The sequence below is a fragment of the Triturus cristatus genome, chromosome 7 (genome assembly GCF_964204655.1).
Source record: "Triturus cristatus chromosome 7, aTriCri1.1, whole genome shotgun sequence".
Classification (NCBI taxonomy): Eukaryota; Metazoa; Chordata; class Amphibia; order Caudata; family Salamandridae; genus Triturus; species Triturus cristatus.
Genome location: NC_140590.1, coordinates 16,989,584 through 17,566,299, shown reverse-complemented (window position 1 = coordinate 17,566,299; position 576,716 = coordinate 16,989,584). Strand labels below are relative to the sequence as shown.

The 576,716-nt window shown below is 45.8% G+C and overlaps 1 protein-coding gene across 3 annotated transcripts; it reads left to right on the top strand.

Moving 5' to 3' along the window:
* The first annotated feature begins 94,770 nt into the window (after nucleotides 1–94,770).
* LOC146808697 (von Willebrand factor A domain-containing protein 7-like) lies at nucleotides 94,771–554,204 on the top strand. 3 transcript variants are annotated; one of them, XM_085615510.1, is made up of 18 exons: nucleotides 94,771–94,826; nucleotides 289,516–289,567; nucleotides 451,842–452,084; nucleotides 464,148–464,429; nucleotides 473,354–473,450; nucleotides 490,271–490,393; nucleotides 493,284–493,479; nucleotides 496,348–496,517; nucleotides 503,461–503,573; nucleotides 506,721–506,837; nucleotides 529,758–529,955; nucleotides 538,354–538,495; nucleotides 540,348–540,500; nucleotides 540,632–540,724; nucleotides 541,316–541,584; nucleotides 543,979–544,115; nucleotides 550,348–550,513; nucleotides 550,866–554,204. In XM_085615510.1, the coding sequence occupies exons 3-18, from the start codon at nucleotides 451,857–451,859 to the stop codon at nucleotides 551,259–551,261; spliced, it is 2,880 nt and encodes a 959-aa protein (XP_085471636.1). In that variant the 5' UTR covers nucleotides 94,771–94,826; nucleotides 289,516–289,567; nucleotides 451,842–451,856; the 3' UTR covers nucleotides 551,262–554,204. The 3 variants fall into 3 exon arrangements, with proteins under 3 accessions (XP_085471636.1, XP_085471635.1, XP_085471634.1); XM_085615509.1 differs by lacking the exons at nucleotides 94,771–94,826; nucleotides 289,516–289,567 and adding an exon at nucleotides 378,607–378,698; XM_085615508.1 differs by lacking the exons at nucleotides 94,771–94,826; nucleotides 289,516–289,567 and adding an exon at nucleotides 382,412–382,571.
* Nucleotides 554,205–576,716: the final 22,512 nt, after the last annotated feature.

The window sequence follows — 576,716 nt, the reverse complement described above, 5'->3', positions numbered from 1 at the left end:
AGAGTTCGGCACGGGGTTCTCTTACGCATGACAGGGAGTTTGATTTCAAAAGGGGGTAGCAGGTAACAAGTTTGGGCAAGCGGGCAGGCTGGCACACCAGCACCTCACGCCGTGCGTCGTTGGACTTGTGGCACGGCAGGGGGCATGGGGGTGTGGGCAGCCTCGCCCCTCCCTGCTGCTGCAGCCTCCCTTCAAAGACACTGCTGGTTAGTGACTCCCAACTCAGGGGGGCGTGGAGAGCCCATGCCTCCCACCAGGAGGGGTGTCCCGCAGCCGGACAGGCCCCTCTCGACTCCGCCCTCCCCACATTCAGAAGTGCCGGAGCGCACGCGGCCGGGAGAAAACAGGAACTCGGCAACTCACGGAGCCCAGGAGCACACATCGCGGAGCGCTGGGGGTGTAACCTGTGTTCACTTCCCTGAAGGGCCAGGGTCCGCTTCCTTGTAAATGGAAAATCCAGAAATGGGCACATGGAAATGTTTATGTGTGAATGGGCATCTGCTGGCCCTGCAGAGGGGCGGGGCTAGCAGGTGGGGAGGGTTGGTGTTGAAAGGAGGAGCATAGTGACCACACCGTCATCCGCTTCAGTCAACACGCATACACAGACGTCACCCAAAGATTACACTGACACTTTATTTGTGGGTGAAGAACTGCTGCAGGTTTATTTCATACAACACAGTATGATAATAAATTTGGGTTATCTTACGGGCGATCCAGGGCAGGCAGCCCCTTGCTGCTCCGCCCGCCTGGTGAGCCAGCACACACGGTGGGTCGATGCCCGGCAGTGTGGCACATAATTATTTACAGATCATCCACTGGGTCACGTGATCTGTCTCCTACTCCCGCCCCTTCCGACAGGGGCGGAGCGTGTTGTGGCACACCCCCGGTTGGTCAGGCCCCCCAACCGCCCGAAGGACTAACGGGGCGCCGTCGCGGTCTTCCCAGAACCCCCTTCGGCTCCTGGACCTTGGCTCGGGCACCCTTACTGTGCCGGACAGGGGTACCCTTACTGTACCGCCTGTCGCAGAGGTACCCTTACTGTACCCGTCTGCATCCAGATCGCCCTGTAACTCCGCCTGCAACGCAAAAAGAAAACATTAAAACATTCCAATGACGCGCTGCGCCTGACACGTGGGGTAAGCGGAAAGGGTGGGAAATCGCGTGTCCAGGCTGGAGCGCAGGAAACAGAGGAGGAACTGGGCGAGAGGGCCTCCTAAGTAGGGGGGCAAGCCGCGCCCCCCCCGCCCCCACTGGCCCGCCTCCAGCTCCAAACTATAGGGGGTCATACCTTAGTGGGCGTAGCCTCACGTGCGAGGCAGCAAGGGGGGAAGGCTCCGACGGGCGGCCACTAACATGCTGCCCTGCTGATGTCCCACTGCTTGGGACGCGGGCAGCGGCATAGTGACCACACCGTCATCCGCTTCAGTCAACACGCATACACAGACGTCACCCAAAGATTACACTGACACTTTATTTGTGGGTGAAGAACTGCTGCAGGTTTATTTCATACAACACAGTATGATAATAAATTTGGGTTATCTTACGGGCGATCCAGGGCAGGCAGCCCCTTGCTGCTCCGCCCGCCTGGTGAGCCAGCACACACGGTGGGTCGATGCCCGGCAGTGTGGCACTTAATTATTTACAGATCATCCACTGGGTCACGTGATCTGTCTCCTACTCCCGCCCCTTCCGACAGGGGCGGAGCGTGTTGTGGCACACCCCCGGTTGGTCAGGCCCCCCAACCGCCCGAAGGACTACAAAGGTGATGTAGAGATAGCGACATGGTTCCTGAATTGCTGCTGCTGCTGCGAGGGGTGCATGATGTCTCGGCAGGCCAAAACATTTTAACGTAACTGCTAAAAGGCGGCTTTGATCATGACTCCGGATAAAGCCAATATGACTGACTGAGCTGCCGAAGAATACATCTCTCAGCTCGAGGACCAAACTTGTGAACGTTCCCCACCTCCCTGCCTCCAAGGAGAGGATGAGCGAGAAGAGCAACACCTAACTGTGTCTCAGGCTGGAAAATATGGCATGGGTAACAAGGCATTGGCGAAATAGGCGCTTATGGACCTGTAATCCTATTAAGATTTCTCACTTGGCCAAATTAGGTGCCTACCTGGCTTGGAACTGTGTTCCCCCCAGCTACAGCACAATAAGCAGGGTGAAGGTAACGTGTGAGTTACCACTTGACCTACGTATACAAACACAAGCTGACATCACGGGTATCTCAATTTCCTGCCTTTCACATCTTATTCCTATTGTTTACAAACTGACCCCTATCTTAGCAACATCCCCTCATTTTAGCCTTTCTACTTGCAAATAAAGTTACATTAAATTTGACGATAGTCTTATACTAGTCCCGCTGTTATCCCAATCTTTTCGTACTCTCCACTGGGACAGCGTAACCAATTTCCTTGCTTGTTGAATAGAAGCTAGCTATTGGACTTTATTGCTGCTGAAGGAGCTAATAGGTTTGCCTACAGTCCTTGTTATACCGGTGTTGCTGTGCTATAGGTAATTCGTTGCACCGACATAGTGGCTTGAAAATGAAACTTCTTATTTTGTCTAATAATATGTTGGGAGCCCCAGTGATGATTTCGTTGACATCTTCATAGTTGGCAGTGTCTCTATCTTGCCAATACCTGGGTCACGTCCGCCTCAAATGACGACATTACATCTGGCTTTTCCGCTAGCCTTGCCGATTAACCTGTCAAATGTCTGTGGAGGTGTTAAGCCCTTTCCCTTACTAGAACGTTTAAAAGCAAATTCAAGAGGTATGGTCGCTCTCTCAATTATTACCATGTAGCTGAGGGCATGCCATTCACGGGTGTCAGGTTGAAGTATGCACAGGTCATTGGCACTCTCCCACGTGCAGTGCTGTGAACCGTTTGAAGTAGTTCATCAGATTCATTTCAGCCAGCCACCCCCTAGGTGGAGGCTTGCACTCCCAAACTTCTGCTCGTGTAAAACCCGGACACACCTCCAGTTCAGTGAAATTTAGTAATTCACGACACTGACAACCCCAGGGGCCAAATACTGGGCTGTGTAAATGCGGCCCACCACCATGAACAATTAGCTCGGAGTGGATGGGTGTTAACCTAGGCTGGCCGAAGGCAAAACCTTTGCCAATCACTCCTGGCAAGATGTGCCAACGCAGGTTGAATAAAGAGTTATCCAGCCCTCCTACTTCCTTTCCCAGTTCGACACAGGTCGAAGAAGAATGCCCCTTCCAGAAGGTCATGGCCTTATCCCTGGATCCTATCCACCAGCATTCTACCGGAAATCAACAGCATTGCTTTGTAAAGTTTTTTTTTTTTTTTTTTTTTTTGGTTCCACAATTATTTGTGGTCGATATGCTATCCCTCAGTTTGAACAAATCTTAGCTAATCGTACGCCTGCCTAATTCCCAGGGCTGTCTGGCTTAATGCTTTACGCCTGTAATTGCCCCACTAAACGTGGCCTTGCACTGAAAGTGAACTTGGTTGTCTCAACTTTCCTTTTAGCTAGGAACGCCCCCGAGCTCCTTGCCCTTACTAAATGGACCCGCTCCTTAGTTTCCAGCACACAATGCACTTAAATGTCATCTGGCCCTGGCGCCTGTCAAACAGTGACAGCCTCTGTCACCTTCATACAATACATAAACAAACCTCACAAGGTCGCAGAAGCGGCAAGCCAGGCTAAGTTTCGGTAAACCATGTCACTCTGTGCTTTCCCTGGCCCTCTGTTGAACAGGGAGAATAACCTTAAAGATGTTATGTATGACACACAAACCCAGGCATACCGTTTGTCTCCAACCAGCTCAGGCTGATGACTTCCTGTATAAACTACCTTCCCTATGACTGAGTTGCAGAAAACATTACACCAGCTCTTTCAGAATCGCAAGGCTAAAGATGAAAGGCGGCAGCATCTCTTGACTTAAGCGTGGAACTCACAGTAATAAATACCTTCACGATGTTCTGAATGCCCCGCAAACCCAGGCCTTCAGCTTATCTCAAACAGCGCAGGCTGCTGACTTTCTGTATAGACTGAGCTGCCACTATGACTGATTTGAAAGAAACCCTACACCAGCTGTTTTCATACTGCAAGGCAAAGGAACGACTTACACAAGAGGCTGGTAAAGCAGTGGATACTGCTAGATGTTGCACTTGGCCACACAAGAACTCACACACTAGGTCAGCCTGCCTGTCCCAACGCAGGCAATAACCGAGAAATCACACCTCCTTCCCGGCCAAGAGCCATTGACGGATCTCTAATAGTGTGGGCGAGCTGACGATTGTCCTAGGATAAGGGTGAAACCCATCAAATTTAACAATGTATATGTAGACTCTATGAGTCACACACTGCACAAAAGGTTAACAAATTGTGACACCTAGCAAACTTCACCGCACTTTAACACTAAGTAAACCATGGCCCCCAGAAGCGGCTTCCGTGAGATGGCCTTCTCAGTAGAGGGCGTGGAGCGAGCACCTCCACAGCAAAGTGCACCACCCTTCCCCCAAAAACAGGCCCGAGAATCTCGCAGAGCATATTCCAGATAGGCCAATCATGCTGCGTGAAAATGCAGGATTCTGCAGCATATTCAATTGCTCCTTTGTGCCCCCTGCCACAAACTTCCCTGTGCAAGAGTGACAGCACCATCAGAAACCAGCGAGATGAAAAGGGGGTGCGCCTGGGTGGAAGCATCTGCATGCTGAAAAGAAAGGCCAAAGGACTGAAACAACAGGCACCTTCGCCAGGTGTAAAACCCACTCTGCTCTACGTGCATTGCCGCCAAATAGACAAGAGCAGTATAATACCGATAAAATCTGTTTCCAAAATAGCATCATCCTGGTGTTCCCCTTTGGGCCTCCCATCCAAGTACTAACCAGGCCTAAACTGATTTTGCCCGTCAGAGATGATCTTGCCTCCACTGCTGGGGATTGAAACCCCTGCCTCTTAGCACTGAATGCTCGCCAGGCATATCAACCGGTTCGCCCAGAGCACCCACCGCGCTCCAAAACCTTGAACAGCTCATGCTACTACTTTATCGGCAATGCTAGCTCGGGAACAGTGAAGCAATGCCATCAAGTGACCTGAACAGGCCCCCTGGAGGCAGTGGTCTGTCCAGTTCTACTTCAAATTCTTCGCTATCGGAGGCTCCAGGTAAGCTCAGGTGTGACAGAAGTCAAGCAATAAGCATGCGGCCTAAGCAACGGGTGTCTTTGTGTAGTGAAAACATTAAATAGCCCCGCAAAGAACCATGGACATCCCCTTAAATGTGAGTAATCAGATCAATGCCATCGTCTTGGACGTAAAACATATGCGCCATCCAACTACAATTGCATCACAAACTTCGTTTTGAATCAAGCCGCAGTGGCGCTCAAGATCAAGCACAGCTGCACATCCCGTGGAAAATTGAGTACCGCCTTTACATAACAAATTCCGGTCCAGGGAAATTACGTGATTTGCCCAAGGAACACAGGACGCTCCACACTGTTCGCATTCATGTTACCTGCACCAAAGTGAGCAGCTGCACATTGAGCACCGTGATTGCATTACATACTCATAGCATGCCCATGATCCCAGGACGCGACCTCGCGGCTCGAAACCTGGTTTCCTGCCCCAGAGTCGGCGGCTGCCCATGAGGACAGCATCTACATTACATATTCAGGCACGGGGAGATTAAGGATTCCCCAATATCACAGGACGCGACATGCGGCTCAAACCCTGGTTTCCCGCACCATAATCGCGCTTGCTAGGCAAAGATGTGGCTTCTGCGCTAAATCTCCAAACTTCCCGCCGAGGATGATATAACCCCTGCTTAAGGCCCCCAGGCCCATTAGTCCCCGAGATTTGATTGACCGGGAGAGCAACGTAATACAAAACTGTCCTCACAAGAAAGCAGGCCCCCACAGCGCCGCTGAAGGCCCTCAGTTACTAAGTTACACGCAACTGTAGCAGGCGCCCGGCCCCTCGAGTTACCCAAGGAGCGGTGTGTTACAATAAAATGCACCGCCGCAGCAGCCAGATGCGTGAGCCAGTCCAAAGCCATTCAAACTATGAAGGATTAAACACTACATACAATAACAGCCTTCCTTCGCAGCCTGGGCAGGGAGCTGGGGGCAAACAACGGCGGCCCTCACCCCCCACGCGAGCTGCTGAAAACTGATTCCCAATTGGAGCGCGTACGGCCATACCTCAGAGTGTCCCAGCACCGGGTTGTTCCAGTGCCGGGTTGCCCCATCTCGCACGAGGCGCCTGCTGCAATGCTCCATAAGAAAAGTGGGGGGGGGGGGGGGGGTTGCTACGCGGGCCTCCCCACGCGGTGGAACGGGGCAGTGCCTGCAGATGATATCTTCCCCTAGGACAGCGTCGGGCACAGGAAAGCAGTGAAACGCTAGCACCGAGTCACAGACCTTAACTGTTAGGCCACAGTAACTCTAAGGAAATGCCATCGCGCAAGAACCACACTCCACGCTGTTACTTGAAGCGTAAAAGGCCATTTTATTAGGACATGGTTGCAATCATTTAGACTTTATTCGACAGTACATAAATGCAATAAATATCCTTTCCCCAACCCATACCGACTCATTCTCCTTTCATCCACTCTCAAAACCATCTCACATGTTAGACTCTTCCCCCATTCACTCGGTGACCTCCTTCCTCTCCCCATCACTTGCCCTCCAAGCATCCTCAGTGTAATTTCCTTCATTGGTCATTGCTTCCCGCGCCCGCTATCAGTCACCTGTGTACCGTTCTCCCCTCCCGAGGGGTGGATCCGCCCGTATGTGACTACCCACCCCTCCAAAGTACCGCCAACCAGGGAAACCCCCGGAGGGCGGTTCCCTGCCCCACCCCCAGCTCTAGTGCGCCTTTCGCCTCCATCCCGTCTACCGTGCGGCACCCCGTGGATGACCCCCCATCCCCTAAAACCTACATCCTGTCCAACATTCTCTCTTGCCAGGACACCCCAGACTGCGAAAGGCGCACCTAGTCGAAGTAGGACCACCGGTCCCCCCAGGTTGCCCAACTTAACGCTCCAGACAGCAGGTGGATGCCCATCCATCCCTGAAACTATGTCCTGCGGCCTCCAGCAGCCTTTCAACACGAAACCCCGCCCGTGCAAATCGTACCATCGCAAACAACCACCTCGCTGTTTTCCCTCCGGCTCCTTAACCGTGGACCGTCCCCCTGTAATCCTGGTCCAACGCCCCCTAACTCCCTTCTTGGCAAGGCCCCGTCGGTGGATGACCATCCACCCGTACAGCCAATATCCGTTGTAATCCAGTAACCTTCCCGCCAAGCCCCCCAACCCTGAAGAGCGTCCCAGCCCCCAACAAGACCGCCTGTGCCTCGTCCAATAGTCCCATTACCTGCGGGCCGTACCCCCATAAGCAATTTCGACAGCCCTCAAAATCCGTCCTCTGCCAGGCACCCTCGGTGGCCTACCATGCACCCATACAGCCAGCGCAACTATCTGACAAGGTACATTTCCATGGCAATCCAGCCATAACAAATGCTCCATCCCAAAACCAACCGTCCCCTCAAACAGTCCCCCTGACCAGTGGGCTAGTAGCCGTAAAGCATGTTTAAACCGCCCCCACAAAAGTTGCTCCTCTGCAATGCACCATCGGTGGATGCCCATCCACCCTTACTCCAGTGTCCCTCGTAAACCCAGAAACATGTCCAGGAGCCTCCCCATCCATGAAAGGGCCCCCCTCCCCACCAGGCCACCAGCGTCCCCCAGACAGCCTCATTCATTGCAGCCTGACTCCTTGGAATCATGCTCGACGTCCCCCAGAGACCCTTCATTGCACTGCGCAGTGCTGCTTCCTAACCCGCATCCCAAGTTCCTCGTCATCGAACCATTTCCCATGCCAAATCTCTTGGAATAAATCAGACCTGCCCTGTTCCAAAGAACCCTCTCCCCAATGTTTTTCGCTTGTAGTGGAGTCACTCCCCATATCGTATGGCACAGTCACCCACTGGCCGCCACGCTCACCCCGAGTCAATCCCCCCGTTCCCCCACAATCAACATACATCCCAAATGACTACATTTCCCCTGCCCGATGACATCCGTACACCCGCCATGTCGCCTCTGTTGCTGCCCAACGTTCGGGAGAGTGTCCGCCTGTCCATGCGACCACACTGGCTCCCAGGCCACTCCCCCCACCTGCAGTAGAAAAAGAATAATTAGTCCCGCAGTATCATGTTCCTGTCCTTTCCATCCCCAAACTCTCCAAAACCCTCGCCCAAACCCTTCTATTCCCTACCACGGCACCACACACCCTCCTAGGCCGCCATCTCCCCAATCTCCGACTTCCCCCCCGGCCCCCCCCCCCGAACAGCCCTCCTGCTGACACCTCCGTGCCCGCCCAACAGGCGTAAGATTCGTGCCACTCCGCAAAGGAGCCACTTCCCCTCGGCCCCAGTCCTCGTACGGAGCTCGTACTGTGAAAATATCAGGTACTAAACCTGACGAAGTCCATCTGAATTGACATTGGAACTTCTACATGTAATTGATAAAAAAATTTCTCAATTTTCTTTATTCACCTGAGGTCCTGAAGAAAGCTCCCTGACCCTCCTCTGGGCTTTACAAGAGCTGAAACATGTCGACCGATCACTACGTTTAATATCGCAGAGGATTCATTACACATCCTATCTGCAATTTGACCTTTTTAACGCTTCCCCAGCACCTATCAGAATAAAGACTTTTTTATAGGTAGCATGAGGAACACTTCTTTTTAATCACTCACTTGAGCACTCCTCACTTTTTTATTTTATCATTTTTTTTTTTTTCTGATCACTACTGGAGAATTCAGTGGTTCCCTCCGGGTTGGAGGATGCATGGAATAAACCCAATGATGATGCTATCACGTATTTAAAGGCGGAGAACCAAGATATACCGCCCATACATATCTTGACGTGATTGAGGGTTTTTTACCTATATCAGATACAACCACCTGAACCCTGGTGCCAGCAACAAGTGATCCATTCTCCCTTGATTATTTATGACTAGCTGGAAGCCGTTTGGATCACAGCTTCTTTTTCCCTACTTTGATTGTATCATCACCACAACTACCTCCACCAGTCCCCCTGCAAGTCCCCATCAGCAGAACACTGCCCTCGTCACGCCTCGCGACCCTCGCGCGCCAGATACTGAGGCCCTCAGGCCCCTGTCTAACCCCGCATGTATCACCCCCGAACTCCCCTGCCGCCTCCGCTGCGCGTCAGTCGGGCCCCGAGTTCACCAGGCCCCCAGCATCGTCCCCACCTTACCGAAGGACTACCCTTGCAGACCCTGAGGAATGAGCACCCGGTGCCAACCAGGGCGTGAAACCTAAGCTTCCAAGTGCAACTCCAAGACCTTCAACCACCCAATTCATTTACCTGAGCATCCGTCCAGGACCTCCTTCGCCAAAACGGAGACGCCTTTGGATCTCCTTGCCCCCCGCTCCGACTGCGGCCGCACTCGCCTGAAACAAACAACAAAATGGACTGGTTACCTGCCCACACCCCCCCCCCCCTTTCAGGGCAATCCCCCACTCCACGGTCCATTGGCGACATACCAACCCTTGCATGTATCACCCCCGACCATCCCTGCGGACCAGCTATGAGTCACGTGGGCCCTGGGTTCCCCAGGCCTCCAGCATTGTCCTTACCTCATTGTAGGAAATACCATTGCATAACCTGAGAAATGGAGCACCCGGTGCCAACCAGGGCGTGGACACGGTATCGGCCAAGTACGACACCAAGGCTGAAAACCCCCCCCAGTCATTTACCTGAGCGTCCGTCCAGGACCTCCCCTTCCAGACCGGAGCTCCTTGCCCCCGCCCCATCCGAGGCCGCATTCGCCTGAAACAAACAACAGAATGGACTGGTTACCTGCACACCCCCCCCCCCCTCCAGGGCAATCCCCCGCTCCCAGGCCCCATTGGCGCCGTACCAATCCTTGTATGCATCACCACCGAACTCCCCCGCCGACCAGCTGTGCGTCACGTGGGCCCTGGGTTCCCCAGGCCTCCAGCATTGTCCTTACCTCATTGTAGGAAATACCATTGCATAAACTGAGAAATGGAGCACCCGGTGCCAACCAGGGCGTAGACACGGTATCGGCCAAGTACGACACCAAGGCTGAAAACCCCCCCCCAGTCATTTACCTGAGCGTCCATCCAGGACCTCCCCTTCCAGACCGGAGCTCCTTGCCCCTGCGCCGTCGAAAGGCCACACTCGCCTGAAACAAATAAATGGACTGGTTACCTTGCTCCCCCCTCCCTCCAGAGCAATTCCCCACTCCAAGGCCCCATTGGCGACGTACCAATCCTTGCAGGTATCACCACCGATTGCATAACTCAGAAATTGAGCACCCGGTGACAACCAGGGCATGGACCGGTATCGGCAAAGTACGACACCAAGATTTAAACCCCCCCCCCACAGTCATGTACCTGAGCGTCCGTCCAGGACCTCCTCTTCCAGACCGGAGCTCCTTGTCCCTGCGCCGTCTGAGGCCGCAATCGCCTGAAACAAATAACACAATGGACCGGTTACCTGCACTCCCTCCCCCCCCCACCCCCCCGCCCCTGGCAATCCCCCTCTCCAAAGCCCCATTGGAGACGCCAGTCGCTCCTTGCACCGACCTAAACATTAGCACCCGGTGCCCACCAGGGCGTGAACACCTAAACCTCACAATATAACGCCACGCCATCGGACACCCTGCCCATCGCACTGCATCCGGCACACCAACACCTCTACCGTCGCACTCCGTCACAGGCTTCCATCCGCACCCCCAACCCCAGTCATACCACCCATCACACCGCACATAATCGGAACTCGGTAGTATTCACAAAATTGCGATGCTCAATGCGCGAATCCCTCGAAGGAGGGCAGGCCGCCGCGGACCCCCCTACTGCTTCTGGCCAGCGTCTCAGAGCCGTTGTGCGCCCCGCTGGCAACACCCCTCATCTGCCGGCCTTCTCCGCCGGTCCTGGATCCCCCCCCCACTCGGTTGCTAAACTGAGTGGGTCCCCAGCACCACCGGGTCTCATGCCGTCCTGGCAGTCCCTCATCTGGACTCCGATGACCCCCGCCACCACTGCCTGCTGCTCCCTGACTCCCCTTGCACCCCCTACCCCCGCTGCAGCACCTACGCAACACCCTGCCTCACTGCGCCTCCACTGCCCCTGCCCCCGCCTCCCCCCCCCCCGGAACCTGTGCCGAACCCTGCCTAGCTGTGGGTGTGAATTGCAGCGCCCCACACAGGCAATGTAACTAACAGAATACTCTTCCAAAGGCCAGCAAGTAGCAGCGCCGCAACCGCCCACTAGAAGAAAAAGAATTGGAGCAAGTAAAGGAGCCACTTGAAATGACCGTTTTTCGCGCCGCTCACATTTTAAAAGCGGCGGCGCGAACGGTCTCAATGCGCTTTGTGTGGTATGTGCGCGCTAAAATTGGGCCCCCGCTTGCTTGTGGGGACATTGGGGCCCGCGCGCCGTATTGGGAACAGTGCCTGGGACGCGTAGTCCGGACCTGCTCCCGACAGAGTACCGAGGGCAGTGACGGCAACGTCCTGATGAGCTTCAATCGATGCCTTACATGCCCTATGCTGACCCCGCTTATGGATAGACAGCTTCTGCCTGATGGGACCTACGTCAAAGCGCTCTATGTGAAGTCGGCAAGTGCTAAGCAGGGGGGGGGGGGGGTCGCGACCGCGAGGCTCGAACCCAAGAGGACTGCGCACCGGGCGACACACGCATACCCCGCCGTCCCGCGCCTCAGTCCCGCCATGCGCCGCCTGACCAGGTCGCGCTGCCGAGCGAGCCGTCCCAGCCCCCAAACCCCCTCCCGCATGGACCGCAAAGCACGCACGCGCAGACGGCAGGCGCGCCCGCATGCAGGGCCCTCCCCCGCCACCCCGCATCCCGGACACCGCAATCGGGCAGCCCCCCCCTCCCCCCCTACCTGAAGCGAACGGTCGCCTCCGCCAGCCACGCCACCCCAGGACGTATAGTATCCGCCCGGCCGGCCCAGCCAAGCCTCCATGCCGCTCCAACGTCCGCCGCACCGAAATCACCACGCCGTCAAGACAGTTGTGGAAAACTTCACGGTCCCCCCAGTGTCAGCCCCCCCGCCGATCGACAAAGCGGCAGATGGCCTAACCCTACAATAATCTCCACAAACTTTTCCCTCCCCGGTGGTGCTCAGGTGTCAGGAAGAGGCCGGATACTCCTCTCCTGACACCTATATACCCTCCCAACTCCCGCCCCTCTCCTTCCTATGATCCCACCCCCACCATGTCCTTCCGGTCGTTGCGCGAATTCCCCGGGGGAAGACTGGTCTGCGACCTTCACTTCCCCCGGGGCCCGCCTTGACAATAATGTTAAAATCGTACCCGACAGCGGTATTTTTTCTTTTTGCATATTTATATAGCGCGAACCCGACACAAAGGATTGGAGCGCCGTACGTGAGCACCGTATTTACATTGCATATTCAGGCACGGGGAGGTTAAGTGATTTACCCAGAGTCACATGACGCGACCTCGAGGCTCGAACCCTGGTTTCCTGCACCAAAGTCGGCAGCGCAGCCGACGGACCACATCCCCTCCCCGAACACATACCGTTGAAAGTAATTGAACACATCCATTTAGAAAGCTAGTCGGAGACCTTACCAACGATGCCACAGTGACACCTGAAAATACCGGGAGACCCCAGCTCGGTGCAGTCCACCCAGAAAATCGGAGACTGTAACCCAAGAGATCACCCGGTCACACGCTGCCAGCCACTGAAGACGTCCTCCCGCCCCATGACCGGGACAGGCCGCGACGACACGATGCTCCCAAGTGAAGCCCTCGGCCCACCCGCTCCGCCGCGCTGTTGGAGCACCTTAAGGACGTGAGCCCAGACCCCCCTTCACCTAACACGGAGAGGGGCAGCCAGCACCACCCGTACCCCCAGGCTCCAACCAGGAGATCGGAGCCACAGCATATAAAGGGGGAACAGCTTGGGGAGATGGTAATCGCCATTTCCCTCACCAAAGTATTCATTTTGTCGACCGCAGGGGCATGCACGGCTGAGTGAACCCTCCGTTTAAAGCTGTAACCACGAGGGCTGCCCCCCCCCCCACAGTGGACGCATTAGTCCTCTAAACCACCAGACCCGGCTTAACACGACCGACGCGAGACCAGGGACACAAAAGCGAGTAGTGGGTCTTTACAACATATGGCCCAGTCTCCTCACCTCTAGCAATCCGATAACACCTGAGTGAGAAGCAGGGACGCCAAATCTCCGCCCTGACTCACCTCAAAACCGGACGAAAGAAACGATCGCCTCCGCGACGCCGACCAGACCTCCTGACCAACGGGGACAAAGACGGCGAGGCAGTGACCTAAAGTGATATGCCCGGAATCACAGGATGGTGAGCCGGTGCCGAGACTCGCACCCTGCTCCCCAAGCCCTTAGCTTGAGGCCTCCCCAGGGTCAACTCACCATATACGCATGGTAGAAAACTAGCGAAACTGCGACAACACCCGCGAAAATGTAAACATAACGTGGCGCGAACCACCTCTGGCAACGGCTCTCAAACCCTACACCGCTTGACTCTCTGTGCTGCAACACCCGCCCGTGCCCCACCCCCAGGCGTCCGGCAAGTTCTGCGACCCAGGTGGACCCCCACACTATAGCCACCGCGCCTCACACAGCAAGACCCTGTGGGGGAACCGGGGAGCGCCGGGGACAAGGGACTTTAGGCATCCAACGGCTCACGCCCCATTACAACTGGGGTGCCATGCCGCAGCTCACCAGCTAGCCGTCAATCCAGGGCCCGTGCCCCCAAGGGTAGCCCAGGGCACCAGCGCCCCCTGCCACTTGCGGAGGTATGGGAGTGGGGATGAACGACTTACCGACAACCTCCCTTAGCGCTCCAGCAGTCGGGGGGCAAAGCAAACCCGATGCGAGACAACGATTTGAGACAACAATGCCCCGCAATCTAAGCTGCACAAACCACCGCACGTGGTGTCGCCACAGCGATACTAAGATTACCTGCTCTTATGCTCCACCGGCCGCCGGTCAAAAGAGTGCCGTGAGCCAAAGCTGCACTCCATCACGCAGACTCATTTTACCGAGACCGCAACCTTGAATGGCAGGGGGGGTGGACACCTCACCGATCGGTACAAATCAAAGGACCTCAAACAATAGTTACAGTAATCATGCCCACATTACTGGCCACCCCCGCTGCACCCACCCCAGGCCGACTACGATGTCGCTCCCATGCGGCCCTTGAGCCTGCATAGTTGTTAGCGGGCTGGGGTAAGGGTGTTGTGTCTGCGAGAGACAAGGAGACCCCAGATGTACAAGGCAGGGGGTGGCCTTGGGCTGACTCACCGCACTCTCCTGCTAGCCTGAAGATTCGTGCACGAAACGAACACGGCAGGTAACTGATGTTTCTTTGAGGGCACGACCGGGCCTGAACAGACGACGAACGACCCTTCTAGACGGCGTGTCCGGCGCAAAGAGGTCGAACCAAATCGCGTGTCCAGGCTGGAGCGCAGGAAACAGAGGAGGAACTGGGCGAGAGGGCCTCCTAAGTAGGGGGGCAAGCCGCGCCCCCCCGCCCCCACTGGCCCGCCTCCAGCTCCAAACTATAGGGGGTCATACCTTAGTGGGCGTAGGCCTCGCGCGCGAGGCAGCAAGGGGGAAGGCTCCGACGGGCGGCCACTAACATGCTGCCCTGCTGATGTCCCACTGCTTGGGACGCGGGCAGCGGCATTCCAGCCGTAGAATTTCAGTTCTACTTAGGGAACACTCCTCCAAATCTCAGCGGGTCTTGGGGTTCAGGAAGGTAACTCCCACAATGACTTCATCAAATGTCCCCCCAAAATGTTCTCACCGCATATGAGCAGGTAATATACCTCAGTGGGTTTAGGCACTTGCGTCAGCGTTGTGTACATCCTGAAGATCAGTGCCCGTGACAGCCACCTCATTTCATCCTTCTAAAGTCGATGAAAGGGGGAACATATCTTTAGTTAACAGCAGCATCAGGCTGGACTCTAGCAGTGTGACCAGTACATCCAGTCCAGGTGTCTTCTCTGACATTTGCGGTACTAGCACTAAAGACACAAATACTACTTAGCGGGTGGCGCTGGGACAGCTCAGGAGCGCTGTTAGGAGCTATTATTGGTCTCACATTTTAACATTTTATAGAAAATCCACCCATGTCCCATGAACCGGGAGTGGGAACCATTCACTTCTTAGATCCTCGTCATTGTAAGCGCTTGACTTGTAATGATTTGAAGAAAGGTCCGTTCTCACATTAAATAAACCCCCACATTAAAATGCTGTAATAATATATGTTGTTTGATGCCTTTGTTAAAGTTGTTAAAGTATCATTCCCTACTTTTAATATAGCGCTTACTGTGGCGGCCTATGGCTTCAAAGCAGTGGCCATAATAGCTGATGGTATACACCACCCAGACACTACTAGCAGCTTGATTTCCTCTTCAAAGCGCTAAGTGCTGCACGGATTTTTCACTGTTGGAATCTGACACTGCTAGTCTCTAAGAGTTCCTATAGCAGCGCGTTCACCCCCTGAGCTATCAACGGAGTTTGCAGAAGGCGCGATGTGTGTCTCGTGTGCCCTCGGGGCATTCCCTGGGCTGGTGAATACTCCATTAATATTACATGTGTGTCAGGCGGGTCACATGACGTATCTGATGACAAGCAGCACAACAGCACGACGCTCTTTTCACAGAGTTCACAAACTGAAAAGTGTGTTCTGTGCACTGTCAGTTTAAAATAAACTTTAAGGACAAGAGCCTGCTCCCTGGTGAATTGGGGCATTTTATGTTTTTAATGACGTGTCTCTTCACGTCCTGGTTAAGCACGGATGTCAGGGTCAGTATCACGCAGAGTGTATCCGAAATCTGGCCATTCACTGCTGTGACATGGCAACAGTGAGAGACAAAGTGACCTGATTGCTCCAGAGAGCAGAGCTGAGGGAGAGGGGGAGGGAGGGCCCAAAGGGGGTAACAGAGGGTAGCAAGAGGCCGGATTTGTTTTTTATGTTTAAATCAGGGCGGAGAGGCCATGTTATGTATGGCTCGCCCTAGTATTCCTCTGTCCTGAAGGAGCAGTTAAAAACAAGGGCCGATGACTTTGAGGGGCCATACATAACAGAACAAGCATTGAAAATGCAATAGGTCTCGCCTTTGATTAAGTTAAAGCCATTTGCTTTGCTAATGGTATTGTAGAGCAAAGCAAATGGCTTTAACTTAATAAAAAGCGAGACCTATTGCATTTTTAATGCTTGTTGTATTTACACTTGTGTGTAGGAGCACTGAGATGAGCACGCTGACAGCTTCCGTTCAGTCTGTAACTGGAGCAGGCAGCAGGCAGGGACGCTGGTATATTAAAGCTATTGTAGGCAGCTGCCTTATGACACGCCATAAATGGACACAAGAGGATGCTAGTTTGCAAGAAATGGCTTATAAAGATGGTAGTGTTGTGTTGTGAATGGGAGTGCCCAAACCGCACAATATTATGTGTCCGTAGGTTCGGAAACCCTGGCATCCGAAGGTGCTTGGTACGGAAAGCCTGGCATCCGGAGGTGCTTGGTACGGAAACCCTGGCATCCAGAGGTGCTTGGTACGGAAAGCCTGGCACCCAGAGGTGCTTGGTACGGAAAGCCTGGCACCCAGAGGTGCTTGGTACGGAAAGCCTGGCACCCAGAGGTGCTTGGTACGGAAACCCTGGCATCCAGAGGTGCTTGGTACAGAAACCCTGACATCCAGAGGTGCTTGGTACGGAAAGCCTGGCACCCAGAGGTGCTTGATTCGGAAAGCCTGGCACCCAGAGGTGCTTGGTGCGGAAACCTGTTGGTGCGGAAACCCTGGCATCCGGAGGTGCTTGGTACGGAAACCCTGGCACCCAGAGGTGCTTTGTACGGAAACCCTGGCATCCGGAGGTGCTTGGTACGGAAACCCTGGCATCCAGAGGTGCTTGGTACGGAAAGCCTGGCATCCAGAGGTGCTTGGTACGGAAACCCTGGCATCCAGAGGTGCTTGTTTCGGAAAGCCTGGCATCCAGAGGTGCTTGCTTCTACCTTCGCTGTCCCGTGGTGCCGTCTCATTTTGAAGTCTCTGGTGAGTCATCATTACAGAGCAGTCCTCAGACTCACTCCACCAGAAAGAGTCTCACCGGCATTCCAGAGTGCCTGCCTGCCTGCCAGGGGAGCTGGGGCCTGCCAGGCGGCTTGGAGCCCGTGCCTCCCCGCCCCCGGGCGCCTCGGGACGGATGAGCACAGCCAGGTAACCCGGACTCCTCTCCCCGGAAATGAACCGCCGTCTGCTGCCAGCACTTCATCTCTCCCAGCGCCTGTCTCTACAAGGGCAGCGTTGTTTGCACTCAGAGACCTGTGCTCTTTACATACAAAAAAGAAATACAATATATTGAATCAATACACTGGCAAAATACAATTAATTACGATTGCAATATTCAGAAATCATGGGGCCGATTCACAGAACTAATCTGAGGCAAAATCCTAAACTAACTACTTTTGGTATTCACAGAAGGCATTTAGTAGTAGTAAAGTTAGGAGTCCTACCTTTACTACTACTAAATGCCTTCTGTGAACACCAAAAGTAGTACAGTTTAGGATTCTTTCTCAGATTCATTCAGTGAATCGGGCCCCATGAATTTAAAACAAACACGTGTAAAGTATTTTATTGAGCACAAAATGGCATTACAGGAAGCTAGTATTGTAATTGTAATTTCATTTATATAGCGCTTGATGAGGCGTCAAAGAGCTTTTTCGGCGACTAGCACGCTACTCCATATCCCATAAAGGATTAGTGGTGAATTAGTATAGTGAAATATGAAAGTAATTTGAGTGGTGGATTTGTTAGTTATTTGGAGTGAAAAGGAAAGTGAAGGCATAGAAGAGGGAAAAGGTTTACATTTATATAGCGCTTGCTACCCTTGATGAGGCGTCAAAGAGCTTTTTCGGCGAGTAGCACGCTACTGCGGACCCCATAAAGGATTAGTGGTGAAATAGTACAGTGAAATATGAAAGTAATTTGAGTGGTGGATATGTTACTCAGTTATTTGGAGTGAGAAGGAAAGTGAAGGCACAGAAGAGGGAAAAGGTTTACATTTATATAGCGCTTGCTACCCTTGATGAGGCGTCAAAGAGCTTTTTCGGCGAGTAGCACGCTACTGCGGACCCCATAAAGGATTAGTGGTGAAATAATACAGTGAAACAGGAAAGTAACTGGAGCCGTGGACATGTTAGAATGTTATTTGGATTGAGAAGGATAGCGGAGGGATAGCAAAGGGACGGGTCTAGAAGATTTTTTATTCTTTGTGTGTGGAGTGTATAGCCATAGGAGGGCGTTTGGGATGAGTCGGGGAGGTGGGGGGCAGTTAGTATAGGGGTACATGAAATTAATTTGAGTGGTGCACATGTTAGTCTACTGTTTGGATTGAAAAGGATAGTGGAGTGATGGAAGAGGGAAGGGTCGAGGGGGCATATTATCAAGAAAGGGCGTTAAAATTATCGCCGCTTTAGCGGGAGTTTTCTGCCGCTAAAGCGGCGATAATTTTAACGCCGTTTCTTGATAATATGCCCCAGATTTTTCTCTTATTTTTGGAGTTCATAGTAGTAGGATGGGGTTTGGGGTGGGTAAAGAGGGGGTGGAGGGGGAAGAGTCTGAGGGAAGGGTTTAGAAAGGTTTGTTTAGGAGATCTGAATAGTAAAAGAGGTATGAGATGATGCAAGGAGGGGTAGAGGAGGGAAGAGTCTGGAAAGGGTTATTTTTGAGATCATAGTACTGGTATGGTATTTGGGATGAATGAGAGAGTGGAGGTAGAGGATATATTGATAGAGGTATAGGGTAGTGCATTGGAAAGAGTAGTGTAATGTGCGAGTGTAAATGTAGTATGTAGTATGCTATTTATTACCACCGTAGAATGTGGAGTGGAGAGAAGCCTCTTGTGGGTCATGATACCGGTCCCCTCCCCCAGCAAAGATAAGAAATAGCATACCATATACACTCTGCCCATCTCCATATATGGTTTACACGTGCCCAACAAGGGTAGTAAATAGCATACGATATAAACTCTGCCCTTCTCCATATATGGTGTACATGTAGCCAACAAAGGTGATAAATAGCATATCATATAAACTCTGCCCATGACCATATATGGTTTACACGTGCCCAACAAGGGTAATAAATAGCATATCATATAAACTCTGCCCATGACCATACATGGTTTACGCGTGCCCAACAAGGGTAATAAATAGCATATCATATAAACTCTGCCCATCTCCATATATGGTTTACGTGTGCCTAACAAGGGTAGTAAATAGCATAATGTAAAAGCTCTGCCCATCTCCATATATGGTTTACGTGCGCCCAAAAAGCGGAGTAAATAGCATACCATATAAACTCTGCCCATCTCCATATATGGTTTCTGCGTGCCCAACAAGGATACTAAATAGCATACCATATAAACTCTGCCCATCTCCATATATGGTGTATGCATGCCCAACAAAGCTAATAAAAAGCATATTATATATACTCTCTGCCCATCTCCATATCTGGTGGACGCGGGCCCAACAAAGGTAATAAATACCATATTATATATACTCTCAGCCCATCTCCATATATGGTGGACGCGTGCTCGACAGACGTAATAAATAGCATATTATATATATTCTGCCCATCTCCATATATGGTGGACGCGTGCCCAACAAAGGTAATAAATAGCATATTATATATACTCTTCCCATCTCCATATATGGTTTATCCCATTGGAGTTGCCTAGTACTTCTCCTGTGTCTCAGAGCTGGTTCTGAGCACGCTGGACGGTCTTGTAGGGGGTGAGCGGCCGCCCTGCCTACTGTGGGAGTTTTAACTCTATTTTTAGGGGTTTGTATTGAAGTGTTTTATTACTTTAGTTCTCTCTGACTCGCCCTCCTTTCTCTCCACCGCGTCAACTTTTCTCTCTGCCTCCTCCACTCTCATCCTCCTATTTCTTTGCCTCTCCCTCCTCTTTCTCCATCTCACCCTCCTCTCACTGTGTCTTCACTTCTACTTCATCCGTCTGTCTCCATCTCATTCTCTCTCAGCCCGCACTTCTCGTTGTTCCGTGACTTTCCCTCACTCTCTTCCTTACCTACCTCCTTCACCCCACCACATGTAGTCTCCCTCTCTGTGCCTCCATCTCCTCCTCACACTCCCACCTCCCTCCCTTCACTCTGCTCCACCCTTCCCTCTTCCTACCACAGCCTCCTCCCTCTCCACCTCGCCCTTGAGTCTCTCCACCTCCCACCCTTCACTCTGCTCCACCCTTCCCTCTTTCTACCACAGCCTCCTCCCTCTCCACCTCGCCTTTGAGTCTCTCCACCTCCCTCCCTTCACTCTGCTCCACCCTTCCCTCTTCCTACCACAGCCTCCTCCCTCTCCACCTCGCCCTTGAGTCTCTCCACCTTCATCCCTTCACTCTGCTTCACCCTTCCCTCTTCCTACCACAGCCTCCTCCCTCTCCACCTCGCCCTTGAGTCTCTCCACCTCCCTCCCTTCACTCTGCTCCACCCTTCCCTCTTCCTACCACAGCCTCCTCCCTCTCCACCTCGCCCTTGAGTCTCTCCACCTTCATCCCTTCACTCTGCTTCACCCTTCCCTCTTCCTACCACAGCCTCCTCCCTCTCCACCTCGCCCTTGAGTCTCTCCACCTTCCTCCCTTCACTCTGCTCCACCCTTCCCTCTTCCTACCACAGCCTCCTCCCTCTCCACCTCGCCCTTGAGTCTCTCCACCTCCCTCCCTTCACTCTGCTCCACCCTTCCCTCTTCCTACCACAGCCTCCTCCCTCTCCACCTCGCCCTTGAGTCTCTCCACCTCCCTCCCTTCACTCTGCTCCACCCTTCCCTCTTCCTACCACAGCCTCCTCCCTCTCCACCTCGCCCTTGAGTCTCTCCACCTCCCTCCCTTCACTCTGCTCCACCCTTCCCTCTTCCTACCACAGCCTCCTCCCTCTCCACCTCGCCCTTGAGTCTCCCCACCTTCCACCCTTCACTCTGCTCCACCCTTCCCTCTTCCTACCACAGCCTCCTCCCTCTCCACCTCGCCCTTGAGTCTCCCCACCTCCCTCCCTTCACTCTGCTCCACCCTTCCCTCTTCCTACCACAGCCTCCTCCCTCTCCACCTCGCCCTTGAGTCTCTCCACCTCCCACCCTTCACTCTGCTCCACCCTTCCCTCTTCCTACCACAGCCTCCTCCCTCTCCACCTCGCCCTTGAGTCTCTCCACCTCCCTCCCTTCACTCTGCTCCACCCTTCCCTCTTCCTACCACAGCCTCCTCCCTCTCCACCTCGCCCTTGAGTCTCCCCACCTTCCACCCTTCACTCTGCTCCACCCTTCCCTCTTCCTACCACAGCCTCCTCCCTCTCCACCTCGCCCTTGAGTCTCCCCACCTCCCTCCCTTCACTCTGCTCCACCCTTCCCACTTCCTACCACAGCCTCCTCCCTCTCCACCTCGCCCTTGAGTCTCTCCACCTCCCACCCTTCACTCTGCTCCACCCTTCCCTCTTCCTACCACAGCCTCCTCCCTCTCCACCTCGCCCTTGAGTCTCTCCACCTCCCTCCCTTCACTCTGCTCCACCCTTCCCTCTTTCTACCACAGCCTCCTCCCTCTCCACCTCGCCCTTGAGTCTCTCCACCTTCCTCCCTTCACTCTGCTCCACCCTTCCCTCTTCCTACCACAGCCTCCTCCCTCTCCACCTCGCCCTTGAGTCTCTCCACCTTCCTCCCTTCACTCTGCTCCACCCTTCCCTCTTTCTACCACAGCCTCCTCCCTCTCCACCTCGCCCTTGAGTCTCTCCACCTTCCTCCCTTCACTCTGCTCCACCCTTCCCTCTTCCTACCACAGCCTCCTCCCTCTCCACCTCGCCCTTGAGTCTCTCCACCTCCCTCCCTTCACTCTGCTCCACCCTTCCCTCTTCCTACCACAGCCTCCTCCCTCTCCACCTCGCCCTTGAGTCTCTCCACCTTCCTCCCTTCACTCTGCTCCACCCTTCCCTCTTCCTACCACAGCCTCCTCCCTCTCCACCTCGCCCTTGAGTCTCTCCACCTCCCTCCCTTCACTCTGCTCCACCCTTCCCTCTTCCTACCACAGCCTCCTCCCTCTCCACCTCGCCCTTGAGTCTCTCCACCTCCCTCCCTTCACTCTGCTCCACCCTTCCCTCTTCCTACCACAGCCTCCTCCCTCTCCACCTCGCCCTTGAGTCTCTCCACCTCCCTCCCTTCACTCTGCTCCACCCTTCCCTCTTCCTACCACAGCCTCCTCCCTCTCCACCTCGCCCTTGAGTCTCTGAACCTCACCCTCCTCTGTCAGCCCCACCTTCACTGCTGCTGCCTGTGAGGAACTGACTTTGTGTATGTAAAGGACGCTTGAAATGCTTCCAACCAGTGGCTGTACTTGTGGGAGTGAGTAACTAGGCCTCGCCGTCTTGCTTCCTTGTGCCTGTTCCTCACTGGCTGCTCTGCATGCTAGAACAACATACAATGGCACAGCCACACCAAGGCATGGATTATGTAGCGTGTGTTCATCAGCATGCAGAGGAGCTACATACACTTGTGACCATGCTCATTTTAAAGCGTTGTATGACGGAACAATGCAGGGAAATACTTATCGTGCCTTTATATGCCAGTCAGTCAGTCATAAGCTTTTATTCGATATGCAAGATATCTTGTAAGCACATAAAAAATACAATTATTACAATAGACACATAAAAAACACAGCAACAAGAAGCCAGTAGAAAATGCATAAGAAGATAAAAGGACATAAATTGCCCGCAATAAATTATCTAAAAAAAGAATTAAACAGCTACTGACAGTCTCTTACAACGAATAAGCCAGGACCACTTTAAAAATTTTGCAATTCCACACACTAAAAGGGGGGAAGTGTCCGTAGTTAAGATACGCAGGGCTTCAAGGTAACTACGTGTGCCCATATTGCGACAAAGGGGTTTCAACCAGACACTCCTAGGCCTTGCATAGTCCGGGCAAACAAATAAGACGTGTACAATGGTCTCGGCCTTACTTGGGCAACACGCACAGTTGGAAGAAATACGGGGCACAGGTGACCAACACGATACCAGTGCACCCAGGGGGAGGCATCCGACTCTGAATCTAAAATAAAGGGCTCGATCAAAAGGGAGAGTTATCAAGTCCAGGTAGGGTTCAAAAACCACAGTGTCTTTAATTTGCAAAAAGGCGACAGTCGACTTGCAGTGATTAGAGTTTGTAATTGTCCGCTCCGTACACCAGTTCCAATAAAGCGCCTTGACAACTTCTTTTGGAGGGGCTGAACGTGATGACCAACAGCCTCCTAGACCGACACTCTCCAGAAGCTTTTTAGTATCTCTTAGCCACTTTATCTTAGCCCAACCCCCCAAACTCATTATTTCCCCCAGGGCATCAGCATAAGATTTTAATTCTTCACCCCTCCAGATTCTTGTCCATAACAAAAGCGGGCGAAGCTGGGCCTGGTCTTTAATATTTTTACAGCCCATATCCAACCGGACAGGTACGGATGGAGTGCTCAGGGGCACGGAGATAAGGGATTTCAATAACTTGCTCTCCGCTGTCTCTAGGTCCTTCAAACAACAATGACCCCACAATTCTGCCCCATACAAGGCTGATGACACTACTTTAGCCTTGTAAATATCAACTACTGGGGTGAGTGATCTCCTTGGAGAGGCCCTGAACTCCCTCATAAGGGCACCTCCCACTCTCCTGTGGCTGAGGACCATTTTGTCAATATGTCTTGCCCAAGACATCCTATCCGTGATCCGAATACCGAGGTAATCGAATTCGGCTACTTTCTCTAGGGGGATCGAGTTTAGAGTCGGTGGGCGGCCCAGTTTCTTAGGAGGATTTAGGACTAGATATTTTGTTGCCTTTATATGCATTTATTTACCCTGCATTTTCTAGAACGCATACGCCTTTACAATGCATGCCATTACCACGCATTGCTCATATATATAAAAACAATGTATTTGTAGGGGGAGACCCCACACTCCCGACTCACCTTAAATGCATGTGTTTTAAAGGCATACACGTGGTAAAACATGCGTGGTACAAGATGTGTTGTGAAGGCACAACGTAGTAAAAGCCTCCGTGTAAAGGCCGTGTCCTATACCAAAGAGTTATAGTGACCACTGCTGTCCACTTACTTCAAATAATCCTAATAACAATTGGAAAAGCAATCCGAGCCGGCGACTCCTCAAACATCACGTGTGAGCCGCTGTCTACCCTCAGCTGCCCACTGTGGCAAGACTGCAGCTTCTGATGATGGGGCCCGACCTATCAATTGGTGGTTGAGTTTCAACCAATATTCGTCTGTCAGTCTGTTCAGTGGAAAATACTTGAAGGTGAGCAAAGTGGAACTGCACAGCTCACGTGAGTACCTCCACGCTGAACTGTCTCTCCTCGCTCGCCTCTGGCATGTCCCCTCTTTCCTGTTCTCTTCCATATTCCCGCTAGCCTTCCTATCCCCATCACCCTCTCTGTCTCCATCACCTCCCACCCGCCACTCTCTGTTGTTCTAGCACTCTCCTCTCAACACTCCTCTGCCTCGCCACTGTTTACCATTTGCTCATCACCAGTGCTTATTAGCACAAGAGACCTCTGTTCTGACCTATATTGCTTTCTATGTGACGTGGACAGGTTCTAATGTGCCCATAGACCCACCATTCTTATACAAAACCACCAAAGCTAAAAACAAACCACATTTTGTTCTTTATTTTATTGCCTTTCTAGTATATTTACGTTATACATTAAAAAGCTTTTTTTTTAATATGAATTACATTATTTTTTATCTTTTTTTCTGCATTTAAATAGAGAAAATACAAAAATGCATGCATATATACAATACTGTCATTATCTCTTCAAACAGTAGCGCCAAAATTCATGGCTCACCCAAGACTAATTACTTTGGATAGAAGTGAACTCAGACCCACAGCAACCTGTAACTTGTTCATTCTCACCAAACTCTCCCACTCATTCAATCTACAGCCATACTTGTAAACACAAATCACAAGAGATTCAACCCTGTGAGGGGTCCCAAGTTGTATTCGAGAGATCAGTATTTGTTATTGCCAACAGACACAGCTTCTGATGGAGTTGTCTCTCAAGGACCGCTTCTCAGGGGTAATATTGGTCTACGCGCGTTCCAGTGGCCAAGCCACCTTCCTCAGGACCAAGATGTAATAGAAGAATCTCAAACACAGAAAACCCAAGGGTTGTCGGCAACAGTTAAGCCTGCGTGCTATTTCTTAGAAACGCCGTCTATTGACCAATGTGCCAGCAGGCACCCGAATGCTCACACAAAGTCCCTGTTTATAGCGTATAATTTGGCTGTAGTTCAATCCTCATTGTTTGACATGCCTGCAATCTCGCCCATTATTTACAACATTATCGAGTCCGGCATTTCCGTTATTAGTTATGGTGTGTTCTTTAAAAGAATATTGCTTCCCAACCCTGTCGTGTTCTTTCCTGGAGCAAGTGTACCAGGCATCTATAAGGGGCGGCAGTAGTCTCACCAGTGCTTAGTCTGTAACAAAAAAATAGGTGCCAGCGTCCTCCTCTGGAGGCCACCACAGGTTGCACCACCCACTGTCATCCACAGAGCCAGGGCAGGCGGAAGATCCTTCTCCCACATCGCAGCCAAAGCCTGGAACGAGCTACCAGCACACATCAGATGTGCCCCCTCCCTGAACACCTTCAGGAAGACACTCAAGACCTGGCTCTTCGGCTAAGCAGATCTGCTGACCTCCCACCCCCAGCGCCTTGAGAGCCTCACGGGTGAGTAGCACGCTTATAATCCCCTGATTGATTGATTGATTGCCCTGACCAGTGCACGCAGCGCCATTAACAACACTGCTAAAGTGTGACAAGTCATACTATACCAGGCCTCCAAAGCTATAAGAACGGCTTGGACAGCATGTATTAGCCGTTTCTGCTCATCACCCTCCTCTCTTGTGATCTTCCTTTCTCATCATCCTAATCCTTTATCAGCCTCATCCTCACCCTTCAACCTTCCCTGCTCCTCCAACTCACTTCTTGTCCTTTTCTGCCAATCACCATAGTCCAATCACCCCTTTTGCTCATCCTTCTCCTGCTCCATCTTTATCCTTCACCTCCCTCTAACACCATCTTCATTTCCTTCTCTACTTTATGGTACATATCACTCTCTGTGAGAAGTTGGCCTGGTATATGATGCTCACTAGTTAAAGTGATCACCTTGTACCATGCCAAGCAACCCTTATGGTGTGGTTGTAAGTCAACCTTTTCGGACTAGCTGCCCTAGTGGTAGCGTAGGCTAAGCAGTCTTTGAGGCTAAACTCGTGAAGCGTGTTAAGCCAGCTGTTTTACCAAATGTAACCCCCTTTTATACCAATGAAAGGACACCACACAGATATATATTCAAAATATATATGTATTTATTTCTCAAAGTAACCCCTAGTCTCTTTATGAGCACAGGAGCACAAATCGTCAAACAAGATTATCACAGAATACACAGAAGTTGCACTTTATATGGATAGGCCCTGGTGGCCACTCGAACCATATACTAAAATAGTGGTATAAGTACCACGAACAGAAAAGGGAAAAGGCCTAGGGCCTCTAGAATCGCTGGGCCTACAAGGAGCTAACGTCAGTTAGTGACCAGGAGGTCCACGGGTGGCGTGTGCAGAGCAAATAGTCACACGCGTGCTCCCATAGGTTTCAATGGGTGCGTAAAAAGTACAAAGTTACTGCAAAGAGGATCTTCCGGATGGACTAGGAACTCAAGATTTGGAACACAGGCACTAGAGATGTAATACTACACTTGGGCACAGGTGTGCCAGCTTTACCTCACCCACAGGAAGCGGGTGCATAGGCCTCGAAGTGCGTCGGGTTTCTTCTATCTGTTCCGTGGAGCTTGAAGACAAAGATGCTGCAGGCGGTCGGTCCGGGAGAGATGCAGTGGATCCCAGAGTGGATCAGAGATGTTGAAGACCTGTAAGCAGAGGGGACAGTGTTCACAGTCACTAGCCAGTGACCAGCGTGGCACCAGGTGGGTACCAGGCAATGTCGGGTGCAAACAGGAAGAAAGGTGTAGCTTGTCTCTACAGCCACGTGGTCCCTGGAGGTCGACGACGTCCAGGAGTCGGTTCACGAGCTGTCCCACGCAGGCTCTCGCTGTCGGCGGTGTCGGCGACTTGATCGAAGCAAACAAGCCTTGGCAAAAGCAATTGTTGTAGGAGATGAAATAAGCTGATGGTTCTGACCAGCAAGGTCAGAAGGACTGCTCCTTTGGAGGGGAGCAAGGGCCAGTCTGGAGCAACCAGACCAGCAGTGTATTTCTCGAAGTTCGTCGCCAAGATGGCTACTAGCCAGCGGGCCAGCAACCGGTTAGGCGCGTCGAGTGGCAAAATGCAGAAGGGCCCCACGCAGATCGTGGAGATGCGGGAGGGCTCACCTTTGGTGCAGATGCTGCTCGGGTGTTGGGCTTCTCAGATCCCAAAGCACAACTTGGAGGGAGCCTCAGTTGTTGCGCTTGTCAGCTTGTCGTAGTCGTTCCAAGATGGCTGGCTCCACGGGTCTCGGTGCCTCCACGGGTCTCCTCTTTTCAGGGACTGTGGATCGGGCGGTGAGAGGTCTGGAGGTCCAGGTCTTGTCGGTCTCTGGGCTCGGGCTCCGGCGGGAGGCGGCGGCAAAGCAGACGTTGATTCGCTGGATGGTGCTTGCGTTAGCAAGGTGGTCACTCCCTGACCACAGGGGAGATTGGCTTCAGTCCTCTGTGCAGCAGAGCGTCGAAGTTCCCGTCTTCTTCTTAGTGTTAAGTTGATTCCAGGATGTCTGAAGTCTTAGGACACAGCTCCTACCTTTAAGCGGATTCTAGGGGCCGGACTACCTGCTAGGTCCCTCCCTATGGGTGGGACCAGGAAGGGGGGTGGTTACACCCCCAATCCTTTGTCCAGCTCGCCCCAGGCCCGGGACTGGTGTGCCCCAGGACCGGTTTGAACTGGCATATGCACCGAGGCTCCTTGTGAGCCACAGGCATGTCTGGTTTCTTTCAAGCCCTACCTGACCAATACACAAAATCCTGTCTGGGGTGGTGCACGCACCTCCCCTGGCAGGAAACCCTTTGTCCACACCTCCCGAGCTGGAAGGACTCCCAGCAGCAGGAGGGCAGACTTGTGTCTGTGGTGGCAGCATCCATTTTGTGGAGCTGAGGCTATGTCTGATTTTACCCGGGTTTCAGGTACTGTACATGTCGTGTCCCTCTAGAAGGGTGGAATGCTAACCCCGTCGCCAGAATTGGCGAGGGGTTAGTATTCCAATTCGTATGACACCTTACTCGACATGTTTTGATAAAGCCAAACCAAAGATAGCATTTAACCGCGAGGTTCATAATGCACTTAAGAGTATATGGTATGACGATATCTGGAAACAGTAGAAGGAAGTTGTTCCGACCACTGCAGACAGGCTCAGCTCATGCCAGAGCACCATCTCACATGGAACCAAGCACTCTGCCTTCAGGATTGTTAAGGCCTGCCATAGGAGTGACTTATAGGTTACCAGGTGTCCCATTTAAGGTTAGGTATAGGTATACTACACCTAAGTAAGAGGTGATTACACCAACTTACCCCAGCTGAGTGATCAGCCAGTTGTGTCAAATTGTTAGGCCAAGCCTGGGGTGGCATAATACATGCTTCAGCCCCTGGCAGACCTTGGGTACACCAATGCCCTGGGTACCTAGTGTACACTGGTACAGGGGCTGACAGGGTGATCCAACCAATTGGGTATGTACCTAGGGTACATGGAGTCCATTTTAAAGAGAGAACAGCCAGGCTGAGATCCTGAATAGCAGGATCTCAGGCCAACTAAGTCGAAAAACCAGCTAGACACTAGGCAAAAATTTGGGGGTAACCATAGTCAGATATCCACCTTCCTACACTCTCCTTCTTTATCCTTCACCTACCTCTAACACCATCTTCATCTCCTTCTCTACTTTATGGTACATATCACTCTCCTTCTCCATCTTTATCCTTCACCTACCTCTAACACCATCTTCATCTCCTTCTCTACTTTATGGTACATATCACTCTCCTTCTTTATCCTTCACCTACCTCTAACACCATCTTCATCTCCTTCTCTACTTTATGGTACATATCACTCTCCTTCTTTATCCTTCACCTACCTCTAACACCATCTTCATCTCCTTCTCTACTTTATGGTACATATCACTCTCCTGCCCCATCTAAACGGCTCTCTAAGAGATATGTGTTCTTTCCCCTTCTACCGACTATTGTACTCTTATTTCATCCATCTCTCACCTTACCAGTCCTTTGCCTTGAACTTCCTTTTTTTCTTACCTTCGTCTTTTCTATCCTCACACTCTCCTCTAGTCACTCCTCAATTCTCTTCTCTGTATTCCATCACCATTTCCTCCTTTCAAGGTTCTAGGATTTGCTACTTTTTAGAGCTACAGTTGTGAAAACTGCTCACCTGGGTCTTTCAGGACTCCTGACGAGAGGACACCACACCATCCGTCCAAGTGAATTGATGGCCATTAACATTAGTGGTCTAAGGAGGTTATGGGCTCTACCTTTCAGAATGACTAAAACATCACAATTATTTGAAACCCAAGATAGACGGATATAGAGGGCTCCCAGGACCCCACTAAGCAATGCACCACAGATAGGGCCGTGAACACCTGCACCAGTGACAGCTGGACATACAGGGCGGTCGGGGCCCGCTGACGGTGCACCCCAGATCAGGGCGTGAGCCCACTCTTTGACCGGAAACACCAAGACAGCCAGACAGACCAGGCTCATTGAACCAGGATGACGATGAACCCCAGATTAGGGCGTGAGCCCCGGAACTGCAGCGCCCAGACAAACGAGCACGCTGCCTGAGGGGGTGAGAGATCAGACATGGGAAGGCATCATTATTATATTTCAGAATATGAAAACCAGGGAGAATTAGGCAAATAACAGCTGTTTGAAGAAAGCTTGAAGTAGCTTCAAAGAATCTTCCTTCCATGAATCCTCCGCGTCATGGCAGAAGCGGCAGCTACGGCAGCTGAGGACATGCAGGCATGCGGCAGATGTGGTTTCTGCACGGCCAAAAAAATGCAGATTCTGTAAAATGATTTTGTGGAGAGTACGCAATGCAAAAAAAGGAAGTATATTTTTAGGTCGAGACTACCAGATCGAGCGAGCCCTATTGTGAAGTTACAGTGGGCTTACAGCCCACCCACTGCTTCCCATTGGTTGACTTTAGTATCACTCTAATGTGCTGTGCTCCTTCCACCCCCCCTCCCCCTCCCATGTTGTCTGTAAAAGCACATCAACAGGGATCTTTTTTTATGGTGTATGGCTGAAGGGCAGACTTTAAGAGTTGTTTTGGTTTTATGTCCTGAATTGCAGATATTGCATGAAAGCACAGGCCATGGCACAGAAAGGCTTTGTGTGGATCCGAGGGAGGGTTCATCTGCTGCACTCACTTAGCTGAGGTATGAGGCAGAAGGTGCACATTGCATGACTCTTCTCATGAATATACCCAGTGGGCTTCTACCGAGCACCACATGGCAGGATTCTATTGAAAGTGAATTAGGCCTTGGCATGTGATTCCCTTTATATGCCAACCTTAGTCTATTTACATTCTGTTCAGACTTTCCCAAGTGAAAAGTATCTGAAAAATAAACCATGCAATTTATATTGATAGAAAACATTGAATTTAGTGAACAGTTTTCAGAGATATTTGCTTTTCCTCTAGTATTTTAAAAAAAAGATCTTTTTTTTTTAAACGATACTTTACAAATCCATCAGTTTGCCACTCACGTTATACAGTGAAAACCTAGTGGTTTTGCCAAGGCTTGTTTTAAAAAGTCTTCTTTGAGACCAATAACGCACAGTGATTTGACAATCAATGATTGCTGCCATATTTGTATTATTAACTCCCTTAATCTCCTTTTGTATTTCTGAAAATTGCCTACACCAGATATCATAATCACGTCTCTCTTTGAAGCCGTATCCCTGCAGACTAACAGTATCTGATCTCCGCTCACCCATCCATCCCACCATCTGCAGGGCCCAATGATCAGCTCTAAATCCTCTGTATCCACCACAAAGAAACTGGAGTAAATCATCGAATGTTCCCTTGAGCGCAAAATGCTAATCTCAGTAACCAACAGTAACCCTTCTTCTAAGTAGCAACCTATGGGTCCAGAGTAGCATGAAGCCCGGCGTAAAGCGCTTCAACACCTCTTCAGGTGTGGTAAGCACTATAGAAATGCAGTTATAATATAAAAAATGTTTTGTGGCTCTAAATATACTACTTGTTTTTTATGTATTGCACTTCACACCACGCTGCATTCATTTCCTGCGTCTGGTGGCTCAGTGGACTAATGCGCCCACCGTAGGGGCCTGTGTTCACCTCATGGTCACAGGTTCAAATCCCAGCGGGTCCACTCAGCCTTTTATCCTTATGGGGTCAATAAAATGAGTACCATTGAGTTGGGTAACAATTAACATCTGTTATTCAGTACCAAGATACCCTTGGGTGAACGTGCACCTTACAAATACACCTTATGTTATTTGTTTATGCTGCACTTAAGAGGGGTTGAACTGACCTTGAGAGAGGATTGTCCCTAATATGTCGAAATAGTGATTGGGGTAAGAAATCCCAGAATCCGTTATGCTTTTTTAATTTGTTGAATGTTGTACTTATTTTATATTCAAAATGGAGTCACAAAAGAACAGCCGACACGTGTTTCGCCCATAAGGGCTTTTTCAAGGCAAAGTGTCCTCATTGATAATTATATGATTATCGTGGATTCATTCCAAGGAGGAATAAAAGAAGAGTCCCTGCGGTCGAGGAAAGCCGCAATATGTCTGTGTGGCCCTCATTCCTGACCAGGAATGCGGGCCGCACAAACATGCCTAATTTACTGACCTCAGAAGGATGAAAGACCAAGTTGGTCTTAAAGGTGATTGAATTACCTGAACACAGTTGTCAGCAGCACTCAGTGCGCTATCTTGTTGTTTTATGGGGTGTAGTCATTAATTTCACCCATTGTAGGCCATTTTTACACTTCTGGCAGGCTTGGTCACGGTCAGAGGCATTGCTAGAAATAGTTCAGCAGATGAGGTGGTGCTGGGACTTCTGGCATAGACTTCTAACCACATATCCTCACTCTGTGACTTTCCCCAGATATCTGACTTGACCCGTAAACGTTTTGCTAGCGAGTCCCTTACGCGTTGTCAGATGAGGCTGTACAGCGCTGCTTCGGATCTGTCCCGCTCTGGATATGACACCTGGGCCCCCATATGGGCACCATCTCAGCGCTCTGATATTAGTTCCTTTCTTTCTGCACCTTCTGATGTGAATGCAGAGCTTATCAAATCCTGTCAGTCTGACAGAATTGTCCCCATAAATGTCTAGCTTGCAGACATGTCTCCCTCTACGGCTTCAAGGTTTAAGCTACGTCGAGATTGTCATCGAAAGAGGTTAGTGACTGAAGGATGTCTGTCCTGGATCCAAGCACAACTCAGTGTCTTGTGAGCGCTACATGAAAATGATTCGCAAGGCAATGTAACATTGTGAAGTGAAGCCTGCCATCACCGAAGCCCACAAGAAGTAACAAAAAAGCGCTCCTGGTTGAAGTCAAGGATGCAGGTGCTCCACTGAGACCCTCTCGTGACCAGTTGTCACGGAGTCGAGGTAGGTCAAAAAAGCACAAGCGGTCGAAACATGGGTCTTCATTGTCCAGCCACTCCCACCTTTTGGAGTCACCCTCACCCCGGGCCAATTTAGATATTGCGCCCGATCTTCCCAGGCGATCAGTGATGCCACGACCGCTCCCAGAGCTGAAACAGGCCTTAGACACCATGATTGGTGCCCCGCCGGATCGCTCTGGTGCACCTTTGGGCTGAAGTGTCCGAGGTGGCCTCCATTTGGGTTACCACCGGTAGATCTGTCCCTGATGACAAGCACACCACTCCGACTCGATTGGAGGCTGAGTCCTTTCCCCTCCAAAGCATGCCGTCACTGACTCCAGCACAACATCCAGTGTGGAGTGGCGGATATCTTGCCAGCTGTTTTAGATAACATCCGGTCAACCCTGACACAAATGATCACAGATGGCCAGGACGCTGCAAATTACCCCATCTGTTCAGGCTTGAACACATCCTACTGCCTGGGTGGGGCCGTCAGGACCAGTGTGGTGCTCCGGTGCCACGCCTGGATTTGCTCTACCAGATGTCCAACAGTCCCTTATGGGCATGCCCTTCAACGGCTACATGCTATTTGGGGGAAACGGAGGGTCTCTGTCCTGGAACAGTTTAAGAGATCAAAGCCACCAATTCGGCAAACCCCATCCCTTTTAAAGTTTTGGCACGAGATATCAGCAGAGGCGGCATCCATACGTGCCTCCACAGAAACAGGCCTCCCACTCCTTTTGGGCTAGAGGCCAGAATCCAGCTGGCAGCGTCCAAGCCCTTAAGGCCAATGTCCTACCCAACCCTCTGCCCCCTGTCCCACAGCTGCTGCAAAACCACGTTAGACCACACTCGGCAGCCCACAGTCGGCCGCTGGGAGGACATGTCACTTTTTACCTCACTTGCAGATGGAGTATCCCATCCGAGCAGTGGGTGCTCCAGGTTGTGGAACATGCTTATTCCCTACCCCTCCAGTTCCACCCACCGGAAATAATTCCCGCACCTCAACATTTCCCTGAGGATCACTTGTCCATACTCTGCAGAGATGCTCAAGCTCTCTTGCACAAGGGTGCCGGCATAAGGGATCAGGACAGACTGTTATTCCCACTATTGATTGTTCAAAAAAAAGGCCGGAAGCCTTTGCCCCATCCTCAATCGACGCCTTGAAAACTTCTTCCTCTGAAAGGACAAGTTCAAAATACTCCCCCTGGCCCTTGGGCAGGATGGTGGTGTCGGATTTGCAGGACATTTATTTCCACACCCGCGTCCTGCAGTCCCACAAACGCTACCTGTGATTTCAGGTGGGCCGCAAGACCTTTTAGTTCACCGTGCGCCACTTTGGCCTTACCATTGCATCTCAGGTGCTCATAAAGGTGATGGTGTTGGATGCAGCCCATCTCCGGATGTTGAGCATACCAATCTTCCCATACCTCAATGACTAGCTGCTGAAGGCGGTCTCACCTCAAGCAATGATAAGCCATCTCTAGGCAACGACTGACTTGTTTTCATTAATGTGTTGAAGTCACACTTAAGTCCTTTCCAGCAGCTTCCCTTCATTGGCGCCATCCTGAACACTCTCTTCCAGCTCTACAGAGCCTCCCCTCAACCTCAAGTCCAGGACATTTGGGCTATGAATCCTAGACTTCGCTCTTAGTGAGAGTGGCTCTGAGGCTTCTGGTGTTGCTTATGGACCACCCACTGTGGCACTTGCAGCTTCTGCAGTGAGATCCAGAATCCCACCTGTCCAAGTCCATTCAGGTGTCAAAGGAGACTGCAAATGACCTGCAGTGGTGGCTGCTCCACCACAACTGGACCAGAGACAGATCTCCACCCAAAGTTCATGGCCATGATGGATGGAGCATTGCTGGATTACGGAAAGCTACCTGGGAGAGGTAGACATCAGAGGACGCTGGTCTCGGTGGAGGCACACCCCCATATCAACTGGGGGTTACGAGCAATTCACTTGGTGCTAAAGAAATTCCTCCTGACTATCAAGAGGGGAAGGTACAGGTTCTCCCGGACAACATGACCACCATGTTATATTGCAATGAATGAATGAATGTTAGGTTTTACAACGAGCACAGCTACTCCAAGAGTGTCCCCGCGTAAGGATCACAACAGAAACAACCTGGGGGCATTCGCCACATCGAAGCAGAAATAACCACGTTTAAGGGATTCGTGGTGAGCAGATTCGTCTTTAGTACTGCGCAACTTAGCAGGCAGGCGGTTCCAGGCTGGCACAGCCAAGAGGAAGAAGGAGGCGCCGCCTTTGCTGGTTTGCTTGAACTTAGGAGTTACCACTAATACAATGTCCAGTGAGCCTGAAGCCCTCCGAAGATGACAGTGAATGAACCTCGCGATAAGGTATTGTGGACCAGACCTCTAAAAGGTCTGATGCGCAGGCGCAAGGGACTTATAAAGAACTCTTGTTTATTGGCAGCCAGTTAAGGGCCATAAGAGGATGGGAAATATGGTCACAGCGAGGAATTCTTAGCAGCAATCGATCAGATGAAATCTGTACCACCTGAAGACGGTTAATCAACGACATGGGTAGGCCCACATAGAGCATATTTACATAGTCAGTGCATGTACCACCATTTTCCTAGTGTGGAGCAGAAAAAGAAACACATTTATTTGGAGACCTTAGTATCACAAATCAGAATCCCACCACGGCCGAGATTTGAGCTTGGAATGACAGCTGACAATCACGTTTGACTTCCAAATTCCTAACCCCCTCTGCGGGAGGTGAAGCCGTGGGCCAGTAATTCTCCCACCTTAAATACAGAGAGGCCCCAAACAGCAACATCTTCAGCTTACAGTTTAAGCCGCATCCAGTCAGGGACCGCGCTCAGACAGAGTTTAGAGGACTCCAAGGAGTCCAGGAACTCTTTTCGAAATAGAGGAACAGCTGCATATCGTAAGAATATGAAATAATGTTTACCCTAAATTCTTCCAGCAGGGGGCGCCAACATTGAAATATATATTGAACTTGGTGGGGCTCAAAATTGAGGTCTGCTGCACCCCAAGATTGAGGGACTTGGTGTCCGATGGGAAAAGAGGTGATGGAGCAAGGACTCGTAGAACAGAGACTTGCTCGGATGCAATCTCCTCCTTTTAACTTACTACCCAGTTATTAAGTCTGTTTTGTCTAATACTAATGCACACTACATAAAACAAGGGTTAGCGAAGCTTGCACATGTGTTTACTAACTATAACCGAATGAATGATGGACTAAAATGCTCTAAACGGGAATTCTTTACTGCGCATGCGTCAACTGAATCCACGTAGTATGACGTTGTAATGTTTGGAGGGAAATTCTTGCGCATGAGCAGAAGGCACTAATATGGGGGCTTGAAAGCTCGCGTGCATGGCATCTGCTTTGCTGCAAAGAAAGCAGGCTCTTATACTAATGCTAATGCGGGAAGGTATTAATAGGTAAAAAGGGAATAGAGTAGAGGTGGGTGGTGTACAGTGAAACCATTTATTCCTGAAAGTAACATCTGTCTTTCTGACTTTATTATTAGTGCGTATTTGGGCCTCTCGTGAATGCGGTGAGCCGGGTCACATGGGCTCCGCGCATGCCTATTGAGAATGAACCCGGAAGAATAACAGATGAGCCGAGAAGAGGACAAGGTCACAGCGCACTGGATCCTGAGGATTGGCAGAAGAAGACCTAAGATGGATGAGCTCAAATGCATAATAATAACATTTGTTGCAGAGAACATGTGAGAGTGGGTGGGAAAATAAAAATGGAATTAAGAATTAAGGGGATGGGTTTGTTAACAATGGGCAAATTGAAAAAGCAATATGTGAGCATGGTGTGATGATTACCCTCCCCTTGCCTGACCAATCATAGTTCGTATTTTTACGATATTGAAATATTAATGGGTGGAACAATCCTAATGAAAAGGTATAACTAAGGTAGCTTTAGTTAGTTAGTCAGACGAAGATTTGTTGAATGCTGCAGAGGGGAGAGGCTGTCGGTGCAGTGGGTGAAGCTGATGTCGTGAGATGCTGATGAAGAATCGAATGCAGAATCTGAAGCAGAACAAAATTTCCTAATTTAGTTGGGTTAGATGGAGACTCGCGGAATAATCCCGAGGAGGATGAGAGCGTCAGCAAGGGGTGCGGCGCAAGCGTCGGTATTAGAGAGGCAACTATCCTGTCCTAATTCCTGTCCTTAAAGACTTTGGGGCATATCAGCAACAACCAGCGATAATTATCGGTAAGCGCACTTAGCGCTAGGATAATTCTCGCCGGCTAGCGTGGATTTTTAGCGCTGAGATAGCATGCTATTAGCAACGCTTATCTCAAAAGCGATAAAAATCCTCACGCTAACTGCCTAACGTGAGATTATCGCTGGAAACCCAGCGATAATCTCATGCAATGTGGCGTTAGCTTGATGATAGGGACTCACAAACTTAGCCATGATATCCCCCTTCCATAGGATATCATGGCTAAGTCAGTGCTGAAGCAGGCGTAAGGAAAGTAGCGATAACAGAGGTTATCGCTACTTTTCCTGACGCTATGCTTCATAGCGTGGGGCTTGATGATAGGAGAAATGTCGCTTAGCGACATTTCTCCAGCCATGTCATGTCAGGAACGCCCACTTTGCATCTCATTAGCGATGCAAAGTTGGGCGTTAGCAATTCATACGCTAACGCAAGTTTTCACGCTTGCTAATTAGGCGATAAAATAATTCTATTGCCTCGCCTTGCTGATATGCCCCTTGGTTTCCTGAATCTATCTCAGGGAACCCTTACCTGCCCTTTGACCAGGGGGTTGGTTTTCACACCATTCTTGGTAAAGTTTTTCCTGTTATTTGAATGATCTTCTCTCTATCTCCTCTCCCTTTCTATGCATTGATCATTGCTTGAATTTGTGATTGAGTAAATTATATTTCTGTGATTGAATTTTCTTTCCAATGAGTGAAAAGGTGGATGTCTTGTATCTTTGAAGTGGTTCACATGCTTAAGATTTAGATAAACTTATTTAAAAGGCAAAGGAGTCTGTGATTATTTCAAATTTAAAGTATAAGTAAGTTAGTTTTCATGTCTTTTTCACCATCAACTAGTTCAACTAATGGGCCATCGACCAGAAGAAAGAACCTTTTGATCTGTGAAGGGTTAGTTGAGGAAATTAAAAGTATTTGATCTGATCCTAAAAAGTTGTGAAACTCATAAAACTGGACCCCCAGCGGTTTTACTCCATTGTGTGTTTGATGGGCCCAGGTAAGTATATGGCGGTAGAGTATCTGTTGTTGGTAAACCGCTGGATCAGAGGCATCCAAACAGCTTGCTCTCTAGTCTCTAGTAAGGAACAAATCCACTCGAGGGCCTGACTTCCCACCCCAAAATTTGCAAGCCTTTGTAGAACGATGGGGGTGGGAGACGGTGTTGAAGGCAGCAGATAAATCTAACAATATCAAGGCCACATTCTTTGCTAGTCTAATGACCACTTGATAGACTCACCTACTTCAAGAAGGGCTGATTCGTGCTACGGCCTGAAACCTGATTGACCAAAGGTGCAACAATCTATGCATTTCAAGATATTCTGAGAGATGAGTATTAATCAGTTTTCCCAACATTTTGGACGGCACTGCCAGAAGTGAGATAGGACGAAAAATGTGTAATTTTGATCAAATCTGCTGTAGGCTTTTATGACAAGGGGATCACTTTCGCTTTGTGACATCTCTTCGAAAGCTGCTCAGTCTGCAGGGAGGTATTAAAAAGCTGGTTTAAAATTGGATTAATTACTTTCCTTACAGAGGCTAGAAGTGAAGGAGGATATAAATTAACCCGGGAGCCTGATTTGCCTCTACAAATAGCTTTTTCTAATTTCTTTAATGGGAATAGCTAATGGGCTTCCAGGTCCCCTCTCACTTGATGATGACTTACCGTGATGTGAGGCAACCAGCTATCCCAGAGTGCACTATTCAGCCCACTTCCAAAATGGCTGAATCCTTCTCTCAGTGTGTGGAGCTTGGTTGCTCTCCCTAAAGGTGTGGCTACCTGAAGGCTACACTTCTTCAAAAAAACAGTTTTTCTCCTCTCTGTCCCCGACGCCAACCCGTCTGCCTGAAAAACAGAGTAACCTCTCTTGTGATTTGCCTTTCAAAGATGGCTTCTTCTTAGAAGCTCTCCTATTGGGCTCACACCTTGTGCAGCTCCCTGCCAGGGAGAGGTGACGTTATTACCAATGGCAGACCTCTATTATTCCCTTTCCTGGGAGTCATTCACAATTCTCCCCAGGAGGGCAGAAGGCTGTCTGGTGGCCAGTGTCTGCAAATGGTCACTGAAAAACCTGGGCATCAGAGTGGCAACTTTCTAAAAGTTGCATATACTCAAACTTACATAATATTTAATTAGGACATCAAGGGGCCGATTCCGATCCGGGTCGGAAGGGCATCGAACGCGATCCGGCCGAAAAATCTACGAGCCGTACCCGTGTCTTCCGGCCGACTCGTACAGCTGTACGAGCGAGCAAGTACGATGCGAGCTACATGAAATTCACCGACCGAGTCGTTTCCGGGTCCGAACCGCTCCGTACGTCTCGGTCGTAAGCTAACCGTGGCATGCAATGGATGCGATTCACGACCAAGCCAGTATGAGGCACGCGAGCGGACAGCCTGTGCGAGCCAGAGTGTCCAGCTCGCAAATCGTCCAGGTGGTTGCCTTTGGGGGTCCGTGTCGGACCCCCTGTCACCCGCAGCCCTACGACTCGGACACAGGGGGAGACCCATGGGTCTCCCCAACACAGGCATGTATGGTGTGGATGGCACCGACGTGTATCCACTGTAAGGGGCGCACTTGTCCGCGACGTACCCATTCAGTCAATGGGAGCCCATGTACGAGTCGTACGACCGGCTCCCATTGACTTCTATGGGAGTCTGACCGAACAGAGTCCGGCAGCATACGGCCGCATCGTACTCGCTTGGTCAGACCGCAGGACTCCGGCTCGGTCGGAAAACACTCCGGATCCGGCTCGGTCGAAGTGCTTTCCGACCTGGATCAGAATCGGCCCCCAAGTCGGGTTTAATGTAACGATTATTTTGATACCTTGAAGTACCAACTTTAGTGGTCTCATTCAGAAGTTAGCACAGCTGAGTTGTCAGCGTGTAACCCAGTACTAACCAATGGAGCTACAAGCCTTGACACTGTTAAAACAATAATTTGTTTTTTTTACTGTTAGGATATATAAACATACATGGCCTACTTTTTTAATATACAGCACCCTACTTTATGATTTGATAGGCCTACCTCATATATATTACAAAGGGAGGTTTGGACTTTGTCATTAGTTTGAATAGCAAAGTCAAGCTAGCAGCTTAAGCTGCTCTTCCAGGCTGCAGTGGCAGACATATTTTACTTTGCCACATTAAGGGTGGCACAATAAGTGCTGAAGTCCCAAGTGGGCACTTTAACTTACGGGTCTTGGGTACCCCTTGTAAAAAATACCAGGGTCTTATAGGTAAGTTAACCAAAGTCAATAAAACATACACTTTTAAGGGCCAGAGCACTGGCACTGAGGTCTGATTAGCAGGCCTCAGTGCGAATTCAGAGTTGAAAAGCCAGCAGCATCAGTGCAAAACTTTGAGGGTGATCGTGCAGAAAGAGACATTTCCTTACAGCTATATTCTGATTTCAATGCCTCCGAGTGTGACGCCGCAGAGAAAGTTCAGAAAGAAACTGACATGACTGCATTGAGGTGGCGCATATATGGGGTCATCGATGAGGTATTCAGTCAAAACATTGAGTTTTAAATGTCAACTTAGACTAATATTGAGTTTTAAATATTGTGACACAGAAATATCAATAGTACAAAAGGGGGTGGTGATGGACGGAGCATCAGAACCAATCAAACACTCACACCCAGTCAACAGATCTGGGTTTGATCCATCACCGTTCTTTAGCCCACTCTGCCACCCCAGTTCAGACATGGCCATATGCAAATCAGTCTGACCCTGTGCCTCATGGGAACAGTCCAGCCCGAACTGCCAAGCTATGCCTTCCCTGGACCGGAAACAAGCTTCCTAGGACCGGTTTCTGGCATTTCAGCCGTCTTCAGCCAGGCTTGCTTGAATCCAGTGGCAAAGTGAGCAAGGGACTCACATCTGAGCATACCCTGCCAACTTATGGCGAACGAAACGGTACAAAAGGGGGTGGTGATGGACGGAGCATCAGAACCAATCAAACACTCACACCCAGTCAACAGATCTGGGTTTGATCCATCACCGTTCTTTAGCCCACTCTGCCAGCCCAGTTCAGACATGGCCATATGCAAATCAGTCTGACCCTGTGCCTCATGGGAACAGTCCAGCCCGAACTGCCAAGCTATGCCTTCCCTGGACCGGAAACAAGCTTCCTAGGACCGGTTTCTGGCATTTCAGCCGTCTTCAGCCAGGCTTGCTTGAATCCAGTGGCAAAGTGAGCAAGGGACTCACGTCTGAGCATACCCTGCCAACTTATGGCGAACAAAGCGGTATAAAAGGGGTTGGGGATGGACGGAGCATCAGAACCAATCAAACACTCACACCCAGTCAACAGATCTGGGTTTGATCCATCACCGTTCTTTAGCCCACTCTGCCACCCCAGTTCAGACATGGCCTTATGCAAATCAGTCTGACCCTGTGCCTCATGGGAACAGTCCAGCCCGAACTGCCAAGCTATGCCTTCCCTGGACCGGAAACAAGCTTCCTAGGACCGGTTTCTGGCATTTCAGCCGTCTTCAGCCAGGCTTGCTTGAATCCAGTGGCAAAGTGAGCAAGGGACTCACGTCTGAGCATACCCTGCCAACTTATGGCGAACAAAGCGGTACAAAAGGGGGTGGTGATGGACGGAGCATCAGAACCAATCAAACACTCACACCCAGTCAACAGATCTGGGTTTGATCCATCACCGTTCTTTAGCCCACTCTGCCACCCCAGTTCAGACATGGCCATATGCAAATCAGTCTGACCCTGTGCCCCATTTTGTACCGCACAGAAATATCAACAGCAAGAATATCGTGGTCAAGAATATCGACTTTAAGGTATGAAATATCGATTTTAAAAAAAGTTATTAATATCGTTTGCAAAAATGTAGTTGTTTCAAATATCGATTTTTAAATTAGTGTTATGTATTTTAGTATATATTTTCAATGTATGTGATGTCTTTTTTCGTATAAGTATTGATTATGTTTTTTAATATATGTGTTACATTTTTGGCAGTTAATAATTTTATTTTAATGACATTTTGTGTTTTTTAGTTCTGTAGCGGGTGGTGTGTTTATAGGGGAATTGGGTGGGAAGTAATTTAATTATAATAAATATACCTATTTATAAAAAAAAATAGAGATTTTATAATGTTAATTGTGTTTTTAATTTTTTTGGGGTAAATTTTAGGTGCGGGTTGTGGGGTTTAAAGGGGTAAAGGGTGGGAAGTAATTTATTTTCTAATAAATGAATAATTAGTTATTAATTAATTAATATTAATTAATTATTTATTTGACAATTAATTATGGTAATTGTGTAAATTATTTTAGGTGCGGGTTGTAGGGATTATAAGGGAAAGGTGGGAAGTAATTGATTTTTAATTAATTAATAATTAGTTGACAATTAATATTAATTAATTAATAATTTATTAGTATAATTGTTTAATTAATTTTTTGTGTATGGTTTTGGGGTTTATGGGGTGAAGGGTGGGGAGTAAATTAATGTTACTTACTTTATAATTAGTTGTTAAATACTATTAGTTATTTAAGTGAAAAAGTTTTTTAATTGTGTAATTAATTTTTATGCAGTTTATTTTTAGGTGTGGGTTGTGGGGATTATAGGTGTAAAGGGTTGTGAAGTTAATTACAACCGATGTGTTTTAATTGGTTTAAATTAATAATATTTATTTAATTGATAATTAATTATGGTATTTATGCAAATACATTTTTTGTTATTTTCAATGTGGGTTGTGAGTTGTGTGGTGTTGTAGGGTGGCAAGTAAATAGGCTAAATTTATGTAATAATCAATGTTTTTGTTCATAAATATTTTCTAAATAAAAGTATTTATTTGTTTGAGAATTCTTTTTTTATTTTATTTAATATAATATTTGTAGGTAAATGTAATATGTTTTTAACATTATATTATGTTTGTTTTAAAAATATTTAAACATATTTTTATTTTTAACATATTTATATTGTTTTTATTTACTTTAAAAAAAACTAATTTTGTTGATGATATTTTGTTTGTTTTTAATGTAATTTTGAACAGACTGGAGTGAGGATAGTACATTTTCCCTCTCCTCAATCCAACACTTTCCCTATTGATGCACTGACTGGAGTAGGAATAGTAAATTTGTCCCTCCGCTATCCAACACTTTCCCTATTAATGCACTCGCTGGAGTGGAAATAGTAATTTTTACCCCTCCGCTGTCCAAAACGTTTCCTACTGTTGCACTCACTGGAGTGGGAATAGTACATTTTATCCCATCGCTATCCAACACTTTCTCTACTGTTGCACTCATCGGAGTGGGAATAGTACATTTTATCCCTCTGCTATCCAACAGTTTCCCTACTGTTGCACTTACTGGAGTGGGAATAGTACTTTTTCCCCCTTCGCTATTCAACACTTTCCCTACTGTTGCACTCACTGGAGTGGGAATAGTAAATGATACCCCTCCACTATCCAGCACTTTCCCTACTGTTGCACTCACTGGAGTGGAAATAGTAATTTTTGAACCTCCGCTATCTAACACTTTCCCTACTGTTGCACTCATTGGAGTGGAAATAGACATTTTTACCCCTTCGCTATCCAACACTTTCCCTACTGTTGCACTCACTGAAATGGGAATAATAATGTTTACCCCTCTGCTATCCAACACTTCCTGTACTGTTGCACACATTGGAGAGGGTATAGTAAATTGTATCCCTCCGCTATCCAACACTTTCCCTACTGTTGCACTGACTAGAGTGGGAATAGTACATTTTACCCCTCCTCTATCCAATACTTTCCTAACCGTTGCACTAATTGGAGTGGGAATCCTAATTTTTACCCCTCTGCTATCCAACACTTTCCCTATTGATGCACTCACTAGAGTGGGAATAGTACATTTTAGCCCTCCGCTATCTAACACTTTTCCTACTGTTGCATCCACTGGAGTGGGAATAGTACATTTTATCCCTCCGCTATTCAACACTTTCCCTGCTGTTGCACTCACTTCAGTGGGAATAGTAATTTTTACCCCTCCGCTATCCGACACTTTCCCTATTGTTGCACTCATTGGAGTGGGAATAGTAATTTTTACCCCTCCTCTATCCAACACTTTCCCTACTGTTGCACTGATTGGAGTGGGAATAGTAATTTTACCCCTCGGCTATCCAACACTTTCCCTACTGTTGCACTCACTGGAGTGGGAATCGTACATGTTATCCCTCAGCTATCCAACACTTTCCCTACTGTTGCACTCACTGGAGTGGGACATTTTGGTTTAAAGATTTTTAAATAGTTTAATGTTTTAATTTATAATAGAATTTTTTAAATAGAATTTATGTTATTGGTATATGTTTATATATACATATATCTATATATATATCTATATTCACTGAAAAAACCATAGGTTTCAGGGGTGTTATAGTTAGCTGGACTTTTCACTTGTACAAAACCATTGAAATTCCCCCGTTATAGTTAGTTCAGCTAACTATAACTCGCGCGCCCGCAATGCACTGCTGATGACGTCACATATTACATCACTCATGACATGGTCAGTGACATCACTCATGACATAACTGATGACATCTCAAATGACATCACTGATGACATCACTGATGACATCATCCAGTGAATGTCTGTTTTTCTGAAAATTAAATATGTTTTATATATGTATATCTCAAGGTCGATGGCAGAATAAATGGGTATATAAGTGTCTAAATGGATGATTTGTTTTTGAAAAATTGATTGTGTAACTGACTGATTAAGTGTATCATAGTGAATACATGGCTTAGTGAGTAATGTTTAAATATGTAAATATCTGTATCAGTCTCTCACTTTGTGTATAAGTGGCTGCATGGGTTGGTGAGTAGCTACATGGGTGTCTATATAGGTTATTAGTTGGTTTTTTGAGTATCAGTCTGAGTGTCTGCATGGTTCGGTGGGGGGTATTACGTAGTGCATAGGTGCATGAATGAGTGACTCACTGTTTGTATGTGTTGAAGACAGCATGTGTGCAGGACTGTATGGGTGGATGAGTGTGTGTATGGGTGTGTTAGTGAGTGAATGACTGTCTCAATAGTGCCTTTATGAGTAACTACATATGTTTTAAACTAGTATATGTGACTATTGGTGTATATAAGTGAGTATATGTGAGAGTGAGAGATTGAAAGAGTTCCTGTATGAATAAGTATGTGTTTCTATAAGTGATTGTTTAAAAGACTAAGTATGTGTAAGTTTCCATAGAAGTAAGTGTGGTGGTGTGTGTATAACTGTATATTCAAATAAATGTATGTTTGATTCTTTATTAGCATGAGTGACTATGTGTGTGAGTAACTCTATGGATGAGTGGCATTGTGTAACAGGATGTATAGGTGTATGAGTACATATGATGAGTGAATACATGTATGAGTGACTGTATAGGACTGTTGGTGAATGAGTGGATGTGTATGTGGATCTTAGAATTACTAAAGAGGTTGTTGTAACTGGTATTGGTATGTCCATTGTTTTGAAAATTGTAGTCTCTATTTTTGAATGTGTGTATCAAAGGTTATATTAGGGTGAGAGGAGGTCTGCCACTCTATCACAAGGATGATGTCATCAGTGATGTCATCAGTGATGTCATCTGAGATGTCATCAGTGATGTCATGAGTGATGTCACTGACCATGTCATGAGGGATGTAATATGTGACGTCATCAGCAGTGCATTGCGGGCGCGTGAGTTATAGTTAGCTGAACTAACTATAACGGGGGAATTTCAATGGTTTTGTACAAGTGAAAAGTCCAGCTAACTATAACACCCCTGAAACCTATGGTTTTTTCAGTGAATTTCTGAGGTTTTTTAAATGCTAATTCCTAACTATAACGTGCCTGAAACCTATGGTTTTTTCTGTGAATTTCAAAGGTTTTTTAAATGCTAATTTCTAACTATGCCTACAGAGATAGGACATGTGAAAAAAGAAGAAAAAATGCACAGAAAGAAAAAAAAGGAGTGCAGAAAGAAGCAACAGAAGTCCTCAAAGACGAAGAAAAGTGCAGGAAGAAGGATAACGTGCAGAAAGAACAAAAAGAAGAGCAGAAAGAATCCTTGTTGCAAAATCATCCTGTACCCTCAACTTTTTCAGACGGATACTGGTGGTAACTGAGTCTGACTAACCAGTCCTAGAGCCAGTGCTATGTTAAAAGACACTTAGAATACAGTGAAAACACCTACATACACTAGGGAACATTATGTGTTGGGGTCCCCCTGTGATTGTATCTCACTAAAAGTGATGAAATGCTACTGTCCTTAAGAAGCAAAATAAGTGTGTGTAAGGAAGGGAGGCAAAATAAATCTTTTCTTTTAAAGACGAGAACCCTCACTCACCCGAGGGTGACATGCTTCATCATTGGGTCCCCTCTTGCACACTGTAACCGCAAGGTATACAGTGTGGGCTACAACTCTCAAAAAAGGGGGCAAGAGAGGAGCGTGAGGTGTTTTAATGGGGATACCCAAGTTGACAGGGGGAGTAAGGGGCAGAGTGTGAATTTAAACAAAGTGTGGGTAAATAAAACTAGCTACAGGGTAACAAAGTCAAATTTAATAATAGTTCCCATCAGCTAGAGTTAAAATGAGGTGATCTAGGATTGACAAAATATCCTAGTTATTGGTGGTCGACATGTTTCTGCCAGATGACTTATTTGTTCGCGGCATTCATCAGGACCTCTCAATATTATCACTCTGCTCGTATAATCAAAATAAATGAATTACAGACCATACTCGTTGGTAGGGTGTAAATGACAAGAGGACCAGCTGCAGTCCGGTACAATGTCTCTGGAAAAAGATAGTTGATCAATTCAGTATCATTTCTAAAACCTTAAGGTCAACCTCCACATACCAAAATAAACACCACACACGTGATATGTGTTGCACACGTGATTAAAAAGGGGGGGAAACACACATCATTCAGGTAAGTCAGTGTATTGTAAGAACTCACCTAGGGGTAATGTTAATTTACCTCTACCTTGCGAAGAATGATGCTACAGAGCACAGATTACTAGAAAGATAAAAGACCGGTTCAGTATGGTTCTCACATGTTGCACAATTATGAACACATAAACTGATAGATTGGTGTTGCTGTCATTGGATGTAATTATGACAAGCACAATCTATAATTTACACAATACACAGTATTCAGGATAAAAAATAAAAACTTAATAAATCTCATGTCCCAAAAAACGAGTGACTCACAGTCACTTCATCGCCACGTGTAGCTTGTTGGAGTATGAAACGGACAGCAAGCATGATCAATTAAAGTCGTCCGTATGTAATATAACACCCGCTAACCCAAGAGTCCCAAAGAAGCGAGTGGGTCAAGAGCGTTACACGCGAGCTACCAGCCCTTAGAATCATGAAAATGGGTTCAATAATAGTGGCTAAGTCAGTGAAAAGACTGCACAAATCGGGTCGAAAATCACTCAATCTCAACAGCACCCAAGCCATCACCGGCTACCCACACTCGCTCCCTCCAGTACCTTCCGTTAATCCGTGTCGTCCTATTAGAGCACCAACCCGCTGGGGAGAAACTGCGCGTCTCACAATGGTTTTAAATCACCCATGCACCTTCGTTAATGCGTATACCCGGAAGTAGAACAAGTAGCTTCCGGGTTACACAGAATCATGGGAAATGTAGTATAATGCGGGGAACTAGAGGGAGATGGCGCTAAACATGATCGGAATGCATCAATGTACGCCGTGTTTTAAACTTAAAAAATTGCCACAACCAGTCTGGACACTCTGAAAATGCTATGTGTCCACAGTGCAGTATCCGGATTGGTTTATTAAAATACGGAAAGCGGGGCCATGCCATGACGACGTCCCCCTGTGATTAGCATGACCTCCTCTGTAAGCCCCTAGTATATAATAGGGCAGGGGGATTAAAACTACCTCTTAAAACAGGCCACAGGGCGTTTTTGCACACGTTAACTCAGGCCCCGTCCCCTCCCTTCACCACTGTGTATCCACGCCCTGTGTCCGTTTTTAGTTGGGAGATTAAGTTCATTTGAATCCTGAGGGTCCCTAGGGTCCAACTAGCCCACTAGGTACCTCCAGTAAGTGCCACAGAGCTGCGTTGCAGAGAGGTGTAAAAAGTGGCACAGCCTGGACCACCTCTCTGCAATGCAGCTCAGTGGCGCTTACTGGAAGCACTTGGTGGGCTAGTTAGCCCCCAGGGGCCCTCAGTATTGAAGGGAAATTATATCCCCAATTTAAAACGTGCCATAGTGCGTGTTTGCACACGTCACCTCAGGCCCCGTCCCCTCCCTTCACCACTGTGTAAACACGCCCTGTGTCTGTTTTTAGTTGGGAGATTAAGTCCCCTTGAATCCTAAGGGTCCCTAGGGTCAAACTAGACCACTAGGTACCTCCAGTAAGCGCCACAGAGCTGCGTTGCAGAGAGGTGTAAAAAGGGGCTTGGCCTCAGAACACCTGTCTGCAGCGCAGCTCCCTGGCGCATACTGGAGATGCCTGTTGGGCTAGTTGGCCCTCAGGGACCCTCAGTATTGAAGAGGAATTAATTCCCCAACTTACAACTCGCCAGGGGGCGCGTTTGCAGAGTGCTGCATGGAGGGGGCGTGGCCTCCAGCACGATGCCAGTCTTTTATTTATTTTAATTTTTTATGAAGGGGGGCTGTGTGGTTCCCCTTCTTATTCTAATTTATTGGCCCTGATGACCCCATCCCCCAGGGCCTGTCTCCTAATTATATTTTTTTGACCCCAATCCCCAGGGCCGGCCACTGTTTTTTATTATTTAAAAAATATATATATTTATAGACACACCTAGGACATGCTGGACAAACCGTACGTACCTATCATCATGACGATTTGAGTGATATTCATTAAAAGGCGACTATGCATACAATGAATCCACGTGGAATGTATTTACACCACTAGTGAAGCTCTGACATGTCTGATGCCCTACCGTGCCTAATCCCGGTAGACACCCTTGTCGTTTATTTATACAAACATGGGTAGCTATTGACGGGCACATTTAATACACATGCACACCAAGCCATTCAAAGGGGATTCGACAAAAATTCGACCAAATCTATGTAAGAAACCCCCCTCACGGTTAATAAAACACACATCCACTGCCGGATGTGTAATACTTTTAATTTTACTCTCTGGAAAGGGGACGAACATCACTTGAGAGTCACAGCGCGCTCCTGGCAGAGCCCAATGCTGTGTTACACCCACCATTGCCTGCCGAGTGGCACACACCTCTGTGTTGTATTCCACCAGCTAGTGCATATGCTATGACACTCTCCAGCCCATGTGCACTGTAACACCACCCCGTGAATATGTCATGCCACACTTGTCTTCACACGGGTTATATTGCCCCATCTAACGTGCCTTCCTCGATGCCTATGTTATAACGCACAGTGCTATGCCATACATATTACAATCTGGGATCCATATCTTTGTCACAGTGCATATGCAACGTTACACTCCCCAGCACATATTATATATTACAACTTTAGAGACTAGTTAGGTTACACAACACTGCCCTGTGCATATTACACTCCAAGGCGCACATCGCATAGCACGCGCTAGAGCCTGTGCTATCTCGCGCTCTCCAATGAATCTGTCATTGCGCACAATGTATTGCATATTATATTTCACGCCCGGTTCATCTTATATCACACTTTTTGGTGCATAGTTTATACCATACACTATATCTAGTTTTCATTTTCAATCGTGCTCTCAGGACTATGTTCTATATAACACTGTGTTCACCTACCCTTTTCACGGGCATTACATTTTGCGATAGGGGGTGGAGGGTCAGGGGGTGTTTCTGCCAAGTGAGCCCGGAGTCACAGTCACAAACGTCCTCTTCTTCCTGAATAAAAGTGAGATTATGCTGCATACTTGTTCATATTTTAAGTAGTTCGCACAGACACACGTTTTAAAAACAATAAAGTTCCTAATACCTGCCTTCTCTGAACAGTTAGCTTGCTGCCCCATCCCCCTCCTCCCTATCCTCTGTTGTGTGAATCCATGGACTAGCCTCCTCCCTCCTGCCATGCATGGTCTGATGTGCTGCCACTGCCCTCAATTTAGTATGATGTACCAGTCCCCTCCTCCTGCCCTCCATTGCCCAATTCTATGCCCCATCATTGACCTCCTGCTTAAACTCTGTGCTTAGCTTGCTGCCCCTATTCTCCTTACCCCTGCCCTCCGATGTCTTTGTGCATGCCCCTGCTCCATCCTTTTTGCCCACCATGTTCCATGGACCTGCCACTCCTATCTACTCTGAGTGTTCTGTTGAGCTGCCACTCCCCTCCCACCTGCCTAGCATTGTCAAATGACTGTAACCTGTCCCTGCCACCTCCACCCTGCCTGTCCACATGCCATGCCCCTATCCTCTTCCTCCTGTCCTACATGGTCCATTGTACTGCCACACCCTTCTGCCCTCCCTGGTCTGTTGTGCTGCAACTGCTCCTCCTGCCTGCCCTGTGTGGTCTGTTGTGAGGCCCCTTCCCCTGAACTTTCTTGTCTGTGCACAGGTCCTGACCCTCCCTTCTATCCTCCACCGTCCTTTGTGCATGCCCCTGCACCCTCCTTCTTGCCCATCATAGCCATTGTGCTGCCACTAACCCTCCCACTTGCCATGCATGGTCTTCTGTGCTGCCATGCCCCTCCCACCTTCCCTGTGTGGTCAGTTAGCTGCCCCTGACCCCCTCCCACCTTCCCTCCATGGTCTGTGTGTATGCCATCACAGTCTCAGTGTTGCTCTTCATGGTGTGTCTTGCTTCTAGTGCCCATCCTGCCTGACCTCCATGGCTATCTTGCTGCTCCTGCCCTGCCCCTTGCCCCCAGCCCTCTGTTTACATGTGCAGACCCCTACTCCCTCCCTCCTGGCTTGTCTGTTCCATTGTAATGCCCCTGATCCGTCCCTCCTGCCCTTTATGGTCGGTTATGCTGCAGCTTTCTCTCCTGTCTGTCCATTATGGTCAGCTAGCTACCATTGCCTCTTGCCCCTCTGTTCTCTGTTGTCCATGTGCATGGTCCTGTCCTCTCCCTCTTGCTTTCTATGGATTGTTGTGCTGCACTCCCGTCCCGCATGCCCTGTGTGGTGTATTGTGCTGCTGCAAACCCTGATGCCTGGCCTGCAGGGTCAGTTTGGTGCACCTCCCCATGTCCCTCCTGTCCTCTGTTATCCAAGTCCATGTCCCTACCCCATTTCCTTCCATGATCCAATGTACCATACTTGCGAACATTTTGAACTTGGTAAGAGGGAGATTTTGAGAACAAACTGGAGTATTGATTATCCCCTTTGAGTTACATTGAAAAAGAGGAGATTGTAGACAGGAGACAGATCAAATAAAGCCCATTTGAGTTTAAAAACATTGGACGTTTCCTGGCTGAATCGGGTCTGTTGGCATGTATGGTTGTACTACCATTGCCTCTTCCTTCTGCCCACAATGGTCTATTACATTGCCACAGCCTCCCCTGCAAGTCCTGTATTGTTGGTTTGTTGCCCCTGCCCCCCTTTCCAGTGCCCTCCATAGTCTGTTGTGCTGCCACGGCCCTTCCTGCCTGCTCAGTGTGGTCAAATTGTTGCCTTTAAACCCTCCTACCTGCCTTCAATTTTCAGAGTCCGTGCCCCTGGCCTCTGCCTCTCAACAGTATCCTAATGAACAACTAGATTGCTAACATTCTATATTTATTACAAAAGTGTGGAACGCCTGACGTCATCTTGATGTAATCAAAACTGTAATACCTAGAGCATTTCCTTTAGAAATTACATATATGAGAGGGTCTTATTGGCATCAAAATTATGGTTAGTGCTCTAAAAGACTAAAATAAGGACATATTTTCTGAGTTTTCAAATAGCGACAAAGCACTTTTAAATTATTTGTTATCTTTATGTTTTTTTATCCAGTTGACCACTTGATTAAATGTTGCACTTAGGGGAGAGGATGTGGTGTTACTTCCAGAACTGCAGACTTTGCAACTGGGGAACCAGGTTGGAGTTTCTGCTTCAGCTCGACATTCTGTGATTCTGGTCAAATCACTTAGTCTCCCCATGTCTACAACCAAAATGAATTTGTTCTTGTGTGATGTAACCAATGCTCATGTAAAGCACTCCAATACCTGTCAAGTCTGCACTATATAACACTGCAAAAACACAAAATAATAAGTGTTTTGCACACTTCTGTCATTGGGCTATATTTGGGCTACATCTGGGTGATTTTGGGCTACATTTGGGCTCTTTTGTCTCCGGTGGCCATCTTGGGAGATTTATTTGTTATGGAGTTTCCTAATTTCCTCATGTACTGCAGTCTCCTCAGTAGGAAATGCTTTCAGTTTTTTACTTTGATTCCATCATGAATGTATTCAGATATGTCACACATTTGCCATAAATTCTGAAAGTTAACACTCTAGTTGCTCTTTAGATCACTGTAGTAAAACTACTGTTCACCATGGAAGTCTGCTCCTGGTATTAAAAGTGCATGTTTCAGTCTGCATGTCAGAATTTTTTCATGAAATTGAAGAGGATTTGAGAAGTCACTCAAAATGTGCCCTCATTTTCTTTCTTCAGCATTAATCATAATTTCTATGGCAAAATGAACCCCCTCATTGTGTTCCTTTTTAAATTAAATGTTTTAAGTGTTACCAGTTTATTCCAATCAAGATGGCTTCAGGTGTGCCATACTTTTGTCATAATGAAGACAGTAAGCGCTCTAGTTGTTTTTAAGAACACTCTGGGACATTCTGTCATTGGGCTATACTTGGGCTACATCTGGGTGATATTTGGGCTACATTTGGGCTCTTTTGTCTCTGGTGGCCATCTTGGGAGACTTATTTGTTATGAAGTTTCCTAATTTCCTCATTTACTGCAGTCTCCTCAGTAGGAAATACTTTCAGTTTTTTACTTTGATTCCATCAAGAAGGCATTCAGATGTGTCACACATTTGCCATAAATTCAGAATGTTAGCACTCTTTTTGCTCATTAGATCACTGTAGTAAATCTACTGCTCACCAGGGAAAACTGCTGCTGGTATTTAAAGTGCATGTTTCAGTCTGCATGTCAGAATTTTTTTATGATATAATAGAGGATTTCAGAAGTCAAAATGTGCCCTAGTTTTTCTTTCTGCAGCACTAATCATACTTGTTATGGAAAAATGAACGCCCTCATTTTGTTCCTTTTTAAATTAAATGTTTTAAGAGTTACCACTTTAATCCAAGCAAGATGGCTTCAGGTGTGCCATACGTTTATCATAAGTAGGACTGTTAGCGCTCTAGTTGTTCTTTGGAACACTCTGGGAAGCTGCAGTAGAACACAAAGGAATCAACTGACAGTCTCTGCCCTTGTTGGATGTACATGTTTTACTGAGAATGTCAGACTTCATTCTCACATGACTGAGAAAGATAATGTGAATTTACAGAAAATAAGCTCTCAGTTTAGCTGATAGATCACCTTCCAAACCTCTGTGGGAAAAGCATGAGAAAATATTTTTCTCTCAATCATGATATCCCAGCAGAAGGCTTTTTCACATGGTGAAATCACCTCAGAACATACCACAATTCCTAAAATGAGTATGGTACCATCAACAAATGATTTATAATGTAACTAAAGTTTTCAAACCTTCTATTAACTGCAATGCTTTTTAATGAGGTGCTATCATGTATATTGGACGGTCCCAAGAGGGCTGACAGCCAATCAGATCTCAGGATGAGATGTGTGGTTAGGCTCCGCCCACATATATATATGATTTTACTTTTGATTTTCTCAGGAACTACTGAACAGATTGACACCAGACCTGGAAAAGGCACTTCCCTGAGCTGAGGACTACCTCTCTGCCAAATTTCAAGTAATTCTGTTCAGCCGTTCGTGCTGTACCTTGGACTAAAGGTCCCTATGGAAAATTGCATGGGGAAAATGCGTTTTGGGACCCCCCTTTTTTCTCAGCCCCCGCTTGATGAATCCCCCCGAGACTTTCAGGGTAGGAGCGGAGCGGAGCGCCCCACCTATTTTGAAAATTTCGTGAGGATTCGTCAACCGGTGCCAAAGTTATTCCAAATAGAATGTTGCGGATTTCCTATGGAAACACGGTCCTAACTATAACTATCTACTGGCGACCGCCAGTAGATAATATATATTCACTGAAAAAACCATAGGTTTCAGGGGTGTTATAGTTAGCTGGACTTTTCACTTGTACAAAACCATTGTATTTCCCCCGTTATAGTTAGTTCAGCTAACTATTACTCGCGCGCCCGCAATGCACTGCTGATGACGTCACATATTACATCACTCATGACATGGTCAGTGACATCACTAATGACATAACTGATGACATCTCAAATGACATCACTGATGACATCACTGATGACATCATCCAGTGAATGTCTGTTTTTCTGAAAATTAAATATGTTTTATATATGTATATCTCAAGGTCGATGGAAGAATAAATGGGTATATAAGTGTCTAAATGGATGATTTGTTTTTGAAAAATTGATTGTGTAACTGACTGATTAAGTGTATCATAGTGAATACATGGCTTAGTGAGTAATGTTTAAATATGTAAATATCTGTATCAGTCTCTCACTTTGTGTATAAGTGGCTGCATGGGTTGGTGAGTAGCTACATGGGTGTCTATATAGGTTATTAGTTGGTTTTTTGAGTATCAGTCTGAGTGTCTGCATGGTTCGGTGGGGGTATTACGTAGTGCATAGGTGCATGAATGAGTGACTCACTGTTTGTATGTGTTGAAGACAGCATGTGTGCAGGACTGTATGGGTGGATGAGTGTGTGTATGGGTGTGTTAGTGAGTGAATGACTGTCTCAATAGTGCCTTTATGAGTAACTACATATGTTTTAAACTAGTATATGTGACTATTGGTGTATATAAGTGAGTATATGTGAGAGTGAGAGATTGAAAGAGTTCCTGTATGAATAAGTATGTGTTTCTATAAGTGATTGTTTAAAAGACTAAGTATGTGTAAGTTTCCGTAGAAGTAAGTGTGGTGGTGTGTGTATAACTGTATATGCAAGTAAATGTATGTTTGATTCTTTATTAGCATGAGTGACTATGTATGTGAGTAACTCTATGGATGAGTGGCATTGTGTAACAGGATGTATAGGTGTATGAGTACATATGATGAGTGAGTACATGTATGAGTGACTGTATAGGACTGTTGGTGAATGAGTGGATGTGTATGTGGATCTTAGAATTACTAAAGAGGTTGTTGTAACTGGTATTGGTATGTCCATTGTTTTGAAAATTGTAGTCTCTATTTTTGAATGTGTGTATCAAAGGTTATATTAGGGTGAGAGGAGGTCTGCCACTCTATCACAAGGATGATGTCATCAGTGATGTCATCAGTGATGTCATTTGAGATGTCATCAGTGATGTCATGAGTGATGTCACTGACCATGTCATGAGTGATGTAATATGTGACGTCATCAGCAGTGCATTGCGGGCGCGCGAGTTATAGTTAGCTGAACTAACTATAACGGGGGAATTTCAATGGTTTTGTACAAGTGAAAAGTCCAGCTAACTATAACACCCCTGAAACCTATGGTTTTTTCAGTGAATTTCTGAGGTTTTTTAAATGCTAATTCCTAACTATAACGTGCCTGAAACCTATGTTTTTTTCTGTGAATTTCAAAGGTTTTTTAAATGCTAATTTCTAACTATGCCTACAGAGATAGGACATGTGAAAGAAGAAGAAAAAATGCACAGAAAGAAAAAAAAGGAGTGCAGAAAGAAGCAACAGAAGCCCTCAAAGACGAAGAAAAGTGCAGGAAGAAGGATAACGTGCAGAAAGAACAAAAAGAAGAGCAGAAAGAATCCTTGTTGCAAAATCATCCTGTACCCTCAACTTTTTCAGACGGATACTGGTGGTAACTGAGTCTGACTAACCAGTCCTAGAGCCAGTGCTATGTTAAAAGACACTTAGAATACAGTGAAAACACCTACATACACTAGGGAACATTATGTGTTGGGGTCCCCCTGTGATTAGCATGACCTCCTCTGTAAGCCCCTAGTATATAATAGGGCAGGGGGATTAAAACTACCTCTTAAAACAGGCCACAGGGCGTTTTTGCACACGTTAACTCAGGCCCCGTCCCCTCCCTTCACCACTGTGTAACCACGCCCTGTGTCCGTTTTTAGTTGGGAGATTAAGTTCATTTGAATCCTGAGGGTCCCTAGGGTCCAACTAGCCCACTAGGTACCTCCAGTAAGTGCCACAGAGCTGCGTTGCAGAGAGGTGTAAAAAGTGGCACAGCCTGGACCACCTCTCTGCAATGCAGCTCAGTGGCGCTTACTGGAAGCACTTGGTGGGCTAGTTAGCCCCCAGGGGCCCTCAGTATTGAAGGGAAATTATATCCCCAATTTAAAACGTGCCATAGTGCGTGTTTGCACACGTCACCTCAGGCCCGTCCCCTCCCTTCACCACTGTGTAAACGCGCCCTGTGGCTGTTCTAAGTTGAGAGATTAAGTCCCCTTGAATCCTAAGGGTCCCTAGGGTCAAACTAGACCACTAGGTACCTCCAGTAAGCGCCACAGAGCTGCGTTGCAGAGAGGTGTAAAAAGGGGCTTGGCCTCAGAACACCTGTCTGCAGCGCAGCTCCGTGGCGCATACTGGAGATGCCTGTTGGGCTAGTTGGCCCTCAGGGACCCTCAGTATTGAAGAGGAATTAATTCCCCAACTTACAACTCGCCAGGGGGCGTGTTTGCAGAGTGCTGCATGGAGGGGGCATGGCCTCCGGCACGATGCCAGTCTTTTATTTATTTTAATTTTTTATGAAGGGGGGCTGTGTGGTTCTCCTTCTTATTCTAATTTATTGGCCCTGATGACCCCATCCCCCAGGGCCTGTCTCCTAATTATATTTTTTTGACCCCAATCCCCAGGGCCGGCCACTGTTTTTTATTATTTAAAAAAAATATATATTTATAGACACACCTAGGACATGCTGGACAAACCGTACGTACCTATCATCATGACGATTTGAGTGATATTCATTAAAAGGCGACTATGCATACAATGAGTCCACGTGGAATGTATTTACACCACTAGTGAAGTTCTGACATGTCTGATGCCCTACCGTGCCTAATCCCGGTAGACACCCTTGTCGTTTATTTATACAAACATGGGTAGCTATTGACGGGCACATTTAATACACATGCACACCAAGCCATTCAAAGGGGATTCGACAAAAATTCGACCAAAACTATGTAAGAAACCCCCCTCACGGTTAATAAAACATACATCCACTGCCGGATGTGTAATACTTTTTATTTTACTCTCTGGAAAGGGGACGAACATCACTTGAGAGTCACAGCGCGCTCCTGGCAGAGCCCAATGCTGTGTTACACCCACCATTGCCTGCCGTGTGCCACACACCTCTATGTTGTATTCCACCAGCTAGTGCATATGCTATGACACTCTCTAGCCCATGTGCACTGTAACACCACCCCGTGAATATGTCATGCCACACTTGTCTTCACACGGGTTATATTGCCCCATCTAACGTGCCTTCCTCGATGCCTATGTTATAACGCACAGTGCTATGCCATACATATTACAATCTGGGATCCATATCTTTGTCACAGTGCATATGCAACGTTACACTCCCCAGCACATATTTTATATTACAACTTTAGAGACTAGTTAGGTTACACAACACTGCCCTGTGCATATTACACTCCAAGGCGCACATCGCATAGCACGCGCTAGAGCCTGTGCTATCTCGCGCTCTCCAATGAATCTGTCATTGCGCACAATGTATTGCATATTATATTTCACGCCCGGTTCATCTTATATCACACTTTTTGGTGCATAGTTTATACCATACACTATATCTAGTTTTCATTTTCAATCGTGCTCTCAGGACTATGTTCTATATAACACTGTGTTCACCTACCCTTTTCTCGGGCATTACATTTTGCGATAGGGGGTGGAGGGTCAGGGGGTGTTTCTGCCAAGTGAGCCCGGAGTCACAGTCACAAACGTCCTCTTCTTCCTGAATAAAAGTGAGATTATGCTGCATACTTGTTCATATTTTAAGTAGTTCGCACAGACACACGTTTTAAAAACAATAAAGTTCCTAATACCCGCCTTCTCTGAACAGTTAGCTTGCTGCCCCATCCCCCTCCTCCCTATCCTCTGTTGTGTGAATCCATGGACTAGCCTCCTCCCTCCTGCCATGCATGGTCTGATGTGCTGCCACTGCCCTCAATTTAGTATGATGTACCAGTCCCCTCCTCCTGCCCTCCATTGCCCAATTCTATGCCCCATCATTGACCTCCTGCTTAAACTCTGTGCTTAGCTTGCTGCCCCTATTCTCCTTACCCCTGCCCTCCGATGTCTTTGTGCATGCCCCTGCTCCATCCTTTTTGCCCACCATGTTCCATGGACCTGCCACTCCTATCTACTCCGAGTGTTCTGTTGAGCTGCCACTCCCCTCCCACCTGCCTAGCATTGTCAGATGACTGTAACCTGTTCCTGCCACCTCCACCCTGCCTGTCCACATGCCATGCCCCTATCCTCTTCCTCCTGTCCTACATGGTCCATTGTACTGCCACACCCTTCTGCCCTCCCTGGTCTGTTGTGCTGCAACTGCTCCTCCTGCCTGCCCCGTGTGGTCTGTTGTGAGGCCCCTTCCCCTGAACTTTCTTGTCTGTGCACAGGTCCTGACCCTCCCTTCTATCCTCCATCGTCCTTTGTGCATGCCCCTGCACCCTCCTTCTTGCCCATCATAGCCATTGTGCTGCCACTAACCCTCCCACTTGCCATGCATGGTCTTCTGTGCTGCCATGGCCCCTCCCACCTTCCCTGTGTGGTCAGTTAGCTGCTCCTGACCCCCTCCAACCTTCCGTCCATGGTCTGTGTGTATGCCATCACAGTCTCAGTGTTGCTCTTCATGGTGTGTCTTGCTTCTAGTGCCCATCCTGCCTGACCTCCAGGGCTATCTTGCTGCTCCTGCCCTGCCCCTTGCCCCCAGCCCTCTGTTTACATGTGCAGACCCCTACTCCCTCCCTCCTGGCTTGTCTGTTCCATTGAAATGCCCCTAATCCGTCCCTCCTGCCCTTTATGGTCGGTTATGCTGCAGCTTTCTCTCCTGTCTGTCCATTATGGTCAGCTAGCTACCATTGCCTCTTGCCCCTCTGTTCTCTGTTGTCCATGTGCATGGTCCTGTCCCCTCCCTCTTGCTTTCTATGGATTGTTGTGCTGCACTCCCGTCCCGCATGGCCTGTGTGGTGTATTGTGCTGCTGCAAACCCTGATGCCTGCCCTGCAGGGTCAGTTTGGTGCACCTCTCCATGTCCCTCCTGTCCTCTGTTATCCAAGTCCATGTCCCTACCCCATTTCCTTCCATGATCCAATGTACCATACTTGTGAACATTTTGAACTTGGTAAGAGGGGGATTTTGAAAACAAACTGGAATATTGACTTTCCCCTTTGAGTTACATTGAAAAAGAGGAGATTGTAGACAGGAGACAGATCAAATAAAGCCCATTTGAGCTTAAAAACATTGGACGTTTCCTGGCTGAATCGGGTCTGTTGGCATGTATGGTTGTAATACCATTGCCTCTTCCTTCTGCCCACAATGGTCTATTACATTGCCACAGCCTCCCCTGCAAGTCCTGTATTGTTGGTTTGTTGCCCCTGCCCCCCTTTCCACTGCCCTCCATAGTCTGTTGTGCTGCCACGGCCCTTCCTGCCTGCTCAGTGTGGTCAAATTGTTGCCTTTAAACCCTCCTACCTGCCTTCAATTTTCAGAGTCCGTGCCCCTGGCCTCTGCCTCTCAACAGTATCTTAATGAACAACTAGATTGCTAACCTTCTATATTTATTACAAAAGTGTGGAACGCCTGACGTCATCTTGATGTAATCAAAACTGTAATACCTAGAGCATTTCCTTTAGAAATTACATATATGAGAGGGTCTTATTGGCATCAAAATTATGGTTAGTGCTCTAAAAGACTAAAATAAGGACCTATTTTCTGAGTTTTCAAATAGCGACAAAGCACTTTTAAATTATTTGTTATCTTTATGTTTTTTTATCCAGTTGACCACTTGATTAAATGTTGAACTTAGGGGAGAGGATGTGGTGTTACTTCTAGAACTGCAGACTTTGAAACTGGGGAACCAGGTTGGAGTTTCTGCTTCAGCTCGACATTCTGTGATTCTGGTCAAATCACTTAGTCTCCCCATGTCTACAACCAAAATGAATTTGTTCTTGTGTGATGTAACCAAAGCTCATGTAAAGCACTCCAATACCTGACAAGTCTGCACTATATAACACTGCAAAAACACAAAATAATAAGTGTTTTGCACACTTCTGTCATTGGGCTATATTTGGGCTACATCTGGGTGATTTTGGGCTACATTTGGGCTCTTTTGTCTCCGGTGGCCATCTTGGGAGATTTATTTGTTATGAAGTTTCCTAATTTCCTCATGTACTGCAGTCTCCTCAGTAGGAAATGCTTTCAGTTTTTTACTTTGATTCCATCATGAATGTATTCAGATATGTCACACATTTGCCATAAATTCTGAAAGTTAGCACTCTAGTTGCTCTTTAGATCACTGTAGTAAAACTACTGTTCACCATGGAAGTCTGCTCCTGGTATTAAAAGTGCATGTTTCAGTCTGCATGTCAGAATTTTTTAATGAAATAGAAGAGGATTTGAGAAGTCACTCAAAATGTGCCCTCATTTTCTTTCTTCAGCATTAATCATAATTTCTATGGCAAAATGAACCCCCTCATTGTGTTCCTTTTTAAATTACATGTTTTAAATGTTACCACTTTATTCCAATCAAGATGGCATCAGGTGTGCCATACCTTTGTCATAAGTAGGACTGTTAGCGCTCTAGTTGTTCTTTGGAACACTCTGGGAAGCTGCAGTAGAACACAAAGGAATCAACTGACAGTCTCTGCCCTTGTTGGATGTACATGTTTTACTGAGAATGTCAGACTTCATTCTCACATGACTGAGAAAGATAATGTGAATTTACAGAAAATATGCTCTCAGTTTAGCTTATAGATCACCTTCCAAACCTCTGTGGGAAAAGCATGTGAAAATAGTTTTCTCTCAAACATGATTCATGAGTTAAAGCAATTCTGTTTGTAATTAGGTGGCTTTTTAGCTTTGCTTGTATTAGAGTTTTTCAAACTTTCATGTATATATCATGCATATGTACGCATATATGTATATGTTTGCATGAATTTATATTTATATAGATATGCAGATTATATTTATATGTTTATATATTCACTGAAAAAATCATAGGTTTCACACACGTTATAGTTACGAATTAGCATTTAAAAAACCTTGCAAATTCACTTAAAAAACCATAGGTTTCACACATGTTATAGTTAGCTGGACATTTCACTCGTAAAAAACCAATGAAATTCCCCCGTTATAGTTAGTGCAGGCAACTATAACTCACGCGACCGCAATCCTCTGCTGATGACGTCAGATATTACATCACTGTATTTAGACACTTATTTACCCATGTCTTCTTCCATTAATCTTTAGCTATACATATATTACAAATATTTATTTTTCATAAAGACACATATGTCATCAGTGATGTAATATCTGACATCATCAGCAGAGGATTGCGGTCGCGTGAGTTATAGTTGCCTGCACTAACTATAACGGGGGAATTTCATTGGTTTTTTTACGAGTGAAATGTCCAGCTAACTATAACATGTGTGAAACCTATGGTTTTTTTAAGTGAATTTATATATATATACATATATATGTGTGATATGTGTGTGTGTGTATATATATATATATATATATATATATTCACGGAAAAAACCATGGGTTTCAGGGCTGTTATAGTTAGCTGGACATTTCACTCGTACAAAACCAGTGAAATTCCCCCGTTATAGTTAGTTCACCTAGCTATGACTCGCACGCCCGCAATGCACTGCTGATGACGTCACATATTACATCACTCATGACATGGTCAGGGACATCACTCATGACATCACTGATGATTTAAAAAAAAATATTATACAGAAGTCGCACACCCTTCGTGCACCCTACACGATGGCTGCGCGCATTCCGGTAGCCATTTTGAAAAGTCGCACTGGGGTCACGACTTTGGCGTAGTTTGTAAAGTATGAAATATCTTTACATTAATTATAATTAAATGTTTCCCTTTATGTGTTTGTCTAAATTTATTAATAAAAGTATTTTTAAAGTATTATTTTCAGTATAATTTCGACTAAAAATTATTCGATTATTATTGGATTCGGAGGTTAGGAGGGATGGCCATTTTGCTCGATCTGTTTTGCAAGATTTTTTGGTCTAGTCAGGTAGACACCCTCCTTCGGGTGAGGTACGGCTTGAGGATTCTATTCAAAAGGTGAGGATTCAACAGGCACAAGTATCCATCAGAAGAGCAAGTTACTTACCTTCGGTAACGCTTTTTCTGGTGGATACAGTATCTGCCTGAGGATTCCTCACTGTCCCACCCGCCTTCCCGTTGTCCACCTGTGTCTTCCAAAAAGATGCTTTTACTGTTTGGCAACGATATATTTTTAATATGTCTTAATCATGCTTATGTTTTAATAGTGAGAAATGCTTGATCTATTGCTATTTCTGTATGCCTTTATTGGTTACGCATTTGTATATATAAAATCTGCCTATAAGCATTTGGGTGCCATGAAGCGTTGTTTTCCTGATGAGAATTACAATGGATTGTTGGATGTTTGGGTTTCGCTAACCCGTCACGGCCCGCCGTCGCTTTGCTGCTCAAGTTGAAGCGAACATTTGTTTGGTGGATACTTTGTATCAACTCCTGCCCGCCCTGCTGTTTTGAATCATCGCCGCTTCCCGGATGAAGAAGCCTATATAGAAGCTATCCCGTATTTGAGATTGATCGCTTCGGACTGTGGCACGAAGAACCGGGTAAGCGTAACGGCTTTCAATTACATCCTTCATAGAAACTTTCAGCTAAAGGGCAGACGGAGTCTTGAGGACCGTCATTATCATTGACTCTCCTGAAGACCGCTTTTCAGCAGACGCGCTATCAGTGTTTAAGTTAACATTATGGCAACACAGAGGAATGTCAAACGCAGTGAGGCTGCCACACTAATGTTTGAAAATAATACCGTTAATGATGAGACGGGGATCATAGTAGGTGAACCAGAAAGAACGGATACCCAGAGTAAAAAACAGTTGTGGGATTACCTTTGGAAAGCTTTGAAATATGAGCAAACGAAGTGATGGGAGGCAACCACCCTGCAGAAATATATTGATGTGGAAAGAGTCCCACGCGGACTGAGAATTTTCATAACACCAACCTTTAACAACCCTGACCCGAGTTGGTTGAGGAGTGGGCAGGTAACAGCCACAATTGTTCTACGATAATGTTGGGTTTACTTGTCAAATATGCTCGCAGAGACTTTGATAGACTGGCTATTGAAATTGATGAAATCACGAGCAAATTAAAAACCGCTTGTACACCGGAAGAGTTTCAATCTGATATGACCAAAATGCAAGCCAAGCTTGATAGAATTGAAGATGATATTAAAGCTAAAAAACAACGCAAATATCATTGAGATCAAGTCGATTATGAAAAAGGACAAATACTGACTTTTGCAAGGAAATATGATCATTTACGCGCTCATATGTAAACAAAGAGAGAGCGAGTAAAAAGGTAACTTGTCCTCTTCCCCAACACAAAGTGTAAATAAACAAAATGGACAAGTTCTATGACAAGGTATCAGCGGTCAAACGCTTTTTGCCGCTACCTTTGATGAAAAAGAAAAAGAAAAAGAGAGTGAACAACTGTTGTAAAAAAACCCTCACCCACCTACCTAGTAGCTGGCATGCTTCATCATCGAGGCCCAGCTGGATTACCTAATGTAATCCAGCTGTGCTACAACGCCTGAGTTACAGCGGAGCAGGTTGTTTGGTGAAAAGAGAGTGACGTGCTATGTGAAGTGTGATTATGAGTTAAAATTGTCTCTAGGAATGCCCTTTTGAACATTTTTAATGGAAGGGTCCTAGGACATGAGTAAAAATAGATTCGGGATCTCTGAAGGGGTATGGTATATACGCTGGTATCCCTGATAGATTTGGGTCTACTAGTTTCAGCCTCTTGATTAGTTCTTAAGGCTTTCATCAGGGCCAAAATTAGTGCGTGGCCTAAAAATAATGGGGGCCACGTGAAGTGCAAATATCAGCACACACCCTAAAGTGTGCTGTGAGTGTAGTGGATTGTGGTTTTACTCACAAAACCTCTGGTCGGAGTACCTGTAAATAAAAAGATTAGTAAATGCAAGTACACAGTTGTTTTGTCATGCAGTGGGATTATTAATGCATGCTCCTATTTGTTTGTAGATGGTGGCATCATGCATGTGACAGGGTGGGCATGCATGATGACTATCCACTAGAAAACTTGCGTGGCTACAATGTGCCCCTGTGGAGCTAAAAATGAGCAGGGAATCCATAGGTACACAGGGGTTAGTGATAATGGCGCAAAAAATGGGTACATTGTCCTCATATAGATTATCGCCTATGGGTATTGTTAGGTGGTATATTACATTTACCTTCTAAATGCAATAACGTGTATCTAGTTGTGGCGCATAGTAGCAATCACATAAACCATAAAGACAGACTTCAGACAAACAACTTTTAGATGCAACAACGTGTAACTAGTCGTGGCGCGTAGTTCTTATTCAGTGACAATCACATAAACCATAAAAACAGACTTCAGACAGACAACAAAAAGACTAACAATGGCGGTCTCACATTAGCTCTGAGTGCGTTATGCCTCTGAAATCCGATCGGTCTGCAATGTCCCATGCTGACCCTATCGAAATGAAGAGGTAATGAAAATATCTGGAAAGAAGAGTTACGAGGAGAAACTCCATATGTTCAGCACCCGTATGGCTACTCGGATGTTAGTACTCACATTTGCCAGGGGAGAAAGGTCGTGATCACCTACGTAGCCGATCGGATCTGCTTGTTACGCCCTGTTCTGTTAACTGAGCTGACACTAAGTAGGAAGCGGAAGTGCTTACGAGATCACGAGATCACGTGTGAGACTGCCCTGGACCTCTAGAACGTACATGTTCGTTGAGGTGGGGCATGCACAATGGTACTTTAAGGCGGCGCATGCTCAGTGGTACAGTGGGGATTGGGATATCTAGAGCGATTTGTTTACATTCACAAAAACGTGAGAACAAGCACGTATGGTGCTAGTGTCAAGCTTTTGCGCGCTAATGCTCAGAAGGAAGGCGCATGCGTGTGGAAGTATTTGTGTGTTTCAATATCCTGATCTCAATAATGTTAAATCGGATGTCTTGCCAAAGACTGGTTACCCAAAGCGCAACAATATGTCTATGCAAACTTTTGTGGGGGCAGATGTAATACACAAGTATCAACGTGTGAAATCGGATAGGTGCATAGATCCTCTTGAGGGGGCAAATATCATAAAGTGATCTCAGGTGTAGTGAACACTTAATATGTGTATGATATTGACGGGTTACATGTGCTGGATAACTTATCTCTATATATATATTATCTACTGGCGGTCGCCAGTAGATAGTTATAGTTAGGACCGTGTTTCCAGAGGAAATCCGCAACATTCTATTTGGAATAACTTTGGCGCCGGTTGACGAATCCTCGCGGTTTTTTACGAGTGAAATGTACAGCTAACTATAACTTGTGTGAAACCTATGGTTTTTTAAGTGAATTTCCAAGGTTTTTTAAATGCTAATTCCTAACTATAACGTGTGTGAAACCTATTGTTTTTTCAGTGAATTTGTACGTTTTTTTAAATGCTAAGTTATGTATTTATTTTTAATTTTTGCGCTCACTGAGCGCCCACGTTGCGCATTTCGTACCGTGCACGCCTCGACATTTTTTACAAAATATCAATTGTTTTTTTCTCCCTTGGGGGTCCTTAGATTTCTATATTAAATGTGATTGTTAATTCTTTTTATTTTTTTTATTTTTTTTTACCGTACGCGTACGGTAAGCTTACCGTACGCGTACTCCGCGATTTTTTTTAAAAATTATTAAATTTATTTTTCATACTTTTTGGTCCTTCGTGAACCCCCTGACGAACGCTAGGGGGTCTGCAACTCTCTTCGTTGCCCCCTTTTCATGTTATCAACCTTTGTTTTTCAGTGCGAGAGACAGAAAATGGCGGCCGATACTTTCTGATTTCGACCGATTCGAATGTTTACAGTCATGTAACCACCAATCAGAATTGAGCTCGCGCACGGCACCGTACGCGTACGGTAAGCTTACCGTAAGCGCACGGAGCGCGCTTACAGATATATATATTGATTTAAATGCTATTTTCTCAGGACCTACTGAACAGATTTACACCAGACCTGCAAAAGGCGCATCCCTGACCTGAGGACTACCTCTCTGCCAAATTACAAGTAATTCTGTTCAGCCGTTCGGGCTGTAGCTGTGTCTAAAGGTCCTATGGAAAAATGCATGGGAAAAACGCATTTTGGGACCCCCCTTTTTTCTCAGCCCCCGCTTGACGAATCCCCCCGAGACTTTCAGGGTAGGAGCGGAGCGTAGCGCCCCATTAGTTTTGAAAATTTTGCGAGGATTCGTTGACCGGCGCCAAAGTTATTCCAAATAGAATGTTGCGGATTTCCTATGGAAACAGGGTCCTAACTATAACTACCTACTGGCGACCGCCAGTAGGTAATATATATATATATATATATATATATATTACCTACTGGCGGTCGCCAGTAGGTAGTTATAGTTAGGACCCCTTTTCCATAGGAAATCCGCAACATTCTATTTTGAATAACTTTGGCGCCGGTCGATGAATCCTCGCGAATTTCTCAAAATAGGTGGGGCGCTACGCTCCGCTCCTACCCTGAAAGTCTCGGGGGGATTCGTCAAGCGGGGGCTGAGATAAAAGGGGGGTCCCAAAACGCGTTTTTCCCATGCATTTTTCCAGAGGACCTTTAGACAGAGCTACAGCCCGAACGGCTGAACAGAATTACTAGAAATTTGGCAGAGAGGTAGTCCCTATGTCAAGGAAGTGCCTTTTGTAGGTTTGGTGTAAATCTGTTCAGTAGATTCTGAGAAAATAGCCTTTAAATCAATATATATATCTGAGCCCGCTTACGGTACGCTTACGGTACGCTTACCGTACGCGTACGGTGGCGTGCGCGAGCGCGATTCTGATTGGCTCTTAGATCTTAGTAAACATTCGAATCGGCCGAAACCAGGAAGCGGCGTCCGCCATTTTGTCTCTCGCACTGAGTGTTATTTATCAAACATGATGCCCAAAAACATGTTACGGGGCTGTTTTGACAACTCCCTCCCACATAGTCATGTTGAGGGAGTCCCCAAACATCCCCCAAGAGCAAAAACGGTTTTATTTATTTTTCGGCAATTTCGCCGAGTACGCTTACCGTACGCTTACCGTAAGCGTACGGTAAAAAATAGAAATAAAAAAAACACTATCCACACTTACCCCACCCCCTGTGCTTTTGGTGGCCGTAGGCCACCAAATTTACAGGGCTTATTACATCAGTAAAAAAACTATATTTTGGCAACATGAAATTATAAAATCGAAATAAAAAAAACACTATCCACATTGACCCCACCCCCTGTGCTTTTGGTGGCCGAAGGCCACCAAATGTACAGGGCTTATTAAAGTTGATAAAAACCATGCACGGAACGCACTGCGTTAAGTGGGCGCGCACGCCTCGAATGGCGTAAAGTAACTTAGCATTTAAAAAACCGTACAAATTCACTGAAAAAACCATAGGTTTCACACACGTTATAGTTAGGAATTAGCATTTAAAAAACCTTGCAAATTCACTGAAAAAACCATAGGTTTCACACATGTTATAGTTAGCGGAAATTTTACTGATAAAAAACCAATGAAATTGCCCCGTTATAGTTAGTGCTGGCAACTATAACTCACGCGACCGCAATCTTCTGCTGATGACATATGTGTCTTTATAAAAAAAAATATTTGTAATATATGTATAGCTAAAAATTTATGGAAGAAGACATGGGCAAATAAGTGTCTAAATACAGTATTAGCATCAGCAGAGGATTGCGGTCGCGTGAGTTATAGTTGCCAGCACTAACTATAACGGGGCAATTTCATTGGTTTTTTATCAGTAAAATTTCCGCTAACTATAACATGTGTGAAACCTATGGTTTTTTCAGTGAATATATATATATATATATATATATATATATATATATATATATATATATATATATATATATATATATATATATATATATATATATATATAATCTACTGGCGATCGCCAGTAGATAGTTATAGTTAGGACCGAGTTTCAATAGGAAATCTCAAAATTCTATTTTGAATAACTTTGGCGCCGATTGACGAATCTTTGCGAAATTTTCAAAACTAATGGGGCGCTCTGCTCCGCTCCTACCCTGAAAGTCTCGGGGTGATTCGTCAAGCAGGGGCCAAGAAAAAGGGGGGGTCCCAAAACACGTTTTCCCCATGGATTTTCCATAGGGACTTTAGTCGCAGCTACAGCCCGAACGGCTGAACAGAATTACGTGAAATTTGGCAGAGAGGTAGCCATAAGGTCCGTTTGGTGCCTTTTGCAGGTTTGGTGTAAATCTGTTCAGTATTTTCTGAGAAAATAGCATTTAAATCAATATATATATCTATACGCCCTCCCGGTCAGGAGCACCGCGTCTTCAGCAAAAATGTTGGTGTAACACGAGGAGTGTAAACGCGGTGCCCCCCCAAGCGGAAACTACTGCCACCAGGCTGTGATGTGCGCGAGGGGAGAGAGGAGGCGGCGAGAGAGGAGCTGCCTGATAAGGATTAAAACATCGGCAAGAGCAGTATCAACTCTGTCAGGAAGGCTGCGGTAACGTGTATCTCAGCGCCATGAACTTTGGGGCATCACTGGATTGTCTGGGAACCTATACCACTGTTTTAGGCACCACGCTGTACTACTAGTTCCAGCATGCAGCTCACCTGAACCCAGCGGCATTAATGATTTCCACCTGGTCATGAAGGAGGAGCTGAGAGACTGTTTTTAGGAGTGGACTCTCATTCCATGGTAAAGCTGTCAGCCGTTGAGACCGGCACTGAAGACGGCCATTCCGGCCAGAAACGCGTCTGCCATAGCGTTTCACGGACTGCATGCAAGCGCTGTCAAGCTCTAATAAATGCTGGTGTTAAATTCCGGAGCTGTGTCCGACTTGCTTTCATTTTAGTGAGCCTTGGTAGTGATAAATATATATATATATATATATATATATATATATATATATATATATATATATATTATCTACTGGCGGTCGCCAGTAGATAGTTATAGTTAGGACCGAGTTTCAATAGGAAATCTCAAAATTCTATTTTGAATAACTTTGGCGCCGATTGACGAATCTTCGTGAAATTTTCAAAACAAATGGGGCGCTCTGCTCCGCTCCTACCCTGAAAGTCTCGGGGTGATTCGTCAAGCAGGGGCCAAGAAAAAGGGGGGGTCCCAAAACACGTTTTCCCCATGGATTTTTCCATAGGGACTTTAGTCGCAGCTACAGCCCGAACGGCTGAACAGAATTACGTGAAATTTGGCAGAGAGGTAGCCATAAGGTCCGTTTGGTGCCTTTTGCAGGTTTGGTGTAACTCTGTTCAGTATTTTCTGAGAAAATAGCATTTAAATCAATATATATATCTATACGCGCGCAGCGTGCGCGCAGGGTGGGCGCACTCAGCCGTCCGCGAGCGCACTTCTGATTGGTTGTTACATCTTAGTAAACATTCGAATCGGTCGAAACCAGGAAGTGTCGGCCGCCATTTTGTCTCTCGCACTGAGAGGGGGGTGAAACACAAAGGAGAAAAACATGTAAAGGGGGCACGCTGGACAGTTCCTGACCCCCTAGCAGGGGTCAAGGGGTCCTAGGAGGTCCCCCAAGGGCAATTAAAAAAATGTAATTTTTTTCGGTAAATCGCCGAGTGCGCGAATCGTGCGCGCACTATAGAAATGTAAAATATTCCGCGAGGTTCGCGCAGCGTGCGCGCACGGTGTAAATGCTTAAAAATAAAATTTCAATTTCAATCCCCCCGTGTGCGCACGCTGCGCGTGTTGCGCAGTGTGCGTGCATGGCATATCACATTCTAGCAGATTATGCCAAAACCCTTAACAGCAAAGCGTATCATGTGTCCTTCTTGTGCGGACGGTGCGCGAAGCGCACCGTGCGTACATGGCCCATTAAGCGTAACGTGGGCGCGCGGTGCGCGTAGTGCACTGCGTGCCCACCGTGCGTGCACGGTGCGCAAAGTGCACCGTGCGTGCACGGCACTAACTGCGTAAAGTGGGTGCGCGGTGCGCAAAGCGCACCACGTGCTCACCGTGCGCGCACGGAACGAACTGCGTGAAGTGGGCGCGCGCACGGCACGAACGGCGTCAAGTAACTTAGCATTTAAAAAAACGTACAAATTCACTGAAAAAACCATAGGTTTCACACACGTTATAGTTAGGAATTAGCATTTAAAAAACCTTGCAAATTCACTTAAAAAACCATAGGTTTCACACATGTTATAGTTAGCTGGGCATTTTCCTCGTGAAAAACCAATTAAATTCCCCCGTTATAGTTAGTGCAGGCAACTATAACTCACGCGACCGTAATCCGCTGCTGATGACGTCAGATATTACATCACTGATGACATATGTGTCTTTCTGAAAAAAAAAATATATATATGTATAGCTAAAAAAAAAAGGAAGAAGACATGGGTATATAAATGTGTAAATACAGTGATGTAATATCTGACGTCATCAGCAGCGGATTACGGTCGCGTGAGTTATAGTTGCCTGCACTAACTATAACGGGGGAATTTCATTGGTTTTTCACGAGGAAAATGCCCAGCTAACTATAACATGTGTGAAACCTATGGTTTTTTAAGTGAATATATATATATATATATATCTGACAGTCCCAATATCATGATACCGAATAGATAGTCCATACTGAGTGATACTTGTATAGGCTATGTGGGGTCATGAAAATGTATCAAGATCTACATGTTATGTGTCAATGTGTTTAAATCCCACAAAGGGGTAAGAGTATGAAATGTAGTTACAGACGTCGTATGCTGTTCCAAGGCACATTATCATTAAGCCCTGATATGTGGGTGGATAGTCTGTACACCCAACGTTGTTCTTTTTCGAACAGCTGTTCCTGTATATTTCCTGAGTTTGAGTCAAGTTGTTCAATTATTACCCAGGACATATCGTTGGTGGTGTGTCCCTTAGTGAGGTAATGGTCTGTCAGTTTCATGGTATTCCGTTTGCAGCGGATGTTGCTGCGATGTTCACATATTCTGGTTTTAATTTTTCTGCTGGTCATGCCAACATAGCGTAGTTTACAAGGACATGTAATTAGATAAATTACATTTGCAGTGTTACAGTTTGTATGTCTTTTGATAGTCCAGATTTTGCCTTCTTCTAAGTGCAGTGTTTTTGTTGTCTGTGTGAGATGACAAATGCTACAATTCCCACATGGAAAATGGCCAGTCACTTCTGGTAGACCCCATGCATTACGTACAGTGCTGGGGGTGATCACAGTTTTTTTGGGGCGAGTAGATATGAGACTATCTCTGAGATTTTGTGATCTTTTATAAGAGAACAATGGTTTTTTCCATTGGAGCTTTCCTGAAGTCATGATTTTCCAATTGGTCTGAATCAATCTGGCAACTTTATTCGAAATAGAGTTATAAGTAGTGACACAGGTGAGTGGTATGGTTGTAGTCGTGTTGATTTTGGGTTCTAGTAGACTGTCCCGGTTCTGATTTCTTGCTCTTTTCTGTGCTTTTTGGATGGGTTTTTTTGGGTATCCACGATTCCTCAGTTTTTCTGTCAGTTGTTCTGATTGAAATTCCCCCGTTATAGTTAGTTCAGCTAACTATGACTCGCGCGACCGCAAACACCTGCTGATGACGTCACATATTACATCACTCATGACATGGTCAGTGACATCACTCATGACATCACTGATGACATCTCAAATGACATCACTGATGACATCATCCAGTGAATATGTGTCTTTCTGAAAAATAAATATTTTTTATATATGTATATCTAAAGGTTAATGGAAGAACAAATGGGTAAATAAGTGTCTTAATGGATGTTTTTTTTTTGTAAAATTAATTGTATAACTGACTTATTAACAGTATCTTAGTGAATACAGTGATGTAATATGTGACGTCATCAGCAGTGGATTGCGGTCGCACGAGTTATAGTTAGCTGAACTAACTATAACGGGGGAATTTCAATGGTTTTTTACGAGTGAAATGTCCAGCTAACTATAACATGTGTGAAACCTATGGTTTTTTCAGTGAAAAAAAAATATATATATATATATACATATATATATATATTAGGCTCAAAGAAATTCCCTTGTCTGGCAAAGGAATAGACCGCACTCAGGTTGAAGTGGTATGCGGTGTTTATTTCCGTATAACAATCAGCTTTGCGCCTTTTTCTTACTCATCAAACGCACACAAAAATCAATCGCCATATTTAACCATTTCATACTTGGATTATTTCTGGGTGAAAAATTATGCAATTTCCGGCCGTACCATAAACATAAAAGAAGTACCTCGATAAACACAAATTTCATTCGCTCGTGGCGGCCATCTTAAGCTAGTGATGAAAATACATATACCACTATTTGCAATAATTGCAATGAATACTGATGTCAAATAAAACAAGCAAATTAAGCCCTGAATGGGCAATATATATATATATTACCTACTGGCGGTCGCCAGTAGGTAGTTATAGTTAGGACCTATCATCCATAGGAAATCCACAACATTCTATTTGGAATAACTTTGGCGCCGGTTGATGAATCTTCGCAAAATTTTCAAAACTGGTGGGGCGCTCCGGTCCGCTCCTAGCCTGAAAGTCTCGGGTTGATTCATCAAGTGGGGGCCACGAAAAAAGGGGGGGCCCAAACATGTTTACCCCATGCAATTTTCCATAGGAACCGTTAATCGCAGCTGCAGCCCGAAACTGCTGAATGGAATTACACGAAATTTGGCAAAGAGGTAGCCCTTGGTTCACACTCGTGCCTTTTGGTTAAATGGTGTAAATCCGTTCAGTAGTTGCTGAGAAAATCAAAAGTAAAATCATAGATATATCTGGGCGGAGCCTAACCACACATCTCATCATGAGATCTGATTGGTTGTCAGCACTTCATCCAAGAACTGTTGGCAGCCATCTTGGGACCAAAATACATGATAGCACCTAATAGAATTGCAGTTAATAGAAGGTTGTAATACTTTAGTTACATTATAAATCATTTGTTGATGGTACCATACTCATTTTAGACATTGTGGTGTGTTCTAAAGTGATTTTACCATGTGAAAAAGCCTTCTGCTGGGATATCATGAATCATGTTTGAGAGAAAACTATTTTCTCATGCTTTTCCCACAGAGGTTTGGAAGGTGATCTATAAGCTAAACTGAGAGCATATTTTCTGTAAATTCACATTATCTTTCTCAGTCATGTGAGAATGAAGTCTGACATTCTCAGTAAAACATGTACATCCAACAAGGGCAGAGACTGTCAGTTGATTCCTTTGTGTTCTACTGCAGCTTCCCAGAGTGTTCTAAAGAACAACTAGAGAGCTAACAGTCCTACTTATGACAAACGTATGACACACCTGAAGCCATCTTGATTGGAATAAAGTGGTAACTCTTAAAACATTTCATTTAAAAAGGAACCAAATAAGGGGGTTCATTTAGCCATAGAAAGTATGATTAGTGCTGCAGAAAGAAAAATTAGGGCACATTTTGAGTGACTTCTCAAATCCTCTTCTATTTCATTAAAGAATTCTGACATGCAGACTGAAACATTCACTTTCAATACCAGCAGCAGACTTCTCTGGTGAGCAGTTGCTTTACTACAGTGATCTAAAGAGCAACTAGAGTGCTAAGATTCTGAATTTATGGCAAATGTGTGACACATCTGAATGCCTTCTTGATGGAATCAAAGTAAAAAACTGAAAGTATTTCCTACTGAGGAGACTGTAGTAAATGAGGAAATTAGGAAACTTCATATAACAAATAAGTATCCCAAGATGGCCACCAGAGACAAAAGAGCCCAAATGTAGCACAAATATCACCCAGATGTAGCCCAAGTATAGCCCAATGACAGAATTTCCCAGAGTGTTCTAAAGAACAACTAGAGCGCTAACAGTCTTACTTATGACAAAAGTATGGCACACCTGAAACCATCTTGATTGGAATAAAGTGGTAACACTTAAAACATTTAATTTGCAAGGGAACAAAATGAGGGGGTTGATTTTGCCATAGAAATTATGATTAGTGCTGCAGAAAGAAAAATTAGGGCACATTTTGACTTTTCAAATCCTCTTCTATTTCATAAAAGAATTCTGACATGCAGACTGAAACATGCACTTTGAATACCAGCAGCAGACTTCCCTGGTGAGCAGTAGCTTTACTAGAGTGATCTAATGAGCAACTAGAGTGCTAACATTCAGAATTTATGGCAAATATGTGAAACATCTGAATGCCTTCTTGATGGAACCAAAGTAAACAAGCACTGAAAATGCAATAGGTCTCGCCCTCGTTTAAGTTAAAGCAATTCTGTTTGTAATTAGGTGGCTTTTTAGCTGTGCTTTTATTAGTGTTTTTCAAACTTTCATGTACATAACATGCATATGTATGCATATATGAATATGTATGCATGCATTTATTTTTGTATTTATATAGATATGCAGATTATATATATGTTCATATATGTATGTATATATATATTCACTGAAAAAACCATAGGTTTCAGGCATGTTATAGTTAGGAATTAGCATTTACAAAACCTTAGAAATTCACTGAAAAAAACATAGGTTTCAGGGCTTTTATAGTTAGCTGGACATTTCACTCGGTCAAAACCATTGAAATTCCTCCATTATAGTTAGTTCTGGTAACTATAACTCGCGCACCCGCAATCCACTGCTGATGATGTCACAAATTACATCATTCTTGACATGGTCAGTGACATCACTGAAGACATCACTGATGACATCTCAAATGCCATCACTGATGACATCACTGATGACATCACCCAGTGAATGTGGTTTGGTTCGTTATTTAAATATGTATTATATATATAGCAATCTGAATTGAAACAATGTGTGGCTATATAAATATCTGGATGGAGGATTTAGTAGCAGTGTGAGTGACTGTTTACTTGACTAATTTATAGTGTCTCACTAAATATATTGGATAGTGATTAAACTGTGTGAATATCTGTATCACTTTGTCAGTTGTTGTGTAAACTGCTGCACCAGTTGGTTACTAGCTACGTGAAGGTCTATATTAGTAATTGATGAGTTAACTGAGTATTTGTATGGGAGAGTGAATGTGTGTGTGGTTCGGTGGGGGTGTGTGACTGCCCAAAGATGTGTGAATAGTTGATTGAGTAGGTATATGAGGTTAAGACTGCATGTTATAACAGTTGTCTGGGTAAGTGGATATCTTTATGGGTGTGGTGATGAGCAAATATATCTCTCAATGGTACATGTCCAACAAACTAGAAAAATAAAAGGCAGTGTATGTGACAGTTGTATATAAATAAGTATACATAAGACTCAGTGATTGTATGAGTGACTGTATGGATAACTGTATACTTGTAACAGTGATTTTATAACACACTAAGAATGAGTTACTATCTATATAAATAAACGAAGTGGTGCTTGTATAAGTGTGTAGCTGAGTAAATGTAAATATGATTCATTGTTTGCATAAGTGAGTAGGATGACTGCATAAGTGAATAGGATGTGTGCTGATGTGTAATGTTGATATAGGTGTATAAGTATATTTGATAGTGTTCTGTTGATCATTGACAGCATGTATGAGTGAATCTATAGGTAAGTGATTAGATGTGTGTGTAGATCTAGGAATCACTGAGTGGGTTTTTAGAAACTTGTATTGGTGTGTCAATGGATTCAAATATGGTACTCTGTATTTTACAGTGAGTGATGAAAGGTTATACTACTGTATGATGAGGTGTATCTGATTGTCACGTGGATGATGTCATAAGTGATATCATCAGTGATATCATTTGAGATGTCATCAGTGATGTCATCAGTGATGTCACTGACCATGTCATGAATGATGTATTATGTGACATCATCAGCAGTGGATTGCGAGCGCACAATTTATAGTTAGCAGAACTAACTAAAACCGAGGAATTTCCATGGTTTTGTACGAGTGAAATGTCCAGCTAACTATAACAGCTCTGAAACCTATGGTTTTTCTGTGAATTTCTAAGGTTTTTTAAATGATAATTTTTAAATGTAATAATAGTTATATGTATTTTTTTTCATTCTGATTTTCTACAGTTTTTTAACTGTTTATTTTTACATATTTTATTTTTTAAATTACATTATATATTTTTAATATAAATGGAAATAACAATGTTTTTTTAAATATTGAAACTGAAATATTGTTTTTTTTGTTGAATGTATAAGTGCAGAACTATAAGTGTGTTGGTTAGTTAGGGGACTGCATGCATAGTGGATAGGGGTTTGAGGCAGTCCATGTGCTAATGCTTGGCTCAGTGCATGAGTACTTGGGTACTGACTGAATGATTCGAGTACTGCAAAGAGAGTGCCTGGGTGAATTTATAAGTGGTTGTGTTTTGGCGCAATTAATGGATTAGTACATGGTGCTGAATGGGTCACTAGAGGAGTGCAAGGGGAGTGACAGGCTGTTTGCTGTAAGTGTATGCATACTGACTGGGGAATTGAAGGTGTAAAAGAGAAGTGTGTAGGTGGTTAGAGGACTGCTTGCATAGTGGATAGGGATTTGAAGCAGTCCATGTGCTAATGCCTGGCTCACTGCTTGAGTACTTGGATACTGACTGAATGATTAGAGTACTGCAATGAGAGTGCCTGGCTGAATTTATAAGTGTTAGAATTACTTTTCAGGATCAGTACTGGGCTCAAAGATGCAGCACTGAGGTCTCTCCTGATAACAGGTGAGTAAATCGGAATTCGTAGTTTGGCTGCTTTTAGAGGGATATTTGTGAGTTCCAAAACTACACACTGAGAAGAATTTCCAAGTGAAACCAGTCAATGTTAGCCTATGGAAGGAAATTCAAGTTACTGGTAAGTACGGTTAGAATTACTTTTCAGGATCAGTACTGGGCTCAGAGATGCAGCACTGAGGTCTCTCCTGATAACAGGTGAGTAAATCGGAATTCGTAGTACGGCTGATTTTAGAGGAATATTTGTAAGTTTCAAAACTTCACACTTAGAAGAATTTCCAAGTGAAACCAGTCAATGTTAGCCTATGGAAGGAAATTCAAGTTACTGGTAAGTATGGGTAGAATTACTTTTCAGGATCAGTACTGGGCTCAAAGATGCAGCACTGAGGTCTCTCCTGATAACAGGTGAGTAAATCGGAATGCGTAGTTCGGCTGATTTTACTTTGGTCCACTATATATAGAGCCACTTACCTACACCATCCCCTCCCTTCACCACTGTGTAAACGTGCCCTGTGTCCATTTTAATTTGAATCCTGAGTGTCCCAAGGGGCCAAGTAGCCCACTAGGTACCTCCAGTAAGCGACACAGAGCTGCGTTGCAGAGAGGTGTAAAAAAGGAAACGGCCTGGGCCACCTCTCTGAAACACAGCACAGTGGTGCTTACTGGAAGCACCTGGTGGGCTAGTTAGCCCCCAGGGGCCCTCAGGATTGAACGGGAATTATTTCCCCAACTTAAAACGCGCCACAGGGCGTGTTTTCACACGTCACCTCGGGACCCATACCCTCCCTTCACCAGTGTAAACACGCCCTGTGGCCATTTTAATTTGGGAGATTAAGTCCTCTTGACTCCTGAGGGTTTCTAGTTGTAAATTAGCCCACTAGGTACGTCCAGTAAGCACCATTGCAGAGAGGTGTAAAAAGGGGCACGGCCTGCACCACCTCTCTGCAAAGCAGCGCAGTGGTGCTTACTGGAAGCACCTGGTGGGCTAGTTGGTCCCCAGGGTCCCTCAGGATTGAAGTGGAATTATTTCCCCAACTTAAAGTGCACCACAGGGAGTGTTTGCGCACATCACCTCAGGCCCCATCCCCTCCCTTCCCCACTGTGTAAATGCGCCCTGTGGCCGTTCTAAATTGAGAGATTAAGTTCCCTTGAATCCTAAGGGTCCCTAGGGTCAAACTAGCCCACTAGGCACCTCCAGTAAGCGCCACAGAGCTGCATTCCAGAGAGGTGTAAAAAGGGGCGTGGCCTCAGAAAACCTGCTCCTTGGCGCATACTGCAGATACCTGTTGGGCTAGTTGGCCCTCAGGGACCCTCAGTATTCAAAGAGAATTAATTCCTCAACTTAAAACGCGCCACGGGGCGCATTTGCACAGTGGTGAAGGAAGGGGGCGTGGCCTGAGGTGACATGTCTAAAAACACGCCCTGTGGCACGTTTTAAGTTAGAGAATTAATTCCTCCTCAATCCTGTGTGTCCCTGGGGGCAAACTAGCCCACCAGGTAGCTCCAGTATGCGCCAGGGGGCTGTGTTGCAGTGAGGTGTTCAGAGGCCACGCCTCTTTTTACAACACTCTGCAACACAGCTCCGTGGCGCATACTGGACGTTCCTAGTGGGCTAGTTGGCCTCCAGGGACCCTCAGGATTGACGAGGAATTAATTTCCCAACTTAAACCGCTCCTCAGGGTGTGTTTGCACTCTCAGGCCCCGCCCCCTCCTTCACCACTATGCAAACGCGCCCCGTGGCGCGTTTTAAGTTGGGGAATTAACTCCCCTTGAATCCTGAGGGTCCCTGGGGTGCAACTAGCCCACCAGCTACCTCCACTAAGCACCACAGAGCTGCTTTGCAGAGAGGTGTAAAAAGGGGCGTGAGAGAAATTCGCCTGTTATAGTTAGTTGAGCTAACTATAACTTGTGCGCCCGCAATGCACTGCTGATGATGTCACATATTACATCACTGATGACATGGTCAGTGACATCACTGATGACATCACTGATGACATCTCAAATGACATCACTCATGACATCACTCATGACATCATCCACTGAATGTGTGTTTCTATAAAATGTAAATATGTTTTATATATATATGCCAAGGTGTATTGAAGAATTAATGCATTTACAAGTGCCTAAAGGTATTATTTTGTATGTGTGTGACTGACTGTATAAGTGAGTGATTGAACGTGTCTTACTGAATGCATGGGTTAGTGACTAAACTGTGTAAAAGTCTGTATTAGTCTCTCCATTGGTGTGTAAGCAACTGCATGGGCTGCTGAATACCTACATGAGTATCTATATAGGTTATCGATTTGTTGTCTGAGTATCTGTATGGGTCCCTGAGTGTCTGTGTCGGTGGGTGGGTGTATGAGTCAGTGCATAGATGTCTGAGTGGGTGATTCAGTGGTTGTATGGATTAAAAAGTGCATCTGGAAAGGACTGTATGGGTGAGTTAGTGTGTCTATGGGTGTGTTGGTGAGTGAATAAATGTCTCAGTGGTATATCTGTGACTAACGACATATGTTTTAAGCCACTATATGTGAGTGTTGGAGTATATAAATGAGTATACATGAGACTAAGTTATTTCAAGAGTGGGTGTATAAATAAGTGTCTGCTTCTATCAGTGATTGTATAAGACAGTAAGTATGTGTTAGTTTCTGTATAAATAAGTGATGTGGTATGTCTAAAAATAATGAAGTTGGTGTGTATAACTGTATACTTGATTAAATGGGTATGTGATTCATTCTTTGCATTACTGACTAGGCGTGTGAGTAACTCTATGGATCAGTGGCAGCGTGTGACTGCATGTATAGATGTATCAGTGCACATTATAGTCCTGTATTGATGAGTAACTACATGTATAAGTGACTGGATGTGTGTGTAGACCTAGGAAATAGTGAGTGCTATGTAGTATATGGCATTCTTCTCTGTATGGTTTCAAAAATAGTAGTCAGCATTTTAGAATGGGTGTATCAAAGTTTATATTAGAGCATCAGTATGTGCATCAGATTGTCACGTGGATGATGTCATGAGTGATGTCATTTGAGATGTCATCAGTGATGTCACTGACCATGTCATGAGTGATGTAATATGTGACATCATCAGCAGTGCATTGCGGGCATGCAAGTTATAGTTAGCTCAACTAACTATAACAGGCGAATTTCTCTGGTTTTATATGAGTCAAATGTTCAACTAACTATAACGTCTGTAAAACCTATTGTTTTTTCAGTGAATTTCAAAGGTTTTTTAAATGTTAATTTCATATTTTAATGTTTATAAAACCTATATTTTTTCTATTATATTTTTTAATATTTTGGAACTCTATTATACTTCTTGTTTTTAACTTTAAAAATCATGTAATGTTTTATATCTTCCCCCAAAAATATGTATATTTTTTTTTGGGGGGGGGGGGAACTGCACTCCCATACCGGTAGTGTACCAAACTCCATCACCACATGAATCCTATCCGCCATATTGCTAAACTCATAAATGATGCGCATTTCGTATCTGACGAGTTTGTGGCACCGCGCCCCGCGTAACATCATATACGCATGAAGTCACCCCAGGTACTACTTTGGTATCCGACGGGTACGCAGTACCAAGCCACGCGTTATGTCATGGACGTATGGGGTCGCGTCTGCGGCGCGTTGCGTATTTGACGAGTACACGCTGCCAGGCCCTGTGTTACATCACAGACGTATAGTATCGCGCCGGGTACGCCATTCCCTTTCTTTTTTGTCTCAAAAGTATATCTAAATAACTTTAAACAGTATATGAGAGCACACGAAAATCTAAATTATTTTAAACATTTATATATTTCTAACTGTAATAAACTTATATTATGATAAATATATTTTGTCAAAATCGCGTCGGGAACGGCCTCCTTGCGCGCTCGGTGCGCGATTGCCATGTGACCTTAAAAAAAACATTTGATTGGTTCATAACATTTCCCATTGTAACAGTTGTCCGACCCCACCCATTTTACTAATTCTCTCTACAGCGTTTGATGAGAGACACCTCTTCTGCTTAGAAAGCTTTTTTTAAAAGTGTTTTCCTGCATACACATTTCTTATACTACACACAACATGCAACGATCATCTTGATCAATATTCATGCTCTGTACATCAGCCTTCCACGTGTGATTGCCATGCATCTCAAACGTTCCATCAAAAAACAAATATGTGTTACACGATGCCCGTGGTGTGTGTGTCTGCACATTATTGTGCTGCCTTTCGGCCTGGGTATTGCTGGCTCTAAGGAGCATCATCAGCCATGGGCAGACTGCACATCTTAGATCACATGCCATCTCATTAACGATAGTTTCCGCCCTCCCGACACATGCTACACTAATCTAAATTGCACACTCTGCGAGGTCAAAACTACAAAAGAAACACACATAAGTACACTTCTTGGCCAGGCAGGAACTGAACAACGCCCAAGTCCCCGGAATAATTATTCACACCCCTATGCTGGCCTGGCGTACGCAAGCCCAGCCCACTTTGCGTACGTATAAATAGGATAACCACGACGCCATACATCCCTCTTCTTCCACACTACCTCAAATGATTTGCCGCATCCACCTCGCATATCACAATACGCAATAAAAAAAAGAAATGGATCCGTGAGGTGTACTTCATCCTGGCAATCAACACGGGCACTAAATTGTGAGCCCTACTGCCCGTTGTCTACGAAAGGGATCCATGAGGTGTACACTCTCCTGCAATCAACACTCCATATGAATTGTGAGCACTGCTGCCCATAGTGTTTGCACACACAATGACAGCAGATAAGCAGAGCGGCTTGGGTGCACAGGGCCTCCAATTGAGCATGCTGCGGCGAGAGGGGTGGGGTGCTTCACCCTAGCTGTGCAAACGTTATTGCCATGTGTTATGATGTGATCTTTGACCTCATTCAGTCACATCTCTGTCTCATTTTAAAGACCTGCTGGACTGTACTGTAGGCCTGAGCCAGCGGGCAGCGCTGCCCTACTGACACCTCTTCAACGCGGTGCTGCGGAAGGGATGGGATGCCTCAGCCAGACTGCGCATGTGCGAATAAGCGATATTGCCATGTGTTATGATGTGATCTTTGACCTCATTCAGTCACATCTCTTTCTCATTTTCAAAATCTGCTAAACCATAAGGTAGACCTGAACCGACGGGCAGCGCTGCCCTACAGACACCTGTTGAGGGCGGTTCTGCGGAGGGGTGGGGTACATCACTCTGAATGCACACATGCGAAAAGCGATGTTGCCGTGCGTAATGATGTGATCTCTGACCTCAGTCAGTCACATCGGTCTAATTTTAAGGACCTGCTGGACTGTACTGTAGGCCTGAGCCAACGGGCAGCGCTGCCCTACAGACACGAGGCATTGGCTTTTAGGACACTGTAGTGAGCTCCTTACTAAGTGTACATGCACACAGGCTCCCGCCACTGCATTACACGCGCACATGTGAACGTTGGCATAACATATTATTATTTAACCTTGTGTATTCTCGTGCACTCCAACTCCTCTTTGAACCACGATTACCACTAACAGTTGGTAGATCGTACTTCAAAAACGAAGGATACACTCAACTCCTATTTTCTATCAAGCTTGAAATAAACCTTCATTTACCTCCAGACGTTTCCACCATTCATTTATTTCTCCCTTTTCAGACATTCCATTGATTGCCACAAGAAGGGCAGAGAGGGAGCTGACCCCGTAATGATACCCTGGCATTCTGACACCTTCCATCGTGGTATCGAGACACCATCCCCGACTGGAGACCTGGTCTATCGTACAAACATACCCCAGACTAGGAGCTTGCACCAACACGTCGTGGGACACACCAGTGGTGGCAGGTGATCAGTGAAGTCTCGGTGTGCAAGACCTACAATTGAGCACAGTGCGGGGGAAGGGGTTGGGGTGCAGCACCCTGGGTGCACAGGTGCATGCAAGCGAATTTCCCGTGGCTAATAATGTAGGACTATATTATCAAACAACGGCGATAACATTATAACCACTTTAGCGACAGGACATTGTATGAGCTGCGTCTGAGAGGTTGCCCTCCCTACTACCATGATGCATTTGTTGGTATAGACGCATACTAACACTACTTACACACGTGTAGTACAGCAACCAGAATGTAGTGAAGAAGCAGAGGAAGCGCAAAATCTAAAAATATAAATCCTGTCAGAAGTCGGATTACATAGTTCAATGAGCCGACGACCCTGGCATGAGTAGAAACAGCTACACGAAAAAAACGGGACTTCAGCACAACGCAAGCAATTTTGAAATATTGCTGAGTGGTGCCTTCTTTTTGCCTTCTCCCACTCGTCGCCAAATTTATGCAGTGAAGAGGCAGACAGCAGTGAATCCGATAAGTAGATTTATTACAAGAAAACAAGACACCTGAAACAACCACCAACAGGAGCAGACAGCAAAGCAACCGTCTAATCCAGCACCGTGTACAAACTCCGCAAGGTTCCCCTCATGACAGCCCTACATTCTAACATTACATACTGAGGGCCATATTATCAAGGAGCGGCGTTAAAATTATCGCCGCTTTAGCGGCAGGAAACTGCCGCTAAAACGGCGATAATGGGCTTGATAATATGCCGTAGAGAATTCCAATAGAAGCCCATGTTCTCGTGTTAACATGGGCGTGTTTGCACACATGTCACCTCAGGCCCCGCCCCCTCCCTTCACCACTGTGCAAACACGTCCCGTGGCGTGTTTTAAGTTGGGGGATTAAGTCCCCTCCAATCCTGAGGGTCCCTGGGGTCCAACTAGTCCACCACGTACCTCCAGTTAGCGCCACAGGGCTGCGATGCAGAGAGGTGGTCTGAGGCCATGCCCCTTTTTACACCTCTCTGCAACGCAGCCCTGTGGTGCTTATTGTAGGTACCTGGTGGGCTAGTTGGCCCCCAGGGACCCCTAGTTTTGATGGGCAGCTAATTTCCCGACTTAAAACTCGCCACAGGCCGCATTTGCAGAGTGTGGCTGGGAGGGGGCGGGGCCTCAGCGATGCCGTTGTTTTAAAAAAAAAAAAAAATTTAAGAAGGGGAGCTGTGTGGCCCCCTTCCTTTCCTCCTTTCCTCCTTTCCTATTTTATTGGCCCTGGGTGACCCCAACCCCCAGGGCCTGACCCCTATTTTGTATTTTATTTTTTTAAATGGAAGGGGGACGCGTGGCCCCCCTCCCAAGGCCATATTCGGCCCCGGGGACCCCATCCCCTGGGGCATGGCCAGTGTTCATTTTGTTTATATATCTTTGGAGGGGGGCTGCATTGCCCCCCTCCTCAGGCCCTTTATGGCCCCAGGGACCCCATCCCCCGGGGCCAGCCTTTGCGTGTTTTAAAAAAAAAAATATATATATATTTTTATTAAGGGAGAGGGGGGCCGCGTGGCCACCCTCCCAGGCTACTTCTGGCCCCCGGGACCCCATCCCCCGGGGCCTGGCCACTTCGTTGGGGACCGTGGGGGGAGCTCCAATGCCCCCACAGTCCCAGCTGGCTCCCCGCCTCCTGCGGGAGCCGGCATTGCTTTTCCACATGGGGAGCTGCTGACATGCAGCTCCCTGTGTGGAAAAGCAATCTGGTTTGAATTTTGGAAGAGATAGCAGGTTTCCTGCTCTCTCTTCCAAAATCCAAACCAGAGTTTGCTATGCGCGGCTCCCGCCCTGCCATAGCAAACAGCAGTGTCGCAGGGGTAGGCACCCCAGGACACGGCAGGAGCCGGTCCTGGGGGGTGGTGGTCCCCAGGGCCATCACTGGCTCCAGGAGGGGGGCCGCGCTGCCCCCTTCCAACATTGACAAAGCCCCGGGGGTGGTGGTACCCAGGACTCGGGGGACCGTTACGGACCCCCATATTTAAATATTAGTTCCCCAGGGAGGTGGCGGTCCCCGGGGCATGTGGGGGGGCTCGGGCCCCCCCACACACATATATTTTTAAAAAGCAAAGAATCACCGGGGGGTGGCAGTCCCCGGGGCTGCGGGGGGGCACTGTGCCCCCGTGATTATAATTACTGAGAGCCCTGGGGGGTGGCAGTCCCTGGGGCTTGGGGGGTCCTTAGAGGCCCCCCAAACTTTAAAAAAACAAGCCCCGGGGGTGGCGGTCCCCGGGGCTGCGGGTGAGCCATGTGCCCCCCTGCAAATAATTATGCTGAGAAAAGTGGTGGTAGTGGTCCCCGGGGCAGTGTGGGCGGGATTGGGGCCCCCCACACATTTTTTTTCTGCCCCCGGGATCTGGCCCACCTGGGGGCTTCAATTAAACGAAGCGCGGGAGCCCCCGCTTCATTTTTTTTATTTTCGCAGCTGGATCCTCCGCGCATCTCGCTGATTTCTTTTTTTTTTTATGCTTTTTTTGGGCCTAGGGGTCCTTGTGGGACCCCCTAAGCAGGCCTATGGGGTCAGGGTGTTTCTACCCTGCCCCGTTTTCTTGTTTTGCGCTTTTCTTTTTCTCTTTTCTTGTGCCTCGGTTCTACCGTGGCACAAGATGGCTGCCAACACTTCCTGGTTTGAAGTGTTGACAGTCAATTAGAATGCAGCTCGTGATCGGCAGGGTGCGCGGATCCTCCGTGCCTCTAAATATCCAAACTTTTATTTTTCCTTTTCTCAGCAACTACTGAATGGATTTACACCATTTAAAAACAAGCATTTACAATGCAATGGTCTCGGCAATATTATAGGTAGAGCCATTGGCATTGCTCATTATTTTTTTATCATTATTGTATCCCTAAATAAATGGCATTGTCATTTCTATTGGCATTAGCTTTTTTTTTTGCATATGTGATACCTATTGCATTAGCAGAGAGAGAGTGAGGTAGTGAGATAGAGAGAGAGAGTGAGGTAGTGAGAGAGTGAGGTAGATCGAGAGTGAGGTAGTGAGATAGAGAGTGAGGTAGTGAGATAGAGAGAGTGAGGTAGTGAAAGAGTGAGGGAGAGGGATGTTGTGAGGTAGTGATATATAAGCATAGAGTGATGTTGTGATGTAGTGAGATAGAGAGAGAGGTAGTGAAAGAGAGTGAAAGTGAGTTAGTGAGATAGAAAGAGTGAGGTAGTGAGATAGAGTGATTGAGGTAGTGAGTGAGAGAGAGTGAAGTGGTGAGGTTGTGAGCTAGAGAGTGAGGTAGTGATGTTTTGAGAGAGAGAAGTTGTGAGATAGTGAGGTAGTGAGATAGAGTGGAGTAGTGAGGTAGAGAGAGTTATGTAGTGAGAGAGAGTGAGGTAGTGATGTTTTGAGAGAGAGAAGTTGTGAGATAGTGAGGTAGTGAGATAGAGTGGAGTAGTGAGGTAGAGAGAGTTATGTAGTGAGAGAGAGTGAGGTAGTGAAACAGTGATGTAGTGAGGGAGAGGCATGTTGTGAGGTAGTGAGATGTAAGCAGAGTGGTGTTGTGATGTAGTGAGATAGAGAGAGGTAGTGAAAGAGACAGTGGTGTATACCATGTGCATCAATATCACTTCCACGTTCATTCATACTGTTATCTGTGTAGTCTTTGCCATCGATTTGCTATGACCTTATTTTAATAAAGCAAGCACCCTCAGTTTACCCTTCCAGTACATCTCTGTTGCTTGTTTTAAGGCGTTACCCACATATTTGGTCTCTGCATCCTGTGTTCTGGTTTTAGTATCATCTTGTATTTGTGCAGCCTATGCCATACTTTTAGCCACTTGAAGACTCTCTGCACTTGCCTTGATGCGTTTGCCCTTATATGTTTCCTGTGTCCTGGTTTTACTGTCCTATTGTTTTGTGCAGTCCGTTTCTTGGTTTCACTACCACTGTCTCTGTGCAGTCGGTACCCTAGTTGTACTCCCTTGTTGCATGTGCACTGGCTCTGGTATCATTTTACTATTTATTTCGCCTGTGCATTGGTTTTCACTATCATCCCGTTTCTCTACAGACGGTGTCCTGATGTTACTCTGTATTGCATCTGCTCTGGTCCTGGTATGGTTTTACCCACCTGTGCAGGCTGTGTTTTGGTTTTCAGTATCTTCTTGTCTATGTACAGCCGGTGTCCCGATTTTACCCTTGTATTGCATCTGCACTGTTCCAAACGTGGCTTTTCCCTCGTGAATGTCTGTGTAGCCTCCGTGTCCGGATTTTACCCTCGTATTACATCTGCACTGGCCACGGGTTGTCTTTACCATCTTGTTTGTCTGTGCCACTGGCATGAGGTGCCGCATCCTGCACGTTCCTCTTTGCGTTTTGACGTAATCCAGTAGGTATTCTGCTAGAGCATGTGTGGCTTTACAGTGCAGAGTGTTCCCTTGTGGGATGTGATATGTCTAGGTCTCAATCAATTAATGTGTGTTTGGTGATCTAAAACATTTAATATGACTAGTACTATGCAAATGATCTGAGGAAGAAAAATTTGGTGTGGAAAAAAATATCAAATTACTATTCAATTCCTTCACTAGTGGGTGTATAATTTGATTGTTCGATAAATCAAGTACAGTGCAAACGTGGGCAGATTATTATCAATTTGTTTCCATGTTCTGTCAGCGGTTGCAGATATGCAATGTTCATTTCCTAACCCTGAACAAATTTTTTTAAACTGGGCTAAATGCGTCTGTTAATTTGAACAGGAGAATGCTATGTCAGCCAAAGTGTCTTAGGCACCTGAGAGCCCGGTGAGGGAGACCTGCGAGAAACACCGTACTGCCCAGGTGGAGAGTAATCCGGGGGTGGGGACAAGTTGCGATACGAGGGAGACAGGAGTCTATGAGGAGGAGAGAGGGGCCTGCGGGATCCTGGGGAGAAAGGTCGCCGGGGAGGAGACGGAGGTCTGCGACCCCCAGGAGAAAGGGGATCGTTCGCCTTTAATGATCTCTGTTGTCCTTGCGCCTAGCTGGCGACATATACACCCGATTCGCCGTTTGCTACCGCCTCTCATCTGCGGATTCGTGACCTCCCCCCCTCGGGCACGACTCATGCCCTGCTGTCACTGCATTTACCGGGAACACGAAGGACAACTGATTCAAAAGCCAAGCACGCTGTAACCAGGAATTCTGTGGCGGGGCAGATCAAATAAATTATGCTGGAGGGTTGACTAAATTATGTACCAAGAAAAGGTCAATTATGTGATCCTAAAGTATTACTGCATAATTTGTCACTTTTTTATGCAAGCTAACACTGTCTGGGCAAAGTTCACACTTCATTAATACCAGTTTAACAACCAAATACAGTAATAAGTGACTGAAAGATGACCAGTCAACCTTTTCAAAGGGCTTTCCACAAAATTAAATACTTGAGACCAGCATCAGCAAAATGAAGAAAATACAAAGACACACATGGAGACACAGATGCACACACACAGCCACAGAGATAAAGCCCACAACATTGTCTACATGTACTGTTCTCTCTTAAACATCTTAACTGGTTTACATGATTGGCCGCCTACTTGGATTCAGTTATTACATATATACGTTTGTTCAAAATGATTACCTTATCTATGTGTAATTTTATACACTACATGTTCCACTGGAGTAGACGTTCTTTTAGGACACCTGTAACTGTTGCCACGTTGTTTTATGACCAATCACACTTATGTACGCCTACTTGAACATCAAACTTGAGTGTACAAGCATTTCTAATTTTACTTTGCTTACTGTGTTGAACCCGAGTTCATACATAGTGTTTTATTACTGCTTCACTTGATTTATCAGACTGTTGAATACACCATGTTTTGGAGGTCCTCTTAGAATAATGTCGGCACGCGTCAGTGCCAGCTTTCCTGACGCGCATACTCGCCCGTGATTGTAACATCACCCGAGCAGACTTTCATTCTTGACTTTTTGAACCATGGTAGTAGCACCGCTCAATGGCCAATCAGACACACGTATGACCAATTCAACATAATTTACTTTGATCTGCATGTTTTTCATAACTTTTTATTTATACATAGTAACGCTGTGTATTTTCTGGTGGACCTTTGTTTTTGGAGGCCCCATTTTTTAATGCCAAAACACGTCAGCATCAACTTTCCTGACATATCCAATCACCTCCGTGATTTCGCAACCTACGGTGTCACAGCGAGCAGCATCTAGCTGCTGCTACCGGCCGTGTATGCTACATGCGTGCACGTTTTGGCATAAGCGGCTCAGGTGAAGTATTTCACTGCGGTCCCTGCAGTCTCATTCAAGACTGCTAAGGAGCGTGCAGGTTAAATCAGGTAAGCGGGCTCACAGGCACCGTTTTCAGTTTCTTCAACCTACTTCTAGTATTATACTGATCACTGCCACGTTTTCCTCCTATGATTCGTGTCTGGCCCACAGGAGGAGAGAGGGGCCTGCGGGATCCAGGGGGAGAGAGGGGCCTGCGGGATCCTGGGGAGAAAGGTCGCCGGGGAGGAGACGGAGGTCTGCGACCCCCAGGAGAAAGGGGATCGTTCGCCTTTAATGATCTCTGTTGTCCTTGCGCCAAGCTGGCGACATATACACCCGATTCGCCGTTTGCTACCGCCTCTCATCTGCGGATTCGTGACCTCCCCCCTCGGGCACGAGAGTGCACTCACCCGTCTACTGCTCTCCGGCTCTCGGTGGTATCTTGCTGAAGGGGGCGAAGGGTACCTTCGGGAGCGCGGGGAGGGAGACCTACGAAATGAGCCGTAATGCCTGGAGGTCTTAGGCATCTGAGAGCCCGGTGAGGGAGACCTGCGGGGAACACCATACTGCCCAGGTGGAGAGTAATCCGGGGGTGGGGACAAGTTGCGATACGAGGGAGACTGGAGTCTATGAGGAGGAGAGAGAGGGCCCCCACCCCCTCCAGCCTAAGCCCTGACGGTGCCGGACGGATGGATCCTCACGGCCAGACGACAGTAAAAAAATGGCGGATCGAAGCTTCGAAACTTTTTCGGATTCGGGGGCGTGTTCCTGCTGTTCTAAAAGGGCGTGGCTAAAAAGTGGAAAGAACAGCAAGGAACACGCCCCCGAATCTGAAAAAGACGGAGCCTATTTGGAGGGACGGCTCTCTCCTCCAATGGCTGGCCTCCGTTTAGGAAGCCAGCCAATGGAGGAGAAGCAAAAAGAGAGGCGGGCTAAATAGCCACTCTAGAAAACATTAAATCTTCCGACTTCCGGTTCTGCCTTCGGCAGACCGGTAGTCCTCGACCTAAAAAGGTGCTTTCTGAGGCAAGCACTACCTTTTTGCCAAATTTTGTGTAATTCCATTCAGCAGTTCCAGCTGTAGCCGTGTCTAAAATTTCCTATGGGAAATTGATTTTTTGATCTCTTTTTTTTTAATTTCTCAGGAACTGCTGAACAGATTTACACCATTTAAAAGAAGGTCTCTTTCTGAACCAAGGGCTACCTTTTTGCCAAATTTGGTGTAATTCCGTTCTGCAGTTCGGGCTGTAGCCGTGTCTAAAGTTTCCTATGGGAAATAACATGAAGAAAACGTGTTTTGGTATCCCCCTTTTTTCTCAGGCCCCGCTTGGCGAATCACCCCGAAACTTTCAGCACAGGTGCTGACCGGAGCGGGCCATAAGTTATGAAAATTTCGTGAAGATTGGTCAACCTGCGCCAAAGTTATTGGGAAAACAAAAACGAGATTTGTATGTAAAGTAGGTCCTAACTATAACTACCTACAGGCGACCGCCAGTAGGTAATATTTAAATATATATATATATATATATAAATTCCAGAGTTTGCTGCTCCGGATCAATGGGGACCCGCGGAAAGTGGCGAGCACGCTGGCAGAGCATACCGGCAATCAATATCCCTCAATTCATTACAAATCCGCGTGCTCTCAGGGCAATCAAACTCCGTTCACAATGATATTCTGCAAGGTTGTTTATTCACAACGCGTTTCGACTGCGTCCGCAGCCTTGTTCACGTAAAAAGTGCACAGTGGAAAAGATAACTATGCACTAGCATTGGGGCACAACAAGAATAGACTGACAGTTGGCAGCTCCATCCTCCTCCACCGTAACTACCTGGACTGATGCCTGCTCCAGGGTAGTTGCACTCCTACACGCCTGCTCTAGTACCCCTTTTTGCACTGGTTTGCCTTTCTCAACACTCGTACAGATCCGAGTGACATCGTTGCACAGTCTATTTCAAAGCTTCTTGTATACCCTTACCATATACTGCTCACTCCTCTTCATTGTATATAAAAAACATCTGTACTTCTCCAAAAGGTGTTAATATCTTGCATGAGAGAGAGCAAGTGTGTGTGAGCAAGCTGGTTTCTACATAATTCCGATAGATTTTGCTACCATGTGTATAGGCCTGTAGCGCAGTCATAGCCTGGGCACCCTTAACCGGGTATGGCGGCAAAATTGTCTTTTGTACTTTGAATAAAACAACTGCAGCTAAATAGGACTTACTTTTTCATGTCTAATAATAACAAAGTTTCTGCTTTTCATATAGAACTTTGCCTAGATTGCTTTTTATACAACAATCTCCCCTTAGCCTATATGGTAAGGAGTGGCTTCTAAACCCATCCGGTTCTTAACCTCCCTGTGATAGAATCAGCTTTACTTACCAATGTGGGCTTCTTTGATACCATTAGAGATGTCATTCAACATGTCATGAGTGATGAAAAATGTAAGGTCATAAGCAGTGCACGGGGTGGCAGGTTATAAATAGCTCAGTAAACTCTATTTGTGAATTTCAGTTTTGCAACATACGTTTTTGTAACATTTCTATGCCAAACCATGGCATCCCTTTACCCTTTGATTTTTCCAGTGAATTTCTAGGGGTGTTTTAACGTAAGCGAAGGTGCTATTTTCTGACGGATACTTCTAACTGCAGGTTACTCACCTTTAGAATATCCCAAGGCCCCATACTGGGACTGGAAGTGTTTCTGCTTATAACCCCTGTGTGCCAGTAGGTGTGTCCTGCGGCTCTGTGTCGACTCAGCTCTGCTCCAGAAGGGGTGCCTGGGGCCGCATATAGACGGCACCCAAGCGCGCTAAAGTCAGTTCTTTTCTTCCCACACATTCAGACACAGATTCAGGCGTAGCTCCTACTTTTTCTTGTCATTTGCTAAGCTTTTTTCTCTGCAAAAAATGTATTTCCAGTGTAAAATGGAGCATGCCCCCTCCTAAAACTACAGGGATTAAGGCTTGTAGGGACGGTTACAAACACATATCTGTGACCGGATCAATGTGCTGAACTCACACCTGACTCGTTCGCAGTCTCCCTTCCTTCAGAGCCGTCCTGGATACAGTGCTATTGTGAGCCTTCCCTGGATCCACAAGACCTGGATATTCAGGCTATGATGCCGATATTTCAGCATTAGTCCTGGGTCTCAGTGAGGATAACTCTGAGGCTTCTTGGGGAAGAGTTCGGGCTCACAGGGTCCATCGGTGGCAGAGTGTGGGCTCTATGTGACCACCCGGGGTAGGGGTTGGGCTCACTGTGACCACCGGGGCTGAGTTTAGGCTCACTGTGGCCATCCGGGGCAAAGTTTTGGCTCTATGTGACCACCTGGGGTAGAGTTTGGGCTTACTGTGACCACCAGGGCAGAGTCAAGGTTCACTGTGACTAATCAGGGCAGAGCTTGGGCTCTATGTGACCACCAGAGCACAGTGTGAGTTCACTGTGACCACCCGGGGCAGAGTTTGGGCTCACTGTGACCACCCGGGGCAGAGTTTGGGCTCACTGTGACCACTCAGGGCAGAGTGTAGGCTCACTGTGACCAATCAGGGCAGAGCTTGGGCTCTATGTGACCAGCCAGGGCATAGTTTGGTCTCACTGTGACCATCTGAGGCAGAGTTTGGGCTCCATGTGACCACCCGAGCCCGAGTTTGGGCTCACTGTGACCACCAGGGCAGAGTCAAGGTTCACTGTGACTAATCAGGGCAGAGCTTGGGCTCTATGTGACCACCCGAGCACAGTGTGAGTTCACTGTGACCACCCGGGGCAGAGTTTGGGCTTTATGTTACTTTCCAATGCACTACCCTATTTCTCACCCTATACCTCTATCAATATATCCTATACATCCACTCTCTCATCCCAAACCCCATACCACTACTATGATCCCCAAAATAACCCTCTCTAAACTCTCCCCTACTCTACCCCTCCTTGTTTATTTATTTTATTTATGGATTTATATCGCGCTAGAATCGACTCTTGCATAAGAGTATCTCTGCGCACAGAAAAGAAATAGAGAGAGAAAAGTTGGCAGCTACAGGAGACGGAAGGAAACAGCTCAGCACAATGCAGGATATAGAACTAAAACGGTAGATGAATTACTAAAATATTGCATCATCTGACACCTCTTTTACTATACCGATCCCCAAAAACAAGCCTTTCTGAACTCTTCCTTCTGACTCTTTCCTTCCACATCCCTTTTTACTCATCCCAAGCCTCCTCCTACTGCTATGACCTCCCAAAAAAAAGTCTAAATCCTTCCCTCTTCTATCCCTCCACTATCCTTTTCAATCAAAATAACAGACTAACATGTCCACTTCTCAAATTTCGTATTTCACTATACTAATTCACCACTAATCCTTTATGGGTTCTGAGTAGCGTGCTACTCATCGAAAAAGCGCTTTAACACCTCATCAGGGGTAGGAATCACTATATAAATGCAAACCTTTCTCCCTCTTCTATCCCTCTGCTACCCTTCTCTATCCAATAACTGAATAACATATTCACCACTCAAATTACTTTCATATTTCACTACACTAATTCAGCACTACTCCTTTATGGGTTTCCAGAGTAGCGTGCTACTTGCCAAAAAAAGCTTGTTGACGCCTCGTCAGGGGTAGTAAGAGCTATATAAATGCAATTACAATACAATATAATACCACCCAGGGCAGAGTATGGGCTCAGTGTGACCATCCGGGGCAGAGTTTGGGCCCACTGTGACCATCTGGGGAGAGTTAGGGCTCACTGTGACCATATGGGGCAGAGTTTAGGCTCACTGTGACCACCCAGGGCTGAGTGTGGACTCACTGTGACCACCTGGGCACAGTGTGGGCTCACTGTGACTACCAAGGCAGCGTTTGGGCTCACTGTGACCACCTGGGCACAGTGTGGGCTCACTGTGACTACCAAGGCAGAGTGTGGGCTCACTGTGACCACCCGGGCTGTGTGTGGGAGTGTGGGCTCTCTGTGACCACCCGGGTAGAGTGTGGGCTCACTGTGACCACCCAGGGCTGCGTGTGGGAGTGTGGGCTCTCTGTGACCACCCGGGTAGAGTGTGGGCTCACTGTGACCACCCAGGGCTGAGTGTGGGCTCACTATGACCACCCAGGGCTGAGTGTGAGCTCACAGTGACCACCCGGGCAGAGTGTGGGCTCACTGTGACTACAGAGGCAGTTTGGTTTCACTGTTTTCATTGAGCCAGAGTCAGGTTCAAAGTGTCAATTTGAGAGCCTAGTTTGGGCTCACGGTCTCCATGAGTGGCAGGGTTTGGGCTCACTGTGTCAATCTGGAACAGAGTTTGGGCTCACAGTGTCCACTTCAGGAAGGAGTGTGAGTTCAGTGTGTCCATTCGAGGGCGGACTTTTGGCTCACAGTCCATTTGAGGGCAGGGTTTGGGCTCACGGTGTTATAAGGGGCAGGGTTTTGGGTCACTGTGTCCATTCGAGAGCAGACTTTGGGGTCACGGTGCCCATCTGGAGCAGAGTTTGGGGCTCACAGTGGCCATTTGAGGGCATTAGGGCAGAATGTGGGCACACTGTGTCTATAGGACCCGGGTTTGGGCCCATCGTGTGTATTTGGGGCAGAGTCTGGAGTCTCTAAGGGCGCACGGACCTCCGGGCGGCGACAGCTGGCGCCCTGCCCAGGGAATACCCGGTGCCAGGGAGCAGTAATTATAGCCGCTGACTGCAGCGCCGCGAGGAGCTGAGGCGCTCCGGCGCAGCCTCCTATTAATAGGGCGTGCGGTGCGGGCAGCGCCCCTCCCTGCCACAGACGGGGGCTTCACGGGGTACCGACCGGAGACCTGGACGAGCGCTGGGTACAGGTGGGCACCTCTTCCTCCCTGCCTGTCTGTGCGTCTGTCCTCATCTGCCAGCCCGTGTGTCTGTGCACGTCTCACTGTCTGTGCGCCTGTTCACATATGCCTGTGCGTCTGTCCACATCTGTCTGTCTGTCTGCCGCTGCCTGTACGTCTGACCACATCTGCCTGTCTGTGCGTCTGTCCGCCCTGTCTGGGCGTCTGCCCACATCTGCCGGTCTGTCCGCCCCTGCCTGTCTGTGCGTCTGTTCACATCTGTCTCACTGTCTGTCTGTCCCTGTCTCTCTGTGTGTCTGCTCGCCCCTGCCTGCTGGTGAGTCTGTCCGCCCTGTCTATCCATGTCTAGGTCTACCTGCCCGTGTGTCTCCTCGCCCTACCTGTGTCTGTCTGTCCGTCATCCCTGCTTGTGAGTCTGTCCACACCTGCCGGTCTGTGTCTGGCTGCCCCGTTATCTTCCATGTGTCTACGACTTTCTGTCTGTGCGCCTGTCTGCCCTGTCTGTTGCTACCTGCCTGTGCGCCCGCCCGTCCTGTCTGTGTCCGCCCCCCACCCACTGTGTCTGTCTTCTTCTCCCTGCCTGTGCGTGTCCGTCGTGTGTGACGGGGGTGGGCTGCCATTGCACCCATGCATGCACCATATGCCTAGTCTCCACTCCCCCCCCACCCACCGTAACTTATTATCATAGATGTAGTTGTTGTTATTAATGTTATTTTAAAAATGTGGCGTCTTTGTGAATTTGAAGCCGTCCCCTCTGAGGAGACCCCAGGCCGGTCGCCGCAGCAGTCAAGACCCCAGTGACTGGGGCGGTCACACTCCGCCAGGAACCAGTGAGATGATGATTCTTATAGCGCCTTGTGGACGGCAGAGGAGATGAGTTGTGGCGGCGCTCGCCATTGAGGCTGAGATGTTAAACAAAGATAAAAGGACATTAGTCACATCATTCTGACGCTAAATAGCTAAAGCGCGACTCGCACACCTGTCACCCATCACCATGACGCTCATTCTATCTGTGTCAGAAGGATGAGAGACTGAGGCTGCCCTGCTGAGGGTAGATCCACTGTCCAGCAGGATGCACACACACCTTGGCCACAGGCACATTCATCTGATGGACTGTAGTGTGCCCTTCTTACGAGTCATGTGTGTGACATTTGTGGTCAAGCATGTATTATTAGGCAGGCCAGAGATTGTGCTTTCCTGTGGTGTGACTGTGTGTTCGAGATGAGTGAGCAGCGTCCTTTGAACCTGCAGCAGGTGTGTTATTAATGTTGGCATCACCTGTTTCAGGGTCGCTACAATCTTGTTCGTCTGTATGGCAACCCTCGTCCAGCAGGCTTGGAAGGCATTTTGTGTCTGTGTGTGTAGGAGCTGTAGATCGTGGTTGAGAGCGAGTTAGAGGGCTGGCTTGTTTTTGTAGAGCAGTCTTGTTGTGTAATAGACAAATAGACGCAAAGTTGTACACAGTGGCATGTTGTTATTTTGGTTTGCATCTGTTTAGGGTAGAAGGTTTATAGGTTAGGGGGGTGGCGGGGCATGTGGGCCGTGTTTTAAGGCTCTACATTGTGCAAAGGATGATAGAGGCCCCTGCATGAGTGTTGCTGCGTTGGGATGTTTGTGGTAGGTGTTGCGAGGGTAGAAACATTGGGAGTAAAGTTGGTTTAGGATGAGGGTTATTTGTGTACTCATGATGGTGGGAGTGGGATTTGTTTCTATTTTGTGACAGAATGTAGTGTGAATTTGTGTGTGTGTGTGTGTGAGAGAGGTTTCAATGTGCTGGTATGTGTCTTATGTTTTGCTTTCATGAAGTATGTGAGAGGTTTCAATGTGCTGGTAGGTGTCTTATGTTTTGCTCTTATGAAGTATGTGAGAGGTTTCAATGTGCTGGTATGTGTCTTATGTTTTGCTTTCATGAAGTATGTGAGAGGTTTCAATGTGCTGGTATGTGTCTTATGTATTGCTTTTATGAAGTATGTGAGAGGTTTCAATGTGCTGGTATGTGTCTTATGTTTTGCTTTCATGAAGTATGTGAGAGGTTTCAATGTGCTGGTATGTGTCTTATGTTTTGCTTTCATGAAGAATGTGAGAGGTTTCAATGTGCTGGTATGTGTCTTATGTTTTGCTCTTATGAAGTATGTGAGAGGTTTCAATGTGCTGGTATGTGTCTTATGTTTTGCTTTCATGAAGTATGTGAGAGGTTTCAATGTGCTGGTAGGTGTCTTATGTTTTGCTCTTATGAAGTATGTGAGAGGTTTCAATGTACTGGTATGTGTCTTATGTTTTGCTTTCATGAAGTATGTGAGAGGTTTCAATGTGCTGGTATGTGTCTTATGTATTGCTTTTATGAAGTATGTGAGAGGTTTCAATGTGCTGGTATGTGTCTTATGTTTTGCTTTCATGAAGTATGTGAGAGGTTTCAATGTGCTGGTATGTGTCTTATGTTTTGCTTTCATGAAGAATGTGAGAGGTTTCAATGTGCTGGTATGTCTCTTATGTTTTGCTCTTATGAAGTATGTGAGAGGTTTCAATGTGCTGGTATGTGTCTTATGTTTTGCTTTCATGAAGTATGTGAGAGGTTTCAATGTGCTGGTATGTGTCTTATGTTTTGCTTTCATGAAGTATGTGAGAGGTTTCAATGTGCTGGTATGTGTCTTATGTTTTGCTTTCATGAAGTATGTGAGAGGTTTCAATGTGCTGGTATGTGTCTTATGTTTTGCTCTTATGAAGTATGTGAGAGGTTTCAATGTGCTGGTATGTGTCTTATGTATTGCTTTTATGAAGTATGTGAGAGGTTTCAATGTGCTGGTATGTGTCTTATGTTTTGCTTTCATGAAGTATGTGAGAGGTTTCAATGTGCTGGTATGTGTCTTATGTTTTGCTTTCATGAAGAATGTGAGAGGTTTCAATGTGCTGGTATGTGTCTTATGTTTTGCTCTTATGAAGTATGTGAGAGGTTTCAATGTGCTGGTATGTGTCTTATGTTTTGCTTTCATGAAGTATGTGAGAGGTTTCAATGTGCTGGTATGTGTCTTATGTTTTGCTTTCATGAAGTATGTGAGAGGTTTCAATGTGCTGGTATGTGTCTTATGTTTTGCTTTCATGAAGTATGTGAGAGGTTTCAATGTGCTGGTATGTGTCTTATGTTTTGCTCTTATGAAGTATGTGAGAGGCTTCAATGTACTGGTATGTGTCTTATGTTTTGCTCTTATGAAGTATGTGAGAGGTTTCAATGTACTGGTATGTGTCTTATGTTTTGCTCTTATGAAGTATGTGAGGGGTTTCAATGTGCTGGTATGTGTCTTATGTTTTGCTTTCATGAAGTATGTGAGAGGTTTCAATGTGCTGGTATGTGTCTTATGTTTTGCTTTCATGAAGTATGTGAGAGGTTTCAATGTGCTGGTATGTGTCTTATGTTTTGCTTTTATGAAGTATGTGAGAGGTTTCAATGTGCTGGTATGTGTCTTATGTTTTGCTCTTATGAAGTATGTGAGAGGTTTCAATGTGCTGGTATGTGTCTTATGTTTTGCTTTCATGAAGTATGTGAGAGGTTTCAATGTGCTGGTATGTGTCTTATGTTTTGCTCTTATGAAGTATGTGAGAGGTTTCAATGTGCTGGTATGTGTCTTATGTTTTGCTTTCATGAAGTATGTGAGGGGTTTCAATGTGCTGGTATGTGTCTTATGTTTTGCTTTCATGAAGTATGTGAGAGGTTTCAATGTGCTGGTATGTGTCTTATGTTTTGCTTTCATGAAGTATGTGAGAGGTTTCAATGTGCTGGTATGTGTCTTATGTTTTGCTTTCATGAAGTATGTGAGAGGTTTCAATGTGCTGGTATGTGTCTTATGTTTTGCTTTCATGAAGTATGTGAGAGATTTCGCCAGGGGGCTACCAGTGACTGTTTGTACTTGCCAGCGCCTACGGAGGGACAACAAATCCCAGGAGCCGGCGGGGCGCACTACCGACCAGCGGCCACACCCCCCATCAAGCGAGGGCTTTATCAACTGCTCGCGCCTCCCGCTTCGCGGGAGACGCATCGCCAGGGGGCTACCAGTGACTGTTTGTACTTGCCAGCGCCTACGGAGGGACAACAAATCCCAGGAGCCGGCAGGGCGCACTACCGACCAGCGGCCACACCCCCCATCGAGCGAGGGCTTTATCAACTGCTCGCGCCTCCCGCTTCGCGGGAGACGCATCGCCAGGGGGCTACCAGTGACTGTTTGTACTTGCCAGCGCCTACGGAGGGACAACAAATCCCAGGAGCCGGCGGGGCGCACTACCGACCAGCGGCCACACCTACAGTAAGGGTACTTATTGGAGACGAGAATCCCGCCACGCGGGACGCGCGCGGGCGGCCGCCGGGCTAAGCCCGGGACAAGGGCGGGACCGTCTGTGGCCGTCCGGGGCCGGAGGAGGCTGGGCTGGGCCCCCTCCCTAACGTCAAGGATCCGTGTCGAGTGTGCTATTTACCAACGTCCTGCCCATTCTACTATAAGGTACTGTGCTGCCATTGAGGGGCCCTTGCTTTGGTGCTAATCAGGGGACATTGTACAATCTGCGTATCATAGTGTACTTGAGCGAGTCTTCAGGCGAGGGCTACGATGGGCAAAAGGAAAATATCCGATGTGAATGGGGGAGTGGCCAGTTCAACTGGCAATGTGACTAAAAGGAATAAGGCCAGAAAGCTTAACAAAAAATCTACGCCTGTTACTACACTAGACCGAATTGACTCGCTAGTAGATGATTGTACTACCATCTTAGATTCTGACATTACTCCTACAATTCCACCCTCGTTGCTTTCATCTAATCACCGCCCAAGTCCTGTCATCATCCCGCAAATGTTTAGTAAAAAATTTCCAGTACGGGACATTTCGCAGAGTAACAGTGACAATTCTAAACAAACCACCAAAGATGCAAGCTCCTGTGTTCCACTTCCTAATTCAGTACCCCTTGATCCTATTGTCATTGTTTGCTCAAATCGTTTTGAGCCACTAGCCGACATCGATAATGACTATGTTGAGCCTATTACCAGTACTGCTAGTTCTGATGTACCTGCAATATTTAACTCGTGTCCAGCTCGGGGCTCCGAATCTGGGTTACAGACAGAAGGGGATAGGTTGCGCCAAGAACCACTAGGAAGTATTATAACAGCTACAGGCTCAATTACAGAAACCATTATGTCCCTGAAGCTTGAGATTAGCGATTTAAAAGCATTAGTCATGGAATTATTGCTTATAGTCAAAAAACTCCCTAGCCAATTATTACAACCACCATCAACCTTACCTACTATTGCGCATAACCTAAAGACAAAAACATCTTCCCTCCAAACATCTAACCCCAGTCTATCTACATTGCCCCAGACGACATCTCTACCGATACAGGATAGATTAAACCATCCACCACCCACTAGAGCTCGGCCCAACCACTCTAATACTATCATGAAATCTCAGTTAACTGCAAATTCCTATGCTGCTATTAGCCAGCCTTATTCTGTCCAAAGACAACCAGCTTACGCCCCGTCTCTTCCACCCCTTGCAGTGCAAAGGCCGAGAGCCAGCTCACAACCTACTGTTTATATGGTGGGTGTTCCCATGACTGTCGGTCATGAGAACGAAGAATCTTTAAAAAATAAGATCATACACTGGATTCGTCATGTCAGAGGATGCCGATCCCTCATAAGAGATGATCTGTTGGGGGTCCGCAGACTCAGACTTGACAATAATCACACAGATGCAATAGAGTTGACCCTAGCTAACCACCATCTAGCTGATGGCCTTATAGCACTAGAATATAGATCTTCCTCCCCTGACTCGTCTTCTATCCAATTTAGACGCTTCCTTACAGCAAGTCAAGACCACACGGGGAGGTGGGGTGGATTGTTAAATCATGGCTCTGAGGGTGTATCTAATTTGGAACTAAACGATTGACTTATCCCGGCAATAAATACTCTATCAACTTCTGGTGGAGTACCTCAAGTAATCTCGGCTGCCAATTGTAGGATGTCTACCCAAATACTTCCTCCTATTTTCAGTGGGGCCAAGGGGGAAGGTGGGACACAATCCTTAGTTCCAACTTCATCCACTCTGGACCTTGACCCCACTCCACCTTTAGCTCCACCAATGAATTATAAAATCATCTCATGGAATATTGCCGGCCTGAAAGCTAAACTCACTTTGCCGGATTGGAATAATTTTATTTCCACTTTTGACATCTGCATATTCCAAGAGACTTGGAGCCTAACATCTCTGTATAAACCTGGCTATACCTGTTATTGTGTTCCTGCCCGATCCATCGGCCGTGGCCGCCCCTCTGGAGGCCTCATAATATGGATAAATATCGCCCTTCCCTGTAGAGTCCGTGAAGTACAAAGCTCATCACCGGACATGATGCATATAACTTTGAGTGGTCTGAAAGGGGGGCTCTCTATTGAGCTTTTCAACATATATGTTAGAGGCACCCAAGGAGGATCTGAATCACCAATTGTCACCCTCCTGGAAGAACAGCTTTCCTCTTGTCCATCCAGCTCACTCATTCTGGTTGCAGGGGACCTGAACTGCACCTACGAGCCCCTTGCCTCTGAAGACATCTTAGAGGTTGATGAGGAAGATGCAGATGGGGGATACCTTCTTTGTCTGTTCCCCCAGTGAAGAGATGGACACCGGTGATAATCCAGTTAAATGCTCTGGCTTTGGAATTTGGCCTGAGAGCTGCCAATGGTCGACTCCCCTCCGACCTCCATGCAGCCTACACCTTTAATAGAGTCTCTAGTCCATCTCGAATCGATTACATTTTAATCGATCGTAGACTGTGGCGCCATGCGGTGGACTTGGTCATAGCTCCAACTACTGACAGTGACCATAACCCACTTTGCTTAACGCTAAAGAATCTGTGGCCACCAGACCAAGCAACTTCCGATCCTTGTCCTCTATTGTCCACCAAAGATATTATTCCATCAAATTGCAAAAGGTTCCTGAAATGGCCTAAAATCGCCTTAGATGAACAAAAAATTCATTCTATAAAAGAAATACTGTTATCTAAAACCGTTGAACTTAGGGAAGCTTATGAGGAATCTGACCAGAGCTCAAGGGCCACATCTATTCATGTCGCCACTACCGAGCTGATTGGAGCACTCTTTATATCCTCTTCTACGATCAGAACCAATAAATATAAATCACCTGGCTCTTGGTTTAACTCTGAGTGCAGGTCAAGTAAGAAGGAGCTTATATCCGCTATTAAAATTAAGGATTGTTCCCTTATCAAATATGCCAGGTCTGCTTATAGGAAGGCTGTCATCACAGCAAAGTCTGCTTGGGAGGAATCTCACTGGCAGGCTTTAAAAACTGCTAGCTTAGCCAGGGATGGAGTCACTTTCTGGAACCTGTGCAGATACTCAAGAGGCTCTGACCCTGATGTAATTTCTAACCACATCACAAACCATGAATGGTTTGCTCACTTTTCGAGCCTCTACTCGGGCACAGATAATGAAACCTTGAGTACATTTTCTCAAATTGCTCCAACAGATCCCATCCTGACCAACTATGACCTGTTCACAGAGGTAGAAGTTGTGACCGCCATCAATAGATTAGTTCCAGCTAAAGCTCCAGGTCCTGACGGCCTGCCTGGTGATTTGTTCCGCTCCGATCCTAAATCATGGGCTGTCTATTTTACCATCTTACTCAATGCCATCCTCAAGGGGTCACCCATCCCTGAATCATGGAAAGGAGCGGAAGTAGTACCAATATATAAGAAGGGCTCCAGGGAGGATCCTGCCAACTACCGACCAATAAGTCTTATCGACGTTGGTCAGAAAGTCGTTGGCAGGGTTCTGTTGGAACGTATATTATCATGGGCTACTGACCATAGTGTTCTTTCACACTTCCAGGCTGGATTCAGACCAAGCATGAGCACGATCGACCAGGTCTTCAGGCTGCTCTTGCTACATTGGAAGGTTGTTTCGATTGGTAGGGGCAGCCTTCATTTGGCCTTTATAGATCTGAGATCTGCTTTTGACCTGGTCCCCCGTGCCCGTCTTTGGTCTGTCCTCCAAGAAATGGGTCTGCCGTCCCCTCTTCTGGACCTTTTGGTCCGTCTTCACGAGGGTAACTTTGCAAGGGTGCGGTGGGGAACTCAGGCACAGAAAACTGATAAGATTCCAGTTAAAAGAGGTGTCCGCCAGGGCTGCGTATTGGCGCCCACCCTCTTCTCCCTGTTTGTGAATGGAGTGGTGAAATTCTTACAAGATGTTCCAGCTGACGCCCCCGCCCTGGCGGGTGAAAAAGTTCCCACCCTTCTTTTTGCGGACGACACCCTCTTGATTTCGAAGACACCAAGAGGCCTACAGAAGCTCTTAGACAGGTTTCATTTGTTCTGTTCAATGAGAGGTTTAGCTATTAACACATCAAAAACCAAGCTCCTCTCCTTCAAATCACATAAATCACCCAGCGTATCTATTGTGTCTGACGGAACCCCCCTAGAATATGTCAAATTATTTGACTATCTAGGAATTAGAGTTTCCGACACTTTAAGCTGGAGACCCCATATTACCAAGATGTTACTAAATTTCAAACGAGCCACGGGAGTGATTGCCAAAGAACATCGATCCTCTAGGAGCAAGCCAATCGCACCCGCATTAGAGATCTATCAGGCCAAAGCAGTTGGTTCGGCCCTATATGGTGCCGAACTATGGGGTTTTGACAATCTTGAAGATATCACCTTGTCCGAGAACAAATTTATGAGAGACCTACTCTCAATGCCCAGGGGAACCCCTCTGAAACCGCTTTTCAGTGATCTGGGTAGGCGTTCGATCAAAGATATTGCTAGGTTGCGTCCTTTGTTATTCTGGGCTCGTCTTTGGCGCACCCCGGAGCTAGAAAAATATTCTGAGGGCCTGAGAGAAATTATGAACACCCCAGGCTCCCATAAAATAAGCTGGCTCCGTAACATAAAAAAATCCTTAAAGCAACTAGATCTAAACGATGCCTGGGAACATGGTGTCCCCGTGAGTAAGGTGGACCTTAAAAGAGCATATTGGGCCAGGATTGATAATGAGGACCTTAGCAACCCCAATGTTGGCAGGCTGACTGAAGCTTTTTACATTCACAAGCAGTCTATTTGCTTCGAGCCTTATCTCGAGTTTGTACAAAAACCAAGGGATAGATCTTTGTATCTCCAGTTCAGACTAGAGATTCTTCCAACCCGAGAGTTTACTAGTAAATGGAAGCCTCCCCACCAGACACCTGATACTTGTCTGATTTGTGCGGAGAAGGTCGAAAGCATTGCCCATATTATGTTTGAATGCCCAGCGTACAGTAATCCAAGAAGGAAATGGCTAGGCCCTGCCTGTCGCCTCCTGGGCATTACAAACTATCGTGTTGCTTTACGCATTCTACAATCTGATACAAGATTGATGCTAGTTTGTGCCGTGGCCGAATTTCTGGGCTGGTCCTGGATCATCAGAAGCAAATTCACTAGCCCTAGTAGATGATTTCTGTCTATAGCACTTTCATCCCCTTTTTTAACTTTTTTAATCGATTTTAACATTTTTTTTTTTTTTAATGAATTTATATAACTAGTCATTAAGCTACCAAGATTGAGAGCATTCTCATAAATATTGTGACTTCTTGTAAATATTGCTCCCTTGATGAATTGTTTGTTTGTTTTTATATGTCTGTATGTACACGCTTTTATGATAATTCTTTTATCGAAATAAAGCTTTTTGACTTGACTTGAGAGGTTTCAATGTACTGGTATGTGTCTTATGTTTTGCTTTCATGAAGTATGTGAGAGGTTTCAATGTGCTGGTATGTGTCTTATGTTTTGCTCTTATGAAGTATGTGAGAGGTTTCAATATGCTGGTATGTGTCTTATGTTTTGCTTTCATGAAGTATGTGAGAGGTTTCAATGTGCTGGTATGTCTCTTATGTTTTGCTCTTATGAAGTATGTGAGAGGTTTCAATGTGCTGGTATGTGTCTTATGTTTTGCTTTCATGAAGTATGTGAGAGGTTTCAATGTGCTGGTATGTGTCTTATGTTTTGCTCTTATGAAGTATGTGAGAGGTTTCAATGTGCTGGTATGTGTCTGATGTTTTGCTTTCATGAAGTATGTGAGAGGTTTCAATGTGCTGGTATGTGTCTTATGTTTTGCTTTTATGAAGTATGTGAGAGATTTCAATGTGCTGGTATGTGTCTTATGTTTTGCTTTCATGAAGTATGTGAGAGGTTTCAATGTGCTGGTATGTGTCTTATGTTTTGCTCTTATGAAGTATGTGAGAGGTTTCAATGTGCTGGTATGTGTCTTATGTTTTGCTTTTATGAAGTATGTGAGAGGTTTCAATGTGCTGGTATGTGTCTTATGTTTTGCTTTCATGAAGTATGTGAGAGGTTTCAATGTGCTGGTATGTGTCTTATGTTTTGCTTTCATGAAGTATGTGAGAGGTTTCAATGTGCTGGTATGTGTCTTATGTTTTGCTCTTATGAAGTATGTGAGAGGTTTCAATGTGCTGGTATGTGTCTTATGTTTTGCTCTTATGAAGTATGTGAGAGGTTTCAATGTGCTGGTATGTGTCTTATGTTTTGCTCTTATGAAGTATGTGAGAGGTTTCAATGTGCTGGTATGTGTCTTATGTTTTGCTTTAATGAAGTATGTGAGAGGTTTCAATGTGCTGGTATGTGTCTTATGTTTTGCTCTTATGAAGTATGTGAGAGGTTTCAATGTGATGGTATGTGTCTTATGTTTTGCTCTTATGAAGTATGTGAGAGGTTTCAATGTGCTGGTATGTGTCTTATGTTTTGCTTTCATGAAGTATGCGAGAGGTTTCAATGTGCTGGTATGTGTCTTATGTTTTGCTTTCATGAAGTATGCGAGAGGTTTCAATGTGCTGGTATGTGTCTTATGTTTTGCTCTTATGAAGTATGTGAGAGGTTTCAATGTGCTGGTATGTGTCTTATGTTTTGCTCTTATGAAGTATGTGAGAGATTTCAATGTGCTGGTATGTGTCTTATGTTTTGCTTTCATGAAGTATGTGAGAGGTTTCAATGTGCTGGTATGTGTCTTATGTTTTGCTTTCATGAAGTATGTGAGAGGTTTCAATGTGCTGGTATGTGTCTTATGTTTTGCTCTTATGAAGTATGTGAGAGATTTCAATGTGCTGGTATGTGTCTTATGTTTTGCTCTTATGAAGTATGTGAGAGGTTTCAATGTGCTGGTATGTGTCCTATGTTTTGCTTTCATGAAGTATGTGAGAGGTTTCAATGTGCTGGTATGTGTCTTATGTTTTGCTCTTATGAAGTATGTGAGAGGTTTCAATGTGCTGGTATGTGTCTTATGTTTTGCTCTTATGAAGTATGTGAGAGGTTTCAATGTGCTGGTATGTGTCTTATGTTTTGCTCTTATGAAGTATGTGAGAGGTTTCAATGTGCTGGTATGTGTCTTATGTTTTGCTTTCATGAAGTATGTGAGAGGTTTCAATGTGCTGGTATGTGGCTTATGTTTTGCTTTCATGAAGTATGTGAGAGGTTTCAATGTGTTGGTATGTGTCTTATGTTTTGCTCTTATGAAGTATGTGAGAGGTTTCAATGTGCTGGTATGTGTCTTATGTTTTGCTCCTATGAAGTATGTGAGAGGTTTCAATGAGCTGGTATGTGTCTTATGTTTTGCTTTTATGAAGTATGTGAGAGGTTTCAATGTGCTGGTATGTGTCTTATGTTTTGCTCTTATGAAGTATGTGAGAGGTTTCAATGTGCTGGTATGTGTCTTATGTTTTGCTTTCATGAAGTATGTGAGAGATTTCAATGTGCTGGTATGTGTCTTATGTTTTGCTTTCATGAAGTATGTGAGAGGTTTCAATGTGCTGGTATGTGTCTTATGTTTTGCTTTCATGAAGTATGTGAGAGGTTTCAATGTGCTGGTATGTGTCTTATGTTTTGCTTTCATGAAGTATGTGAGAGGTTTCAATGTGCTGGTATGTGTCTTATGTTTTGCTCTTATGAAGTATGTGAGTGGTTTCAATGTGCTGGTATGTGTCTTATGTTTTGCTTTTATGAAGTATGTGAGAGGTTTCAATGTGCTGGTATGTGTCTTATGTTTTGCTTTCATGAAGTATGTGAGAGGTTTCAATGTGCTGGTATGTGTCTTATGTTTTGCTTTCATGAAGTATGTGAGAGGTTTCAATGTGCTGGTATGTGTCTTATGTTTTGCTCTTATGAAGTATGTGAGAGGTTTCAATGTGCTGGTATGTGTCTTATGTTTTGCTCTTATGAAGTATGTGAGAGGTTTCAATGTGCTGGTATGTGTCTTATGTTTTGCTCTTATGAAGTATGTGAGAGGTTTCAATGTGCTGGTATGTGTCTTATGTTTTGTTTTCATGAAGTATGTGAGAGGTTTCAATGTGCTGGTATGTGTCTTATGTTTTGCTCTTATGAAGTATGTGAGAGGTTTCAATGTGCTGGTATGTGTCTTATGTTTTGCTCTTATGAAGTATGTGAGAGGTTTCAATGTGCTGGTATGTGTCTTATGTTTTGCTTTTATGAAGTATGTGAGAGGTTTCAATGTGCTGGTATGTGTCTTATGTTTTGCTTTTATGAAGTATGTGAGAGGTTTCAATGTGCTGGTATGTGTCTTATGTTTTGCTTTCATGAAGTATGTGAGAGGTTTCAATGTGCTGGTATGTGTCTTATGTTTTGCTTTCATGAAGTATGTGAGAGGTTTCAATGTGCTGGTATGTGTCTTATGTTTTGCTTTCATGAAGTATGTGAGAGGTTTCAATGTGCTGGTATGTGTCTTATGTTTTGCTCTTATGAAGTATGTGAGAGGTTTCAATGTGCTGGTATGTGTCTTATGTTTTGCTTTCATGAAGTATGTGAGAGGTTTCAATGTGCTGGTATGTGTCTTATGTTTTGCTCTTATGAAGTATGTGAGAGGTTTCAATGTGCTGGTATGTGTCTTATGTTTTGCTCTTATGAAGTATGTGAGAGGTTTCAATGTGCTGGTATGTGTCTTATGTTTTGCTTTCATGAAGTATGCGAGAGGTTTCAATGTGCTGGTATGTGTCTTATGTTTTGCTTTCATGAAGTATGCGAGAGGTTTCAATGTGCTGGTATGTGTCTTATGTTTTGCTTTCATGAAGTATGCGAGAGGTTTCAATGTGCTGGTATGTGTCTTATGTTTTGCTCTTATGAAGTATGTGAGAGATTTCAATGTGCTGGTATGTGTCTTATGTTTTGCTTTCATGAAGTATGTGAGAGGTTTCAATGTGCTGGTATGTGTCTTATGTTTTGCTTTCATGAAGTATGTGAGAGGTTTCAATGTGCTGGTATGTGTCTTATGTTTTGCTCTTATGAAGTATGTGAGAGATTTCAATGTGCTGGTATGTGTCTTATGTTTTGCTCTTATGAAGTATGTGAGAGGTTTCAATGTGCTGGTATGTGTCCTATGTTTTGCTTTCATGAAGTATGTGAGAGGTTTCAATGTGCTGGTATGTGTCTTATGTTTTGCTCTTATGAAGTATGTGAGAGGTTTCAATGTGCTGGTATGTGTCTTATGTTTTGCTCTTATGAAGTATGTGAGAGGTTTCAATGTGCTGGTATGTGTCTTATGTTTTGCTTTCATGAAGTATGTGAGAGGTTTCAATGTGCTGGTATGTGGCTTATGTTTTGCTTTCATGAAGTATGTGAGAGGTTTCAATGTGTTGGTATGTGTCTTATGTTTTGCTCTTATGAAGTATGTGAGAGGTTTCAATGTGCTGGTATGTGTCTTATGTTTTGCTCCTATGAAGTATGTGAGAGGTTTCAATGAGCTGGTATGTGTCTTATGTTTTGCTTTTATGAAGTATGTGAGAGGTTTCAATGTGCTGGTATGTGTCTTATGTTTTGCTCTTATGAAGTATGTGAGAGGTTTCAATGTGCTGGTATGTGTCTTATGTTTTGCTTTCATGAAGTATGTGAGAGGTTTCAATGTGCTGGTATGTGTCTTATGTTTTGCTCTTATGAAGTATGTGAGAGGTTTCAATGTACTGGTATGTGTCTTATGTTTTGCTTTCATGAGGTATGTGAGAGGTTTCAATGTGCTGGTATGTGTCAAATGTTTTGCTCTTATGAAGTATGTGAGAGGTTTCAATGTGCTGGTATGTGTCTTATGTTTTGCTTTCATGAAGTATGTGAGAGGTTTCAATGTGCTGGTATGTGTCTTATGTTTTGCTCTTATGAAGTATGTGAGAGGTTTCAATGTGCTGGTATGTGTCTTATGTTTTGCTTTCATGAAGTATGTGAGAGGTTTCAATGTGCTGGTATGTGTCTTATGTTTTGCTCTTATGAAGTATGTGAGAGGTTTCAATGTGCTGGTATGTGTCTTATGTTTTGCTTTCATGAAGTATGTGAGAGGTTTCAATGTGCTGGTATGTGTCTTATGTTTTGCTCTTATGAAGTATGTGAGAGGTTTCAATGTGCTGGTATGTGTCTTATGTTTTGCTTTTATGAAGTATGTGAGAGGTTTCAATGTGCTGGTATGTGTCTTATGTTTTGCTTTCATGAAGTATGTGAGAGGTTTCAATGTGCTGGTATATGTCTTATGTTTTGCTCTTATGAAGTATGTGAGAGGTTTCAATGTGCTGGTATGTGTCTTATGTTTTGCTCTTATGAAGTATGTGAGAGATTTCAATGTGCTGGTATGTGTCTTATGTTTTGCTTTCATGAAGTATGTGAGAGGTTTTAATGTGCTGGTATGTGTCTTATGTTTTGCTTTCATGAAGTATGTGAGAGGTTTCAATGTGCTGGTATGTGTCTTATGTTTTGCTCTTATGAAGTATGTGAGAGATTTCAATGTGCTGGTATGTGTCTTATGTTTTGCTCTTATGAAGTATGTGAGATGTTTCAATGTGCTGGTATGTGTCCTATGTTTTGCTTTCATGAAGTATGTGAGAGGTTTCAATGTGCTGGTATGTGTCTTATGTTTTGCTCTTATGAAGTATGTGAGAGGTTTCAATGTGCTGGTATGTGTCTTATGTTTTGCTCTTATGAAGTATGTGAGAGGTTTCAATGTGCTGGTATGTGTCTTATGTTTTGCTCTTATGAAGTATGTGAGAGGTTTCAATGTGCTGGTATGTGTCTTCTGTTTTGCTTTCATGAAGTATGTGAGAGGTTTCAATGTGCTGGTATGTGGCTTATGTTTTGCTTTCATGAAGTATGTGAGAGATTTCAATGTGCTGGTATGTGTCTTATGTTTTGCTCTTATGAAGTATGTGAGAGGTTTCAATGTGCTGGTATGTGTCCTATGTTTTGCTTTCATGAAGAATGTGAGAGGTTTCAATGTGCTGGTATGTGTCTTATGTTTTGCTCTTATGAAGTATGTGAGAGGTTTCAATGTGCTGGTATGTGTCTTATGTTTTGCTCTTATGAAGTATGTGGGAGATGTCAATGTGCTGGTATGTGTCTTATGTTTTGCTTTCATGAAGTATGTGAGAGGTTTCAATGTGCTGGTATGTGTCTTATGTTTTGCTTTCATGAAGTATGTGAGAGGTTTCAATGTGCTGGTATGTGTCCTATGTTTTGCTCTTATGAAGTATGTGAGAGGTTTCAATGTGCTGGTATGTGTCTTATGTTTTGCTCTTATGAAGTATGTGAGAGGTTTCAATGTGCTGGTATGTGTCCTATGTTTTGCTTTCATGAAGTATGTGAGAGGTTTCAATGTGCTGGTATGTGTCTTATGTTTTGCTCTTATGAAGTATGTGAGAGGTTTCAATGTGCTGGTATGTGTCTTATGTTTTGCTCTTATGAAGTATGTGAGAGGTTTCAATGTGCTGGTATGTGGCTTATGTTTTGCTTTCATGAAGTATGTGAGAGGTTTCAATGTGCTGGTATGTGGCTTATGTTTTTCTTTCATGAAGTATGTGAGAGGTTTCAATGTGCTGGTATGTGTCTTATGTTTTGCTTTCATGAAGTATGTGAGAGGTTTCAATGTGCTGGTATGTGTCTTATGTTTTGCTTTCATGAAGTATGTGAGAGGTTTCAATGTGCTGGTATGTGTCTTATGTTTTGCTCTTATGAAGTATGTGAGAGGTTTCAATGTGCTGGTATGTGTCTTATGTTTTGCTTTCATGAAGTATGCGAGAGGTTTCAATGTGCTGGTATGTGTCTTATGTTTTGCTCTTATGAAGTATGTGAGAGGTTTCAATGTGCTGGTATGTGTCTTATGTTTTGCTTTCATGAAGTATGTGAGAGGTTTCAATGTGCTGGTAAGTGTCTTATGTTTTGCTCTTATGAAGTATGTGAGAGGTTTCAATGTGCTGGTATGTGTCTTATGTTTTGCTTTCATGAAGTATGTGAGAGGTTTCAATGTGCTGGTATGTGTCTTATGTTTTGCTCTCATGAAGTATGTGAGAGGTTTCAATGTGCTGGTATGTGTCTTATGTTTTGCTTTCATGAAGTATGTGAGAGGTTTCAATGTGCTGGTATGTGTCTTATGTTTTGCTCTTATGAAGTATGTGAGAGGTTTCAATGTGCTGGTATGTGTCTTATGTTTTGCTTTTATGAAGTATGTGAGAGGTTTCAATGTGCTGGTATGTGTCTTATGTTTTGCTCTTATGAAGTATGTGAGAGGTTTCAATGTGCTGGTATGTGTCTTATGTTTTGCTTTTATGAAGTATGTGAGAGGTTTCAATGTGCTGGTATGTGTCTTTTGTTTTGCTCTTATGAAGTATGTGAGAGATTTCAATGTGCTGGTATGTGTCTTATGTTTTGCTCTTATGAAGTATGTGAGAGGTTTCAATGTGCTGGTATGTGTCCTATGTTTTGCTTTCATGAAGTATGTGAGAGGTTTCAATGTGCTGGTATGTGTCTTATGTTTTGCTCTTATGAAGTATGTGAGAGGTTTCAATGTGCTGGTATGTGTCTTATGTTTTGCTCTTATGAAGTATGTGAGAGGTTTCAATGTGCTGGTATGTGTCTTATGTTTTGCTCTTATGACGTATGTGAGAGGTTTCAATGTGCTGGTATGTGTCTTATGTTTTGCTTTCATGAAGTATGTGAGAGGTTTCAATGTGCTAGTATGTGGCTTATGTTTTGCTTTCATGAAGTATGTGAGAGATTTCAATATTTTGGTATGTGTCTTATGTTTTGCTCTTATGAAGTATGTGAGAGGTTTCAATGTGCTGGTATGTGTCCTATGTTTTGCTTTCATGAAGTATGTGAGAGGTTTCAATGTGCTGGTGTCTGTCTTATGTTTTGCTCTTATGAAGTATGTGAGAGGTTTCAATGTGCTGGTATGTGTCTTATGTTTTGCTCTTATGAAGTATGTGAGATGTTTCAATGTGCTGGTATGTGTCTTATGTTTTGCTCTTGTGAAGTATGTGAGAGGTTTCAATGTGCTGGTATGTGTCTTATGTTTTGCTTTCATGAAGTATGTGAGAGGTTTCAATGTGCTGGTATGTGTCTTATGTTTTGCTTTCATGAAGTATGTGAGAGGTTTCAATGTGCTGGTATGTGTCTTATGTTTTGCTTTCATGAAGTATGTGAGAGGTTTCAATGTGCTGGTATGTGTCTTATGTTTTGCTTTCATGAAGAATGTGAGAGGTTTCAATGTGCTGGTATGTGTCTTATGTTTTGCTCTTATGAAGTATGTGAGAGGTTTCAATGTGCTGGTATGTGTCTTATGTTTTGCTCTTATGAAGTATGTGAGAGATGTCAATGTGCTGGTATGTGTCTTATGTTTTGCTTTCATGAAGTATGTGAGAGGTTTCAATGTGCTGGTATGTGGCTTATGTTTTGCTTTCATGAAGTATGTGAGAGGTTTCAATGTGCTGGTATGTGGCTTATGTTTTTCTTTCATGAAGTATGTGAGAGGTTTCAATGTGCTGGTATGTGTCTTATGTTTTGCTTTCATGAAGTATGTGAGAGGTTTCAATGTGCTGGTATGTGTCTTATGTTTTGCTTTCATGAAGTATGTGAGAGGTTTCAATGTGCTGGTTTGTGTCTTATGTTTTGCTCTTATGAAGTATGTGAGAGGTTTCAATGTGCTGGTATGTGTCTTATGTTTTGCTTTCATGAAGTATGCGAGAGGTTTCAATGTGCTGGTATGTGTCTTATGTTTTGCTCTTATGAAGTATGTGAGAGGTTTCAATGTGCTGGTATGTGTCTTATGTTTTGCTTTCATGAAGTATGTGAGAGGTTTCAATGTGCTGGTAAGTGTCTTATGTTTTGCTCTTATGAAGTATGTGAGAGGTTTCAATGTGCTGGTATGTGTCTTATGTTTTGCTTTCATGAAGTATGTGAGAGGTTTCAATGTGCTGGTATGTGTCTTATGTTTTGCTCTTATGAAGTATGTGAGAGGTTTCAATGTGCTGGTATGTGTCTTATGTTTTGCTTTCATGAAGTATGTGAGAGGTTTCAATGTGCTGGTATGTGTCTTATGTTTTGCTCTTATGAAGTATGTGAGAGGTTTCAATGTGCTGGTATGTGTCTTATGTTTTGCTTTTATGAAGTATGTGAGAGGTTTCAATGTGCTGGTATGTGTCTTATGTTTTGCTTTCATGAAGTATGTGCGAGGTTTCAATGTGCTGGTATGTGTCTTATGTTTTGCTCTTATGAAGTATGTGAGAGGTTTCAATGTGCTGGTATGTGTCTTATGTTTTGCTTTTATGAAGTATGTGAGAGGTTTCAATGTGCTGGTATGTGTCTTTTGTTTTGCTCTTATGAAGTATGTGAGAGGTTTCAATGTGCTGGTATGTGTCTTATGTTTTGCTCTTATGAAGTATGTGAGAGGTTTCAATGTGCTGGTATGTGTCTTATGTTTTGCTCTTATGAAGTATGTGAGAGGTTTCAATGTGCTGGTATGTGTCTTATGTTTTGCTCTTATGACGTATGTGAGAGGTTTCAATGTGCTGGTATGTGTCTTATGTTTTGCTTTCATGAAGTATGTGAGAGGTTTCAATGTGCTAGTATGTGGCTTATGTTTTGCTTTCATGAAGTATGTGAGAGATTTCATTATTTTGGTATGTGTCTTATGTTTTGCTCTTATGAAGTATGTGAGAGGTTTCAATGTGCTGGTATGTGTCCTATGTTTTGCTTTCATGAAGTATGTGAGAGGTTTCAATGTGCTGGTATCTGTCTTATGTTTTGCTCTTATGAAGTATGTGAGAGGTTTCAATGTGCTGGTATGTGTCCTATGTTTTGCTCTTATGAAGTATGTGAGAGGTTTCAATGTGCTGGTATGTGTCTTATGTTTTGCTCTTATGAAGTATGTGAGAGGTTTCAATGTGCTGGTATGTGTCTTATGTTTTGCTTTCATGAAGTATGTGAGAGGTTTTAATGTGCTGGTATGTGTCTTATGTTTTGCTTTCATGAAGTATGTGAGAGGTTTCAATGTGCTGGTATGTGTCTTATGTTTTGCTTTCATGAAGTATGTGAGAGGTTTCAATGTGCTGGTATGTGTCTTATGTTTTGCTTTCATGAAGAATGTGAGAGGTTTCAATGTGCTGGTATGTGTCTTATGTTTTGCTCTTATGAAGTATGTGAGAGGTTTCAATGTGCTGGTATGTGTCTTATGTTTTGCTCTTATGAAGTATGTGAGAGATGTCAATGTGCTGGTATGTGTCTTATGTTTTGCTTTCATGAAGTATGTGAGAGGTTTCAATGTGCTGGTATGTGTCTTATGTTTTGCTTTCATGAAGTATGTGAGAGGTTTCAATGTGCTGGAATGTGTCCTATGTTTTGCTCTTATGAAGTATGTGAGAGATTTCAATGTGCTGGTATGTGTCTTATGTTTTGCTCTTATGAAGTATGTGAGAGGTTTCAATGTGCTGGTATGTGTCCTATGTTTTGCTTTCATGAAGTATGTGAGAGGTTTCAATGTGCTGGTATGTGTCTTATGTTTTGCTCTTATGAAGTATGTGAGAGGTTTCAATGTGCTGGTATGTGTCTTATGTTTTGCTCTTATGAAGTATGTGAGAGGTTTCAATGTGCTGGTATGTGGCTTATGTTTTGCTTTCATGAAGTATGTGAGAGGTTTTAATGTGCTGGTATGTGTCTTATGTTTTGCTCTTATGAAGTATGTGAGAGGTTTCAATGTGCTGGTATGTGTCTTATGTTTTGCTCCTATTAAGTATGTGAGAGGTTTCAATGTGCTGGTATGTGTCTTATGTTTTGCTTTTATGAAGTATGTGAGAGGTTTCAATGTGCTGGTATGTGTCTTATATTTTGAAGTATGTGAGAGGTTTCAATGTGCTGGTATGTGTCTTATGTTTTGCTCTTATGAAGTATGTGAGAGGTTTCAATGTGCTGGTATGTGTCTTATGTTTTGCTTTCATGAAGTATGCGAGAGGTTTCAATGTTCTGGTATGTGTCTTATGTTTTGCTCTTATGAAGTATGTGAGAGGTTTCAATGTGCTGGTATGTGTCTTATGTTTTGCTTTCATGAAGTATGTGAGAGGTTTCAATGTGCTGGTATGTGTCTCATGTTTTTCTCTTATGAAGTATGTGAGAGGTTTCAATGTGCTGGTATGTGTCTTATGTTTTGCTTTCATGAAGTATGTGAGAGGTTTCAATGTGCTTGTATGTGTCTTATGTTTTGCTCTTATGAAGTATGTGAGAGGTTTCAATGTGCTGGTATGTGTCTTATGTTTTGCTTTCATGAAGTATGTGAGAGGTTTCAGTGTGCTGGTATGTGCCTTATGTTTTGCTCTTATGAAGTATGTGAGAGGTTTCAATGTGCTGGTATGTGTCTTATGTTTTGCTTTTATGAAGTATGTGAGAGGTTTCAATGTGCTGGTATGTGGCTTATGTTTTGCTTTCATGAAGTATGTGAGAGGTTTCAATGTGCTGGTATGTGTCTTATGTTTTGCTCTTATGAAGTATGTGAGAGGTTTCAATGTGCTGGTATGTGTCTTATGTTTTGCTTTTATGAAGTATGTGAGAGGTTTCAATGTGCTGGTATGTGTCTTATGTTTTGCTTTTATGAAGTAAGTGAGAGGTTTCAATGTGCTGGTATGTGTCTTATGTTTTGCTTTTATGAAGTATGTGAGAGGTTTCAATGTGCTGGTATGTGTCTTATGTTTTGCTTTCATGAAGTATGTGAGAGGTTTCAATGTGCTGGTATGTGTCTTATGTTTTGCTCTTATGAAGTATGTGAGAGGTTTCAATGTGCTGGTATGTGTCTTATGTTTTGCTTTCATGAAGTATGTGAGAGGTTTCAATGTGCTGGTATGTGTCTTATGTTTTGCTCTTATGAAGTATGTGAGAGGTTTCAATGTGCTGGTATGTGTCTTATGTTTTGCTTTCATGAAGTATGTGAGAGGTTTCAATGTGCTGGTATGTGTCTTATGTTTTGCTCTTATGAAGTATGTGAGAGGTTTCAATGTGCTGGTATGTGTCTTATGTTTTGCTTTCATGAAGTATGTGAGAGGTTTCAATGTGCTGGTATGTGTCTTATGTTTTGCTCTTATGAAGTATGTGAGAGGTTTCAATGTGCTGGTATGTGTCTTATGTTTTGCTTTTATGAAGTATGTGAGAGGTTTCAATGTGCTGGTATGTGTCTTATGTTTTGCTTTCATGAAGTATGTGAGAGGTTTCAATGTGCTGGTATATGTCTTATGTTTTGCTCTTATGAAGTATGTGAGAGGTTTCAATGTGCTGGTATGTGTCTTATGTTTTGCTCTTATGAAGTATGTGAGAGATTTCAATGTGCTGGTATGTGTCTTATGTTTTGCTTTCATGAAGTATGTGAGAGGTTTTAATGTGCTGGTATGTGTCTTATGTTTTGCTTTCATGAAGTATGTGAGAGGTTTCAATGTGCTGGTATGTGTCTTATGTTTTGCTCTTATGAAGTATGTGAGAGATTTCAATGTGCTGGTATGTGTCTTATTTTTTGCTCTTATGAAGTATGTGAGATGTTTCAATGTGCTGGTATGTGTCCTATGTTTTGCTTTCATGAAGTATGTGAGAGGTTTCAATGTGCTGGTATGTGTCTTATGTTTTGCTCTTATGAAGTATGTGAGAGGTTTCAATGTGCTGGTATGTGTCTTATGTTTTGCTCTTATGAAGTATGTGAGAGGTTTCAATGTGCTGGTATGTGTCTTATGTTTTGCTCTTATGAAGTATGTGAGAGGTTTCAATGTGCTGGTATGTGTCTTATGTTTTGCTTTCATGAAGTATGTGAGAGGTTTCAATGTGCTGGTATGTGGCTTATGTTTTGCTTTCATGAAGTATGTGAGAGATTTCAATGTGCTGGTATGTGTCTTATGTTTTGCTCTTATGAAGTATGTGAGAGGTTTCAATGTGCTGGTATGTGTCCTATGTTTTGCTTTCATGAAGAATGTGAGAGGTTTCAATGTGCTGGTATGTGTCTTATGTTTTGCTCTTATGAAGTATGTGAGAGGTTTCAATGTGCTGGTATGTGTCTTATGTTTTGCTCTTATGAAGTATGTGAGAGATGTCAATGTGCTGGTATGTGTCTTATGTTTTGCTTTCATGAAGTATGTGAGAGGTTTCAATGTGCTGGTATGTGTCTTATGTTTTGCTTTCATGAAGTATGTGAGAGGTTTCAATGTGCTGGTATGTGTCCTATGTTTTGCTCTTATGAAGTATGTGAGAGGTTTCAATGTGCTGGTATGTGTCTTATGTTTTGCTCTTATGAAGTATGTGAGAGGTTTCAATGTGCTGGTATGTGTCCTATGTTTTGCTTTCATGAAGTATGTGAGAGGTTTCAATGTGCTGGTATGTGTCTTATGTTTTGCTCTTATGAAGTATGTGAGAGGTTTCAATGTGCTGGTATGTGTCTTATGTTTTGCTCTTATGAAGTATGTGAGAGGTTTCAATGTGCTGGTATGTGGCTTATGTTTTGCTTTCATGAAGTATGTGAGAGGTTTCAATGTGCTGGTATGTGGCTTATGTTTTTCTTTCATGAAGTATGTGAGAGGTTTCAATGTGCTGGTATGTGTCTTATGTTTTGCTTTCATGAAGTATGTGAGAGGTTTCAATGTGCTGGTATGTGTCTTATGTTTTGCTTTCATGAAGTATGTGAGAGGTTTCAATGTGCTGGTATGTGTCTTATGTTTTGCTCTTATGAAGTATGTGAGAGGTTTCAATGTGCTGGTATGTGTCTTATGTTTTGCTTTCATGAAGTATGCGAGAGGTTTCAATGTGCTGGTATGTGTCTTATGTTTTGCTCTTATGAAGTATGTGAGAGGTTTCAATGTGCTGGTATGTGTCTTATGTTTTGCTTTCATGAAGTATGTGAGAGGTTTCAATGTGCTGGTAAGTGTCTTATGTTTTGCTCTTATGAAGTATGTGAGAGGTTTCAATGTGCTGGTATGTGTCTTATGTTTTGCTTTCATGAAGTATGTGAGAGGTTTCAATGTGCTGGTATGTGTCTTATGTTTTGCTCTTATGAAGTATGTGAGAGGTTTCAATGTGCTTGTATGTGTCTTATGTTTTGCTTTCATGAAGTATGTGAGAGGTTTCAATGTGCTGGTATGTGTCTTATGTTTTGCTCTTATGAAGTATGTGAGAGGTTTCAATGTGCTGGTATGTGTCTTATGTTTTGCTTTTATGAAGTATGTGAGAGGTTTCAATGTGCTGGTATGTGTCTTATGTTTTGCTTTCATGAAGTATGTGCGAGGTTTCAATGTGCTGGTATGTGTCTTATGTTTTGCTCTTATGAAGTATGTGAGAGGTTTCAATGTGCTGGTATGTGTCTTATGTTTTGCTTTTATGAAGTATGTGAGAGGTTTCAATGTGCTGGTATGTGTCTTTTGTTTTGCTCTTATGAAGTATGTGAGAGATTTCAATGTGCTGGTATGTGTCTTATGTTTTGCTCTTATGAAGTATGTGAGAGGTTTCAATGTGCTGGTATGTGTCCTATGTTTTGCTTTCATGAAGTATGTGAGAGGTTTCAATGTGCTGGTATGTGTCTTATGTTTTGCTCTTCTGAAGTATGTGAGAGGTTTCAATGTGCTGGTATGTGTCTTATGTTTTGCTCTTATGAAGTATGTGAGAGGTTTCAATGTGCTGGTATGTGTCTTATGTTTTGCTCTTATGACGTATGTGAGAGGTTTCAATGTGCTGGTATGTGTCTTATGTTTTGCTTTCATGAAGTATGTGAGAGGATTCAATGTGCTGGTATGTGGCTTATGTTTTGCTTTCATGAAGTATGTGAGAGATTTCAATATTTTGGTATGTGTCTTATGTTTTGCTCTTATGAAGTATGTGAGAGGTTTCAATGTGCTGGTATGTGTCCTATGTTTTGCTTTCATGAAGTATGTGAGAGGTTTCAATGTGCTGGTATCTGTCTTATGTTTTGCTCTTATGAAGTATGTGAGAGGTTTCAATGTGCTGGTATGTGTCTTATGTTTTGCTCTTATGAAGTATGTGAGAGGTTTCAATGTGCTGGTATGTGTCTTATGTTTTGCTCTTATGAAGTATGTGAGAGGTTTCAATGTGCTGGTATGTGTCTTATGTTTTGCTTTCATGAAGTATGTGAGAGGTTTCAATGTGCTGGTATGTGTCTTATGTTTTGCTTTCATGAAGTATGTGAGAGGTTTCAATGTGCTGGTATGTGTCTTATGTTTTGCTTTCATGAAGTATGTGAGAGGTTTCAATGTGCTGGTATGTGTCTTATGTTTTGCTTTCATGAAGAATGTGAGAGGTTTCAATGTGCTGGTATGTGTCTTATGTTTTGCTCTTATGAAGTATGTGAGAGGTTTCAATGTGCTGGTATGTGTCTTATGTTTTGCTCTTATGAAGTATGTGAGAGATGTCAATGTGCTGGTATGTGTCTTATGTTTTGCTTTCATGAAGTATGTGAGAGGTTTCAATGTGCTGGTATGTGTCTTATGTTTTGCTTTCATGAAGTATGTGAGAGGTTTCAATGTGCTGGAATGTGTCCTATGTTTTGCTCTTATGAAGTATGTGAGAGATTTCAATGTGCTGGTATGTGTCTTATGTTTTGCTCTTATGAAGTATGTGAGAGGTTTCAATGTGCTGGTATGTGTCCTATGTTTTGCTTTCATGAAGTATGTGAGAGGTTTCAATGTGCTGGTATGTGTCTTATGTTTTGCTCTTATGAAGTATGTGAGAGGTTTCAATGTGCTGGTATGTGTCTTATGTTTTGCTCCTATGAAGTATGTGAGAGGTTTCAATGTGCTGGTATGTGTCTTATGTTTTGCTTTTATGAAGTATGTGAGAGGTTTCAATGTGCTGGTATGTGTCTTATGTTTTGCTTTCATGAAGTATGTGAGAGGTTTCAATGTGCTGGTATGTGTCTTATGTTTTGCTCTTATGAAGTATGTGAGAGGTTTCAATGTGCTGGTATGTGTCTTATGTTTTGCTCTTATGAAGTATGTGAGAGGTTTCAATGTGCTGGTATGTGTCTTATGTTTTGCTCTTATGAAGTATGTGAGAGGTTTCAATGTGCTGGTATGTGTCTTATGTTTTGCTTTTATGAAGTATGTGAGAGGTTTCAATGTGCTGGTATGTGTCTTATGTTTTGCTTTTATGAAGTAAGTGAGAGGTTTCAATGTGCTGGTATGTGTCTTATGTTTTGCTTTTATGAAGTATGTGAGAGGTTTCAATGTGCTGGTATGTGTCTTATGTTTTGCTTTCATGAAGTATGTGAGAGGTTTCAATGTGCTGGTATGTGTCTTATGTTTTGCTCTTATGAAGTATGTGAGAGGTTTCAATGTGCTGGTATGTGTCTTATGTTTTGCTTTCATGAAGTATGTGAGAGGTTTCAATGTGCTGGTATGTGTCTTATGTTTTGCTCTTATGAAGTATGTGAGAGGTTTCAATGTGCTGGTATGTGTCTTATGTTTTGCTTTCATGAAGTATGTGAGAGGTTTCAATGTGCTGGTATGTGTCTTATGTTTTGCTCTTATGAAGTATGTGAGAGGTTTCAATGTGCTGGTATGTGTCTTATGTTTTGCTTTCATGAAGTATGTGAGAGGTTTCAATGTGCTGGTGTGTGTCTTATGTTTTGCTCTTATGAAGTATGTGAGAGGTTTCAATGTGCTGGTATGTGTCTTATGTTTTGCTTTCATGAAGTATGTGAGAGGTTTCAATGTGCTGGTATATGTCTTATGTTTTGCTCTTATGAAGTATGTGAGAGGTTTCAATGTGCTGGTATGTGTCTTATGTTTTGCTCTTATGAAGTATGTGAGAGATTTCAATGTGCTGGTATGTGTCTTATGTTTTGCTTTCATGAAGTATGTGAGAGGTTTTAATGTGCTGGTATGTGTCTTATGTTTTGCTTTCATGAAGTATGTGAGAGGTTTCAATGTGCTGGTATGTGTCTTATGTTTTGCTCTTATGAAGTATGTGAGAGATTTCAATGTGCTGGTATGTGTCTTATTTTTTGCTCTTATGAAGTATGTGAGATGTGTTAATGTGCTGGTATGTGTCCTATGTTTTGCTTTCATGAAGTATGTGAGAGGTTTCAATGTGCTGGTATGTGTCTTATGTTTTGCTCTTATGAAGTATGTGAGAGGTTTCAATGTGCTGGTATGTGTCTTATGTTTTGCTCTTATGAAGTATGTGAGAGGTTTCAATGTGCTGGTATGTGTCTTATGTTTTGCTCTTATGAAGTATGTGAGAGGTTTCAATGTGCTGGTATGTGTCTTATGTTTTGCGTTCATGAAGTATGTGAGAGGTTTCAATGTGCTGGTATGTGGCTTATGTTTTGCTTTCATGAAGTATGTGAGAGATTTCAATGTGCTGGTATGTGTCTTATGTTTTGCTCTTATGAAGTATGTGAGAGGTTTCAATGTGCTGGTATGTGTCCTATGTTTTGCTTTCATGAAGAATGTGAGAGGTTTCAATGTGCTGGTATGTGTCTTATGTTTTGCTCTTATGAAGTATGTGAGAGGTTTCAATGTGCTGGTATGTGTCTTATGTTTTGCTCTTATGAAGTATGTGAGAGATGTCAATGTGCTGGTATGTGTCTTATGTTTTGCTTTCATGAAGTATGTGAGAGGTTTCAATGTGCTGGTATGTGTCTTATGTTTTGCTTTCATGAAGTATGTGAGAGGTTTCAATGTGCTGGTATGTGTCCTATGTTTTGCTCTTATGAAGTATGTGAGAGGTTTCAATGTGCTGGTATGTGTCTTATGTTTTGCTCTTATGAAGTATGTGAGAGGTTTCAATGTGCTGGTATGTGTCCTATGTTTTGCTTTCATGAAGTATGTGAGAGGTTTCAATGTGCTGGTATGTGTCTTATGTTTTGCTCTTATGAAGTATGTGAGAGGTTTCAATGTGCTGGTATGTGTCTTATGTTTTGCTCTTATGAAGTATGTGAGAGGTTTCAATGTGCTGGTATGTGGCTTATGTTTTGCTTTCATGAAGTATGTGAGAGGTTTCAATGTGCTGGTATGTGGCTTATGTTTGTCTTTCATGAAGTATGTGAGAGGTTTCAATGTGCTGGTATGTGTCTTATGTTTTGCTTTCATGAAGTATGTGAGAGGTTTCAATGTGCTGGTATGTGTCTTATGTTTTGCTTTCATGAAGTATGTGAGAGGTTTCAATGTGCTGGTATGTGTCTTATGTTTTGCTCTTATGAAGTATGTGAGAGGTTTCAATGTGCTGGTATGTGTCTTATGTTTTGCTTTCATGAAGTATGCGAGAGGTTTCAATGTGCTGGTATGTGTCTTATGTTTTGCTCTTATGAAGTATGTGAGAGGTTTCAATGTGCTGGTATGTGTCTTATGTTTTGCTTTCATGAAGTATGTGAGAGGTTTCAATGTGCTGGTAAGTGTCTTATGTTTTGCTCTTATGAAGTATGTGAGAGGTTTCAATGTGCTGGTATGTGTCTTATGTTTTGCTTTCATGAAGTATGTGAGAGGTTTCAATGTGCTGGTATGTGTCTTATGTTTTGCTCTTATGAAGTATGTGAGAGGTTTCAATGTGCTTGTATGTGTCTTATGTTTTGCTTTCATGAAGTATGTGAGAGGTTTCAATGTGCTGGTATGTGTCTTATGTTTTGCTCTTATGAAGTATGTGAGAGGTTTCAATGTGCTGGTATGTGTCTTATGTTTTGCTTTTATGAAGTATGTGAGAGGTTTCAATGTGCTGGTATGTGTCTTATGTTTTGCTTTCATGAAGTATGTGCGAGGTTTCAATGTGCTGGTATGTGTCTTATGTTTTGCTCTTATGAAGTATGTGAGAGGTTTCAATGTGCTGGTATGTGTCTTATGTTTTGCTTTTATGAAGTATGTGAGAGGTTTCAATGTGCTGGTATGTGTCTTTTGTTTTGCTCTTATGAAGTATGTGAGAGATTTCAATGTGCTGGTATGTGTCTTATGTTTTGCTCTTATGAAGTATGTGAGAGGTTTCAATGTGCTGGTATGTGTCCTATGTTTTGCTTTCATGAAGTATGTGAGAGGTTTCAATGTGCTGGTATGTGTCTTATGTTTTGCTCTTATGAAGTATGTGAGAGGTTTCAATGTGCTGGTATGTGTCTTATGTTTTGCTCTTATGAAGTATGTGAGAGGTTTCAATGTGCTGGTATGTGTCTTATGTTTTGCTCTTATGACGTATGTGAGAGGTTTCAATGTGCTGGTATGTGTCTTATGTTTTGCTTTCATGAAGTATGTGAGAGGATTCAATGTGCTGGTATGTGGCTTATGTTTTGCTTTCATGAAGTATGTGAGAGATTTCAATATTTTGGTATGTGTCTTATGTTTTGCTCTTATGAAGTATGTGAGAGGTTTCAATGTGCTGGTATGTGTCCTATGTTTTGCTTTCATGAAGTATGTGAGAGGTTTCAATGTGCTGGTATCTGCCTTATGTTTTGCTCTTATGAAGTATGTGAGAGGTTTCAATGTGCTGGTATGTGTCTTATGTTTTGCTCTTATGAAGTATGTGAGAGGTTTCAATGTGCTGGTATGTGTCTTATGTTTTGCTCTTATGAAGTATGTGAGAGGTTTCAATGTGCTGGTATGTGTCTTATGTTTTGCTTTCATGAAGTATGTGAGAGGTTTCAATGTGCTGGTATGTGTCTTATGTTTTGCTTTCATGAAGTATGTGAGAGGTTTCAATGTGCTGGTATGTGTCTTATGTTTTGCTTTCATGAAGTATGTGAGAGGTTTCAATGTGCTGGTATGTGTCTTATGTTTTGCTTTCATGAAGAATGTGAGAGGTTTCAATGTGCTGGTATGTGTCTTATGTTTTGCTCTTATGAAGTATGTGAGAGGTTTCAATGTGCTGGTATGTGTCTTATGTTTTGCTCTTATGAAGTATGTGAGAGATGTCAATGTGCTGGTATGTGTCTTATGTTTTGCTTTCATGAAGTATGTGAGAGGTTTCAATGTGCTGGTATGTGTCTTATGTTTTGCTTTCATGAAGTATGTGAGAGGTTTCAATGTGCTGGAATGTGTCCTATGTTTTGCTCTTATGAAGTATGTGAGAGATTTCAATGTGCTGGTATGTGTCTTATGTTTTGCTCTTATGAAGTATGTGAGAGGTTTCAATGTGCTGGTATGTGTCCTATGTTTTGCTTTCATGAAGTATGTGAGAGGTTTCAATGTGCTGGTATGTGTCTTATGTTTTGCTCTTATGAAGTATGTGAGAGGTTTCAATGTGCTGGTATGTGTCTTATGTTTTGCTCCTATGAAGTATGTGAGAGGTTTCAATGTGCTGGTATGTGTCTTATGTTTTGCTTTTATGAAGTATGTGAGAGGTTTCAATGTGCTGGTATGTGTCTTATGTTTTGCTTTCATGAAGTATGTGAGAGGTTTCAATGTGCTGGTATGTGTCTTATGTTTTGCTCTTATGAAGTATGTGAGAGGTTTCAATGTGCTGGTATGTGTCTTATGTTTTGCTCTTATGAAGTATGTGAGAGGTTTCAATGTGCTGGTATGTGTCTTATGTTTTGCTCTTATGAAGTATGTGAGAGGTTTCAATGTGCTGGTATGTGTCTTATGTTTTGCTTTTATGAAGTATGTGAGAGGTTTCAATGTGCTGGTATGTGTCTTATGTTTTGCTTTTATGAAGTAAGTGAGAGGTTTCAATGTGCTGGTATGTGTCTTATGTTTTGCTTTTATGAAGTATGTGAGAGGTTTCAATGTGCTGGTATGTGTCTTATGTTTTGCTTTCATGAAGTATGTGAGAGGTTTCAATGTGCTGGTATGTGTCTTATGTTTTGCTCTTATGAAGTATGTGAGAGGTTTCAATGTGCTGGTATGTGTCTTATGTTTTGCTTTCATGAAGTATGTGAGAGGTTTCAATGTGCTGGTATGTGTCTTATGTTTTGCTCTTATGAAGTATGTGAGAGGTTTCAATGTGCTGGTATGTGTCTTATGTTTTGCTTTCATGAAGTATGTGAGAGGTTTCAATGTGCTGGTATGTGTCTTATGTTTTGCTCTTATGAAGTATGTGAGAGGTTTCAATGTGCTGGTATGTGTCTTATGTTTTGCTTTCATGAAGTATGTGAGAGGTTTCAATGTGCTGGTATGTGTCTTATGTTTTGCTCTTATGAAGTATGTGAGAGGTTTCAATGTGCTGGTATGTGTCTTATGTTTTGCTTTTATGAAGTATGTGAGAGGTTTCAATGTGCTGGTATGTGTCTTATGTTTTGCTTTCATGAAGTATGTGAGAGGTTTCAATGTGCTGGTATATGTCTTATGTTTTGCTCTTATGAAGTATGTGAGAGGTTTCAATGTGCTGGTATGTGTCTTATGTTTTGCTCTTATGAAGTATGTGAGAGATTTCAATGTGCTGGTATGTGTCTTATGTTTTGCTTTCATGAAGTATGTGAGAGGTTTTAATGTGCTGGTATGTGTCTTATGTTTTGCTTTCATGAAGTATGTGAGAGGTTTCAATGTGCTGGTATGTGTCTTATGTTTTGCTCTTATGAAGTATGTGAGAGATTTCAATGTGCTGGTATGTGTCTTATTTTTTGCTCTTATGAAGTATGTGAGATGTTTCAATGTGCTGGTATGTGTCCTATGTTTTGCTTTCATGAAGTATGTGAGAGGTTTCAATGTGCTGGTATGTGTCTTATGTTTTGCTCTTATGAAGTATGTGAGAGGTTTCAATGTGCTGGTATGTGTCTTATGTTTTGCTCTTATGAAGTATGTGAGAGGTTTCAATGTGCTGGTATGTGTCTTATGTTTTGCTCTTATGAAGTATGTGAGAGGTTTCAATGTGCTGGTATGTGTCTTATGTTTTGCTTTCATGAAGTATGTGAGAGGTTTCAATGTGCTGGTATGTGGCTTATGTTTTGCTTTCATGATGTATGTGAGAGATTTCAATGTGCTGGTATGTGTCTTATGTTTTGCTCTTATGAAGTATGTGAGAGGTTTCAATGTGCTGGTATGTGTCCTATGTTTTGCTTTCATGAAGAATGTGAGAGGTTTCAATGTGCTGGTATGTGTCTTATGTTTTGCTCTTATGAAGTATGTGAGAGGTTTCAATGTGCTGGTATGTGTCTTATGTTTTGCTCTTATGAAGTATGTGAGAGATGTCAATGTGCTGGTATGTGTCTTATGTTTTGCTTTCATGAAGTATGTGAGAGGTTTCAATGTGCTGGTATGTGTCTTATGTTTTGCTTTCATGAAGTATGTGAGAGGTTTCAATGTGCTGGTATGTGTCCTATGTTTTGCTCTTATGAAGTATGTGAGAGGTTTCAATGTGCTGGTATGTGTCTTATGTTTTGCTCTTATGAAGTATGTGAGAGGTTTCAATGTGCTGGTATGTGTCCTATGTTTTGCTTTCATGAAGTATGTGAGAGGTTTCAATGTGCTGGTATGTGTCTTATGTTTTGCTCTTATGAAGTATGTGAGAGGTTTCAATGTGCTGGTATGTGTCTTATGTTTTGCTCTTATGAAGTATGTGAGAGGTTTCAATGTGCTGGTATGTGGCTTATGTTTTGCTTTCATGAAGTATGTGAGAGGTTTCAATGTGCTGGTATGTGGCTTATGTTTTTCTTTCATGAAGTATGTGAGAGGTTTCAATGTGCTGGTATGTGTCTTATGTTTTGCTTTCATGAAGTATGTGAGAGGTTTCAATGTGCTGGTATGTGTCTTAAGTTTTGCTTTCATGAAGTATGTGAGAGGTTTCAATGTGCTGGTATGTGTCTTATGTTTTGCTCTTATGAAGTATGTGAGAGGTTTCAATGTGCTGGTATGTGTCTTATGTTTTGCTTTCATGAAGTATGCGAGAGGTTTCAATGTGCTGGTATGTGTCTTATGTTTTGCTCTTATGAAGTATGTGAGAGGTTTCAATGTGCTGGTATGTGTCTTATGTTTTGCTTTCATGAAGTATGTGAGAGGTTTCAATGTGCTGGTAAGTGTCTTATGTTTTGCTCTTATGAAGTATGTGAGAGGTTTCAATGTGCTGGTATGTGTCTTATGTTTTGCTTTCATGAAGTATGTGAGAGGTTTCAATGTGCTGGTATGTGTCTTATGTTTTGCTCTTATGAAGTATGTGAGAGGTTTCAATGTGCTTGTATGTGTCTTATGTTTTGCTTTCATGAAGTATGTGAGAGGTTTCAATGTGCTGGTATGTGTCTTATGTTTTGCTCTTATGAAGTATGTGAGAGGTTTCAATGTGCTGGTATGTGTCTTATGTTTTGCTTTTATGAAGTATGTGAGAGGTTTCAATGTGCTGGTATGTGTCTTATGTTTTGCTTTCATGAAGTATGTGCGAGGTTTCAATGTGCTGGTATGTGTCTTATGTTTTGCTCTTATGAAGTATGTGAGAGGTTTCAATGTGCTGGTATGTGTCTTATGTTTTGCTTTTATGAAGTATGTGAGAGGTTTCAATGTGCTGGTATGTGTCTTTTGTTTTGCTCTTATGAAGTATGTGAGAGATTTCAATGTGCTGGTATGTGTCTTATGTTTTGCTCTTATGAAGTATGTGAGAGGTTTCAATGTGCTGGTATGTGTCCTATGTTTTGCTTTCATGAAGTATGTGAGAGGTTTCAATGTGCTGGTATGTGTCTTATGTTTTGCTCTTATGAAGTATGTGAGAGGTTTCAATGTGCTGGTATGTGTCTTATGTTTTGCTCTTATGAAGTATGTGAGAGGTTTCAATGTGCTGGTATGTGTCTTATGTTTTGCTCTTATGACGTATGTGAGAGGTTTCAATGTGCTGGTATGTGTCTTATGTTTTGCTTTCATGAAGTATGTGAGAGGATTCAATGTGCTGGTATGTGGCTTATGTTTTGCTTTCATGAAGTATGTGAGAGATTTCAATATTTTGGTATGTGTCTTATGTTTTGCTCTTATGAAGTATGTGAGAGGTTTCAATGTGCTGGTATGTGTCCTATGTTTTGCTTTCATGAAGTATGTGAGAGGTTTCAATGTGCTGGTATCTGCCTTATGTTTTGCTCTTATGAAGTATGTGAGAGGTTTCAATGTGCTGGTATGTGTCTTATGTTTTGCTCTTATGAAGTATGTGAGAGGTTTCAATGTGCTGGTATGTGTCTTATGTTTTGCTCTTATGAAGTATGTGAGAGGTTTCAATGTGCTGGTATGTGTCTTATGTTTTGCTTTCATGAAGTATGTGAGAGGTTTCAATGTGCTGGTATGTGTCTTATGTTTTGCTTTCATGAAGTATGTGAGAGGTTTCAATGTGCTGGTATGTGTCTTATGTTTTGCTTTCATGAAGTATGTGAGAGGTTTCAATGTGCTGGTATGTGTCTTATGTTTTGCTTTCATGAAGAATGTGAGAGGTTTCAATGTGCTGGTATGTGTCTTATGTTTTGCTCTTATGAAGTATGTGAGAGGTTTCAATGTGCTGGTATGTGTCTTATGTTTTGCTCTTATGAAGTATGTGAGAGATGTCAATGTGCTGGTATGTGTCTTATGTTTTGCTTTCATGAAGTATGTGAGAGGTTTCAATGTGCTGGTATGTGTCTTATGTTTTGCTTTCATGAAGTATGTGAGAGGTTTCAATGTGCTGGAATGTGTCCTATGTTTTGCTCTTATGAAGTATGTGAGAGATTTCAATGTGCTGGTATGTGTCTTATGTTTTGCTCTTATGAAGTATGTGAGAGGTTTCAATGTGCTGGTATGTGTCCTATGTTTTGCTTTCATGAAGTATGTGAGAGGTTTCAATGTGCTGGTATGTGTCTTATGTTTTGCTCTTATGAAGTATGTGAGAGGTTTCAATGTGCTGGTATGTGTCTTATGTTTTGCTCCTATGAAGTATGTGAGAGGTTTCAATGTGCTGGTATGTGTCTTATGTTTTGCTTTTATGAAGTATGTGAGAGGTTTCAATGTGCTGGTATGTGTCTTATGTTTTGCTTTCATGAAGTATGTGAGAGGTTTCAATGTGCTGGTATGTGTCTTATGTTTTGCTCTTATGAAGTATGTGAGAGGTTTCAATGTGCTGGTATGTGTCTTATGTTTTGCTTTCATGAAGTATGCGAGAGGTTTCATTCATTTCATTTCATTCCATTCATTCATTCATTTAATCTTTATTTCGACGCATTTGCATCATAAAAGAACAAAAAAAACATTTCTTACATTTGACAATTACCAACTCAAGACAAAATGGCAATGGGATACAGTAAGCCACCTATTCATAATATCCGATGCTACCGAGTGTCAATTTCATTATTCCATAATACATTATCAATCACATTTCACCTGGGTGGAAATTTTAAATATTAAAAAATATGATTAATAATAAATATAGTTTTTTTAAAAATAATCTAAAAAAGTATTAAATCACAAACCGCTAGTACATTTTATATATATTTTTTAAATTCATGAAAAAAAGCATCAACAACATCCTCCAGGTTGGGTAATAAAACAACAATTACATGTTCTAATACCATAATCTCATTTTAGAACTTTGTAGTGATATATTGTCTCATTCTCCTCGCCCTTTTTCCTTAAAAAAGTAGACCCAACTTTATTCTAATAAAGTTAGCAGCCAGAAGAAATCTACTGACTCCAAGGACTATCAACTGACTTGTGTCGGTTTTTAAAATTCTACCAGAGGTTTCAATGTGCTGGTATGTGTCTTATGTTTTGCTCTTATGAAGTATGTGAGAGGTTTCAATGTGCTGGTATGTGTCTTATGTTTTGCTCCTATGAAGTATGTGAGAGGTTTCAATGTTCTGGTATGTGTCTTATGTTTTGCTCTTATGAAGTATGTGAGAGGTTTCAATGTGCTGGTATGTGTCTTATGTTTTGCTTTCATGAAGTATGTGAGAGGTTTCAATGTGCTGGTATGTGTCTCATGTTTTTCTCTTATGAAGTATGTGAGAGGTTTCAATGTGCTGGTATGTGTCTCATGTTTTTCTCTTATGAAGTATGTGAGAGGTTTCAATGTGCTGGTATGTGTCTTATGTTTTGCTTTCATGAAGTATGTGAGAGGTTTCAATGTGCTGGTATGTGTCTTATGTTTTGCTCTTATGAAGTATGTGAGAGGTTTCAATGTGCTGGTATGTGTCTTATGTTTTGCTTTCATGAAGTATGTGAGAGGTTTCAGTGTGCTGGTATGTGCCTTATGTTTTGCTCTTATGAAGTATGTGAGAGGTTTCAATGTGCTGGTATGTGTCTTATGTTTTGCTTTTATGAAGTATGTGAGAGGTTTCAATGTGCTGGTATGTGTCTTATGTTTTGCTTTCATGAAGTATGTGAGAGATTTCAATGTGCTGGTATGTGTCTTATGTTTTGCTCTTATGAAGTATGTGAGAGGTTTCAATGTGCTGGTATGTGTCCTATGTTTTGCTTTCATGAAGTATGTGAGAGGTTTCAATGTGCTGGTATGTGTCTTATGTTTTGCTCTTATGAAGTATGTGAGAGGTTTCAATGTGCTGGTATGTGTCTTATGTTTTGCTCTTATGAAGTATGTGAGAGGTTTCAATGTGCTGGTATGTGGCTTATGTTTTGCTTTCATGAAGTATGTGAGAGGTTTCAATGTGCTGGTATGTGTCTTATGTTTTGCTCTTATGAAGTATGTGAGAGGTTTCAATGTGCTGGTATGTGTCTTATGTTTTGCTCCTATGAAGTATGTGAGAGGTTTCAATGTGCTGGTATGTGTCTTATGTTTTGCTTTTATGAAGTATGTGAGAGGTTTCAATGTGCTGGTATGTGTCTTATGTTTTGCTTTCATGAAGTATGTGAGAGGTTTCAATGTGCTGGTATGTGTCTTATGTTTTGCTCTTATGAAGTATGTGAGAGGTTTCAATGTGCTGGTATGTGTCTTATGTTTTGCTTTCATGAAGTATGCGAGAGGTTTCAATGTTCTGGTATGTGTCTTATGTTTTGCTCTTATGAAGTATGTGAGAGGTTTCAATGTGCTGGTATGTGTCTTATGTTTTGCTTTCATGAAGTATGTGAGAGGTTTCAATGTGCTGGTATGTGTCTCATGTTTTTCTCTTATGAAGTATGTGAGAGGTTTCAATGTGCTGGTATGTGTCTTATGTTTTTCTTTCATGAAGTATGTGAGAGGTTTCAATGTGCTGGTATGTGTCTTATGTTTTGCTCTTATGAAGTATGTGAGAGGTTTCAATGTGCTGGTATGTGTCTTTTGTTTTGCTTTCATGAAGTATGTGAGAGGTTTCAGTGTGCTGGTATGTGCCTTATGTTTTGCTCTTATGAAGTATGTGAGAGGTTTCAATGTGCTGGTATGTGTCTTATGTTTTGCTTTTATGAAGTATGTGAGAGGTTTCAATGTGCTGGTATGTGGCTTATGTTTTGCTTTCATGAAGTATGTGAGAGGTTTCAATGTGCTGGTATGTGTCTTATGTTTTGCTCTTATGAAGTATGTGAGAGGTTTCAATGTTATGGTATGTGTCTTATGTTTTGCTTTTATGAAGTATGTGAGAGGTTTCAATGTGCTGGTATGTGTCTTATGTTTTGCTTTTATGAAGTAAGTGAGAGGTTTCAATGTGCTGGTATGTGTCTTATGTTTTGCTTTTATGAAGTATGTGAGAGGTTTCAATGTACTGGTATGTGTCTTATGTTTTGCTTTCATGAAGTATGTGAGAGGTTTCAATGTGCTGGTATGTGTCTTATGTTTTGCTTTCATGAAGTATGTGAGAGGTTTCAATGTGCTGGTATGTGTCTTATGTTTTGCTTTTATGAAGTATGTGAGAGGTTTCAAGGTGCTGGTATGTGTCTTATGTTTTGCTTTCATGAAGTATGTGAGAGGTTTCAATGTGCTGGTATGTGTCTGATGTTTTGCTTTTATGAAGTATGTGAGAGGTTTCAATGTGCTGGTAGGTGTCTTATGTTTTGTTTTTATGAAGTATGTCAGAGGTTTCAATGTGCTGGTATGTGTCTTATGTTTTGCTTTCATGAAGTATGTGAGAGGTTTCAATGTGCTGGTATGTGTCTTATGTTTTGCTTTTCTGAAGTATGTGAGAGGTTTCAATGTGCGGGTAGGTGTCTTATGTTTTGCTTTCATGAAGTATGTGAGAGGTTTCAATGTGCTGGTATGTGTCTTATGTTTTGCTTTCATGAAGTATGTGAGAGGTTTCAATGTGCTGGTATGTGTCTTATGTTTTGCTTTCATGAAGTATGTGAGAGGTTTCAATGTGCTGGTATGTGTCTTATGTTTTGCTTTCATGAAGTATGTGAGAGGTTTCAATGTGCTGGTATGTGTCTTATGTTTTGCTCTTATGAAGTATGTGAGAGGTTTCAATGTGCTGGTATGTGTCTTATGTTTTGCTCTTATGAAGTATGTGAGAGGTTTCAATGTGCTGGTATGTGTCTTATGTTTTGCTCTTATGAAGTATGTGAGAGGTTTCAATGTGCTGGTATGTGGCTTATGTTTTGCTTTCATGAAGTATGTGAGAGGTTTCAATGTGCTGGTATGTGGCTTATGTTTTTCTTTCATGAAGTATGTGAGAGGTTTCAATGTGCTGGTATGTGTCTTATGTTTTGCTTTCATGAAGTATGTGAGAGGTTTCAATGTGCTGGTATGTGTCTTATGTTTTGCTTTCATGAAGTATGTGAGAGGTTTCAATGTGCTGGTATGTGTCTTATGTTTTGCTCTTATGAAGTATGTGAGAGGTTTCAATGTGCTGGTATGTGTCTTATGTTTTGCTTTCATGAAGTATGCGAGAGGTTTCAATGTGCTGGTATGTGTCTTATGTTTTGCTCTTATGAAGTATGTGAGAGGTTTCAATGTGCTGGTATGTGTCTTATGTTTTGCTTTCATGAAGTATGTGAGAGGTTTCAATGTGCTGGTAAGTGTCTTATGTTTTGCTCTTATGAAGTATGTGAGAGGTTTCAATGTGCTGGTATGTGTCTTATGTTTTGCTTTCATGAAGTATGTGAGAGGTTTCAATGTGCTGGTATGTGTCTTATGTTTTGCTCTTATGAAGTATGTGAGAGGTTTCAATGTGCTGGTATGTGTCTTATGTTTTGCTTTCATGAAGTATGTGAGAGGTTTCAATGTGCTGGTATGTGTCTTATGTTTTGCTCTTATGAAGTATGTGAGAGGTTTCAATGTGCTGGTATGTGTCTTATGTTTTGCTTTTATGAAGTATGTGAGAGGTTTCAATGTGCTGGTATGTGTCTTATGTTTTGCTTTCATGAAGTATGTGCGAGGTTTCAATGTGCTGGTAGGTGTCTTATGTTTTGCTGTTATGAAGTATGTGAGAGGTTTCAATGTGCTGGTATGTGTCTTATGTTTTGCTTTTATGAAGTATGTGAGAGGTTTCAATGTGCTGGTATGTGTCTTTTGTTTTGCTCTTATGAAGTATGTGAGAGATTTCAATGTGCTGGTATGTGTCTTATGTTTTGCTCTTATGAAGTATGTGAGAGGTTTCAATGTGCTGGTATGTGTCCTATGTTTTGCTTTCATGAAGTATGTGAGAGGTTTCAATGTGCTGGTATGTGTCTTATGTTTTGCTCTTATGAAGTATGTGAGAGGTTTCAATGTGCTGGTATGTGTCTTATATTTTGCTCTTATGAAGTATGTGAGAGGTTTCAATGTGCTGGTATGTGTCTTATGTTTTGCTCTTATGACGTATGTGAGAGGTTTCAATGTGCTGGTATGTGTCTTATGTTTTGCTTTCATGAAGTATGTGAGAGGTTTCAATGTGCTGGTATCTGTCTTATGTTTTGCTCTTATGAAGTATGTGAGAGGTTTCAATGTGCTGGTATGTGTCTTATGTTTTGCTCTTATGAAGTATGTGAGAGGTTTCAATGTGCTGGTATGTGTCTTATGTTTTGCTCTTATGAAGTATGTGAGAGGTTTCAATGTGCTGGTATGTGTCTTATGTTTTGCTTTCATGAAGTATGTGAGAGGTTTCAATGTGCTGGTATGTGTCTTATGTTTTGCTTTCATGAAGTATGTGAGAGGTTTCAATGTGCTGGTATGTGTCTTATGTTTTGCTTTCATGAAGTATGTGAGAGGTTTCAATGTGCTGGTATGTGTCTTATGTTTTGCTTTCATGAAGAATGTGAGAGGTTTCAATGTGCTGGTATGTGTCTTATGTTTTGCTCTTATGAAGTATGTGAGAGGTTTCAATGTGCTGGTATGTGTCTTATGTTTTGCTCTTATGAAGTATGTGAGAGATGTCAATGTGCTGGTATGTGTCTTATGTTTTGCTTTCATGAAGTATGTGAGAGGTTTCAATGTGCTGGTATGTGTCTTATGTTTTGCTTTCATGAAGTATGTGAGAGGTTTCAATGTGCTGGAATGTGTCCTATGTTTTGCTCTTATGAAGTATGTGAGAGATTTCAATGTGCTGGTATGTGTCTTATGTTTTGCTCTTATGAAGTATGTGAGAGGTTTCAATGTGCTGGTATGTGTCCTATGTTTTGCTTTCATGAAGTATGTGAGAGGTTTCAATGTGCTGGTATGTGTCTTATGTTTTGCTCTTATGAAGTATGTGAGAGGTTTCAATGTGCTGGTATGTGTCTTATGTTTTGCTCTTATGAAGTATGTGAGAGGTTTCAATGTGCTGGTATGTGGCTTATGTTTTGCTTTCATGAAGTATGTGAGAGGTTTCAATGTGCTGGTATGTGTCTTATGTTTTGCTCTTATGAAGTATGTGAGAGGTTTCAATGTGCTGGTATGTGTCTTATGTTTTGCTCCTATGAAGTATGTGAGAGGTTTCAATGTGCTGGTATGTGTCTTATGTTTTGCTTTTATGAAGTATGTGAGAGGTTTCAATGTGCTGGTATGTGTCTTATGTTTTGCTTTCATGAAGTATGTGAGAGGTTTCAATGTGCTGGTATGTGTCTTATGTTTTGCTCTTATGAAGTATGTGAGAGGTTTCAATGTGCTGGTATGTGTCTTATGTTTTGCTCTTATGAAGTATGTGAGAGGTTTCAATGTGCTGGTATGTGTCTTATGTTTTGCTTTCATGAAGTATGTGAGAGGTTTCAATGTGCTGGTATGTGTCTTATGTTTTGCTCTTATGAAGTATGTGAGAGGTTTCAATGTGCTGGTATGTGTCTTATGTTTTGCTTTCATGAAGTATGTGAGAGGTTTCAATGTGCTGGTATGTGTCTTATGTTTTGCTCTTATGAAGTATGTGAGAGGTTTCAATGTGCTGGTATGTGTCTTATGTTTTGCTTTCATGAAGTATGTGAGAGGTTTCAGTGTGCTGGTATGTGCCTTATGTTTTGCTCTTATGAAGTATGTGAGAGGTTTCAATGTGCTGGTATGTGTCTTATGTTTTGCTTTTATGAAGTATGTGAGAGGTTTCAATGTGCTGGTATGTGGCTTATGTTTTGCTTTCATGAAGTATGTGAGAGGTTTCAATGTGCTGGTATGTGTCTTATGTTTTGCTCTTATGAAGTATGTGAGAGGTTTCAATGTGCTGGTATGTGTCTTATGTTTTGCTCTTATGAAGTATGTGAGAGGTTTCAATGTGCTGGTATGTGTCTTATGTTTTGCTCTTATGAAGTATGTGAGAGGTTTCAATGTGCTGGTATGTGTCTTATGTTTTGCTTTCATGAAGTATGTGAGAGGTTTCAATGTGCTGGTATGTGGCTTATGTTTTGCTTTCATGAAGTATGTGAGAGATTTCAATGTGCTGGTATGTGTCTTATGTTTTGCTCTTATGAAGTATGTGAGAGGTTTCAATGTGCTGGTATGTGTCCTATGTTTTGCTTTCATGAAGAATGTGAGAGGTTTCAATGTGCTGGTATGTGTCTTATGTTTTGCTCTTATGAAGTATGTGAGAGGTTTCAATGTGCTGGTATGTGTCTTATGTTTTGCTCTTATGAAGTATGTGAGAGATGTCAATGTGCTGGTATGTGTCTTATGTTTTGCTTTCATGAAGTATGTGAGAGGTTTCAATGTGCTGGTATGTGTCTTATGTTTTGCTTTCATGAAGTATGTGAGAGGTTTCAATGTGCTGGTATGTGTCCTATGTTTTGCTCTTATGAAGTATGTGAGAGGTTTCAATGTGCTGGTATGTGTCTTATGTTTTGCTCTTATGAAGTATGTGAGAGGTTTCAATGTGCTGGTATGTGTCCTATGTTTTGCTTTCATGAAGTATGTGAGAGGTTTCAATGTGCTGGTATGTGTCTTATGTTTTGCTCTTATGAAGTATGTGAGAGGTTTCAATGTGCTGGTATGTGTCTTATGTTTTGCTCTTATGAAGTATGTGAGAGGTTTCAATGTGCTGGTATGTGGCTTATGTTTTGCTTTCATGAAGTATGTGAGAGGTTTCAATGTGCTGGTATGTGGCTTATGTTTTTCTTTCATGAAGTATGTGAGAGGTTTCAATGTGCTGGTATGTGTCTTATGTTTTGCTTTCATGAAGTATGTGAGAGGTTTCAATGTGCTGGTATGTGTCTTATGTTTTGCTTTCATGAAGTATGTGAGAGGTTTCAATGTGCTGGTATGTGTCTTATGTTTTGCTCTTATGAAGTATGTGAGAGGTTTCAATGTGCTGGTATGTGTCTTATGTTTTGCTTTCATGAAGTATGCGAGAGGTTTCAATGTGCTGGTATGTGTCTTATGTTTTGCTCTTATGAAGTATGTGAGAGGTTTCAATGTGCTGGTATGTGTCTTATGTTTTGCTTTCATGAAGTATGTGAGAGGTTTCAATGTGCTGGTAAGTGTCTTATGTTTTGCTCTTATGAAGTATGTGTGAGGTTTCAATGTGCTGGTATGTGTCTTATGTTTTGCTTTCATGAAGTATGTGAGAGGTTTCAATGTGCTGGTATGTGTCTTATGTTTTGCTCTTATGAAGTATGTGAGAGGTTTCAATGTGCTTGTATGTGTCTTATGTTTTGCTTTCATGAAGTATGTGAGAGGTTTCAATGTGCTGGTATGTGTCTTATGTTTTGCTCTTATGAAGTATGTGAGAGGTTTCAATGTGCTGGTATGTGTCTTATGTTTTGCTTTTATGAAGTATGTGAGAGGTTTCAATGTGCTGGTATGTGTCTTATGTTTTGCTTTCATGAAGTATGTGCGAGGTTTCAATGTGCTGGTATGTGTCTTATGTTTTGCTCTTATGAAGTATGTGAGAGGTTTCAATGTGCTGGTATGTGTCTTATGTTTTGCTTTTATGAAGTATGTGAGAGGTTTCAATGTGCTGGTATGTGTCTTTTGTTTTGCTCTTATGAAGTATGTGAGAGATTTCAATGTGCTGGTATGTGTCTTATGTTTTGCTCTTATGAAGTATGTGAGAGGTTTCAATGTGCTGGTATGTGTCCTATGTTTTGCTTTCATGAAGTATGTGAGAGGTTTCAATGTGCTGGTATGTGTCTTATGTTTTGCTCTTATGAAGTATGTGAGAGGTTTCAATGTGCTGGTATGTGTCTTATGTTTTGCTCTTATGAAGTATGTGAGAGGTTTCAATGTGCTGGTATGTGTCTTATGTTTTGCTCTTATGACGTATGTGAGAGGTTTCAATGTGCTGGTATGTGTCTTATGTTTTGCTTTCATGAAGTATGTGAGAGGATTCAATGTGCTGGTATGTGGCTTATGTTTTGCTTTCATGAAGTATGTGAGAGATTTCAATATTTTGGTATGTGTCTTATGTTTTGCTCTTATGAAATATGTGAGAGGTTTCAATGTGCTGGTATGTGTCCTATGTTTTGCTTTCATGAAGTATGTGAGAGGTTTCAATGTGCTGGTATCTGTCTTATGTTTTGCTCTTATGAAGTATGTGAGAGGTTTCAATGTGCTGGTATGTGTCTTATGTTTTGCTCTTATGAAGTATGTGAGAGGTTTCAATGTGCTGGTATGTGTCTTATGTTTTGCTCTTATGAAGTATGTGAGAGGTTTCAATGTGCTGGTATGTGTCTTATGTTTTGCTTTCATGAAGTATGTGAGAGGTTTCAATGTGCTGGTATGTGTCTTATGTTTTGCTTTCATGAAGTATGTGAGAGGTTTCAATGTGCTGGTATGTGTCTTATGTTTTGCTTTCATGAAGTATGTGAGAGGTTTCAATGTGCTGGTATGTGTCTTATGTTTTGCTTTCATGAAGAATGTGAGAGGTTTCAATGTGCTGGTATGTGTCTTATGTTTTGCTCTTATGAAGTATGTGAGAGGTTTCAATGTGCTGGTATGTGTCTTATGTTTTGCTCTTATGAAGTATGTGAGAGATGTCAATGTGCTGGTATGTGTCTTATGTTTTGCTTTCATGAAGTATGTGAGAGGTTTCAATGTGCTGGTATGTGTCTTATGTTTTGCTTTCATGAAGTATGTGAGAGGTTTCAATGTGCTGGAATGTGTCCTATGTTTTGCTCTTATGAAGTATGTGAGAGATTTCAATGTGCTGGTATGTGTCTTATGTTTTGCTCTTATGAAGTATGTGAGAGGTTTCAATGTGCTGGTATGTGTCCTATGTTTTGCTTTCATGAAGTATGTGAGAGGTTTCAATGTGCTGGTATGTGTCTTATGTTTTGCTCTTATGAAGTATGTGAGAGGTTTCAATGTGCTGGTATGTGTCTTATGTTTTGCTCCTATGAAGTATGTGAGAGGTTTCAATGTGCTGGTATGTGTCTTATGTTTTGCTTTTATGAAGTATGTGAGAGGTTTCAATGTGCTGGTATGTGTCTTATGTTTTGCTTTCATGAAGTATGTGAGAGGTTTCAATGTGCTGGTATGTGTCTTATGTTTTGCTCTTATGAAGTATGTGAGAGGTTTCAATGTGCTGGTATGTGTCTTATGTTTTGCTCTTATGAAGTATGTGAGAGGTTTCAATGTGCTGGTATGTGTCTTATGTTTTGCTCTTATGAAGTATGTGAGAGGTTTCAATGTGCTGGTATGTGTCTTATGTTTTGCTTTTATGAAGTATGTGAGAGGTTTCAATGTGCTGGTATGTGTCTTATGTTTTGCTTTTATGAAGTAAGTGAGAGGTTTCAATGTGCTGGTATGTGTCTTATGTTTTGCTTTTATGAAGTATGTGAGAGGTTTCAATGTGCTGGTATGTGTCTTATGTTTTGCTTTCATGAAGTATGTGAGAGGTTTCAATGTGCTGGTATGTGTCTTATGTTTTGCTCTTATGAAGTATGTGAGAGGTTTCAATGTGCTGGTATGTGTCTTATGTTTTGCTTTCATGAAGTATGTGAGAGGTTTCAATGTGCTGGTATGTGTCTTATGTTTTGCTCTTATGAAGTATGTGAGAGGTTTCAATGTGCTGGTATGTGTCTTATGTTTTGCTTTCATGAAGTATGTGAGAGGTTTCAATGTGCTGGTATGTGTCTTATGTTTTGCTCTTATGAAGTATGTGAGAGGTTTCAATGTGCTGGTATGTGTCTTATGTTTTGCTTTCATGAAGTATGTGAGAGGTTTCAATGTGCTGGTATGTGTCTTATGTTTTGCTCTTATGAAGTATGTGAGAGGTTTCAATGTGCTGGTATGTGTCTTATGTTTTGCTTTCATGAAGTATGTGAGAGGTTTCAATGTGCTGGTATATGTCTTATGTTTTGCTCTTATGAAGTATGTGAGAGGTTTCAATGTGCTGGTATGTGTCTTATGTTTTGCTCTTATGAAGTATGTGAGAGATTTCAATGTGCTGGTATGTGTCTTATGTTTTGCTTTCATGAAGTATGTGAGAGGTTTTAATGTGCTGGTATGTGTCTTATGTTTTGCTTTCATGAAGTATGTGAGAGGTTTCAATGTGCTGGTATGTGTCTTATGTTTTGCTCTTATGAAGTATGTGAGAGATTTCAATGTGCTGGTATGTGTCTTATTTTTTGCTCTTATGAAGTATGTGAGATGTTTCAATGTGCTGGTATGTGTCCTATGTTTTGCTTTCATGAAGTATGTGAGAGGTTTCAATGTGCTGGTATGTGTCTTATGTTTTGCTCTTATGAAGTATGTGAGAGGTTTCAATGTGCTGGTATGTGTCTTATGTTTTGCTCTTATGAAGTATGTGAGAGGTTTCAATGTGCTGGTATGTGTCTTATGTTTTGCTCTTATGAAGTATGTGAGAGGTTTCAATGTGCTGGTATGTGTCTTATGTTTTGCGTTCATGAAGTATGTGAGAGGTTTCAATGTGCTGGTATGTGGCTTATGTTTTGCTTTCATGAAGTATGTGAGAGATTTCAATGTGCTGGTATGTGTCTTATGTTTTGCTCTTATGAAGTATGTGAGAGGTTTCAATGTGCTGGTATGTGTCCTATGTTTTGCTTTCATGAAGAATGTGAGAGGTTTCAATGTGCTGGTATGTGTCTTATGTTTTGCTCTTATGAAGTATGTGAGAGGTTTCAATGTGCTGGTATGTGTCTTATGTTTTGCTCTTATGAAGTATGTGAGAGATGTCAATGTGCTGGTATGTGTCTTATGTTTTGCTTTCATGAAGTATGTGAGAGGTTTCAATGTGCTGGTATGTGTCTTATGTTTTGCTTTCATGAAGTATGTGAGAGGTTTCAATGTGCTGGTATGTGTCCTATGTTTTGCTCTTATGAAGTATGTGAGAGGTTTCAATGTGCTGGTATGTGTCTTATGTTTTGCTCTTATGAAGTATGTGAGAGGTTTCAATGTGCTGGTATGTGTCCTATGTTTTGCTTTCATGAAGTATGTGAGAGGTTTCAATGTGCTGGTATGTGTCTTATGTTTTGCTCTTATGAAGTATGTGAGAGGTTTCAATGTGCTGGTATGTGTCTTATGTTTTGCTCCTATGAAGTATGTGAGAGGTTTCAATGTGCTGGTATGTGGCTTATGTTTTGCTTTCATGAAGTATGTGAGAGGTTTCAATGTGCTGGTATGTGGCTTATGTTTGTCTTTCATGAAGTATGTGAGAGGTTTCAATGTGCTGGTATGTGTCTTATGTTTTGCTTTCATGAAGTATGTGAGAGGTTTCAATGTGCTGGTATGTGTCTTATGTTTTGCTTTCATGAAGTATGTGAGAGGTTTCAATGTGCTGGTATGTGTCTTATGTTTTGCTCTTATGAAGTATGTGAGAGGTTTCAATGTGCTGGTATGTGTCTTATGTTTTGCTTTCATGAAGTATGCGAGAGGTTTCAATGTGCTGGTATGTGTCTTATGTTTTGCTCTTATGAAGTATGTGAGAGGTTTCAATGTGCTGGTATGTGTCTTATGTTTTGCTTTCATGAAGTATGTGAGAGGTTTCAATGTGCTGGTAAGTGTCTTATGTTTTGCTCTTATGAAGTATGTGAGAGGTTTCAATGTGCTGGTATGTGTCTTATGTTTTGCTTTCATGAAGTATGTGAGAGGTTTCAATGTGCTGGTATGTGTCTTATGTTTTGCTCTTATGAAGTATGTGAGAGGTTTCAATGTGCTTGTATGTGTCTTATGTTTTGCTTTCATGAAGTATGTGAGAGGTTTCAATGTGCTGGTATGTGTCTTATGTTTTGCTCTTATGAAGTATGTGAGAGGTTTCAATGTGCTGGTATGTGTCTTATGTTTTGCTTTTATGAAGTATGTGAGAGGTTTCAATGTGCTGGTATGTGTCTTATGTTTTGCTTTCATGAAGTATGTGCGAGGTTTCAATGTGCTGGTATGTGTCTTATGTTTTGCTCTTATGAAGTATGTGAGAGGTTTCAATGTGCTGGTATGTGTCTTATGTTTTGCTTTTATGAAGTATGTGAGAGGTTTCAATGTGCTGGTATGTGTCTTTTGTTTTGCTCTTATGAAGTATGTGAGAGATTTCAATGTGCTGGTATGTGTCTTATGTTTTGCTCTTATGAAGTATGTGAGAGGTTTCAATGTGCTGGTATGTGTCCTATGTTTTGCTTTCATGAAGTATGTGAGAGGTTTCAATGTGCTGGTATGTGTCTTATGTTTTGCTCTTATGAAGTATGTGAGAGGTTTCAATGTGCTGGTATGTGTCTTATGTTTTGCTCTTATGAAGTATGTGAGAGGTTTCAATGTGCTGGTATGTGTCTTATGTTTTGCTCTTATGACGTATGTGAGAGGTTTCAATGTGCTGGTATGTGTCTTATGTTTTGCTTTCATGAAGTATGTGAGAGGATTCAATGTGCTGGTATGTGGCTTATGTTTTGCTTTCATGAAGTATGTGAGAGATTTCAATATTTTGGTATGTGTCTTATGTTTTGCTCTTATGAAGTATGTGAGAGGTTTCAATGTGCTGGTATGTGTCCTATGTTTTGCTTTCATGAAGTATGTGAGAGGTTTCAATGTGCTGGTATCTGCCTTATGTTTTGCTCTTATGAAGTATGTGAGAGGTTTCAATGTGCTGGTATGTGTCTTATGTTTTGCTCTTATGAAGTATGTGAGAGGTTTCAATGTGCTGGTATGTGTCTTATGTTTTGCTCTTATGAAGTATGTGAGAGGTTTCAATGTGCTGGTATGTGTCTTATGTTTTGCTTTCATGAAGTATGTGAGAGGTTTCAATGTGCTGGTATGTGTCTTATGTTTTGCTTTCATGAAGTATGTGAGAGGTTTCAATGTGCTGGTATGTGTCTTATGTTTTGCTTTCATGAAGTATGTGAGAGGTTTCAATGTGCTGGTATGTGTCTTATGTTTTGCTTTCATGAAGAATGTGAGAGGTTTCAATGTGCTGGTATGTGTCTTATATTTTGCTCTTATGAAGTATGTGAGAGGTTTCAATGTGCTGGTATGTGTCTTATGTTTTGCTCTTATGAAGTATGTGAGAGATGTCAATGTGCTGGTATGTGTCTTATGTTTTGCTTTCATGAAGTATGTGAGAGGTTTCAATGTGCTGGTATGTGTCTTATGTTTTGCTTTCATGAAGTATGTGAGAGGTTTCAATGTGCTGGAATGTGTCCTATGTTTTGCTCTTATGAAGTATGTGAGAGATTTCAATGTGCTGGTATGTGTCTTATGTTTTGCTCTTATGAAGTATGTGAGAGGTTTCAATGTGCTGGTATGTGTCCTATGTTTTGCTTTCATGAAGTATGTGAGAGGTTTCAATGTGCTGGTATGTGTCTTATGTTTTGCTCTTATGAAGTATGTGAGAGGTTTCAATGTGCTGGTATGTGTCTTATGTTTTGCTCCTATGAAGTATGTGAGAGGTTTCAATGTGCTGGTATGTGTCTTATGTTTTGCTTTTATGAAGTATGTGAGAGGTTTCAATGTGCTGGTATGTGTCTTATGTTTTGCTTTCATGAAGTATGTGAGAGGTTTCAATGTGCTGGTATGTGTCTTATGTTTTGCTCTTATGAAGTATGTGAGAGGTTTCAATGTGCTGGTATGTGTCTTATGTTTTGCTCTTATGAAGTATGTGAGAGGTTTCAATGTGCTGGTATGTGTCTTATGTTTTGCTCTTATGAAGTATGTGAGAGGTTTCAATGTGCTGGTATGTGTCTTATGTTTTGCTTTTATGAAGTATGTGAGAGGTTTCAATGTGCTGGTATGTGTCTTATGTTTTGCTTTTATGAAGTAAGTGAGAGGTTTCAATGTGCTGGTATGTGTCTTATGTTTTGCTTTTATGAAGTATGTGAGAGGTTTCAATGTGCTGGTATGTGTCTTATGTTTTGCTTTCATGAAGTATGTGAGAGGTTTCAATGTGCTGGTATGTGTCTTATGTTTTGCTCTTATGAAGTATGTGAGAGGTTTCAATGTGCTGGTATGTGTCTTATGTTTTGCTTTCATGAAGTATGTGAGAGGTTTCAATGTGCTGGTATGTGTCTTATGTTTTGCTCTTATGAAGTATGTGAGAGGTTTCAATGTGCTGGTATGTGTCTTATGTTTTGCTTTCATGAAGTATGTGAGAGGTTTCAATGTGCTGGTATGTGTCTTATGTTTTGCTCTTATGAAGTATGTGAGAGGTTTCAATGTGCTGATATGTGTCTTATGTTTTGCTTTCATGAAGTATGTGAGAGGTTTCAATGTGCTGGTATGTGTCTTATGTTTTGCTCTTATGAAGTATGTGAGAGGTTTCAATGTGCTGGTATGTGTCTTATGTTTTGCTTTTATGAAGTATGTGAGAGGTTTCAATGTGCTGGTATGTGTCTTATGTTTTGCTTTCATGAAGTATGTGAGAGGTTTCAATGTGCTGGTATATGTCTTATGTTTTGCTCTTATGAAGTATGTGAGAGGTTTCAATGTGCTGGTATGTGTCTTATGTTTTGCTCTTATGAAGTATGTGAGAGATTTCAATGTGCTGGTATGTGTCTTATGTTTTGCTTTCATGAAGTATGTGAGAGGTTTTAATGTGCTGGTATGTGTCTTATGTTTTGCTTTCATGAAGTATGTGAGAGGTTTCAATGTGCTGGTATGTGTCTTATGTTTTGCTCTTATGAAGTATGTGAGAGATTTCAATGTGCTGGTATGTGTCTTATTTTTTGCTCTTATGAAGTATGTGAGATGTTTCAATGTGCTGGTATGTGTCCTATGTTTTGCTTTCATGAAGTATGTGAGAGGTTTCAATGTGCTGGTATGTGTCTTATGTTTTGCTCTTATGAAGTATGTGAGAGGTTTCAATGTGCTGGTATGTGTCTTATGTTTTGCTCTTATGAAGTATGTGAGAGGTTTCAATGTGCTGGTATGTGTCTTATGTTTTGCTCTTATGAAGTATGTGAGAGGTTTCAATGTGCTGGTATGTGTCTTATGTTTTGCTTTCATGAAGTATGTGAGAGGTTTCAATGTGCTGGTATGTGGCTTATGTTTTGCTTTCATGAAGTATGTGAGAGATTTCAATGTGCTGGTATGTGTCTTATGTTTTGCTCTTATGAAGTATGTGAGAGGTTTCAATGTGCTGGTATGTGTCCTATGTTTTGCTTTCATGAAGAATGTGAGAGGTTTCAATGTGCTGGTATGTGTCTTATGTTTTGCTCTTATGAAGTATGTGAGAGGTTTCAATGTGCTGGTATGTGTCTTATGTTTTGCTCTTATGAAGTATGTGAGAGATGTCAATGTGCTGGTATGTGTCTTATGTTTTGCTTTCATGAAGTATGTGAGAGGTTTCAATGTGCTGGTATGTGTCTTATGTTTTGCTTTCATGAAGTATGTGAGAGGTTTCAATGTGCTGGTATGTGTCCTATGTTTTGCTCTTATGAAGTATGTGAGAGGTTTCAATGTGCTGGTATGTGTCTTATGTTTTGCTCTTATGAAGTATGTGAGAGGTTTCAATGTGCTGGTATGTGTCCTATGTTTTGCTTTCATGAAGTATGTGAGAGGTTTCAATGTGCTGGTATGTGTCTTATGTTTTGCTCTTATGAAGTATGTGAGAGGTTTCAATGTGCTGGTATGTGTCTTATGTTTTGCTCTTATGAAGTATGTGAGAGGTTTCAATGTGCTGGTATGTGGCTTATGTTTTGCTTTCATGAAGTATGTGAGAGGTTTCAATGTGCTGGTATGTGGCTTATGTTTTTCTTTCATGAAGTATGTGAGAGGTTTCAATGTGCTGGTATGTGTCTTATGTTTTGCTTTCATGAAGTATGTGAGAGGTTTCAATGTGCTGGTATGTGTCTTAAGTTTTGCTTTCATGAAGTATGTGAGAGGTTTCAATGTGCTGGTATGTGTCTTATGTTTTGCTCTTATGAAGTATGTGAGAGGTTTCAATGTGCTGGTATGTGTCTTATGTTTTGCTTTCATGAAGTATGCGAGAGGTTTCAATGTGCTGGTATGTGTCTTATGTTTTGCTCTTATGAAGTATGTGAGAGGTTTCAATGTGCTGGTATGTGTCTTATGTTTTGCTTTCATGAAGTATGTGAGAGGTTTCAATGTGCTGGTAAGTGTCTTATGTTTTGCTCTTATGAAGTATGTGAGAGGTTTCAATGTGCTGGTATGTGTCTTATGTTTTGCTTTCATGAAGTATGTGAGAGGTTTCAATGTGCTGGTATGTGTCTTATGTTTTGCTCTTATGAAGTATGTGAGAGGTTTCAATGTGCTTGTATGTGTCTTATGTTTTGCTTTCATGAAGTATGTGAGAGGTTTCAATGTGCTGGTATGTGTCTTATGTTTTGCTCTTATGAAGTATGTGAGAGGTTTCAATGTGCTGGTATGTGTCTTATGTTTTGCTTTTATGAAGTATGTGAGAGGTTTCAATGTGCTGGTATGTGTCTTATGTTTTGCTTTCATGAAGTATGTGCGAGGTTTCAATGTGCTGGTATGTGTCTTATGTTTTGCTTTCATGAAGTATGTGAGAGGTTTCAATGTGCTGGAATGTGTCCTATGTTTTGCTCTTATGAAGTATGTGAGAGATTTCAATGTGCTGGTATGTGTCTTATGTTTTGCTCTTATGAAGTATGTGAGAGGTTTCAATGTGCTGGTATGTGTCCTATGTTTTGCTTTCATGAAGTATGTGAGAGGTTTCAATGTGCTGGTATGTGTCTTATGTTTTGCTCTTATGAAGTATGTGAGAGGTTTCAATGTGCTGGTATGTGTCTTATGTTTTGCTCCTATGAAGTATGTGAGAGGTTTCAATGTGCTGGTATGTGTCTTATGTTTTGCTTTTATGAAGTATGTGAGAGGTTTCAATGTGCTGGTATGTGTCTTATGTTTTGCTTTCATGAAGTATGTGAGAGGTTTCAATGTGCTGGTATGTGTCTTATGTTTTGCTCTTATGAAGTATGTGAGAGGTTTCAATGTGCTGGTATGTGTCTTATGTTTTGCTCTTATGAAGTATGTGAGAGGTTTCAATGTGCTGGTATGTGTCTTATGTTTTGCTCTTATGAAGTATGTGAGAGGTTTCAATGTGCTGGTATGTGTCTTATGTTTTGCTTTTATGAAGTATGTGAGAGGTTTCAATGTGCTGGTATGTGTCTTATGTTTTGCTTTTATGAAGTAAGTGAGAGGTTTCAATGTGCTGGTATGTGTCTTATGTTTTGCTTTTATGAAGTATGTGAGAGGTTTCAATGTGCTGGTATGTGTCTTATGTTTTGCTTTCATGAAGTATGTGAGAGGTTTCAATGTGCTGGTATGTGTCTTATGTTTTGCTCTTATGAAGTATGTGAGAGGTTTCAATGTGCTGGTATGTGTCTTATGTTTTGCTTTCATGAAGTATGTGAGAGGTTTCAATGTGCTGGTATGTGTCTTATGTTTTGCTCTTATGAAGTATGTGAGAGGTTTCAATGTGCTGGTATGTGTCTTATGTTTTGCTTTCATGAAGTATGTGAGAGGTTTCAATGTGCTGGTATGTGTCTTATGTTTTGCTCTTATGAAGTATGTGAGAGGTTTCAATGTGCTGATATGTGTCTTATGTTTTGCTTTCATGAAGTATGTGAGAGGTTTCAATGTGCTGGTATGTGTCTTATGTTTTGCTCTTATGAAGTATGTGAGAGGTTTCAATGTGCTGGTATGTGTCTTATGTTTTGCTTTTATGAAGTATGTGAGAGGTTTCAATGTGCTGGTATGTGTCTTATGTTTTGCTTTCATGAAGTATGTGAGAGGTTTCAATGTGCTGGTATATGTCTTATGTTTTGCTCTTATGAAGTATGTGAGAGGTTTCAATGTGCTGGTATGTGTCTTATGTTTTGCTCTTATGAAGTATGTGAGAGATTTCAATGTGCTGGTATGTGTCTTATGTTTTGCTTTCATGAAGTATGTGAGAGGTTTTAATGTGCTGGTATGTGTCTTATGTTTTGCTTTCATGAAGTATGTGAGAGGTTTCAATGTGCTGGTATGTGTCTTATGTTTTGCTCTTATGAAGTATGTGAGAGATTTCAATGTGCTGGTATGTGTCTTATTTTTTGCTCTTATGAAGTATGTGAGATGTTTCAATGTGCTGGTATGTGTCCTATGTTTTGCTTTCATGAAGTATGTGAGAGGTTTCAATGTGCTGGTATGTGTCTTATGTTTTGCTCTTATGAAGTATGTGAGAGGTTTCAATGTGCTGGTATGTGTCTTATGTTTTGCTCTTATGAAGTATGTGAGAGGTTTCAATGTGCTGGTATGTGTCTTATGTTTTGCTCTTATGAAGTATGTGAGAGGTTTCAATGTGCTGGTATGTGTCTTATGTTTTGCTTTCATGAAGTATGTGAGAGGTTTCAATGTGCTGGTATGTGGCTTATGTTTTGCTTTCATGAAGTATGTGAGAGATTTCAATGTGCTGGTATGTGTCTTATGTTTTGCTCTTATGAAGTATGTGAGAGGTTTCAATGTGCTGGTATGTGTCCTATGTTTTGCTTTCATGAAGAATGTGAGAGGTTTCAATGTCTTATGTTTTGCTTTCATGAAGTATGTGAGAGGTTTCAATGTGCTGGTAAGTGTCTTATGTTTTGCTCTTATGAAGTATGTGAGAGGTTTCAATGTGCTGGTATGTGTCTTATGTTTTGCTTTCATGAAGTATGTGAGAGGTTTCAATGTGCTGGTATGTGTCTTATGTTTTGCTCTTATGTAGATGTAGATGTAGATGTAGATGTAGATGTTGTAGACTTGTAAAGCGCACAGCTACCCCAGCAACGGGGTGTCCCGGCGCTGTAGACCGCTGGGGAACCCGTCCTGGCTATCCCTGTGAGATGGTCCCTTTCTGGGTATCTCCAAGGTGAAACCAGGCATCCCCGGCGTCTGTGGGGGGCCGTTGTAGAGATGAGGCAAGCTTAATGCCCAGAGTTGCCGAGTGTGTTCCTGGTTAGAGTAGGTACCGAGGCGAGAATTATCGAGTCTGTTTTTGACCCTGGTCCACAACCCTCTCACATGAAGTATGTGAGAGGTTTCAATGTGCTTGTATGTGTCTTATGTTTTGCTTTCATGAAGTATGTGAGAGGTTTCAATGTGCTGGTATGTGTCTTATGTTTTGCTCTTATGAAGTATGTGAGAGGTTTCAATGTGCTGGTATGTGTCTTATGTTTTGCTTTTATGAAGTATGTGAGAGGTTTCAATGTGCTGGTATGTGTCTTATGTTTTGCTTTCATGAAGTATGTGCGAGGTTTCAATGTGCTGGTATGTGTCTTATGTTTTGCTCTTATGAAGTATGTGAGAGGTTTCAATGTGCTGGTATGTGTCTTATGTTTTGCTTTTATGAAGTATGTGAGAGGTTTCAATGTGCTGGTATGTGTCTTTTGTTTTGCTCTTATGAAGTATGTGAGAGATTTCAATGTGCTGGTATGTGTCTTATGTTTTGCTCTTATGAAGTATGTGAGAGGTTTCAATGTGCTGGTATGTGTCCTATGTTTTGCTTTCATGAAGTATGTGAGAGGTTTCAATGTGCTGGTATGTGTCTTATGTTTTGCTCTTATGAAGTATGTGAGAGGTTTCAATGTGCTGGTATGTGTCTTATGTTTTGCTCTTATGAAGTATGTGAGAGGTTTCAATGTGCTGGTATGTGTCTTATGTTTTGCTCTTATGACGTATGTGAGAGGTTTCAATGTGCTGGTATGTGTCTTATGTTTTGCTTTCATGAAGTATGTGAGAGGATTCAATGTGCTGGTATGTGGCTTATGTTTTGCTTTCATGAAGTATGTGAGAGATTTCAATATTTTGGTATGTGTCTTATGTTTTGCTCTTATGAAGTATGTGAGAGGTTTCAATGTGCTGGTATGTGTCCTATGTTTTGCTTTCATGAAGTATGTGAGAGGTTTCAATGTGCTGGTATCTGCCTTATGTTTTGCTCTTATGAAGTATGTGAGAGGTTTCAATGTGCTGGTATGTGTCTTATGTTTTGCTCTTATGAAGTATGTGAGAGGTTTCAATGTGCTGGTATGTGTCTTATGTTTTGCTCTTATGAAGTATGTGAGAGGTTTCAATGTGCTGGTATGTGTCTTATGTTTTGCTTTCATGAAGTATGTGAGAGGTTTCAATGTGCTGGTATGTGTCTTATGTTTTGCTTTCATGAAGTATGTGAGAGGTTTCAATGTGCTGGTATGTGTCTTATGTTTTGCTTTCATGAAGTATGTGAGAGGTTTCAATGTGCTGGTATGTGTCTTATGTTTTGCTTTCATGAAGAATGTGAGAGGTTTCAATGTGCTGGTATGTGTCTTATGTTTTGCTCTTATGAAGTATGTGAGAGGTTTCAATGTGCTGGTATGTGTCTTATGTTTTGCTCTTATGAAGTATGTGAGAGATGTCAATGTGCTGGTATGTGTCTTATGTTTTGCTTTCATGAAGTATGTGAGAGGTTTCAATGTGCTGGTATGTGTCTTATGTTTTGCTTTCATGAAGTATGTGAGAGGTTTCAATGTGCTGGAATGTGTCCTATGTTTTGCTCTTATGAAGTATGTGAGAGATTTCAATGTGCTGGTATGTGTCTTATGTTTTGCTCTTATGAAGTATGTGAGAGGTTTCAATGTGCTGGTATGTGTCCTATGTTTTGCTTTCATGAAGTATGTGAGAGGTTTCAATGTGCTGGTATGTGTCTTATGTTTTGCTCTTATGAAGTATGTGAGAGGTTTCAATGTGCTGGTATGTGTCTTATGTTTTGCTCCTATGAAGTATGTGAGAGGTTTCAATGTGCTGGTATGTGTCTTATGTTTTGCTTTTATGAAGTATGTGAGAGGTTTCAATGTGCTGGTATGTGTCTTATGTTTTGCTTTCATGAAGTATGTGAGAGGTTTCAATGTGCTGGTATGTGTCTTATGTTTTGCTCTTATGAAGTATGTGAGAGGTTTCAATGTGCTGGTATGTGTCTTATGTTTTGCTTTCATGAAGTATGCGAGAGGTTTCATTCATTTCATTTCATTCCATTCATTCATTCATTTAATCTTTATTTCGACGCATTTGCATCATAAAAGAACAAAAAAAACATTTCTTACATTTGACAATTACCAACTCAAGACAAAATGGCAATGGGATACAGTAAGCCACCTATTCATAATATCCGATGCTACCGAGTGTCAATTTCATTATTCCATAATACATTATCAATCACATTTCACCTGGGTGGAAATTTTAAATATTAAAAAATATGATTAATAATAAATATAGTTTTTTTAAAAATAATCTAAAAAAGTATTAAATCACAAACCGCTAGTACATTTTATATATATTTTTTAAATTCATGAAAAAAAGCATCAACAACATCCTCCAGGTTGGGTAATAAAACAACAATTACATGTTCTAATACCATAATCTCATTTTAGAACTTTGTAGTGATATATTGTCTCATTCTCCTCGCCCTTTTTCCTTAAAAAAGTAGACCCAACTTTATTCTAATAAAGTTAGCAGCCAGAAGAAATCTACTGACTCCAAGGACTATCAACTGACTTGTGTCGGTTTTTAAAATTCTACCAGAGGTTTCAATGTGCTGGTATGTGTCTTATGTTTTGCTCTTATGAAGTATGTGAGAGGTTTCAATGTGCTGGTATGTGTCTTATGTTTTGCTCCTATGAAGTATGTGAGAGGTTTCAATGTTCTGGTATGTGTCTTATGTTTTGCTCTTATGAAGTATGTGAGAGGTTTCAATGTGCTGGTATGTGTCTTATGTTTTGCTTTCATGAAGTATGTGAGAGGTTTCAATGTGCTGGTATGTGTCTCATGTTTTTCTCTTATGAAGTATGTGAGAGGTTTCAATGTGCTGGTATGTGTCTCATGTTTTTCTCTTATGAAGTATGTGAGAGGTTTCAATGTGCTGGTATGTGTCTTATGTTTTGCTTTCATGAAGTATGTGAGAGGTTTCAATGTGCTGGTATGTGTCTTATGTTTTGCTCTTATGAAGTATGTGAGAGGTTTCAATGTGCTGGTATGTGTCTTATGTTTTGCTTTCATGAAGTATGTGAGAGGTTTCAGTGTGCTGGTATGTGCCTTATGTTTTGCTCTTATGAAGTATGTGAGAGGTTTCAATGTGCTGGTATGTGTCTTATGTTTTGCTTTTATGAAGTATGTGAGAGGTTTCAATGTGCTGGTATGTGTCTTATGTTTTGCTTTCATGAAGTATGTGAGAGATTTCAATGTGCTGGTATGTGTCTTATGTTTTGCTCTTATGAAGTATGTGAGAGGTTTCAATGTGCTGGTATGTGTCCTATGTTTTGCTTTCATGAAGTATGTGAGAGGTTTCAATGTGCTGGTATGTGTCTTATGTTTTGCTCTTATGAAGTATGTGAGAGGTTTCAATGTGCTGGTATGTGTCTTATGTTTTGCTCTTATGAAGTATGTGAGAGGTTTCAATGTGCTGGTATGTGGCTTATGTTTTGCTTTCATGAAGTATGTGAGAGGTTTCAATGTGCTGGTATGTGTCTTATGTTTTGCTCTTATGAAGTATGTGAGAGGTTTCAATGTGCTGGTATGTGTCTTATGTTTTGCTCCTATGAAGTATGTGAGAGGTTTCAATGTGCTGGTATGTGTCTTATGTTTTGCTTTTATGAAGTATGTGAGAGGTTTCAATGTGCTGGTATGTGTCTTATGTTTTGCTTTCATGAAGTATGTGAGAGGTTTCAATGTGCTGGTATGTGTCTTATGTTTTGCTCTTATGAAGTATGTGAGAGGTTTCAATGTGCTGGTATGTGTCTTATGTTTTGCTTTCATGAAGTATGCGAGAGGTTTCAATGTTCTGGTATGTGTCTTATGTTTTGCTCTTATGAAGTATGTGAGAGGTTTCAATGTGCTGGTATGTGTCTTATGTTTTGCTTTCATAAAGTATGTGAGAGGTTTCAATGTGCTGGTATGTGTCTCATGTTTTTCTCTTATGAAGTATGTGAGAGGTTTCAATGTGCTGGTATGTGTCTTATGTTTTTCTTTCATGAAGTATGTGAGAGGTTTCAATGTGCTGGTATGTGTCTTATGTTTTGCTCTTATGAAGTATGTGAGAGGTTTCAATGTGCTGGTATGTGTCTTTTGTTTTGCTTTCATGAAGTATGTGAGAGGTTTCAGTGTGCTGGTATGTGCCTTATGTTTTGCTCTTATGAAGTATGTGAGAGGTTTCAATGTGCTGGTATGTGTCTTATGTTTTGCTTTTATGAAGTATGTGAGAGGTTTCAATGTGCTGGTATGTGGCTTATGTTTTGCTTTCATGAAGTATGTGAGAGGTTTCAATGTGCTGGTATGTGTCTTATGTTTTGCTCTTATGAAGTATGTGAGAGGTTTCAATGTTATGGTATGTGTCTTATGTTTTGCTTTTATGAAGTATGTGAGAGGTTTCAATGTGCTGGTATGTGTCTTATGTTTTGCTTTTATGAAGTAAGTGAGAGGTTTCAATGTGCTGGTATGTGTCTTATGTTTTGCTTTTATGAAGTATGTGAGAGGTTTCAATGTGCTGGTATGTGTCTTATGTTTTGCTTTCATGAAGTATGTGAGAGGTTTCAATGTGCTGGTATGTGTCTTATGTTTTGCTTTCATGAAGTATGTGAGAGGTTCCAATGTGCTGGTATGTGTCTTATGTTTTGCTTTTATGAAGTATGTGAGAGGTTTCAAGGTGCTGGTATGTGTCTTATGTTTTGCTTTCATGAAGTATGTGAGAGGTTTCAATGTGCTGGTATGTGTCTGATGTTTTGCTTTTATGAAGTATGTGAGAGGTTTCAATGTGCTGGTAGGTGTCTTATGTTTTGTTTTTATGAAGTATGTCAGAGGTTTCAATGTGCTGGTATGTGTCTTATGTTTTGCTTTCATGAAGTATGTGAGAGGTTTCAATGTGCTGGTATGTGTCTTATGTTTTGCTTTTCTGAAGTATGTGAGAGGTTTCAATGTGCGGGTATGTGTCTTATGTTTTGCTTTCATGAAGTATGTGAGAGGTTTCAATGTGCTGGTATGTGTCTTATGTTTTGCTTTCATGAAGTATGTGAGAGGTTTCAATGTGCTGGTATGTGTCTTATGTTTTGCTTTCATGAAGTATGTGAGAGGTTTCAATGTGCTGGTATGTGTCTTATGTTTTGCTTTCATGAAGTATGTGAGAGGTTTCAATGTGCTGGTATGTGTCTTATGTTTTGCTCTTATGAAGTATGTGAGAGGTTTCAATGTGCTGGTATGTGTCTTATGTTTTGCTCTTATGAAGTATGTGAGAGGTTTCAATGTGCTGGTATGTGTCTTATGTTTTGCTCTTATGAAGTATGTGAGAGGTTTCAATGTGCTGATATGTGGCTTATGTTTTGCTTTCATGAAGTATGTGAGAGGTTTCAATGTGCTGGTATGTGGCTTATGTTTTTCTTTCATGAAGTATGTGAGAGGTTTCAATGTGCTGGTATGTGTCTTATGTTTTGCTTTCATGAAGTATGTGAGAGGTTTCAATGTGCTGGTATGTGTCTTATGTTTTGCTTTCATGAAGTATGTGAGAGGTTTCAATGTGCTGGTATGTGTCTTATGTTTTGCTCTTATGAAGTATGTGAGAGGTTTCAATGTGCTGGTATGTGTCTTATGTTTTGCTTTCATGAAGTATGCGAGAGGTTTCAATGTGCTGGTATGTGTCTTATGTTTTGCTCTTATGAAGTATGTGAGAGGTTTCAATGTGCTGGTATGTGTCTTATGTTTTGCTTTCATGAAGTATGTGAGAGGTTTCAATGTGCTGGTAAGTGTCTTATGTTTTGCTCTTATGAAGTATGTGAGAGGTTTCAATGTGCTGGTATGTGTCTTATGTTTTGCTTTCATGAAGTATGTGAGAGGTTTCAATGTGCTGGTATGTGTCTTATGTTTTGCTCTTATGAAGTATGTGAGAGGTTTCAATGTGCTGGTATGTGTCTTATGTTTTGCTTTCATGAAGTATGTGAGAGGTTTCAATGTGCTGGTATGTGTCTTATGTTTTGCTCTTATGAAGTATGTGAGAGGTTTCAATGTGCTGGTATGTGTCTTATGTTTTGCTTTTATGAAGTATGTGAGAGGTTTCAATGTGCTGGTATGTGTCTTATGTTTTGCTTTCATGAAGTATGTGCGAGGTTTCAATGTGCTGGTAGGTGTCTTATGTTTTGCTGTTATGAAGTATGTGAGAGGTTTCAATGTGCTGGTATGTGTCTTATGTTTTGCTTTTATGAAGTATGTGAGAGGTTTCAATGTGCTGGTATGTGTCTTTTGTTTTGCTCTTATGAAGTATGTGAGAGATTTCAATGTGCTGGTATGTGTCTTATGTTTTGCTCTTATGAAGTATGTGAGAGGTTTCAATGTGCTGGTATGTGTCCTATGTTTTGCTTTCATGAAGTATGTGAGAGGTTTCAATGTGCTGGTATGTGTCTTATGTTTTGCTCTTATGAAGTATGTGAGAGGTTTCAATGTGCTGGTATGTGTCTTATGTTTTGCTCTTATGAAGTATGTGAGAGGTTTCAATGTGCTGGTATGTGTCTTATGTTTTGCTCTTATGACGTATGTGAGAGGTTTCAATGTGCTGGTATGTGTCTTATGTTTTGCTTTCATGAAGTATGTGAGAGGTTTCAATGTGCTGGTATCTGTCTTATGTTTTGCTCTTATGAAGTATGTGAGAGGTTTCAATGTGCTGGTATGTGTCTTATGTTTTGCTCTTATGAAGTATGTGAGAGGTTTCAATGTGCTGGTATGTGTCTTATGTTTTGCTCTTATGAAGTATGTGAGAGGTTTCAATGTGCTGGTATGTGTCTTATGTTTTGCTTTCATGAAGTATGTGAGAGGTTTCAATGTGCTGGTATGTGTCTTATGTTTTGCTTTCATGAAGTATGTGAGAGGTTTCAATGTGCTGGTATGTGTCTTATGTTTTGCTTTCATGAAGTATGTGAGAGGTTTCAATGTGCTGGTATGTGTCTTATGTTTTGCTTTCATGAAGAATGTGAGAGGTTTCAATGTGCTGGTATGTGTCTTATGTTTTGCTCTTATGAAGTATGTGAGAGGTTTCAATGTGCTGGTATGTGTCTTATGTTTTGCTCTTATGAAGTATGTGAGAGATGTCAATGTGCTGGTATGTGTCTTATGTTTTGCTTTCATGAAGTATGTGAGAGGTTTCAATGTGCTGGTATGTGTCTTATGTTTTGCTTTCATGAAGTATGTGAGAGGTTTCAATGTGCTGGAATGTGTCCTATGTTTTGCTCTTATGAAGTATGTGAGAGATTTCAATGTGCTGGTATGTGTCTTATGTTTTGCTCTTATGAAGTATGTGAGAGGTTTCAATGTGCTGGTATGTGTCCTATGTTTTGCTTTCATGAAGTATGTGAGAGGTTTCAATGTGCTGGTATGTGTCTTATGTTTTGCTCTTATGAAGTATGTGAGAGGTTTCAATGTGCTGGTATGTGTCCTATGTTTTGCTCTTATGAAGTATGTGAGAGGTTTCAATGTGCTGGTATGTGGCTTATGTTTTGCTTTCATGAAGTATGTGAGAGGTTTCAATGTGCTGGTATGTGTCTTATGTTTTGCTCTTATGAAGTATGTGAGAGGTTTCAATGTGCTGGTATGTGTCTTATGTTTTGCTCCTATGAAGTATGTGAGAGGTTTCAATGTGCTGGTATGTGTCTTATGTTTTGCTTTTATGAAGTATGTGAGAGGTTTCAATGTGCTGGTATGTGTCTTATGTTTTGCTTTCATGAAGTATGTGAGAGGTTTCAATGTGCTGGTATGTGTCTTATGTTTTGCTCTTATGAAGTATGTGAGAGGTTTCAATGTGCTGGTATGTGTCTTATGTTTTGCTCTTATGAAGTATGTGAGAGGTTTCAATGTGCTGGTATGTGTCTTATGTTTTGCTTTCATGAAGTATGTGAGAGGTTTCAATGTGCTGGTATGTGTCTTATGTTTTGCTCTTATGAAGTATGTGAGAGGTTTCAATGTGCTGGTATGTGTCTTATGTTTTGCTTTCATGAAGTATGTGAGAGGTTTCAGTGTGCTGGTATGTGCCTTATGTTTTGCTCTTATGAAGTATGTGAGAGGTTTCAATGTGCTGGTATGTGTCTTATGTTTTGCTTTTATGAAGTATGTGAGAGGTTTCAATGTGCTGGTATGTGGCTTATGTTTTGCTTTCATGAAGTATGTGAGAGGTTTCAATGTGCTGGTATGTGTCTTATGTTTTGCTTTTATGAAGTATGTGAGAGGTTTCAATGTGCTGGTATGTGTCTTATGTTTTGCTTTTATGAAGTAAGTGAGAGGTTTCAATGTGCTGGTATGTGTCTTATGTTTTGCTCTTATGAAGTATGTGAGAGGTTTCAATGTGCTGGTATGTGTCTTATGTTTTGCTTTTATGAAGTATGTGAGAGGTTTCAATGTGCTGGTATGTGTCTTATGTTTTGCTTTTATGAAGTAAGTGAGAGGTTTCAATGTGCTGGTATGTGTCTTATGTTTTGCTTTCATGAAGTATGTGAGAGGTTTCAATGTGCTGGTATGTGTCTTATGTTTTGCTTTCATGAAGTATGTGAGAGGTTTCAATGTGCTGGTATGTGTCTTATGTTTTGCTTTCATGAAGTATGTGAGAGGTTTCAAGGTGCTGGTATGTGTCTTATGTTTTGCTTTCATGAAGTATGTGAGAGGTTTCAAGGTGCTGGTATGTGTCTTATGTTTTGCTTTCATGAAGTATGTGAGAGGTTTCAATGTGCTGGTATGTGTCTTATGTTTTGTTTTTATGAAGTATGTGAGAGGTTTCAATGTGCTGGTATGTGTCTTATGTTTTGCTTTCATGAAGTATGTGAGAGGTTTCAATGTGCTGGTATGTGTCTTATGTTTTGCTTTTCTGAAGTATGTGAGAGGTTTCAATGTGCTGGTATGTGTCTTATGTTTTGCTTTCATGAAGTATGTGAGAGGTTTCAATGTGCTGGTATGTGTCTTATGTTTTGCTTTCATGAAGTATGTGAGAGGTTTCAATGTGCTGGTATGTGTCTTATGTTTTGCTTTCATGAAGTATGTGAGAGGTTTCAATGTGCTGGTATGTGTCTTATGTTTTGCTTTCATGAAGTATGTGAGAGGTTTCAATGTGCTGGTATGTGTCTTATGTTTTGCTCTTATGAAGTAAGTGAGAGGTTTCAATGTGCTGGTATGTGTCTTATGTTTTGCTCTTATGAAGTATGTGAGAGATTTCAATGTGCTGGTATGTGTCTTATGTTTTGCTTTCATGAAGTATGTGAGAGGTTTCAATGTGCTGGTATGTGTCTTATGTTTTGCTTTCATGAAGTATGTGAGAGGTTTCAATGTGCTGGTATGTGTCTTATGTTTTGCTCTTATGAAGTATGTGAGAGGTTTCAATGTGCTGGTATGTGTCTTATGTTTTGCTCTTATGAAGTATGTGAGAGGTTTCAATGTGCTGGTATGTGTCTTATGTTTTGCTCTTATGAAGTATGTGAGAGATTTCAATGTGCTGGTATGTGTCTTATTTTTTGCTCTTATGAAGTATGTGAGATGTTTCAATGTGCTGGTATGTGTCCTATGTTTTGCTTTCATGAAGTATGTGAGAGGTTTCAATGTGCTGGTATGTGTCTTATGTTTTGCTCTTATGAAGTATGTGAGAGGTTTCAATGTGCTGGTATGTGTCTTATGTTTTGCTCTTATGAAGTATGTGAGAGGTTTCAATGTGCTGGTATGTGTCTTATGTTTTGCTTTTCTGAAGTATGTGAGAGGTTTCAATGTGCTGGTATGTGTCTTATGTTTTGCTTTCATGAAGTATGTGAGAGGTTTCAATGTGCTGGTATGTGTCTTATGTTTTGCTTTCATGAAGTATGTGAGAGGTTTCAATGTGCTGGTATGTGTCTTATGTTTTGCTCTTATGAAGTATGTGAGAGGTTTCAATGTGCTGGTATGTGTCTTATGTTTTGCTTTTATGAAGTATGTGAGAGGTTTCAATGTGCTGGTATGTGTCTTATGTTTTGCTTTCATGAAGTATGTGAGAGGTTTCAATGTGCTGGTATATGTCTTATGTTTTGCTCTTATGAAGTATGTGAGAGGTTTCAATGTGCTGGTATGTGTCTTATGTTTTGCTCTTATGAAGTATGTGAGAGATTTCAATGTGCTGGTATGTGTCTTATGTTTTGCTTTCATGAAGTATGTGAGAGGTTTTAATGTGCTGGTATGTGTCTTATGTTTTGCTTTCATGAAGTATGTGAGAGGTTTCAATGTGCTGGTATGTGTCTTATGTTTTGCTCTTATGAAGTATGTGAGAGATTTCAATGTGCTGGTATGTGTCTTATTTTTTGCTCTTATGAAGTATGTGAGATGTTTCAATGTGCTGGTATGTGTCCTATGTTTTGCTTTCATGAAGTATGTGAGAGGTTTCAATGTGCTGGTATGTGTCTTATGTTTTGCTCTTATGAAGTATGTGAGAGGTTTCAATGTGCTGGTATGTGTCTTATGTTTTGCTCTTATGAAGTATGTGAGAGGTTTCAATGTGCTGGTATGTGTCTTATGTTTTGCTCTTATGAAGTATGTGAGAGGTTTCAATGTGCTGGTATGTGTCTTATGTTTTGCTTTCATGAAGTATGTGAGAGGTTTCAATGTGCTGGTATGTGGCTTATGTTTTGCTTTCATGAAGTATGTGAGAGATTTCAATGTGCTGGTATGTGTCTTATGTTTTGCTCTTATGAAGTATGTGAGAGGTTTCAATGTGCTGGTATGTGTCCTATGTTTTGCTTTCATGAAGAATGTGAGAGGTTTCAATGTGCTGGTATGTGTCTTATGTTTTGCTCTTATGAAGTATGTGAGAGGTTTCAATGTGCTGGTATGTGTCTTATGTTTTGCTCTTATGAAGTATGTGAGAGATGTCAATGTGCTGGTATGTGTCTTATGTTTTGCTTTCATGAAGTATGTGAGAGGTTTCAATGTGCTGGTATGTGTCTTATGTTTTGCTTTCATGAAGTATGTGAGAGGTTTCAATGTGCTGGTATGTGTCCTATGTTTTGCTCTTATGAAGTATGTGAGAGGTTTCAATGTGCTGGTATGTGTCTTATGTTTTGCTCTTATGAAGTATGTGAGAGGTTTCAATGTGCTGGTATGTGTCCTATGTTTTGCTTTCATGAAGTATGTGAGAGGTTTCAATGTGCTGGTATGTGTCTTATGTTTTGCTCTTATGAAGTATGTGAGAGGTTTCAATGTGCTGGTATGTGTCTTATGTTTTGCTCTTATGAAGTATGTGAGAGGTTTCAATGTGCTGGTATGTGGCTTATGTTTTGCTTTCATGAAGTATGTGAGAGGTTTCAATGTGCTGGTATGTGGCTTATGTTTTTCTTTCATGAAGTATGTGAGAGGTTTCAATGTGCTGGTATGTGTCTTATGTTTTGCTTTCATGAAGTATGTGAGAGGTTTCAATGTGCTGGTATGTGTCTTATGTTTTGCTTTTATGAAGTATGTGAGAGGTTTCAATGTGCTGGTATGTGTCTTATGTTTTGCTCTTATGAAGTATGTGAGAGGTTTCAATGTGCTGGTATGTGTCTTATGTTTTGCTTTCATGAAGTATGCGAGAGGTTTCAATGTGCTGGTATGTGTCTTATGTTTTGCTCTTATGAAGTATGTGAGAGGTTTCAATGTGCTGGTATGTGTCTTATGTTTTGCTTTCATGAAGTATGTGAGAGGTTTCAATGTGCTGGTAAGTGTCTTATGTTTTGCTCTTATGAAGTATGTGAGAGGTTTCAATGTGCTGGTATGTGTCTTATGTTTTGCTTTCATGAAGTATGTGAGAGGTTTCAATGTGCTGGTATGTGTCTTATGTTTTGCTCTTATGAAGTATGTGAGAGGTTTCAATGTGCTTGTATGTGTCTTATGTTTTGCTTTCATGAAGTATGTGAGAGGTTTCAATGTGCTGGTATGTGTCTTATGTTTTGCTCTTATGAAGTATGTGAGAGGTTTCAATGTGCTGGTATGTGTCTTATGTTTTGCTTTTATGAAGTATGTGAGAGGTTTCAATTTGCTGGTATGTGTCTTATGTTTTGCTTTCATGAAGTATGTGCGAGGTTTCAATGTGCTGGTATGTGTCTTATGTTTTGCTCTTATGAAGTATGTGAGAGGTTTCAATGTGCTGGTATGTGTCTTATGTTTTGCTTTTATGAAGTATGTGAGAGGTTTCAATGTGCTGGTATGTGTCTTTTGTTTTGCTCTTATGAAGTATGTGAGAGATTTCAATGTGCTGGTATGTGTCTTATGTTTTGCTCTTATGAAGTATGTGAGAGGTTTCAATGTGCTGGTATGTGTCCTATGTTTTGCTTTCATGAAGTATGTGAGAGGTTTCAATGTGCTGGTATGTGTCTTATGTTTTGCTCTTATGAAGTATGTGAGAGGTTTCAATGTGCTGGTATGTGTCTTATGTTTTGCTCTTATGAAGTATGTGAGAGGTTTCAATGTGCTGGTATGTGTCTTATGTTTTGCTCTTATGACGTATGTGAGAGGTTTCAATGTGCTGGTATGTGTCTTATGTTTTGCTTTCATGAAGTATGTGAGAGGATTCAATGTGCTGGTATGTGGCTTATGTTTTGCTTTCATGAAGTATGTGAGAGATTTCAATATTTTGGTATGTGTCTTATGTTTTGCTCTTATGAAGTATGTGAGAGGTTTCAATGTGCTGGTATGTGTCCTATGTTTTGCTTTCATGAAGTATGTGAGAGGTTTCAATGTGCTGGTATCTGTCTTATGTTTTGCTCTTATGAAGTATGTGAGAGGTTTCAATGTGCTGGTATGTGTCTTATGTTTTGCTCTTATGAAGTATGTGAGAGGTTTCAATGTGCTGGTATGTGTCTTATGTTTTGCTCTTATGAAGTATGTGAGAGGTTTCAATGTGCTGGTATGTGTCTTATGTTTTGCTTTCATGAAGTATGTGAGAGGTTTCAATGTGCTGGTATGTGTCTTATGTTTTGCTTTCATGAAGTATGTGAGAGGTTTCAATGTGCTGGTATGTGTCTTATGTTTTGCTTTCATGAAGAATGTGAGAGGTTTCAATGTGCTGGTATGTGTCTTATGTTTTGCTCTTATGAAGTATGTGAGAGGTTTCAATGTGCTGGTATGTGTCTTATGTTTTGCTCTTATGAAGTATGTGAGAGATGTCAATGTGCTGGTATGTGTCTTATGTTTTGCTTTCATGAAGTATGTGAGAGGTTTCAATGTGCTGGTATGTGTCTTATGTTTTGCTTTCATGAAGTATGTGAGAGGTTTCAATGTGCTGGAATGTGTCCTATGTTTTGCTCTTATGAAGTATGTGAGAGATTTCAATGTGCTGGTATGTGTCTTATGTTTTGCTCTTATGAAGTATGTGAGAGGTTTCAATGTGCTGGTATGTGTCCTATGTTTTGCTTTCATGAAGTATGTGAGAGGTTTCAATGTGCTGGTATGTGTCTTATGTTTTGCTCTTATGAAGTATGTGAGAGGTTTCAATGTGCTGGTATGTGTCTTATGTTTTGCTCCTATGAAGTATGTGAGAGGTTTCAATGTGCTGGTATGTGTCTTATGTTTTGCTTTTATGAAGTATGTGAGAGGTTTCAATGTGCTGGTATGTGTCTTATGTTTTGCTTTCATGAAGTATGTGAGAGGTTTCAATGTGCTGGTATGTGTCTTATGTTTTGCTTTCATGAAGTATGTGAGAGGTTTCAATGTGCTGGTATGTGTCTTATGTTTTGCTTTCATGAAGAATGTGAGAGGTTTCAATGTGCTGGTATGTGTCTTATGTTTTGCTCTTATGAAGTATGTGAGAGGTTTCAATGTGCTGGTATGTGTCTTATGTTTTGCTCTTATGAAGTATGTGAGAGATGTCAATGTGCTGGTATGTGTCTTATGTTTTGCTTTCATGAAGTATGTGAGAGGTTTCAATGTGCTGGTATGTGTCTTATGTTTTGCTTTCATGAAGTATGTGAGAGGTTTCAATGTGCTGGAATGTGTCCTATGTTTTGCTCTTATGAAGTATGTGAGAGATTTCAATGTGCTGGTATGTGTCTTATGTTTTGCTCTTATGAAGTATGTGAGAGGTTTCAATGTGCTGGTATGTGTCCTATGTTTTGCTTTCATGAAGTATGTGAGAGGTTTCAATGTGCTGGTATGTGTCTTATGTTTTGCTCTTATGAAGTATGTGAGAGGTTTCAATGTGCTGGTATGTGTCCTATGTTTTGCTCTTATGAAGTATGTGAGAGGTTTCAATGTGCTGGTATGTGGCTTATGTTTTGCTTTCATGAAGTATGTGAGAGGTTTCAATGTGCTGGTATGTGTCTTATGTTTTGCTCTTATGAAGTATGTGAGAGGTTTCAATGTGCTGGTATGTGTCTTATGTTTTGCTCCTATGAAGTATGTGAGAGGTTTCAATGTGCTGGTATGTGTCTTATGTTTTGCTTTTATGAAGTATGTGAGAGGTTTCAATGTGCTGGTATGTGTCTTATGTTTTGCTTTCATGAAGTATGTGAGAGGTTTCAATGTGCTGGTATGTGTCTTATGTTTTGCTCTTATGAAGTATGTGAGAGGTTTCAATGTGCTGGTATGTGTCTTATGTTTTGCTCTTATGAAGTATGTGAGAGGTTTCAATGTGCTGGTATGTGTCTTATGTTTTGCTTTCATGAAGTATGTGAGAGGTTTCAATGTGCTGGTATGTGTCTTATGTTTTGCTCTTATGAAGTATGTGAGAGGTTTCAATGTGCTGGTATGTGTCTTATGTTTTGCTTTCATGAAGTATGTGAGAGGTTTCAATGTGCTGGTATGTGTCTTATGTTTTGCTCTTATGAAGTATGTGAGAGGTTTCAATGTGCTGGTATGTGTCTTATGTTTTGCTTTCATGAAGTATGTGAGAGGTTTCAGTGTGCTGGTATGTGCCTTATGTTTTGCTCTTATGAAGTATGTGAGAGGTTTCAATGTGCTGGTATGTGTCTTATGTTTTGCTTTTATGAAGTATGTGAGAGGTTTCAATGTGCTGGTATGTGGCTTATGTTTTGCTTTCATGAAGTATGTGAGAGGTTTCAATGTGCTGGTATGTGTCTTATGTTTTGCTTTTATGAAGTATGTGAGAGGTTTCAATGTGCTGGTATGTGTCTTATGTTTTGCTTTTATGAAGTAAGTGAGAGGTTTCAATGTGCTGGTATGTGTCTTATGTTTTGCTCTTATGAAGTATGTGAGAGGTTTCAATGTGCTGGTATGTGTCTTATGTTTTGCTTTTATGAAGTATGTGAGAGGTTTCAATGTGCTGGTATGTGTCTTATGTTTTGCTTTTATGAAGTAAGTGAGAGGTTTCAATGTGCTGGTATGTGTCTTATGTTTTGCTTTCATGAAGTATGTGAGAGGTTTCAATGTGCTGGTATGTGTCTTATGTTTTGCTTTCATGAAGTATGTGAGAGGTTTCAATGTGCTGGTATGTGTCTTATGTTTTGCTTTCATGAAGTATGTGAGAGGTTTCAAGGTGCTGGTATGTGTCTTATGTTTTGCTTTCATGAAGTATGTGAGAGGTTTCAAGGTGCTGGTATGTGTCTTATGTTTTGCTTTCATGAAGTATGTGAGAGGTTTCAATGTGCTGGTATGTGTCTTATGTTTTGTTTTTATGAAGTATGTGAGAGGTTTCAATGTGCTGGTATGTGTCTTATGTTTTGCTTTCATGAAGTATGTGAGAGGTTTCAATGTGCTGGTATGTGTCTTATGTTTTGCTTTTCTGAAGTATGTGAGAGGTTTCAATGTGCTGGTATGTGTCTTATGTTTTGCTTTCATGAAGTATGTGAGAGGTTTCAATGTGCTGGTATGTGTCTTATGTTTTGCTTTCATGAAGTATGTGAGAGGTTTCAATGTGCTGGTATGTGTCTTATGTTTTGCTTTCATGAAGTATGTGAGAGGTTTCAATGTGCTGGTATGTGTCTTATGTTTTGCTTTCATGAAGTATGTGAGAGGTTTCAATGTGCTGGTATGTGTCTTATGTTTTGCTCTTATGAAGTAAGTGAGAGGTTTCAATGTGCTGGTATGTGTCTTATGTTTTGCTCTTATGAAGTATGTGAGAGATTTCAATGTGCTGGTATGTGTCTTATGTTTTGCTTTCATGAAGTATGTGAGAGGTTTCAATGTGCTGGTATGTGTCTTATGTTTTGCTTTCATGAAGTATGTGAGAGGTTTCAATGTGCTGGTATGTGTCTTATGTTTTGCTCTTATGAAGTATGTGAGAGGTTTCAATGTGCTGGTATGTGTCTTATGTTTTGCTCTTATGAAGTATGTGAGAGGTTTCAATGTGCTGGTATGTGTCTTATGTTTTGCTCTTATGAAGTATGTGAGAGATTTCAATGTGCTGGTATGTGTCTTATTTTTTGCTCTTATGAAGTATGTGAGATGTTTCAATGTGCTGGTATGTGTCCTATGTTTTGCTTTCATGAAGTATGTGAGAGGTTTCAATGTGCTGGTATGTGTCTTATGTTTTGCTCTTATGAAGTATGTGAGAGGTTTCAATGTGCTGGTATGTGTCTTATGTTTTGCTCTTATGAAGTATGTGAGAGGTTTCAATGTGCTGGTATGTGTCTTATGTTTTGCTTTTCTGAAGTATGTGAGAGGTTTCAATGTGCTGGTATGTGTCTTATGTTTTGCTTTCATGAAGTATGTGAGAGGTTTCAATGTGCTGGTATGTGTCTTATGTTTTGCTTTCATGAAGTATGTGAGAGGTTTCAATGTGCTGGTATGTGTCTTATGTTTTGCTCTTATGAAGTATGTGAGAGGTTTCAATGTGCTGGTATGTGTCTTATGTTTTGCTTTTATGAAGTATGTGAGAGGTTTCAATGTGCTGGTATGTGTCTTATGTTTTGCTTTCATGAAGTATGTGAGAGGTTTCAATGTGCTGGTATATGTCTTATGTTTTGCTCTTATGAAGTATGTGAGAGGTTTCAATGTGCTGGTATGTGTCTTATGTTTTGCTCTTATGAAGTATGTGAGAGATTTCAATGTGCTGGTATGTGTCTTATGTTTTGCTTTCATGAAGTATGTGAGAGGTTTTAATGTGCTGGTATGTGTCTTATGTTTTGCTTTCATGAAGTATGTGAGAGGTTTCAATGTGCTGGTATGTGTCTTATGTTTTGCTCTTATGAAGTATGTGAGAGATTTCAATGTGCTGGTATGTGTCTTATTTTTTGCTCTTATGAAGTATGTGAGATGTTTCAATGTGCTGGTATGTGTCCTATGTTTTGCTTTCATGAAGTATGTGAGAGGTTTCAATGTGCTGGTATGTGTCTTATGTTTTGCTCTTATGAAGTATGTGAGAGGTTTCAATGTGCTGGTATGTGTCTTATGTTTTGCTCTTATGAAGTATGTGAGAGGTTTCAATGTGCTGGTATGTGTCTTATGTTTTGCTCTTATGAAGTATGTGAGAGGTTTCAATGTGCTGGTATGTGTCTTATGTTTTGCTTTCATGAAGTATGTGAGAGGTTTCAATGTGCTGGTATGTGGCTTATGTTTTGCTTTCATGAAGTATGTGAGAGATTTCAATGTGCTGGTATGTGTCTTATGTTTTGCTCTTATGAAGTATGTGAGAGGTTTCAATGTGCTGGTATGTGTCCTATGTTTTGCTTTCATGAAGAATGTGAGAGGTTTCAATGTGCTGGTATGTGTCTTATGTTTTGCTCTTATGAAGTATGTGAGAGGTTTCAATGTGCTGGTATGTGTCTTATGTTTTGCTCTTATGAAGTATGTGAGAGATGTCAATGTGCTGGTATGTGTCTTATGTTTTGCTTTCATGAAGTATGTGAGAGGTTTCAATGTGCTGGTATGTGTCTTATGTTTTGCTTTCATGAAGTATGTGAGAGGTTTCAATGTGCTGGTATGTGTCCTATGTTTTGCTCTTATGAAGTATGTGAGAGGTTTCAATGTGCTGGTATGTGTCTTATGTTTTGCTCTTATGAAGTATGTGAGAGGTTTCAATGTGCTGGTATGTGTCCTATGTTTTGCTTTCATGAAGTATGTGAGAGGTTTCAATGTGCTGGTATGTGTCTTATGTTTTGCTCTTATGAAGTATGTGAGAGGTTTCAATGTGCTGGTATGTGTCTTATGTTTTGCTCTTATGAAGTATGTGAGAGGTTTCAATGTGCTGGTATGTGGCTTATGTTTTGCTTTCATGAAGTATGTGAGAGGTTTCAATGTGCTGGTATGTGGCTTATGTTTTTCTTTCATGAAGTATGTGAGAGGTTTCAATGTGCTGGTATGTGTCTTATGTTTTGCTTTCATGAAGTATGTGAGAGGTTTCAATGTGCTGGTATGTGTCTTATGTTTTGCTTTCATGAAGTATGTGAGAGGTTTCAATGTGCTGGTATGTGTCTTATGTTTTGCTCTTATGAAGTATGTGAGAGGTTTCAATGTGCTGGTATGTGTCTTATGTTTTGCTTTCATGAAGTATGCGAGAGGTTTCAATGTGCTGGTATGTGTCTTATGTTTTGCTCTTATGAAGTATGTGAGAGGTTTCAATGTGCTGGTATGTGTCTTATGTTTTGCTTTCATGAAGTATGTGAGAGGTTTCAATGTGCTGGTAAGTGTCTTATGTTTTGCTCTTATGAAGTATGTGAGAGGTTTCAATGTGCTGGTATGTGTCTTATGTTTTGCTTTCATGAAGTATGTGAGAGGTTTCAATGTGCTGGTATGTGTCTTATGTTTTGCTCTTATGAAGTATGTGAGAGGTTTCAATGTGCTTGTATGTGTCTTATGTTTTGCTTTCATGAAGTATGTGAGAGGTTTCAATGTGCTGGTATGTGTCTTATGTTTTGCTCTTATGAAGTATGTGAGAGGTTTCAATGTGCTGGTATGTGTCTTATGTTTTGCTTTTATGAAGTATGTGAGAGGTTTCAATTTGCTGGTATGTGTCTTATGTTTTGCTTTCATGAAGTATGTGCGAGGTTTCAATGTGCTGGTATGTGTCTTATGTTTTGCTCTTATGAAGTATGTGAGAGGTTTCAATGTGCTGGTATGTGTCTTATGTTTTGCTTTTATGAAGTATGTGAGAGGTTTCAATGTGCTGGTATGTGTCTTTTGTTTTGCTCTTATGAAGTATGTGAGAGATTTCAATGTGCTGGTATGTGTCTTATGTTTTGCTCTTATGAAGTATGTGAGAGGTTTCAATGTGCTGGTATGTGTCCTATGTTTTGCTTTCATGAAGTATGTGAGAGGTTTCAATGTGCTGGTATGTGTCTTATGTTTTGCTCTTATGAAGTATGTGAGAGGTTTCAATGTGCTGGTATGTGTCTTATGTTTTGCTCTTATGAAGTATGTGAGAGGTTTCAATGTGCTGGTATGTGTCTTATGTTTTGCTCTTATGACGTATGTGAGAGGTTTCAATGTGCTGGTATGTGTCTTATGTTTTGCTTTCATGAAGTATGTGAGAGGATTCAATGTGCTGGTATGTGGCTTATGTTTTGCTTTCATGAAGTATGTGAGAGATTTCAATATTTTGGTATGTGTCTTATGTTTTGCTCTTATGAAGTATGTGAGAGGTTTCAATGTGCTGGTATGTGTCCTATGTTTTGCTTTCATGAAGTATGTGAGAGGTTTCAATGTGCTGGTATCTGTCTTATGTTTTGCTCTTATGAAGTATGTGAGAGGTTTCAATGTGCTGGTATGTGTCTTATGTTTTGCTCTTATGAAGTATGTGAGAGGTTTCAATGTGCTGGTATGTGTCTTATGTTTTGCTCTTATGAAGTATGTGAGAGGTTTCAATGTGCTGGTATGTGTCTTATGTTTTGCTTTCATGAAGTATGTGAGAGGTTTCAATGTGCTGGTATGTGTCTTATGTTTTGCTTTCATGAAGTATGTGAGAGGTTTCAATGTGCTGGTATGTGTCTTATGTTTTGCTTTCATGAAGAATGTGAGAGGTTTCAATGTGCTGGTATGTGTCTTATGTTTTGCTCTTATGAAGTATGTGAGAGGTTTCAATGTGCTGGTATGTGTCTTATGTTTTGCTCTTATGAAGTATGTGAGAGATGTCAATGTGCTGGTATGTGTCTTATGTTTTGCTTTCATGAAGTATGTGAGAGGTTTCAATGTGCTGGTATGTGTCTTATGTTTTGCTTTCATGAAGTATGTGAGAGGTTTCAATGTGCTGGAATGTGTCCTATGTTTTGCTCTTATGAAGTATGTGAGAGATTTCAATGTGCTGGTATGTGTCTTATGTTTTGCTCTTATGAAGTATGTGAGAGGTTTCAATGTGCTGGTATGTGTCCTATGTTTTGCTTTCATGAAGTATGTGAGAGGTTTCAATGTGCTGGTATGTGTCTTATGTTTTGCTCTTATGAAGTATGTGAGAGGTTTCAATGTGCTGGTATGTGTCTTATGTTTTGCTCCTATGAAGTATGTGAGAGGTTTCAATGTGCTGGTATGTGTCTTATGTTTTGCTTTTATGAAGTATGTGAGAGGTTTCAATGTGCTGGTATGTGTCTTATGTTTTGCTTTCATGAAGTATGTGAGAGGTTTCAATGTGCTGGTATGTGTCTTATGTTTTGCTCTTATGAAGTATGTGAGAGGTTTCAATGTGCTGGTATGTGTCTTATGTTTTGCTCTTATGAAGTATGTGAGAGGTTTCAATGTGCTGGTATGTGTCTTATGTTTTGCTCTTATGAAGTATGTGAGAGGTTTCAATGTGCTGGTATGTGTCTTATGTTTTGCTTTTATGAAGTATGTGAGAGGTTTCAATGTGCTGGTATGTGTCTTATGTTTTGCTTTTATGAAGTAAGTGAGAGGTTTCAATGTGCTGGTATGTGTCTTATGTTTTGCTTTTATGAAGTATGTGAGAGGTTTCAATGTGCTGGTATGTGTCTTATGTTTTGCTTTCATGAAGTATGTGAGAGGTTTCAATGTGCTGGTATGTGTCTTATGTTTTGCTCTTATGAAGTATGTGAGAGGTTTCAATGTGCTGGTATGTGTCTTATGTTTTGCTTTCATGAAGTATGTGAGAGGTTTCAATGTGCTGGTATGTGTCTTATGTTTTGCTCTTATGAAGTATGTGAGAGGTTTCAATGTGCTGGTATGTGTCTTATGTTTTGCTTTCATGAAGTATGTGAGAGGTTTCAATGTGCTGGTATGTGTCTTATGTTTTGCTCTTATGAAGTATGTGAGAGGTTTCAATGTGCTGGTATGTGTCTTATGTTTTGCTTTCATGAAGTATGTGAGAGGTTTCAATGTGCTGGTATGTGTCTTATGTTTTGCTCTTATGAAGTATGTGAGAGGTTTCAATGTGCTGGTATGTGTCTTATGTTTTGCTTTCATGAAGTATGTGAGAGGTTTCAATGTGCTGGTATATGTCTTATGTTTTGCTCTTATGAAGTATGTGAGAGGTTTCAATGTGCTGGTATGTGTCTTATGTTTTGCTCTTATGAAGTATGTGAGAGATTTCAATGTGCTGGTATGTGTCTTATGTTTTGCTTTCATGAAGTATGTGAGAGGTTTTAATGTGCTGGTATGTGTCTTATGTTTTGCTTTCATGAAGTATGTGAGAGGTTTCAATGTGCTGGTATGTGTCTTATGTTTTGCTCTTATGAAGTATGTGAGAGATTTCAATGTGCTGGTATGTGTCTTATTTTTTGCTCTTATGAAGTATGTGAGATGTTTCAATGTGCTGGTATGTGTCCTATGTTTTGCTTTCATGAAGTATGTGAGAGGTTTCAATGTGCTGGTATGTGTCTTATGTTTTGCTCTTATGAAGTATGTGAGAGGTTTCAATGTGCTGGTATGTGTCTTATGTTTTGCTCTTATGAAGTATGTGAGAGGTTTCAATGTGCTGGTATGTGTCTTATGTTTTGCTCTTATGAAGTATGTGAGAGGTTTCAATGTGCTGGTATGTGTCTTATGTTTTGCGTTCATGAAGTATGTGAGAGGTTTCAATGTGCTGGTATGTGGCTTATGTTTTGCTTTCATGAAGTATGTGAGAGATTTCAATGTGCTGGTATGTGTCTTATGTTTTGCTCTTATGAAGTATGTGAGAGGTTTCAATGTGCTGGTATGTGTCCTATGTTTTGCTTTCATGAAGAATGTGAGAGGTTTCAATGTGCTGGTATGTGTCTTATGTTTTGCTCTTATGAAGTATGTGAGAGGTTTCAATGTGCTGGTATGTGTCTTATGTTTTGCTCTTATGAAGTATGTGAGAGATGTCAATGTGCTGGTATGTGTCTTATGTTTTGCTTTCATGAAGTATGTGAGAGGTTTCAATGTGCTGGTATGTGTCTTATGTTTTGCTTTCATGAAGTATGTGAGAGGTTTCAATGTGCTGGTATGTGTCCTATGTTTTGCTCTTATGAAGTATGTGAGAGGTTTCAATGTGCTGGTATGTGTCTTATGTTTTGCTCTTATGAAGTATGTGAGAGGTTTCAATGTGCTGGTATGTGTCCTATGTTTTGCTTTCATGAAGTATGTGAGAGGTTTCAATGTGCTGGTATGTGTCTTATGTTTTGCTCTTATGAAGTATGTGAGAGGTTTCAATGTGCTGGTATGTGTCTTATGTTTTGCTCTTATGAAGTATGTGAGAGGTTTCAATGTGCTGGTATGTGGCTTATGTTTTGCTTTCATGAAGTATGTGAGAGGTTTCAATGTGCTGGTATGTGGCTTATGTTTTTCTTTCATGAAGTATGTGAGAGGTTTCAATGTGCTGGTATGTGTCTTATGTTTTGCTTTCATGAAGTATGTGAGAGGTTTCAATGTGCTGGTATGTGTCTTATGTTTTGCTTTCATGAAGTATGTGAGAGGTTTCAATGTGCTGGTATGTGTCTTATGTTTTGCTCTTATGAAGTATGTGAGAGGTTTCAATGTGCTGGTATGTGTCTTATGTTTTGCTTTCATGAAGTATGCGAGAGGTTTCAATGTGCTGGTATGTGTCTTATGTTTTGCTCTTATGAAGTATGTGAGAGGTTTCAATGTGCTGGTATGTGTCTTATGTTTTGCTTTCATGAAGTATGTGAGAGGTTTCAATGTGCTGGTAAGTGTCTTATGTTTTGCTCTTATGAAGTATGTGAGAGGTTTCAATGTGCTGGTATGTGTCTTATGTTTTGCTCTTATGAAATATGTGAGAGGTTTCAATGTGCTGGTATGTGTCTTATGTTTTGCTTTTATGAAGTATGTGAGAGGTTTCAATGTGCTGGTATGTGTCTTATGTTTTGCTTTCATGAAGTATGTGCGAGGTTTCAATGTGCTGGTATGTGTCTTATGTTTTGCTTTCATGAAGTATGTGAGAGGTTTCAATGTGCTGGTATGTGTCTTATGTTTTGCTTTCATGAAGAATGTGAGAGGTTTCAATGTGCTGGTATGTGTCTTTTGTTTTGCTCTTATGAAGTATGTGAGAGGTTTCAATGTGCTGGTATGTGTCTTATGTTTTGCTCTTATGAAGTATGTGAGAGATGTCAATGTGCTGGTATGTGTCTTATGTTTTGCTTTCATGAAGTATGTGAGAGGTTTCAATGTGCTGGTATGTGTCTTATGTTTTGCTTTCATGAAGTATGTGAGAGGTTTCAATGTGCTGGAATGTGTCCTATGTTTTGCTCTTATGAAGTATGTGAGAGATTTCAATGTGCTGGTATGTGTCTTATGTTTTGCTCTTATGAAGTATGTGAGAGGTTTCAATGTGCTGGTATGTGTCCTATGTTTTGCTTTCATGAAGTATGTGAGAGGTTTCAATGTGCTGGTATGTGTCTTATGTTTTGCTCTTATGAAGTATGTGAGAGGTTTCAATGTGCTGGTATGTGTCTTATGTTTTGCTCCTATGAAGTATGTGAGAGGTTTCAATGTGCTGGTATGTGTCTTATGTTTTGCTTTTATGAAGTATGTGAGAGGTTTCAATGTGCTGGTATGTGTCTTATGTTTTGCTTTCATGAAGTATGTGAGAGGTTTCAATGTGCTGGTATGTGTCTTATGTTTTGCTCTTATGAAGTATGTGAGAGGTTTCAATGTGCTGGTATGTGTCTTATGTTTTGCTCTTATGAAGTATGTGAGAGGGCTGCTAGTGGGGCACGGCACTGGAACTGGTGCAGGGCGGGATGCCCACGAAGGGGGTCGCGCTGCATGTGCCCCCTAGGCACGACCGGGCGGCGGAAGCGGCCGCAGATGGAGGTCCCCAAGATGACCCGGGGGACACAGCGCAGGAACGGCGCTTAAACAAACGGCTGGATGGGATCCTGGAGGCCATCACGGCGACCAAGGAGGCCCTGCATCAGGACATAGCGCAGGTCGCTACTGGGCTGGGACTCTTGCGGGCCGATCATGCCAAACTGGCGGACAGAGTCAAAGACAATGAGGTGACGATCCGGGAGCTCAAGCCAGCGGCGGCAACCGCAGAACGCAAAATTGCTGAGATCCTGGGCCGCCTGGCGACGCTGGAGAGGCGAGCGGAAGACGCCGAAGGACGCAATCGGAGAAATAACGTGAGGGTGGTGGGACTGCCGGAAAAAATTGAAGGGGATGACGCCGTGGCGTACATGGAGGACTGGTTCAGAAAGACCGTGGCCCCGGAGGGCCTCTCCGCCTTCTTCTCCCTGGAGCGGGCGCATAGGGTCCCGGCTCGCCCGCCGGCGCAGGGCCGCCCTCCCCGACCCATGCTGGTTAGGCTCTTGCACTATAGAGACAGGGACCTGCTGATCCAGAAGGCACGTGCAAATGGCCCCTTCCAGGTGGCGAACAGCTCGGTCACGGTGTTCCCAGATTACACGCAGGAGGTGCAGAAGGCCAGGACCTCCTTTCTGGCCGTCAAAAAGGAACTACGGGTCGAGGGACTACAGTACTCCCTGCTGTTCCCAGCGAAACTGCGGGTAATCCTGAGTGGGACGACCCACTTCTTTCAAACCCCTGAGGAAGCATGGGCATGGCTGGAGTCGTATCGGGCGGGCACGGCCCGGGGAAGGACGGAGGAAAAAGGGAGGCAGAAACCGACCCAGGTGCGGAAATCGCAACGGATCCGCAGGCGCAACAAACTTCAGGGAGCGGAGCGGGATGGACAGATGGCGGACGACAGGCGGAGGGCGCTGGCGGCGACGGCGATCATAACGGGCTCTCAAGGGGAGCGGACCCCAGTGGCCTCGGAGTCTGGCGAGGAGGCCGGGCAGTCTGGCGGAGAGACATCGGAGGTGGAAAGTTCCGGGGGGCCGGTGGTCACCCCGCAGACGGCGGATGGACTATTCGATGGGTAATGCGGATGGGGGGACCACATTGGTGACTCCGGGTTCGGACAGGGGGCCCCGGTGCTCGATGGACTTGCAGGTATGGTGCTGAGACATTCGGGGGATGCTGGGTGCGGGGCGGAGGGCTTGGCCTGCCCTAGGTCGGCTCTGACCACCCTCGAACGGCCCCTAAGGCCTTCTGTGGAGACGACCACAGAGTAAGGAAGGTTGGGTGGGTTATAGGTTTGGATGGGGGCTGATAGTGCGTTATTAGGTCCTGTTCTGGGGAGTGGGTGGGGGGGAGTTTGGGGGGTTGTTGTTGTTGCGGGGTTCTATTGCGCTGCTGTAGGGGGCCCGGGAATGTTGGTGTGCGGGGGGGGTACTGGTTACAATGGGGACGTTACCTAATTTAAAATGCCTCACGTGGAATGTTCGCGGCCTCCGCACTATGTCGAGGCGCCACAAGGTCCATGCCCATCTGGTGAGGCGAGGTGTACAAATTGCACTCCTGCAGGAAACTCATTTAACCCAACAGGAACTCACTGCGCTGCAGAGGAGGTGGCGTGGCCAGGTGTTTGGGACTACATGCTCAGCGTTTGCCAGGGGAGTGTTGATATGGATACGGGCAGGGATCCCATTTCAGGCTGAGACCCAATTGGTGGACCCGGGGGGTAGGTTTGTGGTGGTGAGAGGGAAGCTCTATGGTCAGGATGTGGCCTTATGCAGTATATATGCCCCCAACACGGATCAGGCCCGCTTTTTTGTTAGCTTGACGGGTTCCCTGGCGCACTTCCTGGCGGGCCCAATCCTGATAGGAGGGGACTTTAACTCGATCACTGATGTAGCACTAGACCGGTCGCATCCGCCACTGGCTGACTCGCCGGTGCGACGATTAGCGGCACACAGGGCGGACTGGCAGGAGAGGTGGGGGCTGATAGATGTGTGGAGGGAGCAGCATCCGGGACACAGGGATTATTCCTTCTTCTCCGCGCTCCACGCGCTCCACGTTAGGATAGATGCCATGTTGTGCAGCAGGGACTTGGCGCCCATGATGGCTCACACGGAGTACCTCGCCAGAACGATATCGGACCACAACCCGCTGCTGCTGACGTTGCAGTGGCGGCGGCCGAGGTCGGCGGTCCCGACATGGCGCTTGAGGCCAGACGCATTGGAAGACCCGGTGTTTGGGGATGCGATCAAGCGGGGCATAGAGCAGTATTTTACGGAGAATGAGGGTTCAACGGCCACGAGGGCGATGGAATGGGACGCCATGAAGGTGGTGACCAGAGGCATTTGCATGGGAACATTTGCGAATGTGAGAACCACTATCCTGACGGCCCTGGAGAAGGCGGAAGGGGTGTTGCGGGAGCTGGAGCAGCGTAGGCCTGAGCGACCAGAGTTGCAGGACAGGCTGCTTGAGGCGAAGGAGGTGGTAGCGACAGAAACTGAACGGCTGCGGGGCTTTGACTACAAGCGGTATCTCGTCAGAGTGCATGCGGAACGGGACAAGGTAGGCACGCTCCTGGCCAGATTAGCAAACCCGGAACCCCGGGGCTGTCCGGTTCTCAGTATTAGAACGGAGATGGGGGAGATGGTTTACTCGCAGGGGGCGGTGCTCCAGCGGTTCAGGTCCTACTATTCGGTCCTCTATGAGAGCCAGCTGGGGGTGGAGACCTCCGCGATAACTGATTATCTGGCGACTCTTTGCCTTCCCCGGGTAGATGCGGAGACTGCGATGGAGCTGGGAGGCCCCATCACGCTGCAGGAGATTCGAGTGGCTATTAAGCAGATGGCCCGAAACAAAACGCCGGGGGTGGATGGCCTGCCGATCGAGTTCTACTCGCAGTACGTGGAGGCCTTGGCGCCCAGGCTCTTGCTGGTCTACGCTGAGGCCTTGGAGCTGGGGAGACTCCCACAGTCGATGAGGGAGGCCTTGGTGGTGCCGTTATTGAAGCCCGGCAGGGACGCCTTGGAGGTGACGTCCTATAGACCCTTGTCTATGCTGACGGTCGACTACAAAATATTGAGTCGCATATTAGCCACTAGATTATTACCGTACATGACCACACTGGTTCACGGGGACCAAGCCGGCTTTATCCCCACTAGGAGTACAGCATGGAATATTCGCCGCCTGGTCCGTATCATGGACAACGTCTGGGACCCAGCACAGCGGCCGGCAGTGCTCGCCGTGGACATCGAAAAGGCTTTCGACAGCCTCGAATGGGGATACCTCGATGCGGTGCTCGAGAAGTCCGGCCTGGGGGAGGGGTTCGGACGTTGGACGCGGGTCCTATACTCCTCCGCTACGGCCAGGGTGCGGCTGGGAGCGGTCGTGTCCGAGGCCTATCCAGTGCGCAGGGGCACACGGCAGGGTTGCTCGTTATCTCCCCTGCTGTTCGCCTTGGCGATGGAGCCTTTGGCGGCGCAAGCACGGACAGGAGCGGTGTACGGCGGGGTTCGCTGTGGGGAGGAGGAACATTATATATCCCTGTACGCGGATGACCTCCTGCTGTACCTGGAGGACCCCGGGGACGCCCTGGACGGGGCTGTGGAGATGCTCTCGCGCTTTGGCGAGCTCTCGGGCCTCAAGGTCAACTGGACCAAAACCTGCGTTTTCCCGCTGCGGGCAGGGGTCCCGTATTGCCCTCCCACTCGGGATGTGGTATGGGAGGCCAAATGCTTTACCTACCTGGGCGTCCGGATATACCACGACGTCGAAAATCTGTTGGACGGTAATGTAGGGCGTTGTATACGGGCTCTGAAGGGATGCATGGCCTTCTGGGCTGCCCTCCCGCTCTCGGTCCTGGGCCGGGTCGCGTTGCTGAAGATGGTGGCCCTGCCCCGACTGCTCTATTACTTCCGCACACTGCCGATATGGATCCCGCAGAGGATCTTTAAAGAACTAAGGTCGCAGATCATCAGCTTCCTATGGGGGACGGGACGGAGACGAGTAGCCCTGACGGTACTGATGCGGCCTAAACTAGAGGGAGGACTGGCGGTCCCCGATTTTGAGTTGTACTACCTGGCGGCGCAACTACAAGTGCTGACACAGAATGTGGCCAGAGTATTCCGGGGCCCGGAGCCGGGACGGGGGACGGGCATCCAGAGACATGTCCTGTCTTACATAATCATGCAACAGAAGTTAGACCTGAGAGACTTGTCCATTGAGGAGAGGACTCTCCGGCTATGCTGGCAGAGGAGCATGCGGAGAGCAAAGACGGTGAGATCTTATGCACCGGAGCTCCCGCTGGGGATGCTGACGGCGCTGCCGCATGGAGGCGATTGGTCCCCGCTAGCGGAATGGGAGGAGCTGGGGTTGCAGATGGTGGGGGACCTCTATATCGATGGGGCGCTGGCCCCCTTCGGGGCTCTGCAGGAGCAGTTTGGCCTCCCGGATGGGAGTTATCTCCTGCACGCGGCGGTGAGCGCGGCAATACAGAAACACTGGAGGAAGGGGCTGGAGGAGCCCACTGTGGCGCTAACCTGCCAGTACGTGGCAATGGCGGCGGGCACGATCAAGGCGGTGACATGCCTACAGGCTAGACTGCTGCAGGAGGGGTTGGAGCCGCTTGCGGCACTAAAGGAGCGGTGGGAGGAAAGCATAGGTAAACCCATTCCGGACACGGTCTGGAGCCACGTCATGCGGAGGACATGGAAGGGTAGCGGGAATGCCCGCTTTCAGCAGGTGCACTTCTTCATCGTTCACAGGGCGTATTTGACCCCGGGAAAGATTAGCCGGCACTTTAAGGTGCAGGAGGCTGCTTGCCCGCGCTGCTTCACACTGGGAGCTGAACTAGAGCATATGCTGTGGGGGTGCCCGAAGCTCGGGTCGTATTGGGCTGAGGTGGGAGAGATCTTGAATACTGCGACGGATAGGGAGGTCGAGTTTGATATGGGGGCGTGCCTGCTGCTCTGGTTCCCTCACACAACAAAGACAAAAGTGACGAGTAAATTTATAGACTTGGGGCTTATGTTGGCCCAGAGAGAGATTACGTGGCACTGGAAGTCCCGGGAGGGCCCATCGATCGGGCGGTGGCTCTCCGAGTTACTAAAATGGTCAGGATGTGAGAGTGAAGTCAGAAGGCGCCAAGCGATCAGGACGGACAATGAAGCGGGGCTGGAGTGGGTAAGGGCATGGGAGCAGATCAAGCAGGCCCTGCAGGATTGCCGGCTCGAGCGAGCGGAACGGGAGCGTGAGGAGAACGGAGTTCCTTGAGGCTGAGGACAATAGATGTACCCCAGATAGCTGGCACGAATTAGAGTTAGGGACCACTGGAGGGGCCCGCAGCAGCAGCAGTTGGGGGGGGGCGGGAGGGGAGGGGGGGGAGTTCCTGCGGTGGGAGGGTAATGCTACACTGAGTTGGGTGAAGAATGTAGCTGGTGGGACAGAAAAGCAGAGGCTCCCATGGGGCATGCACCAGGCACCGCTGTGAGGCGATAGTTGTGTTCCATTGCTTAACTATCCATCTATGCCGCCCGGCCTCCGGGATGTGGGCTGAATGGCTGTGTGCGTTGCTAAACCGAGGAATATGACCGGAGATTGTAGGGGGTGCCGGTTGCCCCGATGGTTATGTTGCTGAAAATGTTGCAATAAAAAACATGTTAAAAAAAAAAAAAAAAAATGAAGTATGTGAGAGGTTTCAATGTGCTGGTATGTGTCTTATGTTTTGCTCTTATGAAGTATGTGAGAGGTTTCAATGTGCTGGTATGTGTCTTATGTTTTGCTTTTATGAAGTATGTGAGAGGTTTCAATGTGCTGGTATGTGTCTTATGTTTTGCTTTTATGAAGTAAGTGAGAGGTTTCAATGTGCTGGTATGTGTCTTATGTTTTGCTTTTATGAAGTATGTGAGAGGTTTCAATGTGCTGGTATGTGTCTTATGTTTTGCTCTTATGAAGTATGTGAGAGGTTTCAATGTGCTGGTATGTGTCTTATGTTTTGCTTTCATGAAGTATGTGAGAGGTTTCAATGTGCTGGTATGTGTCTTATGTTTTGCTCTTATGAAGTATGTGAGAGGTTTCAATGTGCTGGTATGTGTCTTATGTTTTGCTTTCATGAAGTATGTGAGAGGTTTCAATGTGCTGGTATGTGTCTTATGTTTTGCTCTTATGAAGTATGTGAGAGGTTTCAATGTGCTGGTATGTGTCTTATGTTTTGCTTTCATGAAGTATGTGAGAGGTTTCAATGTGCTGGTATGTGTCTTATGTTTTGCTCTTATGAAGTATGTGAGAGGTTTCAATGTGCTGGTATGTGTCTTATGTTTTGCTTTTATGAAGAATGTGAGAGGTTTCAATGTGCTGGTATGTGTCTTATGTTTTGCTTTCATGAAGTATGTGAGAGGTTTCAATGTGCTGGTATATGTCTTATGTTTTGCTCTTATGAAGTATGTGAGAGGTTTCAATGTGCTGGTATGTGTCTTATGTTTTGCTCTTATGAAGTATGTGAGAGATTTCAATGTGCTGGTATGTGTCTTATGTTTTGCTTTCATGAAGTATGTGAGAGGTTTTAATGTGCTGGTATGTGTCTTATGTTTTGCTTTCATGAAGTATGTGAGAGGTTTCAATGTGCTGGTATGTGTCTTATGTTTTGCTCTTATGAAGTATGTGAGAGATTTCAATGTGCTGGTATGTGTCTTATTTTTTGCTCTTATGAAGTATGTGAGATGTTTCAATGTGCTGGTATGTGTCCTATGTTTTGCTTTCATGAAGTATGTGAGAGGTTTCAATGTGCTGGTATGTGTCTTATGTTTTGCTCTTATGAAGTATGTGAGAGGTTTCAATGTGCTGGTATGTGTCTTATGTTTTGCTCTTATGAAGTATGTGAGAGGTTTCAATGTGCTGGTATGTGTCTTATGTTTTGCTCTTATGAAGTATGTGAGAGGTTTCAATGTGCTGGTATGTGTCTTATGTTTTGCTTTCATGAAGTATGTGAGAGGTTTCAATGTGCTGGTATGTGGCTTATGTTTTGCTTTCATGAAGTATGTGAGAGATTTCAATGTGCTGGTATGTGTCTTATGTTTTGCTCTTATGAAGTATGTGAGAGGTTTCAATGTGCTGGTATGTGTCCTATGTTTTGCTTTCATGAAGAATGTGAGAGGTTTCAATGTGCTGGTATGTGTCTTATGTTTTGCTCTTATGAAGTATGTGAGAGGTTTCAATGTGCTGGTATGTGTCTTATGTTTTGCTCTTATGAAGTATGTGAGAGATGTCAATGTGCTGGTATGTGTCTTATGTTTTGCTTTCATGAAGTATGTGAGAGGTTTCAATGTGCTGGTATGTGTCTTATGTTTTGCTTTCATGAAGTATGTGAGAGGTTTCAATGTGCTGGTATGTGTCCTATGTTTTGCTCTTATGAAGTATGTGAGAGGTTTCAATGTGCTGGTATGTGTCTTATGTTTTGCTCTTATGAAGTATGTGAGAGGTTTCAATGTGCTGGTATGTGTCCTATGTTTTGCTTTCATGAAGTATGTGAGAGGTTTCAATGTGCTGGTATGTGTCTTATGTTTTGCTCTTATGAAGTATGTGAGAGGTTTCAATGTGCTGGTATGTGTCTTATGTTTTGCTCTTATGAAGTATGTGAGAGGTTTCAATGTGCTGGTATGTGGCTTATGTTTTGCTTTCATGAAGTATGTGAGAGGTTTCAATGTGCTGGTATGTGGCTTATGTTTTTCTTTCATGAAGTATGTGAGAGGTTTCAATGTGCTGGTATGTGTCTTATGTTTTGCTTTCATGAAGTATGTGAGAGGTTTCAATGTGCTGGTATGTGTCTTATGTTTTGCTTTCATGAAGTATGTGAGAGGTTTCAATGTGCTGGTATGTGTCTTATGTTTTGCTCTTATGAAGTATGTGAGAGGTTTCAATGTGCTGGTATGTGTCTTATGTTTTGCTTTCATGAAGTATGCGAGAGGTTTCAATGTGCTGGTATGTGTCTTATGTTTTGCTCTTATGAAGTATGTGAGAGGTTTCAATGTGCTGGTATGTGTCTTATGTTTTGCTTTCATGAAGTATGTGAGAGGTTTCAATGTGCTGGTAAGTGTCTTATGTTTTGCTCTTATGAAGTATGTGAGAGGTTTCAATGTGCTGGTATGTGTCTTATGTTTTGCTTTCATGAAGTATGTGAGAGGTTTCAATGTGCTGGTATGTGTCTTATGTTTTGCTCTTATGAAGTATGTGAGAGGTTTCAATGTGCTTGTATGTGTCTTATGTTTTGCTTTCATGAAGTATGTGAGAGGTTTCAATGTGCTGGTATGTGTCTTATGTTTTGCTCTTATGAAGTATGTGAGAGGTTTCAATGTGCTGGTATGTGTCTTATGTTTTGCTTTTATGAAGTATGTGAGAGGTTTCAATGTGCTGGTATGTGTCTTATGTTTTGCTTTCATGAAGTATGTGCGAGGTTTCAATGTGCTGGTATGTGTCTTATGTTTTGCTCTTATGAAGTATGTGAGAGGTTTCAATGTGCTGGTATGTGTCTTATGTTTTGCTTTTATGAAGTATGTGAGAGGTTTCAATGTGCTGGTATGTGTCTTTTGTTTTGCTCTTATGAAGTATGTGAGAGATTTCAATGTGCTGGTATGTGTCTTATGTTTTGCTCTTATGAAGTATGTGAGAGGTTTCAATGTGCTGGTATGTGTCCTATGTTTTGCTTTCATGAAGTATGTGAGAGGTTTCAATGTGCTGGTATGTGTCTTATGTTTTGCTCTTATGAAGTATGTGAGAGGTTTCAATGTGCTGGTATGTGTCTTATGTTTTGCTCTTATGAAGTATGTGAGAGGTTTCAATGTGCTGGTATGTGTCTTATGTTTTGCTCTTATGACGTATGTGAGAGGTTTCAATGTGCTGGTATGTGTCTTATGTTTTGCTTTCATGAAGTATGTGAGAGGATTCAATGTGCTGGTATGTGGCTTATGTTTTGCTTTCATGAAGTATGTGAGAGATTTCAATATTTTGGTATGTGTCTTATGTTTTGCTCTTATGAAGTATGTGAGAGGTTTCAATGTGCTGGTATGTGTCCTATGTTTTGCTTTCATGAAGTATGTGAGAGGTTTCAATGTGCTGGTATCTGCCTTATGTTTTGCTCTTATGAAGTATGTGAGAGGTTTCAATGTGCTGGTATGTGTCTTATGTTTTGCTCTTATGAAGTATGTGAGAGGTTTCAATGTGCTGGTATGTGTCTTATGTTTTGCTCTTATGAAGTATGTGAGAGGTTTCAATGTGCTGGTATGTGTCTTATGTTTTGCTTTCATGAAGTATGTGAGAGGTTTCAATGTGCTGGTATGTGTCTTATGTTTTGCTTTCATGAAGTATGTGAGAGGTTTCAATGTGCTGGTATGTGTCTTATGTTTTGCTTTCATGAAGTATGTGAGAGGTTTCAATGTGCTGGTATGTGTCTTATGTTTTGCTTTCATGAAGAATGTGAGAGGTTTCAATGTGCTGGTATGTGTCTTATGTTTTGCTCTTATGAAGTATGTGAGAGGTTTCAATGTGCTGGTATGTGTCTTATGTTTTGCTCTTATGAAGTATGTGAGAGATGTCAATGTGCTGGTATGTGTCTTATGTTTTGCTTTCATGAAGTATGTGAGAGGTTTCAATGTGCTGGTATGTGTCTTATGTTTTGCTTTCATGAAGTATGTGAGAGGTTTCAATGTGCTGGAATGTGTCCTATGTTTTGCTCTTATGAAGTATGTGAGAGATTTCAATGTGCTGGTATGTGTCTTATGTTTTGCTCTTATGAAGTATGTGAGAGGTTTCAATGTGCTGGTATGTGTCCTATGTTTTGCTTTCATGAAGTATGTGAGAGGTTTCAATGTGCTGGTATGTGTCTTATGTTTTGCTCTTATGAAGTATGTGAGAGGTTTCAATGTGCTGGTATGTGTCTTATGTTTTGCTCCTATGAAGTATGTGAGAGGTTTCAATGTGCTGGTATGTGTCTTATGTTTTGCTTTTATGAAGTATGTGAGAGGTTTCAATGTACTGGTATGTGTCTTATGTTTTGCTTTCATGAAGTATGTGAGAGGTTTCAATGTGCTGGTATGTGTCTTATGTTTTGCTCTTATGAAGTATGTGAGAGGTTTCAATGTGCTGGTATGTGTCTTATGTTTTGCTTTCATGAAGTATGCGAGAGGTTTCATTCATTTCATTTCATTCCATTCATTCATTCATTTAATCTTTATTTCGACGCATTTGCATCATAAAAGAACAAAAAAAACATTTCTTACATTTGACAATTACCAACTCAAGACAAAATGGCAATGGGATACAGTAAGCCACCTATTCATAATATCCGATGCTACCGAGTGTCAATTTCATTATTCCATAATACATTATCAATCACATTTCACCTGGGTGGAAATTTTAAATATTAAAAAATATGATTAATAATAAATATAGTTTTTTTAAAAATAATCTAAAAAAGTATTAAATCACAAACCGCTAGTACATTTTATATATATTTTTTAAATTCATGAAAAAAAGCATCAACAACATCCTCCAGGTTGGGTAATAAAACAACAATTACATGTTCTAATACCATAATCTCATTTTAGAACTTTGTAGTGATATATTGTCTCATTCTCCTCGCCCTTTTTCCTTAAAAAAGTAGACCCAACTTTATTCTAATAAAGTTAGCAGCCAGAAGAAATCTACTGACTCCAAGGACTATCAACTGACTTGTGTCGGTTTTTAAAATTCTACCAGAGGTTTCAATGTGCTGGTATGTGTCTTATGTTTTGCTCTTATGAAGTATGTGAGAGGTTTCAATGTGCTGGTATGTGTCTTATGTTTTGCTCCTATGAAGTATGTGAGAGGTTTCAATGTTCTGGTATGTGTCTTATGTTTTGCTCTTATGAAGTATGTGAGAGGTTTCAATGTGCTGGTATGTGTCTTATGTTTTGCTTTCATGAAGTATGTGAGAGGTTTCAATGTGCTGGTATGTGTCTCATGTTTTTCTCTTATGAAGTATGTGAGAGGTTTCAATGTGCTGGTATGTGTCTCATGTTTTTCTCTTATGAAGTATGTGAGAGGTTTCAATGTGCTGGTATGTGTCTTATGTTTTGCTTTCATGAAGTATGTGAGAGGTTTCAATGTGCTGGTATGTGTCTTATGTTTTGCTCTTATGAAGTATGTGAGAGGTTTCAATGTGCTGGTATGTGTCTTATGTTTTGCTTTCATGAAGTATGTGAGAGGTTTCAGTGTGCTGGTATGTGCCTTATGTTTTGCTCTTATGAAGTATGTGAGAGGTTTCAATGTGCTGGTATGTGTCTTATGTTTTGCTTTTATGAAGTATGTGAGAGGTTTCAATGTGCTGGTATGTGTCTTATGTTTTGCTTTCATGAAGTATGTGAGAGATTTCAATGTGCTGGTATGTGTCTTATGTTTTGCTCTTATGAAGTATGTGAGAGGTTTCAATGTGCTGGTATGTGTCCTATGTTTTGCTTTCATGAAGTATGTGAGAGGTTTCAATGTGCTGGTATGTGTCTTATGTTTTGCTCTTATGAAGTATGTGAGAGGTTTCAATGTGCTGGTATGTGTCTTATGTTTTGCTCTTATGAAGTATGTGAGAGGTTTCAATGTGCTGGTATGTGGCTTATGTTTTGCTTTCATGAAGTATGTGAGAGGTTTCAATGTGCTGGTATGTGTCTTATGTTTTGCTCTTATGAAGTATGTGAGAGGTTTCAATGTGCTGGTATGTGTCTTATGTTTTGCTCCTATGAAGTATGTGAGAGGTTTCAATGTGCTGGTATGTGTCTTATGTTTTGCTTTTATGAAGTATGTGAGAGGTTTCAATGTGCTGGTATGTGTCTTATGTTTTGCTTTCATGAAGTATGTGAGAGGTTTCAATGTGCTGGTATGTGTCTTATGTTTTGCTCTTATGAAGTATGTGAGAGGTTTCAATGTGCTGGTATGTGTCTTATGTTTTGCTTTCATGAAGTATGCGAGAGGTTTCAATGTTCTGGTATGTGTCTTATGTTTTGCTCTTATGAAGTATGTGAGAGGTTTCAATGTGCTGGTATGTGTCTTATGTTTTGCTTTCATGAAGTATGTGAGAGGTTTCAATGTGCTGGTATGTGTCTCATGTTTTTCTCTTATGAAGTATGTGAGAGGTTTCAATGTGCTGGTATGTGTCTTATGTTTTTCTTTCATGAAGTATGTGAGAGGTTTCAATGTGCTGGTATGTGTCTTATGTTTTGCTCTTATGAAGTATGTGAGAGGTTTCAATGTGCTGGTATGTGTCTTTTGTTTTGCTTTCATGAAGTATGTGAGAGGTTTCAGTGTGCTGGTATGTGCCTTATGTTTTGCTCTTATGAAGTATGTGAGAGGTTTCAATGTGCTGGTATGTGTCTTATGTTTTGCTTTTATGAAGTATGTGAGAGGTTTCAATGTGCTGGTATGTGGCTTATGTTTTGCATTCATGAAGTATGTGAGAGGTTTCAATGTGCTGGTATGTGTCTTATGTTTTGCTCTTATGAAGTATGTGAGAGGTTTCAATGTGCTGGTATGTGTCTTATGTTTTGCTTTTATGAAGTATGTGAGAGGTTTCAATGTGCTGGTATGTGTCTTATGTTTTGCTTTTATGAAGTAAGTGAGAGGTTTCAATGTGCTGGTATGTGTCTTATGTTTTGCTTTTATGAAGTATGTGAGAGGTTTCAATGTGCTGGTATGTGTCTTATGTTTTGCTTTCATGAAGTATGTGAGAGGTTTCAATGTGCTGGTATGTGTCTTATGTTTTGCTTTCATGAAGTATGTGAGAGGTTTCAAGGTGCTGGTATGTGTCTTATGTTTTGCTTTTATGAAGTATGTGAGAGGTTTCAAGGTGCTGGTATGTGTCTTATGTTTTGCTTTCATGAAGTATGTGAGATGTTTCAATGTGCTGGTATGTGTCTGATGTTTTGCTTTTATGAAGTATGTGAGAGGTTTCAATGTGCTGGTAGGTGTCTTATGTTTTGTTTTTATGAAGTATGTCAGAGGTTTCAATGTGCTGGTATGTGTCTTATGTTTTGCTTTCATGAAGTATGTGAGAGGTTTCAATGTGCTGGTATGTGTCTTATGTTTTGCTTTTCTGAAGTATGTGAGAGGTTTCAATGTGCTGGTATGTGTCTTATGTTTTGCTTTCATGAAGTATGTGAGAGGTTTCAATGTGCTGGTATGTGTCTTATGTTTTGCTTTCATGAAGTATGTGAGAGGTTTCAATGTGCTGGTATGTGTCTTATGTTTTGCTTTCATGAAGTATGTGAGAGGTTTCAATGTGCTGGTATGTGTCTTATGTTTTGCTTTCATGAAGTATGTGAGAGGTTTCAATGTGCTGGTATGTGTCTTATGTTTTGCTCTTATGAAGTATGTGAGAGGTTTCAATGTGCTGGTATGTGTCTTATGTTTTGCTCTTATGAAGTATGTGAGAGGTTTCAATGTGCTGGTATGTGTCTTATGTTTTGCTTTCATGAAGTATGTGAGAGGTTTCAATGTGCTGGTATGTGGCTTATGTTTTGCTTTCATGAAGTATGTGAGAGGTTTCAATGTGCTGGTATGTGTCTTATGTTTTGCTTTCATGAAGTATGTGAGAGGTTTCAATGTGCTGGTATGTGTCTTATGTTTTGCTTTCATGAAGTATGTGAGAGGTTTCAATGTGCTGGTATGTGTCTTATGTTTTGCTCTTATGAAGTATGTGAGAGGTTTCAATGTGCTGGTATGTGTCTTATGTTTTGCTTTCATGAAGTATGCGAGAGGTTTCAATGTGCTGGTATGTGTCTTATGTTTTGCTCTTATGAAGTATGCGAGAGGTTTCAATGTGCTGGTATGTGTCTTATGTTTTGCTTTCATGAAGTATGTGAGAGGTTTCAATGTGCTGGTAAGTGTCTTATGTTTTGCTCTTATGAAGTATGTGAGAGGTTTCAATGTGCTGGTATGTGTCTTATGTTTTGCTTTCATGAAGTATGTGAGAGGTTTCAATGTGCTGGTATGTGTCTTATGTTTTGCTCTTATGAAGTATGTGAGAGGTTTCAATGTGCTGGTATGTGTCTTATGTTTTGCTTTCATGAAGTATGTGAGAGGTTTCAATGTGCTGGTATGTGTCTTATGTTTTGCTCTTATGAAGTATGTGAGAGGTTTCAATGTGCTGGTATGTGTCTTATGTTTTGCTTTTATGAAGTATGTGAGAGGTTTCAATGTGCTGGTATGTGTCTTATGTTTTGCTTTCATGAAGTATGTGCGAGGTTTCAATGTGCTGGTAGGTGTCTTATGTTTTGCTGTTATGAAGTATGTGAGAGGTTTCAATGTGCTGGTATGTGTCTTATGTTTTGCTTTTATGAAGTATGTGAGAGGTTTCAATGTGCTGGTATGTGTCTTTTGTTTTGCTCTTATGAAGTATGTGAGAGATTTCAATGTGCTGGTATGTGTCTTATGTTTTGCTCTTATGAAGTATGTGAGAGGTTTCAATGTGCTGGTATGTGTCCTATGTTTTGCTTTCATGAAGTATGTGAGAGGTTTCAATGTGCTGGTATGTGTCTTATGTTTTGCTCTTATGAAGTATGTGAGAGGTTTCAATGTGCTGGTATGTGTCTTATGTTTTGCTCTTATGAAGTATGTGAGAGGTTTCAATGTGCTGGTATGTGTCTTATGTTTTGCTCTTATGACGTATGTGAGAGGTTTCAATGTGCTGGTATGTGTCTTATGTTTTGCTTTCATGAAGTATGTGAGAGGTTTCAATGTGCTGGTATCTGTCTTATGTTTTGCTCTTATGAAGTATGTGAGAGGTTTCAATGTGCTGGTATGTGTCTTATGTTTTGCTCTTATGAAGTATGTGAGAGGTTTCAATGTGCTGGTATGTGTCTTATGTTTTGCTCTTATGAAGTATGTGAGAGGTTTCAATGTGCTGGTATGTGTCTTATGTTTTGCTTTCATGAAGTATGTGAGAGGTTTCAATGTGCTGGTATGTGTCTTATGTTTTGCTTTCATGAAGTATGTGAGAGGTTTCAATGTGCTGGTATGTGTCTTATGTTTTGCTTTCATGAAGTATGTGAGAGGTTTCAATGTGCTGGTATGTGTCTTATGTTTTGCTTTCATGAAGAATGTGAGAGGTTTCAATGTGCTGGTATGTGTCTTATGTTTTGCTCTTATGAAGTATGTGAGAGGTTTCAATGTGCTGGTATGTGTCTTATGTTTTGCTCTTATGAAGTATGTGAGAGATGTCAATGTGCTGGTATGTGTCTTATGTTTTGCTTTCATGAAGTATGTGAGAGGTTTCAATGTGCTGGTATGTGTCTTATGTTTTGCTTTCATGAAGTATGTGAGAGGTTTCAATGTGCTGGAATGTGTCCTATGTTTTGCTCTTATGAAGTATGTGAGAGATTTCAATGTGCTGGTATGTGTCTTATGTTTTGCTCTTATGAAGTATGTGAGAGGTTTCAATGTGCTGGTATGTGTCCTATGTTTTGCTTTCATGAAGTATGTGAGAGGTTTCAATGTGCTGGTATGTGTCTTATGTTTTGCTCTTATGAAGTATGTGAGAGGTTTCAATGTGCTGGTATGTGTCTTATGTTTTGCTCTTATGAAGTATGTGAGAGGTTTCAATGTGCTGGTATGTGGCTTATGTTTTGCTTTCATGAAGTATGTGAGAGGTTTCAATGTGCTGGTATGTGTCTTATGTTTTGCTCTTATGAAGTATGTGAGAGGTTTCAATGTGCTGGTATGTGTCTTATGTTTTGCTCCTATGAAGTATGTGAGAGGTTTCAATGTGCTGGTATGTGTCTTATGTTTTGCTTTTATGAAGTATGTGAGAGGTTTCAATGTGCTGGTATGTGTCTTATGTTTTGCTTTCATGAAGTATGTGAGAGGTTTCAATGTGCTGGTATGTGTCTTATGTTTTGCTCTTATGAAGTATGTGAGAGGTTTCAATGTGCTGGTATGTGTCGTATGTTTTGCTCTTATGAAGTATGTGAGAGGTTTCAATGTGCTGGTATGTGTCTTATGTTTTGCTTTCATGAAGTATGTGAGAGGTTTCAATGTGCTGGTATGTGTCTTATGTTTTGCTCTTATGAAGTATGTGAGAGGTTTCAATGTGCTGGTATGTGTCTTATGTTTTGCTTTCATGAAGTATGTGAGAGGTTTCAATGTGCTGGTATGTGTCTTATGTTTTGCTCTTATGAAGTATGTGAGAGGTTTCAATGTGCTGGTATGTGTCTTATGTTTTGCTTTCATGAAGTATGTGAGAGGTTTCAGTGTGCTGGTATGTGCCTTATGTTTTGCTCTTATGAAGTATGTGAGAGGTTTCAATGTGCTGGTATGTGTCTTATGTTTTGCTTTTATGAAGTATGTGAGAGGTTTCAATGTGCTGGTATGTGGCTTATGTTTTGCTTTCATGAAGTATGTGAGAGGTTTCAATGTGCTGGTATGTGTCTTATGTTTTGCTTTTATGAAGTATGTGAGAGGTTTCAATGTGCTGGTATGTGTCTTATGTTTTGCTTTTATGAAGTAAGTGAGAGGTTTCAATGTGCTGGTATGTGTCTTATGTTTTGCTCTTATGAAGTATGTGAGAGGTTTCAATGTGCTGGTATGTGTCTTATGTTTTGCTTTTATGAAGTATGTGAGAGGTTTCAATGTGCTGGTATGTGTCTTATGTTTTGCTTTTATGAAGTAAGTGAGAGGTTTCAATGTGCTGGTATGTGTCTTATGTTTTGCTTTCATGAAGTATGTGAGAGGTTTCAATGTGCTGGTATGTGTCTTATGTTTTGCTTTCATGAAGTATGTGAGAGGTTTCAATGTGCTGGTATGTGTCTTATGTTTTGCTTTCATGAAGTATGTGAGAGGTTTCAAGGTGCTGGTATGTGTCTTATGTTTTGCTTTCATGAAGTATGTGAGAGGTTTCAAGGTGCTGGTATGTGTCTTATGTTTTGCTTTCATGAAGTATGTGAGAGGTTTCAATGTGCTGGTATGTGTCTTATGTTTTGTTTTTATGAAGTATGTGAGAGGTTTCAATGTGCTGGTATGTGTCTTATGTTTTGCTTTCATGAAGTATGTGAGAGGTTTCAATGTGCTGGTATGTGTCTTATGTTTTGCTTTTCTGAAGTATGTGAGAGGTTTCAATGTGCTGGTATGTGTCTTATGTTTTGCTTTCATGAAGTATGTGAGAGGTTTCAATGTGCTGGTATGTGTCTTATGTTTTGCTTTCATGAAGTATGTGAGAGGTTTCAATGTGCTGGTATGTGTCTTATGTTTTGCTTTCATGAAGTATGTGAGAGGTTTCAATGTGCTGGTATGTGTCTTATGTTTTGCTTTCATGAAGTATGTGAGAGGTTTCAATGTGCTGGTATGTGTCTTATGTTTTGCTCTTATGAAGTATGTGAGAGGTTTCAATGTGCTGGTATGTGTCTTATGTTTTGCTCTTATGAAGTATGTGAGAGATTTCAATGTGCTGGTATGTGTCTTATGTTTTGCTTTCATGAAGTATGTGAGAGGTTTCAATGTGCTGGTATGTGTCTTATGTTTTGCTTTCATGAAGTATGTGAGAGGTTTCAATGTGCTGGTATGTGTCTTATGTTTTGCTCTTATGAAGTATGTGAGAGATTTCAATGTGCTGGTATGTGTCCTATGTTTTGCTCTTATGAAGTATGTGAGAGGTTTCAATGTGCTGGTATGTGTCCTATGTTTTGCTTTCATGAAGTATGTGAGAGGTTTCAATGTGCTGGTATGTGTCTTATGTTTTGCTCTTATGAAGTATGTGAGAGGTTTCAATGTGCTGGTATGTGTCTTATGTTTTGCTTTCATGAAGTATGTGAGAGGTTTCAATGTGCTGGTATGTGTCTTATGTTTTGCTCTTATGAAGTATGTGAGAGGTTTCAATGTGCTGGTATGTGTCTTATGTTTTGCTCTTATGAAGTATGTGAGAGGTTTCAATGTGCTGGTATGTGGCTTATGTTTTGCTTTCATGAAGTATGTGAGAGGTTTCAATGTGCTGGTATGTGGCTTATGTTTTGCTTTCATGAAGTATGTGAGAGGTTTCAATGTGCTGGTATGTGTCTTATGTTTTGCTCTTATGAAGTATGTGAGAGGTTTCAATGTGCTGGTATGTGTCTTATGTTTTGCTCCTATGAAGTATGTGAGAGGTTTCAATGTGCTGGTATGTGTCTTATGTTTTGCTTTTATGAAGTATGTGAGAGGTTTCAATGTGCTGGTATGTGTCTTATGTTTTGCTTTCATGAAGTATGTGAGAGGTTTCAATGTGCTGGTATGTGTCTTATGTTTTGCTCTTATGAAGTATGCGAGAGGTTTCAATGTGCTGGTATGTGTCTTATGTTTTGCTTTCATGAAGTATGCGAGAGGTTTCAATGTGCTGGTATGTGTCTTATGTTTTGCTTTCATGAAGTATGTGAGAGGTTTCAATGTGCTGGTATGTGTCTTATGTTTTGCTTTCATGAAGTATGTGAGAGGTTTCAATGTGCTGGTATGTGTCTCATGTTTTGCTCTTATGAAGTATGTGAGAGGTTTCAATGTGCTGGTATGTGTCTTATGTTTTGCTTTCATGAAGTATGTGAGAGGTTTCAATGTGCTGGTATGTGCCTTATGTTTTGCTCTTATGAAGTATGTGAGAGGTTTCAATGTGCTGGTATGTGTCTTATGTTTTGCTTTTATGAAGTATGTGAGAGGTTTCAATGTGCTGGTATGTGTCTTATGTTTTGCTTTCATGAAGTATGTGAGAGGTTTCAATGTGCTGGTATGTGTCTTATGTTTTGCTCTTATGAAGTATGTGAGAGGTTTCAATGTGCTGGTATGTGTCTTATGTTTTGCTTTTATGAAGTATGTGAGAGGTTTCAATGTGCTGGTATGTGTCTTATGTTTTGCTTTTATGAAGTATGTGAGAGGTTTCAATGTGCTGGTATGTGTCTTATGTTTTGCTTTCATGAAGTATGTGAGAGGTTTCAATGTGCTGGTATGTGTCTTATGTTTTGCTTTCATGAAGTATGTGAGAGGTTTCAATGTGCTGGTATGTGTCTTATGTTTTGCTTTCATGAAGTATGTGAGAGGTTTCAAGGTGCTGGTATGTGTCTGATGTTTTGCTTTTATGAAGTATGTGAGAGGTTTCAATGTGCTGGTATGTGTCTTATGTTTTGCTTTTATGAAGTATGTGAGAGGTTTCAATGTGCTGGTATGTGTCTTATGTTTTGCTTTCATGAAGTATGTGAGAGGTTTCAATGTGCTGGTATGTGTCTTATGTTTTGCTTTTCTGAAGTATGTGAGAGGTTTCAATGTGCTGGTATGTGTCTTATGTTTTGCTTTCATGAAGTATGTGAGAGGTTTCAATGTGCTGGTATGTGTCTTATGTTTTGCTTTCATGAAGTATGTGAGAGGTTTCAATGTGCTGGTATGTGTCTTATGTTTTGCTTTCATGAAGTATGTGAGAGGTTTCAATGTGCTGGTATGTGTCTTATGTTTTGCTTTCATGAAGTATGTGAGAGGTTTCAATGTGCTGGTATGTGTCTTATGTTTTGCTCTTATGAAGTATGTGAGAGGTTTCAATGTGCTGGTATGTGTCTTATGTTTTGCTCTTATGAAGTATGTGAGAGATTTCAATGTGCTGGTATGTGTCTTATGTTTTGCTTTCATGAAGTATGTGAGAGGTTTCAATGTGCTGGTATGTGTCTTATGTTTTGCTTTCATGAAGTATGTGAGAGGTTTCAATGTGCTGGTATGTGTCTTATGTTTTGCTCTTATGAAGTATGTGAGAGGTTTCAATCTGCTGGTATGTGTCTTATGTTTTGCTCTTATGAAGTATGTGAGAGGTTTCAATGTGCTGGTATGTGTCCTATGTTTTGCTTTCATGAAGTATGTGAGAGGTTTCAATGTGCTGGTATGTGTCTTATGTTTTGCTCTTATGAAGTATGTGAGAGGTTTCAATGTGCTGGTATGTGTCTTATGTTTTGCTCTTATGAAGTATGTGAGAGGTTTCAATGTGCTGGTATGTGTCTTATGTTTTGCTCTTATGAAGTATGTGAGAGGTTTCAATGTGCTGGTATGTGTCTTATGTTTTGCTTTTATGAAGTATGTGAGAGGTTTCAATGTGCTGGTATGTGTCTTATGTTTTGCTTTCATGAAGTATGTGAGAGGTTTCAATGTGCTGGTATGTGTCTTATGTTTTGCTGTTATGAAGTATGTGAGAGGTTTCAATGTGCTGGTATGTGTCTTATGTTTTGCTTTCATGAAGTATGTGAGAGGTTTCAATGTGCTGGTATGTGTCTTATGTTTTGCTCTTATGAAGTATGTGAGAGGTTTCAATGTGCTGGTATGTGTCTTATGTTTTGCTTTCATGAAGTATGTGAGAGGTTTCAATGTGCTGGTATGTGTCTTATGTTTTGCTCTTATGAAGTATGTGAGAGGTTTCAATGTGCTGGTATGTGTCTTATGTTTTGCTTTCATGAAGTATGTGAGAGGTTTCAATGTGCTGGTATGTGTCTTATGTTTTGCTCTTATGAAGTATGTGAGAGGTTTCAATGTGCTGGTATGTGTCTTATGTTTTGCTTTCATGAAGTATGTGAGAGGTTTCAATGTGCTGGTATGTGTCTTATGTTTTGCTCTTATGAAGTATGTGAGAGGTTTCAATGTGCTGGTATGTGTCTTATGTTTTGCTTTTATGAAGTATGTGAGAGGTTTCAATGTGCTGGTATGTGTCTTATGTTTTGCTCTTATGAAGTATGTGAGAGGTTTCAATGTGCTGGTATGTGTCTTATGTTTTGCTTTTATGAAGTATGTGAGAGGTTTCAATGTGCTGGTATGTGTCTTATGTTTTGCTTTTATGAAGTATGTGAGAGGTTTCAATGTGCTGGTATGTGTCTGATGTTTTGCTTTTATGAAGTATGTGAGAGGTTTCAATGTGCTGGTATGTGTCTTATGTTTTGCTTTCATGAAGTATGTGAGAGGTTTCAATGTGCTGGTATGTGTCTTATGTTTTGCTTTTATGAAGTATGTGAGAGGTTTCAATATGCTGGTATGTGTCTTATGTTTTGCTTTTATGAAGTATGTGAGAGGTTTCAAGGTGCTGGTATGTGTCTTATGTTTTGCTTTCATGAAGTATGTGAGAGGTTTCAATGTGCTGGTATGTGTCTGATGTTTTGCTTTTATGAAGTATGTGAGAGGTTTCAATGTGCTGGTATGTGTCTTATTTTTTGCTTTTATGAAGTATGTGAGAGGTTTCAATGTGCTGGTATGTGTCTTATGTTTTGCTTTCATGAAGTATATGAGAGGTTTCAATGTGCTGGTATGTGTCTTATGTTTTGCTTTTATGAAGTATGTGAGAGGTTTCAATGTGCTGGTATGTGTCTTATGTTTTGCTTTCATGAAGTATGTGAGAGGTTTCAATGTGCTGGTATGTGTCTTATGTTTTGCTTTTATGAAGTATGTGAGAGGTTTCAATGTGCTGGTATGTGTCTTATGTTTTGCTTTCATGAAGTATGTGAGAGGTTTCAATGTGCTGGTATGTGTCTTATGTTTTGCTTTCATGAAGTATGTGAGAGGTTTCAATGTGCTGGTATGTGTCTTATGTTTTGTTCTTATGAAGTATGTGAGAGGTTTCAATGTGCTGGTATGTGTCTTATGTTTTGCTTTCATGAAGTATGTGAGAGGTTTCAATGTGCTGGTATGTGTCTTATGTTTTGCTCTTATGAAGTATGTGAGAGGTTTCAATGTGCTGGTATGTGTCTTATGTTTTGCTCTTTTGAAGTATGTGAGAGGTTTCAATGTGCTGGTATGTGTCTTATGTTTTGCTTTCATGAAGTATGTGAGAGGTTTCAATGTGCTGGTATGTGTCTTATGTTTTGCTTTCATGAAGTATGTGAGAGGTTTCAATGTGCTGGTATGTGTCTTATGTTTTGCTTTCATGAAGTATGTGAGAGGTTTCAATGTGCTGGTATGTGTCTTATGTTTTGCTCTTATGAAGTATGTGAGAGGTTTCAATGTGCTGGTATGTGTCTTATGTTTTGCTTTCATGAAGTATGTGAGAGATTTCAATGTGCTGGTATGTGTCTTATGTTTTGCTCTTATGAAGTATGTGAGAGGTTTCAATGTGCTGGTATGTGTCCTATGTTTTGCTTTCATGAAGTATGTGAGAGGTTTCAATGTGCTGGTATGTGTCTTATGTTTTGCTCTTATGAAGTATGTGAGAGGTTTCAATGTGCTGGTATGTGTCTTATGTTTTGCTCTTATGAAGTATGTGAGAGGTTTCAATGTGCTGGTATGTGTCTTATGTTTTGCTCTTATGAAGTATGTGAGAGGTTTCCATGTGCTGGTAAGTGTCTTATGTTTTGCTTTCATGAAGTATGTGAGAGGTTTCAATGTGCTGGTATGTGTCTTATGTTTTGCTCTTATGAAGTATGTGAGAGGTTTCAATGTGCTGGTATGTACGGCAGGAGGTCAGTGCCGCGGCGATTGCGACTGGAGGACCGGGGATTGGCATCCTCGCATGGGCCGCTGCGGCTCCGAGGCATGCGTATGCCGGGACCCACCCACCGCCTCTGGCGTGGGGGTCCCAGGTGCCCCAAGTGCCCCATAGGAGTGTCTCCGCTGCGCTGGCTGACGGAGCATCGCTGGTGGTGTCCCGCTCGCTGGGATGGGGCCTTTCACGACCCCTCAGCCTGGTGGCCATTTTGAAGGCGCAGGGAGCGCGCTGCAGCCCGTGGCGGTGAAGCTGTACCACGGGGCCCTAGCTGAGACCAACGCTGGGTCCCCCTTTTGTGTCGGTGCTCCTGGGATCGGAAGGCTGCATCAGGGGGTGCTGATTGCTGGACAGACCACATATGATGGGAGCAGAGACCCTGCTGCGGAGACAGATTGGTGCCTGATGCAAGTGCCGACCTTTGACAATGAGGTGGTGAGTGTGCCAGGCTCCCCAGGAATATCAGTTGTGAGTTTGGGTGCGGTTGGGGCCCATACAGAACAGCTATGAGGGCGGAGGCTCCCTCTCCCCCCGTGAATACTTACCATTGGACTCCTTGTGCAGACATTGTGCAGCAAGGGGCTGTAGCTGCTTTGCTGTGTGTGACTGCGGTGGCGTTCCTGGGGGACCCGGGACTGTGCTGAGGACTCTTCTCCACCTGCTGGGCTGAAGATCTCTGGTGACACGGCAGAGGTTCTCTCGTGCGAGAGGGTCAGTGTAGCATTCCCTAGGACGCGGTGGCGGACACTCCATGTGGCACCTACGCGAAGACTGGGCGACACCCGTTGGGGGGGCGTGGAGGCACCTGTGCGCGGAAGCGGCCGGGCTAGGTCCAGTCCGGTTGCAGGATGCTTGTTTCCAGTCCAGGGAGGACCTGGCTTGGCAGTTCGGGCTGGACTGTTCCCATGAGGCACAGGGTCAGACTGATTTGCATATAGCTGTGTCTGAACTGGGGTGGCAAAGTGAGCTAAAGAATGATGATGGATTCAACCCAGATCTGTGACGGGGGTTTAGTGTTTGGAAAGTTTCAGCACTCCGTCTATCATCTCCTTGTGTTTGTTTTGTTCGCCCTAAGTTGGCAGGGTATGTCCAGACGTGGGTCCCTTGCTCACTTTGCCACTGGATTCAAGCTAGCCTGGCTGATGAGGGGTGTTAACCCGAAACCGGTCCCAGGATGCTTGTTTCCGGTCCAGGGAAGACATGGCTTGGCAGTTCGGGCTGGACTGTTCCCATGTGGCGCAGGGTCAAGACTGCATATAGCTGTGTCTGAACTAAGGTGGCAAAGTGAGGTAAAGAATTATGATGGATTCAACCCAGATCTGTGACTGGGGGTGAGTGTTTGAAAAGTTTCAGCACTCCGTCCATCATCTGCTTGTGTTTGCTCGGTGCGGCTTGGGTGCAGATTGCCTCTGGGCCGGTCTTTCTGCCTAATGGATACGGACTGAGAGATCGGACGGCCTGGCGCGTATCTTAAACGACTGAAGTATGTGACTTAAACATTCTCAGTGGCGCCATAATCTTCATCGTCTGGCCAACACCCATTCACCGGCAATGACTGTGGACAACGTATCGAAGCAGAGTACTCTGGATCGTTATGCGGGCCCTGGGGCGCATGCTCAGGGGATGTCTAGCCAGACCCCAGACAACGCAACCTTGCTGGTGGCAATAACCCAGTCCCGCGAGGCACTTGAGGCCAAGATTGGGGAGGTGGGTTCAGATGTTGGCCTTATCCGTCAGTACCTGCATAAAGCGGTGGATAGGATTACCGAGGCGGAAACACGCACTTCTACCGTGGAAGATACAACTGCTTCCCTCCAGGCACGAGTGACCTCACTGGAATCCATTATAAAGGGGCTAGCGATACAGGCGGAGGATGCCGAGGGCAGGGCAAGAAGAAGCAACCTTAGATTTGTCGGTATTCCGGAGGGATACGAAGGCAACAACATGGAGCAGTTCCTTGCAAAACGAATCGCGAGCTGAATCCCCCAGACAGCATTGTCGCAGTGCTTCATTATTGAGCATGCACATTGTGCCCTGATGCAAAAACCACCGCTCGGGGCCAGGCCATGGCCCGTCATTGCAAGACTTTTGAACTTCCATGCTCGTGATGCTGTCCTTGCACAGGCCAGATTGGCTGGCAAACTTCACTTTGAGTCTGTTCATATCCTAATCTTTCCGGACTACACGTGCCTGGTGCAGCAGAAACACCAGTTTTTTACTGCTGCCAAAGCCAGATTGCCGGACCTAAAGATCCAATATGCTTTGCTTTTTCTGGCAAGGTTGAGAGTCATTTACAAGTCACGCACTCATTTTTTCGATACTCCGGAGGAGGTCTTGACCTGGACGGATGAGAAATAGAGCCACAAGCTGCATGCTCCACCGTGATTTGACTCTGAATCGTCGTCCGGAGAAATCACGCAGCAGTCGGTCAAGCCTAAGACAAAATCCATTCGCAGATCACCATCGCGATGCCGCTCCAAATCGCGAAGCGCTTCTGAATCAAGAATAGCGGAGAATCGACAAACCCCTACACCACCATGACAGGAGGCTGGAGAACATTCATATTAATGGTTGCAGTATGGATGACGTTTGCCGTATCTCGGGCCTGCGTGAGGCCTACCCCCATATCATTTCTCTCTGTATCTGAGAACTATATTTATGCTTGGGAACAGTTCTTTTGGGACTTCTTGGTATGGGGCTGGGCTCTGCTCTCGTTGGGGCAGCGGTGCAACACATACCGCAACAGATGCTTCAGCTGTTATGAGGTATTGGGTGGAGTGGGTGGGGGATGGGTTGGGTTTGTTAAATGTTGTTGATTGTACTGTGTCTTGCTCGCTTCTTACTGTGGTCTATATGCCCCGCGCCGGCCCAAAATTCTCCCCTTTTTAGTAGATGTCTTGCCCTGTAATGGGCCCGGCAGGTAGGCTCCAGGTGGTTAGTTGGAATGTATGGGGGTGCTAAACAAGCTCAAACGGGGTGTGTTCATCCAGCAGGCTAAGCGTACCTCGGCCATTGTTCTTCTCCTACAGGAGGCCGATCTTATGGGCACTAGGTTGTTGTGCCTCGCTCGCTTTGGCTATTTACAAGTTTACCCCACAGGCGTTTCACTGGCCGTTCTCATACACTGCTGAGTTCCCTATATTCACTTTAAAACGTGGACTGACCCCCAGGGTCGATGTATTTTTGTGTCAGGGACAGTGCACGGGGAGGCCATTCTTCTGGGCAGCATTTATGCACCCCCTCCACTCTCAGATTTGTTAGTAGAGCGACTGATGACAATATTATTAGATATGCCCGTAGGCTTCTCTATCATAGGGGGAGACTGGAACGATGTGGCAAATGTGGCGGAGTACAGGTGGAGGTCACGCATGGCGCCCGAGGCCCCTAGGTCTACGCGTTTACATACACTAGTAGGTGATATGGGGTGGTTGGACACGTGGAGGCACCTGCACCCAGGCACTTATGGCTACAGGTACTATTAGACCGTCCATGACTCTTTCTCGAGACTCGATATATATATTTATACCACACTCCGACTATTCCCGAATTGTAGCTGCTGATGTCCTACTTAGAGGTCTATCTGACCACTCTCCAGTGGCCTTAATGCTGCGCTTAGAGGTGGCGTACCCTCCTTTCGGATGGCGCCTGTCACCGTGGCATCTCCAGGACCCACAATTCACGACACACTTACATCAAGCTCTCACAACATATTTCACTGAAAATTCAGGTACCGTGGACTCCCCGGCTATGCTCTGGGAGGCTATGAAGCCCACCATCAGGGGGGTGGATATTGCATATTGTGCCGTTCAACGAAAGAAGCACAGGGAGGCCTTGCTCCAGATCGAGGCCCATATCATGCACTTAGAACAAACTTGTAGAGCCGAACACGGGGGGGCCAGCTGCCGCCAGTTACTTCAGCTTCAACAAACCTATGCTAACATGCTGCACGACGAGGCCAGATAGGCTTGGCTGGCGTCTCGCAGTAGGATCCATCAATGGGTTAACAAATCCAGCTCTCTTCTATACCGCTTGTGCCAGGGCGCTCTCCGCCCTGTGAGCATACCAGGGATACTCGATGGAGATGGCCGGACACTTGATAAACAATTTTATTGTTTTTTCGAACAGAAGAACAAAGCCAGCAATAGTGCACGCTGGCGGAGATCACTGCTTTACATTCATATGGTTGAGTCATCATTCTGCACGCGGCATTCGAAAATGCAATTATTACAGACATTAGGTGAGGTACATCAATTACCCCATGGTACCCAGCCACTTGCCCCACACCCTTGGGTATTTCTTTGGGCATCCCCGTGCCTCATACGTGGGTTTCTCTTGTGTCGCACACAGATGGTCGCACACTTACGGACTCAACACAAATTGCTGCTAGTTTTGCAGCATACTATACAGAGCTTTATGCGCCCAGAGACGTCCTCCAGGAACCCTTGATTCGGCAATACCTCGATGACTTGCCTCCCAAGGCCATCTCTGATGCTGTGAGGGGGGAGTTGGATGCCCCGCTGACAGTGGAGTTGAGTGTGGCTCAGGTTAAGGGTTTTGAATGGCCCGGGGTTCTCAGATCCAGGGGCGTAACAAACGCCCCCGCAGCCCCCGCGGTGCGGGGGGCCCCCAGTCTTCGGTTAGGTGAAGGGGGCCCCCTCAGCTCTTCGGTAAAGAGCTGGGAGAGAAATGCTTGCTCTAGAAAGCAGGTGCAGTCTGCAGCCTGCTCAGAGCTCCTCGCGCTGACCCAGGGCACTGAAGAGAAACAAAGTAACAAGTTACATTGTTTCTCTTCAGTCAGAGCCGGGCGGAAAAGGATGGGGCCCCACACTCTTCAGAAACACCGGGGCTTTCAGGGAGAGAGGTTAGACTTGTAAAGAGCAGGACAGATCACATTCTGCAGCGTTGCGGTAAGTCTAGCAGTTTTAATTGTGAGTTTTCATTGTGAGCTCCTTCAAAAAACATGCTATGTTGTGGGTTGATAACAAATGCCTGATATGTTTTAAAATGCAGCATTTACATTTCTACAGATAGGTTATCTGGGACTTTAATTAGTCCCAGCTGTAAATATCCTCCTGTCGCTGACCCTTTTCTTTGTCTCACACCACTAACAAGTGCAGGATATGTTACCTCCTGCCAGGCCCGGTTCTAGAGGGTGGGGTGGGCCGGGCCCACCCAAACATGAGCCTGGCCCACCCAAACATGAGCCATGGCCCTCCCAGTGAATCTGCCACCGATGTACAACTACAATAAAAACTGTGCAGATAACTGGTGATTTACGATCCTGCTGCAGAGTAACCATTTGTCTGTTGGTAGTTTTTAAATGCTGATAAACTGAATTTTATGGGAATAGCTCAGTGGGTTACTTACTACCTCTGTCACAGATATCCTTATGTTACCTGCAGTTCAGAAGTTACAATCGTACCATAGGACAGTGACCTACGAACGGTCATCAAAGAGCTGCATACAAACGTCACTTTTTTGTGTTGTGATATGGTTAGAACTTCTCCATTCTTTCATTATTCTAATGTTACTAAAAAGAGTTTGTTTGGGCAGTTATACATTTTTATCAGTAAAGCTGACCCCCAGCCACTGGAGTACTCTTTAAATTCTGAGTTTATGCGTCTCCAGACCAAACCCCTGTAAAATATATTGTCCACCAGTATGGATGACGTGATTTCTACACCTTGTAATCCTCATTGGCTTATGTGACATTCCCCATAGACTGATTTATTGTCTCTGTATAATGCGTGCTGTTATGTAAAGTACTGTGACACCCTACACTCATATGAGTAGCGCTGTCCAACAAATGGAATGGATATGAGAGAGGGGCAATGGAGAGATGAGGGGCACAAGTGGAGGGTGGCAGTGAGGGAATCCGAGGAAGAGGTCATGGGGTGGGGAGCTACGGAGAGATGAGGGGCGCTGGTGGAGGGTGGCAGTGAGGGAGTCAGAGGAGGAGGTCAACGGGGTGGGTGGAACTACAGAGAGATGAGGGGCACTAGTGGAGAGTGGCAGTGAGGGAAGCCGAGGAGGAGGTCCTGGAGTGGGGGTGGAGCTGCGGAAAGATGAGGGGCACTAGTGGAGGGTGGCATTGAGGGAAAACGAGGAAGAGGTAATGGGGTGGGGAGCTACAGTGAGATGAGGAGCACTGGTGGAGGGTGGCAGTGAGGGAGTCAGAGGAGGTGGTCACGGGGTGGGGGGAACAGCAGAGAGATGAGGGGCACTAGTGGAGGGTGGCAGTGAGGGAATCCGAGGAGGAGGTCACAGGGTGGAGGGGAACTACAGAGAGATGAGGGGTACTGGTGGAGGGCGGCAGTGAAGAAATCTGAGGAGGAGGTCATGGGGTGGGGGAACTACAGAGAGATGAGGGGCGCTGGTGGAGGGAGCAGTGAGGGAATCTGAGGAGGAGGTCATGGGGTGGGGGGGCTATGTAGAAATGAGGGGCACTAGTGGAGGTTGGCAGTGAGGGAAGCGGAGGAGGAGGTCATGAGGTGGGGGAACTACAGAGAGCTGAGGGGCACGAGTGGGGGGTGGCAGTGAGGGAATCCAAAGAGGTCACGGGTGGGGGGATCTACGGAGAGATGAGGGGTGCTGGTGGAGGGTGACAGTGAAGGAATCTGAGGAGGAGGTTATGGGGGTGTGGGGAATTATGGAGAAATGAGGGGCACTGGTGGAGGGTGGCAGTGAGGGAATCTGAGAAGGAGGTCAGGGGTGGGGGGGAACTACAGAGAGATGAGGGGCACTGGTGGAGGGTAGCAGTGAGGTAATCCGAGGAGGAGGTCATGGGGCTCGGGGGGAATTACAGAGAGATGAGGGGCGCTGGTTGAGGGAGCAGTGAGGGAATCTGAGGAGGAGGTCATGGGGTGGGGGGGCTACAGAGAAATGAGAGGCACTAGTGAAGGATGGCAGTGAAGGAATCTGATGAGGGGGTCATGGGGGGGGGGAACTACAGAGAGATGAGGGGCACTGGTGGAGGGTGGCAGGGAATCCGAGGAGGAGGTCATGGAGTGGGGGGAAATACGAAGCTATGAGGGGCGCTGGTGGAGGGTGGCAGTGAGGGAATCTGAGGAGGAGGTCATGGGGTGGGGGAACTATAGAGAGATGAGGGGCACTAGTGGAGGGTGGCAGTGAAGGAATCTGATGAGGGGGTCATGGGGGGGAACTACAGAGAGATGAGGGGCACTGGTGGAGGGTGGCAGGGAATCCGAGGAGGAGGTCATGGAGTGGGGGGAAATACGAAGCTATGAGGGGCGCTGGTGGAGGGTGGCAGTGAGGGAATCTGAGGAGGAGGTCATGGGGTGTGGGGGAGCTACAGAAAGATGGGGGACACTGGTGGAGGGCGGTAGTTAGGGAGTCTGAGGAGGAGGCCATGAGGGGGAGTGTCTATGGCGAGATGAAGGGTACTGTTGGAGGGTGGTAGTTAAGCTATCTACAGAGAAAGAGGTCAAAAAAGAGGTCAAAAAGACATTTGCACCAGCAATAAAGCCGGCCCTGTCATGGCCTTTCTGTTTTCATTTATTTAATTAACAGTCAGGTGATTAGGACAACTGTGGAGCATACTTTATCATGCATGCTAATTATTTTTACTGCTATATTCAATGTTTCAAGTTTGAAGGTGATTTTACTATTGTTTTTTACTGGGAATAGTGAAAGTGGAACTGAATGGTGGCTGATATTAAGGGTGGGCGTAGTTCGCGAAGTAGCACTTCGCGAAGCTACGCAAAGTGAAGTTCGCACTACGCGAGCTACGCGTAGCACTTCGCGAACTGCGTAGTAACATGTTCGCACTGTGCGAGATGTTGTTTTCAATGATTGCACAGTGCGGACAAGCAACCGGCACTGTGCAATCATTGAAAATGGCATCTTGCACAGTGCGAGCTGTAGTTTTTTGCTGCTTGAGTAGATTTTTACTCGAGCGGCAGCTTTCTCAACGTGAACTGGTAGTTTCTCATCGCGAGCGGTCGCGAGCATACGCGACCCCTCGCAATGAGAAACCTGACCTCCTCGCGTTGGGAATCTCGCCGGGAGGTTTATTTTCCATGCTCGCGATCGCGAACAAGGAAAAAGTCTCGCCGGGATGTCATTTTGCTTGCTCGCGGTCGCCAACTTGACGTTGAGGACCGCGAGCAAGCAAAAAATGACCGCAGCACTACGCAACACTACGCTACGCGTGTTCGCACTGTGCTACGTGCAGTTCGCGTAGTGCGAAGTAGCGCGAACTTCGCAAACTACGCGAGCGTAGCGTAGTGCTTCGCCCAGGCCTAGCTGATATGGGGCTGGGGCCCAAGGTCAGGTGTGAGATAAGGTGTGATGGAGAAGGGTGGTAGAAAAGTGGATAATCAAGCCTCTAAGAGAGTGCGCTGCAGAGTCAGAGGTCAGGTGGAGGTAGTAATGAAGAGGGTTTCTCCCTGAAGGCTCACACAGAGGAAGCCCGGGTAGTGTCACTTGCTTGATACTCCCACCTTAGAAACTTCCTCTTCCCATCAAAGGGACATTGCATGGAAGAAAAGCACTTTTTGAGAGTGATAACATTTAGAAAGAGACTTTGAAAAGAGTGCGTTTTACTGTGCCTTGTAAGAGTAAGGAGAGATAAAGGAGGGCCCAGAAGCAGGCCTGGCTAGATATATAAGCGATAAATTGGGCCAGCAGTGGCCCACCCGAATGTACCCTTGGCCCACCCAAATAAAAATTCCTGGAGCCGGGCCTGCCTCCTGCTCCCAATTTTACCATTCCCCGTCCCACCCTTCGTGTTAGTTGGCACTAGCTTGGTTTTATTTTACCTTTGCCAATGCTTGATTACTTGCTTCACAAGCATTGGCTGCCCCTGCATGGCTCCCACGTGCTGGCCTCACACTTCGGAGCTGAGGAGACCCGTCCCCTGTTGCTGTAGACGCCTCGGTGCTGTTGCTCCACCCTGGTGTAGGCTGCCAGCTCCTCACCCTGCTCCTAAACCTCTTACTCATCAGCTCACAGCCTCACATCTACCGGGGCACATGAGATGAGCTACCGGGAGCCGTTTGTGTTGGTCTTGGCGCTGTTCTGTGGTATTGCTTGCTGTGCTGGAAGGAGAGAGGGCTCCTTCCTGTCCACCTCTAAACAGGTGCCGGGGACTACAGAGAAAGGGGGCCGGGATTGACAACCCTTGTTGCATGTGACAATAAATGACCTAGTATTACATTCTCAATATAATGGTGAGTTCAAATCAGAACATGCCAAATGTGGCCCTCGGGGTAAACGCACTGCTACTGGGCGCCAGAGACACACAAAAATCACTATTCGGCTCCCGGGCATCGGCTAAGCTTTATCCAAACAGTTCTGAAGTGCTGCTCACGTGGTATTAAGAAGTCTTTTCTTGCACTTTTTCGTCGAACAGCACGTCACAGAGACCGGTCTGTGTGCAACCCATTAATAAAACAAATTGCACCTCTGCCAGTGGCATAGTGTTAACTTTTGTTGAAATAGTGCCAAGAAACACGCTTATGCTGTTTGTGAGCGCTATAAAACACATAAATTGTACCTATTTCAGCTGCACGCAAGTTACCAACTGAAGCGTGTTACAATAGCGCTTAATGGAAGGTCCTTGCTCTTCATCTGATGTGTACATAAAATGAAAAGCATGTCATGCTTTGTTAGCACTGGAGTCGTAGAAGAATATGGAAGGATTTGCTGTCTTCGTCTTTCTTTTCTCATCTTGGTCTCTTTCAATCTTACTTTCATTAATCTTGCACTTAATTTACTAACTTTTCCTACTTATGCCTACTGCTGATTTTTGTTTCTACTCATATGTTGCATACTTCCTCTTACTGTGCTACGTAACCTCTTAATTTTACCTTTCTCTTACACCTCATATTTGTTCCCACTCTTACGTTTTATTATTCCAACATACTCTTGCTTCCACTTACAATTTATTACGCCTATTTCCTCCTGCTCTTACTCATTTCTCCTCTTACTCCTATTACGTCTTCTAACTGCTATTCTTACTTTTGCTACCGTATTTACCAATGCCCTTATTACCATTAACTTAGTCCTACCTACTCCTACTTGCACTCTTACTCCTGCATACTCCTACTTGAACCTAACTTCCACTACTTTTACATCTAAATACTTCAGCTCTTCTGCTTAGCCCTTCTTATGCCTATTCTTACTCATACTTGGGAGAGGAGTTGGCCTAACGGCTAGGGCGGTCGACCTCGAATCTGGGGAACTGGGTTCGAGTTTCAACAATGACGCTGAACATCCTGTGATTCTGGGCAAATCACTTAATCTACCTGTGCCTAACAAATATGAATGTGTCCTCATGTAACGCAACTGGTGCTCATGTAAAGCGCTATGATACCCGATACGGGTCAAGTTCGATCTATATAAAACTCCATAAAATAAATAAAAATAAAAAAAATGAACAGGATCTGCTCGGCCGCATTGGAAGGTAAACAAGCATTTGCAATGCAATTGGTCTCGCATTTGTGAGAGTTACAGCTATTGACATTGTAAAGGACAGTGTATTTTACCTATGTGTTTTCTGCTTGGAGTGGAGTGAATGTGTGTGGTGTCAAGTGGACATATGTGGTTTGGATTGGAATTGTTAGTTGTGGAATTGTATTTTGTGGATTGGATCTGTGTAGCGAAATAATGTAATTATGTGGATAGTAATTGTGTGGTATTGAGTGTACTGGAATTATGTGGAGTGGGATTGTGTGTCATGGAGTGGGATTGTGTGTCTTGGAATGAGATTATCTGGAATGGTATTTTGCGTTGTGGAGTAGTATGTAGTGGAGTTTACTTATGTGGTGTGCTGTTAAATATTATAGCATGATGTGGAATTTTGTGGTGTAGATTGGATGTATGTGGTGTGTTATGTAATTCTGTTGTTGGTTTGAATTATGTAGTTTGTTGTTGAATTATGTGGTGTGGAATGGAAATGTTTAGAGTTGAAATGTGTGACGTGGAAGTGTTCGCTGCTGGGTGAAAATTATGTTGAGTGGTATTATGAGGCATGGTGTGAAGTGTAGTTATGTGGAATGTTGCTACGTGACAGACTGGATTTATGTGGAGTGTATTTATGCAATATGGATGAGAGCATAATTATGTGGAGGTTAATTATGTGGTGCTGAGTGGTATTATGTGGAGTAATTATGTGTGATGAATTGTGTGGGGATGAATTGTGGAATTGTGACGTGTGGAATTATGTGGCATGGTGTGGTGTTTAATTGTGCGGAGTGGAATTATGTAGCATTTTGCAGAGTTGTATTTTGTGGAGGGTAATTCTGTGTTTTGGAGTTGCGTGTAAATATGTTGTGTGACATATAATTATATAGGTTGAAGTGGAATTATGTGTACTTGAATTGTGTAGTGTGGAGTGTAATTATGTGGTTTGGAGTGCTATTAAGTTGTGTGGAATGTTATTATGTGATGTGGAATTATGAGGTATGGAGTGAAGTAGAAATATATGTTTTTTCATATTTAGGATTGTAATTATGTGGTATGGAATGTAGGGTTAAATTATTTATAGTTGAATAGTGTGGCATGGAATTATGAGAGGTTCAAATGTGCTCAGTTTGGTAGAATTAGGTAGCGTGGATTTGAGCAAGCTGTGCACGCTAAGGCTTTTATGTCATGGGGTAAAAAGTTGACAAATGTCTATTTTTCTTTGTAAAAATAATTTGGGCTGTTTCTTTACCTTCCGGTACATTTCTGAACAATTTGTTAAGCTAAATTGTGATGTTTCTTTTTGTGCGTATGCAGGAAAGAACGAGTGTATGTGGAATGTTGCTACGTGGCATAGACTAGATTTATGTGGAGTGTATTTATGCAATATGGATGAGAGCATAATTATGTGGAAGTTAATTATGTGGTGCTGAGTGGTATTATGTGTGATGAATTGTGTGGGGATGAATTGTGGAATTGTGAGACGTGTGGAATTATGTGGCATGGTGTGGTGTATAATTGTGCGGAGTGGACTTATGTAGCATGTTGCAGAGTTGTATTTTGTGGAGGGTAATTCTGTGTTTTAAAGTTGAGTGTAAATATGTTGTGTGACGTATAATTATATAGGTTGAAGTGGAATTATGTATACTTAAATTTTGTTGTGTGGAGTGTAATTATGGGGTTTGGAGTGCTATTAAGTTGTGTGGAATGTTATTATGTGATGTGGACTTATGTGGTATGGAGTGAAGTCGAAATATATGTTTTTTTCATTTTTAGGATTGTAATTATGTGGTATGGAATGTAGGGTTAAATTATTTATAGTTGAATTGTGTGGCATGGAATTATGAGATGTTCAAATGTGCTGAGTTTGGTAGAATTAGGTAGCGTGGATTTGAGCAAGCTGTGCACGCTAAGGCTTTTATGTCATGGGGTATAAAGTTGACGATTGTCTATTTTTCTTTGTAAAAATTATTTGGGCTGTTTCTTTACCTTCCGGTACATTTCTGAACAATTTGTTTAGTTAAATTGTAATGTTGCTTTGTGTGCGCATGCAGGGAAGAACGAGTGTATGCAAAAAATCATCCTATGTCTCAGTATTAACTTCCACACCTCTAAACAATAATCCCAATCCTAGAATGAGTTATCCGTTTGCTTTACAACAGTTAGTAAAACAAGGAAGTGCTTTGCGAGTCTGTAAGTAGCAAAGGTTTTAAAGGGACTTGTTTTTGTGCAAAGTATTGCTTTTCCCAGTTCAAGGAAGGGATAAAAAAATATCTTCAGATAATAATAGGGGTGACAGGATGGTGCGATAGCAGAATATTGATTTGGGTGGATCTGGCGAGGACTGCGGGCAGCAAGTGCTTGATACGCTATTTGCATAAGAAAATACTATATTTTTTTTTCGTTATCCTCCATTAGTTATTAGTAAGGAAGGGGGAAGAGAAGCGTTCACCAACAGCATTCGGTTAGTCTTAGGGACACAAAGAATGCTGTGGTCTGTGGTAGATGGCGCCCAGAAGGCATACGTATATGTATCAGGAGCTGCCAAAGAAAGGAAGTGGAAATGCGCTTTAGATGTTGCCGGTATTGATGGCTCCTGTGCGGTTGCAGACTTCGCTGGGCTGACAGTTGGTGGGGAAATGCTACGTTGTCATTGTAGGTTTCATTCATGAATCGCTCATTCTCTCTGGTGTTTGTCCTTGGGGTACTTGTTGACTGGTGCTACATATGGGATCTGGTTTGCCTTTGACAGCAGGTATGGTTTAGTGGGGTACATAGTGTAAATTAATGTTGGCGTGAGGAAACAAAAATCGGACCCTTTGTACATTTGATATTATTGTGTGCATCATGCAGAGGATGAAAAGTAGCAGGAACGGCTTTGATGCCGTATAGGCTAGCAGGAAGAAGTGTTTTGGGGTGGTCAGTTGCAGAGATTGTTCAACATTTTTAAAACTTCCATAGTGGCATTGGGGAGGCCAGCAGCTGAAAGGCTCTGTCTTTACTGGTAGGCAGTGGTTAGATGGTGACCGGTAATCAGTCTTTCTGTGGGTGATGGACACGGGAGCAGTAGGCGGCGGTCACTGGTTTGCAGTGACATCCGAGGGGTGGTTTTAAAGGCGGGCAGAAAAGCATAATTGCGGGTTTCATAGGGGTGAGGGTAGAGTGTAATGGATGCGTTAGTAGCAGGCACGACGGAAGTGATCTGAGTTTGGAGGTGGTTAACTGAGAGGGCTTCGCTTGAAGGTGGCTCATCAAGTAGGAGGATGTGTTTGGTGGGCCGGCTGGAGGCAGTGTTATGTAACTTTGCTGGAGGGCGCAGCAGCAGCATTTACTGATGTATGTAAATCGCTCGATGAGAGGGCGGATGTGACCAATAGAGGAACCAGAATCCTTTTTTTATGGCTGGGGTGAGCCCCTGCAGTATGGCGGGTCGCTGGCCTGAGGGCTCTTGACTGCCGAGGGGAATGGGGGGCCCCCTCCATGTACTTTGCAGGGGGGTCCCCTCAAGTTTCGTTACGCCACTGCTCAGATCGGATCGCTCTCTACGCTGACAATGTCCTATTTTTTTTATGGAGCCACATCGGACAGGACCGCATATTCTCCGCATAATGCAAATATTCAGCCAGCATAATGGCTTGTGTATGAATAATAAGAAATCTATACTGTGGCCGATACGTGGGGGCCCGGATCTGGGCACCTGGAATGACGGAGGTGAGGGTGGCCACCACGGGTCTGAAGTACCTTGGGGTGTTCATCTCTGACACTCAATCGATCTCATGGTAAAAAAACATTGCCCCCATTTGGACGGCTGAGATGGAGTAGTGGAAATTACCTCAGAGCCATCAGCTCATGAAATGACCCCAGCGCTGTCAGTTCTATGAAAAAGACCCCCAGCGCTGTCAGCTTATGAAATGCTCTCGGCGCCATCAGCTCATTACATTTCCTAGTACGGCCAGCTCATGAAATACCATCAGTGCCATTGGCTCATTAAATGTCCCTGACGCCATTGATTGACTCAATGGGCTCCGTGGTCTCCGTTCAGTGATCCAGCAGTGGTGAAGCTGCCTCTGGGAGCCGGAGGGGGCCTGCGCTTTTATTATCGAAGCCTGCAGCCTTCACACCACATGATGTACCGCCATCTAATATTTACAGACAGATTATGTCCTCAGGTATAATCAGTTTGCTGCCTGGTGATGAGAGAAGGTGCAAAGGCCGAGAACACGTGGTTTCACAAGAGAACCGCGGCGCCTTGGGATTGGCTCTCCTGCCATCCAATCAGTGGCCCCGTCTGGATACAGGCAAGCTGCAAACAAAAGAGCTGTCTCTGCCTTTACGTCAGTGGCCTTCTCACAATCTTAAAACTGGTGGAGCACTGTGGAAAATGCACAGGAGAGGCCACTGCAAAGTCACCAAGGAAGGGAAGAAAAGCAATGTTATGGTAAGTGGAGGAAGCTGGCTCTTTATAAAGTTGACCAAAAAGAGGTACACTGTGTAAAGAGTCCAGGCAAACCCCAATCAGATGACACCTCAAATGCTCTCTTGTGGAAGTGTGGGTGAGCAGTCTTATCAGAGGGTAGTGCTAAGCATCTATTGCACACACAAAGGCAGTAAGTGAGACGCCCACTCAATAAAGAAATCCGACACCAATTTATAAAAAAATAACACAGACTTTTGTATGAATTTAGAAACCAAGATCATAAGTGCTTTTCAAGTAATGAATTTTTGCATTTTCCAAAAGTTGACACATTTGTGCAATGTTTGGATGTGGTAATGCGATCCTATGGGGGAATAACATATACTGCATTCAGGTACTTAACACGAGGGGTGGGCGGAGCTCGCGGAGTTTCACTGCGTGGAATTCTGCAGAGATACCAAAAAACTCTGTGGAATTGCACGGAGTTCCACACGCAGTCCAAGTATTGCTCTGCCCCCTTGAGCTTGAGTGTCAGCAGCACTGAGCAGAGTGTCCCAGCAGCACACAACCGGTCTGCATGCCGTGAAGAGGTCAGGCGCAACAACAGAACAAGTCAGTAACAAGTTAAGCAACTACCAGTGAAATCACTTAATTTAAGGTATACTGTTCTACTCATCCCCAAGTCTGAGTACACCACTGCGTACTGAGCTATCATCATGTCGCTCCTCCAGTGGCACAAAGGATTAATCAGTAACCACCTCAGCTGGCCACATTATTTTATTTCCGCAGCCTCTGCAGGCGGCTTGGGACTGGGCTTACCCCCCTCGGGGGTCTTGATGGACTTCGGTGTAGCCGGGCATGGCTGGGGGTCCGGCTGACAATGGCCCAGTATTGGGATTTACAGCAATTTACTGCACCGCGCACCCTTAATCTGGCAGGTGGCTGCGCAGCCTTTGATGCTCCCTGGGCGGCCCGCGACACCACAGTCTCATCGGCAGAGAGATTAATGGAAGGGAAGAGGGCATAAGTGTTCGCTCCTATGACGTGCTCCACATGCGGTAGAGACTGGGTGGCTCTTGGTGTCAGAGTGTGTCAAAGAAGCTGCTGAGCCTCTCACTTCAGCTTGCACTGTAGTTGCCATGCCTTTGCCGGTAAAACAAATCTCTGCTCCGCTGGCAGTTAGCGGGGTTTGCTGATTTCCATGCTCTATGCGGAGCGAAGAGTCACAAACACTCTGACAACTCCGCTGGCGGAGCGTAGTTTCCTGCTCACCCTAACTTAATAGCGAATTACGGGACTGCTGTCCAGAACTTAAGGTGAGGATGGGCAAGGTTCAAGGCCACACCAACAGGTCACCTCGGGAGGCTCTGGGGCATTGGGGTGCAGAGGTGTGTTACGGCATCCAGTGTTCCATTCAATTCAATAGAGAATGGTCTGGTCAGAAAGAGGCTGCAAACTGGGACTGGGGAACTAATCCGGGAAACCCACAGGGGAGCTCAGGCACGTAGGGACACTGTTGGCCCGCTTCTCCGCAAGCAGTAGAGCTTGGGTGCCTTGGTGTCTTTTAGCATTGGGTTCGGTACGGGAGTCACTCACAGTTGGAGGGGGCCTGCAGAAAGAGGTGGCGGTGTGAATGCGTGCGAAGGCATGCAAATTTAGCAGTTGAGGGCCTGTTGCGGGCCCCCAGGATGTTAGGGGTGTGGAGGGGCACATGGGGGTACCTATGGTACCACCCTGCATTGGCACGTACAAAGTGGCAGGCACCGCATGGTGCCTGTCACCTTGTGCATGCCAATGCGAGCATTCCCAGCATTGGCGGGCGGTGCTGTGAGCTCCACCCGCCACAATGCTGGGAATAGAGGATGCCACCACCACGGTGGCATCCTAATTGCCGGTGCGGGACCGCCGCACCACTGGTGGCCGGTCCCAGCACCGCTAGGGTGGCAGGCAGATGAAAGTCCGCCCGCCATCCTAATAGGCCCATTTGTCTTTAGTTTCAGCAGGGGGGGGGCAAACAGGACAGCTGGGCCACTCTCCTTGTGGGCCTCACTCTCCCTGAAGGCCCTCGATGTGCAGGTCTATTTTCCTCTGTGTTGGTGTCCAGTCTGGACATAGCAACCCTTGGCTGCTTCAAGGGGTCCAATACTCCAGCTATTGAAGTTGTGCAGCTCTAGTTGGTCCTGGTGTCTCACACTTGGAGAGAGGACAGATCTAACCTATAGGAGCATGGCTACCTCTTCCTGGGTGACTGCTTTGTTGGTAGTCCCCGTAGGGCGAAGATCGGTGTACCGGGTGTTGCTTCTTAGGTGCTTGTGGCTCCATAGGAGTAGGTCCTCTATTCCAAGGGAGTTTCCTTGGCAATTGGTGAAGCATTGGCAGCCCTCTGTGTTTCTTGGAGTCTGCACAGAGGCAGGACAAGTTGGTTGCTCCATGAAGGTCGGGTTCAGCAGGTAGTCTAGCAGGGTTGGCACCAAGTCAGTTGTGCTCCTCAGTTCTCGGGTCAGCAGTCTTCTTTGTCCACTTCTTCTTTGTGTCCACCCAAATCTGAAGTCCTGGTATCAGGTTGTACCCTAAATACTCAATTTAGGGACATGTAAGGGGAGTAAGGAGTAGTAGCCTATGGACTACTTACCCCTTGGGCACTACATCCCCTAGATGACCACTTCCTTTGGGGAGTGGGCATCACTCTGTCCCAGAATTTCTCAAACTTCGTGTTCACTTCAGGTGATTCACCCTAGAGATGTGTCCAGCCTGGCAGTGCAGCTAATGTTTCATAAATATCAATGGAGGGAGTGGAGAGAGGAAGTGTCCGGAAGGACACAGGGAGTGGATTTAATCTCCCCTGACTACAGTTCATAAACAAATGGAATCCACCCACAAGGCAGTAAGTGAAACAAGATGTATGGTCTTGGGGGTGATGTGTTTCCTACAGTGGTGGCAAGCACATTGTGTTCTTTAAATACCCCTCACACACCAAAAGGACCCTTGGTGTCATGCTTCATCATAGGGCTCTTCGCACCCCTCAACGGAGCGCGGTGTGCTGCTAACCAACGGATACGCAGGAGTACTATGTGTAGTGTGTGAGGGTGTGAGTGGTAGGGTCAGCAGTGAATAGTGAGTGAATGTTAAAAAATACCTGGCAAGTGAGGACTAGGAAGATTTTTAATAAACCTCTGTTAGAAGGGCGACCTCCGGGGAGTCAGATGGTGTCGGACTGACCACCACGAGAGGCACCGTTCCGTAAGGAAGCAGCCGAGCGCCACTGAGAAGCCTCCTGGGCGAGGTCCTTCTCCTAGGATCGTACAGCCAAGTAATCCCCTCCCACCACAAAGGGACACAACCAGGGTATCAATGCTCACAAGTCGTTTATCAGAATTAAGGGTAGGTCTCCGTGGCAATATTTACAGGCGGATCAAGGGAGCCAAAAGAGTCTCAGGGTTTGGTTAGGAATGGGGGTAGCGGGACAGTCTCAGTATCAGCCCGGGACGTCGTCCGCAGGGTTCGAGGGGTCGCTTCGGTGAGGTCGAGCCGTGACGAGGTCAGCAGGGCTCCGGTGGTTGCTTCAACGAGGTCGAACCGCGACGAGGTCAGCAGGGCTCCGATGTTCCGTGAGGGTCTTCTTCTCAGCAAGGGGGAGCCGCGACGCAGTCAGCAGGGCTCGAGTTCTCAGTTACAGGCAATGAGTCTCTCTCCGTGGGGTCAGCCGCGATCCGATCAGCAGGGCTCTGGACTCCAGGATACAACTGCCGTCCTGGTTGTGGGCTGCCCCAGATATATGGCTGGAGCCCCTTGATGTCCGGACCCTCGCGCCTGGGGGGCCGGAGGGGCCGGGATGAGAGAGTCTAGACACCCAGCGGGGGGGTGGAGCCATCGCCCAGGGAGGCCGGAGGGCGTTCGGGCCCAGGTGTCGGGGCCGGTGGGAGGCCCCATCGAAACTCCCCTCCTCCAGGATCTGTGGAGTGGCCACTCGACCCCCCTTGGGTCGGGTCTTGGCGCCTTGATGTTGGGGCTTCGCGGGGACCGAGGCCCGGGCGGGCCGCGTCACGAAGGCTGGTGAGGGTAGCGGGGTACAAGTTCGGGGGCCCCGAAGGGTTGGGGTTGCCCCCGTTTGGTCTGGTAGGAGGGTTCGGGACCACGCCACGAGGCCGGGTCCAACAGGCGTCCCCCCCAGCGGAAGGCAGGGAGAGTCACCCATCTTCTTGGGTGTTCTCCTCGCCGAGGCGGAAGAAGCGGGATAGGCCGTCGGCGTTGGCGTGGTCGTTGCCGGGCCGATGGTCTACAGTGAAGTCCATCCCCTGCAGAGAGATGGACCATCGCAACAACTTCGGGTTCTCGCCTCTCATCTGCATTAACCACCGCAAGGGCCGGTGGTCGGTTTGGACCCGGAAGTGGGTGCCGAAGAGGTAGGGCCGGAGCTTCTTGAGGGCCCACACCACGGCGAAGGCCTCTCGTTCAATGGTGCTCCATCTTTGCTCCCGGGGCAGCAGGCGCCGGCTGATGAAGGCCACCGGCTGGTCAATCCCCTCAGAGTTCACTTGGGACAAGACAGCCCCGACTCCGTATTCCGAGGCATCAGTCTGTACCACGAACTCTTTGCTGTAATCGGGAGCTTGTAGCATGGGGGCGGTACACATCGCTGTCTTGAGGGTCTCGAAGGCCGCCTGACAGAGGGGCGTCCAGTGCACCTTCTTTGGTTGCTTCTTTGAGGTGAGCTCCGTGAGGGGGCCCACAATGCTTCCGTAGTTCTTAATGAACCGCCTGTAATAGCCCGTGAGTCCCAGGAAGGCCCTCACAGCGGTTTGGGTGGCTGGGGGCTCCCAGGCCATGATGGCGTCGATCTTTGGCTGGAGGGGAGCCACATGGCCGCTCTCCACTTGATGTCCCAGATAGGTTATGGATCCTTGGCCTATCTGACATTTTCTGGCTTTTATTGTGAGCCCGGCCCTTTGGAGGGCGGTCAGAACCTCCCAGAGGTGCCTCAGGTGTTCGGCCCAGTGGCTGCTGAACACCGCAATATCGTCCAGGTAGGCGGCGCTGAACGCGTCTAGGCCGGCCAGTACCTTGTTCACTAGTCTTTGGAAGGTCGCCAGGGCATTCTTCATGCCGAAGGGCATCACTCGGAAGTGGTAGTGGCCATCGGGGGTGGAGAAAGCAGAACGCTCTTGGGCACCCGGGGTGAGCCTGATCTGCCAGTATCCGGCGGTGAGGTCAAAGGTGCTAAGGTAGCGGGCTGCTCCTAGGCGGTCGATCAGTTCATCTGCCCGAGGAATGGGATGGGCATCGGTTTTGGTGACGGCATTTAATCCCCGATAGTCCACGCAAAACCGGAGCTCCGGGGTGGTGCCCGGGGCGGCAGCTTTCGGCACCAGGACCACAGGGCTGGCCCAGGGACTGTCAGTGGGCTCGATGACCCCCAGGGCCAACATCTTGGAGACCTCAGCGTGGATGCAGGCCCGCACCCGGTCGGGGACTCGGTAGGCTCGGTGTCGCACGGGGGGCTGTCCCCGGTGTCGACGTCGTGGACGCACCATCAGGTGACTCCGGGAGTGAGGGAGAAGAGAGCAGCGAAGTGATGCAGCAGTCCTTGACACTCTTGGCGCTGCTCCGCAGTCAGGGTGGCGGAGAGGATGACTCCCTCTACGGAGCCGTCCTTTTCGGAGGTTCTCAGGAGGTCGGGTAGGGGCTCGGAGTCGTCCTCGGCCCCATCGTCCGTAGCCATCAGCAGGCTAAGTTCCGTTCGGGCAAAGTGGGGTTTGAGCCTGTTGGCGTGGAGAACCCGGAGGGGGTTCCTGGGGGACTCCATGTCGACCAGGTAGGTGACGGGGCTCTTTTTCTCTACCACCTTGAAGGGCCCGGTCCATTTGTCCTGGAGAGCACAAGGGTCAACGGGCGACATGACCCAGACCTGCTGGCCTGGCTCGAACTCGATGGAGGAGGCGTTCTGGTCATACCAGCGTTTCATTTCCTCCTGGCTGGCCTCGAGGTTGGCTTCGGCCAGTTCCCTGAATTTCCGGGTTTGATTCCGCAGTGTCAGGAGGTACCGGTAGATGTCGGGCGGAGCATCCTGGACGGTAGTCTCCCAGCCTTCTTTGACCAGGCTGAGGGGGCCCCGGACAGGGTGTCCGTACAAGAGTTCGAAGGGGCTGAACCCCAGAGACTTCTGTGGGACCTCCCGATAGGCAAACAGGAGGCAGGGCAGCAGGACGTCCCATTTGCGTCTTAGGGGCTCCTCCAGGCCCTTGATCATTCCTTTCAATGTCCTGTTAAATCGTTTGACTAGTCCGTTCCCCTGGGGGTGGTACGGGGTGGTGAACTTGTAGGTGACCCCGCATTGTTGCCACAGGGACCGCATATATTTTGAGATGAAGTTCGTGCCTCGGTCGCTCACGACCTCCCGGGGGAAACCCACTCTGGAGAATATCCCCATTAAGGCCCGGCCCACTACGGGGGCCGTCACTGTTCAGGGAGGGATGGCTTCAGGGTATCGGGTGGCATGATCGACCAGGGCGAGGATGAAGCAATGTCCTTGGGAGGTTCGGGGGTCCAGAGGCCCCACGATGTCGATCCCTACCCGCTCGAACGGGGTGTTTACTATTGGAAAAGGTTGGAGAGGTGCTTTGACTTTTCCCCCACTCTTCCCGCTGGCTTGGCAGGTCGGGCAGGTGCGGCAATGATTGTCCACATCCTTCTGCATTCGGGGCCAGTAGAAGTGGGTCACCAGGCGGCTGTAGGTTTTGTCTTGCCCCAGGTGCCCGGCGAGGGGCACATCATGCGCCAGATTGAGGAGGAAGTCTCGGAATCGGAGGGGGACCACCAGCACTCGGCCAGCCCCCAGTTCTGCGGTCTTCTGCTCGCTGTAGAGGAGGTCATTGTCCCAATAGACCCAGTGGGTCCCCGTTTGCTCTCCGGTGGTCTGGGCGGCTGCTTGCTGTCGGGTCCCTTCGAGGGAGGGGCAGGTTTTCTGTTCTTGGCGGAACTGCTCCCTGGTGGGGCCACCTTCTTGGCGCCATTGGGCGAGTTCGGGTAGGTCGCCGAGTGCGGCGACCTCGTCCGGGGGAATTTCTGGCGGCCCAGACTGAGCGTCGGCTTCTTCTTCAACGGAGGGGGGTGGCGGTTCGGGCCCCTCCGGCTCTTCGGGGGGAGCAGGTATGCTCGGCTGGATGGCCCGGGCGGTCGTGGACCGGGTGGTTGCGCAAACCCACTCGGGCAGTCCCAGCATTCCCAGATGCTCTCGGCGCTCGACGTGGGCCCAGGGGGAACTTTCCAGGTCGTTCCCCAGGAGGCAGTCTACGGGGGCGTCGTCGCGGACGGTCACCTTCAGCATGCCCGACACTCCCCCCCACTCGAAGGGAATCCGGGCCATCTGGCACAAGCTCTCGGTGTTGTCTGCCGACCGGACGGGGCACAGTACATTAGGCATGATCTGTTCGGGGGTCACCAAGTGGCAGCGGACGGCTGTCACGCTGGCTCCGGTGTCGCGGAGGGCTTCGGCCCGGCGTCCATTAATGGTGACCCACTGTTGGTACTTCTGGGTGTTGCTCGGGATGGGAGCCCGGGGCACCATTTCCCGGCTGCCCAGGCATACCAAGGTCATGGCGGCGGGTTCCCATTCGGTTGGCTCTGCGTCGTCGTTCTCTTCATCTTCTCCCCCTTCTCCCAGGGCCGCGGCCGCCAACTGGCGGGGGGGTGGCCCGGTGGTCCCGGCTCGTCGGTTCATGGGGCAGGTCGGGTCACTGGCATAGTGCCCTGGCTGTTGGCAGTTGTAGCACGTTACCGTCGGTCGAGGCCCTGGTCGGGCTAGGGGGGTCCCTCTTCGGCCGAGGGACGGGGACGTGCGGTTCGGGGGCGGTCCCCGGGGAGGACTCCGGGGCGGCCCTGCTGGAAAGTCTCTGTTTCGGTTCGATCCCCCTCCTCCGCCACGCTGGCGGGGGGGCCCCGGTTTGTTCCGCTGGTACTCCCCCATCGAGTTCCGAGGGACCCGGGTGTTCACCCATCGATCGGCCTCGGCGGCGAGCTTCCGCGGCTCGGTCAGCTTACTGTCGAGGAGGTGCTATCTCAGCTCGCTGAAGCAGTTGTTGGAGAGGTGCTCCCATACAATGAGGTCGAACAGCTGTTCATAGGAGGTGACTTTGCTGCCCTTGATCCACCCTTCCAGGGCTCTGCTGAAAAAGTCTACGTATTCCACCCAGGTGGTACCGGGGAGCTTCCTGCAGTCCCGGAAGCGCTGGCGGTACATCTCTGGGGTGAGACCATAGCGGGTGAGCAGGGCCTCCTTCATATGGTCATAAGAGGTCATCACTGCGTCTGGGAGCTGTAGCAGGGTGTCTCTGCCTTCACTGAGGAACCGTCCCCATAGGCCGGCACCCCAATCTTTCCGGGGTACCCGATGGGCGGTCATGGCTACCTCGTAGGCCTTGAACCATTGTTGGATGTCGTTGTTCTTGTAGTACTCTTTGACGACATCCTTGGGGATATGTACCTTCGCCTCGGCCGGCGGAGGGTTGTCCCTGTTTCCGGGGGCGCCGGTCTCTCCATTTTTGGACTTAATTTCAAGTTCTTTAAGGCCCCGCTCATGCTCGAGGGTTAGCCTCCTCTCTTCCAGTTCTCGGTGCCGTTTTTTCTCCTCTATTTCTTCTTGCAACCGTAGTTGCTCTAGGGCCAATTTATTTTCTGCTAGTAGGAGTTTGCCGTGCAGGCGGAGTCGGGCGAGCTCTAACTCGTGGGTCCGGACCCTCTCCCGTTCTCGCATCTCTTCCGGGGAGAGGCCGGTCTCCATGCTAGTTCTTCTCCCATCTGTTGGGGCTGCGGCTGGTTGCTGGTGCACGCTTGGCACCGGGTTTTCTTCGGTTTGGGGTGAAGCCGCTTCGAGCTCTACCCAGGCCCTTAGGGCTTTCTGCAGGTCTTCTTTTGTGTTTAATCCGGTGGTCGCGATGCCTTTGTCTTTACAAAACTGTTTTAGTTCCTTATGGGTATATTCCTCCAACCGTTCTTGTTGGAACTCCGCGGTTGGGGTGGTCTCTTGGTTGCTCATAGTTACTCTGTGTCTGGGTAGGTAGTGGGTGAGTTACTCGCTGTACGATTTGCGTCAGGCTCGAATCGCACCGCTGGCCACCAATGTTAGAAGGGCGACCTCCGGGGAGTCAGATGGTGTCGGACTGACCACCCCGAGAGGCACCGTTCCGTAAGGAAGCAGCCGAGCGCCGCTGAGTAGCCTCCTGGGCGAGGTCCTTCTCCTAGGATCGTACAGCCAAGTAATTCCCTCCCACCACAAAGGGACACAACCAGGGTATCAATGCTCACAAGTCGTTTATCAGAATTAAGGGTAGGTCTCCGTGGCAATATTTACAGGCGGATCAAGGGATCCAAAAGAGTCTCAGGGTTTGGTTAGGAACGGGGGTAGCAGGACAGTCTCAGTATCAGCCCGGGACGTCGTCCGCAGGGTTCGAGGGGTCGCTTCGGTGAGGTCGAGCCGCGACGAGGTCAGCAGGGCTCCGGTGGTTGCTTCAGCGAGGTCGAGCCGCAACGAGGTCAGCAGGGCTCCGATGTTCCGTGAGGGTCTTCTTCTCAGCAAGGGGGAGCCGCGACGCAGTCAGAAGGGCTCGAGTTCTCAGTTACAGGCAATGAGTCTCTCTCCGTGGGGTCAGCCGCGATCCGATCAGCAGGGCTCTGGACTCCATGATACAACTGCTGTCCTGGTTGTGGGCTGCCCCAGATATATGGCTGGAGCCCCTTGATGTCCGGACCCTCGCGCCTGGGGGGCCGGAGGGGCCGGGATGAGAGAGTCTAGACACCCAGCGGGGGGGTGGAGCCATCGCCCAGGGAGGCCGGAGGGCGTTCGGGCCCAGGGGTCGGGGGCCGGTGGGAGGCCCCATCGAAACTCCCCTCCTCCGGGATCTATGGAGTGGCCACTCGACCCCCCTTGGGTCGGGTCTTGGCGCCTTGATGTTGGGGCTTCGCAGGGACCGAGGCCCGGGCGGGCCGCGTCGCGAAGGCTGGTGCGGGTAGCGGGGTACAAGTTCGGGGGCCCCGAAGGGTTGGGGTTGCTCCCGTTTGGTCTGGTAGGAGGGTTCGGGACCACGCCACGAGGCCGGGTCCAACAACCTCCCTGTTGGTATTGTTAAAAACAGTGAGGTGGAGGGTTTAATGTATTAATGTACAACGCCTCCTGTGTATCTGTGTCAACACGTGTCGAAGCCTGATGCTTCTTCTTCAGGACAGGTACACAGATCCCGACCCTACTCACAAAAGGCAGTAAAATACTATCCAGAACATAGGGAATACTATGTGTTAATTAAATGTATAATGTGCCTATTGTGCTCAATTGATGTGGCGACAACGTAATATCTTTATCTCCTCCTGAAAAGAAACATAAAAGTATAAAGGCACATTTAGCTGGATAACGTTATTCCAGGCGTGAATATCGTGACCTGTAAAAGTGATAAATACAGTGTCCATAAAACCCCCAAAAAACTATATAGTGTAAGTGCAGTTATCTGTAAAAAAGGGGACGAAGACTGGACATACACAACATGTAACATAAAGCACACACACGAGGTTGGACTGTTCCTGTAATCCATTTAAAAGTCGTTCGTTTTAAAAGGAGGGAATAATGTAAGTATCTGAAAACATATGGCATACTTGCTATCTAGCTCATGAGCCTTCAAAGAAGCACAGGGGACCCTGTGCTATATAGCACTCTGTGAGGAAAAAGAATTGCATTCAGCAGAATACTCAACTCTTACTTGGTAAGAGCAGTAGTGGTCTCGTGGAAGCGGCTGTGCCATACTTACATATGTGAGGATACTGCCTCACCCGACCGTTCCCTCTGTGGCTCCATGGATAGTGAGGAACCGGGAGGAGGTCGACACTTTATACTCTCCTTAATTGGCCAATTGAGTTTTAGGTACGTGTGTGGCAGCATGTCCACAGAAAAGCCCTATGAGCAGAGACCGATAGAGTCTGAAACCGGAAGGGGATACTGCAGGATGACTGTCGTGTTTCACGGCGCTTGCCGTTCCCCCCGCTAACGCACACACAGAAACGGCCGGGAAACTCACTTCCGGGTGGAGGTTGAGTCCCGGTCTAGTCTTCTGCCTGTCAACGAAAGGTCACGGAAGCACTTCCGGGGGAAACGCTTAAACATCGCGTTTCCCGCCAGCTCCATGCTTCGTATTCTATTGGATTTCCCCCGAGACGCGAGGTGTTGTTCCTGGAGCCGAGAAGCGTCAGAAGCGAGCTGGTGCATTCTATGCTGGAGCGCTGCTGGTTGGCCGTCTTCCTCACGCCGGAGAACACGTCGAGGTACTACTCCTTCACAAACCTTTGAGCCCTTGTGACGTCAGTGCGTTGAGGGGTTTGCCTGGGGTTCTTCCGCGCAGGAGCGCTTAAGGGTTATTTTGTTTTTTCCACGCAGGAGCGCTTAAGGGTTATTTTGGTTTTACCGCGCAGAAGCGCTTAAGGGTTATTTTGGTTTTACCGCGCAGGAGTGCTTAAGGGTTATTTTGGTTTTTCCGCGCAGGAGCGCTTAAGGGTTATTTTGGTTCTACCGCGCAGGAGCGCTTCGGGGTTCACTCGAGTTACACAAAGCTTGAGTGCTTGTTCGTTCTCCTTGGTTTCTCAGCGCTGGAGCGCGATCCAGGGCAGTTGAGACTTCCGTTTACGGTAACCTGTGCCACGTAGGCACACCTAAAAAGGGGGTACCGGGTTTCTAGCTGTTGGAAGGCGTTCCCCGGGGAGGCTGCGGAATGGGTTCCTGACCACCCTGAGGCCCACCTTTCCCAGAATTAGGCCGAGCAAGAGCAGGGAGGCCCTTCCTGGAAGGGTCTCGCACCTAGGATCGCACGCGCTGCGCTTACTCTCTCTTCGGATAGAGGGACACCACACAGTAGTTCGTTATAAGGCAATAAGCTTTTATCGGTAGTTGTCAGGGATCTTTATGATCCGGCAGGCAGGTGCAGAATAAATGCCACAAGCGGCAGCGATCTTGTGATGATGGGAAAAGGGGTAGCGGGACAGTCTTTCAATCAGTGTCTCTGCGAGGTATCCGGCGCACAGCTCTCAATCCTCGAGCTGAGGGGATGTTGCTTCTCTCGGCAATCTCTGCCGATTCTCTTGGAGGAGCGGGCCGCGAGTCACTCAGCAGGCACCGGAGAGTCGTAGTTCAGGGAGCCGCGACGGCGTCAGCAGGGCTCAGATAGTTCAGAATTCGAGGAGCCGCGACGGCGTCAGCAGGGCTCAGATGGTTCAGAGTTCGGGGAGCCGCGACGGCGTCAGCAGGGCTCAGTTGGTTCAGAGTTCGGGGAGCCGCGACGGCGTCAGCAGGGCTCAGATGGTTTCAGAGTTCGGGTAGCGTTCTTCTGTTTCGGTGAGCGATCGAGCCGTGACCAGGTCCGCAGGCTCTCGTCAGTCCAGGTCTTCTCTGCCTCTCGTCCCTTCAGCACCCCTTGTTATACTCCCCCTCCTCTTTGAAGTCCGGAGTCCTCGCGGAGAGGGGTCTCGTGCCTGGGGGACGATGTGTCGGGGTTTCCTGTCGCTCAGCCCCTTGATCTGTTCAGATGTGTCCGGGAGGGACCCCAGACGCCCAGCAGGAGAGGCACCCGCTCACCGGGGGCCTGGTGGCCGATCGAAACCTCCCTCGGGGAAGAGTCCAGAGGTGTGACAGAGTCGGCGCCTCTCGGTCTGGTTTGGGGGGGTGTCGGTCTCCCTCGGCCGGGCATGCGTGTTGGGGATCTGGTCGGCCCTCGGGATGTTGGTCCACGGAGGCCGGAAGGCCGTGCCCACGAGATTCGGCGTGTTTGTAGTGTGACTTGCTGGTCGGGAGGGCCCACGCCACGAGGCCGGTCTCACACTAGCACAGGAGTGCTTTACATTGGGTTTGTCGCCTAGTATTTCTACTTCCCATCGCACTGGTGCGCTGAATTGGGAAAGAGCTCCACAGAGTTGGAGCAGTGCTCAACATTACATTTGTTTTCCAGGGATGCCACTGTTTAATTGTGTCTTATTGGTTCTACAATACGCGCAGGAGCGCTTTCCTTTGGTTTGCTGAGGAGCTTGCACAGGCGCACCTCACCTGGATTAAACTACGTTGGAGCTGCACTTATTTCGGTATCCCGTGGTCTGCCGAGCACTGGTGAGTCTCCAGAATTGGGGACAGGGATATTTTCTGTGTGTGTTTTGCGGATCTTATATAAAATGGGAGTTGGGGTCCTTCACTGATCTGGGTCTTTCCTGTTTTCCAGTTAGCTCCAAGATACCCTGCACACCAACCCACTACCTTCTTTCTGGCTCCCTTCCCTGCATCCATCTCATCCCTGCTGGGACCTACTGTCCACAAGGGTCAGGTGGGTACAGGGGCGGGCGCTCTTGTCGTCTCTGCGGAATTGCTTCACAAGCAGAGGTAAGTCTTGTGGGGCACTTGACAATGACTAGACCGCTGACTAATTGATTTGCTGTGGTTCCGGTATAAACGTAAGGTAGCTAATGGTGGCAGAACTAGTCCGCTATTTAATCCGGGGAATGCGCGTGCGCCAACTCTGCACGGAGTGGTGATGAACTGTGCGCTACTAGTGCTATCATTGTAACGAGGTGGAAAAAAAAGAACCTTAAAAGGGGCTGAAATTTTTTTAAGCGTTATTGTCAAATTGTAGAGCTTTAATAAAGGTCATAGGTATGGAATCCTAAAGAAAAATATTGGACAGGGCGATATATTGCACAAGGGGTGTCTAGCGCAAAAAATATCGATCTCAAGTTCCTTGCTATACGAGGTCAAAGAGCATAGGCGGCTTAATGAAAAAAGGTTTAGAGCATATTCTCCACTTAAAGCCCTTTGTTCAGTACGATGGTTGTGCAAAGGGGTGCTCACAAGTATAATTATTAGGCATCTTGCTAAATGTTTACAAATGACCAAAAGGAGGAAAACATGCAAATAAAAGCATAAAACTCTTAGTATTTGGCAGTGTATACATTAGTTCAATCGTCATAGATGCCAGATGGATAGTTCCCCAGGGGGAATGATCGGTCACTCAGTGAATCGTTAGTTACAAACATCAGACGGTAAAGTGGTGTTGTGATCAAGTGAACTGACTCCAGGGAATATTGTCGTTGAGACCTGTGGTATTAGTGCCCAGCCGGAATACCCAGCGTTGTTCTTTTTCGAGGAGGCCTGTGTCTGTTGGTAGTTGTTCTATGATTGTCCATTGAAGGTCATTTACCCCATAGGTTTCTGACAGGTAATGTGCCGCCATCTTCGTGGTACTTTTCTTACATCGGACGTTGCTCTTATGTTCTGCGATGCGGACTTTGACTACTCGTGATGTCATCCCAACGTATTCCAACCCGCAGGGGCATGTGATCATGTAGACGACATTGCGACTATTACAGTTGGTTAACTTCCTCTGTTCCCATTCACTGCCATTCCGGACCTTGATCCTTCTGCTCTTTCTGGTCAGATGGCAAGTGCTGCGATTGCCACACGGATGGTGGCCTTGGGTAGGTTGTAAACTGGGAGTTTTTGTCATCATTGTTATGTCAGCTCGTGGCTGGGTGTGTACAATCATGTCTTTGAGGTTTTTGCCTCTTTTATGTGCCAACAGTGGTTTTTCCATATTGAGATCTCCACAGTTAAGGATTCTCCAATGTTTGTTCACAATTTTTTATATCCTATTGGAATGGGTGTTATACGTGGTCACGCAGACGGGTCTAGCGTCTGGGTCTTTTGGAACCTTGTCTTCCAGAAGTGCCTCCCTGTTGTTATTGCGTGCCCTCTTCATGGCTTTGTCTATGATGGGGTCGAATAGTTCCTATGAGACAATTTGGTCTTTAGATCAGAGGCTTGTTTTTTGTAGTCTGTAAGGTTGGTGCAGTTACGCCGGAGGCGGAGGAACTGCCCATAAGGGAGATTGTCGCGTAGATGACGTGGGTGAAAGCTGTCGTAAAGCAATAGACAGTTTCTTGCCGTAGGTTTGAAATGTGTGGTGGTTTTCAAAGCTCCAGCCTCTGGATATATATTTAGGTCTAGAAATACCAATTGGTCCCGTGATACAGTGCTGGTGAATTTTAGGAAGGGGTTCTGCTGGTTGAGCCATATCATGAATTGCTCGGTTGACAGAATGCCCCCTTCCCAGATGACCAGCACGTCGTCAATGTATCGCTTCCAGGTCCTGATGTTGTGCCTGAAAGGGTTATCCTGATGGAGAATTTTGCTACTCTCCAGATGGTGTACATATAGCCCTGCCAGACTTGGAGCGAAGGTGCTCCCCATACTGGTCCCGTGTTTTTGCACATAGAGTGTGTTTTCATGCAAGAAAAAGGTTTTGGTTAGGGCTAAAGCAATGCATTCCATTACTAGGTTCCTCGGTGTTTGGTACTCCCATGGATTAGAGAATAAGACTTCCTCTATGATGTTAAGTGTCTCATCATGGGGCAGGCTGGTGTACAAACGCTCTACGTCGAGACCTAGGAGTAGTTGTCTCTCAGGGCTGAAGGTAAGTTCTTGTAGCAGCTGCAGTACAGCTTTCGTATCTTTTAAATAAGTGTTATTTTATTGGATCAAAGGGCGTAAAAATGCATCCGCAAATTTAGACAGAGGCTCCAGGATTGAGCCTCTGCCCGACACTATCGGACGGCCTGGTGGTTGCTCCAGGTTTTTATCTATCTTGGGGATCGTGTGGAAATATGGCGTCCTGGGTGTTTTTTGTATCAGGAATTCAGCCTCTTTTTTTGACACCCAGTTGTGCCCTAAAGCTTCTTCCACCATTCCTGTGATCTTGATCCCTAAGGATTCTGTAGGATCCTCCTGTGTAATCGCGTAGCTCCTCCTGTCTCCCAGAAGTCTCCTGCATTCATTGTCGTATGGCATTGACGTCTGGATTACTATTGCGCCACCCTTGTCGGCTGGTTTAATCGTGATCTCTTTGTTGTTTGACAATTGCTATATCGCTTCTTTCTCCAATTTGGTGGTGTTCTGAAAAGGGCTATGGTTCCCTGTGGGGATTCGTCCTAGGTCTTCCATGACTGCCTGGTAGTGTGGCATCAGGTGGAGTGAAAGATGATTTTAGTCGTAAGCCCGTGTCTGAAGTATCAGATACAGGGGTACTTTTCTCTTTAAAGAAAGCCCGTAGCTTCAGTTTCCTGATAAATTCTTGCATTTCTGCATGGATCTTGAATTTATCTAGCCTGTTAGTTGGTACAAAACCCAAGCCTTTCTCCAAGACTTTTCTCTGTGTTTCCGTGAGTTCATGTGTAGTGATATTCACCACTAATTGCCCCTCTTGCTGGTGGACGGCTGGTTGTCGAGACGCGGGGGTCCTCTGTTTCTCTCATTGTCCAGTGCACATTGTTGCCTCTTCTGTTTCTGCCTCGTCTGGGTCCTGGGCGCGATCCTAAAAAAGGCGGTGGTCCGTAGTAATTGTAATCATATTCAAGTGCCCATTATTTTAAGGTGCCTCATGTTAGGGGCCTCATTTATGAGGCCCCTTGTGCCGCAGGAACGTCACTTTTTGTGACATTCTGTGGCGCAGGAGCCAGCTCCATTTTTACGAGGCAGCACTAAGCCACTTTTTTGGCTTAATGCTGCCTCATAAATATTGTCCCCTTTAACACAGTTTTCTGCGTTAAAGGGGTTGTGCAATGGCTGTTACTGGGGGCGTTCCCAGCAACATCCATGGCATTTTGACACTGCCCGAGATTTACAAGGAATCATAAATCAGAGGCAGAGCCAAAAACGTGCGCCTCCCCAGGGGAGGCGTAAGGGAGGCACAACAAGGAGAAATATCTTAATTTCTCCTAGTTTTTTTCATTTTTCTATGTGTGCTGCATTCTGCAGCACACATAGGAAAAGGAAAAAGCACCTTGTGATTGTTTTTGTGCAGGAAGTTTTCCCTTCCTGTACAAAAACAATCATCCCCTCAAAGCAGGCACCATTGCATCATGGTGCAAAGGTGCCTGCGTTGACGCACAGCAGCCTATTGTGCGCCGGCGCAGGGGAGAAGGATAGGAGTGCGCCGACGCAGGGTGAAAGGACAGCAATGCGCCGTATCTCATAGATACGGCCCGTTCCTGCCCTTTTCTTTTGCCGTACCGCGGCGCAGCCGGAAGGCCTGCAGTGCTGCCCTACGGCAAAAACACGTCATTGAGGCCCCAAATGTTTCAGGGAAGATGCCGCTGGGAAACTTGTTTTTATCAGTGCCCAGTACATACCTTAAGATGGCTTCGCTGTTCACTTGTACTGTCAGTAATTGAACTGGCCAGCACAGGGGCATATCTGCTCATGCAGATATGTCCTCACATGTCATATAATGCACTCTGTCTTAGGGATGTAAGGTCAGTTGTAGGGGTGACTTACAATTATTACATGCAGTTATAAAGGACATTGCACACTGGAGTGTGCCATGTTCTGTTTTCACTTTTGCCAGCATCTTGTCACACAACCTGCAGTAGCAATCTGTATGAGTTTGGTGCTGGATCCCTTAGAGTGAGAAATTCCAGAAAGCACCTCACATACGCACACCCAAGGAGCGCTGGGTGGTACTCACCAGTATGCCCACGTTATCATCATAGGTTGCTTTCATGGCCAGAAAGTAAAGGTGTGTACTGAAATTCCTCACAGGTGAAAAATCGGAGAAAATGTATAGAGAATAAATCAGAAAATGTGACAAGTCTCATTGAGAGTGCAAGAATCACTCAGTGCCCACTGGTCCCCAATCATGAAAAGAGAATTATTATTCTCATAATTAAAATGGCGTACCACTCACATGCGGAACATACCTTATTTAGTGCCGTGAGTGTCCTCAGGTTAAAAGAAAGGCATGTAAATGGCCCCTTTTCAAACACGAAAGGCCAACATGTTTCGTTGCCCACTTGTTTTCGGCAACTACATCAGGGCCGATGTGGAGACCAGTCTTCACCTCAATTGTTTATCACACCCAACCGAGTGGTTGCTTTCATCCCTCGTACCTGCAAACCACTTCAATCAAGGATCACACGCCAAATGGTCGTGGGTCTCCTTCTGGACTGCAATCGTCAATGTCAACCGCGTCCTGGGGCAGCCTCAACCTCTGTGCTCCGTCCACACATTTATGTAAGGGTTTACAGACACATCCATCTGTGCTTGTTTTTGGGGTTATTGACGGATGTTTTAAAGGCAATAACGAGACCGACAGGTCACTGATAGTTAGTTGTACCCGTGGGGAAGTTATAAGTTGTTTAGAAACTCCCCGTGGGTCATAAAAAATAAAAATATAAGGATATTCGTTCAATATAGGTTAGGTCTCATGATTGTAATAAAGGATTGAGTGGGGGCGACCTGTCCCTTTTCTTTCCCCCTGTGCTCCTGTTGTGTATATGATCCCTTAGAGTGGCACAAGATATGCTGCAGCTCTCAAGCACCCTCTTTAGTACCCGTCCCCTAGGTACTCGAGGTGCCACTGACTGGGGACTCACAGAGGTGCTACAGGCCTGCTCACTTGGGAATCAATTGACCGGTTGTCTTGTTTTGCGGAAAGAACACTGGCTCTGGGGCCCTGGTTAGCAGGAACCCAGTACGCTTCAGTCAAAGTCGCGTCAAATACCAGACAAAAAGTGGGGGGACTACTGCAAAAAAAAACAAGATTCCTACAATAAGCAATTAAATGGGATCAGAAAGACCTGAGAGAGAATTTCACTGAATTAACAAACCCAGAAGCCATGGAAACTGATTCATGTAATTCCATATCTGATGTGAGGATCTCCAAAGTTCTGTTCTTGGAGCCTAAAATATCAAAGCTTATAGTCAACAGCCCCAAATATTCCCCATAGCAACCGTTGAACCCTTCCGCAGTCCAATCCGCACGTCTTTATCTACCCCCTCTAGACCCAGAAGAGCATCATCGGCTGAAGTGTTCAAACTGGAAGAGCGTGGAAGCCTGGCCAACCAAGTCCTTGAGAAATGGAGGGATGCCATGGCCAACGTGCATCATAATAGATGCATCCCCCAACCCTCGCCACAGATGTCATCAATATCACAATGTCCAATGCTACGGTTACTCCACTCCTCAAAGCGCTTAGTGGACCTATTGGTCTTAGCAGGTGTGTAACGCAGGCCCCTGCGGTGCAGGGGGACCCCATTCAGATTAAAATCTCTGAGTATATAGGAGATACAGGAGGCTCAAGGGCCCCTCGTCACATTCTACAGGGGGGCTCCATCACTTTCCATTCTGCCACTTGGTCTTACCCAACTACAGACCAATCTCAAACATCCCCCTCTCAAGCAAGATGTTGGAGAAGAGAGTACCCACCCCGCAAGGGGTTTACCGTAGGGGAAATACCCCTCGTCACCATTTGCAGTGCCAGATTCCACCTGCTAGAGGTTGAAAGAGCAGATGCGTATCTTCAACCCTTAACAAAGGAAGTTATGTGATTCTTGACGTCACCACAGCATACGATAGTCGGTCATTCCCTACTGATCAAAAAATCTCGAAGGCTGGCTAAGAGACTCACTTTGCTTTGGGCTGGATCCTGTCATTCCTGCCCAGATGCTCTTAGTGGCCCTCTGGTCCCTCGTGACGTCCCACAGGGACCACCTTCGCCCCTCTCCTTTTCAACATCTACTAGAGCCCCCAGCCCACTTAATTGACCAATGGACCTGTTTCAGATGCCACTCCTATTACCTTGCACCTGGCAATAACACCACATGCTGAAACCACAGAGCCAACTAGATGAGAAAAAGCTCCATGTGCCTCATTGGTGACAAACGCTTACTACGGATAGACCTCCCGACCAATCTATCCCATTCCATCGGCAACCACTCTCGGGCCACCCCAGTGCATCACAGTGGGACACTCGGCTCTTGTTACTTTGCAAGGAACCTCAGATCCTTCAAAGAGCCATTGAGTGGAGCTGACCATGTCCTCTGTCATGGCTAGACTGTCTTTGCCGTGGATAGTCTGTGGCCCCCCTGGTGAGTTCCCCCACTGGCCCATAGTTAGATCTGATCACAAGACTGCTTTAATATTTCACCAGCTTCACATTTTTCAAAATTATAGGAAAAGTATATAAACATATACACAAATAGAAAGGGTTTTTGGTTGTAAGAAATTGGATTTGCGAGCTTCTGCAAAACACAAGTCCTGGGTCCCACTGCTGGACACAAATGTAAGAAATTGGATAATTATTTGGGGTGGGTAGCTACTCCCTTCAAGGAATAATCGCAATCCCTGTCAGGGTGAACCCTCAAAGTCACCAAATTAACCTGAGCTCACCCCCACTCAATATGGCACAGAACAGACAGGCTTAACTTTGGACTTGTGCAAAGTATTTAGGCAGTACCAAAAATGTGATAATTTAAAAATGCAAAACAATAAAAATCCTAAACTTAAACAAAAAAAGTTACCAAAATTCCAAAAATTCAATAAGGGAAACCAGAGACTTGAAGTCTTTGAGTTTTAACTAGAAATAGTGCCGAAAAGCACAAAGCACCAATGACAGTCAATGGTCACTATAGACCGGGACCTAGGTGCAATTTGAGGCTGGCTGCTGTGGAGCGCGGGCCAGATACAACAACCAGGTTTGTGCCTGTCAAAGATTTTACCTTCTGACTTAGCCCTTTAAGTCCCAATCCACTACAGGAGAGCACATTTAAAGCCCACTGGGACCTCAGAGGAGGCACATAGAGATTCACAAGGTGCCAGGCAGAGACTAACAGCAGAGTCCAATCCAGGTTCTGCGTCTACTGGTCACCTGGGTACTTCCAGGAAAAGGCCTCTTGTAGCTTTTTGTATCGCTTTAGCCACACAGGTGGTCAGCCAACTGACCCTTGGAGTCCACTTCTTTGTCCTGGGTACAGGAGGGAGCAGGCCTGGTCCTTCAGTACACCTCTCAGGTCACAGACAGCAGGTCCAGTCCTCTTCAGATTTTCTGCAAGTGAAGGAAGTATTTTGAAGTGGTTACCTGTAGGTGCCACTTTGATGACTATCACTAGCTAGCGGGTGGGATTGACTCCTGGACACACCCTAACCAATAGAGAAAAAGTTCCCAGGGCCAGCCCTCCTAACTTTGGGCATTTCCAAGATGGCAAATTATTTCCGCCACAATTTACTCAGGCTCTAACAGCTGTGTGTGTGTGTGTGTGTGTGTGCGTGTGTGTGCGTGTGTGTGTGTGTGTGTGTGTGGGGAGGGGGAAGTGCACTACTGTAATCCTAGATTCCTCCAACATCTAACACTAAAAAAATACAGTTTGAGCCAATCCCTGTACCCACAATAAACCCATAGACAGATGTCTGGTAGGACAAAAGTAGGATTTGTCAACAACCAGACAGTGACTACACAAGAATTGGCTGTTCTCTCCCTTTCAAGTGTTCCCCAAGTGTTACATGTGGCTCAACAGACCTGTCAAGCAGGAATTGACACTGCAGTGCCAAAAAGAATGCCTACAACCCCCCATCCTGCTTACTCTGTCACATTCAGAGGAGTCATCTCTGCCATTCAGGTCAGCCTATTGTCTGATCTTGAAAGGTATTTCACAACTATTCAAGGCTAATCACTGGCTGGGAGCTAGCAGAGGTTATGTTAGTTAGCCCTATGGTTGCTGAGGCAGGTAAAGAGTAACTATCTAAAAGTTTATTTTCCTAAATATTTATTTAAATTCGACAACACTATTGAATTGGATTTTTAATAAGTATTAAAACAGTGATTTCATTATTTTTCTTCCTGGTTCAATTCTTGAAATACAGCGTTAGTGTTTTAATCTGCACTTTGGTTTTCTACATAGGACAGCTAGGCCTGCCACAGTGAAAATATCTTTTGGGTGCTAGTCACTGTAAAAACATGTTAATATTAATGGACATTGTTGGAACCAGCACTTTCTGGTTGGCTGAATGGATGCCCCTAGCCAGGCAGAACCGACTACTCCGGTCATGGGTGAGTGATTACACTTGCTGTAAAACCTGTTTTTACCCTTGGGTAGCTTGGCGCTGAGCAACCAAGCTTAATCTAGAAGTAATGTGTAAAGTAAAGGTACAGCAGTCACTCACAATAAATACACTGAGCGTCATACACTTTTGGGCATAAAGCACATTTGGAAATATTACTAGCAGTACTAGGCCCACTTGTATTGTTATGATATTAATAGTATGACTTTCACGGCGCATGGAGAGACATTGTCACAGAGGCGGACTCACCTTGATGAATGTGTGACTACAGAGAGCCGCCATTGCCCTAATGCTTTTTCGAGCATATACTGCTGTGAAACTCGAATTTATCCAAAGTGTGAATACATGACCCAATTGTGAGTACAGAGTCAGTCCTCGATCCTCATATAAAGGTAGGAAAGGAGGGTATGTTTACGGGGATCTAGTAGTCCTGATGAAAGCCGGGGAAGACACAACAACTGGTTGAAACATGTCGACTCATATGCAGAGAGGAGGGGTGAATGGTTCATAATCTACCCTGTTTACCACCATCCTCTGGTTTGCTATACCTTTTTAATCCTGGCCAGGGAGTCCGGGAATAAAATAGGGTATTGGATATCCCTGAGCTAGTTTTAACATCTGATTTTCTGCACTTATTCTTTGCTTGAGCCCTACTCTTCTTTGTGTTTGTATTGTTTCCCCCACCCTATTTCTCCACCCCATGTGTTGGTCTGCAAAGGGGTGTGTTTAGCAGCCCAATGATGAAGCATGCCACAATTTTGAGGGTGAGACAGTTTTTCCAACACATTGGCTTTGCCCAAAAAAATCTTTAAGCGATTTTCTCACTCCTACTTCTTTTTGTGTGATTAGTTAGATTTAGAGGAGGTTGAAATAAGAGATTCCCCTCCTCCCCGTCTTCTGTGTGTGGTATCATTAGTATGCACACTGTGGATAATTCCTAATCTAACCCCCGCCCCACGGAGAGCGAGCACCCTTATGCAGTGCCACATGTTGTCCACCCCAGGCCCACCCTAGCAATTCTTATAATACAATCCCACACAGTTATAAGGTGCACCCAGGGTTGCAACGATATAAAAAATATGTACATACAAGAAACTAGAACATTTTTCAGCAGCACTGCCGGTCAGAGCCACGTGGGTAAACCCAATGTCAAATGTATTGTCCTTTTGGTATGAAACAAAGTATAAGGTGGCATCTCCGGCCAGTGTTGTGAATCACAGTTGGTCCGCAGGCTATAACTCCAGCTCACACACACTCACTCCACACTGCTACACTTTGCAACAGGTATCAACCCAGTCCGGATTGCTCTTGCACATATACGCACTCAGCACCCTAATGTGGTGCCACTCGTACCCAGCAGGTCAATGGATAACACCTTGCAGAATCTGTGGCCCAGTCTCTCCCCACCCTCTACTTCACCCGATTGTCCTAAACCCCCGGATGGAAGATAACCAGCACCGCCTTCGGATACTAGGCCGCACGCGGCTGAAATCACATGTAGTCTGGGTCCTCGGGAAGCAGGTGGGCATATGTAGCAAGTTTTAATTAGGAGGTATATGTAAACAAGGGGAGTTTAGCAGCCACTCAGGAAGTTCACCCACAGGTCTCAAAACACAAAGGAGTCACGCAGTCTCTTGACCCGCTTCCGAGCTGTCTCGGAAGCATTCCTTCATCAGAGCCAATCTCTCTCGCTACTACCTGGCACCAAGAAGTCTTTGGCAGGGGCCAGGTGTGGAGAGGGCAGTTCGTTCACCGCGATGAGGGCCAAAGGAGAACAACTGATGAATGGGGAGTAACACAGGGGAGCCTCTTGGTAAGAGGAGTCACCCCGAATGGTACACGACGATCAGGGTCGTGCCCATGCAATCCAGGCACAATGACCGGTGCACGTTGAGATTTGTTGCACCACGCAATTCCGGTCACACACAGTGAAGAGCTGCAAATTCCGTGCCTCCTTGAAAATGAGCCACAACGTCCGTGCACAATAATAGAGGTTGCACCAGACCAGTCCTTTCACACACAGGTGTAAGATCAGCAGAGCCACATGAGGTAGAATGAGGCACTACTACAGCTACACTCCCACCTTCGAGGGTCCACCCAGTGAATAGGACACTGCACACAATAAGCATGCAGTTGACGTGATGCACAAGAGAGATGCAGCATGATTAAGCCACATGGTTTCCCTCAAGCAGTAAATCTGCACACCACCAACTAGATGCTTACAAGTGTTAGGGTCCCTGCGGTACAGGAGCCACATGCCTTAGATGTGTGCAATATTTCTGGGGGTAGATGTGTAGATCCCTTGCGGGAGATCTTTGATGTCCCTGAGATCTCCGAGAGAACAGGAGGCCCGTTGAAGGGCCCGTGGAGAGCACACTTCAGGGTGCCACACTTCCGCAGATCTTCAGTCCAGGCCAGCCACTATTCAGAAAGGGCACATGGTCCCTTTCCAGGACAGTAATCCTTCATATGCACAGCAGAGTCTTCCGGCAGTGTGCAACACACAGAGTGGGTTCTCCGGGCCCGCGTCCCCACAAGCGTATCTCACCCCCTTTGCTGGAAGATGGCACCAGTAGTCATAGTGTTGTGTGTCTTTGAAGTTAGGAGTGGTTTAAGAGGTTTCATTTTGAACCACACATGTCTCCCCTAAATTGTAGGCCTGTCTGCCATAGTGTCATGGAATGCAGATGTTAATATTTAGTGGGACCATGATCTGGCCCCTAGAGGCTAAGTGTCAAAACCCCTCTCTCCAATTTATCCCATCCACCCCTCAAATGGCAGAGGTCTGTCGTTCTAGTGGGATGCCCATGGTTTATGACTGTCGCTGGGGAATGCACAGATGTCCTCCCCCAACCCGTGGTGTCCACCAGAGCCAGGCATCACAGCACACAAGACTCTTGGAGCATAGAAATGTTCATATTCTATAAGTGGCATTTCTAAGTGAGTTATACCAAACCCCCTTTACCATTGGAAAGGGTTTGGCATGGTGACTTCATTGATAAGAAACATCATCAGGTTCCTCCACTGCAATTCACTTTTGCAGCCAGAGTGATATCAACAACTTCCCCATGTTAACCTATGGGACGAGCCGGCCTTGTGAGAAGTGAACACACACACAGGTATTCCTCACCACCTGGGTGCACGTGCACTAGTGCACACGCACATCTGCAATAGCAGGTTGGACGCAGTCCCCAGCACCAGGGGTGCAAGTGCGCCCTCCAGAGTCTGCAATGGCAGACTGGACACGGGTTTAACTAATATGGGTGTCAGTATGCACGCACAGGTCTGTGATAGCAGGTTGCACACGCAATCACAGGCACCATAGGTGCGGGTGCGCACATCCAGAGGCCTGCGATGGCAAGCTGCTCATGAGTTTAATCAGGATAGATGCCAGTGTGCACACTCTGCTCTGTGATGGCAGACCGGCCCATATTTCAGAACATTGAGTCAACACCACTTCCCAACATGGGTAGGAAGGACGCACGCACTTTCACTCTGTATTTACAGTGGGAAAGTACCCAGAGCCCAAAGCCACACAAGAGAATCAGCAAAACCCAGGCAGAAAAAGCAAAAAGTTTAAGGAAACGCAACCTGATTAGTATTCGTTCCAACAAGCATATTTACAAAGAGCTCGTGCCGAAGCAGTGTAATTTCTTTTACGCAGCAGTGGCTCAATCAGTGCTCAGCACTGCTCCATATTTACAAACTGAACACTGGAGCCAGTGCTTCAGTATGTAGAGGCCTGCGTCACGTTATAGCTGCACCAGGTATAATGCATGCAGGGTAGGCATTCCTGCGCTAAAAGTAACGTACAACTGATGCGTGAAATGTACAACTTTTCACTGCATCACTCTACGACTTGACTGCGTTAAAATCCCTATGCCTTCTCAACCAGGCAGAAGGATTGACGCAGGGCTTTTAACATGGGGCTCGTCTCTGTGTTCTGATGCATTGCTGGAGTTGCATCACTCTTATGACTAACTCAAGCAATGCGTCACTTTAGCGCCAAAAGATGAGTCCGAATTTCTGACACATCCATGAATCTTTGCGCCATGGAGCACTGTATTGTAAATACAGCTCACCCATGGTGTTGTTAGGGCATTTGTGGCAGGCGCAAGAAATCTGCATTCTGCAGCACACATAGAAAGATGAAAATACAGTAGGGTATTGTTTTTGCACAGGAAGGTCTCCCTTCTGCCACAAAAACAATCTTGCTTACAACACAGGCACTCTTGCACCATGGTGCAAGAGTGCCTGCTTTGACACGAGGCAGCACATTGTGCGTCAGCACATTGTGCGTCAGCAGTGGGAAAAGATAGGACTGTGCTGTATAATGTTAAACACCGCACATTCCTGCGCTTTCCCTGTCACGAAGCGCAAGGTGATGCATACTGCGTGACTTTTTGCTAAATCTGGCCCTTATGTAGGGGATGTCAGGGTGCATGCCACATTGTCAAGCGGCCAGCTGTATGCAGCCAGCACACCTCTCTCAAGGCGGAACAGCCTGACAGACGCAATCCTTCCTGATTGGAAGAAATCTTGACAGTGAGAGAAAACGGGGTTTGGGATGACTTTAGTTCAGTGCCTGCTAGTTTAGATAAATATAGGTCTGCTTGGAGCCGCATTTTGCACTTCGTCAGGTCTTTGATGGAGGTTCCGTGCAGACTAAAGAGACATGTTTAGGGGCTCAGTGCGGCTTCTGTCTTCTTTAAGAATTGTGATTAAAACCTACAGTGTGGAATGTTCCTGCGGGTGTCACCCAAAGAGCACTGACCAGTAATGGCCAGCTAGAGGTTGTGGCCCATATGGTGACCAGTCTTTTCCACAAGATGGGCTCCTGAATCTTGGTACCCCAGGGGACATTTTAGGAGGTGCCACTTGAATCCTGCTCTGGGTTGGCAAACAGGAAGCTTTGCATCTCGTCTCCAGACGTGTTCATGCCCACTTCACTGGACCTTCCCCAGTTATCAACTCCCGCTAGTCCTGTCGACTTGATAGAGAGAAGTAATTGAATTGGGTTTTAGCCCCTCAGAGGACCTTTTGGACTTGAAAGGATCCCATGTTTCATCATGGCCTTCAGTGGCGTTCGCGATTGTTTACTTTTGGAAACTTGGCAACGTGGGTTCAGACCCACTGAGCTAACCATTTTTGCATTAAGTATAATGGGGTTACCCAGTGACCCTCAGAACCTGGGTGTCTGAAATCAAAGGTAAGGTAGGTTCTGTCGGGAGATAGATAATTACTTTAACAGCATTTATGAATAAAAAGAAAAGAGGTAAACACACCTAGATTGATGTAATCAATATCAATTGTATTAATAAATTAATTAGTTGTTCGGTATACAATTAGGGTTATATCTTAGTCAGGCGGTCACAAAAACATTTTTTTTTTAAAGCCAGCACTAACAATAAACTAATCAGTGATATGGTGATCTAGAAGTGGCAAAGTGCTTCGGGTGAATAACATATATACAGTGCAGTACAAAATGTATATAAAATGTTCATTCAGTAGACTTCTATCCCTATTTCATTGAATCTCCAATCCATACATGCTTCTTCTATTACATGGAGTGTAGAGAATAGGGAAAGATTGTGTAGGCACGTCAACGTTTCGACCCAAGAAAGTGCGTGATTCAATTGAAGTCATGTCGGGTCTTCTTCAGGACGAGGTAGGACAGCCAGTAGTAGAACCATCAAAGATCTGATGAGTGCTTCGATTGGTCGATCCACCATGCTTGCCAGATCCCCTTGATTCGCACGGCAGTGGATGTGACTCATCTACATTACTGCATTCAGAAACTGACTTAACCTACCCCTGATGGTTCTACAATGACAATGTTTTTCATTCTTGACTAGAATCCAACCCCTGGTGGATCGATCAATCGAAGCTCCAGCAATTATCTAACTCCTGACAGAACCTACTTTACCTTTAATATCCATTTTTGCATCAAGGTCTGTGAGAATCTATGGCAGAGAGCAGCTTTTGCTGCCTGGCTCCTCTGCCCCACTGACTTCAGATTGCTACTAAAAGATCTTAGTAAAGCCTCGAGCACCTTTGCACGATGGATGCAGGGATAGGCGCAGGGATGGTACAAGTGTGGAGAGGTGCACTCCCAAAGTGTCTTTTCCAATAAGTGAGACTGACCAGTTCCTTTATGTAAGGCAATCCTTTATTTTAAATGTCATCAGAACAGGAGCTCAAGCCAACGCATTTCATTCATTAAGAAATGAACTTCTTCAGGGCATTGATGGCTTGAAATCTGATGGAGAGCCGCGGTACTTGGTTCCTCAACGTTATTAAGTATATGCTGAAAGAGCGTAAAATGTCGATGCTCTATGCTCTGCTGGCTCGTCCATTGGATAACAAGCAGCATATTTATGAGAGCCTTGCGTCACCTTTGCACCATGGATGCAGGGATAGGCGCGGGGTCGGTCTGTTGGCTCGTCCATTGGATAACAAGCAGCATATTTATGAGAGCCTTGTGTCACCTTTGCACCATGGATGCAGGGATAGGCGCGGGGTCGGTCTGCTGGCTCGTCCATTGGATAACAAGCAGCTTATTTATGAGAACCTTGCGTCACCTTTGCACCATGGATGCAGGGATAGGCGCGGCGACGGTCTGCTGGCTCGTCCATTGGATAACAAGCACCATATTTATGAGAGCCTTGCGTCACCTTTGCACCATGGATGCAGGGATAGGCGCGGGGACGGTCTGCTGGCTCGTCCATTGGATAACAAGCAGCATATTTATGAGAGCCTTGCATCACCTTTGCACCATGGATGCAGGGATAGGCGCGGGGTCGGTCTGCTGGCTCGTCCATTGGATAACAAGCAGCATATTTATGAGAACCTTACGTCACCTTTGCACCATGGATGCAGGGATAGGCGCGGGGTCGGTCTGCTGGCTCGTCCATTGGATAACAAGCAGCATATTTATGAGAGCCTTGCGTCACCTTTGCACCATGGATGCAGGGATAGGCTCGGGGTCGGTCTGCTGGCTCGTCCATTGGATAACAAGCAGCATATTTATGAGAACCTTGCGTCACCTTTGCACCATGGATGCAGGGATAGGCGCGGGTTCGGTCTGCTGGCTCACCATTGGATAACAAGGAGCATATTATGAGAACCTTGCGTCACCTTTGCACCATGGATGCAGGGATAGGCGCTGGTACGGTCTGCTGGCTCGTCCATTAGATCACAAGCAGCATATTTATGAGAGCCTTGCGTCACCTTTGCACCATGGATGCAGGGATAGGCGCGGGGTCGGTCTGCTGGCTCGTCCATTGGATAACAATCAGCATATTTATGAGAACCTTGCATCACCTTTGCACCATGGATGCAGGGATAGGCTCGGGGTCGGTCTGCTGGCTCGTCCATTGTATAACATGCAGCATATTTATGAGAGCCTTGCGTCACCTTTGCACCATGGATGCAGGGATAGGCGCGGGGTCGGTCTGCTGGCTCGTCCATTGGATAACAAGCAGCATATTTATGAGAACCTTGCGTCACCTTTGCACCATGGATGCAGGGATAGGCGCGGGGTTGGTATGCTGGCTCGTCTATTAGATCACAAGCAGCATATTTATGAGAGCCTTGCGTCACCTTTGCACCATGGATGCAGGGATAGGCGCGGTGACGGTCTGCTGGCTCGTCCATTGGATCACAAGCAGCATATTTATGAGAGCCTTGCTTCCCCTTTGCACCATGGATGCAGAGATAGGCGCGGGGTCGGTCTGCTGGCTCGTCCATTGGATAACAAGCAGCATATTTATGAGAGCCTTGCGTCACCTTTGCACCATGGATGCAGGGATAGGCGCGGGGTCGGTCTGCTGGCTCGTCCATTGGATAACAAGCAGCATATTTATAAGAACCTTGCGTCACCTTTGCACCATGGATGCAGGGATAGGCGCGGGGTCGGTCTGCTGGCTCGTCCATTAGATCACAAGCAGCATATTTATGAGAGACTTGCGTCACCTTTGCACCATGGATGCAGGGATAGGCGCGGGGACGGTCTGCTGGCTCGTCCATTGGATAACAAGGAGCATATTTATGAGAGCCTTGCGTCACCTTTGCACCATGGATGCAGGGATAGGCGTGGGGTCGGTCTGCTGGCCCGTCCATTGGATCACGAGCAGCATATTTATGTGAACCTTGCGTCACCTTTGCACCATGGATGCAGGGATAGGCGCGGGGACGGTCTGCTGGCTCGTCCATTGGATCACAAGCAGCATATTTATGAGAGCCTTGCGTCACCTTTGCACCATGGATGCAGGGATAGGCGCGGGGACGGTCTGCTGGCTCGTCCATTGGATAACAAGCAGCATATTTATGAGAGCCTTGCGTCACCTTTGCACCATGGATGCAGGGATAGGCTCGGGGTCGGTCTGCTGGCTCGTCCATTGGATAACAAGGAGCATATTTATGAGAGCCTTGCATCACCTTTGCACCATGGATGCAGGGATAGGCGTGGGGTCGGTCTGCTGGCCCGTCCATTGGATCACAAGCAGCATATTTATGAGAGCCTTGCGTCACCTTTGCACCATGGATGCAGGGATAGGCGCGGGGACGGTCTGCTGGCTCGTCCATTGGATCACAAGCAGCATATTTATGAGAGCCTTGCGTCACCTTTGCACCATGGATGCAGGGATAGGCGCGGGGACGGTCTGCTGGCTCGTCCATTGGATCACAAGCAGCATATTTATGAGAGCCTTGCGTCACCTTTGCACCATGGATGCAGGGATAGGCGCGGGGTCGGTCTGCTGGCTCGTCCATTGGATAACAATCAGCATATTTATAAGAACCTTGCGTCACCTTTGCACCATGGATGCAGGGATAGGCGCGGGGTCAGTCTGCTGGCTCGTCCATTAGATCACAAGCAGCATATTTATGAGAGCCTTGCGTCACCTTTGCACCATGGATGCAGGGATAGGCGCGGGGACGGTCTGCTGGCTCGTCCATTGGATAACAAGGAGCATATTTATGAGAGCCTTGCGTCACCTGTGCACCATGGATGCAGGGATAGGCGTGGGGTCGGTCTGCTGGCCCGTCCATTGGATCACAAGCAGCATATTTATGAGAGCCTTGCGTCACCTTTGCACCATGGATGCAGGGATAGGCGCGGGGTCGGTCTGCTGGCACGTCCATTGGATAACACGGAGCATATTTATGAGAACTTTGCGTCACCTTTGCACCATGGATGCAGGGATAGGCGCGGGGACGGTCTGCTGGCTCGTCCATTGGATAACAAGCAGCATATTTATGAGAGCCTTGCGTCACCTTTGCACCATGGATGCAGGGATAGGCTCGGGGTCGGTCTGCTGGCTCGTCCATTGGATAACAAGCAGCATATTTATGAGAGCCTTGCGTCACCTTTGCACCATGGATGCAGGGATAGGCGCGGGGACGGTCTGCTGGCTCGTCCATTGGATAACAAGCAGCATATTTATGAGAACCTTGCGTCACCTTTGCACCATGGATGCAGGGATAGGCGCGGGGTCGGTCTGCTGGCTCGTCCATTGGATAACAAGCAGCATATTTATGAGAACCTTGCGTCACCTTTGCACCATGGATGCAGGGATAGGCGCGGGGACAGTCTGCTGGCTCGTCCATTGGATAACAAGCAGCATATTTATGAGAGCTTAATGTCACGTTTGCACCATGCAAAGCGGTACGTGCATGATGCACGGCTCTGAATCAGATTTATGAAGCCACGCAAAGCCACTTTTTGTGGCTTTGAGTGGCCTCATAAATCTTGAGTAAGACAACGCAGCGCAAATTGCTGCGTCGCCTTTGCGCCCTGGAGATGTTCCATCGGTGTTACGAAGGGTGTTCTCTCACAACCCCAATGGATTTTTACGCTGCCCTCGATTTACAAGACCATAAAAAAGTGGGGATGCACCAAAACCTTATGCCTCCCCGGGGGGGCGGGGGGGGGGGGCAATGAGAAATAATGTTTTTTCTCCTTAATCTTTCCTCTTTCCTCTTTCCATGTGGGCTGCATCCATGGAAAGAGGAAAAAGCCTCCCAGGATTGCTTTTGTGCAGGAAGGCCGCCTTCCTGCAGAAATCCAATCCGGCTGGCAAAGCAGGAATCCTTGCACCTGCAAGGGGGCCTGCATTGGCACTAGGCTGCCAATCCGGCTCCAGTGCAAGGGCAAAGGGCATGAATCACTGTGTTGGATAAATACGGTGCACCCCCGCCCTTTCCCTGTGACGTAGCACAGCGCTGACTTGCTGCGCTGCCCTGCGTCGAATTCCTGTAAATATGCACCCAAGTTCATAGCCTTGTTTTTTGTAGTGCCTAGAGTGTAAGCACTATAATAGTATTTTGTATGGTGTCCAAGCTTCTAAAAGAACTGTACCCATCTGGTTACTTTGCGTGAATCCTTCCATTTACGGCGCTATTTTAACTAGCTCTACATCAAAGACGGTTCCCTTTCTAAGTAATCGATCTGATTGGGCACTGAGTTTATAGTGTGTTATTGACTGTGCCATGCAAAAAGCAAAGCAGGAGTTTTTTTTAACTGATTATGCTGACCACGCATTGCACCTCGGCTGCCTATAAGCAAACACGCCCCTATATAGTGTATGTTGAGAGCAACTGCAGCCAGGGCTTTAAGTGGGATGAAAAAACTGGGGGCGTGGTCGATATAATTCAGGGCGTGGCTTTTAAGCACAACCTAAACCTGTGCTTAGCATAGTGTGCCGCCCGACTGGTATTTTGCTGTTTCTGTCGCCTGGTGAACACTCTAAGGGGTCACGCTGCTGCGGAGACACCGACCTCCTCCTTTGCCACTCGTCTCTTTGCCCGTTCCCGCCTCCCGCCGCCGCAGTTCCAGCCATCGCGGCCGCGGAGTGGAGGTGGGGACTACTGATCCCAGGCTCCTTTGCGGCAGGAAAGCCGCCAACGCTGTTTCCGCGCCCGGAGGCGCATTTAAGTGAATCCCAGCCTCGGCAGAGCGGGCGCCTGGTGAACACTCTAGGGGGTCACGCTGCTGCGGAGACACCGACCTCCTCCTTTGCCGCTCATCTGTTTGCCCGTTCCCGCCTCCCGCCGCCGCAGTTCCAGCCATCGCGGCCACGGAGTGGAGGTGGGGACTACTGATCCCAGGCTCCTTTGCGGCAGGAAAGCCGCCAACGCTGTTTCCGCGCCCGGAGGCGCATTTAAGTGAAGCCCAGCCCCCGCGTCGCGGGTTGCGCCGGGCTAAGCCCGGGCAAAGGGCAGGCCGTCTGTGGCCGTCAGGGGCAGACAGAGGCAGGGCCGGGCCACCCTCCGTGGCTCTGCTAGAAAAGATCCTGGTAAGGAGACGTCCGATATGTACTAAAATGTTATGAGCGCGTAGACAACAACAAATACGGATTGAACCATACCCGCCTTTGTGAAGGACATACAGAAGAGTACTGGACAAGTGGGACATTGTATAAAGTGTTTAATCATAACCTTACTGCTAAGTATGGAAAAACGTAAAAGTGCTGTGGGCACTTTAGACGCCTATTTACTGAGAGCCGAATCGATAATAGACCAGGAAATACAATCTACCGAGAGGTGGCTCTCGTTTGATCCATCTAGCAGAATAATTAGAGACTCTGATACCATCAGTTCCTCCCTACTAAATAAAACACCTAACTTGATCTTTCCACCTGATTCCCCGGTCCCCTCCCCCCAAAAATCACTAGAGATCACAGCAGTACATTCAAATATTATTCCTTCACAAATGAAAGGACCCTTAACCCGGGGGAAAACTAAACAAAAATCGAACGGTGGGAGGGGGGCATCTACAAAAGGGCGCCCTCAAAGAAAAGAGGGGATGATCTCATCTCACCCAGTCCTATGTAACACAGGAACGCAGACAGAGGAAAACCAGCTTAACTCTGTTGCACACTTAGAGACGCATATTGCGATAATAGAGATGATTTCCAAAATGTGTGAAAAATCATTACAAACATTGGTGAACCAAGCATTGGAAGAAAAAATGGGTGAAATGATTTCCACACTCTCCTCAGTCTTTGAAGATAAATTTGTCCGACTAGAAAAACTGACAACTGACAACAAAACACGAATAAATTTACATAGACCCCAAGCTGATATTAACCAACCTATCCCCCAAGAGTCAAATCCCCTATCATCTGTTAAGGAACCCCCTAATAACTCAATAATAAATACTCACACCATTTCAGCTATAGGAACTCAAGATAAGACACAGGGAACAAAAGGAGATACTAGAGCTATTAGAACAGCGGAACAACCAATAAGAGCTCAAGAAGGACCCCAAAAGGAAAAAACGAGCCCACCTAACCTTTTTCCTCAACCAAACCGAGACCTCTTAAATCTGCCACCTGCGGCTTGCCCCTACGCCCTAGTTCTAACAGGTGTTCCACCCTTAAACAAAGGATCAACAGAATCATGGACTTCACTCAGAAATAAGGTCACGGACTGGCTCATTAAATATAAATATTTCCACTCAAATTATATCAACCAAATCCTGATGGTTAGGAGAGTGGGCTGGATCGGTCATTCCCAAATAAACATAACACGAGACTGTATAATTGTGAATTTTATATCACCGAGACTAGTACGATCCCTACTTATGGCCAAAGAGGAAAAAACAAATTTAAAAACAGCAATTAACCTGGTACCGCACAGAACCTAATCTCGATCACAGACGGAATGGCTGTATCCTACTACAGAATAGGTTCGAACAGCTTACAACATTAGAGGAGGTGGATTAACAACCAACATCGTTAGATAACACCACTCCCCAAAACGCAACTCGGTCAGACAGTGTAGTAAAAAACCTGCCCGATTCAAACCACAGTCGAGGAAGAAGTATTGCATATTCCATTCCCCATCACACCTTATGCATATTCCATTCCCCATCACACCTTGCTCACAGTCCAACCTCACGACATTCCAACTTTGAAGCCCAAGGGTATGCACGAATCTACATTTTCCATTACAGACAGCCAACACAAACCCGGCAGTACCCCTCTCTCAAAGGATTTTTCCGTCACTAAACCAACTGTTCAAAATGCTTGCAATAGCATAAAAAGTAACTCCTTGACTGGCTCAAACTTAAAAATAGTCTTCTGGAACGTCTCGTGCCTCCGCACAAAGGCCAACAATGAAGGGTGGCTGACATTTATAAGAGGAAACAATATAGTTTGTTTGCAGGAGACATGGGTAATTTCACCCATTCACCTAAACGGCTTTAAAACATTCTTCTGTCCAGCATTGGCCTCAACATCAGGCAGAGCAAAGGGTGGTCTAGTGGTCTATGTCTCAAACTTAATTCCAACTTTAGAGGCACACGCCCTGAAAAACGAGACACAATATCAGATTTTAAGAATAACCATCAAAAAATCACCACCTATACTGATGGGAAAGAGCCTATAATCGTATGGGGTGGCGACTTTAATCTAACATTATGTGAGAATAGTCAAAACAACAAATGCGGTTACGTAGACTACCAAAATTACAACATCACACATTTCTCGCACTCACAAAAAGGGTCCCTTATTAACGAGACTATGACCCTTCTCCAACTAGCTTTCGCCAATGAACTGCTTGTGCCTGCTGCCGCCTTCTCTCCAACGTTTAACGGCAGAGGTCTGTCATCATGTATCGACTTCATTCTAGTGGGAAATAGTCCCACAGAAGGGATCACCATGTTCACAACCCACGATTGCGCTTTTAGCGATCACTTTCCAATATCTATAACCATTCGAATCATAGCCCCACGAAAAAAGTCACAAACCCTATACCATAACGACAACCTACTGATGACCAGACCGAACGGCTACGTATTAAAGTGGTCCTATATTGACCCTAATGCCATCTTAGAGACCGTAGTTAGAAGGGCAAATCCAGCTTTCTCCGTCTGTCTGTCAGAGAGCTCATCTCCCCAAGAGATCGTAGCAAATTACAACAAAATTATACTTGAAGTTAAGAAAGCTCTGACAGTGAATTTTAACAGGGAAAAAACCTGAAAGAGAAAACCGAAGTTCGGATGGTTTAATTCAGCATGTTCAGCAGCCCATAAAACTCTTAAAAAGCTCTAAAAAAATCCCCAAGAGACCAAGAAGAGGTTTCGCAAGCAAGGAAACTATATAACAACACTTTAAGTTCCCGAAAGAAAGAACTAAAAGAGGTACACTGGGCCGCCCTACACAATAGCTGCAAAAACAATGATTCTGCGGCTTTCTGGGAGGTTGTTAATTCTTCTTTTCTTTCAGGCCCAAAAGATAGTGGCCTAATTGAAACAACCATTACGGAATCAGAATGGATAATACACTTCTCAGAAATATTCTCTGTTTCTGTAGGGACGAGTGGACAGAAACATACCCACCTAATCGACTCAAATAGTCCATTAGAACTAGATCTCACTCTCCCCGAGGTCAAGTTAGCATTGAACACAAGCAGACACGGGAAGGCCCCGGGCCCTGATGGGGTCCCCGTGGACCTTTACAAATCAAACACGAACCTTTGGGCCCCCTTACTACTTAATGTTCTAGAAGCAATGGGCAAGGTGGGACTACCTGACTCTTGGTCAGACTCTATTCTTGTTCCAATTTTCAAAAAGGGAAATAGAAACAGCCCAACATGTTACCGACCGATATCCCTACTGGATTCGCTAGGCAAAATAGTAGGAAGAATTCTCCTGGAACGCCTCCAAGGCTGGACAGAAACAAATAACATAATATCTGACCTCCAGTATGGTTTTAGGGAGGGACAAGGTACCATCGAACAGGTCCTAAACCTCACATTACTGAGAGGAAAGTATGTCCAAGATAAGGGTGGCAGACTTTGCATGGCATACGTAGACCTCTCCGCAGCCTTTGATTGCATGGCACATAACAAACTGTGGAGTATACTGACTGATATGGGGGCAGACATTAAACTGGTTAACTACATTAGAGAAATGTATTCTAACGCAACTGCGAAAGTAAGATACGGTTCAGGGGGGCAGTTAACATCATCGTTTAGGGTAGAGCGGGGAGTCAGGCAAGGATGTGTCCTCGCCCCTTCCTCTTTACCCTATATACCAACGGGCTAGAAGCAGCTATGCTGAAGGGATGCCAGTACCTTCCCCAAATTCAAGAACGCCCGATCCCCGCTCTGCTTTATGCGGACGATGCAGTTATAATCGCTCGTACCCCTCTTGAACTACAACGTTCCTTAGACAGATACAATAAGTTCATGACAGAATTGGACCTAAAAATCAACATAAAAAAAAAACATTCACCATGACATCAGGGAAAAAATCCGTAAGGGAAACGGTATCTACTTAAATAAAACAAGAATAGAAAACACAACTATCTATCCATATCTGGGAGTTATAATAGACCATAAAGGTACCTGGAAAAGGGCTCTAGAGATCAGAAAGCTCCAATTCCAAAAAACAACTATGGCTTTGGCTGCCTTCGCAGGAAGGCTCGGAAACAGATCACCAAAAGAACTGCTCGATATTTACCACTCAAGATGCGTCAGTACGGCCCTATAAAAGGGGGCAGGGATCTGGGGAAACGCTCAAGTGGACTCAATCCAAAAAACAGAGAATAATTTTCTGAAATACCTATTGGCCGTCCCACCTTCTACTTCCACATACTCCACTCACACTGAATTGGGCCTTACAGATGTGATCCGGATGCAGCCAATTCTTTTATGGCATCGCATCTGGACCACAGCTGAACTAAAATTTACGCAGGCACTTATTACTGATTGTATGAACTTAGACTACGGGATCAAAATCACCTGGCTATCATATGTAAAAAACGTTTTCCTCGATTTGGGATACGACCACTTCTACTCTAGCCCGCAGGAATTAAATACGATCCCCAGAAAGAAATTACGAGACGTCTGCCTAAACCACCTGGCTGACTTACGCCTGGCCCTAGAAGTAAACAAAACATCCGCACAGCACTCTCTTTTAATTCAAACAACAGACACGATTGAGCCATACCTGACCTTGAACCTGAGTAGCTACGATAAATTTTTACTGACAAGATTCAGATTTAATATTTTCCATTGTCTAATCACTTTTCCAGTGACAAATGATTGGTAAAAACAACTGGCTCACTGTCCGTGTGACGACTCCTCAGCCCAGACCACCTTGCACGTAACCATGTTCTGTAAATTTTATGTTGAACCAAGAAAGCTGTACCTGATCCCTCTGCTGAAACTGCTGGGTTTAAAACAATGTCGACCTGCCCTTTTGGCTCTCCAAATGTTAGACACAGAATTGTTGGTGACAAACATGACCAAGTTTTTTAAATTTAGCGTACGACACAGAACAAATCTTTAGATCTTAAACCGTCTCATGGAAAGCACTTCAACTATTTCTATAAAAGTAACAAACAAATGTAATGTACAATAAAGAACTACTCAAAGGCCGACCTCATCAAAAACAAAGTACCCTACGATGAACTGGGAATATCCCCTATGGCATCCTAGACCAGTATACTGCTGGCAAAACTGTCTATTTCTAACAAACTTTCTTTTTTCTTCTTTTTTAAAGTTTTTTAAATTGTATAAATTGATGTTTTTTTATCTATAGAAATGTATAGTATTAATGTCCAACATAAAATGTACATGCTTTTATGGTTTGTGAATATCTTACCGAATAAAGCTTTTTCTGATCTGATCTGTCCTTCCACTAGATATAAAATGCTACAAGTAGCATTACACCTACCAGAGGCCCGGAATATTGGCGTTGTCAATGGTTGTTAGTTGCATACCACGAATAAGCACCAAATACGGCTTTGGTGCACAGAATAATGAACATGTTTCAGGTCTGAAATGGTGAACCTGTGACAGGCCTGTAGCGGGTCTCCGTGAAGTTACATTTAAGGCCGTGAAGGGGGGCACTGCTGCAGAGGCTTCACCCCGCGGGAGAGGGCAACAATGGAGAGAGCCCGAGAGAGACCCGTCTCAGCATCTGCTTTTTAGAACGGCCAGTGCTGAGTACCGGCAGGCCCCGGCCCACTTAAAGCCCTCACTGCAGCATTGCGTAGGTCATTGACTGAACGCCCACAATCTCACTGCATTTGGGCAGAACCAAATTTAAACAGAGCTCCTGTACTCACCCCCACTACACTTACACCAGGAGTACAGCTGGACTGTGCGACCCCACCACCCCCTGGAAGTCAAAGACTAGTAAGGGGTTACTTGGCAACTCAGTGAGCTGGCAGTAGGGTCTGGTGTCTGTGGCTCCGGGGACCTCAGGTGAGGTCTGTGGCCACCAAGATTGCCAAGGCCTGGCACATTGCCTGCTGCACATGCCTGTTCTCTGCTTCCTGGTCGTGCAGTTGGAGCCCTGGCCCTGTGGTAAACAGCAGGGCCACCACCTGGCACTGCCCAGTGAGCACTGTCTGCCCCAGAGCCCAGGACCTGCGTGGGCTCTGTGTTCCGCCATACAGTGGGGGCCCAGTGTCATGTGTGCCGCCATGAACTGCGGGGGGCAGGAATACGGTTGTACTCACCCCCAGCGTGGCAGACACCGGGGTGCCTACTCCGGGCACAGCCCTGCTTGTGCAGGCACTCCCATTCCGAGCTGTAGAGGGAGCCACACCCCCTCACATGGCTGACACCTGGCGGTCATCCTGTCCTCTCCTGCCCCTTGTGAGCAAGGCAGGTTGTTGCATCGGTCCTGCGATCGTGTGAGGCCGAGTGTAACATTCAACATTGATTCAATATGAAACCTTGTACCCACTAAGGGCGCAGGATTCTCTGGTCATGCTTTCTGTTGGAAGCTCTTCTCCACAGACACTGTGAGCTGTCTGTTGCCTGTATCTATATTTACAAGAGGGCTTTGGGCCAGCCCCTTGCTTATGATTGGATGGCTGTGCTGTCCGTCTCATTCGCCTCCTCTTTATTCCATGGCTTTCTTCCCTATTCTTGTGTTTGACCCCCTGGGAGCATCAAGGTCTCATTTAGGGAACTACTTTTTCTTCTCATGGAAGGGCATGTGTTTCTTGCTCTCCCCTCATCTGCTTCTTCCTGCCCGCCCCGCCCCGCCCACTCTCTGTGTGGATCCCCCCCCCCTCCCTCCCAGCTCCTCGGTCCCTTCTCCTGCTGCTTCATCTCTCTGGTTATTTTTGTATGTTTCCCCCTTTCTTGCTGCCCCTCCTCGCATGGCACCCTCTGCCCCACCTTTCTACAACTTTTATTTGCATGTGTTTTTATGCTCACCCCAGCTATGACTATGTCAACATTATCTGTAACGTAAACGAGAATTTATGTTAATACAAACTCATGACACGGAAGGAATTATTGTACTCATCCTGTTAACATTACATTTGAATATTTAGGATTGTTGTTCCCTCCCCGGTCCGTGACGTGCAGAGAGGTGGGTATCACTAGTGCAGGAGGTGCAGTGGCACCTGGTGTGTGGGGTTGGGAGGACCCTCTGCGCCCCGACTGGAGCTGCAGTTTATACTTAATCGGGCTGGAAGGGCCCTTTTCCGAGCTTGCATGAGGCCCATGACACGCGCGCTGCGCCACGGATCACACGGGGCTCTTTACACACTCCGGGCAATCTCTGCTCCTTTGTGCCTGCGGCTGCGGCTGGAGGGGGCACTTTACCTTCCTCAGTGGCATTCATCGCGTGGGCAGCTGTTGGAATAACTTTTGCTTTGTTTCAGCTGGGAACGATTTTATTGCGAAATTCTGTAAATTATGGAACAGGAGCTGAGGTGTATCAAAAACGGCATGGCTGCATAAGTACATTCCCAGGGGCCCCGTCGCATGTATATCCGCACATCTCTCTTCCCTGGCAGCCACTGGGTTCATAATTACATTTCCAGGGGCCCTGTCGCTTGTAGATCTGCACATCTCTCGTCACTGGCAGCCCCTGGGTGCATAATTACATTTCCAGGGGCCCTGTCGCTTGTATATCTGCACATCTCTCTTCACTGGCAGCCCCTGGGTGCACAATTACATTTCCAGGGGCCCTGCCGCTTGTATATCAGCACATCTCTCTTCACTGGCAGCCCCTGGGTGCACAATTACATTTCCAGGGGCCCTGTGGCTTGTATATCTGCACATCTCTCTTCACTGGCAGCCCCTGGGTGCACAATTACATTTCCAGGGGCCCTGTGGCTTGTATATCTGCACATCTCTCTTCACTGGCAGCCCCTGGGTGCACAATTATATTTCCAGGGGCCCTGTGGCTTGTATATCAGCACATCTTTCTTCACTGGCAGCCCCTGGGTGCATAATTACATTTCCAGGGGCCCTGTGGCTTGTATATCAGCACATCTCTCTTCCTTGACGACCCTGGTTGCATAATTGCATTTCCAGGGGCACTGTCACTTGTATATCTGCCCTTCTCTCTTCGCTGTGCGCATCTCTCTTCGCTTGCGGCCCCTGGGTGCATAATGACATTTCCAGGGGCCCTGTCGCGTGTATATCCGCACATCTCTCTTCGCATGCGGCCCTGGGTGCATAATTACATTTCCCGGGGCACTGTCGCTCGTATATCCGCACATCTCTCTTCGCTTGCGGCCCCTGGGTGCATAAGTACATGCACAGGGGCCCTGTCGCTTGTATATCTGCACATCTCTCTTCCTTGGCGGCCCCTGGTTGCATAATTACATTTCCAGGGGCGCTGTCGCTTGTATATCCGCACATCTCTCTTCATTGGCGACCCTGGGTGCATAATGACATTTCCAGGGGCCCTGTCACTTGTATATCCGCACATCTCTCTTCGCTTGCGGCCCCTGGGTGCATAAGTACATTCCCAGGGGCCCTGTCGTTTGTATATCTGCACATTTCTCTTCAATGGCAGCCCCTGGGTGTATAATTACATTTCCAGGGGCCCTGTCGCTTGTATATCTGCACATCTCTCTTCGCTGTGTGCATCTCTCTACGCTGGCGGCCCCTGGGTGCATAATTACATTCCCAGGGGCCCTGTCGCTTGTATATCCGCACATCTCTCTACGCTGGTGGCCCCTGGGTGCCTAGAGTCAGGCTCCCATAGTCTCACATACACACACCTGTGGCCCAGGGAGGATGTCTAGCTGTGAAGGGCAGGCTTTGAACCCGTGATCTTGTGCCACCGCCTGCGGGGAGCTCTGACCACCGTGCAGCTCCTGACGTCAGCAGCCCCCAGCTCCCACGCCGTGTGGTCGGACTGGGGCGGAGATGGTGGCCGGAGGCCCCTGAGGTGCAGTCACGCCATGGTCTGACATAGGGGAAGTGTGACTGCTCCTGTCACGCAGGACTGAGCGCAGCTGAGTGACATCCAGGGTGAAGGGTTGTGCGGCATCACGGTCGGAGGACTGAGAGCCGGCCTCAGAAGATACTGAGTGCCAGGCCTCATCACTAGGTGATGTCACCGACGATCATCATTTCCGACCTCAACAGGGGCCATCATCCCGGCCTAAAAGAACACCCTTAAAGAGTGAGGTCGCACAAGACTGAATGTCAGACTTTAATGGGTGGCGTTGGACAGTACTGGTAGCCAGACTGATTATATTATGACACAGAGGCCTCAGACACTCCACTAGATGAAGTCATCCAAGACTGAGAGTCAGGCATTACAAGATGACCATGCAGAGGACTGAACGCCCAGACGTGGGTCCCTTGCGCACTGTGCCACTAGATTCAGTGTGCCGGGTATGCCCAGACGTGGGTCCCTTGCTCACTGTGCCACTGGATTCAAGCTAGCCTGGCTGAAGAGGGGTGAAACCCCGAAACCGGTCCCAGCATGCTTGTTTCCGGTCCAGGGAGGACCTGGCTTGGCAGTTCGGGCTGGACTGTTCCCATGAGACACAGGGTCAAGACAGATTTGCATATGGCCAGGTCTAAACTGGGGGGGCATGGTGAGCAAAAGAATGATGGATTTAACCCAGATCTCGTGACTTGGGTTGAATGTTTTGATTCGTTCTGTATTCCGTCCATCAACTGTGTGTCTTTTGCTCTCTCGAGGACTGAACGTCGGGCCATACCGTGCACCCATAGCGCAGGGCAGAGAAGCAGGTCTCACCAGGTGATGACAAAAGTGATGTCACACGGAACACAAAATGAGCAAAGTATCACTGTGATGTCACGCCTGGCCAAAAGCCCGCGAGGCAGATCTCATAGAGTGACGTCACGATACTCCTGACCTTCATGGGTGACGTTTAGGATGAAAGATCTTGTGATGTCACCGAATACCGCAGGCCAAGACGGCTCACATTGGGTGATGTCTGGTGAGATCGCTCAGGACTTTGAGGTTGAGCCGGTGATGCGAAGATTAAAAGGTGCGTAACTTTTATAAAAGACACACACAAACATACACACGCCCTCGCGCACACACACACACACACGTTTTCTCTCCCACTTAAAAGGTGTGAAAGTGACAGACTCTTAAAACTTGTTACCCGTCTTTAGCGCCATGCTGCACGCAATTTAGCAGAGCCTGCGTCTTTTAAAAAACTCAGGGATGCGCCGTATTTACAAGAATACCACGCAAGCCTGTGTTTTCCCTTGTGCTGGCGCTAAAAATAGCCGCCTAGTGTCAAACTCAGGCCCCGTTGAACTGCAAGAGTGCCTTCACTGCAGGGGCAATTCTTTATGTGCAGTAAGGGACATCTTCCTGCACATAAACAATCTTTAAAGGCGTTTTGCTCTTCCTATGTGTGCTGCAATCCTGGCTTGGAGAGAGCTTTCACTGCGCATGAAGGTTTGGCCAGCCTGAGATGGCCGGTTACACCATCATACGCAGTGAAAGGAGTGCACCGCCACTCCCCTCAGTGCCTGTCACTACCACTCCCCTCAGTGCCTGTCACTACCATTCCCCTCAGTGCCTGTCACTGCCACTCCCCTCAGTGCCTGTCACTGCCACTCCCCTCAGTGCCTGTCACTACCATTCCCCTCAGTGCCTGTCACTGTCACTCCCCTCAGTGCCTGTCACTGCCACTCACCTCAGTGCCTGTCACTGTCACTCCCCTCAGTGCCTGTCACTGCCACTCACCTCAGTGCCTGTCACTACCATTCCCATCAGTGCCTGTCACTACCACTCCCCTCAGTGCCTGTCACTGCCACCCCCCTCAGTGCCTGTCACTACCACTCCCCTCAGTGCCTGTCACTACCACTCCCCTCAGTGCCTGTCACTGCCACTCCCCTCAGTGCCTGTCACTGCCACTCCCCTCAGTGCCTGTCACTGCCACTCCCCTCAGTGCCTGTCACTACCATTCCCCTCAGTGCCTGTCACTGTCACTCCCCTCAGTGCCTGTCACTGCCACTCCCCTCAGTGCCTGTCACTACCATTCCCATCAGTGCCTGTCACTACCACACCCCTCAGTGCCTGTCACTGCCACTCCCCTCAGTGCCTGTCACTACCATTTCCCTCAGTGCCTGTCAGTACCACTCCGAGAGTGGGGGGGTGAAGCTCCTCCGCCATAGCGAGGAGCCACTGCTGGGCTTCACGCCACTTTGTAAATATGGAGCAGGGTATTGCGCCACTGGAACATCTGAAAAAGTGATGTTCCAGTGGCACAATCCCCTTGTAAATATGCCCACCTGCTTTTGTGTGTCTGCAGTCGTATGTAAAGTGAGTGAAGCACTCACACTGGTTATCAGCATGGCCTTTGAGGGGCACAACCCTAGTCATAAGTGGGCTGCTGGCTCGCCACACTGTATGCAGGGGGACTGCTCCTGGCACTGTGCTCTCACAAGCTGTGAGGGAGCCTGCAAGCCATGCGCCTGCTGCCAGCTCCAGCCAGTCACCACATTTGTCTAATGCCAACCCATTACCCCACTTCTCCTAGCTGGCAGCTCTTGTGATGAGTGTTCGAGATAGAGAGGTGAAGGCTGAAATAGCATGGGGATGAAATAGTCCTTCGAAGACAGTTCACTTTACAGTAAAACGCGTGGATGTCATTTAGGAGTTGCCAGGAGTTGCAACTGCATCCTCTGGCTTGATCATTGCAACCCCTGACACTGCCTGTGCGAACCAAGCCTCAGATGTGGCAAAATCAGTGCCAAGAAGACAGGGGCGGCTTCGCCCACCTTGTTTTTAGCTCCTTTTCTAATTACGCTAACCGTAAATCATTGTTGATCATTCACTTTTAGTGTAATAAAAACTGGAGCAATAGTGTATGTGAGCATGTGTGTGAGTGAGTGTCAGTCAGTGATAGGAGTGCCAACAAATTAGATTGTCAGTAAGTGAGTATAACTGAGTCAGGGTGAGTGGGAATGATGGAGTGAGAGCAAGAGTGAGTGCAAGTCAGTGTGAGTGAGTAGCTGGGAGTTACTCAGTGTAAGAAATGCGAGCGAGTGTAAGATCGAGTGCAAGAGAGTGAGAACAAATGAGTGCAAGTGAGTGAGAATGGTCAAGTAGGAGTGAGTAGGTGAGAATGAGTGTGAGTTAGTTAATGTAAATTAGTAGGAGTGAGAATGTGGTGTTATTCTTGGAAGCCTGCTTTTGGACTTGCTGAAATACTGGTGTTGGCATTCTGGAGGCAAATATTAACAGACAGGAGCTTGAAATATTTGAGATAACACTTATTATATGGGACATCCATGCCAAAATACATGGTATGGGGAACCCATGGCAAAATGCTCGCACTAGCAAGCTGGATGTGATTCTAAGCATGACAAAATGCTGGCCATATCATACTAGACGTAAATATTGGCATACGGCTCACCCAAGGTACATGGATGACATTAATAGCAAAATTCCAGGACTGGCATAATATATGTATATTTTGGTATAATAGGGTGTGCAGGGTTTCTGTCTGGAAATGGAACTGTGTCTTGGGAGAACAGGACGCCAGAATGTAGGGACCGAGTCTTTCTACCATTTCAGTACCTGTAGGCCCAAATCTGACTAGTTCACAGTACGGCACCTGAAATCCTAACTTTTCCAGAGTAACAGGTGATTTCAGCAAACCTAGAACAGCAAGTGCTAATCCCCAAGGGAACGGTGGAACCAGATCATCACCTTTCGTTCTCACTCATGCGTGTCAATAATAAACAGAAAGAAGACACAAAGGAAGTTTACAATATATGTATTGCAACTATCGTAGTCTATTTTGAAGTAGGTTTGATGCGATTAGTAAACAAATACGGCTAAGAAACGTAATCAACATTACTAACAGGCTGTAAACTTTGAACAGCCCGACCATGGCAACTAATATATCTATCTAAGCCGACCCTCACTCTGTGAGCACAGGGCTATACTAGAGATCTCTAGGGTCAGTACTGGACCCCATACCTTGTGTGTGTAGTTAGATGTTCCGCATCATAGGTGCAAACTCAGGATACACAAGGCTGCTGCTTCCATTCCAAGACTGGTCTCTCTGCTGGAATTCTCCCCTCTGCTCTCCAAGCGGCTGACCCACAGTTTTTATGATAAGATCTATTGTGTTAGAAAACTGCCGTTGTGCTACTGAGTTGTGTCTACAAATGTTAGGAGATGTCAATGACCGGGCACAGGAAAACAGTACACCATGTTGCTTGACCTTACACAAATTGTTCAGACTGAATATCAAGAAGAGTCACTGAAGAACATAATATGCGCAGCCTATTTCTAAAATAATATCATGTCACAAAAACAAATATGTTATGTGTGGCTGCGCAAAGCAAAGGCAGCCTAAAGCTGCTAATACGTATAACCAAGGAATAAAAGGGAAGAGGTGTGGCGCAGCGGCCAGGGCAACTGTCTCCGGAACCCGGGGGCTCGCGGTTCGATCCCCGGCACCGGTGGCAGATCAGCCCAGCGCCTTGTGACTCTGGGCAATAGCTCCCTTAATCTTCCCAACGGCCCCCAGCACCTTGACACCCTCGGGTAATTGTTGGCGCTTTACAAATACTCGACATTTACAAATACTGGACATAACCAATGTGGGCCCAGAAGGAGAAATACTACGCACCCTCCTTGGCCAGGAAAGTAACTTAGTGATTAACTAAATAATAAAACCACAAGCATAAACTAAGCAAAATCAATGCAAATAGTTAAATAAAAATTATAATCATAATAAAAATATAACACGACAATTTGGAAAACGTGGCCAAATTGAGGTGAGCCGGAGGCACCCAAGATGTCTTCCACAAGATCAATCATTAATGAATACAGAAGGGATTCCGTCTCCGCAGATGATGATTCCACAATAGCCCCGTTTAAAAGCTCCATAGAACAGATATAATCCTCGTTATCAGCCAATGATGAAGACGTAGCTGGGCAACCTGCATCCATGTTATTAGAGCCAGCGTTCTGAAGCACTCATCTCCCCAGGGGAGGTGCTCGTACCATGCTTCTTGAAGCAGCCGCAAGTTCACGGGACAATTCCAAAAAACGCAGAGCCAAGCAGATATCCAGAGCCTATTCAAGGAGACAACGTAGGCAATAAAACGCAGGTGAACCTGGTGGGTCAGAATGAAAATGACCAGTCGGTATTCAGTTCCAAAGAGTCGTTGTTAGAACTGGGGGTCTCTAGTTGGCAGAGGTATGTACCTGTGGCCAAATAGGGACCCTTGCTTCTAAGTCAGGGAAAGGGGATAACACTACTGGATAACCGCTGCTCACCCCCTTGGTAGCTTGGCACGAGCAGACTGGCTTATCTCAGAGGCAGTGTGTTAAGCATTTGTGAACACATACAGTAATACAGTGAAAACACTACAGATGGACACCACACAGGTTTTATAAAAATAAGTATTCTTTATATAGACTTAACACAAGACCACAAACGACAAAAATTCACAATACTGTACTTTAAATTGGTTTCAAGATGGTAGAATTAGCTTAGTTCAAGTTGTTGGTAAATGCGACACAGTTCTCACAAAAGTACCCGGATGCGTAACGCAAAATAAACAAAAGGCTCGCAGCGTTGGAGATGCGTCGGTTCCTTGCTTTGGGGGAGATGATGCGTCGCGCCTCAATGCTTGCACAGAGTAGGGGATGCGTCTTGATCCTTACCTGAGAGGAGGTGATGTGTAGGTTCTCGTACTGCAGCCCGGTTGCGATGCGGAAAGATGGCACCTCGATGCGATGCGACAATCCGGTGTGATGCTATAAGATGGCGCCCTTGATGCGACAATGTTGAGACGATGCGACATGCCCTGGCAGCCTTCCGGCGACTCTCGTACTTTGGAGCCGTGACAGGCCCTGCGACATGCTTCTTCGATGATGCGACGGCGCCCCTCACAGTTGCGACGCGCTTCTCTGGTGATGCGACAGCAGACAGCTGCAACGAAGGCACGCTTCTGGGAGATGCGGTGGCGGCACGCTTCTCCGGCGATGTGATGACTACACCTGCGGCAGCGACACGCATCTTCTCGTTGCGTCACGCTTCCAGCTCCCAGCGACACGCAGGCTTCTGCAGGTAGAATTCCCAGCAAGGAAATTCAGAGGGGAGCTGGTGGTGAAGTCGGTTGTCCCTGAGACTTCAGCAGGAGGCAAGCACAAGTTCAAGCCCTTGGTGAAATATTCTGCAAGATGATGAAGTACACACAAAGTTCCTTCTCCTCTCCTTGGCACTGAAGACACCACTGTAGGCCAACCCAGCAACACAGCACACTGGCAGGGGGGCAGTCCACTCCTACAGCTTCCTTTGGTTCTTCTCCTTGGCAGAGGTTTCTTCTTCTTGTTCCAGAAGTGATATAAAGTCTTGGGGTCTGGGTCCCCATATTTATACCAGGTTTCTCTTTGTTCTCTGAAGGCAGAGAGGCCTTTGCCTAGTCCAAACCAGTTCTGGTCAGTCCTGGAGCACTTTGTTTACCTGACTCCTTCTTCCCTTTCAGAGTGCAGGGCAGAGACATCAGACACACCACAGGAGGTGGAGCCAGCATTGTGGAGGGAAGGCACAACCCTATTCAGGTCCCAGGTGCAACTCCTCCCTCCCATCTAGATCCAGATCTCTCTTTTCACCACTGGGCTGCCTCACCCTGTCCCTGGAATTCCCCAGCCCTGTCACCCAAACTTCAGACACACAATACACAACCTAGCAGAGGCAGGCTTGGACAGTTAAGCAAGAAAATACCTACTTTCTAAAAGTGGTATTTTCAAACACAGAATTTTAAAACCAACTTCACTAAAATATGTATTTTATCATTCTGAGTTCAGGCATACTAAATTCAAATTTCTACCATGTTCCCTGAGTCAGTTAGGATTCTAAGATGTAATAATCAAACTGCCCATTCTGGCCTATGGAGAACAGGTAGACTTGCAATAGTGAAAAACAAAAATGGCTGTAATTTACTATTAGGACATGCCACCCACACCAGGGCATGTCCTACCTTATACTTACAATGCACCCTGCCCTTGGGCCTACCATAGTGGTGTCTGATAAGAAGATAAGGGAAGGTTTAGGGACTGTCAAGTGGGTGCACTTGTCAGTCAGCATGGCAGTACCAGAGTGCACTTAGGCTCTGCAATGGCAGACCTGAGACACACTTTACAAGATGCTTTTGTGGGTGGCACAACCAGTGCTGTAAGCCCACCAGCAGCATTTGATTTACAAGCCCTGGGCACACACAGTGCACTGTACTAGGGTCTGACAAGTAAATCAAATAACCCAATCATGGAGTTACTAATCAATACATCAATTTAACATAGGGAGCACTTGCACTGTGGCACTGAATGGCAGTGGCACAGTGCCCAAACCATCTAAACCAGAAAAACATATAAAAAACAGAGGAGGCAATCAGTAAAAATGGAAGGGAGACTCACGCCAATGGTACCAGGTCTAACAGTCGTAATACGCTCTCACAGCACAGCTGAACTGGCGGTATTTACAGTACCAATGGGTCTCAAAACAGAACTTCCATTGTGGAGCAACGAAAATGGAACCAAAATGCGGCAAATTCGAAATAACAGCAAGGGTCTGCCCACAAACACACTGGAAAATAATGAGCGAATATGTGACGGTATTACTCCAAAATCTTTTGGAAGGTACTGACCAAGCCAGTTCTAATTACTTTAAAAAGTGTGGAACCCTGGCAGTATTGAAAGCATTAAATATTCAGTGCACTAGCTCGCCAAAATGAGATGGAAGATTGGTGTTCAGCAAGGACTGTATTTCACTGGACGTCCTTGTGACCTGCAGTTCAAAGGTTTCTCTGGCAGATGTTAATGCCACATCCTTTTGAAACAATAAGGCTTTCTTTGAGTCGGCTTAGCTTGCTAAAACCTGCCTTCAAAGTTGGAATTGAAGGTCAAAATGTAGCACCTGAGAGCATATGCATAGGGGGAAAAGTACATTATTACAGCAGGTCACTGTCTGGGAGACCGATAAAATATACGGGATTCCAGCCTTCAAGCTGCAACAGTCTTGGTCGCTTCACATTAAATAGCTTCCATTTGAAAGGATGGTGATGAGGGGGAGAATTGAAGGGGTTGGTATTCCTTTTAGATAACAGGCCAAATTTGCTACTGAAACGTTGCATTCGCCGTGAATGGTAACATGTTTACAGACAACTGAATGACCAGCAGAACAGTCATATTCCTCTCCAGTAAGAAATACCTCTTTCTCAGCCTGCTCACATCGATAAGAGAATGGAAAGGACCCTAACTCATGAATAAAGCTCCCCCCTAGAGCTTCATATGCAAGCTGTGAACTGGAATGATGAAATTGGAAATGATATTACGCCATGTATCAGCCAAGCCTCTAAGGATGTATTAGCTACTGTGAATGGGAGTTGTTCTAACTTTTCGAGATGTAACTTTGTGTATGTGGCATAGCTTTGGCCATGATTTATTGTTTGTGTGTCAGATTGAAAGGCTAGAATTGCTGTGTAGAATTAAGGTAACGCCATGGCATGTGGCCACTTTTGAAGACCCGAAGTGTCCAGCTAAACTGCATGAAAGATCTAAGCTGACTTTGCCCCTGGCACAAAGAAGACATGTCACTGTTCATAATATCGATAACAGATGACATACTGTTACTTGTTATAAATGTGAGAAAACAACGTATTAATACTGCTATCAACAACAGCAAGTACTTTATCCACATTATCTTGATCACTTTGTCGTAAACGTGCAGCAGCTTCCATTTGTGATAATTTCAAAATGTCATTATATGTGGCTGTAGGACCTGGGGTCTCCAGGCCCTATGGGGCGGTAATGTGACACGAGCGGTCGGGCCACCAAAGGTCTGTGTGTAAAGCAACCATACAACACGCACCTCACATGGGACGAGGAACACACACAATAAGTGACGCCACACTGGAGGAGTTATGTAAATACTCAAGTTTATCCAAGTAGATCACGTTAGATGCAGTTCATGAGGTAGCAGTACATTTCATAAGCTGATAATACAATTCCTAGCGACGTACATGTCAGTCAGGAGCTATAAATGTTGGTCATACCATAACTGCAATTCATGAAATATCAGTACTGCCTGAGATATAATCACCATTCACGTATATGCACTCGCGCGCTTCACTTTCCTGTAGCGCCTTGGGGGGGGGGTGATTATAGTGCTAGGCGCGCTAATCGGTGACGACCTCAGAACGGGGCATCTAGCACAGAGAGCTACTCGTAGTCAAGGACATTTAGCACTTCAATATGGAACATGAATAACAGAGCGCTACTCATAATCAATAGCACGTAGCACTTCAAAATGGAACATGAATAACAGAGCGCTACTCGTAATCACTAGCACGTAGCACTTCAATATGGCACATGAATAACAGAGCGCTACTCGTAATCAATAGCACGTAGCACTTCAATATGGACCATGAACAACAGAGCGCTACTCGTAATCACTAGCACGTAGCACTTCAATATGGCACATGAATAACAGAGCGCTACTCGTAATCAATAGCACATAGCACTTCAATATGGACCATGAACAACAGAGCGCTACTCGTGAGCAATGACATTCAGCATTTCACTACGGAGCATAGATACCATAGCGCTACTCGTGAGCAATGACATTCAGCATTTCACTACGGAGCATAGATACCATAGCGCTACTCGTGAGCAATGACATTCAGCATTTCACTACGGAGCATAGATACCATAGCGCTTCTCATGAGCAATGACATTCAGCATTTCACTACGGAGCATAGATAACATAGCGCACCTTCTCACACAGCTGCGACGGCAGCGGCGGGGCCCCGGGCTTCTCACGGGCCTCGCGACTCTGCAGGGCACTTCTTCCGGCCTCTGGGCCGCGGCGGTGAGCGCGCTGGTTTCCACGTCACAGGGGGGTGCTCAAGTTAAGGATGGGGGTTCCGCGCTCAGCGGAGCACGCTGCGGGGGTCCCAGACCAGGTCAGAGAGCACAGGGGTCACAGCGCTAATACCTGGTCGATCCCCGGTGGCTCTTCAATCTGCTTTGCATACGGCATCAGGGGTCAGTCTGGACACGCAGTCTCAGTGCTTGGCATATAAGTTTTAGAGTTCAATCTGGACATGCAGTCTCAGTGCTTGGCATATAAGTTTTAGAGTTCAATCTGGACACGCAGTCTCAGTGCTTGGCATATAAGTCTCTGTTCTCAGATGTTAGATGAAGTCTTGTTGGCGCAGATGTATCTGGCGCCCTTAAAGGGGTTCTGTTACAGGTGGGTAGGGATGGAGAAGGCGACTAGGTCCTTCCTAGTCAGGCTGGGCAGAGGTTCTCTGGGTCCTCCTACTGCTGGGCAAGATCAGTGGGTTTCACAGGGTCCCTCACTCACTTAAGAGGCAGCACCTAAATCCTGTCACTCTCAGAGGCATAAGTCCCTGGCTAGGCCCTACCGCCTACACTCCTGGTGGATTCTTCCAGCTCTGCTTCACCCCACTGGCCAACTCAACACAAAAAGTTCCCTCCCTCACTTAAGTAGCCCTAGGTCAGGTGACCTCTGGCCAAGGCGGCAAAAGAAAAACCACACCTCCCTTCTAGAAGGTTCCAGCACATTCCAGGAGCTTCCCCACTCTACCTATGGGACAAAAAGGCAGGCTGGAGTCGCAACATTGTTGTGGGGTTCCAGCCAGCTCCTGGCAGCTAGGGTGCTACTATGAAAGACCACTCTGCAGTAGCAGGGGCCTGTGGCAGCCATCTTGGGAGTAGGGAGCACCTGCACCTTAACACTGATTGGCAATGAAAAGGCGCCCGGAGACCTAGTCCAACATAAAAATGAGGGTGGAAAAAATGAGGCACGATCAAAAATAGACGGGGAGACCACCCTAGGGCTGACAGGTCCAACATGCGTCCCCCCCAGCCGAAAGAGGGGAGAGCTACCCAACCTCTAGGGAGTTCTCATCACTAAGGCGGAAAAACCTGGAGAGACCGTCAGCATTGGCGTGGTCAACTCCGGGCCGATGTTCCACCCGAAAGTCCATCCCCTGTAGGGAAATGGAACACCTCGACAACTTGGGGTTTTCGCCTCTCATCTGCATGAGCCAGCGAAGGGGCCGGTGGTCGGTCTGAATAAGGAAGTGAGTGCCAAAGAGATATGGCCTCAACTTCTTCAGCGCCCAGACCACCGCGAAGGCTTCTCTCTCAATGGTGCTCCATCGCCGTTCCCGAGGGAGGAGTCTTCTGGATATGAAGGCCACTGGTTGATCTTGGCCCTCGGTATTGAGTTGCGAGAGCACCGCACCTATGCCGTGCTCTGAGGCATCTGTCTGTACAATAAATTTCTTGCTGAAATCTGGTGTTGCTAGTACTGGAGCGGTACACATCGCCTGTTTCAGCGTGTCAAAGGCTTCTTGGCATGCAGCTGTCCATATGACCTTGCGAGGTTGCTTCTTTGAGGTCAATTCCGTCAAGGGGGCTACGATGGTACCATATCCCTTGACGAACCGGCGGTAATACCCAGTGAGGCCGAGGAAATCTCGGACCTCTGTTTGGGTCTTGGGGGGCTCCCAAGCCAAGGTGGTCTCTATTTTGGCCTGGAGGGGTTGCACCTTACCTCCGCCCACCAGGTGTCCCAGGTACACGACAGATCCCTGTCCAATCTGGCACTTGCTGGCTTTAATTGTTAAGCCAGCGCGTTGCAGCGCCTGCAATACCTCCTGGAGGTGTTGCAGATGGTCCTCCCAGGTGCTACTGAAGACAGCTATGTCATCCAGGTAGGCCGCTGAGAAGGACTCCAGGCCAGATAGTACCTGATTCACTAACCGCTGGAATGTGGCCAGAGCATTTTTAAGCCCAAAGGGCATCACTCGAAACTGGTAGTGGCCCTCGGGGGTGGAGAACGCTGTCTTCTCCCTTGCTCCGTCGGCCATGGCAATCTGCCAATATCCAGATGTCAGATCAATGGTGCTGAGGTACCGGGCTGCTCCCAGCTGGTCCACCAGCTCATCTGCACGTGGGATGGGGTGAGCATCTGTCTTCGTGACAGAGTTCAACCCCCGGTAGTCCACACAGAACCGAAGTTCTGGCGTCATACCCGGTGGGGCCGCTTTCGGCACCAACACCACTGGACTAGCCCACGGGCTGCTGGAAGGTTCTATCACCCCCAGCTCCAGCATCTTTGCCACCTTACGCTGGATGCTATCCTTCACTCGGTCAGAGAGCTGGTAAGACTTGTTCTTCACCGGGGGGTGTCCCCTGTGTCCACATCATGGGTACACAAATGAGTGATTCCAGGCGTGAGGGAGAACAACGAGGCGAACTGTCCCAGGACATGGTGACAGTCCCTTTGTTGCTCTGGGGTCAAGGATGGGGAGAGGACTACACCTTCCACCGAACCATCCTGTTCTTGTACCGCTAGAAGGTCAGGAAGAGCCTCACTCTCTTCCACTTCGCTCCCATCCGTCACCATAAGGAGAGCAAGCTCTGATCGCTCATGGTGCGGCTTCATGCGGTTGACGTGGAGCACCCTGAGGGGCTGACGGGGGGTTTCCATATCGACTACGTACGTGGTCTGGCCTCGCCGCTCCACAATGTCGAACGGGCCATTCCACCGGTCCTGGAGGGCACAAAGCTCCCCAGGTTCCATAACCCACACCTTCTGTCCAACGTCTAACTCGACCGTCCGAGCGTTGCGGTCATACCACTCCTTCATCACGGTCTGGCTAGCCTCCAGGTTCTCTGTGGCTGCCTTCCACAGCTTGGCCATCTGGCTGCGGAACGCCAGCATGTAGCTGACAATGTCACGGGGAAGCTTCTGTGAAGTCTTCTCCCACCCCTCCTTCACTAAACTGAGGGGACCCCTAACAGGATGGCCATAGAGCAATTCAAACGGGCTGAACCCGACTCCCTTCTGCGGTACCTCCCGGTAGGAGAATAACAAGCAGGGGAGGAGGACGTCCCATTTACGCCTCAAGCCCTCTGGTAGGCTTCGGATCATCCCCTTCAATGTCTTATTGAAGCGCTCTACAAGTCCGTTAGTCTGGGGATGGTAAGGAGTGGAGAACCGGTAGGTCACCCCACATTCCTTCCACATGGCCTGCATGTAGGCCGACATGAAATTTGTGCCCCTGTCCGACACCACGATCTTGGGGAATCCCACTCGGGTAAAAATCCCCAACAGTGCCTGCGCCACCACCGGTGCAGTGATGGTCCTCAGAGGAATAGCCTCTGGGTACCTTGTGGCGTGGTCCACCAAAACCAAGATGAACCGGTGTCCCGCTGCGGTCGGAGGGTCCAATGGCCCAACAATATCGATACCGACCCTCTCAAAAGGGGTCCCGACCATGGGGAGCGGTTCCAACGGGACCTTCAACTTAGTCCCAGTCTTGCCACTGGCCTGACAAGACTTGCAGGTCTTACAAAAGGTGTCTGAGGCAATCCTCATCCTGGGCCAATAGAAATGGGGGACCAACCGTGCAAAGGTTTTGTCCTGACCCAGGTGTCCGGCTAAGGGTATCTCGTGCACTAACTCCAGCAGGAAGGCCCGGTAACATTGGGGGACCACTATGGCCCTCGAAGATCCATGTACCGGCACCCTGGGCTCACTGTATAGGAGACCATCCTCCCAATACACGTGATAACCTCCCAGTTCCTGACTGGCCACTTGGGCTTCGGCCTGCCGCCGCATGCCTTCAAGCGTGGAGCACGCCCTTTGTGCCTGACAAAATTCCTCCCGGGTAGGTCCTCCTTCCACATGCCAGTCAGCAAGGGTCGGCAAGTCCTCCACAGGAACGACATCTACCTCCGCGGACTCCGGGGGCACCTCTGCGGCCTCCCCATCCATCTCACGGGGCATGTCCTCTACCACCTTCTTCTTTCCATGTTTGGCTTTGGGTTGGGCCATGATTCCAGGCTCTAACCCAGTAGGGGGCAGCCATGGACCGCGTGCTCACGCAAGTCCACCCTGGTAATCCCAGCATCTCGGTGTGAGCGTGAAACTCGACATCTTTCCACTTGGTGTGCTCCAGGTCGTTCCCTAGCAAACACCCCACAGGCAAGGCAGGGCTCACAGCAACTCTCAGTAGGCCTCTGACTCCTCCCCACTCAAATGGAACGCGAGCCACTGGATAGTGACTCATACTGCCGTCAGCCAATACGGTCGGATGGAACTCCTCGGGGACTACTTGGTCTGGGGACACCAGCCGCCGCACGACAGTGGTCATGCTGGCCCCTGTGTCCCTCAGAGCTTCCACCTCCTCCCCATTAATTCTCACCCTCTGCTGATATTTAGCAGTGTTCGGGGGCAGGGACACTACGGGGACCACCTCTCTATCCCCGAGTGAAACCAGCATCAGGCCTGTCCACTCCCCTTCCCTATCTAAGGGCAGCTCCACCCCAAGCGCTATACTACTCACCCCGGGACTTTTCCCGCCCGTTGGGGCTGGTGGTTGCTTGCGACACTTGAGATCTCCCCTGTAGTGTCCAATCTCGCCACACTCGTAGCACCGCACAATCCTAGGCTGCTGACTCCTGTCAGGGTAAGTGGGTCTTGTGGAATTGGACGGGGTTCCTACTCCCTTCCCAAACTTATTTTGGGGACCTTTCGAGAACTCCACCTTTTTATCTACCCCCTCTTTCTTCTGGGGGAAACCCTGTCCGCCCTTTGAGCCATCTCCCCCGGGGCCCTTGTGAGACACCCGGGTGCTCACCCAAATATCTGCCTCCTCCGCAAGCTCACGGGGATCCATCAACTTGCGGTCCACCAGATGTTGGCGCAGCTCCGGAAAGCTCTTATCCAAGAGGTGCTCCCTTAAAAAAAGATCGTACAACCCTTGGTAGTCCTGCACCTCGCTGCCACGCACCCAACCATCTAGTGCCTTCCTCGCATAATCAAAAAAATCTACCCATGTCTGTGTGGACAGCTTATGGCTGCCACTAAACTTTTGCCTGTACCTCTCGGGGTTGAGACCAAACTTTTTTAACAAGGCCTCTTTCATGGGGGCATACCTTACCTGATCCGCCTTGGCCAAATATAGCAGGGTGTCCCTAACATTGGGAGGTATATACTGGTATAAACCACCTCCCCAATTACTCTCGGGTACCCCATGGGCCGTCAAGGCTACCTCGTATGCCTCCAACCATTTCATGATGTCGTCCCCCACTGTGTAATTGGCAATTACCTCTTTAGGTAGGTAGAACTTTGACTCTTGAGGTTCCTTAGGTTTGCTGCCACCATTGTCCTTATTGGACGCGTTCAATTGGAGGGCGCGTAGCTCTAGCTCTTTTAGCTGAAGCTCGTGCGCCAGCTTCTTCTCCTCCATTGCCCATTTCTTGTTCTCTCTTTCATGTTCTAATTTCGCTAGCTCCCATTTTAGTTGCCTCTCTTCCCTCCTGTCCTCGTACTCCTCTGGGGACGCGCTCCTTCTAGACCCTGTCCTACTACTGGCCCCAGAACGTTTACCTGGGGGCACATTTTCCGACATATCTACATTTAAGATGTCTAGTACTTCCTGGGCGCTCTCCTCCTGAGCTGCATCTGGCGCCTCCTGTCCCTCATCCCCGTTCCCTTCTGGGTGGGCCTCTACCCATGCCCTAATGGCGGTGCGGAGTGCCGGTCCTTTGGCCCTCCGTACCCCAGGCACCCCCATCCCCTGCCCGAACTCCCTTAGTTGCTTCACCGAGTACCCCTCGAGGTCAGCTAACCGGAATTCCATTCTGGCAGGTGGGGATCTAGACACTAAGGAGAAAAATTCCTAGGGGATAGGCAACAGTTCTCAGCTAACCAGGCTTCTTGTACTCTCAACCTGGATAGTGGAAATAACAATGCAGCAATCAATGGTTTCAGAGCTCTGGAACAATTAGGCGTTTAATTGTGGCGCCCTCCGCCTCACGGAAGGGTGCTGTATGGTCACAGGTCCTAAGGATCCCACCGCTCGCCAACAATGTAGGACCTGGGGTCTCCAGGCCCTATGGGGTGGTAACGTGACACGAGCGGTCGGGCCACCAAAGGTCTGTGTGTAAAGCAACCATACAACACACACCTCACATGGAACGAGGAACACACACAATAAGTGACGCCACACTGGAGGAGTTATGTAAATACTCAAGTTTATCCAAGTAGATCACGTTAGATGCAGTTCATGTGGTAGCAGTACATTTCATAAGCTGATAATACAATTCCTAGCGACGTACATGTCAGTCAGGAGCTATAAATGTTGGTCATACCATAACTGCAATTCATGAAATATCAGTACTGCCTGAGATATAATCACCATTCACGTATATGCACTCGCACGCTTCACTTTCCTGTAGCGCCTTAGGGGGGGGTGATTATAGCGCTAGGCGCGCTAATCGGTGACGACCTCAGAACGGGGCATCTAGCACAGAGAGCTAATCGTAGTCAAGGACATTTAGCACTTCAATATGGAACATGAATAACAGAGCGCTACTCGTAATCAATAGCACGTAGCACTTCAATATGGAACATGAATAACAGAGCGCTACTCGTAATCACTAGCACGTAGCACTTCAATATGGCACATGAATAACAGAGCGCTACTCGTAATCAATAGCACGTAGCACTTCAATATGGACCATGAACAACAGAGCGCTACTCGTAATCACTAGCACGTAGCACTTCAATATGGCACATGAATAACAGAGCGCTACTCGTAATCAATAGCACGTAGAACTTCAATATGGACCATGAACAACAGAGCGCTACTCGTGAGCAATGAAATTCAGCATTTCACTACGGAGCATAGATACCATAGCGCTACTCGTGAGCAATGACATTCAGCATTTCACTACGGAGCATAGATACCATAGCGCTACTCGTGAGCAATGACATTCAGCATTTCACTACGGAGCATAGATACCATAGCGCTACTCGTGAGCAATGACATTCAGCATTTCACTACGGAGCATAGATAACATAGCGCTATTCGTGAGTACGGGTGTTGAGCACTTCAGGTCGGAACCGGGCTATCAGCGCGCTGCTCGTACTCCGGGGCAGTCAATGCTTCACACGGGGGCTGTCCGCAGGGAGCGCACAGGACTTGCAGAGCGAGTCTCCCAGCTCCGGTGCAGTTCGTAGGGCACCACGCTTCAGTACTGTTCAAGGGGGCACAAGGAGAGGATCCCTCGGCGGGGTCTCTCCGTCGCGATGACAGGGGGGAACTCCCACGGATAGGGGACCCGGGCTGAGGGTGCGGTGCGGCTCCCAACCAGTAGGGGGCGCACCAGGGGCAATCCCAGCCTCCGGGCTTACCTCGTTCTCGGCGTCAGACGGCGTCCGCTCTAGCGACGATGGGGAAACTCGGCCCCAGGCCTCGCGCACCTTCTCACACAGCTGCGACGGCAGCGGCGGGGCCACGGGCTTCTCACGGGCCTCGCAACTCTGCAGGGCACTTCTTCCGGCCTCCGGGCCGCGGCGGTGAGTGCGCTGGCTTCCACGTCACAGGGGGGTGCTCAAGTTAAGGATGGGGGTTCCGCGCTCAGCGGAGCACGCTGCCGGGGGTCCCAGACCAGGTCAGGGAGCGCAGGGGTCACAGCGCTAATACCTGGTCGATCCCCCGGTGGCTCTTCAATCTGCTTTGCATACGGTGTCAGGGGTCAGTCTGGACACGCAGTCTCAGTGCTTGGCATATAAGTTTTAGAGTTCAATCTGGACACGCAGTCTCAGTGTTTGGCATATAAGTTTTAGAGTTCAATCTGGACACGCAGTCTCAGTGCTTGGCATATAAGTCTCTGTTCTCAGATGTTAGATGAAGTCTTGTTGGCGCAGATGTATCTGGCGCCCTTAAAGGGGTTCTGTTACAGGGGGGTAGGGATGGAGAAGGCGACTAGGTCCTTCCTAGTCAGGCTGGGCAGAGGTTCTCTGGGTCCTCCTACTGCTGGGCAAGATCAGTGGGTTTCACAGGGTCCCTCACTCACTTAAGAGGCAGCACCTAAATCCTGTCACTCTCAGAGGCATAAGTCCCTGGCTAGGCCCTACCGCCTACACTCCTGGTGGATTCTTCCAGCTCTGCTTCACCCCACTGGCCAACTCAACACAAAAAGTTCCCTCCCTCACTTAAGTAGCCCTAGGTCAGGTGACCTCTGGCCAAGGCGGCAAAAGAAAAACCACACCTCCCTTCTAGAAGGTTCCAGCACATTCCAGGAGCTTCCCCACTCTACCTATGGGACAAAAAGGCGGGCTGGAGTCGCAACATTGTTGTGGGGTTCCAGCCAGCTCCTGGCAGCTAGGGTGCTACTATGAAAGACCACTCTGCAGTAGCAGGGGCCTGTGGCAGCCATCTTGAGAGAAGGGAGCACCTGCACCTTAACACTGATTGGCAATGAAAAGGCGCCCGGAGACCTAGTCCAACATAAAAATGAGGGTGGAAAAAATGAGGCACGATCAAAAATAGACGGGGAGACCACCCTAGGGCTCACAGGTCCAACAGTGGCATAAATACATCTTTTTGAATGAGGATACTTAGGACATAATAGGAAGTCAGGTAGGTCAATGCCTTCTGAAAGGAAAGAAGGATGTTGTTTTGCTTCAGACAGTGTGGAATGTTCCAACCATTGTTGGCACAATTTCCTCACTGAGTAGGTGGTGACAATACCTGAGTGCTAAGAGTGGGAATAGCAGGTGTCGGTCTGATTGCCTTAAACCCTGATGTGGAATTCATAAAATGAGCATAACAACCATTTGTGTCTAGTGTCCACATTAACCACCTGTTCAGACCCGAAAGTGTGGTATTAAATGTACCATTTTGTAGCATGCTATTGAACTGTTGTTCAGTATAATTGTAAGATTTTTCCAATTATCAAATCAGGGAATGGAAGGAACATTTGGTGCATTCATGTTTTTAATTTTGCCAGTCCTAGTCAAGTAGTCTGCAGAACTGTATAATTTAGAAAAATCATTTGTGTTGGAATTAAATGATATCCATCCAATAATCATAGCCTTTCACGGCTAATTGTGTAACAAACAAGTCTATATATTAGTTTGGTTTGTGTAAGTATGTATTTCTTTGGTGGTGTAGGCACAAGTTTAAAGAAAAAGGATTTCAGGTCTGATGCTTCATATCCAGATAAATATGTGAATTTATTGTTTTGGAGCTCCCTTGTCGGTAAGCAGGACAATGTTGTGATTGTGTACAAATAAAAAGTGTGTGAACACTAGCTCGATGCAAATAATGTTGTCTAAAATAATGGTAACAGAACATTTCACTATAATTAGCAGAAGTTAAGTACAGATCCTCTGATTTGGAAACAGTGTAGTGTTCCAGCTCCAAGATCATGGAGTTTACAGTTTCAACATCCCAATCAGCAGAATGTAATCCAGGTTCTATAACATCACCCACTGAAACCCTGAATACAGAAGGAATCAGCAGTATTTCTGTCGGTCCGAAGATATCATAAAGCACTTTATCCCAAACAATTCCGGCAGTTACTAGAACAGCTGAAATGTTCACAAGAGACAAGTCTCTTTTTAATTTATGTGTAGATTAATGAGGCGGTAACACCTCATCAACCAGTTCTGTGGCAGAGTGTTCTAGAAGATAATGGCCATTGATGAGCAAAAAGAAAACAGTCACAAATCCAATCTACAGGAATAGGAAAACCAAGGGAAGCGTTATCCAAACATATATCCAAGGAGAGACCAGATAAGTGTGTTTTAGCCATGAAAATTAAACACAGGCATGTGTAGGTGGAGTGTCTAAAATGGAGGAACTATCAAATGAGTCGGATGAAAAATCATCTGATTCCACATAATAACTAGAAGGAGGAAGTTGAAAAACTGGTGCCACAGGTACAGTAAGAGAACCAATAAAATCCAAGAGAGGTGGATCAGTACAAAAAACATCAGTTGCAGTACACACCGTAGTAAGTACAGTACTCACTTCAGTAGTGTGGCTGGAACTTTTTGCGGTATTGGGAATTAACTGAAGTTCATTTTCTGCCCCCCACCCCCAGCTGGGAAGAAACAGCTTTGATGGTACTCACAAACTGCAGAGGAATTTCCTGTATGGTAGCAAGAGGAGTTCAGTAACTACCAAGGACTCCTCGTGGCCTACTGTATAGAATTGTTACATAATGTAACTTCATGTGATCAATGGAGATAAAACAATTGTCTTTAGAACCAGCAAGTGGTGGCAAAATTACAGTTTTTGTACCTTGAACTTCAAGGACTGGCACTGGTGCATGGTATGATGGGCCAAATTCCTTTTTTTCTGCAATCCTTTCTCGAACAAGATCCCGAACTTGTGGAAACCTACACGAAGGTGCTAGCTGCTCCTTGATTCCTGCAGAGGCAGACCTCTTCAATTCTTCATTGAACTGGCCATTGAAGCACTTTTGTAAGTCCTGGAAGACAGCACAACAATAATTTACGTCAAAGGTCAATCCCACAATGTCTGGGCCGTCAAGTTCTGGAACTTACATTTTGATGCCAAAAAGGATCTCATATGGGATTTGGCCAACCAGAGATCTTTTAGGGAGATTGTTAAGTGCTCTTTGTACCCCGTATAGGTGGTGGATCCAACTACGCCCTGTACCTAATACTCTTGCTGTTAAGGACTGTTTTAAGTCACTGTTTATCCTCTCGAGAACAGAATCACCCTCAGGCTGATATGGAGAAGAATAATGTATGCCTACACTCAGGGTAGCCATAGAATCCCTGTAAGTCTTAGAGGCTAAAGCAGGGCCCTGGTTTGAGTGGAATGCAGCACATGCATATGTTCTGAAAAAAGACTTGCAGATCTTTAATAACAGCGCGAGCATCAGCCAAGCATTGGGCCACACCCAGAGGAACCTGGAGCAAGTAGGAACATTTTAAACGCTCCATCCGAATTAAGAGGACTACAGTGGTCCAAATAAACACAGCCGAAAGGCTTGTTAGAAATCAACAGGTGTGTCTGCAGTGGACGAGCCTCTGGTGGAAGATTTAAATTGTTGACAATTGTCATAACAAAGGACCTAATTCTTGGCCTGTTTGCATAACCCATGCCACCAATAATGTTGCTGTAGAAAAAAAATTGTGGCTGCCACACCAGTATGCGCAGAAGTAACATCTTTATGTGCAGCTATCACTAAGGCTAGTCTGCGGTCTTGGATATGTATCAAGCAATCAAAAACACCTGAAACTGCTACAAAGGAAACATTTTGTTCACTTAAATGACATGTGTATTTAGTTGGAAAACCCTTAGATAAGGGGGTGCCTTTGCATGTGGCATTAACGGCATACAGTATCACCGTCTACCTTCTTTTGAGAACAAGTAATTGCAGCAACTGTTGCAGTCACAACTGCAGATTTGGCTGCTTCATCTGCCAAATAATTCCCTACAATATGTGGTCCCACACGTTGATGACTCAATGTATTAATGACATGAGCCTGCAAGGTCTGACACTTTAACCCAAAGCAGCTCATGCTTTATAGTGTTGCCTTTAGAATCTTTGAAACCAGTGTGGCGCCAATAATGCAAATTGTCGTCAAAAGACTGGACACAGCAATGCAACTCATACACTTAAAGGATGGGGAATTCAGGATCCGTATTTTCCAGTGCAATTAACAAGGATTTTAGTTTAGCCAACTGCGCAGTGCAGTTCCCAAGGACTGTGTGTGAGTTTTTTGTGGTTGGAATTTTCCGTCCAACATCACACCAATAACAGTGACACACTCCTGTGAATATTGGTGTTTGGTACCTATAGCAGGTTGGGCTGAACCATCAGTATAAACAATAGGCCTTATTTACAAACTTTTGACTCATGGCAGCGACATGGCAGTGACATGACATGAAGGAAGTTTAAAATATATTAATTGAAACTATCGTAGTCTATTTTGAAGTAGGTTTTCTGTGATTAGTCAATAAATGAAACTAAGAAAAGTAATCAACATTACTAACAGGCGGTAAACTATGAACAGCTCGACAATGGCAACTCATTTATCTATCTAAGCCTACCCTCTCAATTTCAGCACAGGGATATATTAGTGATATTTGGTATTAGCACTGGACCCCATATCTGACGTGTGTAGTTAGGTGGTCTGCATCATAGGTGTAAACTCAGTTTATGCAAGGCTGCTGCTTCCGTTCCAAGACTGGTCTCTCTGCTGGACTTCGCCCCCTTCGCTCTCCAAGGGGCTGAGACACAGTTTACATTATAAGAACTATTGTGTTAGAAAACTACAGCTGTGCAACTGAACTGTATCTACAAACATTAGGAGAAGTTGCTGACTGGGCGCAGGAAAACAGGACACCTTGTTGTTCGACCTTGTTCAAAATGTCCAGACTGAATCCCAAGAATAGTCACTGAATAACAAATAATATGCGCAGCATATTTCTAAAATATTATAATGTCACAAAAACAAATATTTTATGTGTGGCTGTGCAAAGAAAAGGCAGCCTAAAGCTGCTACATGTATAACCAAGGGAGAACCAAAGTTGGCCCAGAAATGGGAAATTCTAAAAGGGCACCCATGGCTTATAGGGGGTACCCATCGCGAAATGCGATCCCTGGCACAAAAAAGGTAATTTTTGGAATAAGGGTGTGCCCACAGCAATTTTTTTTTTTTTTAAAGGGATCATCTCCTGTGGTACGTCAGGTTTCATTGGTTTGGCACACCTTAAAAGGACATATACATTAAACTAGTTTGCTTTAAGATGCTCTAGTTGACCCATGTGTTTCATAATTATCTTGTTGAGAGAACCCCTTACTCCTGTAACTATTCAAAAGAGCTCTTGTTCATTTGCGTTGCTTAGTACAATTTAGGGTAAGTATTGTATTACATACATCCACCACTTTCAAAGGTTATGTCAGCACCCTAATATATGTAGATTCAAAAGAGACGTGTGTTGTATTTTTATATTAATGACACATTTATAATGCAACTTCAGTGATGTAAATTTTTGTGATGTCATCCGGGTTAAGGTCAAGTCACATCACTTCGTGGGGAGATTCAGGGTCATAGGTCATATGATGCCACTTCCTTTAAGGTCAATAAAGGCAAAGGGTCTGTGATATCACTTCAGCTACCCCAGGCATTTTGGTGAATCGACGTGCTTGGTAAAAAGTAGGAGGCTAGGTAACAAAAATGTAGAATAGTAAAAGGGAAAGAGGTGTGGCGCCGCGGCCAGGGCAACTGACTCTGGAATCTGGGGATCATGGTTCGATGCCCGGGGCCGGAGGCAGATTAGCCCAGCACCATGTGACTCTGGGCAATAGCTTGCTTAATCTTCCCCACGGCCCCCTGCGCCTAGAGACCCTTACAGGTGATTGTTCGTGCTTTACAAATGTGGATTATTATTATTTTATCTTCTAACAAATCTAAAAAAGTAGTAAAACACACATCTGTTCCAGAGGTGTTTAGAGAGACGTTTAAGATTAATGTTAGATTATGCTTAGATGGCAGTGCTAGAGTAAAGTAAAGTGCGATGAATGTAAGGCATGGTGTATGTGTAAGGTTTAGGTTAATATTTGGCTAATAGGGACTGCTACGGGTTAGGTTATCCTTAGAGTTTGAGTTAGTGTAAGGGATGATGTAAGGGAAGGTTTTGTGGTTAGTATTGGAGAAGGTTTAGTTTACAAATGATAGTAAAGGTTAGGGTATGTTTTAGGATTGGGGTTGGAAGGCTACTATGCACCAGTGCTTTCTTTATTAATATGAACAGCCAACAGTTAGAGAACAAGTTCATCCTCCATGGCCACAGTCCTCCAGCTCTCTCTTCACGGTCCCCACCTTCTAGGATGGAACATAGCCGTACATTCTAAAAAGTCCAGAAATGTATAACATTACAATTTGCACAATAAAGCATGCATCATAAGCATCCAGCAATAACATCGAAACACTATATAAATCCCCCTTTGTTATGGTCTGGCTTGACAGCACAGCCGTGGTCAGACAATTATGTGAGCATCACTAGAGAGGGGCTTTGGCTCAACAGTACATGTTTTGATTAGGACAAAGTTTTGTGCTTGCACAAAAATGTGATTGCCCTCCATGCAGCTGTGATCATTTTATTTATTTTTCCAGTTGCCGGAGCTTGGACTTTCAGGGCCTCACACATGACACTGATATGCTATTAAAGTGTCTTCGATAACTAGATAATTTATATTGTTTTTCTCTGAGAGCAGCACAGATGGGAGGAGGGCAGTCATTAACCTACATGGATTTTTAGGTCTGGCTTGGTACTGAAACTGTCATTTGACCTTTTAACCTACACCAATATTATTCCACAGTTCTTTGCTTCCACACAAATACATATCTGTTTCCATGCTAACTATCATTAGTGCCTTGCATTACTATATAAGATTCCTTTGTGGCCAGAGCCGTTGGCATTGCAATACTTGCTATACAAAGTTATGGCAATAACGCTGACAATTGGGAGATAAAAATGATTTTTTTACAAATATAATAATTAACTCGATAAATGCATGAATAAATTATGTGTATATTTTAAAAAATCATCATGAATTTTAAGGGTATTCTTAAAAGTATTTCATAACACAAGTAACAATCACTAATCAACAATGTAATCTTCTAATTTCGTAGGGAATTTGGTTCTCCTGCAAAAACTGCTAACTTTGGCAGAATGTCCAAATTCAGAACCTTCAAAAGTTGCATTATGTCCTTCATCGCACTGTTGTAAAAGCACTGGATCGACATTTGACTGGAGACTTCTGAATGACATCTCTGTCGTTGTCCTTCAGAAATCTCATTCGATTGAAGACAGTCAAGAGGAGCAATTGTCCCATCACAAGAGTTACCCCCTGAGTGAACAATTTTGAGTAGTTCCTGTATCTGTGTCCAATTCATCCAATATTACTTCATCATCCATGGACCACCAAAATGTGTTTTTATGATCATGCACGTTTGTTCCTATCACCTTTCAAACGTCCTTTAGCAAATGAAGTATTACTTGTATGTTGAACGTGTTTCATCATCTAACTTTACTCCATTCCTCAGCACCTTCACAATCTGCTTAGGTGCGCTGAGATTATGTTCAGTTCGTGGGATCTGACGATGTCTGCGAGGGGGATCATGTAGATGTTAAACAAGGTGGGGCTGAGGGATGATCCTTGGGGTATGCCGCATATTATGTCCTTGGGTGCGGAGGTGAAGGCAAGCAGATGGATGCTCTGTGTGAATCCTGAGAGGAAAGAGGCTGTATGCTCACATTGTGAAGTCTGTCGATGAAGGTGTGGTGTGATACAGAGTCAAACGCAGCAGAGAGGCTGAGGAGGATCTGGGCCACAGTTTCTCAGCACTCAAGGAGGGTTCTAATGTTGTCTCGGTGCTGTGGTCGGCACGGAATCCTGATTGTGATGCGTCAAGTTGAGTTCCAGGTATTCAGTGAGCTGTTGGTTGATGGCTTTTTTTCACATCATCTAAGTTTCACTGAATAATTCTACTTCTTTCCGCCCAACCTGAGGTATTTTTGGAATAGGGAATACTCCCCATCATAATCGGCTTTTCTCCAGTAACCTCAAGTTTAATTATCTTATGTTCCCATCACATTTTTTTCAATTCATAGAAACAATTTCTACCATCACTTCTTCGTAGCAGTTGCACAATACCTTTGTTAACACAGTTCACCGTTTCCACAGCACTGTTACCACTAGGAAGACACAATAAGATACATTTGTACTCTACTCCTGAAAATTGTGCAAACCAAACGTTCTCATGGGACCTAAACTGTACCCCATTATCTGTTAAAATAGATGCAGGAAAACCTACCCTTGTAAAAATCTCACACAAAAATGATCTTACACATTTCATGCCTAACACGTACAATTCAATCCACTTTGAAAATAAGTCTACTAGAACAATGGATTTGCAAGATCTGTCCTCCCACACAATTGGTCTCATCAAATCCAAAGCTACACTATTCCATGGCACTGTTGGACATTCAATGGGGCATAAAGGTGATCTGAAGGTCATTTGAAACTTGTCAGCCTTTTTGCATCCTATACAATTCCATACCAAGCTTTTTGTTTCTGAATCAATACCGGTCATCAATAGAATTCCTTAACTCTTAGGGGAATATTCACAAGAAACTATCGCCGAGTCAACGGCACTTTATCGCAGCCAAAGTTGCGATAAATCTATCTCCCCATTCACAAACTGTTGTAAACAGCCCACAGCACCAGTTTACCCGCGATAGCAGCCGGAAAACACATCACCACAGAGACGCCCGCAACTATTGCTAATGAGATGCAGAGGGGGCGTTCCCGTGCTAGAAGCCGCAACAAGATCACACCACAACATTCTCAACGACCAGAAAGAACTGCGATAAAAACACAAACCAGGCGATAAGGCACGTTAGCACCAGGAAATCTACACCTGCTCTGACCTGGTGTAAAGCCAGACGGCAGCCTGCACAACAAAAGGGAGCACAGCCCAGGGCCACATCGAAAGGGCAACAGATGCCATGGAGCCACCCATCATGTGGCCTGGACACCCAAGAGGGCCACAACACCCACCGACAGCGCCCCAGGACCACCCCTCCCTGGCAACCCCCGACCAAAGACATGCCACATCAGCTACACCTAAACATGCACAAAATAATCCGCCTGACGTCGCACAATCACAACTGGTGACATGCATGTGCAGACAGTTAGAATGGTATCAGTTCCTAAACGGGAAAGGAAGAAAGCGCTCAGCAGTCCAGATAGGTACTGTGGGTCGGGGTAGGTGTCTCCAAGGTAAGGTATGAGTGTGCAGGGTGGGGGAGTGGTACTCCTGTGTGTGTTGTTGTTGTGCCCTCACACACCCTTGAGGGTGCAAAGCATCATCATTGGGCACTGCTCCTCGGGGGGGGGGGGGTGGCGCTGCAGTCCCTCACGGGCCCTACTGGAGGGCACTCTGTTGGAGATCTTTTAGGAGTTGCCGCATTTGTGCATGTGGATGTGTGGGCCAAGTGAAGGTAGTGAGTGAAGATAAAATGACCCGTCGGTACCCTTGTAGGTTTATTCGGGGGTCCTCTGGGTCAGGTTAAAATAGGACGGGGATGGAGGTGCAGTTTATGCAAGAATGAGAGGGGAAAGAAATAGATGTACTCCCGCTGCTCTCAACCCGTATGTAGGTGTGAAATGAAGTGTTATAAGTGGTGGGTGGTCGACATGTTTCGCGCTGTCTGTTGGTCCCTAATGGATCCCTTAGCGCTTCATCAGGACCGTGAGATTAAGAAATGAAGAGGGGAATCAGGGAAAAAGGCACCCTATATTCCCACTAAACCTTCAGTCAATTAAGTTTAATGGGTACTGTTAATGGACACGTCTTATTCGTGTCCTTTAATTCATACCTAATGGAGACAAGAGGGGAGCGAAAAACCATAAAAATATCATGTCAAGGTGACATAAAAGTGCTCATCAATACAAGTCTAACTTCATGTGTTGAATCCAAAGCATGCAGTGAAATTGAAGTTAAAATTCAGAACATGGCGAGACCCACACTTGAAGAACCAGAACCTTTTGGGCCTGGCGGCGCAGGGTACGCCTTAATCTCCTGGGTTCTCCTGCTTCAGCTAACAGAGACACGGGGACACTCTGTCGGCGTAAAAGATCAGATTTTATTAGCTGCAGCTAGTACAGTTGTCCTAGAAGTACACACGGTATGTTCTCAGGAGACTGCCACTTCACTCCGTGGCGCACAATCTTTTATAGTACATAGGTGACATATACATTAACCAAGAACACACCTAAAACATCCATGAACAACCAGTAGGAATAGTCTAAAAGAAAGTCAGAGCCAATAGAAAAAGTCGGAAAACAAAATTATCGAGTAACTCGAAGAAGCCTCTCCTCCAACTGTGTTTGCCACCCCTCCCACAGGTTAAGGTATTAACATGTCTGTAACTGACTTGCAGGTGGCGAGATACGTTCGTGTGTTTTGGAGGACAGTTGTGAAACGAGAGAATACGAGCGGAGGACAGCAAAGGCCAGAAGATAAGATAAAATCTGGAGAGAATAGTGTGAACCAACAGATAGTTAAGACAGGGATTAGAAAAACCAGACAGGGATTAGTGTACTCGGTCAGTCTCTAACACCAGCTTTGTAAACAGAGGCACAAGGCTATTTTGACACAATATTGCAGGAAAAGCAGAAAAGACTTCGTTCGTCGTGCTGCCTGAGTGAGGGCAATACAAAATGGCGGCGGAGCACAAAATGGCGGCTCAATACGATCGTGATTGAAAATCGAATTTCCTCACACTTCAATGGTGTGGTAGTTAAAATAAATCGCCACAGAGGCCCCCGCAACAATCGCCAATGAGATGCAGAGTGGGCGTTCCCGTGCCAGAAGCCGCGACAACATCACACCACAACATTCTCAACGACCAGAAAGAACTGCGATATAAACACACAAAACAGGCAATAAGGCACGTTAGCACCAGGAAATCTACACCAGATCTGACCTGGTGTAAAGTCGGACGGCAACCTGCACAACAAAAGGGAGCACAGCCCAGGGCCAGATCGGAAGGACAACAGATGCCATGGAGCCACCCATCATGTGGCCCGGACACCCAAGAGGGCCACAATACCCACCGACACCACCCCAGGACCACCCCTCCCTGGCACCCCCGACCAAAGACATGCCAAATCAGCTACACCTAAACATGCACAAAATAATCCGCCTGACATCGCACAATCACAACATGCATGTGTCCACACAGAAAAGAGCAGCACACATTCACTTTCGAAGCAACAAAAGAAACTTTATTAAAATGAACACTGAAATTAAATGAAGACGCATGGCCACTCCCCTCGGGACAATCCGTAGGTCCCAGCCTGCAAGACAAAGATCATGATGAGAAGGTGTGTCCTCCGCACATCAAAGGACAGAGAGAGTGCAAAGGGGAGAGAGAAGAAGAGAATGGAAGAGAGAGAAGAGGAGAGGGGGAGAGAGAGAAGAAGAGAGGGGGAGAGAGAGAAGAAGAGAGGGGGAGAGAGAGAAGAAGAGAGGGGGAGAGAGAGAGAGTGCCGCCCCTGCGCACCCAGGCCACACTGCTCACCTGCTGCCACCCGTGTGTCCCCAACCATGTGCAGATATGTATCGCAGTTCACCAGGTCACACATCTGAGTCAGAGCCACCAGCTGAAACAGAGTCCAGATACATGACTGGCACAGTACACACCTGCACAAGACAATATCCCCTGCCCGCCCATGCACACCCAGGCCTCACTGCTCACCATCTGCCGCCGGCGCGTAAACAGGCGGTCCCACCACGTGCCGCTGCAAGCCACAAGCCCGGGGCCCACGGACATGGCACCCTCCACACCATGCAGCCAAGCTCCGCAGGCCAACAGGTCTCACGTTTGGTGCCGGGTCTTGATTACTCCATGGCAGAGGACAAACCAGTGCACCCGGCACCATCCCAGTCTGCACACCCACTCAGCCCAATGGGTGCCACTAACTCTGGGATCCCCGAAGCGACGCCACGTGGTGGTAGGCCCACGCTGCCCGCTGTCTCTGGCCTACACTGCGGTCCAGCAGGGCTCACAAAACCTGAGCTGTCCGGACCACCGGGACGGGGCATCATCGCAGTCTGCACACCCGCTCAGCAGCTTAAGGTCCCACTGACTCAGTGCACCCAAAGTCACCGTCCCGTGGCGGGGTGCCTGTGCCGGACCCAATGTTCCGAGTGGCACTAACCCTGTGCAACCCCAGTCTGTGCCATGTGGTGGCAGGCCCATGCCGTCCGCCAGGCCTCGGATGCCACTTACCCTGTGCAACCCCAGTCTGCGCCATGTGGTGGTAGGCCCCTGCCGTTTGCCAGGCCTCGGATGCCAATAACCCTGTGCAACCCCAGTCTGTGCCACATGGTGGTAGGCCCGTGACGGCAAGGCCTCGGGTGCCACTAACCCTGTGCACAACAACTCATGGGTCCTTGAGAACCGTGGAGCGTCCGTCATCCAGTCACCGCCGGAAGGGGGGAATGTGACATCGTCGGCCCCTTATGTTGGCGGAGTCACATGGCCAGTGACGCCTGTGCTGGATGGGTGAGGTGTGTGTGCAAACCTGCCCTCAGGGAGTGGCTGTGACATGCTGACGACTAGACCTGTGACCTGCACACCACCAGCGAGTACGCCTGCGACAGGTAGCAATGATGGCCTCCCCCCCTCGGTGCGTTATCAGAGTGGTCTGGCCTGCCGTACGCCAGACCAGCGAAGGGTTTGCCACAATGACTCATGGGCTCGGGGCACGGTCCATGTCCAGACAAGGAAGTGACTGATGTGTGTGTCCCTGTTGTAGGGTTCAAGGGAACAGGTACACAAAATGCAATGTCGCATCCCACAGGATGAACATCATTGACGCACGGGAAGGCACTGTCCTCACATTCATCCACATATCCATACCTGAATAATGTAAGACATGACACAGCAGTGCGTCACTGGATGTTTATTTTCACATCCAGTGCAGTTATGCAGCTGGAGCAGTACTGGGCAATGCCAAGCACACTACACAATATGGGCCCTTGGAGGGCCAGCCAGAGTCCATCCGGGGATGTCATGTACTGCGGAAGAGGATGGGTACAGTCCGCAGTGTGTCCGCCGTGTCATTGGTCGACGAACAGGAGGTGGCAGCCCATGTCACTATCCAAGGTGAGTGCATCGGAGTGTATTGGGGGTCAGTGAAGGTCATGAGACCATGTGCGGCACCAAGCAGAAACAGGCCAGGTGACGGAAATGAAAGCTAGTGCCTCCTGATCACAAAGCCATCCACTTCCCTGTCCCCGCATGTGTGCCCTGCCCCCCCGTGGGTGTTGCAGTCCCGGATGCAGCACTGTGTGCCACTGACACATCAGGGGCCTGGGTGGATACGTCGGCCGCACTGTGAGGCACTGACACACCAAGTGGCGGGGATGTGGAGGGTGTGGGGGCAGCAGCATTCATCAGCGCCATGCCTTGTGGCGGCAATGCCATGATGGAGGTCTGCAGGGTATGATAGATCCCAGCTACATTCCGATGATGTGCAGCGGTGGCTGCCATCCTTTCCGCCTCCATACGCACCATGTCCTCCATGAGCCTCCACATGTGTGCCAGCTCACAGTTGGTATCGCTGGAGCCACTCTGAGCGGACAGCTGTTCTACTCTCTGTGTCATGACTCCAGCGATGTCAGTCAGGGCTCGTTGGAGACCATGGGGCGTACATAGACACTCAAGGATGGCGTTCAGTTTGGCAGCCATGAGTTTGAACCCCACCCGCACCTGCACAGCCGTCTCCCTCTGGCACTCCAGCACACGGAGTTGGAAGGCCATTTGTTGTTCCTGGGGACTTGGGAGGGTGCTGGGGCTGTGGATGCCTCCTGCAGGGTGGATTGGGTGGGGGGTGGGGTCTCCTCGATGCAGCTGGTCAGCCCTGATCCTGGAGGTGAGTCGCGGATGATGTCAATGATGTCTAGGAGGGCTTGTGCGTCGATGCTGGGGTTGTACACCTCGTCACCAGTGAAGAGTGGCTGAGACTACTCTGCAGGGGTTATTGAACATCGTACAATAAAATCCTTAAGTCTCATTGACAATTTGGCAATGGTTTGTGAATTTTCATCCCCAAATGAAAATATTCTAATGACCAAACACAGGCTAAAGCAGTGGTCTCCAGCCTTTTCTGTCATAAGAGCTACTTACTTTCAATGTAAATCATACAAAGCTGCTAATATTTTTAGTGTGGTAATCAATCAATCAATTAATCAGTACTTGTTCAGCATGACTACTCACCCGTGAGGGTCTCAAGGTGCTGGGAGGCGCGGAGTCGTGGGTGCTGAAGGTCCGACTGGGCACTGAAGTTCAGTCGAAGAGCCAGGTCTTGAGATCCTTCCCAAATTGGGTCAGCGACGGTGAGAGCCTGAGGTGGAGAGGCAGGGTTCCAGGTTTTGGCTGTGAGGTAGGGAAAGGATCTTCCTCTGGTTTTGGTCTTGTGGATTTGAGTGATGCCGGCAAGGGCCAGATGGGCAGAGCAGAGGTGTCTGGTGTGTACGTGGAATGAGAGGCGGTGGTTCAGGTATGCTGGTCTGGAGTCGTGGTGAGCTTTGTAGGCATGTGTGAAGAGCTTGAAGGTGACTTTTGTTGACTGGGAGCCAGTGGAGTTCTCATAGGTGTTTCGAGATGTGGCTGAAGTGGGGGATGTTGAGGACCAGTTGGGCTGCGGTGTTTTGAACATTCTGTAGTCTCCGGAGGTGTTTTTGGGTGACGCCTGCGTAGAGTGCGTTGCCGTAGACGAGTCTCCTACTGATGAGTGCTTGGGCGACCGTCTTTCTGGCCTCAGTGGGGATCCATCTGAAGGTATTTTGAAGCAGGTGAAGAGTGGACACATGATGAGGAGATGGCATTGATCTGGCAGTTCATAGTGAGCGAGGAGTCCAGTATGATGCCGAGTTTTTGTGCGTGGTCTGTGGGTGTGGGGGGGTTCCTAACGTGGCCGGCCACCAGGAGTCTTCCCAAGCGGAGGTGTTGGGCCCCAAGATGAGGACTTTTGTCTTGACCGAGTTAAGCTTGAGGCAGCTGTCGCTCATCCAGGTGGTGACGTCCTTCATTCCGTCGTGAAAGTTGTTTCTGGCGATTGTGGGCTAGTTGATGAGGGAGCGGATCAGCTGGGTGTTGTCAGTGTAGGAGACGATGTTGAGTCCGTCGTTCTTGACTATGGTAGCGAGCAGTCCATGTAGACGCTGAAGAGGGTAGGGCTCAGTGTAGGAAACAGGCTCTATATATACTGTTCCCAAATAGGTACAGTGTGTACAGAGTCCACAGTCCCCAGAGGTTTGGCAGAGGCTAAAGTTAGATATCACCTTACTCTCTAAAGTGGTAGCTTGGTCGAGCAGTAAGGCAGTATCAGACAGTGTAAAGCATTTGTTGCACACACTCAGTCAGCAAATGGTCTCACACACTCAAGAACTGAACTCTATGCCAATGGTTTGTATAAAAATATATGGTTGTTTTATTTTAGAACCAACAATAGGTATTAAAATATACTTTCTCAGAATGAGATGCTTTAGTAAAATACTTTGCAATGTGCAATTGACTTTTGCAGGTAATAGTTACAGTTTGCTGCAATAGGCAACACAATTTCAAACACAATAATACATTAAGCTCAATGGGAACTTTAAGTTATATGCAATTGATTACTTTCAGGATTACTTTTCTAACTCCAGGACTGGATCCTAGATTCAGTCCTGGGACAGTTCTTGGAAACAAGTGAGTAAATACGTTTTAGTTACTGTTGTGATTTTTAAGCAATATTTTGCTATTTTAAAAGTTGACACTTAGAAAATTTTTCTGATCAAATTACCAATGTTTCTAGGTCAGTGTTGGATTCTGGATCCAGCACTATTGTACCACCTGTAAGCAGTTGAGAAACTGCGTTTAAGTTACTCAGGCGATTTTTAAGGAATATTTATAAGTTTGCAAAATCGATACTTGGAAGAAATTTCATAGAAAAACAGTCAATGTTATCCTATGGGAGAAAATTCAAGTTACGGGTAAAGTAGGTTCTCGTTACTTTTGTAATCCAGTGCTGAGATCCTAGGCTCAGTACTGGGACATCTATCTAAAACAGGTAAGTAATTACGTTTTCACAGTTGGTACGATTTTTAAAGAATATTTGTAGTTTGCAAAAATCGACACAAAAGAAATTTCACAGAAAAACAGTCAATGATTTCCTATGGAAGAAATTTGAGTCAGTGGTAAGTACGGTTGTGGGTACTTTTCAGGGTCGGTGCTGCGCACCAAGATCCAGCACTGGGATCTCTCCTAATAGCAGGTGAGAATTTCCGTTTTCGTTACTCGGTTGATTTTAGGTGAATATTTTAAAGTCTAGAAACTCCACACACAGAAGAAATTTCAAGAGAAACCAGTCAATGTTACCCTATGGAAGAAAAGTGAGTTATAGGCTTTTAGGTAAGTACTCGACTGGCAGAGTTAAGGTTCTGGGCATAGACTCAGGGGTCTTCCAGGGTCAGGTAAGTACAGTTGTTACACCCTCAGCGGCACTGGGGCGGCTGGGTGCAGAGTGAGGCCCAATGTTATCCTATGGGAGGCAGGGGGCCCTTGGTTGGTGGCTGCTGACCAGCAGGCTACGCGGCTGTGGGAGCTGGGCTCCTGGTCACTTGCTCAGGGCAAATGGGGAAGTAGGTAGGAGTAGAAGTTACACTGCCAGGGCCACTCAGGCGGCTGGGTGCAGGGTGCTTTTGAGCCTTCGGGCGCTCAATGGATTGCTATGGAAAAGCTCAAGGACGAACAAATGCTGCAAGCTCGGGGACGAAGATTCTTCAGGTGCCACCACCACTTCGAGAGGTAAGTTGGGTAGTTGGAGGATAGGTATGTACCCAGGAGTCGGGCACAGGGGGCCGCAGGGCGCCGGGTGCAGGGTGCCTTTTGGTGTCGTGAAATCTTACCCTCTGTTGATTGCGGTGGGGGGGTCCCTGGTTCTGAGGCTGCAGGCGTCATCAGGAGCATCGAGGTGGGTCCTTGGGTGCCGTATTCGGGGTCACAGTCACCGGGGGGACGTCCTCGGGGTCTTTGTCCACTCCAGCACAGGCCAGGCTTGGCGGGTGCAGAGTGTGCAGGATTCGCGGTTCCAGGCTGATGCCAGGGGTTAGATACTTGCTTTGAGCAGAGCCACTGCTCGTGGGAGTCCCAGGTGCTCAGAGTCACAAGGTAGCCAGGTCCTCCGGGGTTTGTGAGGTTGCTGGCCACAGGAAGTGCCAGGATTTAGCAGGAGCAGGTTCGAGGGTCGACAGGCCGGTAGGGCTGGGGCCAAAGCAGTTGGTGTCTTCCTCTTCTTAGCCGCTGCACGGACAGGTCTTCTTTCTTCTTGATCGTCTTTGCTGTTTTAGAATCTGGAATCTGAGGAAGGAAGGTTCAGGGTGCTCCTAAATACTAAATTTAGGGGCATTACAGGTAGGGTGAGGGCAGGGACCAATGGGTCCCTGTCCTGCGGTGAGTACACCCCCTATCCTGCTCCTCTCCGGTTGGAGGGGGGCAGGTGCCTAGCTGTGATTGGGCAGGGCTCCCCATCCTCAAGATGGCGAGGGCCCGGGGATGTGCTTCAGCTCGCCTCCCCACCTGAGGGGTGGGGTTGGCAGGGCTGGCACATCCCCTGTCCTTACTTGGAGTTTCCGGCCAGTCTTCCCGCCAGAGTGGGGGTCAGAACCGGTGGGGGCCAGTTGCTGAGTACAGCAAGTGGCCTGAAGAAGCTCACAAAGGCGGCATGCCTTTGAAGCTTCCCCCTGCCCATCTTGGGGGAGGAGACCTAGCACCTTGCCCAGGATGTGCATTGTTGCAGGCCCAGGAGAGCGGGGGCTCTCCACCCAGGAGTTCAGAAACATGTCTGCTGTGTGGCAGCCTAGGCAGCCTCTCAGACAAGACGTGGATTGTAGGTTAGGTTTCAGGGGGCATCTCTAAGATGCCCTCTGTAGAGCTTTGTACATTAAATCCAACACTGGCATCAGTGCGGGTTTAATGTGCTGAGAAGTTTGATACCAAACTTCTCAGTCTTCAGTGTTGCCATTATGGTGCTATGGAGTTCGTGTTTGACGAGCTCCCAGCACCATATAGTCTTAAATGGAGGCCCTGCACTTACAGTGCCCAGGAATGGACCTGGGTACTGTAGGGGCACAGGGCTCATGCTCCTGTGCCCACACAACTGGCATAGGGCACCCAGATAGAGGGGTGGCTGATGTATGCCAGGGCAGTGTAGGTTGTGAGCATGGCACACAGGGATGTGTGCCATGTCGACTCTTAGTTTTGTCTTGTACCCAGACACTCAGCCAGCAAGGGCAGTGTGTTTGTGTTAGGGTACAGGGCCTCTAGGGGTGGCACAATAAGTGCTGCAGCCCTTAGAGGCTTTCCCTGGTCACAAGGCCCTGGGTACCAAGGCTACCATTTACCAGTGGCTGACATGTGGCCAGGGTTTGCCAATTTGGGTTTTAGGTTTTTAGGGAAGGAACATAGGCCCTGGGCACCTGATTGGCAGGAGTCCAGGGCACACTCAGTCAAAGTACATTCAGCAATTCAGCAAAAAGTGGGGGCATACCATGCAAGAAAGATGGCACTTTCTCACACTCAGGGAAGAGCCCTGGGGGACTCCGCAGCTGATCTCTGTGGGTTCTGAGCGGAACAATGGTAGTCTGACTCGGTTTGTTCTACCAGTAAGAAAGGAATGGATCCAGTCCAGGGCTTTGCCGTAGATGCTGGCGTCGTGGACTCTCATGCTTAGGGTGCGGTGGGAGATGGTGTTGAACGTGCTCGAGAGGTCTAGGAGGATGAGGGCTGCTGTTTCTCCCCGGTTGAGGAGAGAGCAGATGTCATCTGTGCTGGCGAGGAGGGCGGTCGAGGTGCTGTGGTTGCTTTGGAAGTCAGATTGAGAGGAGTCCAGGACGTGATTGGCTTAGATGAACTCGGAGAGCTGGGCGTTGATGGCCTTCTCGATTACCTTGGCTGGGAAGGGGAGCAGGGAGATGGGTCTGAAATTCTTGAGGTCTGTCTGGTCGGTAGACGGTTTCTTCAGCAGGGAGTTGATCTTGGCATGTTTCCAGTCATCGGTGAAGGTGGCGGCCTCGATGGAGCAGTTGTTCGGAGTGGTAATAGTGACCACGCCAGACATGGTTATGTTAGAGGCCTCCAATGGGAGATTACTAGCAGTGACTATGTGAGTGCATAAGGCAAGGTTGTCAGCAGTAATATGAAAATGGTGTTATCATGTTATCAATACATGGCAACCATAGCTGCAATGCCCCTGGCATCATGGTTATAATGTGTGTATTATGTCCCCCCAATGCCTCATGATTTATCCTGCAAATATCAGCTTTAACTATATTTTGTAAATTCCTCCATTTGTCTACAAACGTCAGCTAAGCGTATGAGTTCTGAAAATACACACGTTTCAGTGTCAAATACATGTTTTTCAATTTTGGGATACATATATTAATTCAACCAAGCATAAGCGTCTTCTTTAGGAGGCTGAGGTGCACCGAGCGAGCTGCTCACAGATAGGTGGTGAGCTACCAGTAGCTCATGAGCTACTCATTGGAGAAGCCTGGGCTAAAGTCTCCCTTTCGATTACTGACTACTTCTCCTCAGTGTACAAAGAGAGCGTAATGCTCAGGCAATAATCACTTCCTTTTCCTCTTTCTCGATTGGGAGAGTACAGCACCAAACCCTTAGCCACTAGCATCAGTAGTAACAAATGTGTCTGTTCTGGGATCATATCTCTGTAAATCAGGTGCTTTACTAATTGTGTTCTCCATGTGTTCAAATGAGGTTTGATGGTTAATAGACCACTCAAATACAGATTATTTTTAAAAAAAGATCTTAACTGACAAGTTTGACTAGAATTATTTTTTATCTAATTTACAATAGGATTCTGCCATGGAAAGAAAATACCTAAGATCGCCATTGGACTGAGGTGAAGGTGGGTTCTCAATGGCCTTAACCAATTCAGCGTTGTGCCAATCATGCATGTGTATTTCGTGTCCAAGATACTCTTTGTTCAGAAGAATTACATTTTCTGATCTTAGCTGTGAGAATTTTGTTTCAAAATTACCATCATCGTCATCAAGCTGGCCTCATGTTCTTTTTTATTCTTTTTAATGTCATCTTGGAAAGAGATCACCCCTGGCATATCACCAAATAATACGCCATCCAGGCCATTCCATACGGCATGGTATGGAATTGATAACACCCAAACGGTTTGATGATGCAGCCAATGCTAGACTCTCAGGGGCAGATTTACAACCCCCTGCGCCACCAGTATGTCACTTTTTGTGACGTAACCGTGGTGCATGTTACTGCTCCATATTTACAAGGACCGGAAAAGCCACCCTGCGTGGCTCTTCCTGTCCTTGTCAATACGGCCCCTTTACACGCAGCACTTTGCGTGAAAGGGACGTTCCATGGGTATTGCTGTGGGTGTTCCCACGCAACACCCATGGAACCAGACACATCTCCAGATTTACGATTCCTCGTAAATCTGGAAATGCGTGTGAATGCTACGCCATCCTAGAGGTGGCGCAGCGAGGCGCAATGAGGAGAAATGTTTTCATTTCTCCTTGTTTTTTCCTCTTTCAATGTGTGCTGCATTCTACTGCACGCATTGAAAGAGCAAAATGCCTGTAGTGATTGTTTTTATGCAGAATGGTGCCCCTTCCTGCACAAAAACAATCTCCCCCTGACGCAGGCATCCTTGCACCATGGTGCAAGGGCACCTGCGCTGGTGCATGGCAGGAGTTTGTGCGCCAGCTCAGGGGGAGGCACAGAGATGCAACATATTCTTGTAAATTTGTTGCATTCCTGTGCTCTGAAAGTGCTGCAGCGTGGCGCAGCCAAAGGGCTTGCGGTGCCGCGCTACGGCACTTTCATGTAGATCTGCCCCTCAGAGTGTGAAGCAATCTATGGATATGCTGAGGATAAATCTATCATAGAGAACCACTTCGCATTTATGGTAAAAGATAACATCTCATTAATCCTGTATAATGGAAATAGATCTATGTTTCTTTCACTACTAAGACTGACACATAACTGGACCTTTCCCTTGACACATTGTTGGACCATCAACAGAGAAATCAACTCAGGCGCTTCAGTTGGTTCTATAATTCTGGCTTCCTGTAACCTCTTAAGTTTATGTCTTAGCTCGTCCTTTACAATAAATTCCATACTGTATGCATTCTAGCTTTAGCATCTGATTTCAAAATAATTTTGTGGTTGAAGCCTCTTAACTTTCCAATTTTCTTTTCGAATACACTGAGAAGTTTCTGCACAACCCAATACTAAGGCATTTTACGCAGCACGGTTATGCAACACAGGAAGACAGACTGTCAGTTGTGTACCTCTACCCCAAGGGCACTGCCATTCATTTAACCAATGTAACACATCATCGGAAAAATCAACAACAAGGACACCATGTAGGTCTCCAAACTAATACTGTAATGTGCGCACCACACTACATTACAATAAAAAGAGAGAGGCACCACTGTAAACACCAGAGTAACATTGAAACAACCCCTAGGTCCATCACAGAGAGATGCTCCACTGTAAACACCAGAGTAACATTAAAACAACACCGGAGTAACATCAAAACAACACAAGAGTAACATTAAAACAACCTCTAGTTCCATCACAGAGAGATGCACCACTGTAAACACCTGAGTAACATTAGAACAACACCAGAGTAACATCAAAACAACACAAGAGTAACATTAAAACAACACCAGAGTAACATCAAAACAACACAAGAGTAACATTAAAACAACCTCTAGTTCCATCACAGAGAGATGCTCCACTGTAAACACCAGAGTATCATTGAAAAAACCTCTAGGTCCATCGCAGAGAGATGCACCACTGTGAAAACACCAGAGTAACATTAAAACAACCTCTAGGACCATCGCAGAGAGATGCTCCACTGTAACCACTAGAGTATCATTAAAAAAACCTCTAGGACCATCGCAGAGAGATGCTCCACTGTAACCACTAGAGTAACATTGAAACAACCTCTAGGTCCATCGCAGAGAGATGCACCACTGTAAACACCAGAGTAACATTAAAACAACACCAGAGTAACATTAAAACAACCTCTAGGTCCATCGCAGAGAGATGCTTCACTGTAAATACCAGAGTAACATTAAAACAACCTCTAGGTCCATCGCAGAGAGATACTCCACTGTAACCACTAGAGTAACATTGAAACAACCTCTAGGTCCATCGCAGAGAGATGCACCACTGTAAACACCAGAGTAACATTAAAACAACACCAGAGTAACATTAAAACAACCTCTTGGTCCATCGCAGAGAGATGCACCACTGTAAACACCAGAGTAACATTAGAACAAGCTCTAGGTCCATCGCAGGGAGATGCTCCACTGTAAACACCAGAGTAACATTAAAACAACACCAGAGTAACATTGAAACAACCTCTAGGTCCATCACAGAGAGATGCACCACTGTAAACACCAGAGTAACATTAGAACAACCTCTAGGTCCATCGCAGAGAGATGCTCCACTGTAAACACCAGAGTAACATTAAATCAACATAAGAGTAACTTTAAAACAACACCTGAGTAACATTAGAACAACCTCTAGGTCCATCGCAGAGAGATGCACCACTGTAAACACCAGAGTAACATTAGAACAACCTCTAGGTCCGGCACAGGGAGATGCACCACTGTAAACACCAGAGTAACATTAAATCAACACCAGAGTAACATTAAAACAACACCAGAGTAACATTAAAACAACCTCTAGGTTCATCGCAGAGAGATGCTCCACTGTAAACACCAGAGTAACATTAAAACAACCTCTAGGTACATCACAGAGAGATGCACCACTGTAAACAGCTGAGTATCATTAAAACAACCTCTAGGTCCATCGCAGAGAGATGCTCCACTGTAAACAACAGAGTAACATTAAATCAAAACCAGAGTAACATTAAAACAACCTCTAGGTTCATCGCAGAGAGATGCTCCACTGTAAACACCAGAGTAACATTATATCAACACCAGAGTAACATTAAAACAACACCAGAGTAACATTAAAACAACCTCTAGGTCCATCGCAGAGAGATGCATCACTGTAAACACCAGAGTAACATTAAAACAACACCAGAGTAACATTAAAACAACACCAGAGTAACATTAAAACAACCTCTAGGTCCATCGCAGGGAGATGCACCACTGTAAACACCAGAGTAACATTATATCAATACCAGAGTAACATTAAAACAACACCAGAGTAACATTAAAACAACCTCTAGGTCCATAGTAGAGAGATGCACCACTGTAAACACCTGAGTATCATTAAAATAACCTCTAGGTCCGTCGCAGAGAGATGCTCCACTGTAAACACCAGAGTAACATTATATCAACACCAGAGTAACATTAAAACAACACCAGAGTAACATTAAAACAACCTCTAGGTCCATCGCAGAGAGATGCATCACTGTAAACACCAGAGTAACATTAAAACAACACCAGAGTAACATTAAAACAACACCAGAGTAACATTAAAACAACCTCTAGGTCCATCGCAGGGAGATGCACCACTGTAAACACCAGAGTAACATTATATCAATACCAGAGTAACATTAAAACAACACCAGAGTAACATTAAAACAACCTCTAGGTCCATAGTAGAGAGATGCACCACTGTAAACACCTGAGTATCATTAAAATAACCTCTAGGTCCGTCGCAGAGAGATGCTCCACTGTAAACACCAGAGTAACATTAATTCAACACCAGAGTAACATTAAAACAACACCATAGTAACATTAAAAAAACCTCTGGGCCATCGCAGAGAGATGCTCCTCTGTAAACACCAGAGTAACATTAAATCAACACCAGAGTAACATTAAAACAACCTCTAGGTCCGGCACAGGGAGATGCACCACTGTAAACACCAGAGTAACATTAAATCAACACCAGAGTAACATTAAAACAACACCAGAGTAACATTAAAACAACACCAGAGTAACATTAAAACAACCTCTAGGTCCATCGCAGAGAGATGCACCACTGTAAACACCTGAGTATCATTAAAACAACTTCTAGGTCCATCGCAGAGAGATGCTCCACTGTAAACACCAGAGTAACATTGAAACAACCTCTAGGTCCATCGCAGAGAGATGCACCACTGTAAACACCAGAGTAACATTAAATCAACACCAGAGTAACATTAAAACAACCTCTAGGTCTGGCACAGGGAGATGCACCACTGTAAACACCAGAGTAACATTATATCAACACCAGAGTAACATTAAAACAACACCAGAGTAACATTAAAACAACCTCTAGGTCCATCGCAGAGAGATGCACCACTGTAAACACCAGAGTAACATTAAAACAACCTCTAGGTCCATCGCATAGAGCTGCACCACTGTAAACACCAGAGTAACATTAATTCAACACCAGAGTAACATTAAAACAACACCAGAGTATCATTAAAACAACCTCTAGGTCCATCGCAGAGAGATGCTCCACTGTAAACACCAGAGTAACATTAAATCAATACCAGAATAACATTAAATCAACACCAGAGTAACATTAAAACAACCTCTACGTCCGGCACAGGGAGATGCACCACTGTAAATACCAGAGTAACATTAAATCAACACCAGAGAAACTTTAAAACAACACCAGAGTAACATTAAAACAACCTAGAGGTCCATCGCAGAGAGATGCTCCACTGTAAACACCAGAGTAACATTGAAACAACCTCTAGGTCCATCGCAGAGAGATGCACCACTGTAAACACCAGAGTAACATTAAATCAACACCAGAGTAACATTAAAACAACACCAGAGTAACATTAAAACAACACCAGAGTAACATTAAAACAACCTATAGGTCCATCGCAGACAGATGCTCCACTGTAAACACCAGAGTAACATTAAAACAACCTCTAGGTCCATCACAGAGAGATGCACCACTGTAAACACCAGAGTAACATTAAAACAACCTCTAGGTCCATCACAGAGAGATGCACCACTGTAAACACCAGAGTAACATTAAATCAACACCAGAGTAACATTAAAACAACACCAGAGTAACATTAAAACAACCTCTAGGTACATCGCAGAGAGATGCACCACTGTAAACACCTGAGTATCATTAAAACAACTTCTAGGTCCATCGCAGAGAGATGCTCCACTGTAAACACCAGAGTAACATTGAAACAACCTCTAGGTCCATCGCAGAGACATGCTCCACTGTAAACACCAGAGTAACATTGAAACAACCTCTCGGTCCATCGCAGAGAGATGCACCACTGTACAGACCAGAGTAACATTAAATCAACACCAGAGTAACATTAAAACAAAACCAGAGTAACATTAAAACAACCTCTAGGTCCGGCACAGGGAGATGCTCCACTGTAAACACCAAAGTAAAATCATTAAAACAACACCGGAGTAACATTAAAACAACCTCTAGGTCCATCGCAGAGAGATGCACCACTGTAAACACCAGAGTAACATTAAATCAACACCAGAGTAACATTAAAACAACACCAGAGTAACATTAAAACAACCTCTAGGTCCATCGCATAGAGCTGCACCACTGAAAACACCAGAGTAACATTAATTCAACACCAGAGTAACATTAAAACAACACCAGAGTATCATTAAAACAACCTCTAGGTCCATCGCAGAGAGATGCACCACTGTAAACACCAGAGTAACATTAAAACAACCTATAGGTCCATCGCAGACAGATGCTCCACTGTAAACACCAGAGTAACATTAAAACAACCTCTAGGTCCATCACAGAGAGATGCACCACTGTAAACACCAGAGTAACATTAAAACAACCTCTAGGTCCATCACAGAGAGATGCACCACTGTAAACACCAGAGTAACATTAAATCAACCCCAGAGTAACATTAAAACAACACCAGAGTAACATTAAAACAACCTCTAGGTACATCGCAGAGAGATGCACCACTGTAAACACCTGAGTATCATTAAAACAACTTCTAGGTCCATCGCAGAGAGATGCTCCACTGTAAACACCAGAGTAACATTGAAACAACCTCTAGGTCCATCGCAGAGACATGCTCCACTGTAAACACCAGAGTAACATTGAAACAACCTCTCGGTCCATCGCAGAGAGATGCACCACTGTACAGACCAGAGTAACATTAAATCAACACCAGAGTAACATTAAAACAAAACCAGAGTAACATTAAAACAACCTCTAGGTCCGGCACAGGGAGATGCTCCACTGTAAACACCAAAGTAAAATCATTAAAACAACACCGGAGTAACATTAAAACAACCTCTAGGTCCATCGCAGAGAGATGCACCACTGTAAACACCAGAGTAACATTAAATCAACACCAGAGTAACATTAAAACAACACCAGAGTAACATTAAAACAACCTCTAGGTCCATCGCATAGAGCTGCACCACTGAAAACACCAGAGTAACATTAATTCAACACCAGAGTAACATTAAAACAACACCAGAGTATCATTAAAACAACCTCTAGGTCCATCGCAGAGAGATGCACCACTGTAAACACCAGAGTAACATTAGAACAACCTCTAGGTCCATCGCAGGGAGATGCTCCACTGTAAACACCAGAGTAACATTAAAACAACACCAGAGTAACATTGAAACAATCTCTAGGTCCATCACAGAGAAATGCACCACTGTAAACAGCAGAGTAACATTAGAACAACCTCTAGGTCCATCGCAGAGAGATGCACCACTGTAAACACCAGAGTAACATTAAAACAACACCAGAGTAACATTAAAACAACATCTAGGTCCATCGCAGAGAGATGCACCACTGTAAACACCAGAGTAACATTAAAACAACCTCTAGGTCCATCGCAGAGAGATGCTCCACTGTAAACAACAGAGTAACATTAAATCAACACCAGAGTAACCGTAAAACAACACCAGTGTAACATTAAAACAACCTCTAGGTCCATCGCAGACAGATGCACTACTGTAAACACCAGAGTAACATTAAATCAACACCAGAGTAACATTAAAACAACCTCTAGGTCCATCGCAGAGAGATGCTCCACTGTAAACACCAGAGTAACAATAAATCAACACCAGAGTAACATTAAAACTACACCAGCGTAACATTAAAACAACCTCTAGGTCCATCGCAGAGAGATGCACCACTGTAAACACCAGATTAACATTAGAACAACCTCTAGGTACATCGCAGAGAGATGCTCCACTGTAAATACCAGAGTAACATTAAATCAACACCAGAGTAACATTAAAACAACACCAGTGTAACATTAAAACAACCTCTAGGTCCATCGCAGAGAGATGCACCACTGTAAACACCAGATTAACATTAGAACAACCTCTAGTTCCATCGCAGAGAGATGCTCCACTGTAAACACCAGAGTAACATTAAATCAACACCAGAGTAACATTAAAACAACCTCTAGGTCCGGCACAGGGAGATGCACCACTGTAAACACCAGAGTAACATTAAATCAACACCAGAGTATCATTAAAACAACACCAGAGTAACATTAAAACAACACCAGAGTAACATTAAAACAACCTCTAGGTTCATCGCGGAGAGATGCTCCACTGTAAACACCAGAGTAACATTAAAACAACCTCTAGGTACATCACAGAGAGATGCACCACTGTAAACAGCTGAGTATCATTAAAACAACCTCTAGGTCCATCGCAGAGAGATGCTCCACTGTAAACACCAGAGTAACATTAAATCAACACCAGAGTAACATTAAAACAACCTCTAGGTTCATCGCAGAGAGATGCTCCACTGTAAACACCAGAGTAACATTATATCAACACCAGAGTAACATTAAAACAACACCAGAGTAACATTAAAACAACCTCTAGGTCCATCGCAGAGAGATGCATCACTGTAAACACCAGAGTAACATTAAAACAACACCAGAGTAACATTAAAACAACACCAGAGTAACATTAAAACAACCTCTAGGTCCATCGCAGAGAGATGCACCACTGTAAACACCAGAGTAACATTATATCAACACCAGAGTAACATTAAAACAACACCAGAGTAACATTAAAACAACCTCTAGGTCCATAGTAGAGAGATGCACCACTGTAAACACCTGAGTATCATTAAAATAACCTCTAGGTCCGTCGCAGAGAGATGCTCCACTGTAAACACCAGAGTAACATTAATTCAACACCAGAGTAACATTAAAACAACACCATAGTAACATTAAAACAACCTCTGGGCCATCGCAGAGAGATGCTCCTCTGTAAACACCAGAGTAACATTAAATCAACACCAGAGTAACATTAAAACAACCTCTAGGTCCGGCACAGGGAGATGCACCACTGTAAACACCAGAGTAACATTAAATCAACACCAGAGTAACATTAAAACAACACCAGAGTAACATTAAAACAACACCAGAGTAACATTAAAACAACCTCTAGGTCCATCGCAGAGAGATGCACCACTGTAAACACCTGAGTATCATTAAAACAACTTCTAGGTCCATCGCAGAGAGATGCTCCACTGTAAACACCAGAGTAACATTAAATCAACACCAGAGTAACATTAAAACAACCTCTAGGTCCGGCACAGGGAGATGCACCACTGTAAACACCAGAGTAACATTAAAACAACCTCTAGGTACATCACAGAGAGATGCACCACTGTAAACAGCTGAGTATCATTAAAACAACCTCTAGGTCCATCGCAGAGAGATGCTCCACTGTAAACACCAGAGTAACATTAAATCAACACCAGAGTAACATTAAAACAACCTCTAGGTTCATCGCAGAGAGATGCTCCACTGTAAACACCAGAGTAACATTATATCAACACCAGAGTAACATTAAAACAACACCAGAGTAACATTAAAACAACCTCTAGGTCCATCGCAGAGAGATGCATCACTGTAAACACCAGAGTAACATTAAAACAACACCAGAGTAACATTAAAACAACACCAGAGTAACATTAAAACAACCTCTAGGTCCATCGCAGAGAGATGCACCACTGTAAACACCAGAGTAACATTATATCAACACCAGAGTAACATTAAAACAACACCAGAGTAACATTAAAACAACCTCTAGGTCCATAGTAGAGAGATGCACCACTGTAAACACCTGAGTATCATTAAAATAACCTCTAGGTCCGTCGCAGAGAGATGCTCCACTGTAAACACCAGAGTAACATTAATTCAACACCAGAGTAACATTAAAACAACACCATAGTAACATTAAAACAACCTCTGGGCCATCGCAGAGAGATGCTCCTCTGTAAACACCAGAGTAACATTAAATCAACACCAGAGTAACATTAAAACAACCTCTAGGTCCGGCACAGGGAGATGCACCACTGTAAACACCAGAGTAACATTAAATCAACACCAGAGTAACATTAAAACAACACCAGAGTAACATTAAAACAACACCAGAGTAACATTAAAACAACCTCTAGGTCCATCGCAGAGAGATGCACCACTGTAAACACCTGAGTATCATTAAAACAACTTCTAGGTCCATCGCAGAGAGATGCTCCACTGTAAACACCAGAGTAACATTAAAACAACCTCTAGGTCCATCGCATAGAGCTGCACCACTGTAAACACCAGAGTAACATTAATTCAACACCAGAGTAACATTAAAACAACACCAGAGTATCATTAAAACAACCTCTAGGTCCATCGCAGAGAGATGCTCCACTGTAAACACCAGAGTAACATTAAATCAATACCAGAATAACATTAAATCAACACCAGAGTAACATTAAAACAACCTCTACGTCCGGCACAGGGAGATGCACCACTGTAAATACCAGAGTAACATTAAATCAACACCAGAGAAACTTTAAAACAACACCAGAGTAACATTAAAACAACCTAGAGGTCCATCGCAGAGAGATGCTCCACTGTAAACAGCAGAGTAACATTGAAACAACCTCTAGGTCCATCGCAGAGAGATGCACCACTGTAAACACCAGAGTAACATTAAATCAACACCAGAGTAACATTAAAACAACACCAGAGTAACATTAAAACAACACCAGAGTAACATTAAAACAACCTATAGGTCCATCGCAGAGAGATGCTCCACTGTAAACACCAGAGTAACATTAAAACAACCTCTTGGTCCATCACAGAGAGATGCACCACTGTAAACACCAGAGTAACATTAAAACAACCTCTAGGTCCATCACAGAGAGATGCACCACTGTAAACACCAGAGTAACATTAAATCAACACCAGAGTAACATTAAAACAACACCAGAGTAACATTAAAACAACCTCTAGGTACATCGCAGAGAGATGCACCACTGTAAACACCTGAGTATCATTAAAACAACTTCTAGGTCCATCGCAGAGAGATGCTCCACTGTAAACACCAGAGTAACATTGAAACAACCTCTAGGTCCATCGCAGAGACATGCTCCACTGTAAACACCAGAGTAACATTGAAACAACCTCTCGGTCCATCACAGAGAGATGCACCACTGTACAGACCAGAGTAACATTAAATCAACACCAGAGTAACATTAAAACAACACCAGAGTAACATTAAAACAACCTCTAGGTCCGGCACAGGGAGATGCTCCACTGTAAACACCAAAGTAAAATCATTAAAACAACACCGGAGTAACATTAAAACAACCTCTAGGTCCATCACAGAGAGATGCTCCACTGTAAACACCAGAGTAACATTAAAACAACCTCTAGGTCCATCGCAGAGAGATGCACCACTGTAAACACCAGAGTAACATTAAATCAACTCCAGAGTAACATTAAAACAACACCAGAGTAACATTAAAACAACCTCTAGGTCCATCGCATAGAGCTGCACCACTGAAAACACCAGAGTAACATTAATTCAACACCAGAGTAACATTAAAACAACACCAGAGTATCATTAAAACAACCTCTAGGTCCATCGCAGAGAGATGCACCACTGTAAACACCAAAGTAACATTAAATCAATACCAGAATAACATTAAATCAACACCAGAGTAACATTAAAACAACCTCTACGTCCGGCACAGGGAGATGCACCACTGTAAACACCAGAGTAACATTAAATCAACACCAGAGTAACATTAAAACAACACCAGAGTAACATTAAAACAACCTCTAGGTCCATCGCAGAGAGATGCACCACTGTAAACACCAGAGTAACATTAAAACAACCTCTAGGTCCATCGCATAGAGCTGCACCACTGTAAACACCAGAGTAACATTAATTCAACACCAGAGTAACATTAAAACAACACCAGAGTATCATTAAAACAACCTCTAGGTCCATCGCAGAGAGATGCTCCACTGTAAACACCAGAGTAACATTAAATCAATACCAGAATAACATTAAATCAACACCAGAGTAACATTAAAACAACCTCTACGTCCGGCACAGGGAGATGCACCACTGTAAATACCAGAGTAACATTAAATCAACACCAGAGAAACTTTAAAACAACACCAGAGTAACATTAAAACAACCTAGAGGTCCATCGCAGAGAGATGCTCCACTGTAAACACCAGAGTAACATTGAAACAACCTCTAGGTCCATCGCAGAGAGATGCACCACTGTAAACACCAGAGTAACATTAAAACAACCTCTAGGTCCATCGCAGAGAGATGCTCCACTGTAAACACCAGAGTAACATTAAAACAACCTCTAGGTCCATCGCAGAGAGATGCTCCACTGTAACCACTAGAGTAACATTGAAACAACCTCTAGGTCCATCGCAGAGGGATGCACCACTGTAAACACCAGAGTAACATTAAAACAACACCAGAGTAACATTAAAACAACATCTAGGTCCATCGCAGAGAGATGCACCACTGTAAACACCAGAGTAACATTAAAACAACCTCTAGGTCCATCGCAGAGAGATGCACTACTGTAAACACCAGAGTAACATTAAAACAACACCAGAGTAACATTAAAACAACATCTAGGTCCATCGCAGAGAGATGCACCACTGTAAACACCAGAGTAACATTAAAACAACCTCTAGGTCCATCGCAGAGAGATGCACCACTGTAAACACCAGATTAACATTAGAACAACCTCTAGGTCCATCGCAGAGAGATGCTCCACTGTAAATACCAGAGTAACATTAAATCAACACCAGAGTAACATTAAAACAACACCAGTGTAACATTAAAACAACCTCTAGGTCCATAGCAGAGAGATGCACCACTGTAAACACCAGATTAACATTAGAACAACCTCTAGTTCCATCGCAGAGAGATGCTCCACTGTAAACACCAGAGTAACATTAAATCAACACCAGAGTAACATTAAAACAACCTCTAGGTCCGGCACAGGGAGATGCACCACTGTAAACACCAGAGTAACATTAAATCAACACCAGAGTATCATTAAAACAACACCAGAGTAACATTAAAACAACACCAGAGTAACATTAAAACAACCTCTAGGTTCATCGCAGAGAGATGCTCCACTGTAAACACCAGAGTAACATTAAAACAACCTCTAGGTACATCACAGAGAGATGCACCACTGTAAACAGCTGAGTATCATTAAAACAACCTCTAGGTCCATCGCAGAGAGATGCTCCACTGTAAACACCAGAGTAACATTAAATCAACACCAGAGTAACATTACAACAACCTCTAGGTTCATCGCAGAGAGATGCTCCACTGTAAACACCAGAGTAACATTATATCAACACCAGAGTAACATTAAAACAACACCAGAGTATCATTAAAACAACCTCTAGGTCCATCGCAGAGAGATGCACCACTGTAAACAACAAAGTAACATTAAATCAACACCAGAGTAACATTAAAACAACCTCTACGTCCGGCACAGGGAGATGCACCACTGTAAACACCAGAGTAACATTAAATCAACACCAGAGAAATGTTAAAACAACACCAGAGTAACATTAAAACAACCTAGAGGTCCATCACAGAGAGATGCTCCACTGTAAATACCAGAGTAACATTGAAACAACATCTAGGTCCATCGCAGAGAGATGCTCCACTGTAAACACCAGTGTAACATTGAAACAACCTCTAGGTCCATCGCAGAGAGATGCACCACTGTAAACACCAGAGTAACATTAAAACAACCTCTAGGTCCATCGCAGAGAGATGCTCCACTGTAAACACCAGAGTAACATTGAAACAACCTCTAGGTCCATCGCAGAGGGATGCACCACTGTAAACACCAGAGTAACATTAAAACAACACCAGAGTAACATTAAAACAACATCTAGGTCCATCGCAGAGAGATGCACCACTGTAAACACCAGAGTAACATTAAAACAACCTCTAGGTCCATCGCAGAGAGATGCACTACTGTAAACACCAGAGTAACATTAAAACAACACCAGAGTAACATCAAAATAACACCAGAGTAACATTAAAACAACCTCTAGTTCCATCACAGAGAGATGCACCACTGTAAACACCTGAGTAACATTAGAACAACCTCTAGGTCCATCGCAGAGAGATGCACCACTGTAAACACCAGAGTAACATTAGAACAACCTCTAGGTCCATCGCAGGGAGATGCTCCACTGTAAACACCAGAGTAACATTAAAACAACACCAGAGTAACATTGAAACAATCTCTAGGTCCATCACAGAGAAATGCACCACTGTAAACAGCAGAGTAACATTAGAACAACCTCTAGGTCCATCGCAGAGAGATGCACCACTGTAAACACCAGAGTAACATTAAATCAACACCAGAGTAACCGTAAAACAACACCAGTGTAACATTAAAACAACCTCTAGGTCCATCGCAGACAGATGCACTACTGTAAACACCAGAGTAACATTAAATCAACACCAGAGTAACATTAAAACAACACCAGAGTAACATTAAAACAACCTCTAGGTCCATCGCAGAGAGATGCTCCACTGTAAACACCAGAGTAACAATAAATCAACACCAGAGTAACATTAAAACTACACCAGCGTAACATTAAAACAACCTCTAGGTCCATCGCAGAGAGATGCACCACTGTAAACACCAGATTAACATTAGAACAACCTCTAGGTCCATCGCAGAGAGATGCTCCACTGTAAATACCAGAGTAACATTAAATCAACACCAGAGTAACATTAAAACAACACCAGTGTAACATTAAAACAACCTCTAGGTCCATCGCAGAGAGATGCACCACTGTAAACACCAGATTAACATTAGAACAACCTCTAGTTCCATCGCAGAGAGATGCTCCACTGTAAACACCACAGTAACATTAAATCAACACCAGAGTAACATTAAAACAACCTCTAGGTCCGGCACAGGGAGATGCACCACTGTAAACACCAGAGTAACATTAAATCAACACCAGAGTATCATTAAAACAACACCAGAGTAACATTAAAACAACACCAGAGTAACATTAAAACAACCTCTAGGTTCATCGCAGAGAGATGCTCCACTGTAAACACCAGAGTAACATTACAACAACCTCTAGGTACATCACAGAGAGATGCACCACTGTAAACAGCTGAGTATCATTAAAACAACCTCTAGGTCCATCGCAGAGAGATGCTCCACTGTAAACACCAGAGTAACATTAAATCAACACCAGAGTAACATTACAACAACCTCTAGGTTCATCGCAGAGAGATGCTCCACTGTAAACACAAGAGTAACATTATATCAACACCAGAGTAACATTAAAACAACCTCTAGGTCCATCGCAGAGAGATGCACCACTGTAAACACCAGAGTAACATTAAAACAACACCAGAGTAACATTAAAACAACACCAGAGTAACATTAAAACAACCTCTAGGTCCATTGCAGAGAGATGCACCACTGTAAACACCAGAGTAACATTATATCAACACCAGAGTGACATTAAAACAACACCAGAGTAACATTAAAACAACCTCTAGGTCCGGCACAGGGAGATGCTCCACTGTAAACACCAAAGTAAAATCATTAAAACAACACCGGAGTAACATTAAAACAACCTCTAGGTCCATCACAGAGAGATGCTCCACTGTAAACACCAGAGTAACATTAAAACAACCTCTAGGTCCATCGCAGAGAGATGCACCACTGTAAACACCAGAGTAACATTAAATCAACTCCAGAGTAACATTAAAACAACACCAGAGTAACATTAAAACAACCTCTAGGTCCATCGCATAGAGCTGCACCACTGAAAACACCAGAGTAACATTAATTCAACACCAGAGTAACATTAAAACAACACCAGAGTATCATTAAAACAACCTCTAGGTCCATCGCAGAGAGATGCACCACTGTAAACACCAAAGTAACATTAAATCAATACCAGAATAACATTAAATCAACACCAGAGTAACATTAAAACAACCTCTACGTCCGGCACAGGGAGATGCACCACTGTAAACACCAGAGTAACATTAAATCAACACCAGAGTAACATTAAAACAACACCAGAGTAACATTAAAACAACCTCTAGGTCCATCGCAGAGAGATGCACCACTGTAAACACCAGAGTAACATTAAAACAACCTCTAGGTCCATCGCATAGAGCTGCACCACTGTAAACACCAGAGTAACATTAATTCAACACCAGAGTAACATTAAAACAACACCAGAGTATCATTAAAACAACCTCTAGGTCCATCGCAGAGAGATGCTCCACTGTAAACACCAGAGTAACATTAAATCAATACCAGAATAACATTAAATCAACACCAGAGTAACATTAAAACAACCTCTACGTCCGGCACAGGGAGATGCACCACTGTAAATACCAGAGTAACATTAAATCAACACCAGAGAAACTTTAAAACAACACCAGAGTAACATTAAAACAACCTAGAGGTCCATCGCAGAGAGATGCTCCACTGTAAACACCAGAGTAACATTGAAACAACCTCTAGGTCCATCGCAGAGAGATGCACCACTGTAAACACCAGAGTAACATTAAAACAACCTCTAGGTCCATCGCAGAGAGATGCTCCACTGTAAACACCAGAGTAACATTAAAACAACCTCTAGGTCCATCGCAGAGAGATGCTCCACTGTAACCACTAGAGTAACATTGAAACAACCTCTAGGTCCATCGCAGAGGGATGCACCACTGTAAACACCAGAGTAACATTAAAACAACACCAGAGTAACATTAAAACAACATCTAGGTCCATCGCAGAGAGATGCACCACTGTAAACACCAGAGTAACATTAAAACAACCTCTAGGTCCATCGCAGAGAGATGCACTACTGTAAACACCAGAGTAACATTAAAACAACACCAGAGTAACATCAAAATAACACAAGAGTAACATTAAAACAACCTCTAGTTCCATCACAGAGAGATGCACCACTGTAAACACCTGAGTAACATTAGAACAACCTCTAGGTCCATCACAGAGAGATGCACCACTGTAAACACCAAAGTAACATTAGAACAACCTCTAGGTCCATCGCAGGGAGATGCTCCACTGTAAACACCAGAGTAACATTAAAACAACACCAGAGTAACATTGAAACAATCTCTAGGTCCATCACAGAGAAATGCACCACTGTAAACAGCAGAGTAACATTAGAACAACCTCTAGGTCCATCGCAGAGAGATGCACCACTGTAAACACCAGAGTAACATTAAAACAACACCAGAGTAACATTAAAACAACATCTAGGTCCATCGCAGAGAGATGCACCACTGTAAACACCAGAGTAACATTAAAACAACCTCTAGGTCCATCGCAGAGAGATGCTCCACTGTAAACAACAGAGTAACATTAAATCAACACCAGAGTAACCGTAAAACAACACCAGTGTAACATTAAAACAACCTCTAGGTCCATCGCAGACAGATGCACTACTGTAAACACCAGAGTAACATTAAATCAACACCAGAGTAACATTAAAACAACACCAGAGTAACATTAAAACAACCTCTAGGTCCATCGCAGAGAGATGCTCCACTGTAAACACTAGAGTAACAATAAATCAACACCAGAGTAACATTAAAACTACACCAGCGTAACATTAAAACAACCTCTAGGTCCATCGCAGAGAGATGCACCACTGTAAACACCAGATTAACATTAGAACAACCTCTAGGTCCATCGCAGAGAGATGCTCCACTGTAAATACCAGAGTAACATTAAATCAACACCAGAGTAACATTAAAACAACACCAGAGTAACATTAAAACAACCTCTAGGTCCATCGCAGAGAGATGCTCCACTGTAAACACCAGAGTAACATTAAAACAACCTCTAGGTCCATCGCAGAGAGATGCTCCACTGTAACCACTAGAGTAACATTGAAACAACCTCTAGGTCCATCGCAGAGGGATGCACCACTGTAAACACCAGAGTAACATTAAAACAACACCAGAGTAACATTAAAACAACATCTAGGTCCATCGCAGAGAGATGCACCACTGTAAACACCAGAGTAACATTAAAACAACCTCTAGGTCCATCGCAGAGAGATGCACTACTGTAAACACCAGAGTAACATTAAAACAACACCAGAGTAACATCAAAATAACACAAGAGTAACATTAAAACAACCTCTAGTTCCATCACAGAGAGATGCACCACTGTAAACACCTGAGTAACATTAGAACAACCTCTAGGTCCATCACAGAGAGATGCACCACTGTAAACACCAAAGTAACATTAGAACAACCTCTAGGTCCATCGCAGGGAGATGCTCCACTGTAAACACCAGAGTAACATTAAAACAACACCAGAGTAACATTGAAACAATCTCTAGGTCCATCACAGAGAAATGCACCACTGTAAACAGCAGAGTAACATTAGAACAACCTCTAGGTCCATCGCAGAGAGATGCACCACTGTAAACACCAGAGTAACATTAAAACAACACCAGAGTAACATTAAAACAACATCTAGGTCCATCGCAGAGAGATGCACCACTGTAAACACCAGAGTAACATTAAAACAACCTCTAGGTCCATCGCAGAGAGATGCTCCACTGTAAACAACAGAGTAACATTAAATCAACACCAGAGTAACCGTAAAACAACACCAGTGTAACATTAAAACAACCTCTAGGTCCATCGCAGACAGATGCACTACTGTAAACACCAGAGTAACATTAAATCAACACCAGAGTAACATTAAAACAACACCAGAGTAACATTAAAACAACCTCTAGGTCCATCGCAGAGAGATGCTCCACTGTAAACACTAGAGTAACAATAAATCAACACCAGAGTAACATTAAAACTACACCAGCGTAACATTAAAACAACCTCTAGGTACATCACAGAGAGATGCACCACTGTAAACAGCTGAGTATCATTAAAACAACCTCTAGGTCCATCGCAGAGAGATGCTCCACTGTAAACACCAGAGTAACATTAAATCAACACCAGAGTAACATTACAACAACCTCTAGGTTCATCGCAGAGAGATGCTCCACTGTAAACACCAGAGTAACATTATATCAACACCAGAGTAACATTAAAACAACACCAGAGTATCATTAAAACAACCTCTAGGTCCATCGCAGAGAGATGCACCACTGTAAACAACAAAGTAACATTAAATCAACACCAGAGTAACATTAAAACAACCTCTACGTCCGGCACAGGGAGATGCACCACTGTAAACACCAGAGTAACATTAAATCAACACCAGAGAAACGTTAAAACAACACCAGAGTAACATTAAAACAACCTAGAGGTCCATCACAGAGAGATGCTCCACTGTAAATACCAGAGTAACATTGAAACAACATCTAGGTCCATCGCAGAGAGATGCTCCACTGTAAACACCAGTGTAACATTGAAACAACCTCTAGGTCCATCGCAGAGAGATGCACCACTGTAAACACCAGAGTAACATTAAAACAACCTCTAGGTCCATCGCAGAGAGATGCTCCACTGTAAACACCAGAGTAACATTGAAACAACCTCTAGGTCCATCGCAGAGGGATGCACCACTGTAAACACCAGAGTAACATTAAAACAACACCAGAGTAACATTAAAACAACATCTAGGTCCATCGCAGAGAGATGCACCACTGTAAACACCAGAGTAACATTAAAACAACCTCTAGGTCCATCGCAGAGAGATGCACTACTGTAAACACCAGAGTAACATTAAAACAACACCAGAGTAACATCAAAATAACACCAGAGTAACATTAAAACAACCTCTAGTTCCATCACAGAGAGATGCACCACTGTAAACACCTGAGTAACATTAGAACAACCTCTAGGTCCATCGCAGAGAGATGCACCACTGTAAACACCAGAGTAACATTAAAACAACACCAGAGTAACATTGAAACAATCTCTAGGTCCATCACAGAGAAATGCACCACTGTAAACAGCAGAGTAACATTAGAACAACCTCTAGGTCCATCGCAGAGAGATGCACCACTGTAAACACCAGAGTAACATTAAATCAACACCAGAGTAACCGTAAAACAACACCAGTGTAACATTAAAACAACCTCTAGGTCCATCGCAGACAGATGCACTACTGTAAACACCAGAGTAACATTAAATCAACACCAGAGTAACATTAAAACAACACCAGAGTAACATTAAAACAACCTCTAGGTCCATCGCAGAGAGATGCTCCACTGTAAACACCAGAGTAACAATAAATCAACACCAGAGTAACATTAAAACTACACCAGCGTAACATTAAAACAACCTCTAGGTCCATCGCAGAGAGATGCACCACTGTAAACACCAGATTAACATTAGAACAACCTCTAGGTCCATCGCAGAGAGATGCTCCACTGTAAATACCAGAGTAACATTAAATCAACACCAGAGTAACATTAAAACAACACCAGTGTAACATTAAAACAACCTCTAGGTCCATCGCAGAGAGATGCACCACTGTAAACACCAGATTAACATTAGAACAACCTCTAGTTCCATCGCAGAGAGATGCTCCACTGTAAACACCACAGTAACATTAAATCAACACCAGAGTAACATTAAAACAACCTCTAGGTCCGGCACAGGGAGATGCACCACTGTAAACACCAGAGTAACATTAAATCAACACCAGAGTATCATTAAAACAACACCAGAGTAACATTAAAACAACACCAGAGTAACATTAAAACAACCTCTAGGTTCATCGCAGAGAGATGCTCCACTGTAAACACCAGAGTAACATTACAACAACCTCTAGGTACATCACAGAGAGATGCACCACTGTAAACAGCTGAGTATCATTAAAACAACCTCTAGGTCCATCGCAGAGAGATGCTCCACTGTAAACACCAGAGTAACATTAAATCAACACCAGAGTAACATTACAACAACCTCTAGGTTCATCGCAGAGAGATGCTCCACTGTAAACACAAGAGTAACATTATATCAACACCAGAGTAACATTAAAACAACCTCTAGGTCCATCGCAGAGAGATGCACCACTGTAAACACCAGAGTAACATTAAAACAACACCAGAGTAACATTAAAACAACACCAGAGTAACATTAAAACAACCTCTAGGTCCATTGCAGAGAGATGCACCACTGTAAACACCAGAGTAACATTATATCAACACCAGAGTGACATTAAAACAACACCAGAGTAACATTAAAACAACCTCTAGGTCCGGCACAGGGAGATGCTCCACTGTAAACACCAAAGTAAAATCATTAAAACAACACCGGAGTAACATTAAAACAACCTCTAGGTCCATCACAGAGAGATGCTCCACTGTAAACACCAGAGTAACATTAAAACAACCTCTAGGTCCATCGCAGAGAGATGCACCACTGTAAACACCAGAGTAACATTAAATCAACTCCAGAGTAACATTAAAACAACACCAGAGTAACATTAAAACAACCTCTAGGTCCATCGCATAGAGCTGCACCACTGAAAACACCAGAGTAACATTAATTCAACACCAGAGTAACATTAAAACAACACCAGAGTATCATTAAAACAACCTCTAGGTCCATCGCAGAGAGATGCACCACTGTAAACACCAAAGTAACATTAAATCAATACCAGAATAACATTAAATCAACACCAGAGTAACATTAAAACAACCTCTACGTCCGGCACAGGGAGATGCACCACTGTAAACACCAGAGTAACATTAAATCAACACCAGAGTAACATTAAAACAACACCAGAGTAACATTAAAACAACCTCTAGGTCCATCGCAGAGAGATGCACCACTGTAAACACCAGAGTAACATTAAAACAACCTCTAGGTCCATCGCATAGAGCTGCACCACTGTAAACACCAGAGTAACATTAATTCAACACCAGAGTAACATTAAAACAACACCAGAGTATCATTAAAACAACCTCTAGGTCCATCGCAGAGAGATGCTCCACTGTAAACACCAGAGTAACATTAAATCAATACCAGAATAACATTAAATCAACACCAGAGTAACATTAAAACAACCTCTACGTCCGGCACAGGGAGATGCACCACTGTAAATACCAGAGTAACATTAAATCAACACCAGAGAAACTTTAAAACAACACCAGAGTAACATTAAAACAACCTAGAGGTCCATCGCAGAGAGATGCTCCACTGTAAACACCAGAGTAACATTGAAACAACCTCTAGGTCCATCGCAGAGAGATGCACCACTGTAAACACCAGAGTAACATTAAAACAACCTCTAGGTCCATCGCAGAGAGATGCTCCACTGTAAACACCAGAGTAACATTAAAACAACCTCTAGGTCCATCGCAGAGAGATGCTCCACTGTAACCACTAGAGTAACATTGAAACAACCTCTAGGTCCATCGCAGAGGGATGCACCACTGTAAACACCAGAGTAACATTAAAACAACACCAGAGTAACATTAAAACAACATCTAGGTCCATCGCAGAGAGATGCACCACTGTAAACACCAGAGTAACATTAAAACAACCTCTAGGTCCATCGCAGAGAGATGCACTACTGTAAACACCAGAGTAACATTAAAACAACACCAGAGTAACATCAAAATAACACAAGAGTAACATTAAAACAACCTCTAGTTCCATCACAGAGAGATGCACCACTGTAAACACCTGAGTAACATTAGAACAACCTCTAGGTCCATCACAGAGAGATGCACCACTGTAAACACCAAAGTAACATTAGAACAACCTCTAGGTCCATCGCAGGGAGATGCTCCACTGTAAACACCAGAGTAACATTAAAACAACACCAGAGTAACATTGAAACAATCTCTAGGTCCATCACAGAGAAATGCACCACTGTAAACAGCAGAGTAACATTAGAACAACCTCTAGGTCCATCGCAGAGAGATGCACCACTGTAAACACCAGAGTAACATTAAAACAACACCAGAGTAACATTAAAACAACATCTAGGTCCATCGCAGAGAGATGCACCACTGTAAACACCAGAGTAACATTAAAACAACCTCTAGGTCCATCGCAGAGAGATGCTCCACTGTAAACAACAGAGTAACATTAAATCAACACCAGAGTAACCGTAAAACAACACCAGTGTAACATTAAAACAACCTCTAGGTCCATCGCAGACAGATGCACTACTGTAAACACCAGAGTAACATTAAATCAACACCAGAGTAACATTAAAACAACACCAGAGTAACATTAAAACAACCTCTAGGTCCATCGCAGAGAGATGCTCCACTGTAAACACTAGAGTAACAATAAATCAACACCAGAGTAACATTAAAACTACACAAGCGTAACATTAAAACAACCTCTAGGTCCATCGCAGAGAGATGCACCACTGTAAACACCAGATTAACATTAGAACAACCTCTAGGTCCATCGCAGAGAGATGCTCCACTGTAAATACCAGAGTAACATTAAATCAACACCAGAGTAACATTAAAACAACACCAGTGTAACATTAAAACAACCTCTAGGTCCATCGCAGAGAGATGCACCACTGTAAACACCAGATTAACATTAGAACAACCTCTAGTTCCATCGCAGAGAGATGCTCCACTGTAAACACCAGAGTAACATTAAATCAACACCAGAGTAACATTAAAACAACCTCTAGGTCCAGCACAGGGAGATGCACCACTGTAAACACCAGAGTAACATTAAATCAACACCAGAGTATCATTAAAACAACACCAGAGTAACATTAAAACAACACCAGAGTAACATTAAAACAACCTCTAGGTTCATCGCAGAGAGATGCTCCACTGTAAACACCAGAGTAACATTAAAACAACCTCTAGGTACATCACAGAGAGATGCACCACTGTAAACAGCTGAGTATCATTAAAACAACCTCTAGGTCCATCGCAGAGAGATGCTCCACTGTAAACACCAGAGTAACATTAAATCAACACCAGAGTAACATTACAACAACCTCTAGGTTCATCGCAGAGAGATGCTCCACTGTAAACACCAGAGTAACATTATATCAACACCAGAGTAACATTAAAACAACACCAGAGTATCATTAAAACAACCTCTAGGTCCATCGCAGAGAGATGCACCACTGTAAACAACAAAGTAACATTAAATCAACACCAGAGTAACATTAAAACAACCTCTACGTCCGGCACAGGGAGATGCACCACTGTAAACACCAGAGTAACATTAAATCAACACCAGAGAAACGTTAAAACAACACCAGAGTAACATTAAAACAACCTAGAGGTCCATCACAGAGAGATGCTCCACTGTAAATACCAGAGTAACATTGAAACAACATCTAGGTCCATCGCAGAGAGATGCTCCACTGTAAACACCAGTGTAACATTGAAACAACCTCTAGGTCCATCGCAGAGAGATGCACCACTGTAAACACCAGAGTAACATTAAAACAACCTCTAGGTCCATCGCAGAGAGATGCTCCACTGTAAACACCAGAGTAACATTGAAACAACCTCTAGGTCCATCGCAGAGGGATGCACCACTGTAAACACCAGAGTAACATTAAAACAACACCAGAGTAACATTAAAACAACATCTAGGTCCATCGCAGAGAGATGCACCACTGTAAACACCAGAGTAACATTAAAACAACCTCTAGGTCCATCGCAGAGAGATGCACTACTGTAAACACCAGAGTAACATTAAAACAACACCAGAGTAACATCAAAATAACACAAGAGTAACATTAAAACAACCTCTAGTTCCATCACAGAGAGATGCACCACTGTAAACACCTGAGTAACATTAGAACAACCTCTAGGTCCATCGCAGAGAGATGCACCACTGTAAACACCAGAGTAACATTAGAACAACCTCTAGGTCCATCGCAGGGAGATGCTCCACTGTAAACACCAGAGTAACATTAAAACAACACCAGAGTAACATTGAAACAATCTCTAGGTCCATCACAGAGAAATGCACCACTGTAAACAGCAGAGTAACATTAGAACAACCTCTAGGTCCATCGCAGAGAGATGCACCACTGTAAACACCAGAGTAACATTAAATCAACACCAGAGTAACCGTAAAACAACACCAGTGTAACATTAAAACAACCTCTAGGTCCATCGCAGACAGATGCACTACTGTAAACACCAGAGTAACATTAAATCAACACCAGAGTAACATTAAAACAACACCAGAGTAACATTAAAACAACCTCTAGGTCCATCGCAGAGAGATGCTCCACTGTAAACACCAGAGTAACAATAAATCAACACCAGAGTAACATTAAAACTACACCAGCGTAACATTAAAACAACCTCTAGGTCCATCGCAGAGAGATGCACCACTGTAAAAACCAGATTAACATTAGAACAACCTCTAGGTCCATCGCAGAGAGATGCTCCACTGTAAATACCAGAGTAACATTAAATCAACACCAGAGTAACATTAAAACAACACCAGTGTAACATTAAAACAACCTCTAGGTCCATCGCAGAGAGATGCACCACTGTAAACACCAGATTAACATTAGAACAACCTCTAGTTCCATCGCAGAGAGATGCTCCACTGTAAACACCACAGTAACATTAAATCAACACCAGAGTAACATTAAAACAACCTCTAGGTCCGGCACAGGGAGATGCACCACTGTAAACACCAGAGTAACATTAAATCAACACCAGAGTATCATTAAAACAACACCAGAGTAACATTAAAACAACACCAGAGTAACATTAAAACAACCTCTAGGTTCATCGCAGAGAGATGCTCCACTGTAAACACCAGAGTAACATTACAACAACCTCTAGGTACATCACAGAGAGATGCACCACTGTAAACAGCTGAGTATCATTAAAACAACCTCTAGGTCCATCGCAGAGAGATGCTCCACTGTAAACACCAGAGTGACATTAAATCAACACCAGAGTAACATTACAACAACCTCTAGGTTCATCGCAGAGAGATGCTCCACTGTAAACACAAGAGTAACATTATATCAACACCAGAGTAACATTAAAACAACCTCTAGGTCCATCGCAGAGAGATGCACCACTGTAAACACCAGAGTAACATTAAAACAACACCAGAGTAACATTAAAACAACACCAGAGTAACATTAAAACAACCTCTAGGTCCATTGCAGAGAGATGCACCACTGTAAACACCAGAGTAACATTATATCAACACCAGAGTGACATTAAAACAACACCAGAGTAACATTAAAACAACCTCTAGGTCCATAGTAGAGAGATGCACCACTGTAAACACCTGAGTATCATTAAAATAACCTCTAGGTCCGTCGCAGAGAGATGCTCCACTGTAAACACCAGAGTAACATTAATTCAACACCAGAGTAACATTAAAACAACACCATAGTAACATTAAAACAACCTCTGGGCCATCGCAGAGAGATGCTCCTCTGTAAACACCAGAGTAACATTAAATCAACACCAGAGTAACATTAAAACAACCTCTAGGTCCGGCACAGGGAGATGCACCACTGTAAACACCAGAGTAACATTAAATCAACACCAGAGTAACATTAAAACAACACCAGAGTAACATTAAAACAACACCAGAGTAACATTAAAACAACCTCTAGGTCCATCGCAGAGAGATGCTCCACTGTAAACACCAGAGTAACATTAAAACAACCTCTAGGTACATCGCAGAGAGATGCACCACTGTAAACACCTGAGTATCATTAAAACAACTTCTAGGTCCATCGCAGAGAGATGCTCCACTGTAAACACCAGAGTAACATTGAAACAACCTCTAGGTCCATCGCAGAGAGATGCACCACTGTAAACACCAGAGTAACATTAAATCAACACCAGAGTAACATTAAAACAACCTTTAGGTCCGGCACAGGGAGATGCACCACTGTAAACACCAGAGTAACATTATATCAACACCAGAGTAACATTAAAACAACACCAGAGTAACATTAAAACAACCTCTAGGTCCATCGCAGAGAGATGCACCACTGTAAACACCAGAGTAACATTAAAACAACCTCTAGGTCCATCGCATAGAGCTGCACCACTGTAAACACCAGAGTAACATTAATTCAACACCAGAGTAACATTAAAACAACACCAGAGTATCATTAAAACAACCTCTAGGTCCATCGCAGAGAGATGCTCCACTGTAAACACCAGAGTAACATTAAATCAATACCAGAATAACATTAAATCAACACCAGAGTAACATTAAAACAACCTCTAGGTCCATCGCAGAGAGATGCACCACTGTAAACACCAGAGTAACATTATATCAACACCAGAGTGACATTAAAACAACACCAGAGTAACATTAAAACAACCTCTAGGTCCATAGTAGAGAGATGCACCACTGTAAACACCTGAGTATCATTAAAATAACCTCTAGGTCCGTCGCAGAGAGATGCTCCACTGTAAACACCAGAGTAACATTAATTCAACACCAGAGTAACATTAAAACAACACCATAGTAACATTAAAACAACCTCTGGGCCATCGCAGAGAGATGCTCCTCTGTAAACACCAGAGTAACATTAAATCAACACCAGAGTAACATTAAAACAACCTCTAGGTCCGGCACAGGGAGATGCACCACTGTAAACACCAGAGTAACATTAAATCAACACCAGAGTAACATTAAAACAACACCAGAGTAACATTAAAACAACACCAGAGTAACATTAAAACAACCTCTAGGTCCATCGCAGAGAGATGCTCCACTGTAAACACCAGAGTAACATTAAAACAACCTCTAGGTACATCGCAGAGAGATGCACCACTGTAAACACCTGAGTATCATTAAAACAACTTCTAGGTCCATCGCAGAGAGATGCTCCACTGTAAACACCAGAGTAACATTGAAACAACCTCTAGGTCCATCGCAGAGAGATGCACCACTGTAAACACCAGAGTAATATTAAATCAACACCAGAGTAACATTAAAACAACCTCTAGGTCCGGCACAGGGAGATGCACCACTGTAAACACCAGAGTAACATTATATCAACACCAGAGTAACATTAAAACAACACCAGAGTAACATTAAAACAACCTCTAGGTCCATCGCAGAGAGATGCACCACTGTAAACACCAGAGTAACATTAAAACAACCTCTAGGTCCATCGCATAGAGCTGCACCACTGTAAACACCAGAGTAACATTAATTCAACACCAGAGTAACATTAAAACAACACCAGAGTATCATTAAAACAACCTCTAGGTCCATCGCAGAGAGATGCTCCACTGTAAACACCTGAGTAACATTAAATCAATACCAGAATAACATTAAATCAACACCAGAGTAACATTAAAACAACCTCTACGTCCGGCACAGGGAGATGCACCACTGTAAATACCAGAGTAACATTAAATCAACACCAGAGAAACTTTAAAACAACACCAGAGTAACATTAAAACAACCTAGAGGTCCATCACAGAGAGATGCACCACTGTAAACACCAGAGTAACATTAAAACAACCTCTAGGTCCATCACAGAGAGATGCACCACTGTAAACACCAGAGTAACATTAAATCAACACCAGAGTAACATTAAAACAACACCAGAGTAACATTAAAACAACCTCTAGGTACATCGCAGAGAGATGCACCACTGTAAACACCTGAGTATCATTAAAACAACTTCTAGGTCCATCGCAGAGAGATGCTCCACTGTAAACACCAGAGTAACATTGAAACAACCTCTAGGTCCATCGCAGAGACATGCTCCACTGTAAACACCAGAGTAACATTGAAACAACCTCTAGGTCCATCGCCGAGACATGCTCCACTGTAAACACCAGAGTAACATTGAAACAACCTCTCGGTCCATCGCAGAGAGATGCTCCACTGTAAACACCAGAGTAACATTAAAACAACCTCTAGGTCCATCGCATAGAGCTGCACCACTGTAAACACCAGAGTAACATTAATTCAACACCAGAGTAACATTAAAACAACACCAGAGTATCATTAAAACAACCTCTAGGTCCATCGCAGAGAGATGCTCCACTGTAAACACCAGAGTAACATTAAATCAATACCAGAATAACATTAAATCAACACCAGAGTAACATTAAAACAACCTCTACGTCCGGCACAGGGAGATGCACCACTGTAAACACCAGAGTAACATTAAATCAACACCAGAGAAACGTTAAAACAACACCAGAGTAACATTAAAACAACCTAGAGGTCCATCACAGAGAGATGCTCCACTGTAAATACCAGAGTAACATTGAAACAACCTCTAGGTCCATCGCAGAGAGATGCACCACTGTAAACACCAGAGTAACATTAAATCAACACCAGAGTAACATTAAAACAACACCAGAGTAACATTAAAACAACACCAGAGTAACATTAAAACAACCTATAGGTCCATCGCAGAGAGATGCTCCACTGTAAACACCAGAATAACATTAAAACAACCTCTAGGTCCATCACAGAGAGATGCACCACTGTAAACACCAGAGTAACATTAAAACAACCTCTAGGTCCATCACAGAGAGATGCACCACTGTAAACACCAGAGTAACATTAAATCAACACCAGAGTAACATTAAAACAACACCAGAGTAACATTAAAACAACCTCTAGGTACATCGCAGAGAGATGCACCACTGTAAACACCTGAGTATCATTAAAACAACTTCTAGGTCCATCGCAGAGAGATGCTCCACTGTAAACACCAGAGTAACATTGAAACAACCTCTAGGTCCATCGCAGAGACATGCTCCACTGTAAACACCAGAGTAACATTGAAACAACCTCTCGGTCCATCGCAGAGAGATGCACCACTGTACAGACCAGAGTAACATTAAATCAACACCAGAGTAACATTAAAACAACACCAGAGTAACATTAAAACAACCTCTAGGTCCGGCACAGGGAGATGCTCCACTGTAAACACCAAAGTAAAATCATTAAAACAACACCGGAGTAACATTAAAACAACCTCTAGGTCCATCGCAGAGAGATGCTCCACTGTAAACACCAGAGTAACATTAAAACAACCTCTAGGTCCATCGCAGAGAGATGCACCACTGTAAACACCAGAGTAACATTAAATCAACACCAGAGTAACATTAAAACAACACCAGAGTAACATTAAAACAACCTCTAGGTCCATCGCATAGAGCTGCACCACTGAAAACACCAGAGTAACATTAATTCAACACCAGAGTAACATTAAAACAACACCAGAGTATCATTAAAACAACCTCTAGGTCCATCGCAGAGAGATGCACCACTGTAAACACCAAAGTAACATTAAATCAATACCAGAATAACATTAAATCAACACCAGAGTAACATTAAAACAACCTCTACGTCCGGCACAGGGAGATGCACCACTGTAAACACCAGAGTAACATTAAATCAACACCAGAGAAACGTTAAAACAACACCAGAGTAACATTAAAACAACCTAGAGGTCCATCACAGAGAGATGCTCCACTGTAAATACCAGAGTAACATTGAAACAACCTCTAGGTCCATCGCAGAGAGATGCTCCACTGTAAACACCAGTGTAACATTGAAACAACCTCTAGGTCCATCGCAGAGAGATGCACCACTGTAAACACCAGAGTAACATTAAAACAACCTCTAGGTCCATCGCAGAGAGATGCTCCACTGTAAACACCAGAGTAACATTAAAACAACCTCTAGGTCCATCGCAGAGAGATGCTCCACTGTAACCACTAGAGTAACATTGAAACAACCTCTAGGTCCATCGCAGAGGGATGCACCACTGTAAACACCAGAGTAACATTAAAACAACACCAGAGTAACATTAAAACAACATCTAGGTCCATCGCAGAGAGATGCACCACTGTAAACACCAGAGTAACATTAAAACAACCTCTAGGTCCATCGCAGAGAGATGCACTACTGTAAACACCAGAGTAACATTAAAACAACACCAGAGTAACATCAAAATAACACAAGAGTAACATTAAAACAACCTCTAGTTCCATCACAGAGAGATGCACCACTGTAAACACCTGAGTAACATTAGAACAACCTCTAGGTCCATCGCAGAGAGATGCACCACTGTAAACACCAGAGTAACATTAGAACAACCTCTAGGTCCATCGCAGGGAGATGCTCCACTGTAAACACCAGAGTAACATTAAAACAACACCAGAGTAACATTGAAACAATCTCTAGGTCCATCACAGAGAAATGCACCACTGTAAACAGCAGAGTAACATTAGAACAACCTCTAGGTCCATCGCAGAGAGATGCACCACTGTAAACACCAGAGTAACATTAAAACAACACCAGAGTAACATTAAAACAACATCTAGGTCCATCGCAGAGAGATGCACCACTGTAAACACCAGAGTAACATTAAAACAACCTCTAGGTCCATCGCAGAGAGATGCTCCACTGTAAACAACAGAGTAACATTAAATCAACACCAGAGTAACCGTAAAACAACACCAGTGTAACATTAAAACAACCTCTAGGTCCATCGCAGACAGATGCACTACTGTAAACACCAGAGTAACATTAAATCAACACCAGAGTAACATTAAAACAACACCAGAGTAACATTAAAACAACCTCTAGGTCCATCGCAGAGAGATGCTCCACTGTAAACACTAGAGTAACAATAAATCAACACCAGAGTAACATTAAAACTACACCAGCGTAACATTAAAACAACCTCTAGGTCCATCGCAGAGAGATGCACCACTGTAAACACCAGATTAACATTAGAACAACCTCTAGGTCCATCGCAGAGAGATGCTCCACTGTAAATACCAGAGTAACATTAAATCAACCTCTAGGTCCGGCACAGGGAGATGCACCACTGTAAACACCAGAGTAACATTAAATCAACACCAGAGTATCATTAAAACAACACCAGAGTAACATTAAAACAACACCAGAGTAACATTAAAACAACCTCTAGGTTCATCGCAGAGAGATGCTCCACTGTAAACACCAGAGTAACATTAAAACAACCTCTAGGTACATCACAGAGAGATGCACCACTGTAAACAGCTGAGTATCATTAAAACAACCTCTAGGTCCATCGCAGAGAGATGCTCCACTGTAAACACCAGAGTAACATTAAATCAACACCAGAGTAACATTACAACAACCTCTAGGTTCATCGCAGAGAGATGCTCCACTGTAAACACCAGAGTAACATTATATCAACACCAGAGTAACATTAAAACAACACCAGAGTATCATTAAAACAACCTCTAGGTCCATCGCAGAGAGATGCACCACTGTAAACACCAAAGTAACATTAAATCAATACCAGAATAACATTAAATCAACACCAGAGTAACATTAAAACAACCTCTACGTCCGGCACAGGGAGATGCACCACTGTAAACACCAGAGTAACATTAAATCAACACCAGAGAAACGTTAAAACAACACCAGAGTAACATTAAAACAACATAGAGGTCCATCACAGAGAGATGCTCCACTGTAAATACCAGAGTAACATTGAAACAACCTCTAGGTCCATCGCAGAGAGATGCTCCACTGTAAACACCAGTGTAACATTGAAACAACCTCTAGGTCCATCGCAGAGAGATGCACCACTGTAAACACCAGAGTAACATTAAAACAACCTCTAGGTCCATCGCAGAGAGATGCTCCACTGTAAACACCAGAGTAACATTAAAACAACCTCTAGGTCCATCGCAGAGAGATGCTCCACTGTAACCACTAGAGTAACATTGAAACAACCTCTAGGTCCATCGCAGAGGGATGCACCACTGTAAACACCAGAGTAACATTAAAACAACACCAGAGTAACATTAAAACAACATCTAGGTCCATCGCAGAGAGATGCACCACTGTAAACACCAGAGTAACATTAAAACAACCTCTAGGTCCATCGCAGACAGATGCACTACTGTAAACACCAGAGTAACATTAAAACAACACCAGAGTAACATCAAAATAACACAAGAGTAACATTAAAACAACCTTTAGTTCCATCACAGAGAGATGCACCACTGTAAACACCTGAGTAACATTAGAACAACCTCTAGGTCCATCGCAGAGAGATGCACCACTGTAAACACCAGAGTAACATTAGAACAACCTCTAGGTCCATCGCAGGGAGATGCTCCACTGTAAACACCAGAGTAACATTAAAACAACACCAGAGTAACATTGAAACAATCTCTAGGTCCATCACAGAGAAATGCACCACTGTAAACAGCAGAGTAACATTAGAACAACCTCTAGGTCCATCGCAGAGAGATGCACCACTGTAAACACCAGAGTAACATTAAAACAACACCAGAGTAACATTAAAACAACATCTAGGTCCATCGCAGAGAGATGCACCACTGTAAACACCAGAGTAACATTAAAACAACCTCTAGGTCCATCGCAGAGAGATGCTCCACTGTAAACAACAGAGTAACATTAAATCAACACCAGAGTAACCGTAAAACAACACCAGTGTAACATTAAAACAACCTCTAGGTCCATCGCAGACAGATGCACTACTGTAAACACCAGAGTAACATTAAATCAACACCAGAGTAACATTAAAACAACACCAGAGTAACATTAAAACAACCTCTAGGTCCATCGCAGAGAGATGCTCCACTGTAAACACCAGAGTAACAATAAATCAACACCAGAGTAACATTAAAACTACACCAGCGTAACATTAAAACAACCTCTAGGTCCATCGCAGAGAGATGCACCACTGTAAACACCAGATTAACATTAGAACAACCTCTAGGTCCATCGCAGAGAGATGCTCCACTGTAAATACCAGAGTAACATTAAATCAACACCAGAGTAACATTAAAACAACACCAGTGTAACATTAAAACAACCTCTAGGTCCATCGCAGAGAGATGCACCACTGTAAACACCAGATTAACATTAAAACAACCTCTAGTTCCATCGCAGAGAGATGCTCCACTGTAAACACCACAGTAACATTAAATCAACACCAGAGTAACATTAAAACAACCTCTAGGTCCGGCACAGGGAGATGCACCACTGTAAACACCAGAGTAACATTAAATCAACACCAGAGTATCATTAAAACAACACCAGAGTAACATTAAAACAACACCAGAGTAACATTAAAACAACCTCTAGGTTCATCGCAGAGAGATGCTCCACTGTAAACACCAGAGTAACATTAAAACAACCTCTAGGTACATCACAGAGAGATGCACCACTGTAAACAGCTGAGTATCATTAAAACAACCTCTAGGTCCATCGCAGAGAGATGCTCCACTGTAAACACCAGAGTAACATTAAATCAACACCAGAGTAACATTAAAACAACACCAGAGTAACATTAAAACAACCTCTAGGTCCATCGCAGAGAGATGCACCACTGTAAACACCAGAGTAACATTAAAACAACACCAGAGTAACATTAAAACAACACCAGAGTAACATTAAAACAACCTCTAGGTCCATCGCAGAGAGATGCACCACTGTAAACACCAGAGTAACATTATATCAACACCAGAGTGACATTAAAACAACACCAGAGTAACATTAAAACAACCTCTAGGTCCATAGTAGAGAGATGCACCACTGTAAACACCTGAGTATCATTAAAATAACCTCTAGGTCCGTCGCAGAGAGATGCTCCACTGTAAACACCAGAGTAACATTAATTCAACACCAGAGTAACATTAAAACAACACCATAGTAACATTAAAACAACCTCTGGGCCATCGCAGAGAGATGCTCCTCTGTAAACACCAGAGTAACATTAAATCAACACCAGAGTAACATTAAAACAACCTCTAGGTCCGGCACAGGGAGATGCACCACTGTAAACACCAGAGTAACATTAAATCAACACCAGAGTAACATTAAAACAACACCAGAGTAACATTAAAACAACACCAGAGTAACATTAAAACAACCTCTAGGTCCATCGCAGAGAGATGCTCCACTGTAAACACCAGAGTAACATTAAAACAACCTCTAGGTACATCGCAGAGAGATGCACCACTGTAAACACCTGAGTATCATTAAAACAACTTCTAGGTCCATCGCAGAGAGATGCTCCACTGTAAACACCAGAGTAACATTGAAACAACCTCTAGGTCCATCGCAGAGAGATGCACCACTGTAAACACCAGAGTAACATTAAATCAACACCAGAGTAACATTAAAACAACCTCTAGGTCCGGCACAGGGAGATGCACCACTGTAAACACCAGAGTAACATTATATCAACACCAGAGTAACATTAAAACAACACCAGAGTAACATTAAAACAACCTCTAGGTCCATCGCAGAGAGATGCACCACTGTAAACACCAGAGTAACATTAAAACAACACCAGAGTAACATTAAAACAACACCAGAGTAACATTAAAACAACCTCTAGGTCCATCGCAGAGAGATGCACCACTGTAAACACCAGAGTAACATTATATCAACACCAGAGTGACATTAAAACAACACCAGAGTAACATTAAAACAACCTCTAGGTCCATAGTAGAGAGATGCACCACTGTAAACACCTGAGTATCATTAAAATAACCTCTAGGTCCGTCGCAGAGAGATGCTCCACTGTAAACACCAGAGTAACATTAATTCAACACCAGAGTAACATTAAAACAACACCATAGTAACATTAAAACAACCTCTGGGCCATCGCAGAGAGATGCTCCTCTGTAAACACCAGAGTAACATTAAATCAACACCAGAGTAACATTAAAACAACCTCTAGGTCCGGCACAGGGAGATGCACCACTGTAAACACCAGAGTAACATTAAATCAACACCAGAGTAACATTAAAACAACACCAGAGTAACATTAAAACAACACCAGAGTAACATTAAAACAACCTCTAGGTCCATCGCAGAGAGATGCTCCACTGTAAACACCAGAGTAACATTAAAACAACCTCTAGGTACATCGCAGAGAGATGCACCACTGTAAACACCTGAGTATCATTAAAACAACTTCTAGGTCCATCGCAGAGAGATGCTCCACTGTAAACACCAGAGTAACATTGAAACAACCTCTAGGTCCATCGCAGAGAGATGCACCACTGTAAACACCAGAGTAACATTAAATCAACACCAGAGTAACATTAAAACAACCTCTAGGTCCGGCACAGGGAGATGCACCACTGTAAACACCAGAGTAACATTATATCAACACCAGAGTAACATTAAAACAACACCAGAGTAACATTAAAACAACCTCTAGGTCCATCGCAGAGAGATGCACCACTGTAAACACCAGAGTAACATTAAAACAACCTCTAGGTCCATCGCATAGAGCTGCACCACTGTAAACACCAGAGTAACATTAATTCAACACCAGAGTAACATTAAAACAACACCAGAGTATCATTAAAACAACCTCTAGGTCCATCGCAGAGAGATGCTCCACTGTAAACACCAGAGTAACATTAAATCAATACCAGAATAACATTAAATCAACACCAGAGTAACATTAAAACAACCTCTAGGTCCATCGCAGAGAGATGCACCACTGTAAACACCAGAGTAACATTATATCAACACCAGAGTGACATTAAAACAACACCAGAGTAACATTAAAACAACCTCTAGGTCCATAGTAGAGAGATGCACCACTGTAAACACCTGAGTATCATTAAAATAACCTCTAGGTCCGTCGCAGAGAGATGCTCCACTGTAAACACCAGAGTAACATTAATTCAACACCAGAGTAACATTAAAACAACACCATAGTAACATTAAAACAACCTCTGGGCCATCGCAGAGAGATGCTCCTCTGTAAACACCAGAGTAACATTAAATCAACAGCAGAGTAACATTAAAACAACCTCTAGGTCCGGCACAGGGAGATGCACCACTGTAAACACCAGAGTAACATTAAATCAACACCAGAGTAACATTAAAACAACACCAGAGTAACATTAAAACAACACCAGAGTAACATTAAAACAACCTCTAGGTCCATCGCAGAGAGATGCTCCACTGTAAACACCAGAGTAACATTAAAACAACCTCTAGGTACATCGCAGAGAGATGCACCACTGTAAACACCTGAGTATCATTAAAACAACTTCTAGGTCCATCGCAGAGAGATGCTCCACTGTAAACACCAGAGTAACATTGAAACAACCTCTAGGTCCATCGCAGAGAGATGCACCACTGTAAACACCAGAGTAACATTAAATCAACACCAGAGTAACATTAAAACAACCTCTAGGTCCGGCACAGGGAGATGCACCACTGTAAACACCAGAGTAACATTATATCAACACCAGAGTAACATTAAAACAACACCAGAGTAACATTAAAACAACCTCTAGGTCCATCGCAGAGAGATGCACCACTGTAAACACCAGAGTAACATTAAAACAACCTCTAGGTCCATCGCATAGAGCTGCACCACTGTAAACACCAGAGTAACATTAATTCAACACCAGAGTAACATTAAAACAACACCAGAGTATCATTAAAACAACCTCTAGGTCCATCGCAGAGAGATGCTCCACTGTAAACACCAGAGTAACATTAAATCAATACCAGAATAACATTAAATCAACACCAGAGTAACATTAAAACAACCTCTACGTCCGGCACAGGGAGATGCACCACTGTAAATACCAGAGTAACATTAAATCAACACCAGAGAAACTTTAAAACAACACCAGAGTAACATTAAAACAACCTAGAGGTCCATCGCAGAGAGATGCTCCACTGTAAACACCAGAGTAACATTGAAACAACCTCTAGGTCCATCGCAGAGAGATGCACCACTGTAAACACCAGAGTAACATTAAATCAACACCAGAGTAACATTAAAACAACACCAGAGTAACATTAAAACAACACCAGAGTAACATTAAAACAACCTATAGGTCCATCGCAGAGAGATGCTCCACTGTAAACACCAGAGTAACATTAAAACAACCTCTAGGTCCATCACAGAGAGATGCACCACTGTAAACACCAGAGTAACATTAAAACAACCTCTAGGTCCATCACAGAGAGATGCACCACTGTAAACACCAGAGTAACATTAAATCAACACCAGAGTAACATTAAAACAACACCAGAGTAACATTAAAACAACCTCTAGGTACATCGCAGAGAGATGCACCACTGTAAACACCTGAGTATCATTAAAACAACTTCTAGGTCCATCGCAGAGAGATGCTCCACTGTAAACACCAGAGTAACATTGAAACAACCTCTAGGTCCATCGCAGAGACATGCTCCACTGTAAACACCAGAGTAACATTGAAACAACCTCTCGGTCCATCGCAGAGAGATGCACCACTGTACAGACCAGAGTAACATTAAATCAACACCAGAGTAACATTAAAACAACACCAGAGTAACATTAAAACAACCTCTAGGTCCGGCACAGGGAGATGCTCCACTGTAAACACCAAAGTAAAATCATTAAAACAACACCGGAGTAACATTTAAAACAACCTCTAGGTCCATCGCAGAGAGATGCTCCACTGTAAACACCAGAGTAACATTAAAACAACCTCTAGGTCCATCGCAGAGAGATGCACCACTGTAAACACCAGAGTAACATTAAATCAACACCAGAGTAACATTAAAACAACACCAGAGTAACATTAAAACAACCTCTAGGTCCATCGCATAGAGCTGCACCACTGAAAACACCAGAGTAACATTAATTCAACACCAGAGTAACATTAAAACAACACCAGAGTATCATTAAAACAACCTCTAGGTCCATCGCAGAGAGATGCACCACTGTAAACACCAAAGTAACATTAAATCAATACCAGAATAACATTAAATCAACACCAGAGTAACATTAAAACAATCTCTACGTCCGGCACAGGGAGATGCACCACTGTAAACACCAGAGTAACATTAAATCAACACCAGAGAAACTTTAAAACAACACCAGAGTAACATTAAAACAACCTAGAGGTCCATCGCAGAGAGATGCTCCACTGTAAATACCAGAGTAACATTGAAACAACCTCTAGGTCCATCGCAGAGAGATGCTCCACCGTAAACACCAGTGTAACATTGAAACAACCTCTCGGTCCATCGCAGAGAGATGCTCCACTGTAAAAACCAGAGTAACATTAAATCAACACCAGAGTAACAAGTCAAGTCAAGAAACTTTATTCGGATTCTTAACAATTCATAAAAGCACAAAAAGACATACAATTATACAATAAAATGCTGTTTTATACATGAGAGTAGTCCATGTGGATTTTAACACATTGTTAACCGGGCACGAACCACAGTTTTTAAGAAAGAGCTCACACGGAACACGAGTTCATGGTCTTCCAGGGACAAAATCATTAAAAATGCAGCATCCAGGCTAATTGGTTTTAATTTTTTAAAATACGGAATTAAAAACCATTTAATATACTTCATATAAAATTTACAAAAAAATAAAAAATGTAAAATTGTTTGCCTACTCTGAAAGTCACAAGGGCATGGCTCAGCACATTGGTCGTTAAAGTTCCATAAAGGGAAACTAAGTGCATATTTAATAATGCCTGCCCTAAGATGGAATAAAAGGCCACGCTCCCAGTGGCTCAATGGGAGAGTTAGATAACTGGGTGTGGGAAAAATTGAAAGATTACGGGCTAAGTATCTGGAAACACTAGATTTCGAAGACTCCCTCGCTTCCCTTTCAGCATTAAATGACATATAAAGTGCTTTTTTAAGTTCACATTTAGTGGGAAGCGCGCTACTGGTAGGTTTTAGGAAAATGTTTTCAAGGTTCACGCTGCGAAATACGCTCAGCACCCCTGATAACCAGGGGATAGCCGTGCCCCTGTCGCAGCGTAAACAGTCCTCAATGATGTCCCTAGTCAATTTGGCAGCAGGATTTTTCCAAATCGCCAGCCAAAAGAGGGCTGGACGAGCACGAATAAAATCCCCTATAAAATGCAGCCCCAATTCCCTATGACATATAAAATGTGGTGAAGTAATAGGAACACAGAGAAGCTTCCTACAAAATCTATGTTCCTCAGCAATTATATCAGAACATCTGGCAATACCCCAGACCTCGGCACCATATGTGGCAACCGGGACGCATTGAGTTTTGTACATTTTTAGAATAGCAGGCAATGCCACGGTCAATTTTGGGCGGGGAAGGCTTAAAATGGAATTAATGGACTTTGAGAACTTACTCCTGGCGTGGGCAATATGCCCACTCCAGGAGTTATTCGCAGCAAAGACCACACCCAAATACGGTAAACTGGTAGTTGACCCCAGTCTCTCTGTCCCCACACCAATACTGCCAATATGGCGCCTCTTCGGGCCACAGGACATTACAAAAGATTTTTTTAAATTAGTCTTCAAGTCTAGGGAATCCATATGTGCAACAAAGCCATTCACTAAAGTGCGTAGTGCATTTGGGGTGCGGCCCATGAGGACCGCATCGTCTGCGTATAGCAGAGCGGGGAGATAATTACCTTTTATTGTCGGGACATCACCAGTTAGGGAAGTCAGGTATTTATGTAGGCCGTTAATATAGATTATAAATAAAAGAGGGGCTAGGACACACCCCTGTCTAACCCCTCTAATAACTCTAACCAACTCTGAAACCTTGCCCCCAAGACCAATCCGGACGCAGGCCTTCAAATCTCTATGCAGATATGCCAAAAAGTGAACCAAGGATTCGTCCAGGCCATAATCCAATAAAGCCCTCCAAAGCAATGACCTATTAATGAGGTCAAAAGCAGTGGATAGGTCCATAAAGGCCAGGTAAATCGGGCATTTACGTGCAACAGTGTATTTACCCAAAATAAGATTAAAATTAAGGCACTGTTCTGCGGTTCCGACCTTATTACGGAAACCCAACTGGCAACTCTCTAAAATATGGTTGTCCTCGGCCCAAGCTAGGATTTTATTATACAATACTCTCCCTAAGATCTTTAGGGTATTATCGATAAGGGAGATAGGCCTATAGCATGACGGTTGGGAGCGGTCGCCCTTCTTAAAAATAGGCACTATTATACTAGATGACCAAGTTGGTGGTGGTGGAGAAGTAAAAGTTAAGTTCTTAAAAACGTTCAACAAGAGTGGGGCCCATAAATCAGGGTGGGCCTTGATGATGTCAATTGGGAGGCCATCGGAGCCAGGGGCTTTGTTCCCCGCACTCTGTACGATGGCCTCTTCCACCTCAGATAATTCTATGTCAACCCATGGAGGATGGTTGAATATAGGGGTAGCCGCCACTGAGGATGGGACCGCATAAATCTTAGAAAAGTGGTCCACCCATGCAGCTCCAGGGATGGTACAATCCATTGGGGTCGCGAGCTGGCCTGAACTGCGCAGATCTTTGACCGCGGCCCAGAAGGTGTCCCTCCTACCACGGGCGGCACCAGAGTAACATTAAAACAACACCAGAGTAACATTAAAACAACCTCTAGGTCCATCGCAGAGAGATGCTCCACTGTAAACACCAGAGTAACATTAAAACAACCTATGGACTTTAAAGACACTGTTATTTAAAAAGAACTGCCATATTATATTGTTTCATCTTTACATTGTTTCAGTTTACATTTCTGTCTGTATGCGGTGCAGCTCCAACTGTGTATTGTTGATCTCTACTCCCTGTTTGGAGGGAGGCACTGCTGGGCAGGGGATGCAGGTGAAGATTTGTACACAGGGACATTTGATTTGGTCATAAATGACATATGTGACTGACGTTTGGGTTCTGCGTGTAGTTTTTGGTCCACTGGCCACTTTTTAGGTCTCGCCTAGCTATTGCGTAGCAATCGCAATGCGAGACTCTAGTAAGGGGATCCCAAAAGTGCTCCCAAAAGTGGATTGCATGGCGAGCACGCGCACAATCACGTGCATCGTGCCGCCATGCAATCCACTTTTGGGAAGCGCTTCAGCCCACTGGCGCGTGCAGCTACTTCAAAGGGTCCGCTCCCCCGCCCCTTGCCGCTTCAAAGCCCGCGTTTAGCGAGATTAAAGTGACACTTCAATCTGGGCGCGAGACTGACGTACAGCAGCGCACGGGGAGCTCGAGCCCACAGGAAGACACACGCTACTTTTCTCTTCCTTGTTAATATTGCAACACGCTACTAGGAAAATACGTAAATTATGTATTCATACCGTACAGCTGTTGCCCACAGCATCCTTAGAACTCTCTAAGTCAGCTGACTACGTGTGTCATCATTGGTAAGGCCTGCGGTGAAACCCATCAGATTTCATATAGCGCTCCGACGCCTGCTCACTGAAAGCCCCCACTAAATTCTCACTGCACCTCAGACTGCTTAGTGCGCAAGTTCACCCTGGAATGTACTCGTAAATTTAAAGTGCTTTGTAAGGGTTGCGTTTCAGTTTACCTTCGTGGCTGCCAACTGCATTTCATATATTTAATTACGCGATTTGGGCTTCTGTCATTTTATCAAAACCTTGAGCAAACACCATGTCACCCAGTGAATCCAAGTTCTCCTCTCTGCAGTGTTATTGGAAGGATTTTTGGGGCTCGGGGAAGACCTATTTTGGGGGCCCCTGTTTGGAACAACTTTGATTTTTTTATTACTCATTTTTGCTGACTGAAGTCTATGTTGGCTAGCAATATTGAATTATATGTTAACGGTTAAGATAACAAGCATTGGCATAGCCAATAGGTCTCGCTTTTGGGACCTATAAGTATTTAGTTATGGAACTGTTGCATGGCTAAACTCTTATAAGGTCCCAAAGGCGAGACCTATTGGCTATGCCAATGCTTGTTGAGTACTTGTCACAAACAAGTTCAGCTTGGTCGTCTCTTGGGTCGAATAAATCCATGGGACATTGGATCCTTTGAAGAAGTATGATGATGTCCTCTCTTCTTCTGGCTGCAAAAGTTGGTCTTTTTAATAATATAATAAAAGGTCTAGTGGGAGGTGAGATAAGTAACCGTAACCCTATAATATTGGGTGACCTTATAACTAAGCACCTAATTTTACTCTGGGGGGGGGGGGAATTAAATCCAGATAGCTATTATGCCTGATAGGCTGCCAGATAATTAAGGCCTTGCTTCGATGCTGTAATTCAGGTACCCGGATCCACAAATAGATGTTAATGCCAAGATTCCTGGAAGATCAGAAGGAAAGGGGGGCGCCATGTATATCAGTGGTACTGGCTCATAAAGGCCAAAAAGGTAGAACAATTTTCCAATAGTAATCATTCAAAACCTTCTATACATTGGCAGGGATTTACACATTCAAAATCTCCCTCAACAATAAATGGTAACCTCACAATGTTTTTTCATTTTAATCGTTCTGTACATAACTTGAATCAGGTGACAATTCCAAACCATGGAAAGGTGTTACGTGTGGGGTCGCAGTGAAAGTGAGAATAAATGAAAACTGTGCAAAAGAAATCCAGTGCGCTTAACAAAAAGTATCTTAACCAACAGAACACATGTTTCAGGGTAAATACCCTTTAGAGAAATAGTAATATTAAATCAATTTCTCAAAGTCCAGCAATCAATGCAAATTTGGTTAAGATATAAGGGGCAGATTTACAAGCCCCTTGCACCACTTTTGAGTCACTTTCCCCATGTTAAAAGTGACACAAAAGTGGCACAAGGGGCTTGTAAATCTGCCCCTAAAAGTTTACGATTCGACCCCTTATAATTATTTGACGGGGTCTTCCTCAGGACAGAAAACGTAGCAACCTAACCAAAAAAAAGGGGACCCAAGACTGTTAATGTCTGCAAAAAAAACAGATGGAAGCATAGATCTTTCACACGGAGCAGGGACCTGTGATTAATGCACACCAGGACTTATACTCGCAATAAAAGTATTTATATGAGGCTGCTAGCCCTCCAATTCATGACTTTAACCCGCTGTGGGCTCGGAGGAATGGTCAGCTAACACGTAGGCTTTGCAATTATCCACATGAGTCCTGGTTACACCTGCTATGCTGTTGCCCTCATCTTGCTAACGATCGTCGACGTTTACTGGTCCCAGTCCATCGGGAAACGTTACTGAGACATCGCAGGGAAGCGTCGCATCCGTGCTGCAGTAATGACTCAGCCCATGTTCCTTCAAGGGCGGGAAATTTGTTCGTATTATTTTAACTGCACTGCACAATGCCCAGCACTAAGAAACTGACAACTTCTGTTTCTATTGTACAAATGAACTTTGATGAAAGTTAATTACCAGTAACAAGCATTGGACACTTTTGTTATTGCCGTCCATGCTGGACACTTTCCGATGGACTAAACGGCTAATTGCGATATATCGCCATCAACCGGATAAGCTGTTTTTGGAATTGACATCTATTTTGTACTGCTAGATTTTATAATGTGTATACATTTTTTAATCCCTACATTTTATTAAGTATTAATATGATGTTTGTATGTTACGGTTTTAATTAACTGTATAATAAAAGTCAATTGACGTGGATGTCCGTATTGAAGACCCCATCGGTCTTTTGTGCCTTTTCATAGGACATGAATCATTGGTTTTCTTCAGACACGCTGGTGGCCCCCGCCCGACCGCACGGGATACATGTGTCTGTTTCTTCAGTAGTCCCAGACTCTGTGTTGGTAACAAGCCGAGGGTGGTGAGACAGACAGTCTTCTGAGCTTTGGGTTCCTGGTTGGTAAGTGATGGTAAATTCTTATTCCTGGAGTTGCAGTCTCCACTTTTAAATTACCAGTGGAGTCTGAACCCCCCGAAATAGGGGTGTGAGAAGTTGGCCTGGCATATGCTGGTCACTAGTTATAGTGGCCACCTTGCACCAGTCCAATTCGACTCTTATGGTAGATAGGTTTAAGACAACCTTTTAAAGAAAGCTATCCTAGTGGTAGCTGTGGAGAGCAGCCTTCAGGCTAAGTCTCTGAGGAATGTAAAGCAGCTTGTTTTACCTTATAATCTCTTGAATTACCAAATGAAAAGGACACCACACAGGTATATGTATCAAATATATATGTATTTATTTCTAGATACACTCTACTAATCTCTTTATAAAATTAGAACCCAGATACACATTCAAATGTCAACACTTCTCAATAAATTAAGCACAAATATGGCTGTAGCCCTAGGGGCGTACCAGACCATATACTAAAAAAATGGGTTAACAAACTCGACTTGCAAAATGAAAAGGCCTAGGGCCTTGGGAATCGCTGGGGCTTCACTTCTGCAGTGTTAGCAGGTAAGTAATCAGCCCACGGGAGACGCGTGCAGTGTCTAAACACAGCCGCGGTTTTCCTATTGGTTTCAATGGCGTAAGTCACGGTTTGTATTTTAAAGTTTTAGGGCACTTCGGAGAAGTCAACAAGCAAGCCACTTACAGCGTAAGTATTTCGAGGGACAACACACACTTGGGCACCGGAGTGCACGAGTTACCTCACCCAGGGAAGCCAGGTGCATAGGTGTCTTTTGGTGTCGGGTCGCGATGCTGTTTTCAATGGAGATCACTGAAGACTTGCTGCTTGGGACGACTGGAGAGGTGTCCGCTGGAATCCGAAGATGGATTGAAGTTGAAGAGGACCTGAAAATTGAGGGGACAGTGTTCAAAGTCACTTGCCAGTGACCGGTGGCCAGCAGGATGGATGACCACTGATGTCGCTTCGCTTTAGGTCATCGATGGTGATTTGTCTCTTCGCTCACGAGGTCCAGGAGTGATCGACGATGACCAGCAGCTGGATTTGGAGGGTCCCACAACGTCTGCAGCTGATGGCGGTGTTGGCACTCGGATCGGAGTCAATAAACCTTGGCAACTGCAAGTCTTGTGTGGATGGAAGATTGTCGGTGGATCAGACCAGCAAGGTCAGATCGACTTACCCAGTGAGGGTAAGTGAGGGCTGGCCCAGAGCAACCAGGCGAGCCCTTGAAGTGGATTAGGAAGTCTTTTGGAGAGTCGCTAGCCAACGGGCAAGCAACTGCAAAGACGCCTTTGCAGGGAAAATTCACCAACAGCCCACGGTCACTCGGGACGGGGTAGGCCGCTGATCTTCGGTTCCAGACCTGCTAGAGACTTGGACAATAAGTGTTCCAAAGCACAAGTTTGTAGCTTGTCGTTTAGGGCTTGCACTCGAAATCAGTGCACGGTTCCCTGGTATTGCTGTTCCTCGTCACTCGTGGGGTCCAGATGCCACAGCTTCGCTGGGGACTCAAAATGGCCGCCGAGAGGTCAGGAAATCCAGTTCAGGGGACGCAGGGACTTCGGGCACCGGCGGGAGCGGTAAAGTTTGCAACCGTAGTTCAGTAGTTTAGGTGCCAGCCAAGCAGGGGAGTCACTCCTTGACTCCAAGGGAGATCCTTCGGTCTTCTAAAGATAGTAGAAAGTTGAAGGGCCAGGATTCTTCTTCGTTGAGCGTCGTCCAGGTGTAATCTAAGTTGCATTGGCAAGCTTTGGTATCTTATAGTGAAAAGATGGGAGGGACTAGCTCTATGGCCACTCCTCTAGGAGGGCCAGGGTAGTGGGTGGTTACACCCACTTCCCTTTGTCCAGTTTTGCGCCAGGACAGGGGCAAGCAGCCCCTGAACCGGTTTGAGCTTGCATATGCACAGAGGAGCCTACTGCTCCCCCAGTGCAGGACTTCAAAGCACTCTAAGAGTGCACCCACCCAGCTCCAATACACTAAATCCTGTCTGGGAGGTGGTGACACCTCCCTGTGACAAGAAACCCTTTGTTGGGCTCCCTCCACTGCGAGTTTCGGTCAGCAGCAGGAGGGCAGCCCGGTGTCTGTGCTGGTGGCATCCATTTTGTGATGCCAGGGCCTTAGAAGATTTTCTACCGGTTAGTACAGAGTGTACATGTCGTCCCCTCTAGAAGGGTGGGATCCTACTCCCACACCAGTTACTGGTGTGGGGGTAGTATTCCAAGTTGTTTGACACCAAACACGACATGTTTTGTTGCAGTCATTTCAAATTTAGCATTTACCGCGAGGTTATAATGCACTTAAGAGTATATGGTTTAACCGCATCCACAAACAGCAGTAGAGAATAGACTCTGCTAGCTGCAGAGGGGTCCTGCTCATGCAGAAGCACCCCCTCACATAGTAAACCAAGCACCCTGCCCTCAGGATTGTTAGGACCTGCTAGAGGGGTGACTGATAGGTTTATATGTGTGTGTATGGTGAGATATAGGAACCTATACCTCAGTGAGGAGTGCTAACACTACCTCACACAGGCTGCAGTAGCAGGCCTGTGGTGTCAGATTGTGAGTGCTTCCCAGGGGTGGCATAATACATGCTGCAGCCCCTGGTAGGCCTGTGAAGTACCAATGCCCTAGGTACCTAAGGTACCATATACTAGGGGCTCACAAGGTACCACAGTATACAATCACTAGTGCATCTAATATGCACACCAATCATTTAAGGGAGTTAGCAGATAGGCTGGGGTCCTGGATAGCAGGATCCCAGCCAGACTAGACAAAAACCATTCAAACACCAGGAAAAATGTGGGGGCAACCATATAGTCATATTCCACCTTCCTACAGTAACCTACCGCTGGAAGGAGGGAGCAGTGGGTGAATGCTTCCTGTATGCGATGCACTTCTTGCGGAGCCACCTCGGTGTGAGGGTAACCTACCGCTGGAAGGAGGGAGCGGTAGCGTGGATGCTTCCTGCACCCCGAGCACTTCTTCCGAGTCACCTCGGTGTGAGGGTAACCTACCGCTGGAAGGAGGGAGCAGGAGGGTGGATGCTTCCTGCACCCCAAGCACTTCTTCCGGAGCCACCTCGGTGTGAGGGTAACCTACCGCTGGAAGGAGGGAGCAGGAGGGTGGATGCTTCCTGCACCCTGAGCACTTCTTGCGGAGCCACCTCGGTGTGAGGTCAACCTACCGCTGGAAGGAGGGAGCGGTAGGGTGGATGCTTCCTGCACCCCGAGCACTTCTTGCGGAGCCACCTCGGTGTGAGGGTAACCTACCGCTGGAAGGAGGGAGCAGTGGGGTGGATGCTTCTTGCACTCCGAGCACTTCTTGCGGAGCCACCTCGGTGTGAGGGTAACCTACCGCTGGAAGGAGGGAGCAGGAGGGTGGATGCTTCCTGTATGCGAAGCACTTCTTGCGGAGCCACCTCGGTGTGAGGGTAACCTACCACTGGAAGGAGGGAGCAGGAGAGTGGATGCTTCCTGTATGCGAAGCACTTCTTGCGGAGCCACCTCGGTGTGAGGGTAACCTACCGCTGGAAGGAGGGAGCGGTAGGGTGGATGCTTCCTGCACCCCGAGCACTTCTTCCGAGTCACCTCGGTGTAATGGTAACCTACCACTGGAAGGAGGGAGCAGTGGGGTGGATGCTTCCTGCACCCCGAGCACTTCTTCCGGAGCCACCTCGGTGTGAGGCTAACCTACCACTGGTGGAAGGAGCGGTAGAGTGGATGCTTCCTGCACCCCGAGCACTTCTTCTGGAGTCACCTCGGTGTGAGGGTAACCTACCGCTGGAAGGAGGGAGCAGTGGAGTGGATGCTTCCTGCATGCGAAGCACTTCTTCCGGAGCCACCTCGGTGTGAGGGTAACTGTAGGAAGGTGGAATCTGACTATATGGTTGCCCCCACTTTTTTCCTGGTGTTTGAATGGTTTTTGACTAGTCTGGCTGGGATCCTGCTATCCAGGACCCCAGCCTATCTGCTTACTCCCTTAAATGATTGGTGTGCATATTAGATGCACTAGTGGTTGGATACTGTGATACCTTATGAGCCCCTAGTATAAGGTACCTTAGGTACCTAGGGCATTGGTACTTCACAGGCCTACCAGGGGCTGCAGCATGTATTATGCCACCCCTGGGAAGCATTCACAATCTGACACCACAGGCCTGCTACTGCAGCCTGTGTGAGGTAGTGTTAGCACTCCTGACTGAGGTATAGGTTCCTATATCTCACCATACACACACATATAAACCTATCAGTCACCCCTCTAGCAGGCCCTAACAATCCTGAGGGCAGGGTGCTTGGTTTACTATGTGAGGGGGTGCTTCTGCATGAGCAGGACCCCTCTGCAGCTAGCAGAGTTTATTCTCTACTGCTGTTTGTGGATGCGGTTAAACCATATACTCTTAAGTGCATTATAACCTTGCGGTAAATGCTAACTTTGGAATGACTGCATCAAAACATGTCGTGTTTGGTGTCAAACAACTTGGAATCCTACCCCCACACTAGTAACTGGTGTGGGAGTAGGATCCCACCCTTCTAGAGGGGACGACATGTACCCACTGTACTACACGGTAGAAATCTTCTAGAGCCCTGGCATCACAAAATGGATGCCACCAGCACAGACACCGGGCTGCCCTCCTGCTGCTGACCGAAACACGCAGTGGAGGGAGCCCAACAAAGGGTTTCCTGTCACAGGGAGGTGTCACCACCTCCCAGACAGGATTTAGTGTATTGGAGCTGGGTGGGTGCACTCTTAGAGTGCTTTGAAGTCCTGCACTGGGGGAGCAGTAGGCTCCTCTGTGCATATGCCAGCTCAAACCGGTTCAGGGGCTACCTGCCCCTGCTCTGGCGCGAAACTGGACAAAGGGAAGTGGGTGTAACCACCCACTACCCTGACCCTCTTAGAGGAGTGGTCATAGAGCTAATCCCTCCCATCTTTTCACTATAAGATACCACACATTGCCAATGCAATTTAGATTACACCTGGACGATGCTCAACTAAGAAGAATCCTGGCCCTTTGACGTTCCACTATCTCTGGAAGACTGAAGAATCTACCTTGGAGTCAAGGAGTGACTCCCCTGCTTGGCAGGCACCAAAACTCTCTACAGCGGTTGCAAACTTTACCGCTCCCCCTGAAGCCCGAAGTCCCTGCGTCCCCTGAAGCAGATTTCCTGACCTCTCGACAGCCATTTTGAGTCCCCAGTGAAGCTGTGGCATCTGGACCCCACGAGTGATGAGGAACAACAATACCAGGGAACCGTGCACTGATTTCGAGTGCAAGCCCTAAACTACGTCCAACGAAGTTGTGCTTTGGACCACTTGTTGTCCAAGTCCCTAGCAGATCTAGTACCGAAATTCAGTGGCCTACCCCATCCCGAGTGACCGTGGGCTGTTGTTAAACTTTTCCTGCAAAGGCGTCTTCGCGGTTGATTGCCCGTCAGCTAGTAACTCTTCTGAAGACTTCCACATCAACTTCAAGGGCTCACCTGGTTGCTCTGGGCCTGCCCTCACTTACCTTTGCTGGGTAAGTCCATCAGATCTTGCTGGTCTGCACCATTGCCAATCTTCACTCCACACCAGACTTGCAGCTGCCAAAGCTTGTTGGCTCCAATCCGGGTACCGACACTGTCGACAGCTGCAGACGTCGTGGTTCCTCCCGAATCCAGCTGCTGGTCATCGTCGAGCCTTCCTGGACCTCGTGAGCGAAGAGACGAAACACCATCACCGACCTGAAGAGACGCTACAGCTGTGGTCATCCATCTTGCTGGCCACCGGTCACTGGCAAGTGACTCTGAACTCTGTCCCCTCAATTTCTAGGTCTTCTGCAACTCCAATCCATCGTCGGATTCGAACGGACACCTCTCCAGTCGTCACAAGCAGCAAGTCTTCAAGGATCTCCATTGAAAACAGCATCGCGACCCGACACCAAAGGACACCTATGAACCCGGCATCCCTGGGTGAGGTAACTCGTGCACTCCGGTGCCCAAGTGTGTGTTGGCTCTCGAAATACTTACCCTGTGAGTTGCTTGCTTGTTGACTTTTGCGAAGTGCCCTAGAACTGTAAAATACAAACCGCGACATTTGCCATTGAAACGCATTGAAAACCCGCGTGTGTGTTTAGACACTGCACGCGTCTCCTGTGGGCTGATTACTTACCTGCTAACACTGCAGAAGTGAAGCCCCAGCGATTCCCCAGGCCCTAGGCCTCTTACTTTTGCAAGTCGAGTTTGTTAAACTACTATTTTAGTATATGGTCTGGTACGCCCCTAGGGCTACAGCCATATTTGTGCTTAATTTATTGAGAACTGTTGATCTTTTGAATGTTTACCTGGCTCTAATCTCATAAAGAGATTAGTAGAGTATATTTAGAAATAAATACATGTATATTTGATATATATACCTGTGTGGTGTCTTTTCATTTGGTAATTCAAGAGATTATAAGGTAAAACAAGCTGCTTTACATTCCTCAGAGACTTAGCCTGAAGGCTGCTCTCCACAGCTACCACTAGGATAGCTTTCTTTGAAAGGTTGTCTTTAAACCTATCTACCAAGAGTCGAATTGGACTGGTGCAAGGTGGCCACTATAACTAGTGACCAGCATATGCCAGGCCAACTTCTCACAGTGGTGGGCAGCGTGTGGGATTCCAGCTTGCCATTGTTTTACCAGAAAATCTCTATTTGAATTACTAACTGAAAACCACTTAAGGTACTCAAGGTACATATAAAGTCAAGCTAGTATCAATAAGTTCTACTGAACTTAGAGCTGTTTGTGAAGGGACAAGCACACGGGGAACAACCTTTACAACGCAACTTTTACAACGCACTACCATTACAACGCATTTTTTACAATGCATAATCCATTACAACGCATGACATTACAACGCATGACACTACAACGCATTTTTAAAAACTACCCTTACAACGCATTCCATTACAACGCATACTACCATTACAACGCATACCATTACAACGCATAATATTGCACTATACTATCCAACACTTACCCTACTGATGCACCCCCTGGAGTTAGAATAGTAATTTTTACCCCTATACTATCCAACACTTACCCTACTGATGCACCCCCTGGAGTTAGAATAGTAATTTTTACCCCTATACTATCCAACACTTACCCTACTGTTGCACCCCCTGGAGTTAGAATAGTAATTTTTACCCCTATACTATCCAACACTTACCCTACTGATGCACCCCCTGGAGTTAGAATAGTAATTTTTACCCCTATACTATCCAACACTTACCCTACTGATGCACCCCCTGGAGTTAGAATAGTAATTTTTACCCCTATACTATCCAACACTTACCCTACTGTTGCACCCCCTGGAGTTAGAATAGTAATTTTTACCCCTATACTATCCAACACTTACCCTACTGTTGCACCCCCTGGAGTTAGAATAGTAATTTTTACCCCTATACTATCTAATACTTACCTTAAATGTAATTTAATATTATGCGTTGTAATGGTATGCGTTGTAAAGGTAGTATGCGTTGTAATGGTAATGCGTTGTAAAGGTATTTTTTAAAAATGCGTTGTAGTGTCATGCGTTGTAATGTCATGCGTTGTAATGGATTATGCGTTGTAAAAAATGCGTTGTAAGTGCATGCGTTGTAAAAGTGTGCGTTGTAACGTCATACATCCCAAGCACACCCTTGCTACAGCTCAAGCTAGGTCCAGTAGGCCTCAACTAGTGTAGGTAGTACAACACTGCACAACACTAGTATGTCTCACCAGGGTGGAGCCAGTGGGTCCACCCCATCTCAGTACAAAGATATAGCCTACACTGAACTGAAGGCCTTATGCTTTGAAAGACATCTGAGGGTGGGCAGGAGTCCCTCATCACAACACCTGATAGATCTGTTAGTAGCAGATGACCTGAGACAAGCACTAGGAGCTAGTGGGTCTGCATCAGGGGGTGGGTCACACATAGTCTCTGGGTCTGATGATGAAAATCAAGATGACCTGGACTCTGTGGGTGAAGGGCCAGACCCAGAAGGGTCTAAAGAGAATAGAGGAAATCTCCCTAAGAGAGCTGACAGAGTGGGAGACAGACCTAGGTCCCTCTCAAGGGACTCTGACAGGTCATATCACTCTGGAAGAGAATCTATTCCACAGAGGAACTCCAACTTTCCCAGGGAGACCTCCTCTGAGAGAAGGTTCAAGATGCTCCAGTATGAGGAATCTAGGCTTGCCCTCAGAACCAAGCAATTGGCCTTGGATAGGGAAGCCTTCGAGCTCCAAAGAGCTTCAAAGAAGGGGGGTTAGATACCCCTGGTGGCAGCAACAGTGTCCCTAGAGGCAGAGATTACATTCCAGACCATAGGAACCTGTCCAAGGTTGTTCCTCCCTACCAGAGTGGGGATGATATCCACAAATGGATAACTGCTATGGAGAGGGCCTGTAAAGTTCAACAGGTCCCCCAGAAACAGTGGGCAGCAATCTTGTGGCTCTCCTTTTCAGATAAAGGTAGAGACAAGCTCCTCACTGTTAGAGAAGAGAATGCTAATGATTATGAATCCCTGAAGAGTGCATTAATAGATGGGTTTGGCTTAACCACTGAACAGTACAGGTTCAAGTTCAGAGACACCCAGAAAGCACAGACTCAGGATTGGGTGGACTTTGTAGATTGTGCTACCAAGGCTCTGGAGGGTTGGATAGTTGGCAGTAGAGTCACTGACTTTAAAGGATTGTATAATTTGATTATGAGAGAGCAGATCCTTAATAATTGTCAAAACCAACTCTTACACCAGTACCTGGTGAACTCTGATCTGACCTCTCCCCAAGAATTGGGAAAGAAGGCAGACAAATGGGTCAGGACCAGGTTTAGGCCCAAGAACCAAGGTGGTGACCAGAAGAAAGATTCCACTAGGCCCAAAGAGAAAGGTGGGGATAATAAAACAGAAAAGTCCTCTGAAGGGCCCCAAAAACCCAGTTGTGGGGGTGGGTCCCAAAATCCTTCCTCTTCCAATAAGAAACCATATTGCCATGTGTGCAAGCAACCTGGACACTGGAAAACTGACTCCAGCTGTCCAAAGAATGGCAATAAAGAAAATGTTCCTCCCTCTGCAGCTCCAACACCTCCTGTTACTACCAGTAGTAATCCCCCAGGTGGTGGGAGTGCACCCAAAAAATTAGTTGGGCTTTCTTGGGGAACTCAGGTGGACTCTGGCCTAACCAGGTCCCCTACACAAGCAACTCTCGTCTGTGATGGTGGCATGGGGTTTGCCAAATTTACCATGAGTCCCAATATCTTGGGCAGGTACAGACAAGAGCCTATTATCAATGGTCAGAAGGCTGTGGCCTACAGGGACACAGGGGCTAGTGTCACCATGGTGACAAAGAGACTAGTGCCCCTAGAACAGCTTTTACCTGAGTTTAGCTACCAGGTGACCAATATTGATGGAATTAGGACAGACCATCCCATGGCAGTGGTAAATCTCAGCTGGGGAGGGGTCACTGGCCCAAAGAGAGTGGCAGTGTCCCCAACCTTGCCTGTGGATTGTCTACTGGGGAATGATCTGGAAATCTCAGCCTGGACTGAGGTAGACCACAATGCCCATTTAAGAATGTTAGGCATCCCTGAGAGAGTGGATGAGAGCATGAGGGCCTCACCTCCACCCCAGGAGAAATTAAGGGGAGTGAAGCCTGAAACTATGGATCACTCCACACAAACAGAGAGCATAGGGGGTGAGGAACAGTCCTCCCCCCACCAGACTAAAGGTAAGGGTCAGCTTTCTAAGGGAACTGCCCCTGCCCCTTGTGAAGTAACTGCCCCAGAAGTGGTCAGGCCTGTCCTGGCCACAACTCTGATGGCAGGGGATCCTTCCCAGGTGGCACCCAGTCTGGAGCAGGTACCCTGCCCCTCTCTACCCTGCCTCAGTCAGCCCAGGGCTGCAGAGGTCAGGGAGGTCAGTGGACCCTTAATGGGCCCCTGTCCAGAGGAACCCCCTCATCAGCAGATTAGGGACACCCAGCAGAGTAGTTCTAGCCAGGTGAATATTCCTCTACAAACTGAGGGATCCCCCTTACCCCTAGGTACAGGTACCCCCCAGATGGACTTTGTTTGGCACAGGGAAACCTGGGGCATAGTTGCCCCAAACATTCCAATGCCCTCCACTACTCCAACCAGAGGGACCCAACCCCCAGCTGTAGGCAGCCAGAGGTTGACCCTTAGGGCCAGATATGACACAGTCATGGACAGAAAGGCTTCCATGGTGACCAGTGTGCTGAGGAAGTTGAGACCACCCCAAATAGGGCCTCACTTCCAAACTCAGACACCCCACCAGCCTACTTCTGTACCAGAAAACAATACAGGTAATTTCCCTAGACTTTGGAGAAACTCCAAAACCCCTTGGGGTAGGATTTCCCAAGTGGACCATGAGACAGGGAGCAACCATGCTAGTGCAGGTTCTTCCTTATATGGCCACTCAGGAAATAAAGGCTTACCTGGGCAAGGTTAGCCTTATGTCCTTTCGTTTGGGGGGGGGGGGGGGGTTATGTAGGAAGGTGGAATCTGACTATATGATTGCCCCCACTTTTTTCCTGGTGTTTGAATGGTTTTTGACTAGTCTGGCTGGGATCCTGCTATCCAGGACCCCAGCCTATCTGCTTACTCCCTTAAATGATTGGTGTGCATATTAGATGCACTAGTGATTGGATACTGTGGTACCTTATGAGCCCCTAGTATATGGTACCTTAGGTACCTAGGGCATTGGTACTTCACAGGCCTACCAGGGGCTGCAGCATGTATTATGCCACCCCTGGGAAGCATTCACAATCTGACACCAGAGGCCTGCTACTGCAGCCTGTGTGAGGTAGTGTTAGCACTCCTCACTGAGGTATAGGTTTCTATATCTCACCATACACACACATATAAACCTATCAGTCACCCCTCTAGCAGGCCCTAACAATCCTGAGGGCAGGGTGCTTGGTTTACTATGTGAGGGGGTGCTTCTGCATGAGCAGGACCCCTCTGCAGCTAGCAGAGTCTATTGTCTACTGCTGTTTGTGGATGCGGTTAAACCATATACTCTTAAGTGCATTATAACCTCGCGGTAAATGCTAACTTTGGAATGACTGCATCAAAACATGTCGTGTTTGGTGTCAAACAACTTGGAATCCTACCCCCACACCAGTAACTGGTGTGGGGGTAGGATCCCACCCTTCTAGAGGGGACGACATGTACCCACTGTACTACACGGTACAAATCTTCTAGAGCCCTGGCATCACAAAATGGATGCCACCAGCACAGACACCGGGCTGCCCTCCTGCTGCTGACCGAAACTCGCAGTGGAGGGAGCCCAACAAAGGGTTTCCTGTCACAGGGAGGTTTTACCACCTCCCAGACAGGATTTAGTGTATTGGAGCTGGGTGGGTGCACTCTTAGTGTGTCTTTGAAGTCCTGCACTGGGGGAGCAGTAGGCTCCTCTGTGCATATGCCAGCTCAAACCGGTTCAGGGGCTACCTGCCCCTGCTCTGGCGCGAAACTGGACAAAGGGAAGTGGGTGTAACCACCCACTACCCTGACCCTCCTAGAGGAGTGGTCATAGAGCTAGCCCCTCCCATCTTTTCACTATAAGATACCACACATTGCCAATGCAATTTAGATTACACCTGGACGACGCTCAACTAAGAAGAATCCTGGCCCTTCGACGTTCCACTATCTCTGGAAGACTGAAGAATCTCCCTTGGAGTCAAGGAGTGACTCCCCTGCTTGGCAAGCACCACAACTCTCTACAATGGTTGCAAAATTTACCGCTCCCGCCGGAGCCCGAAGTCCCTGCGTCCCCTGAAGTGAATTTCCTGACTTCTCGACGGCCATTTTGAGTCCCCAGCAAAGCTGTGGCATCTGGACCCCACGAGTGACGAGGAACAGCAATACCAGGGAACCGTGCACTGATTTTGAGTGCAAGCCCTAAACTACGTCCAACGAAGTTATGCTTTGGACCACTTGTTGTCCAATTCCCTAGCAGGTCTAGTACCGAAATTCAGTGGCCTACCCCGTTCTGAGTGACCGTGGGCTGTTGTTAAACTTTTCCTGCAAAGGCGTCTTTGCGGTTGCTTGCCCGTCGGCTAGTAACTCTTCTGAAGACTTCCAGATCGACTTCAAGGGCTCGCCTGGTTGCTCTGGGCCTGTCCTCACTTACCCTTGCTGGGTAAGTCCATCAGATCTTGCTGGTCTGCACCATTGCCAGTCTTCACTCCACACAAGACTTGCGGCTGCCAAGGCTTGTTGGCTCCAATCCGGGTGCCGATACCGTCGACAGCTGCAAACATTGTGGGACCTCCCGAATCCAGCTGCTGGTCATCGTCGAACCTTCCTGGACCTCGTGAGCGAAGAGACAATACACCATCACCGACCTGAAGGGACGCGACAGCTGTGGTCATCCATCTTGCTGGCCACCGGTCACTGGCAAGTGACTCTGAACTCTGTCCCCTCAATTTCTAGGTCTTCTGCAACTTCAATCCATCGTCGGATTCGAACGAACACCTCTCCAGTCGTCACAAGCAGCAAGTCTTCAAGGATCTCCATTGAAAACAGCATCGCGACCCGACACCAAAGGACACCTATGCACCCGGCTTCCCTGGGTGAGGTAACTCGTGCACTCCCGTGCCCAAGTGTGTGTTGGCTGTCGAAATACTTACCCTGTAAGTTGCTTGCTTGTTGACTTTTGCGAAGTGCCCTAGAACTGTAAAATACAAACCGCGACATTTGCCATTGAAACGCATTGAAAACCCGCGTGTGTGTTTAGACACTGCACGCGTCTCCTGTGGGCTGATTACTTACCTGCTAACACTGCAGAAGTGAAGCCCCAGCGATTCCCAAGGCCCTAGGTCTCTTACTTTTGCAAGTCGAGTTTGTTAAACCACTATTTTAGTATATGGTCTGGTATGCCCCTAGGGCTAAAGCCATATTTGTGCTTAATTTATTGAGAACTGTTGATCTTTTGAATGTTTACCTGGCTCTAATCTCATAAATAGATTAGTAGAGTATATTTAGAAATAAATACATATATATTTGATATATATACCTGTGTGGTGTCTTTTCATTTGGTGATTCAAGAGATTATACGGTAAAACAAGCTGCTTTACATTCCTCAGAGACTTAGCCTGAAGGCTGCTCTCCACAGCTACCACTAGGATAGATTTCTTTAAAAGGTTGTCTTAAACCTATCTACCAAGAGTCGAATTGGACTACCGCTGGAAGGAGGGAGCAGGAGGGTGGATGCTTCCTGCACCCCGAGCACTTCTTCCGGAGTCACCTCGGTGTGAGGGTAACCTACCGCTGGAAGGAGGGAGCAGGAGGGTGCAGGCCCAGATATGAGAGCGAGGGTCTTGGAAGTGAAGACACGTGTGAGGGGGAAGCGCCGGAGGGTGCAGGCCCAGTGATGAAGCCCCTGTGCGTGGTGGTGGGGGGGGTCTCGGAGGCAGGCCCGGTTCTAGCGGGTGGGCCGGGTGGGCCAGGCCCACCGAAACAGGAGCCTGGCCCACCCAAACAGGATCCTTGGCCCTCACAGTGAGGGCTTGAAGGCAGGCGCGCAGAGCACACGCAGTGTGTGTCAGCCCGGCAGAGACAGATTCCCGGGCGCACACACAGACGGTTTTAGAGATTATCGCAGCCGCACCCAGTACTTCACAGGTCTTTAAAAGACCATTTACATGTTGAGGAGGCTTTGATTATTTTTTCACCCCTTCATCGCCACATAGCAAAGGCCACAATGTTCTGCTGCGTGGACATTTCTCTTTCTCTGCAGTGCAGGAGAAAAGAAGTTTGTTTATTCCTATTCACTTTCCTGACCCCTGCAGCTGCTTATCACACCAGGCTGTGACACAAAGTTTGACTAATGGAGCAGTAGGTAAGAGAATGTGTTACTAGTTGTTTTTCTTTTTAAACTCTGCCCAGGCGCAGCAGGACACATACCTCGTGTGTGCTTCATTTAATCAGTTTTTATCCTGATCATGGCCGATGCAGGACAACAATAAGGCAATAAAAGATGCCCGGATAACGCTGGTGATTAATGATCCTGCTGGAGAGCAATCCTTTGTCTGTTAGTCGTTTTTAAATGCAGATGAACTGTGTTTTATGTTGAAGCTCAGTGGGTTACTGCCTTTGTCACAGAGATCCTTGTGCTACTTGCAGTTCAGAAGTTACAATCCTAACATAGGACAGTGACCAATGAACTGTCATCAAAGCGCTGCAGACAAACATGAATGGTAGAGTTAAAACTTCGCTTTATTTGTTTTGTTATATAGTTAGAACTTCCACAGTCTTTCATTATTCTAATATTGCTAAAATGAGTATGTTTGGGCAGATATACATTCTTATCAGTAAAGCTGACCCTGTGGAATACTCTTTAAATCCTAAGGTTGTGTTTCCCCAGACCAAACCCTCTTGAAATATCCTGCCCACCAGTATGGATGACGTGTGATTCCTACACCTTGTAATCCTCATTGGCTTATGTGACATTCCCTATAGACTGATTTACATACTTGTATGATTCATTGTCTCTGTATAATGTGTGCGTGGTGTAAAGTAGTGACACACACTACACTGATATGAGTAGCGCTATACAACAAATGAAATGCATACGAGAGAGGGGCTACAGAGACATGAGGGGCACCGTTGAAGGGTGGTAGTGAGGGAATCCAAGGAGGAGGTCATGAGGGGGAGGGGCTATGGAGTGATGAGGGGCACTGTTGGAGGGTGGCAGTGAGGGAATCCAAGGAAGAGGTCATGGGGTGGAGGGGGGAGCTAGGGAGAGATGAAGGGCACTGCTGGAGGGTGGCAGTGAGGGGATACGAGGAGGAGGTCAATAGGGGGGGCCATGGAGGGATGAGGGGCACTGTTGTAAGGTGGTAGTAAGGGAATCAGAGGATGAGGTCATGAGAGGGAGGGCCTATGGGGAGATGAGGGGCACTGGTGGAAGGTGGTAGTAAAGGTTATATACGGAGAAAGAGGTTATTGGTGCGGTGCCAAAAAAGACTTTCGCATCAGCGCTGAAGCCGGCCTAGTCATGGCCTTTCTGTTTTTGTTTATTTAATTAGCAGTCCGGTCATAAGGGCTACCGTGGAACATACTTTAAAGTGCGTGCTAATTATATTTACTGCTATATTCAATGTTTTAAGTTTGAAGGTGATTTTACTAATGTTTTTACCAGGAAAAATGAAAGTGGAGCCCGATGGTGCCTGATATGGGGCTGGGGCCCAAGGTCAGCTGTGAGATATGGTGCACTGGAGAGGAGTAGTGGATAATCAAGCCTGTAAGGGAGTGCGTTGCAGAGTCCGCGGTCAGGTGGAGGTAGTAATGAAGAGGGATTCTCCCTGAAGGCTCGCACAGAGGGAGCCTGTAAGGGAGTGCGTTGCAGAGTCCGGGGTGAGGTGGAGGTAGTAATGAAGAGGGATTCTCCCTGAAGGCTCGCACAGAGGGAGCCTGTAAGGGAGCGCATTGTAGAGTCTGGGGTCAGGTGGAGGTAGTAATGAAGAGGGATTCTCCCTGAAGGCTTGCACAGAGGGAGCCAGTAAGGGAGCGCGTTGCAGAGTCCGGGGTCAGGTGGAGGTAGTAATGAAGAGGGATTCTCCCTGAAGGCTCGCACAGAGGGAGCCTGTAAGGGAGTGCGTTGTGGAGTCCGGGGTCAGGTGGAGGTAGTAATGATGAGGGATTCTCCCTGAAGGCTCGCACAGAGGGAGCCTGTAAGGGAGTGCGTTGCAGAGTACAGGGTCAGGTGGAGGTAGTAATGAAGAGGGATTCTCCCTGAAGGCTCGCACAGAGGGAGCCTGTAAGAGAGTGCGTTGCAGAGTACGGGGTCAGGTGGAGGTAGTAATGAAGAGGGATTCTCCCTGAAGGCTCGCACAGAGGGAGCCTGTAAGGGAGAGTGTTGCAGAGTCCGGGGTCAGGTGGAGGTAGTAATGAAGAAGGATTTTCACTGAAGGCTTGCACAGAGGGAGCCTGTAAGGGAGTGCGTTGCAGAGTCCGGGGTTAGGTGGAGGTAGTAATGAAGAGGGATTCCCCCTGAAGGCTCACACAGAGGGAGTCTGTAAGGGAGTGCGTTGCAGAGTCCGCGGTCAGGTGGAGGTAGTAATGAAGAGGGATTCTCCCTGACGGCTCGCTCAGAGGGAGCCTGAGTAGTGTCACTTGCAGGATACTTCCACCTCAGAAACCTCCTCTTCCCATCAAAGGAATATTACATGGAAAAAACACTTTTTGAGAGTGATAATATTTAGAAAGAGATTTGGAAAATCGAGCCCGCAGTGGCCCACCCAAATGCACCCTTCGCCCACCCAGATAAAAATTCCTGGAGCCGGGCCTGCTCGGAGGTGAAGACCCGTGTGAGGGAGCAGCGCCGGTGGGAGCAGGCCCAGTGATGAAGCCCCTGTGCATGGTCAGAGCGAGGGTCTTGGAATTGAGGTCCCGTGTGAGGGAGAAGCGGCGGCGGGAGCAGCCTCAGTGATGAGAGCGAGAGTCTTGAAGGTGAAGACACGTGTGAGGGAGAAGCAGCGGTGGGAGCAGCCCCGGTGATGGGGGGAGCGAGGGTCTCGGAGGTGAAGACACATGTGAGGGAGAAGCGGCGGCGGTAGCCGCCCCGTTGATGGGGGGAGCGAGGGTCTCGGAGGTGAAGACACATGTGAGGGAGAAGCGGCGGCGGGAGCAGCCCCGTTGATGGGGGGAGCGAGGGTCTAGCGCCGGCGGGAGCAGCCCCGTTGATGGGGGGAATGAGGGTCTCGGAGGTGAAGACACGTGTGAGGGAGAAGCGGCGGCGGGAGCAGCCCCGTTGATGGGGGAGCGAGGGTCTCGGAGGTGAAGAAACGTGTGAGGGAGAAGCGCCGGCGGGAGCAGCCCCGGTGATGGGGGGAGCGAGGGTCTCAGAGGTGAAGACACGTGTGAGGGAGAAGCGGCGGCGGGAGCAGCCCCGTTGATGGGGGGAGCAAGGGTCTTGGAGGTGAAGACACGTGTGAGGGATAAGCGGCGGCGGGAGCAGCCCCGTTGATGGGGGGAGCGAGGGTCTCAGAGGTGAAGACACGTGTGAGGGAGAAGCGCCGGCGGGAGCAGGCCCGTTGATGGGGGAGCGAGGGTCTCGGAGGTGAAGACACGTGTGAGGGAGAAGCGGCGGCGGGAGCAGCCCCGTTGATGGGGGGAGCGAGGGTCTCGGAGGTGAAGACACGTGTGAGGGAGAAGCGGCGGCGGGAGCAGCACCGTTGATGGGGGGGCGAGGGTCTAGCGCCGGCGGGAGCAGCCCCGTTGATGGGGGGGGAGCGAGGGTCTCGGAGGTGAAGACACGTGTGAGGGAGAAGCACCGGCGGGAGCAGCCCCAGTGATGGGGGGAGCGAGGGTCTCGGAGGTGAAGACACGTGTGAGGGAGAAGCGGCGGCGGGAGCAGCCCCGTTGATGGGGGAGCAAGGGTCTTGGAGGTAAAGACACGTGTGAGGGAGAAGCGCCGGTGGGAGCAGGCCCGTTGATGGGGGAGCGAGGGTCTCGGAGGTGAAGACACGTGTGAGGGAGAAGCGCCGGCGGGAGCAGCCCTGTTGATGGGGGGGAGCGAGGGTCTTGGAGGTGAAGACACGTGTGAGGGAGAAGCGCCGGCGGGAGCAGCCCCGGTGATGGGGGGAGCGAGGGTCTCGGAGGTGAAGACACATGTGAGGGAGAAGCGGCAGCGGGAGCAGCCCCATTGATGGGGGGAGCGAGGGTCTCGGAGGTGAAGACACGTGTGAGGGAGAAGCGGCAGCGGGAGCAGCCCCGGTGATGGGGGGAGCGAGGGTCTCGGAGGTGAAGACACGTGTGAGGGAGAAGCGGCGGCGGGAGCAGCCCCGTTGATGGGGGAGCAAGGGTCTCGGAGGTGAAGACACGTGTGAGGGAGAAGCGGCGGCAGGAGCAGCCCCGTTGATGGGGGAGCGAGGGTCTCGGAGGTGAAGACACGTGTGAGGGAGAAGCGCCGGCGGGAGCAGGCCTGTTGATGGGGGAGTGAGGGTCTCGGAGGTGAAGACACGTGTGAGGGAGAAGCGCCGGCGGTCGCAGCCCCGGTGATGGGGGGAGCGAGGGTCTCGGAGGTGAAGACACGTGTGAGGGAGAAGCGGCAGCGGGAGCAGCCCCATTGATGGGGGAGCGAGGGTCTCGGAGGTGAAGACACGTGTGAGGGAGAAGCGGCGGTGGGAGCAGCCCCGGTGATGGGGGAGCGAGGGTCTCGGAGGTGAAGACACGTGTGAGGGAGAAGCGGCAGCGGGAGCAGCCCCGTTGATGTGGGAGCGAGGGTCTCGGAGGTGAAGACACGTGTGAGTGAGAAGCGGCGGCGGGAGCAGCCCCGTTGATGGGGGAGCGAGGGTCTCGAAGGTGAAGACACGTGTGAGGGAGAAGCGGCGGCGGGAGCAGGCCCGTTGATGGGGGAGTGAGGGTCTCGGAGGTGAAGACACGTGTGAGGGAGAAGCGCCGGCGGGAGCAGCCCCGGTGATGGGGGGAGCGAGGGTCTCGGAGGTGAAGACACGTGTGAGGGAGAAGCGGCAGCGGGAGCAGCCCCATTGATGGGGGGAGCGAGGGTCTCGGAGGTGAAGACATGTGTGAGGGAGAAGCGGCGGCGGGAGCAGCCCCGGTGATGGGGGAGCGAGGGTCTCGGAGGTGAAGACACGTGTGAGGGAGAAGCGGCGGCGGGAGCAGCCCCGTTGATGGGGGAGCGAGGGTCTCGGAGGTGAAGACACGTGTGAGTGAGAAGCGGCGGCGGGAGCAGGCCTGTTGATGGGGGAGTGAGGGTCTCGGAGGTGAAGACACGTGTGAGGGAGAAGCGCCGGCGGGAGCAGCCCCGGTGATGGGGGGAGCGAGGGTCTCGGAGGTGAAGACACGTGTGAGGGAGAAGCGGCAGCGGGAGCAGCCCATTGATGGGGGGAGCGAGGGTCTCGGAGGTGAAGACACGTGTGAGGGAGAAGCGGCGGCGGGAGCAGCCCCGGTGATGGGGGAGCGAGGGTCTCGGAGGTGAAGACACGTGTGAGGGAGAAGCGGCAGCGGGAGCAGCCCCGTTGATGTGGGAGCGAGGGTCTCGGAGGTGAAGACACGTGTGAGTGAGAAGCGGCGGCGGGAGCTGCCGCGGTGATGGGGGGAGCGAGCGAGGGTCTCGGAGGTGAAGACACGTGTGAGGGAGAAGCGCCGGTGGAGGTGGGCAGGATGCAAGTGAGGCTGTAAGATGCTTGTACCTCGTCGCCAGTGTTATTGTCCTGGAGCGCGGACCTGTGACGCCGGACGAATAGAGAACACTGGGAAACAAGTGGCCACAGTGGCCAGTCGGGTGTCCGTGCCCCGCACGTGCGGTCGCTAGCACCAGGGTGCCCTCTCCTCTAGTGCAGCGCTTGTGCAACCCCACAGCAGCGGGCTGAAGCGGGAGGTGGCGGCTGTCATTTCGGGTGTCTCTGTAGACGAATGCAAGAACCATGAAGCACCTGCCCTGGTTATTAGAAGAGGCGCTATGGGAATGTCATGCCAGGCTTCATCTCTAGCGCTATGAAACCTTTAGGGTGCGAGTGCGCCACTAAATGCCCAGACATGCTCAACAACAGGCATGTTCAGGTATGGTATGAGGTTCAAGTCCTTCAGATAGCATGATTTTATGTCCTGGACTTTTACTCCAGACTAGGGGGTGCTGTTCTCTCTCCCCCCACCCCCACCCCCGTGCACCTCAGCACACGTGCATGTTCTTTCCCTCCATCCTCGCTCCTCATTGTTGGTGGCCCCTCGGTGACTGGGGTCATTGTTCTCGTCTCTCGCAGACAGCCCAATGAGTAACCCCGTGAGGTGATGTCTCGCCGACGCTCCTCTGCAGACCTGGGCCCCTGCCTGGCCCCGGGCCCGGCGGGCGGCTGGAGTCCGCGACTCGCCCGCCAGCGCTTCACCTGTTGATTTTTTGTTCACTCTGTGAATTGAATTCCTGACTCAGACGAACGTGCCTGAGGTATTCTTTTCTTTATAATGCTCGGGCATACCGCGCAAAACACCGCGTCTGAGGGGCTGTGTGAGTAACTCCGGAGTACTAAGCGCGTGGCTATAAGGACAGGTACGGTACGAAGCACCATGTTTGAGGCACAGTGTCTAGTTCGGAGGTACTGTATACGTGCCTCTGAATCACCGTCAGAATTACCTTGTCTGAGGTACAGTATACGTGCCTTTGAGCCACAGCACCTGCCTCTGATGTACTCACAATGTGCGTGGCACTGAGGTACGGTCGGAAGCACCATCTTTCAGGGACTGTGGGGCATATGTACAAGCCCCCATCGCCACCACAACGTCACTTTTATCCACGTTGTGGTGGCGATAGGGGCTGCGCCTTATGAACAAGGCAGCTTTAAGACACCTAATGTGGCTTCATCGCTGTCTTGTACATAAGGCCCCCTTTCATGTCATGGTTAGCGTGAAAGGGGTGGGCAGTGGGTGTCGCGGTGGGCGGTGCACCGCAACACCCATTGATTTTGATGCTGCCCTCTATGTACAAGGGCAGCGTAAGCAGGACGCAGCGCCAAAAATAAGACCAGGAAAAACCTGGTCTGAAGTTGGCGAAACGAGGAGAAATTATTTATTTCTCCTCGATTTTGCCTTTTCCACGTGTGCTGCACACACAGAAAAGTAAAATGCCATGGATTGTTTATGTAGAGTAAGGTCCCCCTTCCTGTACATGAACAATCTTTAAAAAAAAGCCCATTTTGTGACTTTCATGTGAGTCGCACGAAGCAGCACACATGAAAGTGACAAAAAGGCATTTCAGGATTGTTTATGTGCAGGAAGGGACACCTTTCCGACACTAGGGTGACCAGGCATCCCGGATTAGCCCGGACAGTCCCGGTTTTTCGCCAGCTGTCCCGACAGATTTCTGGTTTTTAGAGAGGGTCAGCTGAGACGGTGGGAGGTGTCTTTTCATGTTTTTCAAAGCAGGGATTGTAAGCAGCAGTTATAAGAAAGCTGTTCAATGAACAGGCGTGATAGCGGCTTTAAAAACGGCACTTGATTTATGTTCTTGCTGCCTTTTCTGTGCGTCGCTGCTGAAGAGAACTGGCCTTCTGTGCGCTAGGTTGAAATACAATTGGAGTCCTTCATCTATTTTTGGGAAATGTCCTTGTTTGTGGCTTTAAAATTCTGGTCACCCATTCCTACACAGAAACAATCCTCCCCTGCACGCAGGCACCCTTGCACAATGGTGCAAGGGTGCCTGCGTTGGCGCTACACTGCTAAGTGTAGTGCCATCGCAGAGGGCAACGCAAGGCTGCACCATAGCGTTGTAAATATGGTGCCGCCTAGCATTTCAGAAGTGGCGGAGTGAGGCGTTAAGCCATGACGGCTAATGCCTCACTCCGCCACTTCCATTGTACATATCCCCCTGTGTGTGTCTGGCTCTGTGGTATAGTGCGAGGTAGCTTGTTTGAAGTACTGTGTGCATGGCTTGTCAGTACTGTGCAAACTACCATGTCTAAGGCAGTGCACATCGGCCTCTGAACTACCGTGATAAGCACTGAGTACGGGCCGTTGAGGGATTTACTGGCTCTGAGGTACCATGAAACGTTCTGTATTTGATGTAATGTGCGTGTGACTCTGAAGTACTGTGTGAAGTACCCTGTCTGAGATACCGTGTAGATGCCTCTGAGGTACTGTACATGCCTCTATCGTACTTACTGTGTGTCTGGCTCTTAGATATCGTGAAAAGTTCACTGTCTGAGGTACTTTGCAAATTACCATATCTAAGGTACCGTCGGCCTATCTCTGTTTTAAAAAGCTGTCTTTGAAGCTCTGTGTCGCAGCTCCTATGGGAGGTAATGGTACTCCCTTGTCTCAGGCAGTGCGACGCGTCCCCTGTCTGAGGGACACAGCTCCACTGACCTCTTCATCTGAGCAGCCAAGGACAGGTCACCAGGCTGCAGGGCAACAACTATGCTGGCTGTAATCAAAAGCCACAATGTGAGAAACGCTTGTCTAGCAATCTGCCTTTTCTGAGTGGTCGCCCTGTATTTTTTGCCTTTTGCTGTACCCTATGTTTGTTGCTGGTTGTAGAACTCTGTGCACTTTACCCTGGCTGACCAGTGGTAAAGTGCCTGTGCTCCCCCTTTGAACATTGTCGAATTGGCAAATTCCTAATTGGTGTATTTTATTTACGTGTAAGTCCCTAGTATATGGCACAAAATATACACGGGGTCAGTAAGTTAAATGTCATGTCACTAGTGGACTGCAGCACCCATTGTGCAAACATAACCTCAGGCGTAATATTTCCGCCTGACTGTAGCAGTGCGAAAACTGCAATATTATTTTATGATCATTGTTAGAGATGGGATCTCTGGTTGGCTGAGGCTTGCGCCAAAGCCAGGCAGAAACCACCACTCTAGTCAGGGCTGGGGAGTTACACGCCAAAGATGACCCCTGCTCACCCCCTTGATAGCTTGGCACGAGCAGTCAGGCTTATCCCGGAGGCAATGTGTAAAGCGTTTGCGAGCGCACCCAGCAACAACACCCAAGGCCCACCACAAAAGAAACTCCACACAAGGTATTATATAAAAATAGCCTTTGTATTATACCAAAACACATTAGATAATATTCACACAATTTACACTGTGCAACTGGCACTGGGCAGAATTTTACAGGGGACTATTTACACGGGACAGGGCCACATGGACCACTGTCAGAATCAGCACAAATCACCAAGTGTACATGTAGAACATAACACAAATTATCACTGTAGAGCACAACCAGTAACTACTGGCGCAATAATGACCTCAGCGTCATCACACTAGCATCAGGTATAAAACCTATCCTGCATCCATCACAGGGGCATAAAGACATTTATGCAATTTCTCATTGGTCTAACGCATTAGACCTAACCACCTACGTATAACCACACTAGGGGCGTATATCGCACAGGGAAGTACAATCTCCCTAACACCATAAGCATGAACACAGGGTGCGCAAAACATACTACACAGTACGTTTCCTAGCACCAAAATCACATTAGAGTCCAGGTTGCGCCAGAACCTAAACGTAGCAGCTGCCCACTACTTGCTGGGCAGCTGGGGCAAGAACAGGGCCTAAACGCTGCAGCTGGCACTAAGTGCTGCGCAGCTGTGGAAGGCAAATAGATGGCATGGGCTCTCGGTGGCCCTTGAAATACTGCCAAAACGTTGGAGCCACCTAGGCTCTAAAACAACATGTCCCCCTGGAGCACACTGGCTCCTGAAATCATCCTGCCAACGCTGGAGCCCCCTTGGGCTCTGTAAACATACACGTGCCCTTCGTTGGAGCCACGCAGGCTCAGAAAGTAAATAAGGTGCCCAGACCATAAACCATGGGCCCCTCGGGGCAAGGGTAATCACGTATGACCACACGCTGGAGCCACCTGGCTCTATAATAACTACTGCGGGGTGTTGGAGCCGTCTGGCTCTGAGGAGCAATCTGACCATCACTGGGGCCACGCGGGCTCTTACCCCCAAAGGATGCCCCGCTGTCGGAGCGGCCCGCAACTGCGAGCCCGCTCACTAAATGGGCACCGTGGGCCTATCTCTGGCCTCCCCCACAGGAAACTGGAGGCCCTTTTAACAAGTGCTGCCACGAGGAAGCGGTCCGCTGCACGATCGGGGCCGCTCTGACCGGGTACCTCTATCCGGCGTCCTCCCTCGCTCCAGGCAGCTCTACTCACCCGGCTGCTCTCCAGAGGTGGCGGGGGATGCTGTCTCTTCTCGCGGTCTGCCGGGGCTCTCCCTCGCTCACGGGAGCCTCAGCGGTTTTCATCGAGGCAGCGGGCGGGGCTCTCTCTTCCTCTCGAGAGCCTCGCTGGCCGCGGCTGCATTTTCCTGGGGAACGGGGCTTCCCTTCACCTCTGGGAGCCCCGCACCGCTATCTGTCACCTATGCGGCGTGGAACGCTACCCTCCAGCGGGGGGAAGCGGAAGTCGAACACCCCAGGTCCCGCCCGCAGTCAGGCGGCACGGACCTGGCTTCCTGATTTCCGCGAGGGCCGCGGCGGTGAACTTTGCGATGTCATAAAAATGAGGGGAGGGCTCCCTCGCAAGTAAGAACATAAAGCATGGTGGGCTCCTGCTAAATCAAAGCCAAACATACACGGAATAAGCGGGGTGGGCACCCGCAAAGCACCATGATGCGGGGGAATCCCTACGTCGGGATTCCCTCAGAAGATCGCAGCCCAGCGCTGCAAAGTCACGGCACAGGCTCCCTCCTGAATCAAAGGGGGCCAATTAAGATAAAGCGCTCCCAGGCGCTAGAAGACAGCAAAGGCCCTGGGGCCAGGGAAATAAAGCAAATCGCCCTAAAAGTCCTGGAGGCATCAAGGGGGCAATGCAGGGCCCAGGGGCCAGCACACAGGGCCCTCCAGCAGGGAGGCAACCCCCATGGCGGTCCCTCCTGGGCCCCACCAGCAGCAAGCCCCCTCCTGTCAGGATCCAAAAGCAGAACATTTTGTAAGGGGACACAGCCCCTTTTAATACACATAATCCTTTGTTCTCAAAGGTGCAGGGAAGGGGCGAACCAGATACAACTGGTTCCTGAGCACTTTGTTTTGCTCAGCCCCTCTCCCTATTCACAGAATAGGCCAGGGTCATCCGTCGCACCACAGGGGGCGGAGCCAGCATTGTGTGGGGAAAGCCCAGCCCTATGAAGGTCTCAGGTATACTCCTCCCACCCATCTAGCTGCTGATCTCCCCATTCACCACTGGGTGACTCCTCCTGACTCTCGGGATTCCCTAGCCCGTCACATGACCTCAGCCAGCCAATCGCCAGACAAGGCACTCATTTCACACTGCACCCAGAAATGCCCACACTTATAGAAGTGGCACTTCCACACTAGGTACATTGACACCGCACACATCATCGCGCAGCATTCAATCACACGAGTCCGCACATACCAAACTCGAGCCTGCACACCCCACGCATCAGGAACTACCAGGGAGACATACATTCCCCATGCATTCCTATGGGAGGGCAGGCCTATCTCACCACATGCACTCAGAGTGCGCACACACTTTACTCTGGGACACAGGGAAAGTGCGCAGAAACCAAAAATCACTGTGGATCTAATTTGCTGAGAGGATCTATGGACATTTCTCACGCTGCACTGGCGCAGACGTCACTGGTGCAAATAAACTGTTTACGTTAATGCTCTTTCTATAGATCTCCATGTTAGTTTTGTAAATAATAAGCGCCACTGTTATCCAATTTAACACAAATCAATAAATATATATATATATATATCAGAAGGATGAGTGTTGCACTGGTCTTCGTATTTGTGAATCAGGTCACCCTACGTGTCAGCAGCGAGCATAAAAAGCGCTAACCCATCTTACTTAATACTACACAGAAGCAAATATTTCAGAGGGGGACAGCTAAGGGAGAGAGGGGTTGTACTCTTAAGGAAGGAAGAGGGGGGAGATAAAGAGAGACTGGGGGACTAGATTGCTCGTCAGTTTGGCAGAGGGCTAAATAACCTTTCACCCCTAAGCTGTCACATCGTGGTCAACAGTTAAATGCCAAGTGTACTAGAAATCAACACCACTGCACATGTATAGACACGTCAATAAGAACCATAGAGGTGATGATTTTACTTCTAACTGAGCGCATTAGCAATAGGGGGTATGGGGAGGCGGAAAGGCTCGGACAGCGGATTGCGGGCGGGGGGAGGGCGTTTCCCTTGTGCGAGCAAGCAGCAACGCGTGATATTTGCTGACACAGGGCGCCACTGCTCGCTCCCGCAAGGGAATCGCCAAACGTGCACGCGTTGCCATTGAAAGCAATGCAACGCGTGCACGTTTTGGGGCCAAAAGCGAATCGATTTCAAAAAGTATCATCCTATGCAGCGCATGCGCGCTACGTAGGCGAGACCTAAAAGGAAGTGCTCAAAGAGTCCCAAAATCTTTTTTTTTCTTTAGAATGTTCAAGAAGTTGATATTGAAGCCTTTCCTTGAGAACCTTATCCCATGTAAAATCCAGTCCTTCAAACATCAATTAAAGTTGGAGCCATGAAATTGTGTTTCCATCCAAAGTTTCCTTTTAATGAATCATTCAGTAATATTCCAACATCTGTCCGGCCAATGAGTTTTGTCCCCAAAATGGGACTTCATCAGGGTTTTATTCAGTTCATCTGATGAAACATCATCATACAAGAGTGCTTCGTGTGGAAGGGATCTTGCGTCTGTCTTTGCAATATGCACATGACCCACTAAGGAATAGGAAACTTGACCATAGCTTGATATGTACATTTGACTATGATTCATTGGTTGAACTGAATAAAATGCTCATGAAGTTCTATTTTGGGGATGAAACGCATTAGTTGGGCTGATGTTGGAATATTACTGAATGATCCAATAAAAGAAAACTTTGAATGGAAACACAATGTCATGGCTCCTACTTTAATGGATGTTCGAAGGACTGTTTTTTACATCAGATAAGGTTCTCAAGAAAACACTTCAATATCAACTTCTTGAACATTCTACAAATATAATTGGACTCCTTTTTGTACAGGATTTGTTTATTAGAGCAGTAAGCTCCTATAGAGGTTGAGTGCTGTACTTGTTGACTATGTGCAATAACACCTGTGCAGATGTTCTTCTGCCAATACTGCTCTTTTTAGTAGTTTCTGTTAATTCAGTATTTGTGGTGCAAAATTTCATTAATTTAATCCACACAAGATTAGGATATCTGGCCACATTGTTATTTCTTTTGTGCTTGCTCTTAAGATTCATGAAGCTTTTAGATGCCACCTGACACAAAATAAATGACATATTGTTAAAATTCATTTCTTCCGGGGACGTGGCCAATCAGTCCGACATGGTGGATGCGCTGTAACATCGCTCCCGTAGCCCGCGGTTAATCCTCCATAAACCCTGCCATCATACTGCAGCTGTCTCCCGACCGAACGTCTGAGAGACACGGTGAGGCGGTGGGAGACCCGTAACATCAGTTTTGAGTGCCTAATCCCACCGTGGAACTGCTATATTTGCTGGTGTGGCTGGGCCTGCGTCTCGGCCCAGGTGTGCCTTGCCTACAGAGGGACAGGCCAGCGGCTGTGGGCGGACGAGAGCCTCGCTTGCCAGACGTCGCCCTAGATACAGAAGAGGCAGCATTTCGCCCTGGTGCCCCGCCATAGCCTGTCTGCCGAGTGGGCAGACCGTTGGCATCTGGGGACGGCTTACTCCGCCGTTTTGTAGGCCACCGGTTGGGCCTCCTGCTCCGTTGCTGCCCCGGGGTCCCCGCAGTGAGTGTGTGTGACATCGGCAGTTAGCTCGAACCGCGATGACGTAGACTCTTCCCTCGTCTCGGGGATATATATCCAGCTTCCCGGATTTGGCCTGGGCAGCGGGGTGTGCCGTGTCGTGGTGGGGCCTCTACTCCCCTTCCTCGAGCCTGCAGCGAGATCTGGTAGGTGTGGCCTGCCAATTTCCTAACCCACCCGCCTTGACGCTGAGCACCTAGAGGCCTGGGGGCCACAACGGAGGCCACGGAGTACCCACCAGCGGTGAGCGGTTCTTCCGGTCGTTGGTGGCTGCTTAGGCTGCGCCCCCCTGGGGGGGCCTGTTCCGGTGGTGGCCCCTGTGTGAAGCCTGTATACGATTGGGGCTTGCTTCCCTCCAGCGATGTTCCGTTGAGTGATCCGGGCCCCTACTCACCCCATATTGTTGTTTCCCTGTGCAACGAGGTTGATGTGCCTCTCAGATCAGTGCGCCGGCCTGGGAGTGCCCATTCTGCGTGGTGTGTGGCCATCCTTGGATCAGACAACGCCATTGCCCTGCTCCTCACAGTGCACCTGGCGGACTCCCTCGCCCACTCTGATGTCGGCGACACCGGCTTGGCTGCTGCTGCACCGTGGGGACTGGAGATGCACGCTAGGAGGGGTGAGGGGCCACCACCTACAGAGGCTGCCAGGCCAGGTACTGGTGAGGCTTGTGGGTGTTGGGCCCTCGCCCGGTCGCCTCTCCCGGCCGTCCAGTGGTGTATCCCTGTGATTGGGGCTGTGATCCGGTAACCTACTGGTCTATCACCTACTCTGGACCTCTATTCTGAATCATCTCCCCTCAGCTTGGATCATAATGGCTAAAGACAACCCTACTGGTGATACGTCAAAACAATCCACCATGGACAAGTACATTGGAACAGGGCCGCAGACTGGCACGTGCGAGTCTAAACGCCACACGTTGACCCAAGGGTTGGGATTGGTTGATACCGGGCGAAAATTACACCCTGCGGCATATGACTACACATATTTCTCAACTATACACAATTCCTTCTCCCGCCTCGACTATATATTCATATCTGTCCTTCATGCTCACAGAATTCAGACAGCAGAGATCTTGCCCAGAGGCCTGTCTGATCACTCTCCAACTACACTGGTAGTTCATCTGGGCCCTGATTGTTCCCCGCCCCGCTGGCGCCTAATGACATGGTTACTACAGGACGACTCCTATCATTAACAGATGTATACAGCCCTCACTGATTACTTCTCACATAATGTCCACACCGTGGACTCCCCGGTAACCCTTTGGGAGGCCATGAAACCTACACAGCGGGGAGTAGACATTGCATTCTGCACTGCGTTGCGTGGACAGCGCCGCAATAAATTGGTTCATACGGAAGGGCAAATCCTAGACCTGGGACGCCGGAGCAGAGAGGCCGATGGCGCGGCAGCTCACCGCAAACTATCCGCACTCCAACAACTTTACACCAGCGATCTCATAGACAAAGCCAAACTGTATTTATTGGCTTGCCACACGTAGCCGCATTTATCAGTGGGGTGACAAAACTAGGGCCCTTTTGCACCGCCTGTGCCAACAGACGCTATGACCTGTGACCCTCCCCGAACTCTGGGGTCTGCAGTGAGAGGTGCTTCAGACCCCTCTTGCATTGCTACCAGCTTTGCTGATTATTACACGGACTTATAAGCCCCATGGGAGATCCTCCCTGGGGCCACCATCGACTGATTTTTGGCTGATATGCCCCCACAGTCTCTACCAGATTCTGTGCGTGACGACCTAGATGCTCCGATCACCACAGGAGGAGGTCCAGAGTGCCCTTGCAGATATGCGCTTGGGTAAAGCACCGGGCCCAAACGGGTTTCCGTGTGAGTTCTACAAGAAATACTCATCCCAAAGATCAGCGCATTATTTGGCGGCCCTTCATGCTGCTGTGGAAGATGGCTGCCCCCTGACTGACTGGTGCCATGCCAATTCAGTGGTCTTCCCCAAGCCGGGCCGACCCCCAGAGGTGCACGTCTCATATAGACCGATCTCTTTACTCAATGTAAAGGTCAAACTCCTGGCCAAAATCATTACTAATTGCATTGTCCTGTTCATTACCACACTGGTCCATCCCGATCGGGCCGGTTTTGTGCCCAACCGTGCCACCCGACACAATATTCGTTGCGCACACAGCCGCGATTACCTCTGTAGACCGGCTGAATGAACCAGCTGTGCTCCGCCTTGCCGACATGGATAAGGTTTTTGTTTCCCTTAGCTGGACCTACCTTTTTGCACTCTTAGACCGCCTGAATATTGGCCCCAGACGTCTTAAATACATTCGCCTCGTATACACAGACATCACTGCCTCAGTACGGATCGTCGACTCCATCTCGGGGCCGTTCCACATCAAAAGAGGCACTAGGCAGGGATGCCCTCTAACTCCCTATTTGTTCTCACTTACCATGGAGCCACTTGCGGCATGGGTGTGAATCGACACCCAGATATTTGGTTTCGAGTGGTCACGCGAGGTATCCGATCATATAGCGCTATATGCTGACGATGTGTTGTTATTTTTTACACACCCAAATAGATCTGGACCAAGCCTGCTTCGTATAATGGAAATCTTTGGCAAAACTCTGGTCTCTATATGAATGCTCGCAAGTCATACTTGTGGCCTTTGTGCGGGAGCGATCAGCTTGGGACTTGGGCACATCAGGTGATGGTAGTGCCGGATGCTTTTAAATACCTTGGGGTCTTTCTGTCATCATCTCAACCTGGCTCCTGGACTAAAAATGTGGCCCCTCTGCTGCCTCAGTTTATACAACAGGTGAGCTCCTGGTCACATCTGCCCCTGACGTTGTACCATACATGGTTTCGGCAATTAAACTCAGTTATCAGTCACTTCCTCTGGGGGGGCGCCATGCGGGTCGCCCTCCGAACGTGCTTTTAGTCCACATATTGTGGGGGGTCTGTGTGGGGCGACCACAGATATTCAAACGTACCATGCGGCGTCTCATCTTCTCATCTTAAATGACTGGTGGTATGGTGATCAAGGCGACCCTGCCTGTGTGCCTCAGCGTTGGTTGATGGAATCTCTGCACATGATTCTACACTCTAACATGACACTCAACCAGCTGCCGCCTGCAGCATGGACCGTCTTTGTGATCAGGCGGCAAGCTCTGCGCAGGATCAGGTGGTGGGGTAGGCTCACAAAGGAGACTCGCCTCTGGTGCAATGGCCTCCTACCGCAATTGCTCGAACTTCCAGGGTTTGCGGGCTGGGACACCATTGGACTCTCAACGGTTGGAGATGTTCTCCAAGGCCGGACCCTTGAGTCCTTCGAACAACTGCAATCTGACTTCCAAATGCCCAGATCCCAATTTTAAAAATATCTTCAATTCCGTCACGCATTCTCTCCTTACCTCGCGTGACAAGACACTATCCCCAATTTCAACCCCATCGAAGCCAAAGTGTTTCTGGATGAGATTGGTGCACACAAAATCACAGCACTATACCGCTCCTTGGTCACTAATAGTCACACCACACTTCACAAAACCAGAGAAGCTTGGCAGGAAGACCTGGGTTCTCTTGATGAGGGCAACTGGATGGAGGCTCTTGAATCCCTGCGCGGTGCGGCCATCGCGGCACGCCTGCGACTTATAAAATACAAATACCTCCACAGGGTTTACTTTACCCGCTACAGACTTTGGTGCACTGGGATGATTGCGTCTCCCTTGTGCCTGTGCTGCAGACTGGCAGAGGGTACTTTCCTCCACACGACATGGGACTGCACCACACTATTGCGGTTTTGGCGTGGGGTGCTGGCCTACCTCTCCGAGGTTTTGGGGTGGGATGTTCCGCAGTCTCCGTGCCTATCTATGCTTCACATTACCGATGAGATCGGAGGCAATAGATACAAAAGACACTTGCTATTCCTGGGGCTTACCTTAGCTAAGCGCGACATTAACATGGCTTGGAAGGCGACTTCCCCGCCCTCAGTTGGGGCATGGAAGCGAGGCCTTGATGTCTCCATGGGGCTGGAAATTCCAATTTTTAAGGCAAGGGATGCCCTCAGAAACACCCGAAAATATGGAGGTGATGGGCCGACTATCGAGGTTTATATCTTGAAGCTATCCCCCCGGCGCTCTGCACCGATGATTTGCCTTGACGTACCAAGGTTGGGAATGCACACTGTGACTAATTGTACATATGCTAGCTTACCACGATTGGAGTCATTATCCTATATTGTTTACATGTTATGTTATGTTATGTAATGTTATTAAATCATTTATTGAGCGCACCAACACTGATTAGTTTCTTGGCGCTAAAATTGAGAGTAACACAATCGAAGGTAGAAAAGATGGATTAAAAAGCTTGTCTAAAAAGCCAGGTCTTCAGTGCTTTCCGGAAAGGTAAGAGATCTTGGCAGGACCGGATTTCCAGGGGAAAGGTGTTCCATAGGCAGGGGGCCAATGTGGCAAATCTACGTCCACCAGAACATTTAAGTTTAAAGGGAGGGGTCTGGAGAAGGCCTAGGTGGAGTGAACGAAGGTTACGGGAGGGAACGTATCTGGTGATTAATTGATTAATGAATTTAGGGCTTTTGCCGTGTAGTGACTTAAAGATCATACAACCTGCTTTGAAGGAACAACGTTGTATGACCGGAAGCCAATGCAGCTTGATGAGGAGAGGAGTCGCCGCCTGCCATCTTGGTTGCTTCAGGATCATCCTAGCAGCATAGTTCTGCACCATCTGGAGACGCTTGAGTAAATAGTTTGGGAGGCCCAAGTAGATGGCATTCGCGTAATCCAGATGGGACAGAACAGTGGCGATCACAACCTGGGTAATAGCTTCTGGCGTTAATAGTCGCCTGACCTTCCTGATTTTTTTTGCTGGTAAAAGCATTTGGAGACCACTTGTCCCACTTGTGCTTTTAGTGAAAGGTCACTGTCCACAATGACTCCAAGCGTTTTAGCCGATGGTGATGGTTGCGGAGCTTGACCCAGATCTGAAGGCCAATAGTGAGGACCCCAGTACTTAGCACTGTCCCCAGTCAGTACCAGTTCGGTTTTACCTGGATTTAGTTTCAGCTGATTTTGATCCATCCAGGATTTAATAAACCTCATGGTTGACTGGAAATGACTCATAGATTTTTCGGAATTATCAATGGTGAAGAGTAGCTGCAGGTCATCTACATAATTAAAAACTCTCACCTGTTTGTCCCTCAAGGTTTGTATAAGGGGGAGTATGTATATGTTAAAAAGATGGGGTGACAGGGAGGAACCCTGTGGCACTCCACATGGGATGGACTGTTTAACACCGATCAAATCCCCCAGACGCACCGCTTGGGAGCGATCCTCCAAGAAGGACCTCAACCAGCAGGCCGCCACGCCCTGTATGCCGGCCTGTCCGACACGGTCGACCAGGATGTTGTGGTCGACCGTGTCGAACGCAGCCGACAGGTCCAAAAGCACCAGGGCCTGGGGAGAATGTCTATCTGCGCAGTCTCGAAGTGTGTCCAAAACTGCAGTGACCACTGCCTCCGTAGAGTGTGCAGGCCGGAATCCAGCCTGATGAGGGTCAAAGCAGGAGGACTCCTCCAAAAAATTAGAGAGAGTTTTCGCCACGCGTGCCTCTAGAATTTTTGCCAAGTAAGGCAATAAGGAGATGGGCCTGTAGTTTGCCTTACATCCAGGATCCGCCCCGGGTTTTTTTAATAGAGGTATGACCGTGGCTTCTTTGAAAGCGGACGGGACTATGCCCGACAAGAGGGAGTCATTTAGAAGGGCAAGAACAGGGGTTGGATAGGTGGAAAAGCATTCTTTCAAGATACGAGGGGGACAGATATCCAGTGGGGAGCCAGATTTGACTCTCATCATTAATTCCAAGAGCTGGCCATGAGTTATGGGTTGAAAATTGGTAAGGGTGGCAGAGCCAGCCTTTATTGCCATGCCGGTCGTGATTGGGGTCTTTGATTGGGGAATGCTAGTTTTTATGTCAGTGATTTTGTCACTAAAGTAAGAATTCAGTGAGTTACACAGACACTGAGTGGGGATTACTTTAGGACGGACATTCTCCAAGTTGGTCAGTTCATTAAAGACAGAGAATATATCTTTAGATTTGTTTGATGAGTCTAGAATACGAGAAGAGAAATACTCCACCTTTGCTGCAGAGATGGCATTCATATATTCCTTCCTCGCCCTAGTATATTTAATTTTTCCCTCAATGTCATAATCACGGCGCCACAAGCGCTCAAGATGACGGAGAGTCAGCTTCCTGCTTTTCAAGTCGGCGGAAAACCATCTATTGGCATCCGTGCGCCGTGCAAGTTTAATTCTTTTGTACGGGGCATGGAGATTGCTGGCCGCTAGTAGCCAGTCGGTTAGAGAAGAAACTGACAGATTTATGTCATTGTCCAAGGAGGGGACATCATTAGCTAATGACTGTAAGAAAGTAGTCTTATCCACAGCGTTCCAATTCCTGGCTAATCTGCCGGCCATTGGCATAGTGGTTCTGATGTGAGTAACACAAATCTTAAATTTAAGGATAAGATGGTCTGACCATAGACAAGGCAAGGTTAGCGGGGAGGTCACGCAAGTGGTATTAGACCACACCTGATCCAATATGTGTCCTTTATCGTGAGTGGGGGAGAGCACCATTTGCTTGAAGTTGAGATTAGACAGAAGGTCAGTCAGTTCCGCCGATTGAGAGCCCTCCGATGGATGTTTGTACCAGTAATTGAAATCACCTACTAACATAACCCTGGCGTGATCCAAAGCTAGGTTAGCAACTTGCTCACTAAAGGCCATGGGAAACAATGACACATGCTATAGTCATGTGAGGAGTGGCAATCTTTAGTACAAGATTATCTGTGTTGGCGAGTGTCAGACAGGTAAGAGTAGTGACATCCAGGCTAGAGTGGATAATCGCCGCAACTCCACCTCCTCCTTTCACGCTGGCGCGGTCTGCCGGGATAATATAGTAGTCAGGTGGTAGAGCTGCTATGATATCGGGTGCGGAGGTAGGAGATAGCCACGTTTCTGCCAGCAGAAGGATGTCCGGTTCCTCCGTGTCGAGTAACAGGAAGATGTCCATCTGATGCTTGACAAGGGAACGGGTGTTGAGGTAAAGGATAGCGAGCGCATTGGGGGGTGGATTGGATGGACCCAAACATGCTGCACGAGTGGAAAGGTGACAGCCTTGGCTCGGGATACCGTGCTCACAGAGCTGGTGGAGTGTATCCTTTGATAGGAGTAAATGATCATGGTTCTTATTGCACTCCAAAAGGTCGGCCCTGGAGTAATGGAAAGATTGGGTATTATGAGGTGCCCCTAGTCCCGGTCGGTCGCGAACGGGCGCAGACGGGCTTTTCTTTGGCGCGCCTTCGGCGCGCAATCGTCGCGCCCGCTGCGCTTGTCCGCTGCGCTTCCGAGGAAAGCACATGATTTATAGAGGAATGGACTGACGGTCAGTGGGCGTGGCCTCTGAAGGGGGCGTGGCCTGCGGGCTGAGCGAGGCGCTGGGAAGCGTTCCACGCCTAGTTACAGGACAGCGCTGAGTCCGCTTTACAAGCGTGAGAAGTGAGGGTAAGTGAGTTTTAAAACAGCAGAGATAATAGCAACAACAAGTTTTAAAATAAGCTGCCTCCCGGCTTTCCGCCTCAGGAGTGTGTCACGACAAATGGGAGCGCTCGCAATCAGCGTCCCCTTTATAGTGACGGTCGGTGGGCGTGGCCTCTGAAGGGGGCGTGGCCTGCGGGCTGAGCGAGGCGCTGGGAAGCGTTCCACGCCTAGTTACAGGACAGCGCTGAGTCCGCTTTACAAGTGTGAGAAGTGAGGGTAAGTGAGTTTTAAAACAGCAGAGATAATAGCAACATCAATTTTTAAAATAAGCTGCCTCCCGGCTTTCCGCCTCAGGAGTGTGTCACGACAAATGGGAGCGCTCGCAATCAGCGTCCCTTTTATAGTGACGGTCGGTGGGCGTGGCCTCTGAAGGGGGCGTGGCCTGCGGGCTGAGCGAGGCGCTGGGAAGCGTTCCACGCCTAGTTACAGGACAGCGCTGAGTCCGCTTTACAAGCGTGAGAAGTGAGGGTAAGTGAGTTTTAAAACAGCAGAAATAATAGCAACAACAATGGACGAGGTGACACTGCTGTTCTTTCTTTATAATGTTTATTTTCTTGTTATTCAGCCCTCTATATCCTCAGTTTTTCGACAAACCTATGATAAAAAGTTGACATCTTTACCACTGTCATATCATGTATATGATGTGTTGCCCGGTATCCTCCTGGGCTTATTTTGCCTGACAACAATTAAATCTGTTGTGAAAAAAAAAATCCTTTCTTCCAAAGGCCGACTTACGCCCCACAAAAGAATAACAAGTGTGCCTCAGTTTCAGGCTCTTGTTTGCATGCTGGACAGAGGTCATTAGTAGGGTGGGTTTTAGCCCATTGTATGCAGATCTTTTTGATTGGCAGGATTTCATACCTAAATTTTACATACAGCTGCTTATATCTCTGGCAGGTGATATTATATAACGGCTAATAAAAAAGTGTGCCTATGCGATCCAAGAATCTGTCTGTAATGGACCATTCTTGCTTTTCCACACCTCATGTTCCTAGTACAAGTGATGCGATATTTTTTAAGTGGATTTTGTTATCCCTACCGCCTCAGTAGCACGAATGCGCTTCCATCGCTTTGCGAGACATGCAGTATATACTGTAGTGTAGATGCTTCGTGGAAGCTCCGCCCACTCTCTGCCCATTGGCTTTTGTCTTAACCCCTTCAGCGCGGCACAGATTACCGTGCTGTGCTGAAGGGTTCGTGCGCGGGCGGGGCCATGACGGAGCCGTTCCGTCATCCGCACAGCGCAACCGATGCGCATGACGGAACCGCTCCGTCATGCGCATCGAAAGAGTTAAATGCTGCCTTCCAATTGGTTTGAGGCATGTTAGTCCCTCCTCATTCATCATTTGGATCCTTCCACGGCTATTGGTCCCTTTACACCTAACACTATTTTCTTCCCTGTCTCCCCACCCCACCTTCCCCTCCCTCAGTCTGTGACTTCTCACCCTCCCCCACCCCCCCCCACTCCCGTTTGTGTGTTCTTGCCTGCCGGCACTTCCGTTTTCATCTTTATTATTGCCACCTTGAAATATGCGTGTTCAAGATGCGTGCTGTACAAAAACATCTCGTGTTTAATTAACTAGATTTCAATGTTACTCTAAATATAATAAGACTCTAGGCAACATTCGGGGTATGCATGGCAACGGACGCCTCTTTGTTCACAAATGACATTGTTGTCGGGCGGGATAAGCGGCAGTGTTTTAACTAATGCTTAAAACGAGCACTTTTAATAACTTCCTCTCAATTCAGTGCTATAATCTTGTGTACTGAGGTGACGCGCTAAAGAAATGCACTTTTTTTAATTCTGAAGAGACATTATCGCACATTTACATCATGTTTACTGTATGATTAACATGCCGATCATTTTCACGGCTCGCCCACTGGGTTGTATTCGCTTGGCTCGTCTCCGGCTGGCTCGACCTGTTAATTAATATATTGGCTCGTGCACCTCTAACAAAGAGAGATGAATGTATACATGACAGTGAGCCTGGTGGATGGTAGAGAAATAGACTGGTGCAGACAAACAGACAAATTCAGTCTCCATTGCCTCATGTCAGAATCATCCCTTTCAATAACCTGGAAATCTGCCGGCAACTCCTGCATGCCCCAACCCCATCCCCCTCACCTATTCTTAGCAGAAGCAGCAGATTCTGAGCTGTGCCCTGCTGGTGCAGAGGAGCGCGGCAGAGTCTTTAGAAGCGCTGGGATCCCTAGCCTCTCCGGGCAGGCACCTAAGCCTTCTGGGTGCCTTCACACTCAGGATAAATGAATACATTTTGTTCTGTGCTTTAGTCGCCCCTCTGTGAGCACTGTCTGGTAGATGAAGCTCTGTGTTAATAAACACATTCAGAGAGGTGGTTGTGTACAAACAAACAACAGCCACAATATCGTACATTTTGAACGTATAGTTAAATACCTGCTCATCGAGTACCTCATTGGCTGATCATTCCATGGCACTACCAAAATGACATTTGGACACATTTGATCAACTGTAAAACACTCCCTTCTATGGGTCATTTAACAACTCGGGCTTTGGGGTTAGGTAACCTACTTCGGATGCTGTGTAAAAGAGTAAATACAAAAATTAATGCAATGAAACTAAGCAACCAGTACTGTCTAAAACACTGTGAAAACTGACACGCATTCTGGCATTTTGTTTAGTTAATGTCGATTTTCTCATAGATGCGAGTAAAGTACTCTTAATAACTTAATGAAATCTGCACACTTTTAACTAATAGCACCGGGCGACCTTTGACAACTAGGCAATGAATAAATTTCCATGTACCCCCGAAGCCCCCCTGCCCCCCGCCCCTTGGCATACGTCATTGCCTCCCAGTGTTTGGGGGATAACCAAGACGCAGGAGAGTGAGTCAAATAGTCTAGAAAATGAAAGAGAAGCCAGGATTCGGATTCACATGCTCTGATCCCGATCGCGCTGGTTAGTCTGTAAGCACTACTTTTACTAATGAGTTTCGCATTAGTAAAGCACCATGGTGTGCATGTGTGGCAATACTTCACCCATGAGGGACGTGCCAAGCAAGTGTTGATACAATCCACACTTTGCATCTTTTTCAATATGTTTATTACGAAGTGCAGAACCTTTCCAAGGGATTTTGCACACTACTTACATTCACTCCAAAAATAAAACGTATTGGTAAAAAACATTGCCATTTACAATGACAATAGCTCTAACTCACAAATGCGAGGCCTATTTGCATTGCAAATGCTTGTTTTTTCAGTCATGGCCAGCTTGTTGGTTTTCTCATGTCCCCACAACTCTTGTTCATAAAGTGCTGTACTTAGAGCCTTGATCCCATGGATTTCCATGGCTGTAGGAATAGTACGAATGTGAGTTCTTTTGTACATTCCCAAAATAGCGGACGACTGATGTCTACGTTTTAAAACACTCTTGCCGTTCTGGGATAGCCAGTCCGTGTTACTGGTCAGTCTTACAACCAAGTATCCAAAGTCAGTACCCGCTCTAGCCTTTTTCCCTTGGCCATTAGGCAACCCTTTTAGGATTTGTAGGGGTTAAGCAACATGCACTTTGTTTTGGCCGCATTCAGGTCCATCCCATGCTGCTTACACAAGTCCATAAAACCATTGATGGGGCCTGGAGGTCTGCGGAGCTTTGGACACCAGGAGTGTCTCATCTGCATAAAGCAACACAGGGACTTCCAACCATCCCATTTTTGGGCATCGTTACCCAGGATATCCAGGTGGGTGACCACATCATTAATAAACAGACTACAATGGATTGGAGCAAGGGTACACCCCTTCCTTACTCCCTTTGCGACTGTTATTTGATTTGTCAAATCGCCTAAACTACCCCGTCTCACCTGGCCATCATTGTTCTTATGATGTCTTATCAAAATGGAAAGAATGTTCTCAGGGACTCCCATTCGGGCCAGCACGCTCCACAATGTGGGGCTGGGAATCAGGTCAAAAGCTGACCCAGGGTCCACATATGTACGTGGAGATGACCCGTATCTGGCTGAACTGATTTCCAGCGTTTATTACGAATGTTTTTGACAACTAGCATTTGAGGTAGCTCAGCGGTAAAGGAGCCTGCTACACGATCGGTGTGGAATCTGTATGGCACAGGCTTGAATCTTGGTCAGACAGCTCAGAGTTCTCATGCACATGCTGCAGAGGCCGGCGCATTGGTGTGTCTGCTGCAACAATCAGTGCGTAACCTGCAGGTCACAGTTTGTATCATGGGCAGACAACACAGGGGGCCTCGTTTATGAAAAGTGTTGCATCGCATCTCTGCTTAAAAACAGCCATGCGGCACTTTTCATTGCGCCCTCCTTGCGACACCTTTGATGCGCCGTATTTACAGTACAGCACTTCAAGTCGCAAGGATTGACTAGACAGATCAGGAATCCTGACGTATTTGATGGCGCAGAAATGACACATTCCTGGAGTGTGTCGCAAAACAGATGCAACTCCACCAATGTGTCATTACACATAGGCAAGCCCCATGTAAAAGGACGTGCGTCAGTCTTACACCTGCTGGGAAGCAGGCGTAAGAATTTGACACAGTGAACTCCTAGAAGTGGCGACGTGAAATCTCATAGATTGCACTGCGCCACTTCTACCAGCCTTCTTTACATAGGAACGCCCACCCTGCACACATTATCCCTGACGCAGGTATAATGCAGCACAGGGGTTTACAAAGTGACGCATATGTCTAGATGCGTCACTTTGTAAATATGCTGCAGTGTGATGCATTTTTTTACGCCACCGCAGTGACACTAAAAGTGACACAACGGCGGCGTAAGACCTTCATAAATAAGGCACAGGGATTTCCATTGAAATCTTGTAGAGGTCTACCTGCATTCGCCAGATCTGAGTCCAGGTTTTATAGGTCAGGGAGGTTAATCCACCTGCTGCAGAGGCTTGTGCATAACCTGAATGTCACATATGAGATACCTGGTCAGATAGCTCAGCCGTGGCATAGCTAGCCCTATGGGCACCCGTGGCGGCCGCAGTGAAGAGCGGGGGGGGGTGCTGGTGGGTATTTTCTCCGTTTGGTGCCGCCTCGTTGCAAACACATTGAGGAGCGGGGGAAGTGGGGCAGATGCCACCCTTCGACGGCAAGTGATAGTGGGGGGAGGCTCATGCCGCCCGCGGACCGCACCCCCATGACTCCCCCCCAGCTACATCACTGTAGGTCAGAGGGGGGATGAATACTCCGCAGACATCTGGGTAGAATCTGCAAGCCAGAGGATTAAATGAGAAACCCATTGGTTTAATGTACACCTGAGCGCAAACCTTAAATCCTATATTTTAACAGGAAGGTAAGTGGTGTAATACATCTTTTGCACAGATCTGTGTGTGATGTGCAAGTGACATTTTACACTCTTCAGACGTCCTGCTGCTCGTAGTTGTGAATTCCGATCAGTCAGATCGCTGGGTTAATGCAAGAGCTGCAGCGATCTTTGGGCGTCCTGAGGGCCGCGGGTTTTGATTAGGCCTGGGCGAAATCCGCAGAGTTTTGTGTAGTGACAAAAAAACTGTGCCGCAATTCGCAGAGTTCCGCTAGCGGTGGAGCACATTAGTGCTGATTTTTAGCGCTGGGTGTTTGTCTTATGCTCTAAAATCAGCACGAACTGCGCCATGCGCAGCGCAAGAGGGCGCTGCTTCTTTCTGCAGCTCGAGTAGGTTTTCTACTCGAGCAGCAGCTCGCTCAACACGAACGGATGGTTTCTCAACGCGAGCGGTCACGACCATACGGGACCGCCAATGTTGAGAAATCTCACTGGGAAGTTGTCTGGTGTTGGATTTTCCTCGCTTGCGCGGTCTGTGGAGTGCAGAGAACTTAGCAAACTCCCCAAACGGAGCAGAGTTCACCGGCCAGACCTAGGTTTGCTGCTGCTTTGAACGCTCTGTAGGGTGAGGTCTCAGTTAGAAAGAGCTGTGCGGGGTCTGCCTTCAAAGGACTGAGCTCTGATAAAATATCTCAGTGGCTTCAAGTGCCTGGTACAGAGTGGAAGTGTCCAACCTGGTAAGAGAACCGGGGTTGTCCTTCCTGCAGAGATGTGTGTGTGTGTGTGTGTGCTTGCGTGCGTGCGTGTGTGTGTGTGTGTAACCTACAGGCGCCAGAGCTGCATCCTGAAGAGACACCTCGGAGGGTTATCTGACTGCCAGAGGGCTGTGTACCTTAAAAGTCACAAGTTTGAGTCTTGGCACAGGTTGGGTGAGTTCCTATCCATTCTGAGGAGATGTGAGTGCAGCCTGCAGGCCGCAAGCTCAAACCCAGGTAAACTAGCTCAGTGAGTTAGTGCTGCAGCTGCAGCGATCTGCGAGTACCCAGCAGGCCCCAGGTTGGCATCGTGCCGAGGTTCTATTTAGCGGGTATTTATTTGTTTGTTCCAGCTGATGGTTTGCACCAGAGATCTCTGTACCACCTGCAGGCCCCGGTTTGAATAGCTGGAGGTTGGCACTGGGGGTTGTGTGCTGCGGGCCCTGGTTTGCATAGCTGCAGGTTGGCACTGGGGGTTGTGTGCTGCGGGCCCCGGTTTGAATAGCTGGAGGTTGGCACTGGGGTTGTGTGCTGTGGGCCCCGGTTTGAATAGCTGCAAGTTGGCACTGGGGGTTGTGTGCTGCGGGTCCCGGTTTGCATAGCTGCAGGTTGGCACTGGGGGTTGTGTGCTGCGAGTCCCGGTTTGCATAGCTGCAGGTTGGCACTGGGGGTTGTGTGCTGCGGGCCCCGGTTTGAATAGCTGCAGGTTGGCACTGGGGGTTGTGTGCTGCGGGTCCCGGTTTGCATAGCTGGAGGTTGGCACTGGGGTTGTGTGCTGCGGGCCCCGGTTTGAATAGCTGCAGGTTGGCACTGGGGGTTGTGTGCTGCGGGCCCCGGTTTGAATAGCTGGAGGTTGGCACTGGGGGTTGTGTGCTGCGGGTCCCGGTTTGCATAGCTGCAGGTTGGCACTGGGGGTTGTGTGCTGCGGGCCCCGGTTTGAATAGCTGCAGGTTGGCACTGGGGGTTTGTGCTGCGGGCCCCGGTTTGAATAGCTGGAGGTTGGCACTGGGGTTGTGTGCTGCGGGCCCCGGTTTGAATAGCTGGAGGTTGGCACTGGGGTTATGTGCTGCGTGCCCCGGTTTGCATAGCTGGAGGTTGGCACTGGGGTTGTGTGCTGCGGGTCCCGGTTTGCATAGCTGGAGGTTGGCTCTGGGGGTTGTGTGCTGCGGGCCCCGGTTTGCATAGCTGCAGGTTGGCACTGGGGGTTGTGTGCTGCGGGTCCCGGTTTGCATAGCTGCAGGTTGGCACTGGGGGTTGTGTGCTGCGGGTCCCAGTTTGCATAGCTGCAGGTTGGCACTGGGGGTTGTGTGCTGCGGGTCCTGGTTTGCATAGCTGCAGGTTGGCACTAGGGGTTGTGTGCTGCGGGCCCCGGTTTGAATAGCTGCAGGTTGGCACTGGGGGTTGTGTGCTGCGGGCCCCGGTTTGCATAGCTGCAGGTTGGCACTGGGGGTTCTGTGCTGCGGGCCCCGGTTTGAATAGCTGCAGGTTGGCACTGGGGGTTGTGTGCTGCGGGTCCCGGTTTGCATAGCTGGAGGTTGGCACTGGGGTTGTGTGCTGCGGGCCCCGGTTTGCATAGCTGGAGGTTGGCACTGGGGGTTGTGTGCTGCGGGCCCCGGTTTGAATAGCTGGAGGTTGGCACTGGGGGTTGTGTGCTGCGGGTCCCGGTTTGCATAGCTGCAGGTTGGCACTGGGGGTTCTGTGCTGCGGGCCCCGGTTTGAATAGCTGCAGGTTGGCACTGGGGGTTGTGTGCTGCGGGTCCCGGTTTGAATAGCAGCAGGTTGGCACTGGGGGTTGTGTGCTGCGGGCCCCGGTTTGAATAGCTGCAGGTTGGCACTGGGGGTTGTGTGCTGCGGGTCCCGGTTTGAATAGCTGCAGGTTGGCACTGGGGGTTGTGTGCTGCGGGTCCCGGTTTGCATAGCTGGAGGTTGGCACTGGGGTTGTGTGCTGCGGGCCCCGGTTTGAATAGCTGGAGGTTGGCACTGGGGGTTGTGTGCTGCGGGTCCCGGTTTGAATAGCTGCAGGTTGGCACTGGGGGTTGTGTGCTGCGGGTCCCGGTTTGAATAGCTGCAAGTTGGCACTGGGGGTTGTGTGCTGCAGGTCCCGGTTTACATAGCTGGAGGTTGGCACTGGGGTTGTGTGCTGCGGGCCCCGGTTTGAATAGCTGGAGGTTGGCACTGGGGTTGTGTGCTGCGGGCCCCGGTTTGTATAGCTGGAGGTTGGCACTGGGGGTTGTGTGCTGCGGGTCCCGGCTTGCATAGCTGGAGGTTGGCACTGGGGTTGTGTGCTGCGGGTCCCGGTTTGCATAGCTGCAGGTTGGCACTGGGGGTTGTGTGCTGCGGGTCCCGGTTTGCGTAGCTGCAGGTTGGCACTGGGGGTTGTGTGCTGCGGGCCCCGGTTTGCATAGCTGGAGGTTGGCACTGGGGGTTGTGTGCTGCGGGCCCCGGTTTGCATAGCTGGAGGTTGGCACTGGGGGTTGTGTGCTGCGGGCCCCGGTTTGCATAGCTGGAGGTTGGCACTGGGGGTTGTGTGCTGCGGGTCCCGGTTTGAATAGCTGCAGGTTGGCACTGGGGGTTGTGTGCTGCGGGTCCCGGTTTGCATAGCTGCAGGTTGGCACTGGGGGTTGTGTGCTGCGGGTCCCGGTTTGCATAGCTGCAGGTTGGCACTGGGGGTTGTGTGCTGCGGGCCCCGGTTTGCATAGCTGGAGGTTGGCACTGGGGGTTGTGTGCTGCGGGCCCCGGTTTGCATAGCTGGAGGTTGGCACTGGGGGTTGTGTGCTGCGGGCCCCGGTTTGCATAGCTGGAGGTTGGCACTGGGGGTTGTGTGCTGCGGGTCCCGGTTTGAATAGCTGCAGGTTGGCACTGGGGGTTGTGTGCTGCGGGTCCCAGTTTGCATAGCTGGAGGTTGGCACTGGGGTTGTGTGCTGCGGGCCCCGGTTTGCATAGCTGGAGGTTGGCAGTGGGGGTTGTGTGCTGCGGGCCCCGGTTTGCATAGCTGGAGGTTGGCACTGGGGGTTGTGTGCTGCGGGCCCCGGTTTGAATAGCTGGAGGTTGGCACTGGGGTTGTGTGCTGCGTGCCCCGGTTTGCATAGCTGGAGGTTGGCACTGGGGATTGTGTGCTGCGGGTCCCGGTTTGCATAGCTGGAGGTTGGCACTGGGGTTGTGTGCTGCGGGCCCCGGTTTGAATAGCTGCAGGTTGGCACTGGGGGTTGTGTGCTGCGGGTCCCGGTTTGCATAGCTGCAGGTTGGCATTGGGGGTTGTGTGCTGCGGGTCCCGGTTTGCATAGCTGGAGGTTGGCACTGGGGTTGTGTGCTGCGGGCCCCGTTTTGAATAGCTGCAGGTTGGCACTGGGGGTTGTGTGCTGCGGGTCCCGGTTTGCATAGCTGGAGGTTGGCACTGGAGGTTGTGTGCTGCGGGTCCCGGTTTGCATAGCTGCAGGTTGGCACTGGGGGTTGTGTGCTGCGGGTCCCGGTTTGCATAGCTGGAGGTTGGCACTGGGGGTTGTGTGCTGCGGGTCGCCGGTCACAGGTCTATCATCCTTCCAAGGCTTGGATTCTCTACCGAATAATAAACGCAGTGGATTAAGGGCCAACTGTAGCAGTTAGAAGCGCGCTTCATGCAAAGAGGCACATTAGAAAATAGATCACTTTATGACTGTTCGATAGCAGCTAATTAACGCAGCCCCGGAGTCGGTTTTCGGAAGCGTCGTCGGCCCCGCCCTGAACTTGTCCTGAGCAGGGGCCCCTTGTGTCGATGGATGAGGAGCCCCCCCCCATGCTGTGCCTGCCCTTTTGTGTCTTCTGTGGGGTTTTGTGCGGCTGCGGTTTAACTGCCGGCCGGCCGGCTGCGAGGCTGCCGTTCCCACGGCCCCCTTTCTGGCGTGCATTGTTTGTGGGGCGCATAGAAACCCATAGACACGGAGACAAAAGAGGGGGCCGGGACTGGGGGGCCCTGGAGACGCCCCGAAAAGGCGCAGTCCGGAAATATCAAAGAGAAGAGAGTGAAGGGAGAGGACCGAAAACTGATGGGCGAAGTCAGATTGCCCGCCCCCTCCCCCCCTCCCTTAATCCTCTGGGCGCCCCTCCCCTTAAAATGAAATACGAAATAAAACTGGAAATGCAGACGCGTCCGGGGAAGTGGGGGATCCCGCCGGACGCAGTCTCTTTGTGACAAAGTAAACTATTACAAATTTGCTGTTGTATTTGACCTTGTTGCCAATTACTTTTAGGAGATTTTAAAAAATATGTATACATTGCCTGTCAGACTCCGCTTTTTAGGGTCCGCCCCTCGTGACTCCACCCCCTTTCCTCTGCCAAAGGCTTGATCCTCATTTATGGGTTCCCTGAGATATTTTTATCCAGTTCCACCGTCACTGCAGATACAATACGGGGGCCACGACAGAGGTGAGCGCGCAGCAGGTGCATTAACCCGCGGCCCATTGGAGCAGATACATGGACTCAGGCGCGCAACACCCATTGGACTCACAGGGCTTCAGCCACCCCCGTCGTGTGTGGCAGCCCGGGATGAGACACCTTCCCGGGCAAAAAAGCAGCCGCACCCGAGCACTTCACAGGTCTTTAAAAGACCATTTGCATGTTAATGAGGCCTCGCTGTTGTTTCACCCCTTCTAAGAGCCCCCGCAGCTCCACTCTGCCAATTGCTTAAAGTTCAGCCCCCCCCGAAACTTTTGCTCAGCCCCCCCCGAAATTTGGCTCTAGTTGCGCCTCTGCATGGACTGCAGGCGGTAACCCCCTGAGTTACCTTACCAGGACTGGACGCCCCCGCGGGCAGGTTGCGCATCGGTAGCTGCAGCCAGTGCATTGACTTTGTGAGCTAGCTTGCCAGGCTGCTCGCTGCCGTCGACACATGCACCCTCCGAGCTATTTGGCCAAGTCTGAACGTAGTGAGCGGTTGGATACCACAGACTGAGTTCCCGATTACCAACAAGGCAAAGTAGGCACCGGCCTCTGGGCCCCACTCCTTTTAGGTGCCCCGCGATATTGTTGCCAAAACATAGAAACAATGGATGGACTCAAAGAAACGTAATGTACCCATTAATGTAATGTACCCATTAAAAACTCAGGGGCAGATTTACAAGCCCCATGCGCCACTTTTGCGCCGCCGTTGCATTACTTTTGTGACGCAGCAGCAGCGCAAAGCTAGCGCCATGCTGCGACAGATTTACAACGTGACGCATCTAGGGAGATGCGTCACGTTGTAAAGCCCTGCGCCACATTAAACCCGTGTCAGGGTTAATGTATGCAGGGTGGGCGTTACGTCGGAAAAAGCCTCTGAAAAGTGACGCAGTGAATTCTACAAGATTTCACGCAGTCACTTTTCTGACGCTGCTGCGTCAAATCCTTACGCCTGCTTCAAGCAGGCGTAAGGCGTGACGCACCATGTTAGGGATAGGGCAGCTTGGAACAGTACTGGAGTTGTGTCGCGCTTGCGACGCAACTTCAGCACTGCGCCAAGCTTACGCCGGCAGATGCGCCACGAATCTGCTTGTCCTTGCGCCACGATGCACCACATTGTAAATGCGGCGCATCTGTGGTGGCGCAAGGGCAAACTTGTGTGACGCATCTTCCCTGGCGCATCCCTGCTGATTTGCAGGGATGCGCCAGGGAAGGTAAATCTGCCCCATAGGAGCTTATTTATGAGCCCTTGCGTCACTTTTGGGCCGCCGGTGCTTCACTTTTTGTGATGCACCAATGGCGTAAAAAGTGAGCCTTGTTGTGCCATATTTACAAAGTGACGCATCGAGGTAGATGTGTCACTTTGTAAACCCCTGCGCCACATTATACCTGCGCCGGGTGTAATGTATTCGGGGTAGGCGTTCCCACGTAGGTAAACCTCGTAGAAGTGACGCAGTGAAATCTACAGGATTTCACTGCACCACTTCTATTGTGTAAATGCGTCAATATCTTACGCCTGCCTCACAGCAGGCGTAAGACTGACGCAGGCCCTTTCACATGGGGCTGGCCCCATGTGAAAGGACACATTGCTGGAGTTGCGTCACTTTTCTGACACACTCCAGCAATGCGTCACTTTTGCGCCTACAGATACGTCAGAAATACTGATGTATCAGTAACTCCTTGCGCCTTGATGCGTCATACTGTAAATATGACGCATCCATCATGTCGCAAGGAGGGCGCACTGAGAAGTGACGCATCGCTGCTTTCACGCAGCGATGCGTCACTTCTCATAAATGAGGCCCTCAAAGTACATAAACCAGAGACGTCAGGGTCACACACCGGTCTGTCTCTAAGACCCTCTTCTGGCAGCTGGCAGTTTGTAAAACAAATCCGGTGCATTGGGTATTACGGCATCATTTGCGAGGGGGGCCCTGAAATTTCACCTGGCTAGGGCCCTTCACAGGGTTTATTCAATGCGGCACAGCACATACATATGTAAAATGGATGCATTAAGCCACCAAGGTATTTTATTGCGATGCCAACCTGTAACCTGAACTTGTGCATTAACCTGCTCAGCTGTTTTACTTGGATTGCACTTTGTGACTTGGAGACTACACAGAAGCCTCTGCAGCTAGTGCATTTTCCCACTGAGGTATCTCACGAGCAGTGGCGCTATGGCTGGCTCTGTATATGCCCCTCCCTGCTGCTTGTGCACCATCACACCTCCCAGCTGGTAACAATACTTGTGTAAAAGAGATGGGGCCAGGATTCACTGTACCCCTCACTAGAGGAAGCTGCGTGTCTTTTACCCTTCAAAGACCGGCAGGTCACGAGTTCAAATTTTGGCAGAAGCTGACGGCAACGAGTGGCTCCTGTTCTTCCAGCGCTAAGGCTTGCTATGCGCTATAAATAATAGTTTATGGGGCAGATTTAAAAGAAACTGATGCATCTGTACAGAGGAACTGACGCATCTAGTTTCCCTGCGCCTCCATACGAAACCCTTGCGCCTCCATGGATGCGCCATATTTACAATGCGGCGCACCATGGCGCAAGGATTGACAGATGCGTCAGAAATTCTGACGCATCTGTTGGCGCAAAAGTCATGCATAGCTGGAGTCGTGTCGCAAGCACGACGCAACTCCAGCAATGTGTGGGAAGGCCTATTCCTAATACACTGCATAACTCCTTACGCTGGCTCCAAGCCCCTTGCGCCACTTTTGCACCACCGTTCCCTCTCTTTTTGTGACGCAACGGCGGCGTAAACAATGCGCCACGTTGCGGCCCATGTACTATGTGACGCAATAAGGGAGATGCGTCACGTTGTAAAGCCCTGCGTCACATTATACCTGCGTCAGGTCTAATGTATGTAGGGTGGGCGTTCCCACACAAGATTTCACTGCGTCACTTTTAGGACGCCACTGCGTCAAAACCCGCAGGCGTAAGGAGTGACGCAGTGTAGTGGGAATAGGCCTCCCCGTGCATTGCTGACGTGTCATCGTGCTTGTGACACGACTCCAGCAATGCGTGACTTTTGCGCCAACAGATGCGTCAGAATTTCTGACGCATCTGTCAATCCTTGTGCCATGATGCGCCGTATTGTGAATATGGAGCAAACATGGTGGCGCAAGGGTTTCGCATGGAGGCGCAGGGAATGACGCATCTGTACAGATGTACCAGTTTCGTGTAAATCCGCCCTTATGATTATACTGTTAACATAATTGCATAATTAAGGATTCAATAATGGTTGTATATAATGTTATTTTATTGTTAACCAGTATAAAACAATAACATTAGCATCATCATTAAAATATTAACTACAAATTAAACAACACAATGTTCACATGTATTTGTTCATTTATTCATAGTGTTTTAATATAGTGCTTTTATTAATATTATTTTGGATGGCGCTTTTACCTATTTATAGAATTTTGGGATAGCGCTGTATGTATGGTATTTTTGTGTAGCGCTCGGTGAACCATAGTTCTTACGAAGCACGCCAAAGCATCCGTCAAGTGCAGCCCCCCCGGCGACTGACTTCAGTCTGTCACAAATTCACAATAACAAATGCTGAGGCGCTTGGAGGACGGTGCCCCCACCCCGGACTACCCCCGCCCCTCTCTCTCCCGAGGCTTTTGAAAATTCGCTCACGCCCGACTGATAAAACTGAAAACCCTCAAAAAGCCCCAGCCCGGGCGGCTGACGCGGGAGATAAGCTCCTCGTGAGCCGCACAGCGCTAGCTTCCGAGGCGCCGCTTCTTTCCGAAGGTTTGGGGTGCGCCTTGGTCCGGGGTGCCGTCCACCCCCCGCGCCATCAACGGGACCGCCGATCGGCGAGGAAACACGCGGCGCCGGCCCCATGAGGTACTCTTTACACTTATACACGCACACACACATACACACGCACACACGTGCGCAGTGCACTGCACATAGACACAGAGAGCAGCGCAGCCACGCACAGGCGCCGGACTGAACCGCCTCCTCTGCAGGGAGCTGTTTCTATTCCCCGGTCCAAGGCACTCCTTTTATTAACCTCGGAAAGGTGAAAGGCTGAGTCATGCGGACTGAATCCAAACAGGGTCCAGACAAATGTCAGCAGTGGGCGCACCTGTCAGCTCTGCACATGTACACACACATCGCATGTTCGACTGTTGTTGGTGGACGGCGGGGAGGGTTATAAAACCGTAAATCATGGGGATGACGTCATACTCATAAATTATTGACTCTATGTTGTTTCACAGCAATGGCGTACTTCGAGTACATTTAAGGTTGTAGCCCAGGGAGAGCGCACGAAAGTAGGATTTCAAATCTAATCCAATGTGGAAAACATAACTCATTAGATCCCAGATATGTGTGTGGGAGTGTACCGGCGCATGTGCTTGTAGTGGTCTTTGTATTAAGAAAATAGTTCGACACCTTACCAAGCCTTATATAAAGAGGATGCATTTATGTACGGGATAGTGCGCCAAGAAGCCCTGCACATTTGAAGTGTATTAAGTCATTATACCACACGCAGGGCGCACAAGAGGGGCCCAAGGGGCAGCGGAAAGGGAGAGGGTGCGGGTTGACAGGGGTACTAAGCCAGAGAATAAACAATATTTTGTGAAATAAGCAACATTTTTGAAATCTTTTCAATCAAAGTGAGGGAGAGAGTGTGTGTGTGTTTTTTTGACTGTGTGTATAAAATGCCCGGTGAAATGCCACAGACACCTCACCATACCCAACTGAAAGTACCTTTGCCCAACTATTTTTCACAAACTACACTTATTGGGGGGCGTAACACCCCAAACACCCCCTCAAGCTATGCCCCAGAGTTATATACACAACATGCCGATCACATTGCCAAAATAATTAATCAATTCACATTTGTATATGGTATGTGTATGGCGTGAGCATAGACAAAAGGCAGCGAAGCCCTGTACAGGATTAAAGACAAGCATACACTCTACGAGTGACAGGAGAGGGATGTGGTTGTGGACGGTTAATGCATTGTCATGGACTGCTAATGCATTGTCATGGACTGTTAATGCATTTTGTCATGGACTTCTAATGTGTTGTCATGGACTGCTAATGCGTTGTCATGGACTGCTAATGCATTGTCATGGACTGTTAATGCATTTTGTCATGGACTTCTAATGCGTTGTCATGGACTGCTAATGCATTGTCATGGACTGTTAATGCATTTTGTCATGGACTTCTAATGTGTTGTCATGGACTGCTAATGCGTTGTCATGGACTGCTAATGCATTGTCATGGACTGTTAATGCATTTTGTCATGGACTTCTAATGCGTTGCCATGGACTGCTAATGCGTTGTCATGGACTGCTAATGAATTGTCATGGACTGTTAATGCATTGTCATGCACTGCTAATGTGTTCTCATGGACTGCTAATGCATTGTCATGGACTGCTAATGCGTTGCCATGGACTGCTAATGCGTTGTCATGGACTGCTAATGCGTTGTCATGGACTGCTAATGCATTCTCATGGACTGCTAATGCGTTGTCATGGACTGCTAATGCGTTGTCATGGACAGCTAATGTGTTGTCATGGACTGCTAATGCGTTGTCATGGACTGCTAATGCGTTGCCATGGACTGCTAATGCGTTGTCATGGACTGCTAATGCATTGTCATGGACTGCTAATGCATTGTCATGGACTGCTAATGTGTTGTCATGGACAGCTAATGTGTTGCCATGGACTGTAATGCTTTGTCATGAACTGCTAATGCGTTGTCATGGACTGCTAATGCATTGTCATGGACTGCTAATGCGTTGTCCTGTTCTGTTAATGCATTGTCATGGACTGCTAATGTGTTGCTATGGGCTGTTAATGCGTTGTCATTGACTGCTAATGTGTTGCCATGGACTGCTAATGCATTGTCATGGACTGCTAATGCATTGTCATGGACTGCTAATGTGTTGTCATGGACTGCAATGCATTGTCATGGACTGTAATGCTTTGTCATGGACTGCTAATGCGTTGTCATGGACTGCTAATACGTTGTCATGGACTGCTAATGCATTGTCATGGACTGCTAATGTGTTGTCCTGTTCTGTTAATGCATTGTCATGGACTGCTAATGTGTTGCTATGGGCTGTTAATGCGTTGTCATTGACTGCTAATGTGTTGCCACGGGCTGTTAATGCGTTGTCATAGACTGCTAATGTGTTGTCATGGACTGATAATGCATTGTCATGGACTGCTAATGCATTGTCATGGACTGCTAATGTGTTGCTATGGGCTGTTAATGCGTTGTCATTGACTGCTAATGTGTTGCCATGGGCTGTAGTGTTAATGCGTTGTCTTGGACTGCTAATGTGTTGTCATGGACTGCTAATGCGTTGTCATGGACTGCTAATGCATTGTTATGGACTGCTAATGTTTTGTCCTGTACTGTTAATGCATTGTCATGGACTGCTGATGCATTGTCATGGACTGCTAATGCATTGTCATGGACTGCTAATGCATTGTCATGGACTGTTAATGTGTTGTCATGGACTGGTAATGCATTGTCATGGACTGTTGTCATGGACTGCTAATGCATTGTCATGGACTGCTAATGTGTTGTCCTGTACTGTTAATGCATTGCCACGGAATGCTAATGTGTTGTCATGGACTGTTAATGCATTGTCATGACCTGCTCATGCATTGTCATGGACTGCTAATGTGTTGCCATGGACTGCTAATGCATTGTCATGGACTGGTAATGTGTTGTCATGGACTGCTAATGCGTTGTCCTGTACTGTTAATGCATTGTCATGGACTGCTAATGTGTTGCCATGGACTGCTAATGCGTTGTCATGGACTACTAATGTGTTGCCATGGACTGTAATGCTTTGTCATGGACTGCTAATGCATTGTCATGGACTGCTAATGTGTTGCTATGGGCTGTTAATGCGTTGTCATTGACTGCTAATGTGTTGCCATGGACTGCTAATGCATTGTCATGGACTGCTGATGCATTGTCATGGACTGCTAATGCATTGTCATGGACTGCTAATGCATTGTCATGGACTGTTAATGTGTTGTCATGGACTGCTAATGCATTGTCATGGACTGCTAATGCATTGTCATGGACTGCTAATGCATTGTCATGGACTGCACATTCGTTGTCATGGACTGCTAATGCACTGTGATGGACTACTAATGCATTGTGATGGACTGTTAATGCATTGTCCTGGAATGTTAATGCATTTTCTTGGGCTGTTAATGCATTGTGATGAACTGTTAATGCATTGTGATGGCCTGATATTGCATTGTCATGGACCCCTAATGCATTGTGATGGACTGGTAAAGCATTATGATGGACTATTAATGCATTGTGCTGGACTGTTAATGCATCGTCATGGGATGCTAATGCATTGTCATGCACTGTTAATGAATTGTGCTGAACTGTTAATGCATTGTCATTGACTGCTAATGTGTTGTCCTGGACTGCTAATGCATTGTGATGGACTGTTAAGGCATTGCGATGGACTGTTAATGGATTGTGCCGGACTATTGCATTGTCATTGACTGTTAATGCATTGTGAAGGACTGTTAATGCATTGTGATGGACTGTTAATCCATTGTCATGGACTGTTAATGCATTGTCATGGACTGTTAATCCATTGTCATGGACTATTAATGCATTGTCATGGAATGCATTGTCCTGGACTGTTAATACATTGTCCTGGACTGGTAATGGATTGTGATGGACTGTTAATGGATTGTGCTGGACTAATGCATTATCATGGACTGTTAATGCATTGTGATGGACTGTTAACGCATTGTCATGGACTGTTAACGCATTGTGATGGACTTAATGCATTGTGATGGCTTGTTAATGGCCTTGCGGAGGTGGAGTGCGATGGTGGCGCTTGCTTTGTTAAAGATGTGGTGTGGGCACGGGTCTGACGGGGAGCCGGAGTGGATGGTGTTCATGATTTTGATGGTGTTGTTGTCGTTGATGTTAGTCCAGGTGAGCAGGTGGTTGTTGTGGGTGGTGGTTGTGGGATCTGAGGTGTCGTAGGCTGTCGTGATGGTCTGGTCATCGAAGCTGTCGTGGATGTCGGCGATCTTGCGATGGAAGAAGGTGGCCAGGGAGTTGCACAGGTCCTGGATTGAAGTGTTGTTAGCCAATTAGAGCCAAGCTCGTGCTTGTGTAGTTAGGTCCCGCCCAGATATATAAACATATTTTTCCTTTAATATCTCAAAAACTACTGAATAGATTTACACCATTTAAAAAAAAGGTTTCTTTCTGAAACAAGGGCTACCTTTTTGCTAAATTTGGTGTAATTCCGTTCAGCAGTTTCAGCTGTAACCGTGTCTAAAGTTTCCTATGGGAAATTGATTTTCCGACCTCTACTTTTTAGAACTTTTTAGGAACTACTGAAGGGATTTACTCCATTTAAAAAAAAAAGATCTCTTTCTGAAACAAGGGCTTCCTTTTTGCCATATTTGGTGTAATTCCATTTAGTAGTTCGAGCTGTAGCCGTGTCTAAAATTTCCTATGGGAATTAACATGGAGAAAACACGTTTTGGGACCCCCCATTTTTTCTCGGCCCCCGCTTGGCGAATCACACTGAAACTTTTAGGATAGGAGCTGACCGGAGCGCCCCACGAGTTTTCAAAATTTTGCGAAGATTCATTATCCGGCGCCAAAGTTATTGTGAAAGCAAAACACGCTTTTCCTACGGAAAATAGGTCCTAACTATAACTATCTACTGGCGATCGCTGGAGGGCAAAATAAATGACGTGCTGGTAACAATGCCTCCTTGTTTGTTTGCGCTCTTGTTTTGAACTGCCTCTGACCAAGGAGCAGCCACGCTCCGAAACGCGTTAGGCTTGATTTTAAATGTCCAACAAAAGAGGAGCCTGGTGCCGTCAATGGGCTGGTTTTGAGTGCGTCTCTAAACGGAGGTCGTTTGGAATACAATATATATGTATATATATATGTATATATATATAGAAACAACGAAGATATCCCTGCACCTCCACAGAAATGGCGAACAGAGACAGCAAACCCAGTCGAATGAGGTAAGATGGCATTTATTGTTCTCTCAACCTCGAACCTGACGCGTTTCGGGCCACAAGAGCCCTTGCTCACAAGTCAGCTTGAAGCACTCTCGTCATTATTTTTAAATGCTCAACAGTGATAGGGGTAACCACACCACATGGTGCATAGACATAGAAAGCGAAACATATACTTCACGGCATTGACATTGTGAAAAGTCTGTTTTCTTCACATACGTTGAACCATTACTGCTTAAATGCTGGTCAATCAACAATTTTGTTACAGTACACGACCAAAATAGAGAAATTAGTACTAAAAAATCCTTTTTAAGAGCTAAATTTAAAAGCTAATAAATATGTTTAATAAATAAATTTTCTTTCAATAAAAAATTATTTATATAATAAAAAACATATATTTTTTTGATCCTCATGAGATGTAAAAATTGTTAAGCCATCAGATAGATAAATATATAGCTAGAATGCAACAATTTGAGAGGATAGAACAGTATTAATCTAATGGTCGTAATAAAACATATCAGCCTAAATGCTGTTATAATTGACTGCATCATACGTAAGCAGATTGATCAGTGCAGTGTTACACATCTAAATTGAAAATACTAACTATCTAATTTATCTATAGATTACCGTAAAGTGCAAGTGCAATAACCAACTGTAAAAAATCTGTGCATGTACCTATATAAAAACATCAAAATAGTCAGTAAAGAAGGCTAAAAACCCACATTTAACAAAGTTAAAATACAGGCTAAAAACCTAACTAACACCATTTGATGTTTACATGTGCAAAGTGCGAAGGGAAGAGGGGATTATAGTAATCTTAACTGTATGATCAGAGATCATATACCCTAAATCGTATTTCAGGGAGTTTTCCTAAAGATTGCTAAAAGATAAAAAATTAGTAAATTTTTTTTTCGATAAATATATACATATATTACCTACTGGCAGTCGCCAGTAGGTAGTTATAGTTATGACATATTTTCCATAGGAAATCCACAACATTCTATTTGGAATAACGTTGGCGCCGATTGACGAATCTTCGCGAAATTTTCCAAACTTTTGGCCAGCTCCGGTCCGCTCCTGTCCTGAAAATTTCACAGTGATTCGTCAAGCAGGGGCCGAGAAAAAAGGGGGGTCCCAAAACGCGTTTTCCCCATGCATTTTTCCATAGGACCTGTTGACGCAGCTACAGCCCAAACTGCTGAACGGAATTACACCAAGTTTGGCAAAGAGGTAGTCCTCAGTTCAGACTCGTGCCTTTTGCTTAAATGGTGTAAATCCGTTCAGTAGTTCCTGAGAAAATTAGAGTTAAAAAGATAGATATATCTGGGCGGAGCCTAACCACACATCTCATCGTGAGATCTGATTGGCTGTCAGTACTTCATCCAAGAAGTGTTGGCAGCCATCTTGGGACCAATATACATGATAGCACCTCATTAAAAAGCATTGCAGTTAATAGAAGGTTTTAAGACTTTAGTTACATTATAAATCATTTGTTGATGGTACCATACTCATTTTAGGAATAGTGGTGTGTTCTAAGGTGATTTTACCATGTGAAAAAGCCGTCTGCTGTGATATCATGAATCATGTTTGAAAGAAAACTATTTTCTCATGCTTTTCCCACAGAGGTTTGGAAGGTGATCTATAAGCTCAACTGAGAGCATATTTTCTGTAAATTCACATTATCTTTCTCAGTCATGTGAGAATGAAGTCTGACATTCTCAGTAAAACATGTACATCCTACAAGGGCAGAGACTGTCAGTTGATTCCTTTGTGTTCTACTGCAGCTTCCCAGAGTGTTCTAAAGAACAACTAGAGCGCTAACAGTCCTACTTATGACAAACGTATTGCACACCTGAAGCCATCTTGATTGGAATAAAGTGGTAACTCTTAAAACACTTAATTTAAAAAGGAACAAAATGGGGGGGTTCATTTTGCCATAGAAAGTATGATTAGTGCTGCAGAAAAAAAATTAGGGCACCTTTTGAGTGACTTCTCAAATCCTCTTCTATTTCATTAAAAAATTCTGACATGCAGACTGAAACATGCACTTTCAATACCAGCAGCAGACTTCCCTGGTGAGCAGTAGCTTTACTACAGTGATCTAATAAGCAACTAGAATGCTAACATTCTGAATTTATGGCAAATGTGTGACACATCTGAATGCCTTCTTGATGGAATCAAAGTAAAAAACTGAAAGTATTTCCTACTGAGGAGACTGTAGTAAATGAGGAAATTAGGAAACTTCATAACAAATAAGTCTCCCAAAATGGCCACCAGAGACAAAAGAGCCCAAATGTAGCCCAAATATCACCCAGATGTAGCCCAAGTATAGCCCAATGACAGAATGTCCCAGAGTGTTCTAACGAACAACAAGAGCGCTAACAGTCTTACTTATGACAAAAGTATGGCACACCTGAAGCCATCTTGATTGGAATAATGTGGTAACACTTAAAACATTTAATTTACAAAGGGACAAAATGAGGGGGCTCATTTTGCCATAGAAATTATGATTAGTGCTGCAGAAAGAAAAATTAGGGTCCCTTTTGACTTCTCAAATCCTCTTCTATATCATAAAAAAATTCTTACATGCAGACTGAAACATGCACTTTGAATACCAGCAGCAGACTTCCCTGGTGAGCAGTAGCTTTACTACAGTGCTCTAATGAGCAACTAGAGTTCTAACATTCAGAATTTATGGCAAATGTGTGACACATCTGAATGCCTTCTTGATGGAACCAAAATAAAAAACTGAAAGTATTTCCTACTGAGGAGACTGCAGTAAATGAGGAAATTAGGAAACTTCATAACAAATAAATCTCCCAAGATGGCCACCAGAGACAAAAGAGCCCAAATGTAGCCCAAATATCACCCAGATGTAGCCCAAGTATAGCCCAATGACAGAATGTCCCAGAGTGTTCTAACAAACAACTAGAGCGCTAACAGTCTTACTTATGACAAAAGTATGGCACACCTGAAGCCATCTTGATTGGAATAAAGTGGTAACACTTAAAACATTTTACAAAGGAACAAAATGAGGGGGTTCATTTTGCCATAGAAATTATGATTAGTGCTGCAGAAAGAAAAATTAGGGCACATTTTGACTTCTCAAATCCTCTTCTATTTCATAAAAAAATTCTGACCTGCAGACTGAAACATGCACTTTGAATACCAGCAGCAGACTTCCCTGGTGAGCAGTAGCTTTACTACAGTGCTCTAATGAGCAACTAGAGTTCTAACATTCAGAATTTATGGCAAATGTGTGACACATCTGAATGCCTTCTTGATGGAACCAAAATAAAAAACTGAAAGTATTTCCTACTGAGGAGACTGCAGTAAATGAGGAAATTAGGAAACTTCATAACAAATAAATCTCCCAAGATGGCCACCAGAGACAAAAGAGCCCAAATGTAGCCCAAATATCACCCAGATGTAGCCCAAGTATAGCCCAATGACAGAATGTCCCAGAGTGTTGTAAGAACAACTAGAGCGCTTACTGTTTTACTTATGATAAAAGTATGGCACACCTGAAGCCATCTTGATTGGAATAAACTGGTAACACTTAAAACATTTAATTTAAAAAGGAACATAATGAGGGGGGTCATTTTGCAATAGAAGTTATGATTAGTGCTGAAGAAAGAAAAATTAGGGAACATTTTGAGTGACTTCTCAAATCCTTTTCCATTTCATTAAAAAATTCTGATATGCAGACTGAAACATGCACTTTTAATACCAGCAGCAGACTTCCGTGGTGAGCAGTAGCTTTACTACAGTGATCTAATGAGCAACTAGAGTGCTAACATTCAGAATTTATGGCAAATGTGTGACGTATCTGAATTCCTTGGAATGGAATCAAAGTAAAAAACCGAGAGCATTTCCTACTGAGGAGACTGCAGTAAATGAGGAAATTATGAAACTTCATAGCAAATAAATCTCCCAAGATGGCCACCAGAGACAAAAGAGCCCAAATACAGCACAAATATCACCCAGATGTAGCCCACATGTAGCCCAATGACAGAAGTGTGCAAAACACTTATTTTTTGTGTATTTGCAGTTTTATATAGTGCAGACTTGTCAGGTATTGGAGTGCTTTACATGAACATTGGTTACATCACACAAGATCAAATTCATTTTGGTTGTAGACGTGGGGAGATTAAGTGATTTGACCAGAATCACAGAATGTCGAGCTGAAGCAGAAACTCCAACCTGGTTCACCAGTTGCAAAGTCTGCAGCTCTGGAAGTAACACCACATACTCTCCCCTAAGTGCAACATTTAATCAAGTGGTCAACTGGATAAAAAAACATAAAGATTACAAATAATTTAAAAGTTCTTTGTCGCTATTTGAAAACTCAGAAAATATGTCCTCATTTTAATTTTTCATAGCACTAACCATAATTTTGATGCAAATGAGACCCTCTCAAATATGTAATTTCTAAAGGAAATGCTCTAGGTATTACAGTTTTGATTACATCAAGATGACGTCAGGCGTTCTACACTTTAGTAATAAATATAGAATGATAGCAATCTAGTTGTTCATTGGGATACTGTTGAGAGGCAGAGGCCAGGGGCACAGACTCTGAAAATTGAAGGCAGGTAGGAGGATGCAGAGGCAACAATTTGACCACACTGGGCAGGTAGGAAGGGCAGTGGCAGCACAACAGACTATGGAGGGCAGTGGAAAGGGGGGCAGGGGCAACAAACCAACAATACAGGACTGGCAAGAGAGGCAGTGGCAATATAATAGACCATTGTGGGCAGAAGGAAGAGGCAGTGGTAGTACAACCATACATGCCAACAGGCCCGTTTCAGCCAGGAAACGTCCAATGTTTTTAAGCTCAAATGGGCTTTATTTGATCTGTCTCCTGTCTACAATCTCCTCTTTTTCAATGTAACTCAAAGGAGAAAATCAATACCCCAGTTTTTTTTCAAAATCTCCCTCTTACCAAGTTCAAAATGTTCACAAGTATGGTACATTGGATCATGGTAGGCAGGAGGAATTGGGGTAGGGACATGGACTTGGATAACAGAGGACAGGAGGGACATGGAGAGGTGCACCAAACTGACCCTACAGGGCAGGCATCAGGGTTTGCAGCAGCACAATACACCACACAGCGCATGCGGGACGGGAGTGCAGCACAACAATCCATAGAAAGCAATAGGGAGGGGACAGGACCATGCACATGGACAACAGAGAACAGATGGGAAAGAGGCAATGGTAGCTAGCTGACCATAATGGACAGACAGGAGAGAAAGCTGCAGCATAACAGACCATAAAGGGCAGGTGGGACGGATCAGGGGCATTACAATGGAACAGACAAGCCAGGAGGGAGGGAATAGGGGTCTGCACATGGAAACAGAGGGCTGGGGGCAAGGGGGCAGGGCAGGAGCTGCAAGATGACCATGGAGGTCAGTCAGGATGGGCACTAGAAACAAGACACACCATGGAGAGCAACAATGAGACTATGATGGCATACACACAGACCATGGAGGGAAGGTGGGAGGGGGTCAGGGGCAGCTAGCTGACCACACAGGGAAGGTGGGAGGGGCCATGGCAGCACAGAAGACCATGCATGGCAAGCGGGAGGGTTAGTGGCAGCACAATGGCTATGATGGGCAAGAAGGAGGGTGCAAGGGCATGCACAAAGGCCCACGGAGGATAGAAGGGAGGGTCAGGACCTGGGCACAGACAAGAGACTTCAGGGGAAGGGGCCTCACAACAGACCGCGCGGGGCAGGCAGGAGGAGCAGTTGCAGCACAACAGACAAGGGAGGGCAGAAGGGTGTGGCAGTAAAATGGACCATGGAGGACAGGAGGAAGGGGATAGGGGCATGGCATGTGGACAGGCAGGGTGGAGGTGGCAGGGACAGGTTACAGTCATCTGACAATGCTAGGCAGGTGGGAGGGGAGTGGCAGCTCAACAGAACACTCAGAGTAGATAGGAGTGGCAGGTCCATGGAACATGGTGGGCAAAAAGGATGTAGCAGGGGCATGCACAAAGACATCGGAGGGCAGGGGGAAGGAGAATAGGGGCAGCAAGCTAAGCACAGAGGCTAAGCAGGAGGTCAATGATGGGCCATAGAATTGGGCAATGGAGGGTAGGAGGAGTGAACTGGTACATCATGCTAAATGGAGGGCAGTGGCATCACATCAGACCATGCATGGCAGGAGGGAGGAGGCTAGTCCATGGATTCACACAACAGAGGATAGGGAGGAGGTGGATGGGGCAGCAAGCTAACTGTTCAGAGAAGGTGGGTATTAGGAACTTTATTGTTTTTAAAACGTGTGTCTGTGCGAACTACTTAAAATATGAACAAGTATGCAGCATAATCTCACTTTTATTCAGGAAGAAGAGGACGTTTGTGACTGTGACTCCGGGCTCACTTGGCAGAAACACCCACTGACCCTCCACCCCCCATCGCAAAATATAATGCCCGTGAAAAGGGTAGGTGAACGCAGTGTTATATAGAACATAGTCCTGAGAGCACGATTGAAAATGAAAACTAGATATAGTATATGGTATAAACTATACACCAAAAAGTGTGATATAAGATGAACCGGGGCGTGAAATATAATATGCAATACATTGTGCGCAATGACAGATTCATTGGAGAGCGCGAGATAGCACAGGCACTAGCGCGTGCTATGCGAAATGCGCCTTGGAGTGTAATATGCACAGGGCAGTGTTGTGTAACCTAACTAGTCTCTAAAGTTGTAATATAAAATATGTGCTGGGGAGTGTAACATTGCATATGCACTGTGACAAAGATATGGATCCCAAATTGTAATATGTATGGCATAGCGCTGTGCGTTATAACAAAGGCATCGAGGAAGGCACGTTAGATGGGGCAATAGAACCCGTGCGAAGGCAAGTGTGGCATGACATATTCACGGGGTGGTGTTACAGTGCACATGGGCTAGAGAGTGTCATAGCATACGCACTAGCTGGTGGAATACAACACAGAGGTGTGTGGCACTCGGCGGGCACTGGTGGGTGTAACACAGCATTGGGCTCAGCCAGGAGCACGCTGTGACTCTCAAGTGAGGTTTGTCTCCTTTCCAGAGAGTAAAATAAAAAGTTTTACACATCCGGCGGTGGATGTGTGTTTTATTAACCGCGAGGGGGGTTTCTTGCATAGTTTGGTCGAATTTTTGTCGAATCCCCTTTGAATGGCTTGGTGTGCGTGTGTATTAAATGTGCCCATCAATAGCTACCTATGTTTGTATAAATAAACAACAAGGGTGTCTACTTGGAGAGTACCCACCGGCGGGGGCGCCGGGATTAGGCACGGTAGGGCGTCAGACACGTCAGAGCTTCACTAGCGGTGTAAATACATTCCACGTGGATTCATTGTATGCATAGTCGCCTTTTAATGAATATCACCTAAATCGTCATGGTGATAGGTACATACGGTTTGTCCAGCATGTCCTAGGTGTTTCTATAAATATATATATTTTTTAAATAATAAAAAACAAAGGCCGGCCCTGGGGGATGGGGTCCGCGGGGCCATAAGTGGCCTGAGGAGGGGGGCAACGCAGCTCCCCTCCTAAACAATAAAAAAAAAAAGGCCCTGACCTGGGGGTTGGGGTCCCCGGGGCCGATTAAGGCCTTGGGAGGGCCAAATTAATTTTCTTCAACAAAAGAAATTAGGGTGCAGGCCCTGGGGGATGGGGTCCCCAGGGCCAATAAATTAGAAAAAGAAGGGGGGGCCACACAGCCCTCCTTCTTAAAAAAATTAAATAAATAAAAGACCGGCATCGCGCCGGAGGCCACGCCCCCTCCTTGCAGCACTCTGCAAACGCGCCCCCTGGCCAGTTGTAAGTTGGGGGATTAATTCCCCTTCAATACTGAGGGTCCCTGAGGGCCAACTAGCCCAACAGGTATCTCCAGTATGCGCCAGGGAGCTGCGTTGCAGACAGGTGTTCTGAGGCCACGCCCCCTTTTACACCTCTGTGGCGCTTACTGGAGGTACCTAGTGGGCTAGTTTGACCCTAGGGATCCTTAGGATTCAAGGGGACTTAATTTCTCGACTTAGAACGGCCACAGGGCGCGTTTACACAGTGGTGAAGGGAGGGGACGGGGCCTGAGGTGACGTGTGCAAACGCACCCTGTGGCGCGTTTTAAGTTGGGGAAATAATTCCCTTTCAATCCTGAGGGACCCTGGGGGCCAACTAGCCCACCAGTTGCTTCCAGGAAGCGCCACTGCTCTGCGTTGCAGAGAGGTGGTGCGGGCCGGGCCCCTTTTTACATCTCTCTGCAACGCAGCTCTGTGGCGCTTACTGGAGGTACCTAGTGGGCTAGTTAGACCCTAGGGACCCTCAGGATTCAAATGAACTTAATCTCCCAACTAAAAACGGCCACAGGGCGTGTTTACACTGTGGTGAATGGAGGGGACGGGGCCTGGGTTAACGTGTGCAAACAAGCCCTGTGGTTCGTTTTAAGTTTGGGAAATGATTCCCCTTCAATCCTGAGGGACCCTGGGGGTCAACTATCCCACCAGGTGCTTCCAGTAAGTGTCACTGCGCTGCGTTGCAGAGAGGTGGTCTAGGCCGTGCCCCTTTTTACATCTCTCTGCAACGCATCTCTGTGGCGCTTACTGGAGATACCTAGTGGTCTAGTTGGACCCTAGGGACCCTCAGGATTCAAGGGGACTTAATCTCCCAACTTAAAACGGCCACAGGGAGTGTTTACACAGTGGGGAAGGGAGGGGACGGGGCCTTAGGTGACGTGTGCAAACACGCCCTGTGGCGCGTTTTAAGAGGTAGTTTTAATCCCCTGCCCTATTATATACTAGGGGCTTACAGAGGAGGTCATGCTGATCACAGGGGGACCCCAACGCATAGTGTTCCCTAGTGTATGTAGGTGTTTTCACTGTATTCTAAGTGTCTTTTAACATAGCACTGGCTCTAGGACTGGTTAGTCAGACTCAGTTACCACCAGTATCCGTCTGAAAAAGTTGAGGGTACAGGATGATTTTGCAACAAGGCTTCTTTCTGCTCTTCTTTTTGTTCTTTCTGCACGTTATCCTTCTTCCTGCACTTTTCTTCGTCTTTGAGGACTTCTGTTGCTTCTTTCTGCACTTCTTTTTTTTTTTTCTGTGCGTTTTTTCTTCTTTCTTCACATGTCCTATCTCTGTAGGCATAGTTAGAAATTAGCATTTAAAAAACCTTAGAAATTCACTGAAAAAACCATAGGTTTCAGGGGCGTTATAGTTAGCTGGACTTTTCACTCGTACAAAACCATTGAAATTCCCCCGTTATAGTTAGTTCAGCTAACTATATCTCGTGCGCCCACAATGCACTGCTGATGACGTCACATATTACATCACTCATGACATGGTCAGTGACATCACTCACGTCATTCGGGAACGCCTTCCATGTGAGGAACACCTTCCTACACCGACATCACTTGTAGATGCCTCCCATTTGATGATGGCCTTCCTACATCGTCATCTCTTGGGGAACACCTTACCTGTGGGTGCGCCTTACTTTAAGGAAGGAGGATCGCAATTGGAGTTGTGGCACCTTTGTCCTTCCTTTTCATCTGAGGTGCCGATTCCTGCCAACTGACCTGCGCTCGCCCTCTTCCTAGCGAGATGCTTCCTGCGTGATGTTCTTTCAACCTGCATGAGGTACCGACTCCCTTGGGAGTCTTCTTTTCGTGTTCACTTTCTCCCGTTCAGCATTGTGTGCACCTTCACACGGTGACACGCACATCACATTCCTTCTACAAAGTTGGTACCACGTGTGTGCTCTATTACACGGTGACACGCACACCTTATGCTTCAATCCTGTCAATTGTGTGTGCACTCGGCCTTCGGTGACACACACACCTTGTTGCAGGGATTCTGCTTATGCACAGAACTATGCACAGGAAACCAGGACCTCAGAGAATTGTGGTGTACCAGAAACTCCCCTCAGAACCAAGAACCCCTACCCGACTAGCTTAGTGTCCCATTCGTTATCCGAGATTTAGCTCGGCGGTCCCAATGTATAGACAACCCAGAACAAGCGACTTAGATACTCTCAGGAGTGGTGGGAATCCGAAATACCAGTTGGTAACTATATATCAGTCCACAATAGAATAACAAAGACACGGTACAGTTTGAAGAGTTTATTTTATAAACTTCGCGTCCTAAGATGCAGTACTTTGGCCAACACTAGCAGACAAATGGTTAAGATCAGAACCATCAGCAATGTTACAATACCATAGAAAATGAAAGGAGCAATCATAATAACAAGCATTTACAATGCAATAGGTCTCGCATTTGCGAGAATTTGAGCCATTGGCATTATAAATGACAACGTCTTTTATTTACATATTGGTTTTGAAAACATAATTAAAATGCATTGTTATTTACAATGTCAATGGCTTAAACTTGCGCAAATGCAAGTCCTATTGCATTGCCTTTAGGACCTTATAAGTGTTGAGCCATGCAGCAGATGATGTTGTTGCACCAAGGTTATTGTGCTGCATAACTAAATACTTATAAGGTCCCAAAGGCGAGACCTATTGGCTATGTCAATGCTTGTTATACTTAGTGTGCTCTCACCTAACAATTTTAAGATTTAAGATTTAGGGAGGAGCCTAGCGCGCAACCAAGATGGCCGCGTAGGTGCAAGGCTCCCGAGGACCTCCGCGACCTCCTGAATTAATCCTGGCGATATCCTGTCCTTGTTGAGGGGACTGTGTTGGGGAACCGGAGCTGAGGCGCCACCCGTTTTTTGGGCTCGAATCGGACCCCGAACGCCGGTGGGAGCATCGATCGAAGGTTGCGGCCTTCTCCTCGCCGGCCCCCCGGATTGGAGTAGTGGGGCGATCCGGGGACAAAGTGAATAACAGCGGCGAGCGGGGCTGGGCGACTGGCGTACCCCGCACTTTCACTTTCGCTTTTGCGCCCTCCTAGCTCTCAAGCCGGGTCGGGCTGCGGAGCGGGGTGCGGTGGCCTTGTCCAGGAGCCCGGCTGACCCGCCGGCGGTGGGTTGACCCGCGGTTCGGTGGTCGCCCCTGCCCCCCCCCCTGGCACCCGTGACTTGGTATAGCGGCCCGTTTGGGGAGCTTGGCACGACGGTGGAAGAGCCAGCATGTCCACCAAACAAGATGGCGACCGGGCGAAGGTGAAGACGACCCGCCGTGGCACGGCGCACCAGGCCAACAGTATGGACCGCTACACGCTTCAGAAGGGTTCTCCGGAGACATCGCGTGCATCCCCGGTGGGCCCGACGGAGGCATCTGCTCATCCGGTGGATCTGACCCTCCGGGACGTCATGGGCGCCATCGCAGAGATGAAGGCCTCGGTGGACCAGCGTTTCGACACCTTAGCGCAAAAAATAGACTCGGTCCTTGTGGATGTGAGCCTTGTGAGGGCAGACTTGTCCAAAACAAACGACCGAGTCGACTCCCTGGCCCACACCACAACGAGCCTCACGACAGACGTGGTGGCCCTCCAGAAGGAGGTGCGCCGGCTTGGCCAGGCGAGCGCCCTGATGGACCGGCGATTGGAGGACTCCGAGGGTCGGGCCCGGAGGAATAATGTCCGTATTGTGGGGGTCCCGGAGGGACGAGAGGCGGAGGCGTCGGATCTTTTCGTGGAAGATTTGATCCTGACCCATCTCCAGCCCCGGGGGCTGAGTAAGCTTTTTGCGGTGGAGCGTGCTCACCGGGTCCCCGGGGGCAGACCTAAGACTGGTGCCCCGCCGCGGCCGCTCATCGCCCGGATTTTTAATTTTCGGGACAGAGATGCTATCCTCCAGACCTCCAGGCAACAGGGACCGGTCAAGCTTGACAACATGGAGATACATTTCTACCCAGACTTTACTCCGGCGGTCCAGAAGCAGCGACAGAGCTTTCTTGGGGTTAAACGTCGCCTAAGGGACCTGAACCTCAAGTACTCAATGCTCTTTCCAGCTAAGCTGAGGGTAGAGGTGGATGGTCGCACGCACTTCTTCGACCGGCCCGAGGCGGCTGGGGACTGGCTGGACACTCTGCCTGGAGATCGGGGCCGGGGGGGCGGGGGGGGGCGCGGCTGGCGAGGAGGGCCCGCCGGATCAGAATTGAGGGGTGACTGAATAGGCCTTGCTCTGGACGTTGTTCCTTCACCATTTATTGTTTGCGTATGTTCCCCTCCTATGGAGGTTGCGTGGGGTCTGTTGGGGGCTTCCCTCCTCCTCTGGGGGACTAGTTAGTATTTTAGCTATGGGGCGACAGGCACACTGCACTTTGGGGGGGCTGTCTGGGCTCATGCAGGGGTGCAGGGAGGGGGGAGTTCTGTTGGGACCGGGGGGTGGGGGGGGTGTGTTGTTTGTTAGCACCGCAGGGCAAACCCGCTACTATGTTGTTGTTATTAGGATGCTCGATGGGGGACGACCGATTGATTCGATGTATGATGGGGGGTAGGGACTTGACTGTGTTGTCATGGAATGTTAACGGCCTGGGGGATAGGATTAAGCGTGGTGTGGTCCTGCAGTACTTAAAACGTATTTCACCAGATGTTGTCTTCCTGCAGGAGACGCACCTTATAGGTAACTCCTTTCATGCAATGAATCGGCGGGGATATCGTTTGGTGGCACATTCCGGCTTCACCTCGGGCTCGCGGGGGGTGGGTATTATGATCAAGAACTCGCTCCCGTTGGAGATTGATGAGGTGCGCCATGATGAGAGGGGACGCTACACGGTTCTGGTGGGAAGAATGGAGGGTAGAGTGTTTATCTTTATATCAGTGTACGTCCCGCCTGGGTTACAAGCCACCACATTCGCGGACCTGGGGCGCCTCCTTCTGGACCTTCCGAGTGGCCTGCTGGTGGTTGGAGGGGACTTTAATGCGGTAGCCTCTGGGTCTATGGATCGCCATCCCCCTAGGGACCTCCCCCGGGCACAGGCGTGGCTGCCCGGCCTTCTGGACACGCTGGGCCTGGTGGATTGCTGGCGATTAAAGCATCCCGCATTGCGACAGTACACCTTCCACTCGGGTGCCCATGGTAGCCTCTCGCGGCTTGATTACATCCTTGTCCCGGCGGCCCATGCAGGGAGGGTGGGGGAGGTGCGCCATCTAGCGCGGGGTATCTCAGACCACTCCCCATTGTTGTTGCATTTCGATGTCTTCCCGAGGGGGGATGGCAGGGTGGCCCCAATCAACGCATGGTATTTGCGCAACCCCACCATTCGTGCCGACTTGATCAAATCCTTACAGCGATATTTCGACGAGAATGTGGGGTCGGTCTCCTCCGCCATCTCCCTGTGGGAGGCTTTCAAGGTAGTCCTTAGAGGGGAGGCCCTCTCCTTTATCTCCCATGCCCGGCGGCTCGAGCGGGAGGAGGTGACCCGGGTAGAGGCCGAGATTGCAGAACTGGAGGGTGACCTGGGGAGCGGGGTAACAGACGCCAAGTTGCATGTTCTACACCTAAAGCAGGCGGCCTATCGGGCCCTCGTCACGGAGGCGGCCAGGGGCCTCAGTAGAGAGCAGCAGGGGCGATTGTATGATGTGGGTGATAAGGCTGGCAAATTGATTGCGTGGTTGGATAAGAGGGAGAGAGCGAGCCGCGTGGTGCCTTTGATTGAGAGTGTTGATGGTGCGTGTGTCACCGAGCCGGAAGCCATTGTCTCCTGCTTCGCGGATTATTTCCGCGAAGTCTACTCCCCGGTTTCCCCCTGCTCGGAGGAAGATTCCCATGCCCTGCTTCGGGACATCGCACTGCCCTCCCTAACGGTGGAGGACAGGGATTCGCTGGACGCCCCTTCCACCTCGGACGAAATTGCCTTGGCTATTCGCTCGGTTGCATCCGGCAAGGCCATGGGCCCCAATGGTATTCCCATCGAGCTCTACAAGCTACGCCCGGATGTCTTGGCGCCCCACCTGCGCGCGATGTTCCTGGCGGCCCACTCGCAGGGTTCCCTCCCGCCGGACCAGCGCCTGGCCACAATTGTGGTGATCCACAAGGAGGGGAAGCCCCGTGAACGGGTCACATCCTATAGGCCGATTTCGCTTTTGAACGCGGAGCCCAAAATCCTGGCCAAGGTGTTGGCCAACCGGTTGGTTGGCGTGGTGGGCGACCTGGTCCACCAAGACCAATCTGGCTTTATACCGCACCGCAACACGGCGCTCAATCTGCGGCGCTTGCACGGGGTGCTCGCGCGTGTCCCGTTTGTGCGGGAGCCGGCCATCTTGGCGTCCTTGGACGCCACCATGGCGTTTGATACGCTTGAATGGCCATACATCTGGGCGATGCTGGCGAAATTCGGGTTCGGCCCGGGTTTCATTAGCTGGGTCAAATTGCTATATTCGGGCCCATTGGCGCAGGTGGTAGTGAATGGGCGAGTCTCGGCCCCATTCGCGCTGGGGAGGGGTACGCGACAGGGTTGCCCCCTGTCGCCTCTCCTGTTTGCCCTGGCCCTGGAGCCCCTGGCGGAGTGGCTGCGGTGGCACCCTTCTATCCGTGGTCTCCGCTGGACCCCCGAGCATGAGGACCGTGTGTCCCTCTACGCTGACGACATCCTTCTGTATCTCGCCTCCCCACGTAACTCACTGATCGTCCTGGTTGATGTTTTGCGCTCATTCGGTCGCAACTCAGGCCTGGTCATCAACTGGGCGAAATCCTGTGTCTATGTGCTTTCCGGGGAGGCTCCGGCCCTACCACGGGACTGTCCGATCCAGATTGCCTCCCAAGGTTTTCGGTACCTGGGTATCTATATCACACTTGACCCGGAGGCCCGCTATGAGCGGAATTTGCTGCCCCCCCTCCAGCGCTTGAGGGAGGACGTGGTGCGCTGGCGGCGTCTGCCGCTCTCGCCGCTCGGCCGAGCGGCTTTGTTCAAAATGATGTCCCTGCCGCGATTCCTCTACGCCCTCCAGAATACTATGGACTTGGTCCCGGCACGCTATTTCCGTGAGGTGGAGGGCCTCCAGCGGCGCCTGTTCTGGGACGGGAGGCCGCGCATTGCTCTGGCTAAATTGACGCTCCCGTGGTACGATGGGGGGGTCGCCCTCCCGGACATTAAACGGTATTACTGGGCCTCCCAACTAGCTGCAATTAATCATGGCCTTTATGGGCCCGCCTTGAACCCGGCATTTGAGATGGATAAAATGCTCCTACCCGGTGGCGATTACAATCGCGCGCTCTACTCTGGCGCGCCCGACTCCCGTTTGACGGGACCGACGCGTGTTATGGTGCGTGTCTGGCACGCGGCTAATGCAGCTATGGGGTGGAAGGACCGTTTGACCCGGGCGTCACCGCTGTATGCGTCTGAGAGGTTGGGCTCCCTATGGACGTCGAAGGGCTTCGAGAAGTGGGACACGATCGGAATCAGCACGGTGGGAGATCTCTGGACGAGGGGGGGATTCAAAACTTTTGAGACGCTGCAGGCGGAGTTTCAGCTGCAGGGCAGTGAGTACTTTCGGTACCTACAAGTCCGCCATGCGCTGGGCTCCGTCTTCCCGGACGTCGCATCCATTCCGGAGTCTTCCCCCCTGGAGGACAGAGTGCTGGACGGCCATGTACCGGACAGCACGATCTCCCTCATATACAAAAAACTGATCAACGATAGATCGTGCCTGCTGACTAGTCTCCGCAAGGCCTGGGTTGCCGACGGGCTGGAGCTGGACGACGAGGATTGGATCTCCGCGGTGGCCTCTCCGAAAGAGGTGGCCATCCCGGCTCGCCTTCGTTTCGTCCAGCTCAAGATCCTTCACCGGGTTTACGTGACGGGGCCAAGGCTTCTGCGTATGGGTTTTGCTGGTGACGGACTGTGTAAGCGTGGCTGTGGTGCGCTGGCGACTTTCATGCATATACTGTGGGAGTGCCCGAAGGTGGAGCGATTCTGGCGTGGTGTGCATGAGGTCCTGCGTGTGGTTACGCGTGTCGCGCTGCTGCCTGAAGCGAGGAGATGTTTGCTGAATGTATGGGAACCGAATGACTATTCGGTCCCGCAGACGCGGTGGGTGACTCTGGGATACATGATAGCTAAGCGTGACATTGCTCAATTGTGGGGATCCCAGAGGCCCCCTGCGGTGTTGGCCTGGAAAGAGCATATGGATTGGTGTATGTTTCGTGAAAAGGTGGTGTATGTGGCGAGGGGTAAGCCTGGGGCGTGGGTGAAACTCTGGGGCCCCTGGAACGCCTACCGCGGGGGTATTTGTGAGCCACCACTGCTACCGGCTGCCTCGCCTGCTCCGTCTCCCTAGACGGCCCCCCCCCTCGGCCGCGGGCGCGTGGTCCCCCAGTCCCTGGCCTACTCCCATTCCCCTCCTCAGAGTTCTGCTGCTGGTTTGGATCCCCCACTTATGGAGCACGTGCTGTTACTTTGGATCGCGGGTTGCCTTGCGGGTGTGGTTTTTTGGTGTTGTCTTGTTTCGAGAAAAGGGAACCGTACTGTGGGCTTGGAGCTGTGTGGCCTGCACCATTGATTACTCCTGTTTCACTGCTCTGCACTGCCGAGAGACTTTTGCTGTATGTATGCAATATGCTTTTGTCATTCTAGCGGCCGGCCGGGTGGTTGTAGGCCCATACCTGTAACTTTTACAACCTGCAATAAACGGTTTCAAAAAAAAAAAAAAAAAAAAAAAAAAAAAAGATTTAAGATTTAACTAGGGAAAGCTTGCCAACGTTCAGACTGACTCACTTCAGCATATGATCTTGATATGAAACTTGGAATTATAAAATACAACCCAGTGATTGGTCCAGATTGTGTAACAAGGCCTAGAACCAGTCCCCTCATTGGTCTGGCTCTACTCCAGCCCTGCTTGAACTGTACAGGCAGCTGCTTGTTGGGAAAGACCCACTTTCCATTTGCGCAAGTCATCTAAAGAATTTAACACAGAAATTCCTTTGCTTAGGAGCATAACAAAAACAAAACACCCACTACACGTACACAACAAACTTTTCAATACCCTGCCATCTAGACTACTTATCTCGGGTATGCTGTAAACCAGTGTTATAATACAAAACGATGCCCCCCTGCAGAAAGTGGAGAGGGGCCGCAGAGTCTCCCGTATCTCACATATATTTTTGTCCTTTCGCTGAATGGGGTCCCCTTGAAGGCTCGATGAGCCACCTTGCAGTGCAGGGGCCTGCGCTCCATCGTTGTCAGTCATTCCTTGCACACTCATACAGCACTATTGCCAAAAAACCTATGCGGCAAACTTGTTATTGATGCCGATCTAGAGGTCCCACTCTTTAATTTGGCAATAGTGCTGTATGAGTCTAGATGGGCATCAATAACAATTTTGAAGCATAGGTTTTTTTTGTTGCTTATTTATATAGCACGAGCTCGACCCGAAGGTATTGGAGCGCTTTACATAGCACGGTATTTACATTACACATTCAGGCACGGAGAGATGAAGTGATTTGTCCAGAATCACAGGATGTGGACGCGACCCCGAGGCTCGAACCCTGGTTTCCTGCACCAGAGGCAGGAGCGCAGCCGACGGACCACATCCTCTTCCCTGGTTGGTTGGCAGACTTTGGACTCATTCATGGGGCAGTAATTGCGATAAAGGCCCATGCCTCATCTGAGGGCACAACCCGTGATCGCGCAGGTTAAATTAATCCTTAATAAATAGAATCCTGTTCAAGTCACCAGGTTCCCAGGGCTGCTGAGGAAATCTGAATAATAGCGATTGAAAACAACTCATGCTTGGCACACAGTGACTCATTCTGGTGCATATCAACATCCGTAGAACATCAGGATAACCTCACCACTGCGCTGCCTTTCTGTAAATATGTTTACGAATCCTGCCCACGTTTTCCAAAAACTAAAATAAAATAGAAAGCAAACCTCATATATATTGCATTTCTAGCAGCAGCTAAAAAGTCAGAAACGCTGTGAAAATCCTAAGGTGCACTTGTGCAATATCTCTACAATATACACGGCCCACAAAACTTTGCAGAAAAATAAAGTGGACAGCATAATACATAAGGTCATCTACAAATTGCTCTGCCTCAACCTCAGCCTAAAATCAGCCAGTACCAACATTATGCACTTGAATGTACTGCATCATTTCATATTCTTCAGCATGATTGAATGTGCCCGGGCTGATTTGAATCGTTCTCCGCAGCAGGCACATTAACCCACAGTACTATACCACGAGCTCCAAAAGGGTGGTTGCAGGGAGAAATAAATGAAAACAAACTGCTGCTGCTCTCTGCGGGTCACCGTAATGCAGGCTGACGGCTGATACACTCTCTGCTGCAGTGGTAGCAAAGTGGTCCGAGCATAAAATGCAACCTAACGAGAGACCCATTTTCGAAGCATATTGCGCCGTAACTCAGTGCTCTGCTAACATGAGGAGCGTCGGTAAGTAAAAAGAAAATAGGCGAATGCATTGATTTGTTTTTTAAAGTGGACATGGAACTTGGAAGGGGAAGGAGAGAACGGAAGGAGAGGGGGGGGGGGGAAAGGTTGCATTTCTTCAATTTAGTTTGCTTAAACATAACATACGGTACCGCACTGTTATACCAGAAAGGATCTGCCCGCTCGCACCCAGGCTCCTTTCTCCAGTGTCACTTCATAACTTTTACCATATAAATTAGAATGCGTGACAACAAAAAAGCAAAGTGATGTGGGAGCTTTTTTTTTTCTTCTGAGTTACTGATCCAAGTCGGATCGGTAAGAAAAAAGAAAACAGACTAAATCGTTGTTTTTGTTTTTTAAAGTAAACGTGGAACTTGGAAGGGGAAGTGAAGAACGGTCGGAAAGGGTGGCCAAGGGTCCATTTCTTTAATTTAATTAGCCAAAAAAGAACCCACTGTACTGTAATACCGACTATGACATCATTGTATCTGGCACCAATCTACAAACACAAAGAGTACAGCGGGCCGAGTCTTCTCCGCAGGGCATGCCCAACAGCTGGCGGGACTCTGAGGCAGCGGCTGCCCGGAAGAGGAGAGGGAAGCAGGGCATACAAAGTCAGCCGCCCGGGAATGGAGCGGCGACAAGCCAGCACCTTTAGAAATTAGTTGTAGCACTCAATAACATAAGCACATCCCGTGATCACTGCTACCGAGCAGATTAAAATAAAAATGCAAAATAAAAACGGGTTCTTCCTCACGTGTTTTGCAACGAGTGGTGGCAGAAAGTAACAAGGAAGAAGTCCCTAAATAAAAAGATAACAGCCCACCAGCGGAACAAAACTGTAGTTGGTCGGTGCTGCTTCCTGCAAAACGGAAGCAAAACGGAAGTGAGGTATCGGACCAACAGCCAATCAATGAGTGAGATAAGAAGAGCAATGCCACATTTAACCAATGGCAAGTGACAAAACATATAGAAACGCAATGGGTGGAGTTTCACCACTAATACTTATTACTTAATGCCTCGGAGAAGCAGCGCATGCGCTGCCCTTTGCGAGACCTAAAAATGACAGTGGAAAGCAACCACCCTCCTTTCTCTAGCAACTAATAAGTTATTATTAGACTAATAGAAGGTCTCTTAGGCTTGCATGGGGGACCCCATACCTTATAGATCAGCTTAGTGGAATCACATCACAAGATCAGCAAGGCTCTCTCCTGCAACAGCTCTTCGTTTCGAATGTAACAGAAAACATGCTGCTCTGCAATATTAAAGGACTCGTCTTTCAGGTATTGGCAGCTGTATGTATGTTATGGCTAAGAAGTGGTACGATCAACCTGAACACAACAACCTGCACCGTCTAGTGACCCAGACTCGTTCTTTACACGGTGTACAGACCAAGGTCACTGCTCACTGTTAAGGATGTTAAACAACAGACGGTTCTCATGCGAAGCAAAGTCGAGTCAGCAGTTCTCGAATGAATAACATGCAACAACAGTGTCGCGTGCAAAAGCAGCAGAAGCGGCAAGCTGGCTTTCTAACAGCCGACGAGGTTATGCTAACTTAGCATTGTACATAGGGAGTGGTTAACCCATACTACACCCCCCCCCTTGATCGGACTACTAACCACTAGGGGCGCACTTAGCAAGAACGCAGAGTTCAAGTTAGAAAGAACGGAACCAAGGGCATGAACTATAAGTCCATATAAGGTAAGTGTAAAGTTCAAAAAGGAAAAAAAAAAATGTCAAAAATAGAACAATGATGTTGTCAGGGAAAAAAAACCATAAACAAAATGGGAAAAAATGACATCAATGGATGCACCATGAGGCGACCAAAATAAAGAGTCAATCCATCAAGGTATAGGCACAATAAGTTGCAACAGCCTCCAAGAGGAAATCATCGGAGCGTTCCACAAAATTATCCGCCATACAATTCAGCAAAGGAAAGGAACACACGTGTGCACTCACAATTGGAGCTTTCAGCACCACACGAGGACAACAGGAAGGTTCCTCGATATAACTTCGTTCCAGCAAGTCAATCACAGCCTCTTCAATGGCTCAATTCCCAAGGACTCCATGTGCCGCACCCAAGGCCCTAAATCCGACACCAGAACATTCAAACTCATGAGCCACTAAGGGGCCCATTAGTTGATCAAAATCCGGGACAGGTGACACCGAGTTTGACAGGCATAAATCCAGAGCCCATTGGAATGGACAATCCAGGCAGTGAAAGACTGGTTGCACACAAGTAAAGAAAGGAAACCGGAAGGACAATCCATATGCGACACTTAAGGTCGCCAGGGGTAAGGTGCCATAGTAGTGAAGCATCCGGTTACGAAGATGCAACAGCCGGGGCATTTTGTCTCGGTACGCAAGTTGCGCAGCCATTGCGTAGTACGCAAACCAATAGAAGTATTCCAGCTATAAGGGCGAGAAGCAACGGGAGACCTCCGAAGATGCTGGAAAAAATAGAATGAAAAAATGCGGGAATCACACCAAAAATAGTCTGAAAGGAGGTCACGAGGCCGGAGCCCACACGTTTAAAAAAATGAACTATGCCAGTCGTAGACGAGGCATTAAAGATAGTCTGTATCAATGTTCCAAAATGGAAGGGGAGGTCAGTATTCAAAAGCGCCTGCACCTCCGTGCGGGTGTTGGCCACGTGAAGAAGAAAGGTTTCGCGGGACGAAGTCAAAGCGACCTCCCTTTGAGACAAAAGAGCCCTTATTCTGCTCATCTGGTTGAACTCTGCGCTCAAGGTTGGAATCGAAGGCCAGATAGAAACATCGAGCCGGCCACGCGGGGTTGGGAAAAGGACATTTTTACAGCAAACAACACGCTGTGAAACTGTCACTATGTATGGTATCCCTTTCAGCATCCCGCAGCAATCTCCATTATTTAAAAGCAAATAACTACAGTTAGCAAGCAGCGTAAATGAAGGGGTTATAACCGGCACCGGTATACCTTTCAAGATGCAAGCCAAATTAGGAGCATGCACATTACAAGCACCATGTAATTGTATGTGTCTACACACTACAGAATGATCAGGGGCAGAATCGCATTCCTCACCCTTCAAATAAACCTCTTTTCCCTCCCGCATGCATCTATATGTGAACGGGAGCGACCAAACTTCGTGCAGGAATGCAGTACCAAGTGTTTCATATCTGCCAAGAGCATAATGTTTCATGCACAAACTAAACTTAAAAAGCGGAAAAGGTAAAGTGATTACTCCGTGTACTAGCCACACGGCTGAATTTAACTCAGCAATAGAGAAAGGTAATGGTTCTAATTTCTCAATGTGCAGTAATGAATAAGTAGCATCTTTCATGGACATAAACTGTTGTTTTGCAGTTAAATTGAAAGGGAGGAACAATGAGGAAACATTCATGTAATCCCATGGGACCTTCCCTGCCTTTAACGTTTGTAAAGTCCATGCAAACTGCATAACAGAACGCAACTGATTTTGGCCATGATATAATACAGACAAATCATCCTGCACAATGTCCACGACAGATGAAACAATATTATCTAAAGTGTAAATTCGAGAAGACAATGTGCTTATACTATTATCAATCACAGCCAATACTTTTTCCATATTGGCCTGTTCAATAGCACGTAGTCTGGACGCAGCTTCAATTTGCGACATTTTCCAAACTTCGTTGTAAACAGCATAAACCCATCGTTTGGACCTGCCTGATGCAGGACCCTTAATAAAATCATTCAGATCAATTTTGTCATTTAAACGTGACAAATGAAGTTTAACAGATGCTAATGTGGAATGTTGCAGCCACGACTGGCATAACGTACCCACAGAGTAGGTAGTTACAGTGTGTGATGATTCAAAACGAGGATCTACCCTGACTTGAGTATACCCAGGTGCCAAGGCTAGAAATCTTCGTTGACAGGAATCTGAACCAGTTTGCCATACCAACCACCCATCAAGATTAACCCCTTCGGTGCCCGCCCCTTTCCCCGCCCAGTGCCGCGCCTTTCATTAGCGGGCGGAGTTCATGACGAGCTGGACTCGTCATGGGCACAGCGCCACCGCAGCCCATGACGAGTCCAGCTCGTCATGGGCACTGAAGGGGTTAAATGCCGAAACATTAAAGGTGGTGTTGGGAACAAGGGACTGCAACATAGTAAGGGAAAGATCTGTGTGATTACCCCAGCCGGGATAAGTACCCAGATCTGGGACCGAGGGGGAATTCAATTTTTTAGATGTGGCCAATCCAAAACAGGTGGTCTGAAAAATAGAAGAATTCAAAAACAAAATGTGGTTTGGGATAAGACAAGCATGATGCAAAGCTTCTGTTCCCCGAACCTGCCACATTTTAGTACCCCAAACTGATTTAAGATCGACAGTAGCTTTCCAGAGGTCATAGCCTCCAACTGCTAAGTCGTCCATAAAGGACTTGGAATATAACAATTTGGTATGTGTCAACCTAACCTTGGAGGCGATCTCAGCCGCCACCTTAAAATAAAAAGAGGTCGGACTAGACACACTAAAATCCGAAAAATATGTGAACTTGTTCACTAATGTTGCAGAACTGCCATAATAAGGGGCCAGACAGTGTTCCCATTGTGTATAATTAACAAAATTACGAAAGGTATTTGCTCTGTGTAGGAAATGTATGCCATAATGTTGATAACAAAATTGTTCACCATAATTTGCAGAATTTAAATACAAATCTTCAGCATCAAATGCAGCATAATATTTTAGATCAGAAAATAGTGCTTCTATTGCTTGTACATCCCAATCATCAGATCGGATATTCTGTTTAACTACATCACCCATAGAAACACGAAAGACATTAGGCACATTAATCACTTCTGTCGGTCCATGAATTTGAAATTTAACAGCATCCCAAGCGATCCCATCACGCACAGGCCAGGCAGTAATGTTCACAAAAGTCTGGTCCCTTTTCATAATGTGTGATGAGGAATGGGGAGCCAAAGTTCCATCAATTAATCCAATCGCAGATCGCTCAGCCAGGTAGTGTCCATTGATAAGTTTAAAAAACACTACCACAAAGCCAATTGTCATGAACAAAAAAATACCTATTAGCACCAGCCAGATGTAAGTCCATGGTGCCACCAAAAAATGTCTCTACAGGCCGGTATGGAGACGAAAATTTGACTTGGACCCCCAAACTTCTCATGGCTTCTTTGTACGCCCTAGAGGCAAACGCAGGGCCCTGGTCAGAATGAAGGGTACCACACGCAAAACTCCCAATAAAGACATGCAAATCCTTGATGACAGTCCGGGCATCAGCACTCCTTTGCGGCCACACCCACAGAAAACGTGTGCACGAATCCACTGCAACCAAGATGTACTTGTACGCAGTATCAGAGGAAAAAGGACCGCAGTGATCTAAATAAACACACGCAAGTGGTTGATTAGATATATACAGCTGTGTTTGTGGTGGATGCGCAGCAGAAGAAAGTTTAATCTGCTGGCAAATGTCACATAAAAGGACATAAGCCCGTGCCTGTTTGTACAAACCGTACCACCAGTAACGTTGCTGCAAAAGAGATACAGTAGCCGAAACGCCGGCATGTGCAGACGCAACACCTTCGTGGGCAGCTGAAATCAGAGATGGTCTGCAGTCCGCGTTGGGAATCAATCTGTCACCAACGTCGTTAATCCTCACTAACGGGACGTTATCAGGATTTAAGCGATAATGGTAGCGAGAAGGGAAACCTTTTGGAAAGGCTGTCCCTGTCTCGGACGCAGCAATAGCTGCCAAGATGTCATCATCAATCTTAGTTTTGGATCTTGTAACTGCTGCTACTAAATATGTCGCCACTGCGGTTTTTGCTGCCTCGTCAGCCAAACTGTTACCGACAGCATGGACACCAACCCGTTGGTGACCAAGAGTGTGAATTACATTCACGAGTGGCAAAGCTTCTTTAAGTTCTGCCACTCGAACCCAAAGCGTTTTGTGCTTTACTGTGCTACCTTTCGAATCACCAAAGTCATTGTGACTCCAAAAGTGCAGATTCTTGTTGTATGATTGAACACAATAGTACGAGTCACTCACTATAAGAGTAGTGACTCGAGGATTAGCAAACTCCAGTGCAAGCACCAGAGCCCTCAGTTCTGCTAACTGCGCGGTACAATCACCCAATGACTACGTATGCACGACATCAGATTGGAACTCACCGTTCACGAAAGTACCCACCACAATTGCGCAGGCCGCTGAATAGGCGTGCTTTGATCCAGTCGCGGGTTGCGCAGACCCATCAGTGTAAATGACACAATGGTACTCCTCGAGCGGGCGCAAAGTCAGAGGAGCCGGATGAACAAATTCATACTCCAAGAACTCCTGTGTCTGTAATGCCGCGTCAAAGATATATGTGACGTCAGGCGAGGTCAAGGAGGTTGCCCATTGTATCCACCTTGGATGCAAAGCCTTAGAATTTGGTACACTGGCTTTTGTGACCGCCTCAAGGGCAGGGTACGGTGTTACCACCAGCATGTGCTTCCCCTGTGATAGCGCTCGCTCTTTCAGGATCGCCATCTGAACTGCTGTCAGTACTTTTTCGACAGCGGAAAAGTGCAGCTCAGCCGAAGTGTACAGATGAGATTTGTAGGCAATGGGGACGGTGTCGCCCTCATTGAACGTCAAGTAGGTGAAACCCACTGCACCCGGTACGATTCTAATGACCAGGTTAGTGTGGTTATCACGAGTTTGTAAGAATTTCGAAGCAAGAAGATCAGACTGCAAAGATTGCAATGCAGCAGAATGCTCAGGCAGCCAGCAAGATTTGGTAAAAGTAGGTTGTACCAAGGCATAAAGCGACTTGATACGCTGGGCATAATCAGGAATGTAGGTACGACCGAAATTCTGAAAACCCAGCAAAGATTGTAATTTCTTCAGTGTCGTAGGAGCACTAAGGCGTGCGCATTTCTCAAGGAACTGCGGAGCCAAGCCTCAACCCTCGTTATTGAGTTCGTACCCCAAGAACAACACTGTGAACTCGGCAATGTGGGACTTCGCAAAGTTGAACTTGTAACCGAAGTCAGCAAACATAGTAATTATGTTATCCACGCGAGCAAGGTGTGGAAGCAACTCGTCGTCCGTTAGGTAGATGTCATCTACATAAGAATATGCTTCCGGGTCAACCATCTCCAAGAGAGAGACCACACGAGCAGCAAAGACCCCGGGGCTATTTTTATAGCCCATCGGGAGCCTTTTAAACTTCTTTTGTTTGCCACCCGAGGTAAACGCCGTCCACTCATAGCTATGAGGGGACAGATTATGGCTATAAAAGCCATTGGAGATGTCAAGTGCGGTTTTAAACCGTTTTCTCACGAGACTATCGACGAGAGCCGAACTGTGTGTATTTTGTACCGCGCATGTCCGGCAGTGCGAGTTTAAGTGCCGGTAATCCAAAACTAGGCGGTACGATCCGTCAGGCTTCGTCACAGTGAATAAGGGATTATTCATGGGTGACACACATGTTTCAATTACTCCCTGATATTCCAATTGTTCAAGGATAGACGCGACGTGAGACCTAGCCTCGCGACGCATGGGATATTGGGGATGTGGCTGGGGTTCTGACCGCAACGGAACCGTATGGTTGGGAGAAAATTTGTCCCAGCCCACCTGAGTATGGTACAACGCAGGCGCGAGCACCTGCGCCCACTCCCCGGCTAACCTGTTAGAATGTTCCAGCGGCACTGTGTGCCCAAAGGACGGGAGGATCACTACCTCCCCTCTAGGAGCATCTAAAACGAAAGCCGGGGGCCAATCCGCCTCCGCCAAAAGGATATCATAGGTGGAGGTTAGATTATCCCAAAATACCACTTTAATTTTACGTTGTATGTCACCCTCAATTATAAGGACAATTTCAAACATTCGTTCAGGGGGAGAAACGCGAGTATCAGCAGTTTCAACACTTACAAATGTATCAGTTGCTGTCGCCGCCAGAAATGGACGCAGCGCTTGTCGCACTACTGTAACTTCCGCCGCGCTGTCTAGCAGCGTTAGTGCCCATGTCTGGTTCAGAAGCTGTGTCCGTACCATCTGAGGCATATCTCGCAGTTAAAGCAGCAACTTTTTTCTTCTGAAACGGGGGTCTTTGACGTGCAGATTCGTCCTGCTTGCCTTTACCGTCAGTCTGACGGGGCTGCTCACGACCTTGAGCACCCCTTCCTTTCCCACGATCTCCGCCACGGATTGAAAAGCCGATGTTTCCTGTGAAGAACGAGGAGAGCGTTGTTCAGGAACCTGAAATCTATCAGGTGACTTAATATTAGAACGATCGCGCAAATCATATGTGCGTTCACTTTGTATCTGCACCGGCGACGCAGAACGAGACCTCAGTTTCTCTTGCTGCTTCCCCTGTTTTTTGGCTCGCCAACTTTGTTTTGGAAAGTTGGGCTTTTCGTCTTTAGTAGACGAACTCACTTTAGGTTGCTTTACTACAGTAGGAATGATCACGGTGGGCTTCACACCCAAGGCGCTACGACCCACCATTCTGTAGGCTTTCGCTATAATTTTAGCGAATTCCTTTGGCCTGTCGGCCGGATCCACAATTGCCAACATATTGCACACTTGGAATTGCATGGCATCTCCTTTGAGGTTGCCCATTACCATGGAACACACCACATCGAAGCTGTCGACAAGCCTCATTCCCAACTCAATGGCTGCCTCTGCACCATGATTGTCTTGGACCTTCTTGATGACAGAGGGTAGTACGGACATAGACGGAGTGCCATAGCACTTCGCATAGGTCGCAGCAAAGACCTTGCCCCAATTGTCACAGTCGACAATATCCGGGACCAGGTCCTTTGGCAAAGTAATAGTGAGTATCCTGTGTTTATCCACAGGAAAAGTATGCGGAAACACGGCTTCTAATTGATCAAATTTTTCAGCAAGCCAGTAAGGAAATTCATCCTTATATTGGGGGCGCTTGCCGACAACCGCATTAACCATAACTGGACTGATGACCACCGCGTGATGGTCAGTCGTGTGGCCCGCAACCACAGGTGCCCCCACCTGTACATTGCGAGACACGTACTGCACTAACGCCCTATGGACCGTAATCAGGGCAGTGTGTAGCACACGCAACTCTGCCACCGCCACAGTCATGTAGCGGGGATGGGGCGTATAACCGGCCAGCACCGGCCATGTGGCCCCTGCAATAGACAACGGGCCCATTCTCGCTGGTACTACCGCATGGGGAAGGGCGCCATTAAACCAAATTGTATGCTGCCAGGCAGTGAGAGGAATTTCAAGTGTCCGATAAGGGGCATAGGCTGCAGGCATAGCTGTGGCATTGTATTCGTGGAACAAATTATCGTTCGCATCCACTGCAGCGAACGTCACCCAAGAGTAAAACAACTCATATGGGAACGCCGCATCAGCCCCAACCACAAAAATAACAGCCAACCCATCATCCGGAACCCCATAGACCCGTAAATGTGCGGTCAGGGGAACCCGACTATGCGCGGCAACATTGACCGCCATCGGGACACTCAGAAGAACAACAACAAGTTCTACAGTAGCACTGGGGTTCAGAAAAAGAAAACCTTTTTAATTATAAAGCTTGAAAGAACCTTTAGTCGAAACCTAGGTAGGTTAAGCCGTCACTCCCGTTGTCCGGAAACCAGAGTGAGGGCGTTGTGGACTAATAAAAGCACTACTAAGGCGTTTCAGATCAAAAGACCAAACGTTAGGTGCGCCATGTTGCAGGGATTCTGCTTATGCACAGAACTATGCACAGGAAACCAGGACCTCAGAGAATTGTGGTGTACCAGAAACTCCCCTTAGAACCAAGAACCCCTATCCGACTAGCTTAGTGTCCCATTCGTTATCCGAGACTTAGCTCGGCGGTCCCAATGTATAGACAACCCAGAACAAGCGACTTAGATACTCTCAGGAGTGGTGGGGATCCGAAATACCCGTTGGTAACTATATATCAGTCCACAACAGAATAACAAAGACACGGTACAGTTTGAAGAGTTTATTTTATAAACCTCGCGTCCTAAGATGCAGTACTTTGGCTAACACAAGCAGACAAATGATTAAGATCAGAACCATCCGCATTGTTACAATACCATAGAAAATGAAAGGAGCAATCATAATAAAAATGACAGTGGAAAGCAACCACCCTCCTTTCTCTAGCAACTAATAAGTTATTATTAGACTAATAGAAGGTCTCTTAGGCTTGCATGGGGGACCCCATCCCTTATAGATCAGCTTAGTGGAATCACATCACAAGATCAGCAAGGCTCTCTCCTGCAACAGCTCTTCGTTTCGAATGTAACAGAAAACATGCTGCTCTGCAATATTAAAGGACTCGTCTTTCAGGTATTGGCAGCTGTATGTATGTTATGGCTAAGAAGTGGTACGATCAACCTGAACACAACAACCTGCACCGTCTAGTGACCCAGACTCGTTCCTTACACGGTGTACAGACCAAGGTCACTGCTCACTGTTAAGGATGTTAAACAACAGACGGTTCTCATGCGAAGCAAAGTCGAGTCAGCAGTTCTCGAATGAATAACATGTAACAACAGTGTCGCGTGCAAAAGCAGCAGAAGCAGCAAGCTGGCTTTCTAACAGCCGACGAGGTTATGCTAACTTAGCATTGTACATAGGGAGTGGTTAACCCATACTACAACCTGTATTGACAAGCTATCTCGCTTTCACACGGTGACATGCACACCTGTTTTTCTACAAAGTTGTACTGTGTGTGCACTGTTTTACATGGTGACATGCACACCTTATCCTTCCTTTACTATTCTCTTATGTATGCACTCATCCTCGGTGACATATACATTTCTTTTTCAGTTTCAGAATTCATTGATTACAATTTACCGCTACATCTTCTCCATACCATGTATTATTGTAATTGTAATGCAGTGTAATTAGGCTATCTGTATCCCTTAAACCTTCTACAGTCTTTATTTCACATTTCAAGTGGACATTCATCCGTCACCTATTCATTATGCAAGCGGTTAACCCACCACCCCCCTTTCTTGACTCACTTGGTGAACCTCCCATTAAGTGGCGCCATGGACTCGATGCCTTTGAAACCTATTTAGGCGCTATAGGGGCACACAGGTTTAGACCCGAAAGAAAGAAGTACTTACTGTTACATACCCTAGGATTTGAAGGGAGGGCCACACTCAAACACTTCCCTAATGCTGTGGGCTGTGATAATGAAGATCTAGATGAATATCAGAGTACTAAAAAAAGTTAGCTTGTAGATATGATGTCCAGCCAAGTATCGTTGTTTTAAGGCACAAATTCTTCAAAAGGGTACAGAAGAACGATGAAGATGTAGACACATGCATCACTGCCCTTAGGAAAATGATTGCAGACTGTGAATTTGAAAATTTTAGTGAGCAGTTGGTATGCGACCAGTTTATAAGCCATTGCACGGATAGAAACATTAGACAAAAGCTTCTGTCCCTAGGGAATCCCTCTCTTGAGGAGTCCATTTGCATCGCCAAAAGCATTGAAACTTCACAAGTCTCAGTGAAGGAACTAGAAAACAAAACAGTTGAGGTTGTAACTCCAGTTTGCATTACAAATTACAAAAAAAAGAGAAAAACCTTGCAGAATAGTTTTTTAGAACAGACATATGCTTTAGGTGCGGTAACCTTGTACACTCCAAAAACAGCAGACAGTGTCCCGCAATAAACGTGGTCTGCCGGCATTGTGGGAAGGTTGGCCATTTTTCTGAAGTGTGTCAGGGACACAAAAGAGAAAATGTCAGACTAGGGCATGTTAAAGACACCAGTGACAGTGACAATGAGGATCCTTTGTCAGAAATGAAAGCTATGATTCTAGTGGTCACGGAAAGTGAAATCAGGAATGGTGATCCCTATGCCAACATATTGGTAGGAGTAAAGAAGTTGCGTCTTCTCGTGGACTCAGGTGCACGCATCATCATGATTTCTGAGTCACTTTTTACAACAAATTGGGTTGAAAGACAGTTATTGCCACCAGATCGTTCTCCTGTGTCCTACGAAGGGCGAAAGATCGATCTCCTAGGATATTTTGAAGATATCATGGAGTTTAAAGGTAGGCACATTCAAGGTAAAATCTATGTAGCCATTCAAGGTTTGAATATTTTAGGGTGGTTTCACCAAGGTTTGTTCGACATGATGTTGTGTCCTGGTGCCAAAGAAAAGGTTTTAGCCATATGTGATTCCACCCAGGTTGAAGAACTATTGAACAACTTTCCCAAAGTTTTCTCCGGTGAACTGGGAAAAATGAAAGACTTCAAACATAACATTAAAGTGAGACATGGTGCGATACCTGTAATACACAAGTTGCGAAGCGTACCGTTCAGCATCAGAGAGGATCTTGAGAAATAACTCATGACATTGGGCAACAGAGGAGTGATCAAACCCATTGAATCCTCAGTCTGGTTATCCCCACTAGTCATAGTGCGCAAAAAGTACAACAAACTCAGAATTACATTGACTTGCACAGTCTAAATAAGGAAATATGGGTGACTCCCACTCTCTACCCAACATCTCTGAAATGTTAGGAATGGTTGCGGGAGCAAAGTACTTTACCAAACTAGACCTTGCTTCCGCATTTCACCAGGTTGAACTCAACAGAGATTCACGTCATCTCGCTGCGTTCAACTCACCTTCAGGCATGTTCTAATTCTGTTGTATGCCATTTGGACTGGCTTCGGCAGCTTCAGTTTTTCAGCGTCTCATGGTCAATCTTTTTAAAGGGATCAAAAATGTCGCCATCTTTCAAGATGACCACTTTATACATGCCATTGACAAGTCTACACATGATGAGACATTGCATCAAGTACTATCCAAATTTCAAGAGCATGGGGCTGTACTCAAGAGTGACAAATGCGAGTTCTCCAAAAGCTCGGTAGAATACCTTGGTTACACAATCTCGAGTGCTGGTGTAACCCCCAAACCAAGTCTGGTTCAAGCCATTTTGGACGCATCTCCTCCCAATGACAAAACAGGAGTGAAGTCATTACTAGGATTGACTGAGTTCTATTCTCGTTTCATTCCCGATTATGCTTGAAAGTACGCCCCATTTCCAACTTGTTAAAACTTGAAACTGTTTTTGCATGGGATGATGAATGTAGAATCGCATTTGATTGGCTAAATACACAACTCACCAAGGTCGAGGCATTGAAACCTTTTAACCTAGCAGTACATTGCACATTATCTGACGATGCCAGCTGTTACAGTCTTGGTGCTGTCTTGACCCAGCAGATGGGGACCCAAGAACAAACAATAGGGTTTGCATCTAGGGTACTAAGAGACTGTTTAGCGCGACGCTGGTATCAATATTCTAGGCTAGTGATACAGGTTTTAATTGGTGAGAATTGTCATTTTTAAATATAAATAAACTGTTTTGCCCACTTACTTGCACATTAAAAAGTTACCCACATCACCGCTTGGTGAGACAGTCACGGAACGACCGAGGAACGCACCACTCACCGAGCGCCATTGTTGTTAGCGGTCTAGTTGCTGGCCCTATTTTAACAAGGGGAATGCAAGCGCGCAGCGCTCGCGCGCAGCGGGCGCGCCGATGGCGCGCCGGAGGCGCGCCAGAGGCAAGCCCGTCTGCGCCCGTCCGCGCCTTGGTCGCGCCTAGCGCCCCCCACGCTGGTGTATCCAGTACAGGTCGGATCTGTTATTCGATTGACAGTCTGCTCAATATCGGTAAGGTTGGACGGGGGGGATCTCTATTAACCTTGATATGTGGCTTGATCAACAGCAGGTCCCTGATAAAGCATCATCAGGAGATTTTCGACCTGCTTGAAGATCTGAATCTGGATTTCCTTTTCATTACCGAGACCTGGATTACCCCAGATTCCCTGGTGGAAATCGGGTTTGCCTGTCCACCAGGCTACAAAATTCTTCATAAACCCGCTTAACGGGAAGAGGAGGAGGAGTAGGGTTAATATTCAAAGAGAAATGGGACTGCGCACTGCTGCAGGTAAATGAGATAGCTGGGCACGAACTTTTGGGTTTTACTTTACAAGAACCCAAAGGGAGAGTGCTGACTGGCCTGGTCTGTTACAGACCCCCGGGCCCTGATCATCAACAACAGGCCCTACTTGACACAATTGCCGATTTAGCACTAACACATTCTAGATTGCTAATACTTGGTGATTTTAATCTCTGGGAGACAGGGAGCCTGGGGAATCATCTTCAAGCTCTCTGTCAAACCTGCGAAAACTGCGGCCTATTTCAACACATTCAAGAGCCAACTCATCAGGGAGGACATGCGCTTGACTTGGTCTTCGCCAAGCAGTCCGAGCTTGAGGTGTTGAACATATCCCCGCTAAGCTGGACAGATCATTTTTTGATACGCTTTAGGATCACTATATCTACAGCTTCTCCGACAGGGAAAAAACAAGCTTCCTTTCGATGGGGCCGAGATTGGTCAAAATTGCCTAATGAGAGTCTAGTCTCTCCTTTTACTGAGCAATATCTACATGATCCTGATGTCTCAGTAGAGGAGAACTATAATAGCTACAGCAATCTCATAAACAATACTCTCGATGGCTGCATTCCCAGGAAAAGACGTAAAATCAAGGCCATACCCTCTGCACCGTGGTTCAGTGAGGAATTGAAAAAGCTCCGCTCTGCCCGCCGGCAGGCAGAACGAAGATGGCGGAGGTCATACTCTGAGTCAGATAAAACAGCGTCCAGATTAGCCCAAGCCCAATATAATCAAGCCATCAGGGGAGCCAAGGCACAGTTTTATGCCAACTCTATCTTACAGGCGCCCAATAGTACTAAGGCTCTTTTCAAAATTGTTAAAGACCTTAGTAACCCTGGGTGTACGGCTAATGGAATCCAGTCATCACAAAGGCTCTGCAATGAGATTGCCGCCTTCTTTATTGATAAGGTGGCCAAAATTGTGGGGGGCTTTGTTTCTGACTCTAAGGGCTCACCATTAACTATCAAGGATAACAGATCGACCACATCACTGGAATATTTCCAACCCCTCACAGAGGATCTTTTCAACAGTTTAGCACTGGAGGTCTCATCTGGATCACCTCTTGACCCCCTTCCTCATAAAATCTGGAAGGATTACGGCCCCATCCTTTTTCCGGCCTTACGGCTCATCTGTTGCCAATCCTTGAATGAAGGAGCGGTACCAGGTGCCTGGAAACAAGCGATGGTGACCCCCCTTTTGAAGAAGCCATCTCTGGACCCTTTGCTGCCAGCTAGTTTTCGCCCCATATCCTTGCTGCCTTTTCATATTAAAATCTTGGAAAAACTGGTCAGTAGGTCTCTGTCATGCTATTTAGAGGAGAATCTTCTCCTGGACAGGGACCAGTTTGGGTTCCGGCCAGGGCATGGGACGGAGACCGCTCTGATCACAATGATGGACAAGTTGAGAATGCGAGCCGACAGTGGGACCTCTTCAGTGCTGGTCCTACTGGATATGCCGGCCGCATTTGACACGGTCAATCACGCAGTACTGGTGGCAAGACTAGAGAGTATTGGAGTGAGGGGATGTGCCCTGAAATGGTTTCAATCTTATTTGTCAGGTCGACAGCAGGCGGTCAGTATGGTGCCATATGTCTCCTCCTGGTCCCCAGTATGCTCTGGAGTACCCCAGGGCTCAGCAATCAGCCCGATTCTTTTTAATGTCTATCTAAGCCCTTTGATCCCCATCATAAAATCTTTTGGGATTGATGTTATCAACTATGCCGATGACATTCAATTGTGTTTTTCCATCCAAGGAAAGCATGCAGTATCCATGAGTTCCTTTCAGGCGTGTATGGGGCAGATCTCAGACTGGCTAGGAGCTAATTCTCTCCAGCCCAATGCGGGGAAAACAGAGCTGCTGTACTGTGGTGCAGCGAGACTGTCCAGACAACTGATAGGTGAATTCAGGTTCGGACCAGAGGATGCCCTTATAGAGGCATCCAGGACGGTGCGTAACCTGGGAGTCATGTTTGATGAAGACCTTCAAATGAAAACCCAGGCCAATAAAACCATTGGCATATGTTTTGCACCATTGAGAGCCCTCCGTCAGATCCTTCCTTTACTATCTAGTGAAGTGAGGCCTTTGGTGGTCCGTAGTATCATCATGAGTAGACTGGACTATTGCAACTCCCTGTATCTGGGTGCTCCCAAGTACATTCTACAGGGGTTGCAAAGAGTCCAGTCTATGGCAGCTAAATTGGCCCTTAAGAGACAGCGTAACTCCTCCGCGACGCTGGCACTGAGGGATCTACACTGGCTTTCTATCAAGGACAGAGTCAGTTTTAAATCTCTATGTCTTGTCTTTAGAGCGCTCCATGACTCAGGTCCGCTCTCCTTACAAGAACGGCTTACCTGGTATGCACCCAAAAGACTCCTCCGGTCCGCCAGCCAAAGCCTGGCGTCTGTTGCCAGAGTTAATTCGACAAAGCTAGGGGGCAGAGCTTTCGGCCTGGCAGCAGCCTGTCTATGGAATGAAATTCCCCTAAGCCTTAGACAAGTAGACTCTTTACTGTTATTTAGGAAGAACCTTAAGACCTGGCTATTTGCCAGAAACAGCTAGTAGGTTTCCCGTTTAGTGGCCGAATCGATTGGTTGCCTTATGTCATCATGGTCTCTATGCGCCAGGATACCCGTGGGGTGATAGTTGCGCAATATAAATATTTTATACAATACAATACTCAGAATCACACTACTCAGTCATCAAAAAAGAACTGCTTGCATGATGGTGGGCCATTGAAAAATTCAAATGTTACCTATGGGGCTGGAATTTCACCTTACAAACTGACCACAAACCTCTAGTAGCCGTCCTAGGGAACACCAGTTATCGCAACACCACGCCACGCACAGCCAGACTTGCTTCAAAGCTCCTCCAATTCCGTTTTGACATTGTACACATCACGGGTGGGAAGAATGTACGTGCTGATGCTCTTTCACGCTTGCCTCCCATTCCCAATATGCCAGAGGTTAGTGAAAGACCTAATAGCGATGATGAACATGAGGACTGTATAGTTGCTCCTGTAGAATTACAACACATTTGTTCTGTAAGTGAAAATAAGTGGAATGCTGCCATGCACAGTGACAAGACTTTGAAATGTGTTAAAAAATACATTGCCAAAGGTTGGCCTAAAGAGAAGAGCTTAAACGTTGATGTACAACCTTATGTAAAAATCTGTGATGAATTATCTGTTGAAGATGGGATTATCTTCAGGCTAGAGATAATACCTCCTTTTGAGCTCAGGAAAACCTTCTTGACCAAAGCTCACGAAGGACATCACGGTGCTACACTCACCAAACGCAGAGTACGTGAATACTTCTGGTGGCCCCTAATGGACAGAGACATTGACACCTTGGTCCAAGATTGTTCCATTTGTGCTGGTAGTGACAAGACCCTACCCGTCTCTAAGGAATCAGTGACAAAATATCGAAGGTCAGAATATCGACCTACAAAAATATTGCAGCAAGAATATCGAAGTCAAGAATATCGACATCCTATCTACATTATGGTAAGTACAAAAATATCGAGAGAAAAAATATGGATGTCAAAAATATTGTTGTTAAAAATATCGTTTTTTATTTAAGTTAAAAAAATAATGTAAAATAAAGTACATAATACATATAATTAAAATAAACCTAGTTAACATTATTACAAAATGTTTACAAATTATAAGTAATATATATATAATGTAAAAATAAATTAAACATATAAATATAATACATCAAATATATACTTACTTATTAATGTTTTAATAATTATTTTAATAACTTATAAATTGTTTTAAAAAACGTATAAATTATAAAAAACACCTATCCACGTAAAACAATAATATAAATAAAAATGTAATACCTATATGTAACAAATTATAAAAATGAAAGTTATTTTTAATCTTTTTTAAATGAATGATATACTACATTAGCTAAAATAATACAAAAATTATTAGATAGCAGAGGGAATCAAAATGCTATTCCAACTCCAAATAGTGCAACAGTAGGGAAACTGTTGGATAGTGTAGGGATAAAAATTGCTATTCCCACCCCACTGAGTTCAACAGTAGAGAAAGTGCTGGATAGCGTAGGGTTTCAAATTATTATTCCCACTCCAGGGAGTGCAACAGTAGGGAAAGTGTTGGATAGCGTAGGTGGCGTAGGTGTAAAAATTACTATTCACACTCCAGTGAGTGCAACAGTAGGCTAAAGTGTTGGATAGCGTAGAGGTAAAAATTACTATTACCACCCCAGTGAGTGCAACAGTAGGAAAAGTGTTGGATAGCGTAGGGGTTAAAATTACTATTCCCACTCCAGTGAGTGCAACAGTAGGGAAAGTGTTGGATAGCGTAGGGGTAAAAATTGCTATTCCCACTCCAGTGAGTGCAACAGTAGGGAAAGTGTAGGATAGCATAGTGGTTAAAATTACTATTCCCACTCCAGAGAGTGCAACAGTAGGGAAAGTGTAGGATAGCGTAGGAATTACTATTTCCACTCCAGTGAGTGCAACAGAAGAGAAATTGTTGGATAGCGTAGAGGTAAAAAATAACATACTTATCATTTCATTAATTTTCTTAATTAAATAATGAATTAATAATAAATTTACAATAAATTATTTATAAATAAAAATAAAATAAAATTAATAATTACTTTAATGACATTAAATTACTTCCCACCCTATTCCCCAATAAACCCCCAACCTGCTCCTCATAAAAATTTACACAATCAATATAATTATCAATTAATAAATTAATAAAATTTAATTGCCAATTAATATTTAATTAACAATAAATTAATTAACAAAACTAATAAATAATAATTATAAAACATTAATTACCAATGAATAATTAATTGTCAATAAAGTAATTATCAATACCAATAAATAATAATAATTACTTTATTATAATAAATTACTTCCCACCCTATTCCCCTATAAAAACACAACTCACTCCTAAACTAAATGAACACAATTAATATATTTATCACTCAATCAATTAATATAAAATATTTACCAATTAAGAAATAATAAACAATAAATTAATTATAAATGAAGTTATAATTAATTTAATTCCCACCCTATTCCCCTATAAACCCACAACCCACTGCAATAAAAAATTAACAAAATTAATATAATTATTAATTAATCAATTAATACAAATTAATTACCAATTAGTAATTCATTAACAATAAATTAATTATCGATCCCAATAAATGAAAATTAATCATTACTTAATTACAATTAAATTACATCCCACCCTATTCCCCTATAAGCCCACAACCCGCTACGGTACTAAAATGCAAAATTTACTTAAAAAAAAAAAAGACTAACTTCTAAGGATGTAATACTTATATTTAAAAAAAATGCAAAACATAAGAAAACATGTAAAACACATACTTATAAAATACATACTAAAATACATAACACTAACATAAACATCAATATTAGTAACATCGATATTTTTGCTATCGATATTACTAACAACGATATTTCTTACCTTAAGGTCGATATTCTGGTCACCGATATTCTTGATGTCGATATTCTGTCCCTCCGATATTTAAAACTCAATATTTATGTAGGTCGAAATAAAAAACTCGATATTATGTCTGTGCACCCTTTGGTATACAACAGAGCTAAGAATGGAAAGATCTGCTAGTAAAATCTTAGAGAGAAGATAGTGCTGAACTAAAAATTTGCAGGACAAAGGCTCATACAAACTAGCTTTATTTAGATAGCACTTAAACATCAAAATCTCACAAAAAACGTTATCACAAACCAAATTGAAGAGGCAGGCAACGCTCCCAAAGTGCTTTTTTTAAACATTCAAGATTTTACTAGCCGTGTGCCCAACTCCCCTTAGGGTCACAGTCACTGTATGACTTTTTTGCCAATTTCTTTCAGAAGAAAATCTCCCAGATTTATTTAAAATTTAAACCCCACCCATCTCAGATACCTTTGACACCAGCAGTATGGCGGATTTGGTAGGGCCCCTATTCTAAACAGGTTTGAACCCTTCACTTTGGAGGAGATCCAGAGATCCCTGGATGCAGGAAAATCAGGTTCTTCTCTGGATGTATGCCCTCCTAAAGTGGTGTCATCTCTATCTAAATGTCTCACTCCAGCGGTCCACGAGATATTTAATCTTACGGTGGAAACAGGCACTATCCCTTCTGAATGGAAAGCCACTAATGTTTTACCCATCTTAAAAAAAGAAAATCAGGATCGGAATACTTTAACAAATTATCGCCCCATATCTTTGCTTGTTGGTAAACTGCTGGAAGGCTTAATTAATAAACAATTAACAGCCTACCTGGAAGAGATTCAAATCCTGGATCCTTCTCAGTCTGGATTTAGACCGGGCCATAGCACTGAAATGACCCTGCTTGCAGTTACTGATTCTCTGAGACTCTCATTAAATGCAGGAACTCCTGCCATGCTTGTGCTGTTAGATATCTCTTCAGCCGGTTCCCCATGCCAGGCTGCTGGAGATGTTGCGAGGGACTGGCATGCAGGGCACAGCTTTTAAAATGGTTGCATATTTTTTTGGAAGGCAGATACCAAACTGTTACCCTCAGCCCTTATACCTCGTGCAAAATGCGAGTGGACAGGGGTGTCCCACAGGGATCTTGTTTGAGCCCTACCTTGTTTAACATTTATATAGCACCCCTTGCTAGGATTATAGAGCCTTATGCCTTTGAAATAATATCTTATGCAGAAGATACCCAGTTGATGTTCACATTTGAATCCGATCTGACTGCAGCAAAAAAGCGTTGTGCTAAGGGAATATTGCCCTCCCATAAACAAATGTGGATAAGACAGAGATTGTGCTGTTTGGCAAGGCCGCGTCTTTGTAGTCTGATGAGTGGTAGCCCCTCCAACTGGGTTCAGTTCCTTCGCACAAACAATCAGTGAAGAACCGTGGTATAAAAATCGACCAAGCCCTCTCGATGAAAGATCATATTTTGGCTACCACTGGTCTGTGCTATCAGAATATGCGTCTTCTTCACAGAATATTTCCTTACCTTGCAATATGTTCCAGAAGAATGCTAGTACAAGCCCTGGTAGTAAGCAGACTAGACTAGGGCAATGCTCTGCTGGTGGAGGTAAATGAGACACTAGTAGCTAAACTGCAGGTAGTCCAAAACATGGCAGCCAGGCTTGTTCTCAGTCTTCCACTTGGAACTTCGTCGGCTAGTTCGTTAAAGGTTCTACACTGGTTGATAGTGAAAAAAGGAGCATTTTTTAAGATCTACCATCTTACCCAAAACCCCTTAAGAGGCAAAGGCCCCAGCTACCTTCACCAAAAATCAAATCGTATGTTCCCAGCAGCAGCATAAGATCCCATGATAAAGCCCTTCTGTGTGTACCCGCATCTGTCTGATTAGATGCCGGGGAGAGCATTCTCTTACTTGTCCCCTTCCTATTGGAATATTCTCCTGCTGCATAGTCATACCTGCTTGAACTATTGTCAATGTAGGAAATTGTTGAAAGCCTACTTATTTTAAAATGACCAATCCTTGCTGCAACTGTTGACAGCGCTGAAATGCCCATGGGTGAATAGTGCGCTACATTAAATATAACTAACATAACAGAACAGAAGTTTATTGTTACTTAGATCAACAGTGCCCATTTTATTGTCTAGTGATGAGAGAAGGTTCTTGCTAGTCTTGAACTAAGAGGTTTCTCTGCCTCTGATTGGCAGGAATGAATAATGGTAGAAGCTTAAAAAAAGTGTAGTTGTTGTGCGATCTTGACTTTTAGGACCTTACTGAGAAGGAGAAGTTTGTAAGGATCTTAGGGAGTGGCTGTGGGATTTATCCGCCAACTTGTAAGCCTTAGGGTAAATACTGTGCCTTACTGCGTAATTAAATAGATTACACCTATGCAAGCTTTTTTTTTTTTAAACCTTATTTTCCAATTATTCCCATAAATCAACAATACATAATTGTTGGTTCACTGTCATACGAATAACATAGAAGTAGTAATCACAATTGCACATTCGAGCATTGTAAATTTAACATATCCGTAGGTATGAAAGTATCCGAATCTGTACATCATTAATAACACAGTCACTGCTGCTTTCCCCTCCTCTCCATCTATCAATACAGAAACTGGTAATTGTTTCTGTCCCTGGTTTTTAGCGGTCATATACATAAAAAGCCAAGCAGTTAATAGGATTATTGCCATAGTGTGGAGTACTAGAGGTGTGTAACAACTAGTCTAGTGGATAAGATCTGTCACCCCACACCCTCCGGGACTATGCCTTGTTCCAGTTGAGAGTTTGAGTTCTGCCGTATTACTTCCACATATGTCCGATAAGGGCCCCATATGTCTTTAGGGCGGGACGAACTCGGCATAATGCTGGCATAAACCTCACTATTAGTATTACAGTACGCCAGACTGCGTAGCCAACCCTGCAGAGTAGGAGCTGCCCTGCGGCCCCACAGTATAGCAATTTCTCTTTTGGCCAGCAGCAGTCCAAGAGACGCGAACCTCATAACTATTTTGGGGCAATTGACAGTGTAGCCCAGAAACGCCCCTTCCGGTGTTGGAATAAGAGTCAGATTAGTCGTGCCTCCCAGTCTGCTGTGTATTTGCTCCCAGTAGATCTGCAGTTTGGGACATGTCCACGTGAGGTGTGCAAAAGGCGCGTGTGGGGCGGCGCATTTCTGGCAATTATGTGGCCTGGAAGGATCTAATCTGTGTGGTTTGGCAGGAGTAAGGTAAATGCGGGGTAGGAATTTGAAATGGAGAAGTTTATGCCTACTGTTAAAAGAGACTTCCCTCGTTACTGCGCAGCACTTCGCCCACTGTTCATCTGTAACAGTGCGGCCGAGGTCGTTTTCCCATGCCTTTCGGACTTTCTCATTGTTCATCGGCTGTAAGCTAGTGCATGCTTTGTATAGTTTAGATATGAGATGAGCACCAGTCTTGCCCTCGATGATCAATGTTAGTGGCGTGAAAAAATCGGGTTCAACGGGGTACGTAGTCAGTGTTGCGCTCAGAGTAGAACGGATTCACCCGAGTACGAAGTTGTCCATGAAGGAGACGGCTTGGAAACTGGCGTCATCCGTCACCGAGAAGATATGCCCCTCTAGGTATAAATCTCCCACTTTGGTGATATTGAATTTGGCTAAGGTGCGTTGCACCAGCTTTTCTTCTGTTATTGGCAGCCGGGGGGATTAGGGAGAGGCATGGCAGATGAGTACAACGTGGCGGTACCGGTTAGCCGCCGCAGTTTATCCCATACCTAGCTGGTGGTGGAAACTGTCTGTATGTTGTTTGGATCTCTAGGAACGCCCTTCAGCAGTACAGTGGCCAACCTTTCCGGTAAGACAAAATCCGCCTCCAGGCGTAGAAATGGGATCCTTGCATCCGGATGGAACCAGGCTCAGGCGTAGCAACATTGGGCCACCAAATAATACAAGTGGAGATCCGGGACTCCATATCCCCCCATCATATGGGAGGGTAAGCACCTGCCAGCGAACACACGCCCGCTTCCTTCCCCACACCAGTCTGCTGAGGTGCGTTCGCAATGTTAAAATAAAAACGTTTGGAAGGGGTGTGGGAATATTATTAAAAAGATATAACAATTTGGGGAGCACTACCATTTTAAGTATTGCGACTCTGCCTGCTACAGACAGCGGTAAACTCAACCATTGTTCCACTTGAGCTTCCAATGCGCAAACTGCTCGCCCATAAATCAAGCTGATAATCTGGGCAGTGTCCAGGTGGATGTGTATGCCCAAATATTTAACCGAGTCTCTGCACCACTCAAGAGGGAATCCGCAGTCCCATGGAACTGTCCTGGTGTTAAAGGAAAGATCACTGACTTCTGCCAGTTAATGCCTAGTCCCGAAAAGCGGCCGTATTTCTTGAATGAGTGGCTCTACGTTTCCCTGAGGGTCTCCAACATAAAGGATAGTGTCATCCATATATAGCAAGACTAATAAAGGACCAGTGTTAATTTGCAAGCCTCTGTGTAAATGTCGTTCCTGGGAATGGTGAATTAAAGGGTCCATGGCCCGGATAAATAGGAGGGGGTGCAGTGAAAAGCCCTGCCGAGTGCCGCGGGAAAGTGAAAAGGGTCGGGACATAGTGCCGTTCAAGCGGAGTCTCACCGTGGGCCGACTGTATAGTAGTGCGGTGGTGGCTATAAAGCCCATGGGCATGCCCATGCGGCGCATTACTGAGATGAAAAAAGGCCATTCCAAGGAATCAAAAGCTTTTTCTGCATCCAAAAGAATTGCGGCAGCGGGAACTTTCGGATCAATTCACAATGAATTACAGAGAATAGTGTTCTGAGATTTAATAAGGTGGAACGATGTGGGATGAGGCCCGATTGGGCTGGAGATATGATAAATTCCATTAAATGGGATAGGCGGTTGGTGATAACCTTAGCCAATATTTTATAATCTAAGTTTAATAGCGAAAGGGGTCTGTATGAGCTACAAAGGGACAGGTCTTTGCCAGGATTGGGAAGGAGAATAATGACCACCTCTCGGAGTGTGGGGGGCAGTATCTGTCTCTCAAGTGCTTCGGCATAAACCTCTATCAACTGCGGCGCCAGTATGTCCTTGTATGCCTTACAGAAGTCTCCCGTGAAGCCCTCTAACCCAGGGGCAGAGGAGTAGCCGAGGGCCTCAATGGCACTGAGGACATCAGCCTCAGATATGGGTTCTGCTAAAAAGCCCTGCATGCCTTTTTCCAGATGTACCAGTGCTATCTCAGACAGCTAGGCTTCCTGGGCCGAGGGATCGCTCCCTACTTTAGTAGTGTATAGGGCCTTGAAATAGTCCAAGAATTCTGGGGTTGGAGATGAGCGTCTGATTTGTGGAAGAGCACATCTGCGCCAGAACCCTGCCAGGTCACTCACCCTCTCCATACCGCTGGGCAGACTGATACTTGCCTAAATATAATAGCTCACGGTCCGCAGCCTCACAGAATTCAACGAGAAGGTCCAAACATCGCCACTCCATACCCGAGTCTGAAGTGCGGAGTGTAGTGGCATCTGAGGCCACGAGTGCTCGTTCTATACGCGCAAGTGTGATTCAGAGATCTTTTAGTACTCCGGCACTTTTAGCAATGCAGACGCCCCGGATGTATGCCTTGAAGCCCTCCCACAAGACCGCCCATGTGTCTACTGAACCGGTATTAATAGAGAAGTACTCTTCAATGGCTTCGTGCACTTCTGCATTAAAAGATCATCATGAAGGGCGCGGCTCGGAAATTGCCATTGACGTTCAAAGCCCGCCGGGCGAGGGACCTCTAGGTGCAGCTGTACCGGGGCATGGTCAGAATACGTCCTTGTCAGCATCACCAAGGACCGTAACCAGCGGCAATGCCTGTGGAAACTAGCCAAAAATCGATTCTGGTCCAAGTGTTGTGTTGGCCGGAATAATGGGTGAACTCCGTGAAAGCAGGATTACGTTGGCGCCAAATGTCTAGCAAGGATAGTTGCCCACATAGATCTAGCAGAGCGCAACGTGCTCGTGGTTTGGTGTCTGGAGAAGCGGCGGTACTGTCCAGGCTTGGGTTGAGGAGTAAGTTGAAATCTCCCCCTACCAAGAGGAAGCCAGGTTCTAACATCATTAATTGGGCGTGTAATGTATGAAAAAAGTCAGGGGCGTCAGTGTTCAGGCCATATGCACACACCAGTGCCTTGTGATGACCCTTGAGTGTTCCTGTGACAATGATGTATCTGCCCTCACTGTCCCCCACCACAGAGCTGAGGCTGAAGGGAACCCTCTTATGGATAAGGATGGCTGTGCCCCTGGCGTAATTGCTGTACTTGCCGAAATACCTGTGCATTCCCCAGCAAGCAGCAAAGTGTGCAGTGTCTGATTTGGGTAAAGGCTTTTCCTGCAAATAAGCAATGTCCACCTTGTGTCTCAGTAGATAGTGAACAGCCTGCCTTCATTTGCGATTGTCGTTAAGACCCCTGACATTCCAGGATATTAAGGACAAGCAAGAGGGACCTTCAACGTTACCTAATTGGGCCATCAGGACTACGTGTCAAAAATAGCATAGTTAAGTAGCAGCAAAGAAAGAAAAACGGTGACAGCGACGATTGCAATAAGCAACTAGAAACATTGAAACAATAAGAAATTTCCCCACCCACCCCCCACCCAACCTCACTGCAACCCAAGCGAGGCAGACCCAGAACAATAAGCAGAATGTGAAGTACCAATTGACTTTACATTTAAATGAAGAGCCCCAAGAAAGGTACCTCAGTGAAAACAAATACAGACCCAAGGTATACACATTGAGGGGTGACAACGCCACGTCCGTCAGAAAGCTAACTGAAACATTACAGAAGTATAATGTACATTATCCCCGTTCAGTTGCACAATAGTAGCAGAGTTAACCAGTCCCAGAACTGGAAAATAGTTCAACACTTGCATCTGAGCCGCTGTGTGGCGGGGAAGGTCCCCCACTCCCGCCCCTGTCCGATTATTATTTTGTTTGTACGCATGACAGAATTCTTGTGCCTCTGTAGGAGTGTCAAAGATGCGGGCTCAGCCTCCCACATCAACCTTCAACCTTGCTGGGTATAACATGCCATACTTTAAACCCAGGTTTCTGAGGGTGGCCGTGACCCCATTATATTTCTGGCGGGCATCCTGCACCATTACAGTGAAGTACGGGTAAAAGGATAGTTTAGAGCCCTACCATATGGTGTCTCCTTGTTCCCTGGCGAGGCGCAGTGCCGAATCACGGTCCCGGAAATTCATAGCACGTGCAATGAAGGGTCTGGGGGGGCAACCTGGGTTAGGCCAGGGTCCCATGGACCGGTGTGCGGGCTCTATCACAAACCCCGGGGTGAAGGACTCTCTCCCAAACAGGTCAGACAACAGAGTCTCGATGAATTTGTCCATACGGCCAGTGGAGGTGGTCTCAGGGACTCCCAAAATGCAAATGTTGTTGCGCCTGCTGCGCGCTTTGAGGTCTTCATTCTTAATAGCCACCTCTTTGAGGATGCGTTTGACACGTTCCAAACGTTTCAGGGACTAAGCTGTGCCATCTTCGATATCCGAAATGCGCGCCTCAGCCACATCAAGGCGTCGGTCATGTACTTGGATTTTGGCCCTCATGTCTGCCAGGCTCTTGTCCAGCGTGTCAAACCGCCCATCCAGGGCTTTGAAGCCAGCCCTCATCTCCTGCAGGATTTACGCTGACAGTGCAGGTAGGTAATCTGCATGTTCTGCACGCTGTGCATTCTCCGCCATGTTAGAGCCGTCCTCGGTAACCCTGTCCGGGAACTTTTCAGATGGCAGGGTCTTCTGTTTGGGGTCCTTGCGGCCCATGCCGCGGAGCCACAGAGCAAGTGAGACCGCGAAGAGGCCAAGTACTGCAAGGTACTATATGAATTCCGGACTGGTCCCAAGGAGGCAGGCCTGCAGCGTGTAGTGAAGTGCTATAGTTCAGGATGCGAACGGAGCAATCTGTGGCTACCCCAGTGCAGTGAAAATGGAATGGCCCAGGGTGCTAGGTGAAGCGTAGTAAAGCCAAGTGTCTGAAGCAGGCCCCGCAAGCCGGTTCCGACGTCCCCCTCAGGTCTCCGCGCCATCGTCGCATGCCCGGGGAGAGCCTGTCGCCAATGGGGCCTGAATCCTAGGTTCTCGCATCCACCATGTAAGTAGGTAGGCCCATGTCTTGATGTTAGTCAGGGACCCGGTACAGTCCCCATGCCATGGAGACAGTATGCCCCCGCTAGTGGGGCACAGGAGTCCAGTTGTAGTAGGCGGGCCAGGCGGGGTTATGAAGGTAGGGGCCTGGAGGCAGGATGGGGCGCCGGCGGTGTCCTGATGGGGCAAGGAACAGCAGCAGGAGAGCGCAGGCCTCACATAATCCAGGGAGCCTGAGGGTGGATCGGGGCACACCGACTGTAGATGATCAGGGCGACAGGGAGAAGGGACCGTGTCACTGGGCAGCCAGCTGGTGCGTGTGGATGGCCGACACTGGTTCGTCCCCCCACCTTCTTCTACAGCTCTCTGCCATCGGACAGGTGCCTCTCAGGCACACAGCGGGCCCTGTCCCTCATGTGACCTCTGGAAAATGGCGGGCACGGGCACCGAGGATCGGGCGCGGCCAGTCACAACCTCGCCCAGGCCCAATTTGTGGCGTATCAGGGGGGGAATCGCCGATGCTGCCCCGTGACTGGCTCCCCCACTTCAGCAACAGGCCCCCACTCACCTTCTCACATCTCTCTGACTCTGCCCACTTGTGCATGCAAGGCCCGGGCTCCGTATGCCGTCCCTCCGCTCCCCAGGCCATAAGTCGCCGTATCTCGGCGAGTCAGCTCGCAGGAATCAGGGCACACTCAGGGTATCATTAGGATGGCGGGCGGATCCCGATGTGTAGAGGGACCGCCCACCATAACGGCGGGGGTCCCGTGGGGACAATTAGGATGCGCCCGCCACAGTGGCGGGCGCATCCCGCATATTTAACTTTAGCGGCGGGCGGTGCGGAAAGCACCGCCCGCCGCAATGCTAAGACTGCATGTCGCACATTCCAATGCACAACATGACAGGCACCGCACGGTGCCTGCCACGTTTTCTATTGAAATGCAGGGGGGTACCTACCATGTGCACTCCCCAGATTCCCTGGGGGCCCGCAACGGGCCCCCGCAAGCAATTCCCGCATGCCTTTCCGTAGCGGCAATGCCGCCACGGAAAGGCATGTTTCCGTGCCCATAGTAATATGGCTGGCGGTGTCTCACAGACACCGCCACCAGATTAAACACTTTTCCGCCCGGTCGACTTGTCGACTGGGCGGAAAAGCAGGGGCTGGTCTTTCCGTCCGCCGCAGTCTCCCCGCCATAGTAATAAGGGGGGGGGGAAATGGGTGGCAGGCGGGAACGGATCTCGGGTGGATCGCCACCGCCATGCGGGCGGTGGCGATCCGCCCAAAATCCTAATGGGCCCCTCAGCATTCCAGCGCTGTCCGGTGTGTGGTGATTGTAGTATATAGTACTGGGGATAATGTAAAAAAAGCTGGGCAGGCCAACGGGGCTTCCGCAACAAGCGGCCATCTTAGTCGCTTGCGTGGCCACGCCCCCCACACCTATGCAAGCTTTAGTGAACACTTCCAGGCAGTGATCAGTTTGTAAGTTGTATGCTTGGACTTTTTCAGTTACTTGCATCCTTTGCTACCCTCATTTGCCTTATGGCTCCCCCACGCCCTGTTCTGGGTCCCCCTTGTCTCGGGGGCAGAGAAAGTAGAAGTAATAAAAGAAAGCAAAGAGGTCTCTAAGAGCCATGTTCACTTAAAGTAGTGTCCATGCCTTACTTTAGCCTTCAGTCAGCAAGTAGTGGGCTCTAGAAGGTTTGTGGTGGGAGGAAGCTTGAGTCCTATTACGTCATAAGAAAAGGGTATTTGATGTTAGTTCGGCGACCCTTGGGTTTTTGCGAATTTGACATCCACACCTCTCACTTAACCAATGACCCAACTGGACACACTCTGTGATGGGCACAGGGGTCTATTGTGCAGGGAATGCAACCAATTGTAACCCCCAAACCCATTTGAGGGCTAGAGACCTCCTAATGTCAGGCTGTTGATAGGCAGCTTATCAAGTCCGGAGCACATGCTATATTTACCTCTATCATAGGAAGAAGAGGGCCTACTGTACTCCCCTGGACCGTCTCTCCAGTCTATGGTGTCTTCCCCTTCCCCCATAGTGAGAGCACAAGAGAGAGAGGCGAGAGAGAGAGAGAGAGAATGAGAGAGAGACAGAGAGACAGAGAGAGAGTGTGTGCCTGAGTCATGTTAAACAGATGTTGTGTTACTGGAAAACCATGTAGGGTAAATAGTGCCCTTGGGGGGACACAGTTAATGCTGTAGAAATTGGCCATTCCTGGTCAGAAAGTCTTGTCCTTTTTTGATCTGGACCTATCTCTGGGCATCAGTCTCAGAGACCCTGTTGATGTCTGGTGGAGCAGGCAGAGTATGCATCAGACTGCTGCCAAGACACCCTCCGCACCTGAACCCGAGGCTATGGACTTTTTTCTTTACATTTTTGGGGGAACTCTGGTACTCAGTAATTTGAACACTGCTGTTCTTTAAATCTAATGCCAGTGATGCCCCTTAACGTCATGAGTGATGCGCTATGTGAGGTCATAAGCAGTGCAGATAAGGAAGGGAGAGGCTGTACCTATACAGACATCTTCCTAGCAATTGTAGCCCATTTAAAAGCACATTATGCTTCAAATTACTAAAAATCCATATCTCCTTTCACATTTTTAGCCCCTTCTTTCAATCCTGCATTAACGTCTCAATGCTCAGTTACTTCAGCCTGCTCCTCAGGAAAGGCTTTCAATTCATCAGCTCCGATTAAAACACAATTGCGTGGAGCAGCGTCTCACTTGTGACTTGAATATAAAATGTTAGCGCTCTAGTTCATTGGAATTCTGTGGTGAAGCTGCAGTTGATCGGCAGCTGCTGGTGCTGAAAGTACATGTTTCACTTGACTTGTAAGAAAGCTTTACTGACTTGGATGAGGAAGATAACTGAGAACTCATAGAAAGGGTGTCCTGATTTTAGCTCTCTAGAGCACTAACCGTAATTGGTATGACAAGCAGAAATTCTCATTTTGTTCATTTGCTGCAGTCTCCTCTGTAGGAAATGCCTCCAGTTTTACAGTTTTGATTCCATCAAGATGGTGGTCAGCTGTGCCATCTTTGTCATAAATACAGAATTGTATGACACTAGTTGTTCATCATAACTCTATAGTAAAGCTGCATTAGAACACTGGGAAAACAACTGAGCTGAAAGGTTGTGCTGGTGTTGGAAGTACGTTTCGCTCAGCATTGCAGACTTTGTTTTCTGATATTGATGATGAAGATATTTGAGAATTTCAAATCCCAGCTGAGGACCAGCATTTGTACTTGGTAAAATCACTTTAGAATTCACCACAATTCTTAAAACTAATATTGTACCACTACAAATGTTTTGTATTGTGACTAAAATCTATTATCATTCTTCATATGTGTTTCTTTTTGCGACCCTCAAAAACTTGCTTTCACTACAATATATTTAAATGTGAACAATATCCCTGAGTCCTGTAATGGTTACCACAATATGTTGTGATCAGTAGGGGTGGATGGAGTTCACGGACCCTAATGCACCAGTCACTATTCACATAATGCCGTGGTATAACCATTGAGGAGAGCTACCAAGCAGAAGGTGAGAAAACAACACCATTACAAACATAAATAAAGGTTTCAGCGGTCTACTCGACCCCTACTTCCATACGGGTGCCTGTCAAGCCAACAACAGAAAGCTGCACTGCAGCCCTCCGGCCTCTGCATCCAGTCCAGGTTGCCGATTCTCCTCTTCCCCAGAAGCAGAGGCCACAGAGCCGACAGGATACCATCCAGGCTGCTCCCAGTGAAGACGCTCTATCCTCCGCATGCAGAGCTCCAACAAGCAGCCTCCTTGACTTAGGTGTGCAAAGCCACTGTCCCGCAGATAACCTGGATTCACTGTATTCTGTTCAAGTGTATGGGGAATCTTCCCCGAAAACCAGAAAATTGCCGGAAGGGCCCCGCCACTATCAGCCAGTGAGTGTCTCTTGGGAGAAAAAACTAAACAGGACGACACAATATGGTACAGACTTTATGATGAACTGTCCTCTTGTCCAATCTCAGATTCTCATTGGTTAGAGATGGTCATTTCCTGACATCCTGCTCTTTAAGACTATGATGTCAAAGTGATGTGTAGTTTGATTGTTTATAGGCGGGACTAAATGGTTTCCTGTCACATTAAACCGTGAGCTATGAAAACAAAGGGAGGACTATGGCTGATTCTCCATTTGATATGTTGGCTTGAGAAAGTCACGTAAACTTCAACTTTGGATTAGGGTGTGGGCTGCGGGTGCAAACTCCGCCACGCTGCAGAGTCAGACTGTTTTGCCAAACTCCATGCTCTCAGCATAGCACGGAGTTGCAAACTCCACAAACTCTGCCCACAGAGCAGAGTTAACTACCCACCCCTAGTGGTCAGCCAATCAAGGGTCGGTCTGTTTGGGAATCACCTGCCCCCAAGTGCTGCTGGTGGTCGGGGCATGCTTACTCCTCCTTGCCTCTTATATGTGTTTTAATTCCCCGGAGGTACCAGGACCGCCCCTGCTTCAGACAACGTTCTACTTTAAATATAGGGCATATCATAGTCCACGCCATATCGAATATTCACATTCAGGCATACAAATAGTCTGCGTTACTATCATTTGGAGAAGATGCAAATGATTTTCAATTAACTTCTGGATAGCAAGGGGGCGAACCAGACTAATTTAACACCAACAGAAGACCAATCTATCAAGGACACACAGACATGAAAAATATCCAACCCCTGATTGGATAAAACATCATTGAACTGGAACCAAATAATCTTAGGGTCGCTACTGAACATCCTTGCTATTCTTACTCATTATCCAGTACCTGCGGTCATTTCATTTAAAGAGAGAATTGACATATCAATGAATAAGCCTTGAAAAAGTTACCGAAAGTAACGAAACACGTGTCGGCTGCTCCAAACTGCCACCACTTGAAAGGCTTTAGAAATAGGGCCTTTATTTGGTGACTGTACATTCTTCCTTTGTTCAAAAACAATGTCATAAGCATATAATATCTTCATGATTTTTCAGTCACTTGCCAATGTGTTGTTATGACGATTTCGGATTAAAAATACAGAGTTACCTATGACATGTGTTTACCTGACGTATTTGTCCTGTGACCACACATATATAAATATAGGAAGAATTGGGTTTTTATATGTGGCCATATCTTTGCAGATAACTTTAAAAACTGTATCTCTAAACTATTAGAGAGTTGAGGTGCAATTCTTTGATAAAAGAATACAATAACGAGTTTCATTTGAATACTCGTTAACCAAACATCTTTGGTAGAGGGATGTTCCTGTCTTTGTTACCTTGAGAGGGCACCGTCATCTATAAGGATTAAAATCAAGAAACGTACCACTGGCGGATTGATGTGCTACTGTTTAGGCCACCACTACCTTGTTGCGATATTGTATTTTCATTTATATACAGGCTGCAGGGACCATATGCCAGAGACATGTTAAGGCTGCCACAACATACTGTTCATGTTGTGGCCAGACAATCATGATTGATCATGTCCCTTAAATTGGGCATTCAGAACATTCCTGGACACCAATGATCAAGATATCAATAACTTTTTTCTGGAGGTTAACTCCTTCATGCCTAATACAAACATCACTTTAAAGACCAATTTCTCAAAAACAACTAAACAAATTTACACCAAATTGCCAAAAACACTCTTTCTGAATAAAGTTCTATCTTTGTGGCAAATTTGGTGTAATTCAATTCAGCCATTTTTTTCTGTTTTGGAGAGCAAACTTTCCTATGGGAAAATAAAATGGTAAATTTATGTTTTGGGACCTTCCCTTTTTCTTGGCCTCTGTTTGAGAGATCGGCATTAAACTTTTCACGAAGGAGCTAAAGTAGAGGAATGAGGTTTTTAAAAACACGTTGTGCAGATTTGTTGTACAGCTCGAAAGTTATTAAGAAAACAAAACTGCAATATAAATTGTAATCTCACTATAGCTACTCCAATTCCTGCTAGAGTAATAGATATAGGTATATATATTACTCTTTCGGAGATTAGAGTAGTTATAATTAGGTCAGAATATCCATTGTAAAGGCATTTTTGTTTTCTTAATAGCTTTCAGGTCCACCAAAAAACTGTGTATCCACTAAGGCTCCTTAGAATATATGTCTATATGTTTGTATATGTATATATATATATATATATATATATATATATATATATATATATATATATATATATATATATATTCTTTGCACAGTCTTCCCCAGTATTGTTGGAAGAAAAACGAAGCCTTGTGTGTTTTTTTCTGCAAATTTCTTTATTCCTCAGTCAACCGCTCGCCAAACGCGTTTTGAGTGCGTAGCACCCTTGTTCACAGTGAACAAGGGTGCTACGCACTCGAAATGCGTTTGGCGAGCGGTTGACTGAGGAATAAAGAAATTTGCAGAAAAAACCACACAAGGCTTCGTTTTTCTTCCAACAATACTGGGGAAGACTGTGCAAAGAATATTAAGAGACCGGCTTCCGTGAGGTCCGGAAACAACGAAGCAACTCTCGTTCAGGAGGAGGCAACTCATACACGGGAGACTCAAAGAGAAATATATATATATATATATATATATATATTCACTGAAAAAAACATAGGTTTTAAGGAAAGTTATACTTAGTAGGACATTTCACGCGTACAAAACCAGTGAAATTCCCCCGTTATAGTTAGTTCAGCTAACTATAACTCGCGTCCCCGCAATGCACTGCTGATGAAGTCACATATTACATCACTCATGACATGGTCAGTGACATCACTGATGACATCACTCATGACATCTCAAATTACATCACTGATGACATCACTGATGACATCATCCAGTGAGTGTGTGTTTCTGTACAGTTGAATTATGTTTAATATATATAGGGAAAGGCATATTGAAGAGTGGGTGTATAAGTGTCTGAATGATTGATTTAGTATGTGTGTGACTGACTCTATAAGTGAGTGATTACACGTATCTTACTGAATGATTGGGTTACTGACTAAACTGTGTGAATGTCTGTATCTGTCTGTCTGTTGGTGTGTAAGCGGCTGCATGGGTTTGTGAATAGCTACATGAGTGTCTATATGAGTTATTGATTGGTTGTCTTACTATCTGTATCGGTGCCTGAGTGTTTGTGTGGGTGGGGGGTGTGTGACTCTGTGCATAGATGTGTGAGTGGGTGATTCACTGGGTGCATGGTTTCAAGAGTGCATCTGTGATGGACGGTATTGGTGGGTGAGTGTGTATATGGGTGTTTTAGTGAGTGAATGTATATCTCAGTAATAGATGTGTGAGTAACTACATATGTGAAAGGCAGTATATATGTGTGTTAGAGTATATAAATCGCTATAAGTGAGAGTGTGTGATTATGAGAGTAGCTGTATGGATAGTGTGTGCTTGTATCAGTGATTGTATAAGAGTGTAGGAATGTGCTAGTATTTGTATGAGTAAGTGATCTGGTGTGTGTATAACTGTATAGGTGAGTAAATGGGAGTGTGATTAATTATTTGCATGACTGACAAGGTGTGTGAGTACCTCTATGGATGAGTGGTGGTGTGTGAGTGTCTATATAGATGTATGAGTGCATATGATAGTCCTGTACTGAGTGACCGTAAGTATGAGTGATTGTACGGGTGAGTGAGTGGATGTGTGTGTGGACCTAAGAATCAGTGAGTGGGTATGTAGTTATTGGTGTTGGAGTGTCATTGGTTTTGAGAATGGCCGTCTGTAATTTAGAGTTGGTGTATCTGTTTCCTAAATAACTCCCTTCGGTCGTCTTCCCCCCTCTCTCCCCCTCACTAGGATTTCAAGTTACATAGCGCGGGGATGCCCTTGGGTCACCAGGCGCTTTAGAAATCGCTAAAATAAATAAATAAAAATATTAGGGTGTGAGAAGATGCATCAATTTATCACATGGATGATGTCATCAGTGAAATCATCAGTGATGTCATTTGAGATGTCATCAGTGATGTCATCAGTGATGTCACTGACCATGTCATGAGTGATGTAATATGTGACGTCATTAGCAGTGCATTGCGAGGGCGCGAGTTATAATTAGCTGAACTAACTATAACGGGGGAATTTCACTGGTTTTGTACGAGTGAAATGTCCTACTAACTATAACTTTCCCTAAAACCTATGTTTTTTTCAGTGAATTTCTAAGGTTTTTTAAATGCTAATTTCTAACTATAACGTGCCTGAAACCTATGGTTTTTTCAGTGAATATATATATATGTATAGATATATATGTATGTATGTATATATATATGAATGTATGTATGTATGTATGTGTATATATATATTATCTACTGGCGGTCCCCAGTAGATAGTTATAGTTAGGACCGTGTTTCCATAGGAAATCTGAAAATTCTATTTTGAATAACTTTGGCGCCGGTTGACGAATCCTCGCGAATTTTTCAAAATAGGTGGGGCGCTCCGCTCCGCTCCTACCCTGAAAGTCTCGGGGTGATTAGTCAAGCGGGGGCCGAGAAAAAAGGGGGGTCCCAAAACGCGTTTTCCTCATGCATTTTTCAATAGGGACCTTTAGTCCAAGGTACAGCCCGAACGGCTGAACAGAATTACTTGAAATTTGGCAGAGAGGTAGTCCTCAGGTCAGGGAAGTGCCTTTTGAATATCTGGAGTCAATTTGTTCTGTAGTTCCTGAGAATATTTCAGTTAAAAGTACATATATATCTATAAGCGCGCACCGTGCGCGTACGGTAAGCATACCGTACGTGCACGCTGCCGTGCGCGAGCGTAATTCTGATTGGTGGTTACATGACAGTAAACATTCCAGTCGGTCGAAATCAGGAAGTGTCGGCCGCCATTTTGTCTCTCTCAGTCTGAGGCAGTGAAAAACAAAGGTGGAGAACGTGAAAAGGGGGCAGGGTGGACAGTTCCTGACCCCTAGCCTTTGTCAGGGGGTCACTGACGGACCCCCAAAGGTGAAAAAAAATGTATGTTTTTGACGAAAAAGCGCGGGGAGCGCGCCCGATTGCGCACGGCACGCACAACGGTGCGCGCACGGTGAAAAACCTGAAAAAAAAAAATATTAATAAATACATAACTTAGCATTTTAAAAAACGTACAAATTCACTTAAAAAACCATAGGTTTCACACACGTTATAGTTAGGAATTAGCATTTAAAAGACCTTGCAAATTCACTTAAAAAACATAGGTTTCACACACGTTATAGTTAGGAATTAGCATTTAAAAAACCTTGCAAATTCACTTAAAAAACCATAGGTTTCACACATGTTATAGTTAGCTGGACATTTCCCTCGTAAAAAACCAATGAAATTCCCCCGTTATAGTTAGTGCAGACAACTATAACTCACGCGACCGCAATCCTCTGCTGATGACGTCAGATATTACATCACTGATTACATATGTGTCTTTCTGAAAAATAAATATTTGTAATATATGTATAGCTAAAGATTAATGGAAGAAGACATGGGTAAATAGGTGTCTAAATACAGTAATGTAATATCTGACGTCATCAGCAGAGGATTGCGGTCGCGTGAGTTATAGTTGCCTGCACTAACTATAACGGGGGAATTTCATTGGTTTTTTACGAGTGAAATGTCCAGCTAACTATAACATGTGTGAAACCTATGGTTTTTTAAGTGAATATATATATATATATTTTCATCAACAGCTTAAGCACACTTCCTCCGAAGGTAGTAAAGCAGGAATAAGGCTTAACCCCGAAATGCGTCGTCTTGCCCTTTGTGTACAATAAATTATTGTGCATTCTCCTGGTGTGCCGTTCTCCTGCTTTACTACCTTCGGAGGAAGTGTGCTTAAGCTGTTTATGAATGTGTTGCGGTTGATGTAGCCGCGGAACCGGCACCGACATCGTGGGATTGGCGAACTACTAAATATAGCAGCTTGGGACAATATATATATATATATATATATATATATATATTCTCCACAAGCCTTTCCACGATGAAAAAAGCGTTCTTGAGCCCAGTTCCTGACCAAGGTGCAGTGGCACCGAAACGCGTCGGGCGTTTGTTTGCTATTTCTAAATAAATAAGCACGCTAAGGAACTGGGCTCAAGAACGCTTTTTTCATCGTGGAAAGGCTTGTGGAGAATTGAATGAGGATCGCTACCTCGCTTGAGCCCGCCACCGCAAAAGTGGCTGGGAAACCAGCGAACTGTTTAGGAGATATATATATATATCTATCTATCTATCTATCTATCTATCTATCTATCTATCTATCTATCTATCTATCTATCTATCTATCTATCTATCTATCTATATATATATATATATATTTTTTTTTTATTTCAAAGAACCTCTGTTCGAGGACGCACTCTGAATCGAAATTTAGTACAGGCAACAGCTTCTCTCTCCCCAGATTAATCATGCAGCCTTACGCGTTTCAGAACGGTCAGCTGCATGATTAATCTGGGGAGAGAGAAGCTGTTGCCTGTACTAAATTTCGATTCAGAGTGCGTCCTCGAACAGAGGTTCTTTGAAATAAAAATAAAAATAAAAATATATATCTATATATATCAATCAGCAACACTCCTTGTTAGCCTCGACGGATTGACCCAGTAAAGGAGCACGGACCACAATTCAGTGCAGACTTGAAAGTTTATTTTTCCACTTGGACCTTAGCAGCCATGACGCGTTTCGACCCGACTAGGGTCTTGATCACATGACACACCACGGAAGGTAGGTTTTCTTTTATACCATTTTTTTTTACATTTTAGTAGTTTTTTTCCTTTTTTTCTTAAAGTGACAAATGCCAAAAGGTGTAAACATAGACATGAAGACAGATTTCATGGTCATCAACAAATTTGGTTGCAGGTTTAAAATTACTAAAAACAATGTAGGTATAAATACCAGAATGTAATAGTTAAAACCTATGAACCAATAATTCTAAAACCATAAAACTGCTTTTGTACTGTTATTAAATATTAAAAGCACTAAAAGTCCTACTTGATAATAAAACTTGGATTATGCAGGTAATGAGCCTTTTTAAGGCCATCCAGATATGAATATCCCAATTTTCCTGTGCGCAATCTAAAAATGTTAAGAAGTTGGCCAAAGTGCAAATGCATATACAGTGCAAATCATGTAAGCAAATCAGATATAAACCTCACGGAAAAAGGTGCCCAAAGCAAGTTGATTTTTTTTTTTAAATGCTTGTGCATTAACTTCTAATATAAAAAATGTGTCAAAAACCTATCTAACCTGTGTATATTTTAAAAGATGGGAATGCAGTGGCGGCTATAATTGTGCAAAAACCCTGTGTTTTTCCCATATCCTGATGACTAATGATGTCCTTGTCTTGTTCACCCTTTCTCGTCTTAGCTATAGGCATGTATATATTTCTTCTATTGCGTTTAAACCTCTTGGATGTTCTGTATGGAGGTTTAAAATATAACATGATTTCAATTGTCTAAGGGCCTTTTCCCTGTTACCTCCTCTCTTGTTGGGGGAATAGAATCAATCAGAAAATATTTCAACTCTTTGGGGTCTGCATTGTGAACTTCACTAAAATATCTGGCCACCGGGTATGACTGATCCCCTTTCTTTATTGCCCTTATTGTGCTGGAGTACTCTTTTGTGCCTCTGCAGTATAGTACTGCCTATGTAAAGTAGGCCACAAGGGCACTCCAGCACATAGACTACATAGTCAGATTTGCATGTAAGGGCTTTGTTGGTCGGTCTCTCTTGTTCTCCATATGGTGTTTTGTAGGAGGTTTTGTTTGTTCCGAACTGACATGCCTTGCACACTTAACATTTAGAAAACCCTTCCCTTTGGGTGAGCCATGGACCTCTGGGTTGGCTACAGGGATCATTTTGGACCAAGGTATCTTTCATCGGGGTTGCCCTGCTGTAGGAGATGGCAGGCCTCTTTTCAAGTAAGTGGCCAATGATTGGGTCTCCTAACACTAGAGGGCAGTTTATTTTCATGATCTTTCTAATGTACTTTTCTTGTTTACTGTATCCCAAAATGAATCTGAAGGTGTCCATTCATTTTTATTTGTATTCTACCTCAACGTGTTTATTGAGAAGGGTCTCTTTAGGGATAGAGTTCCTTTTCTTGATGGCTGCATCCAGGCAGTGTGACGTATAGCCCCTTTCTAGGAATCTTCTTTCACTGTTGGCTTGGGCTACCTTAAGATCCTCTTCACAACTGCCGATGCGTCTTAATTGGAGCATCTCCCCATATGGGGTGCTCCGAATTAAATGTTGGGGATGTGAACTTCCAGCATGCAACACTGCATTACCTGCTGTAGGTTTTTTGTGGAGTTTGGTTTCTAGATGGACATTTTTTATGAAAACCTGTACATCTAAGAAGGTTACACTTTACGTACTGACTGATGCAGTAAAATGCAAATTCAATTGATTAAAGTTAAACCCCACAATTAATTGTCTGCATCAGCTTTTGTTCCCTGTCAGACTAGGAAGAGATCATCAATGAACCTCCATCGAACTTTGATGTTATTTTTTACAAATGTTGTGTGCTCCTTGAGTAGGACCAGCTCCTCCCACCACCCCATATGTAAGCAGGCATAGCTGGGGGAGAAGCTGGCCCCCATAGCAACACCTCGTAGCTTTTGATACAAATTATTCTGAAACATGAATATGTTATAACAAAGGAAGAATTCTACCATATTCATCAGCATGAGGTTAAGTTGTGCATATTGTGGTACTCTTTGAGCTAAAAAGTACTGTAATGCTCTTAGTCCGTCTCGGTGGTTTATAGACGTATATAAGGAAGTCACATCTAGGGTGTTTAGCAGAAAGTCATCTTGCCAAGTAAAGTTCAACATTATAGATAAAAAGTCGTTCGTGTCTCTGATATATGAGGCAAGCTGTTGTACATGTCCCTGCAGATAGAAATCCATGTATCACGATGTATTTCGAGTAGACTTTTGCGGGCTGAAATGATTAGTCTTCTGGGGGGTTGGTTGGCATTCTTATGTATTTTGGGGATACAATATAGAATTGATGTTACTGGATTGTTATTTTTCATAACTTTGAATTCATCAAGTGTTAGCAGTCCTGCGTTTTTCCATGCTACCAGTTTCATTTTGTAGTCATTGTATACCTTCCTCAAAGTAATGTGATCACTTCGGCTGTAGCATTTAGTGTCCCTCAGTTGGCTCATAGCCTCTTCGACATAATCAATTTTATTCCACAGCACCAAATTGCCCCCTTTATCGGCATTGCGGATGACAATTTCGTTGTTTGTTTTTAATTTGGACATTAATAAATGGTATTGTATTTCTTGTTTATTAGTCTTGCGCTTGGTGGTGTTATAAACTATGTGATTTAGTTGCTTAAATATATATATATCTCGCTCATCGTTGGCACTCGAGATGCCCCCGCCACATATGAACACGGACCACAAAGTAGGTGCTGTATTTTAGATTTTTATTATGATGTCGCCATCATATATATGTGTATATACATATATGATACCTTCAGAAACCCCCTGGTAGACCGATCATTGCTGCTCAAAACAGTATATTCAAAAATGTATCGAGATATATTGATTATTTTTTAAACCCCATTGTGACTACATTATCGTTATATTTAAAAGATTCTGCTGATTTTCTAAAACATATATATGATGTAAGATGGGAACAGAATATTCTATTGATAATATTAGATGTATCTACTTTATACACCAGCATTAGACACCAGGGTGGTCTAAGGGCAACTTAGCATTTTTTGTCAATGATACAAATAGGTTTTGCAATGCATACGCAAATGCTGATAGAAATGATGTAATGGTGCCTGGCTAAGAATATCTTTCTGTTTGCTAATGAACGATTTCAACAAGAACAGGGAATGGACATGGGCACTTGCTTCGCCTCCAGCTATGCCAATTTGCATATGGGCTGCTGGGAGGAGCAGGTGCTTGGTGGGCCAATCATGGAACCCTGAAAATCTCACTGTGTGGCTTCGGTACATAGATGATGTCTTTGTACTGTGGCAGGGTACAGAGGCAGAAGTGGAACTTTTCATACAGTACCTTATTGTGAATACCCTAAGCATTAAATTCACAGGAAAGATGAGTATCAAATTGATAGAGTGCTTGGATATCGGATCTGGGTAGGTAATGAAAAGCTGGAGACAACTGTATTCAGAAAACCGACAGCAGGTAACACCATCTTGCAGGCATATAGCTCAAATCCCACCCCATTGATAAAAAGTATACCCTTTAGTGAATTTTACCATGCCAGGATAGCTTGTAGTACAGTGGAGGAGTATAGCAAAATTGAGAGTGAAAGGAGAAACAGTTTTTGAGAGAGAGGATATCCCAGTTCAGTTTCAGAAGCAGCTTTAAAAAAAGCTAGAGCCCTAGCTAGAGAGCTGTTCTTTTTTAAACTTCTAATACATCTAAGAAGAAAGCATCTATAAAGAAAGGGCCCTGTAGGTTTATAACTACATACAATTCAGAACATGGCAAAGTTCGAGAAATCTAGCGCAAATACTGGCATCTCGTTAAGCAGGACCCAGTCATAGGTATGATGGTTACTAAACTACCACAAATCACGTACAAAAAATCTAAAGCATGGAGGGATTACCTGGTAAAACATGGTTTTACTTCCCACATTACCAGTAGCATGCGGCTTGCCCCCAGAGATGGCTTCAAGAAATGTTCAAAGGGTAAAGCTTGTAGGAATGGTGAAAATGTAACAGTAGTAACCATGCCTAACGGAATTCCTGAGAGCCGGTCGGAAGCCCAGCCTCCTTTCTCCACCACTCTGCAAATGCGACTTCTATTTTTTTTAAATCACTGAAAAAACCAAAGGTTACAGGGACCGTTATAGTTAGGAATTAGCATTTATCAAACCTTAGAAATTCACTGAAAACCACAGGTTTCAGGGATGTTATAGTCAGGAATTAGCATTTAAAAACCTTAGAAATTAATGGAAAAAACCAAAGGTTACAGGGATGTTATAGTTTGGCTGACATTTCACTCATACAAAACCAGAGAAATTCAGACAGTTATATATCCACTCAATCTTCAATACAGATTGGTATATATATAATACATATTTAAATTTCAAACTAAACCACATTCACTGGATGATGTCATCAGTGATGTCATCAGTGATGTCATTTGAGATGTCATCAGTGATGTCATCAGTGATGTCACTGACCATGTCATGAATGATGCAATATGTGACATCATCAGCAGTGCATTGCGGACGCTCGAGTTATAGTTAGCAGAACTAACTATAACGGAGGAATTTCTATGGTTTTGTATGAGTGAAATGTCCAGCTAACTATAACACCCCTGAAACCTATGGTTTTTTCTGTGAATTTCTAAGGTTTTTTTAAATGCTAATTTCTAACTATAACATCTCTGAAACCTATGTTTTTTTCAGTGAATATGTTCATATATATAATCTGCATATCTATATAAATACAAATATAAATGCATGCATACATATACATACATGCATATATATGCATGTTATGTACATGAAAGTTTGAAAAACACTAATACAAGCAAAGCTAAAAAGCCACCTAATTGCAAACAGAATTGCTTTAACTTAAATGAGGGCGAGACCTATTGCACTTTCAATGCTTGTTTACTTTGGTTCCATCAAGAAGGCATTCAGATGTGTCACTCATTTGCCATAAATTCTGAATGGTAGCACTCTAGTTGCTCATTAGATCACTGTAGTGATGCTACTGCTCACCAGGGAAGTCTGCTGCTGGTATTCAAAGTGCACGTTTCAGTCTGCAAGTCAGAATTTTTTTAATGAAATAGAAGAGGATTTGAGAAGTCAAAATGTGCCCTAATTTTTCTTTTTGCAGCACTAATCATAAATTCTATGGCAAAATGAACCCCCTCATTTTGTTCCTTTGCAAATTAAATGTTTTAAGTGTTACCACTTTATTCCAATCAAGATGGCTTCAGGTGTGCCATACTTTTGTCATAAGTAAGACTGTTAGCGCTCTAGTTGTTCTTTAGAACACTCTGGAACATTCTGTCATTGGGCTATACTTGGGCTACATCTGGGTGATATTTGTGCTACATTTGGGCTCTTTTGTTTCTGGTGGCCATCTTGGGAGACTTATTTTGTTATGAAGTTTCCTAATTTCTTCATTTACTACAGTCTCCTCAGTAGGAAATACTTTTAGTTTTTTACTTTGATTCCATCAAGAAGGCATTCAGATATGTCACACATTTGTCATAAATTCAGAATGTTAGCACTCTAGTTGCTCATTAGATCACTGTAGTAAAGCTACTGCTCACCAGGGAAGTCTGCTGCTGGTTTTGAAAGTGCATGTTTCAGGCTGCATGTCAGAATTATTTAATGAAATAGAAGAGAATTTGAGAAGATACTCAAAATGTGCCCTAATTTTTCTTTCCGCAGCACTAATCATACTTTCTATGGCAAAATGAACCCCCTCGTTTTGTTCCTTTTTAAATTAAATGTTTTAAGAGTTACCACTTTATTCCAATCAAGATGGCTTCAGGTGTGCAATACGTTTGTCATAAGTAGGACTGTTAGCACTCTAGTTGTTCTTTAGAACACTCTGGGAAGCTGCAGTAGAACACAAAGGAATCAACTGATAGTATCTGCCCTTGTTGGATGTACATGTTTTACTAAGAATGTCAGACTTCATTCTCACATGACTGAGAAAGATAATGTGAATTTACAGAAAATATGCTCTCAGTTTAGCTTATAGATCACCTTCCAAACCTCTGTGGGAAAAGCATGAGAAAATAGTTTTCTCTCAAACATGATATCCCAGCAGAAGGGATTTTTTCACATGATAAAATCACCTTAGAACACACCACAATTCCTAAAATAAGTATGGTACCATCAACAAATGATTTATAATGTAACTAAAGTATTATAACCTTCTATTAACTGCAATGCTTTTTAATGAGGTGCTATCATGTATATTGGTCCCAAGATGGCTGCCAACACTTCTTGGAAGAAGTGCTAACAGCCAATCAGATCTCACGATGAGATGTGTGATTAGGCTCTGCCCAGATATATATGTGATTTTACTTTTGATTTTCTCAGGAACTACTGAACAGATTTACACCATTTAACTAAAAGGCACTAGTGTGAACCAAGGGCTACCTCTTTGCCAAATTTGGTGCAATTCTGTTCAGCAGTTCGGGCTGTAGCTGCGATTAAAGGTTCCTATGGAAAACTGCATGGGGAAAACACGTTTTGGGACCCCCCTTTTTTCTCGGCCCCCGCTTGACGATTCACCCCGAGACTATATATATATACACACACACATTCTAGGCCAGGCTTACCCCCATTCATCATCTGTGGGAAACTGGTGCTGATGGCAGGTGTTTTTACAAAGCATTCTGATTCTGAGCCCGTCCCGGGTTGATGTATGCCCCACTAACAACTTTCAGGGCTTTCATTTACCCAGCAAAGGAAGCGTGGGGGGTTGGTGTCTGCAAGTTGGGATCAATTTTAATGCAGTGCATGGAATGGACAGAAAGGGTGCTGGCCCTGTCATACAGGATGGTTCAGCATTCGTCCCAGCGAAGCAGAGATTCGTCTGTCTTCCATGACCAAAGGCCAGCATGTGAAGGTGCTGATCTCCAACTTAAGTAGGAGGTAACTTGTCACTTTACACTTGGGTTCTACTGTGGTTCTCTTCTGAGTGTTCAAGGTTTCACAGTCAACAATGGGCTAGCTTTGTGAGAATTCCCTCGGTCTGTGTTACTATTCATGTTCTCACACTTGTGGAAGGGTTATCATCGATCAGGGCTTGTCGACGTCACCCACCACAAAGAAGCATCACCGTATTGGTGGTAGACGTTCCCATGTCAGGGAGTGGGAGGTGAACCTTGATTGGTTGACCCAGTGTCCTTGTGAGCTCTTCCCAAGGATGTCAGTGCAGAATCACCCAATACGCACCACCTACGGTGTGCCACAGTGGAGGGCGCTTTTAACCTTATGGTCGTAATTATTGGTGATGATGATGTTGATAATAATAATTTTAAGCAAGATGGCTCAGTGAGTTGAGCACTTATCACCAACATCTTCTTTAATCTGCAAGTTTTTAATTTGAATTACTGGAATGCCATTGTAGCCTTCCATCCTTCTAAGGTCGGAAAACTGAATACCAGTTGACTGGGCAATATTGCCATCTGTTGCTTAAAGAGCTTAGATTCAACACAAGAGTGGTATGTAGTACCATAAAAACATGTTTTTATTAATAATGTTTTCGCTTTTTTCTCTTGTGCTTTCTCACACAGTCTCTTATTCTCTATGTCTTACTTCCTGCCTCTACGTCTAATTAAATTTCCTGATCTTCCTGCAGATAAATGTATCTAATATGGACTATTCCTTGGTTTGGCTCTTTCCTTGTGTCTGGGCCCTGATGTTCCTCCCCCATGGGGTCTACAGCTTCTTCCCCAACTTCTGGTCGAAGGCCATGTCCTTCTCCTGGACCTCCAGCACACACCAGGATATCACCGAGGCAGCCATCTTGAACGTCACACTGGAGCTCTTCCTTGGGATGCGCGACCAGCGGGGCAGAGCCATGAAAGCCATGGAGTTTAAGGTGAGTGCGGGTGATACACGGCAGCCATACCATGAAAACTCAAACCGTTAATGACTAAGGCGTGAGCCTCCTGATCTCTGTTATGGCTCAAGTACAAACCACCCAATGGGACACCTATCAAGTACGCCTATTGAAATCAGTGATACACCTTCTTTCTTATATGTCAGTCAAGGAGCCTGTATACAAGTGATACAAGAACCCACCATCAGTGATTTGCCGTCATGCGCTTTCTCCTAAACATATATTGGAGTCTAATCCCAAAAGAAAATGTACTCATCAGTAAATCTACTCTTACACTTGGTAGTAACTTTACTACTTTTGGCTATTCACCATTTCAAATGGCAAAGTCCTACAAAATGTATACTTAGATGTTCCCAACTTGCGCCAAGTCTGCATGAATAGAAGATACCACCGCACTTGTTGCTCCCACCACTCGCCTACATTAACCAATCAATATTCCATGGCAGCATCTCCAGGCACGCAGCCGCTGCGATTCTCCTGTATCACTCTTCTTAAATGAAGTTGCAGCAGCCTCATTACCCAGCATGCTCTGCAGGTCTCTGTAATAGTGCTGCCCAAAAACACACTCTTGAGCCTGAGACAGGGCACCATAGAGGGCAGTTTGCGCTGCTTTCAGTGAAATGCTTTGCTTACTGAAAATGGCAACTTTCAGATATTTTCTGAAGCCGGTGGATCCCTTATTGTAAATCCAGCAGCTATCAGAGGCCCACCAAGTCATTCTGAGGCACACGTAGGAAGAGGAAATATCCTTCTGTGATAGTTTCTGTACAGGAAGATGTCCCTTCCTGCACAAACACAATCCTCCCCTGATGCAGGCACCCTTGCACCACGGTGCACGGGTACCTGCCATGGCGCTTGGCAGCTCATTGTGCGCCAGCGCAGGGGGAGCAAAGGCATCCTTCATATTGCTGTTGATATGACGCATCCCCAGCGCGGCGCAGCCAAATGGCTTGTGGCACAGCGCTGCGTTAATTCATTGTAAATAAGGCCCTCGGCGTTCCTCTTGCAGCAGGATTCTCCTTTACTTTGCTTTATTCCTCCTTCTGTGTTTTCTCTTCTTCTTAAGTTTCTACCGCATAGGCACTGGAAGTATGGCTGCAGGGGGTGCCACAGCACCTCCAAAAGAACCGTGCTGAAGGTCAGAAGGTGAATGAGCAAGAAAGAGTACTGTAAACTTTACTTTTATCGTGCTCCAAGACAGAGGTCAAGTGTCAGGCTGTGTCTTCTGACAGACTGAGACTGGGGTTTGCTGGAACAGCACAGGGAGAGGGTCATGTAAAGCCGTCCATTGAACTGTAGGACAATCCTGCTGGCACAGAGGGAGCGCGACAGGAAGGCTGTAGGGTGTCTACTGCGTACAACGCATAACAAAGTTTAAATGACTGTCAATGAAATGTACAAATATTCAGAAATACACATCACCAGTTCGGAAAGCACAAATGAGTCACATTTATTTTGTAATTATGAAGTGTGATAGAAAGAAAGATTTGAATATGAGCAAAAAAAATCAAGGCAGGAGAGGTGGTAATGTGCAAATGAAAAATATTTGCTGAAACCCTACACATAATCTTTTGTTTGGATCCTATATATTTTTACTAGTAAAACTGTATGTCTGTGCACATTTAGTGGCAATTTCAATGGAAAATGTGTTGTTTCAAAATGACAGTGCACTACCACACCATGCTTGCGCCTGTGTGCTCCAAAATGGGCGACCAGCTACATACCACACCCTCACCACTCTCCTGCTGAATGGGCGTGGCTCATTTCCTATACTTCTTTTTGTTGTGTGAGCATGGATTCTTCACAGTCCGTATGACCTAAATGCAAGCCCGGTTCTAGAGGGCGGGCCAGGCGGGCCAGGCCCACCAAGGGAAGATGCTGGCCCACCCAAGGCCGTTCAGAAATGAAGCCCACCACATACCTGGGCTGCCTTTCTTGCTAGCGCACAACAGGAAAGGCTGCTGCAGTTTAGGGAGTGTGACCGAGAACGCCACAGAGTCAACCCGGACCCAGAATATCTGTGGCCGGCGAGTAGCCACAGCACGGGGTGCACCTCCTTCCATCCCCGGCCTCCGGGGGAGCTGCTGGTTTTTAGCAGTACAAGTAGCAAGTCTTGGATGTGGGATGTGGACTTAATCCCTCGCAGTAGGCTACAACAATTTGCTAGAAAAGCTTCCGGTGCGTAGGGTAAGCCTTCCTGACTTAACAACTGTGCACTGACATACCAGATTGAGACAGAGAGATTCATTCTAATGAAACTCCATCCGTTGATGGAGTGGGAGGGCGCCCTACACAGCTCAAGAGCGATGGAACTTCAGAAAAAAACACGAATAACTGAAATACATTTAAAGAACAATATGGCTACAAACTGGTAACACGAAAATGCTTTTCTTGACAATGTTGCAGTGAAACAACTCTTTTACCCTCTTTCTTGGAGCAATAAGAGGGGTTATAGCAGAGGAGAGATAAGTAAAGGAGAGAGAGAAAAAAGGAAATGAGAGACGTAGGGGCGTATTATCAAAGAAGAGCGATAAACAGCGCTAAGCGCACTTAGTGCGTTTCTGTTTACCGCCGTCTATCACTGAATTACATCGCCGTGTTAGCGGCGTATTATCAACGCTTTGCAAACAGGCGATGTAATTCCAACGATAGACGGCGAGAAACAGAAACATCGCCTGAAATCCAGCGATGACTATGGAGACACTTGCTGATAGAGGAGTGTGGTCGTAAGATGGCGATCCACCTCCCATTATCAGCATAGCTAAGTAAAAGAAAAAGCAGACGTTAACTTCATGCGATAACCGCGGTTAGCGCGGTTTGTTTTATCGCTGGGGCCGCATTGTTAATAGTGCGAAGTTGTGTTTGCCACGTTAATCATGCAGACATTGTGAGGAACACCCACTTTGCATGTCATTAGCGATAATAATCACAGACATGCAAAATGGAGAAAACGGCTACTAAATCAAGGAAACATGCTGTAGCATGTCCTTGATAATAGTGCGATATTTGAATCGCCGTTTTCGGCCCAAATCGGCCACCAAAGCGGCGAAAATGGGCTTGATAATATGCCCCTTAGTGGGGAGTAGAAACAAACAGAGAGGAGAGTAAAAAGAGAGAAAAAGTTGAGGGAAAAAGGATAGAGATGAGGGAAATAATTCTGGATAAGCAGATGAAGAGAAAGAAAGGGCCAAGTACAATATGAAGTGAGGAAAGAGATTGGTATATAGAGGGAAGGCTAGGAAGCAAAAGTGGAGAGAAGGGTGATGGCAAAGAGACAAAAAGAACAGAGAATGACAAAGTGAGGGATGGATGATAAAGATGATGCTGGAAGTTTCCAAGTCGGTAAAAGAAAAGGATGGAGCAAGGGCTCACATACACTTCAACGTTCTGAACTTCTTATGGCCCACAGCTTGAACTAGAGGTTGGCGATACACAGAGGGAATGCCTAATTTGGAGTAAAACCAGCGCTTAATTTGAGCCGGTGGTGTCTGCACCAGCATTTAATTGTCAACACCAGCACTTATGACAGCTGCCACATGGTGACTTTGTTAGTGGAATTTAAAGATGAGCAGAACAACAGTTGTTTAGTATTTCAATATATATTAAAAACAACTAATATCTGCCACCCAAATCACTCTATGGCTTTGGGGGCCTCGAACCATGTGAACAGTCGCACTTGTAACAGTGCGATTGGTAATAGGTATGTCGGTACTGTCATCGGCAGTGGCAATGGGTGGTGCAAGCTGCGATGGCCTTCTGACGAGGGCACAGGTACTTTTTTTCAAACAAATTAAGCACTGACTAAAAGTCACCCGTGAAATTTTCTTTATAAAGGGATAATATGATAAAAGAAATGCTTGGTAGTTGCAAGAACTTAAAAACTACCCTGTAATTAATATTTCTCAGCTGAAACTGCTTACAACTGTATATCCTGATTGTCTTGGTATTTTGTCTGCATTATTTCCGTATTTGGTTATTACTGAAATATGTACATTTTGCAGACTCCAAGATTTCCTTTTGTAATGTTGTCACGAAAAGTGACAAATGTTTATCCCAGAATAGTAGCTGAAATTTGGCAAACTTCATTACAAATGTTCAGCCAAAATTGGATTTAGATACTTATATATAATAATCCACATTTGTAAAGCGCGAACAATCACCCGTAAGGGTCTCTAGGCACTGTGGCCATCGGGAAGATTAAGCAAGCTATTGCCCAGAGTCACATGGTGCTGGGCTAATCTGCTGCCCGCGCCGGGGATCGAACCATGATCCCCAGATTCCAGAGTCAGTCGCCCTGGCCACTGCGCCACATCTCTTCCCTTCCTTATAAGGTAACTTTGTAATATGGCCCAATTTTGCCATTAGGAATGTTCCGGTGCCATCCTAAATCACGCGGTCGAAGGCGAATGGCTTGTAAATGCCAGTAGATCCCTGAGATGGCAATAAAGGGCCATATTATATGTGGAAATGTTAAGTCTTTTTCAAATTACATGTTTATTTAGGGGGCAATTAGCTTGAAAAAGTGATTTTGTTCAAAGTCCAGCTAAAAACGTACACTGATGAGAAATTTGAATGATTAGATTTTGTTTGCATTTCCTGACTAAATTGTTGATATAACCATCAGCAATGGTGCTGGTCACTGGATCACTGAAAAATCAGAGTTTACAAACTGAGTTACAGTTCTGGCTCAAATGTGGAAGCCCACTGAAATGTGCCACTTATGGTTACCAAAGCACAGCAAATGGCATCACGTGTGCCAGTCACCGTGCGGCTTCCCTTTTCTTTATTTTTCTTCCGTTGGGCATGAACAAGCTACGCAAATGATGGCTTTGTTTTGTGCGTTGCTTACCATAACTGGGGAGTTTCAGTATTTTTCTGCATTTGTCAGAACCATAAGTCAGTTTTTTAGTGAACATGTGCATATAAAGGAAGGATATATAATCGCAAAGAGTGCAGTATGCAATTAGGTGGGGGGGTGTAAAGTAGTAACATGGCTTACTGCACTACATTTTTAAACTTCAGTGCTTTTCAAAGTGAAAAGCTGCCAAAGTTTTTTTTTTAAAACCATAAAAATCTGCAAAGGAACCATGGGGCATATCAGCAACACCCAGCGATAATTATCGCTCAGCGCTCTTAGCGTGAGGATAATTATCGCCGGCTAGCGTGGATTTTTATCGCTGAGATAGCGTGCTATTAGCAACGCTTATCTCCTCAGCGATAAAAATCCTCACGCTAACTGCCTAACGTGAGATTATCACCGGAAACCCAGCGATAATCTCACGCAGTGTGGCGTTAGCTTGATGATAGGGACTCACAAACTTAGCCATGATATCCACCCTCCATAGGATATAGTCAGTCCTGAAGCAGGCGTAAGGAAAGTAGCGATAACAGGGGTTATCGCTACTTTTCCTGCCGCTATGCTTCATAGCGTGGGGCTTGATGATAGGAGAAATGTCGCTTAGCAACATTTCTCCTGTCATGTTAGGTCAGGAACGCCCACTTTGCATCTCAGTAGAGATGCAAAGCTGGGCGTTAGAAATCCCCACGCTAAAGCAAGGTTTCACGCGTTAGCGTGACCATGCTAATTAGGTGATAAAATTATCGCCGCTTATCGTCCGAAAACGGCCGCAGAAGCGGCGATAATTTTTTATCCCCTGCTTGTAAATATGCCCCCTTGTGTGGTCGAAGTACGTTTCTGTGCTGCACGCGACCAGGAGCATGCAGAGTTCTGTAGTGTCGCGGTCTAGTTGACGCGCACTACGTCAGAGTAGGAATGCGCGTAGCGGCCATCTAGGACGCTACTGCACATGCGCGAGAGATATCGAGGCGCGAGAGAAGCGAACGGAGCTCACAGCCCGGCGCTCTCTTGGTGAAGTGATCTGTAAGGTTAATAAAGGCAGTTTACCCAGCCATAACCTGTCTCCTGCTTATCCTTGAGGGGTCCTGGCTCCACATGCAAAGTAGCAACATTACAGTGGCGACGAGGATGGGATAAAGCGGACCGGGTGACCCACAGTGAGAGAGGTGCCCCCAACCTGCACATAGGAGGACGGCCTACGCAGGGGGACGGCTCAACACGCGGAGAACAGATCCTGGAGGTCGAGGACAGACACCAACGCACCGAGAGAGCGCGGCAGAGGCAGACGGACGCCAGAGGGAGGCGCAAGAGCAGTAAGTGAGCCGACCACGAGGAAGAAGAACGTCAGGGGCGAACCGTGGTGCGGCAGTAGAGACCCTGGCGGAATCGGGTGGAGACGGCGCAGGCAGCTCCGACGAGATCCCAGTGACCCGAAGAAGGGGGGAAAGGACAGAAGCGCCAGGTAGCCCGAGGAAACAGGTGGATGCCAAGATGAGTGCGCAGGCATCAGCATTAACGACGCCGGTTCCGTTCCTCCCGCGGCCAGGAGAACCCCAAATGAAATGGGAAGACTGGAGGGAGTACTTCAAAAATTACCCAGAAGCGCTGGAAGATGAGAATGAGGAGGCGTTCTCCAGCGCCAGGAGGAAGAGGATACTACTGCACAACCTGGGACCCGAAGGCATACGGGTATTCCAGAACCTCACACCGGTCGCCAGACAGGCAGCGGACACCGACGTGTTCAAACATGCCCTCGAAGATCTGGACAACCACTATCGTCCCGCAGCATGCACCTCCATCGACCGCTACAACTTCCAGCAGAGGAAGCAAGAAGCGGGGGAAACGATAGACGATTACGTGGCGGCACTGAGGAAGCTTGCGATAACATGCAAATATGGAGGATTGCAAGATGAATTCATCAAAGACCAAATCGTGATGCACACGACAAGCAAATCGGTGCAAGACAAATTGTGGGCGAGTGGAGATGCGACGCTGAAAGACGTGATTGCCATAGTGAAGAGGGCAGAGCTGACCAAGCGCTGCGCAGAAGCAGCAAAGAGAGATCAAGCCCCGAGACTCACGATAAACAAGGTAGATGACGCAGACCAGCAGGGAAGAGGAAAACCGGCGCCTGGAGAATACAGAGGATCATACAAGGCGAAAGGAAAACCGGGACAGCCATGGAAGCAAGACAAGGGAGAAACGGCGAGGTGCTACAGATGTGGTAGCCCGAGCCACGCGGCACATGACAAACGGTGCCCCGCCTTCAGAGCCAAATGTGCGTTTTGCGGCCTGGTCGGCCACTACGAGAAGGTGTGCAGAAGGAAAGGGAAACAACGTGTTGTGAAATTCGTGGCACAGGACATAGGTGAAGAAGAAGAAGGCCAGGAGGAAGACGACGAAGTCCTGTGCGTGGAAGACCAGGTACTGGGCATCGAGGGGAGAAGAGCGCGCAAGCCCCAGTGCGACATGCTCATTGGAGGAGTAGGAATCACCATAGTGGCGGATTCGGGGTCCCCTCACACGATCGTCCAAAGATCGGTGTGGAACGAGAGGTTCGAACCCACACTGGGCTCAAGCCTAGAACCACCTGATATACGACCGGTTACCTACACAGGGGAACCCATTCCGATGGTCGGATTTAGGAGACTGCTGTTCCAATTTAAAGAACGCAGCGCCCACTGTAAATTATATGTCGCGGAGAAGGGACCATCAGTCCTAGGGTGGATGGACCAAGGAGAGTTGGGCGTACAGCTGAACCCAGGAGGGGACATCCAAGTGCTGGTGACCTTGGACGGAGATGAGTTGACAGCAGCGAAATGGCGGGGCGGACACCCGAAAGTGTTTGGCGGCAAGATCGGTAAACTCGAGAAGTTTACCCACAAGATCGTCCTCAAGGAAAACGTCAGCCCTGTGGCGCACAGAGTGAGGAACATACCGATCGCAGTGAGAGAGGCTGTGCAACAGGAACTACACCGACTGGAGGACGGGGGAATCATCGAACCGATCGACAGCGCGGAGTGGTTGGCGCCACTGGTAGTGGCCATGAAACCGTCAGGCAAGGTGCGCTTATGCGTGGATCTCCGAGAATTGAACAAGAGCATTGTGGTAGAGAAATTCCCCTTACCACGCATAGAGGAAATGTTGGCCCGCACGAAAGGCGTGAAATGGTTCTCCACCATCGACCTGCAATCGGCATAGCACCAGGTGGTGCTGCACCCCTCGAGCAAGAAATTGACGTAATTTATAACGCCGTTTGGATGCTATCAGTTCTGTCGCATGCCCTTCGGACTAGCATCCGCAGCTGCAGTGTTCCAAAAGCTGATGGCCCGCCTATTTAAGGGTATAGAGGGAGTGCAATACTTCCAGGATGATATCCTAATAATGGGGAAGGAGCTAGAAGACCACGACGAGAAGTTGGAAGCGGTGCTGAAGATCTTGGAGGAAAATGGTCTGACGGCGGAGTGGGAGAAGTGTCATTTCGGAATGACATCAGTCACGTACCTGGGGCACGAGATAGGAGAACACGGGATAACACCGAAGAAAGGGAACGTGAAGGCCATCTGTGACGCACCCCCGCCCACTTCCAAGGAAGAAGTAAGGTCATTCCTAGGGATGGCGGAATACTACAGCAAGTTTGTCCACCACTTCGCCATGAAAACACACAACATGAGACAACTCACAAGGGACAAGACGGCGTTTGCATGGACGGAAGAGGCGCAAGAAGAGTTTGACACGGTGAAACGTGAAATCAGCCAGGCGATCCCGCTGCATGGGTACGACCCCCAGGGGAGATCCATATTGATGAGGGACGCAAGCGAAAAGGGGCTAGGAGCGGTGCTCATGCAAGAAAGACCAGAAGGTGGGACGGAGACGATCAGCTTCGCGTCTAGAACATTGACGTCTCCTGAACAGAAGTTCAGCGTAATTGAAAAAGAGATGCTAGCCGTGGTCTGGGCCATGGGGAAGTACCGCCAGTTCCTGTGGGGCACACGTTTCCAGGTGAAGACGGACCACAAACCCCTCGTGAAGGTGTTGACATCCTGCGGCCATGCTAGCGCCACACCCCGGATTGGTAAAATGACGCTGAAACTCTTGGAGTACAGGTACGACGTTGAGTACGTACCGGGCGCGAGAAACAAGATAGCGGACTACCTCAGCAGGGCGTCAGCAATGGAAAGCGCCACCAGCGGCACTGAGGAAGAAGATGAGATGGTGGCCTTGACGGATGATCCGGAAAAGACCATCAGTAGACAGGAGTGGAAAGACGCGTACGCAGCAGATGGAGATCTGGGCGACATCAAGGAGTACATCATAAAAGGGTGGCCGGAAAGGAGACGACAGAGGCCCAAGGTCCGGCAGTTCTACGAGGTTCGAGAGGAGCTGTCGGTGGGGAACGATGGAGTGTTCGTATACAGAGGAAACAGAGTGGTACCACCGGGAAACATAATACCGGACCTGCTATCCATATTACATGAAGGACACCTGGGAAACGTGAAGACGAAGGCCAGGACCAAACAAACGTATTGGTGGCCGGGAATGGATATGCAAGTAGAAAGGCACGTGAGAGACTGCGTGCAGTGCCAAGGGGCGGACAAAATACTAAAGCCAATGAGGCCGGCACTAGGGAAATTCACGAACCCCAGCAACCCTTGGGAAGAGGTGGCAGTGGACATCTTAGGACCTATACTGGACGACCAGGGGATACCCAAATACCTATGTGTATTAGTGGACAAGTACTCAAAGTGGCCGGAGGTACACATCAAAGAGGTCATGGACACAGACGCTATTTGTGCTTCCTCAAGGAGGTATTCCTCAGGGAAGGTATCCCCAGAACCCTAATCAGTGACAATGGTCCCCAATTCACCTCGGACAAATGGTCCAAATTCGCTGAAAGGAACGGCATTCTACTCAGACAAACGTCGATATATCATCCGGCCAGTAACGGACAGGTGGAAAGGTTCAATAGGGTGCTCATGGGTTCCATACAGGCCACCATCACGAGGGGCAAAGACTGGGAAAAGGAAGTACAGAGCACCATCTGGGCATACCGCATCACTCCCACCGGTACGGGGTACAGCCCCTTCCAAATCCTGCGAGGAAGGCAACCCTTCACCAGAGACAATGTTGCTTGGCAAGAGAAGACAATCACCAGCAAGTGGTCTCCAGCGGTGGTGCAACACAACCTGGAGAAGGCACAACGCATTTACACGGAACACTACAACCGCAACAGAAAGGTGAAGGAGACAGTGTTGGAAAAAGGGGAGTGGGTCAGAGTGAAGCTGGCAACTCTAAAACGAAAGGGAGAAAGCAAGTACTCCCCACCCCTAAGAGTGGAAGAAGTGTACGACCGAGCAGCGTTGCTCAGTGATGGCAACGTGTGGTCCCATGACCGCATGGCCAAGTGCAACAAAATATTACAATGGGCCCGGGAGGACGTAGAAGAGGCGACACCACCAGAAGGGGCGACAAGGGAAGCAGGAGCTCCTAAGAGAGAAAGCGGAGAGAACAGGAGCGAAGGACAAGGTGGAGAGAGAGACATACCGGAAGGAGGGGCCCCAGAGGAAAGAGCCCAGGAAGACGATGAGGATGGAGTGAGAGAGAGACAGGGCACTCCGGAAGGTAGAAGAGGGGGCCCGGTTGCAGAAAGAGGTCAAGAAGGACACACCACCCCGGTAAGACACACCCGGGTTGGGCGAGCAGTGGTGAGACCAGCCAAGTTCAGAGACTATGAAATGGACTGACCCCCTGGTTAGGTACTTTGTGTTGCATGGTATAAAAGGGGGAGATATGTAGTGTCGCGATCTAGTTGACGCGCACTACGTCAGAGTAGGAATGCGCGTAGCGGCCATCTTGGACGCTACTGCGCATGCGTGAGAGATAGCGAGGCGCAAGAGAAGCGAACGGAGCTCACAGCCCAGCGCTCTCTTGGTGAAGTGATCTGTAAGGTTAATAAAGGCAGTTTACCCAGCCATAACCTGTCTCCTGCTTATCCTTGAGGGGTCCTGGCTCCACATGCAAAGTAGCAACATTACAAGTCCCTCCTTCCTCAAGGTAGCAGGAAGTGCAGCAGGGAAAGCAAAGTGTGTACCTCGTTGAGTGGCGGGTACTGTAAGGCCGACAACTGTCAGGAGCTAAAATATCAGATGTCTGCAAACATGCCCTGATCCTTGTGGCCCACCCATCCCTGTTGACGTGTCCCGGAGCAAGAATCCTTGAGCCGTGCCTGCCTCAGTGACGTAACATTGGCGGCAGCACCCCCACTCCGACGAGTGTTCGAGCACCACCGAATACTGGCATCGCTCGCACATGCGCACTCTTGGGATTGCCTTGGGTTGTTAACTGTGTCCATGTGCGGAAAGTAAAACGTGTTAGTGGTCAATTTAGGGGTATGGATGAACAGCTCCAAAGACCACAGCAGCTACAGGACTGCGCCTACTTCCGGTTTCGGCCCACAGAAGGCCCTTTCATGTGATCCATTCTATCCATAGTTTACAGTTTTCCGTTATGTTTTTTTAAATCTATTTGCCCATACCTCTTCACTTGCATCACTGACTGCAAAGACAGCTAGCTGCCGCTAGATGGCACATCGATCAAATTAAACTTTTACAGAGTCCATTCTATTCCCATTTCAAAAACACAAATACAGCGCGTGCATCTCCAAGTGTTCCATTTTATTGTGTTCCATGTGTGTGATGTAGTCTTATGGGTTGGGACAGCAGATGTGAGACTGGCTTTGAACTGGGGTAACAAATGGTTAGTCCCAGGTTCGCATGCAGGTCTTGGCTTAACATCAGGTTATTCTGGGCGCATTTCTTAGGTCTTGATTTAGAGTTTGGTGGACAGGTTACTCTGATTGTAGGAACAAAGGTTCATACCTGGGCTTTGGTTATTATCCTGTGATTCTGGGCAAATCCCGTAGGTCCTGCTTTGCGTTTGGCAGACGGGTTAATCCGTGAAAACATAGGATATTCCATCCGCTGTGTTACAAGTGCTATAGGCTATAATCCACATGTAATACTTCTGACCGGTCATCCACCACGTTGTGTCGCAGTATCCTATCTGTCGATCCGTTAATCTCCCCGAACTACTGCAGCTAGCAATCAATTAGCTCCCGCACACATTAGCCCCCCCCCCCTCAAAGAGGGTCCTCATATGACAACCACCAACCTTTTGTCTTGCAGGGTAAGACCTTAATTGCTGATGACATCTTTTACGCCTACTTTGGTGGTAAGGTGTCTCCGAAGAGGTTCCGCAGTGCCATCATAGATGTGGTGAATGCCAACGCAGCCATGGACTTCCAGAATACCACACGCAACGACCCCGCCCTCCACTTCGACTCTGAGAACATCTGGATGGCCAACCGGCTGCTGCTGGACACGCGCAAAGCCGTCATCCGGGACGTGAGGGCCGAGCGGTATGAGGTGGCACGGGATAAGTTGGGAAAGTTACTGCACTCCCTACAGGTGAGCGGGATGGTGAGAGGAAGAGGAGCCTGTCTGAAAGCCGCAGGGGCCACATACTCACTGACTCCAAGCTGATCTCTCCAGGAGTACATCAGGACACACTCACTGACTCCAAGCTGACATGTTATATTACTACAGCCTCATTGCATCCATACTAGCTGATGGGTCTCCCTGTACTGCAGTGCCACGTGCCATACACACTGCCATCAGCCTGAGCTCTCCCCTGTACTACACACCCATGGGTCTCATACTCACTGCCATCAGCCTGAGCTCTCCCCTGTACTGCAGCGCCACGTGCCATACACACTCTGCCATCAGCCTGAGCTCCCCCCTGTACTACACACCCATGGGTCTCATACTCACTGCCATCAGCCTGAGCTCTCCCCTGTACTGCAGTGCCACGTGCCATACACACTGCCATCAGCCTGAGCTCTCCACTGTACTACACACCCATGGGTCCCATACTCACTGCCACTAGCCTGAGCTCTCCCCTGTACTACACACCCATGGGTCTCATACTCACTGCCATCAGCCTGAGCTCTCCCCTGTACTACACACCCATGGGTCTCATACTCACTGCCATCAGCCTGAGCTCTCCCCTGTACTGCAGTGCCACGTGCCATACACACTGCCATCAGCCTGAGCTCTCCACTGTACTACACACCCATGGGTCCCATACTCACTGCCACTAGCCTGAGCTCTCCCCTGTACTACACACCCATGGGTCTCATACTCACTGCCATCAGCCTGAGCTCTCCCCTGTACTACACACCCATGGGTCTCATACTCACTGCCATCAGCCTGAGCTCTCCCCTGTACTGCAGTGCCACGTGCCATACACACTGCCATCAGCCTGAGCTCTCCCCTGTACTACACACCCATGGGTCCCATACTCACTGCCATCAGCCTGAGCTCTCCCCTGTACTACACACCCATGGGTCTCATACTCACTGCCATCAGCCTGAGCTCTCCCCTGTACTACACACCCATGGGTCCCATACTCACTGCCATCAGCCTGAGCTCTCCCCTGTACTGCAGTGCCACGTGCCATACACACTGCCATCAGCCTGAGCTCTCCCCTGTACTACACACCCATGGGTCCCATACTCACTGCCACTAGCCTGAGCTCTCCCCTGTACTGCAGTGCCACGTGCCATACACACTGCCATCAGCCTGAGCTCTCCACTGTACTACACACCCATGGGTCCCATACTCACTGCCACTAGCCTGAGCTCTCCCCTGTACTACACACCCATGGGTCTCATACTCACTGCCATCAGCCTGAGCTCTCCCCTGTACTACACACCCATGGGTCTCATACTCACTGCCACTAGCCTGAGCTCTCCCCTGTACTACACACCCATGGGTCCCATACTCACTGCCACTAGCCTGAGCTCTCCCCTGTACTACACACCCATGGGTCTCATACTCACTGCCATCAGCCTGAGCTCTCCCCTGTACTACACACCCATGGGTCCCATACTCACTGCCACTAGCCTGAGCTCTCCCCTGTACTACACACCCATGGGTCCCATACTCACTGCCACTAGCCTGAGCTCTCCCCTGTACTACACACCCATGGGTCTCATACTCACTGCCATCAGCCTGAGCTCTCCCCTGTACTACACACCCATGGGTCTCATACTCACTGCCACTAGCCTGAGCTCTCCCCTGTACTACACACCCATGGGTCCCATACTCACTGCCACTAGCCTGAGCTCTCCCCTGTACTACACACCCATGGGTCTCATACTCACTGCCATCAGCCTGAGCTCTCCCCTGTACTACACACCCATGGGTCCCATACTCACTGCCACTAGCCTGAGCTCTCCCCTGTACTACACACCCATGGGTCTCATACTCACTGCCATCAGCCTGAGCTCTCCCCTGTACTGCACACCCATGGGTCTCATACTCACTGCCACTAGCCTGAGCTCTCCCCTGTACTACACACCCATGGGTCCCATACTCACTGCCACTAGCCTGAGCTCTCCCCTGTACTACACACCCATGGGTCTCATACTCACTGCCATCAGCCTGAGCTCTCCCCTGTACTACACACCCATGGGTCCCATACTCACTGCCACTAGCCTGAGCTCTTCCCTGTACTACAGTCCCATGGGTCTCATACTCACTGGCATCAGCCTGAGCTCTCCCTTGTACTACAGTCCCATGGGTCTCATACTCACTGGCATCAGCCTGAGCTGTCCCCTGTACTACAGTCCCATGTGTCCCAGGGTCACTGATAGCTCTTCTCATACGATAGTCGAATGTGCCCCACATTCTCTGTCATTAGCCTGAGTTCTACCAATACAACAATCCCACGGGTTCCACACTCACTTCCATCAAACTGAGCTCTCCCTATACTCCAGTCCCACATTTTCCATGGCCACTGACATTTCTTGAACTCTCCTTTTACAATAAGTCTCATATACCCCACACTCACTGACATCAGCCTGAGCTCTCCTCGTAGTATAGCCTCAAATGCCCCGCTGTCACTAACATCTCCCAAAACTATAGTCCCATGGGTTCCACACTCACTGTCATCAGCCTGAGCTCTAACGTGTACCACAGCCCATGGGTACCGCACTCACTGACCTAAGACTCAGTGCTCCCCTGCACTACAGGCCCACGGGTAGCACACTCACTGCCAGCGGCCTGAGCTCTCCCCTGTACTATTGTCCGACGAGTCTCACACTCACTGACCTCAGCCTGAGTTCTCCCCTGCACTACAGATCCATGGTCCCATACTCACAGGTCTGAGCCCTCCCCTGTACTACAGTCCCATGGGTCCCACACTCACTGACCTCAGCCTGAGCTCTCCCCTGTACTGCAGTCCCATGGGTCGCACATTCACTGCCATCAGCCTGAGCTCTCCTTTGCACTACAGTCCCATTGTTTGCACACTCACTGACCTCAGCTTGAGCTCTCCCCTGTACTGCAGTCCCATGGGTCGCACATTCACTGCCATCAGCCTGAGCTCTCCTTTGCACTACAGTCCCATTGTTTGCACACTCACTGACCTCAGCCTGAGCTCTCCCCTGTACTGCAGTCCCACGGGTTGCACACTCACTGCCATCAGCCTGAGCTCTCCTTTGTACTACAGTCCCATGGGCCGCTGACTCACTGACCTTAGCCTGAGCTCTTCCCTGTACTTCAGTCCCATGGGTCTCATACTCACTGGCATCAGCCTGAGCTCTCCCCTGTACTACAGTCCCATGGGTCTCATACTCACTGGCATCATATAATCAGCTTATTTTAGGTTGCCGGGCCATTGGTACGGAACATGCTATCTAGGTCTGGTCTTTCCAAAGATATTCAATGTATTTGTTTTGTTTATTTATTTTATTTATAACGTTTTATATAGCGCGAACAAGATGCCAAAGGATATCAGAGCGCTTTACATTAGGAAGGAAAGGCAGGACAATAATGCAAAAACAACAGGTAGGGATAAAAACACGAATGATCATAGATTACACGACAAATGCCACATGGAAGTTATATTAAACAATTGTACAAGGGTAGCGAAGGAGGGGCATAGTATGTCGTATAGAAGTGTAGTAGTAAATGATGGTACCATGGAAGTAGGAACAATGTCATTGGGCAGGAGAGCCTAGCCCACTTACCCAGGAATTTATTCACCAGGAATCTTTTGACTTCCAGTTTGAACACCGTTGTTAAGGAGATTCTGCGTACTTTCAGTGGTAGAGAGTTCCATATCTTTGGGGCAGTGCCAGAGAAGGCTCTGTGACAAGTTCTCTTTTTGCTAAGGTTAAGTGGTTTCAAGAGGAAAGTAGTGGCGCTTCTTGAGGCCCTTACACCGCAGGATAGTTTAAGTGTTTGTGCTAGGTACCTGGGAGTATTGAAGTGGATGGTTTTGTGCGTCATAATGGCAATCTTTAACTGAATTTGTGCTTCGTATGGGAGCCAATTTAGAGATTTTAGGACTGGCGATATGTGCTCATTGCGTTTGGTGCCTGTAACCAGTCTAGCAGCAGCATTCAGTGAAGCCCTTAGCGGTGCCAGGGTGTAATTGGGAAGGCCACAGAGGGTAGCGCTGCCGTAATCTTGCCTTGGTAGGACAAGCGCTTGGCCGACCTGCTTGAAATCCTTAAGTGGAAGGAAAGGTTTGATATTTCTGAGTGTCCTCATCAAGTGGTTTGCTCCCTTACATGTATTGCTGATATGATTTTTCATATTCAGGTGCTTGTCCATGGTGACTCCTAGAGATTTGGCTGAGTCTACGATGAGAGGAGTGCAGTTGAAAGCAGTGAGGTGACTCAGCCAGAGGACAAGATTGGGGATGTGGTTCGGAGGGGAGATGAGCAGGAATTCTGTTTTTGAGGTGTTGAGCAGGAGATGGTTCTCAGTTAACCAGTTTTGAGTATACGTTAGGGTAGTGTTGAGTGAGATGATGTTTTCCGGGGATGAGATTTTCAAATAGAGTTGCGTGTCGTCGGCATACATGTGGAAACGAATACCTGTGGAGTTTAGTGAGTTAGCTAATGGTTCCAGGAAAAGGTTGAAGAGGATAGGAGATAAGGCAGATCCTTGGGGCACCCCCATGAGAACTGGAGAGGGCTGGGAGAGAGAGTGATTTGCCTTGACTCTTTGCGATCTGTGGTGGAGGAAGGGCGAGAACCACTGTAGCACCTGATCAGAAAAACCCATCCTGTTTTGCAGAATGGATAAGAGGTTGTCATGATTAACCGTGTCAAAAGCGGAGGAAAGGTCAAGGAGGATAAGGAGGCAGGATTTATTTTAATCGAGTATTTTTAAATGGGCTCAGCAGCTGAGTTACTCCTTTATTACATGCTCATTCGATCTGTGCTCAGTGTCTCTATGTTTAGATATCCTGTACTACAGCCCATGCTACTACTAACACCACCAGTACTGCTACTGATACCACTACAATTACTACTAGTATTACTAATACCATTGTTACTTCTACTTCAGATGACTCATGTTGTGTACATAACATGAAGGGTCTGTGGGTCCTGGACAACATGTGTTGTGCAAGGCATTGAAAAGAGACATGGAGCCAGACATTCCTTGAAGTCTACCAAAGGAGAGTGGGGGAGAGCCAGAGAGAGAATTCCAAGTCAGATCAGCTGTGGGGCCCGTACTCCCTCCCCTCCCCATGCTACACCCTCTTGGGAATGTACTTACAGTAAGCTGAGCTCTCCCACTAAACTGTTCACACTGAGCTCTCCTGGCGCTGCACACTCTGACCTCTCCCAGTAAATTACACACTCTGAGCTCTCCCAGTGCTACACACTATGAGCACTTCTAGTGCTACACACCCTGAGCTCTCCCAGTAAATTACACACCCTGAGCTCTCCCAGTAAATTACACACTCTGAGCTCTCCCAGTACTGCACACCTTGAGTTCTCCCAGGTTCACACAATCTGAGCTCTCCCAGTATTACACACTCTGAGCTCTCCCAGTGCTACACACTCTGAGCTCTCCCAGTACGGCACACTCTGAGCTCTCCCAGTACTGCACACCCTGAGCTCTCCCAGTATGACACACAAGGAGCTGTCTCAGTAAATTATTCACTCTGCAACCTCCCAGTGTTACACAGTCTGAGCTCCCAGTACTGCACACCTTGTGTTCTCCCAGCGCTACACACACTGAGCTCTCCTAATGCTACACACCCTGAGCTCTCCCAGTGCTATACACTCTAAGCTCTCCTAATGCTACACACTATGAGCTCTCCCAGTGCTATACACTCTAACCTCTCCTAATGCTACACACCCTGAGCTCTCCCAGTGCTATACACTCTAAGCTCTCCTAATGCTACACACCCTGAGCTCTCCCAGTAAATTACACACTCTGAGCTCTCCCAGTACTGCACACCCTGAGTTCTCCCAGGTTCACACAATCTGAGCTCTCCCAGTATTACACACTCTGAGCTCTCCCAGTGCTACACACTCTGAGCTCTCCCAGTACTACACACTCTGAGCTCTCCCAGTACTGCACACCCTGAGCTCTCCCAGTATGACACACAAGGAGCTGTCTCAGTAAATTATTCACTCTGCAACCTCCCAGTGTTACACAGTCTGAGCTCCCAGTACTGCACACCTTGTGTTCTCCCAGCGCTACACACACTGAGCTCTCCTAATGCTACACACCCTGAGCTCTCCCAGTGCTATACACTCTAAGCTCTCCTAATGCTACACACTATGAGCTCTCCCAGTGCTATACACTCTAAGCTCTCCTAATGCTACACACCCTGAGCTCTCCCAGTGCTATACACTCTAAGCTCTCCTAATGCTACACACTATGAGCTCTCCCAGTAAATTACACACTCTGAGATCTCCCAGTGCTGCACACAAGGAGCTGTCCCAGTAAAGTATTCACTCTGCGTACTCCCAGTGTTACACAGTCTGAGCTCTCCCAGTACTGCACTCTGTAAGCTCACCCAGTGCTACACACCCTGAGCTCTCCTAATGCTACACAGTCTGAGCTCTCCCAGTACTGCACACCCTGAGTTCTCCCAGTAGTACACACTTTGAGCTCTCCCAGTACTACACACTCTGACCTCTCCCAGTACTGCACACCCTGAGCTCTCCTAATGCTACACACCCTGAGCTCTCCTAATGTTACACACTATGAGCTCTCCCAGTACTGCACACTCTGACCTATCCTAGTAAATTACACACCCTGAGCTCTCCCAGTACTGCACACCTTGTGTTTTCCCAGCGCTACACACCCTGAGCTCTCCTAATGCTACACACCTTGAGCTCTCCCAGTGCTATACACTCTAAGCTCACCCGGTGCTACAAACTTTGAGCTCTCCCAGTGCTGCACACTAGGAGCTGTCCCAGTAAAGTATTCACTCTGCGTACTGCCAGTGTTATACAGTCTGAGCTCTCCCAGTGCTACACACCCTGAGCTCTCCTAATGCTACACACTCTGAGCTCTCCCAGTACTGCACACCCTGAGTTCTCCCAGGGTTACACACCCTGAGCTCTCCTAATGCTACACACTCTGAGCTCTCCCAGTGCTACACACTCTGAGCTCTCCCAGTACTGCACACCCTGACCTCTCCTAATGCTACACACCCTGAGCTCGCCTAATGCTACAAACTCTGAGCTCTCCCAGTACTACACACTCTGACCTCTCCCAGTACTGCACACCCTGAGCTCTCCTAATGCTACACACCCTGAGCTCGCCTAATGCTACAAACTCTGAGCTCTCCCAGTACTACACACTCTGACCTCTCCCAGTACTGCACACCCTGAGCTCTCCTAATGCTACACACCCTGAGCTCGCCTAATGCTACAAACTCTGAGCTCTCCCAGTACTGCACACCCTGAGCTCTCCCAGGTTCACACACTCTGAGCTCTCACAGTGTTACACACCCTGAGATCTCCCAGTATTACACACTCTGAGCTCTCCCAGTGCTACACACTCTGAGCTCTCCCAGTACGGCACACTCTGAGCTCTCCCAGTACTGCACACTCTGAGCTCTCCCAGTGCTACACACTCTGAGCTCTCCTAATGCTACACACTCTGAGATCTCCTAATGCTACACACTCTGAGCTCTCCCAGTGCTACACACAAGGTGCTGTCTCAGTAAATGATTTACTCTGTGCACTCCCAGTGTTACACACTCTGAGCTCTCCCAGTGCAACACACTCTGAGCTCTCCCAGTGCTACACACCCTGAGCTCTCACAGTCCTAGACAGTCTGTGTTTTCCCAGCATTACATGCTCTGAGCTCTATCATCAGTGTACACTCTCCACTCCCATGGGCACACGCATTGACTTGTACGCGTGCCCGCCTGGTGCCATACACAGTGGCTGGCATTAGGTCTTCCAGAACTACAGCAACTTGGGAGCCACACTGGCTAGTCATTCCAGGGTGGCATCAGGTCCTACTTGACGTCACTCAAGTATAACTAATAAAGTTACAGAGCATGTTATTGTGTAAATTTCCCATTTATAACTCCGACTTAAACCCCAAACCCGATGTTATTTCACATAAACTCGTAATCGGTGTTATTTACCGCATCTGATAAATAACGTATCCTGTGGTATTGTTATCAGGGGCGATTGATAACTCCTCACCTCGTAATCAGGCCCGTAGTTATCAATAATCGAGGAGCAGGCTTGTCTCCACTTAGAAGAGTTCATCTCACTGCGGCTGCTGGCTACCTGTGCATTATCCCTCCTCCCCGGAGCTGCTTCCATTGGCTGCATGAGGCCCTCTCACATCTGGAAGGTGCATTCATTCATTACACTGCCTGTCACATTCTGTTCTTTATCTCTTATATGCTTTCTATTGTTGGAGTAAAGCTTTCTGCTACTTTTTCCCAGCTCCGCTTAAGCCAAGAGAGTTCACTTTATTGCAATAAACCGCATGTGTGCATGCAGGGCATGTAAACAACATTTGGGAATGCCTGTGTGTATATGCATTTGCACATTATAGCTAGTCCTATTGGCTTTGGCACTGATTGTCTTGTATAGCTGTCCTGCTCACTGCTCACTAGGTTGACAGGGCAGGGCGCGGTTGAACAGCTTCTGGGTGGAGATAAAGCGAACAAGCCCCATGTGCCATCTTGTTAACATGGCGGCTAGCAAGAAGGGCACCTCTTCAGCCATGCCTGGCATGTAAAGCCCTACAGACATCCAAGCAACAAACAAGGAAGCCCTCTCACACTACCACCCCTAACCCACCCGAGGGTCTCCACACAGGAACCCAAGGTGACAGAATCGACTCCATAACCCTGCAACCTTCCTTCCTTTTGTCCCCAACGCCTTCTCCTCTGCCTGACAGGGGCACACACATACATGCATATATACCCTCACCAACACGTGTGCATGCCCACACATGAAGGCGCATACACCACTACTTTTTCAAATGCACTCCTTTTCTGTTTTAAATGCACAGAATTGTATATTCTTTCACCTTTGCAGGATTTCTACAGTCACAGTAATTGGGTGGAGATGGGACAGCGCAAGGTGCACCCGGAGATCCTCACGCCAGGAAAAGACGTGTCCTCCATTGCTGATGGTACGTCATGACGCAGTCTGCACAAACGCACGCGCCTGCGCTGTTCACTAGTGTGCTGCTAAACCTCGTGTGAATAGTGGGATTCATGATGCAGCTAAGAGGGTGGTGATAGTGCATGTGATGGATTTACTCTCCCATTAAATGTATTGCAGCAGTGATGTGAAGTGCTGGTACTCTCTTATTAAATGTATTGCAGCAGCGCCGAGAAGTGCTGGTACTCTCTCATTAAATGTATTGCAGCAGTGCCGAGAAGTGCTGGTACTCTCTCTTTGAATTTGTTGCAGCAGTGCTGAGAAGGGCTGCCACTCTCTCATTGGATGTATTGCAGCAGTGCGAGAAGTGCTGGTACTCATTGAATTTGTTGCAGCAGTGCTGAGAAGTGCTGGTACTCTCTCATTAAATGTATTGCAGCAGTTATGAGAAGTGCTGGTACTCTCTCATTAAATGTATTGCAGCAGTGCTGGTACTCTCTCATTAAATGTACTGCAGCAGTGATAAGAAGTGCTGATACTCTCCCATTAAATGTATTGCAGCAGTGCGAGAAGTGCTGGTACTCTCTCATTAAATGTATTGCAGCAGTGATGAGAAGTGCTGGTACTCTCTCATTAAATGTATTGCAGCAGTGATGAGAAGTGCTGGTACTCTCTCATTAAATGTATTCTACCAGTGCTTCGAAGTGCTGGTACTTTCTCATTAAATGTATTGCAGCAGTGATGAGAAGTGCTGGTACTCTCTCATTAAATGTATTGCAGCAGTGCGAGAAGTGCTGGTACTCTCTCATTAAATGTACTGCAGCAGTGATAAGAAGTGCTGATACTCTCCCATTAAATGTATTGCAGCAGTGCGAGAAGTGCTGGTACTCTCTCATTAAATGTATTGCAGCAGTGCTGAGAAGTGCTGGTACTCTCTCATTAAATATATTGCAGCAGTGCTGAGAAGTGCTGGTACTCTCTCATTAAATGTATTCCATCAGTGCCGAGAAGTGATGGTACTCTCTCATTAAATGTATTGCAGCAGTGATGAGAAGTGCTGGTACTCTCTCATTAAATGTATTGCAGCAGTGCTGGTACTCTCTCATTAAATGTACTGCAGCAGTGATAAGAAGTGCTGATACTCTCCCATTAAATGTATTGCAGCAGTGCGAGAAGTTCTGGTACTCTCTCATTAAATGTATTGCAGCAGTGATAAGAAGTGCTGATACTCTCTCATTAAATGTATTGCAGCAGTGCGAGAAGTGCTGGTACTCTCTCATTAAATGTATTCTATCAGTGCTGAGAAGTGCTGGTACTCTCTCATTGAATTTGTTGCAGCAGTGCTGAGAAGTGCTGCTACTCTCTCATTGGATGTATTGCAGCAATCCTCTGAAGTGCTGGTACTCTCTCATTAAATGTATTGCAGCAGTGATGATGAATACAGGCCCCAGCTAGGCCCGCAGGACACAAGGGTTCGCTCTCCTGCAATGGAATCTATAAGGAAGTTGGCACGGAAACTGCAAAGTACAAAGACAAAGTTTATTAACCCTTAAGGGTGGTCCTACAATCCATACAACACCCTTCAGTATTGCATAGAGTAGCACAAAGAACTTGCGTACACGGTCCCCTTTTATACACAACAGAGGGGCTCATAAGTGGGTGGATACAACATAGGCGAAATGCATTACCATTTAAGGACATTTTCGATACAGGATCAATATGTGGGCGGAGTCAACAATTTCCTGGGCCCGCGAAAACATGGTCAAGCGAGGACTAACTGATAACAGATGTGGTCAAGTCTGGGCATGCGCCAAACGGACAAAGGAGCTATTTATAGACTGTTACTAGGCAGATTGCAAGAGCAACTAACACGAAGATAGGACTCTTCTCGTGTTGAGCACGTGGAGACATGACAATACAAAATGGAGTCCAGACTTTAGTCAACATAACGTAAGAGACATGTTCTAAGGAAAGAGAATTCATGTCTTTAGTAAATGCTTAATCACATCGTCGTTTCAATTTACAACAGACGACCCTTTCAGCATTTACTGAAGACATCCGGTTTGTTAGAATAATCATCGTAGATGTCAATTGTCATCATTTCTTCTACTTCTTTAGCTAAATGTTTCTGATAAGTGACATCGGCAATAGCTTTCTTATCGGGAATACAGAATGATACACATAAGGAACAGAGCAAGGGACCACATTGGACACAAATGCAACAAGAAAACAGAACTGCTACAATAATACAGAGACCAGTTAAGACATTCCACCCCCAAGCAGTGATCAATGCCCAAAACCATCCAGAAAAGGACCAAGTGCCGTTTTCTGTATGGATTTCGGCTGCAATTTTATGCAACCTGTTGATTGCATTATAGACTGACGGCGTGTGGTCAGGGATAAACACACAACAACTACTTCCGATAATTTTACAAGCTCCACCTCGGTCGGCTAACATAACATCTAGCACCATACGATTCTGTAATGCAACAATTCTAGTAATCTGTAATTCTTCCGTAAGATTCCCAAGAGCAGCAGCGGTTTGGTTTGTCACAGCCTCTACCACTCTTGTTAACCTTCGAACTTTCCTACTATTTAGGGCGGCTCCAACGAAGAAAAACAATCCTAAATTAAAATCAATATACTGTTGCAGACTAGTGTCAGTCTGATCCACATCATCAATTGATAGAGTGCGTTTGTACCTATTTACAGTCACATTATTTAACAACTTCAAATCCTTATGATAAGATGCAGGTGCCAAGAATACAGGGGGCAATAGAAATGCCACATAACATACTCCAGACCAACCGGCTGGCAAACGGTAATAACCTTTATTTCCACATACGAAGTATGTATTATGGGATGCTAAAAAGGTACTGTTATTTAACCCGTCGATATTTAATATGGTAATGCAATCACTAACACCAACAGGAATATAACCCACACTCTGGACACACAGGTCCGCTTGAGCTTGTGCCACTTGAATCACAAATCTGTCTTTTCCCACAGTGTCTCTGGTGTTCGTGAAAATATAGGGAATCGATTCATTGTCTGGTCGATACTCTTCCCATTCCCAAATTGTCCCATTCGCTTGCGGATATCCATCTTTATCCTGATGACATTCTTTATTGAGTCTGAAGAGTAATCGTCCCACTGTGGGTTTCCGGGTGGCAAAAAGCAAAGGGTACCATGCTCTACAAGAGCCATTGTGAGAGAAAGGAAGAGGTATGAATGGCGTTCCTCCATTCTTCTGATGAGCTGGCATCATACCACATATCCAACAGTTCGTAGCATTCGTGGCAACGTGGGTGTGATGCAACATCTGGATGAAAGTGTTATTCAAATAAGACTGACGATGCTTCAACTCCTGGTACGGTAGTGTATAAAAATAGTGCTCCTCAGGCACTGGAGTAGTCAACACAAGTAGCTTTCGAGCGGGAGTCACATCCTCCACAAACCATGTGGTTATCCCCACAATAGCTACAGTAAGCATAAAACCTGTTGCACAAAGGATTTTCTTTTTCTCCATGTCAGAATAAAGAATCAATATCTTCCTAAAACTAAAAGGTTTGTCAGAACTCTTCCCCTTGGGCAGCGGTCGATTTCTTCACCAGCGGGCCAAGACGGGTGTCGCTACACTAATGCAGGGCTGACCCCCCCCCCCCTTGCCTCATTGGCTCTCCGTTTCACTAACCCAAGGGTCGTTCTGACAACATGTCCCGGTACTGAAGAATTCACTTCCTTGGCCTGAGATGATATCGCTTTCCTCCAGGAGTCGCGTGGTCCGGGAAGAGCTCCTCAGCGTCGTTCGGTTCCCCAGCACGGCCTTTCTCTGCTGCCAGGATTTCTCGTTGATCGGTTAATACAGCAGGCTCCACCAATCCGGGCGGTACTTTGCGACAGTGCAGAGAATGGATCCAATTCTTTCTGTTGGAAACTCGCACAGCCGTCCTCGTTGCAAGTAGGACCTGCTCAGGACCAACCCATCTCGGCTCCAAGCTGTTCGTCCTGTCAAAAATCTTCACCATGACATAGTCGCCAGGCCGGAGACTATGTCCTTCACCGGTGGACCGATCAGGGAGCGCCTCCCGGACCTGTTGATGAATAGAAACCAAGTTATCCGTTAACTGCGCCAGATAATCATTCATCATTACACAAGGTACATCATACACAGCCTTAGGTTTTGGTGGACCCCAAATATTCATTGGGCGTCCAAAGACAATCTCGTACGGTGTAAGACCGGTTCGAGAGTGCGGTACCGATCTAATTGACAATAACGCCAGCGGTAAAGCATCTGGCCAAGTCAAAGACGTCGAAGCTTGGATTTTAGCGATCTTGAGCTTCAGTGTACCATTATACTTCTCGACTAGCCCCGCAGATTGAGGGTGAAACACTGCGTGGAACTTCTGGGTGATGCCCAGACCCTTCAACACATACTTTATAACATCCGCTATAAAGTGGGGTCCGTTATCACTCCACAGAAGTCTACAAACGCCATATCGAGGGAAGAACTCCTTCAATAGCATCTTAGCGGTAGTCATTGCAGTATTGTCTTTCGTAGGGTATGCTTCAACCCATTTACTGAAGGCACAAACCACTACTAGAACATACTTCAAATTGTTACAGCGCTCAAGCTGGATGTAATCCATCTGCAGAACCTCAAAGGGTGCAGTAGGTGTCACAAATCCTCCTGCTGGAGTTCGAGTACCCTTTCCTGGGTTGTACCTCAGGCAAATCATAAAGGTCTGCACCACCCTCTTTGCCGTGCTAGCAATCTCTGGATGCTCCCAGACTTGGGTAAGCAATTTTACAATTGCGGAAGCTCCAACATGTGCTAGCCCATGTGCCATCTGAACCATAGGTTGTACAAAAGCTGTGGGTAATTTCCATCTATCCATCTGCTTATTTCTCCAGCAACCCTCATCATCCAATTCTCCCTCACTGGACCATTGCTCCCGTTCTTTATCAGAAGCGGTCCTCTGTATTTCTCGCACTTCTTCCTTCGCATCGTGTCATCTTTCTACCTGTGACTTCACTACATACATGGCAGTAGCACCGGGCTGCATCGCAGTCCCCCGTGCCACCCGGTCTGCTAACGCATTCCCTTCTCCAACTTTATCGACTACTTTCCTATGGGCGCTACATTTAACGATGGCAATTTTCTTCGGATATGTCAATGCAGTTAAAAGATTGTGAACTAACTCCCCATGCATTATTTGTATTCCATGTGACGTTAAAAACCCTCTCTCCTTCCAGAGCAGGCCGAAATCGTGCGCTACTCCGAAGGCATACCGGCTATCTGTATAAACATTCACACACAATCCTGTACTGAGCTCACATGCTCGTGTTAATGCTATCAGTTCCGCTGCTTGAGCTGATTTCTGTGGTATGCGTGCTGTCTCCACTATTGTTTGCAATGTGGTAATTGCATACGCTGCTGAAGTCGTACCATCTGGTAGCTTCAGGCATGATCCGTCCACCCACAGTTCTCCATCTACATCTAGAAAGGGCGTATCCTGGAGATCAATACGACCCTTTGTTTGTTCCTCAGTCACAAGAATACAATCATGTGCTTTCTGTGCTTCAGACTGATTCTCGGGGTATGGCAACAATGTGGCCGGATTTAACGTTACGCACCTCTTTAACGTAATATGAGGAGCCAAAAGCATCAGCTCATATCCCGTTAAACGGGCACTGGTCAAATGCTGCGTCTTTGTCTGATTAAGCAGGGCATCAACAGCATGGGGGACTAATACCAACAGCTTATGAGATAACACAATTCCCTCGCTTTGGCGTATTGACACAGCTGTCGCCGCAACCGAACGAAAACAACCAGGCAATGCTCGGGCAACAGGGTCAAGTACAGCCGAAAAATATGCACAAGGGCGCTGCTTGTCGCCGTGCATCTGCACTAAAACTGATGATGCACATCCATCTTTTTCATGCACATACAGCGAAAAAGGTTTTGTATAATCAGGAGTCCCTAACACTGGTGCTGAACAAAGGGCCTGTCGTAATTGCTGGAAAGCAGCGTCACACTCATTTGACCAAGGAATCGGAATAGGTGTGTCTTTTGTCAAAAGGGCTAATAATGGCTTAGCTATGTGTGAAAACCCCAATATCCATTGCCTACAAAAAGAAACAAGCCCCAAAAATGCACGCACGTCCTTCTGCGTGGACGGCGTCGGCGTGTCCAGAATTACTTGGATACGATCTGGTGTGAGTGCACGCCCCTCCTTAGACAAAAGGTGACCCAGATAAGTCACCTTTGGTCTACAGAACTGCAATTTCTTCCGAGATACTTTGTGATTGTGGGATGCCAAAAAGGAAAGCAAGGACAACGTACTCTTTTCACACAACTCCGGAGTGTCGGCCGCCAGCAAGATGTCATCGACATATTGAATGAGGGCGACACCCTCGGGCAGAACAAAGGAATCCAATTGTCTTTTCAAAGCTTGACTGTAAATGCTGTGGAGAAGTGTGGCTCAGGGGTTAGAGGCGGCAGACCCGGAAGCTGAGATCGGTCCTGGACCAGGGTTCAATTTCCCACCTTGGCGGGTCTTGGGCTAAAAATTCCACGGACTTGATAATTCTCGCCTCGGTGCCTCCTTGACTCACGGGTTCACACTCTGCGACTCTGGGCAATAGCTTGCTTAATCTCCACAACGGCCCCTCGCGGCGGGATGCCTGACTTTCACCTTGTGGATACCCTGCTATCTCACAGGAGAATACCAGGACGGGTTCCCTAAGCAAGCGCCGGGAAACCCACAGCGGGTAGCTGTGCGCTATATAAGCTCAACTACATTTACATTTTACATTTACATGCTAGGGCTTTCTGTGTAGCCCTGAGGGATTCTACAAAATCGGTAAGACCTATTATTTAGAGTGAAACCAAAAAGGTATCGGCTATCGGGATGAATAGGAATCGAAAAGAAGGCATTTTTCAAATCAATAACTGAAAACGTGGTCGCCGTAGGCGGGACCAAAGTAAGCAACGTCGTGATATCAGAAACCACTGGGTACTGAGGTATCACAATCTTGTTTACTTCTCTCAAATCAATTATAAACCGATAGACTTTGGCATCCGTATCCTTTTTCAAAATGGGTAGAATCGGGCTATTACAGACGTTGTAGGGAACTTCCTCCACTACTCCCACCTTAATCAAATCCTGCACAATCTGTATAAGAGCCTCCTCCCCCTCCTGGGAAATACGATACTGTGGGAGGCGTGGTAACACCGCCCCCTCCTGGACACTAATGTGAACAGGCGGAATCACCATCTGTCCCACATCAGTATCCGAAGTGGCCCACAAAGCACGAGGGAGGGTAGCTAACACCGCATCCTCTGCAACCACACACATCCGTTCAGACCGAGGGTAATTGTCATTTAATATCACCCGCACTCCGGCAGGGGAGCAGCGGATCGTAGCTCTGAAGTGCTTTAACATATCAAGGCCCATAATGTTGTCCGGCGTGTTCGGGGCAAGCAAAAACGGACAGGGTGCAGAAAAAGAATCAACCTGAAATGTGAGGGGCCGCGAAAGAGGGCTTCGGGAGAGTGTACCGTCAAACCCTACCGATGTAACCATTAAGCCAGATGGGGGAGCCCTCGGAACCAATTGTTTAGACAGCGCACTACGAGTCGCTCCTGTATCCACTAGGAACTGATCAGTAGAACCCAGAACCTCAGCTGATACGTAAGGACCCTTCTGATCAACCGGCACCTCAACTGATTCTAACCCCCATCCAACGCATTCCTATGCATGCTGAGAATCATGGTACCCAGAGCGGTCAATCCCCGACACTTGATACTGGTTTTGTCGATCGAAAACATTAGGCCTATCTCATTGCTGCCCGGCAGGGTCAAAACGAGCGTGATCGTTAGAATTCCCTCTAAAATTCGAGAAACCTCCTCTACCTCTCGGGCCACCCTGATTGTGTCCCTGACGCGAAGCATGCAACGCCGGGCAATCTCTGGCCCAGTGTCCCGATTGCTTACAATACGCACATTGATTCCTGTTCAAATCAGATCGGCCCGAGGGAGGACCATAAAATCCTCCCCTCCCTCTATTAACACCTCGGCGGGGCGGACCATATACTTGCGCTAACATCACCTTCGTTTTTAAATCTTTCGATTTCTTCTCCTCCTGTCCCTTCGCTTCTTGCTCTTGACGCTCATAATACTGAGCTATAGTCAGGAGGGCTGTCGGGGTCGCAGAGGACCAAGAACTTTCACTCGCTTTTAGGCGGGCCGCGATCGCCGGTAGTAAATTCGCCACATATTTATCAGCAAAGAGGTGTCGACCCGTATCATCCGTAAGCGACTGACCACTAAAATCATGAAACGTCTCCTCAAAGCGCGTAAAGAAATCTGCAACTGATTCGTCAACTTTCTGCTTACACGAGGCTAGCATATTCCAGTCAATCTTTTTAGGGGGGATGATTGTCTTCAACTTAGTCAGAATAGCAGCAGGGAGATCTAAGATAATCTGAGGTGGTTTCTGCGCGGGCTTTCTCTCCCTATCCTCATCCTCAAGCTCAGACCACCGAGCCTTAAAAGCGGCAACATCATCCACCTTTCGCACAGATCGCCACATATCTGGTGGTAAAATAAGCCCAAAGAACAGATCTATATCTGCTAAGGTCATAGTACAAGAATTCAGGGCCCCCTCAACTTCTTCGTAGAAGGCCGCTGGATTCTTGCGAGGATCAGGCAATGCATTTTTTAATGCCATGACATCAGCCCTATGCCAAGGAGTATAAACCCAATTGTACACAAAATATCCCTTAGCGTCGGCGGAGGTAATATCCAAACTAGTCCCCGCTCCTTTAGGAGGAACATACAAAGGTGCCGCCTCTCGCATTGGTTTAGCATGCACTAGGTCGCTCTTATCTGACTGGGGGGGAGACGGCTGCTGGTCGTCCGCCTGCAAGGTCAAGCTCTCCTCTTCCTTGTTCCGGCGTGCTTTTTCCCGCAGTCGAAGCATTTCATCCCGTAGCGCAAACAGACGTCGGACCGCATCAGGCACCTGGGAGGGAGAGAAAGTACCATTACGCAGTGCTCTAGAATCCGACACTATCTCCTGCGGCTCAAAAACATCAGAATATTTCCGAAAGGCAGCAACCACTTCATCAGAGAAAACGGCAGCAAAATACACCTTCTCCCTATCCTGCCATCCTTCCAGATCCGGTAACAGCTCTGAAAACGACAGCTTATTTGAAACTGCACGATAAGAAAGTTTCCGAAGCTCACCCGAGCGCTCAAGAGATAACATGGATCGTGTGTCTTTCTTATCTTTACCCGATCCAGAATCCTGAACTGTCGGAGCAGACGCACCTACATAGGGTGGCGGGGAAGGATCTAATAGGAAAAAATCATCATCAAGATTAGTAAGGACAGGATAAAGAGGCTGCCGAACAGCATATTGACCCGACACTTGTAGCCTACGCTCCTTCTCTTGTCTCTCCGCCTGTTCTCTTTCCTCCCGACGCTTCGCTTCCTGTGCTCGCACATGATCATTCTTCCGTTGCTCTTTATCAAACAGCGCTTTCTCACGTTTCTCTCGCTCACGCACTTCCTTCACCCACAACCGCACACACTCAAACATATCCTGACGAGCACGCCGTTTACACATACACTGTTCCACATACTCAATCTTACGCATATCGAACGATCCATACAAAGGCCAACGCAATTCAGGATCCTTCTTGGTGTATTTCCTCCATATTGTGCTGTACATTATAGAGGAAAGACCATGCTTCACATACATATCCCTATTAGGAGTCCCCTCTGGGGGAGCTGGAGCAGATTCCTCGAGGTTTAACCGGTTTCTAAAGCAGCAGCACCACTTACGAAGTGCGCTAAAAGCAGGCATGTTCAAAAATAATGCAAAATATGCAGTATTATCAAAAATGGCACTTAAACGTTGTGCCGTTCAAAGTTACACAGTTCCGGAGAAATATCTCCACATTACCTGCCTATATGTGTTGCAACGCATATATTCTCACAATAGCCAATACAAGATATGACCGGTCATCACAAATCAAACTCAAATAGCCAAACCAGGCTTCAAAAACTCGGAGCAAGTACCGTACAACGGTTCTTACCAATCAAGAGTCCAGATTCCAACTGCCAAGCTCCAAAATTCGCCCAAACGGCTGTCACGGCAGGACCGACAGAAGAGGTCTCAGTCGAGGACCGGCGCCACCCAGATGGTCAGCTCGGAAGGGAAGGAAGAAAAACCTCGGGATGCCAGGACTAAAGTGCCTCTGGCAGTGATCACATCCCCGGCCAAATTCCTCACCTTCGTCGCGACCAGTCCTTCGAGCATCCGAGTCGCCGATGAGCCCCACGTGACGGGCGCCAATTGATGAATACAGGCCCCAGCTAGGCCCGCAGGACACAAGGGTTCGCTCTCCTGCAATGGAATCTATAAGGAAGTTGGCACGGAAACTGCAAAGTACAAAGACAAAGTTTATTAACCCTTAAGGGTGGTCCTACAATCCATACAACACCCTTCAGTATTGCATAGAGTAGCACAAAGAACTTGCGTACACGGTCCCCTTTTATACACAACAGAGGGGCTCATAAGTGGGTGGATACAACATAGGCGAAATGCATTACCATTTAAGGACATTTTCGATACAGGATCAATATGTGGGCGGAGTCAACAATTTCCTGGGCCCGCGAAAACATGGTCAAGCGAGGACTAACTGATAACAGATGTGGTCAAGTCTGGGCATGCGCCAAACGGACAAAGGAGCTATTTATAGACTGTTACTAGGCAGATTGCAAGAGCAACTAACACGAAGATAGGACTCTTCTCGTGTTGAGCACGTGGAGACATGACAATACAAAATGGAGTCCAGACTTTAGTCAACATAACGTAAGAGACATGTTCTAAGGAAAGAGAATTCATGTCTTTAGTAAATGCTTAATCACATCGTCGTTTCAATTTACAACAGTGATGAGAAGTGCTGCTACTCTCTCATTGGATGTATTGCAGCAATCCTCTGAAGTGCTGGTACTCTCTCATTAAAGGTATTGCAATAGTCCTGTGAAGTAGCGGAACTCTCTCATTAGATGTATTGCAGCAGTGCCGAGAAGTGCAGGTACTCTCTCTTTCAAATTGAAGAAGTGCAGGTACTCAGTACTGGACAGCCCTGCCCGTTTGAAGCACTGGTCTTAGAGCAGTGGGTGCTAGTGCATTGAACTGAGATCACTTTGTTCACATACTAGACTCTACAGGGGTAGGGAGGGCGAGCAGTCATGGCTCAACACAGGCACTGGAAGTAGGGGTGCTGGGGTGCTGCAGCACCTCCAAAATTACAATGCTGGAGTTCAGAAGGTGAAAGAACAATAAAGATCCCTTTACATTTTGTTTTGGTTTTGTCACATTTGTGCAAAGACCAGTGTCAAATGTCTGGTATAAGGGAGGGGGGGGGGGAGCACACTGCCACTCATCCCGCACAGTTCACCCCATTGCATTCTGATAAATGCAGTACGCTTACGTCAAAGTTGCTGTAGTTTTTCAGCAACATTGGTGCAGGTAGCGCTGTTATCTCTAGAGACGTGTTTCTGGGTTTAGTTCCTCATCAGTAGAGAGCAGAAATAGCAGATGTAGGAGGCTGGCTCAGTATATAGTGTCTACGTAAGGTGAGGAACTATGCACTGCGTCCAGGCAGCCCCGATAGTGATAGTGTTGAGGTCCCTGAAAACAGGTGCTCTGTAGGGGTACTTTGGAGAGCAGCTAAGGCTTATCCAGGAGGGTGTAACTCAGGTGCATGTACCACCATAGTCAGTCAGTATCACACCAGGTGAGTAAACAAATACTTTATATTTATTACTACACACTAGACACTAACTTGGTATATCCCTTACCAGGATCAAGTACACACAAGAAATACTTATTGAAAATGGTATGAAGCATAGGAAAACACATAGTGGCCAAACCATATACTAAAATAGTGGAATGTGAGGTAAGTACGAGACTAGTGCCCAAGGATTGGGGACCCCAGGGGAAACACGTAACCACCCGAGGTGAGTAGCCAGGGTCCCCAAGGCACCCGGATGCAGACTGGTTAAACTGACTTAAACGTCCAGAGGATAACACAGGGTGAGCCCTGGTTGGAATTTTACAGTTCTAGGCCCCTTCCCAAAGGACCCCGTAGAAACCACTTGGATCAAGGAAGGTCGGAGAGCCACCCCACCCGTGGATTCCCCAGGAACCAGGATACCTACCCCAGGTAGCCCAGGTGCACAAGGGTGAAGTGGTATCGGAACCACCCGTAGATGCCAATTGAGGTTCATGGAAGTTCAGAAGCTGCAGTCTCATGGACCAGGCCGGTGGAACCAGGACGTGGAATCCAGATGAGAAGAAACTGAAAGCAGAGGGGACAGAGCCCAAACCGTCTGGAGGCACAAGAGCACAATACCAGCCCTGGTCGGAGGATTAAGCAGCAGCTGTGGAGCCCAGGGGATGATGCAGCTGTCCCACACCGGTTGACGAGTGCAGGAAGGGTAGTGGCCGGCAGGACCACCAACAAGCCTTGGCAACTGCAAACAATGGTTCACAGAGAAGATGCTGAGTTGCAGCAAAGTCTGTGGGACTAACTCAGCAAGAGTAAGTCAGGGCCGGCCCTCAGCATGCAGGAGAGCGAGTAGGAATCATCGGACTCCCTTGAGGACCCTCTGGCCTCGAGCACTTTGAGTCGCAGGGACGCCTCAGCACACAGGACGTGAATGCCCAGAGGATGCAGGCAGGAAGCCGTTCTTGGAGCTGTGCTCTGCTGGAGGCTGGTGCTTCTTGGGGTGTGAAGATCTTCCATGAAGAGAGCCAGCAAGCCTTGGTAATGACAGACAGATGTGGTGCACAGGGAGATGGTAAACACAAGCATCAACTTTAAAGTAAGTGCATTCATTAACCAGAATGCAATGCGGGGAACTGTGGTGGGGTGAGAGGGAGTGTGCCCCTCCCCCTTTGTGTTCAAATGTCAGGCTGTGTCCTTCCACAAATTGCTGCCTATTCTTTTAACATAGAAATAGGTGTTTAGTATCCTTTCTCCGACTGCAAGGTGAGAGGGTTTTTGTAAGGTGACATCTTGCTGTGTTATGGGGAGTGTGAAAGGGAACACTAGAGAATGTCGATTTTTTTTCAACACAAAGTAAAATTAAAATATATGTAAATGAACTGTAAACATATTTCAGAATATATCCGCAGTTAAGAAAGCGCAAATTTGTAATGGAAACAAAGATTTTAATAGTGTCAAAACAAAGCAAAACGCTTTACTTGTGTGATGCAGATGATAAATACGTGGCAAAACTGATTTTCACACATTATGATTTGTATGCCTGTGTAATGTTTGTGGCCATTTCAATGAGAAATGTGCTGTTTGTAAATAACAGTATGCTGCTACACCATGCTCTAGACATAGCTTTGCGACAGTGTACTCCAAAATGCACCACCGGCTACATACAATGCCCTTACCACTCTCCTGCTGAAAGGGCGTGACTCATTTGCACACTTGATCTTTGTGTGAGGCTTGGATTTTTCATACTTCAGTGATGTCACACTGATGGCAGCCCCCTCACTCTGAAAATTGTTCCAGCTCCTGCTGGTCATTTAGATGCTGTATGACACAAGCATCATGTCGGGAGTAAAGGGCAGGTGAGATAACGATGGGCACAATACAGTGGAAGGCCTGCAGCTTCTTGACCTTTAGTGTTGTTTACTAAGGTCTCTGGTCACAAGCAGCCTGTCAGAGGGACAGGGGTGCCAGAAGCAACAATCTATTCTGTTGGCTGTGATACACCTGTCCTCCGCTCTAGGTTCTCAGCGGCCTTGGGTACAACTCAGTAGTAGCCCTAACTCCACCGCCCAACTGGAAAAGGGTTCTACTCAAGCCCGTGTGATGTGTTTAGGGCGACTGTGGCCCGGTTCACAAGACTTGAGTCCAGCTAGCAGGGCTACCGGTCCAGGGGTCTCATGCCTGGTATCCTTACTGTGATACAGTCCATAATAACAGCAATCAGAGGGTCAGCTGGTCATTGTTACTTCTCTGTTTCTGCAATAGTGCTTTGTTGAAAGCAAGATGGCGTCACCGCCTGGATCTGAAGTTCCATTGACAGTTCTTGATGCGACTAAAAGCCAAGACTCCGCCACACAGAGCCTGCACCGGGGAGAAAAGCCTGGGAAGAGGTCAGGGTGGAGGCCCAGATCTATTTGGAAAATCCAAAGATCCACACTTTGTGGTTTCCCGTGTTTAATGGCTTCATTCATGATGCAAAGCTGCATCTGTTTGAAGACACTCCTCTAAGCGCTTGAGAGCATCACTAGACATATTGCCAATCACTGGGCCTGGGGCAGGTAATAGCCCCTCTGCGCCTGGACCATTCATGCTAAAATACACCAGGGCTGAGTGTTGTGCCAGGGGCTCTAGGCTGTGTCAGGAGGATTTCTTGGAACCATAGGCCTGTTGCACAAAGGTGCCAACCTTATTGGTTGGGATTAGTTTATTCTTTACTGTACAGCATGGAGTACATATACATATATGAACCTTGCATACTTTTTGTAACACAACTATCTTGATGTGAACGTGGCATATTAGGCAACTGAAAATGAAAACGCTAATAAATTCAAGATAGTCTAGAGATTAGAAAATGTTTGCCTGCTAGAAGATTGTAATTGTTGTGAGTTGTCGGCTGCAGGAGTAGAGTGTTTTGGGGGCTCCTTCTGGTCCTGAAATAAATGGAGACCAGCATAGACAAGCCCAGCTTTTCATCTGTAAATTGAGCCTATGATTTCGGAAGCTAAAGTGATCCTAACCATTATAATCTGGGGTCAAAGGTCAGTGCTGGCCCATATTATGAGGATAGTTAGCAGTCTAGCTCTTTCCAAGAACCTTGTGGTAAAACTCGTGTCTTCCTTTAATATAGTCGCGCACCCTCAGCCCACAGCACTCACCATTCAGCCTCTTACACCAGAGACCCTGTCGCTGAGCGCGAGATCTGTTGGCTCCAGCTTCCATGCGGCTTTATGAATGGGGTAGGAATATCTATACCTCTATCTACTTCTATAATATAACATTCATTGAATTTAGTTCCCATAAATTCCTGTAGGGTGCTAGGGTTACGAGTTGCCTCCATTCTATGGGAGTGTGTTGCAGTACCAGTGGTTGACCATGTGTGGTGCTTGACTTACTCCAAAGCAGAACATTTAGGCCTGTTTTTATCACAATTTGGGCTGTATTTGTAGTGTGTTGTGTGATAGCAATTGTCGTAGTCTTATGTGAGTGTCTGTTTTCTATTAGTATCTCCCCACCGAAATCCCTCCTGTAGGGGCAGATTTACAAGCCCCTTGCAACACTTCTGCGCCGCTGTTGTGTCCCTTTTGTGATGCAACGGTGGCGTAAACAATGCGGCCAATTTACAACGTGACGCATCTAGGGAGATGCGTCACATTGTAAAGCCCTGCGTCACATTATACCTGCGTCAGGTATAATGTATGCGGGGGGGGCGTTCCCACGCAGGAAAGCCTCATAAATGTGATGCAGTAAAATCTACAAGAGTTCACTGCGCCACTTCTAAGGCGCCACTACGTCAAAATTATAGACCTGCTTGAAGTGGGCGTAAGGAGTGACGCAGTGCAGAGGGAATAGGCCTCCCCGTGTATTGCTGGAGTTGCGTCATGCTTGTGACACAACTCCAACAATGCGTGACTTTTGGGGCAACAGATGCGTCAGATTTTCTGACATATGTGTCAGTCCTTGTGCCATGGAGCGCCGCATTGTGAATACGGCGCATCCATGGTGGCCAAGGATATCGCAAGCTTACACAGGGAAACTGACGCATCTCTACAGAGGCGTCAGTTTCTTGTAAATCTGCCCCTAAATTTCCCTTAACCCCACCGATTGACCCTCCCACATTTACTACTAAATGAATAGAAGGAAGAGGCAGAGGTGAAGGCCTCCAGCAGTCGGGGTGTGAAGTGCATTTTGTAGTATGTGAAGTGAACTCCAACATTCCTCCTGTGAATCAGGCCCTCGGTGCTTCATTTGACAAACATCGATAACAAGGAAGTGCAGATTGAAGATGGTTCTAACACACATGCGTCAGTAGGAAATGCTTCTTTCATGCATTGGGCCCCTAAGTAGCTGCCCCTTCTAAGTACAGGTGTTTTGTACAGTGGGACTGGGGTGCAGCTAGTGGCAGTTGTGTTTGCGAGTTGTGTAAAGAGACATCACCCCAGCTCCATTGCGCATCTGGTGGCCCGCCTCTCTATCGGGGGAGCTTCAATCTCAGTCAGGGACCAAAGAGCCCTGGCGGAGGGCGCTTATTCAGAACACTTTTACCAAGAAGTTGTGTTTCTTTCAAAAAACAATTTTATACACCAGTGCCTACTTGAATGCCACTCTAGCTTATCTTTGAAGTAGCTTTTAAAATTTTATTTAAAAAAAAAAAAAAAAAAAAAAAAAAAAGATTCGGATGGGAAATGTGGCAAGAAAGCTAGAAGCTCTTGTAAAACTGAACACATTTCCTTTAGCACAAGTTACAGCTCAACTGCTGCACAATGCCCAGCAGGGTGGGTAACAGGATGCGACAGAGGCAGCACTATCTAGCAAGACAGAGAGGAGGCTTTTCGGCCTCACAGCCTCTCCTCCAGCCGGAGGAGGACATTTCATGCTAACCAGGATACCATGGTCATTGCATATGTTGACACATAGACTCTTCCCTGGTTCTGAACTCACCCCAAAGTACTGGCAGGAATTAAACCTGTTTTACATTTATTGATGCCTCCTATTTGCCCCTGAAACACTGCCATGCTCCTATGTCTGTTCTTGTGTTTTCAGTTTCTGTGCCGACCTGCACGGATTGTGCCGAGTGGACATGCAGAGACAACGTCTTGGAGACCATCAACAAGAAAAAGCTTCTGACCACAGGATATTATGGCACCGAGCCAGAGAAACCCCAGGGTAGGTTGGCAAGCTACCTCAACATCATAGAGAGGGAGGTGTGGTGTGGGGGATGCTAAGGCGTACGCTGGCTATGGCCGCATGGGCCACAGAAACCCCTGCACATGCAGGAGTATCCGACTCAATGCGACAAAATAGGTGATGGGTGTCAAGAGAAGAAAGAGAGGGAAGCTAACATGAGATTGTTATTCCAGGAACCCCTACTAGGCTCTTGACAGAGTGGAGTGGGGTGGAGAGTTAGCTGTGAAGCAGAAAGAATTTGGCATTAGCTGATGGATCTTCATGAGTTCTTGGGTAGACTTGAACATGGGTCTGTAGCTACAAACTTGGGAAAAGACAGGACAATATTAAAGCATGAATCGCTGGGAAGGGATGTGTAGCGGTGAAGGACTCGGTGGATTGAGGTGATGAAATACCAGGAGATGGGTTTGGACTCATACGCAGCTGCGATAAGCTGCAGTAAGGGTTGTGGGGACTAAAGCAGATAAGAACTTAAACCCAGTGATTGATGACGAGCTGGGTATTATTGCCATCGGAGAGACGAGTAGATACATTCGGACAGCAAGCGCGAGGGCTGTGCTATGATGAAGGGAGGAGGACAGGGACAAGTGCTAAAATCGAACGTTTTGGGTATTAGAGGAGGAAGCAAAAATAATTCTGCGGAGTTTAATGATATCACAGGTCACAGTGAAGACAAATGTGAAAGGTAATGTGGGAAGAGAGTTGTGGTATTTGGTGTAAGACTTCAGAAGCCCAGGGCTGGCTGCAGGGGCTGACCTGGAAATAGTATATTAGGTATGAGGATAAAAGGTGGCAATGTGAGGACACCTTCCTACACATAAACAATCCTCCCCTGCGCGCAGACACCCTTGCACTATGGTTCAAAGGTGCCTGCGTTGGCGCTACACTGCAAAGTGTAGCGCCATCGCAGGGGGAAACGCAAGGCTGCACCTTATCCTTGTAAATATGGAGCAGACTTGCGTTTCTGAAGTGGCAGATAGAGGCATTAAGCTATGACGGCTACCGCCTCACTCTGCCACTTCATTGTACATATGGCTCTTAGTTTTGCAGCAAAGAGCCAAGAAAATCTCAGGGTTGGTACAAGAGAGACTCACGTGGAGTGGAAGGGAGAGTTCGAGTGATTAAAGTTTTGCAGCGGGATATTACAGATAAACTGTACATATGCAGTGACAGTGGGGTTGTAACGAATGGCAGAAGAATTGAAGGCAGAGAGTAAGAGTTTTACAGCACAGAAAGAAATTGCACGGTTGGAGCGGGAGTGATGGACCAGAAGTGGGAGGAAGGCAAGGTGTGAAGTAGAGGGGAACATTACAACATTAGATAAGTCTAAACGGGGAGTGTGGGGTCCGGCCTCGTGGCGTGGGCCTCCATGACCATTAGCACCCCAACCCAACCCATACACCACCCCTGATCCCTGGTTATCGCCGCCCGGCCTCCCCACCCCGTAGCACCGAAGACCCCCGGCCACCATGTCCATATGTCCCGATGGCCGGCCCGGGGCCCCAGCGAAACCTAGACCTAAACGCGCCATGCCCGGCCGAGGGAGAGGGAACCCCCCAAGCAAGACAGGGAGGAGTAGTCTCTGTCACACCTCTGACCTCCTCTCAATAGAGGGTTTCAATCGCCCTCCGGCCCCCAGGGAGCTGGCTCCCCGCATGCTGGGTGTCTGGAGTCCCTCCCGGCCCAACTTGAAAGGATCAAAGAGCCGAGCGGCAGGAAATCCCAACACACCGCCCCAGACGCCAAGACCCCTATCTGTGAGGACGCCGGATTTCAAAGAGATGAAGGCGTATAACAGGGGGTGCTGAGGGAACTGGGGCAGAGAAGACCTGGAACTAACAGAGCCCTGCGGACCTGGTCGCGGCTCGACGAATCTGGAAAGAAGGACGCTACCTGATCCTTGGAAACCATCTGAGCCCTGCTGACGTTGTCGCGGCTCCCGAGAACACTGAGAACACCGGAGCCCTGCTGAGAGACTCGCGGCTCCCCCCGACCCTAAGACCATCGGAGCCCTGCTGAGAGACTCGCGGCTCCCCCCAACCCTAAGACCGTCTGAGCCTGCCGAGGGAATCGCGGCTCCCCGAAAATCACCCGATCGACAGTTCATTCCCACCGGAGCCCTGCGGACGTGGTCGCGGCTCGAGAGTGCACTAGTCCGGCTGGACCCGAGACTGTACCGTGTCCCCCGGCTCGGCAGTGACTCTGAACCTAGAACTGTCCCGCTACCCCAACCCCCTGTCAATGAGTTACCAAACTTGTTGTATTGACCAAAGACTACCTTGTGGATCATAAAGATCCAAAGAATCTTAGATAAAGAACTCCGTCTACTGAAACCTACTGTGTGGTGTCCCTTTGTCAAGTAGTGCAAGCTCAGTGCGTGCGATCCTAAAGTACGAGACCCTTTCCCGAAAGGGCCTCCCCGCCGGTGCTCGGCCTGGTTCTGGGAGAGGTGGGTCACGGGGTGATCAGGAACATGTTCTGTAACCCCCCTGAGATCGTCCCTTCCAACAGGGAGACCAAAGGCCTGGGTAGGGAGGAAGGCAAGAGTTGTGACAGACGTAGAAATGTGAGGAGCTGGATTTATGGCACGGCTTTAAAGACAAGGGTAGGTGGAGGTGAAAGTTGAACATGTTTGAATGAGTGGACCTGGGTCAAGCGTGAAGAAGGGCTGCTTGGTGTTATGGCTTTTGTAGTGGTGTAGGATGAGTAGGTAAGCTCTGGGAGAAAGCTGCTGTGATGAAACAGAGTTATGTGGATTCTGCGCCATGCGGCTGCGTAAGTTCAGCATCCTACAAGGGACGAGAAGCTCAACAGGTCAGCTGCATGCTCCTCTAAATGATTGATTGTATTCTGTTTCTACTCCCAATAGGAAAATGCAGCCACGGGGGGTACTTTGATGAGAGCGCCCACCGCAGCCCTCGCGGGGGCATCAACAAGGACAGCACGTCTCCAGTTTTCTCCCCCCACTACTACCTCCACCATGATGCCGCTGAGCTGGCCCAGGAGGCGTCCATCAGGTTTCTGCGCGAGCTCCGGGCGGAAGTGAAGGACAAGCACTTCATGAGGTCATTCACTGCTCTTTGACCCTCGCCCCCAGCGTCCTGCTGCGCGTGTCTTCCAGGCTCTTTCACGTGTTATGCGCAGTTACAGTGAAACCGTCACTCTTTTGGTGGTTGGGAGAGGGGCCGACAGCTGCAACTTTCTTCTGGCTTTGTCAGTTTCCATGTTGCTTCTTGGAGAGGCGTCCATATTCAGCGGGCACAAGCCCCAGTGGGGTCCACTTGTTGCAAAGAATGCTGTGCTTCTAGAATAAGACAAGCTGCTGTGCCTGAAACAAACAAGGGACAAGCAAATCAAGACCGTGCTTGAAAGTGCCTGTCTATTGTCACTGTGCACCTCCCCTGTTCTTTTCCCTGGAAGTGCTTTGTCCCGTCCAGTGCTGGATGGAAGGATGGGGGTCCTTCAGCAGGGCAGCTCCCCTGGCTTTACCAGGGTAGAGGTACATGAATGAACAGTGGAACGGGTCCAGTTTTAACAGCAGCTTCCACAGCAGTAGAGCTGATTTTCTTCTTTATCGGAGCACAGACAAAGTACTGAGGGGCTTATTTACAAGCCCCTTGCGCCGCCGGTGCGTCACTTTTACTATGGGAAAAAGCGGCACAAGAGGCTTGTAAATAATCCCCTGAATCTACGCACACTCGCTGTTCCTACTTTACTGTACGTGTATGTCCCCGATGAGGTGACATGGAGTGTTCGGAAACACGTTTTGGCAAATATTCCTTAGGATCCACTGTGAAAGAAAAATGAAAGTAGGGATGCTGTTCACCAAGTGGTTCTGAGGGACTTCAAACAGACAACAGGAGTGAAGCTCAAGGCTGGGATGTGGCTAAGAACCCCGCAGGTGGAAAACATCCCCGTAATTTACTTTTTACCCATTTATAATTTTATTGATGGATGAAAGTGATCTGCCCCTGGGGTAAAGGAGCAATGGAGGAGCCATAAATACCAGGGCCTCCCCTCCCTGTCCCACATGGCCTCCTGCGACCCACCCTACACCCTGTGCACCTTCCCAAAGCTGTGCTCCCTGCCTTCCAGCGCTGCTGTGACAGCTCTCAGAGAGCCAGGGCATCCTCGCACGCCTCTATCAAGAGCAGAAACAGCTGCTCCCCAGCTAGACTTGTATGCTATGTTTAGCCCCCGCCAATCATTGCTTTTACCTGCTGCGCATAGGCAGAGGGTACATCAGAGAGCCATACACAACACAGCCTCTCCTACCTGCCCCAAAGGTCTCAAATACAAACCTGGCCTCCTGTCCACCACCCCTACCACCCTCTGTGCCCCTCACCCTTTCCCTCCCAGTAGCTGTGACCGAGCCAGCCCTGCACTGGCAGGCTCCCAGAGAGCCCAACCATAGCAGCCTGACATTCCTCTATGATTCAGGCAGAGTGGGAGGCTCCCAGAGAGCCCAGCCATAGCAGCCTGACATTCCTCTATGATTCAGGCAGAGTGGGAGGCTCCCAGAGAGCCCAGCCATAGCAGCCTGAAATCCCTCTATGATTCAGGCAGAGTGGGAGGCTCCCAGAGAGCCCAGCCATAGCAGCCTGACATCTCTCTATGATTCAGGCAGAGTGGGAGGCTCCCAGAGAGCCCAGCCATAGCAGCCTGACATTCCTCTATGATTCAGGCAGAGTGGGAGGCTCCCAGAGAGCCCAGCCATAGCAGCCTGAAATCCCTCTATGATTCAGGCAGAGTGGGAGGCTCCCAGAGAGCCCAGCCATAGCAGCCTGACATCTCTCTATGATTCAGGCAGAGTGGGAGGCTCCCAGAGAGCCCAGCCATAGCAGCCTGACATTCCTCTATGATTCAGGCAGAGTGGGAGGCTCCCAGAGAGCCCAGCCATAGCAGCCTGACATCCCTCTATGATTCAGGCAGAGTGGGAGGCTCCCAGAGAGCCCAACCATAGCAGCCTGACATCTCTCTATGATTCAGGCAGAGCGGGAGGCTCCCAGAGAGCCCAGCCATAGCAGCCTGACATCCCTCTATGATTCAGGCAGAGTGGGAGGCTCCCAGAGAGCCCAGCCATAGCAGCCTGACATCCCTCTATGATTCAGGCAGAGTGGGAGGCTCCCAGAGAGCCCAGCCATAGCAGCCTGACATCCCTCTATGATTCAGGCAGAGTGGGAGGCTCCCAGAGAGCCCAGCCATAGCAGCCTGACATCCCTCTATGATTCAGGCAGAGTGGGAGGCTCCCAGAGAGCCCAGCCATAGCAGCCTGACATCCCTCTATGATTCAGGCAGAGTGGGAGGCTCCCAGAGAGCCCAGCCATAGCAGCCTGAAGTCCCTCTGTGATTCAGGCAGAGTGGGAGGCTCCCAGAGAGCCCAGCCATAGCAGCCTGACATCCCTCTATGATTCAGGCAGAGTGGGAGGCTCCCAGAGAGCCCAGCCATAGCAGCCTGAAGTCCCTCTGTGATTCAGGCAGAGTGGGGGGCTCCCAGAGAGCCCAGCCATAGCAGCCTGACATCCCTCTATGATTCAGGCAGAGCGGGAGGCTCCTTTTATTCCCCACTGTTGCTACCTCATAGCAGGGAATGCCCAGGATTAAATTCTGAATATTCTTTCTAAAGGCTTCCAGTGGAAGTTAAACATAGCAATATTTTTGTTGCTAAACAGAAAAGGTTTTGGGCTTTCTTAAAGGAATACACTTTGTAAACACACTCCTACATTTGTCGTGTCAGGCTTTCGATTCTTGTGTTACATTATAGACTAAACATCTGTCGTGCAACGCAGGCTTTAAGGGTGTTGTTGGCTGATGAGCTTCTGGAGAACTTCCCACGTGTTCCAGATGTTTCCCTTTAGGCTTGCTTTATGAACTTGTAATTTTTCGGTTATTTTGGGCTACACTAGTCCTTACCTGGTGTCTACTTCCAACAGACTTCTGAACATTGGCTCGTCCATGGGTCTGAGCTTCGTCATCGACACCACTGGCAGCATGGGTGAGGAGATCACGGCAGCCAAGCTGCAGACCCGGGCTATCATCGAGAAGCGACGCTACACACCAGAGGAGCCCGACTACTACGTACTGGTACCCTTCCATGACCCAGGTAGAGAAGGGTGCCTTGGCACAGCCATGGCATGTCTAAAGAATTGGTATTTTTGCATGTATTTGCAGCCAGGCATGTAGACTTCATGTGGTTGTTGGGATATGGAATCTGACTGGTGGTGTGGGGTATAGAATGTAGGTGGAGTGTGTGTGGAATGTGGAATGTTGGTGATGAGTGGACACTTGAATGTGAAGGCAATTAGAAGCAAGCAGGCTGGGGGGCTTAATGAACTGTTTGTGTTCCCGTTGCTCTGGGCGTTGACACAATGTCATGCTCACCTGAACCCGGTTTACAGAGATGCTTTACCTTGTCACAGTGGCGTGGTGGATGTAACAAGGGATGACATGGTGGTATCACCAGTGGGTGTAGGCGATGAGATAATTAAGGGCTTGATTTATACTTAGGCGGGCGGCTCGCCATTCCGCCATGCAGACGGAGTAAACAGCTACGTCCCCATGGTGGAGAGGTCACCCACTTAATTTTTTAATGACTGCCAAGCAGGCGGTCATTTATAAAGGGATTTGCAGGAACCAGAATCATGGTGGTTCCTGTCAATGCTTGTTACTGTTTGTTGCAGGGCTGCGTTGGAAGGATGCAGCCCTGCAGCAAACAGTATTCATTTTTTCTTTTGAAAAAGAAAACCCCAAAAAGGAATTTTCTTTTTAAATAGAAAAAAATGCTCCCCTCACCATGAAAGGGTTCCTCCATGCCAGGGGGAGCATTAGAATGGTGTTACCTGGTGGTAAGGAACAGTAAAATGTTACTACATATCCACCCATTAGTCTCCACTGTGGCCAAACCTAAGCACTTTAAGGTCATTGTGGTATGTCCGGAACTAAGAAAAAAGTAAGAAAGTATTTTAGGTGAACAAGTATGGATTCTAAAATTGATAAATTGATGAGTGTCAGTTTTGTGGTTGCAGTGATTAATCAGCTGAGGTATGTGCCGATTACGCGAATACAATTTTCCAGATGGGTCGTGGAGCAAAGTTCCTATAAAAATATAATGGACCAAAATTTTCTTTTACCCCAGAAAGAATCATCTTCCCTCATTTTGATTGATTATCATTCAAAGTGACCAGAGTTTCGAATGGTTGGTAATGTAACATCAGAAGTAATTGTACATTTTTTTGAAGATATATTGTCGCGATGGTATACATGAAGTGTTAGAATCTGATAATGGGATCCAGTTTACATCATAAAAGATGCAACAATTTTGAAAATGTAGCGGTATTCGGAATCCTTGTGTAGCGGTGTATCATACAAAGGCAAATGGGCAAGTGGAACGGGTTAACCGAGTGCTAAAGGAATCCACGCAGTTGGTGCTGAGATCTGAAGTGTGTTAGAGGGAGACACCGCAGGCAGCCTTGTCATCCTGTGGAGTGACGTCAATGTGGTGACTGAGAGTCCGCCATTTTCATTACTGAGAGGAAGGGACCAGTTGCCACGCTGGTTCAATGGTGCCTAAGTCATCGCCAGGAAAAGAAAGAGAAGGTTGCCAGTGATATGGATTCGAGGTAGAAAGCGAAAACATTTGAAGAGTAAATACGGCATTGACTAAGAGCTTGGGCGGATTGTAGGAATGGTAGCAGAGAGCTTCTGTCAGTGGGTGAGGATTAAGAAACCGGGTTGGTGTGTTTCGGAATGGTTGCTCCCGCAACAAGATAAAACTGACATTTATAGTCTACAATAACAGTTTATAAGTAAAAAAAAGAAAGTAAAAAAGTAGAGCGAAAATGAAAGGTCAGCTTGCCTACAACACTTACTGGGGCAGATTTACAAGTTCTGGCGCATCTCTGCAAATCAGCAGCGATGCGTCACGCAATTCTCTCCCTGCGCCACCACGAATGCGTCGCATTTACAATGCGGCGCGCCGTGGCGCAAGGGTAGGGCGATGCGTGTCGCATGCTGTGGCGAAAGGGCGGCGTATTGCTGGGGTCGTGTCGCAAGCGCGACGCGGCTCCAGCAATGCTGAGGGGCGCTCTATGCCTAACATGCTGCGTCACTCCTTACGCCTGCTTCAAGCAGGCGCAGGGTTTTGACGAAGCATGGATGTAAAAGTGACTCAGTGAAATCTTGTAGATTTCACTGCATCCTTTTTACGAGGCGTTCCTGCGACGGAACGCCCACCCTGCGCCAGAATGCCCACATGAAACCTAACGCAGGTTTCATGTGTCGCAGGACTTTACAACGTGACGTATCTCCCTAGAGGCGTCACGTTGTAAATAAGGCGCAACATGGTGCATGGTTTACGCCGCCGCTGCGTCACAGAAGTGACACAACGGCGGTCTAAATAAATCTGCCCCAAATAATTTAGCAAGCATAGTTATGCCATTGTGTATGACTTGCATGCCTGTAACACCAACAGAAGACACATGATGGCGCTAAGATGCCATGTATTTGATATGGTGACGCAGAACATTGCTGCCAGAATGAAACGTCCATTGCCGTGTGTGCATCCACAGTATCCCAGACCTGTGAGCTGTGGAACCTATGAGCATCTGAAAACAGATAACTGAGGCTGTCTGCCGCCGGACACGAACAAAGAAGAATACGGCAATGAAAGAGGGTCACCTCCTGTACATAATGCAGTTTAAAGTGTTGAATGTGACAAAAAGGCCGGTGAGACAATGTGCTTTTCAGACGTGATATAGGGCCTTGTTATGGTTTTGGCGGTCCTTCTGCGGCACCTCCACCACTCTGGCTTTGGGAGTACCGCCACAGCCATGGGGCGCACGTGTGCCAGGCTCAGAGCTGAATCCAGGGCAGGCGGGTGGTGCTGCGGTGGTCTCATGGCGGTGGGCTGTTAGGCTCAGAGTAGAGCCTAACATACAGCCCACTGCCGTGACAACACCTGCAACATGTTCCTGCACGATGCGGCACCGTGCAGGAATGGGGAGCAATTAAAGGGTTGCACAACATGAGCCCCCCTGCATGCACCCCCAGACCCAGGAGCAGCAGAGGGCCCTGTTAGGACCCCCTTAGTTGTCTCTCCGCCACCGTTTTTATGGTGGGCTCACCCCCATGAAATGGGTGGTGCACGGGCAACTCATAATATGCTTGGCAGTGCCACAGCGGCACCGCCAGATATTAGGACCCATTTCCAGCGGGATCCTTGATTCCAGTGCAGCCGGCGGTCTCGTAGCAGTCCGACCGCCACACTCATAATACTGCAGGCAGGCCCACAGTGTGACGGTGGGTGGACCGCCACCACGAGTATGATGGTCCTGTGAACGGCCGCACTCGTACTAAGTCCCATAGTTTTGTGTGAATTGTATTGGTATCCTAGGAGGCGCAATAATACACCAAACAGCCAATAGCATGAGGGGAACTTCTCTTGGCAGTCAGGGTTGATTGACACAGATTCAAGCCAGGTCAATATCTGCATTGGGGGCACCCAAAGCTCACATTCTGCATGCTAGAAACAGTAGGTCACGCAGATCGTTGCACTGTCATGCCAGACCTACAAAGGCCTCTTACAGAACTTTTTCTTTTCATTGAAAGTGCTGCCTTCGTGACCTCAGACCAGGATGACCTCTGGTGGTCCCAGGTGTACCTAAGTGACATTAACGTTAGGGACTTATGAGATGAGTGCTAACGTTAAAAAACACAAAAAACCTCCTGAAATGGGATAGTTATAGTTCAGTGAACTAACTATAAGTTGCACCCCCGCCCTTCACTGGTTACAACCTCTTGTGCTGCATCACTCATGTTAAATGAGGTCTCGGATATGCCAGGACCCGGCTGTGCTCCAGGTGAGAACTAACCCAGGTCCTTACAGTGAAGACATTTGTTTCCGCTTAGTATGCAACGTCGATTCACTCTGGTGAACTTATGCATGAAAACGTCATCTTTCCACTTACTAACTCTGAAGTATTTGATTTTAAGGATGTGAATCTGCAGGCATGCGCATGCGCATAATTCTAGGAACCGAGAGGATGTGAAACTCCTCCTGCATCCGGTTCGATCCCTAAACATGGTGAACAATTAGCGAAGTCAGAGGTGGCCCATCTGGCTGCAGGAAAGTGAAACTAAAATTGCCCCCGTGGCATGAAAGTCAGACGTCACATGTGAGACTCACGTCTCCACATAAGTGACTCAAGCAAGTGGCATCCTAGCTTCCTTGAGCACGAGGGAAGAGCAGGGTGAACACCATATATTACAAGCCCCCCCCCCCCCCCCCTCGGACGCACAGACGCCTCCAGCAGCCCCCGCACATTCCCCAGTCTCCAGTAGATGCCACCTCCCACCAGGAGCCAGCCTGAGGCTGGCTCCTGGCATTCCATTACAACGCATTCCGATGTAATGGAATGCGTTGTAAAGGTAGTTTTTAAACATGCATTGTAGTGTCATGCTATGTAATGGAATGCGTTGTAGTGGATGTTGCGTTGTAAAAAATGCGTTGTAAGTGCATGCGTTGTAAAAGTGTGCATTGTAACGACATACATCCTTCCTTTGGCTGTCTCAGGCTCGAAGTGGCCTGAACCCAAAACCAGTGTCAGTAGGTTTTCCACCAATGGGGTGAGGAAGGTACCTCATTTTAATCGACTCCCATTAGGAGGGACAGTCAGACCCCCAGTAGAGGACTGGCATTCTGTCATTGACTTGCAATAATGTTAAATGAAAGGCTGCAAAACAGCGATGACCTCTCGGTGTAAGACCTGTTTCAGGATTGGCTTATGTCATTTCACCAAGGGCTCTGGTGACTGGAGAGCACGCCTGAACAGGAAGAGGATAACAAGACGGAAGTGCCTGCGGCTGTCTGCTGGGAACGACTGCGCCCTGCTTTAGCGTGTGCCCAGGCTTTGGAAGTGCTCCTCAGGGCAGGCTCCTGAGGTTCAAGGAAGGGCAACTTTGTGGAACAGCCAACACACCGGTTTGATCTGGACTTTGGCTGTGCCCTGGCTGGGGTAAGTGGTGACTTTGCCTCCCACTGCTGTCTCTGCCCTCTTATCATGGAAGCAGTCTGGGAGCTTTTAGGCATGACCAGGAGAAGATATCCAGTGTTCTGAGAAGTTTGGATTTTTCAACCTCTTAAGAACTCCTTTGAGGATTCTAGGCGATTTGAGAAAAGTACAGCTTCAGCGCAGATTTTGCTCGTGTGTACTACCCGGATCCTTTTGCCAGAAGAAGCAAAAACTCAGCTGGTGTCTGCAGAGAATGTACCCGGCCTCCTGGTGCTTTATCCAGACATGGCTCCCTGCCTGCTCCCACTTGAGGAGAGCTAGCAAAGGCAACATGGCTTCAGTGGGACGCGGACGGCGGATCCCATGTGTGAGCCGCATGGACCTCTCCTTGGCAACCTTGTCTGGCTTGGTTGGAACACTTCAAGCTCCGGGGACAAGACTGAATGCAAACATACAGTGATAGGTAGCCGAATGACTTAAATCCTACATATTTGAAGTTGGCCCCACTCACAGCATTGAGTACCAATAGGTAAAGGTGGCGGTGGACCTCTGACATTCAGCGTAACTGATCCAGAGGAACCTTTGCAGTCGCAGCATCCTGTCCTGCCCTTCTTTAGAACCTAAGGGTCTAATTTTGAGTTTGGTGGATAGAGTAGTTTGTGTCAGGATGGTGAGGACATTACCTCTGCCATCCCGAAGGTACTCGGCCTGCCAGATTTAGAGCGCACCGCTGGCTCTGTGGTCATCTCTGTACATTGAAAGGAACTGCCTTGACTAAAAGCTTGGTATACGGCTGCTGTCAGCTTTGACGGCTGTACACCAAACTTTTAAAATATTTTTGTTTTTGAAAAACAAACTCCTAAAGTTAGGGGTTTTCTCCCAGGGCATGGGGTTTAATAATGTTTTTTCCTGTCTCTCACCACCACGTTTTTGGTGGTGGCACTACACAGGAGCAAAGAGGCATCGCACAGGCCCCCCTAAATAGGCTGGACATTGGAGTGTCCTTGTCCCGACGGAGAAAGAGAGCCAACCGGGACTCCATCCACAGAGTACTAAAGGTTCTTTCATTTCTAAATGCGATGGGAAGACCGACAGTGTGGCCGGCAGTGTACCACGTCACATTGCGAATGCATAACCTGTGTGCTGAACTCAAACTAAGTCCCTAAGTCTGAAGGTACAACTGTTAACAGGTTTGAACCGCTAGAATTCACCCTAGCGTGCGCCACCAGCTCGTTTAGGCGCCTATGAACCAGTCAATCTTACTCGTAATCTAATATTGACTTCTTTTTCATTGTTTTTTGTGGGCACTTTTTGATATTTTCTTCAAAAATGCATAGCACATTTTGTTACCATTTTGTATTGTTTTTTTACTACATTGGTTTGGAAATTTTATTGGTAAAATTCGTAAACTTAACATTGCTTTGGTGCTGCTTAAAATACTTCTTTCACAATTTCTCTGTGTTAAACCTTTAGTTATGCCTTATCAATAATCTATTTTCTCCCACATTGTTTTCCTGATCCTTTCCTAAAGTTTATGTTGGATGGTTGGAAAGGTAACACAAATAGAGCAGGGGAAGGATTGATATCCACAGCTTCTATTTCATGGTTGATTCTTTAAATCACCATCCAATCGTGTGCAGTATTTTCTGTGACACGGATCTACCGTGGATCCTAGCTCGGCCACTATGTGATACTCTGTTGTGATCTGTCGTCATCTTCTTTGTAATGCGCTTAGGTAGAGGATCACCTGTAGGCGACCAGCCAGAAAATGTAGACTGACTCTTTATCTTTGAACTTAGCCACATGACTTGAGCTCAGTCACCTCTCCGCGTTCATGGATGAATGGGTGCGGCGAGGAATGAGCGCAGATATTGAAGACTGTACATATGGCTTAGCCACATGAAATCATATTTGTTGAAAGCATGAAGTCTCCAACTGTTGCATATGGAGGTCATAGATAGAGGTTGCAATGGCATCTACACTCCTTAGATCTTTGGCCTCTCCAGTTACTGGTGCTTCGTTTCTTCCTCCCTCCAGAATACGGCCCGGTCTACAAGACCCGGGACGCTGACGAGTTTTGGACCTTCCTGAACAAGCTCAGTGCGCTGGGAGGCGGGGACGAGCCGGAGATGAGCCTGTCTGCTATCCAGGTGGGCATCCTCTTGGAACACAGAGCCAAATGTTGTTGACAAGTTTTATTGATTTTCACCCTGAAAAGATCATGACACTATGGGTGCCATTACCAAGACATTTGTCAGTGAGAAGCTGGACTTCACACCCAAGAGTAAGGTCATTAAGGTGTGAGACAGAGGTGAATAATTGTAGAGGATGAAAGTTGATATAAACATATCTTGGAGGTTTATCAAGAAATCACTTGATTTAAAAAAAAAAAATGGTAAAGTAGATCCAGAAGAATTTGTGTTATCCCAGTGTACAAGTGCATAGAGACCAGGTCAAATGTCAAGAGAGTTTGAAAATAAGATAATTAACATAAATATTGTATTCTGCAAATCATTTACAAAAATACAGGCCATAGGACTTAATAATAGAAACTCTACACCCAATAGGATGATAGTTCTGTAAGCGATATTTAGGACATGACATGCATTTCTGCCCACAATACTCGCGTGGCCCTCCTCCGCAAGCCTTTTTTAGGCCCTGGGGACCCCATCCATATCGCCCTCTCTTCCTGAGCTTTAATTAGTCCTCGGGATTCCCATCTCCCGGGACTGACATTTAAAATGAGGGGAGGGAGGTATGCGGCCTGACTTACCTGAGCCGGTCAACGGCCCCAGGGACCCCATCACCTGGGGCCTGACGTGAGCACTGTCCCTGGGGCCCCATCCCCAGGGACACAGTTGTTCCCTGCCGGGAGAGTACAGAGCCGGCTCTCATCGGCACTGCCATAGGTGCTGGCTGGAGAACCGTCGGGGGCAGCGGGGACCGTAAGGCTGTGTGGATACTTTGGGTCGACACCAGGGGACCCACAAAAGAAAAGCAATGACTGGCTTCCACGGGCACCATAATGGGTTATGGCTGAGAAGCCGATAGTGGTTGCGGAGACTTGAGGCCCCCGGTGGGCCCCAACTACAAAATAATGTGTGGGTGCTTCGGGTCGTTAGCGGGGCACCCATAGACAAACAAAAAGAAACCAAAACAGATTTATTTTTTATTAAATATTTATTATTCACTGCTCCTGCAAGGAGCACCTCCTGCTGCCCTATGAGGGTTTATAAGGCCAGGCCCCGCATCCAATCCCACGCCAAGCAGTGCCGACGGCAGACAAGCGTGGCAGGGCTTGCCCGCCTGTGGGGGAGTTGTGCACAACCTCACAACTCGCATGGCGATGTACATGTTACTTTTATGTTAAAAAAAACTCATAGAAATTCAATTTAAAAAAAACAAATGTTAAAAGGACTTTATAATTAGGTGAAAATGTCAATTAAAACACACTATTTTAAACTAACAAAACCACTGAAATTAGCAAGAACCTCGTTTCCTGCCGCTAAAACGTCGATAATGGGCTTGCTAATATGCGTTATAGAATTCTAATAGAAGCCTAGGTTAGATGTGCAGGACATCTAACCTAGGCTTCTATTGGAATTCTGTAACGTGTATTAGCAAGCCCATTATCGCCGTTTTAGGGGCAGTTTCCTGCCGCTAAAATGGCGATAAGTTTAATGAGGTTCTTGCTAATGTGCCCCTAACTCCTGCTCTAATGTAACTATAGCTAGCGTCCTTGCCATGCGCTGCTACGTACCTCTGGTTAAACATCACTCATAAGTGGTTTTACTACATCATTGTTAATATCACTGCAACATCTGAAATGGCATCATGGGTGCGGGGTGCAAGTTACAGTTACTTTAGGGCCCAGGTTATAGTTACCCCTTTCACAATGTAAAACCCCTTCTTATTTGTCAACGAATTTGCTAAGTGGAATCCCTCACTACTGTATTTGTCAGAAAGCTCACAGTGTACCACCCTCTACTGTATTTATCAGGAGGGTGAAATCATGAGTATATAGAGTCTGTGTCAGCTTATCTGTGACTGTTATAAGCAATCAACGTACTTCGAGCAGAAGATCAAAGTGGTGGAGACAAAACTCTGGGCCACCTTACTGAGGTGGAGATGAAGCCCTGGCCCACCTGACTGAGGTGGAGACAAAGCCCTGGCCCACCTTACTGAGGTGGAGACAAAGTCCTGGCCCACCTGACTGAGGTAGAGACAAAGCCCTGGCCCACCTTACTGAGGTGGAGACAAAGTCCTGGTCCACCTTACTGAGGTGGAGACAAAGCCTGGCCCACCTGACTGAGGTAGAGACAAAGCCCTGGCCCACCTTACTGAGGTGGAGACAAAGTCCTGGTCCACCTTACTGAGGTGGAGACAAACCCTGGCCCACCTGACTGAGGTGGAGACAAAGCCCTGGCCCACCTTACTGAGGTGGAGACAAAGTCCTGGTCCACCTTACTGAGGTGAAGACAAAGCCTGGACCACTTTACGGAGGTGGAGATGAAGCCCTGGCCCACCTTACTGAGGTGGAGACAAAGGCTGGTCCACCTGACTGAGGTGGAGACAAATCCCTGGCCCACCTTACTGAGGTGGAGACAAAGCCTGGCCCACCTTACTGAGGTGGAGATGAAGCCCTGGCCCACCTTACTGAGTTGGAGACAAAGCCCTGGCCCACCTTACTGAGGTGGAAACAAAGGCTGGTCCACCTGACTGAGGTGGAGACAAATCCCTGGCCCACCTTACTGAGGTGGAGACAAAGCCTGGCCCACCTTACTGAGGTGGAGATGAAGCCTGGTCCACCTGACTGAGGTGGAGACAAAGTCCTGGCCCACCTGACTGATGGACCCGAAAGGAATACCAGGTGCTTCCATTTAGTACTAGCCCCACAGGGTGGTGAGGCTGAGCAGTCCAGGGCTTACTCCTGGAGGAGTGTAGTTTAGAAACTCAGAACTCTGCAAAGCACACAATAAGTGTTTGTATTTGAAATAAATACATTAACAGACAACTACATTTTACTCTTGTTGAATTTATATAACCAGTTTACAGCCCTCCAAGCACCCTCTCTACATTTAACTATATTTGCACTTATGAATATTTCCTCAGAGCTCCCCTCGCGCCTTGAATATCATCATGCCTTTACACTCCGTTGAATTGTTGCTACAACCCTCTGAAAGCCTTAAATATTACTTTACTCGCACGTGCTACCCTTCCTCTCTGGCTGTACTCTTTCTTGCTCATTGGGCCCCGTTTCACACCTTGTAACTCCTCTCTGGTCTTTGTTTCCACAGCTGGCTCTGATGAACACCCCGCTGCACTCTGAGATCTTTGTCTTCACCGATGCCTCCTCCAAAGACGGCGACTTGAAGGACTCCGTGGAAGCCCTGATCCAGGAACGCAAGGCCAAGGTCGGTGACTCCCTCAGTCCTAGCAATGGCGGTGTGGTCATACACTGGGTCCCTGCGAACAGTGCTCAATTTGAGCCGGTGGTTTCTGATGCTCGACACTGGCACAGAATTGTCAACACCGGCACCTATGACAGTCTGCCACATGGCGGCGCTGTCTGTTTGATTTAGAGATGTGCACAACAACAGTTGTTTATTAATTCAATATACATTGTAAATGACTCATACCTGCCGCCTAACCACTCTTATGGCTTTGGGGGCCTGGAATAGTGTGCAATGTCACACTTGTAGGAGTGTGATAGTAGGTGTGTTGGTACTGTCATTGTCAGTGTTGACAGTGGCAAGGGGTGGTGCAGGGTGCAGTAGCCTTCTAACGAGGGCCGCGGACATGTTTTAAAAAATATAAATTAAGCACTGCCTGTGATGTTGTGATACTACACCTCTACCCTGTCAATCTTTGCTTTCGTTTCTTACGCTTCATGCTCTTCTTTTTGCTCTCCTTCTCTTTCGGTGGCACCTCTTTCTTTCAGTCTTCCATCTGGACCACAGCCTCAAAGTTGGGTTTTATTTTAGCATACAAGCAATGGCGGAAATGAACCTCATTCCTAAGCCAGGGCATGCGAGGATAGGCCTCTTATACCTGGACATTATCTGATGGCTGGACATTATCTGATGGCTGGACATTATCTGATGGCTGGACATTATCTGATGGCTGGGCATTATCTGATGTCTGGGCATTATCTGATGACTGGACATTATCTGATGGCTAGACATTATCTGATGGCTGGGCATTATCTGATGGCTGGGCATTATCTGATGGCTGGGCATTATCTGATGGCTAGGCATTATCTGATGACTGGACATTATCTGATGGCTGGGCATTATCTGATGGCTGGGCATTATCTGATGGCTGGGCATTATCTGATGGCTAGACATTATCTGATGGCTGGGCATTATCTGATGGCTAGGCATTATCTGATGGCTGGACATTAGATATTACTAAGACATGGTTGAATGTCTATATATTGAATTTCAACCATTGCTGTCTCACCATATATCAAATGGTTTAGATGGGATTTAGATGGGATTCCCACAGGTCATGGACCACTTATTTGTATTCCTTCACTAATAATAGATAAATAGAACAGTTTATTGGGCCACAGACCATGTATTTCGATTCATATACTTATGATCCAGAGAACAAAACATGCCGACATGCGTTCACGACTCAACTCTATCAGGACCAGCCTGTAAGTATAAAATCATCTTTTACAGCGTTATGGAATTTTTTAGACCCTTAATGCAAATTTTCCTTGACAAATCTGTTGCAGTTTGATATTGCTTCATTTAAATATGATTTAAATGAAGCAATCTATATACCGTAAACCATGTCATACACGCGGGGGAGATACATATCCCATATTCGTACATTGGCAAAGCCCCGAACAGTGTGTCTTGGGGATGCTTGGCTTTCCCTGTCTCTAGAATCGATAATGATATATGACTCTGAAAAAAAGGGAAATCATTTATTTAACGTTATTAATCCGAACATTTACATAAGAATCGCAATTTACAGAAAATGACGGACTTTCTAAGCCCTGAAGAAGTCCCATGAGGGATGAACGTGTCGGCAGTCTTGTCCATTGTGCGTCTGTATTTTAAAGAAATTGTTTATGGATTAAAAGAATAAAGACGACGGTTTCTACAATCCAAAATACGATTCTTTTGCACTTTCATTTGGGAAGACATCCATCTATACTTGTCATTGTTTCAGACTATGGACAATTATATCCTTTACAAACTGTTTATTTGCTATTTTCGAGTGCAGGGCCATTTGTGTTGAATTGTTTGTGGTGGTTTGTATGCCGCCTTTAAGGGATGCATGTCGGTCACATCCCAGGCCAAGTGCACCGAGTTATCATAATACTGAAGCCACAACACGTTGCAACGACTGGTGCTGGGTCTCTGTGCCCTGACCTTCAATGTTGTGCCCTACAGTCCCATATTTGAGGTCTGTAGTCTTCCAAAGAGTCCCAATTCCCCCGTTTCTGCCTTGGGCATTGGATGAGGCTGAACATCTTGCATCCTGCATGCATTGTGTAGGCCTGTGGTGAAGCATAATGCTGAGTCAAGCTACACAACTCAGTGTGTGCAATGTTTCCACACAAACTCCTCCATTTGGCAACACTCAGCAAGTAGATTTGGAAACAGCCTCTGGGAGAATACACTTTCCAAATGACTAGCGTTGGACTTGAGGGAGCTTATTTTAAGAGGCAGAACGTTTATTTGCTTCTCACAGGAGGAAGGAGGGGGATGACGACACAGGTGGGAGGAGTTGCCCATTTCAAAATCGTGTACCTAGCAAACACAGGCAAAACAAGTGTACTGACCTACACGTGATGCTGTTGCCGCATCACGCGTGCAAACAGGATGTGTACACAGTGAAAGCAGAAGTACCAACATTTACCTGCCTAATAGGGCATTACAGGAGTTAGAAAGATTACCACACAAGCAATGAAGGGGAGTATGCCACCCCCAAGCAAGAGATCACAAATGGGTGATCAGAACAAGAACTTTTACTGCTGACTGTCTCTAAGTTTAACTTCCAGTTTCTACGCCTGCCTCTCCGGTGTCTCCTCGTCCCGCCTTCTGCTCGAGTCTTTCTTTCTGTCCCCATGCTTCAGCTGTCCTCGCCTCCTTGATGTAGTGCCTATCAGGACACAACTTTAGGACCGCCCCTTCTGGCTCAGAGGGCGGTCACCCATCCTTACACTCATCCTTCCACACGCGTCACCAGGTCGGGTGGCCAGCAAAAGGATGGGCATGTGGATGCTGCCGGCTTCCTGCCACCCTCCGGGGCATAATTACAGGAACTGACACATCGGCATTGATGGGTTAGATTTCTTGCGCCTTTCACTCATGCCCTAACAACGCCATGGGTGCGCTGTATTTACAATACACTGGTCCATGGCATAAGGATTCACAGATGTGTCTGAAATTCTGACGCATCTTTTGGCGCTAAAGCGACTCTTTGCTGGACTTGATTGAAAGACTGACACAACTCCAGCAATGCAGCAGAACGCAGAGGCGAGTCCCGTGTTACGAGTCCACCATCAATCCTTACGCGTGGTTTGAGAAGGTGTCAAGTCACGGAGTGACACAATGATAAGTTGTAAATTTCGCAGCGTCAGTTCTACATGGATTTTAAAGTGGGAACGCCTACGCTGAATACATTATACCTCATGGAGGTTTATTGTGACGCAGGCCTCTAGACCAGGCCTGCTCTCGACACTGTCTCATGAGGCCCAATGCATCAGTTTGTAAATCTGGAGGAGTGTGGAGCACTGAATGTGGCGCCGCTGCGTAAAAAAACCAATGACGCTGCTGCGGCACTATCACCTTGTAAACATGCCCCATCATCTCTAACTACAGTGTCCATGCCACTGGCTTCACGCGATGGTGAGGCTGCCTCAGATGTTGGGCCTGTGGTGTCTGTGGCTGGGTAGGTATGCCCTACTATGACGCAACAGAGGGCTCGTAACCTTACAGACCTCTACCACATCATCATTTCTAACTACAGTGTTCATGTCATTGTTAGTGATGATGTGGTAGAGGTCTGTAATGTTACCAGCCCTCTGTTGCGTCATAGTAGGGCATGCCTACCCAGCCACAGACACCACAGACCCAACATCTGAGGCAGCCTCACCATCTCCTGCTGCCAGTGGCGGAGAGATGATCTGCCTCTTGCACCGGCATCACTATCAGCCATGCCAGCTCCTGCAACACCAAACCCATCTAGAACCACAAACACTGCCTGGAACACTCACCCTACTTCCGTCTGACATCCCAAGACCACTGAGGGCATCGAGAAGCCTCCTGCGCTACCCGGACAAATCCCGGCTGTCAGGCATCCACTGCGGCTCCACCTGGAGTGTTCATAAAGATATGTCTAAGAGGGCTGTCACTCATACATTACCACACCCATATCTCATTCACGTCACTGCCCATGTGACTGGGCTTATAAAGGGGATGTTGTGGGGTTTAGGTGAGGCGTGGTTGAGTGCATGGACTGTACAACATTGTCGCTGAGCCACAGCGGCGGCTCCTCCACAAAGGCGGAGGAGTGTCGCCCCACTGCTCTCTGAGCTGTGTAACAGGAAATATAAAATGATAATAACACAACATCAATAACGTTACGGTGTTATCATTTTATTTTTATTATGGAGTCAGGTTAGGGTGGGCGGGGCTATGTGACGTTGGAGGAGGAGTAGTGATGGGCACCATAAGTACGCATGACAGTTTGCCCGGCGTCTTAAGTCGGCCAAACCGCCATCCGCACTTAGCGTCTCTTCACCTGGCTGTGTTGTACAGCCGAGTGGAGAACTGACACAGGCTCCCAGCCACTGTTTGAGTGCCGAACCAGGGCGCTCTGACCAACCAATCCAAGCGCTTCTCTCATAGTATTCCCAGCATGAGGGAATCATTGGGATTGGCATCTGGGAGCCTGTGCAGTGTGTACAGCCGGGTGGAGAACTGACACAGGCTCCCAGCCACTGTTTGAGTGCCGAACCAGGGTGCTCTGACCAATCCAAGCGCTTCTCTCATAGTATTCCCAGCATGAGGGAATCATTGGGATTGGCCTCTGGGAGCCTGTGCAGTGTGCACCCGCTGCTGGAGTCGAAAATCGGCAGAGAGGGAGAGGCGGCGGCAGCCGCCAAAGCGACAGGTAAGTACAATGTTATCTATTTTAAATGATGTCTTCTTGTTTGTATTCCCCCTCCGCTCTCCGCTCTCCGCCTCAGCAATGCTTGCCGTCGCTACTGCTGAGCCACTCTCAGGGTTCTATGTTTCTGAGCTTCTGCTGAGGGTAGGGGTACAAGGTGAAGGTCTAGCCAGCTGCCAGGCCAATCTTTTGATGCTCCTCAGCTTGGAATAATAAATTGTATCTTGGTGTAACCACTCGTTATGGAGTAGGTATTGGAAGGAGTAATGCAACACATGTGGCAAAGAGTCATCAAGGAGGCGCTATGCGTGCAAAGCACAACTATTCTAGGTACCTTATCTCTTAAGGATTTTGGTGGAGGATTTTGCTGACTGATATTCTCAGATGGAGGATTCTGAAGCCTACTAGTCTTCAAAATGTCCACACAGAAGGTACCATTGCCTTTATCGGGCTTTCAGTCTCGACGGGAGCAAACATCAACTTTCTGTGAGACCTGACCTACACTTGCCCACTGCATTGTGGAAGTGCGAGTTTCTAGCGTTTCCATGGTGCCGTGAGTATGCTGACATACTCATGTGTACGTCGGTGTCGGTTTACATGGACTCACGCAACCTGACCAAGTCTGTTGGCAGTGCTTAATTTGAGTAGGTGATTTGCAGTGCCAGAACTTAGTTTTCAACACCAACACTTACGGCAATCTGCCACCTGGTGGTGCTGTCTGTCTAATTTAGACATGAGCAATACAACATTTGTTCATTAATTCAATATTCATTCAAAATCACCAATCCCTGCCGTCCACCCCTCCTTATAGTGCTGGGTGCCTGGAATGGTCTGAATTGTCACTCTTGTGAGAGTGTGATGGGTAGTGTCATTGACAGCACTGGCAGGGGCAGTGGGTGGTACAAGCTGCAGTGGCCTCCTGACGAGGGCCCGGGCACTTATGTTTTTTTTCAAATTAAGCACTGCGTGTTGAACATCTTGGAGGCCTGTTTATCTTCAGGGGCAAAGTGCCGATGGAGCGGCCGAATTGCGTTCCATAATCGGAACCGACGCACTGGAAATGACTCACTAATTTTATGCTCTGGGAAGGCCCGAGACTGCCACTCTTGGAATAAGCAATACAGCTGTGATCAAATCTTTCATGCTATTCTAGTATTTGCCAAATTTGAATTCGTTGAAGGTTCCGGCTTGCAGCGCATTATTTATTTGGGGTTGCAGTTTTTTAGGTCTCGCCTACGCAGCGCGCATGCATTGCTTAGGAAAAACACCTTTAGTCATCGGCACAGCTTTCCCGGCAAAAACGTGTATGCCTGGCAACTCCTTTAGTTGAGCCCAAGTAATGGGCAGGCCGGAGCAACGAAGGACCCATGTGCTGACAGAAGCTGCCCGGGATCCCCAGATTTCATTGCCTGGCACTGAGCCGGCTTTCTCTCAGCACATTACTTGGAAGACTCCTGCGCTCAGACTTGGAACTACCACCGGCAGTGACTGGAATCTCGTATCATAAGCTCCCTCCCAAGTTTAAAGAGGCTCTGCGGAAAAAGCCCAAGGATCGGACCCCGGAGGTAAGTGTAGTACCCATACGAGCATTGTATGATCTCTGCAGTGTGCATCTCGGACTCTGCAAGTCCTCTAGTAGTTGAGCCATATAGAATAATTCATATTGTGGCAGTGTTCTGCTTATCCAGTCTGCATTATAATGTACAAATGAACCTTCCGTTCATCTTACGTTTCTTCTATCTGCAGCCATCCCCGTGTTGAGTGCATGCTGAGCTGCGGCGTCTTTCTGTCTTTTGCTGTTAATAATTGCCCTGATCCGCTCAGTTCTCCCCTACTACCGCCAAACCTCAATGTGCACTGCCCAAGTCAGTGACACTTGGTAGATAGTTTCTCTTCCTGTTGCCGTCCGGTGTATATTATTCGATTTTTGTTGCAATGTCTTCCAGTACTGTTCTCAGTGTGATACTGTCACCTGGGATGTATTGATCCCTCGGTGCTGCTGTACGTCCATTGCAGTCCTCCAGATAGTGTGTTTCTCTGTAGATCAGGGCAGTGGCACATTTCATTGCCAATTCTCACCCTCCCTTTGAATGCCACCTTGTAAATGTTGGTCTCTCGCTCTCCTTTGCAGCCTCTGTTTGTAAAGGCTGTACTTTTTATTAGTTGAGTTTCTTTCAAGTACAGGGCACCCAGCACAGTTTAATATGTTTTAAATAACTAGATTCCCAGCACTTGGCTGCTATTGGGCTCTCTCTGAGAACGTATAATCATGTGCCTTAAATATCGATCTGTATGTATATCGATGTAGCGCCTCCTGCCTTTCTTTTATTACTACTTCGTTCCGATGATTAGTGCCATGGCTTAGATTCTTGCTCCCAGGCGTTGCCACCGCCACATGGCACAGGATGTTCAGCTGGAACCCGCAGTGGCTATGAGCCAGAGTCCATTGAAATCATATTTAATATTGTGGCATTGGCCATTATTGCCTTTAGACAGTGAAGCGACACCACCAGTGATGGCTTCCACCATCATTCATATCCAGGCTGTTCAAGCTTTGCATAGTCCTGCCTGCTTCCGGGAGACACAGAACCTCTGAGGTTTTGTATCTATGTCCTTGGCAGTGTAAAAGAACAAAGATCATTTATGTTCCAGGATAACATTTTTATGCTATTTGAAATTGGTTCATAACTTAGACAAATAAGATAATTTGTCCTACTGCAGTGGCGAAATATCACTTCAATGTTTGTAGGCGCCTAGCCCTTATATGCTCCTTGCTCACCCTTGAAGTCCCGCCCAACCTAGGAGGACAAGTGCTTATCATACCCACCCTGGGAAGGTTTGGAACAGAGATGACCTCCCAAACATGCATCCCCCTGCATCATAAGGAAAAGGCAATGGCTCTGGTGGAGGGAAAGCTAATCTCTTGAATTAAAACAGAAATTATAACCAATGTATCCCCTTTTTATACATTGGTGTAAGAAGAATAAAGAACAAGCATTGGCATAGCCAATAGGTCTCGCCTTCGGGACCTTATACGTGTTTAGCCATGCAACGGTTGATGTTGTTGCACCAAGGATATTGTGCTGGATAACTAAACACTTATAAGGTCCCAAAGGCGAGACCTATTGGCTATGCCAATGCTTGTTATTCTTTTTTTGCAGTTTAATATAGCGTGAACTCGGCTCGACGGTATGGGAGCTCTTTAAATGAGTACCAGTTAAACATTCATTTTTGGTAGGCATGGGGAGATTAATTGATTTGCCCAGAATCACAGGATGTTGTGCTGCCGCCAAGACTGTAACCTCGTTCCCCAGCTCCAAAGTCAGCAGCTCTGACCGTTACGCCACATCCGCGCATTTATACTACAGCGTTCATAGAGCACTGAGCTGAGGTTTGTCATTGCTGTGCTTCGGGTGGTGAAAGATGGGACAGTGAACTAGTCCCGGGGCCCACTAAAGTATGCACTCTGGACAATTCCACCTGTGCACAAGCATGAGTATGGCCGCTCTGACCTACTGGTGATGAACCATCCGCGAGATGGTGAGAATGGAAAGAATATTTCCTCAAATGCTTTTCTGCGATTGATGGACTGAGTGCCATGCCAGCTGGCCGGAAAAAGATGGTCTTGCTGCATTCTTTGGGTCAAATGACTGGAACTGCTGCTGTTGATGGAGGTACTACTGTTCTTAATGCGGCCCTCGCAGATTCGAATACTTGTTTCGCGGCTAGGTTTGCACAGGGATGACTCGTTCAAAGCTTTGCAGAGGAGACAAGGTAAGAAAGAGCCATAGAGGACGGCATTGCTGTGTCGACAAACTAGCATTAGGCTGCAAATGTGTAGTGTTGCAAGATGATCCCATAAGGGGTCAAGTTGTTATGCACACAAGGGATTTCCCCATTCCAGAATGTCTGTGGGTGAATGTTGGCTGCCTTGAGTGGTATTTACCTATTGTGCGTGAGGTAGAAATGATGGGACGGTGTTGAAGTGTTCTGAAACGGGACTCGTCGACAGTCGCACACGCATGTTTGGTAGGGAGAGAGATGTTCCTGGAAGGAGATTGGTCAAAAAATAGGAAGGTGATGGGTAAAAACCCTCCCAGGTGTTATCCTTGCAACAGGACAGTATGTTGTGCATGGTGTGTGCGGTGTTGTGGGACATTTTGCAAGTATGTGCAGAGCAACGAAGGATAGCAGTGTTAGGTTCACGGGTGAAGAGTGTGACAGTTTGCCCAGTCTTGATGGTGAAGCCTGGGAATGAGGTAAGAGTGAATGAATATCAGAGGGCACTGAGTACTGAATGTCAGTGAGTGTAGAATATTGAAAGATAAGCTAGAGGGCATGATGACTAATGGCGGTGTTTCATTTGAGATTTATGGCGATTCCGTTCCCCCTTTACAGCTGTGAGTGAGAATTGCTGGTGCGAAACATTGTCTGTAAATTTTGTGACACACTTTTTGAAGAGATATAAACCCTGAAGGGGGAAAAGACCGATATGGTTGGTTATAGGACTTTGGTGTTTAGATTTAAGAATTGATCAATCAATCAATGAGCATAAACTTTTGTTGAGGAGGAATGCTCAATGAAAAATTCACAAAGTCATGAATATATCTATGTTGTTGTGGGAGGAGGTTTCACATGAGTGGATAAATCTGGTGTCACCTACAATCATTTAGCCAATAGAGGCATCTCATTGTATCTCAGTGTTGGTGGTAGCACAGCTTAGCAATGGCAGAACCATGCTGTACGTCATGTACGCCATCCCAATAATGGCATCATCGTGGATAGGTTCCCTTGAACGTTCATTAATGAGATGCTGGTCATGGGCAGAGGTGCGCAGTCCTTCTCTACAGAAGACCTTTCATCGGGGTATCATCAGATGTCGATTGACTCGCATTGCAAGAAATACTCTACTTTCATCGTTGATGGGAGTTCCAATGACAGCGGGGCCCTGTGGAACGGGCATAAGTTGCTAGGATTCTCCAGAGACTGATGTTTCAGCTTCATCAGCGTATCATCAGACGCAGATTGACTCGCATTGCAAGATATACTCTACTTTCATCGTTGATGGGAGTTCCAATGACAGCGGGGCCCTGTGGAACGGGCATCAGTTGCTAGGATTCTCCAGAGACTGATGTTTCAGCTTCATCAGCGTTTCATCAGACGCAGATTGACTCGCATTGCAAGAAGTACTCTACTCTCATCGTTGATGGGAGTTTCAATGACAGCGGGGCCCTGTGGAACGGGCATCAGTTGCTAGGATTCTCCAGAGACTGATGTTTCAGCTCATCAGCGTATCATCAGACGCAGATTGACTCGCATCGCAAGATATACTCTACTTTCATCGTTGATGGGCGTTTCAATGACAGCGGGGCCCTGTGGAACGGGCATCAGTTGCTAGGATTCTCCAGAGACTGATGTTTCAGCTTCATCAGCGTATCATCAGACGCAGATTGACTCGCATCGCAAGATATACTCTACTTTCATCGTTGATGGGCGTTTCAATGACAGCGGGGCCCTGTGGAACGGGCATCAGTTGCTAGGATTCTCCAGAGACTGATGTTTCAGCTTCATCAGCGTTTCATCAGACGCAGCTTGACTCGCATTGCAAGAAGTACTCTACTCTCATCGTTGATGGGAGTTTCAATGACAGCAGGGCCCTGTGGAACGGGCATCAGTTGCTAGGATTCTCCAGAGACTGATGTTTCAGCTTCATCAGCGTATCATCAGACGCAGAATGACTCGCATTGCAAGAAGTACTCTACTCTCATCGTTGATGGGAGTTTCAATGACAGCGGGGTCCTGTTGAACGGGCATCAGTTGCTAGGATTCTCCAGAGACTGATGTTTCAGCTTCATCAGCGTATCATCAGACGCAGATTGACTCGCATCGCAAGATATACTCTACTTTCATCGTTGATGGGAGTTTCAATGACAGCGGGGTCCTGTGGAACGGGCATCAGTTGCTAGGATTCTCCAGAAACTGATGTTTCAGCTTCATCAGCGTATCATCAGACGCAGATTAACTCGCATCGCAAGATATACTCTACTTTCATCGTTGATGGGCGTTTCAATGACAGCGGGGCCCTGTGGAACGGGCATCAGTTGCTAGGATTCTCAAGAGACTGATGTTTCAGCTTCATCAGCGTTTCATCAGACGCAGATTGACTCGCATTGCAAGAAGTACTCTACTCTCATCGTTGATGGGAGTTCCAATGACAGCGGGGCCCTGTGGAACGGGGATCAGTTGCTAGGATTCTCCAGAGACTGATGTTTCAGCTTCATCAGCGTATCATCAGACGCAGATTGACTCGCATCGCAAGATATACTCTACTTTCATCGTTGATGGGCGTTTCAATGACAGCAGGGCCCTGTTGAACGGGCATCAGTTGCTAGGATTCTCCAGAGACTGATGTTTCAGCTTCATCAGCGTATCATCAGACGCAGATTGACTCGCATTGCAAGAAGTACTCTACTTTCATCGTTGATGGGAGTTCCAATGACAGCAGGGCCCTGTGGAATGGGGATCAGTTGCTAGGATTCTCCAGAGACTGATGTTTCAGCTTCATCAGCGTATCATCAGACGCAGATTGACTCGCATTGCAAGAAGTACTCTACTCTCATCGTTGATGGGAGTTTCAATGACAGCGGGGCCCAGTGGAACGGGCATCAGTTGCTAAGATTCTCCAGAGACTGATGTTTCAGCTTCATCAGCGTATCATCAGACGCAGATTGACTCGCATCGCAAGATATACTCTACTTTCATCGTTGATGGGTGTTTCAATGACAGCGGGGCCCTGTGGAACGGGCATCAGTTGCTAGGATTCTCCAGAGACATGTTTCAGCTTCATCAGCGTTTCATCAGACGCAGATTGACTCGCATTGCAAGAAGTACTCTACTCTCATCGTTGATGGGAGTTTCAATAACAGCGGGGCCCTGTGGGATGCGCATCAGTTGCTAGGATTCTCCAGAGACTGATGTTTCAGCTTCATCAGCGTATCATCAGACGCAGATTGACTCGCATCGCAAGATATACTCTACTTTCATCGTTGATGGGCGTTTCAATGACAGCGGGGCCCTGTTGAACGGGCATCAGTTGCTAGGATTCTCCAGAGACTGATGTTTCAGCTTCATCAGCGTATCATCAGACGCAGATTGACTCGCATCGCAAGATATACTCTACTTTAATGGTTGATGGGAGTTTCAATGACAGCGGGGCCCTGTTGAACGGGCATCAGTTGCTAGGATTCTCCAGAGACTGATGTTTCAGCTTCATCAGCGTATCATCAGACGCAGATTGACTCGCATCGCAAGATATACTCTACTTTCATTGTTGATGGGAGTTTCAATGACAGTGGGGCCCTGTTGAACGGGCATCAGTTGCTAGGATTCTCCAGAGACTGACGTTTCAGCTTCATCAGCGTTTCATCAGACGCAGATTGACGCGCATTGCAAGAAGTACTCTACTCTCATCGTTGATGGTAGTTTCAATAACAGCGGGGCCCTGTGGAACGCCCATCAGTTGCTAGGATTCTTCAGAGACTGATGTTTCAGCTTCATCAGCGTATCATCAGACGCAGATTGACTCGCATCGCAAGATATACTCTACTTTCATCGTTGATGGGCGTTTCAATGACAGCAGGGCCCTGTTGAACGGGCATCAGTTGCTAGGATTCTCCAGAGACTGATGTTTCAGCTTCATCAGCGTATCATCAGACGCAGATTGACTTGCATCGCAAGATATACTCTACTTTCATCGTTGATGGGAGTTTCAATGACAGCGGGGCCCTGTTGAACGGGCATCAGTTGCTAGGATTCTCCAGAGACTGATGTTTCAGCTTCATCAGCGTATCATCAGACGCAGATTGACTCGCATCGCAAGATATACTCTACTTTCATCGTTGATGGGAGTTTCAATGACAGCGGGGCCCTGTGGAACGGGCATCAGTTGCTAGGATTCTCCAGAGGCTGATGTTTCAGCTGTTTGGAGAGGAAAAGAGTTCAAATGCATCTTGTGCATTACATGAGGGCGGTGAGTTTTAGATAATGGCCAGTCCTACAAGTCTTCACAGAAAAAGGTTACTGAAACCCAAACCCTCTCTCATCATGAGTAGACACACTCAGAACACAAGAAGTTAGGAAGATATTATCAAGATGTATTAAAAATAAAATCCCCTCTCAGTGCACACAATGTGAATAGAAACTATTATAAAAATAAACAAGATACTGGAAATGACATTTGCCTGAGGGCAGAACACTAGAAACCATTGTAACATCATGATGGTATTATACGGTTTCTTTTCATCAATATACCCAGCCCCTCCTTTCCCTAGTCCAACTGAGGTCAACTTAGCACCAAATCGGGCCTACTCACGATTCATAAATTGTCTGCACCTGCATATCTTTTATGAGAAATGGAATGAATGTTCACTAATGAAACAGCAGCTCAAAGTCCAATGTGGGTATCAGAGCAGACCACCGGCATGGACCATCAGGGAGAGGCAGGGCTAGCTGTGAAGGGACAGCAGGGCTGTGGATATCAGAGCAGATTACCGACATGGACCATCAGGGTGAGGCAGGGCTAGCTGTGAAGGGGCAGAAGGGCTGTGGATATCAGAGCAGACCACCGACATGGACCATCAGGGTGAGGCAGGGCTAGCTGTAAAGGGGCAGAAGGGCTTCTACTTCAATGTGGATATCAGAGCAGACCACCGACATGGACCATCAGGGTGAGGCAGGGCTAGCTGTGAAGGGGCAGAAGGGCTGGGGGTATCAGAGCAGACCTCTGACATGGACCATCAGGGTGAGGCAGGGCTAGCTGTGAAGGGGCAGAAGGGCTGGGGGTATCAGAGCAGACCTCTGACATGGACCATCAGGGTGAGGCAGGGCTAGCTGTAAAGGGGCAGAAGGGCTGTGGATATCAGAGCAGACCACCGGCATGGACCATCAGGGTGAGACAGGGCTAGCTCTGAAGGGGCAGAAGGGCTGTGGATATTAGAGCAGACCACCGACATGGACCATCAGGGAGAGGCAGGGCTAGCTGTGAAGGGGCAGAAGGGCTGTGGATATCAGAGCAGACCACCGACATGGACCATCAGGGTGAGGCAGGGCTAGCTGTAAAGGGGCAGAAGGGCTTCTACTTCAATGTGGGTATCAGAGCAGACCACCGGCATGGACCATCAGGGAGAGGCAGGGCTAGCTGTGAAGGGGCAGAAGGGCTTCTACTTCAATGTGGATATCAGAGCAGACCACCGGCATGGACCATCAGGGAGAGGCAGGGCTAGCTGTGAAGGGGCAGAAGGGCTGTGGATATTAGAGCAGACCTCCGACATGGACACAAGGAGAGGCAGGGCTAGCTCTGAAGGGGCAGAAGGGCTTCTACTTCAATGTGGATATTAGAGCAGACCTCTGACATGGAGTGGCAAGGAGTGCCAGGGCTGGGCAGTGCCAGTCCCATTGTGCAGCAATGGTGAAAGAATACCTGGGCGGGTATGATGGGACGATTACCAAGGACAATTAGAGTCAGGACAAGGAAGTGGACATTACAGGTTTGGATGGGTGGGCAGGAGGCTGCCGTCTGTCCCTGGAGTCTTCTCTTTAGCCCTCGGTGGTGTTGCTGGTCAAGCCATGCAAACAAGCCTTGGTTCAGCTAAGGTAGTGGGAGGTCTGTGACAAGGCCAGGAGCGATCAGCAGTGGTACAGTGAGACACGTCGACACAGCAGCCGTGCAGGCATAACATAGATCTCCTTACAATCAGTACTACTTAGTTGTTCCCCAAATTGAGCCTGCTATAAAACTATAAGCAATAAACTACACAAGTTTCAGTAGGAACAACCATCATCAAGACGCGACCCCTAAATAGGTTGGAGTCAAAAGATGGAAATCACAGCATTGGATGAAATGTCGGACATGGGCTAGCTGAGGTTGGCGCCAGAGGTTCTGATGATGAAGGTGGCTGGTTTTGTGTTATGTACTTTACTTTTCTGTGGTGCTTGGAGCACTTGGTTGGGCCAACTCCTGGTTCTGAGACAGGGGCAGTCAGTGTGCTGAGTGACCCGGCCTCTCAGGCTGCTTCAGAATGAATCCCCCTCTTCAGTTGCTGCCCAGCTCTGTTCATGAGTCTTGGGGAACCGTACTAAAATCTAGTTTCATGCCCACCGTGCAGGCAGTGCTCTACAAAACAAAACAGGAAATACTCAGAGAGAACAGTGCTGTACTAGAGATCAACTCAGCTGCCTGGATACAACACTGATATGAGTCCAAACGCCACAGTAAAATCCAACTAAAAAATGAAAATAATGTACCACAACAAAGAATAAACAAAAAACACAATAAGCATAGGAATTCCAACTATAACTAATAGAGAAGTGAAGTATGAGCTGGCAGTGCTCGGAGTTAGGTAACTCTGGAACAGAGCTCAGCGAAAGTGTCAACATTCATCCATCTACTCATTCACCGTTATAGCATGAGACAAGCTCTTACCTGAATGGCAGAAGCATTAGTGCGTGGAGGCTACCTTGCAATGCAATGTATGTACATGTAGACATTTGATACAAATATAGACACAACCCCAACTGGTCAGAATACATACCTATGAAAAAAGGGTTACCATAGTCAGATGTTACAACATAAAAAAACAATGATGAAGAATAATGTAAATATATTACAGACTTTTATACGAAAGTGTAAAACTGGAGGATTTGATCCAACAAACTTTGATGAGGTTTACCAGAAATCCACGAGACCAAAGAAGCGTGATCTTCAGAAGAAGCAGTAAAGAATCACTCGCATCAACCTTTATTCTAACTCACCACAAGAAATCAACAAATCCTTCCTCAATATTAGGACCTAATGCAGATGGATACTACTATCAGGAAATCCTTTCAGGAACATAATCTACTTGTACACCAAAGAGCAGGTAGCTTGCAGAACAATTTGAAGAAATCACATTTTATAATCAAAAGGGACAAGATGTACTCACTGACTCTGAAAACACATGGATGTATCAGTACTTGAAGTGAGCCAACTACAGTAACAGTTCACTGATAGAATATCGATAAAAATATATTGACTACAAAAATATCTACTCCCATACATACACAGGTAAGTACAAAAATATTGAATCAAAAATATCGATGTAAAAAATATCAATTTAAATATATATATAAGATAAAATAACATATATTAAATATATTAAATATTAACATTAATGTTAACAAAATAAATTAAATTTAATATGCATTTTTACAAAATATTACAAATAAACATAATTAAAGAAATAAACACACACACTTTATAATTTATAGATCTATTTATTTCCTTTAAAATAATTAATAAACTATATTCTTTAATTTATTTTAAAACTTTAAAATTATATAAACATAAAATATATATATATAAATAATTTAAAATATATAGAAAAATCTAGATTAAAAAACACATTAAACTATGAAAAAATATTTAAACTTATATTGCCCAATACAATCAGTGCAACAGTAGGAAAAGTGTTGGATACCAAAATAATTACTATTCCAACTCCAGTGACTGCAACAGTAGAGCAATTTGTTGGATAGCGAAGGTGTACAAATTATTATTCCCACTCCAAACAGTGCAATAGAAGGTTAAGTGTTGCATAGCGCAGGGGTAAAAATTACTATTCCCACTCCAGAGAGTGCAACAGTAGGGAAAGTGTTGGATAGCGGAGGGGTAAAAATTACTATTCCCACTCCAGTCAGTGCAACAGTGGGGAAAGTGTTGGATAGCGGAGGGGTAAAAATTACCATTGCGGTACAAAAGGGGGTGGTGATGGACAGAGCATCAGAACCAATCACACACTCACACCCAGTCAACAGATCTGGGTTTGATCCATCACCATTCTTTAGTCCACTCTGCCACCCCAGTTCAGACATGGCCATATGCAAATCAGTCTGACCCTGTGCCTCATGCGAACAGTCCAGCCCGAACTGCCAAGCCATGCCTTCCCTCGACCGGAAACAAGCTTCCTAGGACCGGTTTCTGGCATTTCAGCCGTCTTCAGCCAGGCTTGCTTGAATCCAGTGGCAAAGTGAGCATGGACTCATGTCTGAGCATACCCTGCCAACTTATGGCGAACAAAGCGGTACAAAAGGGGGTGGTGATGGACGGAGCATCAGAACCAATCAAACACTCACACCCAGTCAACAGATCTGGGTTTGATCCATGACCATTCTTTAGCCCACTCTGCCACCCCAGTTCAGACATGGCCATATGCAAATCAGTCTGACCCTGTGCCTCATGGGAACAGTCCAGCCCGAACTGCCAAGCCATGCCTTCCCTGGACCAGAAACAAGCTTCCTAGGACCGGTTTCTGGTATTTCAGCCGTCTTCAGCCAGGCTTGCTTGAATCCAGTGGCAAAGTGAGCAAGGGACTCCCGTCTGAGCATACCCTGCCAACTTATGGCGAAAAAAGCGGTACAAAAGGGGGTGGTGATGGACGGAGCATCAGAACCAATCAAACACTCACACCCAGTCAACAGATCAGGGTTTGATCCATGACCATTCTTTAGCCCACTCTGCCACCCCAGTTCAGACATGGCCATATGCAAATCAGTCTGACCCTGCGCCTCATGGGAACAGTCCAGCCCGAACTGCCAAGCCATGCCTTCCCTGGACCGGAAACAAGCTTCCTAGGACCGGTTTCTGGCATTTCAGCCATCTTCAGCCAGGTTTGCTTGAATCCAGTGGCAAAGTGATCAAGGGACTCACGTCTGAGCATACCCTGCCAACTTATGGCGAACAAAGCGATACAAAAGGGGGTGGTGATGGACGGGCCATCAGAACCAATCAAACACTCACACCTAGTCAACAGATCTGGGTTTGATCCATCACCATTCTTTAGCCCACTCTGCCACACCAGTTCAGACATGGCCATATGCAAATCAGTCTGACCCTGTGCCTCATGGGAACAGTCCAGCCCGAACTGCCAAGCCATGCCTTCCCTGGACCGGAAACAACCTTCTTAGGACCGGTTTCTGGCATTTCAGCCGTCTTCAACCAGGCGTGCTTGAATCCAGTGGCAAAGTGAGCAAGGGAATAATGTCTGAGCATACCCTGCCAACTTATGGCGAAAAAAGCGGTACAAAAGGGGGTGGTGATGGACGGAGCATCAGAACCAATCAAACACTCACACCCAGTCAACAGATCTGGGTTTGATCCATCACCATTCTTTAGCCCACTCTGCCACCCCAGTTCAGACATGGCCATATGCAAATCAGTCTGACCCTGTGCCTCATGGGAACAGTCCAGCCCGAACTGCCAAGCCATGCCTTCCCTGGACCGGAAACAAGCTTCCTAGGACCGGTTTCTGGCATTTCAGCCGTCTTCAGCCAGGCTTGCTTGAATCCAGTGGCAAAGTGAGCAAGGGACTCATGTCTGAGCATACCCTGCCAACTTATGGCGAACAAAGCGGTACAAAAGGGGGTGGTGATGGACGGAGCATCAGAACCAATCAAACACTCACACCCTGTCAACAGATCTGGGTTTGATCCATCACCATTCTTTAGCCCGCTCTGCCACCCCAGTTCAGACATGGCCATATGCAAATCAGTCTGACCCTGTGCCTCATGGGAACAGTCCAGCCCGACTTATGGCGAACAAAGGATGGATTTAGGCCCAGATCTCTGTACTGGGGTGAATGTATGACATTGTTCTGCATTCTGTCCATCAACTGTTGTTTTTGCATTTTTTTTTTAAAATGCCATTCCCACTCCAGTGAGAGCAACAGTAGGGAAAGTGTTGGATAGCGGAAGGGTAAAAATTACTATTCCAATTCCACTGAGTGCAACAGTAGGATAAGTGTTGGATAGCGGAAAGGTGAAAATTACTATTCCCACTCTAGTCAGTGCAACAGTAGGGAAAGTGTTGGATAGTGGAGGGGTAAAAATTACTATTCCCACTCCAGTGAGTGCAATAGTAGGGAAAGTGGTGGATAGCGGAGGGGTAAAATTTACTATTTCTACTCCAGTGAGAGCAAAAGTAGGGAAAGTGTTGGATAGCGGAGGGGCAAAAATTACTATTTCCACTCCAAAGAGTGCAACTGTAGGGAAAATGTTGGATGCAGAGGGGTAAAAATGTGTAATACCATGTCACAGAATGCAACAGTAGGATAAGTGTTTGATAACAGAGGTAAAAATTGTATTCCCACTCCAGTGGGTGCAACAGTAGGGAAAGTGTTGGATAGCGGAGGGGTAAACATTACTATTCCCACTCCATTGAGTGCAACAATAGGGACAGTGTTGGATAGCAGAGGGGTAAAAAATATTAATCGCACGTTAGTGAGTGCAATAGTCGGGAAAGTGTTGGATAGCAGAGGGGTAAAAATTACTATTCCCACTTTAGTAAGAGCAATAGTAGGGAAAGTGTTGGATAGCACATGGGTAAAAATTACTATTCCCACTCCACTGAGTGGAACAGTAGGGAAAGTGTAGGATAGCGGAGCGGCAAAAATTACCATTGCAAATCCAGTGAGTGCAACAATAGGGAAAGTGCAGGATAGCGGAGAGATAAATATTACTATTCCAACTCCAGTGAGTGCAACAGTAGGGAAAGTGCTGGGTAGCGGAGGGGTACAAATTAGTATTCCCACTCCACTGAATGCAACAGTAGGATAAGTGTTGGATAGCGGAGGGGTAAAAAAATGTATTCCCACTCCAGTGAGTGCAACAGTAGAGAAATTATTGGATTACAGAGGGGTAAAAATTACTATTCCCACTCCAGAGAGTGCAACAGTAGGGAAAGTGTTGGATTGCAGAGAGGTCAAAATGACTTTTCCAACTCCAGTGAGTTCAACAGTAGGGAAAGTGCAGGATAGTGGAGAGATAAAAATTACTATTCCAACTCCAGTGAGTGCAACAGTAGGAAAAGTACTGGATAGCGGAGGGGTAAAAATTACTATTCCTACTTCAGTGAATGCAAAAGTAGGTAAAGTGTTGGATAGCGGAGAAAAAAAAATACTATTCGCATTCAAACATTTGGAAAAAAATATATATATGCATTTTGTTTTAAATAATAAAAATTATTAAACAAAATGTAAAAAATAAAAATAAAAAACTATTAAACATTTAAAAAGAACACATATTATAATACTAATTACATATAACAAAAACCTTCAAATATTATATAAAATAAAATAATAAATACATTTACAAAAAATAAGTCTTTTACACTAGAAAATATTTACAAGCAAAACAATTAATTAAAACATAAATGTATTTTGTTCCTACCCTATAGCACCACACCAATAACTAAACAATTCAGCATTTTTAATTACATTTACTTACATAATTACCATAATTATTAATGAATTAAATAATTCAATTAATAAAAAAACTAATAAACATTAATTGACTACACACTCTTTAAAACTATAATATCCACAACACACACCTAAATTAAACTATAAAATAATAAAACACAATTAAAACTTTTTTAAAATTAAAAACTATTACTATTAACAACTAATAAATAAATAATTAAACTTTATTTAATACCCACACATTACACCTTTAAAAGTAAAAACAACACACAAAAAATAAACAATTACCCAAAATAAATATCAAGTAATTAACATTAATTAACAACTACATATAAATAATTAAACACAAATTACATCCCACCCTTTACTCCTAAAAAAAAAACCACAACACACACCTAAAAATGTATTACACAATTATCATAATTAATTACCAATTAATTTATTAACAGCCAATTATTAATTCATCAATTAAAAATAAATTACTTCCCACCCTTTACACCTATAAACACCACAACACCCACACACAATGAATTACAAAAAAACCAAAATGAATAACCAATTAATTAATTAAAATGAATTAACAACCAATTAATAATTCATAAATTAAACATAATACTACTTTCCACCCTTTACACCTATAAAAACCACAACACACACCTAAAATTAATTACACAATTACCATGAATAATGACCAATTACCAATTAATTCATTAATAATAGATTGCTTTACCCATTTAACACTATAACATCTCAATTAAACAAATATTAATTAATACAGTTTTATCAATAAATTTAATATAATTAAATTACTTCCCATCCTATTCCCCTATAAACCCACAATCCATTACAGAAGTAAAAATGCAAAATTCTAATAAAAAAAAAATAAAAAAAATATAATTCAATTAATTCCCACCCTATTCCCCTATAAACCTACAACCCACTACAGAACTAAAAGCGCAAAATTCAAATAAAACAAATTGATAACTAGTAAAACTTTAACACATATATTAAAAATACAAACAATTCTTATACAAAAAACCATACATCACATATATATATAAAATATATAATAAAATACATAACAATATTAAAAAACAATATTTTAACAACTATATTTTTGCAAACGATATTAAACACTTCGATATTTTTAAAATCGATATTAATTACCTTAAGTCGATATTTTTGCCCACGATATTCTTGGTGTTGATATTTCTGACCCACGATATTAATGACTCAATATTTGTGCAACTCGATATTTTGTACTCGATATTCTGTCTCTGCACCACAGTCACATCACAGCTGCAAAGATTTATCATTCTGGTTCTGGAAAACCAACGACAATTTAAAAAAAATGTGCTAGTACTTTTGTGTCATATGCCTATGGCGCTTATACTGTGCAGACTAAACCAATAGATAGACCAAAAATAAGATGGAATGAGCACATATTGAAGGTGGGAAAGTAAGTGTTAGAAATCATCTTCAGCACTGCATTACAACCAACGAGTCAGTGGCACCAACATGTTCCCAGATAATACATCAAACTGATAAACCCAAAAGAGGATGAAGCCATGAAACATTATTGTTGCAATGTGAAACAAGATGGATTAACTTATTGGATACATTATCTCCCAAGAGACTTAATGATCTGGAGAAACTGTTGTGTTTTTATAAGTAAAATTAAAGTTTGTGCATGATGAGCAAGGAACATCACAATTTTTGATAAACTGTCAGACAAGTTCAGTATTAAGAATTTTTCCAGACAAATTAAGAAAGGTGAAGCTAAAGGTCCTAGGTGAAGTGGAATGAAATAGGCGAAAAACAAAATTGATATTACATGCATAAAAGAATATATTCATGCTGAACACACAGACTTATAAAATACGTACAAGTAATGATAACATATAGAAGGTAGCTTAACATTTCAATAAACTTGAGTATGTTGTCTAAAGGTCTTGCAAAAAACTGAAACCATATTCTTTTTTTGTAAACACAACTAACACAACTAAAATTGGAGTGTTGAAATAAGGATCAGGGGTCGCTCAACATGGTGACTACAAGGGTATAGTTATTATTAATGCAAAATGTGGTTTAGTGCCTATTAAAACAAAAAAACGTTATCCTGGATTGTTGCAAGCATGTAGGCAAACATGGGTCTACGGAAGGAACAGGACTGGGATATAGTAAGCAGTGGCACGCTTGCGTACTTGTCAATAAAATGAAACAGGAATACGACAGGAGTTTATAGGGAATCTTGTGATGCGCTGAGCAACAAGATGGCACCGATTGAGAATGACAAAAGTTTGGTTGAAGAAAAATGTGTATGTACTGAGGACTATGATTGCCAGTTATGGGTTTGGATGCCTAATGTTGGTTTGCGGTTAAGATACTTACCTTTTTATTTCAGCTTCATGAACTGTTTTTCAAACAAATTCCTTCTGATGCCTAGTACTCATTACATTTCAACCCAATGTAATGAAGATGTAAGGTGTTTCTATTCACCTCAATATCATTATATTAATGGAGTGAAGGAGAATCTTTGATCGTGGCCTATATCTGTAACTTTCAAGTATTCGGTTATGAGAAAATGGTAATTGTTGAATGGAATTTCTCCTGATGAAAAGCGAAAGCTCCAAACTGCATAGTCTGAATTATGGGAACATGAGGAAATACAATTCTAACATTTGGAAATACGAAAGAAGGACTTAGAGATTAGAAATGCACAAGTTAACACAAGACGCAAGAGGTTGTCAAATAAATATAACTTTCTTTCAAGAATTGTTTTTCATTACTTAACGCCGCTCTAAGAAAGTGGGTGGATATATTCAGTTAGGGCAAATGCAATGCAATACAATAAAACATACAACCTGATCCAATTCTCCATCTGTCTCTCTTCTCTATGTTGCCCCTCAGGTCACTTTCCTGATCACCGAGGACCCCTCTCGCATGGTGGTGGGCCGGACACGTGGCCGCCGAGAGCTGCTGCCCGCAGACCGCTTTGACCTGTACGCCAGCCTGGCCCAAAGCTCCGGTGGCCAAATCATCTTTACCAACAATGAGTACATAAAGGAAGTGTCCACCATCATCGAAGAAGCGACAAATTCCACAACAGTAAGGAAAGAGCCCAACTGCATGGTGACCACTGCACCCTTCAGTGATGAAAATAGGCTTTACCATTTTGTCTTCCTCCTAAGCAAAGTCTGCTGGGATTTCTTTTGTGGTGGAAAAAATGTTTTTATGCACTACAAACATTGTAGCTCTCCTTTCCCCAATGTAGATCCTCGCTGTTTCAATCTACAAGGTTTAAGATCTTCCAACCAGCTTCAACATATAATTTACATTTATGCTTTGGCTCTAGGACTTTGTTTACAACTGTGTATATTAGAGAATATTTTTCAGGGAGATCCCCCACAAAGAACTTTGAGTATTGGTGTTTTTTAGCCCATGCTCCTTTTGCTGATCCTAATAAATACACAAGGTCTATTTCCTAAAATCTGTGCCTGTAGGATTTGGTCCCTGTTTGGGTACATGTTTATACATTTTTAGAATTCACAAATGTTTCCCAGATTGCTCCTGAAAACTAGAGACAGATGCAGCTTTTGAGGACTGGTCCTGGAGAGGCTTTGTGAATTCCCACTTTTGTAATGCAGAGCCAGTTCCACATGCATAACTGTACAGAGTACACAACTGTGCATGCTTTTGCATCCATGCAGTTGTACTTTTGTTTTGTTAGCTCAAAGGGAAAAACATTTTTCCCATGGAGAAAACTCTTTCCCTGCATCCCCACCAGCTTGGAGGTGATCCCTATACTTTGCCACAGTGTAAACACTTAGAGGCCCATTAGGATGTAGGGCAGATCGCCACCGCCTGCATGGCCGAGGCGATCCGTCCTACATCCTTCCCCGCCCGCCATCCATTTCCCCCCTGCCATATTAGTATGGCGGGGGGTACCGCGGCGGACGGCCGCTTTTCCTCCCGGTCGACAAGGCAGAAAAGGGTTTAATATGGTGGCGGTGTCTGCTAGACACAGCCATCCATATTAGCATGGGGGCGGAAAATGCCTTTCTGTGGCGGCGTTGCCGCCACGGAAAGGCATGCGGAATTCTCTTCCTGGGGCCTGTTGCAGGCCCCCAGGGTTATGGGGCGGTGGGGGGTGCACATGGGGGGTACCTATGGTACCCCCCTGCATTGTCATGGACATGATGGCAGGCACCTCGCGGTGCCTGTCACCTTGTGCATGACAATGCACGCAGTGCATTTCCAGCATTGTGGTGGGCGGTGCTGTGAGCACCGCAAGCCACAATGCTGGGAATGGAGGATGCCACGGTGGCATCCTAATTGCCGGTGCGGGACCGCCGCACCACTGGAGGCCGGTCCCAGCACCGGTAGGGTGGCGGGCAGCCAGAAGTCCACCCGCCATCCTAATGGGCCTCTTATACTCTATATAACGTAGAAAGTTGTACTCGTGCACCATCCGGTGGGCTGGGTGTGGAATAGTGGGTTATGGTGCGCATGAGTATGGGTGCAAATTCATATTTTGCAAATTTTAAGAGTGAATTTGTATTTTCATTTGTGGGTACAAGTTGAACTGACACCACTGAGGTCTTGACTGAGAGTGCTGTTACATTATTGTTCTGAAGTGACCTGTAATAGTAGTTACTGGCCAATTACATTTACACTGCAGGGATTCGGCAAACCAAGAGTATTTCACATGGAGAACAAAAGCAAGGTGTCTGCGTTCTAGCTCATAAAAAGTCAGGAAATGGCAGAAACTGGAGGAAATTGAAAAAATTCAGATTGTTGCACAGCAGAGGCTCATGTCATTCATGATGCAGGCAGAGTTACTTTGTGCTTAGGAGACCATCTACTTTTTTATATTTCTTTGAAAATAAAATAACCAACAAATTTTGCCCAGGCCCTTAGATTGTTATCAGCATTGGAGTCACCCATTTGGGGCATTCCTTTTTTGCTGGGCGTCAGTCGTTTGCCCCCTTTCCTGTAGAATCAACCAGAGATCAGATGCAAAGAGTATAGTAAACATACAATAGAGTCACCTCGGGGTTTGTTCCCCGGGTGACACTAAGAGCCAGATTTACTACTTTATCGCGCAATTCAGCAGCCGCAAATGCTGCGGTCTGTAGCGTGAGAAGGAAAGTGCCATATTTACAGAAATGTGGCACTCTCCTCCCCTTTCCCTGGTGCCTGCGTTGAAATCAGTTGTGTACACCACAGAGACACCTTTGGCACTGTAGTGCAAGGGTGTCTCCATGACTCTAGCATAGGTTTTGTACTGGAAGGGTACTCTTCCAGTACAAAATTCTAGGCATGGTCTGACTCTAACCCTTTTCCCTCTTTGTATGTGTGCTGTAAAGTGCAGCACACATACAAAAGTCAGAAAAGGAAGGACAACTAAAAGCATTTCCTCTTTGTTGCGCCTACTTCAAAAGGGCACAGTTTTCTGACACTAAACACTGTCTACTTTATTTAGTAAATAGGGTTTAGTATCAGAAACCTTGGGTGGATGCATGGGTATGGCCATGCTCCGCCCATGGTAGACCCCCTTGGCGCTAAGTAATGCCAAGCAGCGCTGTGCACTGCTTTGGTTTACGTTATTTCCAGCACTAAACAAGTTTACGGCCGACCAAAAACACATGTCCACTTAAAAGTGCTCCCCACTCCTCCCCCTGCCATGCCTCTTCAACAGGATTGCCTGGCCCTGTCCCGCCCCACCCCACTAAAGACTCACTTGTTAGCCTTTAGGAAAAATAAAATGATAAATTGCTTTTATTCTCATTTTATTTTCCTCTTTTAGCGCAGGGGGTTGGCGCTCCTCTGCCATTATGGAGGAGCTGCCCCTACTCACAGACCCACTCAAACATTCACACACCCTCTCAGAGACCCACTCATGCACCCACATGCAGACTCATGCCCCTACTCAGAGACCCACTCAGACCTTTCAGCACCCACTCAACAACCCTCTTAGACACTTATGCACCCCCTTTAATACCAACTTAGAGACTCATGCATCCACTCAGACCCACTGAGAGACTCATTACCCACTCACAGACTCATGCACCCACTGACAGGCCCACTTATACACTCCTGGACCCACTCACAGACCCACTCAGACAGTCATACAACCACTCACAGACCCACTCAGATACTCACACACCCACCAACAAACCCACTCAGAGACTCACGCACCCACTCACTGACCCACTCAGTGACTTCTGCAATCACTCACAGATACACTCATACACTCATGTACCCACTCAGCCCCACTCAGACATGCACACACCTACTCACAACCCCACTGACAGACCCACTCAGAGACTCATACAACCACTCAGAGACTCCCATACCTACTCATAGATATACTCATACACTCGTGCACCCACTCACAGACCTACTCAGACACTCATTTAACCACTCAGAGACTCATGCACCCACTCACAGACCCACTCAGGTACTTGTGCACCCATGCACAGACCCACTCAGAGATGTGCCCCCACTCACAAACCCACTCAGACACTCATACACCCACTCACAGACCCACTCAGACATTCATGTACTCACTCAAAGGTCCAACCAGACATTCACACACCCACTCATAGACCCACTCATATACTCATGCACCAACTCACAGATCCACTCAGATACTCATGCACCCACTCACATATCTATTCAGAGACTCATGCACCCACTCAGACACTCACAGACCCACTCACACACCTATTCAGACACTCATGCACCCACTCACAGACCCACTCTGACCAACATGCACCCACTCACAGACCCACTCACAGACCCAGTCAGATACTCATGCACCCACTCAGAGACCCAGTAAAACACTCATGTACTCACTCAGAGACTCATGCATCCACTCACAGACCCACTCAGAGACTCATGTATCTACTCACGGAACTACTCAGAGACTCATGCACCCACTCACAGACCCACTCAGACACTCACGCACCCACTGATAGACCCACTCAGAGATTCATGCACCCACTCACTGACCCAGTCAGACCATCATGCACCCACTCACGCACCCACTCAGATATTCATGCACACACTCACAGACCCACTCAGAAACTCATGCACCCACTCATAGACCCACTCAGAGACACATGAACCCACTCACAGACGTACTCAGACCATCAGACACCCACTCACAGATCTACTCAGATATTCATGCACCCACTCACAGACCTAGTCAGACACTCATGCACCCACTCAGAGACCCAGTAAGACATTTGAGCACTCACTGACAGACCCACTCAGAGACTTATGCATCTACTCACAGACCCATTCAGAGACTCATGCACCCACTCACAAACCCACTTAGACATCACACACCTACTCATAGACCCACTCATATATTTATGCACCCACTCACAGACCCAGTCAGACACTCATGCACCCACTCCATAAACCATAAAATCCAAACAAACATGATTAAACACGTGTTCCACAATACAGGTTAACAACTGTTAATACATCAAATTACACTGGGTTTATATCTAAAATACATAGATTACATTGCAGAAATCAATAACAAACTTGACCTGAGTCTTAGGGCTGCCCTTAAAAAGTTAAGCGTGTACAAAACAGTATCTGTAGAAATAAGTTGTAAAAAGATGAAAGCTGGTTTAACCCTCCTGAAACTAGCCTTTTTAAGGATAGGGATAATAAATAATTTTCTGGGAAGATCATAAAAACTGCAGAACATTAAAAAGTGCATCATGTCCTGAGGAGACTCTCTGTAGCAGCCACAGGGCATGAGACACTGACCTCTGTGGGAGCCACGTGGTTGAGCCAGGAGATAGTGGAAAAGATCGAGCCGAAACCTCGTCAATAAAAAACGATCATAAATGCTTTTGAGCCCTAAAAGATATGGTTCTGTGGTTGGCACCATTTTTAACATATTGTGCCTATGCACCCTGGACTTGCACAGCTCTACTTCCTCTCTTTCACTCATGCACTCATTCACTGACCCACTCAGAGATTCATGCACCCATTCACAGACCCACTTAGAGACTTATGCACTCACTCACAGACTCATGCAACTACCCACAGACCCCCTCAGACACTCATGCACCCACTCACAGACAAACTCAGAGACTTATGCACCCACTCACAGACCCACTCAGACATTCATGCACCCACTCACAGACCCACTTAGTCATTCATGTATCCACTCACAGACCCACTCTGACACTTACATACCCTCTCAAAGAACCACTGAGAGACTCATGACTCACTCACAGACCCACTCATATACTCACACACCCACAGATGTACTCAGACACTCACACACCCACTGACAGACCTACTCATAGACTCATGACCCACTCACAGACCCACTCAGACATTCATGCACCAAATCACAGACCCACTGACAGACCAACTTAGAGACTCATGCACCCACTCACATACCCATTCAGAAAGTCCCGCACCAACTCACAGATTTACTCATATGCTCAAGTACCCACACACACCCACTCACAAACCTACTCATGCACTCATGTATCTACTCATAGACCCACTCAGAGACTTATGTAAACACTCACAGACCCACTCAGACACTCATGCACCCACTCACAGACCCACTGAGAGACTCATACACCCACTCACAAACCCACTGAGAGACCCATGTATTCACTTACAGACCAACTCAGACACTCATGCACCCACTCACAGACCCACTCAGACATTCATGCACTTTATTTAAGACCCACTCAGACATTCATTCACATACTCATGGACCCACTCAGAGACTCACACACCCACTCTTTGACCCACCCATATATATGTGCACCTACTTACAGAGTCTTCTGTCTCTAATATCTTGTGACTACAGTACTGCATCAAACTGGATTTGATGTTAGTTGGGGTGGACACTAGGATTACCATAGTACACTCTCCACACAGATCCCAGCCTTCAGAGCCCAAGTTTAGTGTGGCCAAAAAGTTTGCTGATCTTGAAAATGCCCAAAGGGGGTAGGTTTGGATCCAAGATCCTCTCCCTATTAATTAAGGCATCCCCAGGAATCATTCCTGCCCACAAGCTTGTGCCAGGCATAAACATGGCACCTTCAGGCACCAGCGTCAGAACAATCCTAGACCTGTGGAAGGTCACAAGAGGACTGAACCTGCTGCCTGAGACCGATGAATAGCCTAGAACAGTGATTCCCAAACTGGGGTCCGGGGACCCCTGGGGGTCCCCGAAGTCTCCACAGGGGGTCCGCGACTACTTTGAGAATCAAATAAAATTAACAGATTAATAAAGTGTAGATTTATAAAGATGCTAAACGTACAATTGAACATTTTAAAACATACTGTAAATGTGAAGGAATTTGAAATGGAAGGCTAAAAATTAAATTAGTATCCTCAGATTAAGAGAGCAGCGCAAGTATATCAAACTGAATATAGTGTGGAGCTGAATGGCCTCAATTGAATTTAGAAAAACTCCAAACATTCTATTAAAATTAAATTTTGATGTCTTTTTTATTTATTTGTTTTCTAATTAAATAACGTGTGTAATTTGTGTATTGGTTTGATGAATGCTTTTTTTGTATTTTTGTGCATTGTTTAGTGGTTCAAATCATCAACATTGCTTAGGCCGGGGTCCCCAACTTCCAGTAATGACTCAAGGGAGATCCCCGGATTCGAATAATGATTCAGTTGGGGTCCCCGGATTCCAGTAATAATTAAGTGGGGGTCCTCAGAAGTCAAAAGTTTGGGAACCACTGGCCTAGAAGACTGGACCTGCTCTCCTTCTTGCACCCAGGAGAAAGAGGTGGACTCCAAGGTTCATAAGACTGACCTCTTGTTAATGCTACAGAAATACAACAAGCTACAAGAGGGCTTTCCTGCAGCTACCCAGCTGACCAGTGGCAACTGGACGTTTACTGGACCCTATTCTTGGGTTCTGCCTGACCCCCAGTGTGTTTCTTAGAGCCTCCCCTGAGGCCCTGTGGGGTTTTAGAAGTGTAGTCCTGTGGTGGATTCAGACTGAAAGGACTAAAATCAGAAGGTAAAATCTCTGACCAGGGTGAAACTGGTTAGTGTATCTGACCTGCGCTCGATTGTGGTCAGCGTCAAATTGTGCCTAGGTCCTGTTGTGCCGTGATCATTGACTGTCATTGGCACTTCGTGCATCTTGGCACTCTGGTTCCCCTACTGGATCTTTGTAATTTTAGTGTCACTTTATGTATGAAAAAACTCTCTATTTATCTTAATTCATTTTGGGTTAGTTATTGTTTTGCATTTCAACTTTATTACTGTTTTAGTACTGCATACAGACTTTGCACACTGCCTCTAAGTTAGGCCTGTCTGCTCTGTGCCATTGCTACTAGGTGGTGAGCTCAGATCTATTGTGTGACTTCAGAGGTTCACCCTGACAAGAATCTGGATTATTTTTTGAGGTGGGTTCTTACACACCTCAACTAATAATCCTATTCTACACTTTCTTTATTTTCCTTTCTTATCTTTTTGTCTTGCACTTGCTCTACATAACATGAGATCTTTATCCTATGTCTTGTGAATCCTGTACATGTCTTATTTGACAGTGCCGTGCCAGCAGCCCTGACCCTTGCCATGGTATTGCATCAAACTCTTATTATGAGCTTTTCCCTTCAGATGAGCAGACGGAAGAGGCCTGTAAAGGATATTGTTGATGCAGAACTATGGGTACTTATATCCAGGCCCTCATTTATGGGGATTTAGCGTAGGGCAGCGCAGAATGTCAGCTTGCTGCCCTACCGTACGCCAAAGTGAAGGGGCAGAATGCACCGTATCAAACGATACATTCCTCTCCTTTACTCCTGCGTTTGCGCCATTTCAGCAGCCTATTGCAACGCAGGCACCCTTGCACCATAATACAAGGTTGCCTGTGTTGTCTGCAGTATTGTTTTTGTGCAGGGAGGGACACCTGAGGCGTTTCCCTCTTTCTATGTGTGTTGCAGAACGCAGCACACACAGAAAGAGGAAAAAATGAGAAGACTAAAGTTATTTCTCCTCGTTATGCCTCACCAAGGGAGGTGTAAGGTTCTGGCGCTTTCCCAGGTTTATATCCTCTCATAAATCTGGGGAAGAGTCAGAATCCATAGGTGTTGCGTGAGAAAACCCACTTCAACACCCATGGAACGCTTCCTGAGCGCAGAGTGAGGCAACGCAGCGATTTGCGCTGCCTTGCCTTCTCCATATCTATCTATGAGGCCACTCAAAGCAACGCATAGTGGTTTTGCGTGGCCTCATAGATATGATTTTGTGATTTCACCACCGGAGCGTCACAAAAAGTGACGTTCTAGTGGCGCAAGCGGCTCGGAAATATACCCCCGGGTGGTTTCCTTATTTGCTATTTCCCACTTTCTACCTCACATTTTACCATCCTGTGGTTCTTTTCCCATATTTTGTCTCTTTGGGAATTTCTGTCTCGTCGTTATCTCACTCCACCCTTTCGCTTTCCTTCCATCTTCCTAATTGCCTCCACTATGCTTTACAGGTGACCTTGTTCCACATCCAGAAGGCGGCAGTGGGTGTCCCTAGTCAAGAGAGATACCAGTTCCAGCTGGACAGCCTGCTGGAGGCGGTCACCATCCACATCCATGGGAAGATCCTGCACTTTCAGCTCTCAGATCCAGCAGGTACTGAGGGATCCAGGGGCAGGTGATCCTGCACTTTCAGATCTCAGATCCAGCAGGTACCGAGGGATCCAGGGGCAGGTAATCCTGCACTTTCAGATCACAGATCTGGCAGGTACTGAGGGATCCAGGGGCAGGTGATCCTGCACTTTCAGATCTCAGATCCAGCAGGTACTGAGGGATCCGGGGGCAGGTGATCCTGCACTTTCAGATCACGGATCCGGCAGGTACTGAGGGATCCAGGGGCAGGTGATCCTGCACTTTCAGATCACAGATCCGGCAGGTACCGAGGGATCCAGGGGCAGGTGGTGGAGGGCAGTTGGCAGATCCCTGAGCAGGCAAGATGGGGATTAGTGAAGGTTGGAGAAGGTTTGTGTGTTTGATATGCAATGATTAGCAGTGGAATGTCTCACTGAGGCTCATCAGTTCTGACCAACCATGTGTTGAGGAAAACCCATTCATCACCTCACACTCTAAATGGTGAACAAGCAGGAGTCCTATACTGCTTCCTCCCACAAAAGGAACAGGTCCTCTGAGTTTCTTTGTCCTCAGTAACTCTAAAGGCTTCAGGTTTATGAAACATCCCGAAGGCAGATAGATCAACAAAGGTCCTAAAATGAATCGCAGACAAATAATAGATTCATACAGTGGCTCTGTATTCCAGTAGATAATGACAGTATAATATAGTAGGCAATATCATATAGAGACAAACTGCCCTTTAGAAAATTATTTTAGAAACCTTATTAGAGTACAGAGTGGTAGTAAAGAAGATGCCTGCTGTAAAAAACTGATCACGATTGAGACAATTCAACCATGTGTCTCCTAGTTTGAGCTCCTTCCCTCACCGCCTGGCCAGAAGAAGTTCCACAAACATCTGCTCCACTGCACTCTCAGTTCTGCAGATTCCAGTGCTTTACCCTTTCACATGCCAGCTGTTGGATCCTGAGCCCTCCCCCTACATGCATGGACCCTGGAGACAACTGTCCTAGATTTCGCAAACTACTGAACTGGCCCTTCTCTTCTTTTCTTCCATTTCAACATGTTTTATTAAAGTTAAATGACATATTATAATAATGTATTTACCAATTGGCTAATCGACTTTTCGTGGGATCTGGTAAATTGATTGGCTGGGATTGTATTGACTTTTTTGGAATTCATGTGTTTTTGTTTTCATTTGCTGTATAGAAACATTCTGTCAGTCTCAAGCCACACTCCCAAATAGAATAAGTGGCTCAAAAACATTACACCACTCAAGGATGGATCATTTATTTGATTTTTGTAACATGTCAGATTGAATATCTATATCATGTAATAGCAACCAGCAAAAACATTTGTCAAACACTGTCCTTTATTTGTGACATTATTTTGAAGATTGTGTAACTGCACAAACTGTCACCGCCCTCTATGTCAATTCTCACAATTAGATGTGTTGGCGCTACTGTGCTACACGGTGAGAACTGTTCCAAAAACACTTAATGGATCAAATTGTCTCTTTTATAGACAAGCAAACTGCAGAATATTGCAATCCATCTTTCAAAGTTATAGATAAACATAAGGACATATGTCACACTTTGATTAGAGTTACAGAACTGATACCTGTCACCTTGAGCCTCACAACCTGCATTTCTACCTTTCTTATGCTGCTTCTCTTCTCTCTCTGCCTTTCTTGTTGTCTCTTTCTCTTTTCTTTTCTTTTCCAGTTGGTCTTTGGTATTCTTTACTTCGCTTTCCTCCTTTTGCTTTCTTTGTCATATTTTCTTACCCTTTCCTCTCTTGTTTCCTCTGCCATTTCTATCACTTGCTTTCTCCCTTTTTTTTAACTTTAAACTCATATTTGCTTCTCTCTTTCTCTAAGGAAGGAGCCAGTCTAATGTGATGCTTCATGGCCCCTTGGGTGAGATTACAACCACTGGACACTTTTCGAAAATTACCCTGAAGTCACCAATTCGCGTGGGTCGGTGGACGGTGGAGCTGGATGTGCTAGACGGCCACACTGTGCACGTGCAAGGTGAGGGCAGAGATTTCTGGCATGGTCTGAGCGCAGGACCCTCCTGGTAGGATTCATTAGGAGTCTAACTTCTGTATATCTACTGTGGCCTGTCCACTAATCCTGTTCCACGATGGATCTTCGTTTTGCAGGTCAGAGCTTGCTGGACTTTCTGTACTACTTTGCTGTGCCAGTGAACGGCTCCCACCCTGGCCTCTTCAAACTGGACAACCGGCCTGTGACAGGTACCACCAGCAGAACTAGGGGGGTCGTGGCAATTGCATGTTCTCATTTCACAACCAGGGGAGGTAAAGGATCAGAGGGCTCCCATCACAGGGGTAGACATTCCTCCCTTTACCACCACCTGCCCCAAGGAAGGCTTCCTTAAGGTCTTTTAGGCAGAGACACATATGGCCACAGGGGCCCAGAAAGCAGAATGATGGCTTGTCAATCAAGAGGGTTGTGATTGTTACCATCACACTGACTATCTCTGCTGGAATGGAGTCAGCCATAAGAAGAGCGGTTCACAGCCACCCCTCTTTCTTCCTCATCAGGAGCGTGTATGGGTTTGGCTTTATCTGGGAAGCAAGCAGGGGCAACACTTGACAAACAATTAAGGGCCTCATTAGGAGAATATCTAGTCTAGGGGGGACACAAGAGCAACAATCAAGGGCCACATAATCAAGCAGGGCTACTTTAAAGAACATTTAGTGCCCTTTCTTGATGCTTGTCTGTAGGAGTCCATGATGGGAATGACTCACGGTTTGATAGAGTTCCTAATGCTGCGCTGCTTCTCTTTTCTTTTCTCTGGTACTTCACCTTGAAATTGCCTGCAGGGGTCACTTCTGTGATGGTCATGGCGGTCACAGGATTGACCTCTGGAACCTCTGCACACCTGGACCACGTAACCCTGACAGATTCCACTGGCAAGACACTCGGGCAGATTGCACTCCAGGGGACTAATCACACTGGGCTGTATGTGGCAGAAGCGCACAGCATGCCTGAGGAAGGTTTCTCCATCCAGATGAGTGGGAGAGATGGTGAGGACCGCCCGCTGGTGAGGACATCCCCTCAGGTCAACACCCCATTGGACTTTCTCCTGGAGGTGAGTGCAGAGGTGAAGAGGGAGAACCCTGGTCTGTGGAGAAGGACTTAGAAAAGATTTAACATTTTTACATAATCTATATATCACCAGTCCATACTTTAATGATACAGTCATGCAGTTATGTATTTATCCATCTTTCCACATATCCACGCTCACCCAACTAGACACCCAACCCCCTCCCGAAACCATTAGGCATCTATGTCCTTGACACTCTGGCATGTTCGCCTACCTTCAACATATGTATACAACCCACATCCATCATCCATTTTCACGCCACGTGTCTATCAATCCATCATCTACCCACGCACCCTGCTAGCTACCACTTCACCTATCTTTCCACTAATATACCTACACTCTTCTTCACCTCTCTTAACATCTATTTACCCCTGTCTGCTCACAGACCTTCCATTCAGCATACTATCTCCCTACTTGATGGATGGATGTAATGGTATCTGTATAGCACGTAAGCAAGTCCATATTTTAATGTTGATTTAACTCAGATTAAATGGAATCAATACAGTAATGGATGTGAAATCAAATAATTATGGAGTAATAGGAATTTGTTTTTCTGATTGACCTCAGTCCCATCTTACAAGACCAGGGGAATGCGCCATCACTGAGAAAACAAATTGAAAATGTTGAACATAGCTATACAAGCCTTCAGTTGAACAACAGACAGTTCTCATGTGAATAAAAAGCAAGCAAGCAGTTTTACTTGTAATAACAACTACCTGGAGTGTCGTGTGCAAAAGCAGCAAAGCGGCAAGATGGTGTTTAGCCACTAAGACGCTTATGCTAACATAGCAATGTGTGCACATAAAACCCTGTCTCCACTACAGAATGTGCAGTTTAATGTCAAATACGGCACCTTCCAGCTCTTTCATCAGCGCAACAAGGTGGCTTGCTGCTTTGTGCTGCATGAAAGTATGATCAATCTGGGACCTAATATCAAACCGTGGAATCCAACTAGTCTGTCTCTCTACTTTGATGAACTTTGCAACCTTTAAGAACTTTGCTTTGCTGAACAACTAAGATCTTTTATTAAGATCCTCACCGCAGCCGTATCCAAAGCTGTCTTTCATTTGTTATCCAAAAAGAGGGTGGGAGCACACAGCTTCACTTCCTAGCACTCAGTTTGCCCCAACGCATCATGGTAAATGTAGTGCACAATGACACCTACTTCAGTGACAGTCTTTAGTTTCTCGCTCTTGTTGGTGCAGCCAGTGCTGTGTATCACTAGACACATGTTTTATTTGTTATGGATGCTAAAAAAAGAGATTGCCCTCCTGGCTTCTCCAGCAAGTCAGAGCAGTGATAGCGCCTGTGTGATCCCAACTGGATTATTTGAACTGGTTAAAGTTGTGGCCATCGTGTGCAGAGTGGTCCGCCCCTTCCAGGTGTAAACGCTTCGATCCTGCCTCCTCAGCTACGGGCACTTTTTATTGATTAGTTGTAGGTCACATGAGAAAATATAAAATTATCTACATGACAGAGAAAGCAACCTGGGGCAGACGCGCCTTAACCTAGAAAAGGAATTGGTGCAATAAATGAGAAGGCGATGATTGAGGTCTGCGTGCTCTCTCCGTCTCAGCCTCTCACAGGTGAGGAGGACACAGAGTCGTGGGGAGGGTTTACCTACACTTTGGATTACAAACGCCTCAAATGACATTACCTTCAGGTTCCTGCCTGGCTTGGCAGATGACACTCTTGATAAGGCATGGGATCATGATGTGAAAATTTGCTTTTTTCCTCCTCTCCATAGTTTTCACCCATCCTCCTCACGGCCCCTGGTCAGTCATTGCTCACCTGCTCCCTCTTCACTGTATAGGAGTCCATCCTTCTAGACCCAACATCTAGGTGACCCATCAATTCTCATTTTGCACAGATGGTAAAATGCAAACAGCCAGTGCACTAGAGTACAGAAGTACAGGTAGTAGATTCCTACTTATCCCTCCTCTGCGTCCCTTCTCATATTCCATTCACCACTGCGCATGCACCATCCCGTATAGAGCCTTGAAGCCATCCATCTCCCCAATCTTCCTATCTTCCTCCAGTCCCAAAGGCCAACCACAATAAGACATATATGGGGGTAAACGTCACAAGCGTCATCAATAAAAGCAAGCATGAACATGTCTGTTTAATAGAGTTGGGGGAAAGTAGATGTTCTTCTGGATTCCCATCTGTTTTGGGGGAATGTTTGCTGCTAGTGCAAGATGTTCCCATAGTGCTGCATTAGTTTGCTGTGGCTGGGGAGTAAATGATGTTCAGCTATAGGATAGTTAGTATTACTCTACTGGGCTGATACTTAGTACAATGATGACCCTCCCAAAAAATGGCCAGTTCATCGTTCCATAAATCATAGTGAGAAATGTCTGTTTTGTTTTAATCTTTCAGCTGGACAGCGACGCTCCGCTGTTGCCCGCATACTGGCATAAGCTTACCTTCTCCATCACTAACTACGGCCAATCGCTGGAATACATCCTCACGGCGAACAATGACGGAGGATTGCCGATGAATGGCTCCATCTCAAGGTAGAGTTCTGTCTTATGTTGCTCTTTAGTTCAAGAGTCCTTTTTGCTTCCTGCCCCACTGCCCAGGTAAGCCTCACCTGAGGAAAGATGGAACCTATGTTTTATCAAGATTTGGGCCAAATGTAAAGTTTTTGAGATAGCGGAGTCAGAAGTGCCTATCAGTTTGCAGCGTGAGTGCGGCGCAACCTTCTAGTCTGAACAGGAGATTGACCAACACCATATGCATCGACGACAGGAAGAGCATCTGTTCTCCCACACACCCTACCACTCACTCACTCTGACCACCCCCACAGCTTCCCGCAGACCCTTTACACCTAGCGGCAGGTAGTGCGGCGTGAAAGGAGATGAGTGTTGGGGATGAAGGTTCTTTAGGCTTAAGAGTACATTGCCCCACCTTGAGATCTTCATTAATATTCATAAACATTGACAATTTCGGCTTCTGTGCATGTTCCCCAAATATATTATTTAAGAAATGTGACCCTGCCTAAAACCTTACTTAAAGGCATACTATGTATCCTCGCTTGGGTGTGTGTGGGGGGGATTCTTTCTTACGATCCTTCAAAAATCCTTCATCACTCTTCGGTTAGTCGCTGGAAGACCTGGTCGCCAGATGCTTAGTCTCTTTTAGAATATTTATACCATCAAGAGATAAACTGAGATGACTGTACCGGAGGTAGTCGGGAGCCTGGTGGTCACATTCAGTGATGCTCGCATGTGATGCAGGGTTTAACTTTAAACACACACTGCGGATGTTTCCCTGTGGGACAAAACAGTCCTTTGGTTTATCTCCAACTGTAGAGAGAGAGGAGATTCTAGACCTAGGCAGATCCCCTTGAGGTTCAAAGTCAACGAGGCACCCATAATAGCAGATACATAGACCCCCTTGGTGCCTGGCGTTAAAGGCACTCATGTTGTGTTTTGTCCAATGGGAAGACCCTTTACTGACACTGTGGGCCTTGTGCTATGGAATGCAGGGTTCTCTGGTTATTGGACGAGCTTCATCCTTCCTCTTCTTAAATATCTGAATGGTCACCAGTTGCTGGGTGGTCTGGAAGCTTTGAAAATCTTTACATAACCTGAAGGACACTGACTAAATTAGAGGGTGAAGAAGCAACGTGGTGGCGAGGACCCAGAGCTACCTATTGAAACCTTCTTACCATTTTATGCTGAGTCACGTCTATGTGCGTGGTGGTGTTGGAGAGATCGGCAGGATCTATTAAAGTTCGGCATTTTATCCTCTGTTTTGATGGCTACCATGGTGGTGCTGTGCTCGCCATTTATGTTCATGGTGTTTGCCAGCTTTATGGGAATTGGAACGCGTTGGGAGCTTTCACCAGGGACTCCCCGGTGAACACGCAGAGGCTGAGCTAGATCTGGAAGCTGCATCGACCCAGATGGAGGACGAACTGGTCTGACTGAAGGATAATCTGGTTTTTCGATGCATCTCCTATTTATCTCGGACTCAGTTGTCCGCCCAATTTAATGATCCCTGCAGTGTGAGGAGGATTTTTTACGAAAAGTGCTTCTACCAATATGACAGGTGCACTTTAGGCTAAAACGTGAATGCTGGTCACACCGCCATTTCATATGGCTCAGTCGTAATCTTTGGGCATTCCCGAAACAAACTCTTAAGTGGGGGTTTTGTTTCTGAAAAACCAAAATATAGTGTCCATCATAAATTGAAAGTTTTTTTCCCAGCACTTTAAGGGTGTTTTGGCTATTTTCTTGCTAGGGACCTCCATGTCTCACACATCAGCTCCAGATAGGCAAAACCAAAATTTGAGGGGGAGGAGCCAAGATGGCGACCGGGACGGCAGCGTAGGCTCCCGGCTCCGTGAACCTCCGCACCCCGCACAGTTATCCTGCACGAGATCCTTCGCCTGCGCTATCTACCCGTGTTGGTGAACGCGAGCGGCAACCGACCATGTGACCCCGAAGTTTCTGGCAGCGGTACCGCCGGAGAAATGTCCGTCTGAAGTTTGCGGCCTGTGCAGCCCTGGAGCCGGGACCTCGAGTGGACGCCGTGGCCGGGCGGCAGTGCAACAACAGCGGCCTTTGGTGACTGGGTGGGGTCGGACTGCCGGAGTGGTGCGAATGTCGGACTGCGCTTCGCCGTGGTCGCCCCTACCACTAAGCGTAGCTGAACGAGTGCGTGCCCGAGGTGGCAACTCCAGGGCTCTCCAGTGATTGCTTCAGCCTTCGCCGGTGAGCTGCCCGGACGCTGCCCGTAACTTGCCCCGATTCTTGCGGGCTGCTCCCTGATTTTCGCGGGCGCTGGTCCGTGGTGGGGACGACTGTGGCCCGTGACCACACACCGGACACATTGTTTGCCTGCCCTCGGAACCCTGTTACCAGTGCCATGGAACCCGAGGCACTTGTGTCTGAGTCCCGTTCCCGATCTGGGATGGACCTACCCCGCGGCCATTTTGGTATGCCAGAGTCCACCATCCTGTACACTGGGTTGCAGCAGGATTGGGAGGGTGCGACTCTGAGGAGCGTAGCGGAGCGAGCACCGGGAGCTGTACTGGGGTACGGTGACCTTCTCGAGGCTCTCGGTGCCCTTCATTCCACCTTGATTCACGGCGCCTGGGTGTTGGGGAGCAAGCTCGATGGAGTGACATCAGCGTCGGAACAGTTGCCGCCTGCCTATCCCCAGGTACACTGGGACTTCTTGCACCGCGCACGGGGGGACAGTGTCGTGGCCACCCCTGTGAATATTGCACGCCTGGACTCTCCGGACAGTATATTGACGTGCGATCAGCTGGCTGTGGATCTGGTCTGTTCCGGAGGTTTCGGACCTGAGTGGGGGGTGGTGGCCTTGTCCCGTGCGCGGCCTCCGACGACCCAGGCAACATCCAAGCACCGGTCGCCCGCTCTGGCTGATTCCGCCTTCCTGGGCCGGGTGTGCAGTGTAAATCCTGGCTCAGCACTGGGAAAGACGATCCTCCATAGAGCTGACTGCGTCGATCTTCAGAGCCCTCTACCCTACCTGTGTGTGTCGCTTCCTGAGTTTTATTGGACGCTTCTCTTCCTGGTAACATTGGACATGGCACTGGGACGAGGGGTATGCATGGGTGGGTTTGCAAAGAGTGGCCAAGGATGAGGCTGACCCTTCAGAGGTGGTCACCTACTAGGCGGGCGGGCTCGGGAGTTGTGTGCTCTCACGGCATAACTGTTAGTGTACCAAGTGTGTAATGCTCCTTACTTCTCTTTGACGGGGTCGATTTTGTGTTCTTTATTGTATGCTTTACGGGAAAACGTATGGTGCGGGAGGGAGAAGCCGGGGGCGTGTTTTGCAGGCCCTCCTCCAGTTTATTAATACTCTCTCTACCCCCCCGTCTGGTGGGGGCTCTTTTCCCACTCCTTTTCTCTGTTTCTTCTATATTTCGGGTCTGGTTCCGGGGCGACAGGCACACTGCTGGGGGGGGGGGGGCCGTACTCATCTGCAGAGGTGCAGGGTGGGGGGTTGGGGGGGGGGGATTCTTCAGTCTTTCACCTCCTTTTTCTATGGCCTCCTTTTCTTCTCTGATTCTTCTTTGTCTTTTTCTGGGATCAGCATGGTAGAACTCCTTTGTTGTTAATCACTGCTGTTTCCGGAGTGCCACAATTTCCGTGGAGTTTCCTGGGTCTTGGGGCAGGGGGTTGCAGGCGCAAATGGCCGTGTTATTCTTTCACATCCTGAACTTCCTGTTTCAGCGCCATTGCTTAGATAGACTGCTGTTTATTGTTCACGTTCATCATTCTGCCTGCCATTTTTCGCTGCTGGGAAACTGTTTGGCACCTGATCCTTCCATCCTCTTTTATCATAAAATGTAAACCTTTATTATCCTGGTCTCCTACTTGGGCTGTTCAGAGACTGAGAGTATGCTAGCGTCGAGATTTTGCTCCCCGAGGTACTGACTGTGACGGACCTGCTTTCTGTTATTCTGACTGTTTAGCGGCCGGCCCCGGGGGTTGTAGGCCCATATGTGTAATTGGTTGAAATATCAATAAAGGTTTTCAAAAAAAAAAAAAAAAAAAACCAAAATTTGAAGGCCCACCCTAAATAGGGTGGGCCTTCAGATGCTCGTCAGCAAGCCTATATACGGCTGATGGACCGACCTCAAAATATTTACAATGACGGAGCTAGTTGAGATGCCACCTTCAGAAACCCCTCATCTCTAGGCAGGGGAATAAAGAGGTCACCAGACATGGCACACGTTGGATATGGGAAGATACCACACTTCCACGTATCTGGACCACCTTAGGTGTCTGCTCGTCCCCAAGTCATAATCGTGACTTTGAGCCAGTCCATGTTTTTTACCAAATAACAGTAGGCATGCTGGCACTGGTAGGTCTATACTTGTAAATAGGAAAGTGAAAGTAGCATGATTGGTGCTGCTGGCTAGAAGCCCAGGACTGGCTGTGAGCCAAGGTCAGGTCAAGAGGTCAATTGTCAGCTCTGTGATGTCAAACAAGCCGAACAACTCCATAACCTACAAACAAAATCATCAACAATTTACCTGATCCGCTCCTCACACTACGTGAGCGCTGGCAGGCGGACATAGGCCTCGTAGAGGAGGAGGATTGGAGGGAGGCACTCGCATCACCCCGTGAAGTGGCAATATCATCACAACTGCGTCTCATCCAGTTAAAATGCTACATAGATCATATATTACACTGGTCAAAATGGGCAAGACGGACGAGGCTGGGTGCAAAAGGTTATGTGGTAGTACAGGCACTTTTTTCGATATGATCTAGGAATGTCCCTTGATCCAGGCATACTGGGAAACAATAATCAAGAGTATGACAGATGCATGTGGCAGGGTTATCCCACTATCCCCGAAACTGTGCCTTTCGAATTTATGGGAGGCAACTGATATGAACCGGACTGAACAACTTTGGACTACTGTTGAAGAAATCAAAACCTTCTCAGGGGTCTCACTGATACACCTGGTCCTTTTAAACCAACAAAGAAGAGATTGGCACAGAAGCTGTAATATAAAAACAATGCATTTATTAAACCTCAGATGAGGGAGATTGCGTCATACAGTACCCTTAAGTCACTGTAGGAGGCATTCTAATGAGTACAGAGAACAGGGGCCTTATATACCCACACAAGGGCTCTAAAGATGGAGGTACAAGTACACATGAGAAGAGTTACACACATAGATGGTCATACAGAAAATGCACAGTCAACAAGTAGGAGGAGTAATGAGTTGCTGACATCAGTTAGAACAGCCTGACAGGTCTATACTAGGAGCAGGTGCATTCTACTAGCTAGGCCCTTCTGAGCATGTGCAAGACTCTGGGAGAGGGAAACAGCAAATGGCCAGCACATAGCTAACTAAAATGGCTGCCAAGTACAAAATGGCTTTCAGCTCATGCTAACAGATCCCTGCAATCTTTAACACTGTGGGCCTCATGGTTGAAAAACGTAATATTGCCTGGAGGTGGGGAGCAGCAGAGTCACCAACCTTTATGGGTTGGGGGCGGGATATGGGCTGCTGCAGGGTCGCTGAGGCGGAGGTCTATAAGAACAGAGGGTGCCCTCAGAAATGGGACGAGGTTTGGGGCAAGTGGAACTCGTTCAGAGGGGATGTTTGTAGTCCTCTCCACGCTCGGGGTAGTAATATCCATGGAACGAACAGTGGAATGGGGAATGCAGATGAGGACGGAAGAGAGGATCTAAATGGATGAGTGTAGAAGAAGTCTTTGTCCTCTGCGATGTCTGTTGAGATGTGTCAATGTGACGCGGATGCAATGTTTGGGTGTCATGTTCAATAAACAGATAATACAAGATAAAAAAATACAAGCCGTATAAACTTTATTTCATTAAAGGACCATTTTGAAACAATTGCCTTGGAAGTACAGACTTCTCGGGCAGATATTGATGTGTGATGTATGATTCGTTTGTTGTATGAGATGTGATAAACATTTGTTAGTTGGACGGGTTTATCTGTGTCTTTGCTACATTGGAACTGCTGCTTGTGCGCATGCACCAATATGCCCTTGTAAGGCTACCGTGTCACTGTCACACTCAATCAAATTACCAGTGGGTGGAGCCAAGAGTTTGAGCTTAGCTCCTTGTCCTACAGTTAATGCCTCCCGGAAGTGAGTGGCGCCAGATGTTGGCCGCCTACGCGCGTCTCTGTGCAGCGCCTACGCGCGTCTCTGTACAGCGCTCTACGCTTCCTCGATGTCTTGGAGGGTGTGTAACATCTGCTCAGCTCTCTCTCTCTTGCAATTTCAGGATACAGGTCGCATGGAATGAGACAGTCCAGGGGCATATGTGGTTGTGGGTTCCTGCAGAGGCGGAGCCAGGGTCTTTTGTGATGGTGACCCTGCAGGCCACGTCAGCAGAAGGAGCGCACAGTAACTTTGCCTTCCTGCAGCTGCAGGTGACGCAGTCTGCTGAGGTGAGAGAAGTCTTCCACTTTCATCTTCTGGGCGCTGCCGGGGAGGGCTCAAGCTCTGATGGATGGGTTTCACCATTACTCATACACTGTAGATATGCTATGATGCACACTTACATGTGATGTGGAGGGCACCCTTGTGTTTATGTCTTAAACCTATCAACTGATCTGTTATTGATTAAACTCATGCCCCAGTGTCTTCTGGGAAGTGTGCTTTCGTTTTGTAGGGTACGCAGATTTCATACAGTAATGAGCCTGGACTGGACTTGTGCTCTGCAAATGATGACGTAGAATGCTGTGCATGTCAATTTCATTGTCGTCTAACTTTACATTTTGCTTCTGACCCCCTACACAGAGCGCCAACCTGGAGAGCCCCATCTGCACCGTAACCTCGATGGTTGAGGACTGCGGCGATAGCAACAAACCGTGTGACGTGACCACCTGGAGGGCCACGCTGCGGATCCAGGACACCGTAGGCATCAAGGAGCTTCATGTGATCCACGGCACAGGACGGGCCTCCTATGGGGCAGACGGTCAGGCGGAGCGGGTGCTCTACTCCTCCGACTGCTGTTCAATGGAGGCGGTGATCCAGGTCACCAACAGGAAAGAGCGATCCCGGACATGTAGACTCTCAGCCTCCACAGTGGGGCCTCCGAAGCCAGTGGGGTCAATGGCAGAAGCCAGAAGGACCAGCAGCTGGGCCACATTGGCCCTAGCAGTGATGATCTCTGCTCATGCAGTAGTAGCGTAGGCTTCATGGCAAGCTGGCAGGCTGTAAGTCTTAATACTAAGCTGTTCCCATGCACCAGTGGAAGCTGGTGTGGTACTAGGAGTGAAGTATGGCCGTGCTCCCAGTTGTAGACATTTCCACACAGTCCCGGTGCCCGTCTGAGGTCAGGCAAGGAGCCAATGCTGGTAGCGCTTCCCAACCCAAGGGATGTCACTACACCGAGTCGTGTATAGGTCCCAGCGGACAAGCGACAACCATACAACGTAGAGTTTGTGGCAGATTCCACTGCAAAATCCTCTCCAAGATGGAGCTGATTAGTAGAATTTTAACCAAACCTTCCAAAATACACGACTAAAAATCGAATATTTCAGATGCAGTTGTGAAACAAAGCTCATGGTGTCGCTGGTACAAGCTGTGCTGACACTTTGTGGCAAGAATCACACTGGATGTGGACCAGAGTTATTCAATGCCCGGTAGAAACACTGGATGTGCAGAACAAGAGAAACCAGAGACGTCTTATGGTTTTAAGGGGCGTAGCTTGAGAGTGGGTGTTTGGGGTGTTAAACCCCCCTTAATACATTTATTTTTTCATAGATAGATGAGTACAGTCGCTTTCAGTCGGGTATGGTTAGGCTTTTCACCTGGGATTTCAAATACTCAAACAAAAACACAGACGCTCACACACTTGTCTCAGTTTTGAAGGTCTTAAACAGGTCCGGGTTTAGCGGTGGTAGCGCCTAGTGCAACAATAATATTTGGCGCCGCCACATCCCATGGCTGCCTTCTCGGATTCTCTCAGTACCACCGGGCAAAAGTCCCTCTTATCTCTCCAATCAAAAGTTATTGCTAAACACAGTGTCCCCTCCACAAGTCAGCGCCCAGTGCAGCCGCACCAGTTCCTGGTCTTAAAACATGGTTATTTTCATAAAATACTATGGTTGAAGTACCCCTCACAATCTGCACCCCTTTCCCTTTCCACTGTCCTTAAGCCCCCCTCATGAGTTGCTTTTTATGTGATGATTAACATGCGATGCCAGGTTGATTGTTGGAATATCTGAAGCTCCCCCAGTCTTATCGACCAAGCTACGCCCATGTGGGTAGAGGGGGCAATTGGCCAGGGGCCCACCTTCCAAAGGGCCCCTACGGAAAGTGAACTGCCTCTTTATCTAGCTCATCTCTGTCTATTTCCATCTTTTAGCCTGTGGCTCCTTTTTGTCACCCACTACCTCAGAGTCTTTCTCGCTTGTCACAGTGGCATGTTAAGGATTTTGGGGAGCCCTGGTAAGACATATTCCAACTGCTTTTGTGTAAACTGCGTTTCTGAAAGTTTGTTTAGCATCATGCAGGGTTCAATTAGCAGAAAATGTGCAGTACATTTATGAACAAGGGCCCCAAAATGTGTCTTTGTGGGGACTTCAAGAATTCTTAAAACAACACTGAGAGAAATACAAACACTTGAAAAACTTTGTCAGAGAGGGAGGAATATTTATCAGAAGTAGGACGGCATGGGGGAATGCTGGGAGACCAAGGCCAGCTTCCCAAACAAATTACCCAAAGAAAATGTTCCCCTCAATATGGTGCCAGAAGGAAAGTGACCCATGGTGTACGTACAGATTTCGTGCCATTCCTCAAGGATGTTGCCCCAGAAGTTCCAGCTCCTGAATGTCATTCTAAGAGGGAATAGTGCTTGGGACAGTCTATCAATCAATCAGGGGTTTGTAAAGTGCAGCGACTCACCCGCGAGGGTCTTAAGGCCCTGGGAGGGGGCCTGGTGAGAGGGGTGGCTCCGTTGAGTGCTTGGTTCATCTGAAGAGCCAGGTCTTGAGGTCCTTCCTGAACTGGAGCAGTGTAGGGATTTGCCGGAGGGGGAGGTCCATCTAGGCCTTGGCTGCGAGGTAGAAGAACTTTCCTGCAGTTCTGGTCTTGTAGACGTGTGGGACGGTGGCCAGAGAGAGGTCAGCTGATCAAAGGTGTCTCTTGGGTGCGTAGAAGGAGAGGCGGTTGTTTAGGTATGCTGGTCTGATGTTGTGGAGGGTCTTGTATGCGTGAGTGAGGATACAGCTGTCCCAGAATTCTGTGCAAGAAGGTGACAGACCCCAGAAAGCTGTGGCAGGGGGACACCATACTCCAAAACTTTGCCAGGTCAAATGTTCCCTTTGTATACTATGATAGATGAAAGGTTGCCTCAAGTAATATTGTGCCAGGAGAACATAGGCCCATAATAATGTGCCACTGGAACGCCTGTCTGCATGGTATTGCGGCAGGAGAAATGTAACCACAAAGTGCTAGAACACAACAAAATTACCTGTAAACTGCGTGCTGTGGGCGGGATGGGGGGCTACTGCAGTCTCGTAAGTAAAAATGTCCCCAAGTGCAGACGTGATGCTGGAAACCTCCAATGTCTGTCCATGCACCCTTCATACCACAAAGGTCCAGTATTCAGCAGTGCCACCACTGGGCAGGCACAGGGTATGTTTTGGTAGGGCACCATGCCAAGCACCCTTGCTCTTCTCCAATCTCCTGTGTCCCACCCAACTCTTCACCTTCCAAATGCTCTCCAGCAATAATTGTGACGTGAGGTTACTCTGCTTTACAGTGCCTAGAAGTGAAAGAACAGATTACCACCCTGTACGTTTCAGTCTCTTTTTGGGTGTCATGTCTTGGTTGGTCTTCAGTGGTTTATGAATGGTCAGTCTTGCTTTCTTGCACTTGTGTTGGAATTTGAGGGGGCATACGGTGACCTTACATTTTTTTGAGGAATTTATTGGGATGGGTAAACAAAATGTTAGGGTTTTGATTGGGACAAAAAAACTGTTTTTCTTGCCACGTGAGAATTTTAGGAAAAATGGCAGGTACATCAATTTGGACTCACTGTCCCCTTCTGTCAGATGATGTTCTCGAGAAGTTGGTTATCTGTTTGTTTCAATTTTTTGTGAACAATAAAGTCAATGATAAAAAATAAAATGTGAAATTTATTTTGTCTAATTTGCAGAAAACTGTTGTTTAAGCACAAAGTTTACATTTTGCTTACAAGTCTAACAAACAAAACTTCCTATGAGTTTCTAGTTTTGGTGACAGTTTTGGAAAAAAAGATAGTGTTTTCTTTGATCGAATTTTCTTAGGGGTATATTTACAATAAGCTGTCAGCGCGTGGAGCTGCGCCAAATTTGGCCGTGCCATGCTCTGACATTACCAAAATGCAGGGAAGCACCGTATTCACAAGAATACGGTGCACCCCTGTGTTTCCCCTAGCGCTGTTGCATGCACCCTGCCGCCATGTCGCAAGCGTGCCTGCGCTGCAGGGATGATTGGTTATGTGCAGGAAGGAACACCGCCCTGCACATTAACAATCAAGAACACCTTCCTGCACATAAACAATAAAGAATTGCGATTTGCACCTTAAATGTGTGCTGCGGTATGCAGCACACATGGAAAGAGCAAACATTAATTTCTCCTCATTGGGCCATTCTAACACCTGGTATTCTGTGGCCTTTGCCGCAGAGGACTGCAGCGGAAAAGGAGAATATTTACAGGGTGGTCTTAAGCCACACAAAGTGGTTTAGCGCCACCTTGTAAATATGAAAAATGGCGCTGCCCCACCGGAACATCAACGAAAGTGACGCTCCAATGGGGGTGAGGGCTTGTAAGTATGCCCCCAATTTTCTCCTGAAGTTGCCTTCTTCCCCACCAAATATAAAAAAGCAACTCACGCTGACAATAAATCCTTGTTTGGGCATTGAGACAGAACCACTTGTGACAATGGGGGTACAATAACTCTGGTCCTCATATGCCTACAGAGGTAGGACTAGGAGCCACTTACTACAGGTGTGCTAACCACAAGATGCATCCACATCGCAGAGGTGACGCTTCAATGAGGTGAGAAGAAGGTTGATCAGAAATCTTGGGTTCAATTTACAGATGCTCGCATGATGCAACACAAAACATAGCAGCTATTTAATAAACAGTTTAATTTTGCAGAGTGAGCGCCAATGCAAACATTAGCAAATCTATTGCCACGTATACTCAACAGCAGATTTTAGGATAAGTAAATGTTTTCAGAGGTAGTACATCTTATCCAAGATGGTTGTGGATGATTCTGCGAGATGCAACTGTATTTTTTGGCTGAGCTTTCGTAGCGCTTGCGCTGTCTGCAAGACCTCTTGTAGCTCTTCTATGGGCTTTTGGCACACCCACTGATTGCTTACAGAATCGAGTGAATAGGTTCAGCCTATGCTTCAATGTTGTCAGTCTATCGCGCTCTTTTCGATAGAGTGAGCAGCAGTTCACCTAGCAGTTCAGCAATTTCTTTTCTAAATGGACTAGATTTCTATGTGAAATGTACTTAAAAGCTGGTGGAGGTGGCTGATAGTGACTCTTAACATGGATCCTTAGGTAGTCCTGCTCATCTCTCTTCTGGACTCATGTCTCTCTCACACATTGCTGTACAGATCCTCCAAAGCCGTGTTCTTTCTCCTACCTTGCTGCTCTCCATTCAACTTCACTTCCATCTGCTTATTTAAATGCGGCAAAAGGTGTGCGATCAGGCAAGGGAGTGGGTTTGCCCAGCTGTATGTCATGCTATGCAGGAACGCACACACTCCTCTGTGCGGAGGGAAGAAGGCGCTGTTGAAGCATCGGTAGCGGGGATTACATGGGAGTAAAGGAAAGATCCAGTAATCGCAGGTATGCTTCTACCTGGAAGCTCTCATCATCCTGGGTTATCAAAGCAACTCAAACATAGAAACACAGCCTGCACACCGACTTCGAGAAGGAAACGTAGTTCTGTTGCCTGTAAATATTTGGATGGGAGTGCAGCTGTGCCCTATGGACAGAGAACAGCTCAAGTAAATGTCTCTTGGCTTCTTGTATCAAATGGTATTCTCTAAGGATGCGTTCGCATTCTGCTGCATCTGAAAGAATTGCGCTGGTGTTTCAGGACCTCTTGCTGGAGTTTCATAATAATTACATATTGTAGCAGTATTAGACCGGTTAAATGTCTCGACATTAAAATAACACCAGTGCCAACCCAGCCTTAGCACCCATTGTACTGGTCAGGAATAAAGCTGGGGGCATATGTACAAGCCCCTAATGCCACCAGAGCATCTCTTCTTCTGACGCTCCGGTGGCACTGCTCTCAAACCAATATTTACAAGGTGGCGTTAAGCTACTTATCGTGGCTTGACGCCACCTTGTAAATATGCCTCTGGTCAAGGGGCAGGCAATGGGCATTGCAGTTGGCGGTCTGCTGCAACACCCATTGCTTTTTTACGCTGCCCCATATTTACAAGGATGGGGCAGTGGCAAAAATGAAGGCCAATTAATGCCTTGTTTTAGGATGGCGATACGAGTAGAAATCATTACTTTCTCCTCGTATGCTGCTCTTCCTATGTGTGCTACATTCTGCAGCACACATGGGGCATATGTACAAGCACCTATCGCCACCACAACGTCTATTTTATAGACATTGTGGTGGCGATAGGAGCTTAGCCTTATTTACAAGGCAGCGTTAAGCCACTTAACGTGGCTTAACGCTACCTTGTAAATAAGGCCCCCTTACACACTATTCTTAGCGTAAAAGGGGTAGGTGTTGCGGTAGGCGTTCCACCGCAACTCCCATTCATTTGGACGCTGCCCCCAATGTACAAGGGCAGTGTACATAGGAGGTAGCGCCAAAATTAAGACCAGGGAAAGCCTGGTCTTAGGTTGGCGAAACGAGGAGGAATGCATTATTTCTCCCCGCTTTTGTTTTTTCCATGTGTGCTGCCTTGTGCAGCACACATGGAAAAAGCAAAATGCCATGGATAGTTTATGTACAGGAAGGTCCCCCTTCCTGTGCATAAACAATCTGTAAAAAATACCATTTTGTCACTTTCATGTGTGCTGCATGAAGCAGCACACACAGAAGTGATAAAATGGCATTTCAGGATTGTTTATGTGCAGGAAGGGGCACCTTCCTACACATAAACAATCCTCCCCTGCACACAGACACCCTTTCACTATGGTGCAAGGGTGTCTGCGATGGCGCTACACTGCTAAGTGTAGCGCCATCACAGGAGGAAAGGCAAGACTGCTCCATATCGTTGTTAATATGGTGCAGCCTTGCGTTTCAGAAGTGGCGGAGAGAGGCGTTAAGCCATGACGGCTAACGCCTCACTTCGCCACTTCCATTGGACATATCCCCCATAGAAAGAGCAAATCACCTTCAAAGATTGTTTATGTGCAGGAAGGTGTGCCTTCCTACACATAAACAATTGCCCCTGCATCGCAAGCACCCTTGCAACATGGCGCAAGGGTGCCTGCGCAGGCACTAAGCAGCTTTTTTAGCACCAGCGCTGGGGGAAATGCAGGGGTGCACCGTATTTTTGTAAATACGGGGCATGCCTACATTTAAAAAATGTTGGGCTCTGACATTTTTTTGTAAATACCCGCCACCCCCTCCCCCATTTCGATATTTTTTTAAGCCAGGTCAGAGCTTATGTCATTTTTGGTGGCAAATTCTGTAGATTTGGACAACCACATTCGATATGATGGGCACTACCTGAGTAAAAGTTTATTGCCAATGGTATCCTGTTGGAATGGTTTCCACTGGTGTGAAGTGTTAATTTGCTTGTTTATTGGGTAACCTCTTCCGGCATGCACCTCTTTTTCTCCAGTGTGCCACCATTTCGGATGGGTCTACAAAACCTGAAACGAAGTAAAGAATCTTCCTGTCTTGCAGTGGCAGCATTGCTGTAAAATGTCTCGCCTGCAGCTGCAGCACGGTAGCGTGTGTATGGAATCTAGAACTCATGTCATCCAATCTGGCGTATCCGAGATTTCGTAGGACTCAGGCTAACAAAGTCACAGCGTTTAGATATCGGGGAGTAAACATGAACATGTGTTGCTAATAATCTCTAATTATAATATTTCATTAAAGTGCCAATAACATTATTATTCAAAAGGCCACATAATGAAAATAATAGTGTTCATAATATCGATAAAACTAAGAAATACACTTCACACCACACAATTCCACCCCACACAATTCCACAACTAACAATTCCAATTCAACCCACATAATTACACTCCAACCACATACATCCACTCCACTGCAAACCAAATCACATGGGTAAAAGACGTCATTTACAACGCCAAAAGCTCTACCTCTGACAAATGTGAATGTTAATATTAATAAGACTTATTGAGCGCACAAATCCCGGCGGTGTCTTGGCCATATTGACTGCCATACAGACAAGAGGGAAGGGAAGCAGCCGGGTCAGAGGAGACTGCACCACCAGAATCAGTCACTAGCAGTATGCAATATTGCCCACCTGAAACGTTCTGCTGCTTGTAGAACGTGAATAAATGCTTGAAAATTGATTGAATGAGAGGCAATATAATAACACAAATGAGTCCGGTACAGTACCAAACAAATCACATATACATATTTTATATCTTCCGTCTTTTATTTTTCTTGTAGAACTTCGTAAAAACAACCAGCCAACGCGTTTCGCCCAAACATGGGCTTCTTCAGGGCTGTAGTAACATACAATACAAAACCATATTTAAAAACAAACAATGCAGAAAAAAGAACACAAAATCGTTCTTTGAGAGCAATAGTACATAGAAAATGAACTAAAAGGAAGAATTAACGAAAGACCCAAATGTCTTGAACCAATGGTTATGTGAGCAAACCACATTTCAAAAACACGTGTGATGTAAAGTAAGAGAGATTAAACTGAAATTTTACACCCGTGAAAGAGAAAGAAAACGAATACCAAAATTGTGAGAGACCCTGGATCAAAGCGATAAAGAGGTAATGAAGTGATAAATAAATGAAGTCGAGTAAGAGCAAAAAAGAGAGTATTAAAAAGAGAAAGAAAACCATCAGTCAGGATAAAAAAGAGAAAAAGAGAGGAGAAAAAAAAGGTCTAAGTCCAAGATAACCACGACTTCAACACAAATACAGTGACTGTTAAGGCTTACCAAAAGGGTATGAGTATAGGATTTGTCTTCTGTCGAACAAGTCAGCAAGCAAAAGAACATCAAATCTGTCAAGCTATATTCAGACAGAAAAGTTTTTTGTTAATAAACCATCATAGCTGCCAAGACAAGAAGGGCACAGACTAAAAAGTCAATATAACAAAATGAACGTACCTAGAGTATCGCGAAAATGAGGCTCCGTAAACAAGAGTAAACGATCAATATCTGTGTTGAGACTGATCTATTGAAAAAAAGTCTCAAATCAATGAGCAATCTCTCAGAAAACAGAAAATATCTGACAAGTTACGAGCAAAACGTTCCGCCCTTCTTAAACCAAAAACCCTCCTATGGGGTATATATCACTCTATTGTACTATCCTAAACTCATGTCCTCAGGAAAGATCATTTAAAAATAGAAAAACAATAAAAAAGAAGAAAGAAAAGGCTGCCAACCTCTAAGGCCAGACTTCACATACACCAATACTAAGACGAACAATTAATAGGAAGCACAAGCCGATGAAATCTCTAATATACCATATATAAATCAGAGCGAGTAGTTCCGTGGAACCACACTATATGTATAAGTGTCGAATAATAACCCGACCTAACATAACTGATAACTCTTACATGTGTCGACAATACAAGAGACGCCACATTGCACCCAACACCCACACCCCAAGTGTTGAGAACACCCAACCGCGACCAACAAATGACCCCGTCTGTTGTGTTAGTTTCTATGACACCCAGTAATTCTCAACAAGTAACGGAAGATTCACGAAAACTAATCATTACAAGTTAGGCCGCGCACATATCAGGGCGGCACCACCAGAGTCCCTGTGTACGTAATTAATACTTAATGGACAACTCGGCAACCGATTCGGAATAATCCAAAGGGTTGTTGAGACCAATCATCGAAATGCACCAACTGCATAAATGCTACTTACTGAATGTCAGTATTAGCCACATTCAGACAGGCTATCCGGAGCCGTTTCCATAGGCGGCGTCCCGTACCAAACTTGGTAAACAACGAAAAGTGTAGCTTGCCGCTGCACCGCTATTTGAAGCATCGGCAATTACCGGACCGCCAAACAGGAAGTGATTATGACAAAGCACTTCCGGAATCGAAAGCATGAGCAAATAGAGAAAGAAAACAACTAGAGCGATAACCGAAAACGATAACAGAACCATACTTCCGGTTTCATGTCCGCATTACAAGTTGATCACCAGTTATTAGTCAGAAATACATTCGAAAACAACGGGTAATGGGTGCAGAATGTTAACAGGAAGTGATTATGACAAAGTACTTCCGAATTCAAAAGCATGAGCAAGTAGAAAAAACAACAACTAGAGTGAAAACCGAAAACGATAACAGAACCATGCTTCCGGTTCCAAGTCCGCATTACAAGTCATTAGTTGTTAGTCAGAAATACATTCGAAAACACCGGGTAATGGGTGCAGAATGTTAAGTGCATATAGCATTATTAAAATGACAAAAAGCTGTCATCTGACCTGAAAATTACAAAAATAAAAAAATAAAAAAATTGGTTTTTAATTAATGCTGTGCGAATAAGAAGACTGGATGCCAAATATTCACACAATCCTTATTTCTAAGTAAGGAAGCAATATTGGCAGCACAATACACGTCTTACTGTAGACAATGCAATCTAATAGAAGCAAAACAAGGACTACTCACCACCAAAAGAACAGAGAGAGTAACTAGTCAAAATAAAGTATATTTGAAAAGAAAGGGAAGAGAGGAAACCGAAAGAAAAAGATTTTAGAAAAATTTGTTTAATAAAAGATATTCGGCAGAAACATTACGTTAGGCACTGTCATTAATAGTTCTTTAAAACTTTAAATTGGACAAAAGTCAAAATTAATGGAATGTTTGAGAACAGGAGCCACTATCATGTAATAGTTCCAGAAACCAGCAAAGCACAATGCATTAGGGATAATACAGATAGTCATTCCAACAAGTCATGGAACCCACCATAACGTCTACATCAAGGCTAAACAGCCAAAAGGATGTAAAAATAGAAGTGCAACATTCATGGTGTACAGTACAAAATAGTAATGGTCCATGTTCTTCACACAATCTATGCTTAAACTGCACACCCAATGTCGAAAATCAAGTTGCAGACAATATATTGGGTGTGCATTTATAAAAACAAACAGGAGAGAATATAAAGGCCACACAAATCAACAGTAACAGAGAGAGGACCTTAAAGCAGTTGTCTGTCTCTAAGCAACGATATACACATAAGAACAGCAATTGGAGACCTTGCGTTGTGTTAACTAGGGCCACACATTGTTTAGAGAAAGTAGTGTAATTCCCTATCAGTATTAAGGCCCTGAGTTGAGGAACGTAAAGTACAAATCCATCTAGCCTCCAATTGTCTCAGCATGAGTGCCCTGTCTCCACCCCTACTGTTACTTGTAACGGTGTCAATACCATGGAATTTGAACCGAGCCCGGTCCACACCCACTATGCACTCATGCGAAACAAGGGCATAAGAAAGGTCCCCATTTAAGGCAGCTCTGCATTTTTTGTTTTTAAATATCGCCACAGATTACCCCCGCAACTATCGCTAATGAGATGCAGAGTAGGCATTCCCGTGCCAAAAGCCACGACAACACCACTCCACAACATTCACAACGAACAGCCAGAACTGCGATAAGGACACAAAACATGCGATAAAGCGCGTTAGCACCAGGAAACTAACACTTGCTCTGACCTGGTGCAAAGTCGGACCACAGCCTGCACCACGAAAGGGAGCCCAGCCCAGAGCCATACATGCAGAACCACAGATGCCCCTGAGCAACTGCCCATGCAGCACGGACACCCAAGAGAGCCACAACACCCACCGACACCACACCCAGGGCCACAACGCCCACCCCTCCAGGCCCCCCAAACCCCAGACAAATAAACTGCACATCAACACTACGAATCCCAAAACGAAAATCTTTTCACTGATGTCGCCTAAGCAGGAATACCAACACACATGCGTGCCCAGAAAATGGAGAATCAGTCATACAGCAATGCAATCACCAACACAAAACACCATTCAAACCAAAACCAAAAAAACATTCGGATGAGTCGTAGCGGTTCCGCACTGGACAATCTGTAGGACACAGCCTGGAAGACAAAATCCAAGAGAAGAAGGAGGCCCATGCGCACAACAAAGGAAAGAGAGGAAGAGAGGGAGGGAGAGAGCGAGGAAGAGAGGCGGAGTGAAACTGCACAAGCAGCACAAGGGATCCCGGGCACCTGGCACTACATGCCAACATGTGTGTGTGTATCGCTATCGGGACACCATGAGCCCAAGGCCTTTCCCCAATCTCAGCGCCAAAGTCACATCACATTCCGAAAACGCAAGTAGTAGTCAGACACATATTAGGGATGAAAGCTCCGTTGTACCAATGCAGAAGGTGGCAGGACACCTGCACCTCTGACCTTGGTCCTGAACACGGCTGGAACACCCTGAGAGAGATGCCATGGCAGACGTGGATGACTCCCACACCACGCATTGCGCAAATGAACAATCCAATTTAACCACACCCCCACACACAGAAGGCCATGCCCGAGGTACACCCGCATGGGATGCCCTTGACACTCACGGAAACAGCAACATTCTCCCCAACGTTGCACACACAGTCTAATCATAGCCCAGAGCTGTGGCATATCCTCCACTCAACTGCCGCAGTCCAGAAGAGTGCCGTTTCCACAAGACGCACCAATGCAATGGAAGGCCATCCCGGACACATGCACAAGTATGCTGCATTTACTGGGCATTTAGGTGTCCTAACTATACTACTACTAAACTGAGAAAAATCCTAATTTTAAGACTTTCAGGATTCACAGAAGGCATTTAGAAGTCCTAAAGTTAGGACTCCTAACTTCTGTGAATACCAAAATGAGTAAGTGCCTTCTGTGAATACCAAAATGGTAGTAAGTTTAGGATTTTGTCTTAGGTTAGTTCTGTGAATCGGGCCCACAGTGATTTCCATCCCCATCTTACTCCCCTGATACGGGTTCTGTGTCTGGTGTGTCAGGTGTGTGTGGCGGGGTAATAGCTGCATCACTGGGTGCCACTGACACATCAGACTGCAAAGGTGATGGGGCTGCCTCACCGTGTGCCGCTGACACATCCGGGATCGGAGCTGTCTGTGTCGATGTTCCCACTGCAGCCATCTGTGACAGGCTCAGTGGCATCAATGACAAGATGATGTACTGCAGAGCTACTGCTCGCTGGTGTCTATTGACCTCCTCGACACTCCGATTGCATTGACTTTTGTGACGACGGACTGCCATATTTCCGTTTGTGTTGCCAGTGGCGCAGGGGAGGTGCCGAACAGTTGTTGATAGTTTTCTATCACCTCTGTGACGATGATCCGGTCTTCCTGCGGACTGAACCCCGTCTTCCTCTTCCTCTTCTCTTTGCCCTTCCCCGACCCCGGGGTTCCGTGCTGGTCCTCCGTGGGGCTTGGTGAGTTCGGCATGTCCTCTGCACTCGGTCCAGGTGCATCCATTGTGCTACGCAGTTTGAATTAGTTTTGGTGTTTTTTTTGTGTTTCTTTTTTGATGCATTTTCCCACCAGTCGCGTGGGATCTGAAGGCCTGTAGCTGGTTTAGTCTAATTTTTTTTACCATGATTGGCCTCATTGCATGATTTTTTGCGTTTCGCATTTTAGCGGCGTGGCGTTGGATTTTGCAAGGCCATTTGATGCGTTATCTGGTGACTATCGCATGCTACCGCCGCTTTGTGAATACTTGGTTGGCACGCGTACTTATCCCGTGATGGGCTGCAGTAGTTATCACACTTTCTTGTGAATATACCCCCAAGTTCTTAGCTTTTTTCTGAAAACGGTGAGGGAAGCTGCACCTCTCAGCTTGGCTGGTAGTGTGTTCCACAGTTTTGGGGTACCATAGGCAAGACTCCTACCGCCCCAGATCGTAGTATGTATTCTGGGTACTTTCATCATGCGTGACCGATTGCATTGCAAATGCTTGTTTCTATTAATTTCTGTACCACATGTGTGTATTTTTCTCCAAGATGATACTGCACATTGCTTTGAGTACTAGATAAAATGGAGGTTAAATTGTTCCAAGGCAGAAATGTATACTGCTGTAAAGGATGAAAATTCATTTTTTGAACAACAGCTGTGTTTACCTGCAGGACAGGGAGGACTTGAACTGGCACAATAAAGTGGGAGTAAGTTGGTAGCGTGAGGCCTATGCTGTGTTCTTGCAGAGTATCAGGGTGAAATATTTTTAGGCTGAAATACGTGGGTGGGTTTTAGGAAAAACTGAAAAGTAAAGTTCCCTAACGCGCAAGCGCATATCTTACAAAATAGACAGACATTTCTGGCATTACGGGAACGCTTTAGTTATTAGTAATAATCCATCATATAAATACACATTTCGTCAGCAGACTTCGCCCCCTAACGATTAAACTTTCTTTCACATTTTGCTTCCACCCCCCCCCCCTGCACACAGCAAGGAGCAACAGGTGACTCCGTTGGCCCCAGGACAGCACAAAGCCTGTGCACATTGTACAGATCCACCTAAAAAAAGAGTCCCTTTCTCTCCAACGATACAGTTGTTTCAAAGTGTGTTTTGTTATTTATTATTTTATTTTCTAATTAAATGTCAACTATGTATTATGCTGCTCTGGCTGTCCAATTAAATAGAAAATTATTTTCCATTTACACATTTTTAAAATAAATCTTATTAGCTTGTGTTAGACATGGCCTCCTTAGGGGAAATTACCCCAAAACATTTAGCTTTATCCTCCTAGTCTTTGCCGACTCTCTCTTCATAACCTTAGTAAACTGGGCACCTTCCCCCTGTAGGACAGAGGGAAGGTACACATGCTCGCATTGGGCTGGGGCTGTTGATACAATGGGGTTTTGGTGCCGTACCTCTGTGTATCCTGTAAACAGGTACACCCCATACAGGAAGGCACGGACAAAGTAGTGGGGCATAGCAGTGAGTGTGCCACCCACTGGATAGCCGTTGGCATCACTTACGCCTTGGCCAACCCAGAGTGAGTCGTCCCATATCATGAAGGCACCCCCTCCCCGGTGAACCCTGATGGCACCAGAGGGTTGGTAGGCCGAAGGCCGGTCAGGCACCTATGAATGGTCCGTGCCTGGGTAGTGATGAACTCCGCAATGGTGCTTCCTCAGCCTTAGAGTTTGGCTCTCCCCATGCTCACCCCTGGGGAGTTACCGAATCTCTGAAGTTGCCTCAGGGCCCTCCACACATCCTCACTGTCAAAGCCATGAGAAAGTGTGTGCACACTCCTACACAAGTCAGGAAGAGGTGCTAAAGTGCTGTTCCGGAACATGGGCTGGTCTGGCAATGCAGACTCGGGTGTGCGCACCTGCCCTAATGCTGTTTTCGGATACATGTCCCGCCTGCTGTGGCAGGCTGGAGAATGCGCATTGGCATCTACGGCATGGCAGATAGGTGACCGGCCTACCAACATGGGCTGATGAGCAACATGCACGGTCCACCATTACAGGCCAGGAGTGCGCAATGGTACCCGTGAGAAGGTCCCCCCATGTCTGAGCTAAGCTGTGTGGTGTGTGTGCCCTGCCACCAAAGGTGCTGGGGCCTGGGTAAACCATGTGCCCAGCCTGTCAATGCTGCGTGAAAGGGTGTGCCTCCTTCCTATTCGTGCTGGGAAATGGCGCTGATTCCATATTCTGAAAATCGGGCCAATCTGTCTTTGCAGACCGGTGTGTGCGCCCTGGTATCTATCGTGGGTAAACTCAAGAGCAGCTTGCCAGGGTGGGCCGCTGTGAGTGCGCTCCCTGACAGCACCTTCTCCTTAGCGCTGGCAAGCCTTTGGGCAGCCATGTGCTCTATAAATCCAAAAACATAAACATACATAACCACCTATGGTACTCGTGATTGCGTGTGCCGCCTGCCAAAATTGGTTAGTGCGTGCACGTATTGGTTAAACCCATGTCCAGTCTGCTGTGCAGAGGGTGGGTTCACTGGCACCACTGGTGCTTGGAACTATGGGGCTTATTTACAAGGAGCTTACGCTGCCGGTACGTCACTTTTTTTGACGCACTGGCGGCCTTTCTTTGCTCCATGTTTACAAAGTGATGCATCTAGGCAGACTAGTCACTTTTCGTCATTTTTTTCATACATCAAAATTGGCAGCGTCGTGCTAGTTTTAATATATGCAAGTTAGGTGTTCCAAAAATCCACCGTAAAATGGAAACAGTGGGATTTATTAATTTCTTTTAAAATGACGTAACATCTGGAAAATGGTCACTGTGCTACCAATGCTTCAAATGCCTCTATAACCCCGGCGTAGGAAATCACCAGCTTGCTACTCACTCGATGAATCAATGCAACAAACCCTGGCTTCTGTCATCAGTCAGGGGTTGTCGTCTCTTGTTACTGTTCAATTCATATCAACCAGGGGATGGGGGCCCACTTTCCTTCCTTGAATTAAGACTGACAGTGCCCTCGCTGCGTCACTGGCTGAGGGGATCAGCAAAGGTAATTCCCTACCTGAATCCATTCCGTTCCCAGGTGTAAACGCGACCAGAAATAGCTCGTTTGAGACATGCATCACCTCCTTGCTAACGCGAGAGACAGTTGATGGGGCGCCTCTGACAGTCGATTCTTCCATTCTGTCACTAACACAGGTACTTCATCGCTGCAGAAGAGCTAATGAGTTAAAGGGCAGAGCAGCGCCCCTGGAAGAAACATCGCCATCAACTGCAGAAATGTATTCAGAATTGTGCACACCTGCCACGATTTCTATTATCATGAACAACTTGTATCACACATTTAAACCTTACCGCTTTAAAATCTGACCTCTGCTTTCGGTCACTTTGCCAATATTCTTGTCACTCTGTCACCTTTCTGCAAGAGGCGTCTGTTCTACGCCGCCTCTGTTTTCTGACGCATTGCTGAAGTTGAGCTTGTCGAAAGCCCGTTGTCACCGTGCCACTTATAAAAGATAGACATTGCTATGCTCCAAGAGTCTCGGGACCGTGGCGTCTGGCTCCTGTGGACACCAGGGGTCAGGTGGAGCACAAGTGTGCATTCCCCAATCGATAGCCATAAAACGTGAGCATCCCACGGGATCGGCAGAACTCTGCCATCTGAGGGTCGAATGAGATAGATCGAAGATAGAGGATGTAACACTTGACCTCTAGGGGCCGGATCATGGCCCCACTAAAGATTAAGACCTGCATTCCCATGGCAAACATGCCTACAATTTAAGGGAGACATCTGTGGTTCAACCACCCCAACTTCAAAGACACACAACAGTATAACTACATGTACCATCCTTCAGCAAGGGGTGAGATACGCTCATGGGGACATTGGACCGGAGAACCTGGTCTGGGTGGTGCTGTGTAGGACTTGGCTTTTTTGGCTAATGTTCCCTAAACTTTTTGCTTTCCCCTAGACCGTTTCCCTGACATAGAGTTGCCAATTTAGATGCCTTGGGTACTTTGCCACTGTTGATCAGTGTCAAAGTACAAGTGTTCCCTATGTAAAGTATAATGGTAATTGGTTGGCCATGATTGGTATGTTTGCCTTACTAGCAAAGTCCCTAGTGATGTGCACTGTGTGCGCCAGGGCTACTAATGCAAAGGTGCGCAGAGAAGGGAACTCAGGCCTTCAGTGTAGGGCCTGCGCACAGAGTGCTAAGTTAGCATGTTGTCCTGACAAGTGCAATCACTTGTCAGGCCTGACTTTCCCTTTTGCGTACACAAGGGGCAGCCCTGTGGTAGGTCCCAGGTAACACCTGGGCAGGGTGCAGTGTAAGTAAAAGGCAGAGCATGTAAAGAGGAGTGTGTTATGTTCTGACAGTGAAAAGCACTCCATTTCGTTTTCACTGATGAAAGGCCATTCTGCCCATAGGACAGAATGGGGGAGGCTGGGTATTGTGTTTTGTTAGCCTAGTTTCCTATCTGTTTAAAAAGGAGAGGTGAAGTTTAGTATGTATGAAATCACAGTGTTATAACACATCTTTCTATGAAAGTGGTTTTGTCACTGTGTATTCAGAGTCAGGGACTCCCACCACCCTCATTTGGTGGTGGCGGTGAGTGTCTAGGACCCCACTTCCAACATGCACATTGTCAGAGGACTCTTGTGCACATGGAGGATAACTGTGCAAACAAAGCAAACACAAGGAGATGATGGACGGAGCGCTGAAGCTTTTCAGACACTCGTCCCCAGTCACAGAACTGGGTTGAATCCATCATCGTTCTTTAGCTCACTTGGTCACCCCAGTTTAGACCCAGCCATATGCAAATCAATCTTAACCCTCTGCCTCATGGGAACAGTCCAGCCCGAATGGCCAAGCCAGATCTTCCCTGGACCAAAACAAACATCCTTGGACCGGTTTTGGGGTTACACCCTGGATCAGCCAGGCTAGCTTGAATCCAGTGGCAAAGTGAGCAAGGGACCCACATCTGGGCATACCCTGCCAACTTAGGGCAAACAAAGCAAACACATGGAGATGATGGACGGAGCGCTAAAACATTTCAGACACTCACCCCCAGTCACAGAACTAGGTTGACTCCATCATCGTTCTTTAGCTCACTTGGCCACCAGAGACTGGCATGGGCCGAGGACCTGCTGAAGTGTGGTGCCCTGAAGTGTGCTCTCCAACAGTCTGATTGCGGGAGATTTCAGGGACATCAAAGATCTCCCCGTGGGACCTACACCATCTACCTGTGACATCTAGCGAGCGGTGCCCTATCACGTGCCCACCTCAGCTACTGAATCCAAACTGATAGCATGGTGTGAGCGTGGACCTAAGACTTGTGTCTGGAGATCGGATTGCCTAGTGTAGAGCCCCAGAAATCTTGCCCGCATCTGAGGTGTGTGGCTTAAGTACTGTGGGGACTGCAACACTCATAAATGTCAAGTGGTGGCAAGTGGATTCACTGGTTACAGCACCCCGCATGGCCAATTTTGGCGCTTGTGTTTTGTCGCTGGTGCCGCATTTCTCTCATGCAGGCACGCCGATTGCATGCTCATTGCTTTCGGTGTCTGATTCACAGGGTGCAACCCTCAGAGGTGGGGTGTACCCGGAGGAGTAGTGCCTCATTGTACGTTGTGTGGCTCAGCTAAACTTGCACTTGTTTGTGTATAACTGAACTGGTCTGATGCAACCTGTATCATTGTGCACGGGATGTTGTGCCTCATTTCCAGAGAGGTATGGAATTGCAACTCTTCGCTATGTGTGTGACCGGAATTGCCTCTTGCAAACCAACTGAACGTGCACTGGAATTTTCAACTCTTTGTGAATTTCTGAATGTCTGATTTCTTTGTGTTTGAAATCTGAAGTGCCTGGTGCGACTCCTCTTTACGCGCACCAGTCGCTGTTCCCGAATCGCCTAGGCATGACCCGGATCATTGTGTACTGATCGAGGCACTTCACCCTACCAAGTGGTTGCTCTGTGTTACTCCCCATTTATCGGTAGTTCCCTTGTTGACCCTCATCACGGTGGACCAACTGCCCTGTCCACTCCTGGTCTCTCCCAAAGACATCTTGGCGGCAAGTACCAGCGAGGGAGATTGAGTAGGTTGAAGAAACTGTGTACAGACAGTTCGGAAGCGGGTCAAGTGACGGCGTGATTCCTTTGTGTTTTGAGACTTGTGGGTGAACTTCCTGAGTGGCTGCTAACCTCTCCCTTGTTTATGTCTACTTCCCAATTAAAACTGTTACATATATTACCACCTGCTTCCAGAGGACACAGACTAAGTGTGACTTTGGCCATGTGTGGCCCAGTGTCTGGGAGGAGGGGCTGGTTATCTTCCATCTGGGGTACTGGACAATGGGGTTAGCTTGTGGGTGGAGAGAGGCTTGGGCCACAGAGTCTGCAGAGGGTGAGCCATTTACCTACTGGGTACCAGTGGCACCGCATTTGGGTGCTGAGTGCATTTGTGTGTGTAAGCGCATGCCATACAGACTCACTGATACCTGTTGTACCACGCAGTGGTACATAGTGTGTGTGAGTGAGAGTGATTGTGTATGGACCACATGTGATTCATGACACTGACTGGCGGTGGCGCCTTATGCGTTGATTGGTGCCAAAAGCCCAATACCTTTTGACATTGGGTTTCTCCCACGTGGCTGCTGAAAAGTGTTCTATGTATTGTGTATGTACATAATCTTGATATCATGCACCACATGAATTTGCTCTCTCTCTCAATTTAGGGGGGGGGCGGGGGGTGGGGAGAGGGTGTTAAATTAGAACTTGTCCAATTGTATTTTATGCTCAAAAGAATAGGAGGGTCATGTTATAATGATTGAATATGTGTGTTGAATATAAACATTTTTACATACATCCTGTGTGATGTCTCTTTTGTGACGCTTGGTGTATTTATCGCATGTGACTGCTGTCCCTTTGCTTTACACTTTGCCTCCGATAGAAGCCTGACTGCTCAGTGCCAAGCTACCCAAGGGTGAGCATGGGTTTTACAATGAGTGTAATCAACTGCCCTTGATCGGAGCAGTAGTTCTGCCTGGCTGAGGGCATCCCTTCAACCAACCAGACCCTACCGGGTCCAACAGTTTGCATGATATAAAATTGCAGCAACACAGAAGATCGAGATTGCAATTGCAAATTGTTTATTACTTATGCATATATTTGCACAGGTATACTGTCTGTAAGTGACTACCACAATATATCAGTTAAGACGCTTTGGAAATATTTCCAACAGGCCTCCCTAGTCTTACAGTGCCAGTGGCGCCACATACTTTATACAAATTCTCTTCTGCGTTATCACAGTTGTCCATCCTTCTAAGTCATTCTGCCTCAAGTGGGGCAAGACTGGATGACCAATGAGGGGCAATGTTATGTTTTGCTACAATTAATCCATTAGCCACAGGCAGATGGGCCCCCCAATCCATCCCAGCCCCAATAATACCCAACAGCGCAATTTTAGGGTTCCTGGAGAGTGCAACACCAGTGGCTGATTCTACTGTGTTACGTATATAGGTCCAATAGTCCTGTGTGACAGGTAACCCTGCACCGTGTGGAAGTATGTACCCGAGGAAGTGTTGCATTGTAAGCAGTTAGGACTTCACCTTTAATCTTACATAGATTCCCAGGATTACAATATATTCTATGAAAATATCTGAAGTGGATCAGAGGGAATATGGAGGATATTGATAATTCTTAAGCTGCCATTTTAGTCCATGTCTATTGTTCGCCGATAGCATTCATGTCCTGTCCCATCATGTTGTAAGCTCTGAAAGGTGATCAGGTGTATTCACTATCACTACAAGGGATCTATAAGGTCTTGAGATGCCCTTTTGCCAAAGCTTTTCTATAGAGAGCTTTATCTCTAGCAGGATGAATTCAGGAATGGAGCTCATGTCCTCCATGTATGTGTTGAGTGCATGGCAAAGTTGTAGGTAACAGAAGTGAGAGTTGCTAGAAGAATTTAATGTGGCCAGAATCCAAAATGTCCCCCAACCTCGCGATACCAATTAGATTACATGCAAGAAGCTGTTGGGCATGAAACCATGTGCCATGCAACAATGGGGTTTCACTAGCTAGGGTGTCTGACCACTTGATCCATTTCCATGCCTCGTACCAGCAATCAAGGGGATTTCAGATATTGGCGATAGTATTTGTGAATGTGAATGATGCACTAGACATCTGGGAAGTATGCATGAGCTCAGTACCTCAGGCAGTTCCACTGCTGGGATGAAGAAGTAGTCTACTCAAGAACATGACTGGTGGGACCTAGACTAATATGTAGACTTCATCTATCCTAAGTGGTTCACATGGCATACATCATTCTTGTCTGGTATTTTAAAGTTGCTGGTATCAGTGGCGGTTGTTGACTTTTGAAAGTGGCAGGGCATAAAACCAAATCCTGAGTTTGACTGTGCGAGTGGAGCAACCCAAGCACAAATGTCACAAGGGGACTTCGGGGTTGGGGGTAGGGGTGTTTCATGGTTCACAGATGTGGAACTAATAATAGTAAATCTTTACTTACCTAGAAAAACTTACCTTCACTACATTTTGGCAGTCAATATCATGCAGCACAATATTTATGTGGAACGGAAATGGATATCTTGCAATCTATATTGCCATTTCGCTATTCTCAGTGGAGCTCTCCGACACCACTTGTAGTAAATAAGTCAATTAAAGGGTGATGATCTGTTCTTATCTCAAATTCAATACCATAAACATATTCCCTAAAATATTCAACTGCCCACCAGCATGTTAGGGTTTCTTTTTCCAATGTTGAATACTTACTTTCTGGCCCCCACAAAGGCCTTGAAGCAAAAGCTATATTTACCACATTTCCATCTTGTTCCTGCATTAGTACAGCACATTGATAGACTTACAATTGGTGTCAAATGGTGCCAGTGCGGGTGCATTAGCAATGCATTTTTTCAAACTGTTGAATTCACACTTGCAGGTGTTATTCCAGTCCAACTTCCAATTCAACTTTAACAATTCTCTCATATGTGTAGTCTTATTGGAAACATTTGGGATGAATTCAGCATAGTATTCTGCTAAACCTAAAAATGATCTCAGCTAATCCTTGTCTTTGAGTGCCGATACATCATCAATTGCTCTCACCAAACTTTCCTTGGGTGTAATACCATGCCTAGTAACAGAATCTCTTTGGAACTTACATTTCTCTTTTGTTAAAGTTGAACAGCTATTCTCCAGAATGGTTAAAACTTTTACTAATGTCTCAGCATGTTCTTGTTTTGATTTTCCCCACACCAAAATATCATCTTGAAAGTACATTATGTTGTTAGTATCTTGAAACAATTTGTGCATCATGTGTTGGAACACTGTTAATGCAAAAATTAAGCCAAACAGCATTCTCTTACAGCCATACGCTCTCTCTGGAGTAATGAACGGTGTACTTGGCTTAATGTCCTTATGTAACACTATTTAATGATATGCAGTTCATAAATCTAGTGTTGTGAACTCTGTGGCCCCTTTTAATTTAGCAAAGATTTCTCCAATATTGGGCAAAGGATGCCGATCTACCCACACACAATTGTTTAAATCGCTCAAATCCACACATAATCTAATCTTCCCATTAGATTTGTGTACCACAACAACTGGGGACAGCCATTATGATGATTCAATTTCTTCTATGATACCCAGATTACATAACCATTCCAATTTTTCATTCCCCACTTTACACATTAATATGGGCACATTGCGACCTTTATGAACTCTTACTTCAGCACCTTCTTTCAGAATATTTTTTGTGTACAAAAAGCTTAATCCTAAATGAGATGAAAATACTCAAGGGAACATGTTTTCCCAGTCCCTGAAACTATCCATCCTCACCTGCACAATCAAATCTGCATACCCTAATACTGGCTCAGGGTGGTTGGGATTTAGTTTAATCATTACATATATTTGTTGTGGCCACCCCAATAAACATAAACCTTCTTTGGTAACATATATCTTGGAGTCAATTGTATTCCCTTTGTAAACCAAAGACGACAGAAAATAACCAATCACATCTATAGGTTTGTTCCCATATCCCACCAGTTTAATATCTGGTGGAGACATCCTCACATTAGGAAAACAATGCAACAAATCATCTCCATATGTGTCGTAGTATAAAAAACTCCAAATGTAGCCAGGTAGTAGGTTCCAAGAAGGTAGTTTATTTATCCAGTTACAGAAGATGTAGTTTGTAGATTAGATGGTAAGTATGATGATAAATAGTGGTTCGACCAGGAGCAGCCTCCCTGCTGCTCAGCCTGCATCCACCAACTGGCACTCCACACATTACCAAGCAACCAAGCTTTCCGTGACATCACCACACATTCTAACACTCATCCTGGATGAGCAGCAGGTAAGAAATTCACAAGGGAAAGAAGGGGCGATAATCAACTTACAACATAATGTCTTGTCTCAGAATCTGACATAACCTTCACTTCCACCCCTCCAATTTCTACCAGACAAAACGGTGCATCCTTCTTATTCTCTATCACCTCATACACACCTAGTATATACTCTTCCAACATAGTTTCCACATCTTGTTTAACCTCTCTAATTTGACCTTGTTCACTAGCTTCATCATTAACAGTCTGATTCCTATTTTTCCAAATTCTAGCAAAGTGACCTTTAACTTTGCAGTTTCTACAAAACTGGCCAACAGCAGGACATGTACTTTCATTAGCATGATGAGCAAATTATTCTAATTTAAAACACACAATTCCCCTCTCTCTTTAGTTATAATGTTTAGTTTCATTCTCTTGGGTTTTGTTTCCCCACTTTTCCTAGGTTGGTTCGCTGGTTCGCTTCTTTTTACTAAATGTACATCTTCTATTGCGTTAGGAGTTAATTCTTTAATTCCTAATTTCATCTCCTCAAATTGCTTTACATAACATCAAATAATCCACCAATAACAGTTTCTCCTGTAGTGTAATGTCTGCTACCTTGTGCACTAACTGATCACGTATCATCTTGGTAAATGAAGCAAAATTCTTCTTGCTTCAGACTGCAAACAAGGTTTTCTGTAAATGTGTCACCTTCAATAGCTTCCAAATAAGCTTCAAATACTTCCTTCTATTGTTCCCACTCAAGTGTTGGCTCCAGGACTGGACAAAAAAGATACTGGAGCACTAATTCTCTCCATAGTTCCAGAAGTGGGAAAATAGAAATTAAAAGGAACAAAATTGAAAGAAATGTAAAATGAGAATCTATTGATATTAATTACACACCAACTTCTTGAAGTGTATACAGCACTGGTATTGCTCTTAGCGTGGCAACATCATTAAAGCAATCCGCTCTGGGGTGCTCGTTGCTCGGAGCAATGAATACCTCGCACAGCCAGGACTTCACTAGGCCTGTGCCCACACGTGCTAAGCCGCAATATCATTTACTTAGAAAAATGTTAATAAAAATAAATAGTTTGTTGACCTTTGACCTTACTGCTCAGTAAGCAACCACAGCATCAGCTATGGAAATGACTGTGCTCTCCAGATTTCCACAGCTCCAGAATGTCGTCTAAAATGACCCTGTCAAGTAGAATTCCTCCTTCTGGGTTTCAAGCTTCCCTCCTGTGTTCCCGCTCGTCACCAGAGTCGCATTCATATTTTATTCACAGAAGGAAGCTCCTTCACAGAAGGGACAACATGAACCAACGGCCTCGTCTGGGATCTTGACATCCCTCCCTTGCCCTTTTTTCGATGTGGAACCCATGTCAAGATTCCATATATGACCACCAGAATATTTCAAAGTGCATTTTGAACAAGACAGATGTGGCCATTTTTCCTCTTCAATGGCAAGTTCATCCCTGGTGGCGTGCATTTTTACCTGATGTAAGTAATTTGTTTTAGAAGACAAAAGTGCGTATTCCAAAATAGAAGTGTGCACATTTGTGTCCCTGATGTCAAGACCTTCCAGAGCTGACGCTTCCCCTCGGGCACAGCCACAGGCAGTGTTGATGGTGGAAGGGGTTTTTTAGGTCTTGCCTGACACAGCGCATGTGCTGGTCTGGCGAGACTTTTTGAGAGGGCTCCAAAAAGTGCTACCAGGCCAGCCTAGACCTACAGTGCATGTGCGCGGGCGCGCGCGCCACGCTCGACGCGAGTACTTTAACTTTTGCGGCCACACGGCCGCTTTGATGTTTGATCGCGATCACTTGCACGGCCGCTTGGCATAGCCAATAGGTCTCGCTTTTGGGACCTTATAAGTATTTAGTTATGCAACTGTTGCATGGCTAAACACATAAGGTCCCAAAGGCGAGACCTATTGGCTATGCCAATGCTTGTTCTACTTGTAGACCGCTTCCCCCGCGGACAGGATGGGCTGTGGAGCATCTCCATATAGCACTTTCCTTGAACCCGCAGCAAGTGCAGCTCCTTCCGTCTCAGTAGTTTTAGGAGAATGCAACACTTCAGGTTCAGGTCCCAACCTGGCTGTGAAGCTGCCACCAGAGATTCCCTGGAGCTCAGTAGTAGATCCTGGCACTGGTCAAGGAGAATTCCTGGCACACTGAGTAGGGAGAATACTCCAATTCTATTCTGAGGCTGGCCACTCACTTTACATGCTATGTATAAAATTTCGGGGCTCCGACAGTCACACCCCACAGAGTCTGGATGTTAGTTCCAGGTGTCCCCTGGAGCTGGTTTTGGCTAGGTCCTGTCTTTCTGTAGATTGCACTCCTTCTGCTCAGGCAACATTCTTTGCTAGAGTGATTGACAGCAGGATGAAGGGCCATCTTCAGGATGCAAAAGGAAAGCATTAGTCATCCCTGCCACCAGGAGGCGTAGTATAGAAAGTGCCCCGGAGGCGCAACAGGCATGTGCACCCGCTCTGTGCTCCCCGGACACTTTGCTATTACAACAGGGGTCACAGACGCTTGTGCAGCCCCCTTCATAATACAGATAGTGCTGGCACCAGGGGAGTAACTTGCTAAGTAAGATAGGAGGGGGAGGAGGGGAGCGTCACATGTTCCAAAAATCAGGCTGGCATATAATGTTAAAATACATTATATGATAAGTTGAGCACATGAGAGGGG

What these genes read in the sequence shown, in the direction of transcription:
- LOC146808697 (XM_085615510.1), top strand. Translation starts at nt 451,857, where the DNA reads ATGGACTATTCCTTGGTTTGGCTCTTTCCTTGTGTCTGGGCCCTGATG. An exon ending in CGTGTCCTCCATTGCTGATG is followed by an intron (nt 473,451 to 490,270) that starts GTACGTCATGAC and finishes TTGTGTTTTCAG; the next exon opens with TTTCTGTGCCGACCTGCACG. An exon ending in AGGTGACGCAGTCTGCTGAG is followed by an intron (nt 550,514 to 550,865) that starts GTGAGAGAAGTC and finishes CCCCCTACACAG; the next exon opens with AGCGCCAACCTGGAGAGCCC.